The sequence below is a fragment of the Ictidomys tridecemlineatus genome, chromosome 2 (genome assembly GCF_052094955.1).
Source record: "Ictidomys tridecemlineatus isolate mIctTri1 chromosome 2, mIctTri1.hap1, whole genome shotgun sequence".
Lineage (NCBI taxonomy): Eukaryota > Metazoa > Chordata > Mammalia > Rodentia > Sciuridae > Ictidomys > Ictidomys tridecemlineatus.
The window spans coordinates 1,978,529-2,510,866 of NC_135478.1; the positions used below are offsets into that span (position 1 = coordinate 1,978,529).

Genomic DNA, 532,338 nt, shown 5'->3' on the forward strand with positions numbered 1-532,338 from the left:
CCCTGCCTCGAGGCCCCTCTTTCTGTTCCTTCCTCTGGGTCCAGCTGTGTTTGCCTGACGGTGACCTTGGCGGCCTGCACCCCAGGCCGGGAGCCAGGAGGCCCTTCCTGCACACCCCGGCTGGGCTCTCCCTTCCCTGGCCCCCAGCGCCCCGGAGTCTGCACCGCGGTGGCCGATCCAAGTCCTGCTGTCCTCCAGGAAAGGCCCTGTCCAGCACGGCCACGCCCCCCTCCCGCTCCCCCAGCCCATGTCCCTCCCTTTGCCCAGGCCGACCCACACGGGAGGTGTCCCCTGTCTCGCCTCGCCCAAGCCTGGGGGTCTTGGCGTCCCCCAGCAGCCTGGGTCTTGTCCCCTTGCTGAGTAGGAACACGAGGACCCACAGCCACCTCCGCCCCTCACAGAGAGCTGGACACAGGGTGTCCTCATGAGCGGGGGCCGGGCAGGGACTGAGCTGCAGCCCCTACCTGTGTGTGTCCTGGGCCACTCTGCATCTCAGTGTCCCCCTCTGTAAGGCGGTACCTTCTCCGGCCACCAAAGGCCCAGGGGCTGCCTTGCCCGGCCTCCTGGGGCAGAGCCTGGGAGCCCAGATGGCCCCGGGGCTCACTTTACCTAGGAGCCCAGCTCTGGTGTCCAGGGGCCATGGTGGTCCTCCCGCTCTTTCCCTAGATGCTCTAAAGCCACCTTGGTCTGAAAATGGTCAAGCTCTAGGGTGAATTTTTGGGACGATGGCAGCGCCGGCCCCTCCAGCAGTGGACGGTGGCCCCAGTGCATGGACAGGAGCTGGGCAGCGCGTCAGAATCCCCTGGGCTCAGGTGCCAGGTCCCCTTGACCCCCTAGGCTGTCCAGCGTCATGAGCCTCGGTTTCCCCACAGGGTGCGGAGCCCCCGCCCTCAGAGTCCCTGCAGGAAGAGGGCTCAGCTCGTGCCCACCGTGGCCGCCCGTCCTGGGCTCGGCCTCCCTGCGGTCACTGTTCTGTGGTCTACAACAGGGACAACGCTGCGGTGGGGGGACACCGGCTGGGCTGGACCTCTCAGCCCAGATCCCGTCCCTGGCCCCATGGCCGTGTGACCTGGGGACGGTGGTCTCCTTGGCCGTGAAGTGGGTGAGGGTAGGCACGGTGGCGCGTCCCCTGGCGCCGGCCATCGCCCCTGTGGGTCGTCACCCTGGTCAGGGAAACGTTGAGCCCAGAGACTCTGCAAACGGAAGAGGGTCTCCGTGTGGGGGCCTCAGGATCCCAGCAGGGAAGGGTCCTTGTCCCCTGGGGCCGCTGAGGGGGACATGGGTGTCAGGATGTCCTCTCGGGGGCTGCCCATCTGCTCCACCCCCGGGGCCCCGAGCCATCGGCAGGCGGGGTGACCAGGGCTGCAGGCACGTCCTGGCTGGCTGGCAGGGGCTCAGGCTGGGCCCATGCAGCAGGACAGCCCCTGCAGCGGGAGTGGGGTCCTGGGACCTTAAGGTCCCTCAGGGAAGGGACCGCCACCCTCCGTCACATCCGGGGACACTCGGGGAAGATGCGGACTCCAGTCAGGTGCCCAGCGGTCAGCACAGAGCCCACGGAGCTAGCTGCCTGGGTTTAATCCCGGATGTCCCCCTGACCACCCGTGTGACCCCAGGCAGGGGCGTCCCCTGTGTCCCGGTCCGGCCTCTGTGAAGGGGACAGTACTCGCAGCTGCTCTCTGAGCTGCGGGCAGTGAGCCTCCGCCCTTGGTGGTGTCGGTGGGGGGGGCTGGGGCCGCGCTCCCCTCGCCGAGTCCCTCCGGTGCCCCCTGTGGCCGCGCCCGTGGAGCTGCCCTGGGTGTCTTGGTGGAGACACCAGCCACAGGCCCCTCCGGTGACCTCATTCCAGCTGGTGACGTGGCAACACCCTCGTCCCAAACGAGGTCACGCCGCAGGCTCAGGAGCTGGGGCTTCAGCGTGTGAATCGGAGGGTAGGACACGGGGGGCCAGACGAGAGCCAGGGCATCGTGGGGAGCGTCACACAGGGCCACCGAGGGGACACGGAGAGCCCCCAAGGCCCAGGGGAGCTGGGGCCGCCTGGCCGCCGGGCACTTCAGCACCGTGGACAGCGGCGCGGCGGCTGGTGGCTTCTCTGGGGCCCCTCCCTGGGCCCAGCTGCTGCCCGAACCACCCGGCCAGCACCCGCCAAGTCCGGCAGACAGGACTTCACAGGCAAAGAGGGTCGTGAGGGGCCTCTGCGCCCGCAGCCCAGTGTCTGGCGCTCACGCCTGATGTCTCTCAGGCCAGGGCTGCGGTCTTACCTGAGTCCTTCCCCAGAGAAGGGGGGGGGGGAATGTCAAAAGGAGGCCGCAAAGGCCACCACAGGACAGCAGACGGCCACCTGCCTGGTGCCCAGAAAAGAGCACGAGGCATCTCCAAGGGGCCCCTAAAGCCCCGAGGCGCCCACTTTGCTAAAGTGACCACAGGATGGGCGCCACTCCCGGCCGACGCAGGGGACGGAGCGCCAGGCCCTGTGGTGGGGACGTGCGGTGCCATCAGTTTGCACACTGTGGGAAGGACTCGGTGGACCCCGTCCCAGGCCCCGAGTGCACGGAGACCCGGGGGACCTGGTGTGGCCGCCCGCCCGTGACGCCCCAGCACAGAGCCCGGTGCCCCCCAGCAGGAGGAGGGTGTCCACGGGTGGTGTCCCGGGCACAGGGCTGCGCGTGCCCACAGACGCGGCCCAGGCGCACACGGGCCAGCTCTGCTAGAGCGCAGGTCCCAGCCGGGGCTCTCCCTGGGGCTGGGGGCTGGGGGTGGGGACACCAGGGGCTCTGCAGGCTCCTTCTCCACCTGGGAGACGTGACGTGGCTTCAGGATCCTGTCACCTGTGCCCTCGCCGCCTCCCTTGGGCTATGTTTGAAATACACACCAAGAACCATGTTTTTGGTGGCAAGACAGACACGACATAAAGCTCACCCTGTCCGCCACGCTCAGTCCCCAGTAGTGGCTCGAAGCCGTGCCCCTTGGTGCAGTGTCCCCACTGTCCATCTCCCTGTCCCCATACATTAGCCCAGTCCCCCCCCAGCAGGGCACCCCCAGGCTACTTCCCGTCTCTGTGGACTTGGTCAGCTCCGGGACCCGATCTCGGGGGATTGGCAGCTTTGTCCTCCGCCCACCTTCTTCACTAGCAGGACATTCTCAAGGCTGTGTCAGTCCTTCACTCCTTTTCAATGCTGAGTAATATTCCACCGGGGTGAGGACACCACGGTGTCTTGTACTCACCGGTCCCTTGGGTCACGCCCCTTTAGGCCTCAGGGAACCATTCGGCTGTGTTCGTGGGTGCCCGAGGATCAGTTCTCTGGGGAAAGCCCCCCGAGTGGGGTGCTGGGTCATGAGGTAAAGCTACACTTTATTTCTGAGGAACTGTCTGTCAGACTGATTTCCAGAGCGGCTGTGACCCGGCTCAAACGGGTTCTACTGTTAGAGACCATTTTCAGCTCTGTCCCTGCCGGGGACACGGCTCACCACGCTCCTGTGGGGCTGAGGTGGACCCCGCGGAGCGCTCCTGGGCGATCGTGGGGCGGAGGCGGAGACCCGGGTCCGCGTTCCGGAGCCGCAGCCAGGGCCTCGCCTCACAGGCAGCGGCCGAGGGGCGCCAGGTGGGGAGGCCTCCTGGGAGCGGGCCCCGGCTCCAGGCCAGCCTCAGCCTGGGTCCCTCTCCTGACTGGCCCTGCCCTTTACCGCCGTGCCACGCCCTCCAGCTGCGTGCCCCTGGGTGGCCTGTCCTGTGGCCCCGCCATCTTCTCGCGGCCTGGCAGGGCGATGGCCCTCCCTCCCCACGCCAGCCCTGCTCACCCGCAGCCGGGCCTCCTCCCTCGCGCCCCGTCGCACCCTGGAGGGGGGTGGCCGTGGACGAGCCCGGCTGCCCTCCATCGTGCCTGGCCGAGGCGCAGCTCAGCGGCGCTCACTGCCTGTCCCGGGCAGCCGCACCGGTCATCTCCAGAACCTTCCCTGTGCCCGGTGGCAGCTCTGTCTCATCGAGCTCAAGCTGCCCATGCCCTCCCAGCCCCTGGCCCCCACCGTCCACTTCCTGTGTCTGTGGGTGTGACTACTCCAGGGACCTCCTGTGACGGACCCTGCAGTGAGTGTCCCTTGTGTCTGGATCACGTCACTGACAACTTGTGCAGCATGTCAGAGCTTTGCTCCTCTTCCTGGCTGAGTGGTGTTCCAGCATGTGTCCATCCATCTGCTGGTGGACGTGGGACTGCATCCTCCTAACATCCCTGTTCCTCTCCCCCAGGCTGTGCCTTCCTCACCTACTGTGCCAGGGACTCCGCCATCAAAGCTCAGACTGCCCTACACGAGCAGAAGACCTTGCCCGGGGTGAGTCTCTGTGCTGTCTGGCGAGGTGGGTGGGGACTTGCTCTCAGCCTTGGGGTTCAGGCCCTTCCCAGATCAGCTGTGAAGCTCATGGCCTCTGACCCAGACAGACAGCTAAGAGCAGAGGGCAGAAGGCACCACCAGGTGGCACTGGCCGGGGCCTACTGCAGCTGGGCTGTGTATTACGAGGCATGTGTGGTTGGCTAGGTTGTTTACTGCACAAGTGCCTGGCCCTACATGCAAGTGTCACTGGCCTCAGAGATGAGGAAGCTCGGCAGGCGGAGGCCCCGGGCAGGACCCAGCCTGGTGTGCTGGAGGCCCAGGGAGGAGCCCTGCAGCTGCAGCAGAGGAGGTGACGGAGGTCGGGTGGGGACGGGCAGGCGGCACAGCCCCGTGGGGCATGAGGAGCCCAGATCCTGTGGCTTTTCCCATAGAAAGGAAACGGGGCCCCGGGTCCTTATGGAGCGAAGGCAGCCACAGCCCTTGGTGTGGGGACTGCCGTGTCCCTGGTGACCAGGAGGCTGGCCTGGACACTGTCCCTGGTGAGTCCTTCTGTCCCTACTGGGTGCCAGCAAGGAAGGTCCCCCTGGGCCAAGTCCCTGGGCCCTGGGAGCCTCAGGGAGCCTGCAGGCCTCAGCTGGGGGCTCCGGGGGACCCTGCCTGACAGTGGAGAGCGGGGGTGCGCCTCGGGCTGAAGGCTTGCATTGGACTCAATTTCAACAGGTCAGAAGGTGTGGGGTGGTCACAGCTCGTTTGAAAGAAGGAGAAGCCCCCTTTGGGGTGGCTGCGGCTCCGGTGACGGGCACTCCGGTTGCCACTTCAGTGATGTTCTCTTGTTCTCCAACCTGTCCTTGCTGTGTGACAGCGAGCCAGAAACTTAATCTCTCTGTTCTTTGGGACTGGAAGAGGGCAACATGTCAATGTGGGGGGAGGAAATTGTAGAGGAGGTGGTCATGGAGGGCTTCACTGAGGAGGTGACATTTGGGAAGAAACATGATGTTGGTTGTTTTTTTTTTTTTTTTTTTTTTTTTTTTTGTAACTATAATGAAATACCAGAGGCAGGCTGGTCCCTAAAGGAAAAAAACGGTTTATAAATAAAGCTCACCGTTCTGGAGGTCAAGGGCCTGTCATTGACATTGACTCAGTTCCGGTGAGGATGCTGTGCTGGATGGTGTCATGCGGCAGGAGGTGGGAGAGGAAGAGTCCTGTAATGAGCCAGGAAGCCAGAGGGAGGGGAGGAGGGAGGGGAAGAGGGAGGGCGTCCAGCTGGCCTCCCAGGAGAGCCCTGTCCACACCTCAGGGACACGCCCCCAGGGACCTAAGCGGCTCCTCCAGGCCCATCTCTCCAAGACCCCCAACACTGGGGACCAAGCCCCCAACACGTGACCTGGGGACAGGCCACCTCCCAACCCTGCAGGTGACAAGAAAGGGCTCTGGGCAGACGCACAGCACGGGCAAGAGTGACCTCGAGTGTGTGCAACGAAAGCCCCAAATTCACTCTCCTCCTCTTGACCCTCTGCCAGCCCCGCCCAGCCCAGAGGCCGGGGGTGACCGACCGCCAAGGGCCGCTCTGCCGCCGGGTCACAGGCCACCCGTGAATCCGCGGTTCCAAGCAGGAGCTCTGGGCCGAGCCTGGGAGTGGGCTCGCCGTGGTCCTGACCGGGAGCTGGCCTGGGCGGTGGCAGGACTTTGATTTGGTGGGGAATCTGCTTCCAAGCTGGCCCCTCGGGCGGCCAGGGGTCCAAGGCCTCAGGTCCCCGTCGCGGGCGGCTGGCCTCCCCAGAGCTCGGGGCCACGTGTGACAAGGAGGGAGCCGCCCTTGGCGCCCGAGCCTCACAGTGGCCTCTCACTCTCCCTGTGCTGTCACTGGACAGTGCAGACTGAGAGAAGGACAGAGGGACTCACCAGTGGGCATCAGGTCCGTCCAGGGTCAGGTGCCAGCAAGCCACAGGGCAGGGCGGACCCTGGGTGGACGCAGACCCGCTGCTGGTGGTCGCCGGGGCCAGGGCCGTTTCCGCTAAGGTGGCCTCCTGCTCGTGTGGCTCCGCCCACCCGTCCTCCACGCTCCGCCCACCCCACGCTCCACCCACCCCACGCTCCGCCCACCTCATGCTCCGCCCATCCCACGCTCCACCCACCCCACGCTCCGCCCACCCCACGCTCCGCCCCGCCCACCTTCCATCTACCCACCCACCATCCCTCCCTCCCTCCCCGAACCGTCCTCTCGCGTCCACTCCTTTGACAGTCTCCCTGGGCACCTGCTCCTTGCCCGGCACTCTGCTGAGCTTCCCTGGGACCTGTCCCCTTCCAAGTGGCCCTGCTGTCTGCAGGTGCCCACACGTGGCCCCTGATGCCCTCTGAAGCAGCTCCTCTCTCAGGCCCTGGCGCCACCTCCCCTCCCCGTCCCCAGAGCCCTGGTCCCCACATTCTGCTCTCAGAGTGTCCCCCTCTTGTCACCTCGTCCCCCACGCTGCTGACACCTTGAGCTTGACTCTGGGCCCCAGGATGAGTGTCTCTGCCGCTCGGTGTCCTTGTCCCCTGACCATCTGGACAGACTTGGAGGCTGGGGGCAGAAGCAGGTCCTCGTCCCCAGGGATCCCCACTCCCTCACACTGACCCCTCAGTCCAGGACTCGCGGGGACGGCTGTCCTACCTGCACTCCCTCCAGCCTGCCCTCCAGTCTGTGTCCGGCTCATGTGTCCTCGGCTGGCCTTTCCTCAGCTCTGGTGTGACGTAGGGCGGGGGACAGCAGCCGAGACCAGCAAGGGAGTGGCCGCGGCGCCTGTGGAGGTGGAGAAGCCCCGCGGGTCGAGCAGACTGAGGAGGGGTCTCGGTGCAGATGGGCGGTCAGGGGCCTGGCAGCAGGTGACCTCAGGGGTGGATGTGCCTGAGGCTCCCGGGCCCCGGGGGGCGCAGGCCCGGTTTCCCAGGGCAGCTGTGGCCATGGCCTGTGGTCAGGCTCAGGGCAGCCGGCTCAGGAGCCAGGTCCAGAGTCAGGGGGTGGCAGGGCCACTCCGGGCTCCTGGGAGAGCGGCCCATGTGTGCCCTGGCCTGTGTGGCATCCACTGCTGGCCCTTGTCACCTGCACCCCTGCCCCAGCTTCCCGCAGCCTCCTCTCAGGGCCTCTCGATCTCCCTACAGAGATCTGGGGGTCGGGGCTCCCCACAGCTGGACGTGCGAGGCCCAGGGTTGACCCTCGGCACCACGTGAAGGAAAGAGACAAAACGAAGGTCAAAGGAAATACTGCCCAGAGCAGAGTGCCCGGAACTCAGAGGGTGACAAAGCACCCACCTCTGTCCCCTGCAGGCCAGTCTAGCTGCCCCTGCCGGGGCCCTGGTCTTCCAGGGGCACAGCTGGACTTTCCTTGTGGCTTTTCCACGTGGCCACACCTCCCTTCCCTCCCGCCAGGTGCTGTCCAGTGCTGCCTGCCCACGAGGATGGGGGCGTTTTGCTTCCTGTGGAGAGTGGGGACCACAGGTTGTCATTGTGGACTCTGTGCTGGGCTCCTAGTGGGCCCTCAGGTGCCAGGAGGAGGAGCTGGAGTCCACCCAGGCCATAGGGAGCCACAGCAGCATTCAGAGGAGGAAGGGGCTTGGTGCGGTGCCTGGCAGAGGTGGGGTCAGCGGGAGAGGACAGTGGAGTGTGGGCGGGGCAGCCAACGGGGTCCACCGTGCCCCCCCACACCATCTGCCTGGGGTCTTCCCTGGGCCCCAAATCTTCTAAAGGATCACGTTTCAAATAGGGTGGACTCTTGGCTTCACCCCGGGGCAGCAGAGGACCCTCCGGCAGGCCCTGCCCTTTCGGGGGCCCGTGTCCCCACCTGGGACACTCCAGGGCACGTGGCTGGGAGCAGAGGACTGGGTCCCACCCACCCAGTGCACGCCCACCCATGCCGAAGCCCAGGACCCCCGGAGCCCTGCCCCAGGACCTCCCTAGGTAGATGGGGTGGGTCCTCAGAGGGCCGGGGACACCAGCAGGACCTGGCCCCTTCTGCCCGCCTGCCCCTCTGGTCTTCGCAGCGGCCTCATGTTGGTGGGGACTAAATGGTCCCTGTGGGCTCCGCCTGACGCCTGACCGCCCAGACTCCTACGCCTGCTTCAGAACCCCTGCACACGGCCGGCCGTCTTCACCGAGCCTGGGACACCTTTTGGTCCTTGGGCCCCCTTGGCTCTGGCCTGACCTTCTCTCCTCCACCCGCCCTGACCCCCGAGTGCCAGTGTCTGCCAGTCTCCCCTGTGGTGGATGAATGTGGGGCCCCCTGGGATCCCAGAATCTCTCCACTTGGAGGAGCTGGAAATGTGGAATAAATAAAGGAAGGGGAGGGTCGGGGAGGGCTGCAGGGTGGGGAGCGGCCGGTGGAGGAGGAGGAGGGAGGGCAGGCGGAGGACACCTCTGCGGGACAGATGGAGAGAGGGAGCCGGAAGGAGGTGGGCAGAGGCAGATGGGCGGGCAGGGGCGCAGGAGGGGTGGCGGCCGGCCTGCGTGTGGTGTGCGCCTGTGCGCCCAGGGCGGCCGGGCGGCGGCGGCACGTGGATGCCAGCCTGGCGCGGCCCTGGCCGGTGGGTAAGGCGGGTGCTGGGCTGCGGGGCGGGGACCACCCGGCCCCAGAGACCGGTGCAGTGTGGGGACCTGGAGGGAGGGCTGCCCACCAGCTTCCTGGGCCAGATTAGGACCCCCTTCCCACCACCAGGCTGCCCCAGGAGGAGGTCCTCCCAGGGGGAGGCGGAAGGTCCCCGGGTCCAGCGGCCGAACGAAGGGCGCGGATGGAGGGCAGGTACCCCAAGCCCCGAGAATGGGGTGGAGATGGAGGTTGGGTGATGGGGGCGGATGCTCTCCCGCGGCCGCCCCTCCCTCCCTCCCTCCCGCGGCCCATCCATCTCTCCAAGATCATATTTAAATATCTCTTTTGTGCGAGGCAGGAGCTGGGCTCGCCCCTCAGAGGCGGTTTCCGTGGCAACAACAATTGCCAGCTTCCGTGTGGTGAATCAGCGTTGCCATGGAAACCCCATCCTCATCTGCCCAAGGTGCTGGGAGGAGGGAGGAGGTGAGGCCCGCGGAGGCGGGTGGGAGAGGAGGGGGGCAGGAGCTGGGTCTCAGGTGCCCCCTGTCCCCCACGCCTGGCCACCCCAACCCAGAAGCCGATCGCATCTGGTTGAAATAATCTCCCCTCAGCCTCCAGCTAGCAGGGTGTGGTACCCAGGTGCAGAGGGCCTGGCGTGAGGTGGGGCGCGGGCTGATGGAGGGGGAGGGAGAGGTGGTTGGGCCTTTCCTGGGTGGTCTGAGGTGGTGGCTGCTGGTGGCTTTGGGGCAGGGGATGGGTTGGGGACAAACAGGGGCCTCTCTGGCTCTGGGCCTCCTAAAGCCGAGTTCAAATCAAGGCGGCACTCAGAAAGGGGGAGGATATCAGAGGGGGAGGGTCTTAGCGAGACCGGAGGAGATGGGGGAGGGGAAGGGACCCCGAAAGGGGTGGGGCCCAGAGCAGCGGGCTGCTTGACTGGGGGCCCAGGTGGGCTTGCAGCTGGGATGGAGGTGAAGGGGTCCAGAGGGGCGGAGCCGCGTGGGGGGAGGGGGCTGCACCGCGGAGCTGCGGCCCACCGGCCCTGCCCACCGGCCCTGCCCACCGGCCCTGCCCAGCTCCGCCGCGGGTCTTGATTTTGCCATCGGGAAGGGGGGTGCACAAGGTGCCGGTCTCGGGTTGTCCTGTAGTCTCGCATGATTGAAAAGCTGGCCTGTGGGGCCTTCTCGGCTGGACCTCAAAAGTCCAAGGTGGAAAGAGCCGTCCAGAGACCGCAGGGCTCACAGATGTCCCTCTGGGAGGCCCTGGTCCAGCCAAGGGCACCTTCCTATGCTGGGAGACACAGGCCGCTCCCTTCTGCCCGGTTCAGTTCTGCAAGCTCCTCTGATTGCTCCACATGCTGCCCTGTGTGGACTGACGCCCGGGTCCCCAGCTGCAGGGACAGCAGGACAGACACTTCCAGCCCTGAGGCAGGGGGAGCCTGGGGCCCAGAGGTGGGAGGACTGCCAGCCGGGGGCCTGAGGGCTGGGTTTTGCGGATGAACAGGAGTACCCCAAGTCTCCACCTGAGGAGGAGAGCCCTGCCCAGGACCCGTGGGCCCTTGCCTCCCTGCTTCTGCCCTCACACCTCAAATTCAGCTCATGCCCAGGACTGAGCATGTGTGGAGGTGCCACAGTGGAGAGCAACTTCCACCGAAATGTGGCTTTCAGTACTGGGGGTTGGGGACAGGGGATTCCAGAACAATGGAACCATGGACCCCGATGACCTGCTGGTCCACTGGAGTATGACAGTCCTTCCACCCAAAGCTCATGGGACCTGCCTAAAAGTAGTTGCCTGGGTGTATCTGTTAGCTACTGCTGGGTAACACACGGTCCCAGACATTTTGTCTAATCCCTATTCTGGCGACTGCAGTTGGGACTTGTTAGATGATTCTTCTGCTGGCCCCTCCTGTGGGTCATCAGTAGCTCACCCAAGTTTTCCCCCCTGACATCTCAGGGCTCCAAAAGGGCAAGGGACAAGCCTCTTGAGGCCCAAGCTCAGAACTTGCGCCACATTCTGTTGGTCGGATCTGTTGGTTGGACCAAGGCGCACACACAGCCAGGTCCAGATGCTGGGGCTGGGAAAAAACACCCCTCTTCTTGATGTCAGGAACTGCAAAGTGGCATCACCTACAGGGTCAGGAGGAACGCAGCCACCTTTGCAAGTAGCAGAGTCTTCCTGGAGGAGGGGATGATAGCCCGTGGATTTTGAAAGCTAAGAGTTTGCCATTCGGTCCCACCGGGGGCTTGTGTGTCATTTGGTTTGAGTGGGATGTTAGGGGGCTGAGGGCTGGTGGATGCTGAAGCAAGGGAGGTGAGCACGGGTGCCCAGCAGGGCTCAGGAGTGGCCGGCTGCCCATCTTGACTTTGCCCTCCTCCTCTTTCCACAGATGGCCCGACCAATCCAGGTGAAGCCTGCAGACAGCGAAAGCCGCGGAGGTAGTTGTCATCTCTCCACGGCTGCCGGGCTGGGGTCGGCAGAGGAATGGGGAGGAGGGAAATCCCTTCCTACCTCTCACTGAAGGGGACAGTGGGTGGGGCCTGTGGATCGCAGCTGGCCTTGGCTGCCAGAGCCGCAGTGTTCACACGCCCCCTGGTGGTGGGACCGGTCCAGGAACGGGGCTCTGTCCAAGACCAGCTGCTTGCAAATACCCCCACCCCTTTCAGGGTGTGCTAATGGGGGTCTTCAGAGAGGATGGGTTTCCGAGGGCTATGGGTCGGTCTCTGGGACGTGCGCGTGCGTGTCTGCAGGTGTGCATGCACGTGCGTTCCTGTGTCCAGACGTGCAGACTTGCTGCGCTGCAGCTGCTACACATGAACACATGCATGCCACGTGCGGGGCACCCGCCTGCTTGCATGCACGACTGTGCCTGGCCTGTGCGTGGGCATGTGTGCTCACGCCCGTATGCTTGGCTGTTGGAGCTGGGTGTGCGGGCTGACGTGCAGGCTGGGGCCAGAGTCTGTGTGGGGCCGGACCCCTGGAGGCATGCTCAGCCGTCGTCTTTAGTGGCCCAGAGCCTAGCCGTTCTTCTCCCTACCCTGGGTGGAGGGAAGCTAAAGGGGAGACCAAGGGGAGGGGAAGTGCGGGCAGGGCTGTTGGGACCTCTCTGTCTGTGTAGGAGCCTGGTTAAGCCTGTCTGGGTCGGGAACCAGTGGGTCTGCAGGACTCCCGCAGCCCTCCGCCCCCACCTCTAAGTATCGCTCCTTCTCCTCTCTTCCTGCTTCTCTGGTTCCCTCTGCTCTCTCTCTCTTTCTCCCTAATGCTCAGCCTCTCTGCTTCTCTCTTCCTCCCACCCTTTTGAGTGACAGCTGCCCAAGAAGGGTTTCCATAGTAACCAGCTCGCCATCCCTGGGAGATGAAGCCGCTACTTTCCTGATTACCAGGGAGCAGTGCCATCACAGAGGGGCACGGCTCTAGTGTCTCAGGGGAGAGGCTGGCCCAGCCCCCGGCCCCAGACTCAGGCAGATCCAGCCAGCCCCCCACCCACGTGCGCTAGGTGGGCTCCAGGCTTCCCTGGCACTGGGCCTGGTGCACATGACCTCTCACTGGACATCGGTTGACTGTCTCCCAGCCCCAGAAGGTTTGGGCAGGGGGTTCTGCTGTCACTGTTGAGAGCGGGGTCCTGACGTGTACCCAGGCTTGCAGACTTGGTACAGCAGGTGGTACCCAGCACCATGGTCCTGTGTGTGGGCTCTGGGTTGCACAGGAGGGATACTGTCTTTGCCCCGGAGCAGCCAAACAGGGCCTGGGACGCACGCAAAGGCTGGGAGGTGGGAACACTCAGGGTACAGGGCGTATGGAGGGATCCGGGCAGGCACAGGCTGGCCGTCCTTGCCTTGAGGCTGTGTCCCCCATCCCCTGCACGCGCAGAACAGGAGCCAGCGAACCCGGGCGAACCTGGTCCATGTGCACTGGAGGGCCAGAGAAATCACGGAGGCCCGGGACTCGGCTGAGGGGTGTCTCCGCCCACAGGGGACCGGAAGCTCTTCGTGGGGATGCTGAACAAGCAGCAGTCGGAGGAGGACGTGCTGCGGCTGTTCCAGCCCTTCGGGGTCATTGACGAGTGCACCGTGCTCCGGGGGCCCGACGGCAGCAGCAAAGGTGTGGGGGCGGGGCCTGAAATGGGGCGGGGCTGCTCCGGGGGCGGGGCCGCGGGAAGGGACCAGGTGGCCTGGGCACGGGGAGGGGAGCGGCCGGTGGGCGGGTCCAGTGGGAGGGGCTGGCTCGGCGGGACGTGGGGTGGAGCCGCTTCCAGGGGGGCGGCCGCTCTGGGCCCCCAAGTGCTTTTGGAACCGTCACAAAATTGTGCTGCCACCTGCCCAATTCCGGACACTTGACCACACTACCCAGAGCCGCCTGGCACTTTCTCCGCGCTGTCAGGAGGTGTCCGCGGTCTGTCTGCCCTGGGGCCTCTGTCCCTGCATCCTGGGGACAGCATCTGGACCTTGTGTGGGTGCCGGGCTGTTGGCAGGCTTGGCCCTCCCTCTTCTGACAGACAGGGCTCCCCGAGGTCCCGCCATGCTCTGTTTGTGAAAACAGCTGCCAGGCCGCCTGGTTTCTGGCTGACCAACTGAATGGGTGACAGGCCACTGGGCGTTCGGTGGCCGAGGTTGCTGGGCGACTGTCTGGCCGGCCCTCTGGTTGCACAGCAATCTGAACAAGCAGCGGCTGTCCTCCAGCCACGACTGCTGGGTGTCTGGCTGTGTGTCTTGGATGGCCACCGGGACTCCCTGTGGCCACCCTCCCACCCTCTCCCCTCCCCCTGTCTTGGAACAGGCTGTGCCTTCGTGAAATTCTCTTCTCACACAGAGGCCCAGGCGGCCATCCACGCCCTCCACGGCAGCCAGACCATGCCAGTGAGTAGGGGTGCCCTTGGCCATGGTAGGGGGCATGGGCAGTGAGGGGGACAGGGACAGAATCATCATCGCAGCCAGCCAGTAGCCTCTGGCTCTTCTTCAGAGAGGGCACAGGGGGCAGAGGGCCTGCAGCCCTGGGCTGTGGGGAAGGTGCAGGCGAGTGAGTGTGTGTGTGCAAGTGTGTGTGGGAGGGTGGGTATGTGTGTGCTACAGGTGTGCACCGTGAGTGTGCGCATGCATTCGAGTGCTGTTGTGAAGGCATGATTAGTAGGTGTGTTGAGAGTGCAGTATGGATGCGTGTGCATTTGTACAGATATGTGTGCTCACGTGTGCTCATGTACGTGTGTGTATGTGAATTAGTGCACATGTGTGTTAGACCTGAGTGTGCAAATCTGCGTGAGCCTGGATGACAGGGCAGTGTGTGCGCTTCGGGTTTGTGCAGCCGCTGTGCCCGTGTGTGCCAGCATGCCCGTGCACACATTGGGTGGTGTGTGTGCACACCGAGTCTGTGCAGGCCAAGGGAGGTGGATGGTGCGTGTGGATGTGTGGGTCAGCGGGTGTGAGCGTGTGCCTGCACGTGTGTGCGTCGGGGTGTGGGGGGCGAGCTGGGGAACATGCCGAGGACAGGGTGGGGATGGGCATGGCAGGCAGGAGGGACAGTGGAAGATGGGGCTCGAGGTCCTGCAGTTCAGGACAGAGGAGCCCAGGCTTTCTCCTCAGGCAAGGGTTTCTGGCTGACCCTGGGTGGGTGACTGGCCACTGGCCGCATCGCCATCTCTGGCTGGGCAACTGTCTGGCCTCTGCTCACAGAGCTGCTGTCTCCCAGCCACCCTTCCCCCAGAGCCAGGGAGGCCCGGCCAGTAGCGACTGTTCCTTTGGGTCAAACAAGCGGATGGAGGGGGTGACCCGGGGCCTGGACCCAGGTCCAGGTCGGGGAGCATAAGGCCTGAGCTGGGGCCGGGTGGACAGGAGGGCCAGTCTGGAAAGATGCTGGTGAGGGAAGGGTCCTACTTGCCTACTGGCCCTGGCCGAGGGGAGGAGGCGCGTCCCGGGATTCCGAGGCGGATGGGGCCCCAGGAGCCACCCTCTCTGCACACAGATGTCCACATCTGCCGGCCCCAGGTTCAGCTCTCCTCCTCAGGTCCTCCAGGGCTGTCCCTTGCTCAGAGCCTGCCCTTTGGGAACGAGCTCTCTGGGGGTCAGCAGGTCAGCAAGGGCAGGCCGCAGCATGCACCTGGGGGCTGGCAGGAGGGTCCGACTGGAGGGAATGCTTCTCCCTTCCCAAACCCCGGGGTCAGGTCAGCTGCCTTTGACGGGTGGAGAGCTGGCCCTGTGCCCCTGTGGCTGTGTCCTGATACAAAGTCCCTGCTGGCCACTGCCTGGGCTGCCCGTTGGTGTGACATCCATGTCTGAGCCCAGCTGGGTGAGCTGTCCCATAGCTGCACCCCTATCCCAGCAGGTGTGTCTTCTAGCTGTTGCTCCTGGTGGGTGACAGTCCCCTAGGTGGTTGTGCAGGCACTGTGCCCCAGACGCAGCCCAGGGCCTGGACGTGGCACCTGTGCAGACGCCAGGCCCAGGATGCTGACGGCCACGGGGCTTCCTGTGGCCTGGGCTCCTGCAGCTGTGAGCTGCAGACACGGCTGCCGTGCTGGCATGGGCTGCCCTCACCGGGCGCCTGGGCTGGCAGGCTCGGGGGCCTCAGGTCCTGGCTACCTCCTGCCCTTCTCCCCCTGCTTGCCCCCACCCCCAGGGAGCCTCCTCCAGCCTGGTGGTCAAGTTCGCGGACACCGACAAGGAGAGGACGCTGCGGCGCATGCAGCAGATGGTGGGCCAGCTGGGCATCCTGACGCCGTCCCTCACCCTGCCCTTCAGCCCCTACAGTGCCTACGCCCAGGCTGTGAGTGGCCCCAGCAGACGGGCTGTGTCCACAGCTCCCAGTGCGGCTCTCCCGTGTGCCCGGGGGTCCCGCCTCTTGGCCTTCCTCCTGTGCCTTGCTCCACCTCTCGGGCTCAGGACCTGTCCTCTGTGGCTGAGCCCCCCACTCCAAGCAGCTTCCTTCCAAGCCTATGAACCGAACCCCAAGTCCAGGCTAAAACTCGAATTCTGGACCACCAGGCTCACTCACCAAATCTAGACTGAGCCCTGACCCCACCTTGACACCAAACTCAGACTGAGTCCCTCATCCAGGCTGCACCCTGGCCCTGAACCAACCCCTAATCTCAGATTAAGACCTACCGTGGGCTGAACCAAGATCCTGGCTGCCTCCAATCTAGATGAGGTCCAATTCTGGCTAAAATCCCCAATCCAGGCTAAGCCTGAGCTCTGACCTGCCTGAGCCCAGGTGCAGCTTCCATTTCCAACTGAACCCTGAGCCGTTCTGAGCCTTGATCCCTGTCTGAGCCCTGATTCCAGCCAAGACGCAGGCAGCACGACACCCCCTTCTCCCGGTCGCTGGACCAGCCTCCCCTTTGAGCCTTGATCTCAAGGCAGACCATGCCCACTGACGTCCTCTCTGTCCCCAGCTCATGCAGCAGCAGACGACTGTGCTGTCCACCTCGGGCAGCTACCTGAGCCCCGGTGTAGCCTTCTCACCCTGCCACATCCAGCAGATCGGTGCCGTCAGCCTTAATGGGCTGCCTGCCACACCCATCGCTCCTGCCTCTGGTGAGCATCTGTCAGGGGCCCAGGATGGATGGGCAGGACCCCAAGCCAGCAGTCAAGGCTCCCCTGACCTCTTCCTCTCCACAGGGCTGCACTCGCCCCCGTTGCTGGGCACGGCTGCTGTGCCTGGCCTCGTGGCTCCCATCACCAATGGCTTCGCAGGTGTGGTGCCCTTCCCCGGTGGGCACCCTGCCCTGGAGACCGTGTATGCCAATGGCCTTGTGCCCTACCCAGGTAACTCAGGGTGGTCCCCTGAAGCCCAGTGGAACAAGCATGAGTCCACACCCCCTGGAGCCCAGGGAGCAGAAGGGCGGACGAAGGATTCCCAGCCGAGCAGATGGGAGCTGTGGTCCCAGGAAGGGAGGCCTGGCAGGTGGGAACAGAGGAAGTAGCCCAGGTGGTTCTGGGTTCACGTTTCAGTTTGGTGGCCCAGGGTTGTGTGAGTCTCAGCTCATCCAGAAAATGGGGACCAGGTGTGGTGGTGCAGGCCCGTGATCCCAGGGGCTTCGGAGGCTGAGGCAGGAGGATTGCAAGTTCAAGGCCAATCTCTGCAACTTAGTGAGACCCTGTCTCAAATATTAAAAAGGGCTGCGGATGTAGCTCAGTGATAGAGCACCTCTAGATTCAAACCCCAATACTGGAAAACAAAAAACGGAAAATGAGGCTAATACCATGACCTCACAAGGACAGCACCAAAAGTTGTATGTGTTAATTGTCCCGATTGGGGAGGACACGGATGCCTTCATTCATTCATTTGCTGAATAAATACTGACTGAGCACCGATTGGGCTGCAGCTGCCCTTGTGGGTCAGACGTGCACTTCTCTCTACCCTATACCCCTCCCAAAGCCTCCTGCCAGTAAGTCATCTCTGCCGCGGAGGAGATTTCGGGTTTAAACTCTTTACTTTGCAATCATTGGAGGCTAGGTGTGTGCCTAAATAATACAGAGCAGCCTGGGTGTCCCCGTCTGCATGCTTGCTGCGCACTGGCCTCTCGCCACCCTTGCGGAGGGTCAGGAAACTGACCCAGCTCTGTACAGTCCGCTCCAGACCTTATTTGGATTTCCCATTTTCACCTTGCCAATATGTGTGTCTGTGCCGTTTTGGTCACATATTTGTGTAACCACCACATTCAAGACACAAACGCTTGCCATCCCTTCGGTCCCAGCCACCGCCCCTGTCCTCTAGCGGCTGTTTCCCCCAGACTCAGCGGTTTGGGTGGTGGGGACAACCTCTCCCGGCCCCTCTTCCCTGGCAGCCAGAGGTCTCGGGGGGCGGGGATCCGCAGGGCATCTGCTGTACCAGCGGTGGGAAGAGGATGGGGCAGAGTGAGGGGAGGAAGGGCTGAGTGGAGAAGCAAGGGAGGAGTGAGGGTCACCCCTGAAAGCCAGGGGGTCTGGACAGGGCGAGCAAGATGAAGGGGTTGTTAAATTCGTCGGAGTCTGAGAAACCCGGGGTCCTGTTGGCTTCAGCGATTTGCTCTCTGCGAGGCTTCCCCTCTCAGCCTCGGTGTCCCTACCTGTAAAAACGGGGTCAGCACACAGCGGGCCAGCACACAAGCGAACCGGGGGCGCACGTCCCTTTCCCTCCCTCCTCTCTTAAGGACGGGGTGGCTGGAGGACTTCTGCCGCCCCCGGCCCACTCTGCCCCTCCATCTGCCCCGCAGCTCAGAGCCCGACGGTGGCCGAAGCGCTCCACCCGGCCTTCTCGGGAGTCCAGCAGTACACAGGTAGGGAGGCAGCCCGGCGCAGCGAGCGGACCCGCCCCTTCTCCACCAGCCACGGCCGACTCTGGCCACACCCCTCCCCCCTCCGGTGCCCAGCCACAACCCCTGCCTCTGGCCCCACCCACTCAGGTCACACCCCTGTCCTGCTTTCATCCCCTGGCAAGGTTCCTGGCCGCACTCCTGCCACCCCCAAAACCAGACCCCCAAAGTGGACCGGTCCCTTAAGGCCCAGGCTTCAAACACAGCCCCACCACCTGGGTTTGCGCTGCGGCGTGGGGCCTCCCCTTTACCACGCCTCCGGCCCCGCCCCAGCACCTGACCACGCCCCTCTCCTGCTCTCCGGACTGACCACGCCTCTGCCAAAGTCCCGGCCCCGCCTCTGGCTCCGCTTCCTAAGGCCTAACGGTGGCCTCGCCTTCTGCTATGGCCCTGCCCCCTCCAATGTGGCCTCGGCCCTTCCTTCCTCTGGGGCCCACCCGGGTAGCCACTCTCCCTCATGGCCGTGGCCCTGCTCCTTGCTGTACCCCACCCTGTGTCCCTCAAGTTGTGGTCCCGCACACCTTCCGCCCCGCCCGGGCCCCGGCTCCGGCCCCGCTCCCGCCCCAGCGCAGCTCCACCCCGCTCCTGTTGGGCCGCCCCTGCCCCGCTCTCGCCCCACCCCTCGAGTCATGGCCCCGCCCCTCATCCCTGTGCCCGGCCCCGCCCCCTGACCACGGCTCCACCCCGCTCCTGTTTGGCCGCCCCTGCCCCGCTCTCGCCCCGCCCCTCATCCCTGTGCCAGGCCCCGCCCCCTGACCACGGCTCCACCCCGCTCCTGTTGGGCCGCCCCTGCCCCGCTCTCGCCCCACCCCTCGAGTCATGGCCCCGCCCCTCATCCCTGTGCCCGGCCCCGCCCCCTAGCGCAGCTCCACCCCGCTCCTGTTTGGCCGCCCCTGCCCCGCTCCCGCCCCACCCCTCGAGTCATGGCCCCGTCCCTCATCCCTGTGCCCGGCCCCGCCCCTGAGCCCTGGCCCCGCCCCGAGGCCTTGGCCCCGCCCCGCCCGCGCCGCCCGGCTCCGCCTCACGCCCCCTCGCCGGGTGTCTCGCTCCGGTCTCCGCAGCCATGTACCCCACCGCGGCCATCACGCCCATCGCGCACAGCGTGCCCCAGCCGCCGCCCCTCCTGCAGCAGCAGCAGCGAGAAGGTGAGGCGGCCGCGACCTCCCCGGGCGCCAGCCCCGCCCTCTGACCTCCACCTGCTGACCCGCGCCGCCGGGCACCTGCGGGTCCCAGCGGTTCCCGGCCTGGCGCAGCTGCACGCCGCCTGGGCCTTCTCTGGCTGGCCACGGAATCTCCCTCTCTGATCCTCAGTTGCTCCCCTGGACAGTGGGAGCCGTGCTGGCCCCCACCAGCCTCTCCAGAGGCCAGGAATTTGGGAGAGAAGCCCTGGAGGTTGGGGCCTGGCCCGCTCGAGGAGCGGCTGGGTAAACCGAGGCCTCTCCAGGAGAGCCAGGGCTGTCCAGGGAGGGAGGACAGCTGAAGTTCAAGTCTGTGCATTTCTGACCCGAGGAGGCCCCTAAGCCTGAGGCCCCTGTGCCTCGGTTTCTTCCTATGCAACACCCGTGTCCATCTGGGCCCCGCGGCTGACCGGGAGTGAGGGCGTCTTCGGGACAGGCGACCAGCCAGGGAAGCTGAGGGCGCCTGACTCAACGGCTTGGCCCAGTTTCTCCCTTCACATTGGCCCGTGGGTGGGAGCCTACTTTGGGGTGAGCGCTGGGCTGAGGGGGTCCCCTGGCTGTGCCCACCAGCTGCTTCCCGTGGTGGGTCAGATAGCATGTCCTCTGGAGGCTGTGTGACAAGCCACTACCCCAGACCCATGTGTTTGTCAAGAGTGGCGGCCAGCACCTCCACATGTCAGACATTCCCAGGACCACGCAGCACCCCCATTTCTTACCGCCCAATGGCACCAGCAGGGACTCTGTAGCATCACTGTGTCCTTTTTTTGAGGGGGGATGACTCTGGCCTGGGTGTCCCCTCCAAGCCCCTCTCCACCTCCGCCCTCAGCCTGAGTGGACTGGGTGAACCTTGTCTAAACCCTCCGCCTTCCGCATCTGCAGGTTTGGAATCAAGGATTCGACCAAGGTCAGGTGGAAATATGCAGACAAGTGTCATTTTGTCAGCACTGAACACATAAGGACCGTTCCCTGTCCTTATCTCCAGTACAGTGTAGCCACTGTCCGCGCAGCGTTGGCATTGTATTAGGTGCTAGTCACCCGTGATGACGTCAGTCTGCGGGAGGACCCTGCACCATGTTGTGGACATGAGCACTGTGGGATCCCTGTCTTTGGGGACCTGGGATCCACCTCCTGAGGGCACTGAGGGCTGACCTGCAGGCAGGCTGCAGTGGCACTGTGTCCCCAAACCCAAAGAGAGTCCGGGAATCAGTGGTCCAAGCCCACCAGCAACGTGCTCAGGGAAAAAGCTGGCGATTGATAAAAGTGGTTCTAGAAAGAAAGGTCGTGGCTTTACACCTGTTCAGTGGCCAAGGAGCGCCTGGGAGTGTGGGAAAGACCTGAGGTCTGCACGTGGACGTGGTGGCCAAGGGGATGCCATGCGTCACTGTGGGATGGCGGACAGAGGGTGGGTGCCTGGAGTCAGGCGCAGGGTCGGGTGCCTCGGTCAGGGGTAGCAGCTGGCGGTGTGCGGTGTGTGCGTGCAGCGTGTCTCCTGACGAGCTCAGTTCTGTGGGGTACGCTTTTCTGCGATCACCCAGGGTTTGGGGGGGGATAAAATAGGAGATAAACAAGTGCAGAATTCAAGTTATGCTCAGAATCAACTTGTCACCTGCCAGCTGTGTTGGTGCAAACCTGAGCTCTAGAAAGAGAGCCCTGGTCCTTGTGCCGAAGGAAAGGGGTGTCCCCGCAGTCCCGGCCGTGTGTCCTGCAGGGGGACGGAGCCATAGAGCACACTGCCGCTTTATGATTTCATCTTAGCCGTGCGGTGGGGATTATTTGGGCTGGGGCTTGTCTTGGAGGACTAATCGTGACTGTTTTTAACAGCGACTTCTGTTGGCATGGTATGTCCTTGCTCAGTTACCTACGGTTTCCGTACGTCTGGGGTTCAGGACTCAAGCGATCATGTTTACTGCATCTGAGTTTCTTTTCATACCCTCTGAATTTTGAAAATCACCAAGGCCTGGGGGTTATCCCTGTCTGGGGCTTGGAACTCTGGGAATGTTCTGTTCTGTGACCACTGGGCCTTCTGAAAACTTAATTTTATGTTAAGGGGGTGCTGGGGAGGGGACCCGAGGCCTTGCCCGTGCTAAGCATGTGCTGCTCCTCGGAGCCGCCCCTCGGAGCTGGGCAGGCTTGCTGGCCACAATGGTTTGTCCTAAACTGCTTAAGGACTTAAGGCGGATCTGTGCAGTTGCCAGGACTCCCGGCCGCGGGCCAGGCTGACTGGCTGTCATGATGGCCTAGAGCCAGTGTAGGGTGGGTCTTCTGGAGGGTCGGGGTCTCTGGGAGCTCTGGACTGGCCAGGGTGTGGGCCACAAGGCCTGGCTGGCTGCCTGACCCTGGCCTGAGGCTTTTCCTGTGGGCATATCTGGGGGGGGGGGATTGTGGCCTGCCCCTCGTCCCTGACTCCAGGCCCCAAGGAGCCAGCCCCCTCCCCACAGCTGGACTCCAGGGTGTGGGCTCTGGGCTCCGCCTCCTCTCCTTGGGGGCTTTATGTCTTTCTCTCCCCCACCTGCAGGTCCCGAAGGCTGTAACCTGTTTATCTACCACCTCCCCCAGGAGTTTGGAGACACGGAGCTGACCCAGATGTTCCTGCCCTTCGGCAATATCATCTCCTCCAAGGTGTTTATGGATCGGGCCACCAACCAGAGCAAGTGTTTCGGTAAGTAGCTGCCCTGGAGCCGGGCAGGCCTGGGCCAAAGGGAACACATTCACGATCAGAGGGTGCACTCATTAGGCACCACTGTGTGCCAGGCACTTTCATGATATCCTTTCAAAGGCCCACTCAGTCAACCCAGACCTATTGTGTGCATGTACTATGTGCACCTACCATGTGCCGGGACTGTGCTGGGCACTGACATGCAGCATCAGGAGGTCAGCAGAAGTCCCTCCCCAGGGGGTCTCCCAGCTCCTACCCACCTGTGGCACAAGCATCCCAGGGGACGTGGCAGGAGCTGCCCTAGAAGAGAGGCATCGTCTCAGTTTATGGAGGGGGGAAAGAGAATCTCAGAATGGGCCAGGAACAGGACTGAGGTCACACAGGAAGGAAGGGACCCACCAGTGCCCAAACCGGCCCCCACTCCAACCTCCAGGGAGAGATGCTGGAGGCACGCACACGTTGGCTGGCTGGCACCTCCTCAGGGTCACTGTCCCCTGACTAGACAGTGGGTGGGCAGGCGTGGCCAGAACAGGGAGACCTCAGACCTGCCCCAGCTCCAGAGCCACTCCTAGCTCTGCCCGGGCCCTGGCAGGCGGGCAGGACCCACACCACCTGGCCTGTGAGGGCCAGGAGGAGGGCGGGAGGCAGGGGTGGCCTGGAGGTGCCCGGCGGAGGGAGCTGGGCTGGTGGACACCTAAGGAGAGTGCTGGAGTGGTTCTGGTGGCCTCGGCCAGGGGCAAAGGACTGACAGACAGGACGGGGAGGGGAGGGGAGGGGAGGGAGAATCTGGGACACAGCCCACCCCCCGGGAAAGGTCCTGGGCACAGAGGTCTCACAGGAGCAGGGTGGCTTCCAGGGCTGAGAGGGAGGCAGATGCTCCAGGGAGCAGGAAGAACGTGGCCCTTCGGCCCCCTGTGTCCCTTGCCAGATGGGAAGTTCCAGCAGATTGGACCCCAGGTCAGGAGTGAGCTCCCCGTCCACAGAGGACCGCGAGTCCAGAGACTTCAGCACCAAGCCGGGGTTGCCGCCGTGTGTCCCCTGGCAGGCCTGCCTGCCCGTGCGAGCACACGCCGCCCCCAGGACTCCTCCGGGGCAGAGGCCGTGGTGCCCAGGTCACAGCCGCCCCGTCTCCACAGGCTTCGTGAGCTTTGACAACCCGGCCAGCGCACAGACCGCCATCCAGGCCATGAACGGCTTCCAGATCGGCACGAAGAGGCTCAAGGTGCAGCTGAAGCGGCCCAAAGACCCCGGACACCCCTACTGACCCTGCCCTCGGCCGCCCCAGGCTGTGGGCCTGCCCAGGTGAGCCGCCAGGCGGCCCCACGCCCCGCCCCGTCTTGTCCACACCCTCCTCCCCTCGCTTATTCTCCAAACCCTCCCCCTGGGGATGCTGCAGGAGGCTACGGGAAGCCCCCAGGGCGGGTTGGCAGGGACAGAGCTGGACGGAGATGCCCCAGTGACCTGTGGTCAGGGTGGACCAGAGGGCGGGGCGGGACGGGGAGGTGGGGAGAGAGCAGGGCCCCAGGACGGCCAGGAAGGCTTCCTGGAGGAGGCCTTGAAGGATGAGGACAAGGTCACACGGAAGCAGGTTTGGTCTGGTGAGGGGTGGGGAGGGGCTTTGTCCTGTCCTGTGCGTCCCTTCTCCCTGCTGGAGAGCTCTAAACCCCAGGAAAAAGGGTCCAGTGCGAACCCCAGACCCTGGTCCCTGAGGTGGGGGCTTCACAATATCCAGCTCCGCTGGGGACCAGGGCTGGAGCACAGGACGCAGGGACAGTGCCCGGAGGCCCCTGTCCCCTCCCCACCAGCTCCGACCGGGCCCAGCTCCTCTAGTATCACACGCGCCCAGTCGAGAAGGCGGACGGGGTATACCGCCAGCATCGTGCAGAAAACCCCGACAAACCCCCAAAGCGAGTTTTGCATAGAACAGACAAACTCATCCTCTCGGGGACGGGAGAGTAAGCCCAGGGTCAGCACAGTGGGCTCCCCGGGCAGGACCCAGCCAGGGGCCTGCTGGGTCTTTCTGAAGCCAAGCCCAGAACCCGCCACCTAAAAAGCTCTGGATAATTTGTTTTGACTCTTGTTTTTGATCACCCTCGCCGCCGTCATCATGAAGAACCTCACTGGGTCTGGTACAAAGTAGGAGCTCAGCTAGAGCCTGTCAGTGTGTTTTAGAATCTGTGGGGCGCAGCCCAGAGTCGGGGGACCCCACCTGCACAGTCACGCACTGCGGGAAAGTGCCTTTGGGGACCGCCAACCGGAAGCCACAACAAAGGCCACACTGCCGTCCACTCACTTTCCGCTCTCAGCTGGCAACCCTCACTGAGCACCTACTATGTGCCAGGCACTGTCACCAGCGTCTGGGGACTCAGCCACCAATGAACGAGAACACGGGGGGCAGAGACGGGAAGAAGCTGGCTTCTGGGCTATAAATGGCTTGGAGTGGGGAAGGGGTCAAGAAGGGACTGCCCCCGTCCCATCGGTCCCCAGAACCAGGGCCTGTGCGCTCTGGACAGTATGGGCCCCGGGTGCCCGGCCCCTTCCTGGCGTCCTCTGCTGTGCCCCAGGACTGCTCCTGGATGCCCTCCCCCCAGCTGAGGGGCCTCCGCCCCCCGAGGCTCCCCTCCCAGCCGACCCAGGCCCTCCTGCACCTGTGTTGGGTCACAGCCCTCCCTCCCCTCTGCCCCGACCCCGTCCCCAAAATGTGAAACCCTTGTGAAGGCCACAGTGAGGGGCCTTCTGCTCTGTCCTGGGTGGGGGTCTCCTGGGCTGGGAGCCAAGGGCTCACCGCTGCCCCCGACTTCAGGACCTTCCCCGCCCACGGGACCCCCTTGGTGGCTTCTCAGGAGGAAGTCCCCGCTTTCCCTGTATCTATATGTATATGCGTATATACAGAGAGCTCTAGACAGTATATATATCTATTTTTGAGTATAGATCATGGGGCCAAACTTTTCGACTTCCTTCCATCCAAGAGGGTGACCCTGAGCCGGTCACTCCACAGGGACAGAGGAGGGGCCGAGGCTGGCTGGGCGGCCAGGTGCCCGTCCACCCACAGCTGGAACACCAGGCCAGGAACGCGCCAACAGAAATACCTCCGGGACTGTGGGCCCCCACCACCCCGACCCCCACAGGCCCCCGGGCCCGGCCAGCTGGAGCGTCCTGCCCGGGCCGCTGCTCTCCAGAGCCCCCTTCCCCCTCCCAGGGGCCTGCCTTCCTGTGGCACCAAGAGACCCTCTGGCCTCCCTGCCCTCCCCGCGCCCACCCCTCAGTCATAGCCTTACTGTGTGACCAATAGCCCTTAGCTTTGCGCCGGGGCAGCCAGGGCTGGGGGAGGCCCCGTCCCTCACTGCCCCCCCCAGGGCAGGCCGCCATCGTCCCTGCCTGTGAATCACCAGCCTCGAATTTAAGGTCTTGTAACCAAGATCGCCAAGCGTGTTGGACCAGCCCAACCTGGACTGCCCAAGCACCCCTTTATCAGAGACCGTGACCTTGATAGTGACCTTCATACCTCGACAGATTTTTTTTTTCTTTTCCTTTTTCTTTCTTTTCTTTTTTTTTTCCTGTCTTTTTGAGCAGGTACAAAGAAGAGAAAAAAATGGGGGGAAATCCAGTGATAACAGATGTTTGTTTCTAGCGGGGGTCGGGGGTCTGGGGTCGCTCCTGTACCGCCTCCGGCCGCCACGCCCCGTCCAAGCACAGAGGCGAGTCCGTCTGGACGTCCAGCCGGGCCTCTTGCCACAGGAGGCTCCGGATGACTTAAGCTCAAAAACAAAAAGAATTTTTAAAAAAAGAAAAGAGACACAGCATTCCCTTCTGTTTCTACCAAAATGTGTGACTGACCTCGGGGGGTGGGGACCACAGCAAAAAGAAAAAGAAAAAAAAACAAAAAAAAAAACTCCTGCAAACTCGTCCGGTTTCCAGAGTTTGGTGATGTTGCGAGCCACTCCTGTGCGTGCCTGTGTCCTGTCCCCCACGTGTGCAGTGGGTGCCACGCAGCCTCGCGGGGCCCGGCACCCGCCCCGCGGGCCTGCCTGGGAGTGTGTGCGGTGCCCTGTGCTGTCCTCTAGTCCATGTTTACTGGCTGTAAATACCATTTTTATACTCCACGTCGAGACCTGCGTGATTTGTACGATGTACTTTATTTCTGCTACGAGTAAATTCATGAAGTTTCAACCTGCAGACTGACTTACACACACACACACTCTCACACTCACACGCGAGAGCAAAGGAGAGGGCTCGGAGGGAATTTGGGTTGACTTTGGTTTGGAGTTTGTGTCAAAGCCGATTTCCCGTGCCTGGAGAGGGTCCTTGTCACTGTTGAGGTGTTCAGGTGACAAGCGTCTTCATGTCCAAACGCCTCTCTTTGGTCTGAGAAAAACTAAAAATTTATTTAATAAAAGTTTTACTTGCTAAAGGTCCGCCTCTCGCCTTACTCTCCCTCCTGTGGGTGAAGAATTGTCGGGGAACTTTCTGGCTCTGCAGGACGGGTCCAGACCGGGAAGGGCTTCGTGTTCACCGGGTTCCGGTGGTGGGAACACCAGGGACAGTGACTGTGGAGGGGAGGGTCAGCGGACCAAGGTGGCCGGGTCATCAATAAACACCTGCTGTGTGCCAGATCCTGTCCCTGCCCCCTGAGAGAGACCAGAAAGCAGCCACCCCAATTCAAAAGGCCATTCCAGATCCTGCCGAGGGTGGGAATCTAAGTGTCGTGGGCAGCCGGGGCCTTGTCCTGGGGGTGAGGGGCCGTGGAAGGCCTTGGGGGACATGCTGAGAGTCTGGGGTAGCCGGGGAGCCGCCGGCGGAGCATCAGCTGGCCGCTGGAAAAGGTTTGGAGGACACTATCCTCCCAAGCACCAATTATGCACCTACTGTTTGCCAGGCATGGTTTCTGGCCTGCATGGTCCAACAGCAGCCAGTGGCCAGTGTGGATATTTAAATGCAGATGATGGCAGACCTTCTTCCTTGGTCCCCGGAGCCCCCTTTCAGGGGCTCAGTCACCCCCTGTCCTCATGGCAGAGAGCCCAACCGGCCACCCTGGGCCAAGGTGTAGGGGAGTAACTCATCTACCTGCCACGACCCCTGGAGGAATGTCCTGCTGACAACACTAGGACACGGGGTCCAGAGAAGGCGGGCCCTGCCTGAGACTGCGCAGCGGCCGCTGACCCCAGGCCCTCTGCCTGGTCCCAGCTGCTGGCCGGTGTAGACTGGCTTCCGAGCGCTCCTGTCCCAGTCCACTTTGGGCTTTGAAATCTAAGTCCCACCTTCCGTGTTGAGAGCGTGCGCCCTTGTTATGGCGGGGGGGCGTGGCCCCCGAGGCTCGTGGGTGAGGCCATGAAGAGGTTTTGAGGAGACCGGGCCCCAGCCCTCACCTGATCCCTGAGTCCATCCCTGGTGGAGTAACGGGGCGGTGGCCGGGGGCGGCTGGGGGCAGCTGTGGGTGTGGGTTTTGTATCTGGAGAGTGGAGGCTCGCCCTCTGCTCCCTGTCAGCCGCCTCCCCCGCCGCCCTCCCTGGACTGAGACCTCCGAAACCGCGAGCCTCAGCAAACCTTCCCTCCTCGAGTACCGTTCTGGGGCGTCCTTTAGGCCACCGGCGGGGGAAAGCCAATGAGCAGGACCCTCCCCACACAGCCTCTGAGTGGGTTCACAGCGTGAGCAGGGCTGCCACTGTCCCCACAGGATGCGGGGGAAGACCCGCCAGGCCCAGGTTCAGGACCCCAGGGGAGAGGGGAGCCGTGAAGAGCCCGCCTCACCCCAAGGGGCCAAGACCTCGCCCGAGAAAGCAGCCCCCACCAGCCACCGCGGGCTGGTGACATGTGTCCTTCTGGGGGACAGGCTACCTGGCACAACACAGGCCAGCTAGCTGTCACTGTGTCCCAGGTCACCCCTGCAAATCCAAGAGCTTAAGACAGCACACTTTCATTGTCTGACCCGCACACGTTTGTGGGTCAGGAGTCCCAGGAGGGCTCAGCCAAATGACTTGGGGCCTCTCAGGTCAGCCAAGGTCTCCTCACCTGCAGGTGCCTGGGGCTGGGACAGCTGCTGCCCAGCTGCCTCCTCCACGCGGCTGTGGGCAGAGGGAGGCTCCACAGTGCTGCTTGGGCTTCCCCATCACATGGCAGCCTTCTCCCCCCACAGTGGGGGGCTCGAGGAGAGGGGATGCCACAGAAACTGAGGGGGGCAGGATGTTTCGCCTGGAGGGGATCAGAGGCCACCAGAGCCACACACCAGGGAGACCTCACCTGGGACAGGAACCTCTGTGAACCCTTGGCTCCTGGGGCACAGGCACTGCTTTGTGGAAGAAGAAAAACATCTGAGTGGTCACCAGGTGGCGGTCACACCTGGGGCAGCGGGGACTTTAACCCTTGGTGTGTCCAGATCCCCTCAGTTTGCCCAGAAGGTCTGTGGAGCAGGGAATGGGAGGGAGGCGGGCAGCGGGCAAGGGCTGGTTCCACCCAGACCCAAGAGCCTCAGGGTGGCCTCGGAATGGCCAGGGCCACAATGGGACCTAGTTCACAGGTGGGGGCGACAAAATGGAGGGCTCAGGCTGCAGAGCTGTCCCGCTGGTCCTCAGGCAGGCCAGAGCGGCGCTAGAGGGCCTCCACCCTGGAGCCCAGCTGCCCCAGCCCGCCACATGCACCAAAGGCACAGCGCTCGCGTCCAGACCAGGCTGTTCCGGGTTCGAGTCCGATTTGACGCTTGGCAGCGGCTTGGACAAGCAGCGAAGTCGTCTGAGCTGTTTCCCTCTGGAAACCGGGTTAACACGAAGCCCTCCCGGGTCTGGACCCGTCCGGCAGAGCCAGGAAACTCCTTCAAAATTCACTCTCCGGACGCTTCGCCCGGACCACCAGCAGGGGGCAGCAGAGACCTACGCGGCGTCCAGAGCGGCCTCGGTGGGTGACTCCGCCTGGTTTCTGTCCCGGGTTCAAAAGGTACCTCGTCCGAACTTGTGTGCGCATCCCCCGAAGCCTGCAGCGCGGGCGCCGCGTGTCCACCCGTTGCGCCCGTCCTCTCCCTCCCCTGGCCAGGAGCCCTTGGCTTCCCCCCTGCGGCTCCCGGATGCTGGACCGGAACAGACCCAGTGGCCTTCCAGGCACAGGGACCACCTGGCCAACAGGTGGGCATTTCCTAGGCCCTGGCTCGCCTTTGGGCTGCACAGAGCCTGGAAGCCGGGCACGCGGGGCCGGAGTAAGAAACAGGGCGGGAGGCCCGGCCCCCAGATCTGCCGAGCGACCTGGCCTTTCTGCCCGTGGACCTTCCTGCCTGGTCCCCGTCTGTAGGACGGGGCTGGTGACAGTGCACGTCCAGAATTAGGGCAGATCACAGGGAACGCCGCGAAAAACAGCCCTAAATATTACAGGGCGAAAATAGGGCCTCCTCGAGTCAGAAGTGAATTCTGGGACATTACTCCTACTGACCTCAAGTGTCAGTACGCATTCATTAACCACCGACTGTGTGTGCTAGGGGCTCTGGTGGGTCCTGCAGGGAACAAACTGTACCAACCCCCTGACCACGCCCCCCGCGCCAGGCCTGCGCGCCCCGCCTCCAGCCCCCTCTCTGCCCCGCCCCGTGTGATCTACATATTCATGAGCCGTCAGCCAATCCACAGTCTGAACCCTTCAGAGCCCAGGTGACGGTGATGCCAGGAGTGACGCCTTAAAGGCGCAGTAACTTCTCAAACAGGAGGCTGGACAGGAGTCTCCGGATTCTCGGTGGCCTCAGCTTGCACAGCGCCAAGAGGCGGGTTGGGGTCCAGGCTCGGAAACCAGCGCAGAGCAATGACGCTTGAACAGTTTTGCCCTCCTGGGTGCGATCCAGGGGTGCGAGTCGAGCCTCGTGGCCCCGTCAGGCACTTTGTCCCAGCCTGGACTTCAGCACCGGGGGTCCCGGACAGCTCCGAGCCCTGGACAGAGGGACCCGTGCGGTGCGGGCCGGGTGGATGGGAGTGGAGGGAGCTTTCCAGTCTGGCTTCCTTTAGAAGCCAGTCCACAGGGGGGCAGGCCTGGTCTTTCTAGGCCCGATGGTCCCCCTTCATCACAGTGTCACAGGAGTTCAGCCGCCAGTCCGCGAACCCACCCGACTTCTCCGAGTAGGTGCTTCTCAGGCCATCAGTGCTCGCAGCCCTGGCCTCCACGTTGGGGCACGCGGCCCCCGGACCCCTCCTCCTCGGTCAGCTCCATCTCTTCACCCTCATTACGGGCGGTCCTGCCCAGCTCACCTGGACAGCCGGCTCCACTGTCCTGCTCTCCACCCGCAGCGGAACCCAGCAGAGGCCTCAGGTGAGCACGACTGTGCGTCCATCCCCCATTGACCCGAGTTCCCCAGGGCAGGAGGGGGGTCTGTTTTGGGTCCTGTTATGTCCCTAGGGCTCAGTGCACAGACTGGCATACAGTAGGTGCTCAGTAAAAGTCTGACAAATAAATGAGTGGGTGAATGAAGGTCACTGCACACAGCGTTGGCTCTGGGACATCTGATGACCCACAAAGTCTGCAAAGGGCACATCGGTGGGGTCCCCTGTGCCGATGGGGAGACAAGACCCAAACGTGGGAGCAACTTGCCCCGCGGAACAAACCCAGCAGACGTCACAGAGCTGAGTCCCTACCAGAGGAGTCTCCAGGGCGGAGGCAGGGCTGCAGAGGGTGGGGGTGGAGGCCAAGGGTCAGAGGAGGCCTTCCACGCAGCAGGCAGGGCCGGAGCCGGGGTGAGGCCTGAGGCCGAGCCCTTGCCCGGGACGGTGCCATGCTGTGACGTGCGAGGGTCCCAACAGCTCGAGGTCCTCACCAGCGCTCGGCATGGCCGGGTCTTAAGTTTGACTTTAGCCATTCAGATGTCGCGCAGTGGACTCGCCTCCCTGCTGGGGACACACTGCCCCTCTCCTGGGAGTTCCCTCTGCTCCCTTGGCCCACCTGGTCGCCTTACCTGGCTCGCTCCTCCCTGGTGAGTCTCGAGTTGTCTGTGCTCGGGATCCGGGCTCTTCGTTAGCTGTGGAGCGAGCGGCTGTCTCCCTCCTCTTTCACAGGGTGGACTTCCTGATCCGCACAGAGCCTGCTCCACCACGTCCTTCTTTCACGGGCTGAGACTTTTCCCCTGTAACGTTCCGTGGTTTGTCTGTCTTTAGGTCTGCGAGGCGAGGTGGTGCGTGGCTGGCCAGGCCTGCGAGTTGAAGCCTCCCGTCCCCCTTGATTCACTGGCCACTGTAGGGGCTTCTGCTGACCGTGCCTGTGCCTGCCTGTTCCCGACTCGGTTCTGTCCCAGGAACTGGTGGGCCCATCCTTTGGTCCCTGCCACACTGTCTAGATTGAGAGCTGACGGAAGCCAGACAGGAAACCTACTGGGCAGGCCACAGCCGCTGGGCCACTCTCCCACTGGGCCCTGAAAGCTGCCGGTGTGGAGAGCAAGTGAACGGCCACGCTGCGTCCCAGTGACACTGTGCTCACAGAGACAGGCAGGGGCCATGTTTGCAGGCCCCCCACTGACCCTGCCCTGGCATGCACAGGGGCCAGGTTCTTGGTCTGCGTTACTGGTGGTCAGTGTGGAATAAGGGAGGGTGACTCTTCCCATTTTGTTCTTTTTTCCTGGTTCTGGGTGGAACCCAGGCCCAACACATGCTGAGCAAGTGCTCTACCGCGGAGCTGAGCCTTTAATCAGAATTGCACTGAATTTATGGGTCAGTTTGGGGAGAAGTTGACAGCTCAGCAGTGTTGATTCCCTCAACCTTGAACCCTGCATCAGCCAGCTTTCTGTTACTGTAACAAGTACCTGAAAAAAAGCAGCTAATAAAGAGAAAAGGTTTATTTTCATTGTGGTCTTGGATATTTCCATCCCGTGGTCAGCCGGCCTGTGGCTTTGGCCTGTGGGGAGGCCGTGCATCCTGGAAGAGCACTCGGGGAGCAGACCAGGACCCAAAAGAGAGGAAGAGACAGGGTCCCCGATCCCCTAAGGGCCTTGCCTCCTGGAGGCTCCATCCCTCCCCAAACCGCCACCTGGGGCCAGTTCACAGGCCTTTGGGGACACTCAAGATCCAAACCCTGGCGCCTGCTGGTCTCGACTCCCTCAGTTCCGTTCCTCAGCCGTTTTCCCGCCTCCCAGGTGTGGGCTCGGGTGGACGCCGCCCGCTCAGCACAGGACCCCCTCCTGCAGCCTCGACTGCAGCTGTGCCTCTGTCCCCCGCACCCCCTGCTGGTTTTGGGGTTTTTAACCCCTCTTCTGCCTTCAAGAACGTCCATCCGGCTGCGGGTGCAGCTGGGTGCTGGGGCCCTGCCCGTTCCCCGCACCCCAGGAGTCATCACGAGTTGCTGCTTCGTGACCGGCACAGGGCACGGCCCTCCCAGCTCCCGGCGCGGGTCAGCCCGGCTCTGGGGCTCCTCGCTCAACACCCCTCCAGGCCACTGTCCCTTCACAGGGAAAGAGGCGGCGGCGGGGGGCTCTGCGCGGTGGGGGCTGAGCAGGCTCCCGCACCTGGCTCTCGGCGGCCGGGTAGACCTTCTCCTGAAGCCCATTTGAGTCCTTTTAACAAATGGCTGGGCTGGAAGGAAAGCGTCCATGATCCGTGGACGCAGATGGACGAGGTGGCGCGGTGGGGACAGCCCAGAGAGGTTGCTGGGGAAACGGAGGCTCGCGAGGACCTGGCCCCTCCGCTCTGGGTATTGGGGGACAGGAAGTGGGGTGGCGTGGGAGCCCCCACCAGCGCCCTGGCCCCGCTGTGGGCAGGTTCGGTCACGGGGCGAGGCCTCGTGGGCCCCTTCCCTGGCGTGGAGAAGTGGCCGAGCTGCCCTCTCCCCCGAGGCCTCCCGCCGCCCGGCTCCAGGGCCACCTCCAGTCCTGCTCCCCCCAAGGCCCGGCCCTGACCCGCCGTCTGAAGGCCTCCCCAGCCGCACATCTGTGGGCAATTGCCTCCTGCGACCACAAGGTACCAGGCAAATTATAGCTACGGGCAGGGCCTCCACGTGGGCGAGCGGAGGCCGCCGGGGCGTGGCCAGCCGAGGCCCCGCCCCGCCCCCGCGCTGACCAGGCCCGTCTGTCTCGGTAGAGAAGGTTTGCAAAACCTCGGCGGCTGCTTCCCTCCTCCTCCCCCCTCAGAGGGTCGCCCCAGGTGCCGGGGGCCGCAGCGACAGACAGAAACCCCCGGCCCACAGCCCGTCCTCCAGGGGAAACCCAGGGGCCTGCTGAGGAGGTGGACACCAGCTCCCCTAGAGCCCGCGCAGCCCTGGGCAGGTCACCTCCCCTCTCTGAGCCTCAGTTCCCTTCTCTGAAATGGGGACAAGGACAGCCCTGACCTCCTCGATCATGGCCGACGTCATGAGGCTAACTCCCAGCCCCGAGCGAGCTCAGAGGGTGGACCCCAGCCGCACGGTGGGCCGCGCCCGGCCCTGGGCTGCTCGTCCTGGCTGTGCCGGGGACGGTGGCCGTGCTGGCTCCGGCGGCTCTGGTCAGGGCTGGCACGCAGTAGGTGCTGCTCTGGCCCGCCCTTCCTCAATGGCCGCTGTGTCCACTGCTGCACGGCACAGCCCTGGGCGTTGCCCCTCGCAGTCCCTGACTCTGGGGGAGGACCCTCAGCCCCCAGTGCCCAGGCTGGGGCAGGGGCTTCCCGGGCTGTCCAGTAGGGCTCAGGGAGAGATCTGGGTGGTGGGCAGTGCCGCTGCGGGTCTCACCTCCTGTCTCTGGGCTTTCCCAGCGGCTGCCCCTCTGTCCCTCGTCTCTGTCCCTCGTCCCTGTCCCTCGTCCCTGCCCCTGATCTGCATCTGTTTCCCCTGGTTCTGTCCACCTCTCTGGGGAGCATGAGGACTGGGTTTTGAAGGGTGCGTAGGAGCTGATGCCAGGACCAGGGCGTCCAGGGCAGGCGGAGGGCTTCCACCAAGGCCTCGAGTCCCAGGGGTGCCCACTGCCACCAGGAAGCCGGGAGCTGGGGAGCCAGCCGCCGGGGGGACCATGAGGGGTGGAGGGAGGAGGCAGGGACAGCGCTGCAGCCTGGAGGCCTCCTGAAGGGCCCAGGGCTGAGCGGAGGGACGAGGCCAGAGTCCCCTGTCCTCAGTGTGCCACCCGCTTTGCCTGCAAATTCCTGGGATGCACCCCGGTCCCCATTGGTGCCCTGTACTTGCCACCCCACACATCTGGTTCTGTCCGTCCACCCCTAAGAAGCCCCAGCACCACATGGACAGGCAGAGGCCAAGGAGGTCCAGCCTGATGCCTTCCCAGCCGCTTCGCAGCCAAGGGGCACTTCCTCCCCAGGGAAGTCCTGCCTGCTGTCTTTCTTTAGTCCTGCCTGCTGTCAGTGTAGGGCCAGGACATCCAGCCCACGCAGATCAGTGACGGGCCCTTTGTCCAGTTTGGACACAGGCTCGGTGTCCACAAATGCACCACAATGACTAAATAATGAACTCAAAGGCCCCTGCCGGTCTCAGAAGTCGGAGAAGAAAACCAGATGAGGGGGGCTCCTCCGTGGGGCCTGCGTCTCTGCCCACCCTTCCCGGGGCTGCTCCTGTGGGGGGGCGGGAGCCCCAAGGAGCCCGGGCACTGACCCAGGCTGGGTCCCTGGGAGGGCTCTGCCCCCGAAACCCGGCCCCCACGGTCCTCCTGCGGGGCAGCGCCTGGGGTGCCCTCTCCAGACTCCCCGCGGTCCCCCATGAACCTGGGGTCCTGCCCTGGCCCAGGAGGCCGCCTGCCCGCTCCCTCCGCCCACCCGGCCCTGTGGTCCTTGGCGGCAGCCGGCCGCGGGGGGGGAGCGCTGGCTGCTTCCGGGGATGGGGGGTCTCCAATCAGCGCCGCGCCTCGTCCACCAGCCCACACTGGGGCCGCCGTGCCAGCTGCGCCCGGGCACGCGCGCCCGCCCTGCTCTGGGCTCCCGGGGCTGTGGGTGGCCACTTGGTGAGACGGGCCTGGGGCCAGCGCCCGCCCTGCCGCTGCCCCCCTGGCCCGGCTCCTCCTCCAGCCTCCTGAGGGGCACATGGAGGCCGGGTGCCCGTCCCTGGGTGCCCGGCGGCCCGCGCAGCCCGCAGCTCTGTCTGAATAAGGGGACGGGGCCGCCCGCCGCCCGCCCAGGATGGAGGTGCCGGGGCCCCCGGGGTCCAGCCGGCCGGGGGACAGCGCGGTCAAGTGGCAGCTGTGCTACGACATGACGGCCAAGATGTGGTGGATGGTGAGTGGCGGCGGCGGCTCGGACCCTGGGTCTCCCGCCTGGGCAGGGGCTCTGGGGGAGACGGGGCTGGGCAGAGTGGCCAGGAGGGGACAGCAGGCAGAGGGAGGCGGTGTCGGCCCCTCAGCCCTGGAAGTGTGTCCCAGCTGCCCTGGCACCTGGGCCCCCCCACCCCCCGCTGGTGTCACCGCGGGCGCCCGGGCAGCCTCCTGCCCACCTGGCCCACCTGCGGGGACTTGGGGGAGACCCCCGCTGTCCTGGGGTGGAGTCCTGTGGCAGCGAGGCCCAGGGAGCCCGGCAGCACCCAGGCTGAGGGCAGGAGGCGAGGGCCAGGGCGCTGTGTGACCCTGGCCAAGACGCGCCCATCTCTGTGTCCTGTGTCCAGAGAGCGGGTGGGGGACGCCTCTCCGTCCGGCCTGGATGGTGGGCAAGGACCAGGGGAAGGCGGCGGGCAGCGGGTGCCTGGTCACTCAGGGAGGGCCAGGCACACCCCACATTTGGCTCCTTCTGGAAGCTTCCGGGGGCAAGGCCACAGGCTCTGAGCGGGCAGGCACCCAGGCGGATGGAGCAGAAGCAATTCCGGGGCGACCCCAGGAGCAAGATGGGACAGGGCCTGGCTGGACGTCCGTGTCTGGGGCCCTGGAAGCCCATGCCGCCTCTGTCCCTGTGTCCATCACTTCATCCAGCGGCGGGGCGCGGGGGGGCGCGGCGGCCATCTGCAGTCTCACACGCGGGCTGGACCCGGCACCCCAGGGCCGCCAGCTCGCTGTGTGCCCTTGGGGCAGCGCCACCCTCTCTGGCCTGCAGGTCCCTCTCCGGGAGGTGCATGGGGCCTGGACAGCTGCGGCCTCCTGGCCCGGGCGCGGGGGGTTCTGGGGAGAGTCGGGCCTCAGAGGGACACGTGGCTCCGCCTGACCTCAGGGACCCCTGGTGGCCGCCGTGTCTCCGAGGGTGACCGGGCCTGTGCCCACGTGTCCAGGGTCTGAGCACAGAGACTCCCGGCCCCAGGAGCGCCACGCCCCGGTTCCGTTTTCTGTTCCTCATGGGTCAACACGGACTGAGTACCGCGTCCCAGGCCCCATTGTCACCAGGACACAGCAGTGACCAAGAGAGATGAGGCCCCGAGCACTGTGCTCTGGGGAGACGGGAAGAGGGTCTTGGTGACGGGGAAGGGCTGGGGTTCTGGGTGATGTGGGATGGCTTCCCTGAGGAGAGGACATCACACTCCAGGCAGAGGGCACGCTGTGCAAAGGCCCTGGGGCAGGACGCGCCTGGCCTGTTGGGGGCACAGCGAGGAGGAGCCTGGGCTGGGACGGGGGCGGGAGGGGGGACAGGGCAGGTCGTGCGGGGCCCTGAGGCTGCAGGGAGGACTTGGCACTGACCCCGAGGGCGCAGGAGCCACGGGCCTTGCTCGTTCTGCAGTCCCTGGGGCTCCTGGGGAGAAGGGGTGGGGGGCTGACGTGGCAGCGGAGCCCGGGCACCGTGGGGTCTGGGGGAAGCCAGCGGTTCCACATGAAGAAGGGCAGGTGGCGGGACTGCTCCAGGTCACACGGCTAGTGAAGGCCGCGTTGGCAGTGGGAGAGAGGACCCGGAGGGCCGAGGAGAGCCGCCTCCCTATTCAGCTCCAAGGTTGTATCAATTGAGGTGGGAGCCCCAGTACCGGGGAGGTGACGGACACTCGGGTCAGCCAATGGCAATGTGTCCAGAGAGGAAAGGGGTGGGAGGGGCTCCGCGGCCTGTGAGGAGGAAGGGAGCCTGGGGAGGGGCGGCTGGCCCCAGGCTCAGCCCCGAGCTCCTGACCCCCAGGAGCCCGGCCCCAGGAGCCCCAGAGACAGGGCTGGGGCGGCCAGGCGGCTGGCCTCCACCCCGTCCCCTGGAGAGGCTGCCCTGGGGCCAAGGAGGCCGAAGGCAGAGCCAGCCTGGGCCCGCACCTCGGTGGCCTTCAGGTGCAGGTGGCCATCCCCTCCTCTGGTGGAGTGGACAGGTGGCCCCAGGCTCCTCGGAGGCAGGACACCATGGTCCCCAGGAGCAGGGTCCGGCTGGTCTGGGGTCTGGGTGGGCGGGAGGCCGGGCCCTGGGAGGCTGCTGTCCGGCCGGGAGGCTGCCGGCCTCAGGAACCTTCTCTTTATTTTCGGTTAAAACCAGAAAAAAAAAATGGCAGAGAGAGATGAGTGCGCGTTGGGGAAGCCGCGGGCTCTGCCCCCCTGGGCACCACGCGCCCCCAGGACCCTCCCGCAGGCCCCTGCACGAGGAAGGGCCGGAGGGCAGGAGGCCCGGCCTGGAGGCCCCTCAGCGGCCTCCCTCCCGTGTTAAGGACGTGCCCGGGCCCCCGTCTGTCTCCTTATCTGTAGAACATGGGAGGCGTGGGCGGGCTGCGGGCACCAGTGGCCACAGAGGTGTCCACAGAGTCGGCCCCTGCCCAGGTCAGGAGCTGTGTAAAGCAGGAAAGATTGTGGTTAGATTCCAGCAGGACTTCCGTGGTTGCTCCATCAATCCACTGAGTGCCTATTACATGTCCGCGGTGAACCCAGGAGACCCGGCCCTGCCCTTCTTGGTCTCGCGGCCCAGCAGGGGAATAGTCAGTGGCAATGAGCCCGGGGACGAGGAGATGGCACAAGGGACGAGGGCGTGAGGAAGTCAGATGGTGGGTGGGACGCGGGGCGCAGGGACCGGGCCTCTGAAGAGGAGGTGGTGCAGAGGGTCAGAGGCCTGCAGCAGAGAGCAGCCGTGCAAAGGCCCTGGGGCGGAGAGCCTGGCCTTCTGAGGCTGGGCAAGGCGCAGGCGAGGCTGGGGCAGAGGAGCCGTGGCCGAGGGGCGGGCCGAGGGGCAGGCAGGTAGGCGGGGCCACGGGAGCCTGGGCCATGGGGGGCTCGGGGCGGGAGGCCCCACTGCGGTCCCCAGGCCTGACTGTGAGTTCCACGCTGCCTCCCGCCCTGCAGGGCGCTGGGCGGCGGGGGTCCCGCCCGTCTCCCTGGCCCCCGCCTGCGCCCGCCAGCCGCCGCCCACTCTGCCCACATCTGAGGCCGAGGAGCCAGGCAGTCTGCTGTGACCACGGAATGCTTCCCCAGCGCCCGGAATGCCGCGGCGGGCAGGGAGGGCGGGCCGCGAGGCGGGGGGCGGGTCAGGGGCGCCCAGGACAGAGTCCCTCACCCTCACCCCCAGACCAGCAGGGAGGCAGGGGCTGGAGCCGCCACCCACCGCAGCTGAGACCAGCCTCACCCACAAGCCGTCACCTGCTCCAGGCTCCCGACACTTTCCTGACCTCTGGAAGTCCCTTCTTGTGTCCCACCTGGGGCTCGCCTCTCCTCTCCGAGGGCTGATAAATGACAAGTCTTCCTGCCCTCCGCTGGCCCCGCAGAAGGACAAAGGCCGGCGGTGCCCGTTCTAGAAGCACCCAGGGACGGGAGCCCAGGCCCAGGCAGGTGCCGCCTTCCCCAGGGTGGGGACACGAGCCCCAGGGACCCCGAGGGGGCAGCCCCTGGTCACCGTGGACTGCGGCTCCCCAGCTGCCTGCGGGGCGGGAGCAGCACCCCGTCTCCAGGTGGGGACCCTGAGGCCTGCAAGGGGCAGCCTCTCGGGAGGTGGCCAGGCTGGCGGGACGTCACCCTCGTCCTCGAGTCAGACTGGCCCAGGGCAGGGGCCCGATGCCCAAGGCAGCAGCTCAGGGCGGGGGCGGAGGCCACAGCCCGCCCAGTCCTGCGGGACAGGAGGCCGGCCCAGGAGGCTCGGAGGAGCAGTGGGGGACTCCCAGGCGTGGCCCAGGTGGCCCAGGCGTGGCCCAGGTGTGGCCCAGGTGGCCCAGTGTGGCCCAGGCATGGCCCAGGTGTGGCCCAGGTGTGACCCAGGTGGCCCAGGTGTGACCCAGGTGGCCCAGTGTGGCCCAGGCATGGCCCAGGTGGCCCAGGTGTGGCCCAGGTGGCGCCGGTGTGGCCCAGGTGGCCCAGGTGGCCAGGTGACCCAGGTGTGGCCCAGGAGTGGCCCAGGTGTGACCCAGGTGACCCAGGCGTGGCCCAGGTGTGGCCCAGGTGATCCAGGAGTGGCCCAGGTGTGGCCAGGTGGCCCAGGTGGCCCTGGTGACCCAGGCGTGGCCCAGGCGTGGCCCAGGTGACCCAGGAGTGGCCCAGGTGGCCCAGGTGGCCCAGGCGTGGCAGAGGTGGTGGAGGTGGCCTCCCTCAGGGCAGCAGGGAGTGGCGGGAGACTGGAGCGGGCAGGACGGGGGGCAGGGGAGGGAGGACCAGGGAGCAGGCCCTTCCCTGGACCCTGAACTCGGGGGCAGGGAGGCAGTGGAGCTGGACCCGAGATGGGGACAGGGCGGAAGAGCAGATGGGTGGACAGATGGGTGGACGGATGGGTGGACAGATGGGTGGACGGATGGGTGGACGGATGGGTGGACGGATGGGTGGACGGACAGATGGGTGGGTGGACGAATGGGTGGACAAATGGATGGATGGGTGGACAGATGGACGACAGAGGGTGGATGGACAGGTGGATGAGTGGATGGATGGGTGGATGGAGGGGTGGACAGATGGATGGACAGATGGGTGGATGGACAGGTGGGTGGATGGCTGGGTGGACAGATGGGTGGACGGATGGGTGGATGGACAGGTGGAGGAGTGGATGGGTGTGGGCGGGTGGAGGGTGGGTGGACGGCCGGGTGGCTGGGTGGGTAGGTGGCGGCTCAGACAGTGGCACCGTCCCACGTCCTTCAAGGCAAGGGGCCCAGCTCAGCCCTGGGGAGGCCCACTCCAGGACCAGGTAGAGGACTTTGAGGAGCTGACCCCTTCCTGCCCCCCCCGCCCAGCCCTGTCCCCTGCCCGCCGCCTGGCACCCGGCCTGGGGACCTGACACCGCCCCTCGGCCCACACAGGCTGAGCCCCGGGACCCACCGCAGACAAATCAGTGGAAAATTAAAGCGGTGCCTGTGCCCTGTGGCCACCGCTGGCTTAATGACCCCTCTCCACGGATTGTTCCCAGCTGGAGGCCGCTGGGGGCCGGGTCGCGCTGAGCCACCCACTCTGGTGGCCCGTCTGGGGACAGGGGCTCCGGGGTGGAGCAAGGTGGTGGCAGTCGGGGAGGGATTGGGCCAGGAGAACAGTGACCGCGGCTCTCGGGAGGGACACTGGGCCCTTGCCCCCGGGGCTGCCGCCCAGGCCCTGGCCATGCAGTCCCCTCCCTGGGCAGCTGTCTCCCCTCAGGGCGCCCGTGGCTCCCGCCAGGCCTCGTCCTCAGGACGCCACCTCCACGGAGCCCTGCCCGGACGGGGCCACCCTCCAGGCGCTCAGCGGCGCCCTGGCTCCCTGCGCGGTCTGCTCACCTGTGGGGGGACAGTGACCCCGCCCCGGAGCCTGTGGCCTGTGGGTGGCTGGTGGTCACCGTGCTGGCCACTGAGACTAGTGCCCCAGGAAGCCATAGCGCTGGCCAGGCGTCCACCCGCTTCAGGGCGGGGTCACCGAGGCCCCAGGAGGGAGAGGAGCTGGCCTGCCACCTGGTCGTGGCCACCTGGATGCTGGCCGCCCGCTGCCTGGTGCCGCCGTCCGCTCCCCTGACCCCCGCATCAGCCGCCAGGGGGCGCCGGTGGGCACCGTCCTCACCCGCGGCCCCAGGTCCCGCCCTCCCCCAGCCCATGGACCCGAGTGACCTGCCGGTCCCCTGCCTGCTCTCCCTCTCCCCTCGCTCGCCTGCTTCAGTCACCCGGGTCCCTCGCTGCGTCCCCCGGGCTCAGTCCTGCCCCAGGTCCTCTGTGGGAGCTGCCCCTCCCCAGTGGCCTGGCACATGGACACCTGTCCAGTCCTGGGGAAGGCCGTCCGCGGCTCTGGTGGCACCGGGCCTGGCTCCCCGACGAGCGGTCCTGCCCTGCCTGTCTGTGCCCGCCTGCTCCTCGTGTGACAGGGACGTGTGACAGTGGCCCCGAGGGGCTGCGACTTCTCTCCTCCTGTGGTCCCCAGCGCTCAGTGTCAGAGGGCGTGGTAGACCCTGGGCGCCAAATAAAGGAGCCCATGGGGGAGGACGGCTGACTCTCGGGGACAGGCGCGTGGCCGTGGCTGGGCGGGACCCGGCTCTCCAGGGCTTGGTGATGGACGCCGGCTCAGGCCCGAGTCTCAGGGCCCCGACCTGGAGAAGAGTCCGGTCCCAGAGAATCCCTGCCGCCGGCCGCGGCCCAGGCGGACCTCTGGGGCGCCTTCCGCTCAGCTGAGATGCAGCGGAACTGACCGGCGGGAGGCTGGGGCAGGAGGACGAGGTCAAAGCCAGCCTCGGCCACCTCGAGGCCCTGAGCAGCTCCGTGAGGCCCTGTCCCTAGTGAAACCTGCAACACGACGGGGGTGGCCAGGCGCCCCCACGTGCAGCCCTAGACGTGTATACCGCCCTGCGTCCCCCGACCGAGGCCCACGGCCCTGGCTGCCACTCACTGAGGTCAACCGGAGCCACGTCAGCCTGGACTCCACCTCGAGCCTTCACTGAGTTTTGTCATGAGTTGAGCTTCTCCACCCGCGTCCCCTTGTGGCCTTGACATCCCCGCGGGCTCCTCTGGGCTGGCCAGCGTCATCCTGGCTCGGCCGGGGACCGGGGTTTGGGAAGAGCACGTGGCGGGGGACGCCCTGCTCCTCACCCTGACCGCGGTGCCTGGCCCCCGGGCGCCCTGGGGACCTCAGGCCCTGCACTGCACCGCGGCTCTCGGCCTCTCTGTCCAGTGGCCCCCGGTCAGCGCAGCCTGGAGGGCAGCATGCGAGCCCCTGACACCCGGGGGGGGGACGTCCCCCAGGGTCATCTGAAACCCCTGCTGAAGGGTCTTTTCCTGCTCTTTCCCGTTCCCTGCCCGCGCGCTACGGTCATGTGGCTCCGTGGACACTGGTGTCACCGTCCCATGCCTCCCTCTGGGCTCTGAGTTCCCAGCCGTGGGTACGAAAGCCCGTCTTCCCCCGTCGGCATCACCAAGGGCGAAGGGGCCAGCAGTGGACACCGTCCAGGGAGCCGAAAGGTCAAACTCCAAGCCCCGGGAGAAAACCCGGGGGTGAGGGTGAGCAGGCCTTGGTAGCCAGCCCGGAGCCCAACAGCCCTAAGACAGGGAGGTTTGACCAGGGAAAGCCGGGCCTGTCCGTGAGGCGGAGGCCGGGACCCCGCGCGGACCTGAGAGGGGATCTGGGACGTACTTGCAGATTTTTTTTCTGGTCAGCAAATATGTAAAGATTGTCTACGAATCAACAAGAAAAGACCAACTGAAACGACTCAAAGGACATGAGCAAACCCTCCCAGAAAAGAAAGAAAAATGGTTGGAGGAACTGAGAAACGGAGCTTGACTTTACCCCAGAAAGAGAAGGTCCGGTTGGAGCTGCGTCCCCGCTGCCAAGGGCCGACGGCCTCTCCTGCACCGTGCTGGGGGCGGAGGCCACTCTAGCAGGATGACCGTGACCGCACAGGGGACACTGGGCGGTGTCCAGGACACTTGGGGTGCTGCGGGTGGGGTGGGGCCAGGGACGCGCTCTCGGTGAGGAAGTCGGCAGGCAGACGGTGGGGACCCTCGTGGGCACCTGGTCTTTCTGAGTGACTTGGTGACGATGGCCGCTCTTTGGCCTCAGCGGCGAGACCTTGGGTCCAGGCTGCGAGTGTGCGGGAGGCTGGCCCAGGCCTGTGGCGCGAGGAACTGGGGAGGAGCAGGACGGCCAGCCCGCGGAGGTGCTCAGGGCCTCGCTGTGGCTGAGGCTGGCTTTGAACTCAGTCCTCCTGCCTCGGCCTCCGGAGCTGCTGGGACAAAGGCGTGGCCACCCGCCTGACTGGAGGGGGCTTTCAGTCGGCCACTGTCCCGTGGTGGCCCACTGCAGCCCCGAGGGCTGGTCGCTGCGGACAGCCGGGCGTGATGCCTGTGGGCCCCACCAGAGGGCAGCACGTGACCGGGAGACGGGCCTCCAGGCCCAGGGCTGCTTTCCCGAGTCACCTGTCACCTGTCCCTGGGCTCCCGGGCCCCTTGGGACCCTCCAGCGTCACGTTGGCTCCTGGAGAATCACTTCTCTGTTCCCGTGCGCGTGGCCAAGAGGGGCGCCGGCTCCCCTCCCAGGTGCGTCCTGGTGCCCGGCGCTGGCTCAGGAGCCCAGAGAACTGTCACCAGCCAGAGCCCTGAGAGCAGCAAGTGACGTCCCCACTTCCCAGCAGCCCCCCAGGCCCCTCGGGCTCCTGCCCAGCCCAGGCCCGTCCCAAGCTCGGCTCGGCTTCCGCTCGGTGCCGGGAGGCAGGCCCCAGGTGCCCAGCTCCGTTCCCTCCAGGCCTGGGAGGCCCCTCGGGCGTGGTGCGAGGCCACGTGGACAGGGGTGGCCGACGATGATGCCCCTCCTGGAGCAGAACCAACGGGGTCCCTGTCGGGGACTGAGCCCATGAGCTCTTAGCCACCGAGCTGCGCCTCTGGGCCCTTTTCATTTTAGGACAGGGTCTCATTAAGTTGCCGAGGCTGGCCTCAAACCTGCATCCTCCTGCCTCAGCCTCCCACCTGGGCCAGAGTGCCTGGGATCCGATGTGGCTGCACCTGGCTGGACTGCGTTCCTCTGGACGCTGCCCAGTGTCCACGCGGCACCTGTGGCTGTGCATTTGTGTCTGGATTTCCCATTGAAGGCCAGGTCCTGTGGGGTCAGGGCCTACCCTAATGACCTTGCTTTAATGTGGTGACCTCTGTGAAGACCCTGCCACGCTCTGAGGTCTCGGGGATTGTTACCCGAACACCGCGTTGCTGGCGCACCACCCACACACCTGCTGCACGTGGAGGTGGCCCTTCTTCCTGGCTGAGTGATATTCCACCCATGAGCCACCTGGGTTTCCGAGTACTCACGGGCGGAGGCCACCAGGTCCCTGGTGTGGGCTCTTAGACAGAGCTGCTGGATGCTCTCGCCGTCTCTCCGTGGGCACAAGTGGCCCGTCCAACCGTGCGAAGCTGTGTGCTTCAGCTGGGTGGCCCAACACTGCTTCCCAGAGGGCCTGCCCAGGCCTGGCTGCCACCAGCAAAGCACATGGCCCTCCGTCCCCTCTGCAGCCTGGGCGTCACTGGTCCTCGGTCCCCTCTGTTGTGTGTGAGGTCACTGGGCTGAGGGCTCCTGTGCTGCTGGCCTGGGGCCCCCCCGGCCGGTGCTGTGGCCTCACATCTGCCGGCCTGGGTGCGGGCCGGGGGCAGGACCCCCGTACTGTGCCCTCTGGGGCCACTTCCCGGTCCTCTGGTGGTTCTGTTGGACTGGACCGGGGATGGCGTCCTCCCTGGGCCGCGGCCAGCCTCTGCCTCCCCCGGCCGGCTCAGGGCCAGCTCCAGCCGCGCAGGCAGCGGCTCCGAGCTCCAGAGGTGTTTGGTGGCCGTGGTCACCCTCCTGCCAGATGCCGTGGGTGAGGCTGGACCCTCCCTCCACTGAGAAGGGAAACTGAGGCCCCCAGGCCACGTGCCACGGGCTGCCCGAGCCAGGCCGGGGCCGGGCCGGGGGCCGGGACGGGGTGGCTGGCCGGTCGCTGGCCGCAGGACTAACGCGTCAGGGGAAGAGGTGGGCATCTGGGTGGCAGGGCCCTGCGCGTCCCGTCCTGGCCATGGAGACGGGGGTGTCCACCCTGCACAGCGCAGCCGCCCACGGCCGGTGGCCAGGGCAGTCTCCGCCCCCGCTGCTCCCCGCCACCCGGGACGGCTGCAGGGGGCCGGAGGGGAGCAGGTGTGGCCACCCTCGGTGGCCTTGTCCCCAGGCTCACAAATGCCAGCGTCAATCCAAGGAGGGCCACCTTCAATCTCAGCTCTGGGGACCCCGGGCCTCGGCCTCCCCGGGGTTTGGGGACAATGAACCCCTCTGGGGGCTGTTTCTCCAAGCAGCGGGGCGCTGTCCCCCGGGCCACTACCCTGCAGGCCACTCTCCCGCAGGTCACTCTCCTGCAGGTCACTCTCCCGTGGGCCACTCTCCCGCGGGCCACTCTCCTGAGGGCCACTCTCACGTCCCCCCCCCCGGGACACGTCCGCGCTCTGGCCATCCTGGGGGTGGAGACCCCGTGGCACCTGTCCCTGCCTTGCCGGGACCCCAGGGAGGGAGACAGGTCATAAAGCAGGGTCACAGGGAGGAGTGGTGGGCACCAGGCGAGCGCTGCCACCCAGCCCCCGCCCAGCCCCTGCTGCCCACGATGGAACCCAGGGCTGCCCACCCCGAGTGGCCCAGCCCTTTCCACTTGAGACAGGATCTCTCTAAGCTGCTGAGGCTGGCCTCCAACTTGCCATCCTCCGACCTCAGCCTCCGGAGCGGCTGGCATCCCAGTGTGGCCACCGTGGCTCGCTGGTCGCTCTTACCATGGGGATGCCCGGGGCTGACACCCCACTGACAGTCTGTGGAGCCCTGATTCCAGCTCCTGCAGCCCAACCACGGCATGCGATTACTTCACACCAACTGTGTACCAGACTCCAAACTCGCAGCCTCACAAACCCATTTCCCGGAGAGAGCCGAGGTCTGGGGCTGGCCTGCGGCGGTTAGCTGCTGGGGGCCGAGGGCACGTCTGCCAGCTGGTCCCAGACTGACCCACCTGCCCCCGCCCAGCGGACGCCCTCTGAGCTGGGTCCAGCTGGGGGTGGGTGCTGAGGCTGACAGGGAGGGGCCTCGGGGACCCAGGGCCCACTCAGGAGGACGCTTGGTCCTGGAAACCACCTCTCCTTGTCCCACCTCTCTGGCCTCACCCCAGCGGTCACTCTGTAGTGGACCCGCCACTGGGACTGGGTGGGGGGCTCCAGAGGATGTGGGGTCTGCGACCAAGCCACCTGCAGCCCGGCCCCCCGTGTGCCCACCAAGCAGGGCCAGGAGCCACGGCTCAGGCCGAGTCCAGCTGCAGGCCGGGCTGACCCGGCTCCTGACCAAGGGACCCGCAGGGCCAGGGAGGCTCCCCCCATGCCCTGGCCCTGAGCCCAGTGTCCTCCTCCCCGAACTGGGGGCCTGGACCCCCCCCAGGTTGTGGGAAACAGCCCGGAGGTGCTGCAGGGCCCCGTGGGTCCCCGGGTGGTCCTGGGTGGCCACATGGTGGTTCCTGGGTGGCCACATGGTGGTTCCTGGGTGGCCCTGGGTGGTCCTGGGTGGTCTCCGGGTGGTCCGGGGTGGCCCTGGGTGGTCCGGGGTGGTCTTGGGTGGTCCTGGGTGGTCCAGGTGGTCCAGGTGGTTCCTGGGGTGGTCCTAGGTGGCCCTGGGTGGCCCTGGGTGGCCCTGGGCGGCACCACAGGGGAGGGCACCCTCTGGCCTGCGCTGCCCCAGCCGCCCGGCGCTGCCCGAGCTCCCAGCTGTGGTGCAGGGAGCCACCCGAGTCCGCCTCGGCCAGCGGCAGGGCCCCTGGTGGCCCAAGGGTGACAACCTCACTGTCACCAGCAGCGCCAGCCACCTGCCTCATCTCCCCACCTGTCAACAGTGTCCCCAAGTCCCAAGGGGGCAGACGCACTGACCCCCACAGAGCGCTGGGGACAGGCCCCGGGGCAGGTCCCCAGACGGTGCAGATGCGCAGGACTGGGCCACGCCCCTGTCCCCTCAGGGGCCGCAGAGGCGGGCGGTGGGGACGGTGGCGTCGGGGAGCGTCTGCTTCCCCGGGACTGGTGTGGCACAGGGTGGCACAGGGTGGCACAGGGCAGACCCTCCCCCACTCCCCCTCGGCTGCCGGAAGCCAGGCCCCGGCTCCACCCGCAGCGGCTTCCTGTGCCGCACCCCAGCGCCCGGCCCTCCTGCCGCCCCGCCCCTGTCCCCAGCCAGGCCCGTCCCCAGGGAGGGCCACCACCCCAGCTGCCCACTGGATGGCCCGGCCGGCGTCCAGCCTGCTCTGCCCGGGTTGGTCCACCTGCTGCGTCCCCGGCTGCCATGCCGTGCCCAGCTGCCTGCTGCTGTCCCCACCAAGGCTGGGGCCACAAGGCGGAGGGGAGGCCAGGAGACCCACTGTGCGCGGAGCCCTCGGCGAGACCCAGGGCACCCTGCGGCAGGCGGGGAGTCACCATGCTGGCTGGGCCACAGGAGCTGGCAGAGGCCCGGGCAGTGCCACGGCCTGGCCCCGGGGGGCCACCAAGGAGGAAGAGCAGCTCGGCCGGGCACCAGGACCACTGACGGTCCCCGCCAACGGGAGGTCCCAGGGGGTCACAGCGCTCCCAGGACAGAGCCCGTCGGGCCCAGAGACGGGCACCGGGTGGGTCCCCTGGTCCCCAGAGTCCAGCCAGCTGCCCTGGCCCAGGATCCCTCCCCGACCCGCCTCCCTCCGCCTTGGTCCCACCTGGTCGGGGCCAGGTCACGCCTGCACGTCCAGGGGGCGTCTCGATGGCCAGCTGCTGAGCACCTGCCGCGTGTGGGCGCCGAGGGCGCGGGTGGACGGCACCCAGGGGCACCGAGAAGCGCAGCCTCCAGCCTAGAGGACAGCCCCTGCCGGCCCTGGGGACAGAGAAGCCTGGTGCGCTGGGGGCTGAGGCAGAGGAGAGGGGACAGGGAGGGGCCTGCGGGGCCTGTGGCCACAGGGAGGGCGTCCGAGGGCAGCAGGAGGCCGGCAGGACAGAGATGTGAGCGGGTGGGAGCCAGCCTCGCCTCCAGAGCCCCGGCCTCCTCAGACGGGCCGTGAGGCCGCCTGGCAGGGGGCCAGGCTGAGGGAGGTGGCCAGGCTTGCCCCTGGTCCAGTCCAGGCGGCCTGCTCGCCTCAGCCCCTCCGCCTGGTCCCCTGCCGTCTGGCCTCCCGCTGCCTGTCCTCCCGCCGCCGCCAGAGGGCGCCTGGGAGCACCCACCAGCCCGGCCTCCCTCCTGCCGCCTCCCTCCGTGGTCCCTCCGTGGTCCCTCCGTGGTCCCTGGGGTCAGAGCCAGGTCCTCCCTGCAGCCCACAGGGCCCTGCCTGACCTGCCCGGCCCCTCGCTCTCCCCCGCTCCAGCCGCGGGCTCCTCGCTGGCCTCTGAGGCCAGGCTCCTCCTGCCCCAGGCCCTGCCTCCCAGAGCCGCGGGCCTCCCTGTCCTCCCTCAGTTCTGGCCACCACCCAGCACTGGGCCTCCACGCCCTGACCCGGCCCCAGTGCCTGGCATGCAGCAGGTGCTCAATAAATGCTGACAAACGGCTTCACAAAAAGTCCCTCTGATTACCGAAGTCCCTGTCCCAGAGCTGCAGCCCGGGCCTCCCCCTCCCCCTCCCCTCCCCCTCCCTGCCCCTCCTGGGAGCCGGGGCGCACCCTCTTGCTGGGCGGGGGGCAGAGGCCGAGCCCCAGAGGGGGAGCCCTGGGGACCCCGTGAGACAGTCGGTGGCACAGACATGTCGGGCCCTGGTCCTCCCCGGCTGGAGGACAGGCCCAGGACAGGGACGGGGAGGGCCCTGTCCCCCTCCCGATGGCTGGGCCTCTCCTGGCACCAGAGCCCAGCAGCCGCCAGGGGGGCGGGCCGAGAGCCGAGCCTCCAGGACCTCCCCGCCCCGGGCCTCCCCACGGGGAAACTGAGGCAAGGCGCCGGGCTGGGCGGCCACGTCAGGCCGCGTCAGGCCACGTCTGGCCACGTCAGCTTGGCAGGGGCCGCGGGGCGAGGGCGGGACGTGGGCCGCTGCCAGGCGATTCCTCCCGGGGCGGGGGAGGGGGTTCCCCAGGGAGTCCAGCCCTGGCAGGGACAGCTGGGGGCAGGAAGGGGGCTGTGCGGCCTGGGCGGGGAGGGGAGGCCGGGAGGCCGGCCCCTGGACCCAGCCCTGTGCTCCTAGAAGAGAGGGGCAGCCTCTTCCCTCGGAGGCCTGTGTGGAGGCCCAGCCTCAGCCTCGGGCCTCCACAGCTCCCCACCCAGTCAGGAGCCCCCGGGACCAGGCTGTGGTCCCAGAGCTGAGGCCGAAGGTGCCCAGCCACCTGAGCCCGTCCTTGTTGAAACGTGGGTTTTCTGGGTGACTCTCCAGAGGCCGTGTGAAGAGGCCTGCCCTCCCGAGCCGGTGGGCGCAGTGCCCGTCCAGCCTGGGCGAGGCCCTGGTTCCACCCCCAGCCACAAGACAACCACGAGTCAACAGTCTCGCCTCCCGAGGAGGCTGAGGCAGGAGGACGGCAAGGTCGAGGCCAGCCTGGGCCACCGAGGGAGACCCTGTGTCAAAGTGAGAAAGACTGGCGGTGCCACCCAGCGGGAGCAGCCTGGCCGCGTGCAGGAGGCCTACACATGATGACGATGACAGGACTTCCCCCAAGGGGAGCTCCAAGGGCACCCTCCCTGCGGGTTCCGGATCCGCTTGTGCCAGCCCCATGCCAGGCGAGGCTGGCCCATGCCCTGAGGAGACCGACCCCAGCCAGGCCAGAGCAGAGGCGGGAGCAAGGACGTGCCGCTGGCCGAGCTCGGGAACCCCACCCTCCTCCACTGGCTCCGGAAGCTTCTGCTCCAACGGGGAAAGGCCTGCTGTTGGGCTCAGACCACTGGGGCCTCCAGCTCCTCTTCTGTGACACGGACACGGGGACGCTACTGCTGGCCTCCCAGGACCGGGACGGGTGGGCAGTCACCAGGAAGCACCAGGTTGGTGGCAGTGGCTGGAGGACCCCCTGCCCCCATCCATCACGGTCGCTCCCGACAGAGGCCGGGAGGAGCAGAGCAGGAGAGCCACGTGCCAGCACCTGCGTGTCCTCGTGTCCTCGCTCCCACCCTTGTTTCCTCCCTGCCTCTTCCCTGGAGGTGGGACTGGAAGGTGAGGCCTCTGGGTTCAGAGACGAGCTCTGAGAGCCGACTCGCCCAGACCCAGGTCCCCGGCTGACCACCTCCTGTGTGGCACCGGGCAAGTGTCTCAACCTCTCTGGGCCTCATCTTCCCCGTCTGTCTAGCACCTTCCCCAGGAGCCAGTGTCAGGCTCCGGCGCAGGATCTGGCCCCGCCCTCCTGGTCTTCACCCAAGGGAGGCCACAGCTCGTGGCCCAGGAGGCTCCTACCAGACGCACTGGCCTCTCCGTGCCCCAGGCTCCCAGAGGACAGTCCCCCAGGCAAGTGTGCCAAGGCTGGGCCTCCCGGCCTCCCGGAGGACAGCCCGGGAGGGTTGAGAACCGGGGCGCCCACCATCCTTGGAGGGTGAAGGACTCCGGCCGCAGACCCGCAGCCTGGACGTGACCGGCACCGAGGGGACAAGTTCTGGGGCCTGGCGCCACAGGCTCCCAAGAGAAGAAGTGACCGAGCATCAGGGCACATGGCCCTCCCGCCGCTCCGCGTGGACCTGGCAGCCTGCACTGACCCACAGGGCCAGCAGCACACAGGACGGTCAGCAAGTGACCAGCAAGTGACCAGGGCTGTGGGGCCGTGGGGGCCGCCTCTGCAGAGAGGCCCAGCGCCTCCTGCCGGAGCGCCCGGGGCGGCTCGCCGGGTCCCTCTGGGCCAACGTCAGACTCGGCCTTTGGGGTCCTCGCTCCTCCACGGCAGTGGCCACGGGAGCTGCCCGGGGAGCACTTGTGTGGGACCCTTTAAAGGCAAAGGCGTCCATCGAAGGCCACCACGTCTCCGTGCTTGGTCCCCAGGGTCCGGCGTCCACGCCCAGGACACGGGCCAGGCCACATCCCCGTGCCTCTCCCTGGAAGTGAGGCTGGGGCCTGCGGCTGGGCACCGGAGTGAGGCCCTGGGCTCCATCCTCCCGGCCGTGGCTGCTGTGGCCTGGCTCCTGGGCAGTTCTTACTGAGCACCTACTGTGTGCCCCAGAAAACCTGCTGGACGCCGCCCGCGGCCCTCTGCGGGGATCCCACCTGCTGCCTGCGGGACCCCAGCAGGACCCCTGCCCCGGGGGCAGCTGCGCAGGAGCAAGACGCACCGTCCCCCGCCACGGCCACCAGGCTGGACGTCACCTAGGGACGGGGCTCGAGGTGCTGGGCCGGTGGCCCTGTGAGCAGACCTGGAAATGCGCTATGGGGCGATCGGGGCACCCGACCCCACCAGGTGGGCACCCCGAGTGCTGCTCCGATCGTGGCTCTCCCTGAGTGGCCAGCCCGGCTCGTCCTCTCGGTGGCCCCGGCTGGTGAGCTTCCCACAGTGCACTTCTCCCTCCCTCCAGATGGGCTCCGGTCAGCTTCCGGGGCAGTGAGGAGAGGCTGGGTCCCGAGGCCTGGGTCCCGAGGCCCGTGACTGGCCAGTGCTGGGGTCGTCGTCCGTTTTTCCAAGTGGCCGTGTGTGGAAGTCCTTTGGGCACCCACGGCTCCACCCTGACATCGGGGGACACATGGGGCCAGTGAGAGGGGAGCAAGTGGAGGCCCCGCCGGGATCTCGTTGCCCATCTTCTCGGCCTCTGGTGAGGCTGGGCCCCTCACGTTCCTGCTGACCGCCCGCTCTGCCTTTTGTGATGAGCCTTTTCACATTTTGATGTCGTCTGCCCTCTCCTTATCGGACCTGCGCTGGTTTCTAAGGCTGTGACGACCCCGCACCACCCCGTGACCACAGCTCAGAGCTCTCTTCACAGGGTCAAAACTGACTCTTGGAGGTTTTAAAAAAAAGTCCCTCTTAAGGCACAAAACACAGAGAGGGACATGGAGTGTCAACAGGAACACTGCGTCCGCGGCCCAGGTCTTCATAAGGCGTGGTCAGGTGACTGAAACAGCGCAGAGGGACCATTTTTCAGACAGAGAACGCGGATTCATTTCAATTTCTGAGAGTATATGACAAGGAACATCTTTAGGGCATCCTTGCCTTTTCCGAGTTTAGGGAAGACTCTTGGGAGCTGGACAGTGCCGCCTGGGCCTGCCTTCGCCTGTGCCACGCAAGTCAAATGGCTCTGCCAGCCCATGCCCACACTTACCTCTAAGCAGTTTTGGAAATGCCGGTTTCACCACATCCTCACCAGCATGGGGTTTTATCAGTTTAAACATCTTTGCTGACTTTGATGAGTGCCAGAGCACTGTGCGTTCTGAATCCTGTCCCTCTTTCTCCGGCTCTTGTAAGGCTGGACCTTACACGTCGGCTGGTCATTTTGCCTCCTGGGAATATCCCAGGGTGGAAGAAGCGCGAACCCAGTGTAAGGACGAGGGGACTCCTCCCATGAACGGACCCTGGGCATCTTCTGGGAACTGGCTCCCGTCCTCTTGCCCCTGGACGCCCAAGCTGGAGATGGCCCTGTCCCCTGAGCACAGAGCTGCGGTATTTGCAACCTGCTCACTCCTCCCACTGCCGGGCTGTCCCTGGGCTTGCCGGGGGCCCAACAGACCGTACACGGCACCCTGTACTGTCCCGTCGGGTGGCGAGGGAAAGATGCTTGGAACAGACGCGGTTCTTGTCAAATGTTTTCGATCCGTGGTAGGTTGGGCCCGCAGAGATGGGGGTCAGCTGCAGGGGCACAAGCGCAGCTGGCTGTGTCCCTCACCATGTGAGACAGAGCTGGTGACCAACCAGCTTGGACACTCACGTCCAAGGGTTGAAGGGGCAGCCTGGTTTCCTCCTCTGTCTCATGGAAGGTGGGTCCTGAGACAGGCAGGGAGACACAGGGGGTCAGTGGGAGGCAATGCCCCACGTTTTCTGGATCTCTGGTGAGGCTGGGCCTCTCTCGTGGGCGCGCTGACCATCTGGCCAGGCGCAGTGACCACGCCTGTCATCCGGGCGGCTGGGGAGGCGGAGGCAGGAGGATGATGGAGAGGTGCTAAGCAGCTCAGCGAGGCCCTGTCTCTAAGTACAAAACAGGGCTGGGCGGGGCGCGGCCGGCCGTCAGGCCCCAGGTTCCATCCCCAGTGCAAACAACAAAAAAGGAAGAGGGAGAAACCAGGGCCTGATTTTGGGGGTGGAGGTGCAGATTCTGAGCCTATTCAGGTCCCAGAGACGCCCCACCTGGTGCCCTCCGGCCACCACTTCCTGCTAGCTGACCTCGGGCGACAGCCTGACCTCTCTGAGAGCCGGTCTCTGTGTCCCTGAGATGGGCACAGGGCGCTGAGCTGCCCAGGGGCTGAGGGCGCGAACTCACAGCAAGCACCCAGACGCTTGTCAGGCCCAAGGGTGACCTCATGGAGAAGGCGAGGGGACAGTCAGTGGAGGCCTGGGACCGCGGCTCTGTGTCCCCGCGACTGCCCCATGGACCCGGAGCCCTGCCCCTGACGATTCGTCTTCCCTCCCCTTGGTCCGCTCTCCTCTTCCAGGTACCAAGTTTCACAGGCCAGACAGGGGGGCAGCGGAGGCCCACTGGGGACAGCAGCGGGAGGGGTCTCCAGTGAGCAGCCCTGCCCCCGCCAGCCAGAAACCAGGAGAAAGGTCAGGGCGAGGGTCCTCAGGTTCCTGGCGTTGGGGTGGCCCCCGGGATGCGAGTTCACCTCTCAAGCCTCAGACATGCTTCCTGGAAAGGGGCAGGATGTCCAGGCACCACGAGGACACCTCAGCGTCTCAAGAGCCGTCGTGGCCAGGGCTTCCTGGTGGATGGCTACTGACCACGTGGCCGATACTTATTGAGCAACTACTGGGTATGCAGAGCTGCTGTCTGTCGGCGCAGTGGCCGGGCAGTCCCCAGCCCCCGAGCTGCCCTGCAGCCCCCGCTGCACCTAGGATCAACTTCCAGGAGTCCCCGGCTGTCGCCAGGCCATCCGGGCCTGGTTCTCCTCCCGCCCCCCACCCTAGAGTCCCGCCAGGAGAGCAGGGAACTGCTTCCACAAAGGGTCCCCCGAAACCGGAGCCCCAGGGGGGAACGGCTGGGGTCGTGGGTGGGCAGGGAAAGCCAGACCCGAGGGCGACCACGGCAGCCGCCTGTCCAACTCTCGGCGGGAGCTGGACCCCACGCACCTCGCTCACTGCGCCAGACGCAGAGCTGGGGGAGGGGGCGGCGCCTGCTCTGCGGCTGCCCGAGGAGGGGGGGCTGCGGGAGAGCGCTGGGGGGGCGCTGCGGCAGCGCTTCCCGGCCCGCGGCGGCCCGCGCGGCAGGGGCGGGGTGCTGACCCGCCTCGGCCCGGCCCCGCCCCCGCTGCGGAGGCTTCGCCATTAATCCTGACCCGGGAGGGGGCGCCCGCACCCCCACACCCACAGGGCCACGGCGCTCGCCCCCCGCCCCCGCCTGGAGCCCCTGCGGGACCCCCAGGGGACCCCCGCCTCCAGGTCTGTCGCCCTTGGTGTCCAAGTCTGTCTTGTCCCCGTCTGTCCCCGCCGTGCCTGTGTGTAACTGTGTATCCGGGACACCTGCGCTCCAGGGCCCGGGCAGCTGGGGGAGGGGTCTGGGGTCGGTGCGGGGGTCAAGTCTAGGTCTGAGTGTCTCTGTGACTGTCAGTCTGTGAGTCCCTAGGTGACAACCCGCAGCCTGAGGGCGTGCGTCTGTGTTCGCGGAATCCTGTAGGAGGTGCGTGTCCGCGACATCCCGCGGGCTGTGAGCCCGGTCCCGGTGTCTGGGTGACACCCTGGGCTGTGTATGTAACACGCTTCAGGCACCGAGTGCGCGGTGTGTGTCCGTGTCGGAGTCGCGGAGGCCAGCCGCGTGTGTCCCCGTCCCCCGCGAGTGTGTGTGTGTGTGTGTGTGTGTGTGTGTGTGTGAGCGAGCGCGCGCGCGCCGCGCGAAGGTGGATCCTCTCTCCGCAGCGAACCGGGCCGGGGCCCCACGACCCGCCGCGGCGGCCGCTCGCTGGGCCTCCCTCGGCGCTGGCCGGGCCGGGCCCGGGATGCAGCCGCAGCACCAGCCGCCACAGCCGGAGCCGGCGCGGGGAGCAGCCTGAGCGCGGGCGGCGCGCGGGACCGGGGGGAGGGCGGGCCGAGGGGAGGGTCCTGCGGGCGGGGGGGGGCGGGCGCGGCGCACCCCCTCCCTCGCGCGCTCGCGCCCTCCCCCGCGCGCCCTCCCTCGCCGCCTCCTCCCGCCGCCTCCGGCCCCCCCTCGCCGGGGACCGAGCGCGCTCGCTCCGGCGCCGGCCTCGCCTCCTCGCAGCAGCGCCATGGTACGTCGCCGCCCCCACTTTCGTTTTCGCCCGGGGACTTTTTGGGGTGGTGCGTGGGCTCCGGGCGAAAGTTGCAAGGTCTGGGGGGGCAGGAGGCAGGGGCCTCCCGGAGGAGCGGCTCGATGCGGGGACCCCCTCTCCGCTTGCCCGTCGCCGCCAGACCCCCACCCGCCGATTCCCCCGCAGGGGGCGGAGCTGGCGCGCGGGGAGCAGCGGGGGACCCCAAGTGGGGGGCCCTTCGCGGGCGCCGCGGAGTTGGCGGGGAGGGCGGGGCTCCGGGGAGAAGCCCCCCCCCCGCCGGCCCCCCGCCCCCTCCCGGGCCAGACCCGAGGCGGAGGGCGCGGCCCTGGTGCACGACCCTCCAGTGCGTAACCCGGGGGTAGCCGGAGCAGAGGAGGGGGGGCGGGTCCCGGCCGTGCGGGCCGGGGGTCGCGGCGGCCTCAGCGGGGTGCCCCGGCCCGGGCGAGCGCGGCGCGCCAGCTAGCGGAAAATGGCCGCTGCGGAGAGGGGCGGAGAGCGCGCCGCGGCCGCTGCCGGGCGCCTTGAACTTGGAGCCGGGCGGGCGGCCGTGCTCGGCGCCGCGCTGGGCCAGCCGCTGGGCCTGCCCTTGCGCCGCCCGGACCCCGCCTCCTGCTGACCCGGGTCCCGCTGCGACGCGCGTGGGGTCCCAGCCCCGGGGGATCCCTAGGTCCCTGGCAAGCGCACCCCAGGCCGGGAGCGGCAGAGACTGCACTTGGGGATCCCGGTGTCCTGTCCGCGGGCTCCGTAGCGTTGCATCTCGAGGGGTGCCTGGGGGGCTCCTGGGCTTCTGAACCCGCCAGCCCGAGAATCCGTGGGAGCGTCCGCGGTCTGTGCGGCTGAGTGGTCCGGTACCTGTCCGTGGGTCCGCGGGTCGCGACGCGTCCTCTGTTTTATGCATCCATGTGTGCGTATCCACGTGTGTTTTGTGTTGCCTGTGTGTGTCAGAGCTTTGTGTGGCTATGGGACAGCCTGTGCGTCTGGGTAACTAGGCGGCTGTGCTGGGCGTCCCAGCGGGATGGTCTCGTGAAACTGTGTGTGTCCCTGGGGCCATGTGTCCCCGGGTGACCGTGCGTGGTGTGTCCGTGTGTGTGTGTGTGTGTGGCGGTTGTGGGATGGGAATATTGTTGGTGAGTGGGAAACTGTCGTGTGGCTGCGTCCCAGGAGGCTGTAGGGTGTCGCTGTGTGCGTGTGACTCGGGCGCTGAGTGTCCCTGGGGATGGCCCCCCTTCCCCAGTTCCTTTTTTCCTGGAGCCGGGGCTGCTGGGGGCGGGGCAGGCCCTTCCTCTGCCTTTGCAGAGTGCTGTCCCTCATCTCACCCCTTTATGACCCCTTAACCTCCCCCAGCCTCAGGGTCCCCCATCCGCTGGGCCCAAGGTGGTCCTGGCTTGAGGTTCCGGCGCGAGGTGGCGCCGGGACGCGATCACCCAGGGGCTGCGCGTGCGCGGGGACCTGCCCCGAGGGGGCGGGGCGGCGGGGTTTCCTCCCTCCCTCTGCGGCTGTGGAGGTCCCTGGGGGAGGGCGGTTGCCGAGGTGTGGGGCTAGGACAGGCCCCGGGGGTGAGAGCCCTGAGACCCCTGTGCTGGGGAGACCCGAGTGGCGCGGGGCCGCCCCCAGGCCTGCCTGCACGCTGGCCCCGGGTGGACCAGAAGCAGAGCGGTCGCCGAGTTCTTCCCCGCCCGGGGGAATCCGCGCTGCCCCCACCCCGCACCGGCGCGTTTTTATATAATTTTCTAAATATAAAAGCCTCAAGGCCAGGCCAGAGTCTCAGCTTTTTTTCTTTGAAACCCCATCCCATATGAGGATGGGTTTGGGAAGGGGAGAAAACTAGCCCTGCCATGGCACACTGAGACACACACACACACACACACACACCCCAGGGTCCCAGGACAATTCCCTGCACTCAGGGTCGCCCCCCAGGGACTCCCGCAGAGCCAGACACACCCAGGCTGCACCCCTCTCGTGCCGTGTGTGTGTGTGTGTGTGTGTGTGTGTGTGTGTGTGTGTGTCACATTCAGAGCCCAGGTATCCCCCCCCGTGTGCACACACAGAGCTGCACACACGCAGGTACACACAGACTCCCGCTCACACCTGGAGATGGATGCACACAGGCGCAGCACCCACACTTGTCCCCACCCTCCACCCCTCCCCTGCCCCTGGGTGTCCCTGCAAGGCCCAGGGGGAGGAGGTGGCTGTCATCCTGGGGGGGGCAGAGGTGTGTGCTGGTGAGGGTGTGACCTGCCACTGCCTGTGTGACACCACGGGGGTCCACGGTGGGGTGTGTGTGCTCACAGGAGTGTGTGGTCCTGTGGACTGTGACTGTGGTGTGTGTCCGTGGCTGCTGGTGTGGTTGGGGGCAGTTCTGTCCCCCTGTGGTTGAGAAGAGCTGTGCTGTGGGGCGCTGTGAGGCCATGGTGTGCCTGTGTCCTGCGGGGACCTGGGGGGGGCCTGTGGGGCTCTGCTCTGGGTGGGGTCTGAGGCCAGGTCTGGAGACCTTGCTCCCAGTGGGGGGTCTGTTCCTCCTTGAGTCTGTGTCTCCGCCTGACTGTGTCAGGTTGGGTCTCCTGCCTCTCTCTGAGCCTGTGACGTGTGTGTGTCTGTGGTGTGCCTGTGTGTGTCGGCCCAGTGTCACGTCCCACCTGGACCTCTCATTCCTCCTCTGAAAGACGCAACTCCCATGGACCCTTGCGAGGGGGGGAGGGGGTCAGCAGGTGCATACCTGGCAGGGTGGGCCCCGTGGAACCGCTGTGAGGGTCCCCAGGTCTCTGGCTGCCCTGAGTGGCCCTCAGTGTGTGTTTCTTTATTACACGAGCCCCTGGAGTCGTCTGAAGAGGATGCCAAGAATCCAAAGTCAAGCTGGAGGTCTTTGTGTTAATGTCCCCAGGTTCAGACCCACCTGCCACACCTCTGGGTGTGAGCAGTTGCCAGAGAGCAGGCTCAGGTCTCAGGAAGACCCCTGTGAGGCTTGGGTGCTGGAGGGGAGCCCTAACCTAGAGCCAGGCCAGGTTCCGCCAGCTCGGCGTGGAGCCCAAGCCCACGCGTGTGCATTCCTATAAATGGCACACGCATGTTCACTTCAAGGACACACCTGCATCCTCAGTGAAGGGTGTGTGCACGTTCGTGTAGGGGCCCTGGCATCTGCAGAAGGGACACACTCGTGTTGTCATAAAGGACCCTGTGCATTTGGTGGGCGTGTGTAGAGAAGAAAAAAAGATTCTCACTGAGCTTTGTGAGCTTCTTGCTGAGCCTGTAGCCGGCATGTCTCTGCCCAAGAGTGCACTTGACAACGTCTGGGGTCGGTTCTGGTGGTCCATCTGGGGAAGGGATGCTCCTGGCCGGGGCAGTGGCCAGGGATACTGCTCCATGCCCTGTGGCACCCAGAATGGCCCCCCACCAATGCCCGCAGTGCTGGGGACGTGAGGCTTTGGGCTGCTTCTTGGCCGGGCCCTGAGTGGCCCACAGAGGAGCCCTGCTCCCCACCGCTGCGTCCTGCCGCGGCCTCAGTGCCTCGGCAGAATCTCCAGAGACGGGCGTGGAGGCCGAGCCTGAAGCTGGCTACGAGCACTACTGTTGGGGGTGACCTTCTCTGTGGGACAGTTACGGGAGAGTGCAGGGGTGGGGAGGGGGAGACGGCATTTTCATTTTTCAACAGATGAGCTTTACATTCTGGTATCTCCTGTGCCCACTCCGGTCCCTCCACCGAGGTCCAGATCAGCGAGTTGCTTTCTTAGGAAACCACCACAGGCTGGGCACTGGCTGGTTTATCCCTAGCCCAGAGGGGCAGGAACGGTCATCACCCCATTACACAGAGGGGGCAACTGAGGCAGGGAACAGTTAAGCCGCTGGCCAGAGGAGACACTCACCAGGCACTCGAGTGAGCGAGTGGGCGAGTGAGCGAGTGGGCGAGTGAGGAGGTGGGCAGCTGTGGAGGGCAGCTGTGGAGCGTCTCCCACCTGCAGCTGCCCCCAGCCTCCGGGCAGGAGTATTAACACGTCTGCAGCAGTCCAGTCTGAGGTGTGTCCTGAGATGAGGAAGCTGAGGCTTCCCGAGGGCCATCTGTGTACCCCAAACTTTACCTTCAAAAGGAGCCCTCCTGCAGGAGGGGGGCCAGGCTGCAGGGCAGCTGGGGGACTTCAGCTTCTGGGTGCCTTGGAGGGTTTACCTTGTATGTGCTCGCGGCACGTCTTAATAAAATAGGCCTTAGGTTGGCATTTGGATCCCCAGACACCCGTCCCCATCGTCCTGGGGTTTTAAGTGCCACCCCCCTCCCCAGCTGCACAGTGAATTTTAAAAGAAAAGCATCTATGGAGTGCAGGATGGTTTGGGTAGTAGTCACCCCATGCAGTGGGGAGTCTCGGGGGGCCAGGGAAGAGGGGCTGTGGGGTCCTGCTACCTCCTGGCTCACAACCCTGAGCAGGTGCTGGTGTTCCCCGGGTTCCCCTGCCACAGGGAAGTGTTGCAGGCACCTGGCCCTGAGCTTGGGCAGCTGCCCCAGGCTGGGGAGAAGGGCCCGTCCAGCTCAGAATGCTGAGCCAAATGGGCAGGCTTTCCAGGGGGGTCTGAGTGGGCTTCTGAGAAGGTCCGGGCTGTCATGCTGTTTGTTCTTGTGCACAGACCCCTCTGCCAGGAGGACACCTGAGGTGGGGATGAGGGATGCAGCAGCCTCTAGACGGGCTGGGAGAGTGTGAGCCTGGGGAGGGCCCAGCTGGCCTTACACACCCTGGGGGCCTCCACTCTGGGGACTTGGCCTGTGCCTCTCTTGCAGAGTGAGAGCTGCAGCGCTCTAAGAATGTGGATTCTGGGGCCAGGTGGCCTGGTTCCAAGTCCACATTCCCTGTGCCTCGTTTTCCCAGGCTGCAAAATGGGCTGTCCTTTTGGGCTGGACCTGGGGAATGGGGCCTTGAGGGTTCATCTGGCAAGCCAGCCTCCTGCTTGGCCACCGTCATCCTGGGTCTGGGGAGAAATATGGGCGAGGCCAATTGCCCCCACCCCTTTGGCACTGGCTGAGCCCGAACAGATTTCTGGAGGCCCCTCCATTAGTGGAAGCTCTTCTGTCCAAAGGAGGGGGCGTCGTTTCCAAGCCTCTCCAGCGCCGGAACTGCAGTCCCTGTCTGGATCTGGGGGCCGGAGGGAGAGAGGGTGTCCTGGGACGCCCCCCCTGCCGTGCGCCCTGCGGTGCGTCCTGTCAGTCGTACATCTTTAAGGCGAAAGACGTGCGCTCCCGCCGGCCTCTGCGCACGTCACTTCTTCATTCTTTCCCTCCCCCCTTGGCTCGTTCCTGCAACTTCCCGGCCAGCTCGGGGCGGGGGGGAGTGGGGGGGCGCTTGGACCTTCACCTCTGACACTCGGGGTCCACCACCAGCCCGGCCCCGACCTTCCCAGTTGACCCCGGTGGGCAGCCCCAGGGGACCCGCTGCGGTCGGGTCCGTGGGTCCCGGGCAGCGGTCCCAGACCCGGGGTGGGGACGGGTAATTCTAGCAACGCTGGGGGCTCGCGGGACGTGGGGGGGTCTTTCCTCGCTCGCGCTCTTTTTTCCCTCGTTTCTTTGAAAGTTGGATGTTGAGAAGTGGGAGGTTCGCGGTGGGAGGAGAGAGAAATTGGGGGGAGGGAGAGGACAGGCTGCCAGAGGGAGGGACAGAGACAGGGAGACAGGGGGGGCAGGAAAGGAAGAGACGCGGACAGAGACGGGGAACCGAGGGAGGCGGCGCTGGAGAGAGGGAGCGAGCGAGGGAGGGAGGAGCGGCGGCCGCGGGAGGCGGCGAGCCGAGCGCGCCGCGCGGGGGGGGGGGGGGGGGGGGGGGCTGGAAAAATGACTCAGTAAGTTCCGCGCGCCCGCTCCGGCCGCCCTGCGCCTCCCGCCGCGCCCGGGATGTATTCGTCCCCGCTCTGCCTGACCCAGGTACGCGCCCCCCAGCCCGCGCCCCCGGCCCCGCGCCCCCGCGGCCCGGCCCGGGAGTTTGGAAGCTGGCGGCGGCGGGTCGAAAAAGGCGCGCGTCCCTCCCGCCACCCGGGCCGGTGCCCCCTCCTCGGGGCCCAGGTCCGGTGGAGGATCGGAGGATCCATTAGGCCGAGACCCCCACCCTGGACCCCAACTCGAGACCCCGGCCTCGCCCACCGCCCCCCGGGACCCCTCGCGCTCCTGGCGCGGGTTTGGGGCTGCAGCCGCGTCCTCCCTGCACTCCACTCGGGGCGCGATGCCCCCGGCGCTCGGGAAGGTCGGGAGGGGGAGCCCCCGGCGCGGCGGAGGCTGGGCTGTGCGCGAGGCGCCTGCCGCCTCCAGGAAGGAACCCAGGGGTCCCGGCTGGACGCTGGGCCTCCCCAGCTGTGCTGAGAAGAGCATCCCTCTGCGTGGTCCCCACCTCCCCCGGCCCAAGTGGTGACCCGCCACCGCAGCCCTCGGGCGCCTTTCCCCCCATTATTGGCCCACGTGTGCGTGGAGGGGGAGGGGGCGCTCGAAGTTGGAGCGCGGGGGCGGGGAGGGTGCTCTGACGTCCGGCTGCCCCGCCGCCCCACCCCCAGCACCCTCCCGGTATTTTCGCCGCATCGATTCTGAATTATTGAGCTGCCAGAGCGGAGCGGCCAGAGCAGCGGGGAGGCCGGAGGCCGGGCGCGGGGTCTGGCCTGGCACTGCGGAGCTGCGCGCCCTCGCCAGCCCGGCACCTGCCCCTGCCCCCTCCCGCAGCAGCTTGTCACCCCTGGCCGCACTCCCAGACTGCCCCGGGCTGAGCCTTCTGCAGTGACCCAGGGGGTGTGTGGGGAGGGGGTGGCTGCCCTGTCCCAGGCCACTCCCCAGGGGACTCCTGGCCCCCACTGCCTCCCCAGGCCCCCAGGACCACGTGGTTTCCAGCTGGGCACCCCCCTCCAATTTTGCTGTGCGATTTTAGGCCAGTGGGGTGCCAGCCTCAGTTTCCCCAGGTGTCAGGAGACTGAGGCAGGTGCAGCAGAGAGCCAGCGCAGGCTGCAGGGGTCCCTGGAGGGAGCCTGGCTGCTCTCAGGTCCCTGCCCAGGTCCCCCAGGCATGAGCCTGGAGTCCCCATTCAGGGTGGTTCTCACTGGCCCTCCAGCTGCCACTCAGGTGTCCCCGCAGTGAAGGGGGGAGCTGGGCCGGGGGTGTCAGGCCTCCTGTGATCCCTGGTGACCTTGGTGAGCCCCTGCCCCTTTTCCTTTCTGAGCAGCTTTGGGGAGGAGGGCTGCCAGGGCAGGTGTCCCCTTGAAGCCCCCCGAGGAGGGCCTGCTGTGTGGCCTTGGGCAGGCTTTGAAGCCTCTGCTCCTAGTAGTGGCAGTGGTGCCCGTCCTCACCCTCTGCCTCCCCTCCCTGGCTCCCTGCTGGGCTGGCTGCAGGGCCACCTGGGAGGCTGGTCCAGGGCCTGCTGCTGTGGAATTCCCCGACAGGCTGGTCCAGGGACAGGCCTGCGTCCACGCTGCCTTGGGGGAGGGGACAGCCTAGCCTTGCCCCAAAGAACTTGCTGTGTGGACGGTGCCTCAGTTTCCCCAGGAGCAGGGTGGGGTCAGCCAGGGGGCAGCTGAGGGGCTCGAAAGATCCAGGTCTGAGTGAAGGCCCCGAGACGGGGCAGAGATGGGGACACAGGCGAGAGAGAGCCCGGGCCGGGGGTCTCCACTTCAGGGGCTCCCCGAGACCCCCCCCTGGTCACCCTGTCCTGCACAGGAGCCTGGGACCCCCCTGGGTCCTCTGTGGTCCAGGTGCAGCCCTGCAGCGGGCTCCCTGCGGGTGGCGCAAACTGAGCCCCTCTGGCCCCACGGGGGACCCCGCTTCCTCTCCTGTCCCTCACAGTGGTCCCTCCCTGCCTCTGTCCCTCCTCCCTGTCCCCCTCTTCCCCCCTGTCCTCTCTGGGTCTCCCACATGGCTAATTTCACAACCTGAGACCAACCTAAAATAGCTCCCTTTTAGCTGATCCGGCCCGGATCCTTCTGGGGAGCCCAGGCCTGGGGGGGGGCAGTGCCTGGTGCCAGCCCGCACTGTGCCACCGGCCGGCCTGGGGGGGGGGGAGTGGGGCTGCAGCGGCCGCCCTGGAGGATTCTGGGAGCCTGTCCCGGTCGGTCGGCGGTGACTCAAGTGCCTTTTCACTTTTACTCTTAAGAGGAACTGCGGAGCCGTTATTTCCATAAATCCTGCTGGCGGGGAGGTGGCCTCCCGCCCGTCCGCCCGCCCGCCGCCACCGCCACGTTAGTTATTCCGGGTTTGGGGCCAAATCCCTGTTGGCTGCCCGGCCCAGCAAGAGGATTCCCTGGCCCCGCTGGGCCTGGGCCACCTCGGCCGCCGTCCCTCCCTCACTCATTCACCCTCCCTCACCCGTTTGGCCCCCACCTTTTGACGGCCATGTCTCAGCGTGGACACTGAGGCTGGGGGAGAGCGCCCGGCCTGTTGGGTTGCCAAGCCTTCCTTACAGGCCCCTGCTGAGTGCCAGGGGAGATGGGGAGGCAGGAGGCCTGCGTCCAGCCCGGGGTGGGCTCTGGAGGGGCATCAGGGGTCATGCAGGACCAGGGAGCCCCAGCACCTCGCAGCTGGGAGAGGGGCCAAGACTCAGAGAGGGTCAGGGCCCGCCTAGGGTGGCACAGCACGGCGGTGGGGCCAGGATCTGGGGCTGCTGCCCATCTGGCTGTTTGGCCTGGGCAGGTGGGGCTCACAGAGGCCAGCTCCCCCTGACCCCCCTCCTCCTGTGTCCCCCTGTCTCTGCGCCTCCCCGCCTCCCCTCCCCTCTCTGCGGCGGGCGAGGTGCCTCTTGGAGCCAGGGCCGGCTCCCTGTAAATCACCGAGCTGGATTCTGGCGAGTCAGCGTTCTCCCTGCTCGCTCCCTCTTCCTGCCAGAGCCGCCTCCCTCCCTGTCGCGCACTAAATGGATGGGAAACACCGCTGTGTCCGCCGGCTGGAGGCCGCAGGCCCCGCGGGCTGCCCCCCACCCGGGCGCCCCGACCCGGCGCCTCCCCCAGCCGCACGCCCGCCGCAGCCTGCGCAGCCCTGGTGCAGGACGCAGCCCTGGTGGGGGCGCGGGGCAGACCCGGCGTGTCCTTCAGATGCGTGTGAAGGTCTTGCTCAGGATGCTGGGAATCCACTTGTCCTTGTCCCCAGTTTTGCAACTCTGGGGATGTGACCTCGGGCCCCACCTGCCCCGGACTGTGTCACCCGCTGCCTCCACCGCAGGGCAGCCTGCAGGGACACTGGAGGTGTCTGGTGCAGGGTCTGGCACACAGTCGGTGTTCAATAAATGCCTCTCGCATGAATGACAGATTCTGCCCGCTGGGGGCGGGTCTGGCCTTCTGGGGCCTGGGCACCCACTTCGAGTGGGACATGAGTCTCTCCCAGGTCTTCCCAGGGCAGTGCTGGCATACAGCAGGTGCCACACGAGAGCTGCAGCCCTGTCCTCCCCCCTCAGCACTGTCCGCCGCTCTGCTGTGCCGTGTGTGCACTCTGTCACTCTGCCCGCGCTACCCCAGCTTTGGGCCCTGGGAGAGGGTCAGGGTGGCCTAGGAGGCCCAGCACGGTTGTGGGGCCTCTGGCCTCTCTGTCAGACCCCCAGATGGACACAGCCGTGCACTGGGCATGCAGAGGAGAGACAGGCAGACGATGGCGTGGGGTTCAGAGAGGACGGGGGCAGCCCGGGTGGCCGGAGCCGCGGCCGAGGGGCCGTGCGGTGTGCTCAGGGGCTCAGGGGTGAGGCTGGCGGTCCAGCCGGGCAGCCTGTGGCTGTGGGATGCTGGGCGGAGACTTCAGCTCTGACACCCAGCCTCCTCTGGACAGTAGAGGCAAGCTTGTCCCCAGAGCTGACACCGCAGAGACTCCGCCTCCCTGAGCCTCGGCCCAGCCTCAGACTTCTCCAGGGACACTGAGGGGTGTGTCGGGGGAGATCCAGGGCCACTTTGGCAGGGGTCTCCACTCTCTGGACTCACTCAGATTCTCCCCGGTTGCTCCCGGGACCCTACACCACCCCCGCCCCATCCCCCCCACCTCCCTCCTCCCCCTACTGTGCCTCTGGGCTCAGTTGTGCCCCAGGGACTTTGCACAGCTTCCTCCACCTCAAAACCCCTCCCCCACTGCCATCCCTCAGGTCCCCATTCAAGTGTCCTCTTCTGCAAGAGGCCTCCAGGCTCCTCAGCTCACCCTCCCCCGATGCCCTCCTCCAGATGCCCTCAGAGCGCTCTGCTCGGCCGGACACTGTCACCCACCTGCTCAGCATCCACCCTGCCCCACGTCCGGATCCCAGTGAGCGGGGTCACAGCCGTGCCCAGCACCATAACCGCAGCCCCATGCCTCCCTCCCTCGCGGGGCCCAGCTGCGCTGAGCCGGGGGAAGGGCTTGTCCAAGGCTGCAGATACGCAGACTGCCACTCGCCAGTGGCCTGCCCTTGAGCTGGCCGTCCACCTGGAGAAGAGGACATTGGAACTCGGGCTTTGACGGATGCGTAGGAGTGCGGGATACGGGCTCAGCAGGCGTGGAGACAGGACACGAAGCCTCACGTCCTAGTTTGCTGCCAGGGAATATGGGGGCGCTCAGCAAGGCCTGGACCCCAGTGTCCCCCTCCCAGCATCTGTTCTCTGGCCAGCAAGTTCCAGCCAAATTGGGGTTTCTGGGAACAGTCCACCGCTGTCCCTCCGCTGCCTGGCATCTCTGTTTCCAGAGCAGGCGGGCGCCCACGCCCCGCCACGTCCCTGGCCTCTAGTTGTACAGAAGGAGAGACAGGCCCCTGTGGGTGGCCGTTTGCTCCTGGGTCACACGGACAGGAGATGGAGCCAGCACCACCCCGCCTCCCTCCCTGCCGGTGGGCGCCTTAGCCTGGGGACCCGGGGTTGGGGAGGGGGTGACAGGCTGGGCTGAGTCCCCGCCCGTGGGGTCCCGCGTGAGTGGAGGAGGCCTGGGGACGGCGGCCAGGGCTGGTGGAGCGCAGAGCCCCTCTGCTGCTGGCCCTGCTGTCTCCCTGCCCGGTGGCCTGTGGGCATCGGCGGTGCTGGGGACCAGACCCCTGGCGTGGTAGGTCGTGTGGGGCCGGGAGAGTGCCTGGCCCTGCTGCTCACCTGGTCTGACTCCCACAGAGGCCGAGGGAGGACCGGGCGGCGGTCCCTGACCCAGTTACAGCGTGTTTGTCTTCCTGACTCCATGGCCAGCTGGGGTCACCTGTGACGTGGGCCCCACCCCTGCCCTCCTCCCTGGCACCTCTCCCAGGAAGGTGGGGGGCTTCGACAGGGAGGGCAGCGCTGGACCTCAGGGAGGGGCTCAGGGGGAGAGGCTCCAGAGGGAAGGTCCAGGGGCGGAACACGGACCCCTACCCCAGCCACCGGCCAGCGCGGCCCAGCAGGGCTCCCGTGAGCACCGGGCTGGGGCAGAAGCCACTGCCTCAGGGATGCTGCTGCCCGGGCCTCCTGCCCTCCTGGGCCTTCCTGGCCAGTGACCGGGCCCCAGTCTCCCGCCTCTTCTCTGGCTAGGTGGCCTGGGCTCTGGTCCAGCTGTGTGCCCCTGACAAAGAGCTCCCCGTCTCTGGTCTCCGATGTCTCCCGCATCCAGACACGGGAAACCCTGGGGGGCGGATGGGGACAGGGTGGGTGGCCTCAGCTGGTCAGGTTGGGGGAGGAGAGGCAGTGGGAAAGGGCCTTGAGGTCCAGCCCCGGCCACAGCTGTCACGGTGACTCACACTTTAGGGGACATTGGAGGGGAGCTGAGCTGGTACCGGCTGGACCCATCCTGCCCCGCCCTGGCCTCGGCTATTTTGGGAGACTCGGTGATAGGCAAGATCCCATGTCCCCTCCCTCTAGCACCCGTGGCCAGAGGCAGTCCCAGGGGAGATGGAGCAGGCCGCAGGTGGACAGGGCCCAGCCAGCCCAGCTGGCCAAAAGCCTGGGGCCCAGAGGCTGTGACCGCTCCTGTCTCCAGCCCTCGGGCCTCGGTCCCATCGGCTCTGGGCAGGAGAGCCGGCCTTCCCCCCCCCCTGAGGTCAGGCCGCGGGAACGCCACGGCAATGCGCCCTCCGAGCAGCAAGATCACAGTGGCCAGCATGGAGGGGGTGCTCAGTGGCCCAGGGGGACGGTGGGATCGGTGCCCCAGAGAGGCGCCAGGAGGCAGTTCCCAGCTCCCCTCGGGTCCCCCTGCAAGGCCAGGGCCCAGCGGGGGCACTCCCTGCGCTCAGTGTTTCTCTCTGAACAATGGGGAGTGGGCCCCTTCCACCAGCAGGGGTCAGTCCTGGAGGGCCACTGGGGCTGGGGCTATTTGCCCGGAAGGTCACAGGGCTGCAGGTGCCAGGCCCCGGTGGCGGGGCCCTGCTCAGCCACCCGTCCAGATGGGGGGACAGGGCAACAGAGCACAAACACAGCTTCGGTGCAGGTCCCGGTGCCTCCTGGCCTCTGTTCCCCGTGGGCACGTGGGTGTGTGGGGCGGGCTGGGGGACGGTCAAGGCCTGCCCGGGGTCTCCCCTTCTGTGTGTGACCTCTGTGGTCCTGGGCTGACCTGGCCCCTGGCGTGGGGCTGTACAGGAACCTGCACCCTTCCACGGCCCCTTGGCCCGTGCCTCTGCCAGGCTCTCAGTCCTCAGTGCTCTTGTTGATGTCACAACTGGCAGAGGCGGTCCCCACGGGGCCTGCCCAGCAGGGGTCTGGGAGGCCAGGCGGAGCCTGGTTCCCTGCACCATTGAGCACCCGCTTTGCTTGGTCCTGCTCTGGGCAGTCTGGGGCAGGGGCTTGCAGACCAGAGCCCAGGACAAAGGCCCGGTGTCCACTTTTGTCAATGAAGTCCCACTGGACCACAGCCAGGCCCCTCGCCTAGATCTCACGTGTGGCTAATTTTGCGCAAAAATGCAGAGCGATGGCCGCAGAGTCGGGGGCCTGGGCTGCGTTCCGGTGAGGCCTTTACCATCGGGGCTGCAGCCCGGGTTGAGCCGAGGGAGGTCCGTCCGGGGAGGCCTGGCTCCGGCCTCGGCCCCCTCGGGCCGTGGGTTCCGTGGCCCTGAGCAGGCGCGGCCCGCTGACCGGTGGCCTCTCCCGCAGGATGAGTTCCACCCGTTCATCGAGGCGCTGCTGCCCCACGTGCGCGCCTTCGCCTACACCTGGTTCAACCTGCAGGCGCGGAAGCGCAAGTACTTCAAGAAGCACGAGAAGCGCATGTCCAAGGACGAGGAGCGCGCGGTGAAGGACGAGCTGCTGGGCGAGAAGGCCGAGGTGAAGCAGAAGTGGGCGTCGCGGCTGCTGGCCAAGCTGCGCAAGGACATCCGGCCCGAGTGCCGCGAGGACTTCGTGCTGGCCATCACCGGCAAGAAGGCGCCGGGCTGCGTGCTCTCCAACCCCGACCAGAAGGGCAAGATGCGGCGCATCGACTGCCTGCGCCAGGCCGACAAGGTGTGGCGGCTGGACCTGGTCATGGTGATCCTGTTCAAGGGCATCCCGCTGGAGAGCACGGACGGCGAGCGCCTGGTGAAGGCGGCGCAGTGCGGCCACCCGGTGCTCTGCGTGCAGCCGCACCACATCGGCGTGGCCGTCAAGGAGCTGGACCTCTACCTGGCCTACTTCGTGCGCGAGCGAGGTGAGCCTGCGGCTCGGGGGTGGGCGGGGTGGGGGGCGCCGGGGTCCAGGGGCGGGGTCCAGGGGCGGCGCCCGGATGGGGGGCGCCGAGGTCCAAGGGCGAGGTCCAGGGCGGCGCCGGGGGTCCAGGGGCGGGGCTTAGGGGGGGCTGGAGTGGGGGGGGCGCTGGGGTCAGGGCAACAGTGGCAGGGGTCCCAGCAGGAGGCGGCCTGCAGAGAGCATGGCCAGTGCCCTGGAGACCTGGGGGAGAGGTGGAGCAGGAGAGTCCGAGGGGTTGGCCGGGCGCTGCGGAGGGGGCTGCGGATCTCAGCCTGAGGTAGGCAGCGGTGGTGGCCGCAAGGTCTCTGATGACTGTGTCCTGGAGGGTCAGGGGCAGGTGTGCAGGAGGAGAGGCCACCTGGGGCCTCCGGAGAAGGCGGGGCATCCTGGGCCTGTCTTGGCCCCTGTTGTCCACTCAGGTGGCCCACAGCAGCCCTGGGGTCACCATCCCCGATGGGAGTGGGCAGCTGGGTGCCATGGCGCTGGCTGTGTGGCACTGTGTGGCCGGTGCCTCCCGGCTCCACCAGCGGAGTCTGCGAGACAGGGAGACGGTGGCCGCTTCCGGAGGAAGAGGTGTGGCTGAGCCGGGGCTGTGGGGTGGCCAGGCCCAGTGGACGCCGGGCGCCACGGTGGGCAGGCAGCCTGGGCAGAGGTGTGAGGGCGGGTGCAGGCCCGTCCCCAAGGGGCTGGGTCCCGCTGCTGCTGACTGTCCTCGTGTGGGGCTGGGTGGGCCAGGGCAGGCTGCGTGCCCCGGCGGTGAGCAGGGGCACAGGGACCCCGCCTGGGCCTGCGGTGCCATGGCCTCCCTGCGTTGGCCTGCCCCATCCCCGCCTTCCCCTCCCCGACAGCAGGACACCCAGCTGTGTGGAGGCAGGGGGTGGACCAGGGGTCCTGCAGTGGACAGACCAGGTCAGGGCTCCCCAGGGGTGACCTTGACCCCAGCCCCTGCCCAGCCCCCCCACTGATCCGCCAGGAATTCCCTGGGGCCGGAAGTGAAGTGGGGTGGGGGCCGAGAGCCGCTCGAGGCGGCCAGCTGTGGAGGGCCGGCGGGCGGCCTTGGCGGCCGCTCATGGCCATGGGGTCCTGTCCCCCCACTCCCCCGCGGCCCGCCCCTCCTCCTCTGCGCTGAGCTGATAAAATGTCGAAGCCAGTTTTCTGCCGCGTCAGCACAATCTGGGCGCCTCCCCCGCGGCCCCCACCGGCAGCCAGCGGAGCCGGGCTCCAGACACCTGGTCCAGCGGCCACGCCTTGGCCGCCGTCTGGTCAGCCTCCCTCCCCTGAGGCTGCGGAAGGTCAAGGCTGTGCCCTCCCTGGTTCCCAGCCCGTCCCCCAGGGGAATCCCTGCCCAGTGGCCCAGCCTGCGCCTGGCTCCGGGGGTGAGAGGGGCCGGATTCTCCGGCTCAGCCGCCTGCAGGCTGCGTGACCTGGGGCCAGTCACCCTCCCTCTCTGGGCCTCATCTCCGTGGACAGAGGGGGCCGAGACAGACAGAGGCAGCGGGTACCAGGGTGGCCACTCAGCGAGACCCTCACGTGGCTGAGGACGGGCCGCAGGCTGTGCCACTGGCCTCGGTCCCAGTGCCCTTTGCCACCTGGGCATCATGGTCTCCAGTCCTGTCCCTTGGCAGTCCCTCTGCCTGCGGAGCCCTCCCCGTACAGAGCCTCTGGGTCAACGTCCAGGCCCTGGGTCCAGCTGCAGGTCCGGGGGTTTGACCAGGGAGCGCCTGGGCTCCCTGCCCCCCGGAGTCACCCTGGGCCCATTTTACAGAGAAGCGTGAGAGGCCCAAAGAAAGGGCCGTGTCCCGCGGCCATGGGCCAGGAGGGCGGCGCGGGCAGCCCCGCCTGTGCTGCCCACTCCGTGTGCCTCACCCTCCACGGGGTGGCGTGGACGCTGGAGGGGGCATCTGGCCAGCGTGGCATGGCCCCTCCTGGCTGGGCTGTGCCCTGCAGGACCCACGCTGACCCAGCTCTCCACCTCTGTGCCAGGACCCCGTCCTCTGCCGGGCCAGCTTCAGTGACCATCCGTCTGATGACAGGGGACAGCCACCGCCTCCCTGCCCCAGGGCTGGGGGGTCCCGCCTGGGCCAGAGCGTGGCGCCTGGCTCCTGTCAGTCCTGCGGTGGCCCTGGCCGGGGGGTGGGGGTGGGCGGCTCTGGTCAGCCGCAGGCGGGAAAGTGGACCAGGGCCTAGGAGCCGCAGAGTGAGCGAGGACAGACAGACAGACAGGGAGACTCGGTGACGAGGCGCTCTGGGGTTACTGAGCGCGGGGAGGTGGGCGGCCATGGGAAGCCCCTGGGCCCGATTCCCAGGTGGACGTGTGGGCCCAGGGCGGCCTGAGCAGCTCTGGGGACTCTGCTGGGGCCATGAGAGAGGCACATGGGCCAAGGGTGCCCTGAGGGGGCGGGGCGGCTGGGCCAGAAGCCAGCAACCTGATGGGCAAGAGGAAGAGAAGGTGGCATTGGGCAAGGGCAGAACAGGGCAGGGAGGCTGTGGCCAGGCCACTCTGCCTGGGGAGGGCCTCCCAGGAGAGGTCACTCCTAACACGCGGCCTGTAGGAAGTGAGGGAGCCAGCAGGAGGAGAGGGAGCCGGCGCAGCCCGTGCAAAGGCCCTGGGGCTGGGCCCGCCTGAGGCTGTGGCAGGGCCAGGACCTGCCCTGCCTGTGGGAGTCTGAGGAACCAGGACACAGAGGGAAGCCGCTGCCCAGGGCCCGCCGCCCAGCAGGGCCTCCCCGCCCCCTCTGGCAGCCCGAGAAACCCGAAGCGCGGGCGGGCACCGTGCCAGGGCGGGGGAGGGGCTGCCAGGCCCGCCCGCCCCGGCAGCTGCCAGCCCAGATGGTGCCCATCTGCTGACGCCGCCGTGGGCCGGCCTCCCGTTCCCGCCTCACACGGTGCCAAGCTCCTGCAGCCGGGCCGCAGTGGCGCTGTGGGCTGGCCAGGAAGCCCGGGCCGCTGGGGGGGGCTGGGGCGCCCAGAGCGCGGGAGACGTGGGGAGGCCCGGCCCCACCGGGCAGGAGCGCCAGGCGCGGGGACGTGCCCTCTGCGTGCCAGGCCGGGCCCAACACACCCTCCTCCTCCCTTCCTTTCCGTTCCTTGCCGTGTGGGGGCCCGGAGCTCCGCGATGCCAGGCGGGCGCTGCCGCTGGGCCACCCCCGGCCTCCCTGCCTGGCTGGGCTCCTCAAGTCCCTCCACCGTCCTGGCAGGAAGGGACTCTGACCTCCTCCTGTGTTCAGATACGAGGCAGCGGCCCAGAGAGGGGCAGCCACTTGCCCGAGGTCACACAGCTTCTAAGGGCAGAGCTGCCCGGAGACCCCCGAGTCCTCTGGGGAGGGAGCGAAGCCCCTGGTTAAACACTCCCGAGGTCGTCCAGGGAGAGCCCCCCCCCCGTGGACGGGAGGTGGATACGTCGAGGACACGGCCTGGACAGGGCCTGCCGAGTGCCTCGTGACCAGCATCAGGGACAGCGCTGGGGGGGTGCAGGAGGAAGGGCCTCAGGAGGGACTAGGGGTCCCGGTCGCCCCCCGCCCCCCACGGCCTGCTCTGCCCCGGGAGCCTCCGTCTGCCGCCTGTGCAGTGGGCACTGGGAGCCAGGGGCCCTGAGAAGCAACCAGAGGTGCTCAATAAGTGCTCGCTCCTCTGACCCTCTCCCTGGCCCCCGGAGCCGGGGAAGCCCAGCTCTGCACTGAGCCCAGGGAGGAAGCGGACTCAGGTGACTGCGGGCGGCCGTCACTGGCAGCCAGGTGTCCGGTGGCGGGGGCAGGGGCTCTGGCACCCTCCGGGCCCCGCAGCCAGGTGGACGGCCACCCGCCTGCGCGGGGTGGTGGCTGCCGGCGCAGGGTCCAGACGCCAGCTGTGGGCGTATTTTAGGGACCGTGGGAGACCTGGGCTCCTGTCCTGGTGCAGGGCGGACGGTGGGCGCGCTGGGCGGCGAGTGGGCTGGGCCCCGGCTGCCCGCCCGAGGGGCCACTGACCCAGCCGTGCCCGAGGCCAGGGAGTGGGGAGCCGGACAGTGCTGCCCAGTGCCCAGGACTGCCCACGCCCACGTGTCCCGGCCGGTGTGGCAGCGGCGAGCCCCTGCCTGGCGAGCAGGCGCCACACACACCAGGAACAGGCCACGCCGAGGGCCACACCTCACAGCCACACTCCACCACCATTTTGCCAATCAAGTTGCAAACAGTGATAGATAGTGACGTCCACGTGACGGTGACCACGTGTGTGCTGTGCTGGCGGGACAGCAGGAAGGACTGTCCGTGGCGGCAGCAGGATGGTCACTCACTCCTGCAGCACAGCCCCCAGCCCGCTGCCGCTCGGCTGTGCAGCGTCAGGAAGCGAGTGCACATCTCTGATCTCCACTTCCTCATCAGTGACCTCCGGGGGGAGGGACCCCTGTGCGCAGAGCAGGGCCGCCCTGGGGAGCAGCGTCCACCCAGGCGCTGGGCGGGGTGCTCTGCACCTGTGGCTGCCCCCAGCGTGGCGGGCTGCAGTTGCCACCCTGGCCCTGTGCCCGGGTGCCGGGGTGGGGGAGGCTGAGGGCAGCTGGGGACAGCTCTGTCCCCCTCTGCCTCCTGCTGGGTCACAATGGGTGAGGGGCAGAGGAGCGGGCAGTCGGGGACAGGCTGTGGCCCAGGGTGGCCACTGGGTCCTGGCGGCTCCCCAGACTTGGAGGGGTGCCAGGGCACAGGGAGAGGGACAGGGACCGGCCTTCCCAGGCGGGAGCCCTGGAGTCCTCAGGGTGACCCCAGGTCCTGTGGGGTGAACCCCGAGTCCTGGGCCGGTCCTGGGACCCCCTTGGCCCGGCCCTGACGGTGGCAGTTCCAGAACTCTCCAGCTGGCCCAGGGCAGCCGGTGCCCGCGGCCGTCCAGCGTGCAGACCTCGGTGTCTGGGCGCTGCTGTCCCCGGCTCGCGGTGTCCCTGGCCTTCGCAGCGCGGGTCTCACGCGCATCTCCATTGCATGGGCCGCGCTCGAGGTGCCCAGAGCCGCAGGTGGCCCCTCGGCTGCGCTGGGCAGCGTGGAGCAGGGCGCGGGGGCCCAGGTGGGCTCTGGGCAGCGCCAGGGCAGATGTGGCCGCCGCGCCCGGCCGCGTTCTCAGCTCCCGAGGTCCTGCCTGGGGCTGGGCGGGGCCGAGTGGGGCCAGGGCACCCTGCGCTGGGGGGGGCAGGGAACGTGTGGCGAGCTGGGCGCCCAGCATGGTCCTGCCTGTGGCGCGGGGACGCGGAGGGGCGTCTCCCGTTTCCAGGCCACGCGGTCGTGGCGCTCAGCCCCTCTTGGCCTGTGATCTTGGGTGCTGGGCTTCCTCCTGGTGGGCAGATCTGTGGGAGGACTTCCCACGAGGCCCCCGGGTCTCCTAGCCCTTCCCCTGGAAGGCAGAGGTGGTGATCGGGGGTGACGCCCCGGGGCGGTCCGCGTGTGCCCGGGGTGGGGTGCCCACCGGTGTGGGGCGCCCACTGGGGAGACCCGGCAGTCTGGGCCCCCAGGGCGGGCCTGGGTCGCCTGAGCCCATCCCTGAGCCTGGGTCGTCACGAGCGGCACTTACAGAGGGGGAAACTGAGGCCCAGAGAGGCACGGTCAGGGGCCCAGGTGGCCCAGCTGAGGGGAAGTCAGGATTGGGGTCCAGCGGTCAGGCAGACTCCGGGCCCGCTCTGCCCCATGGCCAGGGGAGCCTGGGGGACGGAGGACCTCCCAGAGTGCCCGGGTTCCCTCCCGCCCGCGGGCCTTGAGGCTTTGGTGCAGGTGACGGGCAGCAGGTCCAGCTGGATCCAGGGGCACTGGGGGCCGCAGCCCCCGCTGACCTGCCCGGCCCCTGCGCTGGCCGCCCTCCTCCTCCGCGCCCCGCGCCCCGCGGCCCTGGCCTTGCCAGCCGCCCTCCCCCATCCCGCCCGTGGGCTGCCCGGAGGTGGCATGGGCAGCTGAATGGGCCCCTTGTTCCTGGCCACACCCTCTCCTTGGGGTCACCCTGGGACAGGCCAAAGTGGTGCTGCCTTAAAGGGCCAGCGCCCCAGAGAAGGGAGGAGGGCCACCGTCCCCACAGCCACCCCCAGGGCAGCAGCTGGCCTGGGAGGAGCCTCGCGGGCGAGGGGTGGACCGTCGGGGGCGGCCTGGGGGCGGGACGGCCTGGGCCTGGGTTCTGCCCAGGACAGTCCCGCTGCCTGTGCCTCGGTTTCCCCGACTAGAGCAGGGTCCCTCCCCGGGTGGTGGCGGGCGGCTCCCGGGCGGGGACGTGGTTCCCAGTCGCCTTCCTCCCGGGCCCACTGTGCAGGGACGGCACCTCCTGCTGCCGCGTCCTCGGGCTGCCCAGGTCCAGCCCTCAGAGGGCAGAGGGGCAGCAGGCCTGGGCTGCAGCCGGGGCCCCCCAGCAGCGGCGTTTATTGAGCACTGGCTGCATACCAGGCCCTGCCAGGAAGGGCCCCTGGAGGCGCCCTGTGCAGAGGGGCAGCGAGAGGCCCGGGGCCAGTCCAGCGGCTGTGCAGCTCCAGCTGCCCACCTGCCCTCTCTGGGCCACCTTCAGAGCAACCGGACCGTCCGCCGCCCCCGCGGGCTGGGCCCCTTCTCCCGCCTGCGGAGCCCCCAGACCGAGGCCTCCCCGAGCAGGAGCCGGCGCAGAGGGCCGGAGCCCAGCGGCACGGGCCGCTCCACGAGGCGGCTCCCAGGCCCAGGCTGGCCACAGACAGCCTGGGACAGGTTGCTGCCGGTGGACAAGCCTGTCCTCGTCCTCGCCTCCTTATGTAACCGGGTCACCCGAGGGCAGCGGCCCACTTACATAAGGGAGGCGGGCCAGCGCCAGCTGGGCAGGGGGAGGCTCTTAAAGGGGCCGCGTCCTGCACCTCCCGGGCCTGGAGCGGCCTCTGCTCCCACTGCGGCCGTGGGCGTGGCCGGCGTGGCCGCAGGACAGTGGGTCGGCCTGGCGGCCCAGAGCCCTGTGCTGGCCAGGGGCCTGGCTGTGATGCCAACCCATGAGGCGCTCGGCCAGCCTTGGCTCCCTGAGCCTCAAGGTCCCCTTGTAGGCAGTGGACATCAGGGCCTGCCCTTGCTGCCAGTTCACGTGTGACCTCAGGCAGGTGACCTGCCGTCTGGGCCTCCATCCCACCTGTGAGAGGCCCCTGCCTCGGGTCCAGCACTCGCTGGAGCCCTGAGAGGAGGAGGGACCAGCACCCAGGATCCACGCTGCGCCAGACAGGCAGAGAGCCCAGCTGTGCAAAGGCCCTGGGGCAGGCCAGGCCTGTGTGTTGGAGGCTCAGCCAGGAGCCATGTGGCTGGAGCAAGGGAGAGCAGGAGGAGTCGGGAAGGGGACGGGGAGGGGATGGGGCAGCTGGTGTGTGGCCTTGAGGGCTGCAGGTTTGGGGTTCTGGGGTGGTGGGCGCCACGGGGAGCCGTGGGAAGAGGAGGGGGTCTGTGCTCAGCGTCCGCAGGAGACCGTGTGCAGGGGAGCTGGGCCCCGGGGGTGAACCTGGGTACAGCCAGGACCAGGGCAGCGGATGGACTCGGGGCGCGGAGGCCACCAGTCCTGCCCCGTCCTGGGCACACGCAGGGCAGCAAGGGCGAGGCAGCAGCCGGAACCCCCCTGGTCAGGGCCTGGTGGGGGTCAGCAGATGGCTGGAGGCCAGAGGCCCAGGGCTCCCACCAGCCTGTGCCCCAGCTGCAGGCCGCTCACGGCCGAGCCGCCACCTTCCACCCGCAGAGTGCTGACCTCTCCTGCGCCGTGGCCTGGTGGACGTGGGTAGGTGGCCGTCAGCACTCGGCAGGCCCCAGGCTCAGGACTGGAGGCTGAGGCAGGAGGCCCCGAGCCCCGGCACCACCTGTGCCCACGAGTCCCACGCTCGCGCCCAGGTGGCCCCGCGCCGGCCTCTCAGCCGCACCCAGCTCTGTGCTCGAGACGGGGTCACGGTCACCGGCAGCAGTGGCAGGTGACGGCGTTGGGGCTGAGGGCGTCACATCTGACCACGGGGAACCGAGGCCCGGGGGCCACCAGCCTGTGGCGCAGTAGGACCTCAGCGAAGGGAGGGCGCGAGGACGGTGACGTGGCCGAGCCCGGGGCCCTGCGCTCACCTCCAGGCCCCTCCTCAGGAAGCGCCCAGCCCAGGCAGGGCCAGTGCCTCCCGGGTCCCTCCTGCCACAGCCCTGGGGTGCGCAGGGCGGGGGCCGCGCTGTCCACAGACGTGGCCTCTGTGGGGCCTGGAGGAGCCGCGTGTCCCCCGCCCCGTGGCCCGGCCTGCCAGTGCGCACGGCCCCCTCTGCCCGGGGTCCTGCAGCCTCAGCTTGTCCCCAAGCGTCTGTGAGTGCCACGGGGCGGGCACTTGGTGAGCAGCTCTGCAGGGCCCCGGGCACAGGGCTGCCCTGCTCCCCAGCTGCCGCAGCCCCACTCCGCCCCCTGCAGCCGGGACACCGAGGCGCGTCCCCTGGCCGCCGTGGGGGGACAGGCCGAGGGGCAGCCGAAGATGGAGCTGGGGTGGCGTCACCGCCTGTGTCCCCAGCTCCCGTCCGGCCTGACCACGTGGCCACAGGAGCTTCAGCCCAGCCCCTCCCCCCGACACACTGACATTGAGGGACGGGGCCTGGCCAGGCGCCCGTGGGTATATTTAACCCTCGGTGTCACCTCCCAGGGCCACCCTGAGTTTGGTTGTGCAAGTGGCACCATGGCGCTGTGCTGGCACTGGGGCAGGTGACGAGGACGGCAGCCCCGTGTCACCTGCTCAGCCCCGGGAGCCGCAGGGACTGGCAGGGGAGGCCGTGGGGCCTGGAGCCTGGCGGGCCACCCCCGCCGTGTCCTGCCTGGCCGGGGAGGGGAGCCCACGCCCCGGCCCCTCCTAGGTGCACAAGATGGCCGCCCAGCCGGAGAAGCATCTGGAACAAAATGGCCGCTGGGCGGTGATGTCACGAGGAGGCCTGGCTCGGAGGCTCGGGTTGGGACGAGCCCCGGCCTGTCGCCTGGAGCAGGCTGCAGCCCCAGGTGGCCCCACACGCAGCTCTGGGGTCCCTGGGCAGCGACGCCAACCCCAGGCCTCCAGGGACTGGGGCGGGCCCGGGGCCAGGCGGGCGGTGGTGGCCTCTACCCTGACCCGCCAGCCTGAGGTGTCCAGGGTCGCCGCAGGCCCGCGGCCAGCCCGGAGGGAGGGAGCGGAGCCAGGCCGGGGGCAGGGAGGCTGTGAGAGTGATTCCCCAGCAGGTTGGCGGCGGCCCAGGCGCCGGGCGGAGGGAGATGGAAACTGCGGTGCAGACTCCAGGAATCGCGGAGGCCGAGCCGGGAGGCTGGGCCGAGGCCCGTGTCAGGGAGGACACCTGCCAGGTCCTGTCCAGGCCCCGCACTGTCCCTGGGGACCCTGGGTGCTGTGGACGACTGTGCCTGAGGAGGCTGGGCAGGGGCGCTGCCTCCTCTCTCTGCTAGGACAGGAAGGCCTTTGGGGACATGTGGCCCAGAGCCTGTGGGAGGCCGTGTCTAGGGACTCCTTGAGGCCACAGCAATTTGGGCCTGGTCCTGTCACATTACCAGGGAAGTTGACTTCCGTCTAGCTGCAGCCTCCCCCGTGGCTCCATCCCTGGCCCCAGGATGTGACCTCGGGGTGGCATTAGCTTCTGCTTTGTTGTCTGCTGTGACACAGCGCCTGGGACCGGGTAGACAGCAGGCACTCAAGGGGCGCTGAACCAAAGAATCCCGGGTTCTTACACGCCAGCTTGTGAAGGGAGGGGGGCCCAGGGACTGCCCAGCAGGGGGCAGGGAGCTGGCCCTGGAGGGGCCCCAAGAGGCCGGGCCTGGTGGGCGATGGGGGACACGGAGCCATGACAGGGACTCGAGTCGCGTCGGGGAGCAGCGGGGTGTGAGGGGAGGGCGCTGCTGTGCCCAGGCCCTGGGGCGGAGAGCCCGTTGGCTGGAGCCGTGGGGGCAGCAGGCGGGGAGGGCCCCGTGGCCACGGCGGGGACTCGCTCCGACCCGAGGCGGTGGGCAGAGGCTCTCCCCGGGAGGCTGCTGTTTATAGATGCCGACTCCCCGGGTGGTGGGACCAGGAGGGGCCAGGGCCAGGGCCAGGGCGCGGGCAACACTGCCACCGGGACTCCAGGGCCTGGCTCTGCCTCAGGGGGACGTGGCCGGGCAAGGCCAGCCGCCGAGGGACGCGGTGGAGGTTGGAGAACGGACGGGGCGGCTCGCCCGGCAGCCCAGGTCAGCAGACCAGCTGCGTGTCCACTCCCAGGCCACCCCCTGGCCAGGGGCCACCCCTGGGCCGGCTGCCCGTGGCTCCTCTGCGTCCTGCCCTGGGCGGTCGGGGTTCCCTGGGCAGCGGGCAGGAGGAGGACCCTCAGTGGGGTGGAGCCAGTGTCCGTGGCCCAGGGCGGGCTCAGGGCCCAGGCTCCGCAGTGGCCGCCACCTCGTGTGCCTGCCCTCCCAGCCCCATGCCACCCTGCTGTCCCTCCGGGGCTCTGACTTCGGGGGCTCTGGGGTGGCCCTGCCGCGTGTCCTGCTACGCCTGGCTCAGGTCCTGGCACTGGGTCCCCAGGTCCATGCACACGCATGTCCCCTCGCTCCTCCTCGTGGCCGAGTGACCTCCAGGTGTGGGTGGCCCACACCGGGTGTCCCCCTGTACTGGGGCTGTTGTGCACGTGTCCCTGCCTCATGTCAGGTCCCAGGGGCCCCTGCGCCGAGGGACAGGTGGGTCAGAGGCTGACGCTCAGCTGTCCGTCTCCGGCAGGGGTCGCCCCGTCCAGGCCCGAGCGCTGCTCCTGCCTCCTGCCCCCAGGCCCTCTGGCCGCAGGGTCTCCTCCTGCCCCAGGGCCTTGGGCCCTGCCTGACCCCTCGCCCAGGGAAGCCGTCTCTGCTCAGAGCCCTTCCCTCGCCGTGCCTGGCCGGTGGCAGGTGGTGACCATCCCTCGGGTGGAAGCTGGGGCTGCCCACTGGCCGCCCAGCTGCCGGGAGCGGAAGCGCCGTCTCCGACACTCAGGGTGTTGTCCCCGCAGAGGAAGGGCAGGGCCGCGGCCACCGGCAGCCCTTTGTCCTGAGCTGGGACTCGCCAAATTTGGGCTCAGGGCCATGGACAGGAAAGGACAGCCTGTACCCTCCGCGGAGGGCGTTGACTCTGCCGTCCCGCGGTCACGTGCTTGTTTGAGCAAGGCTGCGGGGGGTGGTGACGTCCCTGGCTGCACACAGAGGCCACATGGACCTGGGCAGCAAGAGTGGCCCCCAGCCAGCAGAGGGTGTTGCTGAGGCAGCTGCTGCGCACACGAGGGTCTCGCGGCACGAGGAGCCGAGCGTGGTCAGCCACGCGCCAGGCGTGGTCTCCGCGAGGTCTGAGGATGGGGGACTTGTGCAGGAAAAGTGTCCCAGGCAGAGGGCACGCTGTGCAAAGGCCCTGGGGCAGGAGGAGCCCCTGGGGCGGAGCGGAGGGGACGGGAGGGTGGACAGGGCAGGGCGGGCAGGTCCTGCGGAGGACTGTGGCCCAAGGAGGTGGGCCCTGGAGGCTGGGCAGGGCCGGGACCTGCTCCTGTGACCCTGGGATGTGACAGTGCGTCAGGGGTGGCTGCGGGTGCTGGTGGCCGGCCCGCGCCTCCCTGGGCCCCTCTGAGGCCACAGAGGACCTGAAGCAGGTCAGTGGCCAACGCCCACCTGCGGGCGGGGACACGGGAGCTGGGGGTGGCCAGGGCTGCGGTGCTCACCCAGGGCTCGGCCTCGTTTCCGCAGAGGGGCCTGCCCTGGACAGTGGGGGCCTGCGCCTTCCAAGTCCCCGGGGTGGCCTGTGGGCGGTGGGAGCCAGGCCGTGTGCCCGGTCCATCCCGGGCACCACCAGAAGAGTCCCAGTGCGTTTTAAGGGCTCCGAGAAGTCCCGCCATCACCCCGAGCCGCGCACGGACCCGGACGCTGGACGAGCCGAGTCCACCCGGGCAGCCCCGGCCGGCCTCTCCCGCTGCGGTCGCAGGACAGGGGTGTGTTGTGGTGTGACCCAGGACAGTGCAGCTGGGAGTGGTGGCAGGTGCCCGTGACGCAGCTCCCCCTGGTGCCAGGACTTCAGGGCAGGCTGGGTGGCAGAGCCGGACCCCGGCCCGAAAACCGACAGGCACAGGGCAGAGCGTGTCCCGAGCCCCGGACGGCACCCGCTGCCAGGCGGCCGGCCCCCTGCGGCCCTCAGAGGTGCTCCCGGGACTGGGCTCCAGAGGGGCAGAAGCGGGTGCTGTCCCCTGCCACCCCTGCGGAGTGGCCTGGGGTAACTGACGTGCCTGAGTCTCCAGGGGTGGCCCGTCCACCAAGGACCTGCGTGGGGCCCGAGATGGGCCAGCGCCCAGTGACAGCTGGGCATCTGGAGCCTGGGGAGCCCCGGGTGACCGTCACCGCCCTCCCCCAGTGGCTGAGGCTGCAGCTCTGAGAGCCCCCGTGCCCCCGCCCGCCCTGGTCCCCAGCGCCACCGTCAGCCGTGTGGACGCGGGAGGAGCTCCGGAGGTGGGCCCCCGCTGGGGACTCTATCAACTGACCAGAGAAGGGATCCAAGGGCCAGGAGTCGCCCCACACCCCACACTGCGTCCTGGGGAGGGGCCGAGACCCCACAGGCCCCGCCCCTGCCCGAGCTCAGGGAGGGGCTGCGGGGGAAGGGCTGGGTGCAGACCCGGCCGCTGGCCCTCTGCGTGCTGGACCCTGTTCTGCCCGTCTTGTGCCTCAGTCTCCCCACCGAGGTGTCCCCTAGAGGGACTCAGAGACCCGTGAGTCCATGGCGGTGACACTGCAGCTCCACCTGGCCAGAGGCTCTCTGGCTAAGCACAGGGCAGCTCTGTCCAGCCCTCCCGGGGCCGGGCTGGCCCTCACCTGCAGGACTGCTGCTCATGCCCCCAGTGCAGGGCCCTCCAGACCCAGAGCAGTGTCCATCTGTTGTGGTCACTGCTGTCCCCCCAGGGTGGCTCCAGGAAGCCCTCAGTGATCCGTGCTGGCAGTCCCCGGAAAGAGCTAACGTTTCTCAGCCCCAGTTTATGAATGAGAGCAAGGCTCAGAGACGTCAAACTACTTGCCCAAGGACACACAGCCAGAAGTCAGCAAGCCTTTTCAGGGAAGGCCCCACGGTGGACGTTGCAGCTCTGACCAGGTGGCTTGTGGCCTCTGCCGCTTGGTCCTTCTTTCTGTGCCACCTTTGAGTTCATGGGCTGCAAAGTAGGTGACCCCACACTGTGAGCCGTGGTGGGCTGACCTGACCTGAGCCCCACATCCCGATTCCAGAGCTGCCTGGTCCCCTCAGCCCCTCCTGCCCCAACCCCGTGAAGCCAGCTCTCGACGCTGCTGCCCACCTCCCGGTTCCGGCCACACTGAGTCGGCTTCTTGCCCCTGCCCACATTCCATCCATGAAGCTCAGAGATGGGCAGCATTCCCCTGAGACCACACAGCAAGAGGGGAGCAGGCAGGTGGGAACCAGCCCACTGCCCCCAGCAAACCTGCACGTAAAGTCCTCAAAACAGACCACGGGAACCCACCCGGGCTGGCCAACAGACCTGGGGAACCCACCCGGGCTGGCGAACAGACCTCGGGAACCCACCCGGGCTGGCCAACAGACCACGGGAACCCACCCGGGCTGGCCAACAGACCACGGGAACCCGCCCGGGCTGGCCAACAGACCTGGGGAACCCGCCCGGGCTGGCGAACAGACCTGGGGAACCCACCCGGGCTGGCCAACAGACCTGGGGAACCCACCCGGGCTGGCCAACAGACCACGGGAACCCACCCGGGCTGGCCAACAGACCTGGGGAACCCACCCGGGCTGGCCAACAGACCTGGGGAACCCGCCCGGGCTGGCCAACAGACCTGGGGAACCCGCCCGGGCTGGCCAACAGACCTGGGGAACCCGCCCGGGCTGGCCAACAGACCTGGGGAACCCGCCCGGGCTGGCCAACAGACCTGGGGAACCCGCCCGGGCTGGCCAACAGACCTGGGGAACCCGCCCGGGCTGGCCAACAGACCACGGGAACCCATCCGGCCGGCCACGGTGGCCCAGCACGTGCGGGGCCCTGGGGTCAGAAAATAAATGAGGGATCAAGGTGTCAACTACCACAAACAAACAAAGAGGACCCAGGCCCTCCAGGCGGGGCGGCCCTGCTGGCCCTGGGCAGCGCCTCTGAGCCGTGCTGAGTGCCTGCTGTATACTGGCGCAGGGCTGGGTGCCCCCCAGCCTTCTCCCCAGGACCGCCCCAAAGACCCCTTGCAAGCCTTTCGCGCCCCAGTGGGGGGCACAGGCGTGCCACCCGCCCCTCCCCCCCGCCGAGCCAGCTCAGCCACCCTCCCGCCTCCAGAGCTGGCCTCACCTCCACCCAGGTGGACGCAGCAGCCCGGGCCGGGTCCTTGTCCCCTGGGGCGCTAGGCACCGTGGGGCGCTGGGCACCCGCCGTGATGCCACGCGTGCCCTGACGCGGCCCCCGCAACAGCTTCCGCGGGCGGACCAGTGGCCGTGACCCTGGGCGGCGCCCTCTGCCCTGGGCTGGGCTCCACCCTGGAGCGGTGGCTGGGGTCGGTGATGCGCGGGGCCTCGTCCAGTTCAGCCAGGACAGGGACGTGGGGCTGCCCGTGCGGGGCTCAGGCACCCGGGGGGACACTAGCCGGACCTGCACTGCCACTGGGCATCTGTGGCGGCCAGGGAGGCCCCGCACCCGTGTCTGAGGGTGGGCGCGTCTGGGCCTCCTGGTGACCTTGGGTCGCCTGCCACAGCGGCCTGGACGCATGGGTCCCGCTGACGACCTGGACATTTCCCTGTTTGTTAAAGTCCGTTCCTGGTCGTGGGTGGACAGTCCTCATCCTGTTTGTCCCCCTGTACATGCTGCTGGGGACGGAGCGGGGCCTCCCGCCTGCGAGGTGAGCCTGGCCCTGAACCCCGACTTCACGTCGGTTTAACTTACATTTGAGGGGTCACTGCGGCCAGGGGCGCCCGGGGTGGACAGGTCTGCACGTGGGACTCTCAGGAGCCCAGCAACGGACTGCGGTCAGCAAGTGGCCGAGTGCCTCCCGTGCTTCCCAGAGGGTCAAGGGTGGGAGGGCAGAAGATGAGGGGCACTCTGACCCGGCTGCAGGGGACGGGCCTGAGGACACAGTGCTCAGTGACACCGGAAGACACAGGGACACGCGTGGTCCGTGCCAGGAGTCTCTGGAGTCTCGGCCACCGAGAGGGAGGCAGCCTGTGGGACTGGCCGGGCTGGGAGTCTGTGGAGGGGACAGGCTTCGTCCTGGGGACGCGAGAGTCCTGGAGCCGGGTGGGGAGGCCCGTGCCACCCGCATGTGCCCCGGGCCCTGGGCGGGGCGCTCAGGTTTCAAACGGTAAAAGGGGGACACGAGAAGGAGCGGCCGGGCCGGCACCAGGTCCCCAACCCGCGTTTAAAAACAAACCTCAGGGACGACTGACAAACAAGTCACCGTGGCCTCCCCAGGGCCAGGCGCAGCGGCCACCCTCACGCGGCCCTCAGGAGCAGGCGCAGGCCGCCGGGCAGCGTAGGGCCTGTCACGCGGCCAAGGAAGAGGGGCTGGGCACTCAATGCACAGCGGCCTGGGTCCCCGTCCCCACCACCTAGACACCGGGGAAGCCAGAGCACAGCCACCGCCACACTGCCACCGCGCGTCCCTCCGCAGGCCCAAGCAGCGCTGCAGCGCAGGGACGCTCCGAGCCTGGATGCTGGCCGGGGCAGGTCTGCAGGACGCAGGCCGCTGGCCTCAGGACGGGCTGCGGAGGGGACACCTCTGGCCCAGGTCAGGGGTCACTTGGTGGAGGTCCACGTGGAGTGGCCGAGTGCTGTACTCTCAGGACACAGCCATGGCCACGCAGGGCCCCAGGGCAGCGTGCCTGAGCGCGTGGTCACAGGGGCCTTCTGTCCCCTGGGAGGGCGGGGGGGAGCCTGTGGCCTGCGCCCTGCACCATGGGGTCTGGCGTGGGCGGGGCCCAGCTTGGCGCCCGGTGGGTCCGAGGAATGGCCCCCTTCCTGGGAGCACGGCCGGGTGTGGACGGACCCGCCTGGGAGGGGCTCGGCTCCGCCGGACTGGGCCCTTCCCTGCAGCGTGGCCACCTGTGCCGGCCTCCAGGCAGTCCAAGCAGGACTGGCCAGCTCCAAGGGCCGCTGGCTGCCCAGCCTGGGAGCTCTGGGCACACGCTGCCGGCCTCCAGGCAGTCCAAGCAGGACTGGCCAGCTCCAAGGGCCGCTGGCTGCCCAGCCTGGGAGCTCTGGGCACACGCTGCCGGGCACTGGGCGCTCCTGGGCCGGGGCGGCGTGGGCCCTGACCAGAGCCCACGGGTGTCGCTTCCCACCTTCACCACGGGCCCTGGGACAGTGCCCACGTGATCCTGAGGCCACCAGAGGCCCGTGCCCCACGCACTGCCCACGACCACGCCCCAGTGCAGGGACACTGCGTCCTTGCCCCTGGCAGCCGCTCGCCCAGGGGAAGCAGGACCGAGGCTCGGCCTCCCTGGGCCACACAGCCGGAGTCCTCCGTCCGTCCCGTCCGTGTCCGGGCCCACCGGCCTCCGGCCTCCCAGTGCCTCCCGCCACCCTCTTGGCCTGGGGAGGTGGGGCCCCCTCCCTCCATCCCGCTGCCAGCCGATGGCGCTGAGCTCAGCGTCGGCGTGGCCGTCACCCTCCCTCATCTGCCAGGGGGCCACTGATTTCAGATAAGCCGGAGAAGCCAGCGGAGGGCCCCCAAGCCAGGTGGGCAGGTGGGGCATGGCACCACAGAGGGCACCCTCAGCCCTGTGGGTCCAGAACCACCGGGCTCGAGGACTCGCCCCGTGGCCCTCAGCTTCCCTGTCTGTAAAACGGGTAGGACGACGGGGCAGGCTTGGGAGTTTTCATATCACAGGTGAGGTTCAGAGAGGGCAGGAGACTTGCCCAGGGGCACACAGTATGGAAGGGCAGAGCGGGGAGTCCAGCCCTCGACGGAGCCAGCCCTGCAGACGGGCCTCACTCCTGCTTGTGCACACTGGGCCTGGGGCTGGGCTGGGGGCTGCAGGGCTCCTGGCCACACGTCATGATCCTCCAGGGCCAATGAGAGGGACCCAGCACGTTCTGGACCAGCCCAGCCTCAGACGGCACCGAGGTGGGCACTGCGGGTCCCGACGCCACCAACCCCTCCCCTCCTCTCTTTGCAGACGCGGAGCAGAGCAGCAGCCCCCGGGCAGGGATGGGGTCCGACCAGGAGGACAGCAAGCCCATCACGTTGGGTGAGTCGGGCGCCGTGGGCAGGCGGGGCCACCCAGCCCTGTCCTTCCTCCGGGGGCCGTGTGGTCCTCCAGCAGGGGCCAGGCAGCGCGCTGCCGCTCCACTTCACACCTGGGCCCGCGGGCTGGGCGAGCGAGGGCCCTGGCACCGTCAGCCCGCCCTGAGGGGTCCAGGGCTGCGCGGGGGGACGGAGAGGCTAGGAGCAGGAAGGGGCCCTCCTGCCCCTCGGCCTGTCCCACAGCAGCCAGGGGCACCTCTGCCCACAGCCCTCCAGGGCCCCCTCGGCCTCCTGCCCACCAGCGCCTTCGCACAGCCTGTCCCTCCGCCTGGTCAGCTGACTGCTCTCCGGGCCCCCAGGTCCCCTGTCAGGGAAGTCTTCCTGAGCCCTTCAGCCCTGCTAGCCCGGGCTGCTCCTGGCCACAGCCCTGTGCCTTCTCTCCTTCCTGCTGACCCCTCGCCTCGGGAGCTGGGGACAGAGCCAGGGCCTGCAGGTCCAGGCGAGTGCTGCACACGGAGCCCCAGCGGCCCTGGAGGTTGTGTCTGAGCCGGGCCTTGCTCGGTCCCCAGCTGGGCTGGAACCCGCCGTCCTCCTGCCTGGGCCCCCTGAGGCGCTGGGCTCACGGGCACGGCCAGGTGTCCCCCGCTCTCCCCTGCCTCGAGCGTACTCGGGCCGCAGTGTCCAGAACAGGACCTGGCACACAGTGGGTCTCAGTAAGTGTCGGGGAGGAGGAGTGACAGAGGGGAAGGACACAGGACAGCTACGGGGAGGGGCCTGGTGGACGTGGACGGCAGGAAGCGGCCAGGGCCTCCCGGCGGCAGAGGACGGCTGGTGGGTCCAGGAAGCCTCAGGCCCGGCTGCTCCTCCCGGCAGCCTCAACCTCCTGGGCCTCCCTGCAGGCCAGATGCTGCAGGAGGCGGAGGCCACGGCGCTGGCCTGCTCCCGGGGGGACCCTGGGCGTCTGGGGAGGAAACCTTGTCCTCCCGGCCTGCCAGGGAGTCCCTGCGCCACAGCTGCGCGGCGCTGCACAAACAGGAAGCCGGGATGGGAGGGCGGGGGCACTGACACGGCGGCCAGCTGGGTCGGCAGGAAACGGCTGCGGCCGCTTCCCCTGGACACCACTCAGCGGCCACCACCCGTCCTCCCGGAGACGTGTCCCTGAGACTCCCAGCAGGGCACCAGGCACACAGTACCCGCTCCACGAATGGCAGGCAGGAACGTCACGCCAGGGGCCGGGGTCCTGGCCGCCAGGGCTGGGTCCTGGACACGCTGGGTGCTGGGCACCGGCATGCGCTCCCTGCAGCCCTGCTGCCCCCTGGGGGCTGGGAGAGGAAGTGCCACCACCTCCAGGGCTGAGGGCCCCTCCCTGGCTCCTCCTGCCCCGCGCTGCTGGGGCCCTCGTGCCCAGGGTGTGCCAACTGGGCGCCCTGCACGGGCTGCTCCTGCTGCCTGGGACACGGCGGCCCTCGGGGAGGTGGCCAGGCACCGTGCGGAATCGTCCTGACCCTGGTAATTTGGCTCCGAGGGTGTCACCGGGCATGTTCCTGGCACCTGGCAAATCTTAACAGAACCCCTCTCGCCCCCCACGGGGAGGTCCGTACCCAACTCTGCACCCGGGGGTTGGCTCCAAGCGCCAGCCTCCACCTGCCCGGCCTCCGCACCCCTGCCAGGCAGCCCTCCTACCTCACGGCCTTTCAGAGTGGAGTCGGTTCACTGAGCACGTCCACAGTGCTGTGCCACCGGCACCCCAACCCCTTCCAGAACCTTCTCCTCACCCCAGACAGCCCCGGCCCTCCCCAGCCCTGCCCCTCGTCCTCGTCCCGTCTCTGCTCTCCTGGACTCTCCTGTCACTGGGTCACACACTGTGGTCTGTGTGTCTGGCTCTTGCTGAGCACGAGGTCCTCAGGTCTCTCCATGCTGCCACTGTGTCACCTCGCTCCCGCCCTGGCTGAGGACGCTGCGGGTGAATGGGCCACTGTGTCCACGCACCCACTCACGGACGCTGGGTGGTTTTCCGGTTTTGGCCACTGAGAGCCCTGGGACATCGAGTCCCATGTGGCCTGCCACTCCCGCCTCTCTTGTCCACACTTGGGCACCCCTTCCACACGGACAGCGTGGCCAGGGGCGGTGGGCGGGGCTGGCCCAGGGCTGACCCTGGCTTTCCTGTGACCACGTCAGAGTGCTCACCCCTCCGTCTCTGAGAACAGAGGACCTGGAACTCTGGGGTTGGGGTGTGACGCCCCTGGTCACCCACCAGGGAGCCGGGCCTCGCTGACCAGGGCAGCCTGAGCCACGCCCGGGCTCCCCACCCGCTGCAGGGGCCCTGGCTCAGGCCAGCCATGGAGGGTAGCAGACAGGCCTGCTTGGCCCACCGCCTACTGACCCCACCATCTCCCTGTTCCAGACACAACTGACTTCCAGGAGAGCTTTGTCACCTCCGGCGTGTTCAGTGTCACCGAGCTCATCCAAGTGTCCCGGAGTGAGTGTCCCCGTGGGCCCTGAGATGGGACCTGGAGAGGGAAGGGGGCATCAGAGAAGAGCCCACCACCCTCCTCTGCTCCCTGTCACCAACCTAAGACTGCCAGGACAGGAGGTGGCTGTGCCCTTCCCAGAGCCCAAGGTCCTGGTGACAGGCCCCCTCCCCAGAAGCCAGAACCGGAAGGCCAGGCAGAGGATCTGGAGAAACTCTAGGCAGGAGGCCCCAGAGACCCAGCCCTGTCCCCTGCCTTCCCTGTGGGCCTGCTGGACACCCCCATTTTGATCTTAGCGCTGGCCAGTGCCCCCCCACCAGATCCACAGAGCCTGGCCTCCAGCCCTGGCTACTCCTCTGCCTCCCAGGCGGCCTTGGCCTCCGCCCATGGCCTCGGTTTGCTGGTGCACAGAAGGCAGACTCTGGCCGAGCTGATGGCCAAGCCAATTGAGGAAGGCGTCCCCCTGGGGCTGGCCACTGGGTGGTGCCCGCCCTGCAGGGCAAACGGTTCCCTCCCTCCCTCCCTCACTCTCCTCTGTTGCCCTGGGCAGCACCTGTGGTGACCGGGACAGGACCCAACTTCTCTCTGGGAGAGCTGCAGGGGCACCTGGCCTACGACCTGAATCCCGCCAGCACGGGCATGAGAAGGACGCTGCCCAGCACCTCGTCCAGCGGGTGAGCGCCCAGGCCCTCCCCTGCGGGGTTCCCGGGCCCGCAGCGGCGGCCCCCACTCTCCGCTGGAACACACAAACTCCTACTCATCCCTCAAAACCCCGCCTGGGGCCCCAGATGGGACGTGCCCCATCTGCAAAGTGGGGCTGGGTACGACGGGGCGGGCTGCCTGCCAGGAGGAGCCGAGCCGAGCCGCCCCGTCGCCCCAGGTGGCCCCGTCACTCGCAGGCAGGTCGCAACAGGTGTCCCTGGCGCCCGGCGCAGGCCGGCTCCTGTGAAGTCTCGCGATAGCACCTCCCGCGCCCCGCCCCTTCAAGCCGGAAAGAGCCGTCTGCCCAGCCTCCCTGCGTCTCCATGGTAACTGGCCTCCCTTTCCCTCGCTCGTTAGGAGTAAGCGACACAAGTCGGGCTCGATGGAGGAGGACGTAGACACGAGCCCCGGCGGCGACTACTACACTTCACCCAGCTCTCCTACGAGTAGCAGCCGCAACTGGACGGAGGACATGGAAGGAGGTAGGGCTGGAGACGGGGACCGAGCCGGCCTTCCGGTCGGGTGACAGCGGCCAGGACTACGTATCCCGGCAGGCACTGCGCGCGCGCCGGGTCAGGAAGTCGACCCGGGGCCGCGGAGCCTCCTGGGAGTTGTGGTCGCGCCGGCAGCGTGCTTCGGAAGTAAATCCGGGTTCACGAGTTCCCGCAGCTGTGCGGTTCCCTGCTATCCCGGAAGGACCGGCAGTGCCGCCCTGTGGGCTCCCCTGTGGTGCAGAGATCCCTGCGCCCTGGGGTCCTCCGCGGGACTCGGGCCGTCGGGGCTGTCGTCCTGCACGGGCCTCCGTTCCCGTGGCGTCCCTTCCCGAAGCGAGCCCTGTGGGCGGGGGCCTCCTAGGGCCCTCCTCAGTCCACGTGTCTCCTGGGACTGGGCAGCGGCTCCTCGGGGTCACTTGGCTGCCTCCGAGGTCCCCTTCTGGGTCCCTGCCCCCGCAGCCCTCGTCCAGAGGCCCGTTGCTGGAAGGTTCCCTCGTGGGCTGGCCTCTGGCGCCCCAGACCCTCAGCTGACCCACCCCACGGTGGTCTCGGGCCGGAGCTCCAGGTCCTCCCGGTGTGGGAGGGACCCGGGGGGGACCCCCGGCCTGCCACCGCCCGGCCTCAGTGCCGCCCCCCCGGGGTGGGCCTGCGGAGAGCGGGAGGAGGTGGGCGAGGTGCCCTGCGCTGGCTGGTGTCTTGCTGGGATCAGCCCAGGGTCTGGACCTGTGGGTCTGGCCCTCCTGTCACCGTGTGGACGACCGCAGCCCTGCAGCCCCGGGGAGCCCTGTCTCTCTGGTCCTAGGGTTGGTTCAGCGTCTGGGTCCCTGTGTGTCAGGCTGGGTTCTAGAAAGGCCCTTTAATAAGCTTAGGTTTGCTTGGAAGAGAGAGCAAACCCAAAGGACAGTCCCTTTCTCTCTCAGGTAAATGTCCAGCTGTTGGCATACCCGGGCAAGAGTGACAAGGGACTCGGGCTCCTGCCTGGGATTCTACTCAGCATAGTTTTCATTTCCACCTCATGGTCCAAGATCACTACTGGAGCTCCAGCCATCAGGAGTGCACTCCAGCTAGGTGTGGTAGTGCAGGCCTATGATCCCAGTGACTCAGGAGGCTGAGACAGGAGGATCACAAGTGTGAAGCCAGCCTCAGCAACTTGGCAAGGCCCTGTCAAAAAATAAAAGAGGCTGGGCGCATAGGTCAAGGGAGAGGCTTGATCCCCGATACCAAAAAAAAAAAGAGAAAAAGCTGCTCTTTTCAGAAGTGGCCTTGAGCCTCTTCCTGCTGTCCCTGTGCCCAGGAGGCATTCAGGCGCCATTCCTAGCTTCCAGGGGAGCCAGGGAGGCTTGCTGTGGGCATCCTGTGCCGCAGGCTTCTCACAGGGGACACCGGAGGCAGACCTCGGCGAGCACTGTCGCTGCCCACTGGCTCCCTTTCACTGGCCACGCCCCTCACATCCCTGCCTGAAACCCCCTGTGAGGTGGTGCTGGCCGGGCCCAGGAGTCCCCATGGTGGGGGGCCGAGGTCCTGCCCCCGGGCCTCTCAGTCGACGTGCCTGGGGCCGTGGACAGGAGCCTGCTCTGTGCCGTCTTCAGGCTCCTGTGGTCACCTCTTCCGGATCGGGACCTTAAACGGAGCCTGCCCCAGGTCACACCCCCCAGGTCAGAGCAGGGGTGGGGGTGCAGCTTCCCTGGGCCCCCCACTTCCAGCTCAGGCGGGCCGTGCAGAGGAAGGGGAGCCTGCCCGCTGCCCCCGTGTCCCTCGTCCCTCAGGGAGGCCCAGAGCGAGCACCAGCCAGAGGGCAATCGGAGGAGGGGAGCCCCCGTCACCCCCCACAGGGGAAGGGGGGGAGCCGCCACCAGAAGGGCCACCTGGGTGACACTGTCCCCAGGGGCCTGGCCATGTCTGGGGACATGTTGGCAGCAGTTGGAGAGTGCCTGGCCTGGGGACCCTGCCCAGCACCTACAGTGCCCGGGTGCCCCCGAGAACCGCCCAGTGCCAGGCCCGGGGGCCACGCTGGGCGGGGTCCGAGCCCTGCCAGGAGTGGGACGCTGGCCCCCTGCAGCAGGGCCAGGTGCCGTCCGGTTGCCGTGCGTCACCCACGTCCCTGCCTGCCTGGTCCTGGGCCTGTGTGGACCCACAGGCCCGGCAGCAAGCAGACCGGCCTGCCACGGGGCAGACAGGTGGGGCCTCTTTAGTAAAGGAACCCAGTGGCATCCCATGGGGACGCTGGTACACGAACTCCCATTACACCCTGGGGCCCGTGGCGGCATGTCCACCCAGAGCGTCTGGGCCAAGGGGTGCGGTGGGGTCTGTTGGACAGCCGGTGCTGCCCAGGCTGCGGGGCACGCAGTGGCTTGGTGAGCGAGCCCTGCCAGCCTGTGGGTCCCGGGGCAGCTGCCGGGATAGGGCGCCCGACGCGTGTTGGGCAGGCGGGGACGCCGGGCAGTGCCGTCACCCTCTGGAGGCCACGGGGCAGGGCCGTCCACACCTCCGTCCATGCCCTGTCGTCCTGCAGGCCCCTGCCCATGCCCTCTGGGCCCCCCGGGCACTCCTGGCCCTGGGTGAGCCCAGGCCCTGCTCCTAGCCGCCCTCGGCTAGTATCCCTTGTGGTGTCCAGGTGGGCAGAGGGCCTCTTGGGTGGTCCATCCTGCGGGCGTCCATTGCTGGGCCTCCTAGGAGCCTCCATTGAGGCCATGGCCCCCCTGCCCCACAGGCGCGGACTCCACCAGTCCCCCGGCTCTGCCACCCACCCCCAGGCTCACAGCAGTATCGCGGCCACCAGGGGCAGCCGTGCTGTGGCCGTGGGAGCAGAGACCAGGAGGCGCCCTGGCCAGCGGGTGCCCTGAGCCTGGAGCCCGCCTGTCAGACCCTCCCCTGTCTCTGCTTTGCCCCCTGGTGAGACCCCGGGTGGGGGTCCTGCGCTCCTCTGCCCACCCGCCCCGCCCGCTGCTCCCGTGTCCGCCACACCCGGTCACTCTGGTGTGAGCGGGCTCCGCTGTGCACAGTTAGTGGCTGCAGAGTGTCCCCCGCTGGCTCGGGGGTGGTGCTGGGCTCCACCTGTGGGCATCCAGCTGCCCGCCCACTGCCTCAGACCCTGGGGCCTCCTACCCTGCTCCGAGCCTCGCTGCTCCGACAGGAAGTGGGCTTCCTGGCCCCAGGACAGGAAGTGGCGTGACACGCTGAGCTTGTGGGCGCTGGTGCTCGGGAGGTCTGGGGTCCTGGGAGCATGACCCCTGGACCTGTCATCCCTGTCCCTACAGGCATCTCGTCCCCGGTGAAGAAGACAGAGATGGACAAGTCGCCCTTCAACAGCCCGTCCCCCCAGGACTCACCCCGACTGTCCAGCTTCACCCAGCACCACCGGCCTGTCATCGCCGTGCACAGCGGTGAGTGTCTTGGGCCCCGGCAGGGAGGGGTGCTGGGCCCTCTGCTCAGAGCCATCCCCCCCGGGGAAGTCCCACGAGACGTCTGACCAGGAGCCACATTGCTGTGGCCTTCCAGCCTGGAGAACACAGAGGTAGTGAACAGTGCGCAGGGCTGAGTTCCCGCTCTGCCAAGAGGACTCAGCCTGGGGCTCGCCCCACTGTGTCCCCGGGCCCTGCATGGTCCTATCCCTGTGTCCCCCAGACACGCTGGCTCACCAGGCAGAAGCTGCCACCAGGCCAGAGTGCTATGGAGCGGGCTGCGTGCGGCCTTCTCAGGGACTTGAGAGGGAGGCCAAGGCCAGGCCGGGCCCTGCCTGGGCACACCGTCCCCCCAGGAGAGGGGTCACAGAAGGACGTGCACTGCAGCGGCACAGGCCAGCAGCTGGTCACCCTGCCGGCCCACTCCCTTGCGCACTGGTCGGGGGATCAGTGGCCACACGGCTTGTCCCCGCAGGAGCCTGGAACAGGCTCAGGGCTCCCCCAGCACCAGTCCCTGCCACACACCTGGCCAGGCGGCCACGGGCCACCTCAGGAGGCAGACACAGGGCAGGACCCGCGTGCTGGGGCCAGGAGTTGGCCAGGGAGGCCCCGGCCGACCACTCCTGTCCGTGACATGTGGTGGGCATGTGGCCTGGACCCCTCGCCCTGGGGCTGGGAGCAGGGCAGCCGGGGACACACAGGAAAGCCACTCTATGGGGCGGGTGACAGCGGCACAGCAGGTGCTCAGGGCACGGAGCTGTGTAGGGACGCGCACCCGGAGGTCCTCGGCCCCATCTGCAGGAGCGAGGTGGCAGCTGCAGCTCAGTGAGAGCCAGACACCCAGGCCACCAGATGTGACCCAGTGACAGGAGAGTCCAGGACAGCAGAGTCCAGAGATGGGACGTGGACCCGCAGGGGCAGGATTAGGAGGGCCAGGGCTTCCTTAGGGGTGACGGAATGTTCTAGAATCCGTGGTGACGTTTGCAGTTTCTCGAGGGCACCGAACAGCACTCAATTGCAGGCTGTTCCAGGGGACAGGGGACTTCACGGTGCCCTCGGGGGACTGTTTCTCAGACCTCAGAGAGCCAGAGCCCACGGGTGCCCTGTCCCCCGTGGGGAGGGTGGTGCAGAGCCTGCTCGGCCTCCATGGACCTCGGGGGTCTCCAGGCGTGAGCGCACTGTGGGGCCGGCTCGTCCTGCGTGGAGACGGGCCTTGCCCGGGTTCCCCCTCCAGGGCCAGCCGAGGGACAGAGCCCCCGGCCCCAGGCTGTACTGTTAGCTGCAGGTGGACGCGGGGCCTTTGCCTTGGGAGCGAGGACAGCACCCAGGGCCCCTCGTGGGTGCAGGGAGCCCCGGCCCCGGCTCCGCGTCAGTCCTAACAAGATCTATCCTCTGGCCCTTTTGGAAAGGCCCTGCCGAGGCCCACGTCAGGTGGACAAGGGACCAGGTGGCCTGGGCTCCAACCCCGGGGTGGCCACCTGCTTGCTGGTGGTCACAGGCAGGTGACCCGTCTTCCAGGTCACGCTGACACCCTCTGTTTGGAGCATTGGGAGCCGGGCGCCGGAGCCGCTGGTCATCCCGGCTGCTCAGGAGCCGAGGCGGGAGGACAGCGGCTCCAGGGCAGACTCAGCAATCAGTGGCGTTCCGCCCCCAAATAAAAGGGCGCAGCGGGTGGCGGGGGACTCGCAGACGTGCGCGGGGCTTGGGTCCCATCTCAGCCCTGCAAAAAAAAATAAGTTGGGGACAAGACAAGACGCCTCTGGGCTCCCAGGGGCCGTGAACTTGAGGATGCAGCTGGGTGGCCCGGGCGGGTGCTGCCTGGCCCTGTGGTATCGCGGCCTGTCATCGAGCACCAGGAAGCAGGTGGGGCCCATGCCCTCAGCCCAGCAGCCCTGCCCGTGACCCCTGCCTCCTGCTGTCTCCACAGGGATCGCCCGGAGTCCCCACCCGTCCTCGGCCCTGCACTTCCCCACCACGTCCATCCTGCCGCAGACGGCCTCCACCTACTTCCCCCACACGGCCATCCGCTACCCGCCTCATCTCAACCCCCAGGACCCCCTCAAAGATCTCGTCTCGCTGGCCTGCGACCCAGCCAGCCAGCAGCCTGGACCGGTGAGTGGTGGGCGTGGCTTCGGGGTGGCCACCGGCGACCCTGGCGCCTGGCGGCGCAGCACCTCCACTTCCATCGGCTTTACCAACGCAAGTGTGGCCTTCCCCGCGTCCGTCGGGCTGGGCCGAGTGGGTGGTCTGCGGGCACCGCCAGGCACCGCCGGGCCCCACTGGGCCCACAGCACCGCCAGCCCAGTGCGCGGGGAACTGCAGTTGGGCAGCGGCCGGCGGTCCGGCGCGGGCAGTGCAGAGACTCCACAGACCTTGGCCCTGGGAGTCGGTGGGTCCTCATGGTAAGGTCACTCTATGGGTCGTGTCTGGAACAAGTTAGGAGAGCGCCGGCCGCATCTGGCATGAGGTGACAAGGCTCAGAAGGGGAGTGAGGGTCTGCGGGTGGCACACGGAGGAGGCCACACGGGTACCCAGCGCGTCCGGGCTCAGGCGCTGTTGAGCGCTGTCCCCGGGGCTCTCCCTGGGCTGCTCTCAGACCCACCGCCCACCACCCCACCTGGCCGTGGACCGGGCGGGGCTCAGCTCCAGCATGGCCCGGCCGCAGGGACACCCGTCCCCTGTCCCCCAGTTAAACGAAGTGGCCAAGCTGCGGCTGCGGCCCTCCCACACAGGTGCTGCTGCCCCGGCCGCCCCCCACCTCCGCCGCGCCCCGTGCCTGTCCTAGCGAGTGCCCGGGGCTGGCTGTCCAGGGCCCTGGCCCCCGCCTGCCCAGCAGAGCTCAGCTGATGGCCTGCGTGGGCCAGAGTGGCACCCAGGGCGGCAGCAGTGAGCCACGGCCCGGGCCACAGTTCAAGGTCCACTTACCGCACCACGTGGCCTGGGGGACCTGCGAGCCCATCTGGGGCTCAGAAGCCCTGCTGTGCCCGGGGCTCCTAGCAACAGACATGCTGTCACTCGGGCGTCCCAGGGCCACCCGGCCCACGTCTTCTGTGGAAAGTAGACACCACGGCTGCCGTCGGAAGCCAGGGCTTCACCTGAAACCCCAGAGCCGGCCGCCAGCAGCGGGGCTGGACACAGGGCCCTGTTCCACACCTAGCGACGACCGTCCCCACCTGCCAGGCCACCCAAGCACATCCTCTGGCCCTTCTTGAGCGCTGGAGTACAGCCGGCCACTCCTGTCCCTGTCCTGAGCTCACGGTGGCCCCCATGGGGCCTCCCCTGCCACAACAGCCCCTGCCAGGGCCGTGCACCCCCTCTGGGCTGCAGGCCCCCCTTAGGCCCAGGCCCTAGTGCCCGGTCTCCATCAAGGCCAAGTGCAACCCTGGGGCCGTCCTGCCCACCAGCCGCCCGCCCTGTCTGCGCTTTCTGTCCCCAGCCTGTGGGTGTTCTGTATAAGGAGGGTCTCACGGGGTCACTGAGGCCAGCTTTGAACTCGTGTCCTCAGCCTCAGCCTCCTGCGCTGCTGGGGCCACAGGCCTGGCCCCTGCCCACTGCCTGTCCTGCCTTTCAGGCACTCGTCCTTCCCTCCCCGGGCGAGGCTCCTCACGGTGGGGGCCGGCTCACCCCAGCCCATCGCCACCCCTGCCCCCCAGGGTGGGCCGTGGGGCCCGGCCTTCTCTGAGCCCAGGCTGCGTGTCAGAGCTGCCCTTCTAGCTCGCGCCCGTGTGACCTCAGGGACGCCACTGGGCGTGGCCTCAGTCCGCTCAGCCACACGGGTTGGTCACGGTGCTAACTGGGGGACTGCGGGGAGCAGGCTGTGACGTGGGTCAGAAGGACGCTCGGTGTGGTGGCGGGAGTGGGGTCGCCCCTGCGCCCCGCAGTTCTGGCCGCCTGTCCGTCAGAGGGTGGGCATGGCGTTTGCTGGGGACTGCACTGGGCGGGGCGTACCTCAGTGAGGGTGTGGTCAGCAGCACGAGCCCTGGGTCCACCCCAGCACTGCAGAAAGGGGCAAAAGCTGGACCACCCTGGGCCCCTGCAGCCACCGCGTCACAGATGGGGACCACAGGGCCCTCCCTCCCCGCCTCCCACTGTGCACCCCGCCTTCCCCACCTCCCTCCACGAGGGAGGCCGCCCTGGACCTCCCAGGTCCGGCCTCAGCGCGCCGCCTGGCCCACAGCCGTCGGGCCGAGTCCTTTGTGCAGTGACAGAACCCACCAGGGAGTTAGGATAGACCCGGGAGCCGGCCGCCCACCGCGCCCTCCAGCGCGGAGTGGTACTCTCGCGTCCTCAGTCACTCATGGCACAGGCTGCGCCCGAGAGGGACACCGAGTAACTCACAGCCTCCCTCTGCCCCGCTCGTCCCTCGGCCGGGACCCTGGCCCTTGAGTCAGGACTCCCGGCTCTCCAGGATCCGGATCAGCCAGGGGCCAGCGGCTCGGAGCCCCGGGAGCCGGGTACACAGACACCCTCTCTGCCACCCGCGCCCCCTCGCTAACGGGCTCTCGGTCTCTCTCCTCCCTGCAGCCTACTCTACGCCCGACACGTCCCCTGCAAACCGTTCCTTTGTGGGATTAGGACCAAGGGATCCGCGGGCGTGTATCAGGCACAGGTAGGGGCCGAAGGCCGGCGGGGGGCGGGGGGCTCAGGGAGAGGCCGCCTGCTGGGCCTGCACCTTCACTGTGGCGCAGGGCCGGCCTCCCGCAGCCCACCAGGGCCTTGAGCCCGCTACTGGCTTCTTGGGACACCAGGCAAGGCTGGACTTCCCGCCTCGGCCTCCGAGGGCACACCACACCCAGGGATGTGAAGCAGCCCTGAACTGCCCACCGCTTCCCAGTGGCATCTCCTGCCCCAGAGACAGAGACTAGGGTCCATTTGTCTAGAGGGGAAACCAAAGCCCAGAGAGGCAGGCCATTTGCCCGAGGTCACACAGCTCAACACCAGAGCCTTCACCCCAGCCTTCATCCCTCTCATGCTCTGGCCAGGGAGAGGCAGGGAGTTGGCTGCCAGGGCATTCCATGATGGGTGGGTGGACCTTCCCGAACAGCCACCCGGCCCTACCAGTCCAGCAGGTGGTGGAGCAGGTGCGGGCTCTGAGGAGGGGACTCCTTGCAGGTCAGCAGGACCGGGGACAGGGTCAGGCAGGACACAGTTGTCCTTCCAGGTGGAGTGTGTGCCAGGCGGTCGGCAGGGAGCAGGACGGTGAGGAGCAAGTGCCCTGGCGAGGCCTCAGCCCCAGGCCCAAGCACCCTGCACCTGCCCTCCGCTTGGGGCCTGCTCTGCTGCTGGTGCAGGCTGGACCCAGAGGCCCGCTGCCTGGCCTGAGGAGGCCACAGGATTTGTGGCTAAGAGCAGTGGTGGCCACAGCCCGGCCTCGCAGGCCTGGCCACAGAGAGCCAGCTCAGGGCAGCGCAGCTCTGCAGAGCTGGTCGTGTGCAGACCCCGTGCCCAGACCCCCAGCCACCCGAGCCCCCAGCTGGGAGAGGAGCGTCCCTCTACCCTGGTCGCCTGGGCCCTGTGTGACTCCAGCTGTGCCCCTGGGGCCTCCCCAGCCTCCACCCAGCCTCTCTCCCAGGGAACCAGCAGAGGGGGAGGCACGCAGCTGAGGGCGGCAGGCGGCTCGTAGGAGCTGAGGGGTCCTGGGGACCGCAGTCTCTTCCTCTGGCCTTAAGCACCTCCCAGAGAGCCGTTGAGGGACAAAGAGCAGGACTTCCCTACACTCCCTCCAGCCCGATAGCGAGTCGCCCCTGCGCCCAGTGCCGACGGAGCCTGGCATCCCCTGGCTGTGCCACCTAGCGCCCTGCCCCCAGGAGCCCGGGGATGTCCCCCTGCTTCAGAAATGAAAGCTGATGAGGAGCGGGCGGCTCGGCCTCCACGGTCAGCCTCTGCCTTCCACGAAGCTTTCTGACCGACTGCCTCTGGGCAGCGCCACCTGCAGCCTCACCGCCTGAGCCCTGAGCCGGGAAGGAGGCCGAGGCGGCCAGATGGTGCCTGGGCTCTCCCCTGTCCATCCTCTCCTGCCGGCTGGACCCTGGGAGGACCTGGAGAGGGCGGGACAGGGCTGGCAGTCCCCGGGGTGGCTGGCAGCGGAGGCCAGGGGAGGTGGCAGCACGGGTTCGGGAGACGCCGTGAACGAGGGGCGGCCGGGGCCGAGCTGGCCTGAGGCAGCGTGGGCTTCACCTGGGGCGTGGGAGCCCTGGAGGACGCTAGTGGGCGGCCAGCCGGGTCAGGGTCGGAGGAAGGTGGCGGGCACTGAGGGGAAGCCGCGTGGCTGGGAGACCTTGGGGGGCAGAGGGCCCCTCGTGTCCTGGGAGCAGCGCTGCCCTAGCTGGCCAGTCCCCAGGGGAGCAGCCTGGAGCCAGACCTGGGGGTGGGCGTGGGGAGGGCCGTGGTGCAGGGTCAGCGCCTCCCCTGCTGGCCACTCCAGGAGGCTGCGCCCTCCACCCCTCCCGCAGGCCTGGCCCTCGCTCACCGCCCCTCCTCCACCCCAGACTGCAGAGCCCCTCGGGCTCCCCACACCCGGCTCTGCGGAGGAGCAGCTGGGGTCAGAGGGCCAACCACAGTGGCCGCCACAGCCAGGCTGCAGTGGGAGGGGCAGAGGCGAGGTCACCCCGTCCTGTCCAGAGCTGGAGCCAGGCAGAGCCAGAGGGGTGGGAGGAGGGAGGGAGGGTCACGCCCAGAGCCTGTCTGGTTGCCAACGGAAACCAGACATGAGGTAATGGCCGAGATGAACTTGAACTTGGCTGGAGGTGGGGGCCAGAGCCATGGTGCGGGTTCAGGAGAGGCCGGCCGCCTGCTGGAGGGGCTGGGACTCCCTGGGGCACCCGCCCAGCCTCAGAGGGAAGGAGGGAGGGGCCGGGCCCTGAGGGAGAGCTGCCCACATGGGGCAGAGCCTGTTCCTGGGCAGGGGTCTGTGGGGACGGGGGGCTGTCTGCAGTGCCCACCGCCCCGGGCGGTGCAGGGGGCTCCTCAGGCAAGCTGCCAAGGGAGGGGACCTGGGGCCTCTGTCCAGGACAGTGAGCCCAGACCCAGGGCCCTGCAGCCTGAGTCCCCTGCCCAGCCACCTCACGTGGTCACCTGGGCAGGACAGCTGATTCCTGGGCCCCACTCTGTGGACGGGCAGGGAAGAGCCCTGTGCCTGGAGGTCTCGGGGTCACTGAATGGGAAACACAGTCCGCAGCGTGGACGGCCTCCGTCCCGGGGCCTGGGCCGGCCGCTCCTCTGCGATGGAGGGTGGGGGCCAGGAGGAGCCCCGTCCCTTCCTGCTGCTCCAGGCTGAGGTCACGGGAGCAAGCAATCAGAGCGCAGGGCAGCTTGGACCCGGGTGACAGGGCCCTGGGGACACTCTCGCTCCGCCCCACGTGCCCGGGCTGTGCTGGCGCTGTCCCCGTGATCGTGAGTCCGCCTTGGCTGGAACCGTCTCTGGCAGCTGGTGCAGGGGCCGGGGGCAGGCGTGGACGGGCAGGCCAGGCCAGGAGGACCTGACCCTCTCTCTCTCTCTCCCCGCGCTGCCCAGTCCTGGTACCTGGGATAACAGAGGTCTCTTCCCGCCTCTCCTCCATCGTCCTGGGGACCCGGGGCACCGGCCCCCACCCGCGTTCTCGGTGGAAAATCAGAGCGAGCAAGACCGCCCCTGCCGACTCCCAGCTTGGCCGAAAGACGGCACCGACGGGCGCAGGAGGACGAGGGAGGAGGACGAGAGACACACCGTGCCCTCCCGACGCCCCGCGGCCCGCGGGAGGCCGCAACAGGGTCTCCCTAAGTTATTCATCTCCTTCCTCGGCCACCCGCTGCCCCGTGGCACCAGCGCTGCCCAGAGACCAGGTGAGCACAACCTGGCGCCTGTGGCCAGGGCCAACGGACGGGCAACGCCCAGCAAGGCCACCTCCCCCTGGGCCTGCGCCACCGCCACCAGCGAGGGGACCCCGGCCAGTCCCCCTCTGTGGATGGTGATTGCCAAAGAGGGGAGGCAGGTGCTGGCGGGAAGGGGTCAGCAAGGACCCCAGCCTCGGGCAGCAGAGACCTTGACGGAGGGTGCGGTGGGCGGACGAGTGGGAAGGGCTGCAGAGCAAAGTGGGGAGGCCCTGGATGTGGCAGGGGTCCATCGCTGGCACTCACCAAGGAAGGACGCCAGGCGGGCACTGGGGGAGCCCAGGCGGGCCCTGAGGCTGGCCACGCCCTCCCAGACCCCCCGAGGACCTGCCTGGCCCTGCTGTGCTGGGGACTTGCCTTCGGCCCTCGGGAGGAGAAGTCTCTATGCAATTAGACCCTAGCCCGCCCGGCCCGGCGCTGCCCGCCGCCCGCCCGGCACCCAGGGAGGAGTCCGCGCACAGCAGGAGACGCACTTTCTGAGGACGGGGTGGGCCAGGCTGAGTGGAGGGGCCGCAGGGCCTCCCTGTCCCCAGGCGGAGGCCAGAGAGTGGTTTAAGTGCCTGATCCCCACCGGCCGCCCCATGTCCAGCTGGGACAGTGTGGCCGGGCTCCCACCCCCGCTCCCAGCCGCCTCCACTCACAGGCCCCTCATTGCTGTGTCCCCAGAGCTAGAGAGATGGGACCCCAGGGCTGCGCTGGGCGTGCCCCAGGCACCCCGGGCTGGGCTCTGGGCAGGCCCCGCCTCCTCGCCAGTGCCTTACACCTGGAGCAGCCCGTGCCTGCGCCCCCAGGGACCCCGTGCACTTTCACGTCCCACAAGGGGAGGTGCAGAGCCACCTGGAAGGGGAGCAGGCCTGGGCGGAGGGCTCTGGGGACAGGCCTGGGCTTCCACCTGCAGCCCAAGGACCTCTCATCCGCTATGCGTTTCCGTTGAGCTGCTCCAAAACACTAAGCTGGGCGCTGGGGAACCTGACCCCGGCCCAGCCGTCCCACCGTCCCCTCCTAGGATTGCTGTCGTGGGGCCTCGATGGCGGTGCTGTGTGTTTGGGGGCCACTGAGCCCCAGCGCAAGGACCCCTTCTGGCCCACACATCCCAACTGACATCCTTCATGCCTGGCGCTGGGGACAACCCCAAGACCCGCCCCGCCCCGGGCCAAAGCCATCATGCAGGACGGCCTCCAGGCCCGTCCACCCCACACTGCCCCGACCGTCTCCCCCACCCCAGCTTCCAGACTCTCCTCCCAAATTGGCCCCGGGGCCTTGGCCAACCTGCTGGTCACTTGGAGAAAGACCCTTCTGCTGACCCCCCCCCTTTTGCCCAGAGGGTCCTGCCATCCTCAGCCTCGAACCCTTGGTCCCTCTGTCTGTCCGTCCGTCCATCCTCAGGGCCCCTCCACTGGGTGACCGTTTGGGGACCAAAGCGTGGGCCACTCTCGGGGAAAGCAGAGGCATCTGGAAGCGTCTCAGCCAGGGTGGGGGTGGGGAGGGGCCGCTCAGGCGACCTGGGGTCGGGGCGCACAGAACCAGCTCTTTACCTACTTTGCATGGTGCTTAGGACCCCGCGGCCCGGCTCCGGCGTCGCCCACGGTGGCGCCTGCATGGCAGATATACCTGGCTCTGTCCCTCCGCCTCCCGGCCCCCTCTTGAAAAAATCAAAAAACCCTTTAAAAAGTTCCATGTTTCCTAATTTGCACGAAGTTTCTACCACATGATGTGCCTTGCCTCGGAGAATAAGTATTACTCTACAGTCTCGGCTCTCAGCTGCATGTGTGCACGCGTAGTCAGGCCACGGGACGGATACAGTCCACGGGGTGTACTTCTATTTGTAAAAAAAAAACAAAAAAAAAAAAACAAAAAAAAAATAATAAGAAGATTTTTTTAAAGAAGAGAAGCTCTGAGCAGGCCCGCGGCTGTCCCTCGGTCTGCGCCCTGCCCGCCTGGCCGGCTCCTCGGCTCCGCTGCACCGGGGCTCCCTGGTGCTCACCTCTGCCACCCCAGCCCAGGCCCAGGGTCCACAAGGGTCATCTGAGTCCCTGCCCTGGCCCAGGGAGGACTTCCCACGCCGGGCACAGGCCAGCCACGCCTGCAGCCTGCAGGTGGACCCTCCCGCCCCCGATGCACACCTGGCCAGGGTCGGACTGCTGCCCCACCCAGGGCACCTCCTCTTCCCCACCTGCACCCCACCTTCTCACCAAAGGACCAGCCTCGGGGGCTCTGCCCAGCTCCGTCTTCCAGCTGTGAGCAGGAGGGTGCCGGCCGCAGCGCACAGAAAGGCAACTCTATGCAACACCCGTCCCCGGTCAGCTGGCCCGGCCAGGGCCGCAGGGCACTGCAGCCACCAGGGCACCGAGTCACGAGCCTCAATTGGCCCCGGTGGTCACCAGGCTGTCGCTTGTCCCTGACCTGCGTTCTCTGTCCTCTTTCTCTCCCCTCCCCTCTCCCCTCCCTCCCCCCCCTCATTTACAGTTCCTTTTGCTCTTTCTTGACCAAAGTTAAGACAGTAGCCAGGTGGTCAGTGGGCAGCCACATGGGCAGGAGTCTCCGACCTGGGCCCCCCACTCCCCCCCAGGCATCCCACACAGGTCACCAGGCGGAGGGTCCCGAGGGTCCTGCCTTCAGGCCCCAGGACTGGCCTCGAGCACTGCATGACTCATCCTGTTCCCTCCAGAAAGCCACCTGTGCTCCAGGACACAGCCCGACTGGCCTGGCTGCCCCTAGGGACCATCCTAGGCCTGGGCTCACGGTTGACCTTGCTGTCTCTGGCTTTTCATTGTGCTGCTCCTGAGTGTCACCTGGGGGCAGGGGCAGCCGGAGTGGGGGGCATGGTCCCCGGGACCGTCTTGCCCTCCGCTGCCTCGTGCCTCAGCACACCCCTCAGGAAGACAGCCGCGGGCACCGCCCGGGCCCCAGCCACAGACGGCTCTCAGGCCCTCACGAGGGTGGCAGGAGGGTCCATGCCAGGCAGCGCACTGTCCTGGGGCCACCAGGTTCTCAGACTGCCCTGCTTCTCAGAAAAGCCACAGTGGCTGGCCCCCGCACACTGAGAGCCAGTGTCCCTGCTGGCCTGTGGCGGGCACAGGGTGGGTGTCTTTGTCCTGTGGGGGCTGGGGGGTGGTTTGTCTTTCCTGCATGAGACTGGCATCTCCCAGGCAGGTCCTCTCCCCAGCCCACTGTCCCCTCACAGCCACAGCCAGGCCAGGCCCCTCAGGCGGCCCTTGGGGCCCACTCAGACCAGTTGCCCCCCCTTTCCCCAGGTGGAGCCCTCGCTACCCGGCTGGCCAGGCCACAAGGGGGTGGCCTGGTCCCATGGGTCTGGGGGAGAGGCATGCAGGGGCCCATTGCCCAGGTTGGGTCCAGAGCCACACACAGGCTGGACAATCAGATCCCAAAGGAATGCCCAAAGGAACAGGGAGGACCTGGGGCCGAAGGACCGCCACCTTGGGTGATAGCTCCCCGGCAGGTGGTGGCAGCCTCTGCCACCACACTGTTCCCGGCGCGGGACCTGTGCACATCCCCACCACACCATGGCCACTGCACACTGTCTCCCCAAGGTCTGGGGGACAGCATGCCAGCCCTCCCCGCTCCGGCCTCTCAGGCGCCTGAGGTCCTCGGACCCAGTGCAGACTGTGGGCTGCAGGGGGCACCGGGTCCTCTGCCCGGCTGCCCGCTCGTGCTGGGAGTGAGATCCATCCTGGATCCAGCTCCTCCTCTCCCTGGGATGCCCTGAGTCCCCTCTAAGGTACCCTGTCCCCAAGAGAGCGAGCGTGGGAAGCGGGGCGCGGTGGGCGGCCGGGGCAGGCGGAGGCAGCCCCAAAGCTGCGCCAGCAGAACCCCTTGCCCTCGATACCAAACCAGACTCCGCGCAGTGCCTCACGGTCTGCTGCCGCGGCTTTGGGCCCCTCCCCGCCCGGCGTCCCCCAGCCCGGCCCCGGGGCTGGGAAGGAGGGCAGGCTGGAGAGGGGGCCGCCTCCCTCCACCTGGACCCGGCCCCCCTCCACCCCACCTGCGGCCTGGGCAGGGCCCCTCCCACAGGAGCCCCAAAGCCCACTCCCCAAATGCACGTGAGCCCCCTTCTTCCACCCTGAGCCCAGCCAGAAGCCAAAGCCCCTCAAGAGCAGGGGGCCCAGCCCACCCCTGTCCCCTGCCTGCCCCTCACCTGGCCAAGAGCGCGCTGGGGGACAGGACAGGGGCAGGGAGAGGGTCAGTTCCCTCTGGGCCCTTCTCCTCCTCTGTCCCTCCCCCCCCACTGCGTCTCTCTGTCTCTCCTTTTCTCTCCCCATCTCTGTCTCTGCCTGTCTCTCGCTCGCTCTCTGTCCCTGTCTCTCTCCGTCTCTCCCTCCCTCTCCCCCCCCCCCGTCCCTCTCTATCTCCCCCTCTCTCTCTCTCTCTCTGTCCCCCTCCTTTGTCCCTGTAGTTTGGGATGGGGATTCTGGGGACCCTCTCCCTCTTTGCCTCGGAGGTTTTCTGAGTTTTCGGGTTGGTTTTGGATCTGCTCACAGCAGGACAGTAGTCTGTCCCTTGCTTTCTGCTTGTGGCACACCCGAGGACACGCTCACACCCCTGCTCGGAACCACGCGGACGCTTCCGGCTAGCCTGTGGCCACTGCCGCCCAGTCCCTCCCCGGCCGGGGAGCGAGGGACAGAGCGCCCCGCGGGCTGACTCGTGCCCCGCCGTGGCCTGGTACCGGTTCTGGTTTGCGGACGCGCCGCCCGTTTGCGGGAGGTGACTCTGGCTGTTGTACTCTGTTGTTTCCCTATGCAAAAAAAAAGAAAATGGGGGGCCACAAGGTTCAATAAAAGGCAAAAAAAAGAAAAAAGTGTATAAAGATTAAACAAGCTCTGCTTCCGCTCGGCTGCCTGAGCCTCTTTCCGCGCCCAGCAGGGCACAGCGAGGGGGGTGGCTCAAGTGTTCCCCAGGGCATGAGGTCTGGGGCACTGGTGACTGTCACAGCTGGGGTGTCCCTGGGCAGCACCCTGCAGGGCCCCTGATGCCACCAGAGGGTGGCCTGGCCCTGTGTCCCCAGCACCCCCGGAGCCCTGCCCTGGCAGTGGCCACTGGGCCTTCCTGCAGCGGCCTGCTCTCTGGGCCTGGCTCCGCCTTCACAGTCCTGGCCTGAGCTCCTGAGGGCCGCCCGCCCGCCCGGGGCTCAGCCTCTTCCAAGCCAGGAGCGAGGGGGTGCAGAGGCGAGGGGGGCAGGACGGCCTGGCGGGCTGTGGCTCAGGGAGAGCCCGCAGGCTGCAGCGGAGAGCGAGGAGGAGGGAGGCAGGGGGAGACGGGCCACAGGGAGGACCTGGGCTTTGACCAGAGGGAGGTGGGAGCCATGAGCTGTGGACAGAGGAGGGGCCTGGCTCAGCCCCACCACTTCCACCTCCAGGGAGCGGCCCGTCCGCCCGCAGACCCCTGCCGCGTAGCAGCCTCCCTGCCTCAGCAGCCCTCCCTAGGCCTGGCCCCAGGTTGACCGTGTCTGTGCCCTGGCCTTCCAGTCTGGCGCCCTCGAGGCTGGGGCCAGGGAGGTGGGGGCCACACGTTTCCTGGGGGCCTGGGTGCTGCACCCCGCCCCTGTCCCAAGCACTCCAGGACCCCACGGAGCCCAGGGTGGGTGAGCTAAGCCTCCCTGCCGCCCAGGGCTCCTTCCCACAGAGGCAGCTGGGCACAGCAGGGCGGCGAGGCGTGGAGGCCCGTGCTCGGGTCCACCTGGCCCTCGGCTCACAGCCCTGTCCACCTCCCGAGCCTCCTCTTCTGCCCTTCCCACTGCCAGAGAAGGAGGACCCGGGGAACAGGCTGCAGGGGCCCGGCCTCGGCAGGCTCCACGGGGCCTGGGCACTCTGCGCCCCAGGGCCCTCTCCCCCCAAGGGAGGTGGGAGCCCAGGCCTGAGCTGCAGGAGCCGGGCCTCCGGGTCCTCCTGCTCGGCTTCCTGAGCTCAGGATGGTGTGGGCGCGTGGGCAGCCAGGCCCTGAGGGGATGGGGGGCAGGGGATGGGTGGGAGTGGGGGGGGAGGGGGCCAGTGGAGGATGCAGGGTGGCTACAGGGCTGCCCAGGAGGAGGAAGGAGGAAGGGAGAGGTCTCGGGATGGGGTGGACAACCAGGATGAGTGTCTGGGGCGGGGCGGGTGGTGAAGATGCTACTGTGCTGATTGAGTCCCACATGAGGACAGGTGGCGCTGTGAAGCCCTGCGGTGGCCTTGCTCCTCCAGCTGCCCAGCTCCCCCTGTAGGCCAGGGCTCTGGGAGGTGGGGCCCACCTGTGGTGGCCTCATGCACTAAGTGGGTGACCCCCAGATGGGCAGGCAGCAGCAGGCCACATCGCAGGCATGGAGGACCCACATCCTCCCACCCTCCCTCCTGCCGAGGACCCGATGAGCAGGGAGCATCAGCTGAGGCCCTGCGGGAGCAGCCCGGGCCCAGGAGGCTGCAGGTGCAGCTGGGCAGGAGGAGGGCGGCCCCAGGGCGGGGTGGGGCTGGAGTCCCTGGAGGTGGAGGGAGCAACCTAGGGAGGGGCTGGGAGGGGCCCCAGCCACCCAGCACCCTGGCTCCCTGAGGCCGCCGATCCCCACGCCCCAGGGCAGCAGAGGCGGGTCCTGATTCCTGGGCAGCAGGCCTTTGGATGGCTCCTTCAACCTGGTGACCTCTCTCAGGTCCCACAGAGTTTCCAGACTGGGGTGATCAGAACTCCCTCCCATCTCCCATGTTGTAGAACAGGAGCCAACTACAGGTTCAGAGAGGCTGGGCCACCTCCCTAGGGCTGCGCAGCACTCCAGTGGAACAGAAAAGGACGCCCACTCACAGCTCCGTCCTCAGAGGAGAACCTCTGGGCTTGACCTTGGGGAACCTGCAGCCACCCGCATCCCTGGGGCAGCCAGGGCTCCAGCTCTGCCACCACCAGAGGGAGGCCTATCCTGGGAACTCCCGCCTTCCTTCAGCATTGGGCTGCAGAACAGCAGGAGGCTCCCGTGCTGGGCCCACATCAGTCATCCTGGGGTCCTCTGCCCCCTGGCGGGCCATCCTGGGGGTGTCCCAGACAGAAGTGGAGCCACCTGGCTGAACAGGCCTGTGTACCCACAACCCCACCCAGAACGGCGTCTCAAACGCTGGCCTTTACCGAGCTCCTCATGAGGAACAGCTGAAGCCACCAGGCATGGGGCCATGCCTGTCACCCAGCCATCTGGGATCTGAGCAAGAGGATCACAATTTCCAGGCCAGCCTGGGCAACTTATGGAGGCTTGTCTTAGAATAAAAGGGTTGGCTGCCGATGTGGCTTCTGGTAGAGCTTTGCCTACACTCTGCCAGGCCCTGAGTTCCATCCCCTTGCCAGAGAAGAAAGAGCAGGAGGAGGAAGAAGGAGGAGGAGGAGGAGGAGGAGGAGGAAGAGGAGAAGGAGGAGAAGCAGGAAGAGAAGCAGAAGGAGAAGGAGGAGAGGAAGAGGAGAAGGAGGAGGAGAAGCAGGAAGAGAAGCAGGAGGAGGAGGAGAAGGAGAAAGAGGAAGAGAAGCAGGAGGAGGAGGAGGAGGAGGAGGAAGAGGAGAAGGAGGAGGAGAAGGAGGAGGAGGAGGAAGAGGAGGAGGAGGAGGAGAAGCAGGAGGAGAAGGAGAAGGAGAAAGAGGAAGAGAAGCAGGAGGAGAAGGAGAAGGAGAAAGAGGAAGAGAAGCAGGAGGAGAAGGAGGAGGAGGAAGAGGAGAAGGAGGAGGAGAAGCAGGAGGAGAAGGAGAAGGAGAAAGAGGAGGAGAAGCAAGAGGAGAAGGAGAAGGAGGAGGAGGAAGAGGAGAAGGAGGAGGAGAAGCAGGAGGAGAAGGAGAAGGAGAAAGAAGAGGAGAAGCAGGAGGAGAAGGAGAAGGAGAAAGAGGAAGAGAAGCAGGAGGAGAAGGAGAAGGAGGAGGAGGAAGAGGAGAAGGAGGAGGAGAAGCAGGAAGAGAAGCAGAAGGAGAAAGAGGAGGAGAAGAGGGAGGAGGAGAAGCAGGAGGAGGGGGAGGAGGAGGATAAGGAGGACGAAGAGAAGCAGGAAGAGGAGAAGCAGGAGAAGGAGGAGGAGGAGAAGGAAGAGGAGAAGCAGGAGAAGAAGGAGGAGGAGAAGGAGGAAGAGGAGAGGCAGGAGGAGGAGGAACAGGAGGAGAAGGAGAAGCAGGAGGAGGAGCAGGAGAAGGAAGAGGTGGAGGAGGAGAAGGAGGAAGAGAAGCTAGAGGAGAAGGAAGAGAGGAGGAGCAGGAGGTAGAGGAGGAGGAGAAGCAGGAGGAGGGGGAGGAGGAGGATGAGGAGGACAAGAGAAGCAGGAAGAGGAGAAGCAGGAGAAGGAGGAGGAGAAGGAAGAGGAGAAGCAGGAGAAGAAGGAGGAGGAGAAGGAGGAAGAGGAGAAGCAGGAGGAGGAGGAACAGGAGGAGAAGGAGAAGCAGGAGGAGGAGCAGGAGAAGGAAGAGGTGGAGGAGGAGAAGGAGGAAGAGAAGCTAGAGGAGAAGGAAGAGAGGAGGAGCAGGAGGCAGAGGAGGAGGAGAAACAGGAGGAGGAGGAAGAGAGGAGGAGCAGGAGGCAGAGGAGGAGGAGAAGCAGGAGGAGGAGGAAGAGAGGAGGAGCAGGAGGCAGAGGAGGAGGAGAAGGAGGCAGAGGAGGAGGAGAAGGAGGAAGAGGAGGAGGAGGAGGAGGAGAAGGAGGAAGAGAAGCAGAAGGAGGAGGAGGAGGAGAAGGAGGAGGAAGAGGAGGAGGAAGAGAAGCAGGAGGAGGAAGAGGAGAACAAGGAGGAGGAGGAAGAGAAGAAGGAGGAGAAGGAAGAGGAGGAGGACGAGGAGGACGAGCAGGAGGTAGAGAAGGAAGAGGAGAAGCAGGAGGAGCAGAAGGTCCAGGAGGAGAAGCAGGAGGAGGAGGAGGAGCAGAAGGTCCAGGAGGAGAAGCAGGAGGAGGAGGAGGAGCAGAAGGTCCAGGAGGAGAAGCAGGAGGAGGAGGAGGAGGAGGATCATGAGGAGGAGGAGGAGGAGGAACAAGATGTAGAGGAGGAGGAGGAAGAGAAGCAGGAGGAGGAGGAGGAACAGCAGGAGGAGGAGGAGGAGGAGCAGGAGGAGGAGGAGAAGCAGGAGCAGGAGGAGGAGAAGCAGGAGCAGGAGGAGGAGAAGCAGGAGGAGAAGGAGGAGGAGAAGGAGGAGAAGGAGCGGGAGGAGGGGGAGGAGGAGGAGCAGGAGGAGGAGGAGGAGCAGGAGGAGGAGGTGGAGGAGCAGGAGGAGGAGGAGCAGGAGGAGGAGGAGGAGCAGGAGGAGGAGGAGGAGCAGGAGGAAGAGGTGGAGGAGCAGGAGGTAGAGGAGGAGGAGGAGGTGGAGGAGCAGGAGGTAGAGGAGGAGGAGGAGGAGCAGGAGGAGGAGGAGGAGCAGGAGGAGGAGGAGGAGCAGGAGGAGGAGGTGGAGGAGCAGGAGGAGGAGGAGCAGGAGGAGGAGGTGGAGGAGGAGGAGCAGGAGGAGGAGGTGGAGGAGCAGGAGGAGGAGGTGGAGGAGCAGGAGGAGGAGGAGGCCACATGGGCGGTGGCAGAGGGGTCAAAGTCCAGAGCAGAGAGAGTGGAAAGGGAGAAGAGGGGAATGGGTGGTGGGGCGGAGACAGAAGGTGCTCAGCCCTTCCCAAGATACGGCAAGGCCCTGGGGCCCTCCACACGGGTGACCAGCTCTCGGAAACCATCATGTGCCCCACAACACAGGGTGGGCAGGGAGCGAGGACTTCCCAGGAGACGCTGTGGGGGCTCAAAGTCCAGGGCTCAGGGCGCAACACCAAGACGGCACAGAGTGCTTAATGCCCTGGCACCTGGCCCGGCCACAGCGCCTCACACCCACCAGGGCTGCCCCAGGCGGCCGCGTCCCTAGGGGAGCCGAGACTGGAGAGGCCTTTGAAGGTCCTGCAGGTGGTTTATTGGAGCCCTTGGAGGAAACCTGGGACCCTGCCCCATGCCTCTGGGGAGGCACGTCTGGCCCAACAGCGGGCGGAGGGGAAGGAAGTAGGCAGTGGTAGGAACAGGTGGCGCATGAGACTGTGGGGACTTGGAAGTCTCTCCCTGGCCAGGGCGCATGGAGGAGGAGGAGTCACAGGGCAGGACCCAGGTGGCCAGGACGCCGAGTCCAGGTCCTATGGGAGCCCTCCTGGGGGACAGGACAGCCCTCTTCTCTGGGGACACAGCACTCTGGATCCCGGTGGCGTGCAGGACGTGGCAGGGCTCCCGGTGAAGGCTCCTCACAGGGCCGTCCTCTTGGCCGCCTCCAGGTCCTCGGCCAGCTCCAGCCCCAGGTTGTGCTCCCCGCCCTCCTGGTCCTTCTTCCTCCCCTTCTTCTTCCCGCCTCCCTCCCTGTGGGGGGAAGGCCCAGGACAGTGAGGACCAGCTGCCTGCCCTGCTCCCTATCCCCCCACGGTGGCCGGCCAGGCAGCCCTGCGAGTACCACTGTGGATGAGTGGGCGGGGGTGGTGGACAGGGGACAGGTGGCGGCTGGCAGGGCGGATGGGGTGATGGGCAGGGTCGGCACGGGGTGAGGGTGGGCGTGCAGGAAGGAGAGGGGTGGTAGAGGAGGACGGGTGCACGCAGCGTAGGCGGGAGCTGGATCAACAGGCTAGTGGGCAGGTGGACAGCCAGGAGGGCTGTGCGGGCCGAGCAGCAGGAGGGAGGGCCGCGGGGCAAGGCGGGAGTGTGAGGGACACATCTGGGCCAGCGGGAGGACTGCTGGACGGCTGAGGGCCTAGATGGCACCAGCAGGCTGACACCCGAGTGGCCGGGTGGCTGGGTGGAAGACGGTGGGTGAACAACGTGAGCAGGTGGGTGGACAGTCCATAGGTGGTGCAGTGGGTGGGCACAGAGGTGGTGCGGTGGGTGCGGAGTGGGCGGGACCGGGAGGCCAGTCGGCGGGCAGGGGACACTGGCCTCGCCAGCACATCTTGGGGGCAGGAGTCCCCTTTCCTCCCTCGGGCCTGTCCTGGGCCGCTGACTCTCAGGCTGGTCTCCTCCCTCCCACCCCCTGTGCTGCCCTAGGCCTGGTCCAGCTGCGATCTGGCCCTGCAGAGCCCCAGGCCTGCTGCACCCCGAGCCCCCGCAAGACTCGCAGGCCTGGAAGCGGGCAGCAGAGGTCCAGGACGGCCACCGACGTAGCCTCGCCCCGGGGTCCTGCTCAACGGGAGACAGCAGAACTAAGCTCTGGAAGCCATCACCTGAGTGACACCAAGGGACGGCCAGGAGGGTGCCAGCCGCGGTTAAGCGTGGAGAAGAGAGAAGCGGAGGGAGGGAGGGAGGGAGGACGGAGGATGGCCGGGGGGACCTTTGGAGCAAAGCCCTGGGCAGAGGCCGAGGGAGGACAGCGGGGATAGTGTCCCAGCCAGGGGCAGCATGCAGAGGGCCTGTGGGGATGCGGGCGAGCCTCGGGTGGGAGTGGGCCCTCGGGCACACCTGGGGTTCACGTCCTGGTACACATTAGGCTCCATCCTCACGGCGTCCGCCTGGTCCTCAGCTCTGCAGAGGGGAGGCAGGGAGGGGAGGCTGGGACCCTGAGGGCAGCCTCAGCCCAGCCCCCCCGGGGCGCAGGAAGGGTGGGCTGCCCGGGTCAGTCCCAGGAGGGGGAAATGAGGGGACCTGGGGACATGAGCTGGCCCTGGGGAGGGAACCAGAGAGGGCCAGGAAGCTGGGGTGGGGAGCCCTTGGGGGAGCCTGGGCTAGAGACGGGAAGGGGCAGGGCCCTGGGCAGGGTCGGGGCCCACCTGGCCTTGGAGCACCAGATGCGGTTGGCCAGCATGAGGACGAAGACGATGAACAGGAAGCCCACCACCGCCGCCAGGCCCACCAGCCAGGGCTTCAGCCGCCGCTCAGGGGCTGCCAGGGAGCAGGTGCTCAGGAGGGGGTTCAGAGGGGGAGGGGGCTCAGAAGGGGGAAGGGGTTCAGAGGAGGGTTGCAGAGGGAGGAGGGGGTTCAGAGGGGACCGAGTGGTGTTGGGAGAGGGGAGGCTGGGGTGGGGACAGAGGCCCCTGTGGGGCTTGAAGGCGGCTGAGAGGGTGGGGGTGGGGCGCTGCGGGCCTGGGTGCCCTCCCAAGGCCGCCATTTCGCATCCTGGAGAACCCCGAGAGCCTACCCTGGGCCTGGGCAGGCGGCAGGAGCCAGGCTCCCAGTACGACCAGCGTCCCCAGGGTCTTCATGGCTGAGCGCGAGCCAGAACTCAGGGCCGAGTGCTGCGGAGCAGGGATCCCCTGCGGGTGACGGTGGCAGGCGGGCCTGGCAGGGGCCCTCCTCCCCTCCCTGGGCACCTGACTGGCTCCTGCCCCCAGCACCCCCAGCAGACTCTGGACCTGGTGTGACATTAACTGGGGAGCCGGCCCCTCCCCTGCACCCCGCCCTGAGGGCCATCCGCCCAGGGCCACCCCCTCTGCAGCCGTCCCCGCACCCTGTTGTGGGGGGTGCCGAGGCCAGGGTGGGGCTCTCAGGCTCCTGGCTGGTGACTGGCACGTCCTCCCTCTCCTTCTCTTGGTGACCCACGACATTCTGCCAGCCCTCAGCACAGAGCCAGGGCAGCCCCAGGCAGCCGCAGCCAGGGGACGCGGCAGGCGGCAGCCAGCAGTGACCAGCCTGTGCCACTAGCATGCAGTCAGCCCCGGGCCACCTGCCCACCAGGCACCGCCAGGTTGGGCTGCTCTACTGGCTGAGGACGGGGACACCAGGGACCGCACATGACTCTCTGACCTCGGCCTTGGTCCTTAGGTCGATTAGAGTCAGCCCTGCCCAGGCCAAGGAGGGCCCTGCCCCAGTCGCCACAGGAGCAGCCACGGCCCTGGCACGTGAAAGCATGCCCAAAGCCTGTGACATACACGTATGAGCACCTACTGTCTACACAGGAGTCCTGTGTCCCAGAGGTCTGACCACAACTTATGGGCAGACGGGCCCCTGAACAGAGCTGTCCTGGAGCTCAGCCACACAGCCCAGGACAAGCATGGGCCCACTCCGTGCTGCCAGGTGGGCATACATGAAGCCCCTGCTGTGTGCCCCACCCTGTGCAAAGGTCTGAAGCGAAGGAGGCCTCAGTCAGGCGACCAGGAGCCCCAGACAGCCAGGCCCGGAGCGAGGGGACAGGGAGCTGTGGAGGGGGACACGGCGTGGGGGGGCAGGGCCACGTCGCTGCTGCTCCACAAAAGGCCCTCTGCTCTGGCTGGCTGGGTCTCAGTGGCCTGGTGTCGGTCTGTCACACGCCACAGTCCTGCTGGGTGACGGAGCCCTCGGGGCAGGGCAGGGCTGACTCAGCAGTCACGGGCAGACGGACGGCTGGTTTAAGGTCCCCGTGCCTCATTGCTCCCCATTCACAGACGGCGCAGGGCCGGCTGGAGGCTGGGCAGGGTCAGGCTCTGGGGAAGCAGGGCAGATGGCCATGGCCAGTGTCCAGCCACCAAGCCCTCCAGCTGAGAGGGAGCTTCTCCCCAGGGATGGGGGTCGGCGTAGAGGCTCTGGGGGCCACGGGTTCCAAAGACGCAGCGTCCGAGGGGCTGGAACTGGGGCCAGGACCCCCTCACTCCAGCCTCCAGGAGCTTTGGACCTGGGGGTCCCTGAAGATGAGGGAGGGATGATGGGGGTCCCAGGCGGGGGATTCCAAGGGGACGCCCTGTCCACCGCCCTCGAGGGCCTCCTCGTCCTGCCAGGCCAGGTCCAGTTCCTCCAGGTCCTCCCCGGCCACGCTGGGGGCCCGCTCCCGGCCAGGCGTCTCCTCTTGGTCTGACTTCGGGCCGAATGCCCAGTCTGCGTCAGGGACGCCGGTGAGGACCTCCGGCCCGAAACCCTCCACCCGTCCTGGCCCAGGGAGGGCCCGAGCTCTGCCGGCTCTCCCTGGGCCTGCACGGAGGCCTGGGACCCCGGCAGCTCTGCCCCTCCCTGGCCAGCCCGAGCCAGGCCAGCCTTGCAGTGGGTAGCTCACCGGCCAAGTCGTGGGCCAGGTCTTTGATGAGGTGCCCGACAATGGCGTAGGCCACAGCCACCACCAGGAACGCGGCGATCAGCAGGTACAGCCCGTACCTGGGCAGGCGGATGGTGTCCAGCGGGGGCGGCCGGTACTCCTCATACACCGGGGGGGCAGCGCTCCAGTCCTGGGTCTCCTCCTGGTCCGCCAACCCCGGCATGGCGGCCACCTGGAGCAGGGAAGCCCGGAGGTGACCCGTGCAGCGGAAGTATTAAGGGGCTTTGAGCTAAGAGGATTGGAGGCTCCCAGGCCCCCATCTGCCTGCAGTGGTCACAGCACAAATGCTTCTGCCTCAGCAGCTCCGCACACGCTCCCTGCCCCAGGGCCCTGGCACTCGCCAGGCTTCTCCTGAGAACACCCACCCGACGTCTCATAGCTGGCCTGATTCATTTGTTGGCGTTTACTGAGCACCTATTGTGGGCACCTATTTTCGGCAGTGCTGGGTTGGAACCCAGGGCCCCATCTCTGAGGGCAAGTGCTAACCACAGCCACACACACTGTCCTTTCAGATTGTATTTGTGACAGGGTCTCACTAAATTGACAGGTGGCCTGAAACTGGCCCTCCCGTGCCTCAGCCAGAGTAGCTGGATGGCAGGCGTGGCCCCGGACCCAGTGGCCAGCCACTCCCTTAGGTCCTAGGTGGAGGCCCTCTGTGCTGCCGGGAGATGGAGCAGGACACTAGGGTGGGGGTGGAGGGGGCGTGGGGAAGGAGCAGGACACTAGGGTGGGGGTGGAGGGGGCGTGGGGAAGGAGCTTCGCTGAGCAACTCAGTGGGACCCGTCTCTGATTAAAATTCAAAATAGGTCTGGGGTGGGCTTGGTGGCCGAGTGCCCCTGAGCTCAATCCCTGTTATTCATCCCCCCCCCAAAAAAATCAGACATAGGAAGGGCTGGAGCCAGTTCAGTGGTAGGGTGTCTCTGGGCTCAACCTCCAGGCAGGAGGCAGGGTGGTCCGGCCTCACCTAGGAGGGGCCGCTGGAGCAGAAACCTCAGGAGGAAGGGGCCCGCCGGAGCACCGGCACCAGAGCTCAGCCTGCACAGGGCCCTGGGGAGCTGGTGGCACATCCAGGACGTGTGGCCGGAGCAGAGGGAGGAGGGCAGGTCCTGTGGGCTACGGGGCCTCGACCCCCAGGGCGTGGGGGCTGTGGGACAGGAGCAAGGGGCTGGGCTCGGTGCTCACAGGCCCCCTCTGGTGGCTGTCGTGGGGAGGACAAGCGGGAGCCCAGGTAGGACCACAGACCTGGGCACAGGTGGCCAGGCCCGTCTGGAGGGGGGACACAGCAATGGACTCAACCCTGATGCTCCCAGGCTGAGCACGGGAATGACAGTCCCCACTGCTGAGGGGGCACGCGGAGGAACGTGGGCCTTGGGTGGCACAGGCCAGGACGAGGCACGAGAGCGGGCAGAGGAGCCGCGGTTCAGAGGCCAGCCGTCTAGGGTCGCGCCCCAGCTGTCCCGACTCTGCAGCTCCTCCGTGAAGTGGACTGGTCACATGCCCCCCCCCCTGGGGGGGGCAGCCCGGGGACTCAGAAGAGGCTCTCAAAGGGGAATCTTCTAAAAGCTGACGTGTGGCTCTTCCCCCAACCCACACCGCACCCACCTCCCTGGCCTAGGAGGGCTCAGGGGGCCTGTGCTGCCCACTAGCTCCTGGTGCCCAGTCAGGGCCTCTGGGGGCCCGGGCTGGAGGGCCCCAGGGGGAGGCTGCATGCAGAGACGGCCAGGGCAGTGGCGAGGCTCCCCAGGTCCCTGCTGTGGGGCAGAGGCCGGGCTGAGCAGTGAGCAGGTGAGAGGGAGGACACCAGCCCGTCCTCCACGCTGCCCAGCAAGCAGGCCGCTGTGTCGTCCTCCCGGACCTCCTGCTTCTGGGGGAAGCCGCTGCCCTGGGAGCAGGGCTAAGGGGAGGCCCCAGACCCCTGCTTGTGGCCCAGCCTGACCACAGCCTCTTCAGACCTGGGCTGAGGCGGCTGCCCGCGGTCTTGGGCGCACTCCTACTCCGGTGCTGTTTCAGGCTGCCCGAGACTTGAGGGCTCACGTGACCCTCCTGTTGGACCTCAGCAGCCTGGACAAGGGCCTGGAACCTGCCCGGGCAGGCACTCAAAAAGCCACACCCCACAGCTTTTTGAGACAGGGTCTTGCCAGGCCTCAAACTCGCCATCCTCCTGCCTCAGCCTCCAGTGTAACTGGGAAGGCAGGTGCGGCCAGGGCACCCGGCCCATTTCTGTCTCCAGGAAGGGTGGGTCACGGGGTTCGGCCCACCCCAGATCTAGGAGGATCACACCACAAGACCCTCTTCCAGACGAGGTCACACTCCCCGGCGTGGGTCAGACTTGGAGTCACCTTTTGGGGATACAACCCATCCCAACTTGCAGGTCTGGAGGTGACACGGTGTCCTGGGGAGCACCAAGGCCGCAGGCAGGGCGGGGAGCAGCTGGGCATGGGAGCCGACAGGTCAGTCTCTGAGGAGGACCAGGCCCTGAGCGGGCAGGGGCTGGCCAGGGCACAGGGGCTCAGGGCGGAAGCCACGGAACGTCCCCAGGAAGTGAGTTCCTGTGCTCTGCCAATAGCCTTTTGGCTTGTGGATTTCGGGGCGCAGAGGGGCAGCTGTGGACCCAGTTCCACCTTCAGACCTGTTTCCTGGGTGAGCAGGCCACCCTGGGCAGAGGACCTGGAGAGCCAGGTGGGACCCGGAGGGTCTGGTGGCCCCACGGGAGCAGGTGGTAGGTGGAGGGCAGGCCACAGGGCTGCTTCTCTAGAGCCCTGGGAGGGAGCCAAGCTGGTGGACAGTCCCCAAGAGCCGGACAGGCGCAGGTGGCAGTGTTGGGCAGTAGTGCTCCCGGGAAGCCCGCCCCACACACTCAGGGAGCCACTGCTGGGCCAAAATGATTTACTCTTCCATGTGGCGGCACCCAGGAGCCCGCCCCACCTAGGGCCACCTCCCACGCCACATGGCCGAGGCCAGGGGCCCTGGACCCCACCGTCACTGCTAGTGCAGCCTGAGCCACCCAGGTCCCACCCCGCATGCTGGCCAGGAGCCCACAGCTCCCACCGAGGGAGTCGGGGGCAGCTCCGCAGGGACAGGGCCAAGGGGAGACTCCAGACACCGCAGTCCTGTTGGGACAAGGGGCCGAGGCAGGCCGGCAGGGGCAGGGCGGGGCAGGGCGGGGCACTAGGGCGGTGGGTCCTGCTGGAAGGGCCCGCGCTCCTGCTCGTACATGTCCAGGGCCACCAGGCAGCTCTCCCGCACCACACGCTCGGGGTCGGCCGTGTGGGCGTGCAGCGCGGCCAGGCAGGAGGGCCGGGCGATGGCGCCCAGGGCCTCCGCACACTCGTGGCGCACCATGGGGCTCTCGGCAGGGTGGGCCAGGGTGGCGGCCAGCTGGGGCACGGCCGCCTCATGCTGTAGCTGGCCCAGCACGTAGCCCACCTCGTGGCGGAAGAGGGCGCTGCCACAGCGCAGGCCTGCAGGCGGGAAGGGCAGTACTTGGTCACTCACTGGGCACACTACGGGCTCAGGGCTGGGGCACGCAGAGGGTGGGGCCAAAGGGGCTCTGTCTCCAGGACTCGCCCACCCGTGACGGGGCAGCTCGGGCGCCTGACCAGCCTGTGGGGAGCCGGCGGGACCAGGGGCCTCCGGCACGGCAGCACCCAGCCCCCTACTCTGCCCTGGACTGTGACCCTCCTGCCTCAGCACCCCAAGGAGCCAGGACGACAGGTGTGGTCACTGGAGGGGGCTGCTCCCGGGGTGTGCTGTTCCCAGCTGCCCAGCCCGGGGCCTCCTCACCCTCGGCCAGCGCCAGGGCCGCCTCCTGGCCCCCGGCGTTGCGCAAGGCGAACATGGCGCGGTACCGGTCGAACAGCGGCAGGGTCTCGTCCAGCAGCGCCTCCCGCAGCTGCCCCAGGTCGCGCTCCTCAGCTGGGGGGGCTGGGTCCACCGAGAGGTAAGGCCCGGCCACCGCCGGCTGCCCGGGGTGCTGCTGCAGCCACTCTAGGCGGCGCACGGCCAGCTGGCACGTCTCAGCCACCTGCAGGACGAGGGGCGCACAAACGGCATCAGTCCTGGGCCCGATGTCGGGGACACGCAGAGCCCTCCTGGGCTTGCAGCAGGGACCTATGGGTTGGGACAGCAAGGGGAAGGGACAAGGGATGCGGAAGCTGAGAGGAGCTGGGGAGATGACAGAGCACCGGAGCCAAGGCCCGGGCGGCCCTGCTGGGAGGAGGACGGGGGCCAGGGCAGGCCAGCGCGGCCACGAGCCGGAGTGAGGGCGCCAGGGCCTGCCCTGGAGGGAGCGAGGCGTGGGCGCTCTGAGCACAGAGCACATGTGCCCTCCTCTGGCTGTGCGAGAAGAGTGGGGCGTGTGAAGCAAGTCAGGACGCCAGGGTCCAAGTGAACTCACACTCGCACACAGGCCCGCGGCAGGGTGGCTCTCGATGGCCAAAAAGTGGAGGCCACCCTTGTGTTCAACGAGGCACGAACTGATACAAGTAACAGGCCTGGCTGGGCGCAGCGGCCACACCAGCAACCCCAGCAGCTCAGGAGGCTGAGGCAGGAGGATCGCCAAGTTCAAGGCCAGCCTCAGCTACCTGGCAAGGCCCTGAACAACTTAGGCAGCCCGACTCAAAATGAAAAAAATAATAAAAAAGGCTGGGGATGTGGCTCAGGGGTAGAGCACCCCTGGGCTCAACCCCAGGACCAAAAAAGACAAAAAGACAAAACAAACAGCAGGCCTGTGCCACGGTGAGCGCCACTCCACCAGGGCAGGAGCGAGGGGACAGGGTGGCGGACCCAGGGCCTCGTGCTCAGTGGGCGGACACAGGAGGTCAAGGTGTGTGAGCCAGTGACAGGAGGGGCCAGGACAGACCCACGGAGGATGGAAAATGTCGCTAATGGGAGTGGGTTTCCTTGAGAGGAAGGGAATGTTCTGGAAGGAGCAGGGCAGCTGCCCGCCTCTGAATGCACTGCAGGCCACTCTGGGTGCACTTCCAGGGGTGAGCTAAATGGCACGTGAGTCACCTCAATGAAACTACCTCAAAACAAAGAGCCGTGGGGAACGGCAGGGAGACCCTGAGGTCCAGGGGGCCGGGCAGGGTGGCAGAGAGGCCAGGGTCTCAGAGGAGCAGGGGGCCAGGCTCTGCTGGCCTCAGGCCTGGACGCTGCCCTCCCCACCCGGGCCTGGAGCACCCTTGGACAGCGGTCACCGTGGCAACCAGAAAGGGGTTCTAGGGCTGCCTGGGCCAGGGCTGGGGCCGGCTCTCACCTCGACCGTGGGGTCGCTGCAGTACTGCCTCAGGAGCTCCAGGACCTGCGGGTTCCCGATGGCGCCCAGGGCCTCCCCTGAGAAGCAGGCAGGGCTGGTGTTGGCTGCGAGCGCCACACGGCTGCGGGACAGCAGCAGCTGGTAGCAGCTCCCCGGCCAGGGCTGAGGGGCAGCAGGGCTCACGGGCTGCACCTGCCCCCGGGCACAGGCAGTGACCCCAGCCTGCGCCTGGGGACGAGGTCCTCCCACCTGGACGCTGACACAGTGGATGGGGAACCCGGGGTCAGGGGGAACTCCCTGGGGCCTCTGGGCAAGAGGGACAGCACAGGCCGAGCCCTGCAGCCAGGGCGACCAGAGGGTCAGCCGGGGTCCTCCGCACAGGGACAGTGACAGGAGAAAGGAGGCAGGCCCAGCACTGCCGGTCTCCTTTAAGCTCTCCTCGTGCACCTGGAGCCGCCTGGAGTGGAAGGCCGTGCCTGCCCCTCCCACACGGCGGCGGCCACTCTCCTGGCCTCACTCAGTGGCCTCGCCTGGCCGCGGGGAGCAGTGTGCGCCCCACACCCAGCTCTGAACGTCGCTTTGAAGGAATAAGATTCCCTGACCAGACAGCTGGGGGTGGCCCCGCCGTCCCCGGGGTGGCCCGTCTCCTGGACCCAGGCCAGGCCAGCTGGGCAGGGAAGTGTGAGGGCAGCGCCTGCCCCTCACCTGCCTCGTGGCGCACCATGGGCTCCTGGCGGGTGTCCCGCAGCACGCCCGAGAGCACGGGGATGGCGCGGGAGTCCTGCATCTGGCCCAGGCAGTAGGCCAGCTCGTGCTTGAGCAGGGCGGAGTCGTCATGGAAGGCCCGGCTGATCCAGGCGATGGCCCCGGGGCCACCAAGCCCCCGCAAGGTGAAAAGCGCCCGGAAGCGGGCCTGCAGAGGCTGCTTGGGGTCCACTAGCACCTGCCCGATGGCCTCGACCTCTTGCTCTGTCACCATGATGCCTCCAGCAAGGGCCTGGTCCTCTGCGCCCCGGGGACTGAGCCTGGAAGCCCAGAGAGCAGAACCTGCAGCAGGAATGGAGCACGGTCAGCGGCGTCCGCCCACTTGTCTCGGGAGGGCGGGGGCTCTTCTGGGGGGTACTAGTCCCTCCAACCCAGGCAGCACTCTGCCACTGAACCACCCCTCAGTCCCCCCACAAACTCTGAGTCACATCCCAGCCCCATTTTGTATTTTATTTAGAGACCGGGGTCTCACTGAGGTACCTAGGGCCTCACCATGATGCTGAGGCTGGCTCTGAACTGAGATCCTCCCGCCTCAGCCTCCCGAGCTGCGAGCTGCGGGGATGACAGGCGTGCCTCATCGCGCCTGACCCTTTTTTTGAGTCAGTGCCTAAGTTGCCCAGGTCCTCAGTAAAAGCAAGAATAGGCCAGATACAGTGGCGCATGCCTGTAATCCTGGCAGATTGGGAGGCTGAGACAGGAGGACTGAGAGCTCAAAGCCAGCTCAGCACCTCAGTGAGACCCTGTATCTAACTAAAATACAAAACAGAGCTGAGGCAGCGGCTCAGTGGCTGAGGGCCCCTGAGTTCAATCTCCAGTACCAAAAAAACAAAAAAAACACAAGAATAGTATCTGGCATTTGTGTACATTTGCCAAACGCCAGGCTCTCTGATAAGCCCTTAAGTTCATTAGCTTATTTAACCCTCCCAGGGCAGAGACTTTTCCCATCGACAGGTCAGGAAACAGCCTTTCTTGCCTGGGGACAGCGTGGACGCCGGGGTTTTGCTGTGGTGGTGGTGGCTCACACTGCAATGAACCCCGGTGCTTACCACTGAGCCACATCACCAAGCCCTCTTTCTTTTGTTCTAAGACTGGGTCTTGCTCAGTTGCCCAGGCTGGCCTGGGACTTGCCATCCTCCTGCCTCAGCCTCCCAAGCAACTGGGTGGACAGGAGTGGGCACTGCGCCGAACTTCAGCAGGGACTGAAGTTGTGGGAGTTCAGTTGTGGGAGGCCGCCACGCCACGTGACCAGCACATTCCTTTCCTGATTGGTGAGACATCAAAGTGGCCCTCGATGACGCCCCGATCTTGGAAGTTGAAGAATGTGTGAATGCGTCTTCGTGCCTGGGCATGCCTTCCCGCACGCAGCCCCACAGGTGGAGCTACACTCACCTGTTCCTTTGTGATGTTACCCCTTTGCCCTGTTTGGAAATGCCCTTTGTGTGTCCCCTTCTCTTGCTCTGCCCTTGGGTGTGGCCTTCCTAGCTGTCAGTCAACCAGCTCTCTTTCCACAGACCCTTAAGGTCACAGGAGCCCTCACAGAACCCCAAAGAAAAAGGTCTCTCTGTCTCTTGTGTGGTTATTTGCACAGCCCATTCCCCTGGAGGGACCCTGGGTGTTTTGCCTTGAGGAACGCAGCAGACAGTTTTAAATCAGTCAGTGTGGCTCCAGAGGGCTCTGAACCATATGGACGTTGCTGCATGAGTGAATTAAGATGAAATGACACTGCCTCTGGTTGTGGTGGCCACACCTGTAACCCCAGTTATCCAGGAGACTGAGGCAGGAGAATCATAAGTTCAAGGCCCACCTGGACAACTTAGCAAGACCCTGTCTCAAGATAAACAGTTAATGGACCAGGTGATGTAGCTCTGTGGTAGAGCAACCTGGGGTCCATCCTCAATGCTGCAAAACAAAACAAGAGATAAACAAGGATGATATGACAAGTTGGGAGGACGGACTCCTGGGCCCTCCAGGAACCCGGCAGACACTTCCCAGACACAGCAAGCAGGGAGTGGCACGCCGCAGCCCTCTGTGGTTTCCAGTGGCGTCAGCAGAGGTGCCTAGAGAGGGCATAATGTGGGAGGCACAGCTGCCTAGGACAGGTGCCATCAAAGGATGATCACATCTTGAGGAAGGAGCAACAGAGACTCCAGAAAGCAGGAGCTTGTGCTAGCAAGACCCTAGAGGCACTGTGACCCGACTCCTCCCTCCATATACACGGATAGGCAGCCCTTGTCCCCAAAACAGAAACTCGGGCCTTCTGAACTGCAGCAGGCAGTCTAAGTTTAAGCTCCTGCTACAGAGAGAAGTGAGAGGAGGAGAGAGGGGGTTGTGGAGCTCCAGGCACACATCCCGAGCTTAGTCTCTCCATCTGGAACAGCTCAGCAAGTCTTGGGTTTCCTTCAAACCTAACCCCTTGAAACCTTACCTTCTGGGGGAGGCCTTTCTCTGACCACCCTGTTTAAGGTGGCAAACTTGCCACTACTGAGCCCTCCATAAGCTACAAGGAGTTAATGAATCCTTCCCAGGGAGCCCAAGGTCCACCTGGGCTCAGGACGAGGGAGAGCCCTGAAACTCATACCTTAGGCCTATTTTTCCTGGATGTGGGGGTCAGGGATCGGTCCCCAACGCAGGCAGAATCCAGGAGTCCACTCACCCCGGTGGAGGTCTCAGAGACAGACCGATAAACTAATAAAGGGATGCAGGAACCACAACTCCAACGAAGAGCTCGGGACCGGATGTCCCATCCCCGAAAGGGTCGCCGCGTCCCGGGACCCCTCAAAAAGGGACGACCGGCTCCGCAGACCCCTTGGGAGACCCCAAGACGTCGTTTCAAGAGCCACATAATGGACGCCCAGTACCGACGCTGCCCAGGGGCCCCCGGAGACATAGGACCCCCAAAACCAAGTGGAAGAGGTCGCGGGACTCGGGACCCCTCCAGCCACCCTGCCCACGACTCCCGGAGGGCTCTCGGGGCGCCTCCCGGGCCCGCCCGCCAGACCCGGGATCGCACCGTGCTCCGCCGCTGCCACGCCGTCCGGGCTCCGAGTCGCCGGACCCGAGCGCACCACCCCGGAGGCTTCAACAGCCGCGACGCTCGCAGCGCGCCCTGGAGGCCGCCATGTTCCCGGCCACGTGACGAGCCGGACGGCGCCAACGCCGCCGCGAGGGGACCAGCCAGCAGCGACCGCCGCGGAAGCAGGACCCAAAGCTGCAGCCAGCACCAGTGACAAAATGGAAACCCACGCCGCAGGAACAGCCGAGGGACATGCCTCAAGGAAAGGGAAGGGCCATATCCGCCCTCCCTCTGTAGTAGCCCCTCCGGCCTCCCCTACGGGGCCGGTGGAAATGGTTTGCGCCCGTTCAGCGCGGAGCTTGGCCGGCTGGCGACGGAGCGTGCGCGGCGTCTCGGGGGCGTGGCCAGCCTCGGGGGCGTGACCAATGGTGGGAGGCTGGAACCCCGGGAGGGAGGGAGGGACCGGCAAGAGGAAGTGACCCCGTGGTTCATTCATTCGTGGGCTTAGTAACTCGTGCTCGCCGAGGACCCGCCTGCCGCCTTCGCCTTCCGAAGCCGCGCAGTGCTGTCGTCCGAGTGTGCACGGCCGGGTGGCGACACCCGCCCAGGAGAAAGGGGAAGCGCGGCCAGGGCCCAGGGCGGGCATCCCAGCGCCGACCCGCCAGGCAGAGTCCCAGGAAAGACCCGGCTGCACGGGAAGGGGAGCCGGGGATCTGGTTGGAAGCAGAGAGAGTCCTGCCAGGCTGGGGGGCAGCTCCGTGGGGGAGCCCGTGCCCGGCACGGGCAGGGTCCTGGGTTCAGGTTCACCCCAGCAGGCAGGGGTCGGGGATCCTGTCAAGGATGAGGACAGCTTTGTCAGGAGTTACTGGAAGGTTGCCGCAGCCATGAAACCCACTCCACCCTCGCCCTGGAACTGTCGGATCCGCTCACGTCACTCATTGTTTCCCTTTTTTGTTTTTATTTTTGCAGTTCTGGACATGGATGGAACCCAGGGCCTCACACTGGGTAGGCAGGTGCTCTACCACTGTGCCACGCCCGGTCTGGCGAAGTGGCCCAGACTGGCTTTGAACTTGCAAATCTCTGGTTCTGCCTCCCTAGGACCTAGGATTACAAGCTGTACCACTGCACCGGGCTCAGCAAATGCCTTTATTTCTATCTGTGTAAAATATTTATATATGATTATATATATTTAGATTTACTTTAGTTGTGGATGGACACGATGTCTTTATTTTTATGTGGTGCTGAGGATCGAGCCCAGTGCCTCACACGTGCCAGGCAAGCGCTCTGCCACTGAGCCACAACCCCAGCCCCTCAGCAAATGCTTTTTAAGCAGAAGCCAGAGAGCAAAGATTTCACACACAATCTCTAGTACAGGGAGGCTGAGGTAGTAGGATGGGACGTTGGAGGCCAGTCTCAGCAACTTATCAAGGTCCTAAGTAACTTTTTTTTTTTTTAAAGAGTGAGAGAGGAGAGAGAGAATTTTTTTTTAATATTTATTCTTTAGTTCTCGGCGGACACAACATCTTTGTTGGTATGTGGTGCTGAGGATCGAACCCGGGCCACATACATGCCAGGCAAGCGCACTACTGCTTGAGCCACATCCCCAGCCCGGCCCTAAGTAATTTAACAAGACCCTGACTCAAAAAAAATAAAAAATTTTTAAAAAATAAAAGGATTGGGGTGTGTCGTGGTTAATCACCCTAGGTTCAATACCCAGAAACCATAAACTATTAATAATAGTTATAATAATAATAATAATAATGTGGGCAGGGAGCCAAGCATGGTGGCACACACCTGTAATCCCAGCTACTTGGGGGTGGGGGGAGTGAGGAAAGAGAATGGCAAGTTCAAGGTCAGCCAGGCAACTTAGCAAGACCTTGTCTCAGAAATAAAAGGGGCTGGGCTGGGGGTGTGAACTCAATGGTAAAACACTTATCTATCATATGAAAGGCCCTAGGTTCAATCCCCATTTCTGCAATTTAAAATGTATAGGGAGAGAGGGGTAGGATGGGGCCAGGGGCTGGGGAACATCATCCAGTGGTAGAGCGGGATGCCTGGCATGTGTAAGGCCCTCAGATCCAGTGTTGCAAGAAATCCACACAAACATATAGGTATCCGTGTATATATACGTATAAACATGCGTGTGCGCGCACACCACACGGGCAATTCATGAAAACTATTCCACACACAGCAAAGCAGAGTGCAGTCACTTTGACGGGCCAACTGCTGTTTTAAGACAACGCTGATTCAAGATGAGCAGAAACTCCTATGTACAAGGCACAGCCCTGGACGCCAAAGACACGGAAGGAAGCAGATGCCATCACTGGCTTCATGAAACCCACTTCCCGAGGTGGTGCTGCCTCCCACGTCAAAGGAGACTCTAGATAACCAGCTTTGGGGCCGCCTGCGGGCGCTCCCCAGGACCCCGCCCCCCAGTCCCACTGTGGCTCAGGCTGAGGTTTACTGAGTCTTCTAGAAGGCCAGACGCTGTGCCCACAGGGCAGAGTGCCAGGTGTGAGGGCCCCAGGAGGCTCTGCGGGAGGAGATAGGCCCAGGGGTACAGGAAACCGATATCAGAAGCCACACCCAAAACAAGGCTTGTGTAAGTCTGAGAACTTGGTGTCTGGGCCCTGCAGACACACCTGTGTGTAACTGATACCAAAGAGGAGCCCAGGCACCTGTGTTCCCCCCTCTGCCTTCACCCCAGTGTGGGGGCGAGAGGCTAGGCCTCCTGCCACAAGGAGGGCCGTTGAACTAGCAGGAAAATCGTCTTATTCAAAGCCAGCTTCGAAGGAAGGTAGAGGAGACATTTTTGCCTCAAATCCCCATCTTCAGAAAACTCCAGGGACAGGGAACTTTTTCTAAGAGGAAAGCAGCGGAAGAGCCGGAAACGCGGGCAGGTTCAGTTAGCCAGGCCAGCAGCGTGGCGTCCTGGCTTCTGGGGAGTCCCCTCTGTGCGAGGAGGCCTCCGCTCCCAGTAAGAGGCAGCTTAGAAGTTAAAGCAATCTGGAGCTTCCACTTCCCAGGGGCTGCTCCGGAGGCTACAGAAAAACCAGTTATCAGGAAGTTGCCCTGAATTTTAGAGGGTGTCTGCAGGGTCCTGGCAGCCAGAAGTCCCTGATGGAGGTGTCAGCGGGGCCAGCCTCTCTCCTGGCTCTGGGGAGGGTCCTTCCTGGTAACTGGCAGTCCGTGGGGCTCCTCAGCTTGTGGCCTGTCCTCTCATGGCCAATTTTTTCAAAAAGGTATAGTGCGCCTGGGTGGTTCGGGGAGTTCTCCAGGTTGCACCTTAGCTGACGTGCTGATGCCTTGGTGGGGCAGGGAGCCCTCGCTGACCAGAAGCATCTCTCTTGAGCCTGGTACTGGTTTGAGGAAAGAGCAATCAGGGCTGGTCAGGGGGAAGATGGTCACTAACAAGCTGCTCGGTGCCACATTTTTTCTTTCTTTTGTGTGCTAGGGATGGAACCGAAGTCCTTTTGAAGTAGGACAGAAGAAATTAGAAGAAAAAACCAGGTAGACAGGACCCAGAAGGAGCGACAGGGAGCCAGGCTGTGGGTCCGAAGGGCTGCCTGTCACTCCCGGATTCCTGGGAAATCCGTGACTCTGCCTATGCGGAGCTCATCCACCCCAGAACATAGAAGCAGCAAAGAGAGGACGTTTTAAGAAATCTATAGCTTAGGAGACCTTCCATTCCTATCTACGGATCAGATAACAGACCATGTCAGCCTCAGGATCTCCGAGTGACCAGACCCATGTCACCCACACAGCTTCCCGTGCCCACCCCTCCCTAAGATTGCTTTGAAGAGGAGACCTTGGGACCTCTGGGGACCTCTCCCTCTGGAGATGGCCGTATCCAACCTGGAGGACGCATCTGCTTCCTACACAAGCCTCTCTCCATGCCCAGGGCTGGCAAGCGCTGGAATTCTTTTCTGTCACATGAGCCAAGGGCCCCATTGAGCCTGAATCAGTTCTCTGCTCTCTCCAGGAACTTCACCCTTCTCCTGGGCCACCTCTTCTCCAGTGACACTTGTACTCACTGAGTGCAGGCTGCACGCTAAATTATGCTCTGGCCCCTGGCCCATGTGCTGGGATCCTGTCTGTGCCAGGCACTGTCCCGGACCTCCCAGAACTGATGGAGGATATAGTCTACATCTTCACCAGCCAGCATGGTGGCCCCTAACTAGTTGGTGCCAAACTGAATTTGTAGTTTTCAAAATTTAAGCAATTTAGGGGCTGGGGATATAGCTCAGATGGGAGAGTGCTTGCCTTGCCTTCGCAAAGCCCTGGGTTCAATCCACAGCACCACAAAAAATAACAATAAAAAAATAAAAATTTAAGCAATTTAAATTTAGAGGAGGGGCTGGGGATGTGGCTCAGTCGGTAGCGTGCTCGTCTGGCATGCGTGCGGCCCGGGTTCGATCTCCAGCACCACATACCAACAAAGATGTTGTGTCCGCCGAGAACTAAAAAATAAATATTGAAAATTTCTCTCTCTCTCTCTCTCCTCTCTTACTCTCTCTTTAAAAAAATAAATAAATAAATAAATAAATAAATGTAGAGGAAATAAAGCTGATACTTTGATTCAGTGCTCGGAAAACTTCTAAGCCTGTTTGAAATACCTGGCAATGCAAACCTGTTTTTTCCCACCTGTAAAATGTAAAAAGAGATCAAGGATTTCTGATGCAAATTAGCATCAAGAGGGGGATGTAATATGCACTGGATCCTAAGACTGGATTTGACAAAAATTACATAGAATACCCCATTAATAATAGTTGAGTTTGATTACATGTTGAAACAAAAATATTTTTAATAAAACAGTACTTAATTAAAATGAATTCTGCCAGAATTTTTGTTTTACATGTGGCTACTAGGAAATTTAAGTTCCCAGATGGATCATGTTCCATATGCTGAGTGACTGCGCCAGATCCTATGGTGGCTGTGGAGCTCATGGGAATCAGACAGATGTGCATTTGTATAATACACATCATTTCACACCACAAGGAAAAAAGTAGAAATCAGGTACCGTGGTGTCTGCTCTCCTTGCAGGATTCTGCCCAAATGCAGGGAGTCTTGGGGAATGGTGGAGGGACTCCCACCTCCCAGGAGATTCCACACCCATGCACACACACTGAGCCAACTTTCAGGAGCAGTAAAATGACTCCTCAATTTGCCATGTCTGAATGGGTCATTATCCTTTCACCAGTTGAAGGACATCTGGGTTGTTTACACATTTTGACTACCGTGAAAAAGGCCACCATGAATATTTGTATAGAAGTTTGTTTTATGAAGTGCTTGGAATTGAACCCAGGGCTTCGCCCATTTTAAATTTGAGACAGGGTCTTGCTAAATTGCCCAGGCTGGTCTTGAACTTGGGATCCTCCTGCCTCAGCCTCCAGAATATGGGTGTGGCCACATACCAGCTGGAGTGGATGTGTGTTTATCTCTCTGGTGTACATACCTAGGAGCATCATTGCTGTCATGTGGTATTTCTGTTTAACTTTTGAGGAACTGCCCAAAACTGTTTTTCCCATCGGCTTGCACCATTTTACCACCTCACCAGCAGCGTAGGAGGGTTCCTATTTCTCCACATCTTTGCCAACATTCATTAGCTTTCCTTTTTCGTCTGTTCAGATTTGTTTTGTTTTGAATCCAAGCCAGCCTAGTGGGCAGGAAGTACTATCTCTGCGCGGCTTTGATTTGCATTTCCTGATGACTGAAGGTGCTGAGCATCTTTACATGCACGTGTTGTTCATTTGCATGACCTCTTTGGAGAACTGTCTATTCAGATCCTTGCTCCCCAACCCGGCTATTTTATGCGGTGCTGGGGATGGAACCTAGGGTCTGGAGCATGCTAGGAAAGGGCTCCACACTGACCCACACCCCAGGTCCAACCTTTGCCCATTTTTTTGTGCAGGGAATTTAAAATGCTCTTGTTGTTTCGACGGCCAGGGCTCTCCATCGGGCTTGCTCCTGCTGTTGGATGAGGGCTGGGAGGACACTTCGTGGGAGCCAAGCGCTTGTTGAATGACGGTCTCCGCAGTGAGTTTCTTGGTGGTGGGTCCCCTCTGCCTTATTACGCGGCGTGACCGCCTCACGAAGGTGTAAGCCTGCCTCTGCGGTCTACCATTTGTGGGTCCACCACTCGGGGTTCAATTCTGCAACCATCCCGTAATAGCAGCCACGCCCTCCACTGAGCAGAGACCTTTTCCCCTTCTCCGCGCAGACTCAGCTCTCCGCCCGCCTCATCCGGCCGCGGTTGCCCTTGGCAACGCGTGGCGCCTCGCTTCCTGTATTGATTCGAATAGCGAGGGACGTCACGTCCTCCCGAGATGCTCCACGCGCGCAGGCGCAGCCTCGCGGGGTGGGCGTGGCGTGGCAGGTTGAGGGCGGGGCGGCAGCACGCAGCGCGCCGGCGTGGGGGCGGGGCGGCCGCGCGGGGGCGCGCGCGGCGGGGCGGGCGCGCGCGGCGGAGGGAGGGAGCCGGGAGGCCGCGGAGCAGCGAGCGCCGCCATATTAGGCACCGCGGAGCCCGGGAACCCGTCAGCGGCGGCCGCGGCCGGGCCTGGCGGAGCTGCGGGGGCCGGAGGCGGGTGCGGCACGGCGCCGGGAGAGACGGGGCCGGCGGGAGCCAGCGGGCGACGGGAGCGAGCCAGGTGAGGCGGCCGGGTGGGGGGACCCGCCCCCCGGGCTCCAGGCGGCGGTGGGGTCGGCCGCGACCCCCAAACGCGGCGGACGGCCGGGCCGCCACCCCTGCGCAGCTCGGGCCCCTACTGGAGCTCGGCGCCCTCGTCGCCCCCCAGGTGCGCCGGGCCGGTGACCTCAGCATCCCACCGCGGTCCCAGCCCCGAGCCGAGCGCCCGCCGCTCAGCCCTGGGCGGCCCCCGGCGGCACCTGCAGGACGGACCTCGCTGTCCCCGCGGGCAGCGCCGCAAGTGTCAGGCCGAGCGCCGCCCCGGAGCCGCGGGGTCCCGTCCTGCCCGGCCTCTCCCCCGGCAGCCCCACGCCCTCCTGGCCGGTCGCTCTCTCCGGCCTGTCACCCGCCGACCCTCCCAGCCCTGTCGCTTCCCTTTTAAACCGCCCACCCCGCGGCGGAGCCTGCCGCGACGCCCTCCCGCAATAAAAAACAGCAGGAGACCCGGAAACGACCCGACCCTGGGGTGCTGGGACCCTGGTCTCCACAGGGACACAAAATTACCCAGGGGACAAAGTTTGAATGCTTTCATGTCCCCATCCCACCCGTCCCCTCGGATTTCTCATCCCCCATCCTCCGAGCCCCGCGGCCAACGTCAGTGACCCCTCAGCACCTGGCTTTCCCATTTCAGCAGTGACCCTACCCCAACCAGAGGCAGCCTATCTCTGCCCAGTCCCCCATCTGAACCTGCATCCTGCCTGGCCACCTCGGACCTCCTGCATGCCCCCCACTCCCAGCCCTTTCCCCAGCTAAAGCCCATGGACCACCCCCTTCAAGACCTGTCCCTGACCGGAAGCCTGAGACCCACCCACTTCAGATGCCTAAACCTGTTTGGTTTTCCCTGATTTCTGCACCCAAAACTCATGCCCTGAATCAGGGCACTTCTCTGGCTGGGAAGCAGATCCCCCCACCCTAGTCCACTGATGACCTCACCCTCTGGCTGGGGAGGCTGCACCCCCCACCTTCTCACCCAACTTTGAATGAGCACGATTTGCCTAATGGAAACTCATCCAGGCAGAACACACACTGCCCCCTGGGCCTGGGTCCTGGAGGACAGACTTTGACGTGAGGGAGGTCGGGAGGTATGTCTTGTGGGTGGGGGCTTGATGCACCCCCACTGGAGGCTCATGGCTGATGGCCCCTGAGGGCCATGCTGGAGGAGCAGGGTGCTTCCAGAAGGTATCCAAGGCTGATAATCATGCAGAATTTCTTAGGAGCCGCTGGGCCCCTGTCGCGGGTGCTGTCTGTTTTGGTAGTGCTGGGTTGTTGCAGGTGTGCAGGGCGCCATGGGGGGAGCAGCTGGGCTGCAGGGGTTTTGTAAGGCACAGGCTTCCCCGGAGAACTGAGCTGTGGTCTTCACTCCTGCTCCCAGGGTGACTCTTGGCTGGTGGCAGTTTCTCAGCAGTGTGTGCTGGTCGCTCCTGTGACTGTTCCTCAGTGAAACCTGGGGACTCGTGTGGGCGAGGGGGTAGTGATTGTTTGGGGGTAGGGACAGGAGTACCCAGAGGCAGTGGAGAAGCCTGGGAGGGCTTCCAAGAGGGTTCTGTGTAGCTGCTCAAACCACTGTCTCTATTTCAGCAGGAAATGTCACGCTGTTTACTAGTCACTGGGGCTCTTGGTGTGTTGGGCTTTGTGTATGGGACACATCCAGGTTTGGGGGCCTAGAGTGGGGTTAGTTGGCCTTTCCCTCTGGGTTATTTAGAGGGATGAATATCCAAAGCCAATCTGCTTGGTGGGCTGATCCTGGGGCTCCTGGGAAAGGGACTTGGATTTTGGGAACTGAGGCCCACAGCGCCCTCATCTGCCTTCTGGTAGAGTTGAGCCAGTTCGGGGAGTTACCTGTGCTTGTCTGAACTGGGCGAGGGGTCCTGGGATGGAGTGGGTGGGAGCCAGGGACTCTGCTTAGCACCCTGCAGTGCCCAGAACACTGCACCCCCAAGAATGACCCAGCACTGTGCCCACAGTGCTGGGGGAGGCCCCACAGGGAGTCCAGGTGGAGCCTGTGGCGTGACTGTCTGGTCTCCACTCCGTCCCCAGTGGGGCTGTGTCCTGAGCAGGCTGCAGTGCCCAAGCACATACCGGAGTGGAGGGACTGTGGGTGTCCTGGGCCCCTGCTGGAGGGCTCATAGGGCTTATGTGGCCTCCCTCCTTTTCTGTCCCCAGCAACTCCCTGGGGTTCCTACTGACCTCCTGCTTCCAGAGCGACCCCTGACTATCCTGCCCACACCTCCTTTTGCCCTGCAGAACCTGCCCTGGGGACCTGGACAGGGTGTGCTGTGGTGAGGGCTGGGGCAAGCCCAGAGCAGAGGCCCCCCACATGGGCATTCCTGCCCTAATGACCTCGGCAGGTCACTTCCCTTCCTGGTCTCTTCACCTGGGGAAGGAGACCCAGGTGGCCTCCCCTGCAGTGCCCCATCCGGCCGTCAGGTAGTCCTGCTCGCTGGCTGCACACCCTCAGGGTGGTCTCTGGAGCGAGCCGTGTCTGTTCCCTGACCTGGCTCTCCTTCGGTTCCCTTCACTTCCCTTTTAAGATTTTGTTTGTTTTTTTAGTTTTTGGCTGGTGACAGCGGTGTGCACACAGTTCTCACGCCACGCCACTCGCAATAGACTCGCACGGTTTGGGTTTTATATATTTGCCAAGCTGTGTGGCTGTCACCACTGTCCACTTCTAGGACCATCACCCCAAGGGAAGCCTGTCCCACGAGCAGTCACCCCGTCCCTCCCTGGTCCCCAGCACCCACAGATCCTTTTCCTGTCTCTGGACTCGCTTACCAAGATAGTCACACAGCGCCACCTTGTCGTCTGGTCCTCCCCGAGCATCATGCCCTCGAGGCCCGTCCACGCTGCAGAATCTTGCTCCTGCCATGGCTGAGTAGTCCTCCAGGTGTGGCTGGACCGCGCTCCGCATCTTCTCCTTCCCAGGCCTTCCCCACCTTCGTGATGCTGCACCAAGGGACACCAGACAGTCCTGAGGGTGCCGGTGCCTGTCAGGTCTGGGCTGTTCTGGCCTGGAGCGGGTGGAGACAGCCCGTCACCAAGCAGGCCCGCCCTGCCACGCTGGGATGGAAAGGCCACCTGAGCACCCAGGTTCCTTCCTGTGGCCCTTCCTTGGACCTGCAGGTGGGCACTGCGATGGCCCTCGACAAGGGAGAGTGACTGATGCTCTGAGCTGCTGGAGCAGGGGGTGTTTGCCTTGTGGGTGCTGCAGACCCAGACCGGGGGTCACCACGTCAGCCTGGGTGGGTGCTGGGTGGTGCGAGAAGGCCACAGAAGGTGTTCCAGGTGCCCTGCGTCACCCTTTTCTACCTGGAGCAGCAGTTCTCTCGGGGTGGCCTGGGGGGGCAGGGCCCCCTGGCTGGGGACGGTGGGGCAGCAGCTCAAGCCAGTGGCGAGAGCTCTGCTGGGCCGAGAGTTCTCACTGGGGCAGGGTGGGTGTAGTCACGTGAGCTCGAGAGTGAGTGGGCACAGGGGTGGCTGAAGGCCTGGGCACAGCCTCCCTGGAGGGCGCCTGCCTCTGAGGGTTCCCACTGGAGCCTGAGGCTGGGGCAGCCCTCCTGGGTTCCGGGCCTGGCCGTGTCTTGGCTGCCTTGTCTGAAGGGCCCCTGGCTGTTCTTGTCCCCCGTGGCCGAGGCCCCGACTTTGGCAGGTCTCACTGTGCGGTTCAGCTGTCAGCGGCCAGGGCTGAGTTCTGGTCCAGCCGCTGCCCCATGTCATCAGCCGCCTGCCTGTGGGACTGACCACCCACCGGGGAGCCCTGTTGCTCTGTACTTGGCGCCCTCCCCAGCGTGGGCATCACGGGGGCTGTCACTGGATGGTAGGATGGCCTCCAGGTACCTGCCTGCCACACAGCTGCCTGCATTGGGCAGATAGAAGGGCAGGAAGCAGGCCGGACCTGTCATGTGCCTGTCATTGAGCCTGTGGCTAGCCGTCACTTGCTTCCTGGGCACCTCTGTGTCAGGCTGCTGAGTGCTTCGCAGGCCTTGTGCCCTGTCCCACAGCTGTGCTGGCAGGAGGGGGTACCCCCACCTGAGAAGAAGAAACCAAGGTGCCAGGAGGCGTCCAAAGCCTTGAGGCCTGTAAGGGTTGAGGTGGCCCAGAGCCGGAGCTGGCTATCCAAAGCCCAGGTCTTTCCCTTTAGAATGTCACCAGGGCATGTGATTCACGGGAGGGAGAGGCAGGGAGGTTACAAGGTGGTTCCTGTGCTCCAGGGGTTCGCTGGCCAGGCTGCGTGGGGTGGACAGCATGGGTTGCCCGTGGCCCTGGGCTCTGCAGGGAGCATCCTCGGTTGCTTGCACAGTGGCTCCTGATCAGCATGCAACTGAGAGGCCAGAGGGGGTGAGAGGAGCAGGTGAGGGGGCACGGTGATGCTGGGGCAGGCCTGCTATGCAAGGCTCCAGGAGGCAGGGGAGACCGGCTCACGAGACCCCTCCTGTGTGCACAGGTGCCACTGACTCATGCCCTGCCAGCTCCGTCCTTCTGTCTTTGGAGGTGGGTTTTAGCTGTAAGTGGACACAGTATTCTTATTTTTATGTGTGTGTTCTTGTGTGGTGCAGAGGGTGGAACCCGGTGCCTCACATGTGCCAGCTGAGTGCTCTGCCACTGAGCCCTAGCCTTACCTGTCTGCGGGCTCTTTCTATCTGAAACTTCTCGCCCAGCCCCGTAGAGGATGGCTGGCTGCAGACCACAGGCCCCGGCTGCCCTGGCTGCCCAGCCTGGTCTCTTAACCTCCTGGGAGGCAGGGCTCGCCTGGGGAGGCTGCTGGAAGTCTGGGGATGCCTGGGACTGTGCTGGGTCTCCTGGTTCTTGTGTCTGGATGCCCTAGATACAGCACTTTGCCTCTGAATCTCTGCCCTCGGCCATTTGTCACCTTGGTCTTCCATTGGATGGTTCCAGCTGGAGCCCGACTGCAGAGGTCCCAGCGGTTCTCTTACTGTGGAGTCCTGGGTGTCTCGACCCCTAGAGCGGCCTTGTCTGGGGCCCAGAGGGTGAGCACAGGGGCGAGTGCCAGCTCAGGGCCCGGCTCCTCCACCCCTGCTGCCAGCCCCACCCAGTCACAGGGTAGCACTGGGCCTGCTGCAGGACTCTCGTGAGGACAGAATTAAGAAAGAGCATGCAGAGTCTGCCGTCTGTTGGTGGCTGGGGCAGGGCCCAGGTCACACAGGCATCCAGGAGGCTGGTCCGGGGCTCTTGGGGCTGGCAGGTGCCAGTCTGCAAATACCTGTTGGTTGGCTGCTGCTCTTGAAGGCTAGAGGCACCCTTATCCAGGGTGATTCTGCCCCAGGAGGCACTGGTGATGTCTGGGGGCATATGTGCTCGTCACTCCTGGAGGAGCCCCTGGCCTGGAGTGGCGGAGGCCTGGGACACCTCCTCATGGCCTGCCTGCCCAGGGCCCCGCCCCAGAGAACAGCCGGCCCTGTGTCTACAGTGCTTTGGGGACACTGGCCTAACCATGTCAGAGGCAGTCACAGCCAGACCCCAGTCAGCTGCTGATGCGGGTGACAGAGGTCCCTCATTACAGGAGCAGGCCTTTCCTTTGTTCCTCGAAGAGCTTTAAAATGTGAAAAGAGTAGGGACCAGTTTTTCAAGATGAGCAGGACTGGAAGGAGTCAGAGTTTGGCCCAGGCCCTGTGACCAGACTGCTCTGCTCCTGGAGATGCCTGTTGGTCAGCAGAGGTCCTCAGAGCCGCCCCTGCCAGGGGAGGCCCAGCCCTGCAGCAGCCCTGACTGCTCTGGCCGACCCTGGAGCCTCAGGTGGAGCCTGGAGATGGCGCCCTGGCTCCTGCCCATGCAGGGGCGTGGCCTAGCTTCCTGAACTGAAATCTGGTACCCTGTCCCTTCTCATACAGGAGAGAGCTCTCTGGGACCACACTGGCTTCAGGGGGCAGAAGGACCTAAGTAGGGCACAGGCTGCCCTCAGGCCACTTGGTCCTTGCTGGCCTAAGTGCCAGCCTGCTCACTCCCTGTGGTCTCAAAAGCAGATCTGGCCGTGGCCTGGCCCTGGAGCAAGGTCTTGCCTCAGCCCTGTGGACACCTGTCTGGTTCTCGGGCTGGGGTCTCCTGGGCACTACAGAGTGCTGGACAGCATCCTGGCCTCCACCTGCTCCATGCTGGGGCACTCCGCCCCGCCCAGCAGTGACAGCCACAAGCCTTCGTGGACACCACCCCGCATCCCCTGGGGCACAGTGGCCAGGGCAGGAACTCCTGGGTACAGCGAAGGGGAGCTGCCTTTGCTGCACACCTGCTGAGGGGCGCCTAGAGCACCCACGGCTGCGGAGGGCTCCCCGAGCGGACCCTGGCTGCGCGTCACTGGCTCACGTACTCCCAGAGGAGCAGGTGGGAGCGCGGAAACAGAAGGCGCGTGTCAGGGGAGCAGAGGCCTCCTGGTCTTTATTCTGGGGGACTCTGGTGAGCAGGTGGGTGACACAGTGGCCCTGACCAGCAGGGGACGGGCAGCGGGATCTCAGGCAGCAGCCTCCCCAGGGGGCACACCCTGGGCTGGCCCCGTGGGGCTCCCCGCAGGCCTGTGGGAGGCCCATTCCTCGTGCTGCTGGGCTCTGTACTGAGTCCCTCGATGCCGTGGTGTCCAAGCCCAGCGGTCTCTCGTTCTCGGTGGCAGTTCATTCTGATCGTTCTCCCCCGACATTTCACTGTGAACTTCCAGCCCCGAGTGAGGAGGCCCTGAGGCACAGTCTGGCACCCTGGCCTGCCTGGCACCCCAACCTGCCTGGCACCCTGGCCTGCCTGGCACCCTGGCCTGCCTGGCTGAGGGGTGGGTTGGTTTGAACAGCTGACGCGGCCATGTGACTCCAAACTCAGGAAGTAAAAGTGGCGGCAGGTTAGCTGGAACTTCCTTCCCCTGACCCGCCTCATCCCTCCCCAGGCCCAGCCTCTGCTCCAGGTCCTCCACCCCCCCCACCCCCCACCCCCCCGCAGGCCGGTGGCCTGGCTCCTGCAGAAGAGCTGCCCCTGTGCTCCCAGGCGGCCAGAGTTTCCAAGGATGAGTTCTTAGAAGGGATGGTGCCTCCCTGTGGCCTCGTCTGTGAGCACCAGATCGCCCTCTTAAAGCTCAGCTCCGCCAGCTGTGCGCTCCGCACACAGGCGCGCTCCTTGGCTTCGAGGCTGCGGTGAGCACAGGTGTCTTTCTGAGAATGATTTGCTCAGGCCCTTTGCCAGTTTGGTCCCCCCTCTGAGGGGGACAGTTTCCTGGTTTGGCAGGGGGTGGAACCCAGGGCCTGGCACACTGGGCAGGCCTCCACCCGAGCCACACCCAGCCGTGTTGGTCACGCTGCGTGATAAGGTGCCTCACGGCAGATGCCCCCGGCTCCTTCTCTGGAGGCTTCCAGCCGTGCAGGTGAGCTGGGGCCTCACAGGAGGCAGCCCCGTGGTTCTGCAGCAGCTCCCACAAGTCCAGAATCCTCCAGGGCTGAATCCAGGTGTGGCAGGCCTTGCCCACGGTGGAGAGACTCAGGAGGGTGATGAGCCGCCACCCGCTGTCAGCTGCTCTGTGTGTCCAGCCCACTGAGAGCCGGGATTGCATTGAGCCACAGGAGCTTGTCCTGGTGTTCATGGGGCAGAAGCCAGTCACCGGGAGTCGCAGCTGCTTCAGGAGGCTTAGCTGGAGGGGGAGGGGCTGGCCCTGCAGCTTGGCAGCCCCCCTCCCAGCAAGCAGGAGACTGATGTCGGCCAGGACGAGGACCCCGGGGCTCAGGCCTCGGGAGCCAGCCCAGCCCTTGGTGTGACGGGCCAAGCACAAGTCTGTGCCCACGCTTGGTCTTGGTGGTCTCACCTACAAGAGGGCGGCTCAGTTAGGAGACCCTGCAGAGGGTACAAGATGGGACCCGGGTCTCAGTCGGGCGGGGGCTACGGTCTGCATGCTGTGGGCTCTGCCTTGGGGTTGCTGGGTCCGCCAGGGAGCGCGGGTGCCCTGGCCAGTGGGAGAGGGCGTGGGAAATGGGGGTGCAGACCCACCTCCACCTCAGACACCAGCCGAGGCAGCCGGGCATGTGCCCACAGCGGCACTGAGCCAGCGTGGCCTGTTCCTCAGGAGTCTTCCTCCTCCCCTGCCTGTCTGTGGATCTGGTGGCCCTGGGAACCTCCTGTGATGGCATCACCTGGCCTTGGGCCTTTTGGCACTGGCTCATTGCCCTGAGCACCATGCCCTTAGAGCCGTGCTGTGCCGGTCACGGCATGTGTGGGGGATTCTGTCCATGGCTGGGTGGCACTCCAGCCGAGGTGTGGGCCACGCTCCGGGTGCCGGTCTTCACCTGGATCTGCATTTCCCTTCTCGCGGGGTGTGTCTAGGCGGTCACTGGGTCACATCGCGTTGAGCGTGACAGCTTCAGTTTAGGAAGAGGAGGACGTTGTGAAGGTGGACGGTGGTGAGGGCTGGCCACAACCTGAGTGTGCACCGGGAGTGGTCAGGACGGTGAATTTCAGGTCTTACTGTCACAGTTGTTAAAGCCACGCGTTGGTGTCACTGTGGTGCTCCTGGAGGAATTTGTTGGTTTTGTTTTTAGGGATTTTTTTGTGGGGGTCGCTAAGTTGCTGAGGCTGGCTTTGTACTCACAACCCTCCTGCCTCAGCCTCCCGAGGTATGCGCCACCGCACCAGCTAGGATCTGTGCTTTAGAGCTTTTGGCTCTTGAGTGGGGCTTTGCTTTTTGACTTTCTGCATACCCAGCTGTCCACCCCAGGCCCCAGGCCGAGGAGACCAAGCAGCAGTGCTAGGATGGAGGAGGCAGGGGTTCCTGGGGCGCAGAGTGGGCAAACCAGGAAGAAGCGGCCGCCGCTGAGCCTGATCTGCTGCTGTGCAGAGGCAGCGCCCAGGTCCGGCAGGAGGCTTCTCTCACCCAGACACTGAGCACTTCTGCCTCACCTGCTCTCATGTGCATCACTGAGCACAGAAGCACCGTGGAGGCTCGGAGAAGTATGTGCAGCTGTGTGCCAATAAAGTTTTATTTACAAAAACAGGCGCTGCCCCTCTCCCGCCTTAGGCCACACCCTACTTCCCTCCCTAGAGGGCTCCTTGCTGGTGCACCGCTGACCTCAGCTTGCACATCACCCCTCAGAGAGGCCTCCCTGGGCTGGCTGTGCACACAGGACCCCTGTAGGGTACCGTGTGGTTGGGATCCGTCTTGGCCCCGGTCCCCATGTGCTGTCCCCTCGGTAATGTCTGCAGTGAGATGGAGCTCACTGACGCCACATGCACACAGCAGGCCAAGGCCTGGGGCTCCCGTGCCGTGTGGCAGGTCACAGAGGCCACCCTGCTCAGGGCAGGTCTTTGCTGAGCCACCTGCACCCTGCCAGCTCTCAGAGCCTCCAGAGCAGAGAGCCCTTCCCAAGCAGGCAAGGACCGAGGGCACAGAGCTGCCCCAGGGCAGCATGTGGGTGGAGGGTCTGCGGTGGCCTGGGGGCCTGGGGCCTTGCCAATGGGGGTTCCCGGAGGGCAGCCGGTCTGTCCCCATTCAGTGTTGCTCAGGCCTCCCGGACCCTAAGTTGTGGGAGCCAGTTCCACAGGCACTGGACACTTGGCTACTCCTCTCGTAACCCCCATGGGGGCTGCTGGCCCGGACTGACCTCCAGTCCTTCCCGCTTCAGGCTGACCTTGGCGTGCAGGCCCGGCCCTGCCCCACCATGGATCAGGACTATGAGCGGCGGCTGCTCCGTCAGATTGTCATCCAGAACGAGAACACGATGCCGTGTGTGAGTCCTGCCCCCTGTCTGTGCAGGGGGTCTCCATGGGGTGGGTTCAGGGGCCTGGGGACCCGTGGGGCCCCAAGCACATTCTTCACCAGGCTCCCTCTGCGGAGGCTGCTGGCCACTCTGGTCTTGCGCTCCCTTGGCAGGTGGCCTGGGTAGGGCCAGAGTACCCCAGTGCCCATGTCCGTCCCTGGACCTGGCAGAGGCCTGCTCTGGGACGCTTCTCCCCTCCTGTCCCTCGGCCTGAACCTCGGGCCAGCCCAGCACCTGATGACCTGGGCCCACCAGCAGGCTCCACCGTGTCAGCCGACAGACGCTTCCCGACCTTGGGGTCCTGAGAGGGTTCGTGAAAGGAGCTGTGGCAGCAGAGGCTGACCCGGGGCTCCTGGGTCTGGCTGAAGCAGTGTCCACCCGCCTCTCCAGGTCTCGGAGATGCGACGCACCCTGACGCCCGCCAGCTCCCCGGTGTCCTCCCCCAGCAAGCATGGGGACCGCTTCATCCCCTCGCGCGCCGGAGCCAACTGGAGCGTGAACTTCCACAGGATCAATGTGAGTGGCCCCAGGGGAGGGAGGCCGCCAGGGTCCACACGGCCTGCTGCCCAGCCTTCTCTGGCTGGACAAGCCAGACCCATGCCTCTCCCTCTCCTCCCCACGCAGGAAAACGACAAGTCTCCCAGCCAGAACCGCAAAGCCAAGGACGCCACCTCAGACAGCGGCAAAGGTAGGGCCCCGCCCGCCCCTTCGCCCGCCTGCCTGCCCGCGTCTGCCAGCCCTGGCCTCACTGTGCGGCTGCCCGCAGATGGCCTGGCCTACTCAGCCCTGCTGAAGAACGAGCTGCTGGGAGCTGGCATCGAGAAGGTGCAGGACCCGCAGACCGAGGACCGCAGGCTGCAGCCCTCCACGCCTGAGAAGAAGGGCCTCTTCACGGTGAGCTGCGCTGGCCACCCAGCCAGCAGGCCAGGTGCTGGGTCCTCCGTGGCAGCCAGGCTGAGGACCCAGCAGGTGGGCTGCAGGGGGCTGCACAGTGTCCAGGCCTCTGGTTCCTTCCCCACACCGGTCCCAAGCATCGTTCCAAATACCTGGGTCAGTGGGGCCCCTCCTGGGGGCCAGGTCGGGCTGTGGGTGGGTGCCCCAGCCGCACCCTGCCGTTCACCTCCTGAGCACACACGGCTGCGCGGACCCTGTGGCTGGTGCCTGGCCAGCAGCCTGCAGAGGCGGCCAGGGCCTCCTGCAGGAGCGCTGCACAGAGCCCCCCATTTGTCCTCTGGTGGGAGACTGTGGGCAGCAGCGTCAGGCAGGCCCGGCCAGGCACCTCCGCAGAAAGCAGTCCAGGTGCCCAGAGGCAAGGCTGCCCCGCCCAGAGCTGGGCTGCGCCGGGGTCACAGAGCACGCCTGGACGCCTGCCCGCTGGGGTGCCGAGTGCAGGTCGGGTTCTTGAGCGCCTGTGTCCCCCCCAGTATTCCCTCAGCACCAAGCGCGCCAGCCCCGAGGACGGCAACGACGTGTCCCCGTATTCCCTGTCTCCTGTCAGCAACAAGAGGTCAGCCCCGTCTCTGGGTGGGCTGTCCCTGGCGGTCCTGGAGGTTCCCAAGAGGGCCTGTCTTCCTGGGGCATGAGCCCAGCAGGGACCCCACAGCACTGGGTACAGCTGGGAGCCAGGGAGGGCGACCTGGGGACCTGGCTGCAGGCGTCCAGGGCTGCCTCAGCCACAGGGTGGACGTGGCCAGCAGCAGGCCCGGGGCTGGCGGGCGTGGTCGGCAGCTGTGCCGGGCAGGGCGCAGGCTGCTTGATGCTAAATGGCCGTCTCGGCTGTCTCCAGTCAGAAGTTGCTCCGGTCTCCGCGGAAGCCCACCCGCAAGATCTCCAAGATCCCCTTCAAGGTCCTGGATGCCCCCGAGCTGCAGGACGACTTCTACTTGAACCTGGTGGACTGGTCGTCCCTGAACGTGCTCAGTGTGGGGCTGGGGACCTGCGTGTACCTGTGGAGCGCCTGCACCAGCCAGGTGGGCCCGGGCAGAGGGCGGAGGAGGAGCTCTGCCCAGGGGAGCTGCCCTGCCTTGGCCCCTGCCACCCACACCTTCACCCTGTGGCCACGGCCGCTCTGCGGTCTCCCGCCCAGCTGTCCTTGGGCCTGTGCTGGCCTGTGTCCTCCCCACTCCAGGTTCGGTGCGCCCAGACCCTGACCACGGAGGACATGTGGTCTCACCCATCTCCTGTTGCAGGTGACCCGGCTCTGTGACCTCTCTGTGGAAGGGGACTCCGTGACCTCCGTGGGCTGGTCTGAGCGGGTGAGTCCAGAACCCGTCTTTCTCTGGAGAACCCTCAGGTGGCCCTGGGTGCGTCCCTGACCTGACCTGGGTGTGCTCCTGGTGGAGGGTGACAGAGACACATGCAGCCCTGGGACCCTGCTCAGAGTTCCTCCCCACAGGGCCCTGTGCAGGTGGCAGCAGCTCCTGCCCCTGCCCTGCCCCTGGCCGCACAAACCCCTCGGGGAAGCCGGGGCCCTGCCCAGCCCCAGCTGGCTCCAGTGTGCAGCCCCCAGCGCTCGAGGGGCCGCCCTGTGCCCCGCAGGCTGCCAGCAGCGCCTCCCCCTCCCGGGACTCCACGGGCCCAGCCAGCTGCTCCCCACGCTGCCAGTCGCCGGGGCCTGGGCTCAGCGTGGAGGTGCTGCTCTCTGTGAAGTCCCCACGTTGGAGTGCAGGTGTCCCATGTGTTGGGCCGATCGTCACACCCGAGTCCTGGGGTGCTCTGGGGGCTTTCCAGCCTCTGGCTGGTCACTCACAGTAGGGGGAGTCCGAGGCACCACCCCAGTCCCTGGAAAGAGGAGAACTGGGCGACCAGGTCCAGGCTGGCTCCCGTCCACAGGCTGGGCCTGACCCTGCCCTCTGCCCTTGCCCTTGCTCCCAGGGGAACCTGGTGGCCGTTGGCACACACAAGGGCTTCGTGCAGATCTGGGATGCCGCTGCGGGGAAGAAGCTGTCCATGCTGGAGGGCCACACGGCGCGCGTCGGTGAGGAGCCCGGGCCCTCCGCCCTCTCCCTTGGGGCCAGGCTTCCCGGCGGGCTGAGGCCCACTCTGCCTTCTGCCCGCCTCCAGGGGCCCTGGCCTGGAATGCTGACCAGCTGTCCTCCGGGAGCCGGGACCGAATGATCCTGCAGCGGGACATCCGCTCCCCACCCCTGCAGTCAGAGCGGCGGCTGCAGGGCCACCGGCAGGAGGTGTGCGGGCTCAAGTGGTCCACGGACCACCAGCTCCTCGCCTCAGGGGGCAATGACAACAAGGTAGGCACCGGCGCCCGCACCCCAGCCCCAGCTGCCCACCTGCTGCACGCTCTGCTCTGTGGGGACACTGGGACAGGAGGCCGGGTTCTGCTCCTGAAGTCCATCTGACTTGAGCAGGGTGACAGGGGTGTGCCCTGTGGCCCCCAAGGGAGGGCCTGGGGAGCAGGTACCACCTCTTTTCTGGGACTGGCCTTGGGGACATGTGCCTCGGGCTCACACAGCCACTGTTCCCCAGCTGCTGGTCTGGAACCATTCAAGCCTGAGCCCCGTGCAGCAGTACACCGAGCACCTGGCGGCCGTGAAGGCCATCGCCTGGTCCCCTCACCAGCACGGCCTGCTGGCCTCAGGAGGCGGCACGGCTGACCGCTGCATCCGCTTCTGGAACACGCTCACGGGGCAGCCACTGCAATGCGTGGACACGGGCTCCCAGGTGTGCAACCTGGCCTGGTCCAAGCACGCCAACGAGCTGGTGAGCGGGTAGCTACCGGGCAGGAGGGCGGGGCAGGGTGGGGACATGGGCCGGGCCTGAGCCTCTCCCTGCCAGACCAGCAGGGTGACTGGTCAGAGAGGCCGGCTGGCCAGGAGGCCCCGTGGCTGCCTCTGTGGGGAGAGGGTGGAGAAGGAAGCCTGGCACCCCCTGGGCACACTGACCCACGCCTGTCCATCCTTCCATGGGTGGAGGAGGGTTTGCAGTGGGCACAGAGGCAGGGGCTGCAGCGCCCTGGGATGGGGTCCTGTGGGACTCCTGCCACTGACTGCTGAGGCCCCCACACCCCGGGGCGACCGGGGGGCCAGTCCTCCTCCAGGCACCTCAGCCCTGGGCGCAGGAGCAGCCACCACGTCCTGGAGCCCAACCCAGCCCTCCCCTAGGTGAGCACCCACGGCTACTCTCAGAACCAGATCCTCGTGTGGAAGTACCCGTCCCTGACCCAGGTGGCCAAGCTCACGGGGCACTCCTACCGCGTCCTCTACCTGGTGAGTGCGTCCTCTCCGGGCTCTTCTCCTGGACCCATGGGAGGAGACTGGGGCCAGGCTGGCTCTGGTGGCAGGTCACGGGGGATGGTTGCTACGTCTTTGGCTGAGCCGCCTCGCCCACCTGGCCCTCCCGGCCACCTCCACCCCTTTACGGGTTTTGTTTCCCATGAGAAGCCAGCCAGGGACGGCCAGCGTCGGATAACTGGGGTCTCACAGCAGAGCCCTTTGACCACAGAGGGCAGGGCAGCTCCCCAGACCCCCTCGCGCTGTTTGCCGCGCTGGGCTGGCACCCAGGGCCTCGCACCTGCTAGGCAAGCACTCCACCCCTGAGCTACAGCCGGGCCTTTTTATTTTATTTTGAGACAGGGCCTCGCTAAGTTGCCCAGGCTGACCTCGAACTTGTGATCCTCCTGCCTCAGCCTCCCGAGTAGCTGGGATGACAGGCGTGGCCATTGCTCCGGGCCTCTGCAAGTTCTTTCCAGCAAAAAATGTTTTTGTGCTGGGCTGGGATGTAGCTCGTGGGTAGAGCGCTTGCTTGAGCATGTGCGAGGCCCAGGTCCACCCGTAGTGCCCTGCGCCAGGTTTAGTGCTTAAGGCGGCGTGTCCACCTGTGCACGTGTGTGCCCTTGCTCCTGGGCACTCGGCTGCCTGTCCTTGGGTTTCGATGCTCTGCCCCGCTCTTGCCCTGCGCGGCCTCTGGCCCTTGCCCTTCCTTCTGGCCTCCAAGGCTGGGCTCTGCCCCTGTGGCTCTGATGGCATCTGGCTGCCCATACCTGCTCCCAGCCTTGTGCCCCCAACTCGGTCCCTGGGCTGCCTGCGAAGACCCAAGGACATGGAGGGGTTCTGTCCTCTGCACAGGCAATGTCCCCTGATGGGGAGGCCATCGTCACTGGTGCTGGAGACGAAACCCTGCGGTTCTGGAATGTCTTTAGCAAAACCCGCTCAACCAAGGTATGGTGGGGTGGGGCTGCCTGGCCGGCCCGCAGCCTGTCCGAGCAGGCGGCGGCTCACAGGCTCCGTGTCCTGCAGGAGTCCGTGTCGGTGCTCAACCTCTTCACCCGGATCCGGTAGACCCAGCGGCAGGAGCATGCCCACGCCTCTGTCCAGGCAGAGACCCCTGCTCATCCGTTTGCATGGACCCTGCCGTCCCCCGCACACAGTCCGGAGGAAGCGGCCGGGTGGGCGGGAGCTGGGCCTGGAGACACCCTGGAGAGTCTAATTAAACGCCTGATTGTGAACCATGTCCACCAGTATTTGGGGCGGGGACCAGGGACCCTCAGGATGGGGGCTTCGTCTCCCTTCCCGAAGGCAGGAGTCTCCCTGCAGCCCTGAGACCCAGTCGGCACTCGGAGCAGGATGGACGCCTCTGGGACCCGCCCGCGTCTGTGCCTCGCTGGGGCCGCAGCTGTCCTGGAAGCACGTGCCCGTCTGCTGCCACTGCCTGCTGTGCTGACCTGCCAGCTGGACGCCAGGGCTGGCCAGTGGGGGCGGCCAGGAGGGAGGCCTGAGGCCACGCATCCAGCCAGAACTGCACCGCTCAGCCCGGCCTGAGGAGCCTGCAGCCACTGGGGCGTCTTTGCAGCCATCTGTGTCACCACCCGGCAGGGGCCTCAGCGGAGATGTCGGCAAGCACCGGCGTGGATCCGGCCGGGCCTGTGTCCAGGGAGAGCATCTGGGTGGACTCGTCCTCGGGACAGCTGCACTCCGCCATCGCCGTCCTCGCCTGCTGCCCGCGTCTTTCCGCCTGCGAGACTTGAATGTTTCTGTGCCTGCTGGGCGCGGGGGTCCCCAGAGGCTGCCTGGCCAGGGCTCAGGTGGCCGCGGTCATCTGCAGCGCCTCACCTCCTGGCCTTCCTACCCGGCCGCCGGCCGCCTGCCTCAAGGAGGCTAGAGAGGACAGGAGCAGGGACGCCCGGGCCACCAGCAGCACCCCTGGGCCTCCCCGACGCCGGAATCCTGCTCGTCGTCCTGCTGGCCGGGCACAGTGCCCTGCTCTCATCGCCCCCGAGCCCGCAGGATGGGTGTGGGTGGGCCAGAGCAGCCACCTTGTCCCCTTGTTGATGGGTCCTGGGCAGGTGGGGTTGGGCCTGGCGCAGCCAGGGAGGCCGCGCGGGCTGGGTGCGCGGAGGCTCCCTGCGCGGTGGCCGCTGGCCGTGTGCATGTGTATATATGTATTTGTGACTCTGCATCCGTTTTCTGTGTTCTGTCAGCAGCCCGGCTGGGGGGTGGACGGGAGGCCCGCCCTGCCGCCTGCGGACGCCCCCTGTGCCGGAGCCAGGCTCCGCCCTGCAAGGCCAGCGCTGGGCCCACCGGGCCTGCCTTCCCAGGGTCGCCGTCTCGGTTTTGACTTTTTTTTATTTTAATAATAAGAAAACCCCCCACCCCCACCGCGGCCTGCTCCCAGCCTGGAGCAGTTGCCAGTGGCAGAGTGGTGGCCACGGGACCTCTGGAGCCCAGGCAGGGGGCCTGCTACTTGGAGGATTCAGGCGTGGGCGGTGGGTCCTGTGGGAGGGGTCATCAGCAGGCCACTGTCCTCCTATCACCTGGGGGTTTGTGCGGGGGAGGCCCAGCTGGGCATCTGTGTCCCTGCCTGGAGCCAAGGGCACCTTCTGTTGGCCCACTTGGGGCACACGAGGGTCACTGGGTCCAGCATCTCCTGCCAAAGACAAGCCACAGTCACAGTCCTGTGGGGCCGGGGCCAGGTGCACACCCTGGGTTCCTCGGGCCACCCTGCAATGGGCTGCTGCCATCGGGAGGGGAGGGCAGCACAGGAGGCCGGGAGCTGGGCTCCTTTGGCAGGTCCCAGGTGGAGGGCCCAGAGGGGCAGGAAGGACGGGGAGAAGGGCGTGAGGCCAAGCCAGCCAGAGACTGTTGGTGGGGGACACAGGGCAGCAGCGTCCAGAGCTTCTCCTGGTCTCACAGGCGAGGGAAAGGCCAGCGGGTCCCAGGGGGGCGCAGAGAGGCCCTGCAGGAGGCCAGGGCTGGCTGTGGGGGACGGGAGGCAGGAGCAGGATCCTCTTGGGGCAGCGCCAGGTCGTGGGGTCTGGCCAGGGGCCTGGCCACCTGATCAGAATCCAGAGCCTCTCAAGCTGCATCCAGTGGGTGAGTTCAGGTGGATTGGGGTCACTAGGAGGCCTCTGCATTGTCCCACAGACGGGGACAGGCTCTGGCCAAGGGCACTGCGTGGGGACCTGGGGGCACACCTGGCTGTGAAGGGGGCCAGGCTGCAGCAGGAAGCCTGAGCAAAGGCCCTGGGCTCAGGGGAGCCCCGGGATGGGCAGGGGCCGTGTCCACTGTTGGGGACCCGTCCAGGTGGGCAGAGTCTGCGTTGGCTGGGTTCTGCCGCGCTTTCGGTCACAGTCAATAAACACAAAGTACCCGGATAAAATGAACCAGCCAGTGGCCTCGGCGGTCTTAAGGCCTCCAGCGCCAGCTCCAGAACATTCCGTCACTGCAGGCCCCTGTGTCCCTGAGTGGTCTTCCCCTCCCAGCCCGGCATGGGTCCAGGTCCACCTCTGACCCCCATCCCAGGTGTGTCCTGGGCATCTGTGGCTCTCAGGTCCAACCACACTGCAGCTGTCCCCTCCCTCCTGCCCGCTGCCAAGGGACATTCCAGCCTGTGTGTGTGGACCGTGCTGTGTGTCCCTTCACCCCCCATGGACACTGAGTCCACCAGAGCCCTGGGCACACAGGTCCTGTGCTCCTGCCCTGGATGTGCCACAGCTGTAGGAGGACAGGGCCTGGGCCGTGGACTGCCTGCCCCCCCAGACTAGGACACAACAGCTGGGGGGCACTGAAGGGCTCCCCACAGCGGGGGGAGGGAGGAAGGCCAGGGCGGGACCAGGCCAGCCCCACTGGTTGCCAGGTGGCCTTTGTTGCTGTCAACAATGGCCCCAGGGGCCTTCCTGGCAGGAGCCTGCAGGGACACAGAGGCAGACATGCAGACCCTGAGGCGGGAGGCTACCCGGCCCTGTGTCCCCCTGGGCACCCTTGAAACCGACTTCCCAGCTTCCCTGGACAGGTGAGCACTGTCCCGGCCACAGACGCTGCCTGGCCTTTTCCTTCGGTCCCCAGCTCAGTGTCATTTGATATGCTGGTGACACCCCTCTCCAGCTGTGGGGCCAGGGCGCGGGCAGCCTCACCTGGGGTCACTGCCAGAAGCAAACCCAGGGCCCAAACAACAGAAGAGCCTCCACTGGGGCCACTCCAGGTCAGGTCCGGGGGCAGGGCCCCCTCGGGAGGCCTGGGGCAGATACCCCCTCTCCGCAGCTCCAGGGGGCCCTGGCCACCGTGTGCCGTCTTTTGCCCGTGTCCAAACTCTTCTTTAAAAGGACAGGGCACCCGAGTAGGCCCCCAGGGGCAGCGCACTCATCTCACGGGGTCACACTAGGCAGAGCCTCTTTCCAGACAAGGCTGCTGCTGAGGCTCCAGGGGACGTGAGGGGCGTCCCTCACCCAGGGCAGCTTCTGCTGAGGCCCCGTGATGGGCGGAGGGAAAAGCACGCAGCTGTGCAAAAGGATGGGCAGGAAGGAGTTGGGGCCCTCCCAAGGGGAGAAATGAGTTCAGAAGGAGGGGCAGGACAGTGTGTGTGTGTGTGTGTGTGTGTGTGTGTGTGTGTGCGCGCGCGCGTGTGTGTCTATCTCGTTGCCCCCCCCCCAACCTGCTTGCCACTCGAGGGGAGGACACTGCCGGGGACGGGGACGGGGAAGGTGAGGGTCTATCATCACATCATCACACCCTTTTCCTTCAGTGCCTGGATGAACCAAGGCCTCATGCTGGGCAGCACTAACCACTGGACTGTTGCCTGGCCCCTAGTTTTAGTCTGAATGACCTTAGTGAAGTGTGGTTTGGGACATTAGTAGCACATCTCCACTTCCTGTTGGTACTGCAGATCCTGTCTCTTGATCTGTGCCTTTACCCACTGCCTGCTGCCCCAGGGCCTTTGCATGTGCTGCATGCAGCCTCTGCATCACCTACCCAGCCTGGGGCCACCATGTCCTCCCTGGGCCATGCCCCCAGCCCCCACCCTCCTTCACCCAGCCTGAGTACCTCCAGGCCAGGGCTTCCTGGAGGAGGAGACCCAAGGGTCCTAGAGCTAGAGAAGGGTGGCAGTTCCCTGGGAGGGTCTCCTGCGGCCGTGGCCACGTGGGGCGGCAGGAGGCCAGCCACGGCCTGCCCCAGGAAGGCTGAGGCTGTGCCCCCGTCCTCAGCGATGACTATGAGGCCCTGGAGGGGCCCCACTGGACACCGGCTATCAAGCAGGCCACGCGCTGGAAGTACTCGCCCATGGGACACGACGCCGCGGGCCAGGCGTGGTACACGGGCCTGACCAACTCGGAGCCCCGGGAGGCCTGGTACACCCTGCCCCGGGACCCCGAAAGCCCGCACCGCGAGGCCTACTCCCGGTGGCACCGATGCCACAACCACCGGGAGCGGGGCCTGCCCCCAGGTGAGTGCCCTGGCCCAGCCCCGGAAGGCAGGGTGCCCGTGGGCGGGCGCGAGTGACCCCCTGTCCCTGCAGCCTACACCCAGCGCCTGCGAGAGACGGCCTGGCACGACCCCACCATCCCCGCGCAGTACCGCGGCTCCAGCACGCGCTGGGGCAACGCGCTGTGGAGGGACCGGCCCCTCCGGGTCAAGGACTACGGTGAGCAGGTGGCCGGGACCCTGGCAGCGGGGGCGGGGTGCTGGGGACACACGCTGACCCGGGTCCCTGCCTGCAGTGGTCAACAGGAGCCGATATAAGGCGGAGCCGCACTCCCACGCGGCCGACTACGTGCCCTACCTGTCGGTGCCCCAGCGCCCGCGCTACACCACCCAGAACTACCGCCTCTGGGACCTGGATCCCTACTGCCCCGCCACCGACCAGCCGTCCACCTACACACCCACCTTCTGATAAAGTTCGTTCTGCCCATGCCATGGCCTCGCTGGCCACCTCCCTCGCTGGCCACCGCCCTCGCTGGCCACCGCGCGGGGGACCCTCCACCCTCCAGCTTCTCCCCGGCTGGGTCTGCCCAGCCAGGGGCCACACTGCGGGCCGGGGTGCAGGTGACCAGAGGCCTGGCACACCAGGGACGGCACACAGCTGCCCGCCCACATTAGCTCCCCGGGTCCCTATCCGTCCCCAGGAGTAGAGGAGTGGCACCCAGTGCAAGGTCTTTATTCAGGCCCCAGCGGGTCCCCAGCCCCTGGCAGCCCTGCGGCCCCACAGCGGCCGCGCCACGGCCCAGGCCGGCCTCCTGGCAGGAGCGGGTGCGACGCCGGCGCGGAGGCTCCCAGGACAGAGGGATGCGCACCGGCTCTCACCCTGGGGGCCCCAGGCCTCGGGGTGTCGGGACCACCAGGTGTGCCCACCCCGCGGGGCTGAGCCGGCAGGGTCACCCGGTCAGCGCCTCGGGGCTTCCTGAGGCCTGGGGACCAGGTGTGTGCAGCGCAGGCGGCCGAGGCGGTCAGGGTCGGTCTCCAGGGTCCCCTGGAAGGGAGGGGTGAGGGTGGCGTCAGAAGGAGGGCCTGTCCCAGGCCCAGCCAGCCCCACCTGGGTGGAGGAGAGGAGGAGGTGACTCACGGCTCCGAAGGTGGATGGGCCACACGACCAGGCTGCACAGGGCCAGGGTGGCCAGCACGCCCACACCGCCGGTCACGGCCACCATCACCCAGTGGTAGAAGCCCACGCAGGACCGACAGCAGAGTTCCGAGCTGGGAGGGCAGAGGCGGGGATACCTGAAGCCCAGCCACAAGCACACCTCAGAGTGACCAGGGCTTGGCCTTCTTGGTCACCCGGAGTCTGGACACTTCTCCCCTCCTGGACCTCCACCTGGTGCCAGCTCCACCCTCACCCGCAGCCTGTCCTCCCCACAGCAGCCACCAGAGGGCGCCTGTAAGCCCCTGGCCCAGGCCCCGCCTCTGCCCACAGCCCTGGGGCCCAAGTCCTCTCAGCCCAAAGGTCTGCAGGAGCCGCCCACCTCTGCCGCCCTCCTCCTCCCGCTGCTCCCCTGCTGCCCGGGGCACCTCACGGTGCCTCCAACACACTGGCCTCAGTCCTGCCCCAGGGCTTCGGCACAGCTGCACCTCATCCCTGGCCCAGGCCTCCCCACCCCCCTCCAGGTCCTCGGTCCTGCTGACCAGCCTCCCCAGGCCGCTCCACGGGACTCGGCACCAGTGCAGCTCACTGACACCTCGGCCCTCTGGAACCTGATGCTGGGCCTCCTCAGTGGCCTCCCTCCCCGCCCTCCCCTGCAGTGGGCCTGCCCCAGGGGAGGGCCCGGGTCCCCAGCTGACCCTTCAACCCTGCAGGGTCGGCCTCAGGCCCCGGGGGACACTTACGGGCAGGGGTGCAGGCTCTGCACCACCATGACTGCCAGCCCGTTGGCGACCTTGTCCGAGAAGCTCATGGCCCCGTACACGAAGGCCCCGCTGTGCTGGGGGACAGGACGAGTCAGCGCCAGGTCAGCGGCTCCGTCCCCTCCCCGGCCCGCGCCGCAGCCCTACCGTGTGGGGGCCGATCAGGTCCGCCGTCATGGCCAGGGAGGTGACGAGGATGGTGGCACAGCCTGCGCCCAGCAGCACCGCCGCCACGTATACGGCCACGCCCAGCGTGTCCACCAGCGCCACCCAGGCCGCGAAGACCAGGACCACCAGGAGGCCGGCGAAGTAGGTCAGCTGCAGGAGGCCACACAGTGGGCACCCGCGCTCACCACTGCCTGTCCCCAGCAGCCCCTCTGCTGGAGCCACTGTGGAGCGTCCACCCAGCAGCTGTGAGCCCGTGGCCATCTACACCCCAAACGCCAGCCCCTAAGGCGAAGACAGGCCCCGGGTGCCCTCAAGCGCAGGGAGGGCAGCGGGAGAGCCCTGAGCTGCACGCCCCTCCCCCGGCCGCCCACTCACGTTCCTCCCGATGCACTTGTTGACCGGCTTCATGAGGAAGGAGGACAAGAATCCACTGAGGTACATCACCAGGGGAATGGTCGCGATGAACCTCTGCGGGGCAGTCAGCAGCAGCGCTCAGTCGTGGCTCGCAGGGCTGGGCCACCCGGCCACCCCTTCCCGGCCGCCCTGCTCACCTTGGGCAGGTGGAGGGAGTAGGTGAGGTACATGGCCATGTAGGTCTGGGACAGGTTCACAATGAGCCTCGTGGTCATGTACAGCACACCCACCTGTGGGCAGATTAGCAGAGGGGCAGCCAGTGCTCAGCCAGGGCCCCCTGTGCACCCAGGCCAGCAACGCGGAGGTGAGGGGTTGGCGGCTGGCGCTGGTGGGCGGGGCGATCTGTTCTGGGCGTGGCCCGGGGGCGTGGCCCGGGAGGCCAGACCCACCTGGTAGAAGGCGGGTTCCTGGAGCCAGTGCTTCCAGAGCAGCAGGGGCTGCGGCCGGGGGGCCACCAGCGGGCTGTGCTCATCGGGCTCCTCGCCCCGCGGGCGGCGCCCCTCCCGGGTGCCCAGGTGGAACAGCAGCGAGAAGACAGCACCAACGCCCACCACCATCAAGGACAGGTTCTAGGAAGGCAGCAGGAGGGTCAGTGGCCGCCCTCCGGGCCGCAGAGACTCGGTGGCCACCTGCTCCAACTCACCCGGAACACTGGCACGTCCTGGACCCCCAGCTGGTCACCCACGCTGACGTCCTGGGCAGGCCCGGAGCTTGAGGAGCCCTGCAGGTGCAGCAGCAGCCAGGCGGCGCCGAAGACAGTGATGTTGGCCACCACGGTGAAGGCGTACCTGGCGGGGGCGGGGCCTCAGGCGGGGCGCCACGCAGGGACGCCCCTGGCCGCGGCCTCCCAGCCTGCCCGTGTGCACCACTCAGCACAGGGAGGCCGCCACCAAGTCTGAAAACCAAAGTGCTTAAAGATGGAACTCTGTCCCCAAAGCTGCAGGGAGACGACTAGGGTCTGGAACCAGCCTTGGCTCCTCCTGCCGCAGGCTGCGCGCCCGGGCTGGAAGGGCGCCTGTGTGTGACAGGAGTAGGTTTCCCTTGATGAAAGTGGTGTCGTGCCACCTGCAGAGTCCCTGTGTCCCCACACTGAGTGGCCCAGAGTGGCTCGGCCCAGCCCTGCCGGCAGGCCCTGGGGATGCTGGCATTGGGTAATGCCTGCCGTTAGCATGGGCCACAACGGGGAAGTGGGAGGTCCCGGGAGGAGCCCAGGGCAGTGCCCAGTGCGGCTCTGCCTGCAGATGCCGGTCAAGCCCTGGCCCAGGACAGAAGTTCGGCTCAGTGGTCAGCCCTGGCCTGGGGGCGTTCAGGCCTTGGCTATGTCCCCAGTACAGCAAAACAGGACAACCTGGCTTTGGGCCCACCTTCCCTGGACTGTGAGTCCCGACTCCCAGATTCCCAAAGGGCTGGCACCCAGCAAGCACTCAATAAATGCTCTTATCACTTCCAGAATAGCATCCTCTGGTGCCTGTAGCTAGCCGGAAGTAAGCCAGGCACTAAGTGTACCATGTGGGAGGCAACAACGGCCCATGATTCCTCTTCTGTTCAGTGCCCAGGAGGGGACTGTAAATCCAGGACAGTCACCTACCCAGGTGTAGGTGACACACTGAAGCAGAATAAAGGGATCTTGCAGGTGTGATTTGGTCCTTAGGAAGGTGGCCTTGGGTGGGCCTGGCGTAATCAGGTGACCCTTTGGAGGTGGGCTGAGAGCCCCCGAGATCAGAGATGCCCTGGTGACCATGTGCACTAGGGTTGTAGGAAAGCAACTGCCACCAGGGACAGGCACACATTAGGGGACCCCAACCCTGGCACAAAGCCCCAGCCCCACCTCAACGACCCCCAGCCCAGCTGTGCCAGTGTGGCACGCCAACCCTGAGCACCCGCCACGGTTCTGGCTCGAGGCTCGCCTGACCCGAGCGTACCTGAGGGCCGTGAGCTCCACCTTCTCGTGGTCGCTGGTGACCAGCTCGGGGATGAGGCTCAGGTGGGCGATCTGCGTGGCGGCCCAGCCGAACTGGAAGGTGACGATGAAGGGCCCGTAGTAGAGGAGGGCGGCCCACTCTGGGGTGGCCGCCCCACAGCCCAGGCACGGGCTGAAGATGAAGGGGAAGGACAGCAGGACACAGATGGTGCCTGGGGACAGGCAGAAGGGGTGTCACTTTCGGGTCCTCCCACACCAGCCTGGGCTCCCTAGGTGTGACGAGGGGGACGTGGAAGCCCCCAGTCCTGTGGCGGGCCCCTGGGAGGCAGCGCCAGGACAGGTCTCCTCGCCGGCCAGGAGAGCAGGGAGGGCAGGAGTGGGCCCCGTGCCAGCCCAGGGCCATGTCCCCGGTCCTGGGGCAGGACGCTGGTGCCGGCTGAGGGAGAGCTGTCCCCAGCAGAAGCCCTGCCCTGCCCAGCCCTATCCTTCCCTCCCGGCCCAAGAAGGCCTCTCGGTCCCCAGCCAACACCCAGAGGCCACTGTCCAGCCAGGAGGCCCCGGTGGTCCTGGGAAGGCCCTGCTTTTCCCGTCCCCTACCAGGGGCCTGTCCTGGGGATGCTGAGGTATCGTGGCCCCGAGGACGGGCTGAACCCCAGAGCAGAGCCCACCACCGCCCGAGACCTGCTGCTCAGAAGAGGTGCCTCCCGATGAACGGGATGCTCCTGTGCCCAGGCCCCGCCGACCCCTCCCAGCCTCCCTGTGCCTCCAACACTGCCCTGCCCCGGGGCCTCTGCACACTGCACCCTCTGCCTGCCATGCTCATCCCCTCACATCCCAGCAAAGCAGCCCCTTTCCACCCCATCTCAGCTTGAATGTCACCGCCTCAGGGAAGCCCTCCCTGACCAGCTCCACCACCAGCAGGCCCCTCCTGGCCCTGGACCAGGGACCTTGTCTGCTCCCCCAACGCAGCTTCAGGGGGTGGGTGGCCGAAGGCCTCCATTCCTCCCGTGTCCCTGGCACTTAGCAGAGAGCCTGCACCCCAGTGTCCTTCCAAGGAGTTGACAATCCCGGGGGTGGCCTGGTGGGTGGCCGTCCTATCATCAAGGCCAGCCTGGGTGACTTTGGGGGATCCTGCTCAATAGGAAAGGTCTGGGCTGCAGCGGGGGGCGCTAGGTCCCACGTCAGCACACAGGAATGGGACTGACGGGTTTTAAGAACAGGGGGCTGCACGGGCCCAGAGGGCAGCCGGCCCACTCCCTTTCCAGACAAGGAGAGGCCAGAGGGAGCCCCAGAGCCAGCTCCAGCTGCCCGGCCTGCTCCCCCCAGCCCCGGAGCGCCCAGCCTGGGGGAAGTGAAACCAGGCCTCGCCTGCTCTCCAGAGCCACCCACTTCTGTGGAACTGGTGCCTAGGAGGGGTCCTGGCAGATCCCCGGAGGCCACCCTGGGGCAGGGCGCAGTGAACTTCAGCCCAGGGAAGGTGCCTCAGGCCTGGGAGACTCCTGCTGCCTGGCGGGCGAGGGCAGGCGAGTGTCTTCAGGTAATGACAGCTGACACTCGGGTGGGCACTGGTCAGCAACGCCAGAGACCTGCTCTTCCTCCTGCCACAGCACTCAGAGCCGCGCCAGGGCTCACCTTTCCACAGCGCCCCCTGCCCCGCACCAAACTCCTACTCCAACTTCAAAGCCCCACGGCCAATGTCCCCTCTGCTTTCTGAAGTCCAGTCGCACCGCCTGCCCTGTCTACAGGAGGACTCAGCTCTGGCTCCGAGGGTCCTCCAGGCTGAGGAAAAGCCTGAGGAGCTGGTTAAGAAGGAAGGGCCTGGCTCCACCGTCCAGACCCACTCCCGGAAACGGAGAGGTGGGCGCTGTTGCCAGGGCGACCTAGGCTGGCTGGCTTCCTCTCCAACATGGGGGCCTCCCAGCCTAGGCCTCCCATGTGCCCACCCTGAAGTGGGGAAGGTGCCGGCATCTTGGTGTCTGGAAGGCACCCACCCCCAGGCCCACGTGGCAGCACAAGCCGCAGTTCTGCACCCACATGGGGCCTGCCAGGGAGGACCTCCCCTGGGGGAGCAGTCAGCAGCTCTCCCGACCCGCCCCTGCAGCTGCGCTCCAGGCTCCGCCACTGACAACCAGCTCCTGTCACCTGCCCCAGGCTGGCCTCCCTTGGTGGTCAGCGAATTTCCCAGCAGCCAGTCAAGCTGCTGCACTGGGCCCTGCACCCAAGCCCTACATCAGCCCAGGGCAGGGGCCAACTCTGCTGTCACTGTGTCCCGGGAGGCCCCTGCCCCTCCCTATGGCAGTGTCTCAGGTGACCCAGGAAGAACTCAGGGATCTTCCTCTGCAAAACCTGAAAATCCAGGCCCTGGGGCTAAGACCACAAGGATGTGGGCCACCCACAAGCCACCTGCAGGCCACCCACAGGCCACCCAGAGATCTGCTGCATCTTGCAAAAAGGACCTAGTCCTGGTGACACTGAGGGCAAAGGACACCAGCCCACCCCTCCTGCCCCCCACCCTTAGAATTCCAAGGAGTGGGCAGGCGACTCTGCCATGCTTGAAAGGCCCAAAAGGCCAGGCTGAAGCTGGCAGTGCCTCCAGGGCAAACCACAGGGCACCTGGGGCTCATCTCAGGAGGCGCAGGCAGCAGGCCTGGCCTTATCAGGAGCAGCAGCCACACGCTGCGCCGGCAGGAGCAGTGTCCCCCTCACCAGAGCCCTCTGGTCCTGCAACACTGCCTCAGCCACCCACACTGCAGACCCCAACCCTGGTCAGAGGAGGCACAAACACCGGGCACAGACCTGGCCCCTCCAGGCCCACCCAGCCCCCAGCTCCTGGCTAGCTGGGCAGCACCCACCCCTTTAAAACACCAGGTCACTGAAGATGGGGCAGGGCTGGACAGGGTGCTCAGGGGGAGGCAAGCAGAGGGAGTCTAGACAGCTTGACCTTCCTCAGACAGAGCTCTCCCGGACGGTCACCCTGATCAGACACATGAGGAGGCCAGGGTGGACCCGACAGACATCCAGGGAGGTGCTGGGCAGTCAGACCAGGCCCAGAGAGGGGCACACTTCCCCTGGGGCCCCACAAAGTCATATGACAGGCTCTGCACGCCAGACAGAGCCTAAGAAAGCCAGATGAGGAAGGCTGGCCTTGGGCAAGCAGAGGGGACACAAGGCAGTTCAGCAGCTCATGAGTCAGGCAGCCAGAGGGGTACTGGGCAGTGGGACAGATGGAGGAGGCTCAGTCCAAGGGACAGGCAGAGATGGGGCGACATCGGGGGTCTCAGGTCAGGGAACAGAATCACAGAGGGGAGGAACGCATGTCACAGACAGAGGGGTTCTGGGTCAGACAGATGGAGGAGGCTCAGTCCAAGGGACAGCCAGACCCGGAGCTCCTGGACAACGGGACAGGTGCCCAGGCAGAGCAGAGTGGGGAAACTCGGCACAGGTAGACTGAGCGTTCCTGAGTGATGGGACAGACAGATGGAGGAGGCTCGGGCCATGGGGCAGGCAGAGGGGGTCTCAGCAGTGACTCCCAGGGCACTGTCACACAGGGTGGCGGCGGCCCCGCGCCCGGGTGGGCGTCGGGGAGGCGGGTGCCTTACCGACCAGGTGCCAGGCCTTGCGCGGGCCGTAGCGGGCGCAGCGGCCGGCGGCGCGGTCGGCCTCGTAGCCCACCAGGGGCGTGCACAGCCCGTCGGCCACCTGGCCCAGCAGCAGCAGCAGGCCGGCGCCGCGCGAGCTGTAGGCGCGCACCGAGTGCAGGTAGAGCAGCAGGTAGGTGAACCACATGGACGCGCACAGGTCGTTGAGGAAGTGGCCCACGGCGTAGCTCAGCCGCGCGGCCAGGGACAGTGGCCGCGGGGGCGCCCCCGCTCCGGCCGCAGGGGGCCCCGGGCCCATGGCGCGGGCGCTGGGGACGTCCCCCCGAGTCGGCTGCGCCTCGCGGAGGGGATCGCGGGGCCGTCCGGGCCCGCCAGGGACCCGCGCCGCGCTCCGGTCCCTCCGCGCGAGGCCAGGCCACGCTCGCTCGGCGCCGCGGGAGAGCGCGTCTGCGGAGCCCAGCCGAGCGCCGGGAGCTGGCGACCTGGGCGGGGCGGGGCGGGGCGGGGGCGGGGAAATCCTGGGAGCGGCGGCCGCCGCCACCAATCGGAACCGCGCGCCGGGCCGGACAGCCAATAACCAAGGGGGAGGCGTGGCCCTGGGTTCAGCCCGGCCTCCGCAGCGGACGCCCTCGCGGTCCTAGCGCCTGTCAGGGAGCCTCGGGGTTAGGGAGAAGCTGGACTGTGGTTCATCGGGGGTAAATCAGAAGCCCGCAGCCCTTCCGCCCACCCAGACTCGTGCCTCGAGGTCCGGCCACCCCCGCCCGCCCGCAGCTTCACGAGGCTAACGTGGCCGGGGAAGTGAGGGTGGGATGGAGGCTGAGCCCGCCTCTGGGCAGGGTGACTTCCTGGCCCCAGAGGCCCAATGGGACGCGGAGAATTATTAGTACTAATTAATTAGTCATTACGGATAATAATGGGGCTCATCATTACCACACCAGCTGGCATTTAATGAGCGCCGACGGTGCCAAGCGCCCCACGTGGCGGAGGCCGGTCTCACTCCCACTTTAGGAGCCGGCGGGAGGCAGTCCCGGAGAGGAGCCCGGGGCTCTCGGGAGGAGACAGGGGCCCGCCCGGAGGCAGGTGCCTGGGGCCACTGCTTCCCCTCGGCCGGCCCTTCCAGGAACGCGTCACTGGACGCCAGAGATTTCCAGTCCCCCGAGGGCTGGGTGCGTCCCCTCTACCCCCAGGCCTCCTTCAGCGGTATTTTAAATGGAGTCAGAATCCTAAGTCCAGTCCTAACTGCGCTAGGCCCCGTCTCCCAGCTCTAGAAGGGGTACCGGGAAGCCCCCTGGGGTACTGGTCTGGGTCCGTGCTGCCCTCTCCCCACCTCCCCAGCCAGTCTGCCATTCGTGTAGGGTGGAGGCTGTGCGCAGCCTGGCCTCCTGGGCCTCTGGTTCAGAAGCGGGAGTCCCTGTTGCTCAACCTCTGCCCCCATTTCTGGCCCTCTGCCGACGATTCCCGCCGCTCACTCATTCATTCCACTGATTTATTTTCTTTCTTCCCCATCCTTCACTGCCTTGTCCCCAGGATGCCTAGTCTGGCTTGAGGTGTGGCCCAGTGGGGGAGTGCTGGCCTAGTGTGGGAGAGGTCCTGGGGTCCGTTCTCAGCATGAGAGAAAAGAACAGAAAAGAAAAAAAGTCAGTGGGATGAGTGAAGGCAGGGGCATGGTAGGCAGAGGGCCAGAAATGCGGGCAGAGGTTGAGCAAGAGGGACGCCTGGTTTCTGAACCAGAGGCCCAGGCGGGCAGGCCAGGACCGCCCCACCCTACCCCAATGACCCCGACTCCCAGGCAGGTAGACCTCACCCACTCTTATTATCAGGAGGCTGAGGAGGGGTGGGAGGAGCGGTGGAGGCTGGGGAGAGACAGCCCCGAGGAGACCTGAGTGATGGCCTCCTGGGAGGCGAAGGGATAGGAGATAGCAGAGCTCTTCCCTCCCCAGCAGAGCCACCGCCCTCTGGACAGGACCTCAGCTTCTCACTCATTTGTTTCCCTTCCCTCCCAACGTGCAGGAGATTGGACACTTTGTACCCACTTAATGGATGTGAAAACCAAGGCAGAAACCCAAGTTGCTTGCAGGAGATGCCCCTGACAAGAGGCAGACCTGGGTCCATGCTCTGCTCTGGGGGACCTCCAGGGCCTCTGAGTGACCTGCTCACCAGGAGGGGAGGGTCACCTGAGAGTGTGTGCCTAGCCGGAGGCCAGTGTTCTGGGTTCCTTCAGGAGCCCAGCGGCAAGCCCAGAAGCGTCCCAGATTCAGCAGGGGGCATGTGGTGCCTGGGTGGGTTGAGGGCCAGCTGATGTTTCCTGGCCCTAACTGGGCGGGGACAGCAGGAGCAAGCTCAGCCTTGACCCAGGCTCTTCCATTCAGCTTCCCAAGGTCAGGTCACTGGGAGCCGGAGAAGGGCTGGGAGAGCACCTGGTCAGACAGTGGGGACCCCCCTCTGGCTGACACCCTCACCCCACCCTGAGGCTGGACAGAGGCCACCAGGATATCTGATCCCCAGCCAGGGAAGCGGGGAGAGCGTCAGAGGAAAAAGGCAATTGCTGGGGACAGTTTATTTTAAACTTTGGAAACCAGTGGAAGGGACACGTGCCCCAAAGAGGGGGTCAGATTGGGGTAAAGATCAGAGAAGACCCTGTCTAGGAGGAGGCGTGCCAGGAAGGAGAGATAAAAACCCAACCGGCCCCTGGAGGGAGACGGCCTCCAACAGAAAGGCCTGGGGTTAGGAGAGATCCTGGCAGCCTTTGATGTCCCCAGAGCGTCCCAGCCACCCCCCCCCCGACGCCAGCCCCGCTTCACCCCTCCCCTGGCTGGTGATCAGATGTCCTGGTGGCCCCGGTCCAGCCTCAAGGTGTGGGGGGGTTGCTTTGATCCTGTCTGACCCAGGCCCATGATGGGGGAGAAGGGGCTCCCGAGATGCCACAGAAACTTCTCAGCTCTGAGGGTGGCTGTGGGGGGGCACGGCCAAGATCAGAGGCGGGTGGCCTTCGGCAGTCCACCAGGCCTCCGCCTCACTCTCCAGGATGCGATGCAGGGGAGTGGCCTGATGGAACAGATGCGGCATGGGGGTGGGGGGAACGTCCTCGTCCCCAGTGCGCAGCTGCCCAGCCTCAGCACTGACCTGAGGCAGGACCTCGGTTGCCCAGGCTGGCCTTGAACTTGCGATGCTCCTCAACCTCTGAGTGGCTAGATGACAGCCGAGTGCCACTGTGCCCAGCTTATTTTTTCGGCGGGGCTGGGGCTGGGACCCAGGCCTGCCTGTGTTAGGCCAGCACTCTGCCTTGAGCTGGCCAGGGCTTCCTCCTTCCCCCAGCGGGTGGCCCTCTGTGGCACTGTGTGGGAATGGCGTCTCTAAAGCCCCAACAGCCTTGGGCACTGCACCAGCTGCTAGTGCACTGGACAGAGGGGAAACTGGGCCCTGGTTTCAGCCAATCACTCAACTACAGAGAGGGGCTCAGCGTCACCCCACGGAATCCCCGAGCCGAAACGCCTGTCCCCAGAGACTGTGCACTGCAGGGCCAGGTACAGGTGTTCCTGTGGGTCCTCGTTTGCCTTCTCGGAACACCAACAGCTGCAGAAGCCACAACCTGTGTGAAACTTGCTCTGTTAAAGGGCCTGTGGGGACTGGGTGTCCATACCATGGGAAAGCCACTGAACCCCAGCTCTTCTTGCATCGTAGAGAAGTTAGACCTCATCGTGACAAATATCCATAAAAATTTAAGAGGGATCTGGGCGTGGCGGCCCAGCCTGTATCCCCAGCATCTCAAGAGGCCGAGGCAGGAGGATAGCACATTGGAGGCCAGCCTCAGCAACTCAGTGAGACCCGTCTCAGAATAAAAAATGAGCAGGGCTGAGTGTGGCGCGTGGAGGCAGAGAGCAGGCAGAGAGCCGCGTCCACATCCCGGTGCTGAAAGGAATCGATAAATAATGAAAGGGGAGACCTACCTCCCAGCTTCCTGTTCTCCCTTCCCCTGGAAAAGCCGTTCAGAGACTCAAAAGGGCAAGGTCAAAAGGCACACCTGAGCCCGGGCTGCTGTGGCGAGTCACAGGCAATGATCATGATGGTCACCCCCTGACACAGCGCAGGGTGGCAGTCACCTGAGCCTCCTTGGGCGGCTGGGGGAGGGAAGCCCTGGGACACGCAGAGGCTCTTCAGAAGACAGAGCCTAAGGGCGCCCCTGTGGCACTGGGGATGGACCCCGGGGCGCTGCCACCGAGTGTCACCCAGTGTCACCCAAAATAGTGTCACCTATTTTGAGATGGGGCCTCCTTAAGCTGCTGGCGCTGGCCTGGGACTCGCATGCTCCTGCCGTGGCCTCCCGGGTGGACGACAGGCCCAGCCCGGGCTCTCCAGAGGTCATGGAACAGTCCAGCAGGGGCCGGTCGGGCCTGCGGTGGCATCAAGAAGCCAGACACCTACAGGCGGGGCCCAGCAGCAGCCCGCTCAAGACAGAGGCTGCTGTCCTAGCCTTGGGACCTCAGGGAGTGACCTTATTTGGAAATAGGGTCCGTGCAGATGGAATCAGTTAGGATGAGGTCATGAGGGTGGGACCTGCTCCGATGTCACTGATGTCCTCACGAAAAAGGAAATCAGGCCCCTGAGTTCCACTCCCGGTACCAAAAAAAGGGGAATTAGGACGCACACAGGGCACGGTCACGTGAAGATGGGTACGGCGGAGGGTCACCACTGTCCACCCGGCTCTCCCCACTGCCCCCACCGTGGCCGGGACATCCGGTGCTCCCGCTCCAGAAGTGAGAGCCTGTGCACTGTTTGCACAATGAAACTTAATTAAAACCCAAGATGTCGCCTGAGCCTCCTCTAATGGGCTCATGACCCTGGGACTCCACGTCACTTTGCTCTTCCTGGCTCCAAACGATCCACATTCCCGGGTGATTCATTAAAGGAATGAAGGGAATCGACGCGGAATGGGCGCCCTTAGGCTCTATCCTAAGAGCTGGGGCCCCCAGGATGGCACGTTGCTACGGAAAGTAGATGCGGGCGGGGGTGCAGCTCCGTAGATGCCTGCTTGTCTAGCATCTGTCCCCTTCCTGTCCCCAACGCAGTGCCCGCTCCTTCTTTTTTTTGGTACTGGAGATCGGTCCAGGCCTCGAGACAGGGCCTCGCTAGGTGGCCGAGGCTGGCCTTGAACTCGGTGCCCTCCCGCCTCAGGCCCTGCGCCGGGGTTACAGGCTGCAGACGCCGCGCCCCTCACCTCCTTTGGGTGGGCAGGAAACCCCTGAAACGGCGCATGGTGCGCGGGGAGCTGGAAGGCGGTTCCTTGGCCGACGCCAGCCTTGTCACTCCAGTCAAAGGGGCGGGGCCGGAGGGGCTGGCCGGGCCGGCCAGGCCACCGCGAGGCGCGGGAGGTCCCCGGGCGATTGAGCAAGGAGCAGTCTGGAATCCGGGTCCGTCCAGATTCCAGCGCGAGCTCTTCTCCGCTCTGGGCGCATCTTAGAGAACCGAGCCGAGCTCCCAGGCCCGAACCTGCGGGTCTCAGGGAGTCTGCAGGGCGGTGCAACCTCCGTCACAGTCGGGTTTTAGAACATTCCATCATCCCCCAAAGAAGCCCTGTCCCCTTGAGCAGTACCCTGTCCCCTCCCCGACCCTCTACCCACGAATCCCGTCCCTGTCTCTGGATACTCCTGTTCCGGACGCTTCCCGCCAATGCAGCTGCACACCTTGAGGGTCGCTCCCGCTGTCCCCCTGGCCAGGCGGTCCCTGTCCGTCCTGCACAGCGGGAATCGATCTGCATTCTTTCTTTCCCTGTAGTGCTGGGGGTTGAACCCAGGGGCGCTAGACCACTGAGCTACATCCCAGCCCTTTTTATTTTATTTTGAGACAGAGTCTCACTGAATTGCCCAGACTGGCCTTGAACTAGCCGTTCTCCTTCCTCAGCCTCCCCAGTAGCTGGGTTGACAGGTGTGTGTCTGTCACACCGGCCTTCTTCCCTTTTCATGGCCAACAATATTTTCTGTGTGGACATGGCACACCTCACTGATTGATTCATTGTCAAATAATCAATGCTTTCACTTTCTGGGGCTTCTGAGCCACAGTACTGCTGACATCCTCCAACACTCTGGTCTTTGCCTTGGTGCTGGGTGGAATGGAGGCCACGGTCTAGGCAAGCAGTCTGCCCAGCTGCCTCCCCATCCCCGAGCGAGCCTTTGAGTGCTTGAAACGCCTGTTTTCCCAGGCGCCGGGCGCAGGGTGGAATCCAATGGTAACTCCACGTTTACTTCACTCTTTCAGGAATTGCCTGCTGTTTTTCACGTTGGCTGCGGGGCTGGGAGCCATGTACAGGATCCCTCCATGCATTTATTCAGCAATACACACTAAGCACCTATTAGGGGCAGAGCCAGGTCACAGACAGGAAACATCAATGTGGAGAGATGTCACAGGAAGAGGGTCATGAGCAATTCCCAAAGATGGGGGGCTCAGGACAAGTGGGGTCCTTGACCAACCGGAGGGGGGGGGAATTTCAGCTCATGTCCATGGACCCGGAGATTGACTAGGAAGGCAGAGGATGCCCTGTGGGCCATGCCAGAGCAAGAGACTCTTGAGATTCTTGGGCTCTTCCTTTGGAGGAAACTTGGGGAAGGTGGCCTGGAAGCCCCAATCCCAGCCCCGGTCCCGAGGATCTTTAGACTGCCATGGTCTCCATGATCTCATCGTAGACAACACTGGGACGTCCCCTAGGTGACAGGTTTCTTAAGTGTCATTTCTGGGCTGGGATTGTGGCTTAGTAGTAGAGTGCTTGTCTGACATGTGTGAGGCTCTGGGTTCGATTCTTAGCACCGCATTTAAATAAATGAATAAAAAGAGGTCTATCAACAACTAAAAAAAAAATTTAAATGTCACATCTCTCTTAATCTACTGGTAGGCTAACAGTGTACAAGGTGATTTTCATAGCTGGTGAAGTTAGAGTAACTTTAATATTTACAGGTTTCCAGAAACTTGAGAGTGGCAGGCCTGGGAGAAACTGGCTTGGGGAGTGACAGACCTGGTATAAAGAAATTTAAATCAAAATTATATTTTCTTGGTGGGGCACAGTGACACACACCTGTCATCTCAGCAGCTCTGAAGGCTGAGGCAGGAGGATCACAAGTTCAAAGCCAGCCTCTGCAAAAGCAAGGCCCTGTGCAACTCAGTGAGACCCTATCTCTAAAACAAAATAGGCTGGGGATGGGGCTCAGTGGTTAAGTGCCCCTCTTTCTTTATGTCTCCTTCATATATATATATATTAATTCTATCCTGCTTCACGGGGGTATGTGGGAGTGGGGGGAAAGAGATGGACCACAAGCCTGGGAAACCCTTGCTGAATAGGCAACATTTGGGCAAATACCTAAAAGAGGTCCAGGAGAGAGGCAGGAAGGTATTGGGGCAAGGGTTCTCCAGGAGTAAGATACAGCAAAGGCCTAGCATATGGAAAAGAATGAGATGGATTTGGCAAACAGCATGGAGCCAGGGAGGGAAAGGAGAGGAGTGTGTTTGGGGTGGACAGATTGATTAGGGTCTAATGGGCCACGGTAGGCTACAGAGGTCAGCGTACCCTACCGGTCCACCACATTCGCAAGATCCCTGTGGTCTTTCTTCCCCACTATCCGTTCCCAAATGCTCTCAGCCCTCCTCATGATACCATCCCCAGCCTGACCTAGACCCTGTCTGTCTAGCCTCTATTTTGTTTTGTTTTTAAAATATTATTTCGGGGCTGGGGATGTGGCTCAAGCGGTAGCGCGCTCGCCTAGCATGCGTGCGGCCCGGGTTCGATCCTCAGCAGCACCACATACCAACAAAGATGTTGTGTCCGCCGAGAACTGAGAAAAAATAAATAAATGTTAAAATTCTCTCTCTCTCTCTCTGTCCCCCTCTCTCTCTCAAAAAAAAAAAAAAAAAAAAAAAAAAAAAAAAAAAAAAAAAAAATAAAATATTATTTCTAGCCACTAATGGACCTTTATTTATCTGTATGTGCTGCTGAGATTCGAACCCAGTGCCTCACACAGGCCAGTCTAGCGCTCTGCCATTGAGCCTCTGCCATTGAGCCTCAGCCCCAGCCTGGGGTCCAGCCTCTTGGTCCTGGGCATCGTGCAGTAAACCTATTGCACAGGAGGTAAAACCTTGGTCCTAGGGTGAAGCAATCCCCGCGCCCAGAAGCCCCAGACCGCGTAGGGCGACATAACAGGGACAGCAAGTTAAGTGAATAAACGGGAACTCTCCCCCTCCCCAGCTTTTGAAAGACGCTAAGAACAGGTCCACCTAGCCCTACCGCAAGGGCGGGGCCTCTTGGACACCTTAACCTCTTCCCTAGCAACCTACCGCTGTCCCCATGGAAACTGAGGCGGGACCAACCCGGCTCCGTAGGTTCCCAGATCCGGCAGGGGCGGGGAGTCTCAGCTTCAGCCTGGGAGGAGCAGTTCGCACCGCGCCTACTGGCCCTTTAAGAGGCTCCGCCCAGCGAGGCCTCCAGGAGCCCTTGATTGGTCCCGAGCGCAGCCGAGCGCAGCCGAACTTGACGCACCGCCCGCAGTCTTCCCGCCCCACCTCCCACGCGCCTCTGCAGCCTCCTCAGCCAATCACCCACGGGCGCGCCGACCTTCATCTGCATAGTCACGCCTCAGAGGGATGCCGCACCCAATCAGGCTATAGGCCACGACTGTCATTAGCATGCCGGGGGCGGAGAGGGGCGGAGCGGCCGGCAGGGGCGGGCTCGGGGCGGTTGGTTGGAGCGTCGCCGCAGTCGAAAGGTCCGGGAAAGTTTCTTTGGAGGTGAAAACAGCCGCGGAACTCGGGGTCCTGCGAGGGGGCGGGGGCGCCAGGGTCCGGGAGTCGGGGCGGGGCCCTTTCCGGGCGGGAGGGAAGCCGGCCCGGCCTCCCGGGGGGCGATCGCCCAACAAAGGATTCCTGGGGCGCCCGCCCTCGAGGACTTCCCCGCCCCCGGATCCGGCTCCCCCCGCCAGGCGCCCCGGGCCCGGCATTCGCGGCTCCCGGTCGGGGTGGGGGCGGGACCCCGCCATCCGGGGCTCGAGAGCCCACACCTCTGCCTGCTTGTGTTCCAGGTCCGGCCCTGAGCTGCCATGTCCCATGGTCCCAAGCAGCCCGGCGCGGCCGCCGCGTGAGTGCGCTGCCCCCCGCCCTGTCCGAGCTCCTGGACTCCCACCCCTTGGGGTCTTGACTCCCCCACCCGGGTCGGGGATCTCCACGGGCTTCTCCCTAGACTCCAGCCTGCGACCCCGCTCCTGGGCTCCAGTCCCTCCCAGGACTCCCGGCTCTCCCCGCTATTGAGGCAGTCCCGACCCCTTGATCCTGACCCCCTCGAGGTCAGGGAGGCCCACCCCTCCCCGGACTCATGCCCCTCTTGGCCAGCTCCGTGGGCTCCGTGGTCTCAAAACGCTCAGGGTGAGCGTGGCGGGTAGAGAAGGCTCAGGGTGGGAGTAATCCTGATGACCCCTCGTCCCAGGCCGGCGAGTGGCAAGGCTCCCGGCCAGCATGGGGGCTTCGTGGTGGCTGTCAAGCAGGAGCGCGGCGAGGGCCCGCGGGCCGGCGAGAAGGGGTCGCATGAGGAGGAGGTGAGAATCCTTCCCCTGCAGCAGGGGAGGCCCCGGGGTCCCGCCCCCAACCTCGAAGCCCCGCCCAAGACCAGATTTGAATTCCTGGAGCTTCCTCCCACAGCCTCGATTTCTTCTGGAAGCAGAGAGAGACCCCACCCCACCCGTGCTAGATGCCACACCCCTAACAGACTCACTGCCTCGGAGCCCAGATCCCGCCCAATGCCAGGGGTAGTTCTGCCCACGCCCAGGGCCCCGCCCACTTCCCCGCCTCCCTGGGGACCGCACCCTCCCCACCAAGAAGCCACGCCCATAGCCCAAGCCAACCACATCCCTGGGCTCTGCCCACTCTCTAGTAAGTCCGATGCCCTCCCTGGTCAGGGAGCCCCTCTAATACCCAGGTCCGGATGCTTGGCCGCGTCATACCTCCAATCCTTCCCGGTTTTCCAACTAGGCCCGGCCGACGTCTAGCCCCGCCCACGCAGTCCCCGCCCCTTCTCTGCTGAGCCCCGCCCCTGCCCTCCAGGCCCCTCCCAATAACGCAGAGGGGTTTTGCAGCCTGTGAAAAAGCGTGGCTGGCCCAAGGGCAAGAAGCGAAAGAAGATTCTTCCGAATGGGCCCAAGGCCCCCGTGACAGGCTACGTGCGCTTCCTGAACGAGCGTCGTGAGCAGATCCGCACGCGCCACCCGGACCTGCCCTTTCCCGAGATCACCAAGATGCTGGGCGCAGAATGGAGCAAGCTGCAGCCAGCGGAGAAGCAGGTGAGGGGGACCCCCAGCCCACTCGGACACCCCTGCAGCCACGTCCCTCAAAGCATGTGGAGGGGGCTGGGGATGTGGCTCAAGGGTAGCGCGCTTGCCTGGCATGCGTGCGGCCCGGGTTCGATCCTCAGCACCACATACAAACAAAGATGTTGTGTCCGCCGAGAACTAAAAAATAAATATTAAAAATTCTCTCTCTCTCTCTCTCTCTCTTTAAAAAAAAAAAAAGCATGTGGAGGGTTCATGTTCTGCTTGGAAAAATGAGCACCCATGAACACCCACCCCAAGTTGGCAATAATTAGCAACAGGGGAGAATAGTTCTAAAATTTAATGTTATACCTAAAGACGTAGAGATGGGGGCCATATTTGTTGGTGAAATCTTGTGAGTCTCAAATTCTGGTAATTAGTTTAAAAATTGCAAATGCAGGGCTGGGGATGTGGCTCAAGCGGCATGCATGCGGCCCGGGTTTGATCCTCAGCACCACATACCAACAAAGATGTTGTGTCCACCGAGAACTAAAAATAAATATTAAAAATTCTCTCTCTCTCTCTCTCTCCTCACTCTCTCTTAAAAAAAATGAAATAAAAAACAAATAAAATTGCAAAAGCATTGAAGAGATTTAACAAATCCGCTTCCAGTTTGCACCTGTTGAAAGTGATATTTCAGCAAGCAGGAACAGTGTGGCATGGAGTAGGGACAATCCAGGCATTAGCAGCCCAGAGGAGGGGGGTCATGTAGGAGGAAGGAAGGTGCTGAGTTGGGGCCCTGGGAGGTAAGGTGGGCACTGTGATGGGCAGCATCCTGAGGGCACAGGGAGCTATGGAAGGCTAGGGGCGTGGGGCAGGGCCAGACCTGGGTGAGGGAGGCAGAGTCTGGCCATGGAGGGCTGTCATCTGGGCTGGGCTGAGCCTCTGGATGCTGCCCTGTCCCGCAGCGGTACCTGGATGAGGCCGAGCGGGAGAAGCAGCAATACATGAAGGAGCTGCGGGCCTACCAGCAGTCAGAGGCCTACAAGATGTGCGCTGAGAAGATCCAAGAAAAGAAGATCAAGAAAGGTGAGTCTGCTGGAGGCCAGTGTGTGGCACCTGCCCTGCATGGTGCTGACCCCTGCCCAGGCAGAGGTCCCCTCCATGGAGAGAAAAGACACATAACCCGCTACACATGCATGAGGGTCACTCAGTGCTGCAAGGGGGACCACGTCGGGAGCCCGAACCAGGATGAAAGAACTGACCGAGGGGAGGGGCGGCAGGCAGCCTGTGTGCAGGTGGCCACTGGAAGGCTGATCCTGCCCTCCTCCCTCCCCCACCAGAGGACTCGGGCTCCGGGCTCATGAACACTCTCTTGAATGGACACAAGGTAATGATGTTCTCCTCCTGGGACAGCATGCTCCTGGGAGAGAGATCTGGAGGTTTCTAGACCCTCTGGTGGATGTTAAATGACTGCAGTCTCCGGAACATCCAGGGGGTGTGTCTGCCTTCCCTCCAAATTGCCACCTTGTCCTTTTGCCCCAGGGTGGAGACTGTGACGGCTTCTCCACCTTCGATGTTCCCATTTTCACTGAAGAGTTCTTGGACCAAAACAAAGGTGAGCGTTAATGGAGTCCTAAGAGCCCAGCGCGTGGACGTGGGTGGTGTGCTCAAGGGTGGGCCAAGAGGGTGCCACGGTGGGAGAAAGGGGAAGCGGGATCCGCCTCCTCTAAGCTGGGGGCTGGTGTGGGGCGGGTAGCACAGCTCGGGTCAAGGCCCAGTGGCCGAGTGGCGGGGTCGCAGGGCGAGCTCCAGGCTCTAACCTGCTCCCCGGCTGCAGCGCGGGAGGCGGAGCTGCGGCGTCTGCGGAAGATGAACGTGGCCTTCGAGGAGCAGAACGCGGTGCTGCAGAGACACACGCAGAGCATGAGCAGCGCGCGCGAGCGCCTGGAACAGGAGCTGGCGCTGGAGGAGCGGCGGACGCTGGCGCTGCAGCAGCAGCTCCAGGCCGTGCGCCAGGCGCTCACCGCCAGCTTCGCCTCGCTGCCTGTGCCGGGTGCGGAGCGCCGCGGGTCGCCGGGCAGCCCCCGCCTCTGAGCCCCGCCCAGCCCGCCGCAGACCGACCCGAGCGCCCTGAGCCCCCAGACGCCAACCTAAACTCCTAGCCTCGTCGCTCCTAGCCCCGTTCCTTCTGGCCGGCCCGGGAGCCCCGCCCCTTTGACCTCCCCAGCTCCCCCAGACCACAGGAGCTGCTCCTCACCAACCCTCCGACCTCAGGCCCTCCCCGCCCTGAGCCCTGAGCCCTGAGCCTTGAGCTGTCCCCTGGGGCCCGCCCCTGCCCTGTCCTCCCTGTCCCACTTACTCCCAACTTCTTAGCACCACCCCTCCCCGTGCCCTCTAGCCCCACACCCCACTCCGCGGGGTCCTCCGCTCTTATAGGCCCCCACCACCACTAACCGGCTTCCCCACAAGACCCTGCCGTCCAGCTTCCTGCCCACAGCTGACCCTGATGGCCTCCCGCGGCGTCCATACCCAGATAGCCCAATCCCGACCCCACCCCACTATTACTACTGGTGATCCCCCTCGGGGGACCCCTTCCTGCAGAACCCCTGTCCTCTGCCCCAGGGAGCCAGTCCCTGTGAGTCCTTGGGGCTGCTGACCACCTGCCTGCCTTCCACAGGCACTGGCGAGACGCCGACGCTGGGCACGCTGGACTTCTACATGGCCCGGCTGCATGGGGCCATCGAGCGTGACCCAGCCCAGCATGAGAGGCTCATCGTCCGCATCAAGGAGATCCTGGCCCAGGTCGCCAGGTCTGTGCCTGGTTCTGTGGCCTGGACCCCAGCTTAGCCACCAGAGGGGTCCCTGGGGAGTACTGGAGGGGCTGGTAGGGTATAGCCTTGTCAGGTGGGGTCCACAACGTCCCCAAATCTCAGGGTAGATCCTAGGTGCCCAGGTTAGTTGGGCTCCGCTCTGGGAGGGGCTGGGGGGCCTGGCCTCTGGGTTTCCTGGGAATGGTGGGTGCTGAGCCCTGATGGGGGGCCTCCTCTCTCCCCTTACAGCGAGCACCTCTGAGGAATGGGCCGCTCAGGACGCAGATAAGCAGCTCTGGGCTCATCTCTATCCCACCCCAGTGAAGGAGAGGCTGGGGGTCCCCCCTTAGGGGCTAGGCCCCATTCTGCACCTTGGGGGCTCCAGCCCCCCTAAAATTAAATTTCTACAATATCCCTTTAGCTTTCAGTCCCCCCAGCTTCTTGAACCCAGAGGAAGCACTGGGCTTTGGAGCTGCAGCCAGACCCTGTGGCCGCAGAGCTAGAGAGGCCTGCTCCCCTCTTGGGGCTGGCCACAGCGCAGGACCCAGACAGGACTGCTGCACACCTGGTGGGGCTCCGTGGCCACCCACCGCACGATGTGGGACCCCAAATGGCTCACCAAGAGGGCGGCACCGTGTGCCTTACAGGCAGGGGGCACCCTGGTGACCACTTTCACGGGTGGGCCCCCAAATCCCCGCACCCCAGGAAAGGCTGTGCAAACCCTTGTCCAGTGGAGGGACCTCGGGAGCCAGACCTTCCCCAACTGAACCCCAACGTCTGCAATAAACAGCGCAGTTTGCGTTCGGGCTTGTGAGTGTGCAGTTGCTGGGGTGTGGGTGGGCCAGGAGAGGCACACAGGGCCTCTGGGACACCAGCAAGGGACTTCAGGCCTGCCCTCCTACCTCCACAGAGCAGCATCCACCCTGCGCTCCTGGGGCGGCTGGTGGGCTCAGCACAGAGGGGCTCAGGAGGTTGCAGGGGTCCGTGGCCATCCAGCAGTGGTGGGACCGTGCTGTGTGCCCCTGGGCTGCGGCTACCATCTCATGAAATGAGATGAAATGAAATGACACTTCTGTGGCATTGAGCTCATTCACATTGTTAGGCCACCATCGTTTCTACTGACTACCAGAACATTCTTACCACCCCCAAAAGAAGTCCCGTCCCTATGAGCATCCAGGCCCCAGGCCCTCAGACCCTAACAGCCAGACTCCACTTCCTGTCTCTGATTCAGGCACTTCCTGTGAGTGGACTCCCACCCACACTGTGTCCTTTTGTGTCTGAGCTCAGGCTGAGCGCCAGGTCCTCAGATCCACCCACACTGTGGCTGGTATCATGTTTGGCAGGTCGGTTGGTTGGTTGTGGTCCTGGGCATGGAACCCAGGGGCGCTCTGTCACAGCTACATTCTTACATTCTTAGCCCTTATGTGGTTTTGAGACAGGGTCTTATCTGGCATGCATGAGGCCCTGGATTCAACCCCCAGCCCTTCAGGGCAGGTGAGAAACAAAGGGAGCCAGGCCCTCAATAAGTTACCCAGGCTGGCCTCCGAATCGGCCCTTCTGCCTCAGCCTCCCCGGTACCCAGACGATAGGCGTGAACCCCTCCCTGGCTTCACTGGGCAGCTTTCTACGCGATAGCAACTTCTCCTTCCTGCCCAAGGCCTCCTGGAACTTGCTTCCCACCAATGATTGGTTCGTGAGATTCCTTGGCAGCAGGAGGCTGCTCAGGCTCTGCCTTGTGGCTGTGTGCCACGCACCTGTCTAGGAACGCAGATGGATGCCCAGGTGGTTCAATCCCACAGCCCCAGGGGGCTGCAGGCTTCTGTGCTGGGTATCCTTGTCCTCACCAAAGACTGCCTGAGTGCCTGCTCTGTGTAGCAATGCTGCAGGAATAAAGGACACCAAGGGGGGGCTGGGGTCGAGGCTCAGCGGTAGAGCACTGCACCTGTGAAGTGCTGAGCTCGACCCTCAGCACCACATAAAAACAGACAAATACAAAAAGGTATTGTGTCCAACTTCAAGAATGATAAGAATTAAAAAAGCACACCAGGCCCAGGCCCTCCAGGAGCTGAGCCTGTCGACAGGGATGCAGGCAGGACACAGGGGAGAAAGTGAACTATCTACTGTCTTTAGATGCTAAGGAGACCACGCTGGGCTGGGGAAGGTAGGTTTAGAGGTGGTGCAAGCAGGAGGTCAAAGTCCTAAAGAGGTGGGGAGTGAGCCAGGCAGAAGGCTCGCTGTGCTGTGCCAAAGCTCTGGGCCAAGGCTTTGGAGGCAGAGTCAGGAGTTTGTGTGGCTGGAACAGAGGGGAGAGGGAAGGGGGAGGCAGTGAGGGGACAGGAGAGGTCCCGCAGGGTCTCCTGGATCACGGAGGACTTGGGCTTTGACTCAAAAGGAAGTGGGAGCTATGGAGGGCTGTAGGCAAAGGAGGGACGCCCTGCAGCTCACATTATACCAACTTAACGCCCCTCCCCATCTCTTAAGTCTGTTGCAAGAATTAAAGAACCCACGCAGCAGAGAGTGAGCGCCAGGGCACGGAGCTGTCCCCGACCTTATTTGCGATCCTTGTTATTTCTGCATCTGCATCTCAGGCCCCTGCGGACCGCCAGACGTCCCCAGGGAGGGTGCAGCTGGCCCTGGCAGGGCCCGGACACCTGGGGCCCGTGCCCCCCTCCCCACCCCATGGTATCGCCTTCCCGGGCGGCTCGGGTTCCCGGATCGCCTTACCAGGGCGACTCGGCTATCGCTCCCTGGACAGGGGGAGGGGAGGCTGCAGGAAGCGGTGGATCCGGAGGCGGCGGCGGCAGCCTGGGTGGGTGGAGGAGCTCCTCCGGCCATGGAAAGCGCTGCTGCCCGCGAGGCCCCGGGGGCTGAGACCCCGCGCGCCCCCGTGCCCCCGCCCTCCCCGGCGGAGACCCCAGCCGCGCCCCGCGTGCGCCCGCGCCTCGTCTTCCGCACGCAGCTGGCGCACGGCAGCCCCACCGGCAAGATCGAGGGCTTCACCAACGTCCGCGAGCTCTACGCCAAGATCGCAGAGGCCTTCGGAATCGCGCCCACCGAGGTGAGTGCCCCCCACCCTGATTCCCGCGCCCGAGGTGCCGGGCGGAGCGGGGATAGGGACGGAGCCTGGGCCCTAGACGGGAGCCCGCGGATCCCAGATTCCTAGGAAACCTCGGGTCCCAGGACCCCCGGATGCCGGGCGCTTGCGGAGGTCGGTTCGCCAGATCTCAGGAATGCTCCTCTGGATCCGAGGTGCCCTGAGCAAAAGATTAGCAGGTCTTGGGTCAGGAGCGCTTGCTCTTCCAGGGCCGGCTCCGTGGACCCAGCTCGGATGGATCCCTGCCTCTGGGAGGAGCTCCCCGCGTGCCTGGGCACGGGTGCCTGGGGTCCGGAGGTCCGTGGCTCTGGAGGCTGGGAGCTGGTGCTTTCCAGACAGGTCCTTGCACTGTGCAGCCCGAAGGGGGCGCCAGGAAATTCCATTTTTCTGAAAAAAACCTCCTCCGGGGTTTAACATGGAAGTCAGGGCTCGGGAGGTGGCGGAGAGGGACCCCTTGTGTCCGCAGCTTCCTTTTCTCCCACATCCCCATTCTGAGGTCTCCACCCCAGCCAATCCTGGGGGGCTGCCTTGGCACCTCGGTTTCCTCCTGGGGCTCTGCACCCACGCACCCCAGGGTGGTGCAGAGTCGAGAGCTGAGGCGAACTCGGGCCCCCCTCTCCCACAGATCTTATTCTGCACCCTCAACAGCCACAAGGTAGACATGCAGAAGCTTCTGGGTGGACAGATAGGGCTGGAGGACTTCATCTTTGCCCATGTGCGCGGCGAGACCAAGGAGGTAGAGGTCACCAAAACAGAAGATGCCCTGGGACTGACCATCACCGACAATGGGGCTGGCTATGCCTTCATCAAGGTGCCTAGGGTGGCCGGTCACTTCCTGGGTGTTTGGGGATCTGACTTGAGTGACTGCCTCTTTGGATCTACGTAGGCTCTGGGGACCCACGGGAGGTGGCCGGGTTGCCTGAGAGCAGCTCTGGGTGCCCACAGAGGATCAAGGAGGGCAGCATCATCAACCGCATCGAGGCAGTGTGTGTGGGCGACAGCATCGAGGCCATCAATGACCACTCCATCGTCGGCTGCCGCCACTACGAGGTGGCCAAGATGCTCCGGGAGCTGCCCAAGTCCCAACCCTTCACCCTGCGCCTGGTGCAGCCCAAGAGAGCCTTCGGTGAGAGCCACCTGGGCTGGCGGGGGGAGCGACCAGAAAGCGGGCACTTGGGACAGTGGAGGAGGGGCAGGGTGGACGGTGTGGAGGGCCGGGCTCAGGGGCAGAGTGCCTGCCTGGACCTGGGGCCCTGGGCTCCACCCCCAGTATCACACACCCAGAGGACATTTCTGGATGCCTCTTGTGCATGGCAGGCTCCTGGCACTGTGTCCAGAACGGGCAGGGACTTTCTAGACCACCAGAGGGTCAGTGGTGGGGGAGGACGGGGGAAAGCTCGGGCAGAGGGGTCAGATAGGTCAACTGTTTGGCCGGCTGAGAGCTTGTGAGGTGGCCCCGTGACACCTGGCTTGTTCTAGGAAGGTGCTTTCCACAGGGAATATGAGACTGGCCCCTGGGAGAGGCAGGAAGCTTGCTCCAGACGGTGGCTCTTGGCCTCGGCACTGGACACCGGGGCTGGACCCTTCTCTGGAGGGGTGTCCTGGGCACTGCAGGGTGCTGAGCCACAGATGTCAGACGTGGCCCAGGGTGCCTGGGGACAGGTCCACCCTGCTGGGGCCTCTGTTGGAGAATGTGCACCATCTCGGCCACTTCCTCCTGTGGATCAACATGGGCTGCCCTCCTTGGCCCGTCGTGGGTGGCCCTTGGGGTGGTACCAGTCTAGGGTGACAGACTCCAACGGTGCCTGGCACCTGGTGGAGGAGGCCCAGGAGACAGGAGCAGGGGGTTTAGATCTGTCTAAAAGGAAGAGCCACTTCTCCAGGGAGGACCCCGACCCTCCAGCCACCGAAGGGAGTCCCTTGAAGAGGCAGGTTTGGGAAGTGTCCAGGGCAGGATGGACACGTCGGTCTCCGCCTGGCTGCTCTGTGGCTCCCTCTGGACTCGTGGCTTCGTGTCTTAGGAAGAGTGGAACCTGAGTGGTCTCTGAAGGTGAAGGGCAAGAAGGTTCTAGAAAGCTCAGCTGGCGGCTTCCCGGGGTTCTCCACATCCAGAACACGCCTGTCCCCACTCTGTTCCCTCCAGATATGATCGGCCAGAGGAGCAGGGGCAGCAAATGTCCTATGGAAGCACGAGTGGCCAGTGGGAGGGAGACCCTGCGGCTCCGCTCTGGGGGTGCTGCCACAGTGGAGGAGGCGGTGAGTGGGGCTTCCTCCAGGGCCGGCTGCCCAGGCCCCCCCCACAGCCTCCGTTCCCCTCCCGTGAGGCGGGTCCTGGGAGGAGGCGGGGCCATCGGGTGGCGCCAGAGCACAGACGCTGGGTGTCCCAGCTGCTCCTCCCCGGGGCGGGTGGCTGGGTGGCACTCCTCACCCCCGGCCTCCTCCCCTGTGCCCAGCCCAGCGAGTTTGAGGAGGAGGCGTCCCGGAAGGTGGACGACCTGCTGGAGAGTTACATGGGCATTCGGGACCCAGAGCTGGGTAAGGGGCCCGGGTAAGCTGGGTGTCCCTGGAGGGAGGGCAGTCCCCGGGAGGAGGCCGGGGCCCCGTCCGGAGCCAGGAGCAGCCTCACCACGTCCCTCCCACACGGCCCGCAGCATGCACCATGGTGGAGACATCCAAGAAGACGGGCAGCGTCCGGGAGTTTGCGCGCTGTTTAGACTCCGTCTTGGGCGAGTTTGCCTTCCCGGACGAGTTTGTGGTGGAGGTGTGGGCCGCCATCGCAGAGGCCAGGGAGGCCTGTGGCTAGTCTGCCCCGGGGCCGAGCGCAGCCCCAGCCCGCAGCCCAGCCCACTGCCCCCGCCATCCCAGCCGGTGCCCAAAGCCCAGCCCTGCTCCAGAACCCAATCCACTTCAGAGTCCCAACCTGGCTCCACAACCCAGCCCTTCATGAGAACACAGCCCAGCTCTGAGGCCAAACTGTGCTCCAGAACCCAGGCCAGCTCTGAGCTAGAACCCACCTCTAGATACCAGCCAGGCTCAGAGACCAAATGCAGCTCTGAGACCAAGCCTGGCTCCAGAACTCAGTTCAGCTCTGAGATCAAGTCCTGTTCTAGGACTCAGAGCAGCACTGAGACTAAGCCTGACTCCAGAACCCAGCTCAGTTCTGAGACCAAGTCTTGCTCTAGAATGCAGGCCAGCTCTGAGCAAGAATCCACCTCTAGATACCAGCCAGGCTCGGAGACCAAACTCAGCCCTGAGACCAAGCCTGACTCTTTAATCCAGCTCAGCTCTGAGATCAAGCCCTGTTCTAGAACTCAGGCCAGCTCCGAGACCAAGCCTGACTCTACAACCCAGCCCAGCTCTGACACCGAATCTGCCTCTAGACATCAGGACAGTTCTGAGACCAAGTCTAGCTCCAGAACCCAGCTCAGCTCTGAAACAAAATCCTATTCTAGAGCTCAGACCAGCAGCGAGACCAAACTCCACTCTGGAACCCAGCTCAGCTCTGAAACCAAATCTTGCTCTAGAACACAGGCCAGCTCTGAGCTAGAACCCACCTCTAGATACCAACCAGACTCAGAAACCGAACTCAGCTCCGAGGCCAAGCCTGACTTCAGAACCCAGCTCATTTCTGAGATCAAGCCCCGTTCTAGAACTCAGGCCAGCTCTGAGACCAAGCCTGACTCTACAACCCAGCCCAGCTCTGACACCGAATCTGCCTCTAGACATCAGGACAGTTCTGAGACCAAGTCTAGCTCCAGAACCCAGCTCAGCTCTGAAACAAAATCCTATTCTAGAGCTCAGACCAGCAGCGAGACCAAACTCCACTCTGGAACCCAGCTCAGCTCTGAGACAAAGCCCTGTTCTAGAACTCAGGCCAGCTCTGAGACCAAGCCTGTCTTTAGAACTCAGCTCATTTCCAAGACCAAGTCCTCTTCTAGAATTCAGGCCATTTCTGTGATTGAGGCCAGCTCTAGAGTTCAGCCAAGCCCTGACAGCAGACCAAGTTCTGGAACCCAGACAGATTTTAAGATTCTGCTCAGTTTGGAGATTAATCGCAGTTCTGGAACCCAGCCCAGCTCTCATCCTAAGCCTGGCCATAAAACTCCACCTGTCTCTATGTCTCAAGACACCTGCGTGGCCCGGCCCTACCTGGACACTCAGGCCAGCCTGGGAGCACCACTGAGTTCTGGACCCCAGGTGAGACTCCAGAATCAGCCCAGCCACAGAATTCAAGCCAGCTCAGGATTAAAGGTCAGCTCTCAGACAAAACCCCATCCAAGAACTCAGGCCAGCCCAGAAAGCTGGCCCCATGCTGTCGCTCAATCCAGAACCAAACCTCAACTCTACTCTAAAACCCATTTGCTTCCAACTACCTGCCCCCGTCCTGAGTCCAAGTCCAGCTCTGAGACTGAGCTCAGCTCTAGAACCCAGCCTACAGCTACAACGAGGCCCGTCTCCAGAATCCAGACCAGCACCGGCTCGGCCCCTGCCCCTGAGCGCAGCTCAGGAACGCGGCAATGTGCCGAGCCCCAGTCTCCCTGCAGGGCATGGTCCAGCTCTGGGACCCAGACAGACCACACAGCCTGGCCCAGCTCCAGAGCTCAACACAGCCCCAGAACGCAGCTCAGTTCTGGAGCACAGCCTGGTTCTAAAAACCCAGCCGGCTCTGAAATGCAGGCAGCAGCTGGGACCCAGGTGAGTTCTAGAACCCAGCTAAGTGCCGGAGTCCAGTCTAGTCCTGCTGCGACCCAGTCCAGTGCAGCCCTGGGGCTGGGCTCCAGGACCCTGCACCATCCAAGAGCTCCACCAACCTCTGGGACTCCACTGCCTCCAAACCCCTGCCAAGCACGAGGTCCCAGCTCAAGGCCACACCCCAGGCCACCTCTGGTCCTCAGGGGGACTTAGGGAGGCGCACCGGCTCTGGAGCACAGACTGGCTCAGGGACTCGGGCAAGGGCAAGGGCGCGGCCCAACTCTGAACCCCCTTCAGCTCCAGCACTCCCCGCGGCTCTGGAGCTGCGCCCAGCTCTGAGACTCTGCCCAGCCCCGGAACCCAGGCCAGTCCCGGATTCAGTTCAGCTCAAAAGCCCAGCTTTAGAGCCCCCTCAGCTCGGAGGCCCAGCTGGCTCCACCCACCGACCCCCACCTTGACCCTGGAGTTCAGCCGGCCTGGCCCCCCCACTCCCCAGGCCCATTGCCCAAAGCCCAACTCCAGCCCCTGGGCCTCTGCCTCAGCCCAGGATCTGGGACATGAAACCCCCCAGGAGCCAGCCCTTTTCCCCAAGCCCCAGTTGGGGCCCCAGATGTCCACCCGACCCACCATATCTGCCACTTCAAGTCCTGTCCCCAGGGTGGTCCTGGGAGTGCTCAGACCCTGTGCCCCTCCCCCATGCTCAGGGAGTCAGGGTCCCTCCCCCCCGCGATGGCTCCTGCAGCCTCCTCCTCACCTGTCCCTCCCAGCCTGCCCCCCAGATGAGGCAGGTGACCTCCTTTCCCAGCAGGTGTGGAGGAGGTAGAATGGGGCTTGGGTTTCAGGTGCCTGGAGGTGTAAGCGGACCCGGCAGCGGGAGGGGGAGGCGGCGGCTCTGCGCACCCTCAGGGCTCCTGGCAATAAAGGCACCTGGCACCCTGCAGCAGCCCTGTGTCACTGTGGGGCGGCCAAGGAGAGGGGGCTGGGCATGGGTGGTCAGCGAATGCCCGCGAGCGCCTGCTGTGTGCCGTGCACTTATTGAGCTCCTCCTGGGCCTCCGAGTACCTGCCCGGGTCCCAGTGCTGTGCAGGGGGGGCCCTGCGCGTGCCTGCGGGGATGGAGCCAGCTTCCGCACCCTCTTGCCGCCGACAGCCCCGCGCCCTCCTGGCCGAGGCCGGCCGCGTCCGGAAGCGAAGGAACACACAGCAGGGCCCAGAGATATATTTCGGCATGAAGGGGGTCCCCGCTCACACCCCAGGCAGAGCCTCCTTAGGCGGGGTTCGGAGGGAGCCCCCGGCCCCCAGCGTCCAGGTCCTCGGCCGCGGCTTCCGCACCTCCGCGGGGGTTTCGGGAAGGGGAGCCCCGCGTTCTGAGCTCCCCCAGCCTTGCTCCTGGCCCCTGCTGGGGAGAAGGGGACCTCAGAGAGGGCGGCCCCTGCTCCCGCGGCTCTGGTCCGCGGTCCACTCGGAGCCCCAGCTCCTGGGCCATGGGGACAGGCGGGTGCCAGGTGACAGGGGACGGGGTTATGGGGGCCGGTCCTTTCTGGCCCTACTGCAGCCTGGCGCCCTGGGCCGGCGGCGGCCGCAGGGAGAGGGACCTGGGCCGGGCGCTGAGGCGCGGGTGCAGGCGGCGCAGCACTGCGCGGCGGAACAGGATGTACACCCAGGGGTCCAGGATCTGGTTCCAGGTGGCCACGCGCAGGTAGATGAGCAGCTGCTGCTCCGTGGTCCGGGACAGCTGCCCGGCCGGGCTCATGGCAGGCGGGTTCTGCAGCACCGTCTGGGCGATGAAGACCTGCGAGGGCCAGGGCGTTAGCGGGCAGCAGGCTCTGAAATGCACCTTGCTGGTTCACCTGGGGGGAACTGCTTGACCTCTCTGAGCTGCTGCTGCTGTGTCCATGAAATAGCACCTGGGCGAGAGCAGGCACCGAAACCACACTGCCGCCCTCCCCCTCCGCGGTCTGAGCCCCCCCACACACTGGGACGCACTGCTGTATTAACTCACATCTCACATAAGTTTTTGTGTCCTGGGGATGGGACCCAGGGGCGACAACCGCTGAGCCACACCCTCAAACCTTTTCAATTTTTATTTGAGACACGGTCTCACGAAGCTGCTGAGGATCTTGCTAAGTTGCAGAGGCTGACTTCGAACTTGCAATCCTCCTGCCTCAGCCTCCTGAGTCGCTGAGATTACAGGTGTGTGCCTCCTCGCCCGCCAAAAGACAGTTATTTTACACATGCTGTATTTCTGCATGCTGTACTTGGTTATTTCAACACATTTCACTAAATATGAAGTTTATAGTCATAAAATGTAGGAGAGATGTTTTACTAAATTACTGTACCACATGATTTTTGAGAGTGACATAATGATTACATTGTGAATGTAATTACTAGTGATAATAACTCAAGGCAGACATATAATTACATAACATGAGGAATCATGCATGATGTCGTCAAACCTTGTTTAATAATGCGACTATTAGTTTTGATAACAAAGTAAATATAATTGTCTTCTATTGTATAATTACAACTAATTATAATTAAAGTGTATAGTATGCTAAAATAATTCGTATTTTATTAAAATGTACTGCTACATTAAAATTGTTTCCTAAGCATCTACTGTGTGCTGGGTGCCCCTGGGGACAGAGCGGAGGGAAGGCAGACCCCAGTCCCACCCTCACCAACCTGAAGCTGGGCTCCTCCAGCCTGTCCTCCCCGCAGCCGCCAGAGGGCGCCTGCGAGCACCTGACTCGGGCCCCTCCTCTGCGCACAGCCCTCCAGGGCTCCCACCTCCCACCTCCCACGCCACCGTCTCTGCCGCGCCCACATGGGCTCCTCACTGTGCTCCCAACATGCCAAGCTGCTCCCCAGGGCCTTTGCTGGGCTGGACCCTCGGCCTGGAGCGCTCGCTCCTCCCCAGCTCTCCACACAGTTCACCCCTAAGGTCTGCAGTAGCCTCCTCCTCCCCGTCCTCGGCCTCCAGGCTCCTTTTTTTTTAAACTGGGGATTTGACTCCGGGATGCTCTAACCCTGAGCCACCTCCCCAGCCCTTGGATGTTGGAGTCCTCTGGCCTCGGCCTCCGCAGGCGTCACAGGCACGCCCCTCCACGCCCAGAACGGGCCCTGCCTGTTCCCAGCCCTGGGGGGTGGGCTCTGAAGGATGCCTAGGAGTCCTAGGAGTTCGCCTACTGGGCAAACCAGGGCGGCTCTGGGCAGTCAGTTTTGCCCCCCGTGGTGTCTGCCCATGGACCGGCTGGTGCGCGGTCAGTGCTCAGTGAGCGTCTGCCAACGCACGGAAAGGTGGGCATCTTGTCCCTTTTGTGTGTGTGGTGCTGGGCGGATCCCAGGGCCTCACGTGCCCACCTGTGTCTGGTAAGTGTCCACCAGGATCAGTGGCCCAAGGTGCCATCTGTTAACCCCTCCCCCCTCAGAGGGCACCGCCAGAGGCAGTAAGCCCCTGGGCAAGGCTGGGGCCCGAGCTTGGCTCTGACCTGGGCTTCTCATCCTGACTCCCGTGGGTGTGGGAAAAAAAATAGCACCCAAATGGCAGACAACAGCCGTTCAATGATGGGACCTCAGACCTTCGGGGCATGAAGAGCGGCCTGGGCATTCCTGCCCCCAGCCAAGCTCCCCGACCCAGGGACCATCTGGCCCGGCTGAGGTCCAGCCCGGCCTCGGGCACCAGGTAGCATCGGGAAGTGCGGATGGCCTGGTTCCACCCAGAATGCTTCCCCAGTTTCATCTGGAAGGTGAACTCCCACTCGTCCTCCTGAGCCTGAGCTTTGATGCCCTCCCCGGGATGTCGAACCCGGGCCCCAGTGGCAGCCTGGAACCCCCCAGGCTCTCAGTGCCCGGAGGCTCCCCTGCCCAGTCACCGAGGCGCCTGGAGCCTCCCCGGAGCCCTGCCCACACTCACCAGCAGCGGCATCCAGCAGACGCTGGCCACCAGCATGATGCCCAGGAGCTGGACCATCATCTCCACCTCGCAGTCGCGCGGGCGCTGCTGGGCGGCCTCCTGCCCGTGGTAGACGTGGCACAGGGTGGCCACGCTGATGGTGTTGAGCACGAAGGACAGCCCGACCGACAGGCCGCCGAGCAGCGCGAACAGCAGCCCGAAGGCCGCGTCGCCGAGCTGCGGCCCCAGCGTGAGGAAGCACCAGGAGCCGGGGTACTGCACGGTGTAGTGGCCCACGCCCAGCAGGGGCAGCAGCCCCAGCGCCAGCGCCGCCGCCCACACCAGCCCCACGGTGGCCCAGGCGCGGCGCTGCGAGGCGGCCGCCGAGCGGGAGAAGGGCCGGGTGATGCCCAGGTAGCGCTCGGAGGCCATGGCGGCCCCCAGCAGCAAGGGACACAGGCCAAAAAAGACCATGGCCACGCCCATGAAGTGGCAGAGGCCGCAGCCGGGGTCCGCCGTGCGCCAGTCGAAGAGCGCGGCGTGCCGGGACACCACGAGGACTCCGGTGACCAGAAGCCCCAGGAAGTCGGTGAGGACCAGGCCGCCCAGCAGGATGAGGAAGGGGGACCGCGGGCAGCAGCTGCCCTGCCGCGCGCCGGCCAGTACGCTCAGCGCCAGCAGGTTGGAGGCCAGGCCCACGGCGCAGAAGGAGGCCGCGAACCAGGGAGAGGCCACCAGGCGACGCTCCTCGGGCGTGGCGTTTGTGGGGCGGAAGCAGGGCCCCAGGACGCTGCTGTTGGACCACATGGCGCTGGAGCCGCGTCACCACCCCATCAGGCGCAGGCTGCAGGCGGGCCGGCGGGCGCTGGGGCGGCACACCTGGGAGGCAGAGAGGGGAAGGCTGCACTCGTCCTGCGCGGTCTCCCCGTGACTGTGGCGAACTCCCGCACAACCCTCAACACCCCAGGGCACGCGCCCCTCCGCCCTCCCGTCCCACAGGTGCGTCCTCATCCGCTTGGACCGCCCCGCGGAGGCCACCGCCACGCCCACTCCAGTCTCACCGTCTCCAGGGCTCTCGAGGGCTCAGGCCAGGGCCCCTCCTCAGGGGACACCAGGGGACGTTTTCTGCGTCCTAGAGAAAGGCAGGGAGCCAGGGTCGAACTCCAGCCCCGGTTCCCACCATGGCGCCGGGGGGTGGGGGCTCCCCTCCTGAGCCTCAGACTCGGCCTCCCGCACACCCAAGCTGGACGTGGCTGACCCCAGCGCACGCTTCAGTCACAGAGATGGAGACCCGGCCTCCGGCTGCAGCTAGAGTGCCAGCCGGCTGCTAGGCCGCCCTGGGAAGGCCCGTGGGGTCCCTCCCCTGGGTGTGCTGGGACAAGGCGTGTCGCTGCCTGGCCACACTCTCCTGGGACGCATAGTGTGAGGCCGCTTTCCGTTTCTGTGCGTCACTTTTATAATAAGAAATAACCCTGAAGTTCCAGTTCCATGTGGGAACAAAGAGCCAGCTTGGAGGGCAGGGACCCACCATGAGGGCAGTGGGCACCAGGGTGGGGCCCAGGGAGAACCCAACACCCAGCTGCTCAGACACCACGTGGGCTGCGGGTCGGCCACACAGCGAAACCAAGGCCAGATGTGGAGGAGCGCGAGCAGCTCCATCAACAGCCAGTGCCCTGCAGGCCAGGGCTCGGAGGCCGGGGCCGAGGACCAGGAGTGCCCAGCCAGCCTCAGCAACTCAGTGAGGCCCTGTCTCAAAATAAAACCAGAGGGCTGGGGACCCGGCTCGGTGGTTCAGTGCCCCGGGTTCAAACCCTGGGACCAAAAAGAAAGAAAGAAAGAAAAAGAAAGAAAGAAAACTGGGCTGCTGGTTCCTGAGGACACCACAGAGGACAAGAGAGTCCAGAACGGCCCTGAGTTGCCCGCCATCCCCAGGGGCCAGGGCTGGACCTGCCCTGGGCGGAGCAGTGAGGGGCACAGGCGGCTCCGGGGATCCGGCAGAGGTGGCCACTTTGTTGGAGCTGATCTGAGGTTGACCGGGGCTGCTGACCAGTGGCAGGGCCTGTGGGCAGCAGTCGCCTCAAGCTGCCCAGGCCAGTTCTCATGCCCTCTCCCTGCCTGGACTCCACATCCCTGCTTGGAGCCTCCATTTCTCTTCCTGTAAAGGGGGCTGAGGGGCCGGGGCTTCAGGGCACAGGCCCACACTCCTGCAGCCTGGGAGAGGGTGGCCGTCTGGGGCTCACTGCTGGAGGCTGAGCGGGCGGCCACTGGCCTCGCCCCAGTTCATCCTGGACCCGGCATGCTCCTCTGGCTCGGTTCCTCCCTGCAGAGCCTTATGAATCACCCAGCTCCTGATGGCCACCATGGGCGTCCCTCCTGCCAAGAGCCAGGGCCTCTGCCACCGGGTGGGTGGCCCCCCAGCTGGGGAACTGAGGCCCAGAGCCACAGGACACTCCCTGAGACCACCGAAGGGAGGCCCTGTGCTGTGGCAGGCAGGAGTGCGCTGCCGGTCAGATGGGACTGGGTCCCAGGGGACCCCCAGCCGCCAAGTGCTTTTCTGAACGTTGCCTTTGGCCACGGCCCAGCCCAGCCTCTGCCTGGAGTGGCCGCAGGTCCTGTGCCTCCTGCCCCCCACTCTGGGGCCGCAGGAGCCCCGCTCACCCTGGACGCACACCCAGGCGCCTCACACTGCTGGTGGCTGGAGCCGGGCCTGACCCAAGCCCTTGGCCTGGGGGAGGGGGAGAACCGTCAGGGAGGCCCCCTCCGCCCTCCCTGTCCTGGGCTCAGGTAAAATGGCTGGCGGGCCAGGAGGCGGACCTGCCGTGGCCTCCTGCGTCAGCCAGGATGGGCAGCAGGGGACCCCATCTGTGGAGGACCCACTGAGCTGTGTGGCCCTGGGAGAAGCTCCTCCCTCTACCTGCGGAGGGGCGGGGCCTGAGCGCCTGCAGCCAGAGCTCTGGGTTCTGGAGTTCTCCTGGGCCCTGGTTCTGGAGTCCAGAGGCCTCGGGTTCCTGAATCTGAGGGCTGAGCTTCTGGAACTCGGGTGGGCGCGTGGCCGTCCCGGGTTCCTGGACTCTCTCAGCTCCTGCTCCTCCTGGGGACAGATCCAGAGCCCTGCTGGCTGCCTCTGCTCCGGGTGGAATGTGCCTTCTGGTTCCCAGCCCCAGGCCCCTCCTCTGATGGGCCCCCTCCCGCCAGCGTCACCTCGCAGCCATGGCCTCAGCCTGGCCCTCTGCCTCTCCACACCCAGCCCCCGCCCTGGCCCCACATCCTGACCAGCCCTGCTGCCCCAGAGAGACGCTGGCCTCAGTCCCCTCCGGACCTCTCCAAGCTGGGGTGCAGCTCAGCCTGGCCTTCGCCTTCCCCTCTGTGAAATGGGGGTGGGCAGCTCGTTCCTGCAGGCATCTGGCTGCTCTGCCCCAGGGCATCTGCCTCTGCCCTGCCTGCCCTGGGGGCGGCCGGCAGGAGTGCAGTGACCTTGACCTCTCAGGACTCCTGAAGCCTCTGACCATGACCCAGGCCAGTGCCTTCAGCGGGACCTGCAGACCTGGCCAGCCCTGGCCCCCCACTGGACTCTGATCCAAATGCCCACAGCGTGCAGCCCACACACCCTCGCCCCTCCCAGGGAGTCAGCACTGACCGGTGCCTGACACGGGAACACCAGGTGCTGCCTGCCTCCCCTCGCCACAAAGCACAGCTTCCGGGAGTCTTTCCTGTTTGTGACATCAGTAGGCCCCCATGTGGATGGAGGGTGTTGCAGGGCTTCCAGAGCAGTTACACTCGGTGGGGAGCCTCACTGGGTCCCCCATCTGAGCCTCAGTTTCCTCATCTACCCAGTGGGGTTCCCCCACCACAGCACAAGGGGCCGGGTGTGGACCTGGGTGCTACTGGAGCCCAACACTAGAGTGATCACACCAAAGGCACATGTGCCCCGGCACTCGGTGCAGACGGTAGACGGCTGGGCACACAGCTCAGCAGACAGACCTGCACACAGGAAGACACACACTCAGAGCACTAAGACAAGCAGCCGAGCCTAAGGGGACAGGGACAGGCAGGCACACAGATGAACAGCAAGCCACTCACCCATGGCCCCGGGGCACCCTCCCCAGGCTGGGCACACCAGCAGGCAGCCCTCAGGATGCCCGCTGGCCCTGCCCAGGCCAAGACAGGAGCAGGGCAGGGTGCCAAGCCCCCTCTGTGCCAGCAGGGACACAGGCACCTCACCAGTGGCCACGCCTACGAGACATACCCCGCAGACGCCCACCCCGCAGCCCGCGCAGACCTCACCCGGGCGGGGTCCTGGGAGCTGGGGAGCCCGAGTCTGTGCAGGGCGGCCCCGTGTGGTGCAGGCCCTGCAGTGGGTCCGGCCAGGAGCAGGTCGCGGGCAGCCGGGCGGGGTGGGTGCGGGCCGCTGGGCAGCCTGTGCTCCGGCTCTCGCGTCCTGCCTCCCAGTCTCTGAGTCTCTGTCCTTCGACACTCACCAGCCCTGCCTCTGGCCTCGCTGGCCACGCCCCTCAGGCCCCGCCAAAGGTCGCTGGGTGCCCCACGCCGCCTGGGACATCCCTGGGGCTGGGGTCGACAGTGGGTCCTGAGGCTGCAGGGGAAGGGGTGCGGAGCCAGGGGGCAGGGGTACCTCTCGGGAGCTGGGCCCGGGTCCCCGGCCGTCTCGGGGGCCTTCCCCGCGGCTCCCGCGTTTTGTTTTTCAAGGTCTGAGCCCCGAGGGGGCGGGGCGAGCGGCTCCCCAGAGGCCCAGACCTGGGGCAGGGGCCCCGCTGGCCAACCAGGCGGGATCGGGTCTGATACACAGACCCGATATTTATCGTTTTGAGGCCCCTATGGTGGTGCATGTGGAAGATGCAGGGTCAGTGGGGGAGGGTGACCTGTCCCTCCAGCTAGACCCTGGATGAGAAAGGCCCCTGTGAGGAGCAGCAGGGGATCCCGGGGTGGGGGCTGGCCTTCCAGAGGTGGCTGTGGGGACAGGAGGGAGGCCAGGAGGCCGAGGCGGGGCTGGGCGCGCTCCCCAGGCAAACGGCTTGTCACCAGCCCCCCTCCCCCGCCCACTCCAGGATGTGGAGGCAGGGGAGGTCTAGGCCGGGCCTGGCACTGGAGAGGGCGGGTCGGACAAGCCCTGGAGAGGTCCTGGCAGAGGCGGCCTTGCAGGGGTCCTTCCTGCCCAGGGTGCCTGCCCTGTGGTGAGGGGCCCACAGCCTGGGTCACCCTTTGAGGCCGTGCACAGGGAGGGGCTGGGCTGGGGGTGCTGCGCCTCCTTGGCCTGCGTTTGCCCAGAGCTTGGCTCCATGGGGTCTGGCGTGTCAGGATGGCCATCCGGGCCCTGACCCTGCTCCACCCGTCCCCTAGGCTCCCAGGAGGAGGATGGGCTCCTGCCTGGCCTCCCCTCAGTGTCCGGAAGCCCCTTCCCCGCCCACCGCTCTTCCTGCCTCCGGCGCCAGCCCACACTGAGGGCCTCTGGAGGGCTGAGCCCGGTCGCATCCCACTGCCCGAGTCTCTGCATCTTCTTAAGCCTGGCTCCTCTCTGGCTGGCAGGGAGACCCCTCCACACCCAGGCACTCGGCAGGCCCCACCCTCTGAAAAGCCCCTCTACCCCACACTCATGCCCCCCACGAGGTGGGCCTGCCCTGGAGGATTCCCAAGGCTGGACCCTCCAGCCCTAGGCAAGGCTGGGCCAAGGGACTTAGCAGGGCTGCGGGGTGAGACGGGCACTGTGTGGGAAGGGACGCAGAGACCACCGTGCCTTTGTGGGCTGGAACGTGTGGCAGGGGAAGGAGCTGCAGGGCCTGATTTTGGAGGGGGAGAGCAGGAGGCACCATGGGACTGGTCACAGGGAGGGAGACAGGCAGGCAGGGCTCAGCTGCAATCTCAGCAGCTCAGGAGGCTGAGACAGGAGATTAAAAGTTTGAGGCCAGAGCTGGGGTCGTGGCTCAATGGCAGCGTGCTCGCCTAGCATGCGTGAGGCACTGGGATCCATTCTCAGCACCACATAAAAACAAAAATTGTGTCCCCTAAAAACTAAACAGTTAAAAATAAAGAAATATAGTGTAAGTTTGAGGCCAGCCTCAGCTACTCTGCAAGGCCCTAAGCAATGTCGTGAGACTGTCTCAAAACATAAAAAGGGCCTGGGTGTGGCTCAGTGGTGGAGCACCCCGAGTTCAATCCCCAGGACCAAAAGAAAAGATGAGGCAGGAAGAGGGTGAGGGCTGGGGCCGGGCAGGATGAAGGAAGGCTGAGGGGGCCATTTCGCGCACTCTTCCTCTGTCCCCAGCCCAGTGATAGCTAGGACAATGTCTCCTCTGGGAGAGGCTGGACGGGGGCCGCAGGACACTTGACGTTCCGCTTCTTTTTTCAGTGCTGGGTTGAACCCAGAGCCTCACTCGTGCAAGGCAAGTGAGGAGTGGCAGGGTCTCACCAAGTTGCCCAGACTGGCCTCCAATTTGCCATCCTCCTGCCTCAGTCTCCCGAGGGCTGGGCTGACTGGTGTGGCCACAGCACCTCCTCTCAAGGTGCCTCTGCAAGGTGGGAGTAAGGGAGTGTGTCCGTGTGGCGTAGGAGGGGGGGGATGGGCCCAGAGAGAGGGTGGCCCAGGCCACCTGTGGGACCTGACCTGGGGGTCTGGGATCCCTCCACCCTGGGCTCGGGGCTGGAAAGCTTCTAGCCTTGCTTGGTCCCTACCCACACGCAGGCGCACAGGAGGCTCAGGAGGGAAGAGGCATGGTGGCCTTGGGGCCAGATGGTGGGAACAGAGGCCAGGCTCAGGATGTGCCCCCTGTGGCCACGGTTTCCTGCGGGGAGCAGCTATTCTTAGCCTTGAACATCTCCAAGGGAAGGAAGAGGCTGGGTGGGAGCCGGGGCAGCTGGGTGGGTGCAGGACCGCCCCAGCCCCAGCTGGCCCATGCCCCCCGTGCCGCCCTGTGAGGGTCCAGTTCCTTGGCTTGGCATGCAGCCCCTCTGTGTCCCTGCCCCAGCTCACCTGTCGCCCTGTCCCCTCAAGGCAGGCCTCGCCCTCTCCTGATGCCACTCCCCCAGGGAGCCCAGTCCTCCAGGGCCTCCTCCTTGGTGCTCCTGTCTCCCTCCAGAGGCCCACATCCTGGGCCCCCAGGTCAACACCTTGCTAGGACCACAGGCAGGTGTGGTGAAGAGGAACCAGGGCCAAGGACATGGGTGTGCACACCGTAACAGCAGTCCTGGTGGCACCTGCAGTCAGCCACACCATCAGCTCCGTTTCCACTGTGCTCTGCGCTGGGTGACACAGGCCAGGAATCACCTGATGGATGAGTGACGTCCAGTGGTCCCCACTCTGCACCAGCTCAGCCTGGCGTGGAGGGTGCCCCTCTGAGTGTGGGCAGCACAGGGACGGAACCCCAGGGCCCACGTGCTGGGCTCATGCCCCACCATGTGGCTGCCCGAGCCCTTCTTTACAAAGCAGTCTACGCTGCCCGGTTGTCTTTGAACTTGAGAACCTCCTGCCCCTGCCTCCCAGTGGCCGACTAGGTGTGGGCATCCCTGGTCAGATGCACTGGCTGCCCTCAGTGGCCATGCCTGTCATCCCAGCAGCTCAGGAGGCTGAGGCAGGAGGATCACTAGAAGTCCTCCGCACTCCTGGACATGGTGAACACTTGGGGAGGTGCCTGCACCAGGGGAAGCTAGGCACTGCAGCTGCAGCCTGGGCAGCTGGAGGCAGGGCAGGCCTGGCATGCCAGGTACCAGGCAGCATCCCTGGTGGGTGCCTGCTCCATGCCAGGTGCTCCCTGTCACAAGAGCGACACAGTCCTGGACATGGCTGGGCATCACCCTCCTGAGAACCCTGGCCTGGACGAGCAGCAGCCTGTGACACTCCTTCCTAGGGCTTTGGGGTGGCCACAGCCGCCCTGGGAAGTGGAGTCAGGAGGCCCAGGGACTAGGCCGGCTCCTCCCAGAAGGGCTGCCGGCTATTTTTAGGCACGGTGGCTGTTTGAACCGCCCTGGTTGTGACACTACACCATGGCACTCAGATGTCAGAGACAGGGCTGGGCGGGGCGGGGCCCTGAGCCGCTTGGCAGCACTCTGCATCCCGGAGCAGCCTCATCCAGACGCCCTGGGCACCAGGCCATGGCGAGAGAAGGAAAGCAAGAGTTCTTCCCACCTAAGAAAATCTTTTTAGAAAACAAAGTAAAATCATCTCCAGGTCAAAGAGGTGGCGGGCGGGTCCTGGGGGAACAGGCCCCTGGGCTGCTGGGGAGGAAGGTCAGGAGTGGGGCTGGGGCTCCTGTCTGATCCTCAACCACCTGAGAAAAGGGGATGCAGGGGCACCTCCCGGGGGACTGTGTGGCAGAAACCCACTGAAGCCCCGGACCAGGTCATAGGGTCGTCTCCCAGATGGTGGCCAATGTGTCCCATCACAGGGGTGGGGACTGATCCCACAGCTCCCGGGGCCCTGGCTGCACAGCCTGGTCTCTTCTGGAAGGTGTGATGGTCCGGCCTCTGCTGCTGCCACCCTGAGTATGGCCAGCCTGTGGGAGGGAGGTCCCGGAAGAACCTGTCCAGGGGCTGACTGGCCCTGTGACAGCTTGGAGGCTGGACCTTGCCCCACATCTCCCAGGACCAGCAAGCAGCCCCATGTCTGGGCCCCTCTCCTGCTTCCTGCCCAGCTGGCCACCCTCTGCACTTTCCCAGGGTGCAGGCTGGCCTCAGGCCCCAAGCAGCCTCCTGGAGGGGGAGGTCTGAGTGACCGCTGCCAGGGTCCCTATGGAGACCTGAACACGTCCTGAACACGTCAGGACACTGCCGGGTCATCTTGTCCTGTTGTCTCCTCAGCTCTGAAGCAGATTTTGTGGCGACCCACTTCACAAACGGGAAACAGGGCCAGGGGCAGGTCCGCCGTGGTCCCTCAGCCTGGCGCCGCCCCCAGGCAGGGCCCCGCCGTCACCGCCGGTAGCGGTAGCGCTTGAAGTGGAACCAGAGCTGGAAGATGCCGTTGGCGAACTGACAGCGGAAGCCGTGGCGGTGCGAGTACTCCCACTCGCGGTTGACGATCTTGAAGGCGATGTCCTCGTAGGGCGGCCCCGCGTGGAAGCGCAGGATGGCGAAGTCGCGGTTGTCGGCGCAGGCCTCCAGGAAGTACTCGGGCGTGGAGCGCTTGTCGATGAGGTCGGGGTAGAAGATGTTGAACTTGTAGCCCTGCACGATCTTGGGCGGCGGGTTGTCGAAGTCGTAGTGCGTCTGGTTGTACTTGTTCCACTCGAAGCCCGTGTGCACGCGGTTGAAGAAGCGCGGCTTGCGCGGCCGGTACTTGTCGGCCCACAGGTAGGCCCTGCCGGTCAGCGGCATCTCCACGCTGAACTGCGCCTCGTCCTGGCCCATGCCCTCCTTGGCCCGCCGGAAGAAGATGTCCTCCGCGCTCTCGCTGGCGTCTCCTGCGGGCGGGGGCTGTGTCACCCGGGCTCAGCTTCCCGTCCCACGTTCCCTCCCCCACGTTCCCTCCCCGTCTGGGCTGCCAGCCCCGCCGCCCACCTGTGACCTGGAGCTGCTGGCGCGACAGCTGCAGGCGCTGCAGGTCCTCGTCGGGCTCCAGAACGTGCGCGTCCAACGGCAGCTCGTGCGCCGTGAGCAGGCGCGGGCTGTACCTGCCCGCGTCGTAGTCGTCCAGGCTCTGCTGGATCAGGTCCTCCTCCATGAGCACCGCCTCGCCGTCGCCCTCGCCCTCCGCCGGCGCCGCTGCGTCCCCCTCGGGCTCGGCGGGCCCGACCTCCACGGAGGGCCCGGGCGGCGTGGGGGCTGGCTCCTCAGGCTCCAGGCTGCAGAGAGCCCAGGGTCAGCCCTGTGCCCGCCCACCCCCGCCTCGCCCCTGCCCCCGCCCTGCCCGCGCCTGCCCACCTGTGGCTGGGGGACGGGGGCTCCTGCTTCAGGATGGGGAACAGGGGCCCGCTCTCCACGCCCTGCTCTTGCTTCAGCTTGTACAGCTTCTGCCGCAGCACGTCCTGGTGGCGCTCCCGGAGCCTGCGATGGGGTGGACAGCCGGGCTGAGGGGACGCCCTGTCCTTGCACCCTCTGACCCGCTCCCAACCCTGCCTCTCTTCCCAGGAATGGAGGCTGACAGCCTGCAACCCCAAGACAAGGCTTTTGGCCATAAGGATCCATGGCAGTCTGACAGGGGTGTGGCAGGGAAGGCGCAGGTCCCTGTCCTAGGGCATACAAAAGGAATAAGAACTGAAAGGCCAAATCCGGGATTGGTCAGAAGTAGGGCCCAGCTGGGCACAGTAGCCCCGCCTGTCATCCCAGCAGCTCAGGAGGCTGAGGCAGGAGGATCATGAGTTCAAAGCCAGCCTCAGCAATAGCGAGGCCCTAAGAAACTGAGTGAGACCCTGTGTCTAAGTTACAAAGTAAGGCTGGGGATGTGGCCCTGAGTCCAGTACCAAAAAAAAAAAAAAAAAAAAAAAGGAGTGGGGGCCCAGTGGGACCCGGATCAGACACATCGGATTTGGAGGCGTTTACACAATGATGATGGCAGACAGCACAGGGACCAGAGCTGTGTTTACAAGCTGCTGCCAAGCACGCTGGGAATCCGTACACAGCTGCGGAGGCCAGAGGCCGGCGGCCGGCAGGCTGCGGGGCCTGTGGAAGGCAGGCAGGGACCACCAGCCCAGGGCTTCCTGTGATGCCTGACACCAGGAAGACAAGGCACTGGTGGCTGGAGCTGGTCAGAGCTTGTTAAAGGCCAGAGACAGAGCTGGGCCAGGTGGGGGTCAGAACTTGTTAAAGGCCAGAGACAGAGCTGGGCCAGGTGGGGGTCAGAGGCTGACTCTTGGGGGTTGTGGCCCCAGCGTCATCTTCCTGTAGGGCCCAGGTCTGCAGTGGTTCCCAGCAAGGTCCTGAGAGGGGACAAGGTGGTTGTGCTCACCTGGCCCTGGCCATGTGGGCACGCAGCTGCTGCAGCAGGCTCTCCCAGTAGCCCATGTCCAGGTTGGGCCCGCCGGCCCGGATCTTGCCCTCGATGCCCTGGAAGATGACTTGCAGCTGGCTGTACGTCTTCCCCTTGAACACCGACTGCACGTCAGAGCTGACGGAGGCGTTGACCCCCTCCCGGCGCTCCCCTGCAGTGGGTGAGGCAGGGCTGTTCAGCAGGCCGGCCCTGCCCCTGCCTCAGCCCAGCCTTCCCTCCTCCGGGCCTCACTACTCCCACCCTGGCCAGATTCCTCCCCAGAATAAGGCTGGAGACAGACAGACATGGAGCGCGGTCTTGAGTTCTGGCCCTGGGGCCTCTGAATGGTGAGTGGGGGAGGCTAGGCTGTGGATCTTGATCCCACCCAGGTGAGCGACACTGAGTTTGGGGACCTTAGCCTGAGTACTGATGGCTCCGGTTTGCAGACTTCCTTCGACACACCCTCTAAGACCACATGGAGGCTGGGAGGCTGGGCCCGGCAGCCAGACTCCAGATTGTGGCTTTGCCAGTTCTAGCTGTGTGACCCTGTGTGACCCTCTCTCGGTCTTACTCCCCCCCTAGAAAAGTCTTATGGATGACACTGCACCCTGGCAGGGAGAGCCACCCACGACATATGAGCCCCCTATTCCGCATGAAGCCTGTCAACCATCTACCACAGGCTGGGGCCAGGTACAGTTCCTTCTCACCAGCAGGAAGCAGCAAGGTGCTGCCAAGACCAGAGCCCCACCTGCCCCCAGGTCCCCGTAGTCCTGTGCACAGTGGCCTCCTCTTGGCCTCAGGCACGCACAGGCTCTGCTGTGTGCATCTGGGCACCCCGCGCCTGCCTCCCCAGGTCCCCACGTGCGCTCATCGGGGGCCTTCCCTGCCTGCCAGGACCAAGGTGGCCTCCTGTAGCAGTGCTCCACAGGCTCTCTGCACCATGCCAGGTGGAGCCAGCACACAGCTGCAGGGGCACACGGCAGGGCAAGAGGGAACTGCCCAACCCCCGCTTGACAGGCTGCTCTTCAAACCCTGCTGGTAGGCAGAGGGTCAAGAGGCCACACGGGACTGGACAGGGTCTAGAAGGACCCCAGGCCCTCTGGCCAACGGACCAAGGACTTGGAATCAGCAACTAAAGACAATTCACCGTGTTTCTGAGCAGCCCGGACTCCAGGCCTGGCGCCGTCCCAGGCAGAGACAGTACTGCTCCAACTGGGCAGATGCTCAACCAGGGCCTGAGCCTCCACTGCCCCCAAATGACTACAAGGCGGTGGAGACTGCATAGGCACCAGGAACATGCCTGCCATCCCCCAGGTCCCTGGCTGGGGCAATGCTGGCCCCACAGTTACCTGGCCCCTTGCCCGAGGCCTCCAGCTTGCGGAGTTTGGAGATCTCATCCTCGGTGATGATGGTCATGTCCCGCCAGAAGTCCGCGTTCTTGCCCTGCTCCAGCTCCATGTACACCTGGCGGGGGGAGCCCCTCAGTGGCCGCGTCATTCCAGGGACCCTCCAGCCCCCACGGCCGTGACAGCCCTCTGCCTCTGCCGCTGCCAGCGGAGGACACGGCTGCGCACCCAGCGCCACGGTAGCATCCGGCTGGCAGCGGGTTTGGAAGTAGTTCCTGGATAAGGTCCCACAGGGACCTGGGGAGCAGGGGCCAGCGTGTCCTGAGGGAGGGCGTGGGGCCCGCACACCTGGATGTCCTCCAGCAGGTCCTCCATGTCGGCCACCGTGAGGCCGTTGAGGAAGGTGTAGGGCTCGTGCATCTCCACGGCCAGGTCGTCGTCCTCGGCGCTGATGTACTTGGCCAGCAGGTCGATGGGCTTCGCCCGCCCGTCCCGGATGCGGATCTTGGAGCTGGTGGGGACGGTGGGGTCAGTCAGAAGCAGCACAGCCTCCTTCCTGACCCCGAGAGAGTTTCCCGCAGGAGATGGTGAGGGAGCAGCCAGGAGGCGGAGGCTGGCGGAGGCTGGCGTGTGCCCTGAGGAGCAGGCAGGATGGGGGTGGCTCCAAGGGCCTCCTGGGCTGCCCTGGGCCTGGCTGGTGTGAGGTCTGCAGCAAGAGCCGCAGAGGCCCTGAAGCAAAGGCAAGTCAGGGCCAGGGGGCAGCGGCCACCACCTCCCCCTGGGCTTCAGCTCTGCCCCCACAGGGACATGTTCTAGGAGCTAACCTTGGCCTAGCCCCATCTGAGAGGGGAAGAGGTGAGGTCACCAGGAGCAAGCCCCTTGCTGAGGCCTGTGTGGCCAATGGCCAGCATGGCAGGGAGGGGCCAGGCCTGGGGCTCAGACATACGGTGTGTGGCCCTGGGCGGCCAGAGCCCCGTTTCCTTGTCTGTGAGGCGGATGAGGGACGGCCCAGTGCGTTCGTGTGGGAGCAGGCATGGCCGGGATGGCACCTACCGCAGCTTGGCCTGCTGCAGGTGGAAGTGGTCCTCCTGCTCCTCCCAGGTCTTGAAGTGCTCCGCCTCCTTCTCCCGCTGCAGCAGCTCCAGCTCCTGCTCCCGCAGGGCCTTCTCCCGCTCCCGCTCCAGCCGCAGCTGCTTCACCTGGAGGCCGCAGGCCAGGAGGAGAGGCCGTGGTGGGTGGCCGTGCCAGGGGCCCCGCCGCCCTCTCAGGTTTGGTCCTGGCCCCCCTGCCCTGAACACAGGGATGGCTCTAGAGAGACCCTCGGCCAAGAGGTCCCCTTCCTGCTGAACACCCAGCAGCTGGGAGTGACCAAGGAGCACTGGACCCTGCTGCGTGAAGTCCAGCCCCCAGACTTCGCACATAAACTAATCAAGCTGGCCTGTCCACACAAGTGAGCCGGCCTCCGTTGGGCCAGCCCCAAGCCCGTACCTTCTGCAGCTCCAGCCGATTGTCCTCCTGGATCCTCTTGTTCCGCTCCTTCAGCTCCTTCTCCTCCAGATGGCTGATCCCCTTCTTCTCCAGGGCCTGGAGGACAGCCACACCACTGAGCACAGACACCAGCTGCCCCGAGCCCATCAGCGTTCCCCACGGGCAGCCCTCACCTCTGTGATACCACCCACCAGCAGAAGCACCTGCTCTGCAGAGGAGAGTGCCCGGCCAGGGCGGTGCATCCACTGATGCCACTGTGCGCCCAAAGCCAACCCAGTACCACATGGCACACAGGACCAGGGCCACCAGCAGCAGCAGCAGCTTGTCCACTGAGCTGCAGACCAAGGGTGCTGAACTGACCCCCCGCCCCCACAAGAGGCCTGCAAGCAGCTCTCAGGGCAGGCAGCCTCGGCCCGACTCAGGTAACGCGGAGTCAGCTGCAGAGGCCCGTGGAGGCCAGGACTCAGTGCACCAGGATTCCTGACCACATGTGGCAGGGTCAGAGACAGTGACACAGGGACCAAGGACCCCTGGATTGCGACCTTGCCGGGGTCACCAAGGGGAGAAAGCAAATGGTTCCCCCAACTCAAACCCAAAGGGGCACAGGGCATGTAGAGGATATGGTTCTCTCCTGCGCATCCCTCTCGCTTGATGGAGGCGTGGGGATGCAGACTCAGCATCTAATCAGCTCTGTCCCCGTGGCCCCAAACTCTCTAGTATCATCTAACAGTCACGACTGTCCAAACCCCAGGGTCCCAACACCAAGAGAGGGTGCTCAAGATCCCCCCTGGCACCCAGAAAAACACACTTCTAGACGCCCTGGGGCGGCCTGGCTCAAGAGCCCCCTCAGTGGCACGCCATTCCAGGGACTCTCCAGCCTGGTGGCAGTGACAGCCCTCTCCCTCCACAGCAGCCATCAGAGAAGACGGCTGCGTACCTAGCACCAGGGGCAGCATCTGGCCGGCAGCGGGTTTGGGAGCAGTTTCTTGACAAGGGCCCACAGGGACCGGGGTAGCCAGAGGCCAGCATGTCCCCTCTGGAAAGGGAATATGTCAGCTGGGATCTGAAGGACCGGAAGGGCCAGCACGGAACGTGACAGGGCACTGGTGAGGGAACAGTGGTGCCAGGCGGCTGAGGCGCATCCTGCACCATGTCCCTGCACTGGCGGGAGCTGCTCTGGGTTCAGTCCACACCCTACACTGGGCCCGTGGGCTTGCCTCGAGCAGAAGACGTGCAGGTGCGGGAGCTGAGACAAGGTCACCTGGTGTGGCTAGGCTTCCTGGTGACTGTGTCCTCCCAGGAGAGAAGCTCAGGACAGAGACACGAAAAGAAGGTCAAGTGAAGACACAGGTATGGGCATGTCCTGTGACAACTGAGGACAAGCCAAGGGCCGCCAAGGGTCTGCCAGTGAGCACGTGAAGCCAGAAGGACAGGGAGGAACCTCGCGAGAGCCACCTCTGGCCTACAGTACGGCGAGAAAGCACACTGAGGTGTCAGCCTCATGGCCAGGGAACGAAATGACAAGCCACAGCACCTGCAGCCATGGAAAACGCCTGCACAGTCCCCATGGCGGGAGCTGGGGTGCATGGTGCACGTGTGTGCCGTATTCTCCAGGCTGAGGCGTGCTTAGCACTCGAGGCCCTGGGCTCCACCCCAGCACCAGGACATTTTAAAACAGTGTCATTGGGGCTGGGTGGAGCTCCATGGTTCAGCAAGGCCCAGCCTGTGCTGCCACCTGCTGGGCTCAATCCTAAGCACCAAAAAAATGAGTGAAACCATCCATGCAGCCTATCACAGCTCCGCCCAGCCGGGGAGGACCAGGGCCACTCACCTTATTCCAGATGAAAGTGCCCAGCAGGTTGTTGTCACCAAAGGGGTTGTCGGTGTTGGTGTAGCCCATGTACTCCTCGCCCCAGCCCATCTTCTCACGCTTCTTGCGCTCTTTGGCCTCCTTCTTGGCCAGCCGCCGCGCGCGCTTCTCCTCGGGGGTCTCGAAGGCCTTCAGCAGCTCCTCCTGCTGCTTCCGCTCCTCCCGGAGCCGCAGCCGCTCCTGCAGGCTCTGCTGCTGGCTCAGAGCTGCAGCTATCGCCCCAGGACTCTGGGGGCGCCCTGGGGACGCTGCGCTGGATGCTAAGGAGCAGGGGGACCAAGAGCGCCGGTGCCCATGGTGGGGCCATGGGCCCTGCGGCTGCTCCTCCCCAGAGTCAGACTGCGAGGACCGGTCCCGAGAGCACCACCGGGGTGCAGGGGGGCTCCGGCTTCGCCTCCCTGGGCGCTGCCACCGTTCTTCCTCTGATTCTGACCTAGGGAGAGCGCAGTCAAGGCCCACTTAGTGCCCGCTGCTCATGTCTGCTGGGAGCATGCTGCTGCCAGGCACTGTCCCCAGTTCTGGAGACACAACAGTGACCAAACACTGACACGACTTCCTTCTTGGGCTGGCTACCCAGGGTCCCGCCCCCAAACCACACTCCCCAGCTCGTTTAATACACATGATGAGAACCGCAAGAGCAGTGATTGAGGGGACTGCAGGTTAGACAGGTCAGAGGCCTCTGAAGTGGTGCCACGCAGCAGAGGCCTCCAGGAAGTGGGGAGGGAGCTAAGGGGACATGTGGAGGAAGAGTATTCCAACAGGAGGAAGAACAGAGACAAAGTCCCCAAGGAAGAAATACACCTGGCATTTCAAAGATTGGCAAGGAGGCCCTGCCCTCTGCCAGGAGGCCAGGGAGGCTGAGGGGGGCAGGTGCAGGGAGAGTGGGGGTTGGCTGGACTGCAAGGGTGTGAACCAAAGAACCCAAGTCGGCCACAGTGTCCATGGCAGGCCTGCCCAGTGGAAGCCATGTTTAGACTGATCTAAAGGACGGCAGGAGTCAACCGCGGTGTCCCAGGGTGGTTTCTTTAATGTCCCTGGAAGGCAGGGAACCACCACTAAGCACTTTTTTTTGTAAAAGGCTTTACGTATTCAGCTCTTGTCAAACCCAAACTTTGAAAACCAACCATCTTGGGGGCTTCGAATATCGACTACAAAGTTGATCACGTTATCTCATCGTGAACGACATCAACTCCAATCACGAGTCTAACAGCCAACCACCGTAAGTGACTCAAACACCAGACCACAGTACAAGAAAAAGACTGAGGGCTGGGGATGTGGCTCAAGCGGTAGCGCGCTCGCCTGGCATGTGTGCGACCCGGGTTCGATTCTCAGCACCACATACCAACAAAGATGTTGTGTCCGCCGAGAACTAAAAAAAATAAATATTAAAAATTCTCTCTCTCTCACTCTCTCTTTAAAAAAAAAAAAAAGAAAGAAAAAAAAGACCGAGTTCGTGACAACAAGGCTGACCACTGTGCTTGAGTCAATGCTAAGTTGAAGCTCATTTAAACCAGGGTCTTACTTAAGCCCTGGGGCTTCAACCTGACTCAGAAACTTCGGTGCAAGGAACAGGATGGTAAATATCTTGTTTCGACTGCCACACAGACTACGTACGACACAGCACCCAGGTGTGAACTTCCTGTGAGCCTCACAGGTCAGGGATACACAGCTGCTGCTCTTGGTGTACAGACTACCCCTGGCCGACCTCCAGGTCAGCGCTTCCTTTACACTGTGACTTGGATCTTCCTGGAAATCCTGGGTGGCAATTCATTTACCAACTCAAAGGGAAGGCGGAAAACAGCTGGAGAAGCCCCGTGGAGACCTCCAGGGCACAGATGGGCAGGACGGGCCCCAGCATCACAATCACCTAGAGCTGGGCCAGCCCTTCTTCTTTGTGCCAGGTGCACTCATGGCAGTCTGGTCAAGCGCCCATCTCCAGAAGAAAAGGACAGAGGGCCTCGGCTCCGGAGTCCACCGCGGTTTTCCCCTCTCACGCCCCCTCACTGGTAAGGGTCGTGGCCTCTGCGTCTCCAGTCCCTCCGGACTCCACGCACTTTCCCACTACGCCTCCCTCAGGGCAGCCATCTTCCAGGGACGCCTGGACCACCCACCCCGGTGCCACTCCAGCCACGCCCCTCAGTCCCTGCCCGCGAGTCAGAGGTGACTGTCACTACCCTACTGCGGACTCCCCCCGGCTCTGCGCGGCGCGGCCTCCTGCCAGCGCGCAGCCCCTCCCGCGGCAAGCCCGCCGACACCTCGGGGTCTCCCCGCTCCCGGAGCCCAGCCCGCGGCCGTCCCACCTGCGCTCCCGGCTTCGCCGTCTCCGCCTGCGCCGCCGCTCGTCCTCCCGGCGCCGCCGGCGTCGCCGCCCATGGCTCCTACTCCGACTTCGGCTCCGACTCCCGCTCTGGCTCCGCTGCCTTCGGCCCCTGCGCCCCACGGATCGCGAGCGCGAGCGTGTGTCTCGACCCATCGGCGGTGGCGGCGGCGCAGACGCAAACAACCGGGCCCGCGCCGGGGCCTTCCTCGGCCGCGTCGCGGGAGGGGCTGCCCGGATTTTGCCTGAGCTTAGAAAACAAGCCCTCCCGGCCTCTCCAGCCAGCCAGAACCCCAGGCTCCAGAGCCTCCCATCCGTCCGCGAATGTGGTCTGCGTGACGGACTCGGATTGGACCGTTGTCCCCAGAGCGGGAGCACTCTTCCTTCAGGCAGTACTGGAGACAGCCCCAGACGGGTCCTCACGCCTTGGGAGACGGGGGACCTGTGGGCGGGGCCAAGGCGAACCCGGAACCCGGGCGGAGGGGATCTAAGGAAGAAGTGGAGCCGGGTGGGCGAAGTGTAGAGGCCAGCGCGAGGCCCGGGGCAGAGGCGAGGCCCGGCGCGAGGTTTCGGGAAGGCGGGAACAGGGAAGAGGGGCCCTTGGAGTCCGCCTTGCTCCAGAGGGGGCGGAGGCAGCGGATCTGCCCCTGAGCTCTACCGCCTGAGGCCTGGAGCGCCTTCCCTGCCGGTGAGGTCGCGGATGCCGGGAGGGGAGCTCAGGACTAGCTCGTAGGTGGAGTTCCCCGGGGCCATGGGGAGTGCAGGCGGGGAGGGGGCAGGTCTGGAGGCCCCAGCTCCCTGCAGTCTGCCTATAACCGGCGGGGTGCCTGTTTGCAGGGCGGTATTTTTTTTTTTAAGTTGTCAATGGACACGTGGTGCTGAGAATGGAACCGGTGCCTCACATGCTAAACAAGTGCCCTGCCACTGAGCCCCAGCCTCAGCCCCTTTAAGCTAACTGTTCTAAATGCCTCTCTCAAAATACAACTCTTGTCCCGCAGTCTGGCTGGGCACAAATAACCAGGAGGTCATGAGCCACTTGTAGATTCAAGCAGGAACGAACTTTATTTGAGAACCCACGTGAAATCCACGGGAACTCTACGGGAACCCGTGAGAACTCAAGGGGAACTCCGGGAGAACTCAAAAGTAGCGGGTACCCGAGATAGCAGGAGCTGCCTTATTGCCAGACAGCAGAGGTTTCTATACACAACTGAATACACACCTTGTTTCAACTTAGCATCATCCAGTTACCGCCATCAGTCATCATCCCATTAATTATACACAGCTCAACTCAACCATCATCATCTTAATGGCTGGCTGGCGCTACCCCTCAACCACTCCTTCTTACAAAATGCCAGGCACCATCTTGACTTGGTTGTGGCTCTCAACAACCCCCCTTTTGTTTTTAAACAACAAGTATACGGCTTAGGGACCTTGCCTGTCTTAGGTTGTCCAATACTACATATGGTTCTTACCTGTCATCGGATGAGCTGACCTCAGGGCGTCAGCCTCCTGTCCTAGGTTGGTACCATTGCAATTGGATCTTACCCGACATTGACTACCGGCACAGCATTATTTAGACATACTTGTGGATAACCTGCTACAAGCAGAAAGGGGAGGAACCAAAATGCCACGACACCAAGCCAATTGACGGCTCCTTTTGGAAAAATTGTACCAATAATGACACCATGAGCAAAGATACCCCAGCACTACCACAATTCGCTGCACCAACAGATGTGAGTTCACAATGCATACAAGTGATACATAGTCCAGGCAAGTTCTGCAAGCAGTTCAAAGCAGAGGAATCCATTAATATGTCCATTTCCTCCCAAAGAAAATTGACTCCTTAATTGAGCATCACTTGTTGAGTTACTATTCATTGATGCATCATTTTATACAGTTTGTTGTGATAGCTATCGCAGAAGCTGTAGTTTGGTTTTATCTTTGTCTTCACCAGCACTGGATGAAGATAGGAATTCTGGCAATGATGGCTAAAAAAAAAATTATGTAACATTCCAGCAGGCACTAAAAAAAAAAGCAATTTTCTAAACAATTTAGTATCCTGAATAGAATTAGATATAATGAAAAGGAAAGGTGAAAGTAAACAAACAGATCTGTTAACCACATTTTAAAACAATCCTCAACAGCTGTTTACCTAATTTAAATTAAACCGGGTAAATCACGTGAATAAAAAAATATTTGGATCCATTTTTTCATGAGCGCTCCTCATCTATGATCTATGGACATACCCACATACAGACATAGAATACAAAACACAAGTGTGCACACATAACACATTACATACAACACATAATAGTAAAGGCCTTGTAGCTTTACACAGGTGAAATCCCCATTGCAATGCTCAAAAACTCCACAGTCAAAAAAAGAACTAATCAGAAAAACATTACCTTAGGTGTGTATGAGCTCAAAAAATAAAATAGAACTTCATGATGTGGGAAAAGGCAATAATAAAATAGATACTGAAAAAGGCATCCTGGTTACCACCTGGGTTTGACTCTTCTTTGGATATCCCATCCTTCTTCCTGTAACTTGCATAATGGATCTGAACGTATTCCCACAAGCAAGCCCCAAGGTTTTTTACATTTGAAATAGGCCTTAATGGTGTTCATTATTCATTAGCCTCCAGCTGTGGGAGAACCACTGTCACAGATGTAAGGGTAGCCAAACTGGAGCTCTGGATATCAGCTGTTATGGATTTGAGTCAAATCATCTTCTTTTTGGTCTGTAGAAATTGCTTTAGTTAGTCTCTCTGGAATCCAAATCGGCTGCTGTTCTCCTGTGGAAACACACAAACAGACCTCCAACTCCAGACAATCACTGGGTCGGAACCTTTCCATTGCCCTGTTAGAATATCTTTCCAAAGTACCTTGGGCTTATGTACATTTTTTGGACACATGTGCCTTTCCGCAGCACTGAGCCCTGATGAATCCAAATTTAAAAAGTTTAGAGTAAAAAGGGTTATTTTAAGTTTATCGTCGGGGGATATATACCCCTTCCCAATTCCCTCTTTTTGCTTTAATAAGTACATTTTGATAGTTTGATGAGCTCTTTCAACTATGCCTTGTCCCTGTGGATTGTATGGAATTCCTGTTATGTGAGTAATGCCAAATGATGAGCAAAATCGCTTAAAAAAGGTAGAAGGATAGCAAGGGCCATTATCTGTTTTTAACTGTTTTGGAACGCCCACAGTGGCAAAATTTTGTAAGCAACGAGCTATAATATCTTTAGTTTTTTCTCTGGCATGAAGGGAGCCCATCAAAAATCCAGAAGAAGTATCAACTGTAACATTCAAATATTTTAATTTTCCAAATTCTGGCAAGTGTGTGACGTCCATCTGCCAAATATGGTTAGGTATCAGTCCTCTAGGATTGACTCCAAGATTAACTTGTGGTAAAAACGTCACACAATTTTGATATTGTTTTATTATTTGTGTAGCTTGTTCCTTAGTTATTTTAAAACGCTTTTTAAAAGTATTTATATTGACATGGAAGGATTTATGAAAATCTGTAGCTTCTTCCAGCGTAGAAAAAATATATATGTCATGTGTAGTTTTATCTGCTAAATCATTGCCCAAACTAAGGGCTCCAGGCAATCCTGTATGTGCCCTGATATGTCCTATAAAGAATGGATCTTTTCTGTCCCAGATTAGACTTTGTATAGTGGAAAGCAAAGAGAAAACAGTAGAGGAAGGGGAAATCCTACCAGCATCTTCAAGGGATACTATAGCATTAACTATATACTGACTATCGGAAAATAAATTAAATACAGAATATTTAAACATCACAAAAGCTTGTAATACTGCATTAAGCTCTACCTTTTGAGCTGATTGTTTGGGTACCAAAAATGTAAAAGTTTGATCAGGTGTAACTATTGCTGCTGTACCATTATTAGATCCATCAGTGAATATATTTGGAGCATTCATGATAGGTGTTTTTCTTGTCATTTTTGGAAAAACTACAGGATGTGAAGACCAAAAAGACAACAAAGGATTAGATGGTAAGTGGTTATCAAATGAAACATTAGATTTGCACATGATTATTGCCCAAGTATTTAACTCATTAGCTAACTCATCAATTTGATCCATAGTATATGGAGTAATAATTTTATTGGGAGAAATTCCAAACACTCCCTTTGCTGCTTTTATTCCTTTGAGTATTAATTGTCCTACAGCCTCAGGATACCTAGTAAGAATAGTGTTAGGAGAATAAGATAAATGTATCCATAATAATGGACCTTCTTGCCAAAATACTCCTGTAGGAATATTTGTTGTTGGTAGTACAATAAATAATAAAGGCAAACTTCTATCAATTCTATCCAAATGCATATTTTCCATATATGTTTCAATGATTTTTAATGCCTTTCTTGCTTCAGGCGTTAACATTCGGGGTGAATTTGGATCTGATGGACCTTTTAGGATATCAAATAAAGGTCCCAACTCTCCCGTTGGTATACCTAGATAAGGCCTTATCCAATTTATGCCTCCTAATAACTTCTGAAAGTCGTTAAGTGATTTGAGTTGATCTACTCGTATTTGAATTTTTGGTGGACGGACCATGGTTGAGGATAATAGAACTCCTAAATAATTAATTGGAAAATTTAATTGTACTTTATCTATTGCTATCTCTAGATTATAATTTTTAATAAGTTTGTAAGTGTGGCATGACATTCTAGCAATGTGTTTTAAGCTTTGTGTGCTAATAATACATCATCCATATAGTGAAATATTTGTAGTTCAGGATTTTGATTTCTAAGTGGCTGGATTACTTTATTAACATAAATTTGACACATAGTTGGGCTGTTAGCCATCCCTTGAGGGAGTACTTTCCATTCATATCTCTGATCAGGACCTTCATGATTTAGTGCAGGGATAGTAAATGCAAAACGTGGACTATCCTCAGGATAAATTGGAATTGAAAAAAAAAACAATCTTTAATATCTATAACTAAAACATACCAAGTTTTTGGCAAAGCAGACAATTGGGGAATCCCCGATTGAGCAGGTCCCATAATGACCATTTCATTATTAATGGCTCTTAAATCTTGCAATAATCTCCATTTGCCAGATTTCTTTTTGATGACAAAAATGGGAGTATTATGGGGAGATACAGAAGGTTGTATATGTCCTTCCGCTAATTGTTGTTTGACCAGTTCATGGGCTGCTTGTATCTTTTCTTTAGTCAGGGGCCACTGAGGAACCAATACTGGTCTTTCTGATTTCCAAGTAATTTTTATTGTCTCAGTGTCCCCTCCTGAAAACCCAATCCATGTCTGTCTGTTCCTTGATCTATTTGTTTTGGTGCCACTATACTTTGTCCTTTTTCTCCTAATCCTTTTCCTTTCCTAAAACCTTGTTTAGCCATAATAGTGGGTGCATTTGAATTGATGTTGTTTGTTAATGTTAGTCCTAATTGATCTAGGACTTCTTGTCCCCATAAATTTATAGGAAGATGATCCAATACATATGGCTGTATAGTTCCTTCACATCCTTCAGGATCCTTCCAATCTAATACCATTGCACTTGGCCTCGAAGCGTTTGAGTGGCTTGTTGTAACGGCCAATGTTTTGGCCATTCTTGATGAGACATGATGCTAAGGTCTCCACCTGTATCCAGTAGCCCATTAAATTCATGTCCTTGAATATTTAGTTTTATCATGGGGCGAGAATCTAAATTTAAAGAAAGCATAGCCCAGTCTACACCTGTGGAGCCTAATCCCTTGGAACCTCTTCTACAATAAGACTGGAAAATTTATCATGTAGGCTGGGTATTACTAGTAACTGTGCTATTCTATCTCCTGGTAAAATTACTGATATACCCTTTGGAGAACTGGCTATAATTTTTATTTCACCTTCATAATCAGGATCAATTACCCCAGGGCTTATCATAAGTCCTTTTAGAGTAGAAGAGCTGCGTCCCAATAATAAACCTACTGTTCCTTGGGGAAGAGGTCCTTTCACCCCTGTGGGAATGATTTGAACTCCCATCTCTGGAGTTAGTACTGATCTGGCAGAGGCGCAGATGTCCAACCCTGCGCTCCCTCTGGTTTGTCTGATGAGGGATCTGATGGACAATGTGTCCTGGGCACTACCCTGATGGTGTTGCTGGGTTCCCCCAATGCCCCATATATTTGTGGTTGTGGGCCCCAGAGCATTGGGCCCCCCGTCCATTTTTTGGCAATTGAGCCCAATGTTTTCCTCCACGATATCGTGGGTAAATACCTGGTCCTTGTTCGTTTTTTGATAACGGAGTACCCTATATAATAGTCATAACGGCATTAATTAGCCCAATGTCTCCCTCTATGGCATCGTGGGCAAATACCCAGTATTCTACCCCTTTGATCATATCCAGTTTTGTTAAGCCCTCCTCCTATGGAGCAATTCCTTCTAAAATGTCCTGTTTGTCCCCAATTGTAGCATGTTTTTGGCCTGGCACCTAAAGCCTGTTGTACTGCAGCTGCCAAGACTTGCCCCTGTTCATTAATGTCTCTACATAATTTAATATATGTGTTTAAATCTTCATGTCTCCATGGTCTGATGGCCTCCCTGCACCATCTATTTGCTTGTTTGTAGGCTAGTTGTTTTATTAATGGCATTGCTTGTTTTACATCCCCAAAGATTCTGGTAGCTGTTTGTATAAGCCTATCTATAAATTCAGCGTAAGGTTCATTAGCTCCTTGTATTACCTTAGATAATTGACCTTGTAAATCTCCATGTCCCTGTAAAGTTTTCCATGCCCTAACCACAGCGGAAGCGATTTGTGAGTATATGGCAGGAGCATATCTAATTTGCTGCAGCTGACCCTCATAAGGTCCCTCTCCTAACAACATATCTAGATTTCTCTGAGGATAGTCAGCTGCTACATTTCACCTAGCTGTCTCTGTGCAAAATTCCTGATTGGCAACCTTCCATAACAGGTATTGTCCTCCATTTAGCACAGCTTTGCACATACTAGCCCAATCTGCTGGTGTCATGTCCAAGTTGGTAATGGATTCGACCAAGCTTACAGTGAAGGGTGCTTGAGGATCATAGGTTGTTACAGCCTCTTTCAGCTGCTTCACTGTTTTGAAATCTAAAGCATGGTGAATTCACTGCCTTTCCTGCCTCCTCAAATACAGGACATGCTAATCTTTGAGGTCCTGCCTCAGGATCCCATCTATCAACTACAGGGGTTGAGGACCACTCAGCATATGTTGTCTCCATAGGCAGAGCTGTTGGTTGGACACTTACGCCCTCTGGTGATAGAAAGGTGTTAGTAGCAACCTCCTGATGTAACTCCTCCCCTGATAGCCCTTCCTCCTCTAAACTTTCTTCCCCCGTCTGACTAACTCGAGAGACTTCCTCTTTTACTTGATGTAGGATGTCTTCTCCTAGACTAAGCAAACAAGATTGTACCAACGTCCACAATGGCAATGTGCCAACTGGCAGAGTTCCTGGGCTTTCCTTTTCTATCCTTTTTATTTTTTTTTATTTATTTTTTATTTTATTTTTTATTTTTAGAGAGAGTGAGAGAGAGGGGGACAGAGAGAGAGAATTTTAACATTTATTTTTTCTTAGTTCTCGGTGGACACAACATCTTTGTTGGTATGTGGTGCTGCTGAGGATCGAACCTGGGCTGCACACATGCTAGGCAAGCGCGCTACCGCTTGAGCCACATCCCCAGCCCTTTTCTATCCTTTTTAAATCTTCACCATGATGGTTCCATTGTGATATATCTAACAACCCCTCTTTAATGAACCATGGACTACACCTTTTTATCGTCTTAACGTATGCCCTAACTGTTCTTGACTTTACTGAGATGCCTCCTTCCTCTAGCAATTTACTTAACACCCTTTCAGTTTGGTTTTTACTAATTTTTAATTCCATATTTCTGCTATAAAGATAATGCAACCCAACAAGATAAAATAAAAGAAAACCGAAATAAAACGAAACAAAAATGGAACAAAAATCTGTTGTATCAGTTTTTCTATTTTCTTGACATGTGTATCCGTGGTCTATCTCTGTCTCTTCCTCAGGGGCAAACAACTTCAAACCTTGAGCCAACCACTTTCCCCAGTTTGCCTGAGAAAGTTCCAGGGACAGGCAGCTTGAAACAGAAACGTAACAAATCAAAACAAGAACACATTGTTTTTTGAAATGGTCACCCATTCTCTTGCCCTGCCCTCAGGGGCGAGCAGTTTCACTTACCCCCAAGCTTCAGGCGTTCCTCGCATGGGCCACCAAATGCCGCAGTCTGGCTGGGCACAAATATTGGGGGGTGGGGGGGTGGTGTAACGAGCCACTTGTAGATTCAAGCAGGAACGAACTTTATTCGAGAACCCACGCGGATTCCACTCGAAATCCACGGGAACTCAACGGGAACCCCGCGAGAACTCAATGGGAACTCAACGGGAACCCCGCGAGAACTCAAAAGTAGCGGGCACCCGAGGTAGCAGGAGCCGCCTTATTGCCAGACAGCAGAGGTTTGTATACACAACTGAATACACAGCTTGCTTCAGTTTAGCATCATCCAGTTACAGCAGTCATCATCCCAATAATTACACACAGCTCAACTCAACCATCATCATCTTAATGACTGGCTGGCGCTACCCCTCCACCACTCCTTCTTACAAAATGCCAGGCGCCATCTTGACTGGGTTGTGCTCTCAACACTCCTGTGTGTGCTCTGCTCCTCCAAAGGATACCCAGGACCCGCTCCTCTTGCTCCCGGTGGTGGTCCTGCCAAAGGCCACGGGACGGGAGGTGACAGGATGGGCCCAATGAGAGGAGCCCTGGTCTCCAGTTCTGAAACACGCAGATGTGCCCCCGGGAGCCCATCTTCTTCTTGTCTGCAGACCCGGGTTTGCACATGTGGGTCACTGTACCCAAGCGACATCCTCAGCAGAACGTGCTATTATTGGAGGCCAGGAAGAAATCTAGAGACCTCTGTGTCCATCTCACAGGGCCTGCTCTTTCCAAGTCCACCTCTGCAACCAACCAGCATTCCCAGGGCTTGCTTACAGCCAGGGCCTGCCTTCAGGGCAGTCTCTCAATTTTAGAGAATCATTTTCCTCCCAAAGAGATCCGTCTTTCACTTCCTTGGGTCAACTCTGGAAGAAGGAGTGAAGACTCTGGGGGTGGGGTCTGTTCCTTTGAGCTGGGACTCCTGGGTGACACAGGAAGGCTTGGAAGTGTTTTCTGAGCAGAACTCGAGTGCAGAGGAGGTCACGCCTACTCACCTCTTGGGCCTTACTGGGTTGCCCAGGCGGCCCCAGACGGCAGGGCTCAAGGGACCCTCCTGCCTCAGCCTCTGGGGTCAGTGGGATGGCAGGTGGGTCTCACTATTGTTAAAATCCCACAGACGTTTTCTTTGGCTGCGATTCAGTGGTCTCTAACCCCCAGCCAAACCGCAGAACCCACAGAGTGGCAGCAGAGGCAGGTCGATGTTTATACCCGATTTATTAGAATATCCTCAACATAAAAAGGGGGGAGTGGTGGGGGTGGGGCCCGAGCTGCGTACAAGTGCTATCTGGGGCCAGCAGCAGCCGCACTGTCCGAGGCACCCCGCGCTCTGGGTTGGAGGGACACGGCCTCCTTGTCAGTGCCAGGGGAAGCCATGCTCTGGATTGTCACACACCAGACCCCAGGGGCTGAGGACGAGGAACCCCCGGTGATAGTTAAGACACACAAGGTTTGCAGTTGTTTTGGAATTGGCTCGGCCATAGAAACAAGACGGGGCAGGGTCAGGGGACGCAGTTTTCAACCACCAGAGAAAAAGGGGGGGTGTTGTCCTGGGGTGGGGACCGAGGGGCTGCGGCGAGAGTACCATGGCATGGGACCCCATGGGGACAGGAGTATTGCACTGAGCCAGGTGTGGGGTGCACAGGGACGCATTGGAATGGCTTAGAAGGACAGAGGCTGGAAGAGGACTTGTGGGAGTCTCCACCCTGTCGGCCTCCGAGTTCTTTAGGATTCACAGCTGCATCCGGACACCAGACACAGCCGCAGCAGTAGTAGCCATCAGAGGCCGAGCCGGGCAGCAGATCACGACAGTATTCACAGACCTCCTGGGAGGGGAGGCGGCCGGTGAGCCCAGTGCCTCCCTCTCGGGGAGTCTGAGGAGGCCAGGAGTGCACCCAGCATCAGAAACAGGCCTTTGCTCCCCAGCCCCCCAAATCGTAAGCAAACATGGCTCTTGACAAGCTCAGAGGGGCTCTTTAACATCCGCTTGACAGTCCCCAAAAGGAAAAAAACACCACACCACACAGATCTCCAAGGGGTTCTTTGTGACACTTAACACAAAAATGGAACTCTGTGACGTCCATGGGGTCTTCTGAGTCTCTCCTGCTGTGGCCGCACCAGCACCCGTGGCCTCTGATCCCCAGGCCCAAGGGGCTGCAGCAGCCACTCCCTGTCTTGCCAAGTCACCCTGGACGGCACGGCTGCACGAGGGGTGGTGCCCACGGCTCCTGTTCCCGGCGCCAGGCCCCGGGGACCCAGGTGCAGTGACAACGCAGCTGTGCCTGCGAGTCACCCAGATCCTAAATGCCCCTTGCGATCTCTGCTGGGTGTCCTTCACGAGGAAGGGCAGGGACCGTCAGGGACAGCACACAGGGCCAAGGACGCTCTGTCTGAACAAACCCTCCTTGGGCAGAGACACGCGGGTCCTGGGGACCCCAGATAGGCCCCTCCTGATGGGGTCTCTGAGCCCCTGCATCAGCCGCCAGGTGAGGGTCGTGAGATGACCGGGGCCCTGCCGTTGCTGCAGGGGGGACCGGGAGGGCCTGAGCAGCAGCCAGGGAGGCACAAGGCGATGGGTCAGGCTTTCGCATTCCCGGGTGGACTGGTCCCTGTGCCGTTCTGCCCTGCGAGGGCCAGAGCGGCCTCTGCTGCAGGTCCACTCCCCCTGTGCCCACTGAGGCCCTGCCACCCCAACACGCCCCTCCAGGGGTCCTGTGGGAGGCAGTGGTGGCTCCAACCTGCCCCTCTAGACACAGCAGGGCCCAGGTGACTGCCCAATGGGGCTCTGGGGTCACTGTCCCCCTAGGAGCAGGTGTCCCTGCTGGAGATGACCAGTGGAGACAGGCATGGCCATCCCTGAAGAGGGTCACCCCCCTGGGGCACATTGCCCCGACGCGCCACGCAGGCCTGAGCACAGCCTGGCCCCCACTGGGATGCCAGCCGTGGTGCCCAGTGACCGGAGGTCTGGCCGCCTCTCCTCCCAAAGCTGGACACTGCTTTGAAGGGGTGTGTCCCCAGGGGGTCCTCTCCACTGGCACCAGTGAGCTGGGCAGGGACAGCCAGTCCCCCCTCCACCTGGCCCCGGCCCTGGGCTCCGCCAGGAGGGAGCAGCTGTAGGGGCGCCCAGTGCCAGGTCTGGGTTGCCACCTCCTTGCTGGATGCCCAGTCTCGGGCCGTCCCTCCTAGTGGCTGGAGACAGGTGTGAAGGCCACTGCTGAGGGATGTCGTGCCTCGCAAGGGCCCCCACCTGGGCCGAGGGAGGGGGATCCTGCTTCCAGGTGAGGACGGGTGGCCTCAGGACCTCAGAGACAGTGGCCTTTGCCCTCTCAGCCACGGGTCTCCTCCCAGGCCGCCGGGCTGAGATGGAGTGTGGGCTCTGGGCAGCTGGGCCGGTCCCTGGAGTGGCAGACGGGCCAGCACATGGGCCGCAGAGCAGCGGTGGAGTCTCTTCCTGTTTCTTTTCTTTTTTTTTTCTCTAAAAAAGCACGCAGGTGCTTCCGTCCTGTGCGGAGCGAGGACCAAAATAAATACACGGTGACGCTCTGGGGGTCGTCGTCCTGTGGGCGCAGCTGGTCGCCAGGCGCCACGCCCCAGGTCGCCAGGTGGCCCAGAGCTGTCGGGGTGGGGAGGGGCTCGGCCATCAGTGTCCCCGGAGGACGAAGGAGGATGAGGTTGGGCCAGGTCTCCGGGCTCCAGGCCTCGGGGGTAGGTGACGCCTCTGAGCAGCACGCGGCGTGGGCGCTCTGGGCGCTCGGCTCCAGGTTGGGGGCTGCATAGAGATTACTGCAAGAGCGGGGGCGGGTGAGGGGTGCTGCGGCCGCCCGCCCCGTGCCACCCACGGGCCCCTGTGTGGGCCCTACCCCACCTGACCACGCCTGGTGCCAGGCTGCCAGGCTGGGTACTTACCCAGGCAGAGTGGCCGCCTGCACCCTCCCGCCCGCCTGCTTCCCCAGCTGACCTCTTGGCCGCCTGGGCTCGGCCTGGGCCGGCGGCCACCGGCCACTTACTGTGTTGTTGCCGCTGCCGCCGCCGCCGCCATCGGGGGCGGGCTGGGCCTGCGCGCTATAGTGAAGCGGGGAGTACACCCAGCTCCTCTCGTCGGTGGGCTGCGGGTGGCGGGTGCGCGTGCGGGGGCGCAGGAGGGCAGGGTGAGGAGGGCGAGGCAGGCAGGAGAGGAAGAAAGACAGAGAGAATAAAAGAGGCAGCGCCCGGGCAGGGTGCGGGGCGCCAGGCCCGATGCCCTCTCCACTGCGCTCTGCCCCACCCGCGGCCCTGGGAGAGCGCTGACGGGCAGACAGCAGGCAGCGGTGAGATCAGCTGAGGTGGCCGAGACAGCAGGGGACAGGAGGGGGCGCCGAGTGCAGCCTGGCCTCTGTCTTAGCAGGGGCTCCTCCCAGCCTCCCCCACCTGCCACAGGCACCAGGGTCCCGGGGACCCTCACGGAAGGTCCTGGGTGCTCTGGGCGCCCACCTGTTTCTGGACCATGCAGAGGACGGTCAGCACCTGAACATGGGTGGCACCCAGGAGCTCAGGCTGTCCCAGGCACAGGACTTTCCTTGGGGCCCAGTGAGCCAGGCCCAGGGCTGGGCCAGGCGGAGCTGCACTCTGGCCTCTGCTGGGCCACCTGGGCCTGGCTGTGTTGGGGAAGGGTCTGGATCAGGAGAAGGGTCTGGAGGAGGGAGGGTGCCCATCCCTGTCCCTCCAGGATCGGCTCCAGCTCCAGAGGCCTGGCTCCAATGTTCTCGGGCCTTCTCATACCCTGCCCCCCCAGGGCCTCCCTCGACACTAGACTTCCAGGACCCTCTGGGCGGCTCTCGGGCCCCAACACCTGCCTACCTGGCCGTGCTCTCTGAGAGTCCCCTGGCTGACCCCTAAGCTCACAGCCACAGCCCATACGCTGCCCCAGGCCCATCAATGCCGGGACCTGCCCAGCCTCTTGTCCAGGGCCTGCTGCTTCCTTGTCCGTGAACGGCAAGGGCCGGCATGTGGCCCAGTGCGCTGGCTGACCTGGCCTGGTCTGCTCTGGCTCTGCCCCAGGCTCCTGCACCCGCCACCTGGCCCTGTGAGGCCCCCTCCACCCAGAAGGCCCCCCCGCCCACTCAGCTACGACTCCTGCTCGATCCCCTGGCCATGTGAACTGGCCCAGGCTGCTGGGCACTGTGGGCGGCGACCCCTGCTCAGTGGCCTGGCCCAGCAGGGGCCTGCAGGCTCCACGGAGTTGCAAAAGCCCTGACTTCTGGAGCCGCCTCCAGCCCTGGGAACCAGCTCAGGCCCCCTCAGCTGTCACAGGTACTGGGCTGGTGACAGAGCCGCCAGCTCCACCAGCACCAACTGGGGTCCAGCAGCGGGGATGTGAGGAGGGTCTCCACCTAAGGCCCAGACGGGCCAACCCCGGGAGGGAGGCTGGCAGCAGCCCCAAGCCCTGTAGGCCACGCTGCTCCTGGGAGGGGTCCCTGGCAGCAGACACTCGGTGGCCACATTAGAAAGGCAGTGCAGCCAGCTGCCCCTTCTCCAGAAGTAGGACAGAGGGGCCCTGCAGCTGCCAGCTGGCCAAGTGGCCAGGACCCCAGGTGACCATCCTTCTGGCTCCTCCAGCTCTGGGTGCCCCCCACATTTAGCTGCTGCCTGCTGCTCCCACCATGTCCCCTTCCAGCCCCTTCCTCTCCCACCTTTCCAAGGCCCTCGTGGCTGCTGGTGCATCCAGCCCCCAGCCCAAGCCTTGGGTGGCAGCCGACTCAGGGGTGTGGCATCCCTGATCACCACTGCGGGCTCAGCTGGACACCGGGACTGCCGGGCAGAGGACGTGCCCAGCGCACAGCCATACCCAGGGGGCTTGCTGACAGGGCTGGGCAGCCCTGAGGGGCTCCAGCTGCAGAACGAGCTCCCGGGTCCACGCCTGGGCTGGCCGAGCAAGTGCTGTGCAGCTCAGAGTGGGCGACTCAGCCTCTCGGGGACAGTGACACCATGGCTACATAACATCTGTGTGGCATCCCAGACGCGGGGGGCGAGTGCCTAGTGACCAGCGAGCCCTGCGTCTAGGACCTGAGCCGTGGGCTGTGGCGGGCCCTCTGGGGAGCTGGCCTCTGCCCCTGTGAGACGCACACTTCAACGGGCTGCAGTTAGGGGCCAGTGCTGCAGCTGCCCTGCTGGCCCCAACCGCCCTCACCGGCGAGGCTGGGTGGTGACAAGAGGCCACCTACCGCGTGACAAGAGGGCTGGGGGGGAGGCAAGGCAGGCTGGAGTTGGAGTGGACCCCACCCCGTGGCCCACAGGACAGACCCGCAGACACGCACTCTCTTCAGTGCCCGCTTGATCTGGGACTAGGTGACATTCCCTCGACCCACACCCAGCAGGGCGCCCTGGGGGCAAGCCTGGCTGCCGCCACCTCCTGCCCTTTTCCTAAGTCCTCCGAGGAGTTTCTGTCGGGGACCTGCAGCTCCCTGCTGCCCCAAAGTGGGCGAGGCCCCTCTCCCCAGGGGCCAGCTGCGGTCACTTACAGTCCCCGAGGGGCTCGGCATCACGGCCCGCAGTCGGCGATGGCGGGGAGAGTAAATCCAGTACCTCCCATCGGTGAACTGCTCGGGCCATGGGCCAGAGGGAGGAGGAAGAGAGGAGAGGGTGAGGCCGGGAGTCCTGGAGCCAGGCGGGTGGAGTCGGGCAAGCCAGCGGCCAAGCGGGAGTGGGCATGCAGGGGCCTGCACTGCTCTGCGGCCCACCCAGCGTGGAGACAGTCCTTCGGCAGGACACCAGCCCACGGGCCCCACGCAGACCAGGACACACAGCAGCCCGGGTGTGGGGCGACGGCGCAGGCCCACTCCATCCTTCTCCAGGGCCAGAGGGGAGTCTTGGGCCCCGGCAGGCTCGGCTCAGAGACAGGAGGCGCGTTAGTGAGGAAGCACTGCTGGCCTGGCCAGCTCCTGGGTGACCGTCCCCCAGAGAATGACGTCCCTGGCCTCTCCTGTTGCAGTTGAGACTGTCTGACCCTGAGTGGGGTGGAGAACCCAGGACCCCCCCTGGGGGCCAGCAGCCTGGACTGCAGCCCCACACACACTAGGTCTACCTGTGGGGTGGCGGCAGCGCCTGGCTTGGGGAGGGCAGGACAGAGCCGGCCTGCCCAGGTACCACGGTCCCTGGCCCCGCGGGCAGCAGGAGGCCCTCCTGCTTTCCAGGAGGACAGAGCACACCTGGCCTAGCCCCGACCCAGGGGGACAAGCCTCGGGGCCTGTCCCAGCAGTCCAGACGCAGGGCCTCGCCCGGCCTGGGTCTCAGTGTGGGCCCAGCAGGGCCGAGAGTCAAAGGTGCCAGAGACGGTGGCACAATCAGGTGGTGGTGACCAGGCTGGGCGGGGACCTGGGGTCACCCAGAGCCTGGAGCCCAGCCTGGGGGCCTAGGGCAGGGCTGAGGCCCTGGAGGGGAGAGCTGGGAGGTAGGTGAGCGTGACCGAGCAGCCTGAGGCCAGGACAGCGCCTGTGTGCGTGAGTGCGCCGAGTGTGCCGGTGACGAGAGTGCACTGGGCAGCGTGCACACGTGCGAGGTGAGAACGCATGTGCACACGCGGGGCAGCGTGTGGTGACGGACACCTCAGGGGTTGGAGCTGGCCTCCACGGGGCCCAAGGCCTGGGCACTTACGAAGTAGATGTCCGCCGCAGGCGTGTCCTCCTCGTCCGAGGCCTGGCTGGCGGGCTCCGAGGCCTGGCTGGCCGTCTCCACCTCCACGGTGGTGGCAGATGCACCGGCCAAGGAGGCCTCCACCCTGGGACGTGGGCAGAGGCAAGGTCCTGGGCCGTTCTGGGCAGCACCAGCCTCCGGCCCTCACCCAGGTCCTCCCCGCCTCTCCCCGTCTCAGGAGCCTCGGCAGGGGCGTCAACAGCTGCGCTCCCTGCGAGGGAGCGGGGACCCTGAAGCTGACACTGCCAGGCACGCCCCCCTCCTGCGGGCAGACAGGACGCCTGTGGTGCTGCTGCTGAGCAGTGACCTGCTGGCCACTCTGGGAGGTCACATGCCCTCTCTGAGCAGTGTCTCCCCCGTGGGGCGGGGACTGCTGTGTCCTCTTCACGGAGCTCGCGTGCTCCATGCCAGGCCCAGTGCAAAGCCTCCCAAGGTCATGCCCACTGAGGCTCCGGCCTGGTGCCTCCTTTCCGGCTGTGAGTGACGTGCTAACACTGTCCTGGGTGTGTGCTGAGGCGGTCCCTACAACCGCGTGGGAGTGGCCGAGACTTGGGTGTGAACACGCTCAGGAGCAGGGACGCAGCCTGGCAGCCTGCGCTGCTGGGCCTCTGAGCAGAGCCAGGAAGGTGCGGACAGCGCAGGGGCCGCACCGCGGGCCCTAGCACTCAGGCCGGGACAGGAAGAAGCCAGTGCAGCCACCCAGCAAGGCCCCATCTTAAGACAGAACGGCAGGGCGGGCCGCTGGGGCAGCTCGGTCCCAGCCCTGCCCAGAGCAACAAAAACCACAACCCTCACAAAGTTAGAAACAAATAAGCAAAACAGGGAAACAGAAATCTTCATATCCTCGGCGTTCAGAGACTCATCCAGGGCCCCCTGGGCGCTGTGGACATGGGGGCCAGATGCTGAGCCAGGACACCCCGGTCAGGATACTGCACATGCCTGGAACGTTGCCCAGGGTCCCCTAGGGGTATAGTCATGCGACTCAGTGTCTCAGATCAAAGAAGCTACAATAAAGGCACTATCCTTAACCAGTAAAAGAGTCACCGTGTGGCCACCCCTGGGCACTGCTGCTCTTCCTCCCACACGGCTGCACTCACCCCGCGTCCTCCTCCTTGGGGACCGCCATCTCCACGCCGCACGCAGGCTCCACCTGCACCGTGATCTGCTGCAGGTCCTCCTCCACGTGCGGCTCCTGCTGGGGCCTGTGGGCAACGGGGAGCTGAGGCCGACCCCTTCCCACGGCAGAAGCGACCACGTCCTTCCAGGCCAGGAAGGAGTCCCGTGAGGAGACTCCCGTGAGGAGTCCCAGCCTGAGGCTGGTTCCTCTGCGATCCTGGTGCCCAACAGTCCCTGCCCTGCTGCAGGAGGGGCAGCACACGCTGGCACAGGGCCTGAGCGTGCACCACCTCTCTGTGCCCCAATACCAGAGAGGTCAAAGGTCGCTGGCACCGGAGTGGGTAGCTGGGGCCCAAGGGGACGGGGCTGGGGGCTCACCGGCCATCCTGTCCAGAGGACTGCGTGCGCCGCCTGCAGAGAGACCGCAGCAGGTGAGGTCGGCCTTCAGAGCCCAGGAGGGGGACAGGTCGCCGTCCCCTGCACCATGGCCCCGCTCACCTGCAGGGAGCGCCACCCCCACGACAGGATGCCCCACCCACCTGTACCGAGGCTGCTCCGAGGACTCGGAGGGGGACCGCTCAGGGATGGAGAGGGAGGTGGATGACAGGGTCGTGGCGATGGAGGCTGTGGTGGCCTCCTCAAAAGAGGGTGGCGTGCAGGGCAGGAGGTCAGGCCGACCTGTGGGAAGAGGCGGCGGGCACTCCAGGAGCTGCTGCCCCACCGTCGTGGCCAGCACCTCCTGCTTGGGCACACCGCGGCGCGTCCCCACCTCCCACCTCCGTCTCCCGACCTGGCCTCTGGCGGGAACATGGTGGAAGAGCCCCTGCAGCTTGCAAGAGGCAGGAAGCCGGGGGCAGCTGCCCAAGGCCCAGTGGTGCCCCGGCTCTCGCCCCCACACCGGCCTGGTCCTGCCTGGGGCTCTGTGCCCTGCCCCATGGAGAGCTCCCTCTGGTGACAGGCACGCGTGTCTGCCATGCTCTGCTCTCCTCGCAGCTCTCGTCCCAGGCCCAGCCCCGACGTCTGCCCTTCGTGGACCCCAGGGTTGGGAGACGGGCAGTCACCTTCGTCCTCCAGCGTGGGGTAGCTGCGGGCGCCCCGCAGGTCATACTGCCCGTCCTCCCGCTCACTGGGGATCTGGCTGGCGGAGAAGGCGGCACTGGGCCCCAGGGGCTTCACGGCCAGCAAGGCCCCTCGGCCCTTCTTGGAAGGTGAAGACTTGAGAGCTGGGAGGGAGGGAGGGAGGGAGGGCACCTGTGCTGGAAGCCACTGGACAGTGTCCACTCCTCAGCACCAGCTGCCCCAGGATCCCTGCCTGGCCTACAGTCTGACCTGCCCGTCCCTCCAGGCCAGGGACGCTCCTCACAGGAGGTGCCAGGGAGGCTGGGTACCTCCTGCTGACCCCACTCTGCTTCTCTCAGACTCCTGGGGACCAGCACCAGGACTGTCCCCTGGGGTGGGGGCCAGAAAGAGCAGAGCAGGTGCTGCAATCAGCTGAGCGACAGCAGGGCTCTACCCAGCCCCCCGTCCGGCCGGGACCTTGGGGAGCACTTCACTCCGCCCGCCCCCCCCCAGCCCAATGCGCCCGTCGAGTGCCTGAGGCGGGTTTTAGCCTCTGGGCCAGTGGCCTCCAGGACAGCAACACAGTGAACAGGGACTTAGCTCCTGGGCTTTGAAGAAGGTCCCTGGCCTGGGGCAGGTCAAAGGGCTTTGTGGTCACTGCCCCCCTTCCCAGCGCCCTGTCCTCAGAGTCCCCCCAGGGGTGCAGGCAGCTCACAGGAGTTCTTCCGAAAGACGGTGTTGCTCATGAACTTGAAGAAGCGCTCTGCGTAGAAGCTGGGGCGGTGGACGGACACCGTGTCCTGGGAGGGAAGCACACCCCGGGGTCAGGTGTCCCGAGACACTGAGAATGCGCTCCCGGGACAGGTGCCATATTGGGGCAAGGGGCACTCTCAAGTGCCACGGCTTCTGAGAGGGGACCCCAGGAACAGGGAGCAGCAGCTCCCACGGGAAACGGTGGCAGGGAAGGGGGTCTCCCGCTGCAGACAGAGCTGCACCGAGCCTTCCGACGCGGGTGAGGCAGCACCCAGAGACCTGGGGGACCCGGAAACGGGGGCGGAGCCTGGCCCACGCCTGCTGGGCAAATACCACCCCACGCACAGGTGTCTCTGTTTTAGTGCCCGGTCGCAGAGTGGTGCAGCTGTGGACCAGCTGTGGTCCTCGGCACTGGGCAGACCACAGGGCCATGGCCACAGCACACAGTAGGTTTACACCAGGCAGGGAGCCTGGCACACAGTTGGTCCCCAGCACCATTCTCAAACTTGGCAGAGCACCAGTCTTGGGTGGGGAGGGGCCATCCTGCAGCCAGAGGGTGAGGAGCACTGTCCCCACCCCCACCCACTCTGGGCCAGCAGCTTCCCAGCCACAAATGTCCCCATGGCTGTGATGTGAGGTGGCCTACAGCCTCCTTGGCTGAGGTGTGGCATGGGATCACGTCCCGGCCCTGGGCACAAGCCAGTGCTGTGAAGCCCCTGGCCCTGCCCAGCCCGGTGCCCTTCCTCTGGCTGCAGTGAGGGTGTCCCACCTGGGCCTGGGGACAAGGACAGTGCCGGGGTGTGAGCAGCAGCAGAGGGAAGACCTGGCTGGCCGAGCAGGACCAGACGGCTCGACCCATCATGGGCAGGCGACCCAGCCGAGGCTCACGACACCCACAGCCCTGCTGCTGTGCCACGCCCTGCCACCCTGACCTGCTTGGTGTGTGTTCTGGAAGTTTCTGCTTCTAGATGCTTCCAGCATTCCTCTGGGCCTTCAACTGGGCAGACTGCCTATGCTGGTCAGAGCTGCCTGAGTGGGGGCTGCAGGAGTCCACCACCCACAAGACCGCGGTGCGTCTCAGTCCTCAGAGGACACGGGAGCGGCCGCTTGTGGGGCAGACAGGGTCTCAGGCCCCGCGCACTTGGCCCTGGTACGCTTCCCGGGACAACCCGACCGGTGCACACGGGAAGACGTGTGTGGGTCGGCGGGGTCAGAGCGCAGCCGTGCTGCCCTCGGCCCCCAGAGCAGGACTCCGCACGCCGGACAGGCCGGACACTGACTGATGGGTCAGCTGTCCCGCGGTCCCCTCCCCGGGTGGCTGCCTGTGCTTCTCCTGACCTAGGCCTAGGGGCGGTCAGGGCTTTCGTGTGCTGATGGGCAAAAAGCAGCAGCAAGCCACGCACCCCGTCGTGGACCAGGGCCTTCCAGGTGTGCTCCAGCTTCTTGATGAACCTGCAGGAGAGGGACGGGCAGGTCAGCGCCCAGGAGGGCCCCCAGGCTCCCTCAGGGCCCCCCAGGCTCTCCCTCCCAGGGCTCCAGAGGCGGTGGCCGGGCACCTGTAGGACTGCAGGATGTCGATGATGCCCACGTGCAGCAGCAGCCGCTCCCCGCGGCCATTCACGGCAGGGATGCCGCCCATCCTGGGGGGGGGGCGCACAGTCAATGGCAGGGTTGGGCCTTCTGCTCCCACATGGCAGCTGGGGTGGGGTCCAGCATCGGGCACCCATCCCGCAGCGACTGGGTGGCCCCCAGGGTCCTGCTCCAACTCCACACTAGGGGTGGGGTGCTGCCCAGATCCCAGGCTCGAGGCGCAGGCTGGGCACAGGCACATGCACCCCACACTCTGCGGCCGCGTTAGTCACACGCTCGGCCACACCTGCGCCCTGCGGGGTGCAGTTAGTGAGGTCACGCGGGCGAGCTGCCCCAAAGCCGCCACAGCCCCAGGCCCCGGGCAGCCCGAGGGCCGTCACGCAGGCCACCCCAGGCAGGTTCAGCTCACCTGCTCCCTGCCGGCCCCGCAGACCCTAAAACGCCAAGACACGGGCTCAGGGCACAGCTGTGCCGGCTGTGCACCTGCAGCTGCCCAGCCGGACCCAGACTACCGATCAGTGTCCCACCACGGCGGTGGCCTAGGGCCTGTGCCCGCCCCAGGGCATCGTGCCTGGTCACATCTTAACCCTGGCCCCAGCCAGCTGCCTCCACCTGTCACCTGGAGTGCCCCTGTCACTGAGTTCCAGGGCCCAGAACCCTGGCAGGTCACCTCCCTAATGCCCCAGAGGTGGGCACCATATCCCATGTCACCGGCAAGGTGTCTCTGGATGCTCTGTCCACACATGGGCACCGTCACCACCCTCCCGGGGACACCAGTGCAGACGAGGACCAGATGGAGGGGACAGCGCTGGCCTGCACCCCACCTACGTGTCATCCATCTCGATGGCCTCGCCGCGGGCAGCCCCGCCCTGGATGGACTCCATGGCCGTGGAGTACAGCGCCTTCTGGCCCACGGGCCGCTTCTCGTCCGCGCTGCCCTGGGCGCCCTCGGCCTGCCGCTCCCGCTCCTGCTGGTCGATGTTGTGCACGCCGAGCAGCAGGCTGTAGTCCATGATCTTGAAGCTCTCCAGCACCTGGCAGGGACAGGGCGCTGGACCGGCCGGACACAGGCCCAGCAGGGACCCCAGCCGCCCGAGGCCTGTCGTCCCCCCAGGGACAAGGGGTCCGCCCAGGCTGGGGCAACAGTCCTGTGCCCAGGTGAGGGCGGGCTCCCTCTGGGGACAGTGGGGAGCTGGGCCAGGGACGCTCAGGACGTGGGGACAGTGGGGAGCCGGGCCAGGGACGCTCAGGACATGGGGACAGTGGGGAACCGGGCCAGGGACAAGAGGACGTGGGGACGGCGGGAAGCTGCCAGGCTCCGGAGGGTCTGGCTGCATTCTGGGACAGGTCTGGGAGCGGGGTGCGGTCAGTCAGGCTGGGACCACAACCCAGGCTCACTCCTGAAGGCCGGGGCCTCCGCTCCTCGGCTCTGAGGAGGCGGGGACCTGGGGCGCCGGGGTGCCCGGCCAAGGCCACAGGACACAGCAGAAGCCACGTTCGGCTCTTTCCACTGACAGCCTGTGCAGGCTCCGTAGGGTGCGGGCTGGCCATCTGGACACTGCAGCCCGCCGCGGTGCATGGAGCACGCTCCCATCTGAGGGGCAGGGGAGCAGAGGGCTCCTGGCGGGGCACCCTGAGGCGGGGCCCGGGACTCTGCAGGGATGGGCTGGCGGTGGGCGGGGCGGCCTCACCAAGCAGTCCCGCTGCAGCGTCTTGACCAGGGCGCTGAAGGTGTCGGTGTCCAGCAGCAGCCCCTCGGGCATGTCCTGCATGAAGTCCAGGTCCTTGTAGGTGGGCGCGCTCTTCTCCTTCTCCTTCCTGCTGGCCCGCCGCTTGTACGTGGAGCCCTTGAGGTCGAACTTGAGGTGCATCTTGACCACGCGCGGCAGCACATTGTTCATGACCACCACGCGGATGTTCTTGCCCCCCGACTGCACGCAGTACAGCCCGTAGAACTTGGGCAGCAGCGTCCGCGGGTTCTGGTTCAGGTTCTGCCAGACGAGGGTGGTGGCGGGCCTCAGCGGAGCCTCTGAACCCCTGCCTCCCGCAGCCCCCAGGGCCCAGGAGCAGGCCCTCGTCGTGAAGCCCCTGCCGGCCCCTGCCTGCCCTGGCCGGGCCCTGGGCCTGTCCCTCCAGGCCTGGCTCTCGAGGCAAAAACCAACTGGCCCTTCACAGTCCGGGGTGGGGACCCCGCTGAGCAGAGCCCAGCGCTCCCCTGAGCGAGCCAGCAGAGGAGGACCCAGCAGGGCACCGAGCACAGGCTGGACCGAGCCGCCGGGGCGGTCCCCATGCCCAGCACTGGGCTCCGCCGGGGAGGGGACGTCCACCCTGCATCCGCACCCGGGGCCGTGGCTCATCCTGCCCTCTCCCACCCGGGGGCCCAGCCCTTTCTGTGTGAGTCACGAGGGGCCGAGAGGCAGAGGGAGCCCACCCCACACCCACCCAAGCAGCTGCTCCTTGGTGAGGCACCGGCTGGAGGCTGTCCCCTCCCCCTGCCTGAGTCACCATCGCTGGGCTTGGGGGCAGCCCAGAGACACTGTTGCTCAGGGACAGGATTTCTGGGACCCAGGACTCCTGGGGGCTGGGGGCAAGTGGCAGCGAGTGTCCTCCCCTCCCTGCCAGGGGACAGCCAGCCGGGCCTGCCGCTGCAGGTGAAGGGCCTCCGGGGCGGGGCGGGGCGGGGGCCGCGCAGGCCGCGCACCATGTAGTAGCCGGGCAGCAGCTTCTGCAGGAACTCGGCCTCCTTGTGCATGACGGTCTTGATGATGAACTCGTCGTCACTGGTGACGTAGAACAGGGAGCCGCTGGCGCCCGGGTTGGACAGCTCAATGAGAGGCTCGTTGCACAGGGAGTACTGCAAGACAGGGACACCGCTGGCCTCCTCGGGCGGAGGGAGGGAGGCGCCCAGAGAGGGCAGCAGGGGACGGAGGGCGCACAGCCCTGCCAGGCACAGGCCGAGACCTGTTCCCAAGCTTGCTGCAGCTGAGCCGTGCGTCAGCTCTGCCCGAGGGGCTGGAGCCCACGTGGGGACGGCAGCTGGGCCACGAGACCAGGGTCCACAATGTCTGTCCGCTGGCAGACGGTCCCGCGTGGTGAGCTCGGGCGTCCTTCCTGGCAGGCTCTAGCCGGACGGCCCCGGCCCACCCGCGGCTGGCCAGGCCCTGGGCGGCTCCCACTCACCAAGTAGTCGTCGGGCCGGATCCCAAAGAGCTCCCGGAAGTAGCGGAAGGCCACGGGCGCGTAGGTCTTGAACCGGAAGTCCTGGAAGTGGTGGGCGGGGGTGAGGTTGCTGCCTTCACTGTAGAGAGGGACGCAGGGGACTGTGAGGGCCGGTGGCTTTCGGGGCGCCTTTCCCCACATGTCCCAACACCCGATCCTGCCAGTGCCACAGGGCTCCTGCTGGGACAGAGACGCTGTGGCCAGTCTCAGGCTGCCCCCTCCTCAGTAGCCATGGAGCCCACCATGCTCCTGAGCATGTGGCTGCCAGGATGGGTAAGGCCACACACCCCCGCCTCTTGCAGCTGGGCATGGCCATGTGACTACTTGGCCAGTAGGACAGGAGGGGAGCACAGAAGGATGTGTGCTATTTACTGATGGGCCCTTTTCCTCTTGTCCCTCCTGCTGCTGGAATGCAGACATGATGGCAGAGGCTTGGGCAGCCACCAAGAAATTGCTGTTTACAGAAACTACAAGTGGAGGATGGCAGGGCACAGCGACTAGAAGAGCCCATGGCCTCCAACACCCTGGAACCTCCTGACCAGCCCCAGGGATGGCCTACAGGCACCTTTAGGTGGAAGAGAAACAGGCTTCCACCTCTCCTTTTTTGTGGTGCTGGGGCTGGACCCAGGGCCTGGCGCATGCCAGGTGAGGCTCTGCCGGGCCGCCCGAGTACCACCATCCTAGCTTAAAAAGCCACCGCGCCAGGCCCATGGTCCAGCAGCAGCCGCTCCTGGCTACGGGAGGGCCGCATCAAGGCTGGGATGCCAGGAGAGCCCAGGCCCCGGCCAGCCCACCTGGGGAAGAAGATGCTCTCCACCACGTAGAAGTCCTGCATGAGCACATCCCGCTCGGGCTTGGAGCTCAGGTTGCCCACGGTGTAGCCGATGCCCAGCTGGATGGCCCCCTTCAGCGTGGAGGAGGTGGTCTGCGGGGACACAGTGCCATCGAGACTCTGCCGCCTGCTGGGGTCCAGGGAGCCCGACGCCAGCAGGCCGACCTGGCCCCGCGGGCTCCCTCCACGGCCACGGGTTAGTGCCGGATGGAGCCCAGGCCCGCACAGAGCCACGCAGGCGCCGGCCACGGCCCCCAGAGCCACCCCAGCCCGCCTGCCCTCGCGCTCCCCTGTCTTGCAGTGCTGGGCTGGACCCAGGGTCCACGGCTGAGCCACGTGCAGCCCTGTCCCGTTCTGAAGCAGGGTCTGGCTAGGTCACGGAGGCCGGGCTCCCGCCTGCCGCTCCTCCGCGCTAGCTGCCCAGTGGCTGGGTCGACAGGCAGGGCCACTGCGCCCCACCAGGACTGCCTCGGGGCACGGCTTAGAGACGCCCAGCTGCGTGTGCTCTGTGGCTCTGACGGCAGGTGGGCAGTGCCAACTGTGGGCCTCGGGCTCCCACCTGGGCTGCCCTGTGCCAGCCAAGGCCACATAGGGAGCGGCACATGGCTCTTCGCTCTGTGTCCCCTGCAGTCCAAGCCCAGTCACCCCTGGTCCAGACCTGCACGCCCGTCCCAGGCCTGCAGGTCACCTGACAGGACGGCGCACACAGGGCCTCCCTCAGGCCCAGCCTTTGCCAAGGCCGCACCCTGGTACCACACCCACACCTGACCCGTGTGCCAGAGTGGACACAGACGGCCTGGGCACTGCATGTCCCCAGCCAGCCCACCACGAAGAGTAGGAACGAACCTTCTTGTAGGTGGTCTCTCCAGAGGCATCTACGCCTCGATGACCCAGCTTCTTCCCGTGGCCAGGGCCGGGCTGTCCTGTCATTGACGGGGCCTGGGGACAACGGAACAGGAGTTGAGTGGCCAAGGTGGCCTGTGCTCTGCGAGCCCTGGCGAGGGGCCAGTTACTGTGCCTATAGGAGCCTGGGCTCAGGCCAGGTGGGACACGGTGGGCTCCAGGCAGAGCAGGAAGCCCGTCCAGGGGCCCACAGTGCCCAACTCTGGACATGGCAAGCTGGCAGGACGGGCAGCCCCAGGGACGGGGACGGGGAGGTCTTGGGCGGCACTGCCTGGCCCCTGGCGGCTCCTGCTTCAGGAGAGCCGCGTATCCCGGGGCAGTGCCTCTGGAGCAGGCCCCTGCGTGGGGAGCAGGCCGAGCTGTCCCAGCAGGTGGGGACGGGGCACTGACCCCTCAGGACTCCCTGCTGTTCCGGGGAGCCTGCAGGGACACAGCCAGCGGGGAGGAGGGGCAGAGACGGGTCGCGGCCTCTCTGGCCATCACTGACCTCGAACCAGTGCCCATCCTGTGCCACTCAGGGCGCCCGTCCACCTCTACCGGTCCTCGGGTGCCTGGCCTCCACCCAGCCCTGCTCAGCGGGTTCTCTCTGCTGGCCACCAGGGGGCAGCTCTCCAGGGCTGGACACCCGAGTCCCCAGGGCACTGTGCCCACAGCACGTCACTCCTCCAGATGGCCCTGATGGCCCTGGAGGTGCCCAGGGGCCACCCCAAAGTCGAACGTGTAGCAGGGGTCCCTGGCCAGGTGGAAGAGCTCTCCCTGCCCCGGGGGGTTGTCGGGGACCAAGGGCCGGAGAGCGGGGTGGCCCGGGTGGACACACGGTGGCCACGTGGGCTCTGCTGCCCAGCTGTCAGGGCAGCTCCTTGGGCCTCCTGGGAAGTAGGCCTGGCTCCCACTGCTGCCCAGGACACGGCCTCCCGACACTGAGGGCTGGACCGATGGCTGAGATCCAGGACACCTGGGAGGCTCCAGGAGGGGACAGAGGGGTGGGCAGGTGGGGTAGGGCACAAAGGGACAGACACTGGGGAGGACGACTGCCGCGGGCCTCCCCGGGACTCATGGCAGCGCCCGGACCAAGCTGCAGCTCGGGGTGCAGGCCCGGCCTCGGCCGCCTGGCTCAGCCGGGCAGACCCTCCTGGCCACCTGCGGGGCGCGTCCCTGCTCGACGCTGCAGGGCAGACTCGGGCTCACTGCCCACAGCCCCCCACGGCGCCCGGCCTGGCGGTGAGCCGCCCAGGACCACGGCCCCGCCCTGCCTCTTCACCCCGGGAGACTCACCTCGGACGAGCCCGACTTCTTCTGTGCAGAACCTGAGGGGAGAAGAGCGCCATTCAGCCTGCAGATGCCCCGCCATTTTGCCACCCCGGTCCCCAGTCATCCCCAGGAGCCACCCCGGTCCCCAGTCATCCCACACCGTCACCAGGACCTCTCCCTGGTCATCCCATCACCAAGAATTGTCCCCAAGCCATTCCACGGTCACCAGGAGCCCCTGCCAGGCTGACCCTTGCTGGGCTCCTGGACCCTAGAAGACCCCAGGGGCCAACGTCAGGGAGACGTGGGCCGCGTGGACTGGGTGGCTGGGAGAGTGCAGGTCACGAGGACTGGACCGTCACCCTGAACTGGGGGCTGGGGTCCCAGCGCAGGTGAGAGGTGGCCCAGGCCGGGGACTGTCAGCCTCGGGCAGCATGGGGACCTGGCTGCACTGTGCACACACCTGACCCACCACGGCCGAGACGCTGGGTCCCGGGGTCACAGGGAGATCAAGTGACAGAAGGGAGCTCAGCCCACAGCCAGGTCCCCAGGGCCAGGGCAGCTGTCGGGGAGCTGTGGTCAGTGGGAACTGGCTGGGCCCCTGGGCTGAGCACAGACAGCCCCTGCGGGCAGAAGGGACCTCCATCCTGCCCTGCTCCCTGGCAGCCTCTGGCTGCGGAGGAGGCCACCCTGGCCGGTCTGTGCCCCAGGGCAGGGCACTCTGGGCAGGAGGGGGGTGCAGGAGGGCTACCAGGCAGTGTCCGCCAGGGCTCAGGGCGGAGGGGCTGCAGGACCAGAAGGTGGCGCCTTCACCCTGAGGCACCGGCTAGCCGCTGCGGGTGGAACCCAGGGCCCGACGCACAAGCCACAGACCACAGCCTGGCCCGGACTCCTCCCAGGACACTCGAGTGGACCTCCTAACTCCTCCTTCTGAGAAGAGGAGACTGATGGTCAAGGAGGCGAGAGGATCTGACCAGGGCCAAGTGCTGGGACAGGCCTCAAGTAGACACAGCCCCTCCCTGAAGCCACCAGGAGCAGGCACACTCTTCCCACTGGGCAAGGACCACCTGTGGGCAGGCGGGACCAGGGCACGAGGAGTGGGCTTCAGCCCCAGGCCCTCCCAACTCATCAGGCCTGGCAGGCGGGCAGCGCAGAGAGCAGAGGAGGGGCCTGGGCCTGGGACGTGGGACTGACCTGCCCAGGGTCCTGAAGGAGGAGGGACACTGGGGACAGGTGGTCAGCGCTGCCCTGCTGGCCCTCTTGGGCTGGCCTGTCGCTGCAGAGCCTCCAACCCTGGCACACCTGTTTCCACACCCAGAGTGACCCTGGTCATGTGCGTCCTCAGCCGGTCAGTGCCCTGCCCTGGCTGGGCACACAGAAGGCCCGCCATGCACCCTGCCCTGGCTGGGCACAGCCCCGTATGTGTCAAAGGGGACCAGACAGGGTGGGTGGGGGCACGGCTCTGTCCGGGTGGTGCCGGGGGCCAGGGCAGGCTCTGTGAGCCTCGACACGGACCCTGACGCTGGCCTGGGGGTCCCGTGAGCATGGGCAGCTGGCAGGCCTGGCGGGGGCAGATCTGGCAAGTGGAGCGCGGGGGTACCCACCCTGACGCCCGCTCTCCAGGGCGGAGGGGCCAGGTGTCAGACAGTGTGTGGGACAGCCACACACCCACAAGAGGGACGCCGGGGACCGCGCGACAGGCCAGACTGAGGGACGAGTCCCCTCAAGCTGTCCTGGGAACAGAGGCAGGAAGGGAGCCACAGGGGCCGCCTGGGAGGGGGCGCAGGCCCTGGGGACAGGACGGGGCGGGTGGACACGTGCTTCCCCACCGGTTCCAGTGGTAAACAGGAAGCCGGGCACCGGGCTCCGCGGTCCCCCCATCGGCCTGGGAAGGGCACTGCTGGGCAGGGTCCCAGGGCCTGGGCCTGGCCACCTCTCGTAGCCCTGTCCTCAGCAGAGCAGAGGCAGATGCCCCTCCAGCGGCCCTGGGGTGGGGTGCTCCCGGCACCCCTCCTGGAGCTGGGCTTCCTCCAGCAGTGCCTGACGGGCAGAGGCCACTCTTGCTCCTGAGCAGCATGGGTGGCCACAGGGACAGCAGGAGGACCAAAGAGGCCGAGGGAGCCGTCGGCCCATTCCCAGTTGACCTGCGCAGGTCCCCAGGAAGCTCGCTGCTCGCTGGCAGACTGGACGGTGCCAGGGTGCGGGGTCTGAGCAGTCCCCGGTTCGTGCTCCAGAAGCCGGGTCCTCAGTGCGCCCACAGCCCTGGCGGCCCTCCCCAGCACAGAGAGCAAGGCAGAGGTGGGGCCGGGCAGGTGGTGGCGGGGGCTGCGAGGATCCCTTCAGCTGGGATCAGTGCACCACGGGGACAAGTCAGCTCCCCGGAGAGCACCACCTCTCGGGAGGCTGAGGCAGGAGGACGGGGCTGTGGCGCACGCTCGGGAGGCCGAGACAGGAGGATTGCGAGTTCAAAGCCAGCCCAGGCCACAGCAAGGCACTTAGCAACTCAGTGGGACCCTGTCTCTAAATAAAATACAAAATAGGGCTGAGTGCCCCTGAGTCCAATCCTCAGTACCCCGGCCCCACAAAAAAAAAAAAAAAAAAAGAGTCTCAGGAAGCACAAGCAGGAGGGTTGCAAGCTCAAGATGAGCTTGGCAGCTTAGCAGGACACTGTCTCAAAAATAAATAAATACAACAAAATGGGCTGGGGATGAAGCTCCCGGAGGCTCCACCCCAGGACCAACAGAAGGCCGCGGCGCACGCCTGCCATCCCAGTGATGGGAGGCTGAGGCAGGAGGATCGTGAATTTGAAACCAGCCTCAGCGAGACCCTGTCTACATAAAAACTAAGAGGGCTGGGATGGGGCTCAGTGGAGAGGCATCCCAGGTTCAATCTGGGTACCAAAAAGAAAAAAATATCCTGGCCTGGATCCCAGACCCTCTGGCTCCGCCCTGCCCTGGGAGGTCACTCTGGCTCACACTTCTGCCAGGAGGACACAGGAGGCCACCGCCATGAGGTCCTGCCCTGAGGGCAAGCAGGCAGGACTGCCCTGTCTGGACTCCCAGGCTCCGAGACCCTTCCCTGCGCAGCGCACACGCTGGGCACCGCCACAGACAGAGCGGCCTGCAGAGCTGGGCCCCAAGCCTGGAGCTGGAGCTCGGCCTCCTGCCACTCAGGGAAGCTCCCACGCCTAGGGCCTCGCCATTGACGCTGCCGCTAGCTCAGCCGTCCAGTCCCCAGGCAAGGTGGCCTGCAGGGTGTGGGGTGGCCACAGCGAGAGTGAGGCGGGGCGCTATGCGGTGCTCTCTGACCCAGCGTCCAGTTCCACACTGCAGCACCTCCCGGAGAAACACACTGCCCTGTCCAGAGGGCACAGCTGACTCCCGGGCCTCGCAGAATCCCACACAGCAGTGATGCTGGCTGCTGGGGAGTCCCCGCAGGCGGCCGGTGCTCGCTGCAGCTCTGGCCACTGCCTCCACCGCCTTAAGGCAAGGAAAATCCATGGACCAGCGATGTGGCTCAGCCAGAGCCCACCGAGCACACGAGGCCTGGGCTCCGTCCAGAGCCACGACAGTGCCACACAGCACGCGGCGCGTCGAAGGGCGTCCAAGCCCCAAGGAGGCAAGGAGAGAGCCGGCTGCCAGCCGAGAAGGACACAGATGCCCTGCTGCACCAGGACACGGCCCAGACGCGCAGGATCGGAGAACGCAGCCAGGGGACCCTCAGCCACGGTCCAGAGCACGGCCCAGGACAGCAAAGAGCCACCAGGAGCGGCCTGGTCAGCGCAGCCCCTGCAGCTTCCCCAGGACACCCCAGGAGAAGGGCCACTAGCTGGAAGAGACCTTAGACAACCCCAGCGCAGGGAAGGGCTTCCCATACCTACGGCATACCCAGGAAGCCCAGAGGGAAGCTGGTCACCGTGGAAAACCAACACGGCGCGAGAGGAGGTGGAGCGCACTGCCCATGCTCGGCCACAGATGGCAGGGCCCGCCATATGCAAAGAGCTCCCAGGAATCAACCAGGAGCTGCTTGGCTGCAAAGCAGGAAGGACCACCCAGTGCCCGGAACCCAGGTGGGCCTGTCCCCATGCAGTGACCCTCCTCCCCAGCTCTGAGAGACAGGTCACTGCTGGAGGGGTGAGGGAGCCCTGGCTGCCCGCTCCCGGAGCCGAGGAGACAGGAGCATCAGAGAGAGAAGATGCCTCCGGGCTCCTCCCGATTCCCACTGAACAGACTGGAAGTCACTAGAAGGGACACCAGAAGTCACCACGCACCTCAGGGCTGGCAGCAGCGACAGCAGGCGGCGGGGCCTGGGCGGCACAAGACAGAACACACCCTGCCCCGTGGTCCCCAGGGTCTAAGGACGTCCATGTCTTGGCCCCGAGCAGGGGCGGCCCTGCAGGGTCAGCCAGGGGTCCCCAGCAAACGCGGGAGCCAGGTCAGCACCCGCCCTGCACCCAGCTGGACCCCACCAGTGCCCGCCCGCCCTGCCAGTACCGGCTGCACAGGCCACCAGGCTCTGCTCCTGACAGAGACCATCTGACCCGCCTGGTGACATCAGCGTCTGCACGTCCACCCCCAGCACAGGGACCTTTCTGGGCTCACTGCACTGGGTCCCCAGAGCAGGCTTCTGGGGGCTCATGGCCAGCCCTTGGCCGAGGGTGCCCTCGGGCTCCGCTGGCCTCATTTGGAGAGGAAAAAAGGGAAGCCGCCGCTCAGAGGCCAGGGCTGCCAGGACTGAGGGGGTGCGTCCCGACACGGCCTCGGCGCCCCACCAGGGCGCCCCTGCCCTGGCCTTGGGGATGCTCAGCCCCAACCCTCCAGGGCCCTGCGCCCCTGCACCCTGCCTGCCATGGGGCCAGAGGGAGCCTCTAAGACACAGGCAGTGCCCTCTGGCAGGGCCACTCACTGTCCCCAGGACAGAGCCACGTTACCTGCCAGGCCCCGCCTGGCTGCTGTCCCCACACTGACTTCGTCCTGCCACAGGGCCTTCGCACAGCTGTGCCGCCACCGCCGACTCGCGCACACCGGCAGCCGCTTCTTCGTCCCGCCGGCAGACCAGCCGCCTCCTGCCCTGCCCTCCCGTCACCCCCGTCCCCCTCTTCTCCTGCCCACTGTGTGGTGGCCGTATTGGGCCGCAGACTGGGTACCTCTGGCCTCGTGGGTCGGGTGTCCGGGTCCCACCTCTCAGCTCAGTTCTGGGGGAGGCTGTACGGGCCCCGGGCGGACAGAGCTTCCCTGGACACTGCGGCCGTCGCTGACCCTGGCCCTGTCTCCCTCGCTGCCCTCTGCACGCTCAGGGGCAGCGGGGGAGACCCCCTGGCCACAGCTCGGGAAGGAGCTCAGGCGCCCGGAGGGCACTCCACACCCCACGGGTGGCCTCTCCAAGGGGAGGGCCTGGGGTCAGTCACACGGCCAGGAAGCGGCCAGGGGTGCCTGGGAGCTCTCTGCCCCAGGTCAGCCTGGACCCAGGCCTGCTGCCCTCTCCCGGAGGAGGCACTGAGGGCATCCGGCCCGGCAGCACGCGGCTCCTAGCAGGCCCTCCTCGGCAGGCCGCCTGCCACCCCACCACCTTACAGGGCCTGTCCTGGTGCTCCTGGAGCCACGGTCCACCTGTGGGGTGCTGGGCTGCTCCAGACCAGGCACCTGGGAGTGCTGCCCACTGGCCAGCGCCCCAGAGCTCCCCTGAGGGACAGGAGCTCTGTAGAGCCAACCATGCTGGGAGGTGACAGTGCTGTGGTGGGGAGGACACGGCAAGGGGCAGAGGGTGGGGCTGGAGGCCCAGGAGGCCGGAGACAGAAGTGAGCAAAACTCTGAGGAGCTAAGGATGCAATGACCCAGATCCAGGAAAAGAACATTCCAGCAAGAGGATGCAGCCCATGCAAAGGCCCTGGGGCAGGATCCAGCCTGGTGAGCTGGAGGAGCAGCCCACATGGCGGGAGCAGGGAGGGGATGGGGCAGGTCATGCAGGGCTCTGTGGGCTACAGGGAGGACTTGGCCTCTGACCTTGAGTGAGTGGGCGCATGCAGGGCTGTGGGCAGGGGAGGCAGGACCTGGGCCAGTCCTAAGGGGTCTCGAGGAAGAGGCAGGAAGCGGGGGGTGGAGCCGAGGCGCTGGTGCAGACTGGTGGAGGCTGTGGCTGCACCAGGTGGAGGCCGAGGTGCCGGAGCTGTGGGCAGACCCGGCCTTGGTTTTGAAGGCAAAGCTGACATAATTCGCCACCAGATTAGATGTGGGGGTGGGGCCACTATTCTGCGGCCTCAGGAGACAGGGGAGCAGGGGAGGGCTCAGGAACCCAGACCAGAGCTCAGGCCAAGCCCCGGGCAGGCCCCACGGTGTCCCCCAAGCCTCCAGTCATCCCAGGAGCCCGGCCGTGAACCAGGCACCCCGGCAGCCCCCATGTGCCTGTGGCCACAGTAACTGCCAGAGGCCAGCCGGGCAGCCTGCTCCAGGCTGGGCATCAGGAGCCAGGGACCCTCAGAGTGACCAGATTCTAAGCACCAGTGAGAAGCGTTTCGCCCACCATCAGACTGGCCGAAACCGCCACGGTGGCCCGGGAAGCCCTGGTGCCTCTTCCGTCTTTCTGCCCTTGACCCAGACACCGCAAGGCTGGGACACCGAGTGCCAGCACTAAGCAGCGGTCACAGGCCCATGTTCAGGGTCACACAGGTGACCCTGCTGCAGCAGCCAACCCACCAGGACAGGCCCCGGCAGGGGTTGGCCGAAGCCCCGAATGCAGAGGCCTTGGCAGGCAGCAACGGGTACAGAGAGTGCGGTCCCCACCCCACATCCCGCCCAGAGACCATGCGCAGAGGTGAAGTCACACAGCAATGGAGGGCCGGGCTGGAAGTGTCACCCAGCAGGACTGCCCTGGGCTTCCTCCCGGGGACAGACACCAGGCAGGAGGCCCCGATGCTGCAGATGGGAAGCAACGAGTCACAAGACGAGGCGCAGCGGTCCTTGTGGGGACCCTGCCGTGGGCAGGCTGCACGGCGTCTGGACCCGTGGCTGTCACGGCTGGAGAGCCCCTAGCATGGAGGAGGCCAGGGACGCTGCTCAGCCCCTTAAAATAAAGAAGTTCCAGCCCCAAATGCCATGGTGCCGGGCGGAGGCACTGGCAGGAGGCAGCCTGGTGGGGAGGAGGGGCCGCTGCGGCGTGACCACTCCCAGGTGTCCACTGATGTGCGTGCTCACAGGGCAGCAAGAAGGGGCGCGGACTGTCACCACGCCCAGGTGGGCAGAGGGGTTCCCAGGGGCAGCAGCGTGGAGCCATGCCCAGCTGGCACTGGCGGGTCGTGTTCCTGTGAATTTCTGGGACAGGAGGGCAGGCCACTCCTTATCGCCCAGCTCCCTGCTCAGATCAGCCACTCTGTCCCCAATCAGATCACAGAGTGCCTGATAAGGCAGATGTCTGCTGCGTGGCCTTTCTGTGGTCAGTGGGTCTGAGGCCGCTGTGTCCCTGAGCTGCCCAAGCAGAGGGCTGATGCCCCAAGCAGAAGTTGGGAGGGCGAGGAGGGACCCAGCTGGGGCCCACTGCCCGGCAGGCTTCCTCCTCCACGCCTGGTGCTGGCCGGGCCACCAGGTGACAGCAAAGAAGGAGGGCGAGAGGCTCCTGGGGCTAAACGGGGTCACCTAGCAGGCGGCTCCAGATGGCGGTGGGGAAGGAAGCGGGGGCCTGCAGCTGGGACGGGCAGCCTCAGACCTGCAGCGGGGGCTGCCCTGGCAGCACAGCACCACCTCGCCTTCCTGCCAAGGAAGCTCGGGGCCGCTGGAAGCAGGGGCTCGGATGCCCGTGGGTGTCTGCAGACACCACCACCCTCGGCCAGGGCCGCCTGGAGGGGGGGGCAGGGTTCTGCAAATCCGGTAACTTCCTATGTGGGAGCTTGTGACCTCACGGAGAAGGAACCTTCCGTTCTCTGGGCTCTGCACAACGCCCCGCGAGACGCAGCCCAGGCCCGGGCCCAGGGAAGCCGTGGCCTGCACAGCAGGTGCCGCCGCCACCACTGCCAGGCAGCAGCAGGGAGACGGACACTTGCCCTAACACGGACTGCACCTCAAAACACAGTCCCCCTAGAGCCCCTGTTTCACAGGGAAGTCAGCTGAGGCCAGGAAGGGAAGGGACAGCCATTGCCGGCACCCAGTCTGGAGACTTCCAGAAGGAGGAATGACAGGACCAGGAGGCTGCCCCAAGGCAAAGGTCCACCTCCACCCCCACAGCCACAGGGTGACTACTTGTGGGGGAAGGCCCGAAAGGTGACAATCGACAGAAGGGCAGCACAAACTGGTGGCTCTGGGCCGGGGGTGGCATCTGGGGTAATGTCACCCCTAGCCCTGAAGCGCCTCGGAGGTAAGGCGCCCACAAGCATGGGGGTGCCCCAGCATCCTGCACACCGGGAGCAGCCCCTCGCCCACAAGCCGGGGGAGGCCGACCCCTCTGTACCCTCGGCAGGAGGCAGCTCGCCCACCCTGCTTCCCAGACCCGGTCCCCGCAGGCGCGAGGACCCCTCTACCCCGCATAACTCCAACAGGGGCTCCTTCCACCCACCGGCCCCAGACCGGGCCCCGCACCCACTCCCGCCCCCAGACCGGCTGTCCCTCCAGGGACCCCAGAGCGGGCGGGGCGCTGCAGCCTCGCGGCCCGCGCGGCGCGTCCCCCGGGCCGGGCGTGGGGCGTCCCGGCGCCCCCCGCGCGCGCCCGCGAGTGGAATGCTCCGGCGCGCCGGACGCGGGTCCCCGCGCCCCTCCGCGCCCGGGAGGGCCCACTGCGCCGCGGCGGGGGGGGCGAGCCGGCCCATTCGCGCCGAGGGGGGCGCCGCCGGCCGCACCGTTACCTGACGTCGCCCCGCTGTCCGACGACCAGGCCGCCTCCGCGGGCACGGCCCCCGCCTCGGCACTCTCCGCCTCGTCCGGCACCTCCAGCTCCATGTCCGCGTGCGGACCGGCGGCGGCGAGGCCCGAGGCAGCAGCCGAGCTCGGCCGCCGCCGCTGAACAACAAGCGCCGCCGGCCCAGGGCGGAGGGAGGGGCCGCCGCGCGGGGGCGGGACCGGGGCGGGGCCAGGCGCTGACGTGCGGCTCATACCGCCAATCGGAGATCGGGGGCGGGGCTTTGCGGCCCCGGCCGGAAGCTTCGCGAGCGCCCCCGAGTGTCCAGGGATGGAAGGACGCGCGGTGTCTTCAGGGTAGATCAGGGGTAGCGCTGTGCGCTGGAGCCGCAGGTAACCTTCACAACCGACAGCAGCAGCGTAATTGTTCCTCCACTTCGGTTACGCACTGTTCCCGGGACGTTTCGCGCTGCCTGTTATTTCATGTACTGTACATGAAACAGTCAAGGGTCTGCAAATTGCATTACATAATATTCCTATTACATAAAATACATAATGTATTCCATAAATTGTATATCACGTGCGTGAAAAAATACTTATATTTGGTAAATAATATAGAAATAGTATGGAAGTAAGGCTGGGGTCGAGGCTCAGGGGCAGAGCGCTTGCCCAGCATGTGGGAGGCACTGGGTTCGATCGTCAGCACCGCATATAGATAAATAATAAATAAAGGTCCTTCGATCACTAATAAAAACAGCCGGGTGTACGCCTGTGATCCCAGCGGCTTGGGAGGCTGAGTCAGGAGGATCTCGGGTTCAAAGCCAGCCTCAGCAAAAAACGAGGCACTAAGCAATTCAGTGCCACCCTGTCTACATGAAATACAAAATAGGGCTGGGCATGTGGCTACTGGTCAAGTGCCCCTGAGTTCAATCCCCAGTACCCACCTCCCAAAAAAAATAACTAATAAGAATATTTTTTAAAAAATAGTATGGAAGTATGAATTACCTATGTGTATATTTGCATATTATATTAGATAATGAGTTTACCTTACTCCTATCATGCTTGCATTTTATGTTTTATGAGTGACACAAATATATAAGTATTTACATTTGCATATTATGGTTACATAAGATAATATTAATGCATTGATACTATTAACATAATATGTATCTATATGAGTAACAAATATATAAGGAAAGAATTACATTGCACATCATATATAATACACTTACATTATTCATGTACTAGTACTCATTTACATTTATATGAACTTATGTGAGTTATAGAAGCACATTCACATATAAACACAATGTACATAGGTAAACGTACACTGGACGGGCAGGGGTAGTGGTCAGTGACTGGTATGCATGAGGAACTGGGTTGGATCCGCGGCACCACATAAAGATAAACAAATAAAGATATTGTGTTCATCTACAACTAAAAAATATTTTTAAGTACTATCACTTAAGTATATACGTATACACTTGAATGTTTATATCTGTATCTATATGTACACAGTAAATTCTTATTATTTGTGAATATCAACAATAAATGAAATATGCTAACAATCTGTTGTATTTTATTAAGCATAATATATATATTATATGAAATAAATATTAACATCAGTAAGCCAAAATGTGTGTTACTATAACATAAGTGTTAACGTGTATGACTCTCCCACCTTTTTATTTTCTGGTACTGGAGGGTGGGAACCCAGGGTGGTGCACGCGCTGGGCAAGGCTCTACCACTGAGCCACGTCCCGGCCCTTTGTATTCTTTATTTTGAGATGGGGTCCTGCTAAGTTGCTGAGGCTGGCCTTGAACTCGCCACCCTCCTGCCACTCACAGGCTGGGATCACAGGCATGCGCCACGGCACCCAGACTCCACATGATTATTTGAAATGCTAAGTTTCGGGGCTGGGCTCAGTGGTAGAGCGCGCGCCTCGCGTGTGTGGGGCCCTGGGTTCGATCCTCAGCACCACATAAAAATAAATAAATAAAATAGAGAGGTTGTGCCCACCTACGACTGAGACATAAATCTTTAAAAGTAGGCTAAGTCGTGAGCGGTGATGTCCACTCCAGGCTCAGAGGTCTGCATGGGGCCTCCTGAAGCCAGGGACTGGCTCTCTGCGGTTCCAGGTCTCCGTGTCCCTCACTTCCACGCTCCTGGCAGCCTGACACCTAGGTGACCTAGGCACCGTCCTGGTCCTCTCCTGCATGTGCCTCTGGCCACCTGCCCAAGGGACCGGGTGGGGACTCCGCTCCTGGTGAGCGCTTGCCCTGGTTCCGTCCCACACCACACCCTGCCAGTGGCTCCGGATCGCACAAGAATGGTGCTCCAGTGGGTCCTGCAGGTGGCACACGGGGACAGGGGTCCTGCTGCTGAAGCACCACGATGGCTTTGCTACGGAGAGGCTCGGCGGTCAGGAATCCCGAGGTCCTGGTCTGGCTGTTAATCAGCTGCTATTAATAGTTCTGTTCATTAACCATCTCCGCTGGGGGCAGGGTGGCCCCTGCTAGTGAGGAGTGGCCTGATTCAGAGGCCTAGACCTCCTCTCTCAGGCAGCGGGAGGGAGGGGTCTGGGCTGTGGGGCCTGGGGATGGACCGAGGGGAACCAGGAAGCCGGGCAGGTGGTTGTCAGGCCTCGGCCCCAAGGATGCTGCAGCAAGGCTGCCGGTGGGCCAGGAGGCAGACCAAGGCCCCAGGGAGAGCAAGGGGCCCCCATTAGCTGTGCCCAGCTAGAAGGGAGTCCACCCAGAGGGGACAGGCACAGTGTCAGGCGTCAGACTGGTCCACACAGTGTGGCCCACCCACACCCTCAGCCCCAAACAGGGAAGAAATTCTGACACCTGCCACAAGGTGACCTGAGGACACAGTGCTCAGTGACAAGGCACAAAGGGGCACACACTGCAGGGTCCACCCACAGCAGGTCCCTGGAGTCCTCAGGTTCACAGAGACAGGAAGCAGCCAGGGGCTGGGAGGGGACCGGCTAATGTTGAAGGGACAGAGGTTCAGCGTGGGAAGGAGAGAAAAGTTCTGGAAAATTCTGTGGGGACAGCTGTGCGCCTAGGAGGGCTCCAGGCCCCAGCTGCTCCCTTACCACTGGCCATGAAGTGCATCCTACACCTGCCAGCTCTCTTGACCCCTGTGGTGAACAGCAGGGACGCCTGAGCTGTCCAGAGGAGACGCGGGCCCTGGAGGCAGCCTGGCCCACCTGGACCGGCCACAGATGCACATGCCCAGGCATCAGTGCGAGGGCACAGTGTGAGCTCATGAGGCTGCACGGGCAACTCAGGTGCCAGGGCAACTCGGAGATCCGTCTGCTGGCCCGGGCAGTTCAGGAAGGGCAAGGTTAGGTACGACGCTAGTCAGAACAGGAAGCAACTTGGAAAAAACCACCAAAAAGCGAAACTGGAAAATCAACAAGTGGCATAAAAGTCATGATTGAGACACGGAAGTAAATGTCAAAATAATCTGTCAGAAAGGTCAAGGAGGGGCCCGTGGGGGAACTGCGGGAGGCAAGGGCTGTCCATGTTCTCAGCAGGACAGAGACGGCTCTGCGCTTTGAAACGCAGTGTGTGCGCCTTCGATGAAAATCAGAAGCTTTACGACTTTGGCGCTGGGGCGGAGGGACAGAGCGGGTAGGAGCAGGTGGTGAGCGGGGCGGGTCCCGGGCAGCAGCGCTCTTGGCCTCTGCGATCCATGTCCACTCCATGCCCATTTTGCAGGGTTGGAAAACTGAGGCTGCCCAGCGGCTAGTGGCCGGGTTTCCAGCGCCCCCTGGTGGCCACGGCGCCTATGACGTCGGCACAGGTAGGTCCCCACCCCGCTCCCCTTGGCTGCCATCCATGTGCCCTCCAGCCCCAAATGTATCAAGCACCTACTGTGTACCCTGCTGCGCTCTGGACCACAGGGGATGCCAGGGTTCAGCCAGACAGAATCCCCGACCTTGAGGATGGCCAGCAGGCGAACCAGGAGGCGTGAGGCCCGCTCAGAGTAGGGTCGATGGGTGGACCAGGGTGCTTCTCAGGACACGGCGCTGGCCTAGCGCGCCTGCGGCCCTGGGCTCCACCCCAGCACGCAACACAGAAAAGCAAAACTGGTAAATCCACAAGTGACTAGAGAGAGAGATGGAGCGATAGAGTGGATATGCATATGTATGTGTGCACGCAGACGGTGCGCACCTCGTCATCCCAGGGCTGAGGAGGCTCAGGAGGGAGGATGGCAGCTCCGGGCCAGCCTCAGCAACTTGGTGAGGCTGTGTCTCTAAAATAACCAGGGCTGGCGATGTGGCTCAGTGGTGGAGCACCCCGGGTTCCATCTCTGGTGCCAGAATCACCTATGTCTATGTGCACATGTGCCTGTGTACATGTGATGTTCACGTGAACGCACGCACCGAGGAAATCGGGAACAAGAAATAACAACAGGATGGAGAGCAAAGATGGGCTCCAAGCTCACGGTGGTTCGGCTTGGTTTCCTTGCACGGGGGATTGAACGCAGGTGTGCTTAACCACTGAGCTACACTCCCAGCTTCTTTTATTTTGGGACAGGGCCTCGCTAAGTAAGTTGCCGAGGCTGACCTTGAACTAGCGGTCCTCCTGCCTCAGCCTCCTGAGTCGCTGGGATCCCAGGCGTGGCCATCAGGTGGCTTCCCAGGCTTGTGCAAAGCACAGTCCGGCGACATCTGAAAGAGCTGGAAGGCAAGCCAGTCTGAATGGCCGACCCACCTTTCCAACCAAGTGGGAAGCAGCCCAAGTCTTGCCGCAGGCCCCGCGGAGCCCGGAGTTCCGGCAGGGACCCGTGGGCCACACAGGAGCTGCCCAAGTCCCGAGCGCAGGGCCTCCGTCCTCCAGTCCCCCACGCTTCTCACTCAGCTCTCTCCTCGGTCCTGGGACGAGCCCCAACAGGGTCCAGGCCTGGGCGGGGGGCGCTGCTCGCTGTCCCCGAGGCACCCGGGAAGCGGGCGCGAGCGTTGAGGTGAGTGGGGACCCGCGGTGGGAGCGCAGGGCGACCCCGCGGTCCGCCCAGAGCAGGGCCCAGGCACAGGTAGGGCTGGGTGTCGCCGCGCGGGCCAGCAGGGGTTAAAGCCGGCGGCTCCCACGTGGGAGTCCCTTGCGACAGAGGCACACACCCAGCCAGCGGCTGGGTGCTCCCTGGCACCCACACCTGCCCACTCGCCGGCGCCCTGCAAGGCACCTGCCCGCCTTCCGCTGCCCGCGGGAGGACCAGTCCGGCGACAGGCAGAGCCCAGCCGCCGCTCCACTCCCCCTCCCCAGGCCGTCCAGGTGGTACGTCCAGGTCCAACGCCACCTCCGGGGTCCCGCCGGCTGCCAGACAGGTAAGTCCCCACCCGCTCTGCGCATCCAAGTAGTGCGGCTCCCCACGCCTCGCGGCCTGGGACCCCGCTGCCCTGCTCCCCCAGCGCGGCTGCCCCTCCCCGGGCCTGACACAGTTTCTGAGGGATTGTCTGCCCCTGGCAGCCTGCCCAGCACACGGGGAGCCTTAAAAGGGTCATTGTTGGCCCAGGAGGTGCTGGGGCGAAGGCAGCCAGGGGACACTGTGGGCCTCCCTCCATTCCCCAAATGGAGGAGGGATGGTCCTCAGGCCCACTAGGCTGGCCCTCCCTCCCTACCCCAGACCAGCGCAGGGGCGGCAGGCACCTGCCACCTGGCCCAGCCCCCCACCTGGCCCAGCCTCCCACCTGGCCCAGCCTCCCAGTGCTTCCTGACCCTGGTGGCCCACCGCGGGGACCTCGGGGGCTGGGGAGTGGGCTGGTGTGGGACCCAACGCAGTGGGCAGTGGACAGGGGCAGCAGAAAATGGAAGGTGAGGACCCCAGGTCGGGGGGTTGGGACTTGGGGGACAGGAATGTTTTCTCTGGGTCATTTGCTCCCAAATGGGAGAACAAAGATAGCTTCCCAGAGAGGCCACTGTCCCATTGCACCTCGCGGCTCTGGGGTGGGAGGGGCCACGACCCTGGCCTGGGACACAGAGCGGGCCTGGCGCTGGGGGTGGCCCGGGGCACTGTGGCCAGGGCGTGGACGGATGCCTGAGCCCTGGGTCAGAGCCTGGGGGTGGAGGAGTCCCAGGCCCTCAGAGCTTTGCCTTGGCCCCTCTCCTCCCTGGCCTCCAGCAGAGCAGTAGCAGGTGCCAGGGCACGCAGGGCTCCAAGGGAGCCGTCCCACCACGCTCGGAACTCAGAACGCAAGGCCAGTCGCACAGCTCCATCTGATACCCCATTTTACAGAGAGGAATCCAGGCTCAGAGAGGGCAGCCACTTACCCGGGGCTGAACAGTAAAGTAGGATTGTCATGCAGACAAGAGCCCAGATGCAGCAGGGGGGTGGCCTGGAGGCTGGCCCTGTCCCCCAACCAATGCCCCACGTTCAACATCTTGAAAAAGTCCTGCCTGCTGGGCCCAGCACTTCCGCGTGGCCCCGAGTCCTGGGGAAAGTCCACAGCAGGGAGTCTGGGCTCCTGTCCTTCCTCCTCAGCCTGGCCAGGCGCCAGGGAGCAGTGTTGGCTCAGGGTGCAGCCTGACACCCTTTGGAATGGCCGAGGTCAGTGGGAGGCCTGGCTGGGGCAGGGCTGCTTTGCAGTGAATTGGCATTAATTGAGCGCTGACTGCATGCCAGGTGCGCAGTTCGTGACTATTGGGGTACAGCAGTGAATGAGACAGTCAAGACCCCTGCTCCTGTGGGGGTCTTGAGGGAGAAGACAGAAACAGAACCAGTAAAGAAATCGTGCCACAAACGGCGTCAAGGGTGGCGGATCCTATTTTACTCTGTTTCCACGGAGCTGGAGCCGGAACCAGGCCTTCATGCAAGCCCTGCCCCACGTTATGTAGAAAGGTGAAGGCACTGAGCCGCTGGCATCTGTGCACAGACTCCGAGAACCTGAACAGCCGGCCAAACCCAGGCCCAGGCCGAGGGCACCCGTGTGCAGAGGCCCAGGGGCAGGACCGAGACTGGCATCTTGTGGGCACAGTAAGGAAGGAGCCCGTGTGGCTAGGACAGAGGGAGGAGGGGAGAGAGAAGGAGGGGAGGCAGAGAGGGCCTGGGGGGCCCTGGGAGGACTTGGCTTTGACCTAGAGGGAGGTGGGAGCCAGAGGGGATCCCGAGGGCTCCGAGTCAGCTGCTCCTTCGCGCCCTCCAGTGGCTGCTGTGGGGAGGACAGGCTGCGAGTGAGGGCGGGAACTGGCACCAGGTGGATGGACTGGGCTGCTCCCGGAGGGGGCAGATTCTGGAGAGACTTTGGTAAACCGTGGCCTGTGCTGATGGCGGCAGACACCCAGCGTGATGAGGAAGGAGGCGGAGGGTTAAGATGGGGAGCGGCGTGGGGTGGCCACACCTGTCGTCCCAGTGGCTCGTGGGAGGCCGAGGCAGGAGGATGGAGTTCCCAGCCAGCCTCAGCGACTCTGAGGCCCTGAGCAGCTCCGGGAGACCCTGTCTCTAAGTGAAATACAAAATAGGGCTGGGGTGTGGCTCAGGTGAGGGCCCTGGGTTCAGTCCCCAGCACCACTGTCAAAAAGAACTTAGATAACAAAAAACAGACGGGGGCAGAGTGACAGGCAGGGAGGGGACTGAGGGACACCTTGGGTGCCAGGGCGGAGCCACCGGCCTCCTGGTCAGCCTCCTTTCTGAAAGGTCAAGGGTTGGGCTGGGGCGGCTCCCGAGCAGGGCCCTGGGTTCATCCCATAAACAAGAAGGTGAAGGCTGAGCAGGTGGCACCTGGAGTGCTCTGAAGTCACCCATCCACTGGGAGCGGGGGTCACAGGCTGATCCCGCGTCACACACACACACGCTGCCGTCGGGGTGACCTGGGCCCACAGACAGCAAGCCTGGTCAAGGCCACTTGGATGGTCAGCTGCAGTCTCCCCAGGACAAAGTGATCTGCATTTGAACTCTCCGCCGTTTGCAGCCATATACCCGGTTCCCAAGTGGCTCAAAGACAAGGAGAAGCACAGATGACCAGAGGGGCCAGGGCTGGACTGGCGGGCACTCCACGCTGACCCTCGAGGGCACACCGGGGAGCTGCAGGGCGCTCCCGAGCAGGAGCCCAGCTGGCGGTCTGTGCGCCCTGGGTGGGGGCCTCTCTGTTCAGCATCTCCTCCCAGCCCGTGCGGGCCTCACCACGGGATGGGGTTTGGTATGCAGTAGGTGCTCCATAAGTGAATACATAGTCTTGGGGAGCCCTCTAAGACGCTGAGCAGTGCACTTATAAGGGCAGAGTCAGGCGTGGCCCTGGAGTACTTGAGGACGGGGCGGGTCCTGGTGGTGGGCCCCGGGGCTGGGAGCCAGAGGTCAGCGCTGTGGGCCTGCACCCGGCTGCTGCCCAGGTCAGAGGTGCAGTGTGGACCACTTGGGGGTGGACGTGCCTCCAGCAGCAGGACACCATATCTCGCCTACCTTTCCTGTGGGGCCCTGAGGGGAGGAGCAAGCCCTGGGCGAGTCCAGGCAGCCTCTGCCCACCTGCACCCCGTCAGGCGCCCCAGACCCTGGGGGACCCAGCAAGGCCAACCCCGGGACATCCCTCCCTTCCCACGAGACTCGTGGCAGGTCCTGCTGCTCCCGGAGCCTGGCCTTCCTTGGAACCCTGGCTGGCTCCTGGACCCCCGCCCGCCCAGGGCTCCCCAGCCCCCAGAGAAGCCCCCAGGGAAAGTCTCCCCACCTACCCCACCGTCGGGACGGCGGGGCCTCAGGAGGACGGACCCTAAGGACAGGCAAGACCCCCCAGCTGGGTGGGGGCAGGGACCTGCTCCTGGTCCCCCCAGGTGGCCCCAGGGGTAGCCAGGACACGCGTGCCAGGGAGGGCCATGGGAGCACAGGATTCTGGGCTTCACTTCATGTGGTGCTTCTTCTTTCTGCACCGAGGACTGAACTCAGGGGCACTCAACCACCGAGCCACGCCCCCAGCCCCCTCCCTTTTTTGTGTGCAAGCGCTCTACCAGCTGACCTGTACCCCCGGCCCCCCCTTTTATATTTTATTTAGAGACAGGGTCTCACTGAGTTGCAGGGGGCCTCGCTATACTGCTGAGGCTGGCTTTGAACTCACGATCCTCCTGCCTCAGCCTCCTGAGCTGCGTGGGTGTCAGGCACGTGCCACGGCGCCCCGCACGATTCCTGACAAATGACGCCCGTGCGGCCAGCCGGCGGGGACAAGGCTCGTTAGGGCTGGGCGGCAGCACGGGGTGCCGTCCAGGCCAGTGGGTCCCTCTGGTCCAGCCAGGAGCGGGCGGAAGGCTCAGGGGATGGACATGGCAGTTGTCCTGTCTGCGCTCTGTGGACGTAGTCACTGGGCCCCGCGGACAGGCCCACTGTCCTGGGACGATTTAAAACAAGTCACGAGAAAAGCAGGAGAAGCCACAGGCCTGGGCCTTGTCCTGCCCCGTCCACACCAGGCCTCTACTGACCTCCCCAGAGCCGTGTCCCTTCCCCTCTCCTTCCTACCGCTAAATGTCCCCGCACGAGAAGCTCACCTCAGCCTTCGCGAGGCCGGGAATCCCTGTCTCCCATGATCCTCGGGGACCCCTCCCAGGCGCTGCGATTCCAAAGTCCCAAGGGTCCACCCCATGGCCCCTCTCCTGCCTCCACCTGGACCCTCCGCCCTGCGCCCGATTGCCGCTCCTGCCTCACCCAAGCCTTCCTCCCTGCAGCCACCAGAGGGCACCTGTGAGCACCTGCGTCCTCCCTGGCTCCGCCTCTCTGGCTCCACCTGTGTCCTCCCCCCAGCCTCCCTCCCCTCTGTCCACCTGTCCTCGCTGCAGCCCTGGGCTCTAGCTGTGCCTCCTCCTGCCCCGGCCTCTGCACAGAGGCCCTCAGCCGGGAGCACCTCCCCCAGTCCCAGGGCCCTCTGCCCCTCCTGCTGTCTAACTGCCCTCGGCCTGGGTGCCTGTCACCTGGCCTCTCCTGTCACAACCCAGGCCAGGGCCACCTCCTCAGGGCGGCTCTCAGGAGTCCTCCTGCGCCTCATTCCCCTCTGACTCTCCCAGGACCATCTGTCTCCCTGGGGACCACAGGCTTTCTTGAGGCAGGGACTGTGTCCCTGCAAGACCCGTCTCATCGGCTGGGCATTGTGTACACAGTGGGCGCTCCATAAATGCTAAAGCAACGGGCCAGAGCCCAGCGGGCTGCTGTTTCTTCAGGGTGTTCTTGGGTTTCCGACAGACCCGGTAGGTCACGGGGGTGACCCCAACCTCCCCCGGCCCAGGGACAGTCAAACAGCCTGCGTCCCCTGCCCCCCACCAGCCGCCAGGGCCCCGCCCTCCGGAGGACACGCCCCGCGGGGACGGCAGCCCCGCCCCGCCCTCCCCGCCCTCGGGTTCCCGCCACAGCGACCTGCAGGGGACCGTCTCTCAGCCCTGCAGGGCGTTGAGCAGAGCCCTGCCTGTCCCCGCCAGGGGCCATTTTCAGCTGCAGAAACCTTGAGACACCAAGTGTCCCCTCCCCGCCAGAGACCCTGGTTTTGGGGATCGAACAGAGCCCGCATCCCGTGCTGCCAGGCCAGCACCCACGCACAGCCACCTGCCGCCGGTGTCTGTCGCCAGCTGGACTCCCAGCAGGTGCAGCCTGGATTCCCGGGTGGGGCCGGCAGCTGTTCAGGGGGTCGGCAGCCCCCCACCCGCGGTGCTGCCCCCAGTGGTTGTCCAGTAGGTGCTCAGCAAGCCCGAGTTTGGGTGGAAGGTGGTGTCTTTTGAGGGTGTATTTTACTCATTTCTTTTTAGGTGGTGCTGAGAGTGGAACCCAGCGCTCACACACCGGGGCAAGTGCTCTGCCCCGAGGCCCACCCAGCCCTGAAGGTGTTCTTAATTTCTTTTTAGTAGAAGTAGATGGACACCGAGCCTTGATTTTATTGCTTTATGTGGTGCTGAGGGTCGACCCAGAGCCCCAGCCCTAGCCCAGGGGAAGGCGTTCTGCATTGGGTGAGAATGGGCTGCGGGCCATTTACTGAGCACCCAGGGAGCTTCGGGCCATCTCTGGGCCTTTCGCTGTCTACTGTGCCGCTGTGCAGAGCTCCGGGAGACCCTGCCTCTGTGGCTTGGGCCCAGCCTGAGGCAGGTTCAGTCAACACCGCCATTTACAGAAGGGAAACTGGGGTGCAGGGCTGGTCCGCTGCTTGCACTGGGAGGCAGTGGCATGGGGTGGTGGGTCACATTACTGTCTTACTCCAGGCCCCCTTTAATCTTCCAGTCCACTCTCTGATGTAGGAGCCATTATTTCTCCCAGTTACAAAGTGGAAATTGATGCACAGAGAGGGGAAGTAACTTCCCTGTGGTCACACAGTGAAGAGGGGAAAAGGCTGGGATTTGAGTCCTTCGGCCCTGAAGCTCCCAGGAGGCCTCCAGAAGGCGCTCTGGGAGGGGCTTATTCTAGTAGGCGGTGGAGGGGTCCCTGAGGACCCTTGGACTGGTGTTTTGGATAGAATTTCAGGAAGGGGTGAGAAGTCATTTTGGGGGCCTTCAAAGTTTCCAGCCGATTGAGGGGCTGGCCTTGCACACGCGGGCAAGCGCTCCACCGCTAAGCTACACCCTGGGTGCTCTGTAAACTTCTATTTTATTTTGAGACTGGGTCTCCCTAACTTCCCTGGGGCTGGCCTTGAACTTGTGACCCTCTGCCTCACTGAGCTGCTGGGATTACGGCTGGCCTCGTGTTTTCACTCTCTCCTTGGCACACCCTTGACCGGCTCTCAAAACCCTACCTGCAGTGCCTCCTCCCAGCCTGGACACCACCAACCCCGAAGCCCCAGGGGCAGGCGGGCGTGGCCACAGCTGGGCGCAGGTGTCTTTCTCTTCCCGTGGGAAGCCCTGTTGGGAGGAGTCACTGCCAGCTCCCAGCGCAGGTCACTCCTGCCGCCACCCCAGGTAGCAGCTCTGCTGGCCCGGGCGACCCTTCCTCGTTCCTACCTTCCCAACCACCTGGGAGGGTGAGGCCCACCTTCTCTCCCGGAGCCCAGGGCATTCCCTCCTGCGCCGGCCGCTCCCCTCCTCGGCCTCCCTCTGCAGCTGGGGTCTGGGCAGGTGGGTGCCCAGGGGCCTCGGTGCTGGCCAAGGTGCCTCTGGAGAAAGGCCGTGCTGCAGGCCTCCCAGGCCTCGGTTTCCCTGTGAAACCGCGCGAACTTCCTGGAGACTGGTCTCCTGGGGACGGGGTGGCCCGGGAAGCACCACAAGCTCCTGGTCCGGGAGGCCTCCCAGATGAACCTCGAAAAGTGCCCCTTTCGCGGATGGGAAAACCTCCCAAGTCTCCGGCTCCGTTCCGAGCGGCAACCCCCTGCCGGGTCTTCCTCCCAGCCGGGTCCTGCGGGGCTCCGGCCCCAGCCGCCGGCGAGGGCTCGGCTGCGCGGAAAGTCCGGCCCGGAGTTCCCGCCCCGGGCCTGGAACCTGGATGGAGGGAGGGGGCCCAGACGGCCCTCGCGGCTTCCCGGGGGCGTGTCCGGCCGGGGCGGGGCGGGCCGGGACCTGAGGAGGAAGAGGGCAGGTGCCACCGGAGCCGCCGAGCGGGTGGAGGAGGGCGAGAGCGGGTCCGCACCGGGCCGCGACCCTCTCGAGCCTCTCCCCCTACCCCGGCGTGGGGTCCGATTGTCTGTTTCCAGGCCCTCGCGGCCGGGGCAGCGGGCGAGCCCCAGGGTGGACCATGGCGGTGAGATTCCAGGCAAGTAGCTCGCCGCGGCCGCAGCGGGTGGGGATCCGGTGGGGCGCAGGCGAGGGCGGCTCAGGAGTCGGACCCGGGACCCCCGACCCTCCACCTGCCGACGGAAGGGGAAGGTGGTCGCCAGCCGCGGGCTGCACCGCGGGGAGCGAGGGCGACCCTGGCCCCAAACGCCGCCCGAGGCCTTCCCCGCCGCGGTTACCCCGGGGTCCGGGTTCGAGCTCCGCCTCCTCTGCCCACCGCGATGCCTGGCCTCGGGGCGGTCAGCGCCGGCCCGCGCCCTGTCCCCCGGTCCGTGGGGAGGGTCCGGGGAGGGGTTTCAAGCGCGCGGCGGCAGCGAGTGTCCCGCGAGACCTCCGGCCCGGCTGCGGGCACTGAGCCGCCGCTTATGGGGCGCCTACTGTGTACCGAGCCGTCGGTGGGCGGCGTCGTGCCCGAGGGCTTGGCCGGAGCGGAGCCCGAGCGCCCAGCTCCTTCGCACCGCCCCCAGGGTGACCCCAGCGCCACGCCTGGCGTAACCACTCCGCCCGGCTCCGGCGCGGGCGGGTCTGGTCCCCGTCTTCGCTGCCTCCAGGCTGCGAGGAACTGCCGGGTCCCCTCCCAAGCCCGGAGTCAGTCCCCCAGCCTCCCTCCCTGCCATTGTTCCTGGGGGCAGGGGAGGGGTGGGAGCGGGCAGCAGCCGCGTGCCCGGGGGCTGGGGGCGTCGCCTCCCGGTGTTTGTCCCGCAGGGGCGGGGACAGCTCCCCGCAGCTCACCTTGAGCGGGCGGGGCCACACCTGCTGGAGTCCTTCCACCTTCACCTGCTCTCAGTTCTCCCAGCGCCAGTCCTGTGGGGACCAGGCAGCAGTCCCCAGCCCCCAGCCTGCCCACCGGGAGCTCCCAGGCTGGGGACCCGGTAGGGGAGACAGCAGATTCTGAGGTCCCAGACCCAGGTGATGGGGCTGGTCCGGAGGGAGGGGTGGGGGGTCGGGGCCCTGGGCTGGGAGGGGTGACTAGGAGTTTGCCCTGGAGCTAGGTGGCTTCTGGGAGGGCCCAGAGGAAGGACAGACTTACCTCCAGGTGATGGAGTGAGGATGGGTTCAGAGGGTGGATAAGAACAGGTACCGAGAGCAGGGAGCGTCCTGGGGGCCCAGGGGACCAGTCATCTGGTGGCCAAGGGGACTCCTCAAGTCCCAGGATGTCCCCGGCACAGGGGACAGCTGGAGTGGAGCCAAGCTGAGGTGGGCCCTGTTGGGCTTAATGCCGGGGCATGGGGGCCCGGGGTTCCGGCCAAGCTGTGGTGTCCAGGGAGACAGCCCACTCCAGCAAGCAGGGACAGGCCCCTGCCACCTGCCCCGCCCCCAAAGGCCTGGCCCCTAGGGGTGTCTTAAAGTAAAGGGGAATGCCAAGGGGGCAGGGCAGTGTGCAGAGTGCTGCCTCAGAGCCACTCCACCGCGTCCTAGAGACTGTTTGAAAAATAAGTTCAGAAGCCAAACAGCAGTAACCGAAGGTGACGCTGGGCTCAGGGTCCCGTGCCAGGGTTCCCCACTGTGCTGTGGGACCCTGGGAAAGTTGCCGAGCCTCTCTGGGCCTCCTTTGTACATGTGTGAAATAGGATGTAGGCAGGTGGCTTCCTGCAGTCTCTGGGGTTAAACGCTGTGGCCACTCACACCCCACGGGGGCGGGTGGCCTCCTCCTTCATTCCTCTCCACACACGGCCCTGAGCCGGCAGCACAGGCTTCTCAGGAGGAGCCTCTGAGGGGGCTGCCCACCCGCTGGGCCCTCCGCAGGCCTGGTCTAGAGTCCCTGCCTGCCCACCTGGAAGCCCACCTGGGGAACGTGTAGGGGAGACCCAGATTGTGACACCTCAGGCCCCGACCCGGGCTGGTCAGAGGGAGGGGGGGTGTGCGGGGGTCCAGGACCCGCTTCACTGCCAGTTGCTCAGGGCCTGAAAGTAACAGAATCTCCCTGGCCCATGGCTGGGAGGCCGAGGCAGGCGGAGCGCAGGTTCAGGCCAGCCTCCGCAGCTTCTCGGTGGGAATCTGAAAGGGCCGGTGCGCTCGCTGGGTGCCTGGTGGAGACAGAGCCCCTGCCCTGCCTCCTGCCCTCCCTCCCGTGCCTTCTCTCCTCCTGTGTGAGGGGGATGCGGGCCCTCTGTCCCTCACTGACCCGTGAGCGCGTACCTCTGGAAGCCCGCGTGGCCTGGGTGTGGTCAGAGGGCTGTGACCATGGCCTCTCTTCCTCTCTTCCTCCAGACTCGCGTTCTGGATAGAAGGAGATAGACACGAACAGAGGAAAGACTAGGGGCCCCAGGGGGACAGGGGTGTGTCCCGCGGGAGGGGCTGCAGTTCCCAACGGGGTGGTCAGGGCCCATCTTACCCCGGAGGCCACGTGTGAGCAGACATCTTGGAGGGTTTGGGGTGCTCCAGGGGGAGGGCACAGCTATGCAAAGGCCCTGGGGCAGGGGGAGCCCGCGTGTTGGAGGGCCAGTGAGGCTCTGCGTGGCTGCAGAGGAAGAGCCGGGGAGGGGCCTGGCAGGTCGCACGGGGCCTCCTGGGCCACAGGGAGGACTTGGGCTTTGTCCCTGAGGGCTGTGGGCCCTCTGTGGCTGCGGCAGGAAGGGCAGGAAGGGCACTGGGGACCTGGTGGAGGTGGCTCTGTGGTGTCTGTGAGCCAGGATGGGGGCGGAGGCATCCCCCGAGGCAAACCCATCCTGCAGGTAGGAAAACCGAGGTCCCAGGCTGACCAGGGGGAGGGGGTCGGGACAGGAGCCCAAACCTGCTCTGCGGCCTGCGAGGCCTAACGCCACCTCCTGCCCCTCTGTCCAGGTGGCCAGCATGGAGGCGCTGACCATCTGGGAGCAGCACACGGCCACGCTGTGCAAGGTGAGGCTGCGTCCAGCACCAGGTGGCCCTGCCCAGCTCCTGGCGGGACCCCTCGACCTGGGCCAATCCCTCTGGCCTCTCCCCAGGACCCCCGCCGGGGCTTCGGCATAGCCATCTCCGGAGGCCGGGACCGTCCCAGTGCGCCCGGGGGATCCGTGGTGGTGTCTGACGTGGTGCCCGGAGGGCCGGCCGAGGGCAGGCTGCTGTGAGGACCTGGGGGCCTGGGCCCGTCCTCCTTCCCTGGGCCCTCCCTGCCGTTCTTGGGGACCTGTGGCCCTGGGCCCTGCGGGAGCGAGAACCCCGGAAACCCTCAGGGCGGGAGGGAGGCTCCTGGGGCCGGATGGACATGGAGATGGCCCCGCCAGGGCCCAGCCCAGCCCCACGGGGGCCAGGTTCAGAGGCCGGCGAGGGAGGGTCAGGCGCCCTCTGCTCCAGGTGGTGCCTGTGGGAGGAGGACGTGGCCGGGAGGCCCGGGAGGCCGGGGTGGGTCCCCGCGGCCCCTCCTGAGCCGCGTCCCCGCAGGACGGGCGACCACATCGTGATGGTGAACGGGGTCTCCGTGGAGAGCGTCTCGTCCGCCTTCGTCATCCAGATCCTCCGGACCTGCGCCAAGGTCGCCAACGTGGTGAGTGCGCCCCTGCCCGGGTGCTGTCCTCCGCCTCGCCGGCCCCCGCTGCTGGCCGCCCGGGCTCCCGCTGGCTCAAGGCCCCGTGGGTCCCCGGGGCACCCAGCCTTAAGCCCTCCTGCCCACTGACCTCTCCTGTCCACACCCCGACAGACAGTGAAGCGTCCCCGGAGGGTCCAGCTGCCAGCCACCAAGGCCAGCCCCTCTAGCCCGGGGCACCCGGACTCAGACGAGGAGGACGGGCCTAGGCGGCTGGAGGAGCCTGACCACGGCCAGGGCTACGAGGGTGACTCGTCCAGCGGCTCTGGCCACTCCCGGGGCGAGCGTTCCCGCCGGGCCAGGGCTGGCCGCCGCAGCCGGGCCAGCAGCCGTGGGCGCAGGAGCCCGGGCGGGGGCTCCGAGGCCCCCGGGCTGGCCCTGGTGTCGGGCTTCAAGCGGCTGCCGCGGCAGGACGTGCTAATGAAGCCCCTGAAGTCGGTCCTGGTGAAGAGGAAGGACAGCGAGGGTGAGTGGCCGCCGGCTGGTGTCCACGTGTGGCCCCACGCGAGGGCCCCCAACGTCTGTGTCCTCCCCTGCAAACCCGAGGCCACGTCCCCTCCCGCTGCAGAAGGGGCAGCCAGGGACCCTGAGTTGGGTCACCGGGCCCGGGGACGGTGCCCAGACACGGCCTCAGTCCCCCCGTCCCCCTGCAGAGTTTGGGGTCAAGCTGGGCAGCCAGATCTTCATCAAGCACATCACCGAGTCCGGCCTGGCCGCCCGGCACCGTGGGCTGCAGGAAGGAGACCTTATCCTGCAGGTGAGCCTGGGAGACCGAGGCCAGGGCGGTGCCCCGAGTCACTCAGTGAGGTGGCAGAACCAGTCCCCAAACCGTTTTCCTTCTGTGTGGCTGGAGGTGGCCGGGTACCAACTCCCCTCCATTCACTGGTGTGGGACCACAGCCAAATGTCGGTTTCTAGGGTCCCCTTGGGTTGGACATTTCTAGTACCCTGTGGCCTGCTGGCTGCAGTGCTGAGCCCTGGACCGCCCGTGCTGGCGGGGGGCTAACGGCCCACAGCTGGGACCTAGGACCTCAAGCTGCTCCTGGTGCAGGGCTCTAGATGCTTCCAGCTGTTTGCTTCTGGGGGCTTGTTAGACTTGTCTGTTTCTAGCGATCCTGAAGAACTGTCTGTTTCTAGTGGCCTGGGGCAGAGACTAGAAACAGATAACTTGGTGGGGGCACTAGAAACTCTCAGTCCCCCGGATGGCTGGGAACAGACGCTCCCCAGGGGAGCCTTCCTAGGACCCGTTCCTGACCCGCCGCGGGGTCTGTTCCCAGCTTCAGAAGGTGCCCACCCCTCGCCTTCTGCTTGAGAGGCCCTGGTTTCACCTTCAGATCCGCTCCTCACACAGAGGCCAGGAGGCTCCACCTGTTTCTCTCCCCCCAGGCCCCTGGCCCTCAGGGGGAAGCTGTTTCTCTGTTGTTGGCCTCCATCCACAGCAAGAGTCCAGGTCTCGGGGCACACTGTGATCTCAGAGGCTCGGAGGCTGAGGCAGGAGGACCGCAGGTTCAAAGCCAGCCTCAGCAACTTAGTGACGCCCTAAGCAACTCAGAGAGACCCTGTCTCTAAACACAGTATAAGCAGGGCTGGGGGTGGCTGAGTCACGAAGCGCCCCTGGGTTCAATCCCCAGGACCAAACAGAAGTGCCCTTCCGACCTTTGTCCCGGGGAGTGAGTGTTTCTAGTGCCCCTGGAGAGGGTTTCTGGGCCCTCCTCCCCACCCAGCCTCATGTTCTCCTTCTGTTCCTCCTTCTCGGTCCCTTTCAGATCAATGGCGTGTCCAGCGAGAACCTGTCCCTGAGCGACACCAGGCGGCTGATCGAGAAGTCGGAAGGGCAGTTGACTTTGCTGGTGCTCAGGGATCGGGGGCAGTTCCTGGTGAACATCCCACCTGCAGTCAGTGACAGTGACAGCTCCGTCCTGGAAGGTGAGGGGTCAGGAGGCAGCCCCAGACCGGGCCAGGCATGAGCCAGCAGCCTGCCCCTGGCTCAGAGAGTGGTAGGAACCTGCCCAAGGCCACACAGCACATGGAGGCTGGAGCCTCCCGAGGCTGATCTTCTCATGGAGGCTCCTACTGGTCTCGAGCCTTCGTGTCCATCTGGCCTGGTGGGTATGGCCCTGGCTGACGAGCGTCCCCTCGCCCACAGACATCTCGGACCTCACCTCGGAGCTGTCCCAGGCGCCCCCATCTCACGTCCCGCCACCCCCCCGGCAGGCGCACAGGCCGCAGAGTCCGGAGGGCAGCCCAGCGGAGTCGCCCGTGTGCGTACCTGGGCGGGAGGAGGGGGCGCCGGCTCAGTGGTTCCCAGGAGGGCAGCTGCAAGGGTGGGTCTTACATGTCCAGCCCTGCTGTGCCCGTGGGCGCCGGTCACTGTCCACAGGGCTGCTGGACCTGCGTGGTAGGCTCGGGGCTGCGGCGGCCGGAGTCCACTGCCCATGGTCCGGGAGGACAGGGTCAAGGTGGTGGCGATTCTGTTCTCTGCTCCTGGCTGGCAGACAGCCCCACTGTGTCCTCACAGGGCAGGGGACGGCAGCGCTGGCCTCCTCTCCTGAGGACCTGGCCCAGCAGAGCCCCGCCTACAGCACCGTCCCCCACCCCGTAGGGCTTCTGCGCCCGGGTGTGCCGGGGACGACGCCCCATCCACGCACCCCCAGGAGGTCGTCCGTGATAAAGTGACACTGGGCGGGCGCAGCCCGGGTCCTGGGAGGGTGACGGGGACTCAGCCGGGGGTGAGAGGCCCACTTGGGCCACCAGCCACACCCACTAAAGGCCTCCTGACCGGGACCTGGTCCCCTCCAGGGAGCACCCGCGGCCTCGGCAGGAAGGGCCGGTGGATCCCAGGACCTTTTTGGACCGAGGTGGGTGAGAGGTGGGTGGCCGTGACTCTGAGCACCCTGCCCTGGGTTCCCTGGTCCCAGCCAGGGAGGAGGTGGCGCGAGTTGCGGAGAGCCGGGGACAGTGGGCGCCGGGGACAAGGAGTGGCCTTTCCCTTTCAGACTCGCCCTCGGGGAGCAGCTATGACCTTTACAGGGTGCCCAGCCACCAGGGCCTGGAGGACCGCGGGTGTGTACCCCGGAGGCCAGCCCAGCGGCCCAACTGCCACCTCCCAGGGCACCTCCCCCGCGGCGCTGTCCTGTCTCCTGAGTGGCTGCAGGGGACCGGCACGTGGGGCTCGGTGGGAGACCGAGGCGGGGGTGAGGGTCCCTCCCGTCGCGCTGGCTGACCCCGGCCTCCTGCAGGTACAGCCCCGACACGCGGGTGGTCCGCTTCCCCAAAGGCGCGAGCATCGGGCTGAGGCTGGCCGGCGGCAACGACGTGGGCATCTTTGTGTCAGGGGTGCAGGCGGGCAGCCCGGCCGACGGGCAGGACATCCAGGCCGGAGACCAGATCCTGCAGGTGACGCGGGCCTCCCCGGCACCTCACGCCCACGCGTCTTCCCTCGGCCACCCTCGCGTCCAGTGGGAGCCGTGTGCGTGCCCCCTGACCCTGTCCCCACCATGGCGCCTCGACCCCTCCCTGGACGCTGGCTGAGGGCCTCGGGACCTGCCCCGCGCCTGCCCCTGGTCTTTCTTCCTTGATCAGGGGCTGGGGACAGAGCCCAGGCCTCCCACACGCCGGGCCAGCACTGACCCCTGAGCCCCGCCCCCGCCCTTTTTATGTTTGAGACAGGGTCTCACTGAGTTGCTGAGGCTGGCCTCCAACCGCAGCCCTCTCACCTCAGCCTCCCACGTGGCCGGGCTGACAGGCATGGCCACTGTCCAGCTGCCCCTACTCCTTCGAGTCCCGTCCCCGTGTCTCTGTCACTGGTTGTGCGTGCACTGAGCAGGTCCTGCCCCAGCTTCTGTGTCTCGGTCTCCAGGGCGGCCATCCCTGGGAGGAGGCCCGAGGGCAGCCGGGCACTCTCCTTTCCGCCCTCCCTGGCAGGTGAACGAGACGTCCTTCCGGAACCTGACGCGGGAGGAGGCCGTGCAGTTCCTGCTGGGGCTGCCGCCGGGCGAGGAGGTGGCGCTGCTGATGCAGCGGAAGCAGGACAGTGAGTGGCCGGCGCTGGGCAGGGGCCACCCACGCTGCAGGATGCGGCCCCGGAGGTCCCTGGGGAGGCTGGCCCGGGCCCTGGGAGGAGCTCACGTCCCCCTCCGTCCCCCTCCGTCCCACTCGTCCCCAGTCTTCCAGAAGATGGTGCAGTCGCGTGTGGGCGACTCCTTCTACGTCCGCACGCACTTCGAGCTGGAGCCGAGCCCGCCCTCGGGCCTGGGCTTCACGCGGGGCGACGTCTTCCACGTGGTGGACACGCTCTACCCAGGCCCTGGGCCGGGTCACCGCGGAGGCCACTGGCTGGCGGCGCGCATGGGCCGGGACCTGCGGGAGCAGGAGCGCGGCCTCATTCCCAACCAGAGCAGGTGGGTCCCTGCCCCCGGCCCCGCCTCGGCTCCCGCTGCGCGTGGGTCTTCACCGGGGGCACTCGGTGGCCCTGAGCGGCTCCCCGTGGCTGCAGCAGCCAGTGACAGCAGAGACCCTGAGCAACAAGACCCATCTCCTGGGTCAGCTGGGAGCCCATGGCCGGGGACAGTCCGTGGCCCTCCCCAGCCCCGGAGCAGCAGCGTGGTCTTGGGCCCTGACTCTGGCCCGCCTTCCCCTGCCATGAGGACCCCGGGGGACCTGGGGGCCAGGGCAAGGTGTCTCCAGGTGGACTCTGCCCAGCTCAGGGCTGTGCCTCTCCCCAGGGCCGAGCAGCTGGCCAGCCTGGAGGCTGCGCAGCGGGCAGTGGGCCTGGGCCCCGGCCCCTCGGGGGCCTCCAATGCGCGTGCCGAGTTCTGGCGGCTGCGGGGTCTCCGTCGAGGAGCCAAGAAGACGACCCAGCGCAGCCGGGAGGACCTGTCCGCGCTGACCAGGCAGGGCCGCTACCCGCCCTATGAGCGCGTGGTGTTGCGAGAAGGTGGGTGGGGACACAGGGACACCACCCCGCCAGCTCACGCCCGCACGCCTGCTCCCGGTCACTTTAGGCAGCAGGGGGAAGAGGACCGGGCGGTCCCTTAAAGTCTGACCCGTTTCCCACCCGTTTCCGAGAGGAGCGGAGTAGGAAGCAGAGTCGGGGAGTGCCCAGCCCCTGGCGTCGCCCGCCCGCTCTGCAACTGTGGCCCGAAAGTGCCCCTGGGTCACACGTCCCTCCAGGACAAGCAGACTCTTCTTGTCATCAGGGTAACTGTCCCGAGGGGACCAGAAGTCCCAGCAGGTCTGAGCAGACGCCACGGGCATTTTATAGAAGGGACTCAGCATCTCGATCTCAGTATCTGTGGGGACAAGGGTACCAAGGGACCAGGGTGACCTGAAGAAGAGTCGAGATAGTTTCAGTGACTTGTTTAACTGCTGTATCCCAAGTATGACCTCAGCCAGGGCCGACCTGAGACGGTGCCAGAGGGGCCTTGTGCCTGCCCGACCTGCACCCCGCCACCCGGCTGCGTCCCTTTGGGGACGGCATGTTCTAGGCGAGGGGGCGGGTGGTGCCACAAAGCCCCGTGCAGGTGCGGAGTCTTCTCGACTGTGTGTGAGCCAGCCTGTGGGCAGGCACAGGTGTCCAGAGTGGTCCCTCACGCTCCACCCCAACGTGGACCCCAGGGCTCTGCCCAGCTGTGGGCCCCCAGAGCCACGGGCAGCAGCCGCACTGGTTCTGGGGACGGAAGGGTGACAAGAGACCTGCTGCAGAGCAGGCCCAGGCGGCCTGTCCCCGGGACACATTCTGTGCCTCTTGTCTTCTTCCCGTCTGTTAGGCCGGGACCAGCGAGCGGTCCTGAGGAGGGCTGGCCAGGGGGTCTCTGCGGGAAGGCAGGCACAGGAGGACGCAGCCCGTGGACACGGCTGTGTGCCAATCAGACTGCACTTAGAAAAGGAGCGCCGGGCCAGGGTGGCCCCGGGTCCCAGTGGGCTGACCCGGGTCAGGGGTGTCTGGCCAGCGCTCCACTGTGAGCCGCACCTGCCCTGCGTCCTCTCCAGCCCAGGGGGCCCGGGAGGGGGCTCTGCCCTGGGGACAGTGACCCAGGAGCCCCCACGGCAGCCCCACTGGCATCCCATTGGCCAGAGCTCACCAATGTCCCTAGCTGCAAGGGAGACTGAGAGACGAGGTCCTCGCTGGGCACCAGGGCCCTGCCGGAGGCCGATGTGGGGGTGGGGTGGACAGTCTGCAGTGGCCCTTGCCGCACACATCCCGGTTCTTGCCTTTGTTCTCTGCCCTCAGCGAGTTTCAAGCGCCCGGTGGTGATTCTGGGCCCCGTGGCAGACATTGCCATGCACAAGCTGACGGCAGACCTGCCTGCGCAGTTTGAGATCGCAGGTGAGGAGACGGGTGCTGGGAGCCAGGTGCTGGGGGCCAGGTGAGGAGACAGGTGAGGAGCCAGGTGCTGGGGAGCCAGGCCCCGGGGAGGCAGGTGAGGAGACAGGTTCTGGGGAGGCAGGTGCTGGGGAGGCAGGTCCCGGGGAGCCAGGTGCTGGGAGGCAGGTGGGGAGCCAGGTGAGAAGCCAGGTGCTGGGAGCCAGGTGAGGAGACAGGTGCTGGGAGCCAGGTGCTGGGAGCCAGGTGAGGAGCCAGGTGAGGAGACAGGTGCTGGGAGCCAGGTGCTGGGAGCCAGGTGAGGAGCCAGGTGCTGGGAGCCAGGTGAGGAGCCAGGTGAGGAGCCAGGTGCTGGGAGCCAGGTGAGGAGCCAGGTGCTGGGAGACAGGTGAGGAGCCAGGTGCTGGGAGCCAGGTGAGGAGCCAGGTGAGGAGACAGGTGCTGGGAGACAGGTGAGGAGCCAGGTGCTGGGAGCCAGGTGAGGAGACAGGTGCTGGGAGCCAGGTGAGGAGACAGGTGCTGGGAGACAGGTGAGGAGCCAGGTGCTGGGAGGCAGGTGAGGAGACAGGTGCTGGGAGACAGGTGAGGAGCCAGGTGCTGGGAGCCAGGTGAGGAGACAGGTGCTGGGAGGCAGGTGAGGAGACAGGTGCTGGGAGCCAGGTGAGGAGCCAGGTGCTGGGAGACAGGTGAGGAGCCAGGTGTTGGGAGACAGGTGAGGAGACAGGTGCTGGGAGCCAGGTGAGGAGCCAGGTGAGGAGCCAGGTGCTGGGAGCCAGGTGAGGAGCTAAGTGCTGGGAGGCAGGTGAAGAGCCAGGTGCTGGGAGGCAGGTCCCGGGGAGCCAGGTGCTGGGGAGGCAGGTGCTGGGAGCCAGGTGCTGGGAGCCAGGTGCTGGGGAGGCAGGTCCCGGGGAGGCAGGTCCCGGGGAGCCAGGTGCTGGGAGCCAGGTGAGGAGGCAGGTGCTGGGAGCCAGGTGAGGAGGCAGGTGCTGGGAGCCAGGTGAGGAGGCAGGTGCTGAGGAGGCAGGTGCTGGGAGGCAGGTGCTGAGGAGGCAGGTGCTGGGAGCCAGGTGAGGAGGCAGGTCCCGGGGAGGCAGGTGAGGAGGCAGGTCCCGGGGAGGCAGGTGCTGGGAGGCAGGTGAGGAGGCAGGTCCCGGGGAGGCAGGTGCTGGGAGGCAGGTGAGGAGGCAGGTGAGGAGCCAGGTCCCGGGGAGCCAGGTCCCGGGGAGGGGCTGCGGGGCTGCTGCTGCTGTGCCGGGGGAGAGAATCTGGCCAACACAGGACATGGGACCCCCGTGCCCTCTCCCAGGCCACCCCAGGCTGCCTCATCAACCTGGGCAGTCTGTCCAGGTAGACCCTCTGAATCCTCCTTAACACACGGAACCAGGTGTGATGAGTGAGCCGAGGCAGCTTTATTTGGAGACGGGGCGTCCTGTGTTCGGGAGATGGCTCCTGAGCTAGAGCTCGGCAGTGAGCAGGGCAGGCGAGACCCCAGGGGCGTGCAAACCCACCACCACGGAGCCACCTGGACGGCGGGGGGTCAGGGCCTGCAGCTCTTGGCCAAGTCTGGCCCGCGACCCCTCCCCTGGTGCCGGTGCTGGGGAGGACCCCAGGGCGCACGGAGGCCAGGCGAGCTCTGACCACTGAGCTCACCCACGCCGCCCAGGAGCGAGGACGTTTGAGTGGTTAGGGTTTTGTGGGATCCTCGTCCCCAAGGTGCAGTGTCTCTGCCTGCCGAGGGCCAGGGCCAGTGTCCTGCTCGGGAGGCGAGGGAGCCCAGGAGGGGCCCCAGATGCAGCGCTGGTTTTTCCTCAGGAGCACTCGGGTCCTGGTGGCTTCTTGAGCAGGGGAGGGCTGGGTGGACATGGGTCTGAGCGGCGAGGGTCACCTCTTGTGCTGCACGCCCTGTCCCCCCAGAGAGCATCTCCAGGACCGACAGTCCCAGCAAGATCATCAAACTGGACACCGTGAGGGTGATTGCCGAGAAGGTGAGTGCCCCCTGCTCTGGGCCCTGGACGGGGAAGCTGAGGCCTGGGCGCCCTGTCGGGGCTGTCCTCACCCCACACTGACAGCTCCTCGGAGGCTCTGGGTGGGCGGCCACGAGACCAAGCCTGCCCTGAGTCACTCTGCAGTAAACCTGGGGCAGAGGCAGGGAGACCAGAGGGCAGCTCTGGTGCCCAGGATGCCCACCAAGCGGCCCCAAACCCTGCCCCCAATACATGCTGTGAGTGCGAAGGTGTGGTCCACTCTGACCTCCGACTACCTCTTTCCGTTTCCTCCACCTCTGCTCTGTCTCTTGGGTGTGTTTCTTTCTCTCTCAACACTGCCCACCCCGTGAGCACTGCCCAGGACAAGCATGCACTCCTAGACGTGACGCCCTCTGCCATCGAGCGTCTCAACTATGTGCAATACTACCCCATTGTGATCTTCTGCGCCCCGGAGAGCCGGGCGGCCCTCAAGGCCCTGCGCGAGTGGCTGGCACCCGCCTCCCGCCGCAGTAGCCGGCGCCTCTACACACAGGCTCAGAAGCTGCGGAAGCACAGCAGCCACCTCTTCACAGGTGGGCGGGGCCTGGGGGTCCAGGAAGGGCAGGCAGGTCCCTCCCAAGCATCCCAGCACACTGACACCCTGTCCCATAGCCACCATCGCCCTGCAGGGTACGAGTGATGCCTGGTACCAGGAGCTCAAGGCCACCATCCAGGAGCAGCAGACGCGGCCCATCTGGACAGCCGAGGACCAGGTGCCAGGCACCAGCAGGGACTCGGATGCTTCCAGTGTTGGGGCTCGGGCTCAGGCGTGGCGGGGTCGAGAGTCGACCTGAGGCTGGGTCTTGGCCTAGGCCTGGGGTGGGGCCAGGCTGGGGCTCAGCTTTGGGAGCAGGGTCTCCCGGGGCTGGGGCTCAGTGTAAGCCTGGGCCCTGTGTGGGTCCACGGCCTGTGACCGGCCATCTCGGCCTGATGTCTGAGGACTGGGGTCTGGGAGGTTGAGGGTGGGCCTTTCGCCTGGCTGGGGACCGCGGCTGAGGCGTGTGTCCTGCGTGGGGCCTGGCTGGGGCCTTGGCTCCGCTGGACCAGTGCAGCATGCCCGCTCCCTGCAGCTGGACGGCTCCTCGGAGGACAACCTGGACCTGCCTCACCGCGGCCTGGCCGGCAGCTCCGCAGACCTCAGCTGTGACAGCCGTGCCAACAGCGACTATGAGACGGACGGCGAGGGCTGCACAGACGGCGAGGGTGGGCCCCACACGGACGTGGAGGAGGGGCCCCCGGCACCGGCCCTGGCCCGGTCCTCAGAGCCTGTGCAGCTGGACGAGCCCCAGAGCCCGAGGCATCCTGGGGACATCCCAGCTCACAGGGAGCCCCAGGTGAGTCCCAGCAAGGATCCAGGGACAGGAAGGCTGGGCACCAGGCATGAGCCAGCAGAGTGTCCCCAGCCAGACCAGCTTTGGGGATTCAGGCATGACGTGTTCAAGCCACTCAGTGAATCTCTGAAGCTGCAGGACTCCCAGGGACGCCTAGCTGCAGGTGCTCCATACCTGCATGGGTGTGGACAGGCCCAGGTGTGCCATGCCCCGGGTGACCCCAGGGTTGCTCTGCCACCGAGCCATGCCCAGCCCTTTTAATTCCAAGACAGGGTTTTGCTGAGTGGCCCAGCCTTGGACTTGTGAGCCTCCCGCCCCCAAATACCTGGGATGACAGGTGTGCACCTTTGCAGAGTCACACCTATGTACATATGAAGTGTGGGGGAACTAGGGATGAAACCCAGGGGCTTTTTACCACTGAGCCACGTCCCCAGCCCTTTTTTAAAATTTGAGACAGGGTCTCACTAGCTGAAGGCTGGCTTTGAACCTGTGACCCTCCCGTCTCAGCCTTGGGAGCTGCTGGCCACAGCACCCAGCCTGTGACTTATACTGACAACCGTGTAGCAGCTGTGTAGGTGACCTACATTGTGTCCCTTGGCAGTGGGGGCGAGGGGCGTGAGGAGCCGGGCAGCTACACGTTTGGTAGGGACTTTTTCTCGGGTCCCTGCTGGTAGAGGCGCTGGCTCCGGCTGGCTCCTCACCCAGTGCTCAGCCTCCTCTCTGGGATGCTGGGGTAAACAGCAATGACTGCTGCCTGGGCACAGGCTGGGCCCCTCACCCTAGCCGCCCCTGCTGTGGGTCACTCTGACCCTCCTTCCTCCCTGTCCCTGAAGGTGAACAGCCGCCACCCCCAGGGCCAATGGCGACAGGACAGCATGCGGTAAGAGCCCCCTCACTGCAGGCCCGGGGGCCTCAACCCTTTTCCTGCAACCCAGGCTTTGGGGTGGAGGCAGACGTCCTGTGGCAGGCCCCAGCTTCCAGGTGCGCCTAGCCTAGGGGTGGACGGGGCCCTGTGAGGTCAGGGCCAAGGGCTGGACTCCTCTTCCGGGGACACTGAGCTGGGACTCAGTGCATAGGAGTTCTACACCAGGCCCTGCCCACATGCGTGTGCCAGGCAGCGTCCACCCCGCAGCACCTGCCCTCTGCACCCAGGGGACGATCTGTGTCCTCGTCCCCAGGACCTATGAGCGCGAAGCCCTGAGGAGAAAGTTCACTCGAGCCCGAGACGCAGAATCCTCCGATGAGGAGGGCTATGACTGGGGCCCGGCCACCGACCTGTGACCCCGCCCAGGGGCCGAGTCCTCCTTGCAGCTGGAGTCTGCTCCCCTGCAGGACCTGGAACCCAGTCTCCCTCCCCTGGGCCTTAGTCACATCACGGGTTTCTAGTGACTTCTGAGAAACACAAGGGGCAGGCGGGTGGGCCGGCTTCCCTCTGGCCCCACCGCGACCCACGACTCTGCCCATTCAATAAACTTTTAATTTTTCACGTTAGAAAATAAGTGGCTACATTCTCCTTTGGGGTCCCAGGCAGCTCAGAGAGCCACAGGGACAAAGGCACTGAGGCGGCCCTCACAGGTACACGGGCTGCTCCTGGCCCGTCAGCAGGCGGTAGGTGGCGGCCAGCATGGTCTTGATGTGCACCTGCGGGGACAGGACTGGGCTGAGGCCGGCCGTGCCACAGGGACCCGCCACCACCTCCTCCAGGGCCGCCGCCACGCACCTCGCTGTGGGCCTCGGTGAGCAGCTCGATGATGCGCTCGTGCCGCGTGGCCACCACGCTCTGCCCGTTGATCTCGATGATGCGGTGCCCCACGCGCACACCCCCACGCTCCGCGATGCCGCCGCGGAGGAGACTGCAGATCTGGGGGCCAGAGCGGTCAGCAGCCCAGGCCCACCCTGCCCGCCCCGCCCCGCCCTGCCCCACGCCTCGCCCCAGCCTCACAATGCCGTCCTCCACGCAGAAGCCCAGCTGCTCGCGCGCATGGGGTCTCCGGATGATGGCAGTGGTGACGGGTGGGCAGTGGACGATGCTGAGCCTCACTGAGGTCTGTGGCTTCACCTCCTACGGGGCGGGGTGTTGGCCTCACCTGGGGCTGGGCCCCTTGACAGGCTGCAGCCCCCCCCCCCACCTCGGCTTTCCAACCCGCCAGGGGCCATGCAGGGGCCCTGCCTCCCAGGGAACTCACACGCACAGCTGCCTGGCACGCCGCCAGGGGCAGCCCCACCAGGCTGGTCCCATTGATGGCGGTGAGGCGGTCGCCGATGCTGAGGGCGCCTGAGCGCTCGGCGGGGCCCCCGTGCAGCAGGTTGGCGATGACAGCCGTGGGCAGCAGGGAGCCCCAGCCCGACTCCACCAGGGCCACACCCAGGCCTTCACCCCTGCGCTTCTCGATGCACACCTAGGTGGGGAGCAGGCCACAAGGCTGCTTGGCACAGGCCGGGTGGGGGCGCAGGGAGCCGGGGTCAGCCGGGGCCTCGCTGGCTCACCTCCCTGCAGTTCTCACTGTTGGAGAAGTGGTCCAGGTCCCCGTTGTGCAGGTGGCCAGGGCTGGCGGCCCCCTGGCTGGGCTGGGTGCCCACCTGGCTGGGGTCAATGCCACTCTCCCGCAGGAACTGGCTGTAGGCCACGGTGAAGGCCTGGCCTATGGCTCGTGCAATGAGCTGGGCCTGCGAGAGGTGCCAGAGTCCCAGGCTGTCCCACCCTGCCCTTCAGGACCAAAGTCCCCGATGTCCTCAGACCTGGGCCTTCCTGGCTCTACCTGGGACAAGATCCCGAGGAGATGGCCAACTGCCCTGGGCCTTAGGACGTTGGTGACAGCCAACTGGGGAATCGGGGAGGAGGGAGGGAGGGGGTGGTGGGGAACCTGCCGGACACTCAGGAGGGCTTGGTCACACACCTGTGTGGCCTCCAGGGCCCCTTCCAAACCCGTGCTTTCTGGAAGCCCCCCGTAACCCCAGGGAAGATGCAGGGCCCTTGTCCCTGCCTGCCTGTCTGGGGCCAGAGTGGCCAACGTGCTCAATCCTCACACCAGGCTGGAGCCCAGGAAGCCGCGGCCTTGGGGGGCGGGGCTCCGTGGTGGGGGCTGGCCTGCGTGCGAGGCCCTGGGTCCCATCCCAGCACCCGCGTCCACAGTGAATGAAGTAACAAAAGGGCCATCTACAACTCAGAGCGGTGGCCGGGCCGCACGGCCTTCCTCAGCCTGGAAGTGGAAGCCCAGGAGCGGGAGGTGGCTGTGGGCTCGGGGCTTCCAGGGAGGGTGGGGGCCCTAGGGAAGATGGCTGGGCCAGGCGGGGCTCGGGGGAGGCAAGTCCCTGCTCCCGGGGCGCTGTGGGCTCACGTCCTCTGAGTGGAAGACGTGGCACATCATCTTGCACAGGGGGCGCCCTCGGTCCTGGGGTGACCTCCGTGTCAGCCGCCGGCGCGCCATGAGCACCAGCACCGGGCCGATGTCAGCGATGTAGGAGATGGTCTGCAGGGCGTGGTCCATCATGGCCTCCTGGGGCGGGAGGGGCAGCTAGTGCAGGGCTCACCCTGAGACCTCCAGGAGCCACCCCAACCCGCAGGTACGCACGCAGGGTACCTGGGAATCAGCTGTGAGGACCTTGATCCTCTTGGTGGAGACAAAGAGGTCCACCTCCGTCATGGGCTGGGTCTCCCCGTCGGGGGCCTGTGGGGAGCGCAGGAATGGAGGCCCCCAGAGACCCACCCACAGGCCTGGGCCCCGTGCACTCCGCCTGGCCTCAGCCTGGCCTCACCTTGACGCGGTCCATCGCCTCCTGGGCCTGGGCCATGCGCGTGCTGGGGGGCGGGTTCCGCTCCGACACCAGCTGGGTGGAGCCCAAGTATTTGGCCCCAAATATGACACCATCCATGAGGTCCTCATGGTCACAGGGACCCGGTACTGGGGGCAACAGTGGGGAGAGGGTTGGCCCTCAGGAGTCCGGGGCCTGCCTGCCCCTGGGGCTCTGTGCAGGGCGGTTCCCAAGTGGTCTCTGCCCTGGCTCACTGTGCTGGTCACAAAGCTCCACCCACAGTCCAGCACCTGGAGCGGCTCAGCCTCAGGCCCAGTCCTGGCGTCTAGAGCAGCCTGGCCACCCCCCAGCTAGACGCCTCTGCAGGGCCAAGCCGATGGCCAGATCCAAAGCCAGACGGCACTCAGACACCATGTCCAGGGCCCCGAGACCAGCATGGACCCCTTGCCCGCCCGTTTCCAACACCAGCAGCATTCTGGAACCTGGACCCGGCTCCAGTTTGGAACTTGCCAACCAACACCAGGGCCAACTCTGCCTGCTGCTCCTGATCCCCCAATCTGTCAAGGTCGGGTGATAACTCTGCTCCTTGGTGTGGCAGAGACGACTGTCCTGCTCCATGTGGGAACTCCCACACTGTCCTGGGTGGGATGGAAGGCCCTGACCTGCAATTCCAGGACTCCCTGCCGGGTTCCAGAAAGCAACAGCCTGCAGAGGTGCATCACCTCACTCCAAGATGCTAGAAATTCTTCTCTTGTGGCAGGGGGGCTCACACCTGGGGCTCATGCTTGGCAGGCAAGCGCTCTACTGAGGCAGCCCTGGCCCCAGTTCTGGAAGTGTCCACCGTGGCCATGAGGCAGCCCTTCCTAGGGCTCTGTGGTTTGCAGCATCATTGTTCCCAGAACAACCCTGATCTAGGAACATTCCAGATGGTGGTTCTAGAACCCTGGCCCAGCCCCGAGCCGTGCAAAGCCTTGCCCCCCAGGTCTTAGATTTCCTGTGGCCGCCCAGACCCAGAGCTCTGCCACTGCTGTAGGATGTTCTGGCAGCTTCTGCTCCCTGGAGCCACAGGCCCACTCTGGGCAGCCCTCCAGGGCCTCAGACCACAGCCTGCCCGCTGTGTCCGCACCAAGACCTGCCCTGGGACTCTGGAGCTGTGCTGTGCCACAGCACACGGCTGCCTGCCACACACATGTTCCGAGTCTGGTCCTGACTAAATGGCCGAGGGTGAGACACTGCAATCCTGAAGACCACTGCTCCAGAGCGTAAAAGCAAAACAACCTCAAAATAGCCTGGGGCTGGGCTCAGGGGTGGAGCGCGGGCCTAGCACGCGTGAGGCCCTGGTTTGATCCTCAGCATCACATGAAATACAGGCATTGTGTCCATTTACAACTAAAAAAAAAAAAAAAAAAAAACTTAATAAAAAACTGATTATAAGACGATGCAGTAAATGTCTTGTGATAATTAAAATGTATTAAAAAACTACTTTGGCTGGGGCTGCAGCTCAGTGGCAGAGCGCTTGCCCAGCACGTGAGACACTGAGTTCAATCATCGGGATAGCATAAAAATAAATATTTTCAAGGAAAAAAAAGTTAATCCAACCTGTTCTTCAGATAGTTTTTCACGTAGCTAGCTTAAAAATGCAAATTCAGGGCTGGGGATGTGGCTCAAGCGGTAGCGCGCTCGCCTGGCATGCGTGCGGCCCGGGTTCGATCCTCAGCACCACATACCAACAAAGATGTTGTGTCCGCCGAGAACTAAAAAATAAATATTAAGAATTCTCTCTCTCTCTCTCCCCTCTCTCACTCTCTCTTTTAAAAAAAAAAAAAATGCAAATTCACACGTGGCTGGCTCTGCACTTCTACCGTCCAGTCCACTCCAGAGCTTTCTGGGCAGCTGTGTCTTTCTGTGTTCTAGAAAAGGACAGGTGAGGTCTGCCTGCTCCAGGGCTCTGGACTTTCCCAGTCCAAGCAGCACCAGGCGGCTCTGCTCATCAGCCCAGGACGCCGGCACCAGCCAGGCTCCTTGGATGCGGGACCAAAGGCAGAAGGCCAAGCCCTAGAACCCCCTAGGCAAGAGTCCAGAAGCTTCTCAGAGCCACAGGCCCAGTCAGCTCCCCTCCCTGCCACAGAACTTGCTATTTGATTTCTATCTTAAGGTGGTTGGGAAAAACACTAGAACATTCCAGATGGCCAGGCTCTTCTCACACCTTTAGGACACAGACCAACAAACTTCTGTACAAGGCCCAACAGTATTTTCATCTTGTGGGCCAGAAGGCCTGCTGCCTCGAGTCACAAGCCGCTTAATGGCAGGCTGCTGAGAAACACCTGCAGAATGTGGGGGACTCAGCTCAGGATGGCTGTGCCGTCCCCAGGCAAAGCAATCCTCAGGACCACCAAACGGTCTGTCCAGAGGCTGATCCTTCCTTGCGTAGTGCATGACCATCCTGGGCCCTGTCCTCATCCACCTCAGCCACGGACAACAAGTGAGCAGGTGCCATAAGGTTTTGGTAAAACTTTATTAACACTGAAATCTGAATCTCACCTCACTTTCCTTTCAAATTTCTAACCAAGTAAAAAAATTGCAAAAGCCGTCCTCAGCTCAAGAGACCTGTGAGAAGAGACCAGGGCCAGATTGGCCTGCAGATGGTCATTTGCCAGCATTCACTCTGGAACCAACTGCTACAGAGCCATGCCCGCCCTGCCACCTGCTACTCACTCCAGAACATTCTCTGGACTCTGTTTCCTGGCCATCTAAGCTCTGATCCAAACTGCCAAGAGCTTCCCGAGAACTTCATCCTCATGGTAACCCTCAGCGCCACCTAGGAGGCAGGCTCTGGCTGTCTGGAACCCTAATCCCTAGGCAGGGTGGGAAGGGCACTCACCCTCCTGGAGGGCAGGGTATGAAGCCAGGGTCTTGGGGCTCTGGAAGGAGACAGAAGAAGGGCAGTGCTGAGTCCCCCTGCTTGACTCCAGGCTGCAGAGGACACCTGGAGGGTGGAGCAGGCACTACCTGGACACCGGCAGGTGGCTCTTCGGGTGTGACCAAAGGAGAGGTCTCCAGCCAGGGCTCAGGGGAACTGCTGGAGCTCCTTCTACCACCTTGCTCGGCAGAGGCTCCCTCTGCCCATTCCGGGGGCTCCGACTCTTCATCTGCATCCTCAGGGGGCTGCAACAGGGGATGGGCAGGCTCTGGAGGCTCCTGGGGACCAGGTTTAGAAGGCGAGTGCCCCTCACCCTGCAGAAGGCTCAGAAGATCATCCCGACCAGCCTCAGCAGACAAGAGGCCGTGGGCGTCAGTCGTGTCGTGGGGGTCCAGGCCCTGGCCAGTGGCAATGTGCAGAGGGCAGGGTGCGCTGTCTGGGGGCAGGCCCATCAGGTCTCCGGGCAGAGCCTCAAGCTGCTGCACCAGGCCCTGAACGCTTGACCCCTCGAGGTCCACCGGACTCAGGCTGCCGAGGGCCTCAGGCACCGCGTCCCACTGACTCTCAGTGCTGAGGTCCTCCGAGGGCACCAGCGTGTCCTTGGGCTTCTCCCAGTCCATGGCTGGAGGCTCTGAGCGCGGCCGGGGGGCGTCAGGAAGTCCGCGGCTGGCTCAGGCTCCGGCCGGCGTCCCCATGCGGATCCGAGGCACCCGGGCCTGGGGCTTGCTGGGCGCCCGCTCCTCCCGGGGCTGCTCCCGCCGCGCGCCGCGGGGTCCTCGCTGCGCCTGCAAGGGCCGCGCCCCCACTCACCGACCAGCCAGCCGAGGCTCGGCGGCCGCCCCACGCCAGCGGCTGCCCAGTGCTGCCCACAGCCGGGGAGACGCCGGCCGCGGGACCCCGCGCCTCCCCGGACCCGTGGACTCGGACCCCGGCGCCCGCCCCGCTCACCTGCCGACCCCAGGCAGAGCCCGCCCGCGCGGCCCCCAGGTCCCCGCGCCCGCCGGGGCATGCCCCGACGGCCCTGCCGGCCGCCGCTCGTCGACTCACGGCCCGGACGCCCGCTCCTCCGTCCCCGGGCGCCCCGCCCACTGGGCATGCGTGGCCTCCCGAGGCCTGCTGGGAAACGTAGTCCTCCAAGCCCCTGTCGCCACACGGGGGCGCGAGAGCTGCGACGGGTGTAGAGTCACGAGTTCGAGTCCCGACCCTCCAGTCTCTCAGAGGGAGCCCAGGCTGGCCCTTTCTCCGCAAAATGAGATTACTGCGTGCCTCTTACGGCTGGGATGGCTCGTGGGCAAGAAGGGGCCGGGAATACTGAAGAGGAGTGGGTCTGGTCGAAGACGCACTTCCGGCTGGGCTCCGAGTGGGCGGGGCGAGTGGCCTCCGGGCCTCGGAACTCGGCCTGCCGAGCGGGACCGCGGTGCCCAGGCCTAGCGGCGGGTAAGGATTTCGCAGGAGGTCCAGAATATTCCCGGGATGAGGTGAGGTATCTTAAGTAAATAAGTATCTGCACAAGGGCAAGAAGTTAGTGAAATGCCGCTGAATATCACGTCACGCGAGAACTGGGACCGTCCCCAAAGTCACGGTGGGCAGAAGCTTGCCCGCGGCCGGCAAGACCACACTTCCCAGGAGTCCCCGCGGCCGGCGGGCCCACGTCTCCCGGAAACGGGCCGCGCCAGCGTTCGACCTACGTCATGGCGGCCAGACGCCTCTTCGGGGCTACTCGGGCCTGGGCCGGCTGGGGGACCCGGGAGGTCCTGGACTCTTGGTCCTGTCCTGGAAGACTCTGGGTTCGGAATTACGCCAAGAAACCGAGTGAGCCGGGGTATTAGGGATCAAGATAGGGACGGTGGACACGCGGGGAATTGGTGGCGCGCAGGCGCCAGTTGGGGAGGTGGGTCTAGAGTTTCTGCGCAGGTGCCGAGACAGAGCACAGGCTGTGTGCGCAGCCGCCGGCCGAAACCTCGCCGCCGTTGGCAGGGTGTGCGTTCAGCCGCGGACGCGTTTCAGTGCGCAGGCGCGGGAGAGTGGGGCTGGTCTCGGGAGGCGGGGGCGAGGGTTCTCCTCTGATTTCTGCTTCCAAGCGGCTGTGAGCCTTGGCACGAGCCGCCTCCGGGAGTCGGAGAAAGATATGTGGCCCGTCTAAGTACGAAGTTCCCTGTTGTGTAGTTATTAAGTTGTACCTGGATACAGCCTTGCCTGATCTCCGTCAAGGAGGAAGCAGGCCAGTGTTAGGGCTAGAGACACGCGCGGCCAGTGGAGGACGGGATCACAGCCGGACCCCGAGGGGGGATGAGGCCACGCTCGGCTCGCCTAGCCGGGTCCCCGCGATGGCGGACGTAGGCGAGCCCCAGGGCCTTGGAGGGGGAGCTGGGCCGGCCTGACTCCCCCCTGCTCCCCAGTCGCCAAGGGCGCCAAGGGCGGGAAGGGCAGTGTGGTCAGCGAGGCCCTGAAGGACCCGGAAGTGTGCACCGACCCCGTGCGGCTGACCACGCACGCCATGGGCGTCAACATCTACAAGGCGGGCCAGGACGTGGCCCTGAAGCCGGACGCCGAGTACCCCGAGTGGTGAGTGGGTGGTGGTGGAGGGGTCACGCCCGGCGACTGGCCCAGACCTGAGCCCCGCCCCGCCCCGCCCCCAGGCTGTTCCAGGTGAACGTGGGCTCCCCCAAGAAGCTGGAGGAGCTGGACCCCGAGACGCGGGAGTACTGGCGGCTGCTGCGGAAGCTCAACATCTGGCGCCACAACCGGCTGAGCAAGGGCAGGAAGCTGTAGTGAGCGGCCAGGCGGCGGGACCTTCCCTCCCCTTCCCCAGGCCTCAGTGGGCTGCTGCAGTGCCTGGCCTTGTCCAGAGGCCTCGGCCCCAAACCTAGGAAGGGAGGGAGGCTGTCCTCACGAAGCCTCTGCCAGGGCCTCAAACCTGCCCGGAGTGTTGGGAGCTGGAGAGAGCCTTTGAGCTTCAGGAACTGAAAAGCCCAGGTGCAGGTGTCGGGCTTCAGGCAGGGCTGGATTCAGGTGCTTCAAGATACAGACCTGTGTCTTGTCTGTCCCTGGATCTCTACCCGCCTAGCCTCAGGTCTCCTGGCCAGCACCCCCGACACACACACACTCAGCAGGTGGAGCTGGGCGAGGGGACTGCTCAGGGCAGTCAGTTGAGCTCAAAGGCCTGGTTCTCCCTCCCACCTGGCCCTCCTCAGCTGTGTCACGAGCCTGGTGGGCAGCCCGGGGGGAGCCCGGTCCCTGCATCCTCTCGCCCAGCCCAGCTGTGAGGACGGCCTAGGAGCAAGACCCCAGCCCACCAGATTGGAGGAGGGCAGGGGGGTGTCTAGTGACGGGCAGCAGGGGCCTCTCGGAGGACTCTGCCCCACACAGGTCCACTGATGGCCCAGGCCTGCCCCCTCCAGGTCCCTCTGGCTACAGACTGGACCCTGCAAGAGACCTCTAATTCTGCCCAGTCCCAGGGAAATGAGAGTCCTCGTCCTCTCAGCAGGCTCTGCAGAAGGTGACCAGGCACCTGCTCCCTGGCTGGTCACAGGTGCAAACATCCGTTCCTTCCTGATTCTCAGGTTGTACCTGCCCTGCCCGCCCTGCCTGGTCACCTCCCTTAACCTCTTCATCTTCTGCTCCAGCCACAGGGACCCTTTGCTGAGCCTGTAAGACACCAGGCTTTTTCTGCCCCAGGGCCTTTGCACAGCTCTGCCCTCTGCCTAGAGTGCTCTTCTCCCAGATAACTCCCCAGCTGCTCCTGCCACCTCTCCAGGTCCCCCCATTAAAGTTGCCGCACAACTAGTCGCCTGGTCTTTCTCACCAGCACTCACCGCCATCTCACATTCCATGTTTTGGTGCAGTTGTGTTTTTAATATTTTGCATCTGCCTCCCGCTGTCTCCAGCCTGGGACAGGTGGTGTGTCTGGAGGTGGCTGGGTGGTGGAGGGCAGGGCTAGACGGAGGGGTGAGGGGTGGAGGGTGGGGAGGGCGTGCAGGTGCTCTGGGTGTCGACCTGGGCCTGTGGCCTCTTCTCCCCCTGCGCCCAGCCCCCCCCGGGTGCACCTCCACGGCGCCTCGCCCTGATCTGGGAGGTCGGAGGGCCGTCCAGGTGTGGGCCAGGGGCTGTGGGGACGTCTGCTTTGCCCATCCCCGGGGTGGAGGGAGCAGGAGCTGAGAGCAGCACCCAGCGCTGCCACCCTTGCTTGTGTGTGTCCCTGAGCCGCTCTGGAGGGCACTGCCCCCACCAGCTCCAGCCCTGCTGGCTGTGCTGCCTCAGAAAACTGGCCGCCCGTCTCTGGGCCTCCTCCCTCAAGGGGCTGAGGGCGGAGCCTGTCTCCCAGGACTGGTGGCAGGAGGGCTACCGGCAGGCGCAGGGTAAAGGTGACAGGAGGCTGCTGCTGTTTGTCACTTCTGGGGCCCTGTGGGGGAAGGGCTGGGCGGCCACTTCAGGAACCTGGCGCCCAGCACCATGCCCACCCGACACGTGGGCTGAGGGGCAGGGCAGGGCCCCTGCCTGGGCCTGCAGGTCCTCAGGTCTCCCTGCTGGGTGTCACCTGGCTGTGGGGTGGGGAGGGTGGGGGCACAGGGCAGGGTTCCCAGCAGCCCATCGAGGTCTTGCTCCCGGAGACGGCTTGGTCTGACTGGCTGCTGTCACCAGGCCCGTGTCAGGCTGGTGGCCAGGCTCTGTCCAGGGCCTGCGCGTGCTCCTTGGCCAGCAGCCGCAGGGACGCCTCCTCCAGGGCGAAGCCGTCCGCCAAGGTAGGAGGGAAGGCGTGTGGCCCCAGGGAGGCCTGCAGCCCCAGGGAGGCCTGCAGCCCTGGGGCTGAGCCCAGGACGCGGGGGAGGCCTGGCCCCGCCTGGGGGCCAGGGCCCAGCCAGGGCTCCAGGGGCAGCGGCAGGGCCGGGGGACGGGCAAGTGGCAGTGTGGGGGCCTCTGGGAGCCTCGGGGCTGCCACCGCTCCTGAGCCTGACTCCAGGCGCTCCTGGCGGCGCCACTTGGCCCTGCGGTTCTGGAACCAGACCTGGGGAGTGGGGGGGTGCTGCTGCGACCTCGGCCTCCCCCTCCCCAGGCCCCTGAGGGCCGCCCGCGCCGCCTGTGGCTCTGCTGTGCTGCTCCGAGATTGTGGGTCGAGGGGTCCCTGCCTCCGGCGTGGGCCCGGCCTCCTCCCTGGGCACTCAGGCCTCTGGGGCTCCCTGCCTCCCTCCCGCCCACTCCACCAGGAAGCCCCAGGCCGGGTTGGGGCCTCACCTGCACGCGCACCTCGGGCAGGTGCACCTTGGCCGCCAGCTCCTCGCGGCTGTACACGTCTGGGTAGTGGGAGGCCTCGAAGGCCCGCTCCAGCTGGTGCAGCTGGTACGTGGTGAAGGTCGTGCGGCTCCTGCGGTGCTTCTTCTTGGGGGCCTCCTCGCCCGGCCCCAGGCCCCCACCCTCAGGCCCCGGCCCCTCTCCCAGGCTCAGGAACATGGCTTCTCACCTGGCCCGGAGGACAGCAGGACAGAGTGTGGTGAGACAGTGGGAGGAACTGTCCCTGGGAAGGCAGGGGAGCCCACCTGCGCCTCAGCCTCTGCCCCGCACCCCGTCTTTCTGGGGTCACCTCCCGCCCTCCTGTCCCCACTGCTGCAGCGTCTGCTCCTGCCGCTCCTCTCCGTCCCCTCTCCCGGGCTCTGTCCCTGACTCTGTGTGGGAGGACCCCGGGGTGTGTCCCTCAGGCCTGGGTCCTCCACCTGTGCCACCTGCCCAGGCTGGCTGCCCTCCACCAGCCGGCGGCCCGGCGTCTGCTGAGCCCAGGGGAGGGAGGATTAGTCGGAGCCGATTAATTGAGGCGCCCCCCCCCCCGCCCGCGGGTGCCGTGTCCCCAGCCTCCAGGGAGGCAGCACCGGGCCGGGCTCCCAGGCTCGCCTCCACCCCGCCCCGTGGGACGTCCAGGCCCCTCCGGCCTCAGCTTCCCTGGCTGTGAAATGGGGCCTCAGGGAGGAGCAAGCAGACAGCGCACAGCAGAGGCCCAGCGGGGCCCCGGGGGCGGGCGCTGCGGCCATCGACGGGGGCCAGCAGGGCAGCTGGCAGACTCAGGGTCAGATGACGGAAGCGAGGCCAGGGCTGTCTAGGGGTCCTCTGGATGCTGGCCAGGGAGCAGGAGGGGCCATCCTGGTTGGGCCTTGAGGTCTGCGGGGGTCACTCTTCCCGTGCTCACTGCGCGTGCAACGAGCTTGTAGGGAGCACTCAGTGTGTCCCGGGTGCGCCACGCAGGTGGCATCCGGTGGGCAGCCGGCAGCCGGCCAGCAAAAACGAGGCGTCCAGCTTTGGAGCCTCGAGAAGCTCCCCCGGGGCCACTTCAGGGAAGAGGCCGGGGGTGTGGGGTGGTGAGGGGCTCGCTCTGGGGACAGTCTGCAGCGAGGAGGGCGCTGGGGTCTGGGGGCGGTTGTACAGCAGAGGGCTCAGAGGTCCACGTGGGCAAGCTGGGGCCAGGAGGAAGCAGGCACAGCCCGGGGGAGAGGCCGGAGGCCCTGGGGAGAGGCCGGAGGCCCTGGGGTGAGGCCGGAGGCCCTGGGGAGAGGCCGGAGGCCCTGGGGAGAGGCCGGAGGCCCTGGGGAGAGGCCGGAGGCCCTGGGGTGAGGCCGGCTGGAAGGGGCAGGAGGAGCCGAGGGCGTTTCTGGGGCAGCACATTTGGGAAGAGCTGGACGTTGGGTGCCTGGCGGCCTGGACTCGGGGCCGTGGGGGCACACGAGAGGCTGATGGAATGCAGTGAGGGGGATGGCTCCAAGTGGGGCCAGAGACCCCTCTGGGAGGGAGCGGGACGCAGCAGACGGAAGAAGGGCCTCGCAGGGACACAGCATGGCCACAACCAGCATGGCCACTGCCCCCAGCCCGGCTGTAGAGGCAGAGGCTCGCGGTTCGGGAGGGCGTGGGGGGCAGGAGGCCTGAGCGGGCTGCCCAGCAGTCAGCTGCAGTGGGCACAAGAGGGCCCCGCCCGCCCGCACCTCCCACCCAGGGATCCGCTGCTCTCAGGCCCAGGGGCGCCCAGAGGGCCTGCGGGGACCGTGGGTGGAGCGCTCCAGACGCTGTCAGCTTAGAGGGCGGATTAGGGGCAGGCAGCAAGGGACAGGAGGCTCCCCAGCTGGCCAGCGGCTCCCAGCCTCCTGCCCTCCCGTTCCCAGGAGGAGCTGCTAAACCCCGCGGGCACTGGTGGCCAGAGTGGACAGGCTTCAGGAGCCATGCAGGAGGTCAGCCTGGCCTTGGGACAGCTGCGTGGGACTCCACTGGGGTCAGCACTGGGAGGCGGCTGGGGTCCAGGGGCCCCAGGGTTGTGTCCCCAGGAGTTCTTGTGCCCATTGCGCCCCCACAGCGAGGCTTGCGCACCTAGCCCGGCCGTGGACTTGCTGGCCAGGGCCGGTCAGCCTCCGCCTCCCGTCCAGCGCTCTCCTGCAGCAACTGAAGCCCGCCTGAGGGCCACAGCCTGGCCTGCCTCCTCGGTGCCGGTCACTGGCCGACTGTGGAAGTCAGCAGGGAGCCACCGAGGACACCTGCTGTGTGCCCGCCCTGGGGTCCCGCCCCGTGCTCCCTGCCGCTCCCTCCAGGGTCCTCACGCCCCCGGGAAAGAGCCTGGCCAGGCAGAGGGGACAGCTGGCCCGTCTGCCCAGGACTTCGAGTGTGAGCGCTGAAGTCCCACCTAGAGAAGTCCCTGTCCCGGTCACAGATGGGTGTGGCAAGGAGGGGTGGTGTGGCCAACTGTCCCCAGGTGTGTGCCCAGGCACCGGCTCGAGTGCTAGGCCCTGGACATCCGGCCTGCTTTTGTCCCAGGGCAGTGTGGCACTGGGGCTGTGGGGTGCCCTGTGCCTGGGAGGGCCTGCCCAGTGATGGGGGGCGGGGCAAGTGGCAGGACGGTGGCCACCGTGACGGGGGAGCACAGCTGGGGGACGCAGGAAGCTGGCCCTGGAGGCAGGGGCTGGGCCGGCTCGGCTCTGCGCCCGGGGGAGCAGCCCGCCCCATGGGCCTCGCTGTCCGGTGCTGACCGGCTTCCTGGCCCAAGCTCCCGCAGCACTGGGGCGCCCGGGGGGACGCAGAGGAGGGTGGGCTTCCCAGGACCTCCCAGAGGGGGTGAGGCCACAGCAGAGCCCTCTCCTTGGGGGGGCCACTGGGGACAGTGGCAGGGGACAGTGGCAGGGGGCAGCGGCTGGGGACAGGAGGCATAGACCCTGAGGGACAGTAGCCTTCTCCGAGGGGCCGTGGAGCTGGGGCTGTCCTGGTCACTGAGTGCTCCACCCGTGGGGACACCTGTGATGGACCCAACCTGGAGCCCCTGGGCACTGTCCCCATGGAGCTCTGCGGGGGCCAGCTGGAGGCGTCCTGACTGGCAGTGAAGGGGCCCCATGTGCACCGTCAGGTGCTGCAGTGACAATCTCTGGGTCCAGTCCCTGGACCACCATCGGGGGACAGCGGCAGCCAGGGAAGTCCACGGGGTCCCCGGCACGGACCCCTAGGAGGTGCCAGTCACAGACACACGAACACCCACAGGCCTTGGAGCTGGTCTTTATAGAGGCCGTGGTCCTCTGCTGCCAGGTCCCAGTGTCCACGCTGCCCGGCCCATGCTGGCCCTACCCTGGGGCCAGGAGGGCCGCTGGTGGCCTGGCCTTCCCTGGGCCTGGCCGGTCCCCGCCCCGGGCTCCCTGCTGCTCTCTTGGTCCTCTGGGGCCCATGGCCCTGCCCGGTGGGGTCACGGCTCCTGGCTTCGGGGCGGAGTGGACACGTCGGCGTCCTGTGCCCCCACGGTGGCCGAGGTGCCCAGACTGCGTAGCTCCCGGGTCAGCTTCTCTGCCACCTTGCGGAAGGGTGGCCGGCGGGAGGGCTCTGCCTCCCAGCAGCTGCCCATGAGGGCGTGCACGGGCCCAGGGCAGCCCTCGGGGGGCTCCATGCGGTAGCCCTTCTCCACGGCCTCCGACACCTCCTTCAGCGACTGGGGACAAGGGGCACGTGAGCGCGGGCAGGGCAGGGCCGCCCTGCCCCATCCTCGGGAGGCCCTGCTCACCATCTTGGGGTATGGAGCCCGTCCGTATGAGAAGACCTCCCACAGCAGCACCCCAAAACTCCAGACGTCCGACTTGCTGGAGAACTTCTGTGGGGCCCAAGAGAGGATGAGTGGGGCCCAGGGCTCCTGCGGCCTCCCCTTCCTCCAGGAAGCCCTCCAGGGCTGGCCCCTCCTGTAGGGTCCCCCCATCCAGGTGAGCCCTGTTACCCTTCCCCTCAGAGAAAAGCCCATGCCCACTTCGGAGATGGGGAAACTGAGGCAGAGGGCAGACTAAAAGGAAAGACCATGGGCCTCCGGCTCGCTGAAGAGGCAGGGCCATCCCCTCGGAGGTTCAGAGAGGCCTTATGCCGTGCCAGGGTCGCACAGCAGAGCTGAGACGCCATGCCTACTTTGTGGGACTCTGAAACTCCCAGTTCTGAAGGGGGCTCACCCCATGTTTGAGAGCCTCAGGCGCTGTCCACTTGACAGGCAGCCGGCTTGAGTCCAGCCCCTTCCGCTCAGCTTTGGCCAGGCCGAAGTCACTGACCTTGGCCACCAGGTCCTCAGAGACCAGGATGTTGCGGGCGGCCAGGTCTCGGTGCACCAGCTTCTTGCTCTCCAGGTACTCCATGCCCTCTGCCACATGCCTGGGAGGGGCGCCCAGAGCCTTAGAACGGGCCCACCCTCCCTGCCTCAGCTTCCCCTGCAACAGGGACCACCTCCCCACCAGGAGCCCCACACACAGCGAGAACTGCAGGAGCTGGGCGTTGTTCACCAGGGCCCGGCCGCGGGTGCGCAGGAAGTTCACCAGGTTGCCCTGCGGGTGGAGAGAGGTCGGCTCCGGGCTGCGCGGCCCCGCCCCTGCGCCCGCCCGGGCTCCGCACCTTGCTCACGTGCTCCATGACGATGTAGAGCCCCTGGTGCAGGATCACGCCCAGGAGCCGCACCAGGTTCTTGTGCTGCAGCTTCCTGCGGGGGAGCGTGAGAGCCGTGGACCCGCCCCGCGCCCGCCCCCTCCCGCCCCAGCCCGGGACTCACGTCATGACCGCGGTCTCGTCCAGGAAGGCCTGGGCTGTCACGTCGCACTTGATGTTCTTCACGGCCACCTTCTGCCCCAGGTACTCGCCCTGCAGGACAGCTGGGCGTGGTGGGCACAGAGATCAGGAGGCCACCAGTGATGGGAACAGGCAGGCCCACGCCCCCGGTCCCCGGGCACCCAACACAGCTGCAGGGGCCAGCCCCGTGGCCCTGCAGGCTGCAGATCAAGGCCAGAGACCCCCGGAGCAGGGGCGCGGGCTGCACCCCCAGCCAAAGCTGGTCCTCTGGGCTCACGGCAGGCGACGGTCACCTGCACTCAGCATGCTCTCGGGGCTCCAAGGGTGGGGCTCGGTAGTGGGACAGTGTCCACCTGGCCACAAAGCCAGCAATGTCCCACTCTGGCCCTGACAGAGGAGGTGGAGACCCTGCCCTCCGCCAGGACGACTCCGGGCAGCGGCATCCTGCCCAGAGGCCGCACTGGAGCTGAGGGCCCGGGAGCGGAGCTACCGCGTGGCAGAGGGAAACAGGCCGGCGGTAAGCGCACCTGTCCTGGGAGGCGGGGACGGGACTCCCAAGCCTCCACCCCACCCGCCCACCTCCAGCTCCGCCCTCACCTCCAAACTCTCCCTCTCCGATCTGCGCCCCCAGCGTCAGGTGCTGCAGGTCCAGGAGCCAGCCGGCTGCAGGGGAAGGCCAGGTCAGGGGTGGCACGGCCCCTCCCATGGGGTCCACCTGGCACCCCGCGGGGACACTCGCTCCTGCAGCCCCCTTCCTGGCAGTGCCCACAGATGTGGCCACGACTCCCCTGGCTCAGGACCAGTGACCTAAGCTGGGTGCTCCCCTCAGACCCGCACCCCAGCTCGGCCCTGGGGACTCCCTGTGGGGCCCAGAGGCAGTGCCAGGAAACCCCTCCGCCTCAGGGTCTCAGAGGCTGGGGCCACCCTTTCTGTCCTTCCAAATGCCCCACAGGCGTCCCTTCACCCTCCTTCACCTCTGACCACCAGGAACACACAGAGCAAAACACACAATAAACATGGAGACCCATGAAGGTTCTGGAACCTTCCAGGACCCTGGCCTCCACGGGCTCCTCTGCTCTGCACCCTGCCCGAGGCGGGGTCTGAAGCCATCTGTTCCTCCTCCAGCCCCCCAAGCTCCAAGTCCGTGTGGTCCCCACCCAGTGCCATGCTTAGCCTGGGAAAGTCCAGTGCTTCCAAGGGCACACTGGCCACTCGGGCACCAGGCTGGAGGGTGGCCAGAGCTGTGGAAGGACCCGGCCTCAGAGTGTGCAGGCGGGCTGGACCAAGCTAAGGCCCAGGTTTCCGGCTCAGGTGACATGGTGGGTGACAGGGACACGGCATGAGCTCAATGTGGGGCTAACCTGTGTCTGTGGTAATCCCTGCCTGGGCCACCCAAGTGCCTTCCGTTCCATAGTGCTTGGCACCAGGACGCGCCAGGAGGTGTGTGCAGCCCGCGTCCTGCTGCCCAGGCTAAAGAAGGGCCAGGCAGGCCTGTGCCCACCTACCCTTGGCCAGCTCCTCCTCCGCGGACCGGGTGCCCTGCTTCCTCTTGGGCCTCACCAACTTCGTGCAGATGGCACCCTTGTCCTTGCTGTAGTGCTGCAGAAATGGCAGGGGTGGCCTTGAGCCTGGCCCTGTGCCCACCCCTTCAGGTGGTCTCTGGGTGGGGTGGGCCGGAGCTAGGGGGCCAGAGGGGTTCAGGTGGCATGGCAAAGTTGGCAGGTTTCATGAGAACCAGAAAAGATGCAGGGTGGATTCTGGGGGCCCTGGATTGACGCCAGTTTGGAGGTCCCTGGGGCTCCCCAGAGAAGCCACCTGGTCCTCAGAGGTACAACCAGGGTGACTCGGCCCCCTGGTGGTCCTTGGGGACCAGCCCTCCATCTTTGCACTGAGGAGAATCCCACCCTGGAGCTCACACCTGCCCGTCTGCCAGGGACGCGAGGAGGCCCTGGAGCCTCCTAGGGACCTGCCCCTGCACCTCTGTATTGGGGATGATGCACTTTGGAGGTCCCTTGTCTGCCCAGCTGCCAAGACCTGGAGGGAGCCGCGGGGTCCCTCTGTGCCCTCTGGGGCCCAGTCCTGATCCCCCAGGGCACCTCCACCATGTCCATGAGATTGCAGAAGCAGACGGCCTCATCGATGGTGAGGTGCCCGTCGCGGTGCAGCACGCGGTAGTGGATGACGTCGCGGCCGAAGCTCACGCACAGCACGTAGTCGCCGGGGTGCCGCGCCGACTCGCGCACCAGGAACAGCCCGTCCTCGGGGGGCTGCAGCTGCTGCACCGCCTCCTGGCCCGAGATCTTCCCGTGGAACCACCTGCGGCGGGCGGGCGTCCAGCACAGCTGGGGCCCAGCTGGCCTGCGCCCCGCCCCGGGCCCGCCCAGCGCCCGCCACCCACGCCCACTCACGGCATGAGGCTGAGCTTGGGGTCCGCCGACAGGGCCTCGCGCTCCCGCAGCGCGCCGGCCGCCAGCAGCCCCTCCTGGCCGCTGGCGTGGTGCTTGGCTCGGTACCAGCTCTTGTTCTGCGGGGGAGGGGCGGGGTGGGCGCCTGGTCCTGGGGCGTCCCCAGCCCCGCGCGCGCAGGTCCCCCGCCGCACTCACCTCGCAGGCCTCCAGGATGGTGACCACGTCGCCCTTGCGGAAGGCCAGCTCCCCCGGCTTGGGGCGCGTGTGCTCGCACTTGGTGATGCACTGAGTGCCCGGGGCCCAGCGCCTCTGGGTGGGAGCGGGAGCGGGCGGAAGAACGTGAGGGCGCCGTGGGGAGGGGGGGGGGAGGGAGGACAGGAGGGGAAGGAGATGGAAACTGGGAGGGACAGGGAGATGAGGGACTCAAAATCGAAGCAGCCAGGAGAAGCAGAGGAGAGGGCAAGAGGGCTGAGAAACGTTGGAGTCACAGAGGGGACCCTGGACGGAAGGCAGGGAAGGCGCTGGAGCGAGGGTCGAGGCTGTGGGCCTCCTGCAGGGGTGTGGACGGAGCTGAGGAATGGCTGGGGACAGAGCACAGGCGCTGGGATACTCACGGTCGGCATCCTGACTGTGATGGGTGGGGGGTGCCAGGCCCCCAAAAGGCGAGAGCTCACCTGGGGAGGGGGCAGAGTCAAGCTCCAAGTCCCGATTCCGGGTAGGCTTGGGCCCCAGGGTCCAGTCCCTGTCACTTGCAGTCCAGGCCAGGTGGGGCGCAGCCGGGAGGCACAGATGGCCTCTCAAGGCATCCCGGGTCAGACCCAGGCACGGCCCCTCGGTCCCCTCTGGGGAAGTGATCTTTACCCGGGGAGGCTCCTTAGTCGAGTCACAGCCATACAATGCCAGCCTGGAGACCATGGAGGTTCGTCCTGCCATTTCCCCCAGAGGGAAACCGAGGCCGGGAAAGGCGGAGAGCAGTGGTCACAGGCAGTATGGGAGGACCGCCTGGCTCAGGCCAGCAGCCAGCACAACGTGTAGGGAGCTTGGTGCCACCTGACCGCGCCTACTCCTTCCTCTTTTCTGGCAGTGGGCAGGGGCAGGGAGGGGAACGGGGATGAGTCAAGGTCATTACCAAGAACCTTTGACCCTGAGGTGGAGCTGGGCCAGAGGAGGCTGTGCAGCCCTGCTGGAGGAGCAGGGTCCCCTGCCCCAGCCCTGGACAGACACGCCAAAGTCCCTCATGGCCATTAGGCTGGAGGTCCCTCCTGCCTCTCCCACGTCCCCTGCTGCAGGTGGCCGAGCTTTAGGGAGGTTGAGATGTGGGATCCCAGCTCCTCGGGCCTGTCCCCCACAAGCTCTGCAGCCCCGGGACTGGCCAGCACACTCGTGGGCTACACACAAGCACTAGAGCCCAAGGACTTCTTCCGGGGACCAGGGCGCCGGCGTACCGGCAAAGGCGCCGGTCCACCTAGAGACAGGTGCGCACCCTCGCGCACGCGTGTGGATACGCGGACAGACACTCGCCACCCGGAGCTGTGCACCTGTCCCCCGCCCCCAACTCACACACACAACCAACACCTGGGCGCCAGACGCTGGGCCACCCGGGCGCGCAGAGCCCCACGCAGGGCCGTGCACACGCATCCTGGCCACACGCGCACAGCCCTCCACGTGGACGCGCCGATACGCACCCGGGCTCGTAGCTGCGCACGCCGCACCCAGAGACATGCCCCGCCGCGCCCGCCGGGATCGGCTGCCCACCCCCGCCCCAGCCGCGGACGCGCCTCGCGCCGGGACGCGCGCACCCGCGCGCACCCCGGCCCCTCCTGTGCAGCCCGGGGGGGGGCCCCTTCCAGTGCCCGCGGGGTCCCCACCCGCCGCGGGGTCCCTCCTGCCCATCCCCGCGGACGCGCTCACCTGCTCAGGGGGCGCCCCCGGGCTGCGCCCTGCGCCCGCCCCCAGGAGGGCCCCCGCAAGCCGGCTGCGCACCCCGGGGCGGATCGGGTACCACAACTTGGAGCAAGTTATTCGGTTTCCTCATTTTTAGGGGGGAAGGACGGCCAGGGAGTGGGGGTAGCGGGAGGCGCCGCGGCCTGGGAGCCCCCGCGGGTCCTAGCGCCGGCCGCACTGCGGTCTGCTCGCGCGCCGCCGCCGCCGCCGCCGGCCCCTCCCCGCCGCGCCCTCCAGGCCCCCTGCGCCTCCCGCGCGGTCGGGGCGGGGTCCCGGGGCGCACTTGGGGTCCACGACGAGTCCTGACCTGGCGCCCAAGAGCACGCGCCGTCACCCACCCCGGGAAGTGGAGTCGCAGAGCGGGGAGCAGGGGCTGCACGCACGCGTGCACGCGCGCTCAGGGGTTGGGGAATCATGAGCTGCCCATCTGGGGAGGTAAGCAAGCCGCAGAGCCCCAGGACCCAGGGACGCTTCCCACCCTGCTGTTTCAGCTCCCTCGGCCTCACTTAAGCACCCTCCGCCCAGGGCTGTTAGTGCGTGGCGCCAGAAAACACGAACAAAAGCAAAAGCAGTAAAAATTTCCACCAGCTCCATAACGTCACCATCATGGGCAACCCGCGGGGGAAATTGGGGCGACCAAAGACAACACCTGGGAGCCTCTTGGCGGCCACAGAAGGACCTGCGGAGGCGGGAGGGGCGCTGCCTCCCTCCTCTGGCCACCCCTGCAGGCAGGCTGAGCCGCCACCTCCCAGTACAGTTTGCCCTCCTCTGGTGGCCACTGCCCTGGGCCTGGGGGCAGCCCACAGCTCAGGGTTTCTGAGCTCACAGACCCCGTGTCCAGGCACCCAGTGCTCAGGTCTGATCTCATTACCCCGCGAGTCAGGGTCTGGCTCAGAGCCCAGGAAGGAGAAGGCAGAGCACCCGCTGGGGTCCTCCAGGTGCGAAGGCCACTCCCCGCCAGTGGCCTCATGCGAGATTTCACAGAATCTGTCCAAGGGGTCCTTGTGGACAGACCCCCCCCTAGGCAAGAGAGGACGTGGTGGGCAGAGGGGCCAGGGACAGCCCTCTGGTGGCCTTGAACTGTCGGCAGTGGTGTCTGCAGAGGGGCCTCCATGAGGGGCCGGGGTCCACAGCTCAGCACCCGTAGCTCCCAGAGCTGCTGTGGGAGGCCCAGGGTAGGGCTCCTGGGAAGGGCTGGGGACCCTGCAGCTGCCATCCTAGGGACAGGGGCCAAGAGCGCCCTACGTGACAACCCCCATCTCTTGCCTGAAATAGAGCTGTCAGTAACCGCAGCGGAAGCCCACTGTGCCGGGAAGTCCCACCAGCCCGCCGCGACCTGCTCTGCCCGCCTGGCTCCAGGCTCGCGCTGTTTGAGGGCTGCGAGAGACGTCCTCGGCCCCCACTGTGACCGTCTCCTGGACACACCAGGGACATGGGAGGAGGGTGGGCAGGGACAACTCAGCAGCCTCTGTGTTGGAGAAGCACCAACGGTCCCCCCAGGACCCCAGGGTCCCTGTCCCATCCTGAGGGAGGGATCAGAGGAACCAAGTGTGGCACAGGGCCCCGCTGGGCCTGACTCGGACCCATCACACTCCTGCTTTATCCGGGTCAGAACCACAGAACCGGTTGCTTCAGCAGGGAGGGGGCTCCAGAACCCACTCTCTAGCGGGGCTGGAAGGGTGGGGGGCTGCACACCCCACAGGCCTCCTGGTCCCTGCTCCCCAGCTCCCGCCCTGCGCATCCTGTCCTGGGTGACAGCCTGTGGGCCCCAGCGGCCAGCTGGGGGCAGGCAGGGCCGGTGGACGCCATCCCAGGCTGCGTGGGGAGGGCCCCGGGATTCTGGTCTTCTCCACTGGACTTGGAGGAGCCCCCGTCAGTGGACACAGGAGCAGGAGCCGCCTGGCAGGCCCTTTGCCGGAGGCATCGGTGGGGCCAGGGCTGGCAGCTGGGACGGAACTGACCTTCTAGATGCTGGAATGAGAAGTGGACCCGCACTGGGCCAGGCTGGGGCTCGGGGGCAGAGTTGCCCAGCACACGTGAGGCCTGGGTGCGTTCCCAGCACCACCTACAAATAAACAAGTAAGATGAGGGTTGTGTCCATCTGGGACGAAAAAATCGAAAATAATTAAAGGCATTGTGTCCAACCACAACTTAGAAATAAATATCAAAACAGTGGATCTCTACTGAGAGCCAGTTCAGGTGGTGTCAGGGACTCAGACTGCTGCCGTCTTGTCATTGTGAATTTTTTTGGTACGGGAGATTGAACCCGGGAGCTGCACCACAGCTCTTTTTACCTTTTATCTTGAGGCTGGATCTTGCTTAGTTGTCCAGGCTGGCCTTGAACTTCCCATCTTCCTGCCTCAGCCTCCAGAGATGTTGGGATGACAGGAGAGCAAGACCGCACCAAATTTCCACCTCTTTTTTTTTTTTTTTTAGAGAGAGAGATAACTTTTTAATATTTGTTTTTTAGTTTTCGGTGGACACAACATCTTTTTTTGTATGTGGTGCTGAGGATCGAACCCAGTGCCCTGCACATGCCAGGGGAGCATGCTACCTCTTGAGCCACATCCCCAGCCCCAAACTCTCATCCCACCTCTTGAGCTAATATAGCTGCTCAAGTTCCAGCCATTGAAACTACATTCCAGTCAATAGGAAGCAGGAAGGGGCAGAGAAGGGGGTACTTCCTCCCTTTTAAGGACTCCTCCTTGAAAATCCCAGATCTGTTGATTGAGCCCAGCTGGCGGAGAAAGGGAAGTTGGGAAATGTAGTCTTTACACAGAGGCCAAGGAGGAGGGAGGAAGGAGCTCTGGCCTTCTCCTTCCCGAGCCCTGAGGCTGTGCAGTCCCCGAGGGCCAGTCCCGAGGGCAGCCCCTGGGACATCCCGACGCGGGGAATGAGCCTGGGGCCCCAGTGAGGCGGGCGCCGAGTGCCCAGTTTGAAGATGGGAAGCCGAGGCTGGGGGTGCTCTTGACAGGAGGCAGGGGGTGGCTGGGACACACACCAGCCGCCGCGGAGCAGGGACCGGCTGCCCCAGTTAGCAGCCCTTTAAATTTAGCTCCCGCCAGGGGACTGGGGCCTTGGCGCTCTCCAGGAAAAGTGCCCCCCGGCCGGCGGCCCCCTGGGAGGCCGGGCCCCCTCGGGGGTCTCGGTGGGGAGGCTGCTGTCCACCAGGAGCCCGTCCTCCTCACGGCGGGGACAGAGTGGACGCGAGGTTCCCGCCAGCCGAGGGTGGGGACAGGAGCCGCTGCCTCTGCCCACTGCCCCCCGCGGCCCCTCAGCCCCTCCGGGTCCCTCAGCCTCTGCTCCCGCCTCCCTGTGCCTCTGCAGCCCCCGACACCCAGCCCCAGGGCCTGGGCACGTGCTTTCCGCCTCCCCCGCGTCCCCATGTCCCCGCGTCCCCAGGACTGCTTCTCAGGAGAGACGATTTCTGCTCTTGGTCATTCCCAATGTCCACCTTCCCCCAAAGACCCTCCGTGCCCCTTGGCACCCTCTGCTGTCCAGGCCAGAATGGCCCTCCTGGGCTGTCCCCCGCACGGGAGGCGTGCACCTGGACGAGCGTCCTGGGCTTCTGTGTCCAGGCCCTCGGGAAGGGTGCCCGGGACCCTCAGTGGGAAGGCGGAGGAGGAAGCGCAGGAGAGGCCCGTGGGCGAGGCCCTGTCCAGGCTGCTGTCTGGCCCCCAGCCTGTCCCCGAGCCCCAGCCTCCACGGCGATCGGCAGGCTCTGCACAGGCCCCGCGGCCTCTGGGGTGGGCCCTGTTTCCGGGGAGGAAGCCACCGGCGGCCAGCCCGGGGCCGCGGGCCAACACGACCGTGGGCGTGGACGTTTGGATCCAGGTGGTCTCCGCGCGTCCTCGTCCTGGTCCTCGCCTCCTTCCCTTCCCCGCGTGGGACGCTGGGGCTGCCGAGGCCCCAGGGCAGCACCCGCTGCCCGCGTGTCCCTGCCATGTCCCTAGGTCGCCAAGGAGAGTCTCTCGGTGGATCGGCCGGGCGCCGTCCCCGTTCCTGGAGGTCAGCATCTAGCTCTCGGGGACACTCTGCTTCCTGGGGTCACCTGCCACCCTCCTGGGCACGTGTTTTTGTGCTTCTTCTGTCCCCTGTGGGCAGCCCCCCCCCGGCCTGCACTCGGGGGCCGGGTCTGCCGACGGGCTCTCCCTGGAGTTAGCCTGCGCCTGGGTTGTGTGGGGCTGACTGCCTCTGGCCTCCCTGGCAGAATGACATTCTGCAGCTGGACTCCTGGCCCCTGGCTTCTGAGCGCCCAGGAGCTGACCGCTGGGCTGTGACCGCCATTCCCTGGGCCCAGCCTCCACTGGGCTGTGACCGCAGTTCCCTGGGCCCAGCCTCCAGGCGTCTCGGTCGGCTCCTTTGTTTGGGGAACGTGTGACCTTTCAGGTCCAGGTTTTCCCGAAGGTGACAGTGTCCAGAGAGCAGGTCCCAGCCAAGGGGACGGGCAGGGTCGCTGGCCCGCGTCCCCCTCCAGCTTCGGGGGCAGCCTCCTCACCGGCGTCCTGCCCTCCTCCCGCAGCGCTGCCTGCCCGCCCCGGGCTCCTCTTCCTCTTCGTCTTTCTTCTTACTTCTGGTGACAATTCCTCTTTCACCCAAGCCTTCTAGTGACACTTGGGTCACCAGATTTTGCAAAGTTCCAAGACTTCTTTGGGTTTTTTCTGTCATCCCTCGCGTTTCTTTGCCTCAACATCTGTGTTCTGGTTGTGGGTGGACGCCCACCTTGACTGCACCCTTGTATGTGGGGCTGAGGACGGAACCCAGGGCCTCTCCGCTCTCCGCTGACCCGCCCCAGCCCCTCTTTTTCTTTTTCTAATTATTATTATTTTGGTCTTGGGGACTGAGCCCAGGGGTGCTTCCCCTCTGAGCCACATCCTCAGCCCTTTTCTATATTTGGTTTAGAGACCAGGTCTCACTAAATTGCTGGCGGCCTTGATAAGTAGCTGAGACTGGCCTCACCCTTGCCATCCTCCTGCCTCAGCCTCCGAGCGCGGGGATGGCGCCGGTGCTGCGGTACCAGCTCTGGCCCCTCCCTGCCCTCTGCCTGCTGGGTCCCTGGCCTGACCTTTTCTGTCCCGCTGACGGGTTCTCACCAGCCTGCAGGGCCAGGCTGCCGGCCGTCTCCAGCTTCATAGGCCAGGGGAGGGGCAGCTGTCCACACCTGCCACGATGTGTTCAGGGCCAGCTGCCCCTGAGGCCGGCCCGCCTCCCTGGTGCAGAGGTGACTTCTGCTCTCTTGACATTCCCCAAGGAGGGCAGTCTTGGCGATGGCCGAAGGCAGGGGGTCGGCACACGCGGGCCCAGGACATGCGTGGGTGCTGGGGACGTGTGCAGGTGTGGAAAAGGATCTTTAAATGGGGAGACTCCAACCGGGAGGCAGCGCCTGCCGTCCCAGCTGCTCTGGAGGCTGAGGCAGGAGGACCGCTGCAGCCGGGAGTTTGGGGCCAGCCTGGGCCACTCAACAGGGAGGGCCAGCACAGGCCAGCCAGGAGGGGGCCCGGCCATGGAGGAGCGAGCCGGGAAGGCCCTTCATAAGCCATGAGGGCCTCCGCGTGTCCGGCCCGTCCCTCCAGACGTCCTAGCAGAGTCCGATCCACCGTGACCGATGCCTTGGAAATGATGTGGCTGTCCCCAGGAGGGGAGGGCTGTGCCCAGCCCTGGTCACACCCCACAGCCAAAAGATGGGACCAGCCCAGTGCCCACCAGGGGGCCAGTGGACACGGTGTGGTCCACACACACCTGACCAGGAGCCAGGTGACAGCTGCAGTGTGGAGGGACCTGGGGACCTGTGCTCAGGGAGAGCCGGACACACAGGCCACAGCATGTGACCAGGGACAGGGGGTGGATCATGGTGGGGGGCAAAGTGAGTGCCCATGGGATGAGGCCTCCCTTTGGTTGGTGGAAGGTTCTGGAACTAGACAGTGGTGACGGCTGCGCACACTGAGTGCCTGAAACGCCACCACGTGGCGCGTTTTCAAGGGGCTGAATTGGTGATTTTCAAAGAGGGTGCAGGATCTCCAGGAGAACCCCGTGCCGGCCGAGGAGTGAAGAGGACGGGCCACGCGTCCCCCACGTGCATCCAGAGAGGACAGCTGCTGGGAAGGGGAGCTTCACAGGGTTGACCCATGTGTTTCCTTTCTTCCATTTTTCATTGTTTTTAACAGGCAAACCCCAATTCCTTAGGAAAATTTACTTGTGATAAAATAGAAGATGGGTCGTCTTCATGGCGCCCAAGTCATAGCTCAGTGACGTCAAGCACAGTCACAGGGCTGTGCCGCCGTCCCTGACGGCCATCTCCAGAACTTCCTCACCTTCCAAACTGAAGCTCTGTCCCCACTAAACTAGCTCCATCCCCTCCCCAGGGACTGGCTCCCACCCTGCCACTTCCTGTCCCTAGGCATCTGGCCAGAGGGGGACGTCCTGTGGGTGGATCCTCAGTGTGTCCTTCGGTGCTGGCTCATCCCACTGGGCATAGCAGCCTGAGGGTCCATCCAGCTGTGGGTGTGACAGAACCTCCTCCCTTTTCAAGGCTGTGTCGTACTCCAGTGCGTGGCAGGACCACGCACCCTGTCCATCTGTCCATCCCTGCATGGCCCCTGGGGCTGCTTCCTCCTTCCGCTGTTGGAAATCCCGCAGCTGCGAATCTCTCTCAACACTGCGCTTCCACAACGTGGGCCACCCGTGGGTCAGCAGGAGCTGGTCCCAGGCTGCTCTCTCCCCAGGGCACCCTGCGTCCTTGTCCCTTCCCGCGTGGACTTGCCGGGGCCGGCCGCGGTGCGTCTTCGCGGCTCCCTCTCCGCGTCCGCGTGACCTTGCGCTCGAGCGCACCGACGCCTCTCTCCCGGCCCCGCCCACTCGCGCGTCCCCGCCCACACTCACCGCGTCTCCTAGCAACGCTCCCGCCGCACCGCGGCCGTCCCCGCCCTCCCGGAGGCTCCTCGCCCCGCGCCCTGGCTCCCGCGCGCTCCTGCCCCGGCCTCTGTGCGCCCCGCGCCCCGCCGTGGGGTCCCCGCCCAGGGGACGAGGGCAGGGGCGGGAAGGGCGGTCGCAGGGCCAGCCTCGAGGCCCCGGGCGCCTCCGTCGGGACCCCGCCGAGTCGCTAGGGGGGCCGTTAACTCTCCTTCGGCAGGACAGGTCCCAGCCACGGCGACCGGCGACGTCTCCTGGCTCGGGAGGCGCCCCGTGCGGGCCCTTGGGCGGAGGGCTGTCCGCGGGGGTGGAGGAGCGGCTCCCAGAGGCCGGCCAGCCCGCCAGCCCTTGGCCACTGGCCACCATCCCCATCCCAGAGACGTGGTGTTGGCTTGAACAGTTATTTATTCAGCTACCCCCGTGTGGACCTGGGACTATGAGGTCCCACGCAGACCTCCTGCTTGCAGTCACATCTAGTGTAATGACAATGAACAGGGTTAGTGGCACGTCGAGGAGGTCAGGGAGGCTTCTCTGAGGAGGTGACACTGGAGCAGAGGCCTGGGGAAGGGGAGGAGCAGGAGCCAGGGGAGAGCTCATTAGGCAGGGATACGGTTATGTGCCAAGGCCCTGGGGCAGGTCTGTTTGGCTCCTAAGGATAGGCTGAGTGGTGGGTCTGCAGCAGACTGACAGGGCACAGTTGGCAGGTGGGGGGTCTTTATTTGGATCTGCAGTTCTATCCCGAGCACCCTGGGCCCCCCAGGGCTAAAGCAGTGACTGTTGCTGAGGCTGGAGAGAGAATTGGTGTGACAGGCTTTGCTGGCACATTGGCCATGAGGGCCAGGCCCCAGGAGGTGGGGAGGTCAGCCTGGGAAGCTGGGTGAATGGCCTGCGGACCCCGAGGTGGGAGGGAGCGGAACCCTGTGCAGGAGGCGCCGAGCAGAGGGGACAGGGCCAGGGTGGGGGCTGAAGGAGGCCCGCCCCAGGACCCGGCCGTTTGAGCCTGCAGCAGGGGTTCCGTGAGGGGAGGGCCCTGGGCAGAGCAGAGTGGCCTGGCCTGCCTTCCAGGAGGTCTGAGCCCTTTCCAGTGCCTGACAGATTCCGTGTGGCCTGTGTCCTCTGCTCTGCTTCTCCAGGGCCTCCAGCTCCAGGTGGGCGCCTCTCCCTGGCAGGGCCCAGAGGGGGTCCGGCTGATCTCCTGCCCAGTCCTCTGTGCCCACCACCGTCTGTGTGCGGTGCACACGCCACTGCCCACCCACAGGGCCACTGCCGCCTTGCCCACGCCTTCCTCCCCAGCTCCCTGCCACTGTGACCAGGTCTCCTCATCTGAACCCTGGCCACCCTCTGGGGAAGCCGCGGGAAGTTCTGTGTGGGCAGAGCCTCTTGCCAAGCTGGCGTGCCCGCCCCTGCCAGGAAGCTCTGGGGCCTCCCAGCCCTCGGCCTGCAGCAGGGACCAGGCCAGGAGCTCGGGAGGCCTGAGGCAGTCCTGGGCTGAGGGACACACATAGCCAGTGTTTCCTGGTGTCCACAGGGGCCCCTGCATGGGCAGAGCTCAGGGAGAGAGGTGGGGGCCCAGGCCTCAGGGCCCTGCAAGGCAGGCGGAGGGCCCAGTGTTGGTGGGGGCACTTGAGCGAAAGGAGAGCACGGCACACGCGGACCAGAGGCTCCTTTATTCCCACCAGCCCCCAGTGGCTCCCGAGGCCCAGACACGGGCCACAGAGACGGAGTCAGAGCAGTCCCATGACCACAGGGCATGTCTGCACAGAGCGACTTGTCGTCCTCGACGCCGTTGGGAAAGAAGAGGGAGAGGTCTGAACGGGGCAGGGTGAGGACCGGGCAGGCGGTGTCCCCAGGGCCGTGGGACGACCACACTGGAGCCCTGAGGGAGCACTGGGGACCACCTGCCTCAGGCCCTGGTGGGACAAAATCAGGGGGAACCCAAGGAGGAATCCAGGCCTTGCGGGGGTGACAGAGCCCTTGACAGAGCGGCCCCTGGGGAAGGGCCGGTGCTGGGTGGAGGGGCTGAGGGGCACAGGTCTTCCTGGGGCTGCGGCCTCGCGGGCTTTGGCAGCACCTGCCTGTCTGTGGCCCTGCCGGCCCCAGGCTGCCCAGCAGGGTGGGTGGGCTGAGGTCCCTGGGGCCCCTGCACACCTGCTCCCCGCCCCGCCCCCCACGTGCAGCCCACACCCTTGTGCAGAAAGCGTGTGAAGCCACAGGATGCCCCTCTGGCTCACTGAGCCGGCCGCTGGTGGCAGCGGCTGCTCCCAGGGCCTCGGGCAGCTCAGTTCCCAGGACAGTGAGACCCAGCGCCGTGGAGGCACAGACCTCACTGCAGAGGAGGAGGCCCTGCCGCCGCGAGGCCTGTCCAGGCGAGCAGAGGCTCAGGCCAGCCCCGTGCCCCCCTGGCGGCCCCGCTTCCTCTCGCCCGGGCCCTCCTCGGCCGGGCCCGCCTCCCGGGGCCTCTTCCGGAAGCGGGCCCCAGGCCTGCTCCTGGGCGGCAGCCGGTCCATCCCGAGGACCTTGTGGATCTGCCGGAAGGCCAGCATGCGCAGGGCGTGCTGCGGGCGACCGGGGCGTCAGGACGCTGCTCCTGACTTGCGCCCCCTTCCGGCCCGCTGAGTGGCCAGCGCAGAGGAGCAGCTTGCGGGGGGGGGGGGGGGGGGGGGGGCCCTGCCCTGTGCCAGCGTCCCCTCCTGCCCGACTGGAGTTTTGCGGGGCAGGCTTTTCCCACAGCCTGGACTGCCGGCGAGGGGCCAGCTGGGAAGGCCAGGCCGGGCGCTGGGTGTTTATGGGCCGTGTCGTGGGGTGCTCAGGGCAGTCCTGGCCCGCGGAGCCCCAGGGCCAGGCCTCATTCAAGGGGCAGTCCTGCCACCCCGACCACCTCCTCTGCCCAGCATCTCGCAGGGGAGGGACAGGAGCCCCGGGCTCGCTGGGGGTGCTGTGCAGGGCCCTGGTGGCCCTGGCCCTCCTACCTGGGCACTGGCTGTCACGTCCTCCCGCTCCTGGAGGCTCATGGACCCAAGGACGTCCCTCTGCTCTTTCTCACAGGGATCCTGGAGCCCAGGCCCATCTGTGTGGGGGAGGAGGGGGCCCGCAAAGAGTGCAAGGACACCTGGTGAGGGACTGCGGGACACACGGTGGACCACGCTGAGCAGCCCGAGGGCTGCAGCGGGGTCTTGCGTGGGGGGCAGGGTCCTCCAGGCCCCCAGGGCAGGCTGAGCCCTGAGTGTGCACAGCCCTGTGCACAAACAGCTCCCTCCCACCAGGCTGGGCCCTGAGTGTGCACAGCCCTGTGCACAAACAGCTCCCTCCCACCAGGCCTGCGCGTCACCCCGCCCACTCAGCCATGTCCTGTGTTCCTGAGAGCGGTGCCCTCCTGGCCCCTGCCCCGGCGCCTTCCTCCTGGCTGCAGGGCTGTCGGTGAGCTCACACCCAGCCCACGATCTGGTCTCGGCTTTGAATAAAGTATCTATTCAAATGAATTTGCATAGGGCAGGCGGCGGGCACCCGGAAAGCTCCGCAGGCAGACCCCGCCGGCTTCCAGCCCTCGCCCTGGGCCAGCTGCCTCTGCTCTGGCCTGTCCCTCTCCTGTCTGGGGCGACCCTGGCCCTAGGTGTGTGCACGGCCCTGGGCACCCAGCCATGGTCTTGGGCTCTGCTGCTGCCCACTCCAGCCTCTGTCCAGCGACTGACCTGTTAGGAGTGCACCAGCTGCCACACACTCCAGGACCCGCCGCACGGCATCCCCAGGGCCCAGGGACCTGGATGCACTGCTCAGAGCCTTTTCCACCAGCAGCTCCAGGGCCTGGGGCGGGAGGGACGTGCCCTGGGGTCCCAGACAGCCCTCTTCCACCAGAGCACTAGCAGGTGGGCCGGGAGACTCCGGGCCCTGGGACACGAGGACCTCGCCCGCCCTCCCTCCTGCCCACCCCTGGGAAGCCGCCAGGCTTCTGCCACCCACTGCCATGGCTCATGGCTCCGCCTCTCGGCCTCAGTTTCCCACCTGCAGCGTCACAGACACGCTGAGGGACAAGGCCCGCTCGGCACTACTGAGCCTCAGTTGGGGTCCACCCCCGGGGCTAGGGGCAGCCACCACCCAGCCTCTGAGGGCAGGGTGGGGACGTGTGCGAGGTGGTCAGGGACATCGTGGGGCTTCTCCATTCACAGGGTGGGGACACACACAGGGGGTTCTCCAGTCGGGAGCAGGCCAGGGGCTGGTCACAAGCGTGACGTGGCTTGTGACTCCCAGGGGTTGGAGTGGACGGTTCCCCTGGACACTGGCAGACACTGGCCCTGCTTCTGGATTGTGCCGAGGGGACGGGACGGACCAGGGCTTCCTCGGCCCAGAATGGGCTCAGGCCAGGAGAGGGGCGCATGCCCCCCTCAGAGCTGGGGTGGGACAGAGATGTGCCCGCCACCTCCCGCAGCACCACATTAGCAGCGAAGGGCTTAGAAATGACACTCGTGCCACTTCTAGACGCTGACAGGGCGGGGCGGGGGGACCAGGGAGGGGAGGGCGCAGTGGAGCCACAGAGACAGGCACCTGCAGCCAGAGGAGCCTGTGCTGGGCAGCAGCTCCTGGCCACTGAGGCGTGGGAGTCGCTGGGGACCTGAGGGTCTCGCTGGGGACCCAGAGGCTCCTTTCTCCCTACATGGGACGGACCCAGGGTCGAGCCAGAGCTGCAGGGCCCCCCTTGGAGCAGGTGGCTCAGCACCAGCAAGGCCAGGACAAGGCCCCTCTCCCTGCCCTGATGCCGGGAGGGTCCAGGCCACCGCCACACATTTCCCTGGTGTGCCCACATTTGCATGTGCCCTGGCCTCGCCTGCAGTGTGGGTGCAGGGTGATGAGTCACAAGCGGCCGTGGCCCAGCCCTCCCACCCTCAGACTGCCTCAGCCCCGGCCGCCCTTGGCCAGGTGCCCCGGGAAGGGACACTTTCATCTGGGAGCAGGGAGTCCAGGTTGTCAGGGCTGCAGAGCCCTCAGGGGGTGTTTGGGGGGACCGATGGCCTTACCCAGGCTGGCAGGGCCCCCCAGCTGGGCACACGCCGACGGAGGTCCTGTAGGACCCTGATGACAATCACACACGGCTGCAGGCTGCTGGCTCGCGCCTGGGGAGGAAGCCACGGTCAGCTCTTGGGGACCGGATGTGCTGCCACAAGGTGGGGGACGGCTGACTGGAGGGGCAGTGGCCCTGACTGGAGAGCGTGGGCTGGAGGGACAGGCAGGAACAGCACCCAGGCAGCCTGGAGGGCGGCGGGGCAGGGCTAGCCGGCCCCCAGTGCGCAGAGGCAGAGCGTCCAGACCCGGGGCGCCGTCGCTCTCTCCCCGTTCCCAGTCCTGCCCACCAGCCTGTCCTTAGGAGGGAAGGGGCTCCAGAGCGGAGCAGCCCCTCACGGAAGCGCCTCTGGGTGCTGAGCCTCCGCTGAGGCTGCTGGCTGGGTGGGTGACCTGGCCCCGTCCGGCCCCAGGCCCCTGACCTGGAACCACTTGGCGTGACGGAGGGCGGCCAGGGACTCCAGGCACCTCTCGGGGCTCAGGACATCTCCTGGGTCGGGCTGAGGCTTCTCTGCTCCCTCTGGAAGGAATGGGAGAGAGTCCCCAAGGGAGGTGAGTGGGAAGGTGCCCGTTCTCTCTGCTCCCGCCTCGGAGGGCTGCGTGGACCTGGACCGTCCATTCTTGGAAATACTTGGCTCCTCTTGGATCGTCCCGCAGGGATAGGGCAGGGACCCCAGAAACCACTGTTGCAAACCCCGTCTGCCCAGGAGGGGTGCTGCAGGGGGCTGGGGTTCAGGGTGGGTGCTAGGTCCTCTCCACTAGCCAGGTAAGGTGCAGATGGAGGCTACAGACTGGGCCTGTTTCTGGAAGCTTCCAAATGCACCACAGAAAGGAGGATGGGGTGGGATGGCAACAGGTCTGGTCACTGACCCTAACCCCAGGCTAGGGAAAGGGCAGCCCTGGCCGGCTCGCACCTCAGGACAGGTGCGGCCTTGTCCTCCGTGACTGCCACGGACCCGTCTGCCCATCACGGCAATGACTCCAGGGGGCCCCGATGGGACTGGGGGGGAAGAGAAGGGGTCTCAGGGGCTGGCCTCCCCCCACTGAGGAAGGCAGTGGCCTGCAGGAGGTGACATGTCCTGTTGAGATTGCCCGGGGCCACCTGTCAGAGGATCCGGGTCTCCAAGGGTCCAGTCTGGCCAGGTAGGGGCCTCGAGGGAGGCCTAGTCTCAAGTGCTCACGAAGGTCCCTGCATCTGTTAGGTCCTGGCCTCCAGTTGGGGTGGCCCTGCGCCCACCCTGCCCACGGCTCTCCCCCAGGGTCCAGAGGCGGCTGTGGGCCTTCCGGTTGTAAAGAGGACCCATTTGAACTGTGGTTCACGGCCTCAGCCACGGCCAGGACAACCAGGAAGGGCTCAGGAGGACTGGGCCTGGGGAACTGCTCCAGACTGTTCTAGAGGGTTCTGTCACAGGCCCCAGCCAGCACAGGTGTGCGGGCATGCCTGTCACTTACCTCCCCCGTGGCCAGTGACTGAGGCCAGTGACCAAGGCCCTCCCTTCCCCTGACCTTGCCCAGTCCTCTCCCCTACTCTTCCAGGTGGGGCAAATCTGACTTCAAGGAGCCAGACAAGTGGCCCTGGGACTGGGGTCTGTGGTGGCCCTGGCAACATGGGCAAGCTGCTCTGCTACCTCCCTCCACCCTTCACCTGGGCAGGGGCAGGGAGAGGTGGTGACGTGGCCCTGCCTATGTGGGACGGGTACCCAGAGAACGGCGCTGCCGCCTGGGAGCTGGGCAGCAGGACGTAGTCACCAACTCGGGTCCTCTGCTGTCCCAAGCCCAGCTCTTGGGTGAGTAGCAGCATCCGGGATGACAAAAGTACTGGAGGGCTACTGTGGGACCCCCAGGACTGGGTATGTGCAATGCCCAGGAAGTGTGGGCAGGGGCTAGGGACCTGGACAGAGGGGCCCGGCCGCACCTCGGCCCCCACAGGGGTCCTCTCGCATCAGGGGAGAAGTGAGGGTCACGGTGACCTGCATCCTGGGCTCCTCGCAGGAGGAGATGATGATGTTGGCTTCGGGGTCAGAGGAGACCTCGTACTTGTCCTCCGTCAGTATCTGGGGTGGGAACACAATGCAGGCTGCGTCATGCCACTGAGGCCACACTGGGCAGGTGCACCTGGGCCCAAGCGGGGCCTCCCAGTGGAGAGCCCCAGGGTGCTCGAGAGCAGATGGTGAGGCAAGAGCTGGTCAGCTAGACGACACAGGACGCAGCCACCTCTGTGGTCAGAGAGAAGCAGACACCACGAGATGCCCTTGTCCCCGGGGAAGGACGCTCTCCGCAGGCTCCCTGTGCATCTGCACCCCTCTGGGCGCCTGTGTCCACCCCGAGTTGCCCCCAAACGCACCTTTGTTGCCAACCCTGATCTCCTGCCCACTCGGGCTCTCCCCTGGTGGGGTGGGGCTCTGCCAGCTTCCCCATGGCCTTGGCCCTAGTCTTAGGGCTTGTCTTCGCCATGAGCTGGGCTTCTGGAGAGCCGGGCAGTGCCGAGCCCCTGCCGCCCCGGCAGCTCTCAGGGGCTCAGGTCTGGGCCCTCCGCTCCCCACCTCACCTCCCCGCACCCCTGCAGGCCTGGCTCAGCCCAGGCCTTGTCCCTCTTGCTCTCTCCTGTCCACCCTTGGCCTCTGCAGGGCTGGCCCTGTCGTGCAGAATTCTGTACCCGAGGGCGCAGGTCCTCGGTCAGGGCTCGCGCCCCATCCTGTCTGAAGACACCCCCTGGCCCGTCCACCGGGCCCCAGCTTAGTTCCTTCCCAGAGGACAGCTGGAGCTGACTTGCCCACGTCTGGTTTCCCATTCACCTTTGAGGCCTGAGGCCCCATCTAGTGCTGGACACTGGGAAGGGACTCAGGAGGCCCCGGCCGTCGGGGCGGGTGGGTTTTGACCTTAGACATCCCTCTGGGTGGCGTGGCCTTCCCCACTGTTCCCGGGTGAGAAGGGCGAGCGGGGCTCCCCAGAGGGGCCAAACACCCGCCCGGCCTCAGCCCCGGGCCTGACTCGGAGACATTGCCACGCAGCCTCCTGACGCCGGGCAGAGGTGACACAGGTGCCATCCCCGGGGTGGGACATTTGGACAGCTTCTGTGTTTTAGCCTGAACTCCTCCCACCAGGGGACCGGGAGCTGCCAGCGCCCCCTTTCCACCAGCTTGTGGAAAGAAGCCTTGGGCGGAAACGCCTCCACTTTCCTGAAGTCCTGGAGGGCAGGAGCCTGCTGGGTCCGCGGGCCCTGGGGAGCGGGCAGGGAGCTGCGGGGTGCCCAGCTTACCAGGAGCTGCTGGGGCAGCTGCTCGGTGACCCTCCGCAGCAGGGCGTGAGTGGGCTTCTCGGAGCAGAGCAGGGTCAGCTGCACGTTCCTGTCGCCCCGCAGGACAAGGCCTTTGGCCAGGATGCCCACCCGCATGACACCTTTCAGGACCCGAGGCGAGGGCACAGCGCTGCTGTCAAGACAGAGCCATGGGGCGCCGTCAGAGGAGGGGCCAGCGGCCCACTGGATGCCCAGCGCCAGCCCTGGGAGCAGCCTCCCCACACCTCAGTCTCCTACTCTGTAAAGTGGGAGCCTGCCCCCGCCAGGGGCGCCCGCCAGGCTGGAGTAGTGGGAGATACAGCTGTCCCTGGGCAGGGACACTCTGACCAGGGCCTTCCATGCAGACTGAGTGCTGCCAGAGAAGCTGCCCACGCTCAGCAGGTCAGAGGGTCACTTGCGTGAAAGGTCCAGGGCAGGCCAGCCCACAGGCAGGAAGTGCACTCGTGGGGGCCTTAAACAAACGGGGCTCAGTGCTTGTGGGGACACTAGCTGGGAGAGCTCTGGGTGACGGCAGGAATGGCGGCACGGCCCTGGACTGCTCCACGTGGCGGGGCTGTGCACCTGGATGTGGTTCAGTGCTCAGCTCTGCGTCCTGTGCATTCCCCACCGCAGGAAGACCCCCAAGAGAGGACAGGAGGGACGTGACCCCCAGGAAGGCCTTGAAAAGCCCCTGTGTGCATCCATCCGTCAGCCGTGTCCACCCCAGCCCGCCGCAGGGGGCCTGGCCTCCGGTCCCCTAACCCCTCGTGAGGAAGCCGAGGTTCACCAAGAAGAGAAGGTCGTCCCTGTGAGCGGCACCTGGGCACTTTATTTACTGAGTGTCACCCAGCTGTGGCCTCGGGCTCAGCGGAGCAGCAGGTGGCAGGCGCAGTGCGGTGCGGCTCTGTGGGCTGCGTGCTGAGGCGCGTGGCCCTCAGAGGATGCTCCCAGCCAGGAGCGCCTCCCTGTAGCTGGGGCTTAGACTCGGAGACAGGGACCCTCTGCTCTGCGGGGGGCTGCAGAGCCTCCATGGGCCTCGGAGGGCCTGGGCCTAGCCCCTGGGGTCCTTGCAGACACCCATCCTGAGGGCCAGGCCTCTCCGTTACCTGCGCTGGCCGCCCTCCTCCTCCAGGCTTCCCCAGTCCTCCTCGGCCAGCACGTCGGACACCAGCTTGAGGGCGCGCTCTGCGTGCGACACGGCCTTCTGGATGGCCAGCAGCTCCGCTTCGGTGGGGTAGATGGTGGCGTGCCTGCACATGACGTGCCGGTCATCGCTGGACTCTGGCCGCCGCCTGGGCTGTGGGGAGAGGCCACCTTGTCAGGGCTGGGCTGAGGTGTTGGTGGGACCAAGTGGGCAGGGGACAAGGCAGCCTGCTGCGTTGGGACAGCACTGAAAGCCCCAGGAGGACTCAGGAGGAGCCTGGAGCAGGCTGGCGTCAGGGAGCTGGGCACAGGTGGGGGGACGGTGGCCAGCCAGGCTCAGAGGCGGGGCACGGCCAGGTGGGCGTCCAGTACCCAGGGGGCCGGGGGCAGACTGCGGGAGCCATGGACAGCACCAGGAGGAGCTCAGGCCTCCCGTGGCTGCAGGAAGCGTGGGCCGCATCCCCCTGTCCCCGGCTAGAGGCTCGAGAGTCGACCAGGGCCTTGCCCTTGGTGAGGGGCAAGTCTCAGATTCCCATCAACCTGGTGCTTGGCCCGGGAGGGCACATGTCCATGGCAGCAGGAGCCGTGGGGTGGGGCAGAAGGGGCACAAAATGAGGTTCCCCCACCCTGGGCTCCAGGGAGCTGACGGAATCCCAGGGCCGGGCAGGGGGCAGGGCGGGATGAGGCGCTCAGAAGCCCCGGTGCCCACAGAGGACTCTGCTAGAGGAGGCCACGCTGCCCCTCACACTGGCCCTCGGCACCCACCGGGAGCGGGACTGCGGGCACACCCAGCCTGCCCAGCGTGGGCGAGGGGGCCCAGTCGGTCGAGGCGGGTTGCTGCTCCTTGTCCTGGGGCCGCGGCTCCTCCTCTGGCTGCCTGCAGCGCGTCTCATGGTGCCTGTGGGCCAGACGGGACAGAGGGCTGGAGGGGACAGAGGGCTGGAGGGGACAGAGGGCTGGAGGGGACGGAGGCCCAGGGAGCCGACCTCTTGCAGCAGATGTGCTTGTGCCCCATGCCCACGTGTGGGCACAGCCAGGCCCCCTCTCCTTCACACCCACACTGAGGGCTCTCGCTCGGCTCCCGAGAACTGAGGGCACAGCCCTGCACAGCCCTGCCATATGCACGGTGGGACCGAGGCCCTGCGCGGGGGTGGGGGGCACCTCAGCTCCGAGCACCAGTTCCGCATCTCCTCCAGCCGCCGCTGGGCCCGCTGCCGCTCCTTCCTCATCTGCTCCTCCAGCAGCTTCCGCACCCTGCTGCTGGGCCTGGCGGCAATGGGGAGGTCGGGGTCCACTTTCTTCTGGGAAGGCAAGGCACGCTGTGAGAGCAGGCGCCCCCAGGGAGGGTGCCACAGCGGCCTTGAGAACACAGGAGGGCCCCAGGAAGCCACCCTCCGCGCCCACAGGGCAGTTCACGTCCTGAAGGCAGTGGGGGGAGGGCCACTGAGGGGAGCTCAAGGGTGAGCAACTGTCAGCCACCAAGGATGAGAGGTGACTCGGGTGCTCCTGATGGGGAGGGGCTGGGAGGGAGTGTCCCGCTCACTGAAGGACAGGGTGCTTCCCGAGCAAGGCCTCCAGAGCTGCTCACACAGCGCAAGATAGCTGTGACATCATAGCAAGGACATCTGAGGGCCACCTGTGCTCGCTCAGTACTCTGTCTGCTGCAGGTGGAAGCCTCACTGCACTGGAGAGTAACAAGGTGGCCACAGAACAGCCGCGAGCAGTCCAGCTAGCCCAGAACGCGCGTGCAGTCGGGGCCACCCAGCAAGAGGGAGACAACGGCCAGACCCATCCCATGGCTTTCCTGTGGGCTCACCCTCCTTGTTTTAGAAACCTGCCTGCAAATATGCATGACCAAAAGAATACAAAACCGTCGTTGGTGTCCCGAATCTATCCACTGTTCCACCCTCCACCCACCCATCTATCCATCCATGCACCCACCTGTCCATACACTCATCCATCCATCTACACATCCATTTATCATCTACCTATCCCTCCCTCCATCCATCTGTCCACCCATCCATCCATCTAAACATCCATTTATCCATCTACCTATTCTTCCCTCCCTCCCTCCCTCTATCCATCTGTCCACCCATCCACCTATCTAACCATCTACACATCCATCCTTCCACCCACCCATCCACCCATATATCTATCCACCTATCCATCCATCTACCCATCCCTCTACCCATCCACGCATCCACCCATCTATCCATCCACATATCCATCCATTCAACCACCCATCCATCCATCTGTCCACCCATCCACCCACCTATCCATATAACCATCCACCCATTCATCCATCTACATATCCATCCACCCATGTATCCTTTCTTCCACCCACCCATCCATCCATCCATCCACCCATCCATCCATCCATTCTTCCACCCACCCATCCACCCATCCATCAACTCATCTATCCATCCACCCACCCACCCATCCATGCACCTATCCACCCATCCATCTATCTACACATCCATCCATCCATCCATTCACCTACCCATTACTCTATCCATCCACCCATCCATCCATCTGTCCACCCATCCACCCATCTATCCATCTACACATCTATCCATTCACCCACCCTCCTACCCATCTATCCATCCATCCAACCATCTACACATCATCCATTCACCCACCCTCCTACCCATCTATCCATCCATCCAACCATCTACCCATCTATCCATTCATTCACCCATATACCCATCCATCCATCCATCCACCCCACCCATCTATCCATTCACCCATATACCCATCCATCCATCCATCCACCCCACCCATCTATCCATCCATCCACACACCCATCTATCCATCCATCCACCCCACCCATCTATCCATCCATCCACACACCCATCTATCCATCCATCCACACACCCATCTATCCATCCATCCACACACCCATCCACCTGCCACTCCTGCACCCATCCTTGGCTCCATCCCTGAGCACTCTGTGCAGGCAGTAGGGCAAGTGCTGATCCAGAACAGACTGTGACTGAGGTAAGAGGGACGTGGCCCTGTTTCTAAGGACATGCAGGAGCCTGAAGGGAGCATCCACAGCCAAGAGGGCTGAGGGGTGCCGAGAGCCAGCCCTGAGACGTGGCTGAGGCTGCTGGCCGGCAGGGCGGCCCTGAGAGTGGTGTATGGGAAGGCAGGTGGGCAGAGAGCATGGGGCAGGGGCTCCCAGCGGGAGGAGGGTGTGGTGGATCGTGGTGGAGAAGGGTCCAAGAGGTGGCTGTTCAGGCCTCACAGCGTCCAGAGGCTCAAGGGACTGGAGGCACTAAGGCCCAGTTTCATGGAGGCCAAAGGTGTGCTTCCTGATGTGGATCTGGATACAGAAAATGGAAACCCATGCCCTTGCCCACCCCGGGACCCCAAGGTAACCAGACCGGGCACTGGCAGGCGGGATAGCCAGGAGGCGGCTGAGCCCCTGGGTGGGCACCAATGCCCCCGCTGGACGCACCCTGTACTGCAGCCGGTGCCGCCGCCCCTTCACGTGCATGTCCCTGGCGTTGGGGTCGTTGAAGCTGCACTCACACAGCTTGCAGTGGAACCGGATCACTTTGCCCTCGTCGTTGCACACCTGGGACACGAAGCACAGCTGCCCGTTCCAGCAAAGCCCAGAGGACGAGGGACGTCACCAACATGCAGGCGACCGGTCAGTTCTGTGCCTGCTCAGGGTGTCATCCAAAGCCCGGCTGGCCTCCCGCCTGGCCCTTCCTCCTCCTGGCACTGCCCCAGGCTCCACCCCTGGCATCACCTCACTGAGGAGCCCGGCTCTGCCCTGCTGCGATCGCTGCCCACCCTGGCCCTCCCTGGGCCCCGCGGCCCTATGTGAGGCAGCTTCTTGACAGGGTAGCATGGTTCTGGCTGCTGTGGTCGTTCTGCCTGGGGCAAAATGTAAGATGCTGGATGGACTGGACCAGAACCTGAGCCTGGGAACGAAGGCACACAGGCCTGCAGCTCCCTGTGACTGCTGCGTTCTGTGCGTGGCCCGAGCCCCGGCAAGGCTCTGGGAGGTGGACGGGCCTTGTGGGACTGACTGCTTCTCCCTGGGTGCATTGAGGGGGCCGCGCAGGTGCATGGTGGCTCCCAGTGACCCGTCTTGGGCCAGAATTCAGAATCCGAGCAGAGGTGAGCTGAGGGACCCAGCCGCCTCCCCTCCCCCGTGGAGGCCAGCGTGGCCTGAAGCCGGCTGGCAGGGAGTGGCCCAGCCGACCCGCCTGGGAGCGTCCTGGGCCTCCTGCCACTGGCTGGGCTCTCTCCACCCGCCCTCTTCAGGGAGCAGATGGACAGTCCCACAAAGGTGACGGCATGCCCTGCCCCTCACTCAGGGCCATCGGGGGTCTGCGCGGAGTGCTGGCCCCACAAGGTCTGCTGTGGCACCCACGGAAGGGGCGGGTTCGCCTAGATCTCTCGTGATGAGCCCAGCGAGGTCGCGAAGCTGGATCCAGGTCTGGCCCTTCTGCACTGGGGATCGGCCACGCGGTGGCCTCTACCCACCTCCTCCACGTAGTCGGGGCCAACGGGCTCCGCGTCCGAGCAGCCCCCAGGGGCTTCCCACGGGCCTCCTCGGGAGGGCGGCTCTCCTGGCCCCTCAGACTTGTGCCGCGCTGACTTCCCCTCCGGGGGCCTGCTTCGTGCGGCCTGTGTCCTGGGAGGCCCTGAAGAGGGACAACCATGTCACCCCAGCCAGAAACCAGAGCTGGCTGGACACCCACCCGCCGTGCAGTGTGGGGTGCACACAGACCCAAGCCTCTCCTCGGCCCTTCCAGCTGTGATGGCCATCAGCGCTGCCTGGGCCACAGGCTGTGCCCGGGTGAAAGGGTCAGACTCAACGTGGAGTCACCTCGCCAGCCCCAGTGGAGCAGGGGCACGAGGAGAGAGGGCTCTGCGCAGACCGATGGATAAAGGAATCACCACAGCTGGCTGCTCACAGGAGAACCAGCAGCGCCACACGGTGCCCCAAGCCCCACCCAAGGAAACCGCATACCCCTGAGGCAGGGGCCACGCCCGTCAGGGCCTGCGATCCCCATCACTGGCAGAAGGCACCTGGACCTTTCTTTTAAGAGACCTTTCCATTGGGTGTTGTGGCCACGTCCGCGATCCCAACTACTCAGGGGGCTGAGGCAGGAGGTGGCGAGGTCCAGGCAGCCTGGGCAACCTAGCAAGGCCCTGTCCCCAAATTAAGAAAGGGCTGGGTGCGGCTCAGGGGTGAGCGCTTTCCCGGTGTATGGGAGCCCGGCCCATCCCCGCACCACAAAGCCAGTGAGTAACTTCCGTAGGAGCCCAGCCTTTCCTCTTCACACACTCCTCTGTTGGAGCTGTCTCTGTGTCACACCAGCTCAAGTCACAGCCGAGGAGGTCTGAGTCCAGCCTGAATCCATGGGGCAGAAGCCCAGGCTCCAGCTCTCCCTCAGGGGCCCGCCGGCTGCTCCAAACCTCCACCTCTGTGAATCAGCCATGAGGAGGCCGGGGCCAGAGGCTCCTTCCAACCAGGCACATCCGGGCCTCAGGAGAAATGCCTCTGCCATCCACTTCTCACGGCAGACGCAGGCGCACAGGCCTGAGTCGTGCGGGAGGCTGAGTGGGGAGGGGAGGTGGAAGCCAAGCCACGCAGGCCAGAGAGGCCCAGCCTCAAAAATGAAAGCAGGGCTGGGGAGGTGCTCAGACAAGAGCACTTGTGTGCCACGTGTGGGGCCCTGGGTTCCACCCCCAGGACCACAGAACAGAACAACAAGAAAGCTCCTAGTGACCCCATCTTCAACCACACTGCAGGGCTGGGCTGGGCTCAGTGCAGAGCGCTTGCCTGGCAGCACGTGCGAGGCGCAGCAGGTGCGAGGCACTGGGTTCCATCCTCAGCACCACATAAAAGTAAATGAATAAAATAAAGGTATAAAAAAAACAACCCACATTGCAGGGCGAGGTGCGGCTCAGGCAGCCTGCGAGGGCTCGGGCTTCCGCACCACGAGAAGTTTAAAATCTGTTGTTACTCAAGAAGCCATGCTGCCCAGGCCACAGATACCCCTAGCAGCGCAGGACACAGGGGCCTGAGCAGGGACAGCTGGACAGAGCAGGGGGACTGAGCCACCACTGCTGGCTGGGTGACCCGGCCAGCCACCCTAAGTCACCTCACCTTGGTTTTTCCATTTGAGCATTGGGACAAGTGACACAATCTCCCTGAGGGAGCAGTTAGGGACGGTGCCTGAGGAGAGTGGAGGGCTCAGAGCAGGAGCTGTCACCACCTCCGGTCACGGTGGGCCCATACTTGTAGGGCAGGGTCAGGGCAGTGCGTGGCTTGTCCGTGCCCACGTGACTCCTCAGGACCCAGTGTGCACTGGGCTCCAGGGTGGGAGGAAATCTCCAGGCCCCTGACAGGGCTTTGGAGGCCACAGGAAGACGCGACAGCAGAACCTCCCAGGAAGGTCTCGGGCCGCGTTCTGGACGGCGTCGCCCGCTCCCGCACACGGCACACACCCTGACACTCAGCCTCTGCTCCGGGACATGAGGAGGCGGCCAGGTCGCCCCGGTGCACAGACAGGGATGCAGGGCCACCTACCCTCCCGCAGGGCGCTGGAGGCCACGGTCCTCTTGGCCAGGGCTGGCCTGCCTGGAGTGTGGAGGCTGGTGGAGGCGGAGGCTGAAGGCCGGGTGGAGGCCTCGGGGGCGCTGTCCGAGGTGTGGGGGCCGGGTCTGCTGCTGCTGCGGGCAGGGCTCCTGGGCGTCGGCTCAATGGTGGGGATAGGCTTCCCCAGTTTGGTGTGCAGCTTGAAGACCTGGAAAGGACCCGTCCCTCTGTCAGGATGACCTCCGAGAGACAGGCTGAGCATCCAGGGGCCCCACCCCTTCCCGGGCTCCCCCAAAATGCCTCCAGAGCACTGCTCCCTGCCAGGGCCTCCTTGAGCTGCCCCTGCTTCCAGACCCTTCCTCCTGCTTTCCAGGCACCTCCGGCTCTCAGCACCTGCCTGGCTCCCTCTGGCTGTCCCTCATCCGGACCTCTGTCTCCCCGACTCAGAGGGCCCTGCCCAGACAGGGCGGCTCAGGGTGTGCATGTGTGGTTGGGGACCACCAGGCAAGCCGGATGCACGCACGCGGTGCTGGACACAGCTACTCTCCACCTAAGACCTGCAGGCACCGTGCTCCGTCCACGTCCCCTCAGCACTTGTGAGTCAAGGCATCTGTTGAGGTCCCAGTTGGCAAGGCCTGCTGGGTGGCCACCAGCGTCTGCACCGCCTTAGACCCACCTGCCGGCTAGTTCACCCTCAGGACGCCACCACCCAGCAGGCTGCGGAGCCTCCTTGACCCCAGGCCGGGTCCCAGCCCTGGAGGGGACACGGCAGCTGCCCTGCCTGGTCTCATCTCCTGCCAGGCCCCAGGCAATGACACTCCTTCTGTCGACCTTCCACACCCACCAGCACCTGGCTGGGCAGTCCCCACAAGTGTTGGGGAGGCTGCCCTGGGCCGGGCCATACGGGCCTCAGTGAGCTGGGAAGAAGGCGAGGAAAGGCGAGACAGTCCTAGGCCAGGCCTTCTCAGGATGGGCTGGAAAGATTGGCCCTATGCAAAGGCCCAGGGGCAGGAGGCAGGTGGCAGTGGGACAGGGCACTCCCAGCCCTCCTGGTCCTGCTCGGTGACTACGTGATTGGCATCCCAGGGCTCCTGAGCCCTCCACGCCCTCTGGAGTGAGCATCCCGCAGACATGCACAGTTCCCCAGGCGGGGGATGGGTGCTGCTGACTTTGAAAGGCCCGGCAGCCTGGGGAGCAGGCCAGGGGTCTCCCTGCCTTCTCTCAGGTGGGGGTGCCACCAACTGCCCCTGCAGGCGTCTCTCAGGCCACAGGAAGGCTTTGGTGTGAAGACAGGAAACAGCTCTGAGGGAACGTCACCCCCGCCAGCACACTGTGCAGTCCCTAAGTGCTGAGCGTGGTTGTTTCCTGCGTGGCCCAGGTGCAAAGGCCCCCGGTCCCTATGTGTCTGTGCGGGCGGTGGGGGTCCGGTTCATGGTTAGAAGGTGTGTGGCTCCCGGGGCTCGGGGACCGCAGCTCTGTGCTCTGAAGGGCCTTGGCGGGTGGCCCTCTGTGTCCCAGGTCCAAGGGGCCAGGCGTGGGCTAGTGGTGTGTGGGCCCTACCTTCTGGTGCTTGGCTCCCCGGATGTGGGCGGCGTAGGCCTCAGCCCCGGTGCAGGACACAGCACACAGGCCACAGTGCAGCTGGGCCTGCGCCCCGCACGGGCTGCCGTTGGGCTGCAGGCCCGTCCTCTGGGCCGCCTCCTTCTTCCTGTGCTTCTGTCCTTCCAGATGATCCCGGTAGGTCTGCCGTGAGGAGGAAGAGGCGGCCTGAGCTGGCATCCCAGCAGGCACTGCCCCTTCCCCAGCAGGCCGTGGGCATAGCTGGTGGGACCCCAGTGGGTGATGTGACAGAGGCCCCTGTCCCCATCCTACCACCCTCTGGCGCCCAAGAGGAGCAAGTGTCCCTTTAGAAAACTCAGAAGCTGAGACCAAAATACATCATTGAGGTTTCTTCTTTCCTAAAATAAGCCCTTTCTTAAGAGAGCACCGACGCAGAGTCACAGACTCACAGGTTCAGCTTGGGCGGGGCTTCTCCCCACTGGGAATCGCTGCCCAGATGGCGCTGGGCCACTTGCTTTTTAGAAAACTGATGTGCGGAGTGCTCCACGTGGGACACACTGCCGAGGTTCTCAGTCCACGTGCCCGGACTGCTGCGCCCAAAACATCTGATGGCCCGGCCCTCGTGGGAGCCCAGCTGGTTCCTGCAGCCCCGAGAGGAGGCAAGCGGCACGGGCCCTCGCCTCATGTGCCCTCTGACCCCCTACACTTTGACCACGCCAAGGGCCAGCCCCTGCAGCAGAGAATGTCCCCAGAGGAAACAGTACCACTAGGTTCTAGGGGAAACGAACAGGAGTGGGAACTCTCTGGAACTTCAGAATCCCCAAACTGGTTAGAATGTCACTTAGCCAACAGGGCGCACATGGTGCCCTCACAATTAGGGCAGGGCTGTGCAGAGAGCCTGCAGGGGGAGCCCCCAACCCCGCCAGGGCTTCAGCTCATGCGGGAGGACTAGGTTAGAGGGGCTGCTCCTGCTCCTTCTTGTTCCTCTGACTGCTGGGTGTGCTGGGGAGGAGCGGGCGGGTTCCAGCGGGAGCTACCCCAGGCCTCGCCTGGTCTCCGCACAGCTGGGTCACGGGGCTCAGTGGAGCTTGGGACGCCTGTCTCCGTGGCTCGCTCTGGCTCCAAGCTCCTGGAGGGATGGTCCCCCTCGGCCTCAGCTCCCCCTCTGCCATCCAGGGGTGGGGTTTGGCTTCATGTCACATGCTCAGAGCTCCACGCACAGGCAGAGACCGTGTTCCCCAGACGGCTGGGCTCACGCGTGAACATGTCATGTGTTACAAGGACGAAGGGCAAGAGCATTATAAGAAAGAGGTGTGTCAAGCCAGGTGGGGGCCACGCCTGTCACCCCAGCTGCTCAGGAGGCTGAGGTAGGAGGGTCCCAAGGTGGAGGCCAGCTGGGCAATTCCGAGAGACTCTGTCTCCAAGTAAAACAAACAGAGCTGGGTGCGGCTCAGTGGTGGGGCCCTCTGGGTTCAAGCCCCAGGACCAGAAGAAAAGGAAGGAAGAGACAGACAGGGAAGGGGGAGGTGGGAGAGGGGGATGTCAGGGGTCCTGCCCCTGGTCCCCTGGTGGCCTGGGAGGTGCAGCCATTTCTCTCACTTGGACAACTAGGGAGATGCACAAGTGCTGTCCTCCGGGGCCCTGGCGCCCTGGGGACCCATGCTTTCTGGAACTTCAGAATCCCCAGACTGCTGAGGATGTCACTCCGCTCCCCTGCACGCCCCTGCGCTTCCCCCTGGACAGCAGGCCCAGGCTGCGTGACACAGAACCCTGATGGCCCTGTCACAGTGAGGGAGGGACATGGGTAGGAAACAGCAGCGCGAGGGACGCTGTGGCGCTCCAAGCTCCTGGAGGGATGGTCTCCCTCGGGTGGTGATGTGAGCACAGAAACACACACATGGGGACAAGTGGAAGCGGGACTCCTGAGTCGGGGCGCTGCACAGATGCTGGGGTGAGGGCTGGGGCGTCATGCGGGCTTCGTGAGGCGTCAGAGCAGCGGAAGCGAGGCGCGCACCGCCATGTGAAGCGAGCGTGCTGAGCGCTGGCTGAGGAGCACTGGCCCTCCAGGCCTCTCCTGTGTGCCAGGTGCCACGCGGAGGTAGCCAGCCGCACCCCAACCCCGCAGGCCGGTCCTGCGCTGCCCCTTCCCGTGCACCCTGAGCCTCACAGAGGCACGCTGCGTGCCCCCGGCCAGCCCGCCACGGTTTCACCTTTTTGCTCTATTGGAGATGGAAGCCAGGTGTGGGGTGCGCCAGGCAGGCCTTGCCAAGGGCGTGCGCGATGTAGGGGCGCGCTTCAGGGGTTCTGTCCCAGACTCTGACAGAGCGCGGGAACCCAGCGGGGTCAGAGCCGCTGGGAGAGCCCCAACAAGGAAGGGGTGGCAGGGTGGGTGGGCCCTGCGCTGGCCCCCAGCATGTGCCCTCAGCTGCATCCCTGGGGCCTGAGGACCCTTCTGGGGGCTTCTCTCACGTCTCCAGAGCCTGATTAGGACTCCGCTCCCCTGCACGGCCCTGCGCTCCCTTCGGGCTGCGTGCTCTGCCAAGACGGAGCCTGAGGTCTGACTCTTCCCAGGGAAGGAGGCCAGTCTCCCTGGGTGACTTCTGAGTGCTGAGATCACAATCTCCTGCCGTGTGATAGGGAAATCCTCCCCTCTCTCACGCATGCAGGCACAGGAGCACACAGGCACACGCACAGGTCTTCATACCCACGCACGCCTACACAAAAGCACACACAGGCACCCACATGTGTCTACATGGGCACACACCCCAGGCCTCTGTGTCTGCCTGTGGCTCTGCTTGTCCCCCAGCAAAGGGACGCCACCTCTGTCCACGTTGGAAGCCACACCTGTGCCTCCACTGGCTGCACCTCACCTCCTGGGACAGCAGAGAGCCCCGGGATCAGGACTGGGCCTCTGCGTTGGCTGGCAGCACTGTGCCCGGCTCCCACTTCTCCCACCAGATGCCAGCAGGCCCGTGCTGAGGCGATGCCAATGCACCCTTTACGGTGCACGGTTCCCAGCAGACCTGTCAGCAGGCAGTGGCCCTGCCCTGTGCCCACCTTCGACAGGGCAGAGGCTGACCTGGGGTCCCGCACAGCTGATCCTGCAGGTGTCGCAGTAGTGGAGCTGGGGCTGCCTGGGGCCCACCTTGGGCCTCGGTGGCCTGCTGGGAAACTTCTCAGGGAAGCTGCCAGCGGAGCTGTCCCTAGGGCTGCTTCCTGGGCCACCCCATGGGACCGAGCCCACCGGTGCAGACGGCGGCGGGGAAGGCTGCCGGGGTGGCAGTGGCTGCAGCTGCTGAGAAGGCCCCGAGGGGGGCGAGGGCTGTGTCTGGGGGGGCGGCGGAGGGTAGTAAGCGCTGGCTGCTGAGTACACACACGCCCCGTAGCTCGGGTGGCTCGGTCCTGAGAGGGAGAGAAACGAGAGGGGGAGGGCGATCCCAACAGAGTTGACCACAGGGACAGAGGGACAGGCAGTCTGGGTAAATGGGGACGGGGACCTGAACTAGGGTGCAAATGGAGGCCTGGCTCTAGTCGCTCATGGCCATGGGGCAGGTGCTGCCTGAGGACGGGGGCAGGTTGGTGGCTCTGCTGCGGCTGTTGCTGCCGCTCGTGGGGCTGAGGTTGGCTTTGCCCACCCCTGTGCTCCTGTGGCCTCCCGGGTCCCTAGAGGTCAGGCCCATCTCCCACCACCCTCTCCCAGAGGCACTGTCCTGGGGGCCTGCCAGGTGCTGCTGACTGGAGCTCACTGGCAGTTCAAGCCGGAGCCCAGGCCCTGGCAGTGACCTGGCAGTGACAGGCCCGAGACCCTGGCCCACCATGGCCTCCAGCTCTGGCTCCCCCTCTGGTGCTGGGTAGAGAAGGGCCGTACACACCCCACCTTATCCCTGTGCCCCCGACAGAACTCGCCCCCTCCATCCCGCAAAGTGCCCCCGAGAAAGCCATCAGCTCTCTGCCCTCTTCGCAGGCCTAGACGCCCGCTGAAACCGGGGTCTATGTGACAAGCAGGGGACACTCCCTGGTCTCCTAGAAGGTTGCAGGTGGAACCTCGTGAATCCCGCCTGTGTGCCAATCCCCTGTCCTGCCCCTGGGCCCTGCACACCCACCTGGCTGGCAGAGCGAGTCCGAAGCCTCAGGCCCAGGCTGATGGGCAGCAGCCTCGTAGTGCTGTCTGTCCTCGTAGCTCCTGGTGGCCGTCGACTGTCCATAGCTGTAAGTGTCCTGTGTGAGGGTTTCCGCGGGGGAGACGGGGAGCAGCTCAGGGCCTGGGCTGGGAAGGCTCCCCACAGGCCCCAGCTCAGTCACTCACTCCCGGTGCCCCCCGCCCGTGACAAGCCCTGGTAGAGGAACTGGGGACACAGCGCAGACAGAGGTGGACGCAGCGGCCCTAGTGGAGCTGATGCTAGTGACCAAGAGTTGACTGTGATTCTCAGTAGCTACTGGGAGGCGGGCAGTTTTGGAGGGAGATGTTCCAGGCCTTGGTGAGGAGTAGGGAGAGGGACAGACAGGGGCTTGATGGGTGCCAGGCTGGGTCTCTGGTGCCTGTGATGCCATTCACTGACGTGGATGGGGATGAGGTGGGGGCAGGAGCTGGAGGCAGGACTGGTCACAGCACTGCAGGAGAGCTGCAGGTCCCAAGCTGCAGACCTGGAGGAGGGGCTGTGGGTGGGGGGAGCACTGGAGAGGCCCTCCGCTGGGCAGCATGCAGGAGGTGCAGCTCGGCAGCCACTGTCCCCAGGATCTCCTCGGTCACAGCTTCCACGATGGAGGGGACTGCCCCCCTGGGAGGGAACTGTAATTCAACTGCCTTCCCACACCTCACAGACATTGCTAGAAAGACAGGTGACCATACAAGGCCCGCAGGACGGGGTCCGAAGGGAGTCCACCACACTCATCCATGCCACACGACGTCTCCCGCCACGTTGGCAGTGGGGTACCTGATAGGTGGGTGCAGAGGTGGGCCCGGGGATGGGCTCCTGGGGCTGGTTGTTGTAACCAAGGTCCTGGCCAGAGTGGGGCTGGTAGCAGCCATACCCTGCGGCGGCTCCAGGGCTGGGTGGCTGGGCTGCCGGGGCGAAGGCCAGGTTCACAGAGGGGTCCATCCCGGGAGCCGGCTGCACGGAGTAACTGGCCCCAGAGGCCGGGAGAGGAAAGGCTGGGGGCGGCTGGGTGCTGGAATCACAAAAGCCGGAGCTGATCAGACGCAGTTCTCAGCGCGCCTGAGCCGGACCTGGAACTCCAGCAAGCCGACTCACTGCGGCCAGCCCGAGCGGGACACCTTCTGAGTCTGCCAGCGCCTCTGAGCTTCCTGGGGCCCAGGCCCAGTTTCAAGTTCCCTTCAACCATCTCAACAACCCCCAACCCCGAGGGGAACCAGGTTCGTGGCCATTGGGACCAAACCCATTCTGCTGCTTCCTGGGTGAGCCCCTGGTGAGGCTCGCCTTTGAGCCCAACATCAGTGTCCTCCCAAGACAGCTGACTTCACGGTGTAGATGCCACTTGATGCCCAAGTGACTGCAGCCGAAAAAACCAAGTGGAAGATGACCGTGACCCGGAATTGCATCTAGCACAGCCCTCTCCTAGATTCTACCGCCGAGCGCCAGCCTGGGAGGACGAGATTGCCCCGCACAGAGCTGGAATTAGGGTGGAGAACGCGACCTGTGTGATCTGTGAGCACCGCACACAGAGTGAGAGCGGAACGGCTGCGCAGGGTGCCGTCGCCGGGCTGCAAGGCAGACCCGACTGGATCACCCTAAATTGGGGCCATCTGGCTTAACAGAGCAGGTCACCACCTTGTTGTTAAGATGCAGAAGGTCCCTTAGCACCAAGGACTGTTCCTGTGTGAGAACCGGCTTCCAGTGAGCCCCCATCCACGTCACCTGGCTTCCCACAGAGAGGACAGCACTGTCCGCCCTGCAGTCACCAGGAGCCCCTCCAAGGAGGAGGGTGGGGGGCTCCCATCTCGCAGAGAAGCCAGCACAGGTGCTGTTTTGCTCTCTGTCACCCACCAGGGGAGGCGTGGAAGTGGAGGGGCCTTCACCAGGGAAAGGGATGAGGAGAGATTTTAGCCCTCGCCACTCAGATCACAGGAGACGGCGCGCAGAGCCCGCAGGCAGGTGGCAGATGAGAGGAACTGGGGGCAAACAAAGGATCGCACCATCCCTTGGTGTCCACAGGGAGGGGGTTCCAAGACTTCGCAGACACCAAAACTTGGGTGCTACGGGGCATGCCATCTGCACAGGACCTGCCGCAGGGTCCTACGGACCTTAGACCACCTCTAGGTGACTCCTAACACCTGCCACAAAGTTGTGACACTGTATGGTTCAGGGAAACATAAGAAGGTCTCTGTGTCAGTGACACAGTGTGTCGAGTCAGCTGTTGGCCTGGGCTGACTCAGCCCGGGCAGGAAGACCACGAGGGAGACCGCGTGGAACGGGCCTGGGGCTTCCACCAGGAGCAAGGGAGCAGAGCCGCCCGCAGGGCTGCTGTTCTCTGGGGTGCACAGCGCTGCCTGCCCCGCGGCCCCACCCCCCCCACAGCCTCTCTCTGTCCTCCAGCAGCCAGGGGGTCCCTCCAAGCCCATCCTTTCCGCGTCTTCCCCCTGATCAAGGCCCTCCCAACCCTTTCAGCATTGCCCCCGCCTGCGGGTGGCTGCTCAGATGTCCCCTCCAGGCCAGGTCTTCCCAGACAGATCCCCACCCCTACCATTCTGTCCCTCTGGCCTGGGGCTCGCAGCAGGTGCCAGACTGCTGGGCCTTCAGGTTGCTGGACGCGGGCAGGCCCGGGTGGCCCTGGCTGGCGCCTTGTTGGCTGCTTCTCTGGAGCCCCCTGAAGTGCTCTCTGGCCCCAGGTGCTCCTGCTGGCTCCCGACCCTGCCCAAGAGCAGAGTGAATTGTGCCAGAGGCCACACGCTCCCCGGATGGTGCCCCCAAGGGAGGTCTTCATCTCTTCAAGGAGCGCCTGGCAGCTAGAGACACAGACCCTCAGATGAGCCCCGGGAGGTCTCTCTCCTTAGCTCAGAGGGCAAAGGTAGATGAGGACAGTGGCCAGGAGCCGCATGTGGCGCAGTGGTGGGGGCGCCTGCCCAGGATGAGCGAGGCCTGGGTCCCACCCCAGCACCATGCTTGGGCACACACACACTGCAGCCAATCCAGCTGAGACGATTCGAAGCCTTGTTTCACTTTACTCCATATAGATTTTGACTCCTGTGCCTAGTGGTGGCCACCGAGGCCACTGCCGACACCTACCAAGGAGTGCCTACTCTGTGGCTACTGCAGCTCAAGCTGGGGAGACCCTGCCCATGTGGGGCTCTGGGATGCCTGTGGGGCTCAGGGCCCTGCTGCCCACGCCTGGGGCAGCTCTCCGAGGCCTGGGGCGGCTCTCCGAGGCCTGAGGCCTGCAAAGGCAGGAAGTGCCGGACTGCAGAGTCGAAGTGCTGGGCCCGCCCACCCCGAGGTTCCAGGCGGGTGTGTGGGTTAGAGTGGCCTTCACAGCACTGCTGGGCAGCTGGGGACACTGCAGCATAAAAACTCATGACGCTCCCACACTGCAGGTCTGGTGTGCCCAGGTGAGGCAGAAGGCGCTTCACGAGGCAGCCAGAGGGCCCTGGGCCCTGGGATCACACCTGACCTCTGAGAAGCACGGAAGAATATGCAACTCAGTGTTTCAGAACCCAAGGAACTTTAATAATTTTGATTTAACAATTTGATCCTCATTAAATCATTTTTTTAAAAAATTTTTTTAGTTGTAGATAGACACAATATATTTATTTATTTATTTTTTAATGTGGCGCTGAGGATCAAATCCAGTGCCTCATGCATGTCAGGCAAGTGCTCAACCCTGAGCTACAACCCCAGCCCCTGATCCTCATTAAATTGTAATTTCTGTACTGTCTTTAAAAATAACAACTGCTGGGGCTGGGGTGTGGCTCAAGCAGCAGCGCACTCACCTGGCATGCGCGGGGCGCTGAGTTCCATCCTCAGCACCACTTAAAATTAAAATAAAAAGATGTTGTGTTGGGGCTGGGGATGGGGCTCAAGCGGTAGCGCGCTCGCCTGGCGTGCGTGCGGCCCGGGTTCCATCCTCAGCACCACTTAAAATTAAAATAAAAAGATGTTGTATTGGGGCTGGGGATGTGGCTCAAGTGGTAGTGCGCTCGCCTGGCATGCGTGCGGCCCGGGTTTGATCCTCAGCACCACATACCAACAAAGATGTTGTGTCCGCCGAGAACTAAAAAATAAATATTAAAAATTCTCTCTATCTCTCTCTCTCCTCTCTCACTCTCTCTTAAAAAAAAAAAAGATGTTGTGTTGACCCAAAAACTAAAAAATAAATATTAAAAAATTCTCTCTCTAAAAAAATAAAATAACAACTGCTGGGCACGGTGATGCACGCTTGTAACCCCAGTGGCTCTGAAGGCTGAGGTAGGAGGATCGCGAGTTCAAAGCCCGCCTCAGCAATGGTGAGGCACTAAGCAACTCAGGGAGACCCTGTCTCTAAATAAAATACAAAAAAGGGCTGGGATGTGCCTCAGTGGTCAAGTGCTCCTGAGTTCAATCTCCAGTAACCACCCACCAAAAAATTAAAAATAATAGCTTTATTAGATCTAATTCACACCGACACAATTCAGCCATTTAAAGTGTAAAGTGTGATGGCCTCAGTACATCTGGGAAGTTGTGCAACCTTCACCACATTAATTTTAGAACATTTTCATCACCCCAAGAAGCAGCCCCATGGGAATGGGAAGTGCCAGCACTATGGAAAATGTCCAGCGGCTCTCTAAGGGCTGGACAGACTGCCCAGGTGAGCTAGCAGCTCCTGCCCAGGTGTCATCCCAAAGCAAGGGGGACATGGATGTACAGCCATGTCGACAGCAGTGTGATGGACAGCAGCCAAAACACAGAAGCAGCCCTAGTGGCTGCCAGCTGCACAGAGAAACTCTGGCTCAGGGCTCCTAGATTAATCCAGGAAGCAAAGGGAGCCACCGGTCCCGTGACAGGATGTGAGCTGTTTTAGGAGCTGCGGACAGACCTGTGCCCTCCAGAGTCAGACAGACCCCGAGCCCTGAGCCCAGGGCCACGGTATTTAAAGAGCTGATAAAGAGTGCCTGAGGCCACAGGCTGGGGTCTGGCCCCACAGGCCTGGAGAAGGCACACGGCAAAAAGGCCACGCCAGGCACGCGGGAAGGAGACTGCGTGGCGTGGAGCTGGAGTTGGAGACTGGGTCCCAGTGGTGCCCTAGGGAGGTGGAGAGGCTTTAAGAAGTGAGCTGGTGGGGGTCCGCAGGACTGGGATGTGCCTTGGAAGGGGTTGGTGACCCCCCCTTCTTCCTTTTTTTTTTTAATTGCCTCACACGTGCCAGGGCGATGGTCCACCACAGCCAAATCTCCAGACCCCCTTCGTTTGCTCCCTGGCTCATGAGGTAAGCGGGTCTGCTGTCGTAAGTTCCCTCCATGATGTGCCCCTTGCCACACACCTAAAAGCCACAGGCTCCCATCATGACCGAAACCTCTCCAACTACAGAGGAAAGAAACCTGCACTCTTTAAGTTAATTACGTCAGGTATGTCGTTACAGTGACGGGGAGCAAGCGGCCACCATCTGCAAGCCAAGAAGAGGCCGTGGGACAAACCCGCCCTGCCCACGCTTTGATCTTGGCCTGCAGCCTCCAGGACTGCAGGAAATAAAGGTCTGCTGCTGAAGCCACCAACTCTGCAGGATTCTGTCACAGAGGCCCCAGCTGACTAAGACTGCCATGACCAGGCTGCTGGAGTGAGAAGTGAAAGGCCAGGGCTGCAGGACCCTGGGGAGACACCCCAGGGCCAAGCTGGAGGGAGTGGGAGAGAGCCAACAGGACTCACAGGTCAGCCAGAGCCCGCCCCCAGGCAGCCAGGGCTGAGACGCCCCCACAGGCCAAGTGTCAGGAGCTCTGGTGGCAGTGATGGAGACCCAAAAAGGGAACTCTTGGCCCACCTCATGTTGAGTAATTGTCATGCACAGGGAAGCCGCCCCGCGGGCCACCCAGTCCCGGGCCACCCAGTCGCTGCCTCTCCCTGAGAGCTCTGCCCAGGGGGCCCAGGCAGGAAGGGAGAGGAGAGTGGAAGGGCCACAGGCTCGTCCTGTGGCTGCTGGTTTGTGGCGATTGTTTCTTTACTGAAACTGCAGCCTGTTTTCTCAGGGCCCCAGGGAAGAGCTTTTCCATTTTGGAATGGTTGGAAAGAGTCAAAGGGTGTGCTTTCACGACAGCGGGTGGCCTGCTGCTGCAGCTCAAGCTGGCCACGGTGGCCAGCGTGAGGCCTGTGGTCCCTGCTGCTCCAGCCTCTGCAGGCAGCCTGGGCGGGGCTCCCTCCCGCGTCTCAGGCTGCAGCTGCCAGATGGGCCATGGGGGCTCTCCTCCTCCAGGGGCCAGGTTGGGTCATTCACATGCTGGGTACTCCAAGGGGGATGCAGGCCAGGCCCGTGGAGGCCCAGGCTCAGGAAGGGCAGAGTCACTTCTGCTGCAGTCTGCCAGCCTCGGGAGGGCATGAGGACGCCTGGACGCAGGCCGTGAGATCTGAGAGTCGCAGGGAGGCCTGGCCGGGGCAGCAGCAGCCAGTCCTCCAAGCCTTGCTTCAGCTGGGTAGGAAATCAGGGTTCAGCCCTGTGGCTGCCAGGCCCAGGACCTCAGAGCAGTAGTGTCACAGAGAAATCCTGCCCTCGGGACCCTGGGCCATGTCTGGGGACACATGTGGCTGTCATGACTGGGAGCTCCTGGGCTGCAGGGCCGAGGCAGGGAGGCTGGCCTGGCCTGGTGTGCAGAGCTGCCCGGGAGACACTTGGAAGGGGAGGGCAGGACACGGGAGAGTGGGTGGGACAGGCTGAGGGCCTAGGCCTGGGGAGGAACAGGCCCCGAGGCCTCCACCTCCTCAGCTTCCCACAGCAGAGTCACGCTGACCTTCGCTCCCTTCTTGCAGTTCCTTGGCTTTTTCCTGGGTCCCCTGAGGAATCTGAGGGCTGCGAGCTCTGGCCTGCCCCATTCCTTGCCAAAGGCACTGGCCCAATGGATTTGCCTGGGGTCACCTTGGCTTGAGCCTGAGTAGAAAGGCCCTGTCACTAGGGCAGATCCAGCAGCACCTGCCCAGGCTAGGCAACAAATTTTATAGTAAACACATTTTGCCAGCAGAGAAGGAGGAGGAGGAGGAGGAGAAGAAGCCGTGATGGCACGAAGAGGAGGAACCCAGTCCACCCACTGTGCGGGGTGAACCAGGCCGTGGGTGAGGCTGTGTCTGCAGGGCTGGGGAGGGACAGGACACTGCTCATGGCGTGGGTTTTCCTTTAAGATGACAGAATGTTCTGGAGTTAGAGGTGATGGGTGATAACCCCATGAATGTCAGAAAGCCACTGTTCCTGCACTTTAAAAGGGTGGACTGTGCAGTGAGTTATGTCTCAAGAAAGCTATTTTTTTTTTTAAAGAGAGAGTGAGAGAGGAGAGAGAGAGAGAGAGAGAGAATTTTTGATATTTATTTTTTAGTTCTCGGCGGACACAACATCTTTGTTTGTATGTGGTGCTGAGGATCGAACCCGGGTCGCACGCATGCCAGGCGAGTGCGCTACCGCTTGAGCCACATCCCCAGCCCCAAGAAAGCTATTTTTGAAAGTATCTTTTGGGGGAAGAGGAAGCTCTGGGGGACACTCCTGTCGCCTGGTATGCGTGGAGAGTGTGACAACAAATCCACCGTCATGAGCCATGAGAACACACGAATAAAAAATGTGGGAAAATACTCGTGAAAAGGACAGTCACCTACATTCATAATTTTTTAAAAAGGCACTTTGTATAAAGTCTTCAGTTCTAACTAATTATTGTTTTGGAAGTTTTAAAACATTAAAGTAGGCGGGTGTGGTGGCCACGCTGTAACCCCAACAGCTCAGGAAGCTGAGGCAGGAGGATTGTCAGCCTCAAAGCCAGCCTCAGCAAACATGAGGCACTAAACAACTCAGTGAGGCCCTGTCTCCAAATAACATATAAAGTAGGGTTAGGGATGTGGCTCAAGGGAAGTACCCCTGAGTTCAATCCTCGGCATTAAAAAAAACAAACCGAATTTGAAATGAGTCGGGGAAGCAGGTGTCTGGACATCAGGGCTTAGCCCTTGTCCATCTAAGGCCAAGGCCCCGTTCACCCAATGAGGATGCAGAACTGGGGGATTTCTATCAGCATAAGGATCTGATGCTGCAGCTAGGCCTGGACTGTCCCCAGAGGCCATGTGTTGCAGGCCTGGCCCAAGGAGGTGCACCTGGGAGATGGAGGAGCCTGAGAGCTGGGTTTGGTGGGAGGCCTCGGACCCTGGAGGTGTGGCCCTGCAGGGGACTATGAGATGCTCTCTGTGTTCCCTGGCCACTAAGAGAATGGTTTGGGGCACCACGGGCTCCCTGCAAGCTGTGCCCCTCACCACAGGCCCAGAGCAGCAGGCCTGCCCACCACGTCCTGCCACCTCCCAAACTGAGCAAAACCCCCGTCCTCTTTAAGCTGGTCATCAGGTATTTGTTAGTGACAGGAAGGAAGGTGACACACCATGCAAGGCACTCAGGGAAGATGAGAGAAAGCAAGGAAACACAAAACAAGCACGAGATTCAGTGGGACAGGAAGAAGCCCCTGACCTCGCTGGGCACAGCGCCTCCTACAGGCTGGTCTGCTGGCTGCTGTTTTAACCCTCAGCTTCGCATCAACAACTGTTTGCATGTGAAGAACAGAACAGAGTGGAGGGAGCCACCTGGGGCCAGCTAGAGGAGACACCATCCAGGCCTTGAAGGAGCCCGAGTCCCTCGGGAACTGTAAGGTGACTCTGCTTTTGCTGGTGGTGCTTGAGAGCAGTCCGAGTGAGATCTGAGGGGAAGGGAGAGAAGCCCTGGCAGCAGTGGTGGGCACGACCAGTCCAGGGACATGTGCTGGCCGCTGCCCAGCCAGATGCAAAGGTGCCGCTGAGCAGGCAGAACTGCACCAAGGCTGGAGGTGGGCAGCTGGCCTGCTGCAGGAGAAGCGCAGAGCCGGAGAGGCCAGAGGAAACGGGTCGCCTCAGGGGCAGCCGCAGCCTGCGGCCTCCACTCGGAGCCACCTGGGGAGCTCCATGCGGAGCAGGGCGACAAGGGACTGGGACAGGGCAGGGGCAGAAGCAGAAGCAAAGAGCCCCAGAGGGGGCCAGGGCAGCCCAGCACAGGAGGGCGAGAGGGAGAGGAAACAGGGCCAGGTGGTGCCCAGGCTTGTGGTCCTGCCACTGGGGGTAGAGTGATGGGACCACAGCCCAAGGGATGCCTGGCTCCGGCAGGGGAAGAGGTGGGAAGACCTGCCCACACCCTGGTTTTACCTCAGAGAGACCCATTTGGATTTCTTTTTTTTGGGGGGGATGGGGGGTACCGGGGATTGAACTCAGGGCCCTCGACCACTGAGCCACTCCCCAGCCCTATTTTGTATATTACTTAGAGACAGGGTCTCACTGAGCTGCTTAGTGCCTCACCATTGCTGAGGCTGAGGCTGGCTTTGAACTCACAATTCTCCTGTTTCAGCCTCCAGAGCCACTGGGATTATAGGTGTGCATCACTGCACCTGGCTCCATTTTGTATTTCTGAGCCCCTGAGTGTGTGGCTATTTGTTACAGCAGCCACAGGAGACTTATATGGAGGCAGGAAGCCTATCAGGGCAGTAGGTCCCTGGAGCCCAAAGGACTAGGGTGCGGGTGCCCAAAAGGCCAGCCCTGCACTGGTGGCCTAAGTGGCTTATGGAGGAAGAGCGCTTAGGGCCTGAGGTGGGGCTGGCCACTCCTGCACAGGGCACACATTCCCAGAGCTGCAGGCCACGTGATCGGCTGTGTACCTGCTCTCACTCTTTTGACAACCATATAAAGTCGAAGCTCGGGACTGGGCGTGGGCTGAGCTGGACGTAGGAGTGCATGGCCAAGACCAAGGGCACCAGCTGTGAACTCAGAGCCAGTGAGGGTGGCTGCTGGAACACTTCTGGAGAGATGCCCTGGGGACAATCTCCAAGGTCTGAGGGGAGGGTGGTGACACTGAGTCAGAGTCAGACACCCAGAGAGCTAAAGCTGGGGACTCAGGAAGGTGCAGGCACAGTCAGGAAGTCACAAGGAAGAGCAGGGAGACCCTTAACCCCTGCCTGGTCCAGGCAGGGGCAGGAGGGTGTTGGGGAGAGGGTGTCCATGAAGGTGGTGCCCACGGGAAAGCCCACCTCCCTGTGGTAGTCATGTTTTATTTTCTGCATCTCATGGCTTGGCCGACCAGGGAGAGGCCCCTCTGGGGCTGGTGGCTCTCTAGAGATGGCAAAGGGTTTGCTCAGCTTCCATCGGCAAACCAGTCCCTCTGCCTGGGGCACAAGGAGCCCACTGAGTCACCAGGGACAGTGTCTCAGTCACTGTGCACACCTCCAACAGACACAGCCTGGGGACTAGTAAAGCACAGAGGTTTATTGCTCACAGTTCTGGGGGCTGGAGCCCAAGGTCAAGGCGTGGAGCTGACAGGCTGGTGAGGGCTTTTCTGCTGTGGCCTCACCCGGGGGAGGAGGCAGTGCTCCCGGGCCAGGGTCTCTGCACCTCTTCAAATGATCAGACTGTGACGTGACCCCTCCTCAGGCGCTGGCTTCCCGAATAACACTAGTCCATAGAGCAACGCTACAGGTGCAGGAAGGGATGGGAGGGTTGACGACTCCAGTGGTTCTGGTGCGCGCCAAGAGGATTTGGGGCCGAGGCACTGTGGGGAGCATGGTCAGCAGAGGGTGTGGAATCTGGAGTGGCCTGCAGGGCCTTGGGCTGGCCATACTCTTTCTTGCTTCTGTTTACTCACCTGTGAAATAGGAATAGCTGACCTGGTGCTGGGACAGTGAGACCACTGAAGGAGGACTCCGTGTCCCTGGGCCAGCTTGGGGCTGGTGCACTGTGTGTCCAGGGTGGCCAGAGCTGCCCGGGTGAAGCACTGCTGGGACTCAAGACTCACTGTGAAACTGGCCAGCCTTTAAACAGTGGCCGCCCGCTCACACACAGCTGGTGTGAGAGCAAACAGCTTGTGAGGCCCAGGAACTGGAGACGTCGCAGCTTCGCCCTATAAAGCCGCCCTCGGTCCACGAGCAGGTCTCCTGCTGCTGCTGCTGCTGGAACCACCTGTTGCTCAGAGACAGCCGCCTGGCACTGCAGTGCTGCTGCCCGCTGTCTCCATGACAGCAATGCCTGGGCTGGGGACCAACCTGGGGGTGGGAGCTCAGGCAGGAAGCTGGACATGCTCTGGCCACCACTGGTGGAGGAAAACTGGTATTTTAGCCCAACTCCATTGATGCCTGCTCTCCCATCCTCCCTGGGCTGTGGTCTCTGAGTGGCTCTTTGCTCTGAATGTTTGCTGGGGCAGAGGGAGGCACGCATTCCAGATTAGATTTAGAACACAAAGGCGGCAAGACCCATTGATACAGTTTTGCTCACAGTTCACTGAATTCCTGGAGACATCGAGGTCCTGAGGATGGACGGGGCTCACCAGAGACGTCCAGGTCCCCCACCTGGCCTCTCTCCTGACATGTTCTTACTTGTTCTCAAGGGACCAAGACCCTGAGGGAAGAACAGGCATCAAAATGCAGTGTGGAACCCAAGGTCAAGGCCAGTGGTGGGATGCCCAGGGACCATCAGGAAGTAGGACATGTCCTTCCAGTGGCAAATAATGATGATTCTGCTGGATATGGCTTCCAAAGAACATCTCAGTGGGAGCACACGGAAACACAGAAGACAGAGTCCAAGACATGAAAACCCAAAGGAAGAGATTCTCCCAGAATCCCAGGGCTGAGCTACCTCAGTGATTCTTGCTTTGAGGAGGCTCTTAACTTGGGGACACAGCTCTTCCGCTGCTGGCCTCTCTAGCACCCTCCTCCTAGGGCCCCCCAGTGGTGAGAGGCCAGCACAGGCAGCCGGAGACCTGGGCATCAAGCACACCCATCTTTCAGCACTGCTGAGGGAAACCCTGGCTCCTGCATGCTGAGCTTGGAAGGTAGCAGCTCGGGGTGCAGTGGGTACACTGTGCAAGGCTGGAGGCCAAGGTCAAGGGCAGCACGAGCGAGGCCCCACGGTCGCTGCCCAGGGGGCCTCAGGTCTGCTTTATTGGCAGTGAGGTCGCATTCTACAGCCCAGACGCTATTTGACTGTACTCCTGTTCTCAGGGGCTTTATGTTTGAAACACACCATACACTTTTGTTTTGTTTCTGGTGCTGGGACGGGACCCCGGGCCTCAGTGCTTGAGCCGCACCCAGCCTGCCTGTTGGACCGTGTGCTTGCGAGGCTTAGCAGAACTGGCATTTTCTTCTCTTTTACTGTGAAAGCCTTATGTGTGTCTCCAGGTGAAACCCCCACTACAAACCCAGATGCCCCTGGAAAGCATGCCGACGCACTACAGAGATCTCGAGCTGTTCCAAGGTAGCAGAGGCTTTACCACCCGCCCTGTCCGCAACCGACTTGAAGCTGCGGTCAGAATCCAGCTCCACACCAGGGCCAGCTCGGCCCCTTGGGACAGAGCCCCGTCCACGTTCTGGGGCTGTGCCCAAGCCTCTCAGGGGGCAAGGCTGTGTCTGGCAGCAGCCCCTGGGTTTCTCTTCCATCCTGCTGAAGGAAGGTGCCTCACAGGGTGGCCCTGTGGTGGTCGTCAGTCACGCACTGTGGAGCGAGGCTCCTTGACACTGCTGGCTGGGCCGGAGGGAGGGCGCAGGCGTGGCCGAGGAGCAGGCAGGTGAAGAGCTTCCAGCCGAGCCATTCAACAAAGTGATGCCTTTCAACTGTTTCTCAGGTCTCAGGAGCTGTGAGGGGATCAGGTGTGGCTTCGCTGCTCTCCTGCCTGTGGGGGGTGGGAAACCTCCTGGGGAGCAGCAGCAGCAGCTCTGCGGCCCCCCAAGCATGTACCCTCTGCTGTGGGAAGGAAGTGACAAGCCAAGCTCGCCGCCAGGGCACCTATAAGGAAGCTCCACAGAGAGGACAGTGGCCCGAGAAGCAACCACTACATTCAAAATCAAAGCTAGCTGATGGCCTTCCAGAACATTCAGCCCAGGCACCGGAGGCTGGGATCAGCTTTGCTCCAGGAGCAACCATCCAAGGGGCCAGAAGCCAACAGAGCCGGAGGAAGCCTCTCCAGTCTCAGCCAGCAGGGACAAAGCTTTGCCCTGGGGCACGGTCAACAGAACAGCAGAGGAAGCAAGTGCCACAGACGCCCAAGTCGCCTTAGCAGGGAAGCTGCCAGGGCAAAGCACCCACCAAACCAACACCTCGGCTGAGGGTCCACCCAAGAGAAGACCACAGGACACCACCCGGAGCAAAGAGCAGATAGACGGTGTAGGGTGTGTGACTGGCAGCACTCGTCTGGAGCCCCGGATATCCGGGGACAACCAGCAGCCCCTGGTGGGCTGCCAGGGTGGGAACATGGTGCCTCAGGCACCTCGCACCTACCTTAGGGAAGGGAAGTAAGCCGGCGTGGTGGACATGCCTGACATCCTAGCTACTGGGGAGGCTGAGGCAGGAGGACCGTGAGTTTAAGGCCAGGCTCAGCAACATAGTGAGACCCCAATTTAGAGCATGATGACAACCAAAACTGGCCCAAACCTCAAAACACAAACTACACATCCTCAGAGCCCTCTCAAGTAACTATAGCGGCAGGAACAGGGTTCTTCCTGTGCCTGTGCTACGCAGGCTCCCTTTATGAGCAGACGGGGCCACGACACCGCCCTGACCAGCCCACCTCTGCCAACCCCACCTCTGCCAGCCCGGCCTCCAAAAGGCAGACTCCTGAACTCTGCAGAGCTCTGCTTGGTGCTGGTCTTTTGGTGTGGGAGGGTTCCACCTAAAAACCAAGTCCTGCCACCTGGTCTCCCACCCCATGTGTGGCTGACTGGTTGAGGTGCCTGCCCTCTGGCCCCTGTCAGGCTACATTCATGGCAAACACGGATTCCAAGAGTCATGAGAAAATGCTTTTACAGCTGGACACAGTGGCTACGCCTGTCATCACAGTGACCAGGAAGGCTGAGGCAGGAGGGTTGCAAGTTCAAGGACAGCATCAGCAACTTAGCAAGGCCCTGTCTCAAAACAAAAAACAAAAAGGGCTGGGATGTGGCTCAGTGGCAAAGCACCCCTCAGCACCACACACACGATAATGATGATGATGATGATGATGATGATGATGATGATGATAATCATCAGTGGCAGAGCGCTTGCCTAGCATGTTCGAGGTCCTGGTTTCAATCCTCAGCACCATATAAAAATAAAATAAAGGCATTCTGTCCATCTACAACTATAAAAAAATTTAAAAGAAGATTATAAAAATTCAGAAACAGGGGGCTGGGGATGTGGCTCAAGCAGTAGCACGCTCGCCTGGCATGCGTGCAGTGCGGGTTCGATCCTCAGCACCACATACAAACAAAGATGTTGTACTCGCCGATAACTAAACAATAAATATTAAAATTCTCTCTCTCTCTACCTCTCTCTCTCTTTAAAAAAAAAATTCAGAAACAGAGAATATGTTTGGGAATTTAAAGGATCTCTAGGAGTTTACTTTTATCCCAATGTTTAGGAATTTATTTTTGATTCTAAAATGGATAAAATAAAAATTCAAAATCTATACTTGAAAATTTTTTTTTTTTTTACAGTGCTGAGGATAAAACTCAGGGGTGTGGCACATGCTAGGCAAGCGCTCTATCACTGAGCTACATCCTCAGCCCTGAAAATTTGTAAAAACATTCAATTCACTTGTGATAGGGTCTGAGATAGCATAATTCGGTCATGCAATAAGTCTTCTTTAAAAATGTACTTTTTTTTGTCAGATACAGTAGTCATGCCTGTAATTCCAGCTGCTCAGGAGGATCCCAAGTTCAAGGCCAGCCTCAGCAACTTAGCAAGACACTCTCTAAAATAAAATAAAAAAGGAGCTGTCAGTTTAACTCAGTGGTAGGCACCCCTGGGCTCAATCCCAGGACCACAGGGGGGAGTGTGTAAAACAAAGGTAGCCGACTGCCAGATCCCAGTGGGAATTCAACAAAACTACTCCAGGAGGCAACAGAGCTGGCCTGCCTGCCACTGTCTTGGAGGGAAGCCCAGCATACAGCCCATCCAGCTTTGCACATCTCATAACCCACAAGACTTAAACATAGATGGGGTGTCCCCAGCAGCCCCTGGCCTCACCGCTAAGCAGCACCCCTGAGCTGACAAAAGCATGGTTGGAGTCACATGGGATTACTCCTTCATTCTGAATACCTGCAGTCCTAACTGTGAAAAGCACTGAGACTCAAAGCTACATAAAATAACGAAATGATAAGCAATGCCAGTGGTAGCCACATGAGAAATCCCAGCTACTTGGGAAACTGATGGACGAGGATCACAAGTTCTAGGCCAACCTGGGCAACTTAGGGAAACCCAATCTCAAAATAAACTTTATTTTTAAAGAGAAGTGCAGCTCAGCAGTACAGTGCCTGCATAACATGTCATGACATAACTGGGTTCCAAAAAGATAATATCAACAAGTAACTGCAAACACACAGGCAATGCTGACTGACAACTAAAGAACAGTCCAGACCCCAGCCCTATTTATGGATGACCGTGCAAGGAACAGCCCCATCCAAGGCCGTGGTCATCAGCTTTACAAGCCAAGAAAACCCTCTCAGAGCTCCAGAGGAGTACTGCTGCCTCTGCTGGGGCAAGTCACAACACAGGCATTGTAAATACCATTGTCCAAGGACTGCCGGAGAGTGGGACTCACAACACCTAGGGTCCAGTCAGCTTTCCTATGGCACATTATATAAGAAACACATGGTTTAAAAGCAGCTCAAATTTCCAAGCAAAGTGGCTTCCCCCAAAAGAAGAGGGCTGAGGCAACTTAAGATCATTCAAGTAATGTACATAATCTTGCTTCCCACAGTACTTTCAGCTTTAGTTAACATTTATTCTTTTTTTGAAGAATAACCCTCTCGCAGAGACCATTCTAACAACATTGGACATTTGATGACAGTGTCACATTCTTGGCTATGTGTACGTCGCATTGCCGGAGCACCACAGGACAGAAAAGAGCAGCACTAAAATGTGTAAGTCCATTAACGCAACTCAAAACAAAAACACCTGCTGACCTCAGCAGTGACCTATTTTAACAGCCTAAAGACTCAGCTGCTCTCCTGGCAGGCCATGCCAATAGCCCAACAATCAAGGGACTGTGCCCATGGGAATGAGGGAAGCACTGGAGAGAGAAGGGAAAGGAAGAGCTGGCGGGCAGGCGGGGCAGTGCTGCCAGGAGCGCACAGCCTCAGCCAGGAGGATGGCTGAGCCCGGGCCCTGGTCCTCAGACTGCCACTGAGCACAAGGAAAACAGAAAAGAAGAGTGAAAAAGGTCCATCCCAGGAAAACGGCAGCCAAGCACTCTCCCTTGAGAGAAGCACAGCTAGCCAGGCCTGACGGGGAAGCCCTGGGGTGCAGAAAACATCGGGGCATGCTGACTCCCAGGCCTGTTTGCAGGCCCTGACTGGCCTCTCCTTGTAACTCCATAAGAGGGAGCCCACGGCCGCACAGAAGCTGGCCCAGGACCCACATTCCACTGTACGGGACCAGAACACGGGCTGGCAGCTCCCAGCAGCTCGGACACTCGTGAACATGTGGCAGAGGCCCCAGGCTCAGGGAACAATTGTCTCTGAGGTGCCCAAGGGCAGTTAACGTGGATGGCGGGCTCCAAAGAGGCTGCGAAACTGGCCCAAGAGGTTCTACCAGGCTGCCAGTTGGAAACAGGGGGGTACACGAAAATGACAGGTCAGGGTCCTTTCCCTGGAGCTGCAAGCCCTGGCTGTGTGACTCGGGTGACAGGCAGGGGGCAGCAGAGCTGCAGCAGTGAGAGGCCCTGGAGAACAGGCTGTGGTGTGTTTGTACCCCGAAAGTCGCCCCCAGTAGAACCCTCCTGCCCCCTACCCGCTGCCATCTCTCCTCTGGGCTCCTATCCCCCCAAACTCCTGGGTCCCCACCTGCCCCGGCTCTCACACCTAAACACCTCCGCTGGTTTCAAGGGCTCAGCCCCCTTCCCCGCAAACCCCAGGTGCCCACTCCCACTGGGCCTCAGGACCTCAAGTTTGCTCCTCCCACCCGCGCGCTGATTCCCCCGGTACCCTTCCAGCTGACTTCCAAGACCACCCCAGCCCAGCCCTGCCTCCCGGTCTGTCCTCTGTCCCCTCGCTAGGGTGGCTCCCCTCGGCCCGCAGGCACCCTGGAAGGGCTGCCTTCTCCACAGGGGTCGGTCCTCGCCCACCAGCTGGCTGCTGCCTCCCAGATCCCTTTTTCCTCCTCCTTGGGGGGTCAGCGCTGCCCCCCAGGCACCCTTCCTCCTCCTCCTCCCCCATCAGGGGTCCCTCCGCCCCCCCACCGGGAGACCCGTCCGTCCCTCAGGGGTCTGCACCCCCACCTCCCCCTCCCGGAGGCCCCTCTGTCCCTCAGGGGTCTGCGCCCCCACCTCCCCCACCCGGAGGCCCCTCTGTCCCTCAAGGGCCTGCGCCCTCCGCCCCCCCCCCGGAGGCCCGTCCATCACTCAGGGGTCGTCTGTCCCTCAGGGGTTGTCTGTCCGTCAGGGGTCGTCTGTCCGTCAGGGGCCTGCGCCCTCCGCCCCCCCCCCGGAGGCCCGTCCATCACTCAGGGGTCGTCTGTCCCTCAGGGGTCGTCTGTCCGTCAGGGGTCGTCTGTCCGTCAGGGGCCTGTGCCCTCCGCCCCCCCACCACCGGGAGGCCCGTTCGTCCCTCAGGGGTCGTCTGTCCCTCAGGGGTCGGCGCCCTCCGCCCTCCCCGCCCGTCCAGGTACCTCCCGGGCTCCCCCGGCCGTTGACGGTGCTCCAGCCCCACAGGCCCGAGGACCCTCCCACGTCAGGAGCCCCCTCCTCGCTTCCCTGACGGTCCGCTCCGAGGCCATCTCGGCCGCAGCCCGCCTGGCAGCCCGCCGGCTCCGACCACGCCGCTGCCGCCTCCTCGCCTCGCGGTCCTCCTGGGGCAGGGCCGGCGCGCGCCGCGAGGGAGGGCGGGCCGTTACCTGGACTGCGGGCCGGCGCCCTGTGCGAAGCCGGAAGAGCTGCTCGCCGCCATCTTGGCGTCTTCCCTGGGCCGGCGGCCGCTGACGTCACCGGCCCGCCCCCTCCTCTGGCCCCGCCTTCCTCTTCCCCAAGCCAGTGAGGGTCTCTGCTCAAGCCCCGCCCACATCAAGCCCCGCCCCTGCAGCGAGTCACGCCCCTCGCTCGGAGCTCCGCCTGGCCTTCAACCACTCAGATAAGCAGTTCTCAGCTGAAGCCCCGCCCCATGACAAGCCCCGCCCCTTACTTGGAGCCCCGCATTCCCTTTAACCACTCGGAATTGAGGGTCTCCTCTCAAGCCCGCCCCTTACCCAGAGCCCCACTCAAAGCATCTGGCCTTCTGACTATGCCATATTACAAGAGGCTTGGAGGAAAAAGTACTTTTGCCAAGGATGGCAGGGGTGTGTTCTTTTGCCCTCCCCCGCCCCCCCCCTGTATGACCCAGGGCTAGTTAATTCTTGGACAGGCACCATGGAAGCCCCGGGTGCCAAAGGAGCCCCACGGGTGATTTAAACGAATGGCATTCTTCCGTGTCTCCATGACCGTGTGTGGCCACTAGCAATGGTCTGGCTGGTCTGGCAGGTGTAGCTCTCTCACCATGCCCTGGCCAAAGCCCAGCGAGGTAATTACACATGGCCCCCCTCCAAGGCCCCGCGGTTCTAATTAGGCGATGAAGGCAGCGTCTGCTGTACAAAGGCAGCTCAATCCCCTGTTCTCTCTGGATTGCACAAACCCCGTCTCCTGTGAGGATTTCCAGGACCTGGCTGGTCCACACAACAGCCCTTGGAAGGGCGTCCAGTCGGCTCCCACCACTTTGCTTGTGTAAAGTTGCCGTGGACCTTGACGTAGTGGCTCCGGGGGACTTTTTCTCAAGGGAAAGGCACCTTGGAGGTCCAGGCTCCTGGTGGCCTTTGTTCACAGTATGTTTGTTGACCATCCATACATGACCTTGTTCTCCGAGTTTGGCTCAGTCACCTCCTTTAGCGTGCGCTTTTATTCGTTAGCATTGCGCTCTCGGCCAGCAGCGTAACTCTTCCTGAACAAAACAAAACTTCTTTGACCACATACTGCCCCTGGGAGGCACGTCGCAGGAGGCACTTCCACACTGGCCGGGGCCAACACAAAGGGCAGGGAGATGGCAAGCCCCTAGTCAGAGGCGGTGGCTTCAGCACCGCGGACAGCTCCAAGGCACTGTCCGTGGGAGGAGCTGCCGCTCCACAGACCCCGGACCATCCAGGCAGGCCGCTCTGCCCCAAATGCCTCTCTCTGTCCTCTGTCCATTAAACTCCTACTCGCTCCTCAGAGCCCAGCGCACATCGCCCCACCCCATCCCACCCCAGGAGATCCTCCCAAGGGCCCTGTCTCTGAATGAATGCCAACTCCTGGGACCTCCTGCCTCTCCTACCTGAGGGGATTCTGTGAGACCACAGGCTGCTGTTTCGTGCCCAGCACTGGGCTCCAGGGCTAGCCTGCGTCTCCCTGCCATCAACGCAGTGTCCTTTCTGACAGTTGCATTCCCTTCACCCAGGACCTGGGAAGTCCAGGCCTTGTGCTCAAGGCTCTGGGCCCTTCCTTCCCCAGCAGGCTCTTTGGGGGCAAGGTGCCCTACTGCTGCCTGGTGCAGAGAGGGAGGCCCGAGTGTTCCTGATGTCCACGCTCAGGCATCCTGACTGCACACTGTGGTTGGAACATGGCTCATGTCCCCCAAGGCTCCAAGTGGATTGAAGACTCGGTCCCCAGGGTGGTGCTATTCAGAGGTGCAGAGACCTTGGGAGGTGGAGCCTAGTGGGAGGTGGAGCCTAGTGGGAGGTGGAGCCTAGTGGGAGGTGGAGCCTAGTCGGAGGTGGAGCCTAGTGGGAGGTGGAGCCTAGTGGGAGGTCCTTAGGTCACTGGGGACAGGCCCTGGAAGGTAGTTCTTTCCAGAGGGCTTCTATGAGAGTTTGGGCGTGGTTCCACCCAGGTCTCTCTGGCTTCCTGTCTGAGATGAGATACTCCCACACACTGTCCCACCATTCCCACCCATTGAGGACCAGAAATGAGCTGATGCAGGCTCCATACCCTGGGACCTCCAAAACTGTGAGCTAAATCATCCCCCACCCCGTGTGTGTGTGTGTGTGTGTGTGTGTGTGTGTGTGTGTGTGTATGTACATATGCTTTAGAGATGGAACCCGGGGCCTCATGCTCAGTGCTCTACCAATGAGCTACACACCCATCCTCTTTATAAGTTATCTACTTTAGGCATTTTGTTGTAGTAACACAAAGCCAACTAATACATGGTGGCTCTTGACCACCCTAGTGTCAGGTGCTACCCTCTGGGGGACAGTATATCTGTGAGTAAGATCAAGAGTCCTTCTCCCTGGAGATTCATATTCTAGTAAAAGTGAAACAGAGAATAACCACAGAAACAAAGAAATAATTTCTGAGTGGCAACTTCTGTGAAAAAAAAATCGTGTTCTTCAATAAGTGAAAGATAGAATCACAGCATGACCCAGAAATCCCCCCCTCGGTATTCCCACGAGAGCGTTGAAAACAGGGACCCAAGCAAGTACTTGTGCCCATGTGTTCACAGCAGCCCCAAAGTGGAACCTATCTCAAGTGTAATCAGCAGATGAACAGATGCATAAAATGGGCTCCACCCACACCCAGAGGTCCCTTGGCCACCAGCAAGAGTGAGGTGACACAGCTGCAGCATGGAGGGACCCAAGGACCTCATGCTCAGTGAGAACCAGACACACAAGGCCACAGTGTATGACCCAGTGACAGGAGAGTCCAGGACAGGACAGTCCAGAGATGGGGTGTAGACCTGTGGGTGCAGGAGGAGGCTGCTCAGGGGGACGGGCTTCCACTAAGGGTGGTGAACTGTTCTGGATGAGGAAATGGAGGTGGTGCATGACTATCAGCGTACCAATGCCTCCGAGTTGCACCCTACCGAGTGTAAAGTGGTCAATTTTAAGTGCATTTCTTCCCCATTTAAGGAAAAGTGCATTGTACAAAAAAAAAAAAAAAGTTGGGCAGTGGGGTAGGGTGGTGAGTGGGAGGCAGCCTCTCTGAGGAGACAGCTTCTGAACTGACACATGGATAGCATGAACATATGTGAGGGGGGAAGAGCATGTGTAAAGGCCCTGTGGTAGGAGTGAATGCAACGTGTTCCTGCGACACAGAAGACCACTGCAGTGATGTAACTGGGAGAGAACACAGAAGTCAGTTCTACTTGAGGTCATGTGCTTCATTTCCTAGCAAAGTGCCACAGACATCTATTCTCTCCTAGTTTGGGAGATCAGAAGTCTGAAATTGGGGTGTCTGCCGAGGTGTCCCTCCTGGATCTCTGGAGGGAATCTATTACCTGCCTCACTCTCTCCAGCAGTCCTGGGGTTCCTTGGCTCCGTAGATGCCTCGCCCTGGTCTCTGCCTCCATCTTTCACTTGGCCTCCCCCACCCCACGCCTTTCCCTTCTCTTCTAAAGATGCCTGTGGTTGGATTTAGAACCCCTCTAATCCAGGATGATCTGCATCCTGCATCCTTAACCTAATTCCATCTGCAAAGACCCTTTTTCCAAATAAAGTCACATGCACAAGTTCCCAGGACTGGGGCATACCCGTGTGTCCTGGGGGCCACCCTTCAGCCCGTTACAGGGCCCAGGTGGGGGGGCAGCAATTGGAAGAGACACTGATAGAGGCTCCCTCCGCGTGCGCAGCCTGGTCTACCCGTCCTCTCAGGAGGTCCTGGAGGTGACACTGGAGCGTCCCATTGCCCGGACCGGGGGAATGAGGCCTGGCGCGGATCCGGGAGCAGGACGGGGCTCAGCCCCACTGTCCCCGGGCTGGCGGCTCCCTCCCGGCTGCGGCTCCCCGGCGCACAACTGCAGGGGGCGCTGCGCCCGAGGCAGCCGGGCAGTGTGTCCGAGAGGCTGCTGCCCCAGCTCCAGTCCCCGCGCGGCTCCTTGAAGGGAGAAGCGGGGTGGGGCCTGCCCCTGCGTCCCTGTCGTCTGCTGCCCCTGTTCCGTCCTCACATCTGTGATGCGCCACCAGACACGAGCGAGGCACCTGCCCGGGCGGCTGCGGAGAGGCCCGTCCCCCGCCAACGGGGAGGAGCCGAGCGGCCGGGCCTGCTCCTCCGCCGCCTGCCCCCGCCTCCCGCCCCTGCACACAAAGCAGCGGCGGTAACTGCCCCCGAGAAGCCAGCCTCGCCCGCCCGCTGTGCGCCCAGCGAACCCTCGGAGGCAGGCCGCGGGCAGCGATGACAGGGGCCACCGCCCGGCCAGCGGGAGCCCACCGCTGACCCAGACCCAGCTGCACCGCCCTGCACGGCAGAGCTCGGCCGCCGCGTCGCCCAGGGTGACCTTCCCGGGATGCTGAGTCCCCGCCAGCCTCTCCCCGCGAGGCTCTGAAGGCCCGGGGGCCAGGAGTGCCGCGCACCGGGAGCGCTCGCCTTTGTTTGCCGGTGACAGTGACAGGGACGAGAGGTGAGTGAGCCCGTCTCCTGCTCCAGCGCCCGGGAGGCGGAGGCGGAGGGCGGCATTTGCTGCCGCCCAGCCCCAGGTGGGGCCGATGGAAGGGAGGATGCGCTCTCGCCCATCTTGCCCTGGTGGCCCTGTGGCCCAGGCCAGCAAACCTCCCGGACGGGCTGCAGCGGGCAGGTTTGACCATTGTCAGGACAGCTCAGGGCTTAGGCAGATAAAGGGCTGTCCCCTCTCCTGGGGAGCGCCCTGGGCCTCTGCTGTTTCCTATTTATAACCCCCAGGGGCTCTGCCAGCTGCGGATTTGGGGAAAAAGATGTTGTGTGTCGCTGAGGGCTGGCTGGTGGGGTGGGAGGAAGGAGCTGCTAAAGACGCCTCCTCCTCTTCCCGACTTGTGCCTGATGGGTTAATAATCAGCTCGAGCATCCACACTCCTTCCCAGATGCCCCCCACCGTGGCCGGGACCTGAGAGGAGCTTGTGGGCCACTGGGACCCACCACACCCCGTATTTGGCGGATGTGGCCGGTCGGTCCCCAGGGAGCTGAGGTCATTGCCAGCTCAGGGCTGCAGACCCCTTCCAGGGAGGAGATGGATCTGCACTGGAGAGGACCCGCCCGCCCAGCGGTCGCTCTGCCATAGCATCCGGAAGGGACTGTTTTGCTCCTGTGCTGCGCCTCGCTGTCCCTCCTCCATGAGTGAATGACGACATTCAAGCAGCCAAGAGAGGATGTGGGCTCTCTGGAAGCCCGGGAGCGTCTAGGTCCAGCTGCTCCCTCTTCCTTGGGGACCGAGGGGCTCAGCCTCCCTCCGAGGCCCCCCTCACCAGCCACAGCAGAGCCATCTCCACGTCCCCCGGTGTGAGGGACACACCCAACCACCTGGCCCTGCCAGCTCTGCAGAGGGGCAGCGGTGCGGGGCTGGGGGTCAGGGTCCGCCCGTGCTGAGGAGTGTGGGTGACAGGAGCTCTTCAGAACACGGAGGTCACAGGGTGGTCCAGCAGCTGCGCTCCATGGTGACTGCAGAGCTGGGGCCTGAAACCCTCCCACAAAAGGCAAATAGAGAAGAAATGGCTGTTTCCCTTGAATGCCCCGTGGACATTTGGCCCTGAGGACGCCCTTGTTGCCTGGGGACAGCCTGGGCACTGTGGGTGTCCAGCAGGCTCCCTGGCCTCCACCCGGAGCTCGTCCCTCAGGCACAGCAACCCAAAGTGCCCGCAGAAATCGCCAAGTGTCCCCTGAGGGTGGGCAGGGTCATCCCGGTTGGAAACCACTGATTAAAGGCACCAGCGAGCAGGGCTGATGGAGCAGGAGACCCCCCTGGCCGTCCAGAGGGCCCACAAGTTGCCCCTACTTTAGTCCTTTCACCTGCCAACAGGAAGCCGAGGCCGAGAGGTGAAGGGCCTGGGAGTCTGCAGGGCCGGGGTTCCCCCATTTCAGCTCCTCCTCAACCCTCATCCTGTCCCAGCGGACCCAAGCCACCGTCCGGAGCCCCACCCCCAGAACCCTGAGAACAAAACCTGATATGACTTCCAGTCCTGCTGCTCAGTGCTGCCTTCCTGTCCTGGGGTCAGGCTGTCAGGAGGTGCAGGAGAACAGGGGGCAAGGGAGGGGACTGGAGCAGAGAGAGGGTAGGCGTGGGCCTGGTCCTCTTTGAAAGTGTCAGTCCCAGCAGGGAAAATTAAGCACATCAGTCATTCACACTTTAGTCTGAACTAGCTTTTAAGGCATTCATGGCTTCCCAGTTGAGATCCAGAGGGAGGAGGAGCCTGTCTGGGTCACGGCTCGCCCTAGGGAAGGAAGCCTCGTGGGTGGAAGAAGGGGTGCGGAGCTGTTTGCAGACCCACCTCTGAGAGCTGCGGTTGGGGGGCCGTTGTTAGGACCCCTGTCCACTCAACCCGCTCCTCCCTCCCAGCTCTCCTCCAGGGCCCCTCCTCCCGGCTCCCATGGGGACCACAGAAGCCACCCTGCGGATGGAGAAGGTGGAGGTGAAGGACGAGTGGCAGGATGAGGACCTCCCCAGGTAGGACTCTAGCCCAGCGCCTGAGCGGGGTGGCAGGTACACCAGCTGGCACCTGGAGCCCCCCGGACCTGCCCCAAGCTCTATGTGGGAACGGGCAGGTCCTCTGGCGGGGGACCCGAGTCCTCCCTGTGGCCTCACGGCGGGCCAGTGGAGGCCAGGCCATGGCGGATATCTGCTGAACATCTGACCTCCTCCGAGGCTCCCAGAGCCCCCCCACAGGCCACTTTAAGAATTCCAGCCGGGCACAGTGGCCCAGGCCCGGGTGGGGTGGGACTGCTGGGCCATGCAGCAAAGCCTGTCTCAGAAGAAAACAGAAAGGGCTGGGGTGCACCGGGTGGGGGCATGTCCCTGGGCCCGACCCCAGGGCCACACGCACACAAATCCAGAGCCATCTCAGAGATTACAGCATCGCAACCCGCGCCGAAGGGCCGCAAGCCGTGGTGTACTTTTACCTGTAGCTGCCACAGGCACCCGGCCCACCCCTGCTTAAACCCACCTGGGCACATGCCCATCCCTCTGAAAGTCCAGGGTCCTGCCGCTGGGTCCTTGGCCTGGTGTCCCCCCAGCCTCCTCACACCCTGAGCCCAGCAGCTTCCTCCCTGACGGGCTGACTCTTACCTTTAGACTTTGCCCCTGCTGTTCCTCAGCCAGGCGCGCTGTTCCTGGAGACTGCCTCCTGCCTCTTTCAGGCCTCAGGCCACTCCTCAGAGATGACCCCCTGGCCCCTCCTGGCCCTCCCCACTCCTGAATGGTTTCCTTCCTGCGTGAAGGTGGGGAAAGCCCCGGGACAAGGTGTCCTAGTCCTTGGAACCTGAGAGTCTCCCTTCCGGGGCTGCTGCCTGCGTTTCAGTTAAGGCCGGGGGCGGGAGCGGTGGTCGTGGGCTACCCGGTGAGCCCTAAAGATCACCAAGTGTCCCTCTAAGAGGAGGCAGAGAGAGATCTCCCACAGGAACTGGGGACATCAGCGTGGGACGGACAGGCTGTGGGGCCCCTAGGAGCTGGAGGGCAGGACATGGACTCTCCCTGGAGCCTCAGGAGAGGCCAGCCCTGTGAAAATGACCTTGGAATTGCTCCCGTCCTCTGGAATGATGTGTTCAGGCAGCAAGTTCATGGTGCTGCTCCAGCGACTGTCGGATACTCAAAGCCTCCCATATTGCTGCCTTAGTCCATTCTGCGTTTCTACAACAAAGTACCTGAGGCTGGGTGCTTTATAAAGAAAAGAGGTTTTGTTTAGCCCGTAGTTTTGGAGGCTTATGTCCAAACAGCATGGTGCAGGCTCTGGCCAGAGCCCTCCTTGGCTGCATCACCTCGTGGTGGACGGCAGTGGAATGAGCGTCTGTGACTGTCACAAGTTGCATCATCTCAAAGCAGGGAGCCAGGGTGCTGGTGGGCCCGGCTCAGCAGCAGGGCTTATGACGACGTCTCCCGAGACCCGAAGGGTCCAAGGAAGGACCTTAGTCCCTTCCCAGAGCAACCCTGACCTGAGGGCCTCCCCGGATCCCACCACCGTGCCTCGCACACCAGGACACGCCTCCACCACGTAGACCCTTGGCGCCTCTCGGACCATGGTGTGCCAGACGCCACAGGCTCCCCCCGATGCACTCGTCTCCCACCACAGGGAACCCCGTAGGAGCAAGAATGTTTTGCTTTGATCACTGCTGAACCCCAATCCAAGATGGTGCCGGGCAGGTAGCCGGCGCTCAACAGATGAGGGGAGTGGGTATTGCCCACCCGGGAATACAACACGGGGTCCGAGGACCCTGCAGGCTCCCGAGGCCGGAGGAGCCACCTCGAGGACCGCTGCGCTCAGCCTGGAAGGGAATTGAAAAGAATCTCCAGTTCCAGAAAAATCTCCCCTGCGAGGGCTCCCAGGGCCGAACCCGGTGGAGTGGACCAGCCCGGAGGAGAGGGGTGCAGGTCGGGCAGGAGGGGCGCTCAGCCACCTTCCGGTGCCTCGGGAGGCTGCCTGCAGGCAGTTCTGGAGCCGTCTGTCCGTCTGTCCAAGCAGAGCCGAGGCCTTTGGAGGAAGCACCCCACATCCAAGGACGTCACCTGAATCTACTCGTGTGGAGACCCCAAGTTCCGTGCACCCACGTGGCGCAGCAAGGGGCGCCCTGCTCCAAGCCACGGACAAGCTCTTGTCCTGGGGTCGTGTCCACGGGAGCCTGGCCAGCTGCCTGCGGGGCCTGCCCAGCCCGCTCTGCAGCGCCCGGACCTGAGTGGGAACCTCTGCAGCCTTCGGTGGACGACGTCCTCGCTGGGGGACACTTACCGCCAGGGGCAAGGCCGTCTGTGACTTCGTCCTCCAGGGCTCCCAGCCAGCAACTCAAGTTCTGGAACTGTCCGGGGGGAAAAAAATTTAAACATGGCAAGAATTTTCAATTAAAAAAAAATTCAAAGTATTACATAAAAACAAAAGTTGCGCGTGTTTCTGGGGCAGCTGGTGACGTTTCATCTCGCGGACGCAGTGCGCAGTGCCCGGAGGACGGCGTCTTTCTTGCCAAACGTTTCTTGATTCTTTGGGGTAAAACATTCAAAATCTCAGGCCAGGGGTGTGGCTCGGCGTACAACGCCTGCCCCGCGTGCACGAGGCCACCCAGCACCACGCACACACACACTCACACACACACACGCACGCACACGCATGCACACACGCACGCACACACGCACACACACACGCACGCATGCACATGCACACACTCACACACACACACTCACACACGCACTCACGCACACACGCACACACACGCAGCACACTCTCACACACGCATGTACACACACGCACGCATGCACACACGCACGCACACGCACGCACGCACACTCTCACACACGCATGTACACACACGCACGCACACGCACACACACGCACGCATGCACACACACGCACGCACACTCTCACACACGCATGTACACACACACCCACGCACGCGCTCAGAACCCTTCTTCCAGCTTCTGGCCTTTCGACGGGCGCAGGACATTGTCCTCCCTCAGTGGTGGGCTCTGCGGCGGCTCTGGCCTGTCCCGTCCAGCTGGGTCTTGGGGCCTGCCCAGCGTCCCCGCGTGGGCGGTGGGTTGTTGGACCGTTTTTCTGGGTGCGTGGCCTGAGGGCTGAGGGGGAATGGCTGTGGGGGGGGCCAGCCAGCCTCTGGGCGGAGAGCTGGGGCCGGGGCTGCCTGCCCGCCCCGCTCCACCCTCGCCGCGGCCCAGCCCCTCTGAGGGGCGCAGCATCCTCACCAGGCACCCAGAGGGGGACTTCAGGCCCAGAGTCGGCAGTCGGGCAGATGAGGGATCACTTTTTAGCAAGCAGGTCAGGGTGTCGTTAGGAATATTCTAGAATGGGCAAGAGTGGTCGTCAGAGCCTCGTTTGCTCTGGGAGCACCCGGGAAGCTGTGGCTCTGTGTTCTTGGCAGATTTAGGTGCGGTGACCTCCGTGGGTTCCATCCAGCACCAGGTGCCAGGAGCCCAGGGGGCCTCTGGCCAGTCCTCAGCCTCATGTCCCCTCTGGCCCCCATGGACTCTGGTCTCTGCCCAGACCAAAGCATTGTGTCCCTGCCCAGGGCCAAGGCATGGCACCCTCCTTCCGCCCAGGTCTCCTGGCAGCTGGCGGCTGACCGTCCCAGACTCGAGCAACCCCCGCAGGCCCCTGCCTCCTGGTACCCGGGACCGGCTCCGGGACCCACAGGCACTCGGCCCCCCGTTAGGCTAGTGCCATGCTGGCACAGACCCCGGACTTCAAGCCCTGTCCAGGTGACTCGGACTCCCCACACCGTGAAGCGCCGTGGACACAGCCGTCCCGCTGCCTGGCTTCATGACAAGCGAAACGTCCACGCGCGTCCACAGACGCGTTTTTAAGGACCGTTTTCCACCCGAGGCTGGTTGGACCCGCAGAGGCGGAGCCCGCGTGTTCTGGGGCTCCTGCTGGGACTCAGTGGCACCAGGGAGCCACCGAGGCACGAGCTGCGGACGGCGGGCAGTGGCCGGGTCCCAGCTCCAGCAGGCCTGCGCTCTCTGCGAGGCCGCGAGGCCGCTCCTCCCTGTGGAAGCGACCCCCTCCCAGGCCCCGGGAAGCACTGTCCAGACGCAGCTGCGAACAGAACAGGCCCCGCTCTGTAGGGGCTGGGCACCGGGCAAGAGGCGGGTGTCTTTCCAAAGAATTCTCCAGCTGCCGGGGCTCCTCCCGGGGCAGCGGCCCAGCGGCTGCAGGACAGTGGTCTTGCTGTGCGCCCAGCCCTGGAGGAACCACAGGCTCTGCCTCGGATAGGGTTCAGCTGGGCCCACAGAGCCGCCTGTGTGTCCCCCGCCCCGGGGCTCACCGTGCCGCTCCTCCCAGCTGGCCACCCCTCTCCAGGGAACATCACCGGGGCCCACTGCTCGTCCTGGTCTCTCTGCCCACTGCCCTCTGCAAGCCCCTGTGGAGCCAGAGCCTCCCGCAGCCTGGAATCGCCCAGCTCACTGCACAAATCCCCGGTTTGCTCCTCTTAGAAAGACACAGCTGTTAGGTGGGGGCTCCCCGTGACCCAGCACTGCCCGACCTCATCTTAACTCCGTCACGTCGGGGAACCCCGCCGGAGCTCCTCGCTGGCTTTGGGAAGACCCTCGATGGAAGCCCATGGGGATGTCACCCAGCCCTGGGCACACAGAACCACGTTGCCCGGACGCGCACACCCGTGATGAACTCACCTCCTCGCGCCAGAGGGTCCATCGCCCCTGCTTCTCTGTGGCATGTCTGAAAGGCCAAATAATGACATTTCGGGGTCATAATGAAGAAAAACAGGGGTTCCTGGCAGACAAGCACCGTGACACCACAGCAGGCAGTCTGATAACGGAGACAGTGACTGAGTCACTAACAGGAGAGTAGCATCCACCGTGCGGATACGTTGAACGAAAGGATGACCCAGGTGCTGGAGCCACAGAGTGCACGAAGTCACACGCTCCTCAGGAAAAGGGAGACTTAAAACTTACGGATCTATTCTATCTGTGGTCATATTTGTTTCTGGAGTTTTCTATTTAGTATTTTCAGACCAGAGTGGATGGCAAGTAACTGAAAATGCAGAAAGCAAAACCACTGATAAGGGAGGGTGACTATGTCCTAATGAGGCCACAGCCCGGCACCAGGCATCGGGACTTGAGCGGATACCTCAGGGACCCAGCTCTACCCAGGACAGAGGGATGCAGCCATGCTGTCCAGCTTGCGTACAGAGGGGACGGCTCTCTCTTTGTAGTCATTACCGGATGGATCCCAGAGCCTCCCACAGGCGAGGCGAGCACCTGCACGTCCGCCCAGGTCCAGCCGCGGTGCTGTTTATTTTGAGAGAGGGTCTTCCTGAGTTGCTGAGACTGACCTTAAACCTGTGCTCCTCCTGCCTCAGCCTCCCGAGTAGCTGTGAGGGCTGCCATTTGTCGCCGTGCCGGCAGACTCCCCCCTGTAACAGAGGCTCCCTATCAGGGACTCCGAAAGCAAATTCTCCAGGAGACATCAGGGTGGCCCTGGGCGGTGGGCAGGGTTCTCAGGTCTGGAGAGCTTGGGGCTGTCCCAGGGCTTGGGGAGTGGCAAGGTCTCACCTGCCTTGGGAATCCCAGCTCTGCGGGCGGGCAGGGTGGGCATCTGCCGCACTTGGGCCTCCTTCCTGGAGCCTGGGGCCTGCACAGGACCCTCACACCGTCCAGTCGGCACGATCCCTCACCTTGTGGGATGTCCTCTGCCTCTGGGGGCTGCTCTGGGGGACATGGGCTCCTGATCTTATCCCACACCAGTAGTGCTCGCCCTGACCCGTTCCTTCCCCTCCATCCACCTGCCCCGTGGTGCCCTGCCTGGGGCTGCTGCTCCCCCCGCGGCCCCCGTCCCTCCCCATGGCCCACATCCCGTCTCTGGACTCCTGTCCTTGACCCTCCTGTCACTGGGTCACAGCCGGTGGCCTGTGTCTGTGGCTCTGACTGAGCACCAGGTCTTCAGGTCCGTCTAGTGCGGCTGCCACCTCGCTCCTGCGGGTGGTCGAGGGACACTCCTAGTGGACACCCAGGTGGTCCTCTCTGCCCGACTCTGAGGTGTGCGGCTGTGGACCCTGAGCACGGATTTCCTGTGGACGTCCACTCTGCTCTGGGCCTCCACCCGCGAGATCAGGCCGACCTCTGATTCACTCGGGGCCTCAGGCCCCCAGATCACCCTGGGACACCAGAGGGCAGGGGACAGAGACCCGCTGCACCCTGACAGACTGGAAGAGGCGCAGGCTGAAGCTCTCCCCCCGACCCCAGCCGCTCTGACCAGATGTGAGTCTCCCGCTGCGGCTCCAGGGGGCCAGCGCCCTGCAGGGAGGACTCTGGCCGCCCCACAGAACGAGGTCGCAGCTTGCAAACCCGAGCTCAGCTCCCCGGCCCTGGAGGAGGCCAGGGCTGCCCAGAGGGACGTGCACGCCTGGCTGCTTCTCAAATCGTCTTCCTGGTCTGCAGCGGTCGGTCGGGTTTGCAAAAATGTTGCAAAGAGGGTTCCAAGAGCCCCAGAGCCCGCCCTGGTTTCTCCTGGTCTGCCTCCTGCTGCAGCCCGGGCGCTGGCCACGTCCACGTCTTATCAGCTGCTGAAGGCCACACTGGATTCAGATTTTCTCGGTTTTGTCCCTGATGTCCCTTTCCAGTGGTGGGACCCCATTTCCATGCTACCTGGCAGCAGGTCTTCAAATCTTCTCAGGCTCCTCGGAGCAGGGACGGGGTCTCGGGGACTCCTTGGTGCCCCACGGGGCTGCCGTCCACCAAGATGGGCTGACCTTCTCAGGGACCCCTGGGTTCAGGGCAGGAGGCGCAGAGGGCCCCGCGGGCTGCTGCGGGCGTGGCCACCTGGCTGACGCTGCGTGGCCCCTCCCCTGGACGCTGTGGCCTGTGGGAGGGTCACGCGTCTCCTGGAGGCCACCTCTGCAGACCCCACCCGCAGCTCCCCTGCACCGGGATCCGTCCCTTCTCCCTGTCCACGGTGGCCATCAGCGTAGACTCAGGGACATTCACCTCCCACCTGGAGTAGAATCCAGGAATATCCTGCTATTGGCTGTCAGCCGCCCAGCGCTGGCCGGGGCGTCCTTCAGGCTGACTCGCGAGGCCCTCGCCCCTCTGGGGAGCCCTCTATCCCGCAGGAGAGTCGGGATCCTTCCCTCGGGGCTCAGCTCGCCCCGGCCCCGGCGGGCGCCACGTTGGCGGGGGTTGGGAGGAGCCTGGCCCAGAGGCTTCCCAGCTCTCACGGTGCCTTGTCCACCCTGTTTTGTCTGCACCGCGGATGCCCGGGTCGCCCTGCGCCTCTGGTGGATCTCCACGCTCCTTCCTGGCTGGGTCCTCAGGCCGCTCCCAGAAGAGACGGGCATGGAGCTGCTTGGCAGCCCCGGGGAAGACGCGTCCTGTAAGTCTGCCCACGGGGGGAAGTGGGAACCTGGTGTCTGCTTTGGCTCTGCCTTGGGCTGTCACTGTAAGAACATCAAAGGACACATACCCTGAGAGGGCAGTCAGGGAAGGGTGGCCAGGCCTGCAGGGCAGGTGGCCATGTCGGTGAGAGTCGTGTCACAAAGAGAGCACAATGCCTTGCTGTGCGTCCTGGAACTGCTTACTCAGCCTCTCTGGCCTCCCGTTCCCCCTCTACTAAATACAGGTAGTGGGCTTCTTGCAGAGGGAGTCTATAGGGGTGAAATGAGGTGACAGGCGCAAGGTACCCAGGGGATGCCAGGATCGGAGTCAGAGGAGCCCTGGGCAGCCCCGGAAGGCCGTGCCACCCAGACTGCTCCGAGGACCCAAAGCCCCAGACTGGGCACAGGCCGCCCAGGAGGCTGGCGAGCTGCCCGAGCCCTGTGTTCTCCTCCCTGGCGTCTCTGCTGAGCTCTGCGTGGACCCAGCTCCGCCTGCATCTTGCCACGTGTCCCGTCACGGTGCCCCCCCACCTAATCAGGGGGACGGGCAGGCCCCTGGGGTCACACAGCAGTGAGAGCCAATCTGCCCAGTCCTCCCCTGCCCTGCAGCACTGCACCCAGCTCAGTGTCCAGGGGACGTTCAGGGAGGCCCGTCCCCGGGGCCAAGCAGGCAGCAGGGGCCTCTGCGCTAGGCCCCCAGCAGGGACCTTGGGCCGCGCCCCACGCGGCCGCTCAGCGGAGGGTTTCTAGGAGAAAGGCTGGAATTCCCAGGAAGGGAGCTGCCGGGAGAGCTGGAGGGACCCGCCAGGCCGTCCCGGGCCTTTCTGCCAGGCCACCTGGCACCGTGGCCACCACTCACACCTGAAACGTGCCCCCCCCACACACATGCCCTGACACTGTCCTCTGGAGAACCCTAGTTCCACCCATGGACCCCGACCTGATCCCACCTCCGTCCCAGGGACTCGGAGGCTGAGGCAGGAGGATGGCAAGTTCAGCCTGAGCAATGTATCGAGGCCCGGTCTCCAAATGGAACAAAAGACTGGTGTGGCCGGTGGGGGAGCCCTGGGCAGAGTGTGGGAAGCTCTAGGTTCCTTGTCAGCAGAGAGAGAGAGGGGGGGGAGGGAGGGAGGGAGGGGGAGGGGGGGAGGGAGGGAGGGAGGGGGAGGGGGAGGGGAGAGAGGGAGGGGGGGGAGAGACAGGGAGAGAGAGAGGGAGGGGGAGAGGGAAGAGAGAGAGAGGGAGGGGGGGAGAGAGAGAGAGAGAGACAGAAGGAGAGACGAGAGAGGGAGAGAAAGAGAGGGAGGGGGAGAGGGGAGAGAGGGGGAGAGGGAGAGAGAGAGAGAAGGTGGAGGAAGGAAAGAGGCACAGGAGTCCACTCCTGGGGACCGGGCCTACCAGGCTCCGGGCGGCCTGGCCTTTGGGCTTCCTGCAGTAACTGTTCATGGGGCAGGAGGAGAGCACCAGGTCCCCAGGCCACGTCCAGCCTAGGACCAGGATCGTGCCACCAAGTGTGTGGCTCTCCGGGGGTCGCTGTGGGGTCCCAGGGACCAGGCAGCTAAAGCTGAGGGTTCCTTCGCTCTCCATTCTGGAGGCTGCAAGTCCAAGGCCCAGGTGGCTGGGGTCCACCTCGGGCCCGGTGCCCAGGGGGACAGGGCTCCACCCGCTAGGCAGCCCCCAGCCCCAACAAAGTCTCCAGGCGTCTCAGACCTGGCTGAGTCTCAGGTGTCCCCGACTCGGGACGGGTTCTCTCAGCCGGGAACCTGGAAGCCGGGGTCACCTCCCGGAAGCCGGGGCCACAGGAAGGCCACCATCCAGGGTCCCAAGCCAGCCTGAGGCCGGAGACCTGGGCAGATTCCCAAAGTCCACTTTTTTAGAGCGAATTCCATTTGATTTTAAAGCTTGGAAATAATCCTCTTTGGCTCAAATCCCTGCCCTCTGGGCCCACGTGGTGGGGCCCCTGCCTCCCTGCCGGTGACCAGTGTCACCGTGACCTGAGCCTTGCTGTCACCGTGCCCGGTCAGCCAGGGGAAGCATCTGTGCCCTGGACCCACTCCTGGGGGGAGGGCAGGGTGAGCCAAGGGGCTGGGGTCTGCCCCTCGCTGCCCCCGGTGGCGGGTGGCCCTAGGCTGCACAGCACTTGGCGCTCCTGTCCGGGAGATAGGCAGCACTTGCTGCCACTGGACGTCAGGGATGTCACGGTGGGATCTGGAGGAGCCGCGGGCGTGGGGAGGACGCTCCACCTGCAGGGAGCGCCATCCAGGGAGCGGGAGGCCAGCTCTGCCGCAGGCTGCTGAGCACTCCCCTGGGCAGGTGGGGGCGGTGGGATCTGGAGGAGGGACAGGAGAAGGACAGGGTCGGTCTCTCCCGCAGCCCCGCCCACCGCCCTGAACTTGGGGGGAGCTCACCGCAAGAGGAAGACCCTGGTGGCCCCGGAGATCAACATCTCCCTGGACCAGAGCGAGGGCTCCCTGCTGTCGGACGACTTCTTGGACACGCCCGATGACCTGGACATCAACGTGGACGACATCGAGACCCCCGACGAGACGGACTCGCTGGAGTTTCTGGGGAACGGGAATGAGCTTGAGTGGGAAGGTGAGGGCCGCCGCGGCCGCCCAGTGCCCCACCCTGTCCCCAGTCGGGCTCGCCAGCTGGCGGGCAGCTCCGGGAGCGGCAGCAAGCTGCACAGGGCACTGACGGGGGCCACCCTTGGGCAGGGGCTCCCGCAGGCTGGTGGACTTTCCTGGGGCACATGGCTTTCAGCAGTGGCGGGGCGACGCGCTCCCAGCCTGCCCCTGACGCGGACTCGTGGGGGCAGGTCCTGACCCAGGCGCTGGAGGTCCAGGGAGGGCCGCGGACACTGACGGGCAGGAAGCAGAGATCAGGGTGCCCCGGGCACCAGCCACACGCACGGGGAGCTCAGGAAGCCACGCTGGGAAGGGGCCTCTCACCACCGCGTCCACCCCACCGTGGGACACCGGGCCTTGTCTGGGGACATTTAGTTGTCACTGCTGGTGGGGGGCAGCTCCCAGCCTGTAGCTTGGCAGCCTGCAGTGCCCCTCGCTGCCAGTGCCCAGGACACCACCCAGAGAAGGACCCCGCCGTGTCCACGGTGCCCCTGGGAGACCTGGGCCAGGACCACAGGGTGGGGTCCCTTCCACGGGGGTCAGCACAGGGTGGACGTTGGAGAGGAGACTCTCCAGCGGGAGCAGTGCCACTGGCGTGGGGCGGGGCTGAGCGAGGCCCAGGGGACAGGGGCAGCAGCGGCCGAGGGTGTGGCTTGAGGTGGCCTCGGCCAGGGGCTTGGCTTTGGCCCCATGGGGTGCAGGACAGAGGGTCCAGGGCCAATGAGAGCAAAGGCTTCCGGGAGCCACCAGAGGGGCAGCTGGGGTCAGAGGAAGGGGGGACCTTAGCCTGGAGGGGTGGCCTGCTGGTGCAGAGAAGTGGCAGGGGGGTCCCCTTGGAAGTGGGGCCCGCCATGGTTGCTGGGTGGGTGAGGGGCACAAAGTGCAGAGGGGCCAAGGTGACAGCACGTCTGTGGCCTGAGCGTGGGGCCCACGGTCACGCTGTGACCAGAAGAACACGTGTCACAGCGGTGGCCTTTCTTTTTAAGTTACCGATGGACCTTTATTTTGCTGGTTTCGTGTGGTGCTGAGGGTCACACCCAGGGCCTCGCGCTCTGCCGCTGAGCCCAGCCTAGAGAGGTGGCCATTTTCAGGGCAGTTTGGGAGCCCAGAGAGGGCGGTCCTGTGTGCAAGGTCACACAGCGAGTCCTGCAGAAGCGGGCTCCACCCAGCTCCCCCGACTGGATGAGTACTGGCCACTCTGCTGGCCACTCTCCGCTCCTCAGTGTAAAGGTAACACTAGTGTCCATTAGCACTTGGCTGAGACTTCTGACTCCCAGTTCCCCCACTTCTCCCAGCCCCACCCTAACAGGATCAGTCAGCCGAACGTAGCCTACCTGTGTGAGTGAGATGCCCAGAGGACAGAGGACAGCTGGGTGCTGGCCGCAGGGGACACAGGCCCTGGCCTGTGGCCTTTGTTCCCAGTTGCTGACATCTGTTGGGAAATGTGTGCAGAAAGTGACTGTTTTAAGAGCAAAAAGGGGCTGGGCTGGGGCTCAGCCCGGGGGAAGCACTGGGTTCAGGCTCAGCACCGCATCCAAAATAAATAAATAAAATAAAGTCATTAAAAACAAGATTTTTAAAGAAGAGGGAAATGGCCAGGGTCGGGGGGCGGAGGTGCAGGAGGCCCAGAGCGGCCTGCAGACTGGGGTGCAATCGTGGGAGGTTTCCTGGAGGAGGTGGTTTTGAGCCAGGCCTGGGGGAGGGGAGGAAGATGGGGACACAGCAGCCAGGTGGGAGAAGCCACGTGCCCCCGGCAGCAGTGGGTACCGTGAGAGGGAGGCCGGAGGGAGGGTGGCGAGATGTCTGGACTCCAGCAGCCCTTCTGCTCACCCCGGCGTGCTTCCAGATGATACCCCTGTGGCCACTGCCAAGAACATGCCCGGTGACAGTGCAGACCTGTTTGGGGACGGCGCAGCAGAGGATGGCAGTGCCGCCAACGGGCGCCTGTGGCGGACGGTGATCATTGGGGAACAAGAGCACCGCATTGACCTGCACATGATCCGGCCGTACATGAAGGTGGTCACCCACGGAGGTGAGCCTGGTGCCCTGGGACCCCTGCCCCCCTGTTGTCCAGGAATGCTGGGCAGCTGGGGGCCCATCAGGGGGCCCCTCTGGACCCTGGTTCTTCTTCTGCTCTCTGGGAATTCTAAGCCTTCATCTTGCTGGAGGAGGGTGGGCTGGCTAGGACAGGGTGGGTGTGGCAGATACACACGTGGTGACCAGGACAATGGCTGCGGATCTCCAGCCAAGGCAGAGACTGCTTGGGGGGTTCAGCTCCCTGCCAGGTTGCTGCGGCTCAGGGCAGTGTCTTACCGAGCATGTGGGTGGGGGAAGGGGGACTGATGCCACAGTGGCCTGGGACGGCTCAGAGCTTGGACAGCACTGGCCAGGTGTGCGGGGGCCTGTTCAGCCACTCTGACCGCCTCTCCCCAGGGTACTACGGCGAAGGCCTCAACGCCATCATCGTCTTTGCAGCCTGCTTCCTCCCGGACAGCAGCTCCCCTGACTACCACTACATCATGGAGAACCTCTTCCTGTAAGTCGCCACCCATCCCAGCAGCCAGGCCACCGTGCTGCCAGACACCCGGGTCCGTGGGCTCAGGCCAGGGAGCCCGGTGCAGGCTCTGGGAGGCTCCGGCTGGCACCAGGGAAGGGCATGGCTGCCACAGACCTTCACCGGAGCCCCATTGGCTGCCACTGATCCATGGCCTTCCTCCAGAACCTCCCTATCCCCACCACCACCTCCACCTCCACCACCACCACCATCACCATAATCACCACCATCACCATCACCACCATCACCACCATCACCACCATCACCACCATCATCACCACCACCACCATCATCACCACCATCACCATAATCACCACCATCACCACCATCACCACCACCATCACCATCACCATAATCACCACCATCACCACCATCATCACCATCATCACCACCACCTCCACCACCATCACCACCATCACCACCACCTCCACCTCCACCATCACCATCACCATAATCACCACCATCACCATAATCACCACCACCTCCACCACCATCACCACCACCTCCACCTCCACCACCACCACCATCACCATAATCACCACCATCACCACCACCACCACCACCATCACCATAATCACCACCATCACCACCACCACCACCACCATCACCATGACCGCCACCATCACCACCACCACCACCACCATCACCACCATCACCAACATCACCATAATCACCACCACCACCACCACCACCACCATCACCATCACCACCACCACCACCACCACCATCACCACCATCACCACCATCACCACCACCACCATCACCACCATCACCAACATCACCATAATCACCACCACCATCACCACCACCACCATCACCATCACCACCATCACCACCATCACCAAGACCGCCACCATCACCAAGACCGCCACCATCACCATGACTGCCACCATCACCACCACCACCACCACCACCATCACCATGACCGCCACCATCACCATGACCGCCACCTTCACCACCACCACCACCGCCACCATCACCATGACCGCCACCATCACCATGACCGCCACCTTCACCACCACCACCACCACCACCATCACCATGACTGCCACCATCACCACCATCACCACCACCACCACCATCACCACCACCACCACCACCATCACCACCACCATCACCACCATCACCATCATCTCCACCATCACCACCACCACCACCACCATCACCACCACCACCACCTCCACCACCACCATCACCACCATCACCACCTCCTCCACCACCACCACCACCACCACCACCACCACCACCACCATCACCACCATCACCAACATCACCATAATCACCACCACCATCACCACCACCACCATCACCATCACCACCATCACCACCATCACCAAGACCGCCACCATCACCACCATCACTATAATTACCACCATCACCACCATCACCACCATCACCATAATCACCACCACCATCACCATCACCACCACCACCACCACCACCATCACCACCATCACCACCACCACCATCACCATAATCACCACCATCACCATCACCACCACCACCACCACCATCACCATAATCACCACCATCACCTCCACCACCACCATCACCACCACCATCACCACCATCATCACCACCATCACCACCACCATCACCATAATCATCATCACCACCATCACCACCACCATCACCACCGTCACCATAATCACCACCACCATCACCACCACCACCACCATCACCATAATCACCACCACCACCACCACCACCACCACCATCACCATCATCACCATCATCACCACCATCACCATAATCACCACCACCACCATCTCCACCACCACCACCATCACCACCACTATCATCACCACCACCACCATCACCACAAGCACCTTCACCATCACAACCATCACCATCACCACCATGACCATGACCATGACCATGACCACCACCACCATCACCACCACAAGCACCTTCACCATCATAACCATCACCATCACCACCATCATCACTATCACCACCACCATGACCATGACCAACACCACCATCACCACCACAAGCACTTTCACCATCATCACCACCATCACCACTGCCTTCACCGTCATCACCATCATTTATTGAGCTCTTACAGTGTGGCAGCACGAGGCGAGGCACTTCCTGTATGCCAGCATGGCCCATGTTGACCACAACCCTAGGTGGTGGGTCCCATTGCCTCACATTCTATAGGTGGGGAATCCAGGCACAGAGAGGTCATGAACCACCAGGGACACACAGGGCAGCCCCACTGTGATGGCCAGGGCTGATTGGTGGCAGGCACCCAGCAGGTAACGCTAAGAGCGCAGGAGTCATGGCGGCTCTTACCTTTGTTATTACTAAGATTTCCTCGCAGAGCGGGACTGGGCTGCCAGGCTGGACCCTACACAGAGGAGGGCTTGGTGAGGAAAAAGTGGCCTGGGCAGTGTGGGGGCGCCCATGGCGTGGGAGGCCAGGGACACTGCTCCACCCACGGCAGCGCCTAGGATGCCGCTGCAGGAGAGACCTGGCCCCAGAGTCCTCGGTGACAGGCCGACCCTGACCTCGCTCCCTCTCTCCGGGTCTCCTCCACCCAGCTCTCTCTCCACCTTCGCCCGCTCTCCACGTGCCCTTGACCCCCAGGGCTGTCAGCAAGTCAGACACAGACGTCCCCGAGGGCAGGCCAGGGCGCAAGCAGCCGCCCATGGCCTTTCTCCTGCTCCCCCCCCACCTGCCGTCCACATCCACCGTTGCCCAGCCGGGTTGGGGGGCTCTCCACGGAGGCTGGGAGGCCCCTCAGACCAGAGGAGGTGCCCACGAAGGCCAGCGCAGGAAGTTGCCCACGTGTCCCGGGGCCCAGTCTCCCCAGATGAGAGGCCGAGGCTGGGGGCATTTATGTGAAATCACACAGGGAGAGGCGGGCCTCCAGCCTCCAGAGCAGGTGGACTGTGTTCCCACGCAGGCCTCTGTAGCTGTGGATGGACAGGGCCACATCCATTCTTAGGGTGGGTCTCGGGAAACCTTGAATGAGAGTGTGCACACCAAGTGACTGGCACCTAGTAAATGCTCAATAAAACAGCCGCGGCTGCTGTGGGGCACCCACGGCGTCTCCCCAGCCTCCAGGACAGGGGCCAGCCTGTGCAGACCCGCCGGCCCGGCCAGGGCGGCCCCGTGGGTGTCCTCACACTGGGCGCCCCCGGGCGCTGCCCTGTCCCCCCGCCAGGTACGTCATCAGCAGCCTGGAGCTCCTGGTGGCGGAGGACTACATGATCGTGTACCTGAACGGCGCCACGCCCCGGCGGAGGATGCCGGGCCTCGGCTGGCTGAAGAAGTGCTACCAGATGATTGACAGGAGGTGAGGGCCGGCCTGCGTGCAAAGCCAGGGTGGGCAGGTGGACGGCGCTGCGGGGCTGCCGAGGGAGAGGGAGCGGGGAGCAGGTGGAGTCTCCAACAGCTACGCTGCGTCCTGGAGCCCAGATGGGCCGGCCTGGCCCCTGGGCCCAAACAGGAGTGTCCAGACCCTGCCCAGCGTGGGCTGGAGTCTGTGACTCTGGCGTCCTCGGCAGAGTGAGGCCCAGCCTCCACCTGCGTCTGCGCAGAGCGTCTCCCGGGGTCTGTGCCCAGGTTCTCCCTTAAGGACAGCAGTCATTTAGGATAAGGGGGACGCACCTTTGCTGTCCCTTTAACTGCACGACGCCTGCTGTGAAGGCGCTCCCTGTGCAGCTGCCCTCAGCCCTGGCGCCCCTGCTGCTGCCCATCCGGAGCCTGGCCTCCAGGGCCTCCTGTAGGAAGGTCCTGCGGGGCGGGTCCCTGCACGGGCTCTGCCCCCGGGTGGCTCCTCCTCCTCAGTCCCTCCAGCGGCAGTGGCATCAGAGCCCTCTCCTTCCGCAGGAGGGGGAGGGGCGTCCCGGCTGGGAGGACAGGCGGGGCCCTGCGCCCAGCTCCATGTGACCAGAGGCCACCCTGGCCCTCACCATCCAGGACACTGGATGGTGACAAGTCTCAGCAGCTTATGCCTTGCCCACCAGGCCCCTGGCTACTACAGTGGGTCCCTCCCAACTCACAGCCCTAGGGCAGGCCACCAGAGCCACGCGGCCAGGCGGTGGGTGGCCCTCCCACCTCCCCAGGGCTTGCCCGGGCTCACTGGTCTCCTGTGCCTCCCACACAGACTGCGGAAGAACCTGAAGTCCCTGATCATCGTCCACCCCTCCTGGTTCATTCGCACCGTGCTGGCCATCTCCCGCCCCTTCATCAGGTAAGGCCAGCGGCCAGTGGCCAGCGACAGGCAGCGGTGGGTTGCAGGGTGTGTCTCTAGCTGCCCTTGCCTTGACCAGGCTCACCCAGTGCACAAATCCCAAATCCAAAATCTAAAGCCCCGCTCCTCGTTCAGTGGAATGAGGCTGCGAGTGGCCATCTCCATCCCGACCCCCGACACTTCTCAGTCAAAACGCAGATTCACCAAAAACAGGATCACACATATGCAAATATTCCAAAATGCCTTAAGACTGGAGTCTGGAACACCCCCTCCCCGCACTTGCTATTTTCCTTTGGTTTTCTGCACTGGGGTGGACTGGGGGCCCCCGCCCGGCTGGACCCCAGCCCTTTTGTCTTATTTTAAGTCAGGGTCTTGCTTAGTTGCTCAGGGCCTTGCTGAGTCGCCCGGGCTGGCCTTGGACTCTCGATCCTCCTGCCTCGGCCTCCCAACCACAGGGAGGACAGCCACGGCCGCTGTGCCTGGCCCCACTTCAGACCTCCACCTGGGCGTGCGGGCAGGGCGTGGGCCCGCAGGGGGACTGGCAGCCACCGCGGCTCCACACACTGAGCGCCGCGCACTTCTCACCAGTTGCGACCGTTACCCGAGAGGCTGCTGTCAGGCCCCAGTCTCGGGCACAGGGAAACCGAGGCCCGGGAGGGTCAAGAACTCACCGAGAGTCAGATGGCCAGGCCACTCGGGAGGCCAGCCTGGCTCCACCCACTGCAGAACCTGCGTGGGCCAATGGGTCCCCTGGACAGTGTCACCCAGCCAGCCCCCTCCACGCCTGGGACCCTCTGGGCCGTGAACCCCGGGTGGGCTGCGGCCCGAGACCAACTCGGGGGAGCTGCTGCGCTCAGTCGCGGTCAGTCCAGCCAAAGATACAGATGAAAACCCGAGAGAAGACGGGAGGAGGCCCCGCAGAGCCCACGCAGCCCGTGTCCCCTCTGGGGCTCACTCGGGGACCCTCCTCACTCTCCCAGCAATGGGGCACCCAGGATTTTTGTCGGGGGCCCATGCACACAAGGCAGAACCCCTGTGGGGCTGACCTTGGCCAGACTCCAGCTCCGCCAGGGTCCCACGAGTCCCATGTTTAGCAGGGACCCTGTGTCAGGCCCCCAGTCAACAAAGACCTGTTACTAGATGGGACGCTCCAGGGCCCCCAGGTCACCCTCCTCTGGACGGTTTGGACCCAGCGCCCCAGGTCTGCTGAGTGACCCCGGGCCACGTCCCGCAGGTTCAATTGACTTAATTCAGACACTGAATTCAACCAAGGTCCTTGGCTCCCTCAGTCTCAGGCTGAGCCGCTCTGGGGGAGTTAGGGGGGCTCTGGGGGAGCTAGGGCCGGCCCTGCCCCTGCGCCCCCAGCTCAGGTCTGCCTCAAGGGCCTGTCAGGGCGGCTCCTGGGGCTGATCCACACACCTTTATTTGCATAACATGCAGGTTGCGTGTGTTTATTTTTGCGCTGAGCAGATCACGCTAATGACCGATTTCCCGAGGAAGGCCGAGCGTGCCCTCCAGGGTGGGGGCCTGGCGCCCGCCCTGCGCCCCTCAGGCTGCCTTGGCTGGGCCTTTCCCTTAACGGGGGCAATTCTGTCACTTTGGGTTTCTTTTCCTGGGTCTCTTTGGGGGCTCCAAGGAGATGGTGGGCGCAAGAGCTCCCCAGGAGAAGCCGGGAGCCCGGAAGGGCAGCTGCAGGCGGCCGAGCGCCCACGGTGCTGAGGACCCGCTGTCCCGTCGGGGCAAGCTGGACTGAGCGCCCGGCCTGGGTGGAATGTCCCCCAGTCCCCTCAGGGAAGGAGACTCGGCTCCTGATGGTGGGGTGGCACTGTGTCCCTGTCACTGTGAGGCTGGTGCCGGCCTGGGGAGCAGCTCCAGGCTGTAGTGCTGACTGATGGTCTAGGACTCTCCGAGGCGCTGGGGGAGCGCGCCGAGATGGCCGGAGCCGCGGCCTCTCCAGCTCCGACCCACGGAGGCCCTTGGCCCTGTCATGCCACCTGCTGGGGCCTCTGGTCCTGGGACACTGCTCCAGGGGCTTTCAGATTGCGAAATAAATCTGAAGTTCGCAGAAGCGTCCTCCTTGCCCCGCGACACAGATGGCCACTCAGCAACGGCCAGGAAACATCTGCAGAGGTTCTGCTCCTGCCCTGGCCCTGGGCCTCCGCCGGGCACAGGGTTCTTCTGTCCCCAGAGCCCTCCAGGAAGCTGAGCCGTTTCCAGGGGACGTCCAAACCCAGAAGCCCAGACACAAAGCCCTGCGGCCGCCCGCCCGGGCCTGGCCTTCCTCCCACAGCCCAGTTCTCAGTGACGACTTTGCTATGCCACCTTGAAAAGCTTTCATGGCGTTTCTTAAATTTAACTTTAATTAAAGGAAAAAAACAACAAAGCAGCCATGAGTCCGAGCCCCGCGCTGCCAATGAGGTGCCTCCTGGGTTGCCGCAGCCGGAGCCCAGGCTCCAACAGGAAGCGAGCACTGTCCCCAGGACGGGCTGTGACAGCTGGCACATGCACTGGCAGTCCGGTGACCGGAGGCTGAGGCAGGAGGACGCAAGGTCAAGGCCAGTCCAGGCGACTTAGCCAGACACCATCTCAAAATAAACGAATAAACAGGGCAGGGGCAGCTCCGCAGTGGGCTCAGCTCCTAGCACTGAAAAGGAGGAGGAGGAGGAGCAGGCAGAGGCCTGCAACCGCTTCCCGTGCCCGAGTGGCCGTGGTGTCCTCGCGGGCAGCGCCTCCGAGGAAAAGCATCCCTGGGGAAATCGGCCGAGGAGCAAAAGCACTGCAGTCCCTAGCCCGTCCCTGGCTGGGCAGTGCTGGGCTCCGGGGAGGGCTCCTGGGCTCTCTGGGCACTCAGACGCCCCCCGTCCTGCAGTGTCAAGTTCATCAGCAAGATCCAGTACGTGCACAGCCTGGAGGACCTGGAGCAGCTGATCCCCATGGAGCACGTGCAGATCCCAGAGTGTGTGCTGCAGTGAGTGTCCCCCACGCTGGGAGCCCCTGGGGTCCGGCCAGGTGTGTGGGGGGGATAGGGGGGGCAAGCCACGCATCCTGCCCTTTTTTCACTAAGAATAATGTCAACAGGTCCCCAAGGCTCCATGCCACCCAACGCTCCTCAGCATCAGGTTCAAAACTGTGGTAAACCCACAGACCACGAAATTGACCATGTTGCCCGCGTCCAAGCACAGCTCAGGGGCACGGGGCAGTCTCAGGCTGAGCGGCCGTCCCCACCAGCCCTCCAGAGCTTCTCGTCCCCCAGGATGGAGCTCTGACCCTCCACACCAGCTCCTGTCCCCCGAGCCCGGCTCCCGCCCCCCAGCCTGGCTCCTGTCCCCCCAGCCTGGCTCCTGTCCCCCGAGCCCGGCTCCCACCACGCTGCTTCTCTGTGGCTCTGAGACTTCAGGGATCCCCTGGGGTGGAGGCTGCCAGGTGTCCCTTGGGTATGGCTTGTGTCACTGAGCACCGTGTCCCAGGTCTGTCACGGGCAGCAGGCATTGGGTGCCCTTCCGCTAAGACCGAGGGACACCCGTGTGTGGCTGGCCGCACCCTGAGCCCCACTTTGGTGGGGGTGTCGGCCTCTCCACCCCGTGGCTGCGACCTGGACGTGCTCCCTGGAGACCCCACCAGCTCTCACGGGTGGGCCCAGCAGTAGACTCGGAGGCGACTCCGCGTCCAGCTGTGGAGGAACCACGGCTCGGTTCCCCAGCAGCCGCCCCATGTCCCCTTCCCACTGGCCACATTAAAAATCCCGATTTGTTCCTGCACCTCAAAGGAGCCATCACGATTTGTCCTTCCCTGAGGTCACACGGTGACCAGACTGCGAGTCTCGAAAGCCCGAGTTGTGCCCCAGCGCTGCAGGAAGCAGGCTTTATGTGCATCCGCTCCCCATAGTTACATTTTGGTCTCTGCTCAGAATATATTTTTGCAACCTGGACATTAATCATCGAAATGCATCCAAGATTTGGGGTGAGGCTCAGTGGTAGAGCTCACCTGGCCATGAGTGAAGCCCAGGGTGCATCTCCAGCACCATTTAAAAAAAAAAAAAAGGTATCTGTGGCAATCTATATGTATATATCGTACCAGGAATTGAACCCAGGGGTGCTGAACTACTGAGCCACAGCCCCAGCCCTTTTTTAAATATTTTTTTTAGTTGTAGATGTTTGTTTTGATGTGGTGCCGAGGATTGAACCCAATGCCTCACTTGTGCTAGTTCTCAACCACTGAGCCCCAGCCCCAGCCCTTTTTTTATATATTTTATTTAGAGACAGCGTCTCACTGAGTTGCTCAGTGCCTTGCCATTGCAGAGGCTGGCCTTGAACTCAGGATCCTCCTGCCTCAGCCTCAAGAGCTGCTGGGATGAGAGGCGTGCACCACCATGCTTGGCTCCTCTGCTTATTTTTATAAATAAAGTTTTTAAAAAAAATATTCATTTTTTAGGTGTAGATGGACACAACACCATACCTTTATTTTCATGTGGTGCTGAGGATCGAACCCGGGTCCCGCCCGTGCTAGGCGAGCGCTCTACCTACGAGCCACAGTCCCAGCCCCATCAATAAAGTTGTATTGACGTGGCGGCACACCCCTGGGTCACCAGTCACTGGTGACTGCATTTCTGCGGTGGTGGCCGAGGGGCGCAGTCGGAACAGACTGCCTGGGGCTTGAAGCTGGGAGCTCGCATTCGGGGCCCTTCACAGGGAACGACTGTGGAGCTGGATGTGGGCCCTGCCTCCCGAGCATCCGGGGCCTGGTGATGGAGGGTCCTGCCCAATCGCTGGTGGCAAAACCCATCAGCCAAGCGCCCCTCTGTGCAGAGGCTGGACTCGACAGCGGAACTGACCCTCCCACTCGGGGTCTGGCAGGCGAGGCGCGGGGCCAGGTGGCCGCCCAGCGGCGGGCTGGGGGCTCCTTATTGCTCTGCAGCCCCGGGCGGGCAGCCAAAGCACAGGATCCTTTCTCTGCCCCAAACTAGAGGGCTGGGGTGCGGCTCCCGCTGAGCACCGTCTCGCATGTGCAGAGTCCCGGGCTCCAGCCCAGCACAGAGAGCGCGAGAGGGTCCCTCCCCAGCAAGAACCCACCGGGAAGCAGGCCGCGCCCACCTGGGCTTCTTTCTTTCAGGTACGAAGAGGAAAGACTCAGAGCGCGGAGAGAGAGGTGTGTGCAGAGCCCTGAGGGGCTGCCGGGCGGGGGCTGCCGGCGGGGGAGGCATGGGCTGTCATTCCAGGGGTGGCCTACTGGTCCACGCTGGGCTCAGGACAGGGCCTGCTGGTGGGCCAGGTGGGGTCCTCGCTCCCCCACGCAGCCACAGGGTGGCTTTAGGGAAGTTCTTGGATGCACCTTGGAGGGTGTCCTGGGAAGCGGGGAGGGTGCCCCGAGCGCAGGACCCTGGCTGCCCTGGGGCTGAGCCCTCCCTCTGCACAGCAGCGTGCACAGACTTCCAGGGGTGTTTCAGCCCTTCCCACTTACACAGAGCTGCTGGATGCTTTCACAACCGCCGAGAGTTGCTCAGAGAGGGTAAGGCACCTGCCCGAGGACCCACAGCAAGTCCATGAGAGAGCTGGGGCTCTTGGTGGGTCATGAAGGCTCAGGGAAAGCAGAGGTGAATATGACAGTCCTGGACCAAATAGCAGAGGACAGAGACACCTCCCTGGGTGAGGGAAGGACCCCAGGGAGGAGTGCCCTGGGCAGATGGACTGTCCAGGAGCACTCTGGTGCCTGTCGTGCAGGGGAGGTTCTCCCCTCCCGCCTCTCTCCTCCCGCCTGTCCTTGTCGTGATTAACAGACACAACATAAAACGGACCCCCGCCCCTGTCCAGGGGCACGGCTCAGGGCATGGGGCAGACCCCGGGCCACGCACCGTCCCCCTCCCTCTCCAGGGCTCTCCGTCTCCCCAGGCTGAAGCTCTGGCCCCTCCACACCAGCTGGGGCCTCCCCCTCCCCCGTCTCAATGGCTCCAAGGCTCGGGCACTCCCAGGAGAGGGTCCCTGTGGCTGGCTCTCAGTGGACACCACGTCCCAGGTCCAGTAGCAGGGGTGGCAGGTAGCAGGTGCCACCCCCTCCTCACGCCCCTCACCTGGGCACGAGGGCTGTCCACCTCCCTGCAGTCCACTCCTCTGAGCATGTCCCCACAGTGGGACTGTGGCCCCTGAGGCCCCTCCTGCCTCCTCTCCCCTGCCACAGCCACCAGCGCTGAGCCGCCAGCTCCTGGCCTGCCCACAGTGCTGTCCACCTGTCCTTGCCCCTGACCTTCCCCTGTGAACTGTGCTGCCCGGTCCTCAACTGAGACATGGACAGGCAGACAGCAGGTGCCACAGCGTCTGTGGAATAGCCACCCAGAGCCCGCCCCAAGCCAGGGCCCAGGGTCCTCCACCCCGGTGCCCCCAGGCCCACTTCTAGGGCTGCCCATGACCAGGACACGCCCCTACTGGACGGCAGTGACCCGTCTCCACCCCGGGCCCAGCACGACCACCCTGAACCGTCCCCAGGCCACACAGCCCGGGCCACACAGCCCGCTGGCCCACCTCGTCACCTGGCGCTCTCTGTCCACAGCGCGAGGCCGCAGCCAGAGTTCCTCCTGCCCAGGCCTGAGGAGAGGGCAGAGGCAGCGTCGGAGGAGGACAGGTAAGTGTGCAGGTGGCCACGGGGCGACAGGTGACACCCAGGGGCTGCTGGCCCCCAGCGCCTGGCCCAGCCTAGGGACCGGCCGCAGGGCCCCGAGGCTCTTTCCAGATGGTCCCCCAGTGCCACAGGAGCCAAGCCCGGTGACGGGCACACGCGTTTCTGGGGACCGCTGACAGTGACCTTGGTGTGTAGCAAGTTAAGGTAGCTCCCTGGTCACCTGTTCCGCGTCTTCTGTCCTCGGGGCTTCCCAAGGTCAGGGCCTCCGACAGGGACCGTCCCCTCCTTGTCCCTCCATCAGCACACACCAGGAGACCAAGTTCTGCTCTCAGAGAAGGTTCTAGAAGGTGACCTTGTCAACGTCCTGGTGCATAGACGCAGCCTCCCCAGGCTTGTGAGCCCCGAGCAGCTTTAGGGGACTCCTGGCAGCGGTGAGGGGCCTGGCTCATCTGTCACCCGGCAGGTGACACCTCTCTGTACCAGACCAAGGCCAGGCAGAGTCAGTCCCCGCGGGCCCCAGTCCTGACCAGACAGGTAAATGGCACCGAGTCTCCTTTCTCCCACAGGCCTGACCTGGTCACCGAGGATCAGGAAACGAGGTGGGTGTGACGCTGGGTGGTTGGTGACCTTTTCCGAGCATTCCGAGTGGAGCCCAGCCTTGGGACAGTGCACCATGGCTTACTGGGGGCGAGGGGTGCTGCCCCGGGAGTGCGGGGCAGTGGTCACCCAAGCCCGTCACCCTGCCCTGTACCGCAGGGGTGCAGTCACACGGGCTGGTTGCTCGTGACCAGGTGACATCACCGACCTGTACCCTTATGAGTCCTTCTTTTGCCTTTTTATACTTTTAAACGTGTCCTCATCTTCAAAATCCCCAGAGAGTGTCTGGTGGACAGTTGATGATGTTGAAGGAAGGAGGACAGACAGATGGATAGGGATAGGCGGGTGGTCAGTGGGTGGGTGGGTGGGTAGGGGGTGGAGGATGGTGGGAGGGTGGGTGGACACCTCCGTCCAGTCTGGACGAGGACCGCAGTCCCTGGGACCTGTTCTTCCACTCGGGCACCAGGAGGGAGGCTCCTGTCAAAGCCACATGGGTGGGTGGCAGGTGACATGGTGGGTGGCAGGTGACCTGCCGTGAAGAGCAGAAGCCACTCCTGCTGGACAGGCTCTGGGCTGGACCCCACACTGGGGAAGGGCCTTCTCCACTTAGCTGTCCTGTGTGTGTCCCCAGCATGTCCTGAGGCGGCTGAGCGTGGAGAAGACAAAGAAGATTCCAGATGCCAAGAAACCCGTCAGACGCCCTGCAGCCCGGACCTGCGCGCCCGTCCCTGTCCCCGGCCGTCCCTGTCCCCACCATCTCTGAGCCCCAGCCTCTTTTCAGCTGCTTCAAAACATTTTATTTTATTTTTTTAAAAACGAGGCCATGCTAGAGTGTCCGGAGAAGGTCCGGCTCTCGGCTCTTCCCGCTTCCAGAGGGCCCTGGTGACCCCTGCCCCTGCCCCAGGCCCTGAGGCTACAGGACACCTCTTGCTGTCCTAGCTGGCCCTGGCCAGTGCTGGGCACAGGTGGAGGTCCCTCTGTCCACCCGGCTCCCTGTTTTGTCCGGTGCCCTTCCTTTTGGAACGTGGCCCCCGAGGGCCAGGCCTGGGCGTCGCCTGACCTCAGCCTCACTTCACACCCCTGGATTGTCATTCGCCTTGCCCCTGTCACCTCCAAGGACACCCCCTCTCCCTGGGAGACACTGAGCTGATGGCATGAGTGAGACGGCTGCCGACAAGCCTGGTCCAGCGGCAAAACCCACCGGCCTCCACCAGAACCCGCTCACGCCCTGTAACTGGATCGCCACGCCACGGGCACCCAGCCAGGACCTCCTTCCAAGGGGACAAGACCCCCGGGCCAGGTGGGGACACCCCACAGGCTTCCCACGAGGACAGAGAAGCCAGCTGTGGGCCAGGCGGGTTCTGGAAGTGCAGACCTGGGAGAGGAGGCTGCAGGAGGAGGCCTGAAGATGGTGGGAAATAAGTCCCAGGTGCTGAGCGGGGGGCACCCTGTTCCCAGCTCGGACCTGGTCCTCCTCCAGGGAGGACGGACAGACCTGCCAGGGCCAGGCCTCAGGAGGGTCCGTAAGCCCAGGACCCGCAGTGTCTGCTGTCTGCGCAAAGTGGCCCCCAGTGGCCCTCCAGGCCGTGTCTCTGTCCCCGATGAACCCAAGCAAAAGTCCAGCAGGCACCTCCGCAGTGGGCGCGTCAGCAAGTGCCATCGATGTCCAGGTGATCTGGCCCGGTGGAATGTCCGGCGGGTGTGGACCTGGCCCAGCAGGGGCATGTCTGGTTACTCCCACATTGTCCGGGGCACCGTGGTGGTCACGGCCGCTCGGCGGGGCTGCACAACGAGGTGCCATGTGGGACGACGGAGTTTCTGAGGGGCGATGGGCCTGGGAGCCCGTCACCAGCGACTGTGCTGTGCCGGGGACACTCCTGGGGGACACCCACTTCTGACCTAGGGAGGCTGGACCCTGGGGGATGGAGAGGTTTAAATCGCCATTTCCTAGGTGTCAGATAAAGGACGAGGACAGTGATGGTGTCCCAGGACAGACATGTCACCTGGGGCCTGAGGTGGCTGCTGCCAGGAGACAGGCCTCTGTCGGCTACCCCCAGACCCTGCTGCCCAGGGCCATCCCTCACTGACCACACAGGGCAGCCCTTCTTCCCACAGCACCTGGTCCCGGGGCTCTGCTGATGGTCCCCGCAAAGCAAGAGCCACAGGAGGCCCGGAAGGCCCCGCGCCCCCACAGCCGGGTGCGTCCCCACAGCCTGGGCAGGACAGCGCAGGCCCTTCCGGGAGGCCCCGGCAGATGCCACGCAGCCACCACGGCTCAGTCCGGATGACCAGGGCAGGCTGCCTGCGGCGACTCTCCTTGCCCATCAGGACCGTGACCCCCAAGCCTCGTCCTCACTGAAGACCGGGTTCTCCCCCAGTGGGACGAAGGAGCCAGGGACAGAACGGGCCCGTTCTACCCTCCCACAACCAGTGCCTACAGCGGCGGGCGACGGCGTGAGGGAGGCCCATCCGCCTCCAGGGGCCCGGGCTCTGCCCAGTGCACCCACCGCCCCTCGGATCACCAGCAGCCACAGGCGAGTGGCCGAAGACCCCTCCCGGCCACAGCAGACCCTCCAGAGGGAAGAAGGCCCGGAGAGCGGGAGGCCGCATCTCCGGGGCCCCCTGTGGCCAGGTGAGTCTGGACGGCCCGGGCGCAGGCCCTGTCCAGGACACGCCGCCCGGACCTGGGCCTGGCGGTGGAGCTGCGTCTGGGGAGCGGCGTGGCTGAGAGGCAGTGGACCCAGGCCTCCTCGTCAGGGGACGTTGGCTTCCTCTCTTGTGACCCGAGAGTGGCAGTTCGCACGTGCACCCTCTGAAGGCGAGTTTTGTGATTCTTGACCACAGAAGTGACCGTGATCCTGTCGTGATGTGAAGACGCCATCTCCATGCGCTGGGGGGTGTGGGACATAATAAACTCTCACCTAGAAGGGAGGGCTGGCCTGTGTGTGTCCAGAGGGAAGGTGGGGCGGTGCAGGGGCCGGGGGAGGGAGGAGCCCCCGAAGTCAGCTCCCTCGGCTTCTGCTCTCTTGCCCATCCGCAGGGCGGCCCCGAGGTGCACCCAGGGCCCCCGGCTCTGCTCTCTGTGACGCCAGGTGCTTTCTGGCCCCAAGGCTCTCTGGAAGGAAACCGATTCAGTGGGTGAAAAAACAATCACAGGTTTGGTGAGGTGGCCACACCTGTCACCCCAACCGTGCCGGAGGCTGAGGCAGGAGGATGCAAGTTGGAGGCAGCCTCCGCCTCCGCCACTTAGTGAGACTCTGTCTCAGAATAAAGTAAAAAGGGCTGGGGTCGGGTGCAGTGGCGCACGCCTCTCATCCCAGTGGCTTGGGAGGCTGAGACAGGAGGTGCTCAGCAACTCCGTGAGACCCTGTCTCTAAATAAAATACAAAATGGGCTGGGATGGGGCTCAGGGGTCAAGGGCCCCTGAGCTCAATCCCTGGTACCAAAAAAAAAAAAAGGCTGGGCACAAGCTCAGCAATGGAGCGCTTGCCTAGCATGTGTGAGGCCCTCGTTCCATCCCCAGCACCAAAAATAATGATGATAAATACGGTAGCCAACATGGGTAGCAGCCTACGATCCGTCTCACACAGCCCCCGTGTGACTGAGAGGAGGAACGAGGCAGGGAGAGATGACACGGTTTGCCCAGGGTCACACGCACGGTGAGGAGTGAGTCTGGGGCCTGACCCTCTCCCACCTCCAGTGGCCGTCCCCTTCCTCAGTGGGCAGTCCTGAGGCCTGGCGTCTGCTGGCTGCAGGTCCAGGACCCTGGGTGACAGAGGTACCGAGGCAGCAGTCACACATCTCTGCCAGGTAGGGGGTGGGGACAGGCAGTGTGGGCTCACCCTGATGAGCATCCTGGGATGCTGGGTGAAAAGTCCCCTGGAGGGCTGGCATTGCTGGGTCAGCTGCGGGTGCCCGGCAGCAGGTGGGGGGCTGCAGGGGTGGGGGGCCGCCCAGGACCAGGCCTGGAGGCAGGACGGGCTGGGGGAGCCCGCAGAGCAAGGTGGAGAGGGGCCCCGCGGGGGGCCTGAGCGTCAGCCAAGCTCAGGACTAGGCTGGTTTTGTAATTGAGGTGAGAGTCACTCAACATGAAAGTGACCCTTTTTTGTACCCGGGATTGAACGCAGGGGAGCTCCACCCTCGAAGCTCTTACTTGGAGGCAGGGCCTCGATAAGTTGCTGAGGCCGGCCTTGAACTTGTGATCCTTGTGCCTCAGCCTCCCAAGTGGCTGGGATGAAGGCGTGTGCCACGGTGCCAGGCAGAATCAACCCCGGGAGCACGTGCAGTGGCACTGAGAACCTGCACAACATGCAGCCATCTAGTTCTGGAACGTTCTCACCCCTCCAAAAGGGGCTTTGGGCCTTGGTTGCCAGGTGGCAGCTGGGCAGGGTGTCGGTCACCTCTGAACTGCAGCAGGTGCCCAGTGGGCAGCTCTGCTCCTTCATGACCAGCACCCTGCGAGCCGCCCTGTTCTGAGAGTGCCCACGGCCCAGCTCCCAGGCACAAGAGAGGGCCAGGGTCCTTCGGGGGTGGTTTGGGTTGTGGTTTTGTTCTTTGTGGCGCTGGGGGTGGAAGCCGGGGCTTTGTGCAGGGGTGGGAGGGACTGGGAGCCTGGGAAGCCAGGCCAGGTCCCCGTGAGCTGCCATGGCCCTGGCAGGACGAGGTCGGGAGGGCCAGGCCTGGCTGAGCTGGGAGCCCAGCAGCCAGGAAGCTGGGCCGTCTCTGGCTGTAGGCTGGAGTTCAGGGTCTCCGTGATGGGAGGCAGGGTAGTGGAGGACTAGACTGGACATGAGTCATGGTGTCCGTCACGGTGACGACTCTCGCCAGGAGGGCTCATGGCTCATGATAACTGACAAGAATTTGGTGGGATGCGGTCTTCAGTCAGGTCCGCCCAGCGCGCAGGACAGGAGATGCCCACGTGGGCCTCCGCCCCTCTCGCTGGCCTTTCCGCTGCGCCTCCCAGAGCGCCACCCTCCAGCTCCGGTGGACCTGCGCTCTGCCCGTTACTCCTACAGGTCTGGCTCAATCCTTTGTGGGGGACCCCAACAGTGACACTGCTACAAGTGACCTCCCACCCAGGGCTGCAAACCAGAGTGCAGGGTGGGCAGAGGCGGGCCCCTCCTGCCTCTCCCGGCTGCTGGGGACTTCTGGCATCCACTAGCCTGTGGACACATCACTACTGTCCCCACCTCCACTGTTACCTGTCCTCCGTATCTGCCAAGCTTTCCTCTTATAAAGCGCCTTGTGATGACAGCTAAGACTCAACCTGGGGGTGGCCATGTCTGTCATCCCAGGAGGCTGGGGCAGGAGGACCATAAGGTCAAGCCCAGCCTGGGCAACTCAGCGAGATCCTGTCTCCAAAAAAAACTGGGGTGTGGGTCGGTGGCGGAGCACTTGCCCAGCGTGTTGAGGTCCTGGGCTCCGGGCAGCATCAAGGGGAAAAAACGTAGGAAGGTCAACACCAGCTTCCCCAGCGCAGGTGTGCCCAGCTCGGCGCAGGCCCGAGAACCCTGCAGCTGCTGAAAACACTTCTCTTCTCCTCCGTGTCCTGTTGTCCTGCCCTGCCTCCAACAGCAGCCCGCGGTCGGTGGGCGCCGGCTGAGCTCAGAAGCCTTGCGGCCCGTCTCCCACCAGGCACGGTCAGGGGTGTGTCCAGGGAGGGGCGCAGCCACGTTCCCGGTTTCCACACAAAATAGGTCCTTTTCCCTTCTAGGGACCGTGAGGTCAGTAAGGGAAACCCAGCCCGGGTCCAGCAGCGAGACGCCCGGCGGGCTCCCGGGCTCCAAGGGCAGGGAGCTGCCGACCAGGTCGCGCAAAGCCCGGGGCAGGGAGCTGCGCGCTGTCCCATGCGGAGCGCCCCTTTGGCTCCTTCCACGGTCTCCTCTGGTCGTCGTCTGAGACTGCCCATTGTCGTGGCACGGGAGGGCTGGCCTGACCAGGCAGAGCCTCCCGGGTCAGCTGACCTCTGCGTGGTTCGCGGGGCTGAGCGGGAAGCGGCCACCTCGGGCACAGGAAAGGCACCGGTGGCACCTGGGGTCGCCTGGGCCCTGCCTGCGGAAGAGCATGGCTGGCCCCTTCCCCTTGATGACAGTCCCTCCCTCACCGGCCTCCCTGAGCTCCATACAGTTGCTGTGGGGCAGGGCAGGTCCCTCTTGGGCTCCTGGGAGGGTCCACTCCACCTCATCCAAATCCTAGAGTCCCCTTCCTCATCTTCAGAGCCAGACCCAGCCTTTTTATTTTATTTTATTTTATTTTTTACTTTTTCTCCACGTTTTAAAATGGGTGCATCACAGTTCTGCTAATGGTGGGATTTGTCACCCGTCAGCACACCAGCCCGCCTTTCCCACCCTCCTGCCATCTCCACCCGCTGCCCCTGACTGGCAGGAAAAGGTCCCAGGACCTCGACATTCACACAGCACTTAACCGCTGGGAAGTGATCAGCCCGGGCACACTCAGAGCCTTCTCGGTGGGACCAGCCCCGTGTGGGCTGCAGGGCCGGGCACCACTGGGCAGCTCCCACCAGGACCGGGAAGCAGAGGGAGAAAGCAGGGAGCCACAGGCCCACCGTCCACTCCCAGGTGGCCCCCGGGGAAAGGCTCCACCACCTCCCAATAGTGCCCAGCCGAAGACCAGGCCCCCTACCGGCCTCTGGGGACATTCCAGACCCTGTGGTCTGGGCCAGGGTGGGGCTGTCTGGCCCTGTGGGCCCTCCGGGCCGTCCACACATGGAAGGTGGCAGGCTGTGCCCTCAGGCAGACCTCTGTGGGGCTCGGTGCCCAGCCTGACCTTGTGCTTAGGCTCCGTTCCAGCAAGAACCCGCCAGGTGGGTCCAGCCAGGATCCCCCTGGGCCTCTGACGCCCCCTCCCCCAGCTGGGCCCCCATGCCCCCCCCTGCTGGGCAGGAGCCCACTGGAATCTGCTGGAACTATTCTGCCCTCCTCACTGCCTCCTGCCCCCAACTCCCTCCTGGGCTCTGAACCCCCCTTTTCCCTCTGTTGGGTCTAGGGGTCTCCCCCCTCCCCTCCCTGGCAGCGGTGGCCTGGGGGGGGGGCGGGGGTTGACGCCGAGCTGCCCCTGCTCTTCTTGGTTCTGCTTTTTATTTTGAGCCGGGGTCTGAGAAGCGCTGAGGCTGGCCTCCAGTCCTGGGCATGGCCCCTGCGCCCGGCCTCGCCTGCTGAAGAAGAGTCTGGCCGGAGGCGCGGGATCAGCAGGGTGAGGCGTGGCCCCGTGTCCTGCTGGCCGGGGTCTCGTGATTGGCCACGGGATCCCGATGCCCTGGGAAAGGGACAGAGCGGGGAGCAGGCTCGGTTCCCCTTCCTTGGCGTCAGAGAAGCCGGCTTAATGTCAGGGTCAGGCCAGGGGACACACAGCGGCATGATATTTTTAGGGAGGGAAAGTGCGGCGGTGACAGTGCGGCGGCCAGGAGCCGGAGGGGGGCGCGCAGAGGGGACGAGCCCCGCGCGCACCCGCGCAGCCCGCGGCTAATTTAGGCAAAGGCAGCTCGGGGCTATTTCCATCGCGGGGACAGGTGCCGCCGGCCCGCCCGGCCGCCTCCCCCGGGGCGGCCTCCGGGCTGCGGGGCCTATAAAGGCGGCGGGTTTTCTCAATGAAGCCGGGACACGCCGAAGGCAGGTCGTGCCCAGCGGCGCTGCCTGGGAGCCCGCTGCGCTGTCCCCGCCGCGCCGCCCTCTGCCAACATGAAGCTCATCGTGGGCATCGGAGGGTGAGCGCGGCCCTCAGGGGCTGAGGCGGGAGGCCGAGGCGGGAGGCCGGGAGGCTGCTCATGAATGGACCCCAGGTCACCACGAGGCCTGGATCCCCGGGGTCTCTGCGTGGAGGGTGAGCGCCCCAGCAGGTGGCCAGGGGCTGGGTGCAGTGCCCGGGTTTCCCTCTCCAAATATCCTCAGGGTGAAAAGCACAAATCGGTGAGAAAAATAGGAAAAGGTCCCCCAGGGCAGAGCGCTCAGCCATCCCGGTGGGCCTAGGGGCCGCCCAGGTCACTCAGCGAGTGGGAGGAGGCTCTGCGGCCACCCCAGGGGCCAGCGCTGTCTGTGGGCTTTGCCGCCCCCTCCTGACCCTCCTGGGGTCTTTGGACAGGGGCCCTCAGGGCCCGAGCTGATTGAGGACGGCAGTAATCAGTTTGTTGCTGCTTTTAGCATGAGGGGTCCCCCTTCCCGGGAGCCCTCTGCACCCCAACATCCAACCTTATACCTCAACACCCCAGAACAGGGACAGCGGTGCAGACTGTCACTGATTCCCAGAGAAGCCCTGAAATTCACCCCATGGTCCTCAGTCACCCCTGGGAGTCAAGATGACCTGTTGTCTTTGCCACGGGGTGACCCACTGACCCAGTGTCCCCAGGACTGTCCTGGGGTGCTCAGTGCTGAGACCAGGAAACCCCCAGGCACACCAGGACAAGCAGGTCACCCTATTGTGACAATCCCTGCTCCCGTGTCCCCCCAGCACTGGGGTTGGAGCCCAGGGCCCGGCCCATCCTGGGCCAGCACTGTCCCCTGCGCCACACCAGCCTTGTGGAGTGAGGGGGGTCTCCCTGCCTGGCTAGGCTGGCCTGGAACTTGGGTCCTCCCGCCTCAGCTCGGGGGAGGACGGCAGGCCACCGGGCCCGTCGTAGGCCCAGTCTTCCCATTTCTCTCTTCGTGCACTTGGCCACAGACGAGGTGGCCCCGGGATGGTCACAGCCCACTGCCCCCTTCGGGGTTTGGAGTGAGCTGCTAGTGTTTCTGTGGCGAGGGTCTGTCCTTCCCTGGCCCACCTGCCCGGGCCCAGGCCCTGGCCTTGCCGGCTTCTCGGGGACAGGTCCACAGCGCGCTCTCTCCACAGCATGACCAACGGCGGCAAGACCACTCTGGCCAACGGTCTCCACCGCTCACTGCCCAACTGCTGCGTGATCCACCAGGATGACTTCTTTAAGGTAGCCCTCCTGGCCGGGAGGACAGGGCGGGAGCCAGGCCCTGCACCCCACACTCTGCTGCCCGGGGCCCACGCGGGCCACACACAGGTGCAAGTCCTGCCCAGCCTCCAGGTGGCCCTGGGCAGAGAGCTGGGGAGGGGCGCTCTGAGCCCCTGTGGGCCCAGCACCCGCCCCTGCTCGGGGAGCCCCAGGCGGCCCACGGAGAGCGGCGGCCAGCCCAGCCAGGACCACGAGGCTCCGCCACGCACCCTTGACCCCGCCGCACCTCCACATTCCCGTCTGCAGAACGGCCTTGCGGAGGGTGGGGGGAGCGGGGACGGGTGAGGGGACCCACTGGGCCCAGGCAGAGCGGCCGGGCAGAGCGAGCACTGAGCCTGTGGCTCGGGCTCCTCTGTTTCAGCCCCAAGACCAAATAGCGGTTGGGGAGGACGGCTTCAAACAGTGGGACGGTAAGGACGATGCTGCCCCCGTCCCCATGGTCCCCCATGGTCCCTGGGCCCCTGGCCTCCCCTGACCCTGCGCTCTGGTCCCCAGTGCTGGAGTCCCTGGACATGGAGGCCATGCTGAGCACCGTGCAGGCCTGGCTGAGCAACCCTCAGAAGTTCGCCCGCGCCCACGGGGTCAGCGTCCAGCCAGGCGCCCCGGACACCCACATCCTTCTCCTGGAAGGCTTCCTGCTCTACAGCTGCAAGTACGCCCCCACCCTGTTCCCCCAGGGCTGGGCCCACCATAGTTCATTTGACAGACAGAAGACCAAGGAGAGAATCATCTAGAACCTCGGCCTTCTCTGGCAGAGCCACAACCAGGGCTGGACTTTCAGCCTTGCTCTGTGACCTTGGGCAATGCAGCGTACCTCTCTGTGCCCACCTAAATTGAAAGAGTGGGGTGATTCTATCATGAGGGCCTGCCGCAGAGATGCTGGCCAATTCTAGGTCCCTCTCTGACCCCTAAGTTAATGGGTTCAGACCCACCCCAGCCCTCACCACCAGGAAAGTGCCTGGAAGCCACTCACAGGTGCTGGCCATGTCCCCACCCTCTGCCCAGGCCCCTGGTGGACTTGTACAGCCGCAGATACTTCCTGACTGTCCCCTATGAAGAGTGCAAGTGGAGGAGGAGGTGAGTGGCAGGACCTGTCCTGGTCCTTCAGGGGGATGGTCACCAGCCAGAAACTCCTGCTGGTCCTGAGGCCTCCCGGGCCAGCTGCACTGACGGCCCGAACCCAGACCTGGACAGTGCACCTGCCCTGCAGTCCCCGCGTCCTCAGGGCGAACATGCGGGAAGCTGGAGCTTTGCCCTGGGGTCCCCCCTCGGGAGGGCCTGGGTCCCACCGTGGCCTGGGTCCCACCGTGGCCTGGGTTCGGGGCCCAGGGGTGTACCTGGCCCGCCCTCTGTGACACAGCTGTTGTCTTGTGGCCTCCCGCTGCAGCACCCGCACCTACGCCGTCCCTGATCCTCCGGGCCTCTTTGACGGCCACGTGTGGCCCATGTACCAGAAGTATAAACAAGAGATGGAGGCCAACGGCGTGGACGTGGGTAAGTCCCTGAGCCGGACAAGGCCGGCCCTGCGGGGCTCAGAGCCCAGCCTCTCCCATCCTTCAGCCCTTAAGCCTCTGCATTCCTTTTGGGAAACCTGGAAGTCCCTCCTGAAGTCCTTCCTCAGTCCCTCTTGCCATTGGTCCCCAGTGTGTTCTCCAGCAGCCTGACTCTGCGGTCAGCTGCCTCCCCTGCACGGGTCACCACCCTCCTGGAGTAGTCACCACCCTCCTGGAGTAGCCCCAGGGAGCCGCAGCTCTGATGGTGGCCCTCCCCCCTCAGTGTACCTGGACGGCACGAAGCCGCGTGAGGAGCTGCTCCGCGAGGCCCTGGAGGACATTCAGAACTCGCTCTTGAACCGCGGCTAGGCGCTGCGCGGCCCACAGGAGGCCAGGCCTGCGGAGTCCTGGCGGGGGCCGGCGGCCGACCCTCTGGGCGTCTGTACTGGGGGCGTGGTGCGCGCTTCAGGTGGGGCCCGGGTCAGCCTGGCGCCCTCGCCCCAGCCTGAGGATTAAACCCGTCCTGTTTTGATAATGGGGCAGTGTGTTCTGTTCAAGGGGCCGGGAGGACCCCGGGGCAGTGCCGGGAGCCCTGGCTGCTGATGGTCTCTGCCTGGTGGGAGCCTGGGGCCCCGGGGCCTGTTCCCAATGCCACACTTCCTGTGGACGTCAGCCCACAGCTGGGCTCAGAGCCGGCCAGGGGCCTCCCTTCCCTGGGCAGGGCCAGCTCCTGCCTGTCCTTGTCCCCCCCCGAGGCTAAGCCAATACCTACTTGTAAGGATTAGGCAGAATCTTCCCCCACCCGAAGCCCCCCGTAAAGCCCCCGTAAAGCCACGCTTCCTGCCCCCTCCCCACGGAGCTCACCTGCCCAAGCCCTGGAGCCTTGAACCACTTAGACCCACTCCGCCCGGAACCGGGGCGCAGGCACCCTGAGGAGCAGGGCTTGGCCCCTCGCCCTCTCCAGATGCCATTAGCTCTGCCCAAAGGGTCTGGAAACTGGTGGAGACCAGGGTTGGGGGGGCAGGGGTGAGGTGCCCCTCGAGCTGAGGGTGACACCCAGTGGCCATCTGCAGAAATGCAGACACAGCCCCCTCGGGCCAGAGGCCACCAACCCCTGCAGTCAGACACGTTTGCACAAAGTCAAGAGTGGGGAAAGGAGAGAACCATCACCACATGACCCAGCGAGGCCACTCCTGGACACACGCAGAAGGACAGAAGGGCTGGGGCTTGGGTCGGGGGCAGAGAGCCCTCCCCGCATGCCCAGGCCCTGGGCTCCCTCCCAGCACAGAAGGAAGGAGACATTGGAAACTGGTGTCTCCAGCAAAACCATGCAAGGAGAGTCCCCAGGGGCAGGCAACCAAGCACTGCCGCCCAGGTGGCCACGCACAAGCACTGCCCCCCAGGTGGCCACGCACAGCAGGAGCCAGGTGACGGACCTGAGGACCTGGTGCTCAGTGAGAGCCAACACACAGGCCACAGTGTGTGACCCAGGGACAGGAGAGTCCAGGACAGGGAGTCCAAGACGGGACGTGCATTTGGGGGTGCAGGGCTGGGGAGAGATGGGGAACTGCTCACGGGGCAGGGTCTCCTTTTGGGGTGATAGAAGGTTCTGGAATTGCGTGGTGGTGATGGTGGCACAACCAGATGAACATACTAAAAAAAAAATATTGAAGTACACACATTGAGTGGACACATGACGTGGGAATTAACCATCTTCATACAACCCTTCAGGACATCCTTCAGGACTTGACAAACCAAAAACCGAGCACACGGTGTGACTCGTGTTTTGCTCAATGGTATTTTCAACTTTTAGGGTAAATCAAATAACAGTACATTGCACTCACGCTAATAAACCGGGCTCAGGGGTTTGGTGGGTGGGTGGATCTGAAGGTTTTGCTGTCCTGGGGTGGAGCCCTGGCCACAGGCACGCTGGGCAAGAACCTGGCACTGAGCCACATCCCAGCCCTTTTTATTTCTTATTTTGAGACAGAATCTTGCTAAGTTGCTGAGGCTGGCCTTGAACTTGCGATCCTCCTGCCTCAGCCTCCCACACAGCTGGGGTGGCACGTGTGGCCACCCCACCTAGATGCAGTTTTGTTATTTATTTTTTATTTACTTATTTTTCATGAGCGGTGCTGGGAATCAAACCCAGGGCTTCACAGGTGCTTGGCAAGTTCTCTACCACCGAGCTACTGGCTTTACATTTTTAAATGATCAAGGGAAAAAATTTTTTTTAAAAAATTGAAATTTCCAACACATGCAAATTAGATGGAATTCAAATTTCAGAGCCTATAAATAAAGTTTTATTGGAACAGACCCACAGGAGCCGACTGTTACTATGACAACCAGACTCTCTGCTCTACAGGGTCAAAACCACTGACCACCTGCCTCTCTGACCGCTGGGAGGGTATGTGAAACCCAGCGCCCGGGGCCACCGCCGCGGCAGCCCCAGGGGAAGGCAGTTGGGAGTGGCCTGGAGAAGGGGACCTGGGGGCTTGCCAAGCCTTGCCCTTTGCCACAGGCACGCAGCGGGGTGAGGCTGATCTGCTGGTCACAAAGCCCAAAATAGTCCCGGTGGGACAGGGCCATAGAGGGGTGGCTCTGGGGCAGCCGGAGCCCTGCCCGGTCATGATCATCAACAGAATGAGAAAGCCGGCGCCGAATGACAGGCTCGAGGTGGACGACGGCTGGCATGTGTGGAGGTCAGCCCAGTGGTCCCTAGAAACCTGCGCCACGCGAGACCCCATGTGACCCCGCGGGCCTGATTTGGGGCCCTGCCCAACCCTGGAGCATCAGCCTCCGCAGGAAGAGCAGGGCCAGGTGCAGAGGCCAGCACGGCGCTTCCCTGACGTGCCCAAGGCTGCCGCGGCTGCCGCAGCTCCCACTCCCACCACTGCAGAAAGCAAACGGGAAGCCAATGTGACCCTGGCCAACAGGGGTGGCCTGGCGGTGCCCGTGGGGGGAGAGTCAGACACAGAGGGGACCCAGGAAGCGGCTGGCTGGGCTGGCAGGGCTGGTGTTAGGGGACAGAGCTTCAGACTGGGTCCATGGGAAACTCTGGGGGTGGCCAATGGGCAGCTGTGTGGCCGCGCATGGCTGTGCCAGGGCTGGGACCCGGCCTCTGGACTTGGCCAGGATGGCTGATGTCACACTGTGGATCTTTCATCAGATTTTTAAAACAAAATCGGAGCAGCACCTTGGGACCACCGCCTGCCCTGGCCCTCACAGGGCCCTGACCGCCGTCCTGCTGCTCCCCGACACGGGCCCGCTGTGCTGCGAGGCCAGATGATCCCGAGACCCGGGCGGCAGAGCACAGAGGGAAACTGACCTGCCCGGGGCGCTGAGTGAGCGGAGTCTTGAACTTGCGCCTGCCCATCAAGGAGCCTGGCCAGGCGGCTCAGCCCGCCCCATCTGGCCCCCCGGCTTCCCAAGCATCTGCAGGAACAGTCCCTGTCAGTGCCCAGAGCAAAGCCAGGGCCCAGAGGTCGCCCAAGTGGGGCAGGAGGCTCCATGCCCCGTCTGTCCTCTGCTTGAACACAGCCAGCACTCAGGACCCCCAGGGACCTGCCACAGAGGCCCCCTCCACCGCCACAAGCACCCCCAGGTGTAGGATCAGGGACAGGAATGGGGCTCCACGCGGCACCGGGCACAGGAGCCTGGAGTGGCGCTGTGGCTCTTGGAGGGGCGGAGCCAGGCCGGGCCACCCCCATGGCCCAGGAGCCCAGGCAGGTGTCCACGGCCGGAGCTTGGTGGACGAGGAATCGAGCCTGGGGAGATGGAGCCTCTCATCCAAGGCCACCGCAAAAGGCACAGTTAGGACTCCAGGCCAGGTTGCTGAGACGGGCCTTGGGCCTACCGTGTCCTGTGCGGGGACCGTGTGGCGGGCAGTGGGGGACATCTGCCTCCTCCCTCACCCAGAGAAGACGCCCAGCAGAGGCAGCAGCCCAGCCTGCCCTGGACTTCACCTTCTCGATGCCTCAGTCCCCTCCTGCCCAGAGCGAGCTGGGCCCCAGGCCCCTCACTGGGCCCTGGCCACCTCTCCTTCCAGGTCCACTGGCCTGATTGACCTGCACTGAATTCATCTGAAGAGGAGACTTTGTGACATTCATCATGGAAACTTGAATCTTCTGATACACATGGAAAGGATCCAAGGCGCTATGTAAACTCAAGTGGCGTGGCCCCTGTGTGGCGCCCAGTCCCCCCAGCACCCCGCAGGGAGCGTCTCCCCCTGAAGTTTCCAAGGCCAGGAATAATCACAGATGGGGGTCTCCTAACCAGGGGCTGTGCTTCCTCCAGAGACACCGGGCCACATCTGGGGACATGTGTGGTCGTCACAACTGGGGTGTCCTGGCCCGGAGAGGGTGGAGTCAGGGACACTGCCCAGCACCCTGCAGTGCCCAGGATGCCACCCAGAAATGTCTGGCCTTAGCGCCCACAGTGCTGAAGGGCAGAGGCCACCTCTCAGGGCAGCAAATGGGCTGGACCCTGTCCCCACTCCCTCGAGGTGCCCAGCGTGGGACACCTTGTGTCACAAGGCCCAAGAAGGGCTAAGAGCACGGGACAGTCACCAACCCTGACCCCACACACTCACGATGGCTGTCCCGTGGCTGACACCTCTGTGGGCCAAGTCCTCCCCTGGCTTTGAGGAACGTGGCCGGGCCTGACCCGTCTCTGTTGTGGGTGGCCCTCCCCGGGGCCCCCCTCCCTGAGCCCTGCAGGGCCACAAGGAGCCCAGCCTCCAGAGGACACAGGGACTCGGGCGGCCGCCCTGGCGGGGACGTCAAAGCCAGCCTTCCTGCTCCCACGAGAGGTTGAGGGTGCACACCGGGACGGAGCTCTGGGCGGGGGCTCCTGGGCCCCTTGTCCCTGGGAGAAGTTCTGGAAGGTTGTCTCAGGATCCCTGGGGCTGAGGCGGGCCTGGCTGGACAGTGGCCCCCAGATAGGAGGCCAGGTGCGGCCCTCCCCTCCCGGCAGATCCGACCCTGTCCAACCAGCCCGCTCCAGGGGCAGATTCTCCCCTTCAACACTCTGTCCCCACTGCCCTCTACGGGGTCCCCCGCCCCACAATGGTCACCCCAGCAGATCTCTGCCCTGCCCTAAAATCCCAGCAGCCACAGGAGAAGAGAGAGGAGAAACCCCCGGGACCCTGAGGCAGAGGCCGGGAGGTGGGTGGAGGCTGCAGGCCTCCCCTCCCCTCCTCGCTCTATTTCAGGACTCCCGCACCCCAAGCACCTGTCACCCACATCAAGTAGCACTCAGCCGGCCTCCTCACCAGCGGCCACTCTGCCGGCACCCCTCCAGCCAGCCAAGGCGGTCACCTCTAAAGGCCACCCAGCCTGGGCACCCCCAACCTTCCAGCCCCCAGGCCCCGGGGGGGGATCCCTAGGGCCGGCTGAGGGACGGGCCAGGGTCAGGGGGAGGAGCAGGCCGGGGCTGACAGCACCAATGGCCTCAGGCCCCAGGTCCCCGGCCGTGGCCCCGGAGGGGGTCTGAGGGGTCCCGAGGAACGGCCCCTCTCCTTGCTGTTCCTGCGCGGCTTCACCAGGGTCTGAGAAAGCTGGGTGTCGGGGAGGATGAGCGTCATCCCCTCCGAGGGAGAGGGACAGGGTGGCAGGGTTCTGGTGGCTTCTGGAGGGGACGCCTTGGGATTCCATCAGTGCCAACAGGGCTACCGCAAAGACACCTTCAAGACACACAACCTCTGGGGCCAGGAGACCCCGGGAGGCCTGGTTCTCCCAAGACCCAGCCTCGGTCCCTGCCGATCACCCCACAGCAAGACGTGCATGCACTCCGGGGCCTGGCCACCGCAGGACAGGGCGGCAGGGGGCAGGCCGCCCCGGCCGACCAGCGCCGGGCCTCCTCCCCCCGCCCTCGCGTCTCCCCTGCTTGTCCTCAGGCTGGGACGGGCCTGGGCTGTCCTGGAGGACACCACCCCGGGTGTGTGTTTCACTCGTCCTTGGCATGGGGACTCTCGTTTCCACACTGGTGTCTGACTGTTGGGGCCGCCCGTGGGGCCCGTGTTCTGCGTGGGGCTGGGCGCAGGGCCGCGGGCAGATGGTTTGGGTACTTACTTTTCTTTTTGTCTCACAACAGGGGGGCTAAAGGTCTCAGGGGCTGGAGGAGCCGCTCTCGGCTGGCAGGCCTGGCTTTATAGCAGCCGCCCGCCTGAGCCCGGGCAGCCGTGCCCGGGCAGCCGAGCCCGGGTTATTAATAGCAGCTGCGCACCTTGCCCTTTATGGGCAAGAGCAAGGCCTGCGAACTTGGCCTCCCAGACCTCCCCGCACCTGTTCCTGGCCGTGGCTGTGCCGGCCTGGGTTGGTGCTGCCCCGACTGCCCAGCCCCCACGCTCGACAAGGCAGAGAGGGGCACCTGCGTGAGCTGAGCCACCCAGACAGAATTGCTGTCCCTGTGTGAGGGGTGGCGTGCAAAGTGGCACCGAGAGGCAGCTGGTGGCCAAGGCCAGCTTTTGTGGACCCCCTTGGTCCCATTTAGAAGGGGCACAGCCAGACCCAAGCCCCGGCCCGAAGCCTCCGACTCTGCTCCACACCCTGTGCTGCTCTGAGGTCTGGGGACACCCAGAGCGTCCCGTCGGCGCTACTCTCCCAGGGACGAGACCCTCCTGAACAGCCCTGCACGAGGGGCTGGTGGGAACCTGCCCATTCCCGAGTAGAGGTTGCTGCTCTGCGAACCCCGGAACCAGTCAGCCAAGTCCCCACCCTTCCCGCGGGATCAGGGGCCCCTCCCCTGTCCGGTCACTACAAAGCGGCATCTGCAGCCCTGGTGGCCCTCGACTGGCAGGGTGCCTGGTGTGTAGGGCACCTCCCCTGGACTGTGACTAGCAAGTCCTCATTGCTTTCATCCATCTGGTCCCAGGCGGCATGGGCTGGCCATCCCCTGGCCCCACAGTGGTCCCCTTCACTCGCAGGCAAAGTGCGGGCAACTAAGACACAAGCCCCCCCGCAGGCTGGCGCCCTCCCCAGGACCACAACACACACACTGACCCAAAGGCCCACAAGCCAAAGCCCGGGCTTGGCCAGCATTTCTGACTCAACCCAGGCTGGAGCTCTCAGTTCTAGAATATTCCATGCCTGCCAGGAGCTCAACCCAGGTGCCACGCACAGCCTGCAGTTTCCTGCTCAGCCAGCAAGTGCATTGCCCTGTTCAGCATTCCGTGCTGTGTACTGAGGGGGCACTGGGCTGGGGACACAGAGGGACTTCCTGGGTGCCCCAGGGTTGACAGGGTGTCGGCCTCGCTCCCTAGGGCGTCGCTGCCTCTGCCCATCAAACTGCACCAACACCCACAAAGCAGGGCCCTGTGTGGACGTCCTTGACCCCATGGCCCCGGCAGACGGCTGGCTGTGGCTTGGGCGCTTTGTCGCCGGGGTGCACGTGTAAAAGTCTAACTCCCTTCAAGGGGAGTTAATCCGACCGTGGTGCTTAGAGGGGGCCTCCGCGAGGTGATCAGGATTAGGAGGGTCACAGAGTGGGGACCCGGGATTGGACCCCGGTGGCTTTACAAGGACAGAAAGCAGGGCACGGTGGTGCACCTGTGATCCAGTTGTTCAGGCGGCAAAGCCAGCTGGGCAGCTAGTGACACCCCATCTCCAAAGACAGACTGTAAAAAGGGGGGGATAGCACAGAGATGGCGCAGTTGCCTGGCGTCCGGTTCAAATTCCAGCACCCCAAAAAGAAAGAAAGAGCGGGTAAGAGGGAGGGAGGGAGACCAGGAGGGACGCCACCCTCCTCTCTGGCCACATGACAAGGGCCTGAACTGCCCCCAGACTCTGCCAGCAAGGCGGCCACCCCCAGCTGGGGCACCGGCCTTGGACCACCACTGTGCACCAGAATAGACCTCTTTTCTTCTTAAAGATTTTTTCTTTTCAGTTGTAGTTGGACACAACACCTTTATTTTATTTATTTATTTTCATGTGATGCTGAGGATGGAACCCAGGGCCCCGCAGGTGCTGGGTGTGCGCTCTCCCGCTGAGCCCCAGCCCCACCCCTGGACCTCTTTTCCTTATCAAGTTTCCAGCCTCAGGCATTTCATTACAGGAACGCAAAAAACAGCTGACCTAGCCCGCCTCCCACTCCCCCCTGCTTCCTCCCAGCCCCAGCCCTTGGCTCTGCTCGCTGGCCCCTGCTGACCAAGAGGCTTCTGCTTATATGCAGAACTTCTCAGCAGGCAGCTGCCGCGACTCACCCTGCCACTGGAACACCACTGGCCAGACTCTGCTTAGCTGCTCAGACGGACGGACCAGCCTCGCGCATTTTCCTGACCTCGGAATCAAACCAGTGGCCATCCCAGCCTGTGGGGGCTGATCACTGGAACCACCAGGTGCAGAGCAGCGTTTGTCACAGTCACGGGGCTCATCAGAGGTGCCGGCTCCATGCCCAGCCATGGACACCCTGAGTCTCAGCCCCAGAGCAGCCATGACAAAGGACAGTAGGTGCTCTGGGGGAACGGGCACTCGCCCTCACAGTCCTGGAGGCCAGAAGTTGAAAACTAAGAGGTGAGCAGCTCCCTCTGGGGACTGCAGGGAGGGCCCTCAGCCTGTCCTCACTCCAGTCTCTGCCGCTGTGGTCCCACAGGGTTCTTACAGGGACACCTGTCATTTTAGTAAGGCCCTGCCTAATGCACTATGACCTCATCTTAATGAATGACATCTACAGGGACGCTATTCCCACATCAGGTCCCACTCACTGGCCCTGGGGACATAACTGCCACATTGACTTTTGGAGGGAACACAGTTTGGCCCTCAACAGCCATCCTGCCCTAAATGCCCCGAGTCAGCTCACGCAGCCACTGGGGAGGAGTCACATGGCCCCTGCTTAGCGTGTCCTTAACATGAATGGGCACCCAGGAGCCTCAGCCCCGTGTCAGAGACGCCCAGAGGAAGGTCAGAGAGGGCATGAAGGGCCCAAGGCCACACAGCCACGGAAGCAAGGCCCGAATCTGGGCATGTGTCCTTCTGAATGCCCCCCCCGTCCACCCCCCCTGACCTCTGATGGAGTTGCTTGGCCCCAAGGTTTACCTCCTGCTGGGAGGACAGTGTGCCTGGCCTGTCCTGCCCTCCCATGAGCCTCTGAGTGCCACATCTCCCAAGACAGTGACCCAAGGGCCTCCCCACTCTCCCCAGGGATGGAGTGATGGTCCTTGTCCCCAAAGAACCCCAGAGGCCTCTGAGAGGCCAGGTTTGACCCTCAGGGTCCTGGGCAGCGTGGAGGGCGGTGGTTTGCTCATAACGGGAGGTTGTTTTCCGAGGGTTGCGTTTCCCTTGTGCTGGACGCGGAGCCCGGGGACTGGCGTGTGGCAGGAGCATCGCCCTGCCCGCACCCCAGCCCTCTTCATTTGGAGTCAGGGTCTGGCTAAGCTGCCCAGGCCGGCCTGGGACTTGCCATCCTCCTGCTGTGGCTTCAGCGTAGCTGGAATGACAGATGTGTCCCCACGTCCAGCTCCCTCTTCTAAGGCACTGCTTCTGCATCTAGTGACCTTCAAAGGCCAACTCGGGGCGAGGGCTCTGGCTGAGTACTGGGCCAGGACACAGGAGTCAGTCCAAGGCAGGGCCCGGGCAGGACCCCAGGGCTTCCCATCCCCCCTGTGGAACACCAACGTCCAGCCCTGCACCATCGCCCGCACCTGGCTCTGGGCCTGAGGACTCCAGGGACCCTCCTGTGAGGGGACCCTTTTGATTCTGGCTCGTGCCACTGAGCACTCCTCTCAGGTCACCCACGTTGCAGCAGGTGGCTGAATCAAATCCTGCATGTCATTTATCCCCCACCGACACAAGGATGTGAGCGCCGTGGTGGTCATGCTGCCGGGGACACAGGTACAGGTACATCCCAGGCACAAGTAGTCACTCAGGCCACGGGCTGTTGCCAGGGACAGGTCAGGCCCCTTGCTGTCCCCTGGCGGGTTGTGCGCTCACCTGGATCCTGAGCACTCAGCCAGGAACGTGCGTTTACACGCTCCCTAGGCAGCTGTGGCACTAAGGTGACATAGCCCCAGCAGAACCTGCCTGGCCCCAGCCGTCAGTGACTGCCGCTCCTGACCACTCCATGGCCCACTTCGTGGCCACCAGAGCAGCTGAGGCGGTCGAGGCCTCAGGGTGGAGTCGGGCCTCTCGATTTCACTCCTTTGTAACTTGAAAATGGATCACAAAAACCTGGCAGTGGCCACCAGCTCCTTCCCATGCCATCGGGAAACCTCAAGGACTTTCAACAGGGCCTCAGGTGGCCTTGGCTGTGAAGGCAGGTGGCAGCAGCCATCACACAGCACCCTCCTCTACCTGCAGGGGGACACAACGGGGAGAGGGGCAGCAGAGGCGGTGCAGGCTGCCGGCTCAGGAACTCGGGCCACTCCACCACTGAGCCACTCCCCAGCCCTACTCCGTATTTTACTGAGTCACGGCCTCACTGAGTTACTCAGCCCCTCGCTGTTGCGGAGGCTGGCTTTGAACTTACAATCCTCCTGCTTCAGCCTCCCTGGCCACTGGGACTAGACATGCACCACTGCACCTGGTGCTTTGTGGTTTTTGATGGGGTCTCGTATGCTGCCCAGGCTGGCCTCAAACTCCTGGGTTCATGATCCTCCTACCTCAGCCTCCCAAATAGTTGGGACAGCAAACTGGCCTGGTGTGGTTGTTTTTAAATTTTTCTTTTCATACTTGTAGACGGACAGCAGGCCTTTATTGTTATGTGGTGCTGAGAATCGAACCCAGTGCCTCACACGCGCCAGCAAGCACTCTGCCCCTGAGCCCCACTTCCATGTATTTTGTGTGCGAAAACACACATAACAAATTCCACCATTGGTGACAATCGAGCACATTCACACAGTCACTGTCATCCCAAGGCAAGCCTCAGCCCAGCACCCACCAATCCATGTCCCATCTCTGACTCCTGTCTTGGATGTCTCCTGACACTGGGGCACACACACGCCCCAGGAGGGGGAGCGCACTGTGTCTGTCAGCGGGAGTGTTTCCTTCAAGGCACTGCCACTGTGCCTCCGTGAACATCCCTGCGCAAGTCTGCGGGCAGTGTCCTCCCACCTGTGATGTGCCCCGCTGGACAGCACTGCAGACTGACCTCCATCTCCCAAGCACAAAGCATTGTTAAAGAACTCACGGGGCTTAGTGGAGGGTGGTGCTGGGGGCCCTCCCTGAGGCCCCCAGCTGAGCTGTGCCCCACAGCGCCTCTACGGGCAGGGTCCGGACAGGGCAGAGCACGGGCCAGTCACAGCCACTGCACCCGATCTTCCCCGACGGGAGACCTGTCTCCTGCACCTGGTGCTGAGCTGCAGGGCCGGCACCGGCAGGCCAGGACTGCGGTGGGGCTGCTGCTCCCGGGGCCCCGGCTCCTCTGCACGGGCTCCTGTCCAGCCAGCCCTTTGCAAAGGCATCAGCACTCAAAGGAGCCACACACCCACCGCGGGGGCTCTTGACCATGGAGGACCAGGGAATGGCCTCAACCTGCACACTGCCACCCCATCCAAGGCTTCCCGGTAGGCTGAGGCGACACCTAGTGGCACCCTATGGCACTGGCCACCCAGTGCCTTAGTCCAAACTGCCACCCAGCGGCTCGGGGCAGGCGGTCCAGGGAAACCAGCAGGGCGAGGCAGAGCCACACTTTCCCAGCCTGTTGCAGGCAGTCCTGGGGGACCTCATCCACACAGCCAACAGAGACAGGAGCGAGAATACCCTGAGGGCCACTGGGCACTGCAGCCAAGGGACAGGCTGGGGCTGTGCTGTTCAGGGCAGGTGCATCCTGGCACCACTAGGAACAGGAGGACGGCACACAGCACAGGGCCCCTCAGATGCTTCTGGGGGACCAAGAAGGTGGTGGCTGCTTTACAGCCCCTGCTCAGACCCCAGTGCCCCTTCACCCAGCACTGAGACTCTCCCTGGGCCCCAAGACCAGCATCAACCAACGCTCCATTTACTGCCAAGCTCCCCAGAACACCAGCTTTTTTTTTTTTTTTTCCTGGTACTGGGGGTTGAACCCAGGGGCACTTGACCACTGAGCCACATCCCCAGCCCTTTTTATTTAAGAGACAGGGTCTCACTAAGCTGATGAGGCTGGCTTTGAACTTGCATCCTCCTGCCTCAGCCTCCAAAGCCACTGGGGTTATAGAACTGTGCGGCTGCGCCAGGCCAGAGCAGCGGGAAGGGCATCAGTCACCAGCAGAGCTTGATCATCAGGACACAGCACAAGGCCAGGCCCGTCACACAGTGGGGCAAGCATTTGTGGACTGGGCTGATTGGGGCTCAAGAGCCACCTGCTGGGCAGGATGGGGCCCGCTGCCCAGCATGAACCCACGGACAAACACCACTCCAGGCTGTCAGCTTCTGCCTGCCCGCTCAGGGGCCCACGGTGATCCTGGGACCTGGCCGCCACCCCCACCACCAGGCAGTGCTCGAGGCCATGACACCCACTGTGGCCAGTGCCATCTAGGCGGTGGCCCCTTTCCAAGCCTGCTGCAGAAGCTAAGGCCCTGGCCACAGGGGAGGTGGTTCCGCTGAGGAGAGGGCTGCCGGCGTGACCCTGGGCTGCAGAGGGGTGACCAGGCCACTAGCGCAGGCTGCACTCCCCGCCCTGCAGCTTCTCCTGCTCCAGGGCGCGCACCAGGTCCTGCACAAAGCGCATCTCGGAGGCCACCTGCTTGGCCAGCGCCTCGTAGCGGTTCTCGAGGCGGCTGAAGCGGCGCTTGAGCCCACTGGCCCCCAGCAGGGCACCCCTGGCCTCCTCCTGCGCCTGCCGCTGCAGCGCCTCCGTCCTGTGCAGCTCCTGCCGCAGCCGCCTCAGGTCCTGGCCCAGGCTGTCGCTCTCCTCCTTGTACCAGGCCTCCTTCTCCTCGTAGATGGCCGTCAGCGCCTCCACGTCCTCGCGGCACAGCCGGCGGCCACGCTCCAGCTCGCGCAGCCCCTCCTCGGCAGCCGCCACCTCCTCCAGCACCTTGGAGAAGCGCTCGAAGTTGGCGTAGGTGTTGTTGGGCGGCATACTCGAATGCGACTTGATGGTGTACTCCTTGAGCCGTGTGGTCTTCAGGCGCCGCCGCTCAGGCTTCTTGCTGCTGTCCTCACTGCGGACATTGCGCCTCCGGATGGCCTGCAGGGGACAGGGAAGAAGGTGCCTGGAGCCGAGGGCAAGCCATGGCCTTTGGGACTGGAGTACACCAACTCCCGTGTCCACCCGTGGAGCAGGCGTGCAGACAGCCTTCCCACTGCCACAGCAGGGCCAGGCTCTGCCGGGGCTTTGCTGACCTGCGCTCCACGCCCCCTTGCAGCACAAGGACCTCCCCAGACGCAGAGGGCTTGCCCTGCCGAGGGCTTGTCCTCCAGTGGGAGAGACACCTCAGTCCTCACCTTGATCCAGGAATGCTCCAGGCTCTGGGCGATGGTCATTCTCCTCCTGGAAGACCACCCCAAGTCACACCTGTGTCCTCCACACCATCTACCCACAGCAGAGGGGCCAGGCTGTCCCCCCACAGCACTGGCCCTTAGCTTCCAGCAGCTCCCTGTATACCCCCCTGCCCCCTGGAGTCCTTCCCAGCCTCTGCTTGGCCAACCGGGAGGCCAGGGGCAGGGACCTGGGACAGGAAGCCTGGGGTATGTTTTCAATGGAACCACAACCTCCCACTGCAGTCATAAACTCAGGTACCCACAGGAGGGCCAGGTCACAGGAGAGCACCATGGCAGACTGGGTGCCAGGGTTCTACATTTTGCTGGATCTGGAATTTTACACAAACCTATCTCCAAAGCTAGTAAGGAATTTAAGGTTTTCAAAAACATGGCATGGCCAGGTGTGATGGTGCACATCTGTAATCTCAGCAGCTCAGGAGGCTGAGGTAGGAGAATCGAAAGTTCAGGGCCAGCCTCAGCAACCTAGCAAGGCCCTAAGTAACTTAGCGAGACTCTGTGCAGAATCCCAGCTGTTCACAGAGCACATAAACTCAAAATTAAAAAATTAAAAAAGAGCTTAGGATGTGGCTCAAGGGTCAAGCACCCCAGGTTCAGTCCCCAATACCAAAAACAAAAAATAAAAACCAGAACAAAACAAATATGGCGTGGCCAGACCAGTCCTCAATCCCCTCTGCTGGCTGAGGAGCCAGGCAGCCCTCAAGGCCGTGGGAGCCCTGAGTGGACTGCACTGGAGTGCGAGGTGCGGTGGGCAGGGGTGGGTGGCTGGAGGCTGGGGCATGGGCAGAGCGGGTGAGGCTTTCCGCCAGGGGCCCAGTGCGTGCTCCTACTTGGGATCTTTGACCAGCAGCCGGCGGATGAAGTCCTTGGCCAGCTCGCTGGTGCTGCTGAAGTACTCCTCGTCGAAGTCGTAGTTCACGGCCGAGATGTTGGTCAAGGTCTCCTGCTTGGTTTCACCCAGGAATGGGGACGCGCCACTAAGGCTGGAAGACCAAGGCAGGCACAGGCTCGATGGGGTGCCCCAGCCCCCGCACACCCACTGTGACCTTGCCACCTACTGGTTCACTACCCGACTCCAGTGGGCCCACAGGGGGCCAAACAGGATGGGCCGATGGGGACACCTGACCACTGGGGACACAGTCACCTGGTCACCCACCAAGCTGCGTCAAAGACCACCTCCCAGTCACGGAGGGGACATATCTCTGGAAACTTGGTGTCTGGGTGGACACAGCTCAGAGCTTCTCCTAAAGCATTCGACAACTAAAGGGCGCAGTGGCCTCAGGGGAGTCTCTAGAGGCCTGTGTCCTGGTCCAACAGGACAGGTCCTGGTCTGAGGCTCTGGGCAGGGGTGCGGAACCCCAGCTGTTCACAGAGCACACAAAGCCCCAAGTGGGCGCCCTCTATAAAGTGCCCGACGGTGCCCAGGCGAGACACCAACGGTCTGACTGGGGGAGGCGAGGAGATGTCCCCAGTGTCAGGGTTCCTGGGTTACAGCCAGAAAGTGATGCTGGTGGGGAATCGGAGCTCCTGGCCAGGGCCACCACTGACCTCGGGCACCAAGGTCAACAGCAGTGTCCTCACGTCTGCAGAAGGAAATCTGCTATTTATGCCAGTCTTCCATAACCCCCAGGTCACCTGGACACGAGGGACACAGGGCAACTACCTCCCTCCAAGGAGCCATGGCCAAGTCTGCCTGGTGTGCCCACCCTCCAGGCCAGGGGCCAACGCGTCACAGGCCTGGCCTGGCCTGGCCTGGCTGAGCTGTCCCAGGCAGCAACAGGGAAAGGCCAGGACTCAACCCTTCTGTCTCTGGCTGCCAGTGGACTGTCCACAGTGGAGGGGAGACATACCCCCTCCTGGCACGGCCACTCAGAAAACAGGGCCTGGCCTCAGAACTTTCCAGAAGCCCATAACAGCACCCACAGAGGACCCTGCACTGCTCCACCCGCTCCGTCCCTCAGCAGGGTCACTGAGCACCACTGTGCAGAGCTGGCGGGACCCCCACGTCCCCAGGAACAGCCCTGACTCCAGCACCAGCCAGACAGGCGACTGCTGTGCGGCACGACCAGGCAGCCAAAGGTCAGCACCCCGGCCAGTACTCACAGGATGTAGGTGATGACGCCAATGCTCCTGAAAGACAGAAAGGAGGGACATGGGTCAGCGGGGTCCCCAGGGCAGAGGTCCACAGCCAGGTCAAATGAACCACTAAGGAAGGTAGAAGCCCTGAGCCAGGGGCAACAGCCCCCCAGCCCTGGCCCCAAACTTCAGGGGCTGACACTGTCCTCTGCTCTGGGCTCCACATAGCCTCCAGCCAGTCCCTGGTCCCTGTCTCTATCACCTGGAGGTTCCCACCTGGGCACCTCTGGCCATCCTTGCCTACTAATGTCAAAGCTCAAACTGGCCAGGGTGGGGACGGGTCAGAGCACAGTGGCCCCACACCAACCCCCACATTGACGGTGGGACCCTCATGGAGCCTGGTGGGAAACTTTTTACACAGGGTCAGACACTGAACCTCAGACTGTGTCCGTCCAACACTTCAATGTCCATCAGCTTTGTTTCTTTCTCTTTTTTTTTGGCGGGGGCGGGGGAAGGTACCAAGGATTGAGCTCAGGGGCTCTCAACCACTGAGCCCCGTCCCCTGCCCTATTTTGTATTTTATTTAGAAAGAGGGTCTCACTGAGCTGCTCAGGGCCTCACTTTTGCTGAGGCTGGCTTGGAACTGGCGATCTGCCTCAGCCTCCCAAGCCTCTGGGATGACAGGCGTGTGGCACTGCGCCCGGCTGTCAGCTTTGTTTCTAACACCCTAGGAAACAACGTGCAGACCCCTGAGCAGAGGGGCCTGGCCTGGCCCTTGGGCGGCCATCTGCCAACCTCTATCCTAAGACAGCAGTCTGTCCATCCCCCCGTGGCACCCAGATACCACCAGGAGGAAGCACACAGGAAAGGCCCCAGCCTGGCCAGCTCCCGGGACACTCACCACATGTCTGCCTCCAGGCCCAGGGGCTCATAGTTGACAATCTCAGGAGCTGTACGAACAGAAAAGAGAGCAAAGGGCCAGGCGCTGGGGACACAAGAGCCAACAGGGACAGCACCCTGCCGCCCCCCGCAGTTGGGAACGTGCACACACACACATACACACACACACACACACACACACACACACACACACACACACACACTCCATCCCCCCATACATGTATTTTTCTTTTTCTTCTTCTTTTTTTTGACTACACCCTGGAGCTCTACCAGAGACGGATTCACATCCAGCGCTTATTTATTTTAAGACAGGGTCTCGCTAAGTCTGTGCCTCAGGCACCCCGAGTAGCCAGGACACAGACCTTGGTGGAGGTGCTCGCAAGCCCCCCTGTACTTGTCAGTGAATGGACACAGGCAGGGCTGACTCAGCCCAGGCCCTGGGAAGAGGAGCTGGACAGTGACAGCCCCAAACGAACCCGAGTCCCCATGACGCTGGGCACGGGAGGGGTGGCCGGAGACCTGTGCCAGTTAACACCACACACAGTGGGAATCCGCAAATGCCCGCCCTGCCAAGCCCTGGGCAGACACCACATGGACTCACCCACAAACTCCGGGGTGCCGAAGATGTTCTTGAACTCATTCCCTGCTTCAATCTTGTGGGCAATGCCGAAGTCGATGAGCTTGATCCGGGGGTCGGGCACATTCTTGTCCAGAAGCATGATATTTTCTGGCTGGAGTGGAAGACCTCGGCTACTCCTATGTCCCACCCACATGTCTGGACAGAGCACCCTCATTCTGTGGCATGGCCAGACTGACACACCCTCAGGTCCCTGCCCAGGCTGTCCTGTCCCCTCAACCCTTGGATAGCAATGGGCTGGAGGACTTGCGCTCTGCTGCAGGATAGGGGCCTCCCCCAGCTCCCATCCTGGACGCATGGCTGGCTCATCCCCGGGCCCGCAGGGCTCACCTTAAGGTCGAAATGAGCGATGCGCTTGGAGTGAAGGTAGTGAACGCCATCCAGGATCTGCTTGAGGAACTGGGTGGCCTCGTCCTCGGTCAGCGACTCCTTCTCTGCCAGGAAGTCGAAGAGCTCCCCACCAGAGACCAGCTCCAGGATGAGCACCACGTCCGTCTTGTTCTCAAAGACGTCATGCAGAGTGATGATGTTGGGGTGCCGGATCTCCCGCAGGATGCTCACCTCCCGCTCGATCTCCTCCCGGCTGACACCACGCCGGCTGGACGCCAGGCGGCGCTTCTTGATGAACTTAGCCGCATACTCCTTTCCAGTGCCCTTCTGCCGGCACTTCCGCACGATGGCGAACTGGCCACTGAGGGAGCGTGGGGAGGGGAGGTGAGCTGGGCGGCTGCACAGTAGCCCCTCTTGAGCCCCAGGGTGCAGCCCTGCGCCTGGGACCTCAAGGTATATGGGGACTTGGGACAAGAGCCCAATGCAAGGATAGGCAGCAACCCCATAGCCCTCCCAATACAAGGAGCCAACCCTCCAGGACAGTACACGGGGCCTGGGCACATGGGTGCAGAACGCTTGAGCCAGTGCTGCCAGGCGCTTCTGCAACAGCAAGAGGAGAGAGGAGGCTGAGTGTGCACGGGAGGCACCAGGACAGGCCATGGGGGCGACCCTCGAGAGGACCTGCCACAGGCCAGGAGCGAGCTGCAGAGAGCACTCCACTGTCTGAGTGTCCCCAAAGGCCCATGTGTGGAAGGCTGCTGCCAAGTGGTGATACTGGTGGGCAAGGGGAACTTTAGCAGGTGGGCCTGGCAGGAGTCTGCCCTGGAGCCAAGCCCTCCAAGAGCCTGGGAACCCCAGTCTCAGGGTCCCCTGCCTCCTAGCTGCAGATGCAAGCAGTCCTTCCAACATGTGTGTGCTGCCCCAGCCTTGACAGAGGCCCAAAGCCATGGGCTACATGATCTTGTGAACTTGAACCTACAAAACTTAGCTAAATAACCTTTTTCTCTAATAATTACCTCAGGTATTTCATGGTAGGATCGTAAAACTAACACACATATAACTAATACACAAAAATTCTTTTTGTTTAAAACTGGTCTATGCTGCAGCCCTTTGTACATGGGTTTCCATGTGTACACAGAAGGACTCAGACGCAAGGCATGGCAGGAGAGTGGGCGAGAGGGCGAAGACTCACTTTCCCCTTGATGCAACGCTACTCTCATTGAGCTTTTCAAGGCATATTATGCTACCATTTTTTTTTTAATACAGGAAAAAAGTAAAAGCCACTAACTTCAAAGGGGGCTGGGGATACAGCTCAGCTGGTAGAGTGCTTGCCTCGCATGCACAAGACCCTGGTTCAATTTCCAGCACCACAAAAAAAAAAAGTGCTCCTAGGGTTGGGACTGTGGCTCAGTGGCAGAGCGCTTGCCTAGCACGTGTGAGGTACTGGGCTCAATCCCTAGCATCACATAAAAATAAACAAACAAAGGCATGCTGTCCATTTACAACTAAAAAAAAAAAACAAACTTTTTTAAGTTCTCCTATTCAGCTAGGCTGGGTGGCACACCACTGTCACCCCAGTAACTCAGGAAGCTGAGGCAAGAGGATCTCAAGTTCAAGGTCAGCCTCAGCAACTTAAGAGAACTTGTCTCAAAAATGAAAAGGAAGCCAGGCGCAGTGGCGCATGCCTGCCTATAATCCCAGCAGCTTGGGAGGCTCAAACAGGAGGATCGCAAGTTCAAAGCCAGCCTCAGCAACTGCAAGGCACTAAGCAACTCAGTGAGACTTGTCTCTAAATAAAACACAAAACAGGGCTGGGGTCGAGTGCCCCTGAGTTCAACCTTGGTACCTAAAAAAAAAAAAAGAAAGAAAGAAAAGGTAGGGGCTGGGGCTGAGATGTGTCTAACTACAACTTAAAAATAAATATAAAAAAAAAAAGAAAAGGGGTGCCAGATTACATGCCTGTAATCTCAGCAACTTGGGGATAAGCTGCCCTAGGTTCAAACCCCAGTACCAAAAAAAAAAAAAAAAAAAGAAGAAGAAAAAACCTTCAATCTAACAAGTACCACTGACTTCAAAGCCTGAGACTCAGTCCAGAATGGATGCCTGCTCAGCACTGCTCACCACCTCCGGCTCATGGACCCACTTGTCCTTCAATGGCTGTATCTTTCTTGTTCCCTCTCAGCCCCTAGACTGTGGCCAAATGCCAAACCTGCCCCAGGAAAAGGGTGGCAGAGGGCTGGGGATGTGGCTCGCCTGGCATGCGTGCGGCCGGGGTTCAATCCTCAGCACCACATACAAAAAAAAAAAAAAAAAAAAAGAAGATGTTGTGTCCGCCGAAAACTAAAAAATAAATATTAAAATTCTCTCTCTTTAAAAAAAAAACGAAAAGGGTGGCAGAGGACACAACCATGACCTAGACAGGCAAAAAATCAAAACTTGTAGCCCAAAGCAGCCAATCAGTCCAGCCCTCACTAGCTCTGGACTCCTGCTGTGAGAGCATGTCCATCTCTCTCTGCAGAACTTAGGTTTGGGATGATGGGTACAGACCACCAGGTGCAAGCCAAAATCTGAGGGGACGCTGGGCAGGAGCTACTGAGCCCAAACCCTTCCACCCAGCACCGTGCTTCCTCCAGCTCCCCTGAGCCAGCCTACACCCTGGAACACAGGGCCCCAGGAGCACCCTGGCCATCTGTGGACTCCTATTACCATAAACCAGTCCCGACCTCCCTTATGCCCATGGGATTTCAGTTTGTCACTGAAGAGTCCTGACACCGACATCCTTCGACCCACTGAACCTCCAACCTGTGAGTCGCCGAATCCAGGTCCACCTCCCCTCTCAAGGTTGAAAGGTCATGTGATCTCCCCACATCTGAGTGCCCGTGGAAGAGACCCTCCTTGAGAGCCCGGCCCACATGCTCCTCTTCCCTGTGACTCCCACAGGAGGCCGAGGTCAGGGCTTCAGGCCTCCATCCAGCTACGAAAGGACCCGACACAAACCAGAGGAAGGCTCGGATCTGAAACACGCGGCCACTGGGGAAACGAGTGCTCCTCCGTGCACCAGGACAGAGCCAACAGGGGAAAGTCACAGTGAAGGGGCAGGTGAGGTGAGTCCCTGCCAGGGAACCACCCAGCCAGCATGTTCTCCAACCACACGCATGAAAAGCACCAGATGAAGGAGGGTGTCCGCAGAGGGGTCTCCCCGACAAGACGGGGCGGCATGAGGCCGTTAGGACTCGGGGGTCCCCTGCCCTGCCTGGGGTGAGTCTGGGCTGGATCTACAAAGGTAGCTGGAGCTGATCCGCAGAGAGGCTGAGGCAAAGTGAGGCTACAGGAGTGGAGAACCAGAGTGTCCCAGCAAGGGGACTTCCGGAGTTATGGGCCGGGCATGCTTTGCTTTCTTTCTTTCTTTTTTTTTTTTTAAATATTTATTCTTTTTATTTGTAGTTGGAACAATATCTTTGTTTTTATTTATTTTATGTGGTGCTGAGGCTCGAACCCAGGGCCTCCCATGTGCTAGGTGAGCGCTCTACCGCTGAGCCACCACCTCAGCCCCAGAGGCCCGCTTTCTTTCAGTCTCCACATAGAGCCACCATGTAACTTGGTGGCACAAAAGCCACAAAAACATCACAGGAGCATGGCTGTGACCACAGCCTCTTCTTCATTCACTCCATTTATTTACTGCAGCAGTGCTGGGGAGGGAAGCCAGGGCCTGATACATGCTAGGCCAGCCTCCCACCAAGTGTTATTGTGAACACCGAAAGGAGAATTTCCTGTCATTGTTACAGGTCATGAAATCCAACTTTTTTCCCCTCAACTATTTAAAACTGTACACAATGGGGGCTGGGGCTTAGCTCAGTGGCAGAGCACTTGCCTAGCACGAGTGAGGCACTGGGTTCAATCCTTAGCATAAAAATAACCAAATAAAGGCATTCTATCCATCTATAACTACAGAAAGTTTTTAAAAAATACATACAGCATTCTGAGTTTGTAGTCTGCACAAAGATAACTGACAGGAAGAAGAAAAAAAGCATATAACTGTACTGTATTTGGCCCACTGGCAGTAGATAGTAAGACCATAGTCAACAGACTCATAGAGTTAAAAAAAATCAAACATAAACAAGATAATGTGGGACTGGGGCTCAGTGGCAGAGCACTTGCCTCCCATGTGTGAGGCCCTGGGTCAATCCTCAGCACCACATAAGAATAAATAAATAAAAATAAAGATATTGGGTCCATCTACAACAACAAAAAAAATATTTTTAAAAAAAATAACGATGGGCTGGGATTGTGGCTCAGCGGTAGAGCGTTTGCCTAGCACAGGTGGGACCCAGGTTCGATTCTCAGCACCAAGTAAAAATAAAGGCATTGTGTTGCGTCCATCTACCAAAAGAGATTTTCTCTCTGGGGCTGGGGATGTGGCTCAGTGGTAGTGCGCTCGCCTGGCATGCGTGCAGCCCGGGTTCGATCCTCAGCACCACATACAAACAACGATGTTGTGTCAGCTGAGAACTAAAAAATAAATATTAAAAATTCTCTCTCTCTCTCCCTCCTCTCTCACTCTCTCTTAAAAAAAAAAGAAAAAAAGATTCTCTCTCTCCCTCCCTTTCTCCTCTTAAAAAAAAAAAGAAAGATAATGTATATGGAAGGACATGCACAGGTGACACACAAGTATGATATCATTTTACATTAAACATCCAGGGATTCTCAGGAGTCTGGAACCCATCCCCATCCCCATCAACATGGAAGGGCCAAATATGAATTAAATTTCACTGACTTTTGCCAAATTCAATCTGAAGTGCTAGTTAGTGCATTTCCTACAGTAAAGTAGGAAATTTCTCAGAGGGAAGGGCTGCATTGTCCACCGTAGTTACGGAGGAAATTCCTGAAGGAAGGATTTCAGGATCCCAAATAACAGTCAGCCTGACACACTGCTCAGTTATTTACATTCCCTTCTGGTGACATCATGGGGCGGGCCTGAGTGGATCCCAGGAGGCTGCCCAGCAGCAAACTCACCAAATAAGGTTTGAGGCTCCACCAAAAAAAAAAAAAAAAAAAAAATGGGGCCTGGCTGGTCTAGAGGCGGGGCCAGAGGCTGCCCTCCAAGGCCCAGACAGGCAGGACATCAGCTGCTCCCTGGAAGGGAGAACCTCAGCATCTCCCCACAAGGGCTAAACACCAGCCTGAGCAGGACAGTAAACCCCAAGGCCTCCAAGAACACACACCGCTGGGTCTTGTGCTCTCAGGAGGCCTGTGCCAGGCTCTGTGTCTGGCACTGGACTTTCTCCCCACAACACACACAGGTACCTCAGAGAAAAAGTTAAGAGCAGGGCTACCTGGCTCCAACGCTCCAACTCCTTCCACCACCCAATGACACTGACTCGTTCCTTTGTGGGACATCAAAGAGGGCTGCTCACCTGCCCAGCTCCTCGCCCATCTCATAGTGGTCCTCCACGTCTTCCTGTCGGAACGACGACATGGCGGCTGGTCTGCCTTCCAGTCGCTTCTGCTCCAGTTGAAAGCACTGAGGCCCAGGGACAGGGCCTCGGGAGTCCCCTGGGACCCTGGAGGAGACAGGCAAAGAGGGAAAGCAGGGGATGAGGTGGCAGTCCTCCCTCCCTGGTGAACGGACCCCCGCTGGCTCGCATCAGTCCACCCTCAGGTCCAAGCCCCTGGGGGTGCCGCGCTTAGTGGCTGGGTCTTCCCAGCGGCCCCTCATGTAACCCCTGCACGAGGCGCGGGGATGGGCCGCACTGGGCTTGCTCAAGCCCCGACGGATGCCGCTCTGCGCCCCGTCAGCCAGGCGACGCCCGGGCCCTTCCCCGCCAGGCCGACCCCCGGCCCAGCTCCGGCCCCTCCCGTGCCTCGGCAGGTCTCCCACGCCCGCTAACAGCAGCCCACCCGGCCCCGCGGGCGCCAGACGACGGCTCCGAGCTCCTGCGGGGCCTGTGGCCGCCCGCCGGCCTCCACCGCCCGCCGGCCTCCTCCGCCGTCTCGCCCACCCTCCACAGGGGCCAAGGAGGCCGCGGCGACTCCCTCCTCGACCCGCCCGCGACCCCCACGGCTCCTGCTCCAGCAGCCCGAGGCCGCCACGCCCCTCAAGGCCCAGCCGGCCCGGGGGTCCCCCGGAGTCTCCCGGCTTCGCCCCCTCCCCGCGGCCTCCAGGGACCCCGAAGCGCCGCCCCGGCTCCCCCAGCCCTCCGGCCAGCAGTATCCGCACCCTCGGCGGCCGCGAGTCCAGGGCCAGCCCCGCCGCCGCGCTAGCCTCAGCCGCGGACCTCTGTCCCAGCCCCGCCACCTCGGACGCCGCGTCGCGCCTGCGCGACGTCACCAGGTCCTCAAGTACCCGCCCGGAGGCGGACCTACCTCCCATAGGTCAGCGAGCCCGCCGCTCAAGCCGCACCTCGACGCCCCGCCCCCGCCTTCTCTCCGGGCGCCACACCTGGATACGGCCTCCCGGTTGGCTGACTGACTCACCATTCCTAATCTGATTGGCTGGAGTAGACAGCTAACTTCCGGCTCCTGGGTCGCGCCTCCCGCCTCTACTCTAAGCTGATATGAGGCTGCAAGACGGCGAAGTCCCGCCTCCTGCGGTTCCGGAGCACCAAAGGCAGGATCAACTGGGAGCCAGGCGCAGTAATTCACACCTGTAAACCTGTCTACTCCCAGGCTAAGGCAGATTCTAAACCAGAGACCAGTGTCAGTAACTCAGAGGTGTAAACTCAAGAGGTAGGGCGCCCCTGCCGGTTCACTCCCAATACGGGATGGGGGCCGGTAGAATCCTCTGGACGGCTGCACTTCGCAGTTCCTGGGGTGGACAGCGGGGTAGTCAGCCTTTTCTTAGTTGTAAATGGACAGAATGGCCTTATTTTTAGCTTGAACCCAGGGCCCCACGCATGCTAGGCAAGTGCTCTGCCACTGAGATACAGCCCCAGCCCCAAATGTTGACATTTTAAATACTTAAGTTAAATGCAAACAAGGGACTGTCAAGTGTTGCCATTGACAGGATCCAATTTAATGTGACCAAATGACAACCTTGCGGAGACAAATAATTACCCCCACTATATAAATGAAAAATCGGCACCTAGTGTTTATCCTACCAAGGTCAGGCAGATTCCCCCCTCCATAGGTCTGAAACCAAAGCCAATGACAAACCAGCCCAGGTGTCAAGACCCAGTCTTTTGACAACCCCAAGCTCATCTGCTCTCCAACCCCTTTTGCATTACTTTTTAATATTTTCTAGTTATAGGTGGACACAATCTTTTTATTTTTATGTGGTGCCGAGGATCAAACCCAGTGCTCAAAACATGCCACATGAGCACTCTACCTGAGCCACAACTCCAGTGCCACTTTCACCTTACTTCTGGCCTCAACTTATTCCTATCCCCCAGAAAGTACAAATTCTACTTTCTGGCCCAAGATGGCCTCCTGCACTAATCCCAAGGCCCACTTGAGCTCACAGCCTTGGTGGCACCTTCTCCCAGAAGCCATCCGCATTGCACCCTTGGGACTTAACCATCAGTACAGCAGATGCGGAGCCAGGGCTGCCACTGTGGACAGATGCAGGAAGTTCTTACCACTGCACAAGTTGCACCAGACAGCTCTGTAGGAGCCCAAGCAGGTACCTAAGGTACTGGAACCAACCAACCCTACCCTTCTCCTGTGCAGATGCCCCAGGAAGGATGCAGAGCCAAGTCACAGGGATGGCACACTTCACCACCATTATCAAATTTATTATTCCAATGGTACTAATACAGCTGAAGGTGCTCATGGTGACACGGCACAGGACTTCCTGCCTTCTAGGAATTATCTACCCACCGTTCCTTCCCCCTTTCTGAGGGAAATCCACTTCGGGCCATATACCCAAATAAACTTCTTAATGCATTTATTTTAAACTTTTGGACATCCGAATTCAGTTTCCCTCTGATGATCTGAAATAAAAGCATTGGGTGTCCCACCCTACCTCCCCACCCCACCAGCCAAGTAGTCCCTTCAGAAAGGGCATTTCCCCTGCCTCTGGACTCCTGAAATAAATAGAGAGAAACGGCATCAAGTGTTATTGTTGAGCGATGGCACGGAGTGGGCCCCCAAAACCCCTCAGGCAGGGCATCACTGTGTGGGGACAGTCTCAAGGTGTCATTTGAGAATGCGAGGACATGTTGCTGTGGTCAAACTGGGTGTGGGTGTTGTGCCAAGTCCCACCAGGGGTGGCAAACCACTGTTGGAAAGAGCCGCCTACAATTTGTCCAGGAAGTTGTCCAGGGCCGGGATGCCCTCCTTCAGGCCTTTGCGCTTGCGGGTCTCCGCCACCACTTGGCTGGGACGGCTGGTGTTGTCAAAGGGGTCTCCAGGCAGGATCTGCCAGTGGTCGAACACGCACTGGGGGAAGGCCTGACCACCTGTGTTGGACCTCAGGTCAGCAGTGAAGCCTGTGGGGAGAGGGACGGAGAGAGCTCAAGAGGCAGCAGGTACCTTGCATGTACTAGGCCCTGGGTTCTATCCCTAGCACCACAGCAGGGAGACACAGGGAACCCAGGCTCTCCCTAGGGTGATGACCACCTGGGACTATAGAGAAGTCGAGAATCCTGGGCAAGGCAGATACTAAGCCCCGCACATAATGAAAATGATTCAAAGGCCACTAGTATATAGAAGGGACAGTCTTCCTGGGTGCAGAGAACCAGCCTGAGCCACAGGCAAGATCCTACTGACCTACGTGCCACAGCCTTACTGCCCTCATCAAACAAACTCCCTACTAGTGACTAGGGGCCACACAGGGTGCAGGCAGACCACCTACTTGCAGAAAGCAGATCAAAAAAGCTCCCACCGCCCCTCCCCACACTCACACGGAAAGCCAGGCTTTCATCTGCCTAGATAGGCCCGAGGGGCACTTACCGAAGGATTCGTTGACGGGCAGGTAGGCCTTGACAACGAACATGGGGGTACCAGCCACCTGGGATTCCTCAAAGACATGACCCCGCTTCCTGTTCAGGACACCGTAGATGCCACCAACCACCTGCTCTGGACACTGCCAGGAAAAGACAGGCATTTAACTCTGTGGGGCAGGAAGACAGCAGGAGGCCAGTGCAGGCCAGTGCGCTCACCTGGATCTCCACAAGGTAGATGGGCTCCATGAGGCGGGGCTGGGCAGTCAGCACACTGGCATAGAGGCAGCGGCGGGCGGTGGGGATAATCTGGCCGCCCCCACGATGGATGGCATCTGCATGCAGTGTCACATCGTGCACATCAAAGCGCACGCCCCGCATGTTCTCCTCACACAGTGCACCCTGGGGAATGGGGAAGGAGGCCTCAGAGACCAGGCACACACCAGCTCCTAGCAGGTGCATACCCCTCACCCACACAGCTGCAGGCCCTGCCTGTGCTGACCTAGCATGCAAAGGTCCCCTTCACCCAAGATCGGCATCCCAGAGATCCCCAGCCCAACTCCAGACCCAGGAGACACAGGAGACCCCTCCCAGGCCATCTGGATCCAGCTCACCTCTTTGGTGGCCCACTGGAAGCCAGCCACCACACTGTCCTTGATCTCATTGAGGTACTGCACACCCTTGGTGATGTCCGTGAGGATGTTGGGGCCAGTCCCGTCAGGCCCAAAGCACCAGATCTTGCGGGCCTCAGCCACGTCCCACTCATACTTCTCAGCCAGGTAGCGGGCTCGCTGCTTGAGCTCCTGGCGGGCTGACACCTCACCCTTGTCGATGTCCTCGGCCAGACCATCAGGGAAAGGCCGCGCCTTCATGTACAGCCGATTGTGCTTGTTGGGGGACTTGGAGAGGCAGAGCACGTTTGACTCCTCGCTGACTGTCTCCCGGTATGAAACCACTGGATCAGATTTCTGCAAGAAGAGTCTGGAAGTCGAACTGCTGCCTGGAGGTGGCCTTCCAGGGAGAGGTATCCCTAACAGCTCTTCCCTGGGAGGCTGAGGGAGCCAGTAACAGGCAAGCAGAGCAAACTGCCCTTGCTCAAGACAGCCAAGGAAGAAAGGCGCAGAGGCCTAAGGAGCCCAACCAGAAACAGCAGAAGACAAGCAGAGCCATCGCGGCTACACAGTTCCAGTGCAGAGCGAGTGCTCAGCACCAAGGGCAGAGGCCTGGTGTGGCAGAAGCCTGCTCCACAGGCTGCCCCTGCCCCACAGCTGCTCCACAGGCTGCCCCTGCCCCACAGCACAGGGGGACACGGGCGGCCTTAGCTCACCTTGATGGGTATGCAGGCGTGGTCCTCCTCCAGGTCCTTAAGGCAGATCTCCAAGTGCAGCTCCCCGGCCCCCGCAATGATGTGCTCCCCAGATTCCTCGATGATGCACTGTGGGAAGCACAGGGTCAACCCCCACTGACCACCACCCATGGGCGAGCAAGACCACCGAGGCCGTGAGCAGTTGCCAGATGGAGGCAACAGCCTGCAAAATTGAAGAACCTCTCTCTGCGGCTATGAGACCTTTTTGGCAAGCTAGAAGGCAGCCGTCTGGTAGAGTCACCTCAACAACTCCAACCAGGAAGACATGGGGTGGCGTCAGTCTCTCCTTTTGCGAAGTCACCCACAACCCCTACCCTAGTGGGGGTACCTGCTCCCAGGTGACTGGAAAGGGACTTTGCCCACCTGGACCATGGGGTCAGACTTGGCCAGCCGCTTCAGCCCCTCCACCAGCTTGGGCAAGTCAGCTGGGTTCTTGGCCTCAACAGCCACCCTCACGACAGGACTGACGCTGAACTTCATCACGCGCATGTTGTGGGCGTGCTCAAAAGTGGTGATGGTGCCAGTCTTCACCAGGAACTGGTCCACGCCCACCAGACCCACGATGTTCCCGCAAGGCACGTCCTCGATGGGCTCCACATAGCGGCCCATCATCAGGATTGTTCTGGGGAGAAGCAGAAAATGTCAGGCGCAGCCACCAGATCTGGTTCTGCCAGATCCCAGTCCTCTCCAGAGTGCAAGGCTCTCCTGCCTGGGCCTCAAGCCCTGGCTGCATTTCCTACATAACTTGAAGGAATCACCACCAATTCCAAATCCCCTGTGGGTGCCACACATGCCACATCGAATGTGAACACAGGGAAGCAAGAACAAAGGCACTGAGAATATTGGCCAGGCCTTCGCACAGGACAGGCCTAAGCAGATGACGGAAATGAGGTTTGGTTGTCTCTCCCCTCTCAGTTGCTGGTAGGGCCCAGTGAGCAGTGTCAGCTACTGGTGGTGCCATCTTGGACTTCTCTACCTGCTCTCTGGGGAGGACAAAACTGGCCACCCACCTGATTCCTCAGGACATCTCGTCCTATTTCTGAGTTAGGGTTCAGGCGAACAGAGGAAGTACCTTGCTGGTGGCTTTCTGGAGACCTTGGATCCCCCTCTGTTCGTCTTTGTGGAGTCATAATGACCAAAGGAGGCGATGAATTGACCTCATACAAACTTATCACTCCTTGTGCAGATGCCAGCAAGCCTAAGCCACCAGCTGCAGGCAGGGCAGGGACAAGCCACAGCTCTAGAGCTACACCTGGGGCACTGAGGCCCACCCCCACCACTCACCTCTGGATGGGCTTCAAGTAGAGGTCCTCCTTCTTCCCAGGAGTATAGTTCGGCCCCATGATCCTGACTTTCAGGCCGGTGGACACCAGCCCTGAAAAGACGCGTCCAAAGGCGTAGAACCGACCTTTGTCGGAGGTTGGCACCATTTTGGAAATGTACATCATAAGAGGGCCTTTGGGGTCACAGCTTTTAATGCCTGAGTAGAGAAACCACCACAGAAAGCTATTCTCCTGCAGCTCGGCCCTCCAAAACCCTGGGCCTGAGGCAGGGCAGCCAACAAACAGGAGTCCCACCCCGGCCTGGCTTCGCCTGCTTACCCATGGCAGCCTCGTCATCCGGGGGACCCTCATAGAGCAGCTCGCAGCGGTATTTCTGGGCTGTCACCGGGGAGGGCAGGTGGATGGTGATCATCTGTAGCAGGGCATCCCCAGCTGGCAGCCAGCGGCGCATCACAGCCTGAAGGACAGCAGGGAAGGAGGCTCCCAAGTGGCCTAGTAACCCCCAGGACCATCACATCACCTTTCCTTTCACTGGGGACCCAAGGAAACCAACAATCAAGGACCAAGTTCTCCGAAACATGGCCACTTCCAGGAAAGCATGCTAGCAGGGCAAACTCCTGCTCACATCTCTTGGCCAGCAGGCTGCTGACCACCCACAGAAATGACAAGTTAAGGCTGGGGTAGTGGCTCAGCGGTAGAGCACTCGCCTAGCACGTTCGAAGCCTTGGGTTTGGTCCTCAGCACCAATAAACAAAATAACGCCACCATGTCTAACTAAAAACAAACATTAAAAAAAAGAAAGGACAAGGTGACCAGGCGGGAGGAGAGACGGACCCGTCTCCAGCCAGCTCACCTTCAGCAGTGGCTTGCCCTCTTTGTCCTTATCTTCACTGTCCAACTTGATGTCCAGTTTCTCAATCAGCTTCGCAGTCTCCTCTTTCTTGAAATTCATGATCGCATCAAACACCTACAGCGCCAGGCAAACAAGCAAGCCATTTGGAAAACCTACAAAGCCCATGGCCGCTTGCTGCTAATGATGCAAAGAGCCTGACCCACCACACACCAGCACACCTCTGAGCAGGGCATTTGGGAGCAAAGAGTCCGCTCCAACTTACAGATTTTGACCTATAAAGACTGCAGGCCTACTGGGCCGGGCAGGCCTGCCCGTGCTTTCTCCTTAAGTTGCAAGCCAAGCCTCACCAGACCCCTGCCTGCTGGACCTACGCTACCTCCACCTCTCAGGCAGCTGAAGGCAAGCCTAAGCTACCAGTCGAAACAGATCAGGTACCAGCTACCCTGACTGCTGCTCCTGCCCACTCAATGAAGCAACAGGTCAGCGGACTGGCCTTTTCAGGGGTGATCTCACACCATCTGACAGTGCAGAGGACACACATCTATTCATCAGCCTGGATGGCTCCTGAGTCACTCTCACCTTGAAGATGGGGTCCAGGATGAGCTGGCAAAAAGTCCTGGGTAGCTTCTTCCCATCAGGGCTAGTGGCAGACTTACTGAATTTGCCATTGGCTGGGTCAAAGTACCTGGGGAAACAAAGGGTTCAGCCCCACCAGATTAGGGATTTTGCAATGACCAAGATGGGCAACACAGGGAATGCACTTGGGGAAGATTCCATAACGCACTCAGTCAAAAACAGGGATCCCCCATCTCCACCTGCCCGCCCACCAGAGAGACCCAGACCCCACCACCAGTGCTGTGTGCAGGACTCACCGGTCTCCCCAAAGTTTCTTCATCATGTCCTCCACTTTCTTGGCCCGCTCAGCAGGCCCCAGCTGGCCCTCACCCTTGGCAGCAAACTTGGCCACATACATCTCTGCAAACTGTTTCAGGGTGAAGGCCCAGCCATGGAGGCCAGACCCAAAGCCCACGGTGCCGAGCACTGGGTCAATCTGGGAGAGTGAGGAATAAAGAGGCATGAGCAGGGGGTGGGCTCTGGGTAGAACCCACAGCTAACTCCCTGGGCACCCAGGCTCAGATGCTAGGTTTCTTCAACAGACATCAGGTCAAAGTGAAGAAATTTCAGTCATCACGCATAGGGTGCCCAGCCCATCCTGCCAGGACCCCTATCTCTAGAACAAAAGGGAAACAGCACTGACAACACGGTCACTAGGCAGAGTCCCTGAAAGCTCAGGAGCTGGGTCCAATTAGTTCTAAAACATGTCACCCTGTCACCCCTAGCAAAAAGCATGTCTCCAATCACAATGCCTCTAGCCAAATCCCACAACTCCCTGAAAGCAAGGGGCGCACCATGATATTGCCCATGGGGCCGCTCTCGCCCTCGCCGTAGGTGGAGATGATGACATTGACGTTCTCCACGATGCGCTGGAAGGTCTGGTAGAGTTCCTCGGGCTCCAGCTGCAGCTCAAGCAGGGCCCGATCCATCTTGTTCATCATCAGCACAGGCTTGATGCGCTCGGCAATGGCCTGCCGCAGCACGGTCTCCGTCTGTACACATACACCTGGGGACACGTGGGGATCTGTCACGCATAGGCAGCAATCATTGCAGGTTGGGGGAGCCTTCACATGGGAGCCCACAGCTTACCAGACACACAGTCCACTACTACTAAAGCACCGTCAGTGACACGGAGAGCAGCTGTGACCTCTGAGGAGAAGTCTACGTGACCAGGGGAGTCGATTAGGTTTATAAGGAAGCCAGAGCCATCCTTGCTCTGCTTGATGAAGTTCAAGTCGTTCTCCGAAAGCTCATAGAAGAGAGAGATGGCACTGTGAATCACAGGAGAGGTCAGTGGCATAAAAGCCACACAAGTCTCCTGCTCATGACTAAAGCCCTGGCTGGCTGGAGCAACCAAAAGCCAAAGGTGAAGCAGTGAAAAGCGGGCGCCATCATTAAGAGCACTCCACCTTGTCCCCTCCCCTTTGTATTACTCATTCCTTGAAACAGGCTGCCCAGCCTATCGTCTCTGCTGTGCCTCTACCAGGATGTGTGTCCCTAACGATGGGGACCTCCTGGTACTGGCTCCCCAGAACCTGACTGGTCCCTCCACAATATGAGGCTGGACTAACAAGGAGCAACTGCAGGACCTGGCCAGAGTCAAGCCAAGACTGCTGTCACCATCCTCTGTTCACATCCTGCTCCCTATCCCAAACTAAAGAGATCTAAACACCTCTATTTACAGAGCTCACAAGTCACCAACTTAAGAAACAATAGCCATGTCACTCTGCTTTTTGTTTATGCTGTTGGCATTGGGGGCCAAGTTCCCATCCCACACCAGACACAACTCTAAGAGCACCCCTAGATGCCGATGACATCCTCTCCTCCCAAGTGTGCAACCAAATTGTCTCCAGACAACCCCAACTGTACCTAGGAGAAAACCCAATCAGAGCGGGGGAAAGGCTGGGTAGAGACCCTGATGCTCACTGTGTCTTGCCCGGGGCCTGCAGCTGGGCTCCCACCCCTGCCCAAGCCCAGAGAGCACTAGCAGCGCTCACGTTGATTTGATGGTAATGCAACGTTCCTGCTCATCCTTCCGGGTGTCGGTGAAGCGGGTCTCCCCGGCCCGGGCAGAGGCAATGATGCCAGCCTTGCACACCAGGGAGTCGGTCAAGGTGGACTTTCCATGGTCCACGTGGGCGATGACAGACATGTTGCGAATATTGGCCTTTTTGTCCATGATGGCCCGGATCTGGTCTACCGTGAAGTTCACCTGGGTGAAGGGGGATGGGGTTCAGACTGAACAGGGATTCCAGGAACCGGGTTTGGCAGGGAACACCAGGTCACACTAGGTCGACAGACTGCCACGCCTGTGGCACAGTCCTAGGGAGGGTGCTTCAATGCCCCCACACTGCCAGTGTCTGCATACACCCTTTAAAAACCACTGCCACTCTCTGAAGAGTCTCCTTGTAGCTGTCATTCAGAATTGACAAGCAAGAAGGAAGCTAGAGAAGAGGACTCTGCGATTGAAAACGGGTTTCCCTAGAGGCAGTGGGACTCTGCCACTGGAAGGATGGAGCCTCCCCAGCACTTGCCTTACCACGGGGCCGACTGCCCCAGTAAACGCGTAATTAAAACCCAAGGTCACTCCTGCCTGGAAGAGGAGACAAGCACCCACCCAAGGGTTCTAAGTAGGCCATTTCGGACAAACGCGGAGCCGGGGCGCCGGACACAAGCCAGCACCTCCAGCCCCAAAGCACGTTTTCACAATTCAGGCAACAACAGGAACAAGGACTTAGGCCGAGGTGGCACAGCAGAAGGAGCCGTTTGGGGAGAACCTCTTCAGGCCTTGCTTTTCCCCCCAGCCATTTTCCTACCGCCCCCAGCCCCCAACAAAAAACGATTTCACGGCCCACGAGTTACATAAGGCGCCTCCCTGTCTGCACCCTGCTCCCACCGCCGTGCTCGCCATTACAGCGGCTGCCACATCATCATACGCCCTCGTCCGCTCCTCCCCCCCAGCTCTAGCTGGACCCCGGGTCCCGTGAGGCGGCCGCGGTTCCGGAAGCGAGGAAGGGGCCGAGTGAACAGCGGGGCCCACAGACATGGCGGCGGCCGCTTCCCCAGCTGAGCCCGCCAGCCCCGCCGCCGCCATGTCTATTCCCTGTCCAGGAGGCACCGGGACCTCAGGGTGGGCAGCCTCGAACCCGCAGAGAGCCCACCGCACTCCTGAGGCACCAGCCTCACGAAATTGCTCACCATGGTGGCGGATGGCGGTGGATTCTCCCAAGCAGATCCGAGCGAGGCGAGTCGCGCCGAGGATGGCGGCGACGACGGCGGAAGAGAACGCTGACGTCAACACCCAACCTTTTATAGGTCGACGCCGGTTGGGCGAGTCATATGACCTCGCTGTGGGGGCGGAGCTCAGAGACGCAGCGCGCAAGCGCGGAAGGACGCACTTTGTCGTTAACCCATTAGGCGCCGGCGCCTCTGCTCTGTGGCAGGTGCTCAGTGGCCGGGGAAAGTGGCGGGGGAGGGGGCGTGGCGGGGGGCGGTGGTCCGGCTCCAGCGTTCCGTGGTCAGGTGCCCAAAGCGAAGAGCGAGATTAGTTATCATACTGTTGCAACTCGTGTCAGTTTGCAAAATTCCAAGCATTTCTATTAATGGCACCTTACAAGGTGAATAGGGTGTGTGCATTGTACCAATATGAACTTGTTCATCTGTGTTGTTACATAAGATGATTCCACTGGGAGAAGCTGGGGGAACCTTATCACACAAATGCGTATCGAGCATCTACTATTTACGGGGCCTTGTGAAAGAATTTTGTTCTCTGATACAGCAGAGAACAAAACGCCTTTCGGCTTCACCATACTACATGTGAAACTTGTAGTTCCTTGGATTTTTCCGTGTCTCCGCCTCCTTGCGGCTTAAAGAGTGTGTGTGGGGCGGGGGGCGGGTAATCAGTGCTACCCGAGTTTTGGGGGAGAGAAAATGAATTAAATACACGTCCAGCGCTCCATACAGGTTAGCTATTTTAATTAGCTGTCATTGCTACTAATAAAAATGGTTACTTATTTCAGAGAATGGTTTGCTGCGTCTCAAGCTTTCCATGAGCAATCTCATTTTCTATTTCATTTCCTGTCCAGGGGGAGGCGCAGGAAGATTATTCAGCATTAGTGTCCTAATCTGACCCTAGGAAATGGTTGTATTTCGGGTCTTTGGCTCCAGGGAATGAAATGAAAATCGATTGTGTATCTTTGTTCTTTATAAGGTACTTGGTTCGATGCACATAGTAGGCTCTCGTTTTTTCTTGCAACAATGAATGATGTTCTCATTCCTACAAATAACCCCCCCCCTTGGGTAAATTCGTTACTGAACACACTTGATAAAAGGAGAGGGACTGCGGTGTTTTGCCAGGCCAGGAGATCAGGAGGTGTTTCCCTACTGGACTCTAAAATGGATCTGCGCACCCCTCCCCCGCCTTTGCTCTGTCCTCTTTGTAAGGCGTTGTCACAGCCCAGCATTCGTGTGGTCAGTGATTCCTCTTGCTATTACCATTAAATCCAGGGGAATATTGAGGCAGATAGAGATGTTCAAGAAGTATCTATCCTCAAAACTGCAGGAGTGGGGGGGGGGGCAGGAGCATATGTCAGCTCCCGGGGTGGCCACAAAGACCTACACCTGAGTACGTGACAAGATCTGTTAATTTTACAAGGCAAGCGCATGTGCCACTTGTGTTTTCTGCAAACGGATATTCGGTTTCGCGTTTAGTATAACTTTTTTTTTAATCTTTAAATGCACTAAGCTCCTACTGTGTGCTCGGTTGTGAATTAGGCACTTCGCAGTACTTCCTTACAAGAGGAGCTCATTTCAGAGAGGTAATGCGAAAGTTTTCGTTAGAAGAGGGATTTTAATTTTACTCTCCAGTGAATGGACTGCTTGTTGGAAAAAAAAAAAATGGGGGTGAGGAGAAACCAAGGATTTAACCCAGAGGCGTTCTACCACTCAACTACACTCCCAGCCCTTTTAATTTTGAAACAGGTTTCTCTAAATTGCCCAGGCTGTCTTGAACTTGCCATGCCCCTGCCTTAGCCTCATGACAGTCGAGTGCACCACCATGCCGTTGCTTATTGAGAAACCCTAATGGAAGCTGAAGACTCGGGAGAGCTTAAGGGGAAAGGGGAAATTTTAAGTTCCATCGTTAACTTTTTCCTGAGAAGGTGTTCAACCCCACTGCTGGAAGGAGAGGGCCAGATGTTGCCAGGAAAGGCTCTCTCCCAAACTTCATTCCCATACAAGGAATTAGCAGAAGCCAGGAGCAAAACGTGTCGCTCCAAGGTTCAGGGTCCTGCAGTGATAAATTCAAGTTGGGATAAAGGGCGGGGACTCACCTCTGCAGGGAGGTGCCACTGCGCATGCGCTCACTGCGGTGCCCTCCAGGCTCGAAAGCCTCGGCAGCGGCCCCTGCCGACCAGCGGTCGCCACTGCACGCCGCCCGAATTTGCCTGTGCACATCCCTTTTAAATGAGTTAACTCACTTAGTCCTCTCCCTCCTGGGCGTATCCCGTAGGCTAGTTTTACGCGTGAGGCAGCTGAGGTTCAAAGAAGTTAAGTCATTTGCTCAAGGTGCCCAGCTAAAAAGAGGGGACTCACCTTCCACTTAAAAAAGGCAGTTTTCTCTAGTTCCAGTACCATTCGCTAGATGTTTTTCATTTGCTTACTCAAAGCCAAGTTTAAATTATGGTTGTGTTCTCACTGCCTGTGTGGCCACGGGCAAGTTACTTAACCTCTCTGAGCCTTACATGCTGCCATTAAAACTGTGAATAACAACAGAACCTATTTCTGAGCTCCTCTGAAACTTAAGACTGGGCTGGGGGCTGGGCTCCGTGGCTCACGCCTAAAATATCAGCAGTTCCGCAGGCTGAGGCAGGAGGATGACGAATTGAAAGCCAGCCTCCGCAACATAGGGAGGCACTAAGGAACTCAGTGAGATCCTGTCTGTCAATAAAATACAAAATAGGGCTGGGGAGGTGCTCAGTGGTTGAGTGCCTCTGATTTCAATCCCTGGTACTCTTCCCCCACCAAAAAAAAAAAAAAAGATTTGGCCTGGGGGTGGGGCTCAGAGTGGAGCCCTGGCCTGGCATGCCCCAGGTCCTGTGGCCCACCTGCAATCAAACCAATCAAAGCCCCTTGCACTGCTCAGGTATACAGTGATCACTAAGGTTTGCTCGCTGCGGAACCTAATCAGGTCCCCTTAACATTGGCATGCTGAAAGCCTCACCTTCGGAAGCTCAGGGGGTTTTCTCTTTTGGGCGCCCAGGAGCGAACCCAAGCCTCTAAGCAGCGCCCTGCCACTGAGCCAAGGAGATCTCCCACCAAAAGGCAGGCTTTTTTTGTAGTTGAGATTGGACGCAATGCCTCTATTTATTTTTATGCCGTGCTGAGCATCAAACCCAGTGCCTCACGCGTGTGAGGTCAGTGCTCTACCTCTGAGCCATGAGCCCTGCCCCAAAAGGCAGAATTTTTGCACAGGTAATTCAGTTACAGTGGAGGCTGGGAAGGGGCTCCCTGCAGCATTTGCCTGAAAATGTGAGACTCTGGGTGCACTTGATGCTTCCACTGTATCCCTTGGTGCTTTGAAACTTAGACGTGTTTTTTTCTTTTTCCCAGTCCTCTTTCCCCTAAACTTCTCCTCCCTGGTCCTCTTTCCCCTCACCTTCTCCTCCCTGGTCCTCTTTCCCCTCACCTTCTCCTCCCTGGTCCTCTTTCCCCTCACCTTCTCCTCCCTGGTCCTCTTTCCCCTCACCTTCTCCTCCCTGGTCCTCTTTCCCCTCCGCTTCTCCTCCCTGGTCCTCTTTCCCCTCCACTTCTCCTCCCTGGTCCTCTTTCCCCTCCGCTTCTCCTCCCTGGTCCTCTTTCCCTCACCTTCTCCTCCCTGATCCTCTTTCCCCTCACCTTCTCCTCCCTGATCCTCTTTCCCCTCCGCTTCTCCTCCCTGGTCCTCTTTCCCCTCACCTTCTCCTCCCTGATCTCCTCCTTCCTGAGCTCTCCTCCCTCATCTCATTTTCTCTGATCCCTCTGTAAAAGCCCCCTGTTCCTGGGCGTGGGCAGAATCACAGCCTTTGGGACAGGAGTCTCTAGTGTTTCTCCTTTGCTACCAAAGGAGAAAACCAAGTCCTCTTCATGGGATTGGCCTCAGGGACTGACGAGGAGGACGGAGTAAGAAACCAACCCTGCGGCCTTGACCTTGTACCTCCAGCCCCAGAACCTTGAGAGCAGACAATTGCTGTGGCTGCCCGTGTGGACAGCGCTGCCCGCTCCCGCAGGCTGCTCGGGAGCTCCTGTCCTGGGACTGGATTATACATTTTGCCATCAGGAGTCATGCAAGTATTTGTTAGGACCTACTGTGTGATGGCCAGGGCTGGGACTTGGGGACAGCCAGGGATGAACTTACTATGGACACACAATTTAAGGGAGCAGGGGCAGGGGCAGGGGCTCAGTGGTGGAGCGCCTGCCTGGCAGGCGTGAGGCACTGGGTTCTATCCCCAGCACCACATAAAAAAATAAAGGTGTTTAAACATTTTTAAGGAAACACCAAAAGCTCCCTCATCATGGTAGTGGGCTTGGGGCATGCCCTCACACTCTGGAGTGGAACCCAGAGCCTGGGGCGTGCTGAACATGTGCTCTACCACGGACTGAGCCGCAATCCCAGCCCCTACGTTTCACCCTTTTTTTAAAAAAATAATATCTTTTAGTTGTTGATGGACACACAATATCTTTATTAACTTATTTTTATGTGGTGCTGAGGATTGAACCACTGCCTCACACATGCTAGACAAGCGCTCTTCCACTGAGCTATAGCCCAGCCCTACGTTTTCAGTTTAAAAAAAATTATTAAAATGTTATTCTTAGAGCCAGACATGGCGGCACACACGTGCAATTCCAGCAGCTCGGCAGGCTGAGGCAGCAAGCTAGTGAGGGCCTAGGCAACCTAGCAAGACCCTGTCTCAAAAAATAAAAAGGGCTGGGGATGTGGCCCAGTGTTGAGCATGCTGGGTTCAATTCCCAGTACCCCAAACATGCATATTATGTACGTGTTATTTTCAAGAGGTTGGGGGTGTGGCTCAGCAGTTCAGCATGTGCTAGAATACACAGTTCGCATGACGGAGGCCCCAGGTTCTGTCCCCAGCACCAAAAACAAACAAAATAAAATGGAAAAAAAATTCCATGATATGCCTGTAATCCCAGCGATTTGGGGGGCTGAGGCAGAAGGATTAAAAGTTCAAGACCATGGGGCTGGGGATGTAGCTCAGCGGTAGTGCACTCGCCTGGCATGCGTGCGGCCCGGGTTCGATCCTCAGCACCACATACAAACAAAGATGTTGTGTCCGCCGGAACTAAAAATATTAAAATTCTCTCTCTCTCTTAAAAAAAAAAAAAAGTTCAAGACCAAGCTGGGTGCAATGGTGCATGGGTGTAATCCCAGCAGATCTGGAGGCTGAGGCAGAAGGATGGTGAGCCTCAACTCAGTGAGACCAGGTCTCTAAATACAAAGTAGGGCTGGGGAGGTGGCTCTGTGGTCAAGTGCCCCTCAGCTCAATCCCTGGTATCAAAAAAAAAAAAAAAAAAAGCTGGAGGTCAGTTTGAGACCTTGTTTTAAACTAGAAAGGGTCTGAGGTAAGGCTCTGGGTAGAGTTCCTGCCTAGTATAAGCAAGGCCCTGGGGTCTGCCCCCAGCAAAAGGAGGAGAGAGACAGAGAGAGGGAGAGGGAGGGAGAGGGGGAGGGAGAGGGAGGGGGAGGAGGGGGAGGGAGAGGGAGGGGGAGGAGGAGGGAGAGGGAGGAGGGGGAGGGAGGGGGAGGAGGAGGGAGAGGGAGGAGGGGGAGGGAGGGGAGGAGGAGGGAGAGGGAGGAGGGGGAGGGAGAGGGAGGGGGAGGGGGAGGAGGAGGGAGAGGGAGGAGGGGGAGGGAGGGGGCGGGGGAGGGAGATAGAAGAAAGCTCAAGCCTGGGGAGTGGCATGTCCTCTCTTGGATGACTAAACAAAAGGGTCCCTAGGTCTGCAGGCAGCTGGTAAGCACCGGGCTCTGGCCTGCCTTGGTGGCCCAGGGTTCATCCGGCCACTGCACAGGCCGAGTCAGGCAGGAGGATGTGAAGTCCATGGCCAGGGCTGGGGTTGTGGCTGGCGGCACAGCGCTCAGCAGGTTCCCTCCTCAGCACCAAGTGAAAATAAATAAATAAGAGAATATCAAGGCCTCACGTCAGTCCAGTGGCCGGTGAGCAAGATCCAGTCCGGGGAGAACGGCACCGAGATGCCAAGCAGAGGCTGTGGGCTCCAGCTGGGCTGCCACCCAGCGCTCTGCGGGGGCTCCAGGGAGGACCAGCCTGCCTGCTGCCATCAAAGGGGTCTGGCCGGGTGACCCGCAGCCTAGTTTACAGCCCCCCCCCCCCCCCCCCCCCGTCTCAGCTGCTCAGGCTGGCCTTCTGCTCCTGGCTCTGCCTGTGACCTTAGGGACCTCGGTCAGCACCTGCAGCAAGGTCTTTTGCATTTCTTTGTGTGGAAGCCGCCCTGGGGGACCTGCTGGCTGAGGGACTTCCTGCCAGGCAGGCTCCTCCCCACCGGCAAGCCCCACCCAGGCCTCCTCCACCAGAAGTTCACTTCTCCCAATTCCTCGCCTTCCGACCCAGCAAACATCCCTGGGGCCCTAGCCTTGAAGGGAGCAAACCCAAATCCCCGCCCTCGGGAGCCCCTGGGATGGAATATCTACACCAATCAAATCTCTGCAGTTTTGCTGGGAGGGAGGGGAGGCCTAGGCAAGGTCTGGGGCAGAGCATTTGCCTGGCTTGGGCAAAGCCCTGGGCTCCATCCCCAGGACTGCAACAGAAAAAGGAAAAACCTAGGAGGTGGGGCGTGATCCTGAGGCTGAGGCAGGAGGATCGCAAGTTCAAAGCCAGCCTCAGCAAGAGTGAGGCTCTAAGCAACTCAGAGAGACCCTGTCTCTGAGTAAAATATAAAATAGGGCTGGGGGTGTGGCTCAGGGGTCCAGTGCCCCTGAGTTCAATCCTCAGTACCAAAAATAAATAGATACATAGATAGGTAGGTAAAATTTTTAAAATATAGAAAATCAAGGAGAAGGAATTACGGGAGGGCTGGGATCCAGACTGAGGAAATCCAGGAGGGCTTCCTGGAAGTGACTGCTGCTGTTTAAAAGATAGGTTAACTGGGCTAGGCTGGGGCTCAGGGGCAGAGCGCTGGCCCAGCATGTGTGAGGTCCAATCCTTAGCACCACATACAAATAAACAAATGAAATAAAGACATACTGTCCATCTACACTACAAGAAAATTATTTTAAAAACAAAATAGAAGATGAGTTAACTGAGCTGCTGTGGAGAGGGCAATCCAGGGACAGGGAAGGAGAGCACAGGCCCCAGAGGAGGCATGATGGGAAGCCCCCCAAAGCCCTGCAAAACTGCTGCCTCCCACACAGGGCGTGGACACAGAAGGACAGTGCTGGGCGGCACAGCGGATGCCCCAGAGCAGCAGTGGCCATCTTCCTCTTCCTCATTTGTGGGGAGCGGTGCTGGGGACGAGCCCAGGACCTCCCACAAGCTAGTGGAGCAGCCTGCCACGGAGCTGCACCCCCAGCCTATTTCTTACGTGGAGACAGGGTCTGGCTTAGTTACTGCGCTGGCCTTGAACTCTGGATACTCCTGCCTTTTGCCTCCTGAGTCTCTGGGATGACAGGTGCCGCAGTCTGGCTGGGCACAAAATAACCCAGCCGCCATGAGGCACTTGTAGTTTCAAACAGGAACTCCTTTATTGCCCGAACTCCACCGGCACTCCACGCCCACTCCCCCGACTCTCCGCTCTCCACGGGGCTCACGAGAGCTCAACAGGGAGCTCCGGGAGAACTCAAAAGTAGCGGGCGCCCTATTGCCGGACAGCAGGGGTCTATATACAACTGAAGACACAGCCTGTTTCAATCCAGCATCATCCAGTCACAGAAACTATACGCACCTTAACTTAATCATCATCATCTTAATGGCTCCCTGGTGTCACCTCTCAACCACTCCTTCTGGCAAAATGCCAGGTGCCACCCCCACTCGGCTGTGGCTCTCAGCATCTCCCCCCTTCTGTTTAATTAAACAGCAAGCATGTGGCTTAGGGACCGTGCCTGCCTTGGGTTTTCCAATACTACATATGGTTCTTACCTGTCATCGGATGAGCTGACCTCAGGGCGTCAGCCTCCTGTCTTAGGTTGGTACCATTTTATTTTATTTTATTTTATTTTATTTATTTATTTATTTATTTTTAAATATTTATTATTTTTTAGTTCTCGGCGGACACAACATCTTTGTTGGTATGTGGTGCTGAGGATCGAACCCGGGCCGCACGCATGCCAGGCGAGCACGCTACCGCTTGAGCCACATCCCCAGCCCCGGTACCATTGCATTTTAATAGTTTGCAATTGGATCTTACCCGTCACTGACTACCGGTCCAGAATACAGCCACACCTGTGGATAGGCCTTTGCACCAGTGGGGGGGTGAGGTTCTTTGCCTCACCTCTGTTGGCCCCCAAATTTTAGCTGAACAACGATCATCACAAGCAGAAGGGAGGAGGATACAAAATGCCATGACACCAAGCCAATTGACGGCTCCTTTTGGAAAAATTGTACCACCAATGACACCATGAGCAAAGACACCCCAAATCGCTGCACCAACAGATAGTTCACAATGCATACAAGTGATACATAGTCCAGGCAAGTTCTGCAAGCAGTTCAAAGCAGAGGAATCCATCAATATGTCCATTTCCTCCCAAAGCAAATCGGCTTCTTGATTGAACATCACTTATTGAGTTACATTATTCATTGATGCATCAGTTTATACAGTTTGTTGTGATAGCTATCGCAGAAGCTGTAGTTTGGTTTTATCTTTGTCTTCACCGGCACTGGGATGAAGATAGGAATTCTGGCAATGATGGCTAAAAAAAAAAAAAAAATGTAACATTCCAGCAGGCACTAAAAAAAAGCAATTTTCTAAACAATTTAGTATCCTGAATAGTATTAGATATAATGAAAAGGAAAGGTGAAAGTAAACAAACAGATCTGTTAACCTCCTTATTTGTACACATATTAAAACAATCCTCAACAGCTGTTTACCCAATTTAAATTAAACCATTTAAATCACGTGAATAATAAAAAAAATTTGGATCCACTTTTTCATGAGCGCTCCTCATATATATGGACATACGCACATACAGACATACAACACAAAACACAAGTGTGCACACAAACATACAACACATAAGACAATAGTAAAGGCCTTGTAGCTTTACACAGGTGAAATCTCCATTGCAATGTTTAAAAACTCCACAGTTAAAAAATAGAACTGATCAGAAAAACATTAACCTAGGTGTGTATGAGCTCAAAAAATAAAATAGAACTTTATGATGTGGGAAAGGGCAATAATAAAATAGATACTGAAAAAGGCATCCTGGTTACCACCTGGGTTTGACTCTTCTTTGGATATCCCATCCTTCTTCCTGTAACTTGCATAATGGATCTGAAGGTATTCCCACAAGCAAGCCCCAAGGTTTTTTACATTTGAAAAAGGCCTTAATGGTGTTCATTATTCATTAGCCTCCAGGTGTGGGAGAACCACTGTCACAGATGTAAGGATAGCCAAACTGGAGCTCTGGATATCAGCTGTTATGGATTGAGTCAAATCATCTTCTTTTTGGTCTGTAGAAATCGCTTTGGTTAGTCTCAGGAATCCAAATCGGCTGCTGTTCTTCCTGTGGAAACACACAAACAGACCCCCAATTCCAGATAATCACTGGGTCAGAACCTTTCCATTGCCCTGTTAGAATATCCTTCAAAAGTACCTTGGGCTTATGTACATTTTTTGGACACATGTGCCTTTCCGCAGCACTGAGCCCTGATGAATTCAAATTTTAAAAGTTTAGAGTAAAAAGGGTTATTTTAAGTTTATCTTTGGGGGATATATATCCCTTCCCATTTCCCTCTTTTTGCTTTTTTTTTTTAAGAGAGAGTGAGAGAGGACAGAGAGAGAGAGAGAGAATTTTTAATATTTATTTTTTAGTTTTCAGCAGACACAACATCTTTGTTGGTATGTGGTGCTGAGGATCGAACCCGGGCCGCATGCATGCCAGGCGAGCGCGCTACCACTTGAGCCACATCCCCAGTCCCCTCTTTTTGCTTTAATAAGTACATTTTGATAGTTTGATGAGCTCTTTCAACTATGCCTTGTCCCTGTGGATTGTATGGGATTCCTGTTATGTGAGTAATGCCAAATGATGAGCAAAATTGTTTAAAAGAGGTAGAAGGATAACCAGGGCCATTATCTGTTTTTTTTTTAAAAGGTATTTGTGTCTCTCTTTTTTAATATTTATTTTTCAGTTTTTGGTGGATACAACATCTTTGTATGTGGTGCTGAGGATCAAACCCGGGCCGCATGTATGCCAGGCAAGCAAGCTACCACTTGAGCCACATCCCCAGCCCCATTATCTGTTTTTAACTGTTTTGGAACGCGCACAGTGGCAAAATTTTGTAAGCAACGCACTATAACATCTTTAGTTTTTTCTCTGGCATGAAGGGAGCCCATCAAAAATCCAGAAGAAGTATCAACCGTAACATGCAAATATTTTAATTTTCCAAATTCTGGCAAGTGTGTGACGTCCATCTGCCAAATATGGTTAGGTATCAGTCCTCTAGGATTGACTCCAAGATTAACTTGTGGTAAAAACGTCACACAATTTTGACATTGTTTTATTATTTGTCTGGCTTGTTCCTTAGTTATTTTAAAACGCTTTTGTAAAGTATTAGCATTGACATGGAACTTTTTATGAAAATTTATAGATTCTTCTATTGTGGAGAAAATATGTATGTCATGTGTAGTTTTATCTGCTAAATCATTGCCCAAACTAAGGGCTCCAGGCAATCCTGTATGTGCCCTGATATGTCCTATAAAGAATGGATCTTTTCTGACCCAGATTAGACTTTGTATAGTGGAAAACAAAGAGAAAACAGTAGAGGAAGGGGAAATCCTACCAGCATCTTCAAGGGATACTATAGCATTAACTATATACTGACTATCGGAAAATAAATTAAATACAGAATCTTTAAACATCATAAAAGCTTGTAATACTGCATTAAGCTCTACCTTTTGAGCTGATTGTTTGGGTACTAAAAATGTAAAAGTTTGATCAGGTGTAACTATTGCTGCTGTACCATTATTAGACCCATCAGTGAATATATTTGGAGCATTCATAATAGGTGTTTTTCTTGTCATTTTTGGAAAAAATTACAGGTTGCAATGACCAAAAAGACAATAAAGGATTAGATGGTAAGTGGTTATCAAGTGAAACATTAGATTTGCACATGATTATTGCCCAAGTATTTAACTCATTAGCTAACTCATCAATTTGATCCATAGTATATGGAGTAATAATTTTATTGGGAGAAATTCCAAACACTCCCTTGCTGCTTTTATTCCTTTGAGTATTAATTGTCCTACAGCCTCAGGATACCTAGTAAGAATAGTGTTAGGAGAATAAGATAAGTGTATCTACAATAATGGACCTTCTTGCCAAAATACTCCTGTAGGAATATTTGTTGTTGGTAGTACAATAAATAATAAAGGCAAACTTATATCGATTCTATCCAAATGCATATTTTCCATATATGTTTCAATGAGTTTTAATGCCTTTCTTGCTTCAGGCGTTAATGAGGGCAAAAGGCCAGGCGCCCATCCCAACTCGGCTGTGGCTCTCAACAGACAGGTGTGCGCCACCAGATGACTTGGCAAGATTCTTGTATAAACCGGACTCTACAAGGAAGGAATGGAATCCTGAGGCTGGCGAATCAGACACAGGACCCATAGGAGTGTGGGTCACGCTTTGGCCAAAAAAGTCTTCCCCCAGGGTGTCAGGGGATGAGCACATGTAGGGCAAATGGCAGTAGACGTTTATACATCTAAAGATATCTGAGCAGAGACCCAGGGAGGTGACACAGGGAGGCACGTGGTTGTCTGTGGGAACAGCACTCCAGGCAGAGGATGCAGCCCATGCAAAGGCCCTGGGGCAGAACAAAGTAGGGAGCAGGGAGCCTGTATAGTGTAGTTGGAGCAGAAGGAAGCAGGGGAAAGAGGGAGGAGAGGGGGCAGTTCTCCCAAGGCCAGTGAGCTGCAGAGGGGACACTGAGGGAGGTGGAACCACTGAGGGCTGTGGGCAGAGGAGGAAGGGACCAGATTCTGGTGCTCACAGGTGCCCTCTGGTGGCTGCTGCAAGAGGAGAAGGGGGGTGTAGGCAGTAACCAGGCGGCCCATCCCCCAGGTCAGGAGCCCGTCAGAGCAACAGGAACCGGAGTGTGGGCGCCACCCACCTGGTCTCTGCATGGCCTCGGGGACCCAGAGGACTCTGGGGGCCAGGGGAACAGAAGCCAACACTTGTCCCTTGCTAGCGTTGGAACGCGCATGGCACCTGGGGCTCACTCCTCAGCACGCCCAGGTGAAATCCCAGACCCTGACACGTCACCGTCCCCATTTTCCAGATGAGCAGACTCAGATAAAGAGAGGCCAAGTGCGCGGGGGAGGCGCCGCAGCTGCCAGGGCAAAGTCCCCGACTGTGAGGCTGGGGACACTTAGGACCCCAGGACTGGAAGGCTGACTGTCCCACTGGGCTGGAGGTGCCCGCAGGGCTCCCACCCTCTGGGGACTTTGGGCTGTCCTCAGGTCCCAGAGCCCCCAGGTCCCTTGTCCCGTGGTCCCTGCCAGTGACCCCGGCTTCCATGGCCACGTCCCTCTCTGGTCCTCTGCTTCCCTTTTCCATCTTTTTGTTTTGTTATTTTTGGGGGGGGCCGTGCATGCGAGGCAGGTGCTCTACCAGCGAGCTACGGCCGCAGCCCCCCCCTTTTTTTTTCTTAAATAGGTGTTTTTTTTTTTTTTAAAGAGAGAGTGAGGGGGGGGGAGAGAGAGAGAGAGAGAGAGAGGGGGGGGGGGAGAGAGAGAATTTTTAATATTTATTTTTAGTTCTCGGCGGACACAACATCTTTGTTGGTATGTGGTGCTCAGGATCGAACCCGGGCCGCACGCATGCCAGGCGAGCGCGCTACCGCCTGAGCCACATCCCCAGCCCTTAAATAGGTGTTTTTTTAGTTGTAGGTGGACACGACCCCTTTATTTATTACCTTCACGTGGTGCGGAGGATGGAACCCAGGCCGCACGCGGGCTGGGCCAGCGCTCTGCCTCTGAGCCCCGCCCGCCCCAGGCCCTCTTCCATCTTTTGAGGACCTTCCTCAGGGCACTGGGCCCTGTGGATGATGTAGTAGGTCTCTCATGTCTAGGTCCTGAGTATAAGCCCTTTGGCTTTTATGGTAAGGAGGGTCCCCACAGGCTCAGTGGGTCAGGATGTGGCCTCACCAGGGCCATCGTTCTGCCTACCATGAGAGTGCTGTGGCACACACCTGTAATCCCAGGGTCTCTGGAGGCTGAGGCAGGAGGACTGCAAGTTTGAGGCCAGCCTTAGAAACTTAGCAAGGCCCTGGGCAATTTAGTTAAACTCTGTCTCAAAATTAAAAATATAAGCCCATTATATTTTTATTAAATATAAAATTATTATTATTAAAATTAAAAATAAAAGGGCCCCTGGATTCAATCCCCAGTCCCAGAGAAGGGGTGGGGGGGTAGAGACAGAGAGAGAGACACAGACACACAGACACACAGGGTACAGCCTGAGCAAAGGTCCCAAGTCAGCAGGGTTGGACTCCACTGGAGAAGTTAAGTAGACCACCATGATGCTGGGGACGCAGCTCAGAGGGAGCGTGCTTGCCTCACGCGTGTGGGCCCCATCCCCAGCACTGCAAAAGTTAAAACAGAAACAGAAAAAACAGGCAGCCCAGGATGGACAGAACCAAAGGGAGCGGCCAGGACTGTGAGGCCCCGCCGCAGGGGAGCTGGGGGTGAAGGGGTCTCAGTTAGGAACGTCTTGGGTTCCAGAGAACATTGAAGCCCAGGGCGACGGCAGCCTGGGATCCAGTGACCGAGGAGGCGGAGGCTTGGGCAACTTAGCGAGACCCTGTCTAAAAAACACACAAAAAGGGCTGAGGATGTGGCTCAGTGGTGGAGCACTTGTCAACTTGTGTGAGGCCCCGGGTTCCATGTCAAGTACTGAAAAAAGGAAAAATGTTGTTTTTTCTTTTAAACAGTGTGTCATTTTCTAGGGTGGCTCTATAGTGTCCTGTAAAATGGCTGATTCCTACTCCCTCCCCGTCCTTACTGGTTGGGGTCCTGGGGATGGAACCCGGGGCCTCTTGCATGCTGACCTCTTGCTCTAAAGAAAACTCCTTTATCATCCCGGCCGCTGCAGTCTACCGAAATGCTGTGTGGAGGGCAAATGCTAGCAAGGGCTCAGCCCTTCCCTTGGAAAGCCTGCTTCAAGAGGTCACCGTGGGTGGTCACCTGCCGGGAGTCCACAGGCCTGGGTTTTTACCCTTTTCTCCTCCTGCTTTTATAATCCTCACTACAGATGTGAGGGGTGTCATCCAGGCGATGTGTCTGAGCAGTTGCAGTCATTTAATTATTCTTTGGACACTATTTTTCCACTTGAGATCATGATTCCATTGAGTCTAAATGTTCTACCCTGTAGACACATCATCACCATAATTTCACCTGTAAGAAAAATAGAGTTGGTTTTCCGTATCTGTGGGTTCCAACCACCACAAATCACTGGGATTGTGCAGTTCAGTGGGAGACCAACCCCTGAGCAAGAATTTGGGTTCAACTCCCAGGGCTACAAATAAGTAAGTAAATAAGTAATCTGAATCTGTGATAAACACATACAGACTTGTTTCTTGTCGTTATTCCCTACACAAGACAGCAGAAGAACTACTCACCCAGCATTGCATGCACCTTGTATTAGGGCGGGGAGGTGGCACAGACCTATAATGACGGTGGCTCCAGAGGAGGCTCTAAAGTCAAAGCCAGCCTCAGCAACCCAGCAGGCCCTGAGCACCCTGGAGGGACCAAGTTTCTAAATAAAAAAGTAAAACAGGGCTGAGGATGTGGGTCAGTGGTGAAGCACCTCTAGGTTCAATCCCAAAACCTACAAACAGAACATGTGTCAGGCACTGTCAGCCACCTCAAGACAATTCAAAGTGGCCAGGAGTGCTGGAGGTGAAACTCGGTGGTAAAGAACTCACCTCGCATTCAGGAAGCCCTGGGCTGCCTCCTCAGAACCACAAAATAAGCAAATAAACAAATAAGATACCATATGTGATAAAATTCCTTAGAACTTTCCCGCTTGAGCCAGATGTGCTGGCACAGGCCTGCCATCCCAGCCCCTCGGAGGCGGAGGCAGGAGGATGGCAAGTTTGAGGCCAGCCTCAGCAACTCAGATGAGACCCTATTTAAGAAAACAGTCATAAAAATAGGGTGGGGATGTAGCTCAGTGGTAAAGTGCCCTTGAGCTCAATACCAGAAACCAAAATATAAAGAAAGCACTGTCCCCTTGAGATGACACAGGAGCACCTTGAGCCCAGTCTGCTCCTGGGCCGACCACAGGACACTGACATCTACTTCCGGAGGCCGTGACTGGGACAAGTTGTGCACTTCTGGCGAACCTTAGAAGTGTTTCGCCCCCAGACAGTCAACTCCAGAACCCGCCGGCGTCGGGCAAGGCGTCGGGACCGCGGGGCCCCTGGTGGGGGTCCGGGGATGGAACCCACTTGACCCTGAGCCACAGCCCAGCCCTTTTCATTTTGAGGCGGGTCCGGTTCAGCTGCTCAGGAGGCCTGGAGTTTAGGGTCGTCCCGCCGCCCCACCCTCCCCAGGACCGGGGTGACAGCAAGCGCCAACTTCCTGCTTCTGACTCGACAGAGTGGGCGCTGCGCTTCTGGGGGCTCTGGGGAGCGCGGAGAGTGCGGGGCGGGAAGGTCCCGGTCGGTGCGACTCCCCGGTTGAAGGCGGGTGTGGGCGCAGGGTTAGAGGCGGAGGGACGGTCGCCGCACAGGAGGGGCCAGCCGGGGGCCAGCCGGGGTGCGGAACCGCACCCCACGTGCACTCAGGACCCGGATGTGGGCCGCGTGCGACCCGCGGGGCTCGCACCGCGCTGCGCGGCTCCCCGCTGCACGCACCGGCGACCCTGCGGTTGAGCAACCGTCCCCTCCTCCAACGGCGCCGCCCGCAGACCTGGCGTGCACCTGGCGGCCGGCGCGCGCAGGGAATCCCGATACCTGGCGGTCTGGTCGTCGCCACCACCGCCCACTCGCTCCTTCCCTTCTTTGACGTGACCCCGCCCCCACCTGCGCGGGGCTCGTGCTCCTTTAAGAAGCCAGACACCGCCGGGAGTGGGCGTGGTCGCCGCGAGCGAAACGGGGGAAGGGGGGGAGGTTCGACGTCGGGCGGGTCTGATTGGCTCCAGGCTCGGGCGGCGGCCGCGCGCGCGTGCGCACTACACTGCGGCGCGCGCCCTGGGGAGGAGCGCGCGCCGGTGCTAATTGGCCGGGGAGGCGGCCCCGCCCGCGAGTGGCGGGCGGTCACGTGACGCGACGGCTGGGGGCTCCCGGCGCGGGGGACGCTGGTGGCCAAGATGGCGGCAGAGCTGGTGGAGGCCAAAGTGAGTGAGTGGCGGCGGCGCTGGCCGGGCTGTGCGGGCGGCGGGGCGGGGGCTGGGCGGCGGGCCGAGGTCTGCGCCTTCCGCTCGGGGCCGCGCGGCGCGGCCCGCCCAAGGCTGCCCTTCCGGGCCCCGTCGGCCCCGGGCGCAGAGTGCGGGCGGGGGGCGGGGAGGCCGGGGGCGGGGCCCCCTGCCCCGGCCGCGGTGTTCCCGCCGGTCGGTCCGCCGCTGGAGGCAGGGTCGGGTCGGCCGACCCCAGCGGCGAGGGTCCCGGCGTTCCTGCGCACCGGGAAGGCCGCGCCTCCCCGCTGCAGGCTCAGTCCCCGCGGACAGCGGGGCGGGTGGGCACCCCGCGCCCCAGCAGGGCTCCGGGCTCTCGGCCGTGGGTAGTTTCTGTCTGCTCGCACCGAGAGCTTGTAAACGGGTCTCATCTCCCCGGCGTGCAGCCCAGCCTGGGGTCGGTGACTCCCTGCTCAGAGTGTCCCCGGACCTCCGAAGTGGTGTTCTGTCACCCCTGTCAGCACCTGGGTGGCTGAGCCAGGGTCCGAAACTAGCCCACACCGCATACGTCCTCGCGGCGTCTGCGCCGCGAGTTCGGTTTGGAACCTCAGCCTCAGAGTGAACCCCAGAGCCCCGCCCCCTCGTGACACCTGGGGGACACTGGGCCCACCCTTTGCCCTCCCCATCGAGTGGAGCGCTGACCCGTTCTTGCTCAGAGGTCTTCCGAAGTCCTCTTCAGCCTTGGATCCTGAGCTCTGCCTTCTGACTGACTCTGGGGAGCGCACATTTCCGCACTCCTGAACCAGGTGCTGTCCTAGAGGTAATCTTCAGACTCCCCTCTCCAGTAAGTCCGCTTGTTAGATCAGACTCCCTCTTCCTTGCTCAGGCCCAGAGCCCTTATGTCCTTGCTCTGACTTCCCTTTTTTGCTTGTTCTCTTATATTGATCTTTGGAGGGTCTCCAACTGGTTCCAGGATAGATCTCTTTAGGCTCTCACTCTGTGCCCCATTCTCTGGTCTAGGGTCAGTGTTCTGTAACTGCTTTTTCCGTCTCCTAGCTTGGGACCTCATTTAACATCTCCATCCCTGGGACCCAGGTGGGGGGCCAGCATCCTTGTGTCTGATCCTTGCTTCAGAATTGTGCCCAAGACCACTGCTCCTTGGGAGCTGGGGATACCAGCCTTTGGTCTTCCCTCCCTCTGGTCAGTGCACCTGTCAGTGCATTTTCCTCCTCACTCCTCCCTTTCCTTGCTTCCATCCTTCTCTGCCCACTGGGAGCCAAAAGGCAACCCTCAGGCTCTGTGATAATAGGGTATACCGCCCCCCCAGAGTACTCCCCCAGACCCATACCATACACACTTCCTCTCGGGGGGGTTTTGGGAAGTAGAGATCTGCCCTGAAGATGAGGAGGTCTGAACTCTGGACCCCAACGCACTTTGGCGGAGGGGCTGGGGCTGCATTCTTACATCTTCCAGGGCCTTGAAATACAATATGATGAACTCTGCTTGATCCTCTGGTGGCCGGGCCCCCCCATCCCAATTAAGCCAAGGTGACCCTTCTTTCAAGTTCTCTAAGCCCTGAGCCTCTGTTGAGGGGAGTTTGGGGCTGCAGCATAACTTCCCAGGCCCTAGGCACCTCTGTCTCTTGGGGTCTCTTGCTACTATCTCAAATACCTTAAGTGTCATTGAAAAGCATCCCTTTTTCAGGAGCTTTCTCTAGCTCATCGTGTGAATGGCTGGAGATTTTGTTGTTTGGTGTGCATAAGGGCTGCTCCAAGGGGAGGATGTGGGGACTTATTGGTAAATAAGTCTAAGCCTTCACTTGAGGCCCCAAAGAAGGCTTGAGGGTGGGGTCTGCGGTGTTGGTACACATGTGCGTTTTCATGGAGGGGGCCTTACCCCCACACACACCCAAGGCTCAGAGGAGCCCATGCTGCAGAGGCCAGGTGCCGTTGCTTTGTCTTGGCTGATGTGTCCCCATGTGGTTCCTAAACAAGTCGAGAGTTGAAACTGTGCTGGCTCCCGGGGCCTGGCACTGTTTATAAACACAGTTCTGACAGGCAGGCGGATCCGGATGAAGCTGGGCAGGAAGTGATCTTGGAGTGTTCCAGGCTTCTTCCTGAATATTTGTCTCCCCTGGCTCCCTCTACAGCCCCCCTCCTCAGTGTCAAGGGCAGGTTTCTTGGTGGCAGCAGCTGCGGAGAAATTTGAGTCGAGAGCATATGGCAGGAGAGGGGTGTGCTGGATGCTCACTGGGCTTGGGATGTCCAGCTTGGTTGGAGAGGCTGGACCTTGGTGGACAGGGGCTCCAGTGGATAATGTCAGCAGGGCTGTGGGCTTTTGGCTGATCACCAGGGTCAGCGCTCACCTGTCAGCACCTCCCCTCCTTTCTAAGGGCTTGGGTCTCTTCCAGGAGACACATTTTGTCTGCGAGTCTTTTTCTTACTGCACAAGGTAGGAAGTCAGTCCCAAGGTAGGGGGCCAGCAGGCTTCTGCTTACAGGGCTGCGTCAACCTCCTGCCTCACTCTTAAGTGGCCAAAGACTGGCTGCAGAGGCCTTTGACACCCAGGCCTCTCTGTGAACACCTGGTGGGGCTCTGGAAGCTCCTACTTCTGCTGTCCCAGGCAGGTGTCTGTGGCTGCAGGCTCCTGTGAGCATGAGGCCCCTTGTGCCAGCCTCCCGACCAGTCTTGTTGCACATGCTGTTTGCCTTCCCCAGAGGTTTTCCTTCCTCCACATCTTATCTATCCCAGGCTGGTTTAAGGGCTCAGCAGGTGATCCCTGGCCCATCCCTTGAGGACACTTGGCTTGCATCCCTCTCAGGGAGTCCTCACCGCCTTTGGTGGCCGGCTCTTGAGAAAGAGTACCCCAAGAGCCAGCAGGTCAGACACTGGGACCTGTGGAGCTCTGTTTGATTTAGCCAGAGAGACCTGGACAGGAAGTCAGTGCCGGATCCTGCCTATCCCCCTTCCTGACTGTGGCACCAGGCATGAGACTGTGTGGCTACTGGGCCCCTCAGCAGCCTTCAGCCAGTGCCCGTGACTGTGGACATGTATGGCCGTCATGACTGGGAGCTCCTGACCTGGAGCAGGTGGAGACCAGGATCTGCTTAGCACCCTGCTGGGCCCAGAGTGCCCCCCCATGGGACAACTTGGCCCAGTGCCCACAACACCCAGAGGAGTCCCTGCCTCATCAGTACCCAGCTGTGTCAGTGCCAGTGGGGAGGAAGCATCAGAGAGGAGCCATCCCCTGCCTCAGTGAGGCCTTGATCCCCATGCCACCCCTGGGGGCACTCCTGCTCCCCTGGCAGGGCTGTTCTAAGGCTCAGAGCGAAGCGTGAGGGGTGTGCGGCTGTCCTGCAGGTGACAGCAGTAAGTAGCTGTGGCTGCGCTCTTCCACGCCAGGCAGCGTGTTTGTGGCTGAGGCCGGGTGAGCACTCGCCCCACCGGGTGCTTTGTGTGGGTTGCCTCACCTGGCCCCTCCCAGGGTCCCCACTAGGTGCAGATTGTTATCTTGGCCCATGAAGAAGAGAGTGGAGACTCAGGAGAGGTTGTCAGTGTTTGCTGGCCAGGAGCTGGCAGGGGCCGTTTCCCATGGCAGGATGAATCCCAGTTCCTGTCTGGGGTGCTTTCAGACTTGAAGAGGGCGCCTGAACTAGACTGTGGGGGTGGGGAGCCGGCGCTCTGCCACAGTGGTGCCGCCTAGGAGTTTTGGGGGGGGCGGTGGGGGAGGGTGAGCTGGCAGCCCACAGAAGCTGCCAGTCCTGGGGGGGTGTGACTTTGCAGCAGTCCTGGTTTCCAGTCCCCGCCGCATGACGCCCCTGATGTCGCCAGCTCTGGCCTCTGAGAGCATGTGTGTGGTTGCTCTTCTTCAGAACATGGTGATGAGTTTCCGAGTCTCCGACCTCCAGATGCTGCTGGGATTCGTGGGCCGCAGCAAGAGCGGGCTGAAGCACGAGCTCGTCACCAGGGCCCTGCAGCTGGTGCAGTTCGACTGCAGCCCCGAGCTGTTCAAGAAGATCAAAGAGCTGTACGAGACCCGCTACGCCAAGAAGAGCGCAGAGCCGGGCCCGCAGCCCCACCGGCCCCTGGACCCGCTGACCATGCACTCGGCCTACGACCGGGCCAGCACAGTGCCCAGGACTCCCCTGTCGGGCCCCAACATTGACTACCCTGTTCTCTACGGGAAGTACTTAAACGGACTCGGACGTTTGCCCACCAAGACCCTCAAACCAGAAGTCCGCCTGGTGAAGCTGCCCTTCTTTAACATGCTGGACGAGCTGCTGAAGCCCACCGAGCTAGGTGAGTGGCGCCTCCCGACTTGGCACCCTCCAGCCACACAGCCCGCCTCACACGTGACCGTGGCGTGGCCAGTGGGGAGGGACCTGGGGCTTTCCTTCCCAGGCAGCGAGGGGATTGCCTCTGACTGTTGTTGTCCTGTAGCAGATTGCCCTCAAGCCTAGCACTTAAATGACAGATGTCAATCAGCTGTCAGTCCCTGGAAGCACAGCCTGAGCCTGTTGTCAGGAGCTCCCGGTGCCAGGGCTGCCTCATCTGAAGGCTTGGCCAGGGCTGAGGGAGCCGCTTCTGCAAGTGGTCTCCCACAGGCCTGGGTCCCTTGCCATGGTGCCCTGTGGCCCCTGAGCGGGCTGCCTGGGTGTCCTCCGAGCACGGTGGCTTGCTTGTCCTAGAGCTTGTGTTCTCAGGGAGAGAGGAGAAATGGAGGGAGAGCCAGGACACTCATGTGTAAAGGCAAGGCTGAGCTAGAAACCACGGCGGTACGTCTGTGTGTGTGTCAGTCAGACAGACAGACAGATACTGGGTCTTGTGGTGCTGCTTAGGCTGGCCTTGAACTTGTGAGCTCAAGTGATCCTGCTGCCTTGGCTTCCCAGGTAGCTGGGCTTGCAGGTGCGCGTCTGCACGCCTGACTGCCACACTCTGCTTGATAACGATCTCCGACGGGCCACACCTTCACTCTGGCCGTGCTCTGTTGCTCACGTGGGTGCTTCTGGTACAGCGTGGCAGGCTTCATGTGCCGAGTCCTTGTGGAAAAGGGGCTGAAGAGCTGTGTCTGACCTGCTCCCTTCCTCCAAAGGCTCTTGTCTCAGGCACCAGCCTCAGGACTAGTCTTTGACAGCCCCTTGGGCCAAGGTGAGGCTAGGCTTCCATATACTTCTCTGAGGCTGGACAGTCAGGTGGAGGAGACCAGCAGGGCTCCAAGGTCCTCTTGTTTATTCACTCCCCATCATTGACATCAGGATCTCACTGTACCTAGCTATAGACAGGCCCGTGACCTTGCTGCCTATTCTGAAGGCTTGGCCAGGGCTGGTCAGGATGGTGTAGGCACGCCCTGGGCCCTCCCGGAAGCCTCATGCATACAGGCCAAACATGGGTGTTGACCCTGGGCTCAGCCAGTCGCTGGCCTGGGCTCAGGGCTGAGGAGGCCTGGACAGCCCCAGGCTCATGGGCGGGCAGAGCATCCAGCCTCCCAGGCCCCCCAATTGGGAGGGGAGTATAAGGGGCCTTTGCTGGACCCCTGTCCAGGTGCTCAGACTTTACCAGGCTCCTGAGCATGCCGGGAGACCCCCACCCTTTGTCTCTCCCACTTGCCTCCATCTCCCATCCAGTTTGTTAGTTCCTATAAGTAATGGAGAATGATGGGTGGGGTCCCAGTGCAGTGCCAGGCGCAGGGCATGCAGCTAGCAGGAATGCAGGCGTTCTTTCTAGCACCCCACTTAGGGTTGCAGGGTCCCTATCCTGTGACCTGCTCCAAGGGCCCTACTGCCATCTCTGCCCTTTCCAGTCAGCCCTTATGTCCTCACAGAGTCTGTACCTGCCTGTTGCAGGTGGGCAGCAGGGGCCACGCCTCCTGGCTTCCTGGCTGCAGCTCAGAACCCCTCTTCATCCACCCTGCTGACCCAGCATCCTGCCTGGCCACCAGTGAGGACCAGGGGCCCCTGTCGGGCATGCACATTTCAGCTCTAGCCAGACCCCTCCCCTGCTCTGGAGCCAGGAGGGGGTGCAGGCCGCATCTCCCTCCCACTGACCACCCTTGGACCTCCTGTCCTGGTGGGACTGGGTGGGAGGGACTCTGGTCCCTGATGGGGTTTCAGGAAGTGAAGGGAGGAAGGGCAGCCTTGACCTCAGCAGTCCACTGAGGCCTCATGCTCCGGCAGAGTCTTTTGGGAAGTAGGTTGGCCCAGGAGCACCTGTCCAGAGTCACGGGTGCATTGGAGACCAGTGTCCTCCAAGTTTGTGCTGCTGGCCCCTGGCCAAGCCCACTCTGGGTGCTGGCAGCCATCTCCCTGGGGTTCTGGGAGAGCTGGACGGTTCTGAAGGTCAAAGTGGCGTCTTGAACCCCAGAGGTCTCCAGAATGACTTGAGCAACAGGGAGGCTGGGTCCCCCAGCCTGGGTGCTGAGGGGACGGGCTGGAGGGGACTTTGAACCTGAGTATCCAGCCTCATCTCCTGCTGGCTTGTGGGCTTGCTTCCTGCAGGCTGCCGCCCCACAATGCATTGCTGTGCCCCTGTCCCCCCAGATCTGGTCACCTGATCTCCAGGAGAGCCCCCTCCCCTGTCTCCACCAGGAGCATTCTGCTCTTGCTCAGAACAAAGAGGCCGACCCGCCCTGCCTTCCTCCCCAGAGTTCCCTGTGTGCTCCAGTCTGGGGGAGCCTCTCCCAGCAGAGCGCACTGCCTCCCCGGGACCCCATGCCTGTGCACGTAGGTGCCATGGCAGAGTCTGGATCCAAGGCGGTGCTCCCTCAGTTCCAGAACCCACAGTTCTGTGTCCCAGCCCCCAGCCTTCCATGGTTTGCCCGCTTCTAGAGGCCCAGCTCTGCCAGCTTCTCTTTCCCCTTGCCCCGGCCACGACCCACCAACCAAAACAAGACCCACACGCCCAAGTGGACTCCCCCAGTAGAGCTGCGGCTGGCTCTGGGCTGCAGGCTGCACCGGGCGGGCGGATGGGAGCCATAAATCACCTCGAGTGGAATGCTGGGTGGGGGAGGGGTGGGCGCTGGTGCAGACCAGGAGCTGGGAGGGCTGGGAGGCAGATGGGTGGCTCCATGGGGTGTGGGACTGGTGCCTCCAAAGGTCAGGAGACTTGCCCAAGGTCACACAGCCCGCTCCATCCGCTCCGTCCTCCGTGTCCTGACCTCATTCCCAGCAGATTGGACTTTGCACTGCCTCCTAGGAGGTCAGGTTTGGAACCCTGCCCTCAGCAAGGGGGGCCTGGGCAGGTGAGCCTAGGCAGAAGGCCATTGATGACCTCAGCAGAGAAGGGCCAGGCAGTACCAGGGGCCCAGACCCTCCTCCCAGAGCGTGCCCAAGAGGCGCCCTCATGAGACCAGGGCAGAGGAGGGAAATTCACTGCCACCAGAGCTGCTGGCTCCTGGCGTCCTGAGGCAGCACTGCAGCCCACCACGGGCGGGTGAGTGGCCCCTGGGTTGTCCCCAGGGTCAGCGTCACTGATGGCTAGGGGCTCTGGTCTGGTGCTGCTGTGTTGTGGAGGGCACACGTGTGCCCTTTTCTGGGCTCTTAGGCCCTTTGGCCAGCACTGCCCTGATGCCAGACACGGTGCTGGTATCTCCTTGCCCTGGTGCCGCCCAGCAGGCACTAGAGGGGACTGGGGTGTGGCTGTCCTCGTGGGGGGTGGGCTGGGGGCTGTTGTGGGGGAGCTGGCAGGAGGGCTTCCTGGAAGAGGTGGTATTCCAGCCTAGACCTCAGGCGGAGGAATTGGCCAGGCATAGAGGGGCCAGGGCGCGGACTCCAGACAGAAGACCAAGGAGAGCAGGGGCCTGGCGTCTAGAGGGCTCCCTCACAGGACTGAGTGGAGGCCATTGTGGCCCAAGGGTGGGGTGCCCCAGGAGGAGGGACAGTTTCCTGAACCCCCAGGAATGGTGGGCTGGGGAGGAGTGGAGGCTGGCGGGTCTGGGGGCTGCAGACCTTGTGGGGCCTGGTGCACTCTTCTGGGTCTCCTGTCTGTCTGGGCTTTGTTTATTTTGTTTTTACTTTTTGCTGCTGCTCTGGAGGTTGAATACCACGGCACTTTCTCCTGAGCTACTTCCCCATTCTTTACGATTTTATTTTTGGTTTTGAGACAGGACAGGGTCTTGGTGAGTTGCTAAAGCCTTGCTAACCTGCCGGGGATGTCCTCAAGCCCGCATTGTCGTGTCCCGTCCCGTCCCGTCCCCCCCCCCCCCCCCCCCGCAGTCGCTGGCCTTGTAGTGTGTGCCACCATGCCCGGCTGGTCTCTCTTTTTTTTAAGGAGGGGTAACGAAGGCTTGAACTTAGGGGCACTCAACCACTGAGCCACATCCCCTGTTTTGGATTTTATTTAGAGACGGGGTCTCACCACGTTGCTTGTTAGTGCCTTGCCATCGTTGAGGCTGCCTTTGAACTCTGGATCCTCCTGCCTTAGCCCCCCAAACTGCGGGCATTACAGGCAAGGGTCACCACACCAGGCTGGTCTCATGTAATTTTTCTAGTTGTAGGTGGATGCAATACCGTTATTGTATTTATTTATTTTTATGTGGTGCTGAGAATTCTACCCAGTGCCTCACACATGCTGGGCAAGTGCTCTACTACTGAGCCACAATCCCAGCCCATGGTCTCATTTTTTTTTTTCTTTTCAAGAGAGAGAATTTTAATATTTATTTTTTAGTTCTCGGCGGACACAACATCTTTGTTGGTATGTGGTGGGGATCGAACCCGGGCCGCACGCATGCCAGGCGAGCGCGCTACCGCTTGAGCCACATCCCCAGCCCATGGTCTCATTTTTGAACATTTTTTCTTCTTTTTTTAATGGTACTGAACTTAACCCAGGGCACTTAACCACTGAGCCACATTCCGAGCCCTTTTTATTTTTGTTTTGAGTCGGAGTCTTACTAAATTGCTGAGGCTGATCTTGAACTTGTGATCCTCTTGCCTCAGCCTCCTGAGTTGCCAGGATTATAGGCCAGTGCCACCATGCTCTGCTTAATGTCTTTTTTTTTTTTTTTTTAGTTGTAGATGAACACAATACGTTTATGAATTTAAATATTTATTTTTATGTGGTGCTAAGAATGGAACCTAGGGCTGGGGGGGCGGCTAGCGCAGGCTGGGGGCACAGGCTGGGGGCACAGGCAGGGCACTGCACAGGCAAAGATGCAAAGCTGAGCAGCATCCAGGGCCACGTGCTGGAGCCGGCTGCCAGTTACCTAGCAGCCCCAGCACCAGGCTGGGTGTGGAAGCCAGGGTTCAGGGTTAAAACCCCCAGGCCCTAGTGGGGGTTAGATGCAGCCCCCGCCTGGCGCTGTCCAGCCTGGCCACAGTGCTGGGCTGAGCCTCTGGTGCTGCCCACCGACAGACCCTGTCCTGGTTTTGCCTGGGGTGCTGTCCAGGACCTGCTTGGCACCCTGGGGTCTCTGGCGAGGGGAGCGTCCTGCTGGGCAGGGCCGAGAGTAGCCGGCAGTGTGGAGGCCCACGGAGAGGTCTGGTGGGAGCCGAGGAGCCTGTGTGTGTGCAGCGGGTGGGTGCCTCAGCCTGGGAGCGGGGCCTCGGGGAGGGAGACGCCTGTCTGATTGGGTATTTGATCGTAGGCTGCCTCCCTCAGCTTGTGTGATGCCGCACGTACTCACTGCAGAGTCCAGGCCCTGCAAGGGATCTGCCTGCTATAATCCAGCCGCCCGAGAGGCCCAGGTGTGGGCTGCTGCCGCCCCGCTCTCCCTGAGCATCTGCCGGGCATTAAACATTCATCAGAGTAGGCTCCAGGCCCTGCGCCTGCCACCAGGCGCCTGATGGCTGTGGGATCCTGGGTCCAGCTGGTCCAGGGTCCCTCCACCTCCCTCCGTTCCTGGGCCATGAGGGGTGGGCTGTGTGTGACCCTCGGGCTGAGCACCTGCTGCTCGCTGCCCTGCTCGTGCCCTCTGGCTCTTTGGAGTCCGGGCAACCAGTGCTTTCTGGTTCCTCAGAACCACCTTGATGAGGTGCCTGTGTGTGACGCCCCCCGACACCCGCCGTGTGCCCACACACACCAGCGTCGCCTGTGGACCTGGTGCCAATGTGGGCCTACAAGGGAGAGCAGGAGGTCTGTGGGGAGGTCGGTCAGTTCCCAGGAGGTCAAGGTTGTGAAGAAAAGCCAGGCGTGGCGGTTGCAGGTTTTCAATGAGGGCCTCAGGGAAGCATTTTATTCCGTGGCGATTGTGCAAGGGAAGACAGGGCCATGGAGGTAGTTGTGGGAGGAATGTTCCAGAAGAGAGACCAGTAAGTGCAAAGGCCCTGAGGCAGGATGTCTTTAGCTGATGGGGTCCTGAGGAGGAGACTGGGTGGCTGGGCCCGTGGTCCCTGTGGACAGGGGCCTCCTGGAGTGGTTTGGGCCTGAGGAATGAGGGGGAGTGGCAGTGGGAACAGGGTAGGTGGGGGGTTGAGTGGCCGGGAGCTCCCCATCTGCAGCTCTTGGTGAGAGTTCAGGGCTCTGATCGGAGCCAGGGAAGGCAGCCCGAGGGCCCGGCCTCCGGGTGCCTGCGGTGTTTGGGAACAGCCTCCGGGACTGGCCAAGGGAGGGGTATGTAGCAGGATGGGGAGGAGGGGACTTGGCCCTGGACGCCGGGCAGTGTGTCCTTGCTTCTGACCAGTGTGGGCCGAGGCACACAGTTTTAGAGGAGACACCAGCCTTTCTGGACGGGGCTGTCACAGCCCAGGTGACAACTCACCTCTGCCGGCTGCTGGGAGCAGCATCAGGACCTGGGCCAGCGGTACAGCGGAAGGGGTGTGCAGGGCCCACCCCAGGCCCTGAGCCAGCCAGAAGTGGCCGCCCTCAGGGAAGGGCGGGTGCTGTGCCTGGTGACTGGGCTCCCAGGCCTTTCTCACTACTCTAAGCCGCCTTCGGGGGACCGGCCCTCCTCTCCTGCTTTCCCGGAGCAGCTGCAGGGTGGGGGTGGCCTTTTGATCTCCTGCCTGGTCTTCAGGGCCTAGCTCAGGTGTCACCTTGTGAGGCCTCCAGAATAATTGTCCCCCAGGCCCCTGGGCGGATCCAGGCTTGTCTGCAGGTGGCCTGTGTGCACCCCCTTCACAGTCAGGTGGCACTCATCCAGAGACCTGCTAGGCCCTCAGCGAGCAGTCGGGATTGGCTTGCAGCATCATGGCTCACCACAGTCACCTTTGGGCCCTAAACACAGACCCCGTAGTGGTGGGCACCCCAAGAAGCAGACCTGTGAGGAGGCGCAGGCTCCTGGCTCTGGGCCCGAGTTGCTCTTAGGTGGAACGGTGTCCTGTCCCGTGTCATCGAGCCCCATGATCTGGGTTTCAGAAAGTTCTAGGCAGGGTTGGCAGGCCAGAGCCAGTCCCAGTGCAGCCTGAGCGCCCCGGTGCCCGGCTAGCTGTGCCTGGGACCCCGGCTCGCTGTGCCTGGGACCCCCGGCTCGCTGTGCCTGGGACCCCGGCTCGCTGTGGCTGGGACCCCGGCTCGCTGTGCCTGGGACCCCCGGCTCGCTGTGCCTGGGACCCCCGGCTCGCTGTGGCTGGGACCCCGGCTCGCTGTGGCTGGGACCCCGGCTCGCTGTGCCTGGGACCCCCGGCTCGCTGTGGCTGGGACCCCCGGCTCGCTGTGCCTGGGACCCCCGGCTCGCTGTGGCTGGGACCCCGGCTCGCTGTGCCTGGGACCCCCGGCTCGCTGTGCCTGGGACCCCCGGCTCGCCTTGGCCGCCCTGTGGCTGGGACCCTGGGGCTGGGCCTGCAGCTCTGCGTCCCTGCAGAAGGTCTCCGAGGAGCGGTGTTCGGTTTCTGCCCCAGGCCAGGAGCCTCCCCCCCGTGTGTCTGAGGTGGCGCAGGTGGCGCGGTGCCTGTCGAGTGGGAGGCTGCTGGTCGGTTGCTGATGGTGAGAGCCTTGGTCGACGCCATTGTTTTCATTGCTCAATCTGGTGAAAGTGGAGCTTCTGGCTTTGCTCATCTCTCCTGTTTGGTGTTCATTTTTTCTCGAGTATGTTGGTCCTTCCAGTGACTTTGGCTTGGACTTGCCCTTCTTCTTCCAGCTGCTCCTGGAGGAAGCCTGCACCTTTCATCTTACATCTTCTCTGGGCCAGGACCTGTGGCCTGTGCCTGCCATCCAGCTCCTTGGGAGGCTGGGGCTGGAGGATGGCAAGTTCAAGGCCAGCCTGGGAATCTTAGTGAGACTGTCTCAAAACATAAAGAGGACTGGGGGTGTGACTCAGTGGCGGAGCCCTGGTTCCATCCCCAGCCCCGCAAAACAGAAACTGAAATCCACTTCCTCTCCGGGAACTGCTTTGGCTGCGCCTGCGGGTGTTGCTCTGTTGTGTTTCGCACTTGGTTGAAAGGTTCTCTCTGCCCCGTGGCCTTAGCTACAGTGGAGCGTGAAGGACAGCTGTGCCCCCGGCATGGCGCCACCTCTCAGGACCTTCCTGTCCTTGGCCCTAGGAGGTTCTCATGATCTCTAGTGAGGCCCCACATGTGCTCCCACTGTGACCAGCTGCTGTGGTCTTTACAGGCCTGTGGTCCCTGAGTTGGGGCCAGTTTCTGAAAGCATGCAGGGAGCCAGGCCAGGGCCCAGCTGGGTTGTCCTCCCCTCCTCCTGCAAGGGGACAAGATCAAGTTTCCCACACCAGGGGCCCTGGGCAGTCTTGCCACGTTCACAGGACCCCACTGGCTCTGGCTTCCCATTTCCTGTTTCCTGGTCTGGAGAGGGGCTCAGAGACGTGGCTGCATGTGGGTGACTGCATCAGGGTTTGGGGCAGAGGTGGCCCTGACCCCACTTGTCTTCAGTCCCACAGAACAGCGAGAAGCTGCAGGAGAGCCCGTGCATCTTCGCCCTGACGCCCCGGCAGGTGGAGCTGATCCGGAACTCCAGGTGCCCGCCCATCTGCCTGCAGGGCCGCCACGGTGCCCGAGAGCCACATCCCTCACGTCCAGGGCCACGTGCTCAGTGTTGGCACGTACCCTTCAGCTCCAACATGGACTCCTTGTCCCCCTTCACAAGGGACCCAAGATGCTGTGGGCGGGGCTGGGTGGTTCTGTGGGTGTTGTCCTGGGCTGCCAGGTGCTGAACAGCACCCTGGCTCCATCACTTGGCCAGGAGCTCCCCAGTTGTGACACCACGTGTCCCCGGACGTCCCCTCCTATCCCCTGGAGGCAGGGTCAGCCCAGATGAGGCACCTGAGCTATAACAGGTGGAGCAGGGCCCCCGAGAGCTCTCTGAAGCCTTCGCACGTCCAGCTGAGACACAAGCCCCGCTGGGGAGCCCTTGTCAGATGGCGTGTGTCCGGGCACTGCTGGGTGCTCCTCGCCCTGCACCCAGAGGGGTTCCCAGGAGCACCCCATCTATCTTCCAGAGACCAGCAGACACTCAGGACGGGAGGTCACGCTGAGGGCGCACTCAGGCAGAGCCTGTGTGTGTCCCATATGAGGCACTGGGTTCCATTCCCAGCACCACAAGCAAAGACAGGAGAGGTCACTTGGCCAGCTCCTCTGGGGGCCTGTGCAGGGCCAGGGTCACAACCCACGTCTGAGTCCCTGCCTGCTTATGGGTCCAAGGTCCCCCAGCCCCTCATCCTGGCTCTTGAGACTGGTCATAGCTTTTGTCTGGTGCAGTGGCCACAGAGGCTGGGTGGCCTGGCAGAGGTTGGGGACCCACTGAGCCTCCTCTTCCTGGGTTGTGAGCCTCACTGCCACAGCCCCTCCCGCTCAGGCCCCTGCTGCACGCAGCGCCCTGCAGAGCCTGCCCGGGGCATGCGCCCCTCGCCTGGGACGACTCTTCTTCCCAGCGTGGGCCAGGGTGGCTGGTGTCCTCCGGGGAGCCCCTCGGCTGCTGACGTTGGGAGGGTGCCGCTGGCTCCCCAGCAAGATGGGTCCAGCTGGCGGGCGTGCGGGCCCCTCCCCCACTGACCTCCTCTCTCCTTGGCCCGCTCGGTGCAGGGAGCTGCAGCCTGGAGTCAAGGCCGTGCAGGTGGTCCTGAGGTACGTCTGCAGCCGGGCCGCGGCCACCCGCCCTGGCCACGGCCCTCCCACCCTCACCCCGCTGCCATGTCCTCGTCACGCACTGCACCGCTGGCCCCTTGTCCCACCCTCTGACCCCTGTCGTTGTGTGGGGACCAGCAGTGGCTCCCAGCCCCCAGAACAGCTGTCCCCGTTGTTGCAGGATCTGCTACTCGGACGCCAGCTGCCCGCAGGAGGACCAGTACCCGCCCAACATCGCCGTGAAGGTCAACCACAGCTACTGCTCGGTCCCGGTGAGCCGCGGCCCTGCTCGGCAGGGGGGGCGGGGGGGACACCGCTGGCCCAAGTGCCCTGAGCAGCCGTCCTCTTGCAGGGCTACTACCCTTCCAACAAGCCCGGAGTGGAGCCCAAGAGGCCCTGCCGCCCCATCAACCTCACCCACCTCATGTACCTGTCCTCAGCCACCAACCGCATCACCGTCACCTGGGGGAACTACGGCAAGGTGAGCGGCCTCCCCTACCCATCCTGGCCTCCCCCTGGCCTGGCCTGCGGGCTGACCCCTGCCCTCTCCCCAGAGCTACTCGGTGGCCCTGTACCTGGTGCGGCAGCTGACCTCGGCGGAGCTGCTGCAGAGGTTGAGGACCATCGGGGTCAAGCACCCGGAGCTGTGCAAGGCGCTGGGTGAGTGTGGCCGGGGCCGGCGGCCGCCCTGGTACCAGGGACCCTCCTTCCTGGGCATGAGGGGTGGCCTTGGCAGTGTGTGAGCCCAGGCTTAGCAAGTCAGCTTGGGGCTGTGGCACCAGGGAGGCCGGGAGGCCTCTGCACCATGCTACGGCGGGCGGGGGGGTGGGGGAGCAGGCTGCGCCCACAGGGGCCGAGGACTTGGGGCCCTGTTCCCAGGGCCTGTGCCTCAGCGAGCCCTCAGGCTGCCATGGGTGGCTCTGGCCTGGCATTCAGGCAAGGTGGGATCATAGCTGGCGGAGGGTGACGTGCAGGGGACGAGGCTGCTGTTTCCTCCTCCCTGTGCTCACGACGCGTGCTGCTGTTAAGTAATGAAACCTAGAGCACCCAAGAGGCGCTGGGTGCCCCGGCGGGCAGGAGCAGTATGTGCTTCCTGGGTGCCCGCCAGGGGTGCCAAGCACAGGCACTCAGGCTGTGTGGCCTGGAGAAGCTGCTGGTCGTCTCTGGTGGGCATTCTTCACAAGAACAGGCCCAAGCCATCCTGGGGAGGCCTCTCCGTGGGCCTGCCTTGCAGGGCGGGGCTGGGCTGTGCGGTCCTGTCCTTGGAGGGGCAGTTGGGTGGGGCCCAACCACCTGGCCTTGCATTCTGGTGCCTGCTGGAGACACCACAGGTCCCTGGGCTTGCTCAGCCCCTTCCACTAACCCAGTCTCGCAGGTGAGAGGGCAGGACCCTGCCCAGCCCAGATGGACCCTGGGCTCCACCCCAGCTCTCCACATCCCCTGGCCTCCAGCCTCGGAAGGGCCTCTGAGCCTCATTATGTGGAAGCCTCCTTCAGACACTCTTCCCAGCCCAGCCTGGGTCCCCACCAGGGAAGCGTCTTCTAGGAGTGAGCGCGTCCTGTGGGCTGTGACCCAGGCTGCCGTCCCTCCCCTCTGACACTGTCCTCTGTCCCCTCCACGTAGTCAAGGAGAAGCTGCGCCTGGATCCCGACAGCGAGATAGCCACCACCGGTGTGCGGGTCTCCCTCATCTGCCCGGTGAGTGGCTGGCAGGTCCCCGCACTGCTCCCTCCCAGAGCCGTGTGGCCCCGGGCATCCTCCGTCCCCCCAGGTGGCGCTGGTGCAGCTGGTGTGGGGACGAAGGCGGCAGGGCCTGGCTGGGTCCCCTTGGTGCCTGCGGGCCTGCTCACCCGCCCCTCCCCGCAGCTGGTGAAGATGCGGCTCTCGGTGCCCTGCCGGGCAGAGACCTGCGCACACCTGCAGTGCTTCGACGCCGTCTTCTACCTGCAGATGAATGAGAAGAAGCCCACCTGGCTGTGTCCAGTGTGTGACAAGCCAGCTCCCTACGACCAGCTCATCATCGACGGGTAAGGCCCGGAGCCCAGGAGCAGCCAGGTGCCATGCTAGGCAGCCCCTCGTCTCCCTGGGCCCTGCTGTGGGAAGCGTGAAGCCAATGCCGTGGGCAGGGAGGGACGGCCTGGCCCCATGCGAGCAGGTGCTGGAGGCTGTGGTGTGGCCTGGGCTCCTCCCCGTGAGGTGGGCACCTGCTGGGCCAGCATTGAGCCTGCGGGAGTTGGAGGCCCTTTGCAGACAGCACCCTGCCCCTGCGCCCATGGCTGCTGGTCACGCCCTGCCTTCCTGGTGGCACTGGCCAGGGACGGGCCTTTCTGCTGGGTGGGGAGCTTGCCCAGGTCTCAAGGTTCCACACACTGCGCTTAGTTGTCCCTGGCACCTGGGTGGCTCCTGCCAGGCGCTGGCTGCACCCCCCACCTCCCGTCGCCAGAGACACTGGCCGGCAACGGTCCTGGGGTGGACTCCCTTCTGAAGCAGCTGCCCTGCCTCTGACTCTCGTGCTGCCTGTCGCTCTGCGGTGCTGCGGGAGCCCAGGGCCTCACATGCTTGGCAGGCGTCCCCCCCGAGCCCCACCCCAGGATGCCCCTCCACTGACCGGATGAGGACACTGAGCCTCGGGGGACTGCCCCCACCCAGACCCACCACTAACTTGTAGGAGGTTGTCCCAGAGGGACTCAGATCCAGGTCTCACTGGTTCTGAGCCTGAGCCCTTCTTGAAAGGGCCGAGCTGCTACTGGCCTCCAAGTGGAGTGAGGAGGCCCCTGGGACCAGGCCCGTGGGCTGGGCCTGAATGGCCGCTCTGTTCCCAGCCTGGCAGCTGTGCAGCCCGGCACCCGCCCCCCCAGCCGGAGCCGGTGGTTCAGCTCAGAGCAGCCGTGGCCCCGGCTGCAGAGGCCAGCGGGTGGGCAGGTGCTGTGCTTCCCGGAGGGCCTGGTCCCGGCCACCTCAGCCCTGGTGCCGCAGGGCAGCCGGGAGGTTCCTGGGGGGTTCACCTAGTGTCTCCTGTGGCTTTGCTCGTCTGCCCTGGACCTGCCCTCAGGAGCCCTCTGCTGGCAGCTGCTGCTGCGGGAGAGCAGGAGAGGCCATGGGGACCCGGGTGAGGTTGGCAGTGGGGGCCAGCCAGGATGGAAGTGGCCCACTGGCCTTTGCAAGGGTGGCCCTGAGTGGGACAAGCTTCTCCTTTGTGGTTGGGGGCACGGTCGCCAGCGTGCCCTGTGCAGACTTACCCGTGACACGGTGCCCCCTCTGGTGGGGAGACATGCCTCGTGGCCAATAGGTGCTGGGGCAGAACTGGAACCAGAGCCAGCTGTCCAGTCTTGTGACCTCAGGCTCTTGTCCTTGCCACGGCCTCTGTTTCCCTCCTGTGGACGGCAGGAAGTCCCCATGCAGAGGGACCCGTGTACAGTGCACGACCGACAGGCACTGCAGTGTGGGAGCGAGGTGGCCCGTTGTCCCCTGAGCTTCTAAGGGCCTGGAGCCATGTGCGCCCTCCCGAGCCTCAGTGTCCTGTCTGCCTGGAGAGCAGGCCACAAGAGGCTCGGTTCCGACGCTGGCCTCCGCTCTGCTCGTCCTCGTGCGGTCACCTCTCGGCCGTTTCCCCGTCTGTGAAATGGGGCGTCGTGCAGTAGAGGTGGGGGTTGACGGGCCAGTGGCGACCGCCTGGTGGTGCCCAGCCCCAGAGTAGTGCTCTGATATGAGGCCACAGGCCCCCTGGCCACCCTCCAGGGTGACTGGGGACAGCCTCCTGTCTGCAACCTTGGCTGCCAGGCCAGCTGCCTGCCGGCCTCCTGGGGCCACACGTCCAGGCCTGTGCAGAAGGCCCTCCAGTCCTCCACCCTCGAGCCCTTGGGTCCGGTTAGTACAGTCTCGAAACCAGCTCTGCAGAGATGGGTGGGGAGGCGGCGAGCCCGTGAAGGCAGGAGGCCAGGGTGAGGCCTAGCCCAGCATCAGCCCCCCCCTTGCCCAGGCTCCTCTCCAAGATCCTGAGCGAGTGTGAGGACGCCGATGAGATCGAGTACCTGGTGGACGGCTCCTGGTGCCCGATCCGCACCGAGAAGGAGCGGAGCTGCAGCCCCCAGGGCCCCATCCTGGTGCTCGGTGAGTGCCGCGCCCTGCGCCTGTCCTGCGTGGCTGTGGGTGCGGCTGGCCCTGGGCGTGATGGCCGTGGTCCCCTGCTGTGCCTGTCGCAGCCTCCTGAGTGCCCATGTCCCTGTTGCCCACAGGAACCTCAGATGCCAGCGGGCTCCTGCCCACCCCCAGTGTCAACGGCGGCAGCGGTGGCACCCTGGGCAGCGCGAGCAGCGGGGCAGCCTCCGTGGGCAGCGTGGAGAACGGCAAGCCCGGGACCGACGTGGTGGACCTCACGCTGGACAGCTCGTCGTCCTCGGAGGAGGAGGACGAAGAGGAGGACGAGGACGAGGACGAGGAGGGACCCCGGCCCAAGCGCCGCTGCCCCTTCCAGAAGGGCCTGGTTCCGGCCTGCTGACCGGCGGCCACGTGACCTGAAATTTCCCTGGTGCTGACCACGCGGAGGGCGGGCGGCCGGGCGCAGAGGAGCAGCGATTCCTTCTCTTTTCATTGTCCGTTTGTCCTCTCCGCCCTCCCTGGCTCCTGGCACCTGCACCTCTGGACTCTCCTCTCGGGGATTAAAAAAAAGTAAAATGACAAAAAAAAAAAAAAAAAAAAAAAAAAAGCTCAAAAACGAAAAAAAGAAAAAACGAAACCGACAAAAAGACGAACTCTTCCAACAAGGCCGCCCTGCATAGCCCGCTGCGGCCGCCAGGCCCCGGGAGGGCAGGGGCTGCGTGGGAGGGACCCAGGAGCCTGGCCGCGACCATTCCAGCTGGGGCCTGGCCGTGGGGGTGGCGGCCCGGCGACCACCGCAACTGAGCGACATGCGTCTGTCCCCTTGCTTTGCTCTCCGCGATGCGTCCTCCCTGGAGACCCTCGCCGCGCCCACAGCGCTGGGCTCTGAAGCCATGGGTGGGGCGGGCGGGTCGCCGCAGGTGGGTTGTTTTTGAAAGTGCAATAACTTGGTATCTTGAAGCCCTGGCGGTGGCGGTGACCAGCGCCCCCGGGAGGCGGCCCCGGTGCGGCACCGTGTGGCGTGGGGGGGTCAGTTTCTAGCCAGCTACCTCGGTAACTCCAATTCAGGTTCACTTCCCTACGGAACAGCACAGATGTCCACCGCCAGCCCCGCCGCGCCCCGGGCAGGGAGGCCGTGGCGTCCGAGGGCGGCAGGTCTCTTGATTTGGGTTGGTTCCCCTCCCGCCAGGCTCCTGGGCTCCCACTGGCCCCGGGCTCCCTCGCCCACCCCGGAGCCGGCGCCCCCACGCGGCCCCAAGGCAGCGGCAGAGGGTTCCCCCTGCGCTGCGGGCCCTTCCCGCTGCCCTGGTCAGGAGGCAGGGTGGGGCCGCAGCTGGGCGTCAGGACTGCTGTATGAACTCCCGCCGCCCGCGCTGCCACAGCGAGCCGCTGTTTTCTAATATTTGTATTCTAATTTAATTGTTTTTTAAAAATGCAAATAAAACGGTCAAGGTGAAGCCATCGAGGCCTGTGCGGTCTGTGCCCTTTCTGTGTTGGGGGCCTGGGGACACCAAGGGGCCTCTCCCCTCCCCAGGTGCCTGTCCCCTGGGCCAGGAGGCTGGGTGAGGGGTGCCTGCCCAGGCTTCTCGGGGTGGAGAAGGCAGCGGGCCCGCCAGATGCCGTGGTCACCAGGGCAGAGCTGGGACACGGGCAGCAGCCAGTGCTGGCCAGGGTGAGGACCGCGCCCACAGTAGCCACCATGGGAGGGGGGCAGCGGCCCTGAAGAGGACAGGCCAAAGGTCCGAGCACATCCCACGGACGTGAGTTCCACAGGTGGACGCCCAGGCAGTCCATGTGTACACACAGGAGTGTCCTCGGCCAGAGCAGGAGCAAGCTGACGGCTGCAGTGTGGACAGACCTGAGGACTCTGCTCAGTTGGAGCCAGATACACAGGCCACCACGCGTGACCCAATGACAGGACAGAGTCCAAGATGGACGTGGACCCACGGGTGCTGGACTGGGGAGGGATGGGGGAGTGCTCATGGGGACAGGCTTCCTCTTAGGGTGGTGGGATATTCTGAACCGGAGAGCCATGGCCACACAACTGGTACCAGAGACCACAGGCCTCAAGGTGAGCCGCACGCTGCCGAAGCCCAGCACTCCCTCCTGTCCCTTGTGCCCGTGGTGTGGCCTGGGCCTGTGTGCAGCAGGTTCAGCATGGACCAGCCTGGCTCAGCAGATGGGCGAGTGCCGGGAGGGCAGCCACAGGGTCAACATGAGCACCCTGGTGGCGTGTCCAGGCCAGAGCTGGGCCTGGCCGACTCCCACTGACAGGGAGCCAGGGGTCTGACCAGCTGGGTTGGCCTGGGCAGATCCCACCAGCCATCCGGCCCGTCCTAATGGTGGGAGGGCAGGAGGCAGGAGAAGGGGTTCTCCCTGGGGTCCTGCTGTTTGGTGACCCCCAGCCCAGAGGGTGCGGACAGCAGCCCAGGACCCCCTCCCCAGCGTGTGGGGTGCAGACCCATCTTCTCACGGGAGGTGGGAACTTGGCTGGGGCCCGGCATGGGGTGGCACTTCCTGGGCCTCAAGTGGGTACCAAGACCACCCAAGCCAGACCCTCCCAAAGCCCGGGTGCTGCAGATGGCCAAGGTCAGGGCTGTGCAGATTCCACCCTGACCCCCAGCCAGTTCTCACCTGCCCACATGCTTGCCGCTGTCCCTCGGGCCCTGGTGTCACCTGCCCTGGCCCAGGTCCTGCCTGGGCACCCACCACCCATCCTGACCCTGAGGGACCAACTGCCCAAGCTGGGCAAGAAAAGTCTGGCTGGAGCCAGAGTCGTTGTCGCAGGCCCCCCGCCCCCCCGACTCCCCCACAAAACACAGAGGACACCAAGATCAGGCAAGACGCTGAGCGGTCATAACAGGCTGCGTTTAGTGGTTGTTTTATGTACAAGAAAAATGATTTTTTTCTGGTTTTTTCATCATCTTTTGCCTTTTTGTTTTTTTTCTTACTTTAAAGCTTTCCCCCCACCCCCCAAAAGTGCATTTTTATCAATTTTTTTTTTAAATCTCCCACACTTATAAAGACTCTCAAGTACAGTCTATGGAATGTCTGCTGTGCTCTGTACCCAGCGGGCACCGCCCTGCCCCACTCACAGGCCTGGCCCCCGTGTCCAAGGCACCTCGTGTCTGGGCGGGGGACCTGGGCAGCCCTGCCCGCCCGCCCGCCCGCCCGCCGCCCCACGTACATCTAGGGTTAGTGTGAGCTCGTCTCAACTGAGATCCGGCCCGGGGCCGGGCCCCACCTGACCCGTCCTGTGCCAGCCACCCCCACCTCTGGGGAGCTGCTTCCTCAGCTTAAATAACTTTTTAAAATAAAACTGCAAATATAAATATCTTTCTTTCTCAAAAAATAGGATTTTTGCTTTCTTTTTTTTTTTTTTTTTTTTGGTTTTTACATTTTTTTTTTCTGTTTTTCCTTTCGGTCTGTCCCACCTCCTATAGTCCTGGTGGCCCACACTGCCCCCATCCTGGACCTGGGCCGCAACACGGCCACAGGCTGCTGCGTCCACCACCACTCAGGGGTCCAAGCAGTGTCCCTGGCCACCTAAGGGGAAGAGGCGAGGACCCTCCTGTCCCATGGTGAGGGGAAGCAGGGGGACAGCTCTGGACACACAGGGTGACACGCAGGCTGGCCCTCCCGAGTCTTACATTCACTGGGTTATGGGGTTTTTATTTTTTTGCCTTTTTTCCCCTAATCTCGGAAGGCGGGGTGGGAGGGCGAGCGAGGAGCAGCGGCTGGACGGGGCCTCTCCAGGGCTCCAGCCTGGGGCCGGCCCCACTCACACACACGGGCACCCACGCGGCCTCGCCAGGATGATGGAAAGAACATTTCACTTTTCCTTTTTTTTTTTGTTTTTTTTTTTTTTTTTGTACCAGGCAGTTAAAAAAAAAAACAAAAACAAACAAAAAACAAAAAAAAAAAAGAAAAGAAAACAAAAACCAAACCCCAACCACCGAAGGTGAGCCTCTGGAGTCCCAGACAGCGCCCTCCTCAGCCTCGCCGTTTCCTGAAACTCGAAAATTCAGCAGTATCTTTGGCAACACTTTATCACAACCTTAATTTAAAGAATAAAAATAAAATCGATCCACGTCTATATACAGTATGTGATTGCGCAGTCGGGGGCGGGGGTCCGGCTCTGGGCCCATGCAGACGCCGCGGCCGGGCCGGGTGGCGTTAAGGCAGAGGGCGCGGGGCAGCGAAGCGGGGAGCTGGGCGGGGCTCAGTGCAATGCCCGAGGGGCTCCAGGTGAGTGGCTGGCGGGCAGCCTGGTCCTGCCAGAGTCCCGAGGGCTCTGTCCCCCAAATCTGGTGGCCTCTGTTGGCCAGGATGACATCAGTGATTTGAGTGGGTCTTATTGCGAGGGACCTGGGGCTGGGAGGGCACTCGCCCCGGGGCCTCTCTGGGGACAACGGCGGTGCGAGTGCCCTGCCTGACCTGACAGTCCTCTCTGGAGCAGCTCGCCCTGTGACATCGGGGTGCAAACAGGCCAGCACCACCCACCCCGGGCCTGCCCCTTCTGCTGGCCCAGAGGGGGGATCCTGAGACATTTGGGGGGCTGATGGGCTGGAGGGTGGGGGGGACAAAAAGTATCTGGTAGAAACAATATGAAACATTCCGCCTTCTTACAAGCTTCCCTTTAAAGACAAAAGGATGAGACAGTTGTCACAGACAGGGTGCCAGGCCACCAAGAGGGGTGGGGATGCAGGGACGCCCCTCCGCCCCAACCAAGCATGGACAGGAGGAGCCTCGGGTCTGCGGAGCATCTATGTACAGGACCCGCTAGACTGCGTGGGCAGAGGGAGTCGGAGGGCACCTGGCATCGCCCCTCCCCAACCCGGCCCTGTCCGTGGCCTGCGGCTCGGTCTGCACCGGGCCTTTGGGAGCCCGAGGTTGGGGAGAGGCAGGTGCCATCCCTCGGTTACAGTCAGTGCCTTTGAGTAAAAAGGGGGTGTGGGGGGAGGCTAAGGCCCTGGAGCAGGGACCCCCGCAGCAGGGCAGCCCTGTTGGAGGGCAGGTCCTGGGGGGCGGGAGGGACACGGGGCTGGGGGATGGTTAGTCTGGCTGGTTGGAAGGCCAGCCCTCTCTCGGGCCGTCCCTGAGCTAGGGAGTAAGGGAGGTGGGTGCCCAGGACAGAGATGGCCACCATATGGCTGCAGAGACATCTCCCAACCAAGACCGGAAGTGGGCAGAGCAGGAGGCAGGCAGAGCCGCAGGACCCAGGCCCTCGGTCTGCCCTCAGCGTGGACCCGCGTAGCGGGCAGACACCTGGGGGTCTCTGGTCCCTTCCGATGGCTTCCTGACCACCCCCCTCAGCCTTGGGGAACAGACGTGGATTCTACGTTTTCGGTGGGTTTTTTATTTTATTATTTTGTACAAAAATAAATTGAGTTTTAGGAATTTCTCTCTCTCTCTCTCTCTTTTTTCTTTTCAACTTTTCATAGAAGTTGGTTGCAACTTGTAAACATGTTTTTAAATTAAGAGTTAAGATAAAGTACCCGTTCCGTTACAAAGTGCCAAGACTTCTAAATGTGGTTGGTGGCCTTTTTCTTTCTTTCTTCCTCTCCATTTTGTAAAATCTTGGGTTTTTATTGCTTTTGTGACACTGGAACCCCTGCCCTGCCCTTGCTCCCGGTGCCCGCCGCGGGGCCCTCGCTCCCTCGGCTCTCAGCGCCTGCCGCTGCCCGCTGCTCTGAGGAAAGTATATTATATATATATATATGTCTATATATATCTATATATAAATTTTGTTTTTTAAGGAGGAAAAGAAAAATCTAAAAAGTGCTTTAAAAACTTGGGAGAAGGGGGGGGCAGGGTCGAGACAAGTTTTGAATCTCCAAACATGGGGTTCTGGGGGCCTGGGGCGGTCCCCGAGGGGTGGTCCCAGGGCCACCGGCTCTGAGCCTAAAGGAAGGTGGCAGAGGCCGGGGGCTCCAGGCACCCCCGCCCCAGGCCTGGAAATAAATAGATCCGAGTCTCGAGGCCAGGACGTGCGGAGCTGCGAGGCCACAGGCGGGGTGGGAGGCGGGGGCGCTGGGGACAGCGAGGGGGAGACCCCCCCTTGGTAAGTGCCCTGAGGAAGGAGGGTGGGGAGGGGACGGGCCATTTAACGTCCGCTCAGAGCAGACAGAAATCATTTAAGGTCTCGTCTGAAAGACGCTAGAACCCCGCGCGGGGGGCACAGGACAGCTGGCCCGGCCCCCGGCCGCCGCCCGCCTGGCCAGAGCCGGCCGCCCCCGGGGGCCAGGTGGGCGACCCGCGGCCGGCGGGTGGGGCGGGGGGAGGCGAAGCTGGCCGGCGGGCGGCCCACGTGTCTGGAGGGGGTCTGCGTGGGGGTCGGGGTCGGCGGTTCGTTCTCTTTTTTGGTTTTAGGCGAGTCCAGCTGTGAAGTTACCGTCGGTGGCCCCGGGGCCGCCTCCGCTGTCGTCTCCACCGCCAGCGCCCGCTACATTCAACCGGCCCGAGCTGTCGGGGCTGGCCTCGTCCTCGTCCTCGTCCTGGTCCTTAAAGTGCTTCTCCTGGCCGTTGCGCCGGGCGTCGGGGGAGCCGGGCGCAGCGGGGGCGCCGGGGGGCGCGGCAGGCCCGGGGGCCGGGGGCTCGGGGCCGCCCCGCACGCGGGGCTTGCGGCCTCGGCGCGAGGGGACGCCGTTGCAGCCGTCCTTCTTGAGGTGCCTGTGCAGGTGGTCGGAGCGCACGAAGGTCTTGCAGCAGCTGTCGCACTGGTAGGGCCGCAGCCCCGTGTGCACGCGCATGTGGTTCTTGAGGTCGTAGTTGTGCGCGAAGGCGGCGCCGCACTGCTGGCACAGGTACGGCTTCTCCCCCGTGTGCTTCCGCATGTGCACCTTGAGCTTGTCCTGCCTGCGGGCGGGCGGGCGCGAGGGGGTCAGCGGCCGCTCCACCCACCCGCCCCCACCGCACCACGGCCCCCGCTGGGAAGGCCAGCCACACCGCGGAATGACCAGCTCCCTGAGATGCCCACACCCAAGTGGGGACAGGCCCCCGCGAAGCGAAGCGGCAGGAGCGCAGGGCGGGAGCGCAGGGCGGCCTGTGAGGCCAGCGGGCGCCCGGGGCTGGAGCGGGGCCTCCTCCCTGCTGCTGGGGGGGGGCGGGGGGGGGGCAAGGAGGCCCTAGTGCGGGGGTGGGGGTGGGGGGCAGCAAGTGGCGGCTGCATTCACCCCACAGGAGCCGAAAACTGCACAGTGAGCGGGGTGGCCCTGCCCTCCCATTGCCACCTCCTGGGCACTGGTGACAGACAGGGGACCCAAAGTTCTGATCTAAGTACTCAAAGTCCTCCATGCCAAGAAATCCCTCAGTCCTGGACACACAGGGGCGACTGGCCCCCTGCATAACTGAGGCCCCACCTAGACAGCCAGGCCCTGCGACCCTCCTAACCCTCAGCACCTGGGCACCCTGGCTGTCACTCCACAGCCTGCCGGGCCTCTGCATGCCCAGTCCTCACTGCCAGGGACACCTCGCCAGCCAGGCTCCTCTCCATCACCATCCCGCACTCCACATGGGGCTGTGAGCGGGGACAGTGGGGACTCCTACTCCTCCCTCAAGGCCTCCCTGCCTGCCCCTCTGACTCTCCAGGCCCAAGACCTTCCCCTGGCACTGCCTGCAGACCTGGGTCGCTGCTCGCTCCGACCACCTGTGGCTCTCGGCTGCCCCAGGGGTCAGGACCACTCCCTACACCAAGCTCCTGTCCCTCGCCATTTCTGCAGCCCCTGGAGCCAGCAGGACTCAGCCCACCTGTGTTGCCAGTCCTCAGGCATCAGGCCGCTCCCTCCGTCCACAAACCCCCCGCTGCAGTCTCTCAGGTGCCCTGCCCAGCCCTGGCGCAGGCCTCAAGCACTACACAGAGCCCAGCTTAGGCTGGGAGGCTCAGAGAGGGGAAGTGACGTGCCCAGGGTTGCACAGCGGGCCAGGGGCCGAGCAGAGGCAGGGTGGGGGTGGAGGCAGCCCAGTTTCATCACCCCGAGCCCCGGCCTGGGTAATTATAGCCCGGCTGCCACAGGCCCTGCTTACTCAACGCTCTGCTCTGACTCAGAGGGGCCCCTGGGCTCCCAGGCCTGGATGGGAGGACCCGGGGCCCTGGGGAGGGGGATAAAGCGGAAGCCAGCTGTGCGTGGGAGAAGGGGCCTCACGGGGACCGTGCGTGCCTCAGTTTCCCTACACTCGGCTGGATGGGCCCCAGGGGAGGCAGGCCCTTGGCCTCTGTGGAGCTCAGAAAGCCCTGGACAGAGCTCACAGCCCCTCAGGACCCCTGCCTGGGGGAGGAAGGGTCCCAGACGGAGGACAGGCTCACAGAGCAGGAGCTGGGCTGCCTCAGCGGTGCCCTTTGCCCCCACCTGGCACTGCAGACTGGGCCCCACCCGCCTCTCCTGGCCTGCTGGGGAGGGGGCCAAGGGTGCTGGGGAGGGGTCAGCCTGGGTTCCTGTCCCAGTGGGGTGGGGCTGGGAAGCTGGGACAATGGCCTCTTTCTTTGCCTTGGTAGGCGTGGCAGGGGGAACCCCATGGCGGGTGGGGGGCAGGGGGTGACGCTGAGTCACCCTGCCTGGCCGGGCCCCTGCCTGCCAGCCCTACCGCCCCCACTGGTCTGGCCTGCCTTGGTTCCACACAACCCAGCCAGCCACCTCTGAACTCCAAGACTGCCCCCAGCAACCTGCCCCCAGCCTGGCCTTGAGTGCACCCCGGGGACCGAGTCCCTGGCTCTGTCCAGGTCAAGTCAGCCACAGGCCCTTTGCACTGGCTGTCTCTGCCTGACCACCATTTTCAGGGCTCCTCCCTGTGCCCTGTGAGTCTTGGTGCTCATGTCTCAGTCCGCCCGCTGCCCCGGCTGCCCCATAGGGACTGTGCCTGCTCCACGCTGTGCGCCCTTGGGCCTGATCAGGGCTGCATACAGAAAGTGCCTGACAAACGTGGGCCAAATGAGAAGGTTACCCGCTCCACAGCTCATTCCCCAAGAGCATCCCATCCTCCCAAGGCAGAGTCGGGGAGCCCTCCTTCCACAGAGAAGGGCCACCCCAAACAGAAGAGCCGGTCAGGTCCCTGCCTGGGCTGTGCTGCTGCAGGCCGCACCCAGGCCCTTTCACTTGGCTTTGAGGCAGAGCCTTGCTAAGTCACTCAAACCGGCCTCAGACTGGGGATCCTCCTGCCTCAGCCTCCCTAGGCCGCTGGGCGGACAGGAGTAGCCACCATGCCTGGCTCATGCTATCTGTCTGACCAGGTCGTCTGTCTGGTGCCTGGGCTGCCCCCAGATGGAGCTGGAGCAACTGAGGTGGGGGATGTGCAAAGAGGGGGCCGGGGCGGGCGGCTCACCTGGTGAAGCGGACCTTGCAGATGCTGCACTCGTAGGGCTTCTCGCCCGTGTGGGTGCGGATGTGCCGCGGCAGCTTGCCGGCGCCCTGGATGACCTTCTCGCAGATGGGGCACTTCTGGAAGGCCTTGGCACGGATCTTCTTCTCCCCCTTCTGGGACCAGGCGGGGTAGACGTCCCCCTCGTGGGCGCTGCTGAAGTACTTCAGGTAGTAGTCCATGACGCCCTTGTCGTCCGCCCGCGACTCCTCGTCGCTGTCCCCGGTCCGGCCCACCGAGGACATCATCTGCTGCAGCAGCGTGCTGGCCGCCAGCCCGTCCACATCAGGCGCGTCCCCGTCCTCGCCCTCGGCTGCGCCCGACAGGAAGCCGGGAGAGTCGCCCGGCTCAGGGGCGGCCTCCGACAGCGAGGCCGCCTCCTCCTCCCCACCCCGGCTGTAGTGGCCGTTCTGCGTGGTGGCCGGGGGCGCCGCTGGTGGAGGAAAGAGACCCCCGGTGGGGGCGTCCTCATCCCGCTCTGGCCACAGGCCCGGGTTGCTGTCGCCCTCGTCCCCGTCTCCTGCTGGGGGCCGCTCGGCCGGGGGACCTGGTCCGTAGAAGTCCAGGCCGTTGCAGTCGCCGGCAGCCACGGCGGCCACGGCGGCAGCCACGGCCTCCTTGGTGGCATCCAGGTCATCCTCAGAGGCCCCGAAGGCCGGCCAGGGGAAGGCGGCGGCGGCGGCGGGGGGCAGGCTGTTCATGGGGTTGCTCTGGAAGAACTCGAGGTACTCCTTGGCCCGCAGCAGGTTGCGCTGGCCCACCTGGTCCACCAGCTCCAGCTGCCCCGCGTCGGCGCCCGCATCGGCCGCCAGGATCTGCCGGTCCAGGAGGTCGGCGCACACGTGGCTCACGGCCGGGATCTCCAGCAGGCGGGCGGCGCTGAGGATGTCGCCCACGTTGGCCGTGCTGACCGTGAGCGTGGCCGTGTAGGCGAAGTCCATGAGCGCCGTGAGCGCCTCGGCGCTGACGAAGTCAATCTCGTACACGTTCTGCTGGTCCACCACGGCGCCCGACGTGAACAGCTTCTTGAAGTACTGGCTGCAGGCGGCCAGCACGGAGCGGTGCGTGGGGAACTCGCGGCCCTCCACCAGGATGACCACGTCGCACAGCAGGCCCTGCGTGCGCTGCTCATTCAGCCCGCTCAGGATGTCACTGCTGTGGTCGGGAAACGGGATCCCGATGGGGCCGTCCACGCCGCCGGCCATTTTCCGTGTGAGACCTGCAGAGGGAAGAAGGGGCTCATGAGCGGGGCCTGGGACCGCGGCGGTAGCACCTGGCGTCACCCCACCTGCTCTCCCTGGCCAGACGTGAAGGCACTCAGGGGTCCTGAGCTGTCTCAGGACGCGACACCGTGCTGGCCAGACCTGTGCCCAGCCTGGAGGACAGGAGGCCTGCCTGAGGGGCACGGAGGCCTCGGCACACAGGCACCAGCTGGGTTCCCAAGAGTCGGAGCCCAGGAGCCACCCACTGTGCTCCCCGCCCCAGGGCAGTGAGAAGGCAGCTGGGAACCCCACGGAGGGCAGGCCGCATGTGGACTCAGACCCAGGAACACGGCCTCTCTGCTGCCCCAAGACCTGCAAGAGTGAGGCCAAAACCTGGCACCCAGGCTGTGCCCCGGGCAGGGTCAAGGGCACCGTGGACGGGCCCTGTTGCAGCAGGGCCGGGACTGCTGGACCGTCTTCCTGCCTCGTGAGCCCCCAGGACGGGCTCAGCCCTGGCAGTGAGTAAGAGGGAAAACCAGGCACCGCCCAGGCCGTCCCCTAAGGAGTGGCAGGGGGCCGGGGGCTCTGTCCACCTCCAGTCCCACAGCTGGCTCTGGCAGGTCTTCTGTCCAGCTGTGCTGTCCAGCCCAGCGGAGGACCCTGGCATACGCTGGGCCTCACTGTCCCCATCTGTCAAATGGGCAGAGGTCTCTGGAGGGGCCGGCCCTGGGGAGACTGTCCGTCCCGCCCCCTCTTCCCCACCCCTCCTCCTTCCGCCTTCCCCTGGCCGTGACTCACCCGCCCACTCGGGCACTTGTGCAACCCTCTGGCTCCTGTCCCCACCCTCCACCCTCTCCAGGGAGCCCGGCTGCCCCACGCCACCCAGCACAGCCCACATTCCTCCAGGTCCTCTGGGCCCAGCGGCTCCCAGGCCAGAACCCCTGGATGTCACCCGAGGACAGGGCCAAGACCCCCACCCTAACTCCCAGCCCTGTGGCCCGCCCAGCCCTGACCCCTGTGAGCCTGGTGAGGCCAGCAAGCGAGGCCCAGAGCTGGCCCAGCAAAACCCAAAGCCTCGGCCACTCTCCCCCAGGGTGGCCCTTGGCGCAGGGTCCAGCCGGGGCCACAAGAGGCCTTTGTGCGGCTGCTCGCTTCCTGGGACTCGCGGCCCCTCGGCCGCCCGCCCACCCTCTCCCGCTGCACCAGCTGCTCACTCCCCGTCCCTGGCCTGGGGGAGGCTCGATGGCGGCTGGGAGCGGGGGGGGGGGGGGGGGCGGGGGCGCTGGGGCGACCCTACACGCGGCATGGCGGGAAGCCTCCCAGGAGCCCCCTCCGGTGGCTCCCACCCCCTGCCACCATCTGCCGTCTGGCCCGGGCCTCGGGCAGCGTGTGGGCAGATGGGGCTCTGGATCAGACAGCCCTAGCCCTCCCCGCCCGACACGGGAGGGACGGGACCTCTGACCCAGGCTACCGACGCCCCAAGATGGCCACCCTGGTCCGCTCTCCCCTAGGTGACCTGGGGTCCCCTCGGGAATGGCTTAGAGGTGTCTTCAGGGGCCTCGAGGCTGGGACCCGAAATGGTCCAAGTGACTCAGCCCTCGCGGTGGCTGCCCCACCCCCTCCGGCAAAACCACCCTGGCGCCCCACCAGGCGCCGGGCTCTGAGGGCCAGGGGCTGCCACAGCCCTATTTTAAGTGCTAAGATGCCCGGACTCCAGGCCACCATGGGGCCTAGCTGGGCCAGAGGGTCCGTGCCTCTGCCCTCTCCCTCCCAGATGTCACCAGAGACCATCTCACCCCACACAGGAAAGCACCCCGGGTGCCCAGGCCCTCACTCGACACAGGAGGGAACCCAGACCCAGAGCAGACCAGAGCCCGGCCAAGGCACCCGGCAAGGCTGGCCCCAGCCCAGAACCCCAGGGCCCGGCCTGCAGTCCACACCGGCTGAGCAGACTCCCGACCCACGCCCACTCCAGGAACACCAGCCACCTGCCGCCACACCCCGGCCACCACCCCCACCTGGGCCTCTGGGGGCCTCTCCCTGAGAACAAGCCCAAGACCCTGCTTCGCAGCGGGAGGAAACAGGGCCCAGCCGAGCCCCTGGGGTCCCGGGACACGAGCACCTGTGCGCCCACCACTCCTCCCTGGGGGTCTAGGCTTCCCCTCCAAGTAGGTGACCCAGCTGTCACCCACGAGTAGTGCCATGCCTTCTCCCCAGGAAGCCCACCCCACCCTGGCCCAGACCCACCCTCGGGGCCACCGTCACAGCAGCTCCTCCCCCAGGTCCCTGTGGGGTTTCCGGGGCTGCGGGGTGCTGACTCGGGGTGCTGACTCGGCGGGCGGGCGGGCGGCAGGCCCCAGCAGGCCCCTCCAGGGCTGGAGCCGCACCTGGCTCCCCAGCCTGGCCTCCTCCAGGGGCACACAGTAGGGCCACAGCACCCGGCCCCGCCCACCCTCCAACCTGGGTCAGCCCTGGCTTCTGCGGAGGCAGGGATCCAGGCTGCCTGGGAGCCCTCCCTGATGGGCCCTGCCGAGGACAGGGGCAGTGGGGTCACCTAGGAAGGACCCCAGATCGCCCGGGAACAGGCTGAGCAAAACGGGGCAGGGGTGGCAGGAAGGGGCTCGCCCCCCCAAGGTCACGCGGCAGGCTGGGGTGGGGGGGCTGCTCAGGAAGGGGCCAGGGGGCGGGGCTGAGCAGGTGATTGCCATCAGCTGCCTTCCTGGAGGGCACTTCCTGGGCAGTGAAGCTCAGGGGGTGGAGGCCCCCTCCCCACCCAGGGAGGGAAGAGGACAGTCAAGGGGAGGGCCAGCAGGTTCAGGTCGACCCCCTGCAACCACTTGACCTTGAACCAGAGGCACCACTCTCAGAGCCTCAGTCTCCTGGGGAGGGGGCGACGGCAGTATGAAGGGCCCCTTTACAGCCAGGGAGCGCGAGGACACACACGTCCATGGGCAAGGTCTGCCTGAGGACCCGGTGCATACCACACGGGGCCCAGAGGGCAGGCCAGCCAGGCCCGCAGACCCCACAACCCCCTGCTGCTGGCCGAGGAAGAGGGTGGGAGAGCCTGGCTGGGAAACCAAAGGCCACAACCAGACCCAGAGAGGGTGGGCAGCAGCCCAAGGTCACACAGCAAGTCGGCAGGCAGGTGTGGCTGCCAGGCCCTGCCCAGCAGCCCCTGCCCTCCCAGTCAGGAAGCCTGTGTGGCAAGGTTGGTCCAGAGGGTTACCCCGCCCAGACCTGGTGCCAATTCCCGCCTGGCCCGAGCTTCACAGGACAGGAATGCAGGGTCCTGACCAAGGGGCACCAACAGCCGGACGGCCGCCAGCCAGCCCCCTGCCCACCTGTCCTCCTGCCCTCACAGGCAGGCAGGCCTCCCCCAGGCCAGGCAGGGCGCAGGCAGGCCCTCGGCCATTTTACATGTCCATTTATTGCCCTAAATGGGGAGGGGCTTCCTGCCCAGGCCTTAAAGGGCCAGAGGCAGGAAAGCAGCCTCCTGGTGGGAAGTGTGTGGGTGTGGGTAGGGATGGAGACAAGGAGGCCCTGGGGACCCCAGGTGACCCCTCAGTCCTGGGTGGGGCTGCAGCCCACCCTGTTCCACTCTCAGTGGAGTCACAGGCCAGAAGTCGAGTCCAGAGTCTGGTTCTGAGACAGCCTCAGGAAACTGGCCGTCCACAGTGGAGGTGGGGAGGGAAGGAGCTTCCTGTCACCAGGGGTGAGCAGGACCTGACTCCTCCTGATCCCAGCTCTGTCCACCTCGTCCTGCCCGAGGCTGCCTGCACCTGCTACCCAAGATGCCCAAGAGTGGCAGAGTGACCTGGAAGGACCTGCTCTGCTCCACCGATCCACCTCTCCTGGAGGCACACCCCCTGACACCTGGGCCATCTGCAGCACCCCACCCAGCCTGGAAGCCCGGGGTGAAGGGACCCTGGCACCCAGTGGCCTGCCTGCAGGATCCGGACAGAGCCCTCCTGCCAGACATGCTGATAGGAGGTGGTACTGGACCTTGTTTTCCAGTCAAACCAGAAAGGCGTGGGTGGGACGCTTCCAACGAGTGGCCATGGCTATCCACAGCCTGCTGGGGGGACAGATGGAGGGGCTGGGCCTTTGTCCACAGGCCTCATGAGTGCCAGATTCTCTGTAGGGCACCTCCTGTGCCACGGGGCTCTGAATTCGGGTCTTGCGGGCCTCTAGACAGAGTCCTGTACAGGTCGACCCGCACTGCCCCAGGAGGGAGGGTCCACAATTACTGCCCCATTTTACAAGTAGAAAACAGGCACAGAGAGGGAAAGCGACTTGCCTAGGGTCACACAGCAAAGCTGGAATTTGAACACAGGCCATCTAACTGACTAGTCCTGCCTAACTAGTCCTCCCAGGTCTCCTTATTTCCCTTCCTCCAACACAGCCCCAGGTACCACCATGGCATGAACCCCCCACACACCCTGAGGCCAAAGACTCAGGCTGGCCTCTTCTCAGGCCCCTCAGAGATCCTGCAATGGCACAGAGAATGGAGAGGTCACCCGGGGCCTGGGGACAGGGCTGGAGGACAGCTGACACCCGCCAACTCAGGGTGCCAGGTCTAACCCCTCCAGTCCAGCACGGGGGGGGGGGGGGCTCCCCAAGGCCCTGACACAGCGCAGCAGTTGCTCAACACTTGCTCCTGCATAGAACGACACCGGGGTGAAGATGCTCTCCCTGTCCCACTGATGGGGACGCTAAGACAGGCGGAGAGCAAGGGGCCAGTCTGGGTGGGGTCAGGACCATCCCGCACAGCCGGCTCTCCAGGGCCACCGGAAGGCACTTCTGGTCTATCAGGTGCGCATGGCCCAAGGTAACTGTCAGGGGGTACTGAGGGTGTCTCTGGTGGCCAAAGCCCACTCCCAATACCCAGCAGATCCCTAAGTGCCCTAAGCAGCCCCAGCTGCTTCCTCCACAAGGGGTAAGGGGAGGTCAGAGGGACCTGCAGACGCCACTTGGAACCCTAAGACAATGCTGCTGTCACAGGACAACCACGGGCCTGGGGGCCTGACCAAGGTCACAGAACAAGTGGGCCAGCATTCCATGCCCAGACCACCCCTTGCACAGCCAGTCTGCCTTACAGGCCTGGCCAGGAGTTCTGGCTCTAGAGCAGAGACTTGGGTTGCCTCTAGTACAAACCTCAAAATCCAGAGCCCTGTCCGCCTCACAGGCCAAAGTGTGGGATTGGAGTGCTACAGCTAAGCAGGGGTAGGGAGGGGTCCCCTGTGCACATGGCACACTTAAAGTGTCTACCATAGCAGACTGGCAGGCAGGAGGACTGGAGCCTGTGCTGTGTGACCTCAAGAATCTCAATGGCCCTCTCTGAGCCTCAATGTCATCCTTGGGCGAAGCTGTGGTGACAGTAGTGAGGGCTCTACCTCCAACCTCTCTCACACTCTGGGAGACACAGGTGAGCAGGTGCCGGTTGTGACACAGGGACTAGAGACACTTGGGAAAGGCCCCATGCTGGGAAACAGAACCAAAAGGGTCAGACCCAGCACTGGCTGGGTGACCTTGGGCTGCTCTCGGTCTCCGTGCGCCTCCACATCCTCTGCCCCAGTTCAGGAGCTGCCTCCCCTCTGGACCTCAGTTTCCTCCTATAGCAGCAGGGAGGACGACCAGGTCAATCCAGTTACACATCAGATGGCCTCAAAGAACAGAACAGACCAAAACCAACCAGGACGGGCCAAAGCCTAAGGACCCCTCCCTGCTGGGCCTGGGCCACCTGCCTCCACCAGCCTCAAGTCTCCCCAAGGAGCCAGGGCCATCAGCACCCCAACATCGGCTCTTCCTCCCTCTGCCAAGAGTTGCGCGGCTCCCAGCCCCGGCCAGGGTGCTGACTGGCCACCACACAGCCAATCAGAACTGAATAATAAATACCCCCCAAGTGACCCACGAATTAAAATTTCAGTGTCCCCGTTGGCTCCTCTTTCCTTGGTGAGGCTTGGCTTTCGCGGCTGCGGCTCTACCCCCTCCCCCAGGCTCGTCTCCACAGCGATGGCGGGCGGTAAACAGAGCCCCGAGCCCAGCCTTAGGTGCCAGGCCCAGCGCTGCAGGCCCCTCGGGAGTGGCCCTCAGGGGACATGGTCTCTGCCTGGAGCCCTACACCAGCAGGCAGCAGTGGCGAAGGCCGGACCTGGGCCCCTGCCCCAGCCTGGGCTCCAGGGACCTCTCCCAGGCCAGGCCTGCCAATAGGAAGTGACCGGCTGGTGGCGGGGAGGCCCCCCCAGTGTGGGAGCGGCACACTCAGGGTTACGCCCTGGCCCTGTCGGGGTGGGGGGGCTGACATGGAATCCCGGACGCCCTCTCCAGCCGGCTCCGGGAGGCAGCTGGCAGGGAGGAGGAGGGGGTGGCGGGCAAGCCACCCGCCACCCATGGGTGACCCTGGTGGGCCCCTCTGCGGGAAGGGGCATCCACACCTCTGACTTCCGCCGACTGGCGAGGAGGAGAGGGGAGCTGCTTGCCTCCCCGCCAACTCGTGGCTGCATTCCGCCAGCAATTAATAGGAGCCGACTGGGTGCCTGGGCCTGCTTGGATAGCAGCGTCCTGCTGCGGCCCTGGGCTGCTGGGCCTGTTGGCCGGCGCGGGCAGGCCGGGCCTCCCAGGCCCCGCAGAGGCCCGGCCCTGGGGAGCGCACCGGCTGCGGAGCTCGGCTGAGCCCCCTGCCAGGCTCGAAACCCCAGGCCGGGAAGGGGCCGCGAAGGGGCCGGGAGGGGGAGGGGGCCGATCGCACTCGCTCGCCCCTCCTGCCCCGGCGCCGGGCTCGCACGTGGTGCTGGCGTCAAGGGGAGGGGGGGTCCGGCCGGAGGAGACGGGGTCACGCGCTCCGGGGGCCGGGGCTGTCCTCCGCGGGCCGGGGCGCGCGGCGCGAGGACCAGGCGAGGCGCAGGAAGGGCCTCCACCCCGCCGCGGCCCCCAGGCCCGGGCCCGCGCGCGCTCCTACCTCCTTCCCGGGCAGCGCGAGGGGCCCGGCCCCGGCGGCGGCGGCGGCGGCTGCGGCTGGGCTGACTCCCCGAGGCCCGGGAGGCGGCAGTGCGCCTGGCCCCGCGCCACCCCCCGCCGCCGGCGGCCAATCCCCACCCGGGCTGGGGGGAGGGCGATGCAAATTACCCCGGATCTGGGCCCGCCCGCCCGCCTCCCCCGCGCCCGGCCGGCCAGCGCCAGGCCGCGCATCCCCGGGCTCGCCTGCGCCTCACGGCCGCCGGCCGCCGCCCTCCCCGGGGAGCGCCCTCCGGGAGGGGCCGGTGCCCGGCGGGGGGCCGCAGGGAGGGGGCTGGGCACTAGTTACACAACAGGCGGGAGGGGCTGGCGGGCGAGGAGGGGGCGGCCGCGGCCGCGCAGCCGGAAGCTGGGACCGCCACCGGCCCCCGGCGAGGCAGCCCGCACGCCCCGCCCCGTCCGGACCCCGCCCCGCGCCGCGCCACCGTGAGCGCCCATTGGTTCTTCGGCCCGCCGTTCACCGCCCCTCCTCCGCACCGCCCCTGCCCGTGTGCCGCCGCGGGCCGCCGGCGCGGAGAACCCTGGGACTTGCAGTGCGCGCCGCTTGCCACCTGCGGACAGTGAGGGACTGGGGAACTACGACGCCCAGAGGGCCCAGCGGCCGCGCCCGCCCACCCCACCCCTTCCCTCTCCTTTGCAAAGCCCCCCTCCCTGTTTTTTCAGCCCCCTCCCCCCCATCCCCCATGGAGCTCCATCCTGGCCAACTCCAACGTATGCACGCAGCACCGAATAGGCCCCCGGGGGGCGAGAGCGCCCCCAGTACACCGCTGCAAAGTTAGCACGCGACGCGCCCCCCTATCACCCCACGCCGGCTCCCCCCACCCTCAGTGTAGCCCCGCTTCCCCTCCCCCGCTCCCCGCGCGTCCGGGAGCCCCGAAAAGCCATGCACGGTTGGGGGGGGGGTCTGGCGCACAAGCCCATGCACTTCGCCCCCAATCCCCTCTACCGGGCGGCGCCCCCTCCCCGCTCTTGGGATCATGGGCGCCTCCAGCCTCCGGGCTGTTGCCAAGCACCCCCTCCTCTGAAACTTAGGGGACGTCCCCGGATCTCCCGTGGCCCAGAGCGCAGAGTGGGCGCAGCGCCCCCGGCCCGTCCCCGCCCTGCACCCCGTGTCCCGGGCCTCGCCGGGCGCTGACTTACCTCGCGGGGCCGGGCCGGGGCCGGGCCGGGGCGCGCGGGGCCGGGGCCCGGAGTCGGGACTGGGCGCCCTCGGCCGCTGGCCTCCCGGGTCCGCGGCGCTCGCGCTGCCCTCGCTCGCGCTGCCCGCGTCGCTCCTCGCTCCGGCGGCGGCGGCGTCACTGCCCCTACAGTAACTGTACAGTACAGCCAAAGCCCCGTATGATGCTCGCGACTCCCTTCCTGGTTTCTCCGAGGGCAAGAGGGGTCCTCCCTTGTCTTAAAGGTGCCGCAGCCGCCGGCCCCCCCACGCCCAGCCCGCCCCCCCAGCCCGGCCTCGGAGGCCAGAACAGGCTCGGCAGGTCGGCTCTTGCCACGTCCCTGCCCTCCCGTGGGGCTTCGCCCGCTGCGCCGGGGAGACCGGGCTGTTATTAGGTTTTGGCAAGTTGGGGGGGTCCGGCCCGCCCCGGCGCGCCCCCCCCTCCTTTGACCTCTCCGCCCCGCTGCGCGGCGCAGTGCCAGCTTGCCAGCTTATCTGGCTCCAGAGCTCCCCGGGGCGCGGGGGGAGCGGCCCCCCGGGTGCAGGGGGTGGGGGCCTCCAGATAAACAGGCCCCCAGCCTCTGCGCAGGGCGGGGTGCGGGGGGGCTCGGGCTTTGCCCCCGACGCCTGGGGCGTGGCAGGATGGCAGCGGGGGCGGGGAGCGCTGTGCGCACTGCGAGGACCTAGGCGGGCGTGGGTCGCGCTGCCCCGGCAGCTGGGGGTGGGCGGCGCGGGAGCGGGTGGGGACCCTCGGGGCCAGGCGCCTGCCCTCCCGAGGCCTCAATTTGCCCAGCCGGCGCAAAAGATTCGGGGGCGGGCTTTCCAATGACAGCGCGGGTGCGCTGGGCTCCCGGGTCCCTCAATGAAACAGCCAACCTGCCCTCCTGCGATTATATAAAGGAGTTGCCTCCACCCGCTGCGCCAGGGGCGTAGCGGGGGAAGGGGTTGGCGAGGGGCGGGGAGGGCGGTTGTTTTCCCGGCTTCCCGAGTTCCCCCACCCAGCTGCGGGCCCCTGGGCGGGACGGGGAGCCGGCTCGGGACGCCTGGGTCCTGCGGGCAGCTCCCGCAAAGATCTTCGTGGCTTGCGGGGGACGGAGGTGGGGAGTGGGGAGGCGTTGGCTCAGCCCAACTTTTTTTCCCTGTCCATTTCTCCCACTTCCTCCCGGTCGTGGGAGAGGTCCGGCGGAGGAGGGGGAGGGCGAGAAGGGGACAAGCGGTGAGAACAGCGTGACCCGGCCCAGCCGGCCTCCAGCTGCATACAGTAGGCGCCCGGGAAGGGCTGGCTGGGTGCGATCAGCTACCGGTGGCGGGACGGCGGCGGGACGGAGGTGACTCCAAACCTCAGTTTCCCCTTCCGCATCCCCTGGGAGGGAAAATGTGGACACCCGCCCTCTCCGCCTTCCGTGGACGCTTGTCCAGTGACTGGATCTGCGCGAGGGTCCGTTGGCCTCCATGCTAACGTGCAATCCCGTTGTCATTAGCCTTATTTCTTGTTATTATTGTTATTATGACCACCCCTACCTTACAGGCAGGAAACTACCGCTGGCCTGCCTGAATTTACCCGCTCTGCTCTGACTTCAAAGCCTCGCCTCCCCCCAACACACACATTATTGCTTTTTCGCACAACATATTAAAAGCGCCTTTCCACACCCAAACGGGTTGAATTGGCTTTTGTAATAATAATTTGGCTTCAAGGGGAAACCCAGGAGGCCCCCAGAGGGGAAGTAACAGCCCCAGGACTTGCAGCCTGAAACCAGCCAAGTAGGTGGGAAGGGACCTAGGGAGGGGCCACGTGGGTCCTGGGTGAGGGTGGAACCTAGGAACTTTGCTCTGCGGACCTGGGAAAGAAACCCTCTTCCTTAAACCGCCAGGTCGTATCTCCGCCCCGAGCAGGAGGCCAGAGGAAGCCCCACTCGCAGGACCCGCGCTGCCCCTCCCCCGCCCCTGCCCCAAGCAGCGGTGACTCGGTTTCCCCCAAGGCACCGCCATCCACAGATAGGGAAAGGGGACAGAAAGCCTGGAGCAATTCACGGCCAACAACCTCACGCAGAAGGGCCAGGGAGTTCGCAGGGAAGATTGGCGTTTAATCTAATCCTTATTACCGCCCTGAGAAAGAGCAAGGAGGAGGATTTCCATCTTAGAGTTGAGGAAAGAGACCCAGAGAGGGACAATGAGCACGAATGTCAACTGCAGCCTCCTTTAGCTCTGGTCCCCTGAGCAGAGAAGTGCCTACCCTACCCTGTGGTGAAGGCGGGAGGGAGGGAGGCACCGATTTGTCCTCTCCCCCCACCTGCTGTCCCGCAGAAAAATGGCACAGTGGCCTGCTGGTGTCCTCCTAGCTACTCTGAGTCTAAGGCGGGAGGGTTACTTGAACCCAGGAGTTCAAGGCCAGCCTAGGCAACACAGGGACCCCTTCTCAGGAGAGAAAAAAAAAATCTAGTTTGATACTATTTTTTAAAAAGTATAAAAGATTGAGTTAGGAGCAGGGTCCAGCGGTGCCTGTCTGCCCTCTCAGCTCTTTGGGAGTTACAGGCAAGAGATGGCAAGTTCAAGGCCAGCCTGGAAAATTTAGTGAGATCCCGTCTCAAAAGAATCAAAGAGGGAAAAAGAAAAGGTTGACGTGTAGCTCAGTGATACAGACACACCCCATCACCCCTGCCAGTCCAATCCCCAGTACCAGAAAAATAAACAAATAAGTAAATGATTTAATTACTGTGCGGCCTTGGACAGGTTACTTAGCCTTTCTGATCCTTTGAATCCTTTGGAGAGAGTAAATCGAAGAGACTTCCTAGTGTTGTAACAAGAGTAGAAAGGATGGTGACGGTAACAGCAGTATCTGCACAAGGAACAGCCTCCTAGGTGACAGATGTCATTCTGTCATTATTATCTGGGTCCTGCCCTAGATGGCCATGCAGGCTACTGTAGCTCATCAGTGGAGGTCTGTGCTTTGGGGTGTGCAGTGAACACTGCGCACAGACTCAGGGAAGGGAAGGGACTTGCGGATACACAGGGAGTCCTTGAGGGAAGAACTGGACTCCATCAGCTAGCCTGTGTGGAAAACTTACAGGCCCTCTACCCGCTGAGCTGTGTCCCCACCTCCTACAGAATGTTTTAAGCAATTCCTGCAGCCACCAGTGTGCTTCCAGGGGGCCGCTGGAGCCTGGCGGGGGGCAGGGTGAGGTCCAGCTCCTGCTGTCCTCTTGGGATCTTTTGGATTCTGTGTCCTGTACATATTCATCACAATAAAATTGAAAAACCTTTAGAGCACCCTGACTTAACCCTTCAGCCTCCAGAGCGAAGAGGGGGCCTGGAAGGGAGAGGATATTTGCGAATCATACGTCTGATGGGGTCTGCGCCCTGCTACCCAGGAGCCTTTCAAGCTCCACAACAGAAAGATGGTGATCACACGAGGGTCAAGGGCTCAGTAGACATTTCTCAACCAGGAATCGGCCGCGGCCATCAGACGCCAAGATGCTCGGCTGCACCCACCACCAGGCGACCCTGGTCCCACTCACCCAGCTCCTCCGCGGGCGGGGACTCTGGGAGCCTGCACCTGGGAAGCGGCCTGGGGCCCCTGGGAAGGCGGAGGGAGCAGGGCCCTGGGACCCGGAGTGCCACACCTAAGTAAGCACCGGCAGGAGCAGGCCAGCTGTCCACACACACAGGGCGAGGGCCATTCGCCATGATCACAAAGGGACTCAAATGTGGCCCATGCCACCCCGAGAGTCCCCGGCCACAGCAGGAGCAAGGGGACATCGCAGCAGTGTGGAGGGACCTGAGGACCTAGTGCTCAGTGAGAGCCAGACACGCAGGGCCACAGAGGGTGACCCAGTTGCAGGGGACATCCAGGACAGGGGAGTCTACAGACAGGAAGTGGATTTGTGGATTCGTGGGTTCAGGGGCTGGGAGGGGTCAGGGCTTGTTTTTGGAGCTGTACCCTCTAAAGGGGGAGCCCGGGGCTGGGGCTGGGGCTCAGCGGTGGAGCACTCGCCTAGCACGTGCGAGGCACTGGGTTCCATCCCCAGCACCACATTAAAACAAATGAAGAAATAAAAAAAAGTGGTATTTATTTAATTCTGTTTTAAATGAGCCAAGCCTGTCATCCCAGCCTCCAGAGGCTGAGGCAGGAGGACCACAAGTTCAAGTCCAGCCTCAGCAACTTAGCAAGACCCTGTAACTCAGGTATAAGTACCCCTGGGTTCAATCCCCAGTTCCAAAAAAAAAAAAAAAAAAACATAACTAAATAAGAAATAGACGAGTGAATTCCATGGCACACCAATTATATCTCAGAGGAGATATATATATAATATATATATGCCCACATACACACACAGACATAAAATCATTAGTTGATGGAGAAGAAGCATTTTTTAGTTTACAAAGTTCATGTCTTCATGGTCTTTTTATTTATTTTCTTTGGGGAGGATACCAGGGATGGAACTCAGGGGCACTTGGCCACAGAGCCCCATCCCAGCCCTATTCTGCATTTTATTTTTATTTTTTATTTTTTTAGAATTTTTAATATTTATTTTTTAGTTCTCGGTGGACGCAACATCTTTGTTGGTATGTGGTGCTGAGGATGGAACCCGGGCCGCACGCATGCCAGGCGAGCGTGCTACCGCCTGAGCCCCATCCCCAGCCCTGCATTTTATGTAGAGACAGGGCCTCACTGAGTTGCTTAGCACCTTGCTGTTGCTGAGGCCGCCTTTGAACTTGCCATCCTCCTGTGTCAACCTCCTGAGCCACTGGGATTACAGGCACCAGTGCTTTTGGCTTCATGGTCTTTTTAATCTTCAAAATGCCCAGGGTGTTTTTAAAATATTTTTTAGTTGTCAGTGGGCCTTTATTTGTTTATATGTGGTGCTGAGAATCGAACCCAGGGCCTCCCACATGCCAGGCAAGTGCCCCTACCACGGAGCCCTAACTCCAGCCCCATGCCCAGGGGAGTTTAAAGAATGTCTGCCAACTGACAGGGTGGCACACACCTGGAACCCCAGCTCCTCAGGAAGCTGGGCAGGGAGATGGCAAGGCCCAGGCCAGCCTGGGCAACTTAGGAGGCCCTGTGCCAGCAATAGACAGGGCTGGGGCGTGGAGCACTGGCACGGTCCCTGCTTCAGTCCCTGACACCCCTCCCCCCAACACAGAGACCGTCTCTCAGGTACAACAGAAGCCACCCAGGTGCTGAGGCTGAAGGTGGGAAGGGCGTGAGCCTGGGCCCAGCTCTGAGCCTCTTGCTCTTCCTGCTGAGCACACACATGTGCACACACACCCAAGCTGCTTTTCTTTTCTCGGCCCCCGTTTACCAACGGTGAGTGTCATATCTCCCTCGAGTCCTCGGGAGATGGCAGGTGAACCAGGGGTCAACGGTCCTTAGACGCTGGGCCAGATGGCCTCACGTTTTTGCTCTGGTTTTCAGTGTTCTTTCTTCTCTGACCCCAGGGAAGAGGAGATAAGGGAATTTCCCTGGCTGCTCTATCGGGCACTGCAGAGCTGGGGGACTTAGGCCCCAAGATTTTACAAGAATTCACACCTGGTTTTGGGAATCAGAGGCGACACCCCCAGAGGAAAGTCTGAGAGACAGAGATGGGGGGCAGGGGTTGAGAGAGAGAGAGATCCAGGAAAATTCTAGTACCCAGGGTTTCTGAGCCTGATGGGTCCCTATGACAATTCTAGAACATTCTGTGTAGCCGTTCATCTGCCTGGAAGCCCACACAGTCTACTCTGTCCTGTCGGTCATCTTGGCTCCCTTCAGAGGGAAGATCTGGAGGAAAATGTCCACAGCGCTTTCTTTCTTATTCACTGACCGGGGCACCTCGTGTGGTTAAAGTTCCCCCGATTGATAAAAATAATCAAATAGAATTCCAGAAAATAACGGCAACCAAGAAAGTAAAGCAGAAGATAGGAAAGATGGTCATTAGGGCTTAGGAACATTTAACTTTTAAAATCATTTAATATGTTTGAAAAATCTTATGTAAACTAATCATAATATGATGAGGAAACCGGTAAGATGTTAAACCAAATTAAGGAGAATTTGAAGAACTATCCGTCGACAAACAAGAAACGCAAGAAGGTATTTACAAATAGAAGTAAAATGTGCTGTCCTGAAGGAACGTGGCTTTTCATGAACAAGAACTGGTGGCCATTTCTCTCGGTTTTCTACAACTCGGGGAGTCCAGAAGTGGTTCAAAGATAGCAAAAGGCAGTTTAGGAGGCTGAGGCAGGATGATGTCCAGTTCAAAGCCAGCCTCAGCACAACACAGTGAGACACTGTCTCTAAATAAATATAAAAGTGGGCTGGCGATGTACAGAGGGCCCTCAGGATAGGCCAACATGCAGTTTCTTGCCTTGGAGCACTTTTTTAAATGGACCTCAGAGAGACTGCTTCCCAGGAGATGACCTATGAGCAGAGATCTAAAGAAGACAGCCAGGTGACCACTTAGAAATGAGACACAGCGCAGGCAAAGGCCCTGAGGTGGGCCTGAGCTGCTTACTTACCCGGAGCAGCCCAGAAGCCAGGGGGCTGCAGCCAGCCTCAGGGGTCACCGCGGTGAGTGTTTTGGACTTTAGCTCTTCCACCGAGCCACACCCCCAGCCCTGGACTTCTTCATGCTTAAAGTGCCGTGGCTTCCTCTGTGGAAAGGAGCACGTCTCTGACACCACGGGGATGGAACCTGAGGACCTTTCAGACACACAAGGACACACGGTGTGTGACTCCGTGGACAGGAAACACCCAGGGAAGGAGAGTCCACAGCCTGGAAGTGAACTCCTGGATGCAGGGGGCTGGGGAGCGGACGGGGTGACTACTCATGGGGAAGAGTTTCTCTTAGGGTGATAGAATGTTCTAGATAGAGATGATGCTGGCTCAATTCTGAATATAAGAAATACTACTGAATTGTACATTTTTTTTTGGGGGGGGAGCAGTACTAGGGACTGAACCTAGAGGGTTTGTTTATGTACTTACTTGTGTATTCGCTTTAAAATTTTGAGATAGACCTTGCTAAATTGCCCAGACTGGCCTCAAACCCGTGGCCCTCCTGCCTCTGCCTCCTGAGTCACTGATCCTAGGTGTGTGTCACTAGGCCCAGCCTGGAAAATTCTTAGATGTAGCTCAGTGGTAAAGTGGCCTGGGTACAATTTTCACAATTTTTTTTTTTTTTAACAAACAGATAAACAAAAGAAAGAAACCAAAGATTGAGGTGGGGTGGCTGTATGCTTTTGTCAAACAACTGCTGTGCGCTAGCAGTGCATTTTATCATTGACTTTATGCCCCCATTAAACACACACACCCACACCTGCCCCCTAAAAAAAAAAAAAGAGCCGCTTCACCAAATAGCTACCAAATACCTAAATATATGCATCACCTTTGACTCAGAGATTCTGATCTAGAAATTTATCCAGAGAAGATAATGAAGGATGCACTTCAAGATTCAAATGCATGCCGCGCGTGGTGGCCATGTCTGTGATCCCGGTGACCTGGGAGGCTGAGGCAGGAGGATGGCAAGTTCGAGTCTAACCTCAGCAACTTAACAAGACCCTGCCTCAAAATAAAGAATAAAAGAGCTGTGGACGTAGCTCAGAGGTTAAGAGTTCCTGGGTTTAATCCTTGGTGCCAAAAAGAAAACAAGATTTAGATGCAAAGATGTTCAAAAGGTAGCATTGTTTATTAAAGCAGAACAGAGGCGATGTAATAGGAGTTTGGGTGAATAAATATCCAAGATTGATATTCAAAATATTTAACCACCTGATAAACAAGGGCGTGGAGTGGACGCTGTCCCACAGCCACGAGAGTCTGCTTCTTGTGTGAGCTGGTGGAAGGAGGGAGGCTGTTCAGCTGCAGAAACCATCTTGGAAATGAATGCATGTGAGATGCCAGGTCTGTCCAGTTGAGGAAGGTTGGGCTGGGGTGCAGCTCAGTGGCAGAGCACCTGTTTAGGGAGCTTGAGGCTGGGTTTCTGTCCCAGCACTGGAGAGAGAAAAGAGCATGCCCTGCACCAAACTCCCAGAGAGGCAGATCAGCACAACATCAGGAGAACCTTCTGGAAGACTTCGGGTGGAGTCTGATGGAGTCTCGTTCCAAAGTGCCAACAGCAGCTGACGTGGGCACAGTGGAGCTCGGTGGCGTGCGCCTGTAATCCCAGAGCCTTGGGAGGCTGCAGAGCGAAAGTTCAAAGCCAGCTGCAGCAACTTAGTGAGAACCCTGCCTCAGATAATAATAGAGAGCTGTGGATTTGGCTCAGTGCTTAAGCACCTCTGGCTTCAATCAGTACCAAAAATAAACAAGTAAATACATAAATAAACAGGTGGAAACAAGTCAAACGTCTGTGCACAGATGAGCGGACACACCCGATGCGGTCTGTCCACACACTGGAATATCATGCAGCCTTAAAAAGGAAGGGATCCTGACACCTACAGGAGTGTGGATGGACCTAGTGAAATGAGTCAGAGTACACACCACACGCTGCAGGATCCTCCTGCATGAAGCTCCCGGAGCCCTCAGAGCCACAGAGGCAGGAAATAGGAGGTGGGGCTAGTGTTGAAAGGGGCAGTGTGGGGTGATGGAAAGTTCTGGAGACGGACAGTGGGGACGGGTGCATAACATCAGGAATGCACTTAATACCACTGGGCTGTGCACTGGGAATGGACTACAATGGCTGGGCTGGGTGGCACATGCCTGTTCCAGCACTTGGGAGACGGAGGCAGGAGGATCACTTGAGCCCGGGAGTTCCAGAGCAGCCTGGGTGACATGGCAGAACGCATCTCTGAAAAAGAGAAAAGAACCGAGAGGAGTGGACCCTGGTGCCCACCACGTCCCTCCGTGGTGTTTGCGAGGGCACCCTTACTTTGTGTCGGGAACATTGCAAACCCAAGCTCCAATAACCCTGGATTCACAATGGGTAGAGCTGGCCTGCAGGTGAGCTGGCCTGCAGGGCCGCCTGGGTGCAGCCCCCTCCAGCGCGTCCTTGCAGGCTCACCGCAAAGTCCCCTGGGCTCCCTCTCCAAGGAACTCATAGTTACAGCTGACTTTTTTTTTTTTTTTTTTTTTTTGGTACTGGGGATTGAACCCAGGGGCACCTAACCACCGAGCCACATCCCCAGTCCTTTTTATTTGCTTATTTTGAGACAAAGTCTCACTAGGCTGCTAAGGCTGGCCTTGAACTTGCCATCCTCCTGCCTCAGCCTCCTGAGTCACTGGTATCACAGGCCTGTACCGCCACGCCTGGCTCTGCGGACCGCTAACACTGGAGCAGCCACCAGGGTGGCTAAACTGGGTGTGCAGGTGTGGAAATATTTCAGCACTGGCTGGCAAAGGGCTGCTCGTTGGGGTACCCCACGTGTCCCCAGTCCTGCTGACCCCGAGACAGCCCTGCGCATCACAGGAGGAATATGTTCTGAGCAGCAAACTGGCAGCCCCTGAGTTGACACCCGGGCAGACACCTGGAGGGGCACTGGCACCTGGGGGCTAGGAGCTTACTTTGTATTCACCCAGAAGGTAGCACGGAGAGCTGCTCTGGGCTGGTGCTAGGTCCACCCAAGCTCAGTCTTCCCATCTGTGCAATGGGCCCTTCAGGCTGAAGGGCCCTGCCGTCACCTAGCTCCAGCCCCTCTGCACAGGGGCGCTGGCCTCCTGGGCTGCTTCCTAGGTCCTGTCAGAACCGTGCCATGTGCTCCAACTGAGGGTGAAGGCCTGGCTCAAAGCCCCACTTGCCTACAGCTGTCCATAGTCTGGTCCACTTAGGGCTATGGATTTCATCTGGGGATCAATCCTGACTTCCAGGGGACACAGGCAGTGTCTGGGGACATTCATGGTTATCACATGCTCCTGGCACAGAGTGGATAGAGGCCAGGGGTGCTGCTGAGAACCCTGCAATGCCCAGGGTGCCCACCCAGAGAATGACATGGCCTCACGTCTGTGGGGCCCAGGAGAGAAGTCCTAACTGAAGTCTAACTTCGGTCCTGCATTTCTGCTTGCTTCTTCCCCCTCTGTGCTAGGTGGACAAGACAGGGACCCAGGGGAACTGTTCTGCAGCCAGGGTGCTCTGGGGGGTGGGCGGGCTTGAGCTTTACCTGTCTGGGATCAGTGGAGCCTGGAGAGGGACTCCAGATGAAGGAGGTCAGCCCTCTCCCGCAGCTGCGCAGGGTCACAAGTGGCCCCTGGGCTTCAGGCATGGGCGGTGCGGACGGGGAGAACGTGGCAGCCTTCTGGTGTGGCCAGTCCCGGGTTCTGTCTTTTTTTAAAAATCACCGCAATTTAGAGAGGGACTCCTCCCTCCCTCCCTGCCTCCCGCCGCCTGCCACGTGGGCTCCCCCTGGGGCGCAGGCTTCAGTTTCCCTTTGGTGTGGGGGTCGGGCTGGGGACCCGCGCACCGCACTGGCGGCGGCAGGTGCAGGGCCGGGTGGTCGCGGGGGCCAGCGCCCAGTCCCGGTCCCCTGCAGGTGCGGCTGCTGCGGGCTCCCTTTCCTGACTTCCCTGTTGACAAGGGGTCAAGGTCAAGCCTGCCTTGTGTGACCTTGAGCAGGGGACGCCAACCCCTCCTCACGGTGGCATCCTTTCCTGTTCCTCCCCAAAGCGGGGCTCAGAATCACGCTGCGCGGGGTGGTGGGCGACCTGGGCCCTGTGCGCGGCGGGGACAGCCCTGCCGTGTCCCCGCGGGCGGGGGTGGGGGCGGGGCAAGGGCAGGGGCCGACCCTCGCGGCCAGCGGGGGACCCTTGGCCCAGAAACCCCGGGAAGGAGGCCGCTGCTCCTGCTGCGGAGCGGGCGGGTGAGCACTGCCAGGCTGGAGGCCGCCGCCCGGGGGAGCCCAGCGCACCTGCCCGTTCCCAGGCCCGCGCTTCCGCCGCGACCTGGAGGCTCCCCGCCCCATCCGGGGCTCCCGGCAGGTGGCGGCGGGCTGCCCTGTCCCTCTGCTGGGCGTCCCTGGGCAGGGCCCGACCCCTCACCTCCTGTGCCCAGCACCCGCCGCGGGCGAGGCTGGCCAGGTGTTGGGGACTGTGGCCGAGTCACCGTTGGGAGGTTAGATGGCCAGGCCCGCTGGTGTGTGTCAGACCGTGGGAGGGCGGGGCCTTTAAAATTGGCTCTGTTGAGATAAGTCACCTGTAATACCGCCACCCAGGAGTTCCCTGGTTACACCACGTGTTCACCAAGTTGTGCCCCTCTTACCACTAATTCTAGAACACTCTGTCACCCTAAAGAAGCCCCCCCAGCCCTGCACCCCTGGATCCACGTGTCTCTGGACATCTCCTATTACTGGGTCACACACTGTGGCCTTGTGTGTCTGGCTCTCACTGAGCATGAGGTCCCCAGGTCCATCTATACTGCAGCTGTCACCTCGCTCCTCCTTGTGGCCTAGGACGCTCCAGGTGTGAATGGGCCAGGCTGTGCATACCCTCACTCATCAGGACATGGGGTGACCCCTCTGTGGTGTCCTGAGTCCAGCTGCTGTGAACCAGCGTAGAAGACAGGCGGCACTGCCCAGCACAACTGTGCCCCCCCCCCCCCAGCCAGCTACACCAGGGCCTGGCCTCTTCTGAGGGTGAAAAGCCCACTATGAAAATCGGCACATAAAAATAAAAATGGCGGGCTGGACGGCAGGGCGCTGCTTAGCACAAGATGGCTCTGGGCTCCACCCCAGCACTGCAAAAATAAATAAAGTTAATTTTTTTCCAATTAAAAAACCAGGGTGCAGCTGGGCGCAGTAGTGCATGCCTATAATCTCAGAGACTTGGGAGGCTGAGGCAAGAGGATGGTGACTTCAAAGCCAGCCTAGCCAACGGCAAGGCGCCGAGCAGCTCAGTGCGACCCTGTCTCTAAGTAAAATACAAAATAGGGCTGGGGTGTGGCTCGGTGGTCGAGAACCCCGAGTTCAATCCCTGGTACCAAAACAACAACAACAAAAAAAAAACTGGGGTGCAATGGCACAGGCCTGTAATCCCAGGGATTGAGAGCTGAGGCAAGCAGGTCGCAAGTTCAAGGCTCTGAGTAACTTAGAGGGACCCTGTCCCCACTAGAAAACAGGAAGCCACGTTATTTATTTGTTCTATGTAACAAATCATGTCCCTACGATGCGGAGACAGGAGACAGGGCTCCTGGAGGTGATGTGGTGGGCTCGGCCCGGGGTGGCTCCACTTGCCCCCAACCACCCCTAGGCCCTGTGCTGTCCCCAGCCAGGCTCCTGGGAGCTTGTGGGGGGCAGGGCTGCTGGGAGCCACAGAGGAGCAGGGACAGGGGCAGAAGGGGGCCAGGAGGAGGAGCAGCGAGGGGAGGCAGGTGCACTGCCCTGCTCTGGGGCTCCCTCCCCAACATCGTGCTCTCCGTGGGTGAGCGGCAGCAGCACCTTCACTGGGGGCCACCATGAGAGGGAGGACTCCCTCCTCACCCAGCCTGGCTCTGCAGCCACAGGACGCTGACCCTGAGTCAAGGTCATTTCCCCCTCGCTGCACTCTGGGGGTGTTGGGCATGAGGCAGAGACCCCCTGAAGTCGGGCACCCAGGGAGGCAGGGAGGAGGCGGTGGCTAGGTCCTGAGGGACCAGGTGAAGAGGCTCAGAGGCCAGCACCCGGAATGGACGTTGGCTTCCTGCGTCCTGGGGGTGGGGGCCCAGATAGGGGGGACAGGGTGGCTGAAGCCAGTCAGCAGGGGTCCATTGAGGCCTGAGGGCTCAGTGTGAGAGGAAGGGGGCTCAGGGGCTCTGTATCTCCACTAGCAGGGGCAGGGGCAGGCCAGTGTGGGGAGAATACCCATGGGGTGACAGTTACCGTCCCAGACACCTCCAGCCTTCCTGGCCACTGCCCAGCGACCCCACAGCCAGCAGGGGTGCCCACACTTGCCCCCCTCTTCCCACCTGGAGGGAGGCTGGGGCAACCCTCTGTCCCTCTGGGGCTCTCCACAGGAGGGACAGCTCAACGCTGCCCACAGTGTCCTCTTGACTTTTTGTGGAGCTGGAGGAAACCCAGGGCCTCAGACACGCTCTGCCACTGAGCCACGTCCTCAGCCCCTAGTTCAGGTTTATTTTGAGCCGGTCTCACGAAGTTGCTGAGGCTGGCCTTGAACTTGCGATTCTCCTGCCTCGGACTCCTGAGTCACTGGGATGACAGGCGAGGCCACCAAGCAGGGCCAACATTCAGAGTTCTTCACGAGGAATCCGAGTGGTCAGGCTTCCCCGGGGCCACCACCTATTGCTCCCCCAAAGGCCACAGAGGGTTGACCGGTTGGCGAGTTCCCGCTGGCAACTGCCAAGGAGTGCCCCTGCCCACCCTTCTCTACACCCCCCAGAAATTAAAGGGTGGGTGCTGGGCTGGGCGGGGGCCTCCCAGCCCTCTGGCACACGCCTCTGCCCCAGGCCTAGGGCCTGGCCACGCAAGGCTCCCGGGGACCCACTGCCAGCCCTGCTCAGCAGCTGCTTGGCCTGGGACACTGCCCCCACCCCTGGGATCTGGCCGTCTGGGCTCCGCTCGTCCCCGAGGCTGCGGCGGGCTCTCTCCTCACTTCTGGACCTTGGCACCTCAGCCCAGCTGGGCTTTAGCAGAGGGCCAGTCTCTGGTCTTCTGGGGCCCCGCAGGCGCTGTGGGGGAGCCCCGTGTTTGTGTCCTGGAGTTACATGGACAGCAGGGTCATGGAACCACAAGTCACCTCACCTGGCTGGGGCTCAGGGCCACAGAGATGACATGGGGACAGGAGACCGTCTGGCCCACTTCATGAGGGCACACGGGAAAGGGTGGCTGTGGTCACAGGCCCCAGGGCCAAGGATGGGCTCCTTCCTAGGAGCTGTCTCCCTTAGCCTCCGCACACAGGGTCACCAAGGGGCAGAGGGGCAGGACCTTCCCTCAGGTCACAGGTGGGGACTACCGGGAGCCCCTTGCCCGGAGCCTGAGGCCCAGGTGGTGGCTGTGGTGGGTCCTGCCCTGGCCAGCCCTGTCCCCAAGTGTGCTCTGTGGGCTTCAGGCTGTCGCCTGGGAAGCTGGGCAGAACCCTGAGCTTGGCCCTCAGGCCCCCGGGCCGCATGCCCAGCCTCTCCACTGCCTCCCCACAGCCCAAGCCAGGCCACGTTGCCACAGGGACCACAGAACAGGTCGCACCGGCACAGGGACCCACTGGGCCTGTTGCTCCAGGTGTGCGAGCAGGCACACCTGGTGGCGCGCGGGGGCAGGGCGGCCGGCCAGTTTCGTTTTGAGCTAGGCCTCCTCCTTCCTCACCCTGCGCTGCGGCTGGCTTTCTGGGAAACCCTGTAGCGGCTTCCTCTGAACCCTCTTAACCCGGCCGGAGTCCTCAGTGAGTTCCGGCACCAGGCTTCCTGCCGGAGACACCTCCGCCCCAGGAGACTCAGCCCCGGGGCCTACCCGTCCACCTTCCAGAAGGTTCTGGGGTGCCCCTGCCAGCATCCCCTTCACACTGAGGCCCAGGCTCTGGACTCAGAAGCTTGCTGGCCCTGGTAAGGGCTGTCTCTGATCATGGCCTAGCCCCTTTGGAACTGTGGACTCCGGGCCAGGCTGTCCTCTGGGGAGGTGTCCTGGGCACTGCAGGGTGCTGGACTGTGGCCTCCACCCACACCAGGTTAGGAGCTCTCCCAGTCCTGAGAGCCACCAATGTTCCCGGATGTGGCCAAATGTTGGGGCAGGGGTGGTGGTGGTCAGGATTAGCCCAAGCCCTACCCCTGGGCAAATAACAGCTGGAGTGTCTGGGAGCAGTGGCCCCCGGGGCACCCATGGGCACTGAGAGCAAACATGTTCCACCTCCGCAGCAAAATAAAATGTGAAAAGCACACTAGCAACTTCCCTTCAGCCACAGGTTAAGTGCTGACACTCTGCTCCACCCGGTCACAGAAACACTCCAGGTGAATGCCACCCGTCTGTCTCCCTCTAGTTCCCGGGCAGGGTGCAGCCTGGAGCCTGAGGCGCAGCCAGCTCTACAAACCTGTTTTGTCATTACCTGCCCCGCCCCGGAGCCCCCAGCACTCAGCGCTATTAGGGTCAGAGAAGGAAATGCAGCGGACCCAGGGCCAGGGCTGGTCCCATGTGGAGAATTCCACAGGATGAGCTGGCAGGCGGTTGCCCAGGACCCCGAATTAATAACTAAAACCCTTAGGGCTGGGGTGCAGCGGGGTGGCAGAGCGCCTGCCTAGCATGTGCCAGGTTTCACGTCCCATCCCCAGAATTAGAAAACAGCACTGCGCCTCACTGAGTGGGGACTCAGGCGGGTCCTCTGTGGCCAACGGCCTGGTGGGGGAAGCCAGGAGTGACCTGGCTGGTGTCGCATGTGGCTGGGGAGCATCGAGCGTGCAGGCATGGGAACGGGGTCTGGCCGGCTGCCAGGCAGGCACACTGCCCTCTGGGGTGCTGCTGCCAGGCAGAGCTAGGGAGAACCTGGCAAACGCTCTAAGCCATCTTCCCCCAACCACAGGTCAACCCTGCTCTCCTTGATCTGGGCGTTTCTGCCACTCGCACATGGGGCAGTGCTGCCAGCACACCTCCAGCACATCTACTCGTTTTGTGATGCTGGACATGGAACCCAGGGCCTCAAAGGAACTATCCACTGGGCCACACCCCAACTGGCCTTTTTCCTTGGTCAAAACAAGGAACCCAACACTTTATGAAAAGTCTCCCAGCCACAGGGAGCTCGGGGAACAAGCTGGGAGCGCCCGCGGCCTGCTGCAGTGCCACCTTGCAACTCACGCCCCAAACAACCACTCGACATGATTCACAGAGCCCACCTGCTGCCCAGAGAATCTGTGGCCAGCAGTGGGAGCAAGGGCCAGGCGTCTGGGCCTCCAGCTGTGGAGAAGGGCCGGCCTGGATTAGAGGTGGCCAAGGGTGGGGATGACTGCAGGCAGCGTGGGGAGGCCAGGGGAGACCCTGGAAGCCAGCAGTGGAGGGAAACGGGGAGGCCAGGGTTTGTGTTCTTGGCAGTACCTGGAGCAAACCCAGGGCTGCTCTCCACTGAGCCGCGTCCCCAGCCCCTTTTATTTTTTGAGACAGGGTCTCCTTAAGTTACCAAAGATGGCCTTGGACTTGCAGTCCTGCTTCTGCCTCCCAAAAACCTAAACTCTAAGAGGGTTTGGGCAGAAACCAGCAACGCTGTTTGAATGAGGCACCAACTCATGTCCTCTTTGGTGTCTGCAGAAAAAAAAAAAAAACAATACAGGACTAAAAAGTCTCCCAAGAAAAGATGGTGCTCTGGCCCTCTGCAGCAGCACAGGGCCCGCGGCCCACAGAGAAGTGCGGCCTGTGCGCCGTGCTCAGGAGCATGGAGGGGCTGCTCTGGGCCGCAGCTGCTTCAGAGGCCAGAGGGAGGCCTTGCAAGCAGCCCAGATGCGGCTTCCCTGGGTGAGTGGGCTGAGGTTACGCAGCCTTGAAGGCAGGATGGCTGGGCCTCGGGCCATGCAGGGACCACAGAGGAGGGCCCAACAGGAATGAAGGACGACACGGGAACTGGGACAGGACCTCATCCGCTTTGCTTGTAACCAACTGGGGCTGAGCAGCTGGCGGCCCTCAGGAGAGTGACGTGCCTGGGCACTGGCTTGTGATTCGTGGGGCAGGCACCGGTGACAGCCACCACATCTGTGGGGCCTGTTGCAAGTGCAGGGACACAGGCCTTATCTGCTGCATCTGCTGGGGTTTCAACCACACAGAGCGTGGAGACCAGCACTTCCTCTCTGCAGAGCTGTTTCAGCTTAGCCCCGGGGAGGGAGTGTGCTCCCTGGAGCCTGGAGAGGCCTCCCTGGTGTGCTGGGCAGGAGGCAGGGCTGCCTCCTGTCCAGACTCATGGCGAGGGGCCGAGCAGCCAGAGGGGGAGGCAAGGAAGTGGTCCCACTGCAGGCCCTCGGCCCCTGGCCCCCGGCTTTCCAGGTGAGATGCTGAGGCAGGGCCTGGGCACTGGGGCTTCAGCCCTGGAGGGCAGTGGCGGCCCTGATCCTCGGTGGCCTCCAGGGAAGAGACCAACACGGAGAAGACCCGCGCAGCAAGGAGGCGCAGTGGGCAGCGTTTGCTTTTCCTCTCCCTGTTTTGTTTTAAACTAAGTAAGCAGGTTCCTAGACGGTGACAGGAGCAGTGTCCCTCCCAGGCCAGGCAGCAACCCAGGGGACATGAGGACACAAATGTTCCCAGGGCAGGAGGGGCCAGAGGGTGGGCACAGATGGGACAGGCAGGCGGCCAGACGCGGGAGCCCGGGTGGCCGTCACACAGCGGTGCGCGTGGGTGTGCTGGGCTGGTTGAGCCGCAGGGTCCTGCACAGCCAGCCGGCGAAGTCCACCTCTTCAGCCTCTGAGCGCTTGATGAAGGCATGGCCCTGCAAGGGAGAGGAGCTGAGGGCTGGGCACGGTGGGCGCCGACCCAGGGAGTGCCAAGGGCCACCCAGGACCACATACTTGGCTTCAGGGGGACCCAAGCGCTCAGTAATGCGGAAATGACACAGAAGTGACGCCTGCAGCTGGGGCAGGGCGGGAACACCAGCCCCACAGCCTGAGCTCCCTTCAGCATGCTGGACACGGGGGAGGGGCTCTTCTCTGGAGTGGGTGTCCCTGGCCTCTACTGGACAACCCCCGAGACAGGACCACTCCACCAAGGACATCTGATCAGGAACAGCCCCATCTGCCAAGGGAGCTCTCTGCATGGTTCCCAACTCAAAGAATGTCCATTAAGTCAGTCACTGGCCACAAAGCTCTGGAGCCCCGAAATGTGGCTCAGGGACGAGGGTGCACTGCTGAGGAGCTGGGGCAGGAGGGGCTTCAGGGTCACCAGAGGGTGTCATTTGGGATACATGCCCCTGACTGAGTCAAGAACACAACTGGACTGGCACATCCAGTTGGCTGGCACAAGAGTGGTGAGCAGGCTCCTACCCGTGCCCGGGCTGAGCCAGGGCCTCCCGTGTGCAGCAAGTGCGAACCACCAAGCCTTGCCCCAGAGCCCTGGGTGACTTTTAAGGAGTTCAGACACCTGGTGCCCTGCTCCACCGCCCTGCACAGGTGTTGCTTCTGTCATACACTTAAGATCTGGGTGGGTGCAGGGCCCTCTAGAGAAGCAGCCGGAGACGACCCCTTCCCACCCAGGCCTTGTGCTCCTACCACAGCCAAGGGTCTCAAAACTCAGCTGTCCCCACAACCAACTGATGGGGGCCATCCTGGAGGAGGCACTGAAGTGGGCCTCCTGGGCAGGGGGCAGCCAGTTGGCACAAGGGCATCCAAGAGTCCTGAGGTGAAGCACTGCAGGGCCAAGGAGGGCACAGCGAGGAAGCGGCAGGCTGTGCAGCCTGACCCATGGGGCCTACTGGCGCCACAGGCAAAGGGCACAGCTTGCGTTTTCAAAATGCCCTGTACCGACATCTCCACCGTGGACTTGGGAGACTGAGAATCAACGTCTGTGTCTCTAACGCAAAGCTCTTTCTTGGGGCACATGAAGCAGCGGCTATCTAGGATGGACAGCAGCTCAGACCCGATGAGGCCTGCTGACTTGTGCTGGGGACATGCTGACCATGGGCGGTGGATGCGGCTGGGAGGGCTCGTGTCGGGCCTGCCTGCCCAGGAGAACATGCTGGCTGGGCCCCAGGTGGCTGTCTCCTTGTTCCCACCTGCTGGGGAGGCAAGCTCTGGCCAATAGCCGGGTGTAGCAAGAAGTGTGAGCTTTAAGGACACCTGCAGTCACCTCCAGGGTGCAGAAACCTTGGCCTGCTTGGGGGAGTTTGGCCAGGGCGGAGCATCTGAGCACACCAAGAGCACATCCCGAGCCTCAGGGGGATACCGCCCAGAGCGACAGAGCACCCAGGCGCTGAGTGGGACTCACCCAGGGTGTATGACAAAGGCAGTCACCTCGCCAGGCCACAGGAGCTGGGAGCTGCTCAGGACTAAGGGCCCGGCCCACAGCCACCCAGTGCCTGAAGCGGACACTGCCCAGGAACCCTGGTGCCATCCTTCTGGAGAAACACACTCTGCTCTCCCAGCCCTGCGCCCAGCCAGCTTGGACTCCTCCTGCTCACTCACAGCAGGGCCCCACGTGCACCCTCTCCACACCCAGCCCAGGGTCCAAGGGCACCACTCACCATGAGCATCTTCAGATCTGCTCGTTCTGCTGGGTTCTTAATGAGGCTGGGGACAGGCACAAGACAGGGCAGTCAGTTGGTGGCTCGGGGGCCAGTGTTTTGGACTGTGGTGAGGCTGCTTGTGTCACCCCAGCCCATGAGGAGACCTGTGCAGGAGCCTGGGACTCTGGTTCACTGCTGCCTAGCCACCTGGCTCCTGCCCAGACAGACACGGGGCTCCATCACTGCCTCCGGTCTCCAGAGCAAGACGCCCCCGGGAGAGAGTAGGACAAAGGCCTGAGGGGGAGGCAAGGGGAAAGGGGCGGGAGCCCCTCCTGCCTGGGCACAGCTGGCAGCAGCCATAGATGTGTATCTTTCTACCACATCCCCAGCTCTGGTTATTACTGGAGACGGGGTTTGCTAAGTTACCGAGCTTGGCCTTGAACTGGCCACCCTCTTCCCTCAACCTCCTCGGCCCCTACAGGTAGATCTCTAATAAAAACGCCAAGCTCAGAGGCCCAGGGTCAAAATGGAAGTTTTTCCTTTAAAAAAACAGAACAGCCTGAGGACAGCAGCTCAAAGCAGCTCAGGGCTGCAGAGTGGTTCTCAGACACAAAGGGCCACCAGGGCACATCTGATGGGTGACATCCACAGGCGGCTGCCTCCAGGGCACCAGGGTGCTGCATGAGGCCCCAGCACGGACACTGCAGGTTCCTTGATGGGCAGGAGAATCCAAGTAGGAGACCCCAGGAGAGACCTGCTGGGCAGGCACTCCTCCCTCCTGCCAGTGGACAGCAGGTGGCGGCTGCGGATAGACCAAGGACCCAATCCAGGTTCATGCACAATTTTGGGGGCAAGCGGGGAGGGCAGGTGGGAGCCACATCCCGGAAAGGGCCTCTGGCTCTCCTGGGGGTTTTAAGTGCCTGCCAAATCCTGCCACCGACTGCAGGATTCTCTAGGGACATCAGTGGGACCGAGAGCAGGAAGAGCTCGAGTGAGCTGACGGGGGTCAGGGCCCCTCCTGCCCCGCTGCGCACGGCCATGCCAGTCCTCACCATTTATGCACGAATTCCTGGAAGTGTGGGCTGAACACGCCACTGGGTAGCTTGGGAGGTGGCTGTGGGGAGACAGAGGGCAGGTCAGCACATGTGGCCTTGGGCCCCCCACCTGACCTCTCCTGGCCCTTGCTGCAAGCAGAGAACAGCCTCCCCTCTTCCCACTGCACAACGCACTGACTGGGCACGACGGGGCAGAGCAGGGCAGGCTTATCATCCCATGGACCACGTCATCCCTCCAGGATCCAAGCCTGGGCTGCTGCCTCCCTGGTCAGCACTGCACGGGGCCAGCTGCTGCCCAGGTTTGTGCGCAAGCACTGTGGGGAGTCTGACGGTCTAGCCCTGAGAACGACCCCAGATAGGGGGGCACCTTGATGCTCAGGGTGTTTGACGTGCTCACAGCACCTGGGGATCCCTGCCAATGGCAGGGAAAGCCACGTCACCAGGGGCACCCCATCCTGTCATTTCACCACCTAACCAAGGGACAAGCCTAATCCTGCAGCAGACTGGCCACTCTGTCGTTTCCCTGGCTCTAGTGGACCCGAGGACGTGGTCAACAGGGTAGTTCCAGGGTCCAGGCTGTGTCCCTCCTGATTACCAGCCCTGAGGTCAGCGGCTCATCTGCGCAGGACACGGCCACACTATCTGCTTTTGGGGCATCTGGGAGGAGCCACCAAAGACCCCGAAAGAGCAGGAAGGGAAAAAATGGCCCATTCCCCAGAGCCCTGCTGCAGAGTCAGCCCATCCCTCTGGAGCCAAGCGTCCTCCCCAGACGAGGGTGGCAGGCAAGGGGATTAAAGCCCTTGACTCCACGATGCTCAAACGAGGACTAGGACATGCTGGGGGACAGGGCCTGAGGCCCAGCCTGGCTCTGGGCCCAGCACGGGCAGACTGGGGCATCTCTGGATACAGAGAGGGGTTGCAATGGGGATTCTGGATTCGTCTTCCTTAAGGAAAAAAGACCCCCCGGGGAAGGGGAGAACCTGTGCGGCCCGAGAGGAGAGGTGGCAGTGGCTTGCACACCAGTCAACCATCCACAAAAAGGAGCACCCCAGGGCGGCCCCCTTGCTTGGGCAGCACATGGGCAGAGTCCCTAGGAGGAACCAGCACCGGAGGCCTCCTCACGCACCTCATTCACAATGTAGTCCAGCAGCTCGAAGATGGCCATGGCTGGCCGGCTGTCCATCCCGTGACCTACACAGTGGGGGACAGAAGTGGGTGAGACTGGCAGATGACAGCCCCATGTGCAGGTGAAGGTCTGGGGGTGCTGGGCACACTGGGCGCCATCACAGCCACTAGCTTATGACAGCAGCAAAACTTTGGGGAGGTGGCAGTGGCCAGGGTCTGGCCTCTGGCTCCTGAGCTTGCTCCTTGGGAGGAGACTGCTCTCCTGAGCCCCCCATGAACTCAAACAAAAAAGCCACAACAAACACGAGTGCTTTGGAAGAGCCACGCTTGGCAGTGCCTTGGGAGGTGCCAGAGCCACGGCCCTGCTCCTGAGCTGCAGGCTGGGCGGGGGAGGGGGCCCACAGTAAGGACAGCAGCATGACCTTGCACAGAGCCACTGGTGGTGACAGAGGCAGGCCCCAGATGCCACTTGGAACAGGAAGCTGGCAGGGGGTGGCTGACCCCTGTCCGAGACCCAGCTGGCCAGGTCTGGGCTCAGCAGCTGGACTTTCGCCTCCTGCCTGTTCTGAAATGGGCACGGAGGCCAGGGCATGGGCTGGGGGAGGTGCTGGCAGGCAGGTGGCTGCCATCTAGTGGGGCTGGGAGGGGCAGGGCCAGGCCTGAGGACAAAGACCTGGGAACTCTCCCCTGGAATGAGACCAAGACACCCATGTGGTCTTCTGCAGCAGCACACAGAGGAGGAACGGGGCTTGGGCGATGCTGTCACCTCCCCACATGCCCAGCCATGGGGTGGCTAAACCCAGAGCAGCCCACCCTCAGAATGGAATATTCTCGAGCCCTTAAAATGAGTATGGAGGTACCCGAGGACCTCGTGCTCATTGAGAACCAGACAGAAGAGACAGTGTGTGACCCAGTGACAGGACATGGATCTATGGGTGCAGGGGCTGGGGACGGGATGGGGGTTGCTCCTGGGGACAAGGCTTGCTATTCAGGTGATGGAATGCCCTGGAACTAAAGGCGGCAGGACACCGAGGTGCTGAAGCCCTGAGCTGGGCACCTACCCGAGGCGAGGCAGGGGGTGGAGGTCCTGCTTCCACAGAGCAGCTGCGATACTGCAGGCTCAGGGCGCACCCCGACTTGGGAAAGACAGGACCCAGGGGTCCAGAAACTGCTCTGGGGCTCTGCTGCCTGTCCGGGACCCTCCCCTACTCTCTCCCCCAGAGTGAGCGAGGCGTCCTCGGGAAGGGTCCCCCGCATCCTCCGGGGCCCCGGTGGTCAAATCCAATAGTCCTAAGGATGTTCCGAGTCAAGGTCTTGGGTTTAGAGCTCCAGGATGGCCCGGCCCTAAGTAGTAGGTGCCTGGGGCAATTCCTGCCACTCAAGTGCACAGTTGACGTTTCCCTGATAAAATGCTGGAGAACCCATCCAGCGACCTGGCCAGCTGCTAGCAACAGCTGCGACACCCCGGGCACACCAGGTCTGGGGCGCTTGCTGTTTCCAGCTCGTCCCCAGAAACCCCAGCACCATGAGAGGACTGCTGACTAGCGGGACGATCCAGGGGGACAGGTGGTGCTGAGGGAGCCAGAGAGCGGCAGCTGCCATCCCGGGCACAGCAGTGCCTGCATGGGTCACACTACCCGCCAGGAGTCTCAGACTCAGGCCATACCGCTGATGGGGCGCCCAGGGGGTCTCGGCCGGGGTGAGGTGCTGTGGGGCTCTCCTTCTGCACCGTTGCCCACGGGCCTGCCGAAGATGGCCTCCAGCTCCTTGGCATCGGGTGGGGGAATGGGGTACCTCCCGATAGACAGCTCCACCAAGGACAGGCCCATGCTCCAGATGTCCGACTGCACCGAATAGTGTGTGCCTTGCAATCGCTCTGGCTGCCAGAGAGACGGGAGGGAGGAGTGCGCAGAGGGCCAGCACCTGCAGTCCAGGGACCGCTGTGACCCAGCCCACTTCCCCTGCCAGGGACCAGAGCAGTGGGAGGATGCAGAGCCACATCCCTCCATGCCCACAGGGTGTGCACGAGGCCTGGGGACTGAGGCCCCCAGAGGCCCACAGCACTGGGAGCTTCTGCAGAGGCTGATCCCCCGCTCTGTGCAGGGCGAGACTGGCTTCTCAGATCCCAGGCCCCCTGCAGATTCCGGGGCACCCAGGTATCTCTGAAGGCACCAAGAAAGTCTGATCTCAGTTCAGAAAGTAGGAAGTGCTCTGGGCTGGATGGTGGCCGACCCAGGCAGGACACAGGACTCGGCCGCAGAGGAAAGCCAGATGTGGAAAACAGACTAGGGGGACCTGTGGGCTCCCTGTGGGTCTGGGTGGGACAGGGGAGGCCTGGAGGGACTTACAGACATGTAGGACCGCGTTCCCACGAAGGAGTTGGCCATGGAATCGATGAGCTGCCCGCTCACCCCGAAGTCGCACAGCTTGATCTCCCCTCTGGAGTTGACCAGGATGTTGGAGGGTTTCACATCTGAGGACAGGGCCAGCCAGGAGTGAGGGGCCATTGGGCACTGCGGTGGCCCGCCAGGCTCTGGGGACGGCACGAGCCTCCTTACCTCGGTGCATGATCTGATGCTTTTCTCGAAGGTATGCCAGGCCCCGGAGAACCTGCAAGGGCCGGGGACTGGGTGAGCAGGACAGGGGCAGCCCCTGCCCTGGCCCCAGCCACATCTAAGTAGCCAGTGTCTGGAATAGGCCATGGCGACCCTGTCTAGGTGGTGTTGACCTTCTCAGGTTTACAGCCAATAGAGGCCAACAAGGAGGCTGGCCTCCAGTGGTAGGGGGCGTGTGCAAACTATCTGGTTCCCACAAAGCCTGTGAGGGGCGTGTTGGTCCCCCCCACTTGAAAGAGGAGGGGCTGGTGCAGAGAGGCAGAGGCAGCCTGGGTCCTAGCACCAGGCTCAGCCCCACCAGCCCCACGGCATCTCCCGGGTGCTCAGGTTCGGGGGTGTGCTAAGGAACAGGTTAAGGTTCCAGCAGAACTGAACAGATTAGGGGTGCACTGGGCTGTTTTGCCAAGGGAAGCCTGGATGGCAGATTCCTCAGGAGGAAGTGGTCGACGATGGTGCCGACAACGGCTGTTTCTGGAATGCTGAGCGCCAGGCCCCAGCATCCCATCAGCCCTCCACCCGAGTGGGCAGGTGCACCTCCGGTCATTTTGTGGGCTCAGACGCAGGTTCTGGGAGCCACATTCTGTGGAGTCACAGAGCGGCAGGATCTAAATCCCCATGTTCTGCCAACTGTGGGGCTGGGGCTGGGGCCGGGACTCCTGCCCCGTCCCTCAGCTGCCCAGAGCACTTTTGGACAGTGAGGGGAGAATGGGGTCAGAGGTTTATTTCTGCCCCAGGCCCCCCCTTCAACCACCCTGACCAACGCGACCTGAGACCCCAGCCAGTGGTGTCTGCCTGCCATAAGATGGAGGGAAGATGGTGGCCATTCTGCTCATAGTTGTTCAACTGAGACCTTGGCTAGGCCTGAGATGTAGGGGTAGGGACAAGGACAATGACAGAAAATCTTAAAAGCTAGAAAGGACCTGCCACCTTCACCCAGCGGATGGGGATCCAAGGACCCTCAGAAACTTGCTCAGAAGTCCCACAGCCAGTGGAGACAGAATTGGCAACTCTCGGCAGGGCCCCACAAGCACCCCCACGGCTTTGAGCAGCTCCTGGACCCTGGCCATGAGGAAGGGGCTGGCAGAGGAAAGAGCGCCTCAGCTGGGAGGGATGCGCCGGGGTCCGTGGTGAGACTCACCGCAATGCTGACCTTCCCCAAGATCTCCTCGGGGATCCTCTTGGCCTCCTTCAACACCTGGTCCAGGGAGCCCCCGTCCTGCGTGAGAAACAGCTCTCAAGAGCCAGCCGGGCAGTGAGGGCTCCTTCTACTGCAGGAAGGCACCAGGCCAGGGCCAAGCGCGGCCGTCCAGCGCAGGCCAGGGACTCCTTCAGCTGTGGCCTCAGAGGCTGCGGGGCCACATCTACAGCTGGAAGTGAGGAGGAATAGCCCAGGGCACGCGTGTGTGTCCCACAACGCTTTCCAGTGGCCCACAGGGCCTGCTGCTGAGATGCCGCTTTCCTGAAGTCACATGGTAGGCGCTCTACTCTAGTTTCCACCCAAACCCTGACTGGGACAGAGACAGTCCCTAGGAGCTCACAAGGCTGTCTGTGCAGCCTGGGCGGTCGTTGGGAGTGGAACTTGAGCAGCTACCACATTGGCACATGCAAGCCACACACCAGCTTCTCGGGCCCCTGTCCTAGCCAGCACGCCAGGTGTGGTGTCACAGGCAGGAAAAAGGAGGAAGGGCAGGCTGGCTGGGGTCCACAGCCCCACCCTGGCATTCCCATAGAAACCCAAGTGCTTCCATTGCCAGCACCTGTGCAGGCTGCTCCCTGGCCTCCCTCCAGGGCAAGGTGAGGAAGGGCACCTAATCCTATGGGCCCTGGCCCGCAGGAGAGGTGCTCGGAAGGCCAGCTAGGGGACAGAGACATCTGAACTCCTCCTCTATTCTCCCGTCACCCATTCGTCATTGTGCCAGGCACCCTGCAAAAGACCTGCAGATAACCAACACTGGTTAGTCTCCCACCGTGTCTGGGTCGGGCCCCAAGTCCAACAGACAGACGAGGAAACAGAGATTATGTGTCCTTCACAAGGTGCCCAGGAGCAAAACCGGAGACCCAGGGGCTGCCCCAGGTGCCTGGGGAGAGAGAGGAGTCTGGACCACGCTACCAGGCCAGCCCTGGGCACCAGGTGGTGACAGAACCCTGCCAGGAGTCTACCGTTCTTGCCAACCTGTTTTGCAGGACCCCAAAGATGGCTTGGTCGCCAGGACATGCTTCCCTTCATTTGAGGGCAAGAGGAGAAGCAGCAGCCTCAGGGGTGCTGGGGCCCCGCTCTGCCCCACTGTGCTGTAGAACACTACAGAACCCTATGTGCTCTGAAGCTTCCAGGACCCACAGGTGACTATCGAGGAGCTCTGGGCAAAGGTGCCGGTCATGTGGGCAGAAGGACAGGTGTGGCCCCCGCCTGGAGAGCTAGGACCAGGTGTGCCAGTGAGCAGGACGACCAGGCAAGTGGCGCAGGAGGGAGTACACATGCTCTTCTTGCCCCATTCCTGCCTCCCCCTAAGGATTTGGAGCCACCACTGAGCTGCATCCCCAGCCCTTTTTTAAAATCTTATTTTGAGACAAGGTCTCATTTAACTTGCTAAAGCTGGCCTCAAACTTGTGACCCTCTTGCCTCAGCCTCTGGGAACAGCTGGGGCCATGGGCATGACCACTGTGCCTTCCTCTTGTTTGTATCAACTGACTTTAACAAAACTAGAAAAGCAAAAACAGATAATAAAGCTGAGGCTGTGGCTCGGTGGCAGAGCGCTTCCCTAGCACGCATGATGTACTGGGCTGGATCCCAGCACCACATGAAAATGAATAAATAAAATAAAGGTATTGCGTCCATCTACAACTTAAAAAAAAATCCCTAGTAACAGCTCCTTTCATTTTTAAATTTTTTTTTTTTTTTTTTTTTTTTTTTTTTTTTTTTTTTTTTTTTTTTAAAGAGAGAGTGAGAGAGGGGGACAGAGAGAGAGAGAGAGAGAGAGTTTTAACATTTATTTATTTATTTATTTTTCTTAGTTCTCGGCGGACACAACATCTTTGTTGGTATGTGGTGCTGCTGAGGATCGAACCCGGGCCGCACGCATACTAGGCGAGCGCGCTACCGCTTGAGCCACATCCCCAGCCCCTCATTTTTAAAATTTTGAGACAGGGTCTCACAAGGTGCTGAGGCCGCCTGTGAACCTGCCATTCTCCTGCCTCAGCTCCTGAACAGCTGGGATGACAGGTGTGGCCAGTGCCACCTCTTTTCATTCCAACTCCTCAGAGCTGCAATAAATATGTGCAGGACGAAGAAACAGAGAGCGTTTGCTGGGAGGAGCCGGGGGGCCAGTGGGGTCCAACAGGAATCTCCAGGAATCTCCCCAGTGCACACAAAACCCCTCCGTCTGCAGGGCAGAGAGGGGTGGTGGCTGCCTGCACATTTCCCACTGAGGACACTGGGGCCAATCAAATTGTAGTGCGTGTCCTGGGCACTGCAGGGCTCAGCAGCACCCTGGCCTCACCCACTCCATGCCAGGAGAACCCCCGTCACAACCAAAAGGTCCCCAGACATGGTCCACAGCCGGGGGCGGGGGTGGGGGGCAGGGGAAAAGGCAGGATCAGCGCCAGGGAGCCCCAGCCTGCAGCTGGGGAGTGCACAGCCTGCCAGCCTAAGTGGCCTGCCTGAGGCACGGGACAGGATGTGGTGGGGAAAACACGGCGCCCAGGTCTCTGTGACACCGATCTCACTCTGCATGACTAGACACTTTTTTTGCATGTGTGTTTTAAATGTTCCTGAAAACGTGTTGCTATTGAGCAAGTAATACACGAATACATTTTCTTATTAGAAAATTCAGATGTAATGCTAGGTGTCGTGCTGCATGTCTGTAATCTCGGGTTTGAGAGGCCAGGGTAACAGGATCACAGACTCAAGGCCAGCCTATCTCAAAATAAGACTTTTTAAAAAAGGGCTGGAATGAACTTAGTGGTGGAGCACCCTGGGTTAGTCCCAAGTATTAAAAAAAAAAAAAAAAAAAAAAAAAAAAGGCAGGCATTGATCACCCTCTCAGCCCCAGCAGTTCCACCTTCCGGCCCCAAAGTGTGACATACTCTTCTGGATCTTTCTTTTCTTCTTCTTTTTTAATTTATCTTTTATTTGGACATAATAGTTTTATTTTATTTATTTTTATGTGGTGCGGAGAATCGAACCCAGGACCTCGAACGTGCTAGGCAAGCGCTCTACCACTGAGCCCAGCCCCAGCCCTCTTCTGGATCTTTCCATGCATTCACACACACACCAACACGTAATGGGAAATAGAGTTGAAACAAACAGGCTCCCTCTGGCGTGTCCTTACAGCCCCACACACGTGGACTGCACTCGTGCGGCTTCATTCCCCACCACAGAGCCGTGCGGTGCCTCCGGATCCAGGGCTGCAGGCTCCTCACTGCTGCGCCTGGGATGCCTGGTCAGAGTTGACCAGACCTCAAGAATGCTGGGGTACCTCTGTGTGGTCAGCACACCACGGCCGCCCTCCCTGGCCCCTGGCCCCACTGCTCACTGGGTTCTGTCTGAGCTTTTCAATAGGTTCAGGCTGCAGAGAAGCAGCCAGCCCCACTGATCCCGAGTCCCAGGACCAACAGGAGCGGTGGTGAGCTGGGCCATGTGCACCAGAGCTGTGCGGCTCACAGCTCGCCGCGGTGTGGAGCTGAGGTGTCTCCTGAAGGCCCAGGGTTAGGGCTCCATCCCCAGCTTGGCACTGTTGGGAGGTGCTGGAGCTTTTACAAGGTGGATCTGCTGGGAGGTTAGGCCACTGCGTGTGGCCTGAAGGGACACTGGGACTCAGTCCCTCCTCCTTCCGTCTCTTGCTTCTCGGCCAGTGGTCTCCCCTGCCAGGCACGCCCCCCGTGGCCTGCTATCAGCACAGGCCCAAAGCAATAGCGAGCCAGAAGCAGCCTCTTCTCTCAGCCCGAGTTCCACAACAGAAAGCTCACACGGCGACAGTGGTCACCTTACAGTCACTAACTGCACGTCAGCACGTTAATCACTCGTTAGATAAAACACATCATGGTCACAATGACGTGACCACATAACTAGGAGTCTTGTCTTGAAAGCCAGACTCCACCAGACTGCAAACAAGCCGTCTGCACGTAAGTCTGCTGGGACAGAGGCCGAGACCTCCCTTTAGATCAGGACACTCCAACAGCCCAGGGACGCTACTGTGGCCTGGGTGTGGTGTGGCCCTCCAAGCCCTGTGTGGAAACGCAGCCCCCCCATGCCAGCACTGTCTGAGCCCTTTCAGGGTCACAGGCTCCACCTTCATGAGGAGAGATGGATGCTTCTCTGGGTATGTGGCAGGGGTAGACTCCCCTGGGGGTGGGTGGCTTCTAGGATAGCGGCTATTAGAAAGCAAGCAGCCCTTTGTGCCTCCTAGCACACCTGCTCGGCTTCACCTCCCCCAGCTATGACTGTGCATGTGCAGACGCGGCCTGTGCTCTCAGACTTCCCCACCTTTAGAACTATGACCCAATGAACCTCTTTCCTGTATAAACTACCCGCCATGACACTGTTACAGCAACTGAAAACACACTAAGCCAGGTACTAACCAGGCAGACTGTCATGCAACTGTAAGCACTGAGAAATGAAGAGGATGAAGAACAGGACCATGCTGCAGGGCAAGGAGGGTGCTTCCCTCTGTTCAGTGCTCACGCAGCACTGGGTGCTGTCCAGGACGAGCTTGTTAATGCTTACCCAGCAGGGACCCCTCCCTCCCCTGACTGCCCACAGAGAGCTGCCAGTCTTGCGTGAGACAGTGCATGTCCCCGACCAGTGAGCTCAGCCATGGCAGCCCCAGGACCCCCACAGAGACTCACTCCCACTTCAAATCTACACTCTAGGCTGTGGTCGTGGCTCAGTGGTAGAGCGCTCGCCTAGTATGCAGAAGGCACTGGGTTCCATCCTCGGCACCATATAAAAATGAATAAATAAAAGTATAAAAAAAGATCTATACTCTAGTGACTTGGGAAGCTTAGGCAAGGGGATCGTGAGTTCAAAGCCTAGTTGGGCCTCATCAACTAAGCGAGGCCCTAAGGAACTGAGACCCTGACTTTAAATAAAATTCAAAAGGGCCAGGGATGTGTCTCAGTGGTTAAGGGTCCCTGGATTCAATCTCTGGTACCAAAAAAAAAAAAGAAAAGAAAAAAAATCCACATCCTTTGCCCCGCCTCTTTCTGGTGCCAGGGACTGAACTCAGGGGTGCTCTACCACTGAGATACAGTCCCAGCCCTTTAAATTTTCTTTTTAAGGTAGGGGTCTCCAGAAGTTGCTAAGGGTCTTGTAAAATTGCCGAGAGTGGCTTTGAACTTGAAATCCTCAGCCTCCACATCTCTGGATTACAGGCGTGTGCACTGTGCCCTGCCTTTCGTCTGAGGTGTGGCTGTGTCGGCCACCCCAGGCTGCCGCGCATGTGCTGAACACTCCATCTCCTACTCCAGCGAGTCTGCCTGCCGTGGAAGCAAAGGGCAGGTCCTCAAAGCAGAGGAGGGCTCATGGCTCCCTCCTGAGAAGGGGCTGCATGGTGCCTGGCTACAGGGCTGGCCGCACTGGGACCACGTGCTAAGTACCCCTCTGAGTGGGGGACAGGAGATGAAGCACCCTCCTTCCCAGAGGGTAAGCAGGGAGCCTCTGGAACCACACCCCAGATAGGGAAGAAGGGGAGGAGGCAGGTCCCGCCCTGGGCGCTTTCTCCTCCCTCTGCCCTCTGGCCTTCCTGCACCTGGGCTTTGCAAGACAGACTCGCTCCTCCCAGGTGGGGAAGGGGCTCCCACATGAGTGGATTTGCTTGGACCCCACAGCTGAGTGGGACTCTTGCTCAAATTCATTTCCTGCCTTAGTTACAAAACTGTTGCAGGGGATGGTGTGCTCGCAAGGCTCAGCCAAGGGGACTTCAGACAACCAGTGCACCTTAGCTCTGCACAGGGAGCCCTGCAGCAGGCAGTCTGGCACCTGCAGCCAGGATGGGGGCCACTCCCCAGGCTCTGCAGCTCTCCCCACTTCTGCTTTTGATCCCACCCATTTCTGAGTTTCCAAACCACAGTATTCGAACAAGGGACCACAGTGAGCCCAACCGTGGTGGTTCAGGTGCCTAGCCCCAGCAGGACTAGGACCCTGGCTCTGGCTGGGTTGTGGGCAGGAGCGCCCTTTCCAGCAGCAGCTCGGTTCTCCATGCTCCCCTGAGCCCAGCCACTGCACTGTGGATCTCGCCCCGTGGTGCTCACTGGCACGCTGCACACAGCTGTACTCTAGATGGGGCAGCTCACAGGAGCAACTTGTGTGTCCCCCACAGGACCAGACAAGGACCACACAGGTCTAGCACACTGGAAACACGGTGCCCCAGGCAGAGACAGGGAATTCTCTCTAGGCTGACCAGGGACGACTTCCCCACCCTCCACAGAAACAGAGCTGAGAAGAGGGTGCCACTGAGAAACAGGACACACACAAGTAGGCCCCGGTGATACCCAAGGAACCCTCTGAAGCTGCTGAGCTGCTGCCTCTGAGGACAGGGGCTCTGAGGCCCCGGCAGGGAGACACCCTCCTCCCTGTGGTTCCTGGCCAGGTGCTCACCATGTGCTCCATGCAGATGCTGATCTCCCCGTCGCTGTAGAAGGCGCCGTAGAAGCCCACGATGTACGGGGAGTTGCACTCATGTAGGACCTGAAGCTCGCGGATGATCTGGTTCCGGATGGCTGGCTTGATCTCCAGGTGGATCAGCTGCAAAGAGTTGACAGCGGGTTACCTAGGGGTGTCCAGAAATGCGGGGGGCGGGGGACTGGTCCCTTGGCCCTGGAATGCACCACAGCATTCAAAACCAACCAAGGACCTTGCAACCCCACTCTGAGGAGTCTGCCCAAGAGGAGAAGTGATTGCCCACACACAACTGGGACCAGAATGTGCACCACAGTCTTCACGGAAGCCAGAGGGGGAACTGCCCCAGGGTCCACTGAAACAAAGCACGCTTCCTCCACACTCTGGAGTGTCACTTGGCCATGAGCAGGAGTGAGATGACACAGCTGCAGTACAGATGGACCTCAAGGACTCATGCTCACTAAGAACCAGACACAAAGGGCCAGAGTGGGTGACCCAGTGACAGGCAGGTCTAGGATAGGCAAGTCTAGAAACAGGATGTGAACTCATGGGGGCAGGGCCAGGGCGTGTTGGCTTAACCTTACAGGATTTCTTTGTGGGGTTGTGAGAATGTTCTTGAATTAAATGCAGTGAGAGCTAAACAACTCTGAGTATGCTGTGTTCCAGCCAACTATATACTTTAAATGGGTGAGTTGTATGGTGCCTGAATTACTTCACAACCAAGCTGTTTTTACAATGAACATGCAGAAAAACAACTATGGATTTCCTGGAGAGACGGTTAATCCTGGGGAGGAGGGTTTACATGGGTACCGGGCTGGGAGGGGAGGCGTGATTCCTCATGGGAACAGGTACCTTTTTAAAGCAATAAAGACATTCTCAAATTGACTGTAGTCATAAATGTGCAATGCGGAACGTATTAAAAAAGAAGTCATTAAATGATATATATTTTTTTGAAAGGTGCCTCTCTACAGTCTGTGAATTACCCCTCCATCAAGCTGTTAAAAAAAAGGACTTGACAGAGCAAACACTTTCCACTTGGGGAAAGTAGGAGCTGTTAAAAGAAGCCCCCCTCATCTCCCCCTGGGCCCCTGGGCCTCCGACCCAGCAACAAGTCCAAGAGGGGGTGGTCACTGCACCTGTCCCCTCAGACAGGGGTGGGCACATTTTGAGTCCCTTCTTCTTTCAGGCTGGGACACGACACCGAGGCCCGGGGAGTCTACCATTCCCTCCGCTGAAGCTCCTGTCGACAAGCTGCAGACAATATTTCCAAAGGCAGGAAGATTGGGATCTTCCCAAGAGATGCAGAAGACAACGTAAGATGCCAGGAGACCCCAACTACCTACCCCCAGGGAGCTCTCGCCCAAGCCCAGGCAGGAGCTGCAATCAGAGTCGGCGTCCTGGCCGCTCAGAACCTCAGACCTGGGAGACGAGTCGGAGACGAGTCCTCTCATCCGCTAAGCGAGACCAGGTGTGCACATCTGAGAACAGCCGCTATCAGCTCAGCGCACACTTGCGGAGTCGCTGTGGACGCCAGCAATCAGAAGAAAGACCAAGAGACCCCGCTCGGGGAGCACGAGATGCCAGGCTGGAAATGCAGTCAGGAGACCTGGCACGCGGTCAATGCAGTGCTCAGGGAATGGCAGCAAGGTGACACTGGGCTGGGGCCCAAGGAAATTGAGTTTAGGAGCCACCACAAGGAAGAGCTGGGGAACACCTGCCTGTGGGAGGGCACCCAGGCAGGAAGAAGCACAAGGTGCTGGGTCCAGGGGCAGAGAGAGGCTGACAGTGTCCCCAATCCAGGGAGTGTATAGGGAACGCTCCCTGTGACCTTGAGGACCAGGTCTTTCCCAAAGCTAATGCCCACGCTGCCCCTCTGCTGCTGCTTTTTCAGCTCTGGCTTTGGGTCTCCGGGACGCAGCATTTTCACCCTGCCCTTCACAGGAGGCCACTGGATTACCCCAGAATTCAAGGACGCTCGTTACTCTGGAAGGATGCGGCAGTGAGCAGATGACCAGTGTCTGCTCACACTTATGAGGGTGACAAACAAGCATGATTGTAAAAACCCAGAGGGTGGCTTTACTGGGCCTTCCAGATTGGGCCTGGCTGCTTTTCTGGCATATTGCACTGGCTGAGAATCAAACAGACCAGGGGACACTGGCTGCAGAGTGGGCTCGCCAGCCCCAAGGCTGCCCTACACCTTTGGGGGTCTGCACTGGGAGACCTGTTGGGGCGCTGGCTCTTGTTCAATCTGTGCCCTTCAGCTGCAGTGACGCATGTAGATGGGAAGGTCCTGGGCTCCCATTACTACCTGGCACGAGAGGGACACACAGAAGAGTCCTTGACTGGCCTGAGAGCCCTTGCTCCCTTGTACTTGTACTGGGACAAGCACACTGTCCTCACATTAGTGCTGTGGGGAAGGTAGGCCCAGATTGCCAAGGCTGCTCTGAGTTTTTTTAAAATATTTATTTCTTTGTTGTAGTTGGACACCTTTATTCTATCTATCTATCTATCTATCTATCTATCTATCTATCTATCTATCTATCTTTTTATTTATTTTTATGTGATGCTGAGGATCAAACCCAGGGCCTCACACATATTAGGTGAGTGCTCTACTGCTGAGCCATAACTCCAGGCCTGCTCTGATATTGAAAAGTCTGCCAGCAGAAAGGAAACAGAAATAGCAAATCCTCAGCTGTAGATTTCAGGGGTGCAGGGAGGTGTTTTAGAAGCAAGAAGAAAGAGCCGGGTGTGGTGGCACACACCTATAATTCCAGCAACTTAGGAGGCTGAGGCAGAAGAATTGTAAGTTCAAGGTCAGCCCCAGCAACTTAGTGAGGCCCTGAGCAACTTAGTAAGACCTGTCTCATCATAAAAAGTAAAAAGGGCTGTGAGATGTGGCTCAGTGGTAAAGTGTGCCCCTAGGTTCAATTCCCAATTCAATTAATAAATATCCAATTAAAAACTACGTATGTGGGGCTGGGGATGTGGCTCAAGCGGTAGCGCGCTCGCCTGGCATGCATGCGGCCCGGGTTCGATCCTCAGCACCACATACCAAGAAAGATGTTGTGTCCGCCGAAAACTAAAAAATAAATATTAAAATTCTCTCTCTCCCTTTCTCACTCTCTTTTAAAAAAAAAAAAACAAAAAACCTACATATGTGAAGAAAGAACGAGCCTCAGAGCTAAATTCCCACAGAGACCAGGAAAGGCACAGGGATGCGGAGGCCCACACTCAGGCAGGGGCAGTGACTGTAGGATGACAGGCTTCCAGAACAGCGGGCTCTCCCCATGGGAACACACATGCTGGAGAAGCAGAAGTCTGTCCACACAGAGTCCCTAGTTAGGAGCTCCCATCTCCAAGTGGTCATGCCTTGGTCTCAACTCCTTTCACCTCCTGGGGACTCCAGAGAGGCTGTGTTGCAGCACCAGAGCCAGGATGAGCAGGTGGGCAGGTACTGTCACACCAGGGTGGACAGAATCCCACAAGAGGGGGCGATGCTCAACTTTGTGTGTCCCCTGGCCTGGGAACCCAGATTTTGGTCAAACACCAGTCTTGACATGACTGGGAAGGTCTTTTTCAGATGTGGGGAGCAGATAAACTTGCAGGTTCTTAGGTAAACCAGGTGACCCTCTGAGATGGTGGGCCACATTCAATCAGCTGAAGGTCTCAGGAGGGAACACTGAGGTGCCCTGGTAAGAGGGAAGTTGGCCTCAGCCAGCCCTCACACTCCAGCCGGAACCTCTGCTCTCCCTTGGCCTCCAGGGTGCTGGTTTGCTTTGCACATCTCAGACTAAAATGCCCACAACCATGTTAAACAAGTCCTTAAAACAAAACCCCTCTCAGGCTAGGGTGTGGCCCAGCAGTGGAGTGGAGTGCTTATCTATCATGTGCAAGGCCCTGGGTCCCCTCCCTTGCATCTCAAAAATAAATTTCTACATATACACATGTGCATGCATACACTATTAATTCTGTTTCTCTGAAACCTATGACCAATACACTAATTTCCTGAAAACCCTGCTTGTCACACTTCTGGACCCAGCCGTGCACAAACCAGAAAGCTTCCAGGAAACTGATTTCTTTCTCTTTTTTTTTGGCGCTGGGGCTGGAACCCAGGCTCTGGCACGTGCTAGACAAATGCTCTACCACTGAGCCACTCCCCTAACCCCAGGACCTGAACTTGAAACCTCCCTGAAGGCAGAGGTCAGCCAACCTGGGAGGGTCCCAGGCAGCAGTAGCACTGCTGAATTCCAACTACAAGGGGGCTTCCTTGCACTCAGGGTCCCTGGAGGGGGCAGCTGGACAGCAAAGGTCCCACTACCTCTCCAACCTCTCTCATTTCCTGGGGTTCTATTCCCACTCTGCTACCTGCTCACCTTTCTGGCCATGATGAGGCCCGATGGCCTGTGCTGGACCTTCGTGACCACCCCGCCATTGCCAGCTCCCAGCTCTGAGATCCTTTCAAAGTCGTCGTCCTTGAGCTCACCAACCTTGGCCTTCTGAGTCAGGAAGGCCTCTAACCGCTTCTTTTGCTGCTCGTCTAGCTCCAGCTCCTCCAGCTTCTTCTGCAGGTCCACCAGGTTTGCCCTGTGGAGTTCAAGGGCACAGATCAGCAGGGGGCATGTTGAAAGGTGGCAAGATGACTCCACCTAGCCACGATCACAAGCAGCCATGTGCCAGGCCAGAGGAAATCAAAGGGACAAGGGCCTAATGCCAGATCTCAGGGATCACCATCTAGCAGCAATGAGACATGTGTGCACCCCCACCACAAATGCAGGATTGGAACTGAAGGCCAGACCCCTACTTGCAAATTTCAGGAAAACTTGGGGACAAGCTGCAGCTCAAGGGACCCAGGAGGTCTCTAGACCACAACAAAAAATGAAGGAACTGGGGGTCAGGACACGGGTCTTTACCAGGAACAAAGGACTAGCACCAAGGGGTGGAAGGCAGAGGCTGCATCAGCCACCCCAGCTCTTCATAATTTTGAGGCAGCCTCACTAAGGTGCCCAGGCTGACCTTGAACTGATCACTCCAGTCTCTTGATGGGATGACAGGTATGAATCACTGTACCCAGCCCCTGTATTATTTTAATTTTCAAGAATTAAAGACCAGCACTTGAGGAGAAGGGGGAGGGGTGCAGACAACCCCAGGGCATGCTCCTCCGTTACTGCAGACCTCCTGTGTTGCATGGACACTTGTGGTCCTAAACTCAGTGCTCCTGCACCAACTGTCTACTGTACTTTACTGGGCACAAGCAATTTTCAAAGGAAATATTGACGAGCTATTTTTAGGAACGCCTTGACTTTCAACCTGATCCTGGAGTAAAACACAGCTTCCTGTAACAGGTAGATACTTTAGTTCAATGATAATAAGACCCCAACACTGTCCAACAGAGCAGGAGGAAGTCGCGCACACAATTTAAAAATTTCCTAAGGCAGAGAGTATAGCTCAGTGGTAGAGTGCTGGCCTAGTATGTGCACAGCTCTGGGTGCCATCCCCAGCACTGCAAAAAATGAAAATAAAAATGTTTAGGATATGTGTTTTAAATGGGAAACAGGTGAAACTGCTTTTAATACGATATTTAACCCACCAAAAGCATCATTTTCAATGTGTAATCAACATATGAACATTTCTGAGTATTTACTTCTTTTGCATTAAGTTTGAAATCTAGAGGTGCACCTCACACTTACAGCTCTCCTGGACAACTTGGATGTGTCACTGCCAGGGCTGGCTGCAGCCAGGGGGAACTGGATCAGACGGGGCAGCTCTAAGTGAAGGTCTCTACAGGAGACTGACCATACCCAGCAGTGCACAGCCACCCACTCAAGAATGTGTTAAGGGCTGGGGACGTGGCTCAAGCGGTAGCACGCTCGCCTGGCATGCGTGTGGCCCGGGTTCGATCCTCAGTACCACAAAAATAAAAATAAGCACAAACTTATTGGGCACCTGTTGAACAATGACCCGAAGACCAAACATCAAGATACTGACTCATTGCAGAGAGAGAGAGCAAGGAAAGAACACCAACCAATGAGCATGCTTACTCGCTGTGGCTGAAGAGGCAACTCTGGGCCAGACTTCTGAAGGCCTGGGACATCTATGATGCACCCTGAAGCCACTCAGTAGTCTACCTTAAATGTAATGGGAACTCAATTGGGGTATGTGTGTATGTAAGTACAAGACGTGTCTGGAACCCGAGGCCGGTGTCCTCCACTGGGGAATCAATCCTTCAAAGGATGAACTCCAGAAAACGTGGAAGAAAATACGCAGGAAGAGAAGGATAAGGGGTGGATTTTTAAATGTCCTCTTGCCTGGCTGTGACGCTATTAGCTAACACACATGTGCATGGAATCCCCACCCCTGTCCAGGCTGAGTGGCAAGACCAGGAAACACAACATACACTCGTCCCCTCCGTCCTCATGGGGACACCCTGCCCATCATAGAGAACAGGAATGAAGAGGTCATTGTGGCACGACCTTCCAAGTGTGTGCCCCCAACACATCAAGCCCGTCTCCTCCTCACAGGACACGATTTCGCTGTAGAGTAGATGAAGTACCCCCATCACCCCTGAAGGCATCCCTGCCATCCCCTTCCCCTGGTTTCTCTGCAGCCCTGAAAACCTGTCACCCTCCAGGGCCTAAGGCCTTCTTCCCTCCCCACCCGGCCTCCAGAGGCTGTCCTAATCTGTTTGCTTCAGAACCTGCTTTCTGGGGTCTCATCCCTGCCTCTGAATGCCCCCATTCTTGGCTCCCCTGCCTCTTTCCTTCCTGGGGGCATCCTAAGCACTCTCCCCGGCTTCAGGGGCCTCCCCCACCCCAACTAGCAGGACCTTTTCATTATGTTCTTGGTCTCAGGACCCTTCCCCAATCCCTGAGACCCCCCACATCCAGACTTCTGAGGGACCATCTTTTACTAGGACTTCACCCCTTGGGTCGTCCCACTACCTTTCCCCACAGGGACTCAGGACCCCTTAGCTGGTCTTGTCACTCGGGCCACCCCATCACCCTGACTGTCCTCGAGAAACCTCTCAGCCCAGTCCACTGCGACCCCCTTCTGTTCTCAGGGAGTGCTTTCATCCTCATTTTATTATCTAGGGACCACCTAGATGACAGGTGGTCCCACTTTTTGGTACTCAGGGGTCTCTCACCCTGTCTCTTCCCATAAGGGCCACCCCTTGCCATAAGCTCAGTAATTCATCAGGGACCCCCACCCCATCCCCTCCTCCAAGGAACCCCCACCTCCTGCTCTCTTCACAGGAATCCCACCCAGCACTCTCCTCTGGGACCCCCTCCCTGGCCTCTCCACCAGAGGACCCCCCCATCTCTCCTCCAGGAGACCCCCTCCCTGGCCTGTCCAGCAGGGGACCCCCTCCCTGCAAACCCCATCACCAGCCCTGCTCCCGGGGACCCCCTGCCTGACCTTTCCAGCAGGGGTCTCCCTCTCCCTGACCTCTGCTCCCGGGGACCCCACCCCCGCCTGTCCCCGCGTCGCCGGCCGAACCCCGCCACTCACTCGGAGGCGCCCTCGCTGGTGGGGGACGGGCCCTCGGCGATGGCGGGGTTGATGGTGAGGGCCGGCAGCACCGGCTTCCTCCGGGCCAGCATCGGGGCTCCGCGGGCCGGCGGCGGCGCCTCAGCCGGGGCCCATAGGGGGCGGGCCGCGAGCGGGCGGCGCCGACGCGAGTCGGGGGCTGCGGCCGCGGCCTAGGCCGGCGCCGGGCGGTAGGGCCGGGGGCGCGGTGGACCCGGGCAAGGGGCGACTAGGGTGATGGGGCTGAGGCGAGGGGCCCGCCGCCACCGAGGTCCCGGCGAGGCTGACGCTGCAGCGGGACCCGGGAGGCCGAGGGAGGGGAGGGGAAGGCCACGAGCTCGCGCGCCGGCCTCTCGCGAGAGCGAGCGCCACGGGCCCCGCCCCCGACCGCGGCGCGTGCGCAGCAGCCCGAGCCCGCCTCGCAGGGCAAAGGGGCGGGGACCGACGCGAGGCGGTTTTCCGGAGCGTGCGCACTCCCACGGCGCTGGCGCGCGTGCTCCTGGGGCGTGGGGCGGAAGGGACGCGGCGCCGGGTGTTGAGCGCCGGCAGCTGGGGGACGTCCGCGTCTGGGGCCGAGGGAGACAGCCGTCCTGAGGCTAGTGGGCGACCCGTCCAGCTTCGGTGGGCTTTCGCCACCAAGTGTGTACACACACCACGACATTCTTTCACGAGACGAAGGTGACTTTAGAATATCGTGGGGAATGACCGTGCGCACGTCGAGACACTTACGTCGCAGAACACGTGCGACGTGGAGGTTCTCGCAGTTCAGGCTCCATCTGCCGCCAGAGCTTTCTCGTCTGGTCAGACTCTCCTCCCCTCCCGTCCTCTGGCACCACCGAATGCGTCCTGTCTCTGGAGCCGAGGACTCTCGGGACACTTGTGAGTGGGTCCCGCAGCACGTGTCCTTTGGTGTCTGGCTTAGTAGCATGGTGGCCTCAAGGGCCAGCCGCGTCGGAGCAGGGATGGTACGTTTATCTGGGTGGACACCCAGTGGTCTCCGTGTCTTTGGCTGTTTAAGTCTCAGATCTCTCTGAGCCCCTGCTTGCACTTCTTTGGGTACAGACTTGGCTCTGTATGGTTTTTTTTTTTTTTTTTTTTTGCAGGGCTGAGGATGCAACCCGCAGCCTTGCACATGCTGAGCCCATCCTCAGCCCTGTTGACTTTTCTAAGGACCATCTTCCTGTTTCCATGAACTCGTAACTTTGTGAGACGAAGTGAGCACCAAAAGAGAAAAAGGAAAGAGCACATGGCACACAATAGAGGCCAGTCACTTAAAATACCTCTTGCCGCACCTCTGAGCATCCATGCGCAGGTCACAGAAGGCGCACTCTGGGAATCGCGGGAGAAGACGTGAGGAAAGAAGGATTTGGAGAATGCCTTCCTCCAAGGTCCAGCTCAGTTTCTTGTGGCTCCCCGACTCAGCCCTGCCCATCTTCAGTCCAGCAGCCCTGTAGTTATTCTTTTGTGGTGCCCTTTATGGACGCAGTACTGTGCTGGACAGCAGAGACGCAGTGTTAAAAAAAAAAAAGTGCACAGCAGGAGACTCTGGAGGCTGAGGCAGGAGGATCTCAAGTTTGAGGCCAGCCTTAGCAACCTAGTGATGCCCTAAGCAACTTAGTGAGACAGTGTCTCAAAATGAGAATCAAAAACGTAGAGAAAGTAGCCCTTTTTGTACAAACACCCCTGGTTCAATCTCTAGTACAAAAGAAAACAACAACAACAAAAAACTAACATGGGTTGAGGATTAGCTCAGTAGTGGGGCCTTGCCTACTTGCCTAGCATGTGCCACGCCCTGGATTCCATTCCTAGCATGGCCAGAAAAAGAAAAAGCAAAGAAGAAAAAAAGATACACCAGACACCCACAAATAAACACCCTTGGTCCCCCGCCCCCCAGGTGAGAGCTGTCCAGCCTCCCCTGAAGCCGGGCCTTCCCACCTCTCTTCCTGTCTGCCTCCTGTTCCGCCCTCTTGGTTTACTCTACCTCTGGCTCTGTGTGGTCTTTTTTATTGAGCTGTAACTTACATCCAGTAAGTGCACCATCCTGAATGTCCCCCCACCGAGCCTTTACAGCTGTGTCCACCCAGGAAACCATTCATCTTGCTGCTAATTCTCCCCTCCGCCTCCATCTGGGGCTGGCGTGTGGCTCAGGGGTAGAGCACTTGCTCTGTGCGCAGGAAACCCTGGGGTCTGTCCCCGTCGAGGCAAAAATAAAATAAGGGAGACAGGGGAGGCAGCTGACTTTTCAGCATCTGCTCTTTTCTGTGGTGTAAATCTTCCCAGTGTCCTTCAGCCTACAACAGCTTCACAAGTCATCAGTGTGTCGCGCCTATCAATAATGTGTCCCTCTTTACCACTAAGTAATATTCCACAATTTATCCATTCACTAGTTGAGGTTCATTCAAGGCTGTTGAATGTCCCTTCCACGTGGACAGTGAGTCCTTCCCTGTTGGAGGGCGTCTCCACAATTCATAGACATTTTATTATTGTTGACTGGGTTTGGGATTTAGCCACAGGCCCAGCACTTTTCATTGTGTTTTGTTTTGAGACGGTCCTCACTGAGTTGCTCCATCTTTCAACCCTCCTGCCCAAGCCTCTGGAGTCGCTGGGATCACAGGGGTGGCCGCTGCCTTGGCCTCCTTGGCTCAGCCTGGTGGTTCTGGGGTCCTCTGGGGCGGTGGCAGCCGTCACCTGTTCTCCTCGTACGGGAGAGTGTGCAGCATCCATTTGGGGACTCGCCCTTGCTGCAGGTCAGCACGTGAGTTCTTCAGGAGAACAAAGACAGGGGTCTTTCCTAATGGCGCGGCTCCAGCCTGCCCGGTGCCTCCCCGAGGCCCTGCTACAGGCCACTTGGCTCACAGGTCACTCGGCCCCCAGGGGTTGTCAGTCCCTGCCCGCTGGAGCTCAGGCCACGCCCAGCTTCGGGTTGGCACATGGCTACTGTTGAATTCTGACCCGTGGCCCTGCACCTGACTTGTCCACTGGTACTGACCCTCGGAGGACAAGGAAGACCTTGCATCCGTCTCCTCTTCCTCGACGGCTCCTGCAGGTGCTGGGTCTGCAGGTGCCTCGGAGGAGTGGACAGTGTCTTTGTCCTCGTCACCTGATCCCTGGCACTTACTATCAGCCAGGAGCAATGATGCTGGGGCACAGGGCACAGGGCACCACACCCTTGCCCAGCGTCACCACTCAGCACTCTGCACAGTTTGCTGTGACCTTCTGGAGCCGCAGGACTTTCTATGTGTCACCGGTTCCAATAACTTTCTTCTGAGTTACATCTTCTCCCTGTTCCAGGGACTTGGGCGGCTCCTGAATGGTTCCTCCCAGGAAATAAATTTCTGATAGCTTTCCTGATAGATTGAGTCCAAGGTGACACTTATCTTGTTCAGGCACCAAGTAGAGTTAATGTCACCTGAGTACCTGCTCCTATCTGGAGACACACCTCACTTTATCTCTCACCTGGGCAATGGATCTAACTGAAAGAACAGAGGACCCTGCCCCAGGACGAGTGGGTCTCTGCTTGAACATGGTGGGACCAGGAAGTTCACGTCCAGCTGAGTGCCAACAGGAGATGCCCGTGGAAATGTCCTCAGTGCCCACACGGGAAACCGCTGGGTTCCAGTGCAGCCCAGGAGCTGGGCTCCATCCCCAGCCTCACAAGGAAAACAGCGTAAAAGAGACTTCAGAGCTCGCCTTACAGAGATCCTGCGTGGACACCATTCTCATAAGATGAAGAAGGCTTGGCCTGATTTGTCACGAGGGAGATGCAAATCTGAACCCTCGCCAGGGCCAGGGCAGGTGCACCTGTGGCCCAGGGCCCGGGCCTGAGGCGGGATCTCCCAGGGCTGGGATTTGAAGCCGGCCTGCGTGACCCAGGGACCCAAAAAGTGTGGGGGCCGGGGGGGACCACCCCATAATAAAAAGCTAGAACAGCTAAAATAGAGACAGTGCCAGGCCAACTGGGAATGTGAGCAACGTGGACTCACACAAATGCTGGGGGAACGTGAAGCGCTGGGCACCGTGGAAACGGGTTTTGGCAGCTGCTTGCACAACCAGACACACACCTACCGGAGAGCACGGCGGCTCCACTCCTGGTGTTGACCCAAGAGCACTGAAGTCAGGCTCACACAGACACCCAAACACCAACGTTCCTGAAAGCATTATTTGTACTAGGACCAAAACCGGAAACAGCCTTGTATGAACCTCAACCAGTGAATGGATAAATTGTGGATTGAATGGGTTTTTAAAAAATCGAGTGGATAAAAAATGGAATATTACTTAGCGGGAAAAAGGGACACATCATTGATAGGCATGAAGGCTGTCATAGGCTGAAGGCAGTCTCCAAATGCCACATGTGGAACCAGGCCATTTATGGGACATTCTGTTAACAACATTACGTGGATGGAGAAGCGGTCGTCGGGGCCCAGGGTCAGGGCTGGGTGAGGTGTGCAGTCAGCTGATTCCCCCACGGAGCTGGGCATGTGGTGTCCTGGTTGTGGTCATGCGAATCTACATATGTCTCCAAATCCAATAGAGCTCCATGGACATCAAAAAACTATCAGGAAAAAAACAAAACAAAACTGTGCGTAGAAGCTCAGGGGCTAGGGCTGGGGCTCAGCGGTAGAGCGCTTGCCTAGCACATGGGATGCACAGGGTTCAATTCTCAGCACCACATTAAAAAATTAGGAAATGAAACAAAGGTATTGTGGCACTCGACCTCTGAGCCACATCCTCAGCCCTATTTTGAGTTGTATTTAGAGACGGTCTCACAGGGTTGTTCAGCGCCTGGCTTTTGCTGAGGTTGGCTTTGAACTTGAGATCCTCCTGCCTCAGCCTCCCGGGCTGCTGGGATCACAGGTGTGCGCCACCGGCTTAAACGATTTTTTAAAAGGAAAACTAGGCATTTTGAAGGTCAGGGGTGGAGATACGGTGACCTGTTTTCCTCAGCCTGAGCTCCTCGTAGTTCTGCCTCAACTGCTGGCCCTGGAGCTGCGGCTGGCCAGCGCCTTGCAGGGCCAGCACTCACCCATCTTGGCGTCTGTGAGCAGCTCTCTGAGTGAGGAAAGGAGGCTGCGTTGGGCCCTGTGCAGTGCGAAGGCATGGGGCAGACACACCTGGGCTCAGAGCCGCACCCTGCAGGTGCCAGGATTCTCATCCTAAATCCAGCCCCGATTAAAGACCCCGTCCGTCCCAGGCGGAGCTGCCCAGCTTCTCCCGCAGCCTCAGCGCAGCCTCAGCGGCCCACCGTGCGCTGCTGATCTTCCGCTCTGGCTCAGAGGACCTGAGAGGAGTCAGGTCCTAACAAAGGTAAGGCCCACACCTGCTGGTGGACCGTGCAGCTGCTGAGGGGAGCAGTTCAGGGGCTCCCCAGAAGCTGGCCGCCAAGTCATCCAGGGCCCAGCAGCTCCACCCCAGGCTGTCCGGGAGAGAACTGGGGACAGGGAGGCCCACCTGGCTGGACACTCGCGGCTGCTCTGTCCCCCGCAGCCCTGTGGAAGCTGCTGGCCTCAGCAGCAGGCTGGATGCCACCCAGTGGTAGGGTACCTGGTCCCCAGGAAGCCCGAGGCTCTGTCCCCAGCACCGTCCCAGACTCCAGGGCCCGAGGAGCAGGTGGACATTATTCGGCTGGAGACAGAGAGGAAACCCTGGCACCTGCTGCAGCACCGGTGGCCTCCCAAGGTCCTGGTTGGCACGAGGAGCCCGTCCCAGACGGCCTTGGTCACCACTGTGCCTGTGGCACCTACAGAGCAGGTCACAGGAGACAGACCAGATTCCGGCTGCAGCGGGGAGGAGGCCGGGGTGGCTCCTCCTGGGTGCCGGGTCTTCTTTTGGGGGAGATGCCCTATTTTGAAACGGAATAGATCTGGTAGTCAAAACGCTGTCCATGGACTAAGGGAGGCCGTGTGGTGCACTGTAAAGTGGTGAATTTTGTTTTGTGAGTCTCGCCTCAGTTTTTGTTGTGCCTGGGAGTGAAACCAGGGGTGCTCTACCACTGGACCACACCCCGACACTTTTTATATATTTTGAAACAGGGCCTCGCTAAGTTGCTGAGATTGGCCTCAAACTTGTGATCCTCCTGCCTTAGCCTCCAGGGTACTGAAATGATAGGTTTTTACCTCCATGCTTGGGATGAGTACATATATTTTTAAAAAATTATGCCAGCGTGTGTGTAACAAGCTACAGTGGTGTAAGCATGGGCTGGGGCTGGGGCTCAGTGGCAGAGCGCGTGCCTAGCATGTGTGAGGCACTGGGTTGGATCCCCAGCACCACATAAAAATAAAATAAAAGGTGTCCACCTACAACTAAAAAACAAATGTTAACCAAAATAGTGGGCTGGGGCTGTAGCCCAGCAGTAGCACACTTGCCTGGCATGTGGGAGGCACTGGGTTCAGTTCTCAGCACCATAAATAAATAAATAGATAGATATAGATAATCTAAATTTTTTTTTAAATAGTGTAAGCACAGCCTTTATATGCAATAGGAGATTAATAGTCATGTGCCTCGTTCCTGCAAGGTTCTCTTTCCTGAGGGGCCTGGAAGGGAGCCTGGAGCCCCCTCATGGCACACTTGGGTGGTGACGGTGAGCTGCTGTGTATCTTCTCACCTTTGGGTGCAGTGACATCAAGTTCACAGCATGAAGTGGGCCGAGGCAGGAGCCCTTTCGCTCTGGGAGTGGGCAGTAGTATAAACGGGGCCGTATCCGTGGTGGTGGTGGTGGTGGTCTTGTGTGTGGTTGGTTTCTTGTTGTGTTTTCTAGATCAAGGGTCAGCAGATTTCTCTTAAAGTTTCAGACCGTAAATACGTCCACTCCCTGGCCCTGTAGTCTCCTTTGCAACTGCTCAACTCCATGGTCACACTGGGAAAGCCACCATAGAAAACACTCACCAGGGTGCACGCCTGTAATCCCAGCGGCTCGCGAGGCTGAGGCAGGAGGATTGCGAGTTCAAAGCCAGCCTCAGCTATGGCGAGGTGCTAAGCAACTCAGTGAGACTCTGTCTCCAAATAAACTACAAAATAGGGCTGGGGTGTGGCTCAGTGGTCAAGTGCCCCTGAGTTCAGTACCCAGTAACCCCCCCAAAAAAGGAAAGAAAGCACTAGCCAAATGTACATGGCCCGGTGACAATGAAACTTTATTTACATAAACAGGTGGCGGGCCATAGCGTGCCAGCCCCTGGTCCAGACTCCAGAGAGCGATGGAGGAGGGCTGATACTGCAGATCCAGTTCAGAGACTCCTGTCCACAGGGTGAGAACACACAGGAAGAGGAACAGTCCCAGTGTTACAGCACACTGGGACTCACCAGCTGTCGATGACCCTGGGAAATGCCAGCGACTCTCACCTCACTGTGCACACAGACGAGAACTCGCCAGCTTTCCTGTCTGAACTTCCCGTCTGCCCGTGGACACGAAGGCTTCGCGGACATCAAACCAGAATCTACCATCAGGGTCCCGTCCCTCGCGCCGTGCGTCCCCCCGAGTGGCATCAACACCCTCGGGGGTCGGCTCAGCACCAGGCGGACCCCGTCCTGGGGGTAGGGACATTTGCCACTTATTTCACTCAACCAAAGCGCCCTGTCTGCCTCTCTGCGTCCTGGGTGCAGGTGCTGGGGCAGGGCAGGCACACAGGGAACAGCCTGAGCTGAGGCACCAGGTCCCGAGGGTCCTCCAGGGCTGTGTGACGGGCACCATGCCCCAGGAGTGGGCGGGGAGGACCAAGGACGGGCGGGAAGCAGACGCACTCACCACCGTCTTGCCCTCATTTAATTACTTAAAGGGACTATGATTTAGCGAGGGCTTAAATAGATGGCATTGTGCCTTGACCTGTCCTGAGCTGCAGCACACCTACTTCACATCCACCCTCCGAGTGTCTGGGTTGGGCAACTCTCACCACCACCTAATTCCAGAACATTGAGCACCCAGAGAGCAGGTCCTCGGAGCAGGCAGCCTGGGTTCCCGCCCGCCCTCTGCCCTCCACTTCCTGCAGGTGGATGCCTGGGGCTCCTGTCACCGGCTCCAGAGTTGGGCTGGTAGAATGTCTCCAGATCAGATGGAAAAAAAAAAAAAAAGGGTTTGGATGAGATGTTGAAATTACTCTGATCAAAGTTCCAAGCTCCAGGTTTCAAGACAGAGCGATGGCTGTTTTTTAGAGGGGTGATTAACAATTTCCCAGCCTCAGCAAGATCAGCTGGGTGTGTGCAGGTCTCATTCTGAAGGTCGGTGACCCCTGGTGACCCCCCTTTATGGATGTTCTCCCTTGTAGACGGGATCGCCATATGTCCTGCGGGGCATTTGCTAAAAGCGGTTTTGTTGCTGTCATTTGACACTGGCGCTAACCCCTGGGCCACATCACCAGACCTTTGTAATATTTTATTAGAGACAGGGTCTCGGCGAAGTGCTTAGGGCCTCCCTAAGTTGCTGAGGCTGGCTTTGAACTTGCGATCCTCCTGCCTCAGTCTCCCGAGGCATTGAGATTACAGGTGTGCCCCCCTCCCCGTGCCCAGCCCAGCCCCTTTTTATTTTTTATTTTGAGACAGGATCTCACTGAGTTGCTGAAGCCAGCCTTAAAGTTATGATCCTCCTGCCTCAGCCTCACAGGTTGCTGGGGTGACAGGTGTGCACCACCGTGTCCAGCAACAGGGGGTCTTGAAAAACTCGTTTCAGCCCTCTGGGCTTTGGTCCCCACCACACATGTGCACGCGCACACACACACACACACACACACACACACACACACACACACACACACACGGGAGATGGAGCCCAGGGCCTCTAAGTGCTCCACCACTGAGCCTCACCCCAGCCCTTCTGGAGACTGGTCTCCCCGAATCACTGAGGCTGGCCTTGAACTTGTCCTCCTGCCTCAACCTCCTGAGGAGCTGGGGTCACGGATGTGGTCACCACACCACCTGGGCTGCTTTCCCCTTTGGCTCTGCACCGTGATTTCCTCCTTTGACACCGGGGTAAAGATGGGCGATTCTCTCTCATAAAAACCCAGATAGTACATATAATGGTTCCCATCAGTGGGGGGTGGGTCCCTGGTCCCCCTTGGGGACCCACACCTGAGGGTGCTCGTGTTCCTATATGAAGTGGCATGGGTTGGCACAGAACCCTGGGCCTCCTCCCGTGGACCTTCGTCCTGCCCACGACTTGGGATATTGACCCGATGGAAGGTCGTGGCCGTCCCTGACGTCCTGTTCCTAGGAGCCGTGGCAAGAGAACCCGGGAGTTCCCTGCGGACGCGGCTGAAAGCCTTCGACCCTGGCGACCCTGGCGGGGTGATGCAGAACCACCGCGAGCCCTGGAGGCCGCCCGGCCTCTGCACCCACAAAGAAGCGCGGACAGAAGCGAGGCTCGCGGCTGTCCCCGCGGACTGGGGGCGCCGAGGGGGAAGTTCCTGGGGGTCTCCGTGTCACCGTGTCCTTTAGAGCCCTTCCCACCCTTTACAGAGGGCAAGGCCCATTCTGGGCCAGCGGCGTCTTGGCCCACCCGACCCGGCCCGAGGCCTCCTTCCTGGGGGGCGCGGGGCCCAGGTGCCCGCGGCCGTCGGTCGGTGTCGCGTCTCGGGCGGTGGCGCTGGCCGGGCGCTGTGCTGCGGAGCGCGGCCGGGGGCGTCTGCGGGGAGCCCTGGAAGGCGGCGGCCCGGCTCTAGCTGCCTGCGGGGCGGCGGGGCGGCTGCGGGGCTGCGGGGCGGCTGCGGGGCTGCGGGGCGGCGGGGCGGGCTCGGGGGCTGGGCGGGCCGGGGCCAGGCGCGCTTGCTCGCGGCGTCCTCTAGAGGGCGCCAGCGCTGGCCGGCCGCGCCGCCGTCCGTCTGTCCGTGCGTCCTGGTGGGAGGCGGGGACCCTGCCGGCTTGGAGGAGGGCAGGACAAAGGGGGGAGGTTGAACCGGGGCTTGGCACTGAGCCACACGCCCACACGGTGCTTATTGCTCTGTTCTGGGACAGGGTCTCTAGGTGGCCCAGGCTGGCCTCCACCTTGGGATCCTTCTGCTCCAGCCTCCCAGGTGGCTGGGACGACAGGCGGGCAGCACGGTCGCTGGGTGCCGCCGTGACTACTGTCTGTCCAGACACCGGCTCTGCCCTCCTCCTTCAAACGCACTGAGAGTGGTGACCTGCGCCACGGACGTCGGCCCCTGGGGCTGCAGTGGGGCTCAGGGGTGCAGCGACGGGAGGCCCTGGGCACCATCCTCAGCGCCAGAAAAGAGAAAGTAAACAAATAAGCAAAATGTGAATTTAATGGGCTTTCCCTGTGACAAAATCACGAAATGATTTTTCTATACCTTTAGACTCTTACAAGCCAAGACGGTGGGGCTGGGGACATAGCTCAGTTGGCAGAGTGCTCGCCTCACATGCACAAGGCCCTGGGCTCCATCCCCAGCACCACTCACACACACACACACACACACACACACACACACACACACACACACGCCAAGACGGGGTGGTGCTCGCCTAGCACGCCTGAGACCCAGCGCCCACCCAGGAAGGAAATAAACAAAGTGGAAAGGCCGCTCTTAGCCTGCAGGGTGACCAAGAGCGGGCAGCCCAGGGCACAGGCGTCAGTGGGCACCCCTGGGGTCTCAAGAGACCCAGGTCAACAGGTGGCAGGGGACCTGGACTGATGCAGACACGGATGTTCAGACGCAGGGGCTCAGGTGGCGACTTAGCCCCTTCAGGAACCTGCTGTGACCTCCCTGTGTGACCAGCAGTTTCCGTAATAGTTATGCCTTGCAGTGACTGGCAGTGACTGGGGTGGCACAGAGGTCAGCGCTCGCCTGGCTCAGGCAAGGAAGGCCCTGTGTCCGTCCCCAGCACAGCAAGGAAGAAACGGGCGAAAGAGAGGCACAGAATGGTAAGAAAATATAGAGTGGGGATGTCCTCTAGTCAGGCAATGCACATCCCCTCTGTCCCAGCGGTGCAGGATCATGAAGGTGACAGTCACAGGGTCACACAGACCGCAGGTATGATCAGTCAGCACAATTACAGTCAAGGTCATCACTCCTTTGATGGTTTTTTGTGGGGTGCTGGGGTTTCACCCAGGGGTGATGCACCCCAGAGCTGCGCCCCTGGCCCCTTGTATTCCTCACTCTGAGAAGACGGGGCCTCTAAGTTCCCAGGCTGCTCTGGAACTTGGATCCTCCTGCCTCGGCCTCCAGAGCTGCAGGGCTGACAGGCGTGGCCACTGCACGGGAGCTAAGGATGGCGTTATTAACTGGGGTGGGGGGGGATAGTCAAAAGGAGGGTAATATTTCATGACATGCGCAAGGTATACAGGATTCAAGTCCCAGTGCCCACACATGAAGTTTTATTGGCACAGGATGCTGCGGCGCAGTCACTCCTCTGTTATCTGCATCCGCTGCTGCACTCCCTTGAGGCCTGCAAAGCGGCAAATGTTGGGCCGGTGAGCTCCGTGGTTAGCGCCCTCCTGGCGCACAAGGGTCCTGTTTCCAACTCATCACTGGAAAATTAAACAACAACAACCAAAAAAAAAAAAACCCTGCAAATGTTTACCAACTGGCTCTCTTACAAAGTTTGCTGACCCCTGATTTAGATCAATAATAAACTTTATGGAGCACGAGCCCTGGGTCACTCGATGTGGCTCAGAATGGCTGGTACATAAAACACCCATTTGGGGAAGGAGGAAGATGAGGCACAGAGAGGTCAAATATCTTGCCTCAAGCCACACAGCAGGCACTCTGTGCTGGACATCACGGCCCCACCCAGATTACCTTGCCTGACTTCAGCTAGAGTGTGGCTGTTGGGGCAGCTCTGGGTCAGCGCCACAGCCATGGCCTGGAGCCCCCTCTCCAAGACCTGGCAGCCGCAGCTGTGAAATAGGGTTGCAAACAGTCCCCCACCCACCACGTTTCTGGAGGATCCAATGGGTCCTCAGCACAGTGCCTAGTATACAGTGGGGGCTCAATAAATGATCAGTGTGGTTTTAGTTGGGTTGGGCACTTGCCTGTGAACAATGGGGCTCTTTTTCTCAGAGAAGGAAGGATCAAGAGGGTGTGTGTCTGAAAGGATTCTAGGGGCGAGAATTTCTTGTGAAAGTTGAACTCAATCCCCATCCCAGCAACTCAGGAGGCTGAGAAAGGAGGACCGAAAGCTGCAGGCCAGCCTCAGCTACTTAGTGAGGGCCCACAACTTAGCAAGATCCTGCCATGAAATAAAAAGTGCAGAGGGCTGGGGGCGTGGCTCAGGGCAAATGCCCTGGGTAACCCCCCCCAGATAAATAAGTTTAATCCGGTGTGAAGCGATCCTCCCTTCCTGATCCTCTTTTTTCCTTTCTTTTCTCTTTGGTGCTGGGGATGGCACCCAGAGGCTCACACGTGCTGGGCAAGTGCTCTGCCACGGAGCCACCCCCAGTCCTTTTTCTCCTTACTGTTTTGGGACAAGGTCTTGCTAAGTTGCCGAGGCTGGCCTCAAACAGGAGATCCTCTTGCCTCAGCCTCCCCAGTGACTGGGATGGCAGGTGAGGCCAGTGCACGCCGCCCTCCCTGGTGTGAGCCTGACCCAGTGGACCTGTCCTCACACGCTGGGCTTCTCCTGCACGCCCACGTCTCCCTGGGCTCTCCAGGGCCCCTTTCTCAGCTGGCAGGAGCTTGACGTAGCCCCGGGATCCGTCCTCAGGGTACAGACCAGGAACTGCCCCAGGAGAGAAGCGGCATCAGAGCCCCTCAGGGTGACCTGGGCCAGGAGCTGGGAGAGCCGGCGCTGCCTGGGCAGGTCCCCACCCTGGCTTGGAGTGGCCGTCCGTCTTGGGCCCTTTGCGAGGTGCCCTTCATCCTCCCCAAACTCATCCAAGCTGTTGGACCAGCGGCCGCGCCTGTCACCCCAGCTACTAGGGAGGCCGAAGCGGGAGAATGCCAAGCAGCAGGCCTGTCGGCAGCTCGGCGAGACCCTGGCTCAAACACAAACCACACAACAAGGGTGTGTGTGCTGGGACGAGCTCCGAGGTGAGCCTCGCCTAGCACGGTGAGGGCTGGGTCCAGCCCAGCTGCAAAACGGTCGGAGAAACAGAGAAGTACGAAGCCAGGAGACGGTCTGGACGTTCCTGGGACTGCGGGCACAGAACCCCGCCTCTCGGGGCAAACGCTCAGCACAGACTGTGACAGCCAAGGGAAGACAGTGCCGGCCTCCGCCGGGCCAGGCCCGGAGCAGATTAACTGAACAGAGAAGGCGGAGGCCTTCAGTCACCATCGCCGCATGAGAACTGTCACCAAAGTCCCCACAAGAACCAGAACTTTGCACAGAGGTCGCTGCAGCCTGGAACAGAATCACTTCTGCAGGGACCTCGGCCCAGCCACGGTGGACAGAGCACCCTCTTGACCGACCCCTGAGGCCAGGGGTGATGGCTTCAAAGTGACTGTGTGACTGTCCCTCTTTCCTCCGCCTCCGGGGATTTGCTCAGGGTCCCTCCACTGCCCACCCACCTTGCAGCCCTCTTGGGCCACCTGCTGGGGTGGACAGGCCAGCTGCGCTGGGGGTGGCGTGGGGACCCCGCCGGCGCTCCTCCCTCCCTCCTCCTCCTCCTCCTCCCCGGCCTGCATCCTGGAGAGCGGGTGGGCTGACGGCCTTCCCCCGGCGGTCACCCAGGACCTCGGAAGGTGGCCTCATTGACAAGCAGGGTCTCTCCCGAGCTGACCAAGTTCAGGTGAGGCCCTTCCTGGCCTGTGCATCAGACGGAGTCCGTACAGGAGAAGGGGAGGCCGGCCGGAAGGAGGCCGGGAAAGCTCTGGGCGAGCCAAGGCCAGAGGCCTCCGTCCCCTGGACGCCTGGACTTGAACTTCCGCCTGCTCCACTGTGGGAGACGCTTTTCCGCTGCTGCGGCGGCTCCCGCGGTGGGGCTCCTGCCTGGGGACCAGAGGAGGGGCTGCCCAGGCCACCCCTGCAGCCAGCAGCGCCTCCGGCCTCCCTTCCCTGGTGAGGGGCTCGCTGTGCCCCCGGGACCCACCAGCCACAAAGCCATCTCCTGGATGAGCTGGTGGCTAGACACGAGGGGGGACAGGCCCGGGAAGTGGGGCTGGCTGCAGCGGTGGCTGACTCCCAGGAGCCTGCTGGCCTCCAACTTGCGGTCCTCTGGCCCCGGCCACCCCAGCTGCTGGGATGACAGGGTTCCCGTGCGCCCAGCTGCGTGGCTGTCCCCCGCCTGGCCCCGGTGGACCTGCCCCCTCCTGTGTGAAGGCCACCGTCAGCACCTTCTGCTCCTGGAGCCCGGGTCCCCGGGGGTGGGGCCGGAGGGCTTTGCCAATGTGAGGTCTGCGGTGTCCCCACGCCTGGCATGCAGCAGGTGCTCAATAGATGCTGTGGCTGTGGGGGTGAGTGCATGAGTGTCCTCCTTTCTCAGGGAGGGCAGGGCGGGTCCTCCCTCGTGTCATCTGGAGGCCACCCCCAGAGCAGAGGCCAGACTTCCCGGAACAGCCCTGGTGTGGGAGGAGCGGGCGCAGCATTGCCCAAGAGGGGATCAGAGTCCCCGGCCTCCCCGCCCGCCCGCCCGCCACACCCACGTCACGAGGGACTTGCTCATGGCCTGGCAGCGCTCCAGGAGGGTCCCCGGGAGGAGGAGGAGGAGGAGAAGGCAGGAGCCTCCTGCGGGGACTCCCTCCTTGGTCCCCCGGAACGTCCTGAAGGGAAGCGTGTGAGCCCTTGGGGTGAGGACGCCCAGGAGAGAGGAGGCCATAGGTCATCCGGAGGGGGCCCTGCGGGTGGCCTCCCCACACCCCTCCCTGCCCCTCTGTCCCCATGCGCATGGGTGCACCCTCAAGGCATGACCAGGTTTGCACCAGGGCCAAAGGGCTGAGGAAACGGAAAAATGACAGGTGGCACTGACGGGGCGTCACGAGACGGTCCCGCAGACACAGTCACAACAGCGGCAGCCGTGAGCTCAGGGCCTCGGCAAATCGCTGAGGCTGGCTTTCAGCTCCCGATCCTCCTGCCTCAGCCTCTGTGGCGGCTGGCACGGAGGCGTGGCCACTGCACCTGGCTCAACTTTTAGTTTGAATTAATCCAAATGAAATAACATTGAAAATCCAGTTCCCGTTCCATGTCCCTCCTCCAGCTATTCAAGAGGCACCTGTGGCCTGTGATCCTGTTCTGAAAGGGTGGCTCCAAGCAAGGCGCAGGGGCAAGTAATCCCAGCCCTCAGGAGGCTGAGGCAGGAGGATCAGGGGTTCAAAGCCAGCCTCAGCCAAGGCACAGTAATCGACTCAGTGAAATCCTGTCTCTAAATAAATACGGAAATAGGGCTGGGGCTGGGGCTCAGTGGCCAAATGCCCCTGAGTCCAATCCCTGGTACTCCCCAAAGGAAAAAAAAAACAGAAAGTGTGGGTCCCCTGTCTTAAGGCCGACGCCAGCAAGGCCCGCCCAGGAAGGCTGAGAACCCGCGTGTTGCTCTTCTGGATTTTGCAGCTAACCGCGTGGCTTCTGCCAAGATGCCTCCACTGGGCAGATGCAGCTGGAAAGCAGCCGCAGACGGGCACAGCGAGGGCGGGGCCGGGTGCCAATAAAGCTTTATTTATAAACGCAAATGAGGGCAGGGTCCGCCTGGGGGGCTGAGGAAAGAGCACAGACGTGGTGCTGAATGACATTGCAACGAGTCTCCGTGCCCCTTGCCCAGGTCCCTGTGCCTGGAGCAGGGCAGACACTGCAGCGGTCCCTTGGGTGGCTGCCTGCCACAGACTAAGGAGACTCCCGGCGCCGTGGCCGTGCGGGCGCCATCTGTCTCCGCGGCTGGGCATTGAACCCGCGCCCAGCGCTGAGCTGCGCCCCGTCCTTTCTGTTTTCTGAGACAGAGTCCTGCTGAGGCGTCTGCTCCCCGCCACCCCTGTCCTCCCCCCTGGTGACCCCTGCTCTTGTCTTTTCTTGGTCACCACTTTTCGGCGATTATGTCACTTAATATAATGTCCTCCAGGTCCCCTGAGTTGCTTGACTGACAGGTTGTCACTCATTTTTCTGGCTGATGCCGCCTCCTGTGCACTGACCACGCCTCGGCTGTCACTCGTGGAGCGTTTTGGTCGATTCGAGGGCTAGATGAAGGCGAAGTCCCCTGCAGCAGAGGTCTGCGGTGGCACCTGTGGCCCGGGAGGCAGGACCGGGAGGACGGCAGGGCCCAGGTGGCCAGGGCAGGAGGGAGGCCCCTGAAACAGAAGCTAGAGACACAGACCCAACCTCCCCCAACCTCCTCCAAAGACATGGGGGAGGGGCCTGGGCCTGCGCCCACCCCTCAGCCACGCGCCCCACACGCCCGCTGCACAGCCTCCGGCCGGTTGCCTCCTGGGCACTGGCCCTGTGCCCTGCCGGCCAGCGAGCTCTCCAGGGAGCTTCTGGTTGGGGACCTTCTGTCCGCTGGCCTCGCTTCAACCACGGAGGCTGTCTTTTGGGTGCAGGGGACGCACACTTCCTCCCAGCCCCCTGCTGCCCGAGGCCCTGTCCCGGGCACTTGCCCTCCACTGACCGCTCTCCAGGAGCCTCCTTGTGCTGCGCTCTGCCCCCGGGGGGGCTGCTGGACGGGGCTGCCGCACCCTGAGCCACTTCCCAGCCCTGGTATCTTAAGACAGGGCCTCACTGAGTCGCTGAGGCTGAATTTCCCATCCTCCTGCCTCAGCCTCCAGAGTCGCTGGAATGACGGTGTGGCCCCAGCAGCCAGCTCGGGCGCTGGTGAGTCCCTTCCCTGAGGCCAGCAGAGGGTCAACAGCTGTTTTTAGAAACGGGAACGGTGGTGGTCCTCGGGGAGGGACAGGTGACGTCTGTCCCCATTAAGGTCGGGTGGCCCAGGCCTGGCCTCCTCCCCGTGGGTCTCCACTGGAGGGAGGAGGAAGCCACTCACCCAAGGGCACTGTGTTCCCTGGAGTCATAAACGGGTGACAGAGCGGCGGAGTCCAGAAGCCACACGTCACCTGCTTCTCCCCCACTGCAGGTGCCCTCACCCCAGCGCTGGGCCAACATGGCCGCGGGGACTCCCCAGGGCCAACCCACACCCCTCAAGAGCCGACGCGGAGGGGAGACACGGGAGACCTGAGGCCAGGTCGAGGCCACCGCGGGCAGCCAGGGGGAGGACTGTCACAGGCCCCGGCACCGGGCAAACCTGCGGGTCCTTCTCTGGTGGGCGTCCTTGGCACCGCAGGGCGCTGAGCAGCACTCCTGGCCTCCACCCAGGCCTGGACACCCCAGTGGCCACACCTCGGTGTCCCCAGGCAGCACCAGGGCCCCCTGGGGGCGACTTGTATAATGCAAGTTGTTGTCAGGGGAAGCGCCTCGGGCGCCGCGGCCCTCCTCCCCCTCCTCCCAGGAGGGAATGACCACTGGCCCATCAGGGAGCAAAGCCAGGTGTGAGGTCTCGTGAGCAAGGACACTGCTGTCCACCTGGCACCCAGCCTCGTGCCCTGCGCCCAGAAGCCTCGATTTTGTCATCCATTCACCGGTTTCCAACAGCTCCCCGCTGTGTTCACTCCAAACAAAACTCCTTCCCACCGCCGTGGCCCCTGCAAGAACTGCCTGTCCCCTCCCTGACTCCCTCCTCCTCACTCCAAACACCAGCCTCATCCCGCCCCAGGGCCTTGGCACGAGCTGTTCCTTCAGCCTGGCTCTGCCTCATGCTCCAGGCTCCTCCTCTGGGGGGTCTTCCGGCCCCGCAGTGGCCCTCGCCACGTGTCTGCCCTCCTTCACCTGGTACTCGTCTGCGCCCACCTCTAGCTTCTTCTTTACTGCTAGAGCCTAAAGCCGTGGCTGGCACACAGTAGGTGCTTAACAAGTAACAACTGTCTGAGCACCTACTATGTGCTAGGTCCTTTCTGAGACACTGGGGACTCAGCACTGAGCAAGAAATTCTACCCTGGTCCCTAAGGAGCCAGCATCCTAGGGAAGAGGAACAAGGGAAGACAAAAAACAAATACCATTTAAACTGGTTGAGAATCTAGTCCAAGTGCCAACACGATAAAGAGGCGGAGACAGGAGTCCTCTCTATTGGGGGCAAAGATGGCTGTCAGTGGACTGAGCTGATTCATAAACAATAAACACGGGCAGATATGCCAACAGATGGCCACAGAACAGGGAGGAGGGCACAGGAGGGGAGTTCAGGTAGCTCTCAGTGCAAAGGCCCTGAGGCAGGAAGTTTAGCTGGATCGATGTTGACTAATGAACCACAGATGATTCTAGAAGGACTTGACCGCAGGATTCGACAGTGGGGGGCAAGGAGCAGGCTGTCCCCCAGCTGGTCTTGGAGGCTGGGCAGGAGGTTGGCAGCTCAGATGAGGGAAGGGAGCTCCCAGAAAAGGTACCGGCTTTGTTCCAACCTGGGGACAGGACTGTCCCAGGGACGGTGAGCTGTCCCGACCCAATGTCCGGTGACTGAAGAAAAGAGTCCCTGAAAGTAGGAAAAAGGTCACGGCGCGGCCCAGACACCTAGGACTTTGGCCTTTGCCCACTGCAGGCTGGAGAGCACACAAGGAGATAACGGTCCGGCCCGCCCGCTGCCCGGGCCCCACTGGCCCTGGACCCTGTCCGTCTGCCCTGGCCACCAATCAACGCCCGGGGCTGGGCGAGCGCCTCGGGGTCTATTTCAGCATCTCCTGGGGGTGGTGACAGGGCACAGCCCGGAGCCAGCGGGTGGGTGGGCCTGGGGCTGGCAGCGGAGACCCTGGAGTGTGGAGGGGCCCATGGACGGGGGCCTAGCTGTCGAGGTGAGTGGTGGCTCCGGGCCCCACTGTGGCTGGGGCCACTCTGCAGACGGTTCCCAGCTGTCCAGTGTCCAGTACCGGGCTGCAGGGCGCAGGGGGAGACCCAGGCTGTGCCGCCCGCTCCTGGACCAGCCTTTCCCCGGGTCCCCGCCCGGGGCTGAGCTGGGGGGCGCCCGAGGGCTGGGACCTCACGCCATCTCTCCGCCCAGATGGCGTCCCCCGCCTGCGCCGTGGGCCCCCTGGACAGCCTGGAGCTCCTGGACCTGCTGTTTGACCGGCAGGACGGCGTCCTCAGACACGTGGAGCTGGCCGAGCGCTGGAGCCCCGCGGGCCAGGTCCGCAGCCCACGTCCGCAGCCCCCGTCCGCAGCCCCCGTCCGCAGCCCACGTCCGCAGCCCCCGTCCGCAGCCCCCGTCCGCAGCCCCCGTCCGCAGCCCCCGCAGCCCCCGCAGCCCCCGCAGCCCCCGCAGCCCCCGCAGCCCCCGCAGCCCCCGCAGCCCCCGCAGCCCCCGCTCCCACCCAGGGACTGGTCCCGCGCAGCCGCGGGCGCACAGGTGCGGGGCGGAGGCTCAGAGAGGGCAGGAGCAATGCAGGGTCGCTCAGCGACTTGGAACTGAGGCCACACGCACGCCTGGGGCCTGGGCCTCCCTCCGGGGCGTTTCCGGTCACCCGGCTCAGCGGCTCAGCGCGACCCCAACTGCGCCCCTCCCTCTTCCTGGGGCAGGTGCCGCCGCCGGGCTCCGACTCCGAGGACTTCCTGAGCGCCATCCTGGGCCCGGGAGACTCGGATCCCAGCTCCCCGATCTGGTCCCCCGCGGGCAGTGACAGCGGCATCTCTGAAGACCTCCCCTCTGACCCTCAGGACACCCCTCCCCGCAGCGCACTGGCCACCACCCCGGCCAGCTGCCACCCCAATGAGCCTGGCCAGGGGCCCTGCCCCGCCTACCTCCCTGGGCCCCCCTGCCCCGCCAGGCCCTCGGGCCCCCAAGTGCTGGAGGCCTCGGTGGCCATCGACCTGGGTGAGTGCAGGGGCCGCCCGCTGCCTTCCCTGCTCCTGGGCCCCAAGGGGTGCTGCTGGGCCACTGTGAAGATGGCTCCCCGCTGCCCAGGTCCTGGGCCTGCCTCGGGGAGCTCAGGGGCCGTCCTGGCTGGAGAAGGCCTGATGAGATGGCCCCAGCAGATCAATAATGACGTACTCCAGGGACACTGATGCCCTGGGGCCAGGCAGAGGGCCCCTGGGGACAGGTGGCCGCTGGGCTTCCCCGGAGCTCTTGTGGGTCTGAGAGATGGTCACCCGCGGCCACCGGCTCCACCCTGGGGTCAGAGCCAGGGGCTGCTGGGGCAGCTGCCTACTGTGCGAGGCACCAGCAGGGACGGTGGCAGGCAGGGGCCAGCCTCACCCCTGTCCTGCGGGGAGACCAGGTCCTGGACAGTGAGAGCCACTGTGCCCTGAGTGGCAGCGGGTCCCCGACAATGTCCCGGGTCTTCTTTGCGCCTTGGTACACCCAGGTGTGCTGGGGGGTCCATCCCACAGAGGGGCGACCGCTGTCCCCTCGGCCAGGCCCAGGGTCCCCAGCTGTGCCAAGTGCCCCAGCCCGTGGAGGCTGCTCACGGAGACTGGGGAGGCCGCTAGGGCTGGGCGCTGCGGAGGTGCCCCTCTGACGCCCTCCCTGTCCCTGTCCCCTCCTGCCCCATCAGATGTGTGGAGCACCGGGGGCCTGTACGCGGAGGAGCAGGCGGACACGCCCTCCCGCTTCAACCTCACCGTGAAAGACCTGCTCCTGTCGGGCAGCGGGGACCTGGTGAGCCTCCAGCCCAAGCCTGGGACAGGCGGGAGGGGACCCCACACCCAGCCCCGGGCGTCCAGCCCAGGATGGCAGGGCCGGGCCACTGGGTGCACACGCAGAACCGGGAGAGGAAGAGGCTGGAGTCTGCCGCCGCGCGCCCGCCCCGGGCCAGCCACCTTCCAAAGGCCAGGAATCCTCGTCCTTCAATCCACAGGGGCCCTGAAGACCGGCTTTTATTATCCAAATCCCACATAAGAAAAAGTCCCTAGCTGACTCCAAGCCACCCAGCGCCACAGGCTGTCCCATCGCTGGCCGTGGTCCCATCGTGCTCACTGCACACTGGTGGGGGCCATCTGTCCTGCCCAGGGCTCCTCACCCCTGTCAGACAGACCCCCCCATTTTACAGATGAGAAGGTCAAGGCTCAGAGAGGTGAAGCTGTGAACCTAAAGTCACACAGAAACCAAGAGGCAGAGTCAGGTTTGAAATCCCCTTTGTCTGCTGCCAAAGGTCATCCTGACAGTCTCCGGGGAGGGCCAGTGAGCACTGGCCACCTGTGTGCTCGCGTCCAGGTCCCCTGGTCAGGGTGAGGCGACGCACTGCAGGGAGCTCACGGGGTGTTCCTGCAGGCCCAGGGGGTCCTCCTGGAGGCAGTGGTGCTGCAGCAGTCCCTGAAGGGTCAGCAGGGAGAAGGACTGGTTTGGGAAGGATTGTCCCGCCCTCGTGCTGGCAGGACCCTGGGGCTGGGGCCTGCTAGGCAGGCGCTCCACCCCGAGTGCTCCCCAGCCCCGTCTGTCTTATTTTGAGACAGGGTCTCGTTAAGTTATTCGGGCGGCCTCCAACTTGGAATCCTCCTGCCTCAGCCTCCTGAGTAGCTAGGACAACAGGAATCTGTCACCTCCCTTGGTGGCGACTGGCTTTTATAAATGCATCATTTTTCATGCACTTTCTCTATGTCCACAGTCTTGGGGTCCTGGGGACCTTGTTCCTGTTTTTTCAGATGAAAGTAGAGGCAGGCTGGGAGCCTGGCCGGACTCACAGTGGCCAGGTGCTAGCCGTGGAGTTTGGACCCAGCCTGGACCAAGACTGTCCCGGAGCAGTGATTCATGGGGTGGAAGCAACAGGAAGGGGCAGGGGGACAGCAGGCCGTGTCCCCAGCCAAATGCCAGGCAGAAGGGACAAAGTCCAGCCTGCTGGGAGGGACTCTTCCGAGGCCCCTCTGAGGGGGAAGAGTGGGCGCTGGGGCAAGCTACGGGGGGCTGCCAGCTCACCTGGGGGACACGTGCCTCCCAGGAGGCCCCGAAACCCAGGGCCTCTCGGCCAAGATGCTGTGGGCAGGGCACCTACCAGGACTGAGGTCCTCCATCCTCCATCCTGAGTCTCCCATTCCACACGGGACGGGTGGAGGCCAGCCTCCTGCCTCAGCCTCCTGAGCCGCTGGGACGACAGGTGTGCGCCACTGCGCCTGGCTAAACTGAGTCATTTTGGGGGAGCAGGGTAGGCAAGTGCACCCACACAGCCTGGGCTCTAATGACGGACGGACGGAGTGGTGCCCCACTCAGCTCCCTGCAGGCTCTCCCCTCCCTGTGTCCCCTGCCCCTCCTCCAGGTTTAAGCACAGGCCACACGGGGTGCCCTCTGCCCTTCCTGTTGTTCCTGGCGCCCGCCACAGGGTCACTGGTGTGGGGCCGGAGGACCCCGCCCTCTTCCTCTGCAGGTGTCCCACCGCCTCCCACCTCCAGTGCAATTCCTGTTTCTTCCGCAGCAACAGCAGCACCTGGCAGCCTCTCTGCGACCTGGCCACGGGCACTGTCAGGAGCTGGTGCTGACGGAGGACGAGAAGAAGCTGCTGGCCAAGGAGGGCATCACCCTGCCCACCCAGCTGCCCCTCACCAAGGTGGGAGGGACACTCGGCTCCCCTCCAAGCCCCACAGTAGACCACAGCACTAGAGGGTCAGGACGGTGGTCACCAGCCGGATTCCACCCTGAAAGCCCACTCACAGCAGGTGACGCTGTGCCCAGTGGTGACCCGCCGGCTGGCTGCAGGCTAAAAGCCCTCCTTGGTCCCCTCCCCGTCCCCTCGTGGCTTGTCCCGGCCTCTCGGAGGTCAGAGCTCACACGGTGCCCCGCAGGCCAGCCGCCCTGCACACAGGCTTTGGTGGAGCCCCCTGATCTCACCAGCCTCCCTGGAGATTTCCCCCAAGAGCGTCACTCCGCGGCCCTGTTCCCAGATCCCGCGGGCAGCCCCGAAGGCTGAGCGCCTGGTCAGGCCCGCGGATGGTCCCACTCGGTGTCAACACCGAGTCCCCATTTCTCTTAACTGGGGCGGGCTCCGAGTCAGGTGCGGTGTCCACGGGGGACCCCGGGCTGACCCGCGCAGCCGTCCTCCTGCAAGAATGGGGGCGGCAGGCTGGCCTCCCCCGCCAGCGCCCGCCCCGGGGGTCTGAACGGAGTCTGGGCAGCGGAGGGAGCGCCCAGACGGCTCAGCCCTCCCCTTCCCTCTGCAGTACGAGGAGAGGGTCCTGAAGAAAATCCGCCGGAAAATCCGCAACAAACAATCAGCGCAAGAAAGCAGGAAGAAGAAGAAGGAGTACATCGATGGCCTGGAGACCCGGTAACGCGGGCCGGGGGTGGACCTCGCACTGGGGGAAACTGAGGCTCAGAGAGAGGGACACCGGGTGCCGAGGGTCACAACTGCTAGGGCCTGTTCCCTACGAGGACTCAGGGATCCCCGGAGATGGCTCGGGCAAGGGTCCTGGGGTCCCTGCGCCCGGCGGACAGGAAGCTCCTCTCCGTGGGCGCTGGAGAATGGTGCCGCTTCAGCCCTGAGAGCACTGGCCGCCGGAGGCAGAGGGGGACCGCGCTGTCCCAAAGGGAGCCTCGAGCTGGCCCCTGGCCCCACTGAAGGCGCTGAGGGTCCGCAGCGGCCCAGCTCTTGGTCCCTTGGTACAAACAGCAAAGGCGGCCCCCGTTCCCGGCCCACAGTGGCCTTGTCGGATGCTGCGGGTCTGTTTCCACGTCCTGGGTCCTGGGAAGTCCTCGTGGCACACGGAACCGCCCCTACTCTCTGCTGTTTCAGGCTCTGCCGTCCGCGGCTGTCGTCACGTGGTCTCCTTGTGCCTTCTTCTACTTTTTGATCAGTCTTCCCAGAATTTTGTCTGTTTTCTTCTTCTTATCAAATGACGGTTATTGAAATAATTCCTAACCATGGTTCCCATCAAACAATAACTTTCTGTCTCTTCTTCCCAACTAATTATACACGTATGTGTGTGACCTTCGGCACTGGGGCGCGAACCCAGGGGCAGGTGATTTACCACTCAGTCACATCCCCAGAGCTTTCTAAAAAACATTTTATTTTTCAGTTACAGTTGGGCACAACACCTTTGTTTCATTTAGTTATTTTTGTACGGTGCTGAGGACCAAACCCAGGGCCTCGTGCTACCGCTGAGCCACAACCCAGGCCCTCCCCAGCCCTTTTTGTTTTTTTGTTTTGAGGCAGGGTCTCACTAAGTTGCTTAGAGCCTAAATTGCTGATGCTCACCTTGAATTCGCAATCCTCCTCCCTCAGCCTCTGAGTCACTGGGACTACAGGCGTGCACCACCGTGCCTGGCCACAGCCTCTAGTTTTTGAGGGACTTATTCTGTTGTTCTCCGACCATTGTTTAAAGGTGCCTGCTCAGCTCTGGGGCTGGATCAGGGCTATGCATTTCCCTCTCAGCACTGCATTAGCTGCATCCCACCTTGAGGGGGTGTGTGGACCGAGGGTCTCCCACGTGCTGGGCAAGCATTCCTCCCCTGACGTGCACCCCCAGCTCTTTATAAACTTTGAGACAGGGTCACACTGAGTTGCCCAGGCTGGCCTCAAACTTGGGAACCTCTTGCCCAGCCTCCTGAGTGGCCAGGACGACAGGTGTGCATCACCAGGCCTGGTTTAAAGGAGCATTTTCACTGGGGGAATTCATTCCATTCCAGCTGCTATGTTGGGCCTCCTTTCTGCAAAGGGACTGTGGGTCCTTATGCACCCCCCTGCAGAACAGCACACGGCCCATCTGCTACCTATGGGGAAAACAAGCCGAGGGCCCAAGAGTCTCTGGCCTCAAGAGGAGGCTTGCCCTTAGGAGCCCGTGTTCCCGCTCCCCACTCCTGGTGCTGGCTGCACCCCTGCCCTGGGGTGGAGACGGCCGTGGCCCACCTCGTGCTCATCCTCAGCCCAGTGGGACACTTCAAGTCCGCACCCGAGTGTTCTGACTTACGGCCACCGATGCTGACGGGGAACATGGGTGCCAGCCGCACCCAGGCCAAGATGGGGGCTTGCCTCTGCCCTCTTCCCCGCTTCCCCCCGTGGTGCTGGGTGGAAGGTGGGCCCTCGTGCTCAGCACCGGCCTGCTGCCCAGCCTGGGGGGGCTGCAGGTCGCGGAGGGCCAGGGCTTCCGCTGGGGTCTCCAACTCTGACTGAGTCTGGCACTCAGCCCTGGGGCTCGGCCGCAGTGCAAGTCCCACCCCACGAGGACCTGGAAACCGACAGACCTGGCTCCCGCCCTGGCCCTGCACAGGTGCCCTGGCGTGTGCTGTGGTCCCAGCTACCAGGGGACTGAGGCAGGAGGCCTTTGCTCTCTGGCTTGGGGCCTCCCAGGGAAACATCAGTGGGGACAATTGGTGACAGATTCTGCAAGTCACCAGGTCACTCATTGTTCCTTCAGGATGTCGGCCTGCACGGCCCAGAACCAGGAGCTGCAGAGGAAAGTCCTGCAGCTGGAGAAGCAGAACCTGTGAGTCCACGTCCGGGGTTGGGGGGGCACAGGAAGTGGGGAGGGTGCCGTGGGGCAGGGAATGAGCCCCAGCTCGGTGGGCGCCATCTGTGCAAAGGCCCTGGGGCAGAGGAGGTGGGGGAAGGAGGCGAGGCAGGCTGGGAAGGGCCCCCTGGGCCACAGGAAGGACTTGGGCTTTGGCTTCATAGTGGCCAAGCACCCCCTGGCCGTGTCTGAGCTTGAACCCAGGAGAGGGGCAGGAGAGCCGAGAAGAGCGGGGTGGCCTTCTCGTGAGCCATGATGGAGGCGGGCGGGAGCAGTGGGACCCTGAGGGAGGCCGGGGCCTGGGGAATGGGCAGGAGCAGGGCCAGGCCCCCGCAGGCTCAGCCGCCCCTGTCCCTCCGAGGTCCCTGCTGGAGCAGCTCAAGAGGCTGCAGGCCATGGTGGTCCAGTCCACCACCAAGTCTGTGCACACGGGCACCTGCACCGCGGTGAGTCCTCTCCCCTGCCCGTGGGTGGGGCAGGCAGGTCCCCGGGGAGGGGTCTGCAGGAAGTGATGGCCAGCACAGCGCTGGGGTCCGGCCTGGCCTCCCTCCCTGTGGAGGGGACGCAGGTGACCGCCCCTCTCTGGCAGGTCCTGCTGCTGTCCTTCGCGCTCATCGTCCTCCCCTCCATCAGCCCTTTCGCCACCAACAAGGCAGAGAGCCCAGGGGACTTCGCGCCCGTGCGAGGTGAGTGCCTGCCCCCCACCTCTTCCCGGTGCACCTGGACCTGGGAGACCTGTGCCCCAGTGTCCCGAGGCCGGGGAGAGGGCCACAGGACTCTGCCCCCACGGCGTCCCTCCTGAGCCCCCCAACTCTGCCCAGTCTTCTCCAGGACGCTGCACAACGATGCCTCGTCCCGGGTGGCCCCGGACGACCATCTGGCCTCCAAGGCCCCAGGCCCCAGGCCGGACGCTGCTGTGCCCCACAAAGGGCCCCCGGGCGGCCTTGGGACGGACTGGGGCTTCCTGGACATGCTGGCACTGGGCGGGTCAGCAAAGGAGCTGGACAACTCGACCCTGGTTCTGGGCAATTCGACAGAGGAGCTGGGCCCGGCCACCCTGCTGGACTGGGTGGCACCAGAGCCGGTGCTCAGCACAGGACGTGCGGGGCTGGAGGCAGCCGGGGAGGAGCTGTGAGACCCCAGGCCACCTGGGGGAGCCCAAGTGGACGGCAGGCCCTGGTGGACACCACAGCTCACTGCGGGGACAGACGGGAGCTGGCCTACGTGTGGCCGCAGCGCCCCAGGCCCAGGGCTGGCCGCCGGCCGCTGCTCAGCCCCACACAGCGCAGATCGCGACCTGTGCCTGGGTGCCCCTTGGCCTCCTGGCTCACTGGGCAGAGGAAGCTGTCCAGCCTCAGGGACCCTGGACTTCTGAGTGGCCGCCACCCACCACCACCCCTTTTCTAAGACTGCGCGACCGACCCTCAATAAAGTATTTTGACAGGACACGGCTGGGGGGCTCAGGGGCTCTGGGGGTGGAGTGCGGCCCCAACCAGGCAGCTTCAGCACCTTGGAGAAGGGCAAGGGCCGGCGGGACCCTGGAGCCCAGGAGTGGGACCTGGGGACCGGGACCTGCTGCGAGGGGCTGCACCACACACCACACGGGGCCTCGTTTTAAGATGAGAAAACCAGGTCAAGGTCACAGGTGGGGGGGGGGCAGGGACAACCCGACCAACGCCACCCCCACCGGCTGCACAGGGGCCAGGACCCCTGGGGGCCTCTCTCCTCCAGGGACACCCCACTGGGGGCAGAGGGTGTAACCAGGGCCGGGGGCTGCAGGATGGCAGGTGGGAGGGGCGAAGCCGTCTCCTGTCCCCAGGGTGCTGCACCAAGGGACTGCAAGGCGCCCAGCTGCGAGGAGTCTGTCTTTATTGCGTTGAGGACTTGGGGAGGCCCGGGACCCTCTCCCCGCAGCCCTGCCCTCAGCGGCGGGGGGTCTGGCTCCCCGTGGGGGTCCCTGAAGGTGGCCTTGGGAGGCAGATCAAGAGCTGACCGGGAGGGAGTGTGCGGAGTCCCCAGAGGGGCCCAGGGCGCTCCCCCTTTAGGCTGGGAACTGGGGAGGAGGGCGTCCTCCACCCGCTCCCACAAGTCCTGAGTCGGAGGCTGGCCGTGGCGGGCGGCGGGCCTGGGTGGCACTGCGGGCCCAGGAGCCAACCAGACAGTGGAGGCCCACCGCCCTGGGCCTGGGGTCCGGCCCTCAGCTCCCTGAGGTCCCCGGGGACAGGGACAAGTAACAGTGAGACCGTAAGGAAGAGGAGTCCATGGTTTCCGTGGGAGCCCGGGCCAGCGCCTGGTCAGCTGGGTGCGGCCTCCACCTTCACCCTCTTGGGAGGCCGGCGGGGGGCAGGGCTGTCTGGCGGCTCCCTCTTGGGGCTGGGGGGCTTGCAGCCATTGGGCCGGACCCGGGGCTGCACGCTGGCCTCCTGCCCGGGGCCGCTGGGGGGCTCCTCCTTGGGCTCCAGCTTGGGAGCCGCTGGGCGCGGCAGGGGTGGCAGGGCCCTGTCCAGCACGCGGGGCCCGTCCCAGGCGGGGATCTCCAGCCCCAGGTGCTTCATGAGCCGGGTCATGACCTGGTCTACGTAGCCGTGGATGCGCAGGTCAGCGTGCCGGTCCTGCAGGGCGAGCAGGGTCAGGCGGGGCAGAGGCCCGGGGCCCGGGCAGGGGTGGGCTCGGCACCTACGTGCTTGGTGGGCTGGAGGTTCACGATGACCAGCCGGCCTCCCCGGCGCTTGGTGGCCAGCGGCAGGTTCCCACTGGGCCGGATTTGCAGGGAGGTGCCCAGGGTGATGGACAGGTCGGCGGTCCTGGGGCCAGGAGCACAGGCTCAGTCCAGCCCCGGCCGGCCCCCTGCTGCCCAGGAGTCCCTGCCCGCCCCACTCCACCCCCACCCGGGCACAGGGTCCCACCTGCTGGCCTCGTCGGCTCGAGCCAGGTCCCGGTCGGGCAGAGCATCTTCCCAGTCCAGGATGGTGTCTCTCAGCTCCCCCCTGTGGGCAGTGGAGGGTCAGCCGGCGCCCGGCCCCCGGGGCTGGGGGTGGGGAGGGTCACTCACCTGCAGGCCCGCAGCCCTCTCGCCTTGGCCATGGTGCAGAGCCGGCCGGTGGCCTTGAGGCCCATGGTGCCCACGACCGTGTCCCGGACATACTGCCTGTGCCAGGAGGAAGGAGGCAGGACAAGGGTCTCGCGGGCCGCCCTGAAGCCCCGGGCAGCGCTGGGCTTTCTCCGAGTCGCTCTTGGGGAAGGGGTCCCTGAACCGGGACCCGAGCAGGAGGAGTCCGCAGACGGGAGGGGGTGGGCCCTGGGGGAGCCCCGCTGGGGACCGGTGGCCAGCGCTCGCCTGGCACGAGGCAGCCAGGCCCTGGGTCCTCCCCGCGCAGAGCCACACCAGAAGCCAAGGCTCCGCAACTCGGGAAGGGCCTGGGGCCCCCCGAGTCAGGGCACTGGACGGAGGTCTGCAGCCAGCAACTTGGAAGGTCAGCGGCCAGAGTGGGGTCACTCCCTGTCGTGGGCTGGACTGTGTCACCCAAAAGGACCTGCTGAAGCTTAAGCCCAGTGACCCAGAGGGTGACCCTCTCTGACAGCGGGGTCACTGTGGGTGTGGTCAGTGGAGACAAGGTCCTACCAGAGGAGGGGGACGGCTGGTCCTCCAAGAAGGGAGAAGACACCCAGGAGACAGCCATGTGACCTTGACCATGCGGGCAGTGGCGGGGCCACCAGGTGTCCCCGGAGGGCCGTGCCCAGGCCTCCCACGCCCCTGGGTCTCCGGGAGCATCAGACTGGACTCCCAGGGCCCCGGCAGCTTGGTCACTGTCACCAGCTCTCCCAGCAGCCTGCTGTCATGCACAGCCACCCTGTCCCCCCCCACCGATGACACCCATAGCCAGCCTGTCCCCCCTGACACGCACAGCCAGCCTGTCCACCTGACACCCACAGCCACCCTGTCCCCCCAATGACACGCACAGCCACCTTGTCCCCCCACAATGACACGCACAGCCACCCTGTCCCCCTGACACCCACAGCCACCCTGTCCCCCTGACACCCACAGCCACCACCAATGACACCCACAGCCACCCTGTCCCCCCACAATGACACGCACAGCCACCCTGTCCCCCCTAATGACACCCACAGCCACCACCAATGACACACACAGCCACCCTGTCCCCCCACAATGACACGCACAGCCACCCTGTCCCCCCACAATGACACGCACAGCCACCCTGTCCCCCCACAATGACACGCACAGCCACCCTGTCCCCCCACAATGACACGCACAGCCAGCCTGTCCCCCCCAATGACACCCACAGCCAGCCTGTCCCCCCCAGCCCTGCCACTCACGTCCTGCACTTGACACACTCTTCTACAAACATGTTCCCGTGCAGCTCAGCCAGCTTGTCCCTGTGCGAGAGGAAGGAAGAGCTGCCGGGGCTCCCTGGGTGCCCAGGCCCCGCATCCACAAGACCAAGCCACTCCCCCACCTCCCGGCCCATCCATGCGCTGTGCATCCCTGCACAGTGGCCCAACCTCTCTGTCCTCTCTCACTGTCCTCACGGCTGACCCCACCTCTGCAGATGGGCGGCCTTTCTCTTGGTAACATGCCTGCCCCCTTCCAAAGTGTAGGAGGCTGCAGGGCCGCCCGGTGGAAGGACAGGGTTGGGATTCCAGCTGGCCATGAGAGAAATGTGGCATGCGTGGCCCCGGAGCACAGGCTTTGGGGCAGGGAGTGAGAGCAAATCTGCTGAGCAACCCTGAGCCAGCCTCTTACCCTCTCTGTGCCTCAGTCCCTCTCTGTGGAATGAGACAGTGACATCCAAGTCTTTGGATGTCAAGGGTTCCAAACAAGAGGCGTGGCAGGTGCTTCCCTGTGGCTCCCCTGCCACCTCCCGGGGTCCCTGCTGCAGTGCCACCTCCACAGGGGAGCCCTGCTGACCGCCCCTTCACAGCCACAGCTTCCCAGCGCCCCACTGTGTGCACTCAGGATGGGGACCCCCTGACGCAGGTCCAGGGACCCCACTTCTGCCCCACCGAAGCACAGGCCCTGGGACACAGGGAACAACTGCCATCTGTCTGGTCCATTCCATGTCCCGCACCAGAAGAGCCTGGCACGCAGTAGGACTCAATAAGTAAACACCTGCGCTGGGAGCCTGGGTGCAACTGTGTGCCCAAGAGGCCGCCTGAGTGTCTCTGTGCCCCATCAAAGGCCCATCCCGCGTGCTCAGGTGTGGCAACCAGGCCTGGCCTGCAGCAGCTCGGGCTCCGTCCACCCACAACCACGGGGTCCTGGGGCAGGGAGGGCACTCAGGTGTGGACCAAGTCTGGGCTGCAGCAGGGCTCAGGGGCAGCGCCAGGACCTGGGCTCCGCCAGCACCAGAAAGGAGGGCATCTTGAAACGAAGCAAGTGGCAAGCTCAGGACCTGCCCTGCCACCCGGCACACCTGAGGGGACTCACACCTGAGGGGAGTCACACCTAAGGGGAGTCACACCTGAGGCGGTTACACCTGAGGGAGTCACATCTGACACCTGAGGGGACTCACACCTGAGGGAGTCACACCTGAGGGGGGTCACACCTGAGGGGGTTACACCTGAGGAAGTCACACCTGAGGGGAGTCACACCTGAGGGGAGTCACACCTGAGGGGGTCATACCTGAGGGAGTCACACCTGAGGGGAGTCACACCAGAGGGGATTACACCTGAGGGGAGTCACACCTGAGGGGAGTCACACCTGAGGGGAGTCACAACTGAGGGGGTTACACCTGAGGGAGTCACATCTGAGGGGAGTCACACCTGAGGGAGTCACACCTGAGGGAGTCACATCTGAGGAAGTCACACCCGAGGGGAGTCACACCTGAGGGGAGTCACTCTTGAGGGGAGTCACTCCTGAGGGGGTTACACCTGAAGGAGTCACACCTGAGGGGAGCAACACCTGAGGGAGTTCATACCTGAGAGGAGTCTCATCTGAGGGGAGTCACAACTGAGGGGAGCAATGCCTCAGGGGGGTCACACCTGAGGGGAGTCACACCTGAGGGGAGTCACACCTGAGGGGGGTCACACCTGAGGGGAGTCACACCTGAGGAGGTCACACCTGAGGGGAGTCACACCTGAGGGGAGTCACTCCTGAGGGGGTTACACCTGAAGGAGTCACACCTGAGGGGAGCAACACCTGAGGGAATTCATACCTGAGAGGAGTCTCACCTGAGGAGAGTCACGACTGAGGGGAGCAATGCCTCAGGGGGGTCACACCTGAGAGAGTCACACCTGAGGAGGTCACACCTGAGGGGAGTCACACCTGAGGGGACTCACACCTGAGGGGGGTCACTTCTGAGGGGGGTCACACCTGAAGGAGTCACACCTGAGGGGAGCAACACCAGAGGGAGTTCATACCTGAGAGGAGTCTCACCTGAGGAGAGTCACGACTGAGGGGAGCAATGCCTCAGGGGGGGGGTCACACCTGAGAGAGTCACACCTGGGGGAGCAATGCCTGAAGGGGGTCACACCTGAGGGGGGTCACACCTGAGGGGAGCCACCCTGGGGACGCTCCACCTCCGCCAGCCTGGCTGATCTGAGGGGCAGCTTCTCCAGCAGGTGGAGAAAGACCTGGAAGCCCCGGGTCGGGGGCGCGCAGAGCTGTGATGAGCCCCAGGAGCGGGGGACCCAGGGTGTGGCGCCCCAGGCGGGGGCAGGCAGAGCCAGTCACCTGGGGAAGCCGGAGCGCACGTGCAGCCCGTCCACGTTCTGACTGACCAGGAAGCGGAGCAGGCCCACCCGCTCCAGCTGCACCAGCGCCATGTGCGTCTTCGTGGGCCGCGCGCTCTCGAAGGTGGTGTCGAACTGGGGGGCCAGGCCGCGCTCCTCCATGGTCCAGACGCCGCGGGGGCCCCTGGAGGTGCAGGGGGAGGGTTTGGAGGAAAGAGGCAAAGGCAGCAAAGGAGACAGAATCGGAGCCAACGAGACAAAGAATCAGAGGAAGGCAGAGCAGAGCAGACGGAGAGAGAGCCAGAGGGAAGGACAGGGACAGAGAGAGCAGGCCGGGACGGGAAGACAGGTCCAGAGCTCGGAGCGCAGGCCGGTCAGGCTGACCCTGGCTACACTGGTGATGCTGGGGTCATAGCAGACCCCTGCCCTGCCCTCAAGGAGTTATGGGGGAGACACAGCTGGACTCTGGCCCTCCAGCCCTGCAGGGTCAGGTCTGGTCACAGGGAGGGACCCAGAGCTGGGGCAGCCGCGGAAGGGGCCTCACTGGGGACTGTGGGGGAGGAAGGCGGCCACTGCACTCAGCCAGAGAGGTAAACACAGCTGGCAGCTGCCCGAGGGAGGAAGGCCGGGGTCTGGGGGCCACAGCAGGGGAGCAGGGCAGTGGCCCAGGGCTGGACCTGAGCCCAGAGGGCGCCCTGTGACCGTGACCCGTGACCGGTGACTGTGATAGGGGAGCCGGGCGGGCAGGGCTCAGCCTCAGGACCTCAGCAGCCCTGGGACCCCGGTCCCGCTGGGAGGGTCTGGGGAAGGGCCACAGTCTGGCCAAGGTTGAACCCCGCCCCTTCCAGCAACAAGACCCCGACTCGGGCAGCTGCTGGCCCACCTGCCCAGAGGACCAGGAGATGGAGGCTCCCAAGGCAAGGCTGCCTGGCCCCGCCCTCCTGGCAGTGAGAGCCCACTTGATGTCCCCGACCTGATGTCCCCGTGGCCACAGAACCCCGTGTGACCGCCCGCTGTCCCCCAGGTGCGGCCACACTTCCCGGCACCCCTTGCAGCCAGGCGAGGCCAGGTTCTGGCCCCCGGGGGGCAGCACAGCGGGCTGTGGCTGCGGGGACCCCCTGACCCGGGTCCCCGGCCGGGGACACACACCTGAAGTCAGGGATGCCGGCGCCCGTGCTGATGCCCGCGCCCGTGTGGAACACCACGTGGGAGGCCCGCGACACGAGCAGCGCCAGCTCCCGCACCTTGCGCTCCAGCTCCTCCGGGGGGTCGAAGATCTGCGCGGCGACAGGCAGTCCAGTGAGTCCCCAGGGTCCCCAGAGTCCCCGAGGGCCAGGGCAGGCCTGTGCCGTCCGCCGGTCACAGGCGCTCGGTGCGCCCGGTGCAGGACAGGGGCCGGGGGCCAGCTCCGAGCCCAGGCCCGTGCGCAGGGCAGCTTCCCCGCACTCGTCCTCCGGCCACCGGCCATCTCGACCCTCCCGCTCACAGCCCTTCCCGGTCCCGGGATCAGGGGCCACGCCCCAGCCTGGCTCCGAGTCCCGGTCCGGCTTGGTGGGTTACGCCCGCCTCCCACCGGGGCCCTGCCGTGGCTTTCGCTGGAATCACACCCCGTCCTCTCCCATCAGCCGGGCAGACCTTCCCCGACCCGGTCCCTCTCTCGGCCCCGCCCCCTCCTCCCTGGGAAGTCCCTCCCATTGTCTAGCCGGGGTGTCTCCTGAGATTCCCACAATGCCCCGCAACCGCCCGACCCGCCACGCCCGCGGCCGTGGGGTTGGCCTTCGGGAACCCCGCGGCGCTCACCTCGGGGAGGCCGCACTTGCCCTTATCCGCATACGGCGACAGCCCGGCCGCGTAATTCACCGACATCGTCGCCGCCCGGACGGAACAATAAAGTTTCCCTTGTTGAGGTCGCTTCCGCCGGAAATGGAGCCGGGAGGAGGGAGGAGCCGCGCGGCTGGCCGCGCCCCGCAGACGCAGGCGCCGCTCGTGACGACGCAGGCGCCGCTCGTGACGCCGCAGGCGCCAGATTTAGTGTTGGAAAAGAGCCGGGGTTGGCTTGCGCGGTGGCCCCGGCGGGAAGCCACCCACATGAGTTCTCCAGTCACCCCCAAAGTGAGGGAGCACACTAGGGAACTTCATGAGGACAGTGCCATGGAAAGGGGACCCAGGACCCCAGTGCAAAGGAGGTCTCAAAGCCACCGAGTGGTCTGAAGGCCGTCCAGGCGGATGAGCTGCTCCAGCAGGGCAGGCCGTCGCTGCCTAGACGAACGGCCCATGGCTTCGGGCGGTGGCTTGAGGGCCCTGCAGTCCCTGCTGGAGCCAGGGGACGCCAGGGAAGGAGGATGTCGCCCACCTTACCCGTGGGCTGGCTCTGGGCACAACGTGGCCAGGCAATGGTGACACCTGCGATTAGATGTGATGGGTGCGCAGAGGCACAGGGCCACGAGGGTGTCCAGCCTGGGACACCTGAAGGGCAGCCTGGAGGAGGGCTGTGGCAGCAAAGGTCTGAAGACCCAGTGCTATCCGATAGAAGGAGGGTGACACGAGGGTGGAAAGGGCCACCTGGCAGCAGAGGCTGCAGGTGACAGGTGGGAGGAAGGGCAAAGCAGCTCCTTCCAGAAACTGATCAGTCAGGGATGATGGAGAAGAGCCCCAGTCCTCCCTCTGGCCCGTCCGCCAGCCTGTCTCCTCCCTCAGTACATCCCCAGCCCCTTGGGGCGGCGGCGGCTCAGAGCGCTCAGAGCTGATCGGGTGTCAGAGCTGAGCAAGTGCTGGAAGCTGCTGGTGCAAGCCCGTGGCCCAGCTGGAAGTGGGTAACCGGAGCCGCAGTGGGCTCAGAGGCCTGGCACAGGGCACTGGAGCTGCAGGAGGTAGGAGAGGAAGCCTTTCGGGAGGCCTGGGCTAGAGGCTCCCGTAGGGCCTGCAGCCCCTTGGAGGAGGGAGAGGCTGCCACACCCCGCAGCACCCACACACGCACGCACCCTCACAATGCCCGGCCTTCCTGCTGGCCGCTGGCCTTTACCTGGCTGGAGATGCGCCACCTCTCCTGCCACGACCGCTTAGCACCCAGCTCCCTGGCCACCAGGTTCTCCCTGCTGACCATCATCTTTTTCAGGAAGCTGCTCCCTAAAATTAGAGGGCACTGCCCCCTCTCCCAGCCTGCAGATCCCCTCCTTCCCAGGGCTTCTCTCCTGGGTGTCTCATTGCACCCACATTGGGGTGGAATGCAGGAAAATGGGTGATGGGTGGTGGTGAGTGAATAGGCACATCGGTTGGTGCAGGGTGTCCAGGGGAGTGGAGAGGTGGGTGGGGAGGTGGGTGGCAGGTGGAGGTATTATGGGTGGGGATGGTGGATGGGGGGTGGGTGAAGCGTGACCAGATGAGTGAGCAGGACTGGTGGGGGACGTGCAGGTGGGCGCCCAGCAGTAGGAGTACTTGGAGGAGCTGTGGGCAGGTGAGGCCCGTCCCACCCCACTCCCTGCGCCTCCCTGGAGATCCGGCTAGGACAGGGGGAGCCCCCGACACGACACTGGCAACCCCCCCAGCCATTCCTGCCCTGCCGCTTTAGCCATGTGTGCACAGGATGGACCAGGTGTGCACACGCGTGCACACAGCCATTGCCACAGACCCCTGGTGTGGCAAGTTGCTGCTGTTCACCCAGAGAACAGACCGAGGGGACTGGGAGGAGGTTCTCTGCAGGGGACCCTCCGCGGGGGCCAGTGCCCACAAAGGGGAAGGCAGAACCAGCCCTGACCCTCCCTCACAGCAGAGCCAGGGCAGAGGGGACCAAGGCGCCACCTGGAGGGAGCGCGGCTACTTTCCAGAGTTGGAGCTCTGCCTAGAAGTGAGAGGCCAAGTTGGTCAAGGCGTGGGATTTTGGAACTGGGAGAAATGAAAGGAAGTCAACCACACAGCCTGGAGACCAGCTCCATGTGCACAGGCAGACGTAGTACTGGTAGAGTGGATCCACTGAGCCCCTATTATTTGCCATACTGTGCTAAGGACATCACTGGAAATCGACCACTAGTTGGTCAAGTAGAAAATATTGCCAGGCACAGTAGTCACACCTGTCATCCCAGATGCTCAGGAGGCTGAGGCAGGAGGATCACAAGTTCCAGGCCAGCCTCAGCAACTCTATGAGGCCCTGTCCAGAAAAAGAAAAAAAATTTAAAAGGGCTGGGGGGTGTGGGACTCAGTGGTAGACTGTCCCTGGGTTCAATCCCTAGTACAACAACAACAACAAAAAAGGAATTATCTCCCTCATTTTATAGATGAGGGAAGTGAAACTCAGAGAGGGCAAATAACCTGCCAAGGGACACACAGCAGGTAAGAGACGGAGCAGATCCCTTTCTTGCTTCAGGGACCAGAACTGCCCAAGGAAGAGCAAGTGGAGGAAGTGGTCCTCTCTCAGAGGGGAGGCAGCTGACCTGCCATCCACCAGGACTGGTGTCCTTCACCCTGTTCCACCACTGCCCTCCCCGGGTGGCTTGGGGGAAGGAGGAACACAGACACTGGCCATGAAGACCCTTCGGGCTCGATTTAAGAAGGCAGAGGTGAGACCCCGAGATGCCCAGCCACCCCCAAACAAAGGCTCCTGCCTCCCAGGGCTGGGCCAGCGATGTGGTGAGACTCTGGACCCTGTGGCC

General features: G+C 63.0%; 29 protein-coding genes, 5 long non-coding RNA genes and 1 other non-coding gene across 134 annotated transcripts in view; 16 read left to right on the forward strand and 19 right to left on the reverse strand.

Moving 5' to 3' along the window:
- Positions 1-4,224: 4,224 nt before the first annotated feature.
- Positions 4,225-26,400, forward strand: Celf5 (CUGBP Elav-like family member 5). 14 transcript variants are annotated; one of them, XM_078028332.1, is made up of 12 exons: positions 9,267-9,364; positions 11,265-11,316; positions 12,848-12,976; positions 13,652-13,731; positions 15,482-15,628; positions 16,254-16,395; positions 16,480-16,626; positions 18,057-18,119; positions 19,217-19,300; positions 21,849-21,992; positions 23,126-23,291; positions 24,988-26,400. In XM_078028332.1, the coding sequence occupies exons 1-11, from the start codon at positions 9,317-9,319 to the stop codon at positions 23,251-23,253; spliced, it is 1,164 nt and encodes a 387-aa protein (XP_077884458.1). In that variant the 5' UTR covers positions 9,267-9,316; the 3' UTR covers positions 23,254-23,291; positions 24,988-26,400. The 14 variants fall into 14 exon arrangements, with proteins under 14 accessions (XP_013216850.1, XP_021586547.1, XP_040147052.1 ...); XM_013361396.4 differs by lacking the exon at positions 9,267-9,364 and adding an exon at positions 4,225-4,323 and having other exon boundaries at positions 23,126-26,400; XM_021730872.3 differs by lacking the exon at positions 9,267-9,364 and adding an exon at positions 4,225-4,323 and having other exon boundaries at positions 11,265-11,313; positions 23,126-26,400.
- A 287-nt stretch (positions 26,401-26,687) lies between these two features.
- LOC120891624 (uncharacterized) lies at positions 26,688-31,784 on the forward strand. Its single transcript, XM_040291135.2, has 3 exons — positions 26,688-29,101; positions 30,025-30,263; positions 31,103-31,784. The coding sequence occupies exons 1-3, from the start codon at positions 28,518-28,520 to the stop codon at positions 31,165-31,167; spliced, it is 888 nt and encodes a 295-aa protein (XP_040147069.2). The 5' UTR covers positions 26,688-28,517; the 3' UTR covers positions 31,168-31,784.
- A 22,173-nt stretch (positions 31,785-53,957) lies between these two features.
- On the forward strand, positions 53,958-105,406 carry Nfic (nuclear factor I C). Of its 7 annotated transcripts, none has more exons than XM_078028304.1 (10): positions 53,958-54,085; positions 67,915-68,446; positions 85,556-85,627; positions 88,028-88,102; positions 88,645-88,768; positions 89,154-89,278; positions 92,548-92,673; positions 94,619-94,803; positions 97,216-97,300; positions 100,205-105,406. In XM_078028304.1, exons 2-9 carry the CDS (start codon positions 68,029-68,031, stop codon positions 97,264-97,266), a joined length of 1,176 nt encoding a protein of 391 aa, XP_077884430.1. In that variant the 5' UTR covers positions 53,958-54,085; positions 67,915-68,028; the 3' UTR covers positions 97,267-97,300; positions 100,205-105,406. The 7 variants fall into 7 exon arrangements, with proteins under 7 accessions (XP_077884430.1, XP_077884417.1, XP_040147058.1 ...); XM_078028291.1 differs by lacking the exon at positions 53,958-54,085 and adding an exon at positions 54,756-54,909; XM_040291124.2 differs by lacking the exon at positions 53,958-54,085 and adding an exon at positions 55,808-55,834.
- On the reverse strand, positions 65,682-115,134 carry Smim44 (small integral membrane protein 44). Of its 3 annotated transcripts, XM_078028477.1 has the most exons (5): positions 114,448-115,134; positions 112,624-114,272; positions 112,256-112,367; positions 111,948-112,010; positions 65,682-65,696 (listed from the first exon to the last, which is right to left on the reverse strand). In XM_078028477.1, exons 1-2 carry the CDS (start codon positions 114,647-114,649, stop codon positions 114,046-114,048), a joined length of 429 nt encoding a protein of 142 aa, XP_077884603.1. In that variant the 5' UTR covers positions 114,650-115,134; the 3' UTR covers positions 65,682-65,696; positions 111,948-112,010; positions 112,256-112,367; positions 112,624-114,045. The 3 variants fall into 3 exon arrangements, with proteins under 3 accessions (XP_077884603.1, XP_021586561.1, XP_077884599.1); XM_021730886.3 differs by lacking the exons at positions 65,682-65,696; positions 114,448-115,134 and adding an exon at positions 110,408-110,861 and having other exon boundaries at positions 112,624-114,026; XM_078028473.1 differs by lacking the exons at positions 65,682-65,696; positions 112,256-112,367; positions 114,448-115,134 and adding an exon at positions 110,408-110,861 and having other exon boundaries at positions 112,624-114,047.
- Positions 115,135-117,358: 2,224 nt separating this feature from the next.
- Dohh (deoxyhypusine hydroxylase) lies at positions 117,359-123,670 on the reverse strand. Of its 2 annotated transcripts, XM_078028271.1 has the most exons (6): positions 123,519-123,653; positions 123,087-123,313; positions 120,449-120,790; positions 119,744-119,820; positions 118,270-118,510; positions 117,359-117,947 (listed from the first exon to the last, which is right to left on the reverse strand). In XM_078028271.1, exons 3-6 carry the CDS (start codon positions 120,720-120,722, stop codon positions 117,655-117,657), a joined length of 885 nt encoding a protein of 294 aa, XP_077884397.1. In that variant the 5' UTR covers positions 120,723-120,790; positions 123,087-123,313; positions 123,519-123,653; the 3' UTR covers positions 117,359-117,654. The 2 variants fall into 2 exon arrangements, with proteins under 2 accessions (XP_077884397.1, XP_005332077.2); XM_005332020.5 differs by lacking the exon at positions 123,087-123,313 and having other exon boundaries at positions 123,519-123,670.
- A 330-nt stretch (positions 123,671-124,000) lies between these two features.
- LOC144369262 (uncharacterized) lies at positions 124,001-128,349 on the forward strand. Its single transcript, XR_013428735.1, has 2 exons — positions 124,001-125,871; positions 126,976-128,349. It is a non-coding gene; the product is annotated as an uncharacterized LOC144369262 (long non-coding RNA).
- A 1,620-nt stretch (positions 128,350-129,969) lies between these two features.
- On the forward strand, positions 129,970-146,349 carry Fzr1 (fizzy and cell division cycle 20 related 1). 3 transcript variants are annotated; one of them, XM_078033455.1, is made up of 14 exons: positions 129,970-130,171; positions 139,806-139,910; positions 140,331-140,456; positions 140,565-140,628; positions 140,707-140,834; positions 141,365-141,447; positions 141,727-141,910; positions 142,130-142,195; positions 142,815-142,917; positions 143,004-143,188; positions 143,424-143,657; positions 144,059-144,163; positions 145,022-145,114; positions 145,193-146,349. In XM_078033455.1, exons 2-14 carry the CDS (start codon positions 139,842-139,844, stop codon positions 145,232-145,234), a joined length of 1,482 nt encoding a protein of 493 aa, XP_077889581.1. In that variant the 5' UTR covers positions 129,970-130,171; positions 139,806-139,841; the 3' UTR covers positions 145,235-146,349. The 3 variants fall into 3 exon arrangements, 1 of the variants encoding a protein (XP_077889581.1); XR_013431310.1 differs by lacking the exons at positions 129,970-130,171; positions 145,193-146,349 and adding an exon at positions 144,526-144,630 and having other exon boundaries at positions 145,022-145,100; XR_002484718.3 differs by lacking the exons at positions 129,970-130,171; positions 145,193-146,349 and adding an exon at positions 144,530-144,630 and having other exon boundaries at positions 145,022-145,100.
- A 102-nt stretch (positions 146,350-146,451) lies between these two features.
- On the forward strand, positions 146,452-153,722 carry Tektip1 (tektin bundle interacting protein 1). The gene is made up of 4 exons (XM_005332207.5): positions 146,452-148,184; positions 149,374-149,612; positions 149,685-149,810; positions 149,887-153,722. The coding sequence occupies exons 1-4, from the start codon at positions 148,051-148,053 to the stop codon at positions 150,057-150,059; spliced, it is 672 nt and encodes a 223-aa protein (XP_005332264.3). The 5' UTR covers positions 146,452-148,050; the 3' UTR covers positions 150,060-153,722.
- Positions 150,308-158,089, reverse strand: Mfsd12 (major facilitator superfamily domain containing 12). Of its 4 annotated transcripts, none has more exons than XM_078033422.1 (10): positions 157,607-158,089; positions 154,009-154,219; positions 152,730-152,874; positions 152,476-152,655; positions 152,224-152,316; positions 152,048-152,140; positions 151,652-151,822; positions 151,487-151,576; positions 150,729-150,883; positions 150,308-150,635 (listed from the first exon to the last, which is right to left on the reverse strand). In XM_078033422.1, the coding sequence occupies exons 1-10, from the start codon at positions 157,902-157,904 to the stop codon at positions 150,323-150,325; spliced, it is 1,749 nt and encodes a 582-aa protein (XP_077889548.1). In that variant the 5' UTR covers positions 157,905-158,089; the 3' UTR covers positions 150,308-150,322. The 4 variants fall into 4 exon arrangements, with proteins under 4 accessions (XP_077889548.1, XP_077889555.1, XP_077889560.1 ...); XM_078033429.1 differs by having other exon boundaries at positions 150,729-150,859; positions 157,607-158,088; XM_078033434.1 differs by having other exon boundaries at positions 150,494-150,635; positions 151,487-151,581; positions 157,607-158,087.
- Positions 158,090-166,280: 8,191 nt separating this feature from the next.
- Hmg20b (high mobility group 20B) lies at positions 166,281-171,496 on the forward strand. 2 transcript variants are annotated; one of them, XM_021730885.3, is made up of 10 exons: positions 166,281-166,350; positions 166,663-166,718; positions 167,064-167,172; positions 167,710-167,913; positions 168,849-168,969; positions 169,224-169,270; positions 169,426-169,498; positions 169,721-169,936; positions 170,561-170,693; positions 170,943-171,496. In XM_021730885.3, the coding sequence occupies exons 2-10, from the start codon at positions 166,681-166,683 to the stop codon at positions 170,953-170,955; spliced, it is 954 nt and encodes a 317-aa protein (XP_021586560.1). In that variant the 5' UTR covers positions 166,281-166,350; positions 166,663-166,680; the 3' UTR covers positions 170,956-171,496. The 2 variants fall into 2 exon arrangements, with proteins under 2 accessions (XP_021586560.1, XP_005332083.1); XM_005332026.5 differs by having other exon boundaries at positions 166,287-166,372.
- A 1,449-nt stretch (positions 171,497-172,945) lies between these two features.
- Gipc3 (GIPC PDZ domain containing family member 3) lies at positions 172,946-179,419 on the forward strand. Of its 3 annotated transcripts, none has more exons than XM_005332024.4 (6): positions 172,946-173,751; positions 174,413-174,598; positions 174,733-174,913; positions 175,931-176,043; positions 176,241-176,322; positions 176,439-176,683. In XM_005332024.4, the coding sequence occupies exons 1-6, from the start codon at positions 173,527-173,529 to the stop codon at positions 176,588-176,590; spliced, it is 939 nt and encodes a 312-aa protein (XP_005332081.1). In that variant the 5' UTR covers positions 172,946-173,526; the 3' UTR covers positions 176,591-176,683. The 3 variants fall into 3 exon arrangements, with proteins under 3 accessions (XP_005332081.1, XP_077889633.1, XP_077889635.1); XM_078033507.1 differs by having other exon boundaries at positions 172,949-173,751; positions 176,241-176,335; positions 176,439-179,419; XM_078033509.1 differs by lacking the exons at positions 172,946-173,751; positions 174,413-174,598; positions 174,733-174,913 and adding an exon at positions 174,945-175,837 and having other exon boundaries at positions 176,241-176,335; positions 176,439-179,419.
- A 469-nt stretch (positions 179,420-179,888) lies between these two features.
- Tbxa2r (thromboxane A2 receptor) lies at positions 179,889-186,986 on the reverse strand. Of its 8 annotated transcripts, none has more exons than XM_078033657.1 (6): positions 186,655-186,841; positions 186,008-186,351; positions 185,285-185,461; positions 183,432-183,502; positions 182,392-183,249; positions 179,889-180,270 (listed from the first exon to the last, which is right to left on the reverse strand). In XM_078033657.1, the coding sequence occupies exons 5-6, from the start codon at positions 183,175-183,177 to the stop codon at positions 180,025-180,027; spliced, it is 1,032 nt and encodes a 343-aa protein (XP_077889783.1). In that variant the 5' UTR covers positions 183,178-183,249; positions 183,432-183,502; positions 185,285-185,461; positions 186,008-186,351; positions 186,655-186,841; the 3' UTR covers positions 179,889-180,024. The 8 variants fall into 8 exon arrangements, with proteins under 8 accessions (XP_077889783.1, XP_040147066.1, XP_077889775.1 ...); XM_040291132.2 differs by having other exon boundaries at positions 186,650-186,841; XM_078033649.1 differs by having other exon boundaries at positions 186,617-186,841.
- Positions 186,987-190,494: 3,508 nt separating this feature from the next.
- Cactin (cactin, spliceosome C complex subunit) lies at positions 190,495-200,497 on the reverse strand. 2 transcript variants are annotated; one of them, XM_078033572.1, is made up of 10 exons: positions 200,284-200,497; positions 197,945-198,416; positions 196,114-196,209; positions 195,679-195,824; positions 194,974-195,136; positions 194,629-194,743; positions 193,259-193,451; positions 192,235-192,357; positions 191,872-192,155; positions 190,495-191,787 (listed from the first exon to the last, which is right to left on the reverse strand). In XM_078033572.1, the coding sequence occupies exons 1-10, from the start codon at positions 200,454-200,456 to the stop codon at positions 191,249-191,251; spliced, it is 2,304 nt and encodes a 767-aa protein (XP_077889698.1). In that variant the 5' UTR covers positions 200,457-200,497; the 3' UTR covers positions 190,495-191,248. The 2 variants fall into 2 exon arrangements, with proteins under 2 accessions (XP_077889698.1, XP_077889705.1); XM_078033579.1 differs by having other exon boundaries at positions 190,495-191,774; positions 200,284-200,496.
- Positions 200,498-209,732: 9,235 nt separating this feature from the next.
- Positions 209,733-235,947, reverse strand: Pip5k1c (phosphatidylinositol-4-phosphate 5-kinase type 1 gamma). Of its 8 annotated transcripts, XR_013431334.1 has the most exons (20): positions 235,747-235,946; positions 226,947-226,978; positions 225,615-225,707; positions 224,731-224,861; positions 223,898-224,015; positions 223,419-223,571; positions 222,409-222,708; positions 221,546-221,751; positions 220,684-220,767; positions 220,531-220,579; positions 219,090-219,174; positions 218,377-218,538; positions 217,855-217,993; positions 217,694-217,726; positions 217,297-217,401; positions 216,161-216,284; positions 215,029-215,106; positions 213,002-213,165; positions 212,539-212,637; positions 209,733-212,314 (listed from the first exon to the last, which is right to left on the reverse strand). XR_013431334.1 is itself a non-coding variant. In XM_078033539.1 (19 exons), the coding sequence occupies exons 1-19, from the start codon at positions 235,838-235,840 to the stop codon at positions 212,312-212,314; spliced, it is 2,088 nt and encodes a 695-aa protein (XP_077889665.1). In that variant the 5' UTR covers positions 235,841-235,946; the 3' UTR covers positions 209,733-212,311. The 8 variants fall into 8 exon arrangements, 5 of the variants coding, with proteins under 5 accessions (XP_077889665.1, XP_077889681.1, XP_077889687.1 ...); XR_013431332.1 differs by having other exon boundaries at positions 212,539-213,165; XM_078033539.1 differs by lacking the exon at positions 213,002-213,165.
- Positions 235,948-240,947: 5,000 nt separating this feature from the next.
- On the forward strand, positions 240,948-263,087 carry Tjp3 (tight junction protein 3). Of its 5 annotated transcripts, none has more exons than XM_040291108.2 (21): positions 240,948-241,077; positions 251,189-251,245; positions 251,332-251,450; positions 251,768-251,870; positions 252,024-252,375; positions 252,563-252,666; positions 253,675-253,834; positions 254,055-254,169; positions 254,708-254,766; positions 254,905-254,971; positions 255,148-255,304; positions 255,833-255,941; positions 256,074-256,308; positions 256,633-256,844; positions 258,141-258,236; positions 260,148-260,218; positions 260,580-260,790; positions 260,870-260,970; positions 261,328-261,591; positions 262,422-262,468; positions 262,767-263,087. In XM_040291108.2, the coding sequence occupies exons 2-21, from the start codon at positions 251,198-251,200 to the stop codon at positions 262,867-262,869; spliced, it is 2,733 nt and encodes a 910-aa protein (XP_040147042.1). In that variant the 5' UTR covers positions 240,948-241,077; positions 251,189-251,197; the 3' UTR covers positions 262,870-263,087. The 5 variants fall into 5 exon arrangements, with proteins under 5 accessions (XP_040147042.1, XP_077889646.1, XP_077889652.1 ...); XM_078033520.1 differs by lacking the exon at positions 240,948-241,077 and adding an exon at positions 242,594-242,723; XM_078033523.1 differs by lacking the exon at positions 240,948-241,077 and adding an exon at positions 248,046-248,384 and having other exon boundaries at positions 262,741-263,087.
- On the reverse strand, positions 263,046-269,449 carry Apba3 (amyloid beta precursor protein binding family A member 3). Of its 3 annotated transcripts, none has more exons than XM_078033592.1 (11): positions 269,309-269,449; positions 268,351-269,046; positions 268,223-268,262; positions 265,345-265,490; positions 265,170-265,256; positions 264,927-265,085; positions 264,076-264,255; positions 263,775-263,987; positions 263,531-263,650; positions 263,309-263,449; positions 263,046-263,229 (listed from the first exon to the last, which is right to left on the reverse strand). In XM_078033592.1, exons 2-11 carry the CDS (start codon positions 268,879-268,881, stop codon positions 263,158-263,160), a joined length of 1,689 nt encoding a protein of 562 aa, XP_077889718.1. In that variant the 5' UTR covers positions 268,882-269,046; positions 269,309-269,449; the 3' UTR covers positions 263,046-263,157. The 3 variants fall into 3 exon arrangements, with proteins under 3 accessions (XP_077889718.1, XP_077889715.1, XP_077889710.1); XM_078033589.1 differs by having other exon boundaries at positions 268,351-269,040; positions 269,210-269,383; XM_078033584.1 differs by having other exon boundaries at positions 269,210-269,383.
- Positions 269,450-269,489: 40 nt separating this feature from the next.
- Mrpl54 (mitochondrial ribosomal protein L54) lies at positions 269,490-272,047 on the forward strand. Of its 2 annotated transcripts, none has more exons than XM_078033695.1 (3): positions 269,490-269,698; positions 270,661-270,826; positions 270,901-272,047. In XM_078033695.1, the coding sequence occupies exons 1-3, from the start codon at positions 269,542-269,544 to the stop codon at positions 271,031-271,033; spliced, it is 456 nt and encodes a 151-aa protein (XP_077889821.1). In that variant the 5' UTR covers positions 269,490-269,541; the 3' UTR covers positions 271,034-272,047. The 2 variants fall into 2 exon arrangements, with proteins under 2 accessions (XP_077889821.1, XP_005332267.2); XM_005332210.3 differs by lacking the exon at positions 269,490-269,698 and adding an exon at positions 269,753-270,073.
- A 48-nt stretch (positions 272,048-272,095) lies between these two features.
- Positions 272,096-274,068, reverse strand: Rax2 (retina and anterior neural fold homeobox 2). 3 transcript variants are annotated; one of them, XM_021730887.3, is made up of 3 exons: positions 273,970-274,068; positions 273,494-273,719; positions 272,096-273,266 (listed from the first exon to the last, which is right to left on the reverse strand). In XM_021730887.3, exons 2-3 carry the CDS (start codon positions 273,707-273,709, stop codon positions 272,910-272,912), a joined length of 573 nt encoding a protein of 190 aa, XP_021586562.2. In that variant the 5' UTR covers positions 273,710-273,719; positions 273,970-274,068; the 3' UTR covers positions 272,096-272,909. The 3 variants fall into 3 exon arrangements, with proteins under 3 accessions (XP_021586562.2, XP_040147071.2, XP_005332088.2); XM_040291137.2 differs by having other exon boundaries at positions 273,506-274,045; XM_005332031.4 differs by having other exon boundaries at positions 273,494-274,043.
- Positions 274,069-276,756: 2,688 nt separating this feature from the next.
- Positions 276,757-284,639, reverse strand: Matk (megakaryocyte-associated tyrosine kinase). 9 transcript variants are annotated; one of them, XM_078033613.1, is made up of 14 exons: positions 282,622-282,852; positions 281,572-281,787; positions 281,325-281,384; positions 280,906-281,019; positions 280,711-280,826; positions 280,399-280,618; positions 279,808-279,901; positions 278,900-278,965; positions 278,286-278,385; positions 278,141-278,216; positions 277,991-278,064; positions 277,699-277,894; positions 277,269-277,355; positions 276,757-277,196 (listed from the first exon to the last, which is right to left on the reverse strand). In XM_078033613.1, exons 2-14 carry the CDS (start codon positions 281,641-281,643, stop codon positions 276,957-276,959), a joined length of 1,515 nt encoding a protein of 504 aa, XP_077889739.1. In that variant the 5' UTR covers positions 281,644-281,787; positions 282,622-282,852; the 3' UTR covers positions 276,757-276,956. The 9 variants fall into 9 exon arrangements, with proteins under 9 accessions (XP_077889739.1, XP_077889727.1, XP_077889759.1 ...); XM_078033601.1 differs by having other exon boundaries at positions 278,132-278,216; positions 282,622-282,850; XM_078033633.1 differs by lacking the exons at positions 281,572-281,787; positions 282,622-282,852 and adding an exon at positions 284,616-284,639 and having other exon boundaries at positions 278,132-278,216.
- A 331-nt stretch (positions 284,640-284,970) lies between these two features.
- On the reverse strand, positions 284,971-329,327 carry Zfr2 (zinc finger RNA binding protein 2). 8 transcript variants are annotated; one of them, XM_078033503.1, is made up of 18 exons: positions 329,192-329,327; positions 312,095-312,329; positions 311,264-311,378; positions 310,240-310,562; positions 307,161-307,343; positions 305,592-305,808; positions 303,536-303,696; positions 302,496-302,615; positions 300,197-300,336; positions 299,801-299,933; positions 298,999-299,189; positions 297,875-298,046; positions 296,531-296,669; positions 295,038-295,135; positions 294,573-294,668; positions 293,253-293,364; positions 292,533-292,630; positions 284,971-285,071 (listed from the first exon to the last, which is right to left on the reverse strand). In XM_078033503.1, exons 1-18 carry the CDS (start codon positions 329,242-329,244, stop codon positions 285,015-285,017), a joined length of 2,643 nt encoding a protein of 880 aa, XP_077889629.1. In that variant the 5' UTR covers positions 329,245-329,327; the 3' UTR covers positions 284,971-285,014. The 8 variants fall into 8 exon arrangements, with proteins under 8 accessions (XP_077889629.1, XP_077889599.1, XP_077889603.1 ...); XM_078033473.1 differs by lacking the exon at positions 284,971-285,071 and adding an exon at positions 288,830-290,725 and having other exon boundaries at positions 300,197-300,333; XM_078033477.1 differs by lacking the exon at positions 284,971-285,071 and adding an exon at positions 288,830-290,725 and having other exon boundaries at positions 297,875-298,043.
- LOC144371314 (uncharacterized) lies at positions 316,143-318,913 on the forward strand. Of its 2 annotated transcripts, XR_013431408.1 has the most exons (3): positions 316,143-316,419; positions 316,518-316,577; positions 316,731-318,913. It is a non-coding gene; the product is annotated as an uncharacterized LOC144371314 (long non-coding RNA). The 2 variants fall into 2 exon arrangements; XR_013431407.1 differs by having other exon boundaries at positions 316,143-316,577.
- A 4,180-nt stretch (positions 329,328-333,507) lies between the features above and the next one.
- Atcay (ATCAY kinesin light chain interacting caytaxin) lies at positions 333,508-362,597 on the forward strand. Of its 5 annotated transcripts, none has more exons than XM_078033707.1 (14): positions 333,508-333,690; positions 335,596-335,703; positions 343,023-343,081; positions 345,453-345,674; positions 347,553-347,738; positions 348,140-348,242; positions 351,433-351,564; positions 352,378-352,464; positions 355,334-355,432; positions 357,574-357,609; positions 357,926-357,969; positions 359,005-359,076; positions 359,640-359,672; positions 360,302-362,597. In XM_078033707.1, the coding sequence occupies exons 2-14, from the start codon at positions 335,627-335,629 to the stop codon at positions 360,481-360,483; spliced, it is 1,332 nt and encodes a 443-aa protein (XP_077889833.1). In that variant the 5' UTR covers positions 333,508-333,690; positions 335,596-335,626; the 3' UTR covers positions 360,484-362,597. The 5 variants fall into 5 exon arrangements, with proteins under 5 accessions (XP_077889833.1, XP_077889834.1, XP_005332090.1 ...); XM_078033708.1 differs by having other exon boundaries at positions 357,880-357,969; positions 360,302-360,445; XM_005332033.4 differs by lacking the exon at positions 357,926-357,969.
- Positions 362,598-364,275: 1,678 nt separating this feature from the next.
- Positions 364,276-370,669, forward strand: Nmrk2 (nicotinamide riboside kinase 2). Of its 3 annotated transcripts, none has more exons than XM_040291136.2 (7): positions 364,276-366,882; positions 368,512-368,602; positions 369,003-369,051; positions 369,137-369,293; positions 369,647-369,718; positions 370,029-370,135; positions 370,418-370,669. In XM_040291136.2, exons 2-7 carry the CDS (start codon positions 368,513-368,515, stop codon positions 370,501-370,503), a joined length of 561 nt encoding a protein of 186 aa, XP_040147070.2. In that variant the 5' UTR covers positions 364,276-366,882; position 368,512; the 3' UTR covers positions 370,504-370,669. The 3 variants fall into 3 exon arrangements, with proteins under 3 accessions (XP_040147070.2, XP_077889851.1, XP_005332091.2); XM_078033725.1 differs by lacking the exons at positions 364,276-366,882; positions 370,418-370,669 and adding exons at positions 366,898-367,393; positions 370,286-370,412; XM_005332034.5 differs by lacking the exon at positions 364,276-366,882 and adding an exon at positions 366,901-367,393.
- Positions 370,670-380,798: 10,129 nt separating this feature from the next.
- On the reverse strand, positions 380,799-393,852 carry Dapk3 (death associated protein kinase 3). The gene is made up of 9 exons (XM_005332035.4): positions 393,707-393,852; positions 392,904-393,050; positions 387,490-387,850; positions 387,124-387,253; positions 386,524-386,572; positions 385,650-385,676; positions 384,377-384,529; positions 383,493-383,538; positions 380,799-383,235 (listed from the first exon to the last, which is right to left on the reverse strand). The coding sequence occupies exons 2-9, from the start codon at positions 392,963-392,965 to the stop codon at positions 382,699-382,701; spliced, it is 1,365 nt and encodes a 454-aa protein (XP_005332092.1). The 5' UTR covers positions 392,966-393,050; positions 393,707-393,852; the 3' UTR covers positions 380,799-382,698.
- A 1,329-nt stretch (positions 393,853-395,181) lies between these two features.
- On the reverse strand, positions 395,182-403,840 carry Eef2 (eukaryotic translation elongation factor 2). The gene is made up of 15 exons (XM_005332036.5): positions 403,684-403,840; positions 402,483-402,697; positions 401,575-401,756; positions 401,280-401,491; positions 400,743-400,921; positions 400,450-400,555; positions 399,871-399,984; positions 399,336-399,474; positions 399,019-399,214; positions 398,098-398,356; positions 397,696-397,803; positions 396,983-397,336; positions 396,588-396,770; positions 396,379-396,511; positions 395,182-395,915 (listed from the first exon to the last, which is right to left on the reverse strand). Exons 1-15 carry the CDS (start codon positions 403,684-403,686, stop codon positions 395,722-395,724), a joined length of 2,577 nt encoding a protein of 858 aa, XP_005332093.1. The 5' UTR covers positions 403,687-403,840; the 3' UTR covers positions 395,182-395,721.
- Positions 401,002-401,066, reverse strand: LOC120892116 (small nucleolar RNA SNORD37). Its single transcript, XR_005736775.1, has one exon. It is a non-coding gene; the product is annotated as a small nucleolar RNA SNORD37 (small nucleolar RNA).
- Positions 403,841-411,858: 8,018 nt separating the features above from the next.
- On the reverse strand, positions 411,859-419,851 carry LOC144371436 (uncharacterized). Of its 6 annotated transcripts, none has more exons than XR_013431444.1 (3): positions 419,670-419,851; positions 412,926-418,107; positions 411,859-412,402 (listed from the first exon to the last, which is right to left on the reverse strand). It is a non-coding gene; the product is annotated as an uncharacterized LOC144371436 (long non-coding RNA). The 6 variants fall into 6 exon arrangements; XR_013431441.1 differs by having other exon boundaries at positions 412,926-418,468; XR_013431451.1 differs by having other exon boundaries at positions 412,926-417,518; positions 417,929-419,851.
- Positions 419,852-419,901: 50 nt separating this feature from the next.
- Positions 419,902-439,552, forward strand: Pias4 (protein inhibitor of activated STAT 4). 2 transcript variants are annotated; one of them, XM_078033742.1, is made up of 11 exons: positions 419,902-420,052; positions 423,921-424,347; positions 432,804-432,888; positions 433,953-433,994; positions 434,176-434,266; positions 434,347-434,475; positions 434,549-434,654; positions 435,618-435,691; positions 435,860-436,020; positions 437,973-438,103; positions 438,229-439,552. In XM_078033742.1, exons 1-11 carry the CDS (start codon positions 420,026-420,028, stop codon positions 438,489-438,491), a joined length of 1,536 nt encoding a protein of 511 aa, XP_077889868.1. In that variant the 5' UTR covers positions 419,902-420,025; the 3' UTR covers positions 438,492-439,552. The 2 variants fall into 2 exon arrangements, with proteins under 2 accessions (XP_077889868.1, XP_077889873.1); XM_078033747.1 differs by having other exon boundaries at positions 419,942-420,052; positions 423,957-424,347.
- A 1,391-nt stretch (positions 439,553-440,943) lies between these two features.
- Positions 440,944-457,669, reverse strand: Zbtb7a (zinc finger and BTB domain containing 7A). Of its 3 annotated transcripts, none has more exons than XM_078033732.1 (3): positions 456,802-457,669; positions 447,410-448,664; positions 440,944-444,949 (listed from the first exon to the last, which is right to left on the reverse strand). In XM_078033732.1, exons 2-3 carry the CDS (start codon positions 448,648-448,650, stop codon positions 444,460-444,462), a joined length of 1,731 nt encoding a protein of 576 aa, XP_077889858.1. In that variant the 5' UTR covers positions 448,651-448,664; positions 456,802-457,669; the 3' UTR covers positions 440,944-444,459. The 3 variants fall into 3 exon arrangements, with proteins under 3 accessions (XP_077889858.1, XP_077889855.1, XP_077889863.1); XM_078033729.1 differs by lacking the exon at positions 456,802-457,669 and adding an exon at positions 455,606-455,718; XM_078033737.1 differs by lacking the exon at positions 456,802-457,669 and adding an exon at positions 455,082-455,224.
- A 6,786-nt stretch (positions 457,670-464,455) lies between these two features.
- Positions 464,456-467,620, reverse strand: LOC110598816 (uncharacterized). Its single transcript, XR_013431456.1, has 3 exons — positions 467,326-467,620; positions 466,883-467,043; positions 464,456-465,576 (listed from the first exon to the last, which is right to left on the reverse strand). It is a non-coding gene; the product is annotated as an uncharacterized LOC110598816 (long non-coding RNA).
- A 6,171-nt stretch (positions 467,621-473,791) lies between these two features.
- On the reverse strand, positions 473,792-496,141 carry Map2k2 (mitogen-activated protein kinase kinase 2). Its single transcript, XM_078033771.1, has 11 exons — positions 495,740-496,141; positions 492,607-492,817; positions 488,213-488,359; positions 481,757-481,834; positions 480,562-480,613; positions 480,352-480,476; positions 479,670-479,883; positions 478,005-478,069; positions 476,876-476,937; positions 475,842-475,887; positions 473,792-474,095 (listed from the first exon to the last, which is right to left on the reverse strand). The coding sequence occupies exons 1-11, from the start codon at positions 495,829-495,831 to the stop codon at positions 473,985-473,987; spliced, it is 1,203 nt and encodes a 400-aa protein (XP_077889897.1). The 5' UTR covers positions 495,832-496,141; the 3' UTR covers positions 473,792-473,984.
- A 10,897-nt stretch (positions 496,142-507,038) lies between these two features.
- On the reverse strand, positions 507,039-510,160 carry LOC144371471 (uncharacterized). Of its 2 annotated transcripts, XR_013431459.1 has the most exons (3): positions 508,486-510,144; positions 507,478-508,396; positions 507,039-507,206 (listed from the first exon to the last, which is right to left on the reverse strand). It is a non-coding gene; the product is annotated as an uncharacterized LOC144371471 (long non-coding RNA). The 2 variants fall into 2 exon arrangements; XR_013431457.1 differs by having other exon boundaries at positions 507,039-508,396; positions 508,486-510,160.
- A 4,115-nt stretch (positions 510,161-514,275) lies between these two features.
- Positions 514,276-522,278, forward strand: Creb3l3 (cAMP responsive element binding protein 3 like 3). The gene is made up of 10 exons (XM_078033922.1): positions 514,276-514,428; positions 514,635-514,760; positions 515,150-515,444; positions 516,124-516,227; positions 517,975-518,106; positions 518,717-518,823; positions 520,910-520,978; positions 521,364-521,448; positions 521,592-521,688; positions 521,824-522,278. Exons 1-10 carry the CDS (start codon positions 514,405-514,407, stop codon positions 522,135-522,137), a joined length of 1,353 nt encoding a protein of 450 aa, XP_077890048.1. The 5' UTR covers positions 514,276-514,404; the 3' UTR covers positions 522,138-522,278.
- Positions 522,279-522,854: 576 nt separating this feature from the next.
- Sirt6 (sirtuin 6) lies at positions 522,855-528,963 on the reverse strand. The gene is made up of 7 exons (XM_005332038.5): positions 528,842-528,963; positions 527,694-527,876; positions 525,338-525,397; positions 524,055-524,150; positions 523,909-523,989; positions 523,683-523,806; positions 522,855-523,614 (listed from the first exon to the last, which is right to left on the reverse strand). The coding sequence occupies exons 2-7, from the start codon at positions 527,852-527,854 to the stop codon at positions 523,297-523,299; spliced, it is 840 nt and encodes a 279-aa protein (XP_005332095.2). The 5' UTR covers positions 527,855-527,876; positions 528,842-528,963; the 3' UTR covers positions 522,855-523,296.
- Ankrd24 (ankyrin repeat domain 24) overlaps positions 528,854-532,338 on the forward strand; it is a 25,597-nt gene continuing 22,112 nt past the window's right edge. For 14 of the 15 annotated variants that reach the window (XM_078033859.1, XM_078033880.1, XM_078033894.1 and 11 more), the window contains exon 1: positions 528,854-528,991. In XM_078033859.1, the coding sequence (XP_077889985.1) occupies positions 528,854-528,991 (138 nt within the window). Of the gene's footprint in view, positions 528,992-529,721; positions 530,563-532,052; positions 532,246-532,338 lie in introns of those variants that run through there. The other variant, XM_078033800.1, reaches the window with a different exon arrangement.

Coding starts and splice junctions, on each gene's coding strand:
- Celf5 (XM_078028332.1), top strand. CDS start 9,317: ATGGAAACCCCATCCTCATCTGCCCAAGGTGCTGGGAGGAGGGAGGAG. Junction 18,120..19,216: donor GGGAGTCCAGCAGTACACAG/GTAGGGAGGCAG, acceptor CGGTCTCCGCAG/CCATGTACCCCACCGCGGCC. Junction 21,993..23,125: donor CAACCAGAGCAAGTGTTTCG/GTAAGTAGCTGC, acceptor CCGTCTCCACAG/GCTTCGTGAGCTTTGACAAC.
- LOC120891624 (XM_040291135.2), top strand. CDS start 28,518: ATGGAGGGCTCAGGCTGCAGAGCTGTCCCGCTGGTCCTCAGGCAGGCC. Junction 29,102..30,024: donor AGGGACCACCTGGCCAACAG/GTGGGCATTTCC, acceptor CCTTCATCACAG/TGTCACAGGAGTTCAGCCGC. Junction 30,264..31,102: donor GAACCCAGCAGAGGCCTCAG/GTGAGCACGACT, acceptor GTCTGTCTTTAG/GTCTGCGAGGCGAGGTGGTG.
- Nfic (XM_040291123.2), top strand. CDS start 67,723: ATGCAGAGCGATGGCCGCAGAGTCGGGGGCCTGGGCTGCGTTCCG. Junction 67,768..67,914: donor GGGGCCTGGGCTGCGTTCCG/GTGAGGCCTTTA, acceptor CCTCTCCCGCAG/GATGAGTTCCACCCGTTCAT. Junction 85,628..88,027: donor CAGCAAGCCCATCACGTTGG/GTGAGTCGGGCG, acceptor TCCCTGTTCCAG/ACACAACTGACTTCCAGGAG.
- Smim44 (XM_021730886.3), bottom strand. CDS start 113,029: ATGTCGTGGGTCACCAAGAGAAGGAGAGGGAGGACGTGCCAGTCACCA. Junction 112,011..112,255: donor ATCTGGTGCTCCAAGGCCAG/GTGGGCCCCGAC, acceptor TCCCCTCTGCAG/AGCTGAGGACCAGGCGGACG. Junction 110,862..111,947: donor TACCAGGACGTGAACCCCAG/GTGTGCCCGAGG, acceptor TTCCCCCCACAG/GGAGGGAGGCGGGAAGAAGA.
- Dohh (XM_005332020.5), bottom strand. CDS start 120,722: ATGGTGACAGAGCAAGAGGTCGAGGCCATCGGGCAGGTGCTAGTGGAC. Junction 118,511..119,743: donor GCAGCGACCCCACGGTCGAG/GTGAGAGCCGGC, acceptor CTCGTCCTGCAG/GTGGCTGAGACGTGCCAGCT. Junction 117,948..118,269: donor GGCCCTGGCGCTGGCCGAGG/GTGAGGAGGCCC, acceptor TCCCGCCTGCAG/GCCTGCGCTGTGGCAGCGCC.
- Fzr1 (XM_078033455.1), top strand. CDS start 139,842: ATGGATCAGGACTATGAGCGGCGGCTGCTCCGTCAGATTGTCATCCAG. Junction 140,835..141,364: donor AGAAGAAGGGCCTCTTCACG/GTGAGCTGCGCT, acceptor TGTCCCCCCCAG/TATTCCCTCAGCACCAAGCG. Junction 141,911..142,129: donor GGAGCGCCTGCACCAGCCAG/GTGGGCCCGGGC, acceptor CTCCTGTTGCAG/GTGACCCGGCTCTGTGACCT.
- Tektip1 (XM_005332207.5), top strand. CDS start 148,051: ATGGCCCCAGGGGCCTTCCTGGCAGGAGCCTGCAGGGACACAGAGGCA. Junction 148,185..149,373: donor TTCCCAGCTTCCCTGGACAG/GTGAGCACTGTC, acceptor CCCCGTCCTCAG/CGATGACTATGAGGCCCTGG. Junction 149,613..149,684: donor GGAGCGGGGCCTGCCCCCAG/GTGAGTGCCCTG, acceptor CTGTCCCTGCAG/CCTACACCCAGCGCCTGCGA.
- Mfsd12 (XM_078033422.1), bottom strand. CDS start 157,904: ATGGGCCCGGGGCCCCCTGCGGCCGGAGCGGGGGCGCCCCCGCGGCCA. Junction 152,656..152,729: donor AGGACGTGCCAGTGTTCCGG/GTGAGTTGGAGC, acceptor CTGCCTTCCTAG/AACCTGTCCTTGATGGTGGT. Junction 151,823..152,047: donor ACAAGTGCATCGGGAGGAAC/GTGAGTGGGCGG, acceptor GGCCTCCTGCAG/CTGACCTACTTCGCCGGCCT.
- Hmg20b (XM_021730885.3), top strand. CDS start 166,681: ATGTCCCATGGTCCCAAGCAGCCCGGCGCGGCCGCCGC. Junction 167,914..168,848: donor TGCAGCCAGCGGAGAAGCAG/GTGAGGGGGACC, acceptor CCTGTCCCGCAG/CGGTACCTGGATGAGGCCGA. Junction 169,271..169,425: donor CTCTCTTGAATGGACACAAG/GTAATGATGTTC, acceptor CTTTTGCCCCAG/GGTGGAGACTGTGACGGCTT.
- Gipc3 (XM_078033507.1), top strand. CDS start 173,527: ATGGAAAGCGCTGCTGCCCGCGAGGCCCCGGGGGCTGAGACCCCGCGC. Junction 173,752..174,412: donor TCGGAATCGCGCCCACCGAG/GTGAGTGCCCCC, acceptor CCTCTCCCACAG/ATCTTATTCTGCACCCTCAA. Junction 174,599..174,732: donor CTGGCTATGCCTTCATCAAG/GTGCCTAGGGTG, acceptor GGGTGCCCACAG/AGGATCAAGGAGGGCAGCAT.
- Tbxa2r (XM_078033666.1), bottom strand. CDS start 183,177: ATGTGGTCCAACAGCAGCGTCCTGGGGCCCTGCTTCCGCCCCACAAAC. Junction 180,271..182,391: donor TCTGCTGGATGCCGCTGCTG/GTGAGTGTGGGC, acceptor TGGCCCTCGCAG/GTCTTCATCGCCCAGACGGT.
- Cactin (XM_078033572.1), bottom strand. CDS start 200,456: ATGGGTCGAGACACACGCTCGCGCTCGCGATCCGTGGGGCGCAGGGGC. Junction 198,417..200,283: donor CGGCGAAGCCGGGAGCGCAG/GTGGGACGGCCG, acceptor CGCTCTCCCTAG/GTCAGAATCAGAGGAAGAAC. Junction 192,358..193,258: donor GCCCACATGGCCAGGGCCAG/GTGAGCACAACC, acceptor ACCCCATCGCAG/GCTCCGGGAGCGCCACCAGG.
- Pip5k1c (XM_078033528.1), bottom strand. CDS start 235,840: ATGGAGCTGGAGGTGCCGGACGAGGCGGAGAGTGCCGAGGCGGGGGCC. Junction 221,752..222,408: donor CGCTGCAGCGGGACTGCTTG/GTGAGGCCGCCC, acceptor TGTCCCTGCCAG/GTGCTGGAGAGCTTCAAGAT. Junction 216,285..217,296: donor CCCAAGGAGGAGGACGCGGG/GTGAGTGCAGCC, acceptor CCCACGTCCCAG/GGTGGAGGCCTCCTTGGCCG.
- Tjp3 (XM_078033516.1), top strand. Junction 255,305..255,832: donor CCGGAGACCAGATCCTGCAG/GTGACGCGGGCC, acceptor CCTCCCTGGCAG/GTGAACGAGACGTCCTTCCG. Junction 260,219..260,579: donor TGAGGGTGATTGCCGAGAAG/GTGAGTGCCCCC, acceptor AGCACTGCCCAG/GACAAGCATGCACTCCTAGA.
- Apba3 (XM_078033592.1), bottom strand. CDS start 268,881: ATGGACTGGGAGAAGCCCAAGGACACGCTGGTGCCCTCGGAGGACCTC. Junction 265,257..265,344: donor AGGCGATGGACCGCGTCAAG/GTGAGGCCAGGC, acceptor CGCTCCCCACAG/GCCCCCGACGGGGAGACCCA. Junction 263,450..263,530: donor TCTGCGTGGAGGACGGCATT/GTGAGGCTGGGG, acceptor TCTGGCCCCCAG/ATCTGCAGTCTCCTCCGCGG.
- Mrpl54 (XM_078033695.1), top strand. CDS start 269,542: ATGGCTCGTGGGCAAGAAGGGGCCGGGAATACTGAAGAGGAGTGGGTC. Junction 269,699..270,660: donor GTGCCCAGGCCTAGCGGCGG/GTAAGGATTTCG, acceptor CCTGCTCCCCAG/TCGCCAAGGGCGCCAAGGGC. Junction 270,827..270,900: donor GACGCCGAGTACCCCGAGTG/GTGAGTGGGTGG, acceptor CCCCGCCCCCAG/GCTGTTCCAGGTGAACGTGG.
- Rax2 (XM_021730887.3), bottom strand. CDS start 273,709: ATGTTCCTGAGCCTGGGAGAGGGGCCGGGGCCTGAGGGTGGGGGCCTG. Junction 273,267..273,493: donor TGCCCGAGGTGCGCGTGCAG/GTGAGGCCCCAA, acceptor CCCACTCCCCAG/GTCTGGTTCCAGAACCGCAG.
- Matk (XM_078033601.1), bottom strand. CDS start 281,643: ATGGCAGGACGAACCTCCATGGTCTCCAGGCTGGCATTGTATGGCTGT. Junction 279,902..280,398: donor ATCTCATGGACATGGTGGAG/GTGCCCTGGGGG, acceptor CCATTTCTGCAG/CACTACAGCAAGGACAAGGG. Junction 278,065..278,131: donor TCATGGAGCACGTGAGCAAG/GTGCGGAGCCCG, acceptor CTCCACCCGCAG/GGCAACCTGGTGAACTTCCT.
- Zfr2 (XM_078033471.1), bottom strand. CDS start 329,244: ATGGCGGCGAGCAGCTCTTCCGGCTTCGCACAGGGCGCCGGCCCGCAG. Junction 300,337..302,495: donor GGCACCGGCTGCAGTACAGG/GTGCGTCCAGCG, acceptor TTGCCTTCCCAG/AAGAAAGTGGACCCCGACCT. Junction 295,136..296,530: donor GGACCCCTGTGGGGGCCGAG/GTGCGGCCGGGC, acceptor CATTCCTTCCAG/AGGGAGCAGAGAAGCCTCAG.
- Atcay (XM_078033707.1), top strand. CDS start 335,627: ATGGGGACCACAGAAGCCACCCTGCGGATGGAGAAGGTGGAGGTGAAG. Junction 355,433..357,573: donor ATCCCAGAGTGTGTGCTGCA/GTGAGTGTCCCC, acceptor TCTTTCTTTCAG/GTACGAAGAGGAAAGACTCA. Junction 357,610..357,925: donor CTCAGAGCGCGGAGAGAGAG/GTGTGTGCAGAG, acceptor CCACTTACACAG/AGCTGCTGGATGCTTTCACA.
- Nmrk2 (XM_005332034.5), top strand. CDS start 367,368: ATGAAGCTCATCGTGGGCATCGGAGG. Junction 369,294..369,646: donor TTCCTGCTCTACAGCTGCAA/GTACGCCCCCAC, acceptor CCCTCTGCCCAG/GCCCCTGGTGGACTTGTACA. Junction 369,719..370,028: donor GAGTGCAAGTGGAGGAGGAG/GTGAGTGGCAGG, acceptor CTCCCGCTGCAG/CACCCGCACCTACGCCGTCC.
- Dapk3 (XM_005332035.4), bottom strand. CDS start 392,965: ATGTCGTCGTTCCGACAGGAAGACGTGGAGGACCACTATGAGATGGGC. Junction 387,851..392,903: donor ATGGGCGAGGAGCTGGGCAG/GTGAGCAGCCCT, acceptor ACGCTCCCTCAG/TGGCCAGTTCGCCATCGTGC. Junction 386,573..387,123: donor CGGCACCCCGGAGTTTGTGG/GTGAGTCCATGT, acceptor CTGTTCGTACAG/CTCCTGAGATTGTCAACTAT.
- Eef2 (XM_005332036.5), bottom strand. Junction 400,922..401,279: donor GCCCCATGGGCAATATCATG/GTGCGCCCCTTG, acceptor TCACTCTCCCAG/ATTGACCCAGTGCTCGGCAC. Junction 396,771..396,982: donor TCCAGTGGGCCACCAAAGAG/GTGAGCTGGATC, acceptor CCCATTCCCCAG/GGTGCACTGTGTGAGGAGAA.
- Pias4 (XM_078033742.1), top strand. CDS start 420,026: ATGGCGGCAGAGCTGGTGGAGGCCAAA. Junction 420,053..423,920: donor CAGAGCTGGTGGAGGCCAAA/GTGAGTGAGTGG, acceptor GCTCTTCTTCAG/AACATGGTGATGAGTTTCCG. Junction 424,348..432,803: donor GCTGAAGCCCACCGAGCTAG/GTGAGTGGCGCC, acceptor ACTTGTCTTCAG/TCCCACAGAACAGCGAGAAG.
- Zbtb7a (XM_078033732.1), bottom strand. CDS start 448,650: ATGGCCGGCGGCGTGGACGGCCCCATCGGGATCCCGTTTCCCGACCAC. Junction 444,950..447,409: donor TGCAAGGTCCGCTTCACCAG/GTGAGCCGCCCG, acceptor GCCCGCCCGCAG/GCAGGACAAGCTCAAGGTGC.
- Map2k2 (XM_078033771.1), bottom strand. CDS start 495,831: ATGCTGGCCCGGAGGAAGCCGGTGCTGCCGGCCCTCACCATCAACCCC. Junction 492,818..495,739: donor ACCAGCGAGGGCGCCTCCGA/GTGAGTGGCGGG, acceptor TGAACTCCACAG/GGCAAACCTGGTGGACCTGC. Junction 475,888..476,875: donor CAGGAATTCGTGCATAAATG/GTGAGGACTGGC, acceptor GCCTGTCCCCAG/CCTCATTAAGAACCCAGCAG.
- Creb3l3 (XM_078033922.1), top strand. CDS start 514,405: ATGGACGGGGGCCTAGCTGTCGAG. Junction 514,761..515,149: donor GCTGGAGCCCCGCGGGCCAG/GTCCGCAGCCCA, acceptor TTCCTGGGGCAG/GTGCCGCCGCCGGGCTCCGA. Junction 515,445..516,123: donor CTCGGTGGCCATCGACCTGG/GTGAGTGCAGGG, acceptor CTGCCCCATCAG/ATGTGTGGAGCACCGGGGGC.
- Sirt6 (XM_005332038.5), bottom strand. CDS start 527,854: ATGGAGGAGCGCGGCCTGGCCCCCCAGTTCGACACCACCTTCGAGAGC. Junction 525,398..527,693: donor GTGCGCTCCGGCTTCCCCAG/GTGACTGGCTCT, acceptor CCTCTCGCACAG/GGACAAGCTGGCTGAGCTGC. Junction 523,807..523,908: donor CGAGCCGACGAGGCCAGCAG/GTGGGACCCTGT, acceptor TCCTGGCCCCAG/GACCGCCGACCTGTCCATCA.